The sequence below is a fragment of the Pecten maximus genome, chromosome 3, assembly GCF_902652985.1.
Source record: "Pecten maximus chromosome 3, xPecMax1.1, whole genome shotgun sequence".
Classification (NCBI taxonomy): domain Eukaryota; kingdom Metazoa; phylum Mollusca; class Bivalvia; order Pectinida; family Pectinidae; genus Pecten; species Pecten maximus.
The window spans coordinates 36,875,769-37,409,557 of NC_047017.1; the positions used below are offsets into that span (position 1 = coordinate 36,875,769).

The 533,789-nt window shown below is 37.6% G+C and overlaps 14 protein-coding genes across 27 annotated transcripts; 6 read left to right on the forward strand and 8 right to left on the reverse strand.

Annotated features, from left to right (window-relative positions):
• Positions 1 to 5,029: 5,029 nt before the first annotated feature.
• Positions 5,030 to 278,323, reverse strand: LOC117324054 (cleavage and polyadenylation specificity factor subunit 2-like). 2 transcript variants are annotated; one of them, XM_033879668.1, is made up of 21 exons: positions 278,221 to 278,323; positions 273,536 to 273,732; positions 272,868 to 273,027; positions 272,301 to 272,406; positions 271,685 to 271,814; positions 271,451 to 271,566; positions 271,078 to 271,166; positions 270,718 to 270,816; positions 270,434 to 270,556; positions 89,536 to 89,703; positions 76,736 to 76,839; positions 69,510 to 69,612; positions 38,327 to 38,430; positions 32,581 to 32,635; positions 22,864 to 22,897; positions 22,511 to 22,653; positions 21,500 to 21,640; positions 15,308 to 15,485; positions 10,574 to 10,776; positions 5,732 to 5,857; positions 5,030 to 5,625 (listed from the first exon to the last, which is right to left on the reverse strand). In XM_033879668.1, the coding sequence occupies exons 2-20, from the start codon at positions 273,682 to 273,684 to the stop codon at positions 5,765 to 5,767; spliced, it is 2,298 nt and encodes a 765-aa protein (XP_033735559.1). In that variant the 5' UTR covers positions 273,685 to 273,732; positions 278,221 to 278,323; the 3' UTR covers positions 5,030 to 5,625; positions 5,732 to 5,764. The 2 variants fall into 2 exon arrangements, with proteins under 2 accessions (XP_033735559.1, XP_033735558.1); XM_033879667.1 differs by having other exon boundaries at positions 5,030 to 5,857.
• On the forward strand, positions 204,409 to 260,003 carry LOC117324055 (neuropeptide Y receptor type 6-like). Of its 2 annotated transcripts, XM_033879669.1 has the most exons (3): positions 204,409 to 204,758; positions 218,975 to 219,360; positions 257,830 to 260,003. In XM_033879669.1, the coding sequence occupies exon 3, from the start codon at positions 257,950 to 257,952 to the stop codon at positions 259,036 to 259,038; it is 1,089 nt and encodes a 362-aa protein (XP_033735560.1). In that variant the 5' UTR covers positions 204,409 to 204,758; positions 218,975 to 219,360; positions 257,830 to 257,949; the 3' UTR covers positions 259,039 to 260,003. The 2 variants fall into 2 exon arrangements, with proteins under 2 accessions (XP_033735560.1, XP_033735562.1); XM_033879671.1 differs by lacking the exons at positions 204,409 to 204,758; positions 218,975 to 219,360 and adding an exon at positions 246,675 to 247,254.
• Positions 278,324 to 278,369: 46 nt separating the features above from the next.
• On the forward strand, positions 278,370 to 295,437 carry LOC117324057. Its single transcript, XM_033879672.1, has 14 exons — positions 278,370 to 278,573; positions 280,772 to 280,825; positions 282,213 to 282,359; positions 282,901 to 283,124; positions 284,463 to 284,557; positions 284,859 to 285,581; positions 286,333 to 286,412; positions 286,960 to 287,030; positions 287,274 to 287,342; positions 288,430 to 288,526; positions 288,748 to 288,790; positions 290,286 to 290,440; positions 293,310 to 293,387; positions 294,426 to 295,437. The coding sequence occupies exons 1-14, from the start codon at positions 278,466 to 278,468 to the stop codon at positions 294,579 to 294,581; spliced, it is 2,100 nt and encodes a 699-aa protein (XP_033735563.1). The 5' UTR covers positions 278,370 to 278,465; the 3' UTR covers positions 294,582 to 295,437.
• Positions 295,438 to 313,732: 18,295 nt separating this feature from the next.
• LOC117324058 (tRNA (adenine(58)-N(1))-methyltransferase non-catalytic subunit TRM6-like) lies at positions 313,733 to 322,573 on the reverse strand. The gene is made up of 12 exons (XM_033879673.1): positions 322,415 to 322,573; positions 320,872 to 321,011; positions 320,648 to 320,745; positions 320,458 to 320,549; positions 319,841 to 319,924; positions 319,345 to 319,469; positions 318,573 to 318,618; positions 317,681 to 318,119; positions 316,499 to 316,584; positions 316,092 to 316,194; positions 314,742 to 314,828; positions 313,733 to 314,373 (listed from the first exon to the last, which is right to left on the reverse strand). The coding sequence occupies exons 1-12, from the start codon at positions 322,543 to 322,545 to the stop codon at positions 314,275 to 314,277; spliced, it is 1,530 nt and encodes a 509-aa protein (XP_033735564.1). The 5' UTR covers positions 322,546 to 322,573; the 3' UTR covers positions 313,733 to 314,274.
• A 1,661-nt stretch (positions 322,574 to 324,234) lies between these two features.
• LOC117322741 (peroxisome assembly factor 2-like) lies at positions 324,235 to 349,056 on the reverse strand. Its single transcript, XM_033877679.1, has 20 exons — positions 347,776 to 349,056; positions 347,151 to 347,323; positions 346,577 to 346,617; positions 346,208 to 346,347; positions 345,828 to 345,976; positions 345,424 to 345,544; positions 344,515 to 344,587; positions 343,792 to 343,869; positions 343,465 to 343,616; positions 343,144 to 343,245; positions 342,679 to 342,755; positions 342,173 to 342,311; positions 341,658 to 341,778; positions 341,404 to 341,488; positions 340,845 to 340,906; positions 334,894 to 335,002; positions 334,412 to 334,528; positions 333,096 to 333,173; positions 330,269 to 330,408; positions 324,235 to 330,052 (listed from the first exon to the last, which is right to left on the reverse strand). The coding sequence occupies exons 1-20, from the start codon at positions 349,054 to 349,056 to the stop codon at positions 329,916 to 329,918; spliced, it is 3,375 nt and encodes a 1,124-aa protein (XP_033733570.1). The 3' UTR covers positions 324,235 to 329,915.
• A 183-nt stretch (positions 349,057 to 349,239) lies between these two features.
• On the forward strand, positions 349,240 to 394,652 carry LOC117324059 (general transcription and DNA repair factor IIH helicase subunit XPD-like). The gene is made up of 25 exons (XM_033879674.1): positions 349,240 to 349,363; positions 349,739 to 349,838; positions 350,349 to 350,426; positions 350,708 to 350,770; positions 350,934 to 351,050; positions 351,239 to 351,358; positions 351,540 to 351,593; positions 351,816 to 351,878; positions 352,177 to 352,300; positions 353,467 to 353,563; positions 353,683 to 353,792; positions 353,921 to 353,944; positions 355,556 to 355,724; positions 356,400 to 356,518; positions 356,928 to 357,067; positions 357,312 to 357,413; positions 357,569 to 357,632; positions 358,090 to 358,181; positions 358,739 to 358,768; positions 376,864 to 376,956; positions 378,481 to 378,553; positions 381,997 to 382,067; positions 382,468 to 382,611; positions 384,161 to 384,304; positions 393,447 to 394,652. The coding sequence occupies exons 1-25, from the start codon at positions 349,359 to 349,361 to the stop codon at positions 393,540 to 393,542; spliced, it is 2,292 nt and encodes a 763-aa protein (XP_033735565.1). The 5' UTR covers positions 349,240 to 349,358; the 3' UTR covers positions 393,543 to 394,652.
• On the reverse strand, positions 370,032 to 371,958 carry LOC117324060. Its single transcript, XM_033879675.1, has one exon. It carries the CDS (start codon positions 371,841 to 371,843, stop codon positions 370,290 to 370,292), a length of 1,554 nt encoding a protein of 517 aa, XP_033735566.1. The 5' UTR covers positions 371,844 to 371,958; the 3' UTR covers positions 370,032 to 370,289.
• A 683-nt stretch (positions 394,653 to 395,335) lies between the features above and the next one.
• Positions 395,336 to 420,254, reverse strand: LOC117324062 (NAD-dependent protein deacetylase sirtuin-2-like). 2 transcript variants are annotated; one of them, XM_033879679.1, is made up of 16 exons: positions 419,933 to 420,254; positions 416,700 to 416,759; positions 414,906 to 414,961; positions 414,629 to 414,641; positions 413,945 to 414,103; positions 412,816 to 412,922; positions 411,991 to 412,047; positions 411,715 to 411,783; positions 411,402 to 411,525; positions 408,260 to 408,328; positions 405,817 to 405,872; positions 405,607 to 405,683; positions 401,178 to 401,232; positions 400,844 to 400,911; positions 399,759 to 399,825; positions 395,336 to 399,331 (listed from the first exon to the last, which is right to left on the reverse strand). In XM_033879679.1, exons 1-16 carry the CDS (start codon positions 419,952 to 419,954, stop codon positions 398,981 to 398,983), a joined length of 1,410 nt encoding a protein of 469 aa, XP_033735570.1. In that variant the 5' UTR covers positions 419,955 to 420,254; the 3' UTR covers positions 395,336 to 398,980. The 2 variants fall into 2 exon arrangements, with proteins under 2 accessions (XP_033735570.1, XP_033735571.1); XM_033879680.1 differs by lacking the exon at positions 416,700 to 416,759.
• A 5,779-nt stretch (positions 420,255 to 426,033) lies between these two features.
• LOC117324064 (NAD-dependent protein deacetylase sirtuin-2-like) lies at positions 426,034 to 437,188 on the reverse strand. Of its 4 annotated transcripts, none has more exons than XM_033879683.1 (16): positions 436,978 to 437,177; positions 436,643 to 436,678; positions 435,666 to 435,722; positions 435,373 to 435,389; positions 434,603 to 434,762; positions 433,969 to 434,075; positions 433,627 to 433,683; positions 433,396 to 433,464; positions 430,704 to 430,827; positions 430,031 to 430,096; positions 428,629 to 428,684; positions 428,058 to 428,134; positions 427,772 to 427,826; positions 427,540 to 427,604; positions 427,028 to 427,094; positions 426,034 to 426,883 (listed from the first exon to the last, which is right to left on the reverse strand). In XM_033879683.1, exons 1-16 carry the CDS (start codon positions 436,997 to 436,999, stop codon positions 426,707 to 426,709), a joined length of 1,212 nt encoding a protein of 403 aa, XP_033735574.1. In that variant the 5' UTR covers positions 437,000 to 437,177; the 3' UTR covers positions 426,034 to 426,706. The 4 variants fall into 4 exon arrangements, with proteins under 4 accessions (XP_033735574.1, XP_033735576.1, XP_033735575.1 ...); XM_033879685.1 differs by having other exon boundaries at positions 436,634 to 436,678; positions 436,978 to 437,174; XM_033879684.1 differs by having other exon boundaries at positions 435,998 to 436,678; positions 436,978 to 437,174.
• Positions 437,189 to 437,245: 57 nt separating this feature from the next.
• Positions 437,246 to 449,842, forward strand: LOC117324065 (dnaJ homolog subfamily C member 17-like). Its single transcript, XM_033879687.1, has 10 exons — positions 437,246 to 437,415; positions 439,051 to 439,120; positions 439,322 to 439,380; positions 442,997 to 443,084; positions 443,573 to 443,649; positions 444,212 to 444,343; positions 444,718 to 444,795; positions 446,501 to 446,581; positions 447,942 to 448,112; positions 449,438 to 449,842. The coding sequence occupies exons 1-10, from the start codon at positions 437,335 to 437,337 to the stop codon at positions 449,576 to 449,578; spliced, it is 978 nt and encodes a 325-aa protein (XP_033735578.1). The 5' UTR covers positions 437,246 to 437,334; the 3' UTR covers positions 449,579 to 449,842.
• Positions 449,843 to 453,587: 3,745 nt separating this feature from the next.
• Positions 453,588 to 476,876, reverse strand: LOC117324061 (serine/threonine-protein kinase PAK mbt-like). Of its 2 annotated transcripts, XM_033879676.1 has the most exons (10): positions 476,791 to 476,876; positions 470,308 to 470,530; positions 469,175 to 470,020; positions 466,840 to 467,022; positions 462,758 to 462,946; positions 462,230 to 462,363; positions 460,857 to 460,983; positions 459,676 to 459,801; positions 459,017 to 459,151; positions 453,588 to 457,910 (listed from the first exon to the last, which is right to left on the reverse strand). In XM_033879676.1, the coding sequence occupies exons 2-10, from the start codon at positions 470,512 to 470,514 to the stop codon at positions 457,749 to 457,751; spliced, it is 2,109 nt and encodes a 702-aa protein (XP_033735567.1). In that variant the 5' UTR covers positions 470,515 to 470,530; positions 476,791 to 476,876; the 3' UTR covers positions 453,588 to 457,748. The 2 variants fall into 2 exon arrangements, with proteins under 2 accessions (XP_033735567.1, XP_033735568.1); XM_033879677.1 differs by lacking the exon at positions 466,840 to 467,022.
• LOC117324063 (RNA-binding protein 34-like) lies at positions 476,861 to 488,775 on the forward strand. Of its 2 annotated transcripts, none has more exons than XM_033879681.1 (12): positions 476,861 to 477,012; positions 477,521 to 477,653; positions 478,113 to 478,231; positions 478,748 to 478,940; positions 479,565 to 479,624; positions 479,956 to 479,999; positions 481,833 to 481,916; positions 486,258 to 486,318; positions 486,786 to 486,828; positions 487,659 to 487,777; positions 488,137 to 488,247; positions 488,504 to 488,775. In XM_033879681.1, the coding sequence occupies exons 1-12, from the start codon at positions 476,876 to 476,878 to the stop codon at positions 488,753 to 488,755; spliced, it is 1,356 nt and encodes a 451-aa protein (XP_033735572.1). In that variant the 5' UTR covers positions 476,861 to 476,875; the 3' UTR covers positions 488,756 to 488,775. The 2 variants fall into 2 exon arrangements, with proteins under 2 accessions (XP_033735572.1, XP_033735573.1); XM_033879682.1 differs by having other exon boundaries at positions 476,905 to 477,012; positions 477,507 to 477,653.
• Positions 488,776 to 496,827: 8,052 nt separating this feature from the next.
• On the reverse strand, positions 496,828 to 518,882 carry LOC117324067 (AT-rich interactive domain-containing protein 4B-like). 3 transcript variants are annotated; one of them, XM_033879690.1, is made up of 23 exons: positions 518,707 to 518,882; positions 516,385 to 516,495; positions 516,114 to 516,179; positions 514,704 to 514,797; positions 513,509 to 513,588; positions 513,064 to 513,158; positions 512,365 to 512,583; positions 512,133 to 512,212; positions 511,803 to 511,909; positions 511,541 to 511,613; positions 511,078 to 511,172; positions 510,491 to 510,751; positions 509,193 to 509,567; positions 508,470 to 508,963; positions 507,988 to 508,096; positions 507,495 to 507,562; positions 506,914 to 507,016; positions 506,045 to 506,231; positions 505,523 to 505,582; positions 502,205 to 504,202; positions 501,831 to 501,965; positions 501,262 to 501,402; positions 496,828 to 500,076 (listed from the first exon to the last, which is right to left on the reverse strand). In XM_033879690.1, the coding sequence occupies exons 1-23, from the start codon at positions 518,707 to 518,709 to the stop codon at positions 500,030 to 500,032; spliced, it is 5,001 nt and encodes a 1,666-aa protein (XP_033735581.1). In that variant the 5' UTR covers positions 518,710 to 518,882; the 3' UTR covers positions 496,828 to 500,029. The 3 variants fall into 3 exon arrangements, with proteins under 3 accessions (XP_033735581.1, XP_033735580.1, XP_033735579.1); XM_033879689.1 differs by having other exon boundaries at positions 501,831 to 501,962; positions 506,045 to 506,237; XM_033879688.1 differs by having other exon boundaries at positions 506,045 to 506,237.
• An 83-nt stretch (positions 518,883 to 518,965) lies between these two features.
• On the forward strand, positions 518,966 to 530,862 carry LOC117324068 (solute carrier family 25 member 45-like). 4 transcript variants are annotated; one of them, XM_033879694.1, is made up of 8 exons: positions 518,966 to 520,345; positions 520,690 to 520,800; positions 523,908 to 523,962; positions 525,471 to 525,564; positions 527,447 to 527,490; positions 528,475 to 528,555; positions 528,915 to 529,167; positions 530,068 to 530,862. In XM_033879694.1, exons 4-8 carry the CDS (start codon positions 525,510 to 525,512, stop codon positions 530,529 to 530,531), a joined length of 897 nt encoding a protein of 298 aa, XP_033735585.1. In that variant the 5' UTR covers positions 518,966 to 520,345; positions 520,690 to 520,800; positions 523,908 to 523,962; positions 525,471 to 525,509; the 3' UTR covers positions 530,532 to 530,862. The 4 variants fall into 4 exon arrangements, with proteins under 4 accessions (XP_033735585.1, XP_033735582.1, XP_033735586.1 ...); XM_033879695.1 differs by having other exon boundaries at positions 518,967 to 519,046; XM_033879693.1 differs by having other exon boundaries at positions 518,974 to 519,046; positions 519,712 to 520,800.
• The last annotated feature ends 2,927 nt before the right edge of the window (positions 530,863 to 533,789 follow it).

A 533,789-nucleotide genomic window follows, 5' to 3' on the forward strand; every position in this document is an offset into this window, starting at 1 on the left:
CAACAATGGCCTTAATGACATTAACCCTAACAACAATGGCCTTAATGACAGTAACCCTAACAACAATGGCCTTAATGACAGTAACCCTAACAACAATGGCCTTAATGACATTAACCCTAACAACAATGGCCTTAATGACAGTAACCCTAACAACACTTGCCTTAATGACAATAACCCTAACAACACTGGCCGTAATGACATTAACCCTAACAACACTGGCCGTAATGACATTAACCCTAACAACAATGGCCTTAATGACATTAACCCTAACAACACTGGCCTTAATGACAGTAACCCTAACAACACTGGCCTTAATGACATTAACCCTAACAACAATGGCCTTAATGACATTAACCCTAACAACACTGGCCTTAATGACATTAACCCTAACAACACTGGCCTTAATGACATTAACCCTAACAACACTGGCCTTAATGACATTAACCCTAACAACAATGGCCTTAATGACATTAACCCTAACAACACTGGCCTTAATGACATTAACCCTAACAACACTGGCCTTAATGACATTAACCCTAACAACACTGGCCTTAATGACATTAACCCTAACAACACTGGCCTTAATGACATTAACCCTAACAACACTGGCCTTAATGACATTAACCCTAACAACACTGGCCTTAATGACATTAACCCTAACAACACTGGCCTTAATGACATTAACCCTAACAACACTGGCCTTAATGACATTAACCCTAACAACACTGGCCTTAATGACATTAACCCTAACAACACTGGCCTTAATGACATTAACCCTAACAACAATGGCCTTAATGACATTAACCCTAACAACACTGGCCTTAATGACATTAACCCTAACAACAATCGCCTTAATGACATTAACCCTAACAACACTGGCCGTAATGACATTAACCCTAACAAAACTGGCCTTAATGACCTTAACCCTAACAACAATGGCCTTAATGACATTAACCCTAACAACACTGGCCTTAATGACATTAACCCTAACAACACTGGCCTTAATGACATTAACCCTAACAACACTGGCCTTAATGACATTAACCCTAACAACACTGGCCTTAATGACATTAACCCTAACAACACTGGCCTTAATGACATTAACCCTAACAACACTGGCCTTAATGACATTAACCCTAACAACACTGGCCTTAATGACATTAACCCTAACAACACTGGCCTTAATGACATTAACCCTAACAACACTGGCCTTAATGACATTAACCCTAACAACACTGGCCTTAATGACATTAACCCTAACAACACTGGCCTTAATGACATTAACCCTAACAACACTGGCCTTAATGACATTAACCCTAACAACACTGGCCTTAATGACATTAACCCTAACAACACTGGCCTTAATGACATTAACCCTAACAACACTGGCCTTAATGACATTAACCCTAACAACACTGGCCTTAATGACATTAACCCTAACAACACTGGCCTTAATGACATTAACCCTAACAACACTGGCCTTAATGACATTAACCCTAACAACACTGGCCTTAATGACATTAACCCTAACAACAATGGCCTTAATGACATTAACCCTAACAACACTGGCCTTAATGACATTAACCCTAACAACACTGGCCTTAATGACATTAACCCTAACAACACTGGCCTTAATGACATTAACCCTAACAACACTGGCCTTAATGACATTAACCCTAACAACACTGGCCTTAATGACATTAACCCTAACAACACTGGCCTTAATGACATTAACCCTAACAACACTGACCTTAATGACATTAACCCTAACAACAATGGCCTTAATGACAGTAACCCTAACAACACTGGCCGTAATGACATTAACCCTAACAACAATCGCCTTAATGACATTAACCCTAACAACACTGGCCTTAATGACATTAACCCTAACAACACTGGCCTTAATGACATTAACCCTAACAACACTGGCCTTAATGACATTAACCCTAACAACACTGGCCTTAATGACATTAACCCTAACAACAATCGCCTTAATGACATTAACCCTAACAACAATGGCCTTAATGACATTAACCCTAACAACACTGGCCTTAATGACATTAACCCTAACAACACTGGCCGTAATGACATTAACCCTAACAACACTGGCCTTAATGACATTAACCCTAACAACAATGGCCTTAATGACATTAACCCTAACAACACTGGCCTTAATGACATTAACCCTAACAACACTGGCCGTAATGACATTAACCCTAACAACACTGGCCTTAATGACATTAACCCTAACAACAATGGCCTTAATGACATTAACCCTAACAACACTGGCCTTAATGACATTAACCCTAACAACACTGGCCTTAATGACATTAACCCTAACAACAATCGCCTTAATGACATTAACCCTAACAACACTGGCCTTAATGACATTAACCCTAACAACACTGGCCTTAATGACTTTAACCCTAACAACAATGGCCTTAATGACATTAACCCTAACAACACTGGCCTTAATGACATTAACCCTAACAACACTGGCCTTAATGACATTAACCCTAACAACAATCGCCTTAATGACATTAACCCTAACAACACTGGCCTTAATGACATTAACCCTAACAACACTGGCCTTAATGACATTAACCCTAACAACACTGGCCGTAATGACATTAACCCTAACAACACTGGCCTTAATGACATTAACCCTAACAACACTGGCCTTAATGACATTAACCCTAACAACACTGGCCGTAATGACATTAACCCTAACAAAACTGGCCTTAATGACATTAACCCTAACAACACTGGCCTTAATGACATTAACCCTAACAACAATGGCCTTAATGACATTAACCCTAACAACACTGGCCTTAATGACATTAACCCTAACAACACTGGCCTTAATGACATTAACCCTAACAACACTGGCCTTAATGACATTAACCCTAACAACACTGGCCTTAATGACATTAACCCTAACAACACTTGCCTTAATGACAATAACCCTAACAACACTGGCCTTAATGACAGTAACCCTAACAACAATGGCCTTAATGACATTAACCCTAACAACACTGGCCTTAATGACATTAACCCTAACAACAATGGCCTTAATGACATTAACCCTAACAACACTGGCCTTAATGACATTAACCCTAACAACACTGGCCTTAATGACATTAACCCTAACAACAATGGCCTTAATGACATTAACCCTAACAACACTGGCCTTAATGACATTAACCCTAACAACACTGGCCTTAATGACATTAACCCTAACAACACTGGCCTTAATGACATTAACCCTAACAACACTGGCCTTAATGACATTAACCCTAACAACAATGGCCTTAATGACATAGTACCCTAACAACACTGGCCTTAATGACATTAACCCTAACAACACTGGCCTTAATGACATTAACCCTAACAACACTGGCCTTAATGACATTAACCCTAACAACACTGGCCTTAATGACATTAACCCTAACAACACTGGCCTTAATGACATTAACCCTAACAACACTGGCCGTAATGACATTAACCCTAACAACACTGGCCTTAATGACATTAACCCTAACAACACTGGCCTTAATGACATTAACCCTAACAACACTGGCCTTAATGACATTAACCCTAACAACACTGGCCTTAATGACATTAACCCTAACAACAATCGCCTTAATGACATTAACCCTAACAACACTGGCCTTAATGACATTAACCCTAACAACACTGGCCGTAATGACATTAACCCTAACAACAATGGCCTTAATGACATTAACCCTAACAACACTGGCCTTAATGACATTAACCCTAACAACAATGGCCTTAATGACATTAACCCTAACAACACTGGCCTTAATGACATTAACCCTAACAACACTGGCCTTAATGACATTAACCCTAACAACACTGGCCTTAATGACATTAACCCTAACAACACTGGCCTTAATGACATTAACCCTAACAACAATGGCCTTAATGACATTAACCCTAACAACACTGGCCTTAATGACATTAACCCTAACAACACTGGCCTTAATGACATTAACCCTAACAACAATGGCCTTAATGACATTAACCCTAACAACAATGGCCTTAATGACATTAACCCTAACAACAATGGCCTTAATGACATTAACCCTAACAACACTGGCCTTAATGACATTAACCCTAACAACAATGGCCTTAATGACATTAACCCTAACAACACTGGCCGTAATGACAGTAACCCTAACAACAATGGCCTTAATGACATTAACCCTAACAACACTGGCCTTAATGACATTAACCCTAACAACACTGGCCTTAATGACATTAACCCTAACAACACTGGCCTTAATGACATTAACCCTAACAACACTGGCCTTAATGACATTAACCCTAACAACACTGGCCTTAATGACATTAACCCTAACAACACTGGCCTTAATGACATTAACCCTAACAACACTGGCCTTAATGACAATAACCCTAACAACAATGGCCTTAATGACATTAACCCTAACAACACTGGCCTTAATGACATTAACCCTAACAACACTGGCCTTAATGACATTAACCCTAACAACAATGGCCTTAATGATATTAACTCTAACAACTTTTAAACCCTTATTGCACATCTGTATATCACAGTGGATCATAATGTGAAATTTTAGGAAGTTTGACCCTCAGTTAGGGCCTCATATGATGTGTTTTTTTACAGTTTTTTTAAAGTGCTTTTGTTGGATACAGTGACCCTGACCGTAAAGAGATTTTCAAACACCTTTTGTACACAAGCATATTACAAAAAAGTATTGACAATGTGATTTCTATAGGGAACCTGCCAATCAGGGCCTATAACATTATACAAACTGCAGTGTACATACATGTAGGATTATAGTGTATCTGAAAAAAACCTGTCAGTTCAGTAGCGATCTCGTACACTTCACACCTCAGTGACATAAACTTTACTGGTCATTTGTCTGATAAAATGAGTTTAGTCACCAAAATGTCCTGAATATATACGGAAACCTATTCACATATATACCTTCCAACCTTAAGAAAGAAAATCCAACACGAGATGTTCTAGCTACCACTGACTTTATTGGATGGACAACAATACAATGATAATGGTTGGAGCACAGCTGTTCTCATCAGGCTATGACTATCCTCTCCATAGATAATGGACACCGAAACCAACACTTTGGAATCTCCATGGATCAAGATAGTAGTACATGTTGAATAGCCTTTTGGACTAATTTCTACATAAACACAACACTTTATACTACCTTTTCTAATGGCCAATGAACCATGTATCTATAGATTGAGGTAAAATTCATAAGGAATTACAAGTATGTTGTAACTTTAATCCACATTTTTTTAAAAAAACAGGTTGACACATAGTTTTTATTTATTGAAATGTTTTGGATCTAAATACTTAGCTCTACAGTGAATCAGTTTTATTTCCGGCTGTTTGCTCGTGTTGTCCACTCTATGATGTAGAATATGACCTTACTTTAACTCAAATGAAATCCCTGTACAAATGAAATGATGACACAAATTCACAATTCAACAATGATTCAAATCTTGATGGCCGTTCAGTTCAAAACTATCACATGTGACGTCTCGATGACAGAAATATGATTTCAGCTCCACACAATGATAAAGAAGGATGAGGAAATGTTTTCACAGATCTTCATGATGGCAATGTTTTGACGGCATCAACATCATTTTATTTCTACCCCAGACATACGAAGATAACCTGACATACAGATGATTAAGTGACTTCCCAGATCTACACGATGAAGAAGTGTCATTTCTACACGATGGCATACTGGTTATACAGTAGCTCCCGTATTTTGTAAAAGTCTTCACATATAGATCCCTCCAGCTGGATTTTCCCTGCTTCATTCTGAAATCATAAACAAAGTACAATTAATATGCAGTTTAATGGCAGTAATACAGAGTGATTATTTGATTTATAGTTTAATGGTAGAAATACAGAGTGATCATTTGATGTACTGTAAAATTTTGTGACAGAAAAATAACATATCTTAATGACTCTTTAGATGCATATTTATTTCATTAGCCTTAGGATGGAATTAAAAGGATACCTTAACCTAAAATTAAGCCCAAGATTGCATAGAAGTAAATGAAGTTGTGATGGTGTTATCACGCTTAAGTTCCTGAATAATGACAGCCTAACAGTAACATTGTGGTTCTGGAAATAAAATATCGATGCTGAGAGAAAAATAATGAAATTTCCATTCCGAAAAAAAAGAAAAAAATTCAATTACAATGTTTGTGTTTGTTGAGTAATCAAGTCATCATCAAAGGAAAACTTTAGATTCATTCCAGTAAAATTCAATTAAAATCCTAGTTAAGAAAGAGAGGAAATCAAACACTTGTGAAAACAAGCCCCAAAAGACCAATTACTGACGCAATGAATTAATTTTTGACAATCTCACTTTCACAAATAACCATCAGACTGGCATTGACAGAAGGAAGTCCTCGGCGACAGAAGGAAGTCCTCGGCGACAGATGAAGTTTTCAATGACGATAAACGTAATGCATCATTGATAGTGAATGATCACACACCACTGTCTCAATCTAATTTGTACTCTCTAACCTCTGGCAGCCATTGTAATCACCTCAGTGTACTATACTCTTGTCCTCTAGCATATCACTAACATTCAGAATCATAACTTAATTCTCATTTAACTAACATTCAGAATCATAACTTAATTCTCATTTTTGTTTCTCAAAATGGTCTGTTTGACAGGGTTTGTACCGACTTTTAGTTCACTTAGCACAAGACAGGTCTAGCTGAGCCGGTGAGGGGCAGCTGGTTTTTACCAAGGTTACATTAAATAAAAGGTCAGGTTCTCCAGTTTTGCTTTAATAACTTTGGTATTTATAAAACTACTTCATTAATCTTTGGCATTTGCTTCTTTTGTTTAATGTAATTATTGATGCAATATAATGTCAACTTCACGTGTAACTCTCTGGACAAATTTCAATGGAGCAGTTCACTTCAGGGACTGTACAAAAAGTCTAAATCTGTGTGAAGCAATGGAAATCAAAATCACTTTTATGACATTTCACTTACATGATTCCAAATGTCATACAGAATTCTTGTGCATGCCCTTATCAAGTCTTACCTAGTATAGATATACTTCAATGCATTCAGTGTTTTTTTTATTACCCATTGGCACCAGTCCATTAAAATCTATCAAAACCAGTTGAACCTAAACATCATGTTTCCTTTCAGTACTTCTCATAAAATAGTAATAGCAAACTTCAACTAGCAAAATCTGAAGTTTTATGTAAGTCAGCTGTTAAGTTTTGAAGTTTTATGTAAGTCAGTTGTTAAGATTTGAAGTTTTATGTAAGTCAGTTGTAAAGTTTTGATGTTTTATGTACATCGGCTGCTTAGTTTGAAAGTTTTATGTACATCAGTTGTTAAGATTTGAAGTTTTATGTACATCAGTTGTTAAGATTTGAAGTTTTATGTAAGTCAGCTGTTAAGATTTGAAGTTTTGTGTAAGTCAGATGTTAGGACTGGAAGTTTTGTGTTAGTCAGATGTTAAGATTTGAAGTTTTGTGTAAGTCAGATGTTAAGATTTGAAGTTTTGTGTAAGTCAGATGTTAGGACTGGACGTTTTGTGTTAGTCAGATGTTAGAACTGGAAGTTTTGTGCTAGTCAGATGTTAGGACTGGAAGTTTTGTGTAAGTCAGATGTTAGATTTGAAGTTTTGTGTAAGTCAGATGTTAAGACTTGAAGTTTTGTGTAAGTCAGATGTTAGGACTGGAAGTTTTGTGCTAGTCAGATGTTAGAACTGGACGTTTTGTGTTAGTCAGCTGTTAGGACTGGAAGTTTTGTGCTAGTCAGATGTTAGGACTGGAAGTTTTGTGCTAGTCAGATGTTAGGACTGGAAGTTTTGTGTAAGTCAGATGTTAGAACTGGAAGTTTTGTGTTAGTCAGATATTAGGACTGGAAGTTTTGTGCTAGTCAGATGTTAGAACTGGAAGTTTTGTGTAAGTCAGATGTTAGGACTGGAAGTTTTGTGCTAGTCAGATGTTAGAACTGGAAGTTTTGTGCTAGTCAGATGTTAGGACTGGAAGTTTTGTGCTAGTCAGATGTTAGAACTGGAAGTTTTGTGTAAGTCAGATGTTAGGACTGGAAGTTTTGTGTAAGTCAGATGTTAGGACTGGAAGTTTTGTGTAAGTCAGATGTTAGAACTGGACGTTTTGTGCTAGTCAGATGTTAGGACTGGAAGTTTTGTGTTAGTCAGCTGTTAGAACTAGACATTTTGTGCTAGTCAGATGTTAGGACTGGAAGTTTTGTGTAAGTCAGATGTTAGGACTGGAAGTTTTGTGTAAGTCAGATGTTAAGATTTGAAGTTTTGTGTAAGTCAGATGTTAAGATTTGAAGTTTTGTGTAAGTCAGATGTTAGGACTGGAAGTTTTGTGTAAGTCAGATGTTAGGACTGGACGTTTTGTGTAAGTCAGCTGTTAGGACTGGAAGTTTTGTGTAAGTCAGATGTTAGAACTGGACGTTTTGTGCTAGTCAGATGTTAGGACTGGACGTTTTGTGCTAGTCAGATGTTAGAACTGGACATTTTGTGCTAGTCAGCTTAGATGAAGTGTAATGGATCCATTATCAATAAATAGATGTGATAAAACATATCTATTGGTAGTTTTTTTCCCATTTTCGAGTTTATAATTGTAGAAGGAGAGTCTGAGGTACCTTTAAATGACATGTCTTGTGGTTTTTACTTAACACGTGGACTGTATGAAGTTAGCCAACAAATAACTAACGTACAAGCATGGTGTATATAGTAATAATCTGACATGGGAAGAGAAATCAATTGAAGATCTACATGACAGCTGGTCAGTGGTCAGGCAGAACATGGCTGGACTGTCTAGAATATTAGATACAATGATGTGACATTGGAATCATAAACACTGTTACTTGACATAGGACTTCTGGCCAGATATACATGAAATACGCCTATAACCATTCAGTATACTGTAATTAGGTTATGTAATACGCCTATAACCATTCAGTATACTGTAATTAGGTTATGTAATACGCCTATAACCATTCAGTATACTGTAATAAGGTTATGTAATACGCCTATAACCATTCAGTATACTGTAATTAGGTTATGTAATATGCCTATAACCATTCAGTATACTGTAATTAGGTTATGTAATACGCCTATAACCATTCAGTATACTGTAATTAGGTTATGTAATATGCCTATAACCATTCAGTATACTGTAATTAGGTTATGTAATACGCCTATAACCATTCAGTATACTGTAATAAGGTTATGTAATACGCCTATAACCATTCAGTATACTGTAATTAGGTTTTATGTGAGACTATTCCTGATGAAATATGTTTTCAGGTCTCTTATAATTTTGATTAATTCTAAAATGATTCACTCTTCTCACTGTCAAAAATGATTTCAAATTAGATATAGTTTGACATCATACTACTAAATATTAAGTTCAATTTCATATAACAGTCCAATTTATTACAAAAACATATCTTTGGTCTCAAAACCAGTCTTAACACTTAAGGTATTGGAAAGATAAGGGTACAATTATTCGGGAGAACCAGATATCATATCATTCACAGTCACTGATACGAAGTGATACTTCGGAAGATGTTAAGAAGTTGTTTATCAAAGAGGAAAGACAATATAAAGGAGATTTATTACATGAAGATATACTATCGACCCTTACATTAGTGTAATGTATGAAATCATCAGCCATCTCTACATCTCTCTCAGACACGATCTTACAGCATACTATCTTTGTTTCAAACTTAAATTGCTATAAAGTGAACAGCCTATCATGATAAAAGCCTGAAATTATAACCTGAACAACCTTGAGTGTTGCTGTGAAATAGCTATAGAATATAACTCCACAGCTTGATAGTGCATCAGTACAACAGCTTACACATTATGTCATTCCAAAGCAACAGATAAAGCTACAATGATTACCTCTTTGAAGCACACTTTACATTTGTAATGATACAATAATTACCTCCCCTTGTGAAGCCCACACTACTGTTGTAATGATACAATAGTTACCTCCCCTAGTTAAGCCCGTACTACTGATGTAATGATACAATAATTACCTCCCCTTGTGAATCCCACACTACTGATGTAATGATACAATAATTACCTCCCCTTGTTAAGCCCATACTACTGATGTAATGATACAATAAGTACTTACCCTTTTCACAGCCACACTACTGATGTAATGATACAATAATTACCTCCCCTTGTTAAGCCCATACTACTGATGTAATGATACAATAATTACCTCCCCTTGTAAAGCCCATACTACTGATGTAATGATACAATAATTACCTCCCCTTGTGAATCCCACACTACTGATGTAATGATACAATAATTACCTCCCCTTGTTAAGCCCATACTACTGATGTAATGATACAATAAGTACTTACCCTTTTCACAGCCACACTACTGATGTAATGATACAATAATTACCTCCCCTAGTTAAGCCCATCCTACTGATGTAATGATACAATAATTACCTCCCCTAGTTAAGCCCATACTACTGTTGTAATTATACAATAAGTACTTACCCTTTTCACAGCCACACTACTGTTACAGATGAGCACTCCAGCAATAAACTCGGCCTGAAAGCCTTCCTGTAGCAGAATCAGTTTAAAATCAGAGAGCTTTGGTTCATTGACAAATACTGCTTTGTGCCCCTCGATCTGGTGAGGCTGGACTGACTCCAGGGTAGGTACTATATCCATAGCCTTCTCCTCCTCATCCTCTTTCTCTGTAATACATTTAAAATGATTTTAAAATAATGCCAGTGTCTATTTAATGAATAGTTTGAAACCATGAACTGACCAAAGTTAAGGTGGTGTTGGCCATTTTCATTTCATCAAAGTTTGGAAATTTGAACATTTTCCACTTTTTTCCCCAAAAAGATCTGTCATGAAAAAAATCATATTTAATGTTCCTTGCAGTGATAGATGGTGATAAATATTAGATTTAAGAAGAGTAAAAACATGACCTTACCATGGAAATAAAGGTAAGACAACAGATTATTTCGTTTAATTTTCTTTATATCACATAAAAGGGAGTTATCTCAATCACCCTTATATATTTCATCACATTGTGGGATTAGCTAATACATGTAGTTGTCCTCTCCAAACACAGACTTTTGGAATATGGACCTAATAGTTTGTCTAAATGAAGTTTGATAAGGTTTTGTGGCCAAATGAGATGTAAACAGATGGTAAACTGACAATGGACGCGTTTAGTGAGAGGACTTGTATAGGCATAGCCTGTTGCCCATAAAAGCTTCAATATGATATTTTGAAGTGAATTAGACACAATATTTACTGCCTCTTACTTCACAAAAGGGCGGGGCTGGCTGGCAGTGTTATTCAGACCAACATGCAATGTATATTGCATTCTACACAATCTAACGCAATAGATCTGATTTAAGGGAATACCTCTGAAGTGCTGGAGACATAGCCCTAAGTCTATCAAATCTACTCCAAATATTTCATCAGCATTTCTTCTAGGTTTATGTTTTAATTTACTCTTAAGACATGAAGTAGATGGAAAAGCTTACAGAATAATCTAATTAAATGCCCTGTTCAGAGTTGTGTATCCTCTTTATCCTTAATTGTATCTGCTCCATCCGACAAAATCAAAATTGGATACAGTATAAAAGATGTAATAATACAACTAATAGTCAAACCAACACCCATATAATTATCACCTTAAACAAAGTCCTGATCATTACGTCCCAATGGTAACTCTTATGATGGGTAGTACACGTGAACCCTGGACGATTAACAATAAAACACATCACAGCGACATTACCGTAGCAACATGTGTACACTACATGTTCCTAATGTGTCGTCAATCAGCTAGTGGCTTTATACAGGTATTTGACCATTATGTAATAGTACTACATAGCTCACTCTCTTATGCTCCTAACATATTTACCTTACCAGTATAGGCTCCACATCACCCATTACTATCCGCTTTAATTGTCAACACTCTGTCTACATTATAAGAACATTACATAGGTAATGTCACAAATTGTTTTGTATGCGACCAGTAAGAATAGGTAATGTAATTACTAACTTGTATATGAATGTATACTGTCTGTACTGTAAAGTTATTGTCTCTTTTGTCATAAAGACATTCAAATTTTTTGTATATCACCTGATTACCCTTATAGTGAAAGTCTCAGTTGTACCTTCAACTCTTTATAGAGTGTTACAATCCAGCTATTATGGGAATTTTTTACAATACTGGAAGTTGTCCTTTAATTTGGACATACAGAGATTATCTCAATAGACACTACAGGGAAATGGTGTCTTCTTCATGTTACTTGGGGGCCATCAATCTTCATCATCAACCCCAAGGCTCTGTGTCATTATAAAGAGGTTAACACCATGGTAACAGAATTGTCTCTATACAGAGGACTTCTGCATAGAAACAACCGAGAAATTGTCTCCATTGTCACTATAGAGAATTTGTCTTTGTCATCATAATATATGGCAAATCATCAAAACATTTGAAAGATTAGGATTCGTAAGTATGTGTATCAATCTGAAAACCTACAATTTTGACCCTTGTATATCTGTTATAACTGTAATGTTACCCTGTATATATATACAGCCTGTGTGGGACTGTGATGTTACCCTGTATATGTATACAGCCTGTGTGGGACTGTGATGTTACCCTGTATACATATACAGCCTGTGTGGGACTGTGATGTTACCCTGTATATGTATACAGCCTGTGTGGGAATGTGATGTTACCCTGTATATGTATACAGCCTGTGTGGGACTGTGATGTTACCCTGTATACATATACAGCCTGTGTGGGACTGTGATGTTACCCTGTATATGTATACAGCCTGTGTGGGACTGTGATGTTACCCTGTATATGTATACAGCCTGTGATGGACTGTGATGTTACCCTGTATACATATACAGCCTGTGTGGGACTGTGATGGTACCCTGTATATGTATACAGCCTGTGTGGGAATGTGATGTTACACTGTATATGTATACAGCCTGTGTGGGACTGTGATGGTACCCTGTATATGTATACAGCCTGTGTGGGACTGTGATGGTACCCTGTATATGTATACAGCCTGTGTGGGACTGTGATGGTACCCTGTATATGTATACAGCCTGTGTGGGAATGTGATGTTACCCTGTATATGTATACAGCCTGTGTGGGACTGTCATGTTACCCTGTATATGTATACAGCCTGTGTGGGACTGTGATGTTACCCTGTATATGTATACAGCCTGTGTGGGACTGTAATGTTACCCTGTATATGTATACAGCCTGTGTGGGACTGTGATGTTACCCTGTATATGTATACAGCCTGTGTGGGACTGTGATGTTACCCTGTATATGTATACAGCCTGTGTGGGACTGTGATGTTACCCTGTATACGTATACAGCCTGTGTGGGACTGTGATGTTACCCTGTATATGTATACAGCCTGTGTGGGACTGTGATGTTACCCTGTATATGTATACAGCCTGTGTGGGACTGTGATGGTACCCTGTATATGTATACAGCCTGTGTGGGACTGTGATGTTACCCTGTATATGTATACAGCCTCTGTGGGACTGTGATGGTACCCTGTATATGTATACAGTCTGTGTGGGACTGTAATGTTACCCTGTATATGTATACAGCCTGTGTGGGACTGTGATGGTACCCTGTATATGTACACAGCCTGTGATGGACTGTAATGTTACCCTGTATATGTATACAGCCTGTGTGGGAATGTGATGTTACCCTGTATATGTATACAGCCTGTGTGGGAATGTGATGTTACCCTGTATATGTATACAGCCTGTTAGGGACTGTAATGTTACCCTGTATATGTATACAGCCTGTGTGGGACTGTGATGTTACCCTGTATATGTATACAGCCTGTGTGGGACTGTAATGTTACTCTGTATATGTATACAGCCATGTATACAGCCTGTGTGGGACTGTAATGTTACCCTGTATATGTATACAGCCTGTGTGGGACTGTGATGTTACCCTGTATATGTATACAGCCTGTGTGGGACTGTGATGTTACCCTGTATATGTATACAGCCTGTGTGGGACTGTGATGTTACCCTGTATATGTATACAGTCTGTGTGGGACTGTAATGTTACCCTGTATATGTATACAGCCTGTGTGGGACTGTGATGGTACCCTGTATATGTACACAGCCTGTGATGGACTGTAATGTTACCCTGTATATGTATACAGCCTGTGTGGGAATGTGATGTTACCCTGTATATGTACACAGCCTGTGTGGGACTGTGATGTTACCCTGTATATGTATACAGCCTGTGTGGGACTGTAATGTTACTCTGTATATGTATACAGCCATGTATACAGCCTGTGTGGGACTGTAATGTTACCCTGTATATGTATACAGCCTGTGTGGGACTGTGATGTTACCCTGTATATGTATACAGCCTGTGTGGGACTGTGATGTTACCCTGTATATGTATACAGCCTGTGTGGGACTGTGATGTTACCCTGTATATGTATACAGCCTCTGTGGGACTGTGATGGTACCCTGTATATGTATACAGTCTGTGTGGGACTGTAATGTTACCCTGTATATGTATACAGCCTGTGAGGGACTGTTGGACTGTGATGTTACCCTGTATATGTATACAGCCTGTGTGGGACTGTGATGTTACCCTGTATATGTATACAGCCTGTGTGGGACTGTAATGTTACCCTGTATATGTATACAGCCTGTGTGGGACTGTGATGGTACCCTGTATATGTACACAGCCTGTGATGGACTGTAATGTTACCCTGTATATGTATACAGCCTGTGTGGGAATGTGATGTTACCCTGTATATGTATACAGCCTGTGTGGGAATGTGATGTTACCCTGTATATGTATACAGCCTGTTAGGGACTGTAATGTTACCCTGTATATGTATACAGCCTGTGTGGGACTGTGATGTTACCCTGTATATGTATACAGCCTGTGTGGGACTGTAATGTTACTCTGTATATGTATACAGCCATGTATACAGCCTGTGTGGGACTGTGATGGTACCCTGTATATGTATACAGCCTGTGTGGGACTGTAATGTTACCCTGTATATGTATACAGCCTGTGTGGGAATGTGATGTTACCCTGTATATGTATACAGCCTGTGTGGGACTGTAATGTTACCCTGTATATGTATACAGCCTGTGTGGGACTGTAATGTTACCCTGTATATGTATACAGCCTGTGAGGGACTGTTGGACTGTGATGGTACCCTGTATATGTATACAGCTACTGCTTACCTTGCTGCAGCCTCTTTTCTCTTGCCTCCTCGGACAGCTCGCCTTCCTCCAGCTCGAACATTGGGCTGGTATCAGTCTTCCCCTGACTCATGTCCAGCATGCCCTCAATCCAGGCCAGTTCTGTGTCTTTAGCCTTCTGGAAGTCCAGTGCACTGACCACATAGTCTCTAAGTCTGACCTGTAACAAAAGAGAAGGTTGTTATACTATCAACTAATGGAGCTATATTTTTACACATTACCTGATGTTGTATTAGTGATTGTAACATCCTATAACTACATAATACCCCATGTCATATCAGTGATTATGACTATACACTATGCCTACCTTGTACACTATGCCTACCTTGTACACTATGCCTACCCTGTACACTATGCCTACCTTGTACACTATGCCTACCTTGTACACTATGACTACCTTGTATACTATTGCTACCTTGTACACTATGACTACCTTGTACACTATCTATGAATACCTTGTACACAATTACTACCTTGTACATTATGACTACCTTGTACACTACGACTACCTTGTACACTATGACTACCTTGTACACTATGACTACCTTATACACTATGACTACCTTGTACATTATGACTACCTTGTACACTATGACTACCTTGTACACTATGACTACCTTGTACACTATGACTACCTTGTACACTATGACTACCTTGTACACTATGACTACCTAGTACACTATGACTACCTTGTACACTATGACTACCTTGTACACTATGACTACCTTGTACACTATGACTACCTTGTACACTATGACTACCTAGTACACTATCTATGAATACCTTGTACACAATTACTACCTTGTACACTACGGCTACCTTGTACATTATGACTACCTTGTACACTATGACTACCTTGTACATTATGATTACCTTGTACACTATGACTACCTTGTACACTATGACTACCTTGTACACTATGACTACCTTGTAACTATGACTACCTTGTACACAATGACTACCTTGTACACTACGGCTACCTTGTACACTATTGCTACCTTGTACACTATGACTACCTTGTACACTATGACTACCTTGTACACTATGGCTACCTTGTACACTATGACTACCTTGTACATTATGACTACCTTGTACACTATGACTACCTTGTACAATATGGCTACCTTGTACACTATGGCTACCTTGTACACTATGACTATCTTGTACACTATGACTACCTTGTACACTATGACTATCTTGTACACTATGACTACCTTGTACACTATATCTACTTTGTACACTATGACTACATTGTACACTGTGACTACCTTGTACACTATAGCTACCTTGTACACTATGACTACCTTGTACACTATAGCTACCTTGTACACTATGACTACCTTGTACACTATGACTACCTTGTGCACTGGCTACCTTGTACACTATATCTACATTGTACACTCTGACTACCTTGTACACTATGGCTACCTTGTACACCATGACTACATTGTACATTATGACTACCTTGTACACTATGGGTACCTTGTACACTATGGCTACCTTGTACATTATGACTACCTTGTACACTATGGCTACCTTGTACACAATGACTACCTTGTACACTATGACTACCTTGTACACTATGACTACCTTGTACAATATGGCTACCTTGTACACTATGACTACCTTGTACATTATGACTACTTTGTACACTATAGCTACCTTGTACACTATGGCTTCCTTGTACATTATGACTACCTTGTACACTATGGCTTCCTTGTACACTATGACTACCTTGTACACTATGGCTACCTTGTACACTATGACTACCTTGTACACTATGACTACCTTGTACATTATGACTACCTTGTACACTATGACTACCTTGTACACTATGACTACCTTGTACACAATGACTACCTTGTACACTATGACTACCTTGTACACTATGACTACCTTGTACACAATGACTACCTTGTACACTATGAATACCTTGTACACTATGGCTACCTTGTACACTATGGCTACCTTGTACACTATCTATGACTACCTTGTACACTATGACTACCTTGTACATTACGACTACCTTGTACACTATGGCTACCTTGTACACTATGGCTACCTTGTACACTATGGCTACCTTGTACACAATGACTACCTTTTACACTCTGACTACCTTGTACACCATGACTACCTTGTACACTATCTATGAATACCTCGTACAATATGACTACCTTGTACACTACGGATACCTTGTACAATATGACTACCTTGTACACTATGGCTACCTTGTACACTATCTATGAATACCTTGTACAATATGGCTACCTTGTACACTACGGATACCTTGTACAATATGACTACCTTGTACACTACGGATACCTTGTACACTATGACTACATTGTACACTATGATTACCTTGTACACTATGACTACCTTGTACACTATATTTACCTTGTACACTATGACTACCTTGTACACTATGACTACCTTGTAACTATGACTACCTTGTACAATATGGCTACCTTGTATACTATTGCTACCTTGTACACTATGACTACCTTGTACACTATATTTACCTTGTACACTATGACTACCTTGTACACTATGACTACCTTGTACACTATGACTACCTTGTACACTATGACTACTTTGTACACTATGACTACTTTGTACATTATGACTACCTTGTACACTATGACTACTTTGTACACTATGACTACTTTGTACACTATATCTACATTGTACACTATGACTACCTTGTACACTATGACTACTTTGTACACTATGACTACTTTGTACATTATGACTACTTTGTACACTATATCTACATTGTACACTATGACTACCTTGTACACAATGACTACCTTGTACACTATGACTACCTTGTACACTATGACTACCTTGTACACTATGGCCAACTTGTACATTATGACTGCCTTGTACACAATGACTACCTTGTACACTATGAATACCTTGTACACTATGGCTACCTTGTACACAATGACTACCTTGTACACTATGACCTCCTTGTACACTATGACTACCTTGTACACCATGACTACCTTGTACACTATGACTACCTTGTACACTATGACTACTTTGTACACTATGACTACCTTGTACACTATGACTACCTTGTACACTATGACTACCTTGTACACTATGTCTACCTTGTGCACTGGCTACCTTGTACACTATGGCTACCTTGTACACTATGACTACCTTGTACACTATGACTACCTTGTACACTATGACTACCTTGTACACCATGACTACCTTGTACACCATGACTACCTTGTACACTATGACTACCTTGTACACTATGACTACTTTGTACACTATGACTACCTTGTACACTATGGCTACCTTGTACACTATGACTACCTTGTACACTATGACTACCTTGTGCACTGGCTACATTGTACACTCTGACTACCTTGTACACTATGACTACCTTGTACAGTATGACTATCTTGTACACTATGACTACCTTGTACAGTATGACTATCTTGTACACTATGACTACCTTGTACATTACGACTACCTTGTACACTATAGCTACCTTGTACACTATGACTACCTTGTACACTATAGCTACCTTGTACACTATGACTACCTTGTACACTATAGCTACCTTGTACACTATGACTACCTTGTACACTATGACTACCTTGTGCACTGGCTACCTTGTACACTATATCTACATTGTACACTCTGACTACCTTGTACACTATGGCTACCTTGTACACCATGACTACCTTGTACATTATGACTACCTTGTACACTATGGGTACCTTGTACACTATGGCTACCTTGTACATTATGACTACCTTGTACACTATGGCTACCTTGTACATTATGACTACCTTGTACATTATGACTACCTTGTACACTATGACTACCTTGTACACTATATTTACCTTGTACACTATGACTACCTTGTACACTATGACTACCTTGTAACTATGACTACCTTGTACAATATGGCTACCTTGTATACTATTGCTACCTTGTACACTATGACTACTTTGTACACTATGACTACTTTGTACATTATGACTAACTTGTACACAATGACTACCTTGTACAATATGACTACCTTGTACACTATATCTACATTGTACACTATGACTACCTTGTACATTATGACTACCTTGTACACAATGACTACCTTGTACACTATGACTACCTTGTACACCATGACTACCTTGTACATTATGACTACCTTGTACAATATGACTACCTTGTACACTATATCTACATTGTACACTATGACTACCTTGTACATTATGACTACCTTGTACACAATGACTACCTTGTACACTATGACTACCTTGTACACCATGACTACCTTGTACATTATGACTACCTTGTATACTATTGCTACCTTGTACACCATGACTACATTGTACACTCTGACTACCTTGTACACTATGACTACCTTGTACACAATGACTACCTTGTACATTATGACTACCTTGTATACTATTGCTACCTTGTACACTATGGCTACCTTGTACACTATGTCTACCTTGTACACTATGACTACCTTGTACACTATGGCTACCTTGTACACAATGACTACCTTGTACACAATGACTACCTTGTACACTATGACTACCTTGTACACTATGGCTACCTTGTACACTATGACTACCTTGTACACTATCTATGACTACCTTGTACACAATGACTACCTTGTACACTATGACTACCTTGTACACTATGGCTACCTTGTACACAATGGCTACCTTGTACACTATGACTACCTTGTACACTATCTATGACTACCTTGTACACTATGACTACCTTGTACACTATGACTACCTTGTACACTATGACTACCTTGTACACTATGGCTACCTTGTACACTATGGCTACCTTGTACCCTATGACTACCTTGTACACTATGACTACCTTGTACACTATGACTACCTTGTACACTATGACTACCTTGTACACAATGACTACCCTGTACACTACGGCTACCTTGTACACTACGACTACCTTGTACACTATGACTACCTTGTACCCTATGACTACCTTGTACACTATGACTACCTTGTACACTATGACTACCTTGTACACTATGACTACCTTGTATAATTTTTGTTTCCATTTCCATTGTCTATCTAAGCTTGATGTCAAACTTTAGACAGACTTTTATTTTCACACTTTTGGTCATTAATTGAACTGCAGTTTCCCTGAGTAATACAAAAGATGGCGGGCATGATATAACAGTAATATAGTATGATGATATCACTTCATCAAAGTCAATAGAGCTGATGTCAAGTAGCAAATTATCATTCTGAAGACTGACAATAATTGAAAAGAAAAAACGTCTTTCATTTATCTTTCAGCAACTTGTGTGGTAAAAACTTTGATATCAGTCATAAGCCTCGACCCCATGTTTACATTTAATAGGAGCCAAGCCCAGGAGAATGTTCTCACCAAGTTTAAGCATTTGTGGAATCAATATATTGTTATAACTGATTTTTACCAAGTCCAAATATTTGTTGAATTAATACCTTATAACTGTTTTTTAAAAGTCCAAATCTTCAAGGAATGAATCCCTTTTTATTACTGATCATTAAAATGTGATCACAGCTAGTCCCTACCAGTATATGTATATGGTAATTTTTGACAATCTTTGTCCAACTATAAGGCCATATTGTTATAGCTGATAATGGGAATCCTAACAAGCTTCAGACAAACTGTGGTGGACTTGTTATGAGAGGCAGATAAATACCATACAATAACGTTGCTGTACAAAACTGTAATACAATCACTCTAAATTAGATCTGGGGTGGCGAAAATAGAAATTGATGTTGTTTTTTTTTTACCGGTAATTAGTGTGCTATATGAAATAATAGAAAAGAGGCCACACAAGGCCATACAGACGGTCGAGAGACACAAACCTTAACACACAATCATAATTACAGAGGCTGCAAGTGTGTGACAGTATATACATGGTTTCACATAATGCCATTAATCGACTTATACTTCCATATAACAGGTTTGTCACTTATATGTAGGTATGCTAAGTAGTCAGTTTACTGTCCACAACAGCTGTGTCCCGTGTACATAACACACAGTTATGGCATCACAAGTTTTTAAGATATTAGCTCTTACATCCCTAAACTGATTGACTATTTATACAGATATAAAACTACCTAAAGATATGCTTATTTTGTATTACAATGATGTATCCTGTATCCATGGTAACAGTACCTGGTAGATGTGGCTCTCTCTGGTCACATCCACGATCTCGCCCACTTTAGGAGAGAAGACCTTGCCCTGGACCATTCCCTCAAGTTTACGACAGTAGTCTGCTAGGGACTCTGTAGCCTCCGTCACAGCTCGAACAAGTATCTGGAAAAGTCAAGGGTCAATGAGATCTAACAAGGTCTTAACTCCAACATCAGGGGAAAGTCAATCATTAAAACTGCACAGAGCCTTTATTTCTGGAAATGTCAAGTTATATATCTAGGCAAGTTCAAATAAGGTATTGAACCTGGCCAAGATCAAACAGAACAAAAAGTTATATCTCGCAGACTTACCAGTTGTCTAGGTTTGATCTTGCCGACTTACCAGTTGTCTAGGTTTGATCTGGCTGACTTACGTGCTGTCAAGGTTTGATCTGGCCGACTTACAAATTGTCTAGATTTGATCTGGCTGACTTACGTGCTGTCAAGGTTTGATCTTGCCGACTTACCAGTTGTCTAGATTTGATCTGGCCGACTTACCAGTTGTCTAGATTTGATCTGGCCGACTTACCATTTGTCTAAGTTTGATCTGGCCGACTTACCAGTTGTCTAGATTTGATCTGGCCGACTTGGCAGTTGTCTAGGTTTGATCTGGCCGACTTACCAGCTGTCTAGGTTTGATCTGGCTGACTTACCAGTTGTCTAGATTTGATCTGGTGGACTTACCAGTTGTCTATATTTGATCTGGCCGACTTACCATTTGTCTAGGTTTGATCTGGGCGACTTACCAGTTGTCTAGGTTTGATCTGGCTGACTTACCAGTTGTCTAGGTTTGATCTGGGCGACTTACAAATTGTCTAGATTTGATCTGGGCGACTTACCAGTTGTCTAGGTTTGATCTGGCCGACTTACCATTTGTCTAGGTTTGATCTGGCCGACTTACCAGTTGTCTAGGTTTGATCTGGCTGACTTACCAGTTGTCTAGGTTTGATCTGGGCGACTTACCAGTTGTCTAGGTTTGATCTGGGCGACTTACCAGTTGTCTAGGTTTGATCTGGCTGAGGATTTTTTTGATGGACTCTCCATCAGACCGACCCTCAAAGTCAATGTATTGTATGTTGGCATTGATGTCGAGTGTGACCGTGGCAGACACACACTTGGTGGGTACCTCCGACACTTCTGTAACAGAAAGGTTAGACAACTCTAATGTCTTGTGTGAGATCTGTCCATGTAGATACATCGACTCCTTCATAGGCATTGTTTACATCAACACATCTAGACTAAAATCTAACTTTTAATTGGTAATGAACTTTGATAACTACCTTTTCCCAAAAAACTTGTGCCATGCTCTATACAGCGCTACAAATAATTACTTGTAGATGTGATTACCTTGCATTGATTCCACCTCCCGCGCCACACTGTCCTGGAATTCACAAAGACAAAAGGTCAAATTAAGGTATAAAACATTAACTCTGTATTTTAGGTAAATAGAAAATTAAGTTAAATTAGAACACATACAGAAAACTCTTGTTTATTTTGCCAGAAAAATTCCTACAGAGATCTAATAAACAGTATAATACAGTACAATATAATGAAATATAATAAAGCAAAAGATTTGTTTCAGATTTACAGAGTCATGTTAAAAAGGGGCAGATGCTGTCAATATACTGATGCTGTACATACTCAGACACTGGCTCTATCTCCTATTTGTATTCCTTACACATACAGGTGTAAATCCACATGTCGATACCCTAGTTCTAGAATTACAAATTCTTATCTTAAGGTATTAATTATACAAGTGAAAACTTATCTCTTAAGTTGTAAATTGACAGGTAGAGAAATAAATTCTGATCTGTTGTTACAAACTCGTGTTTACCTAAGTCATCAGGTGTGAATACAAGTCAAAATAGCGTAAATCAGAAAGTCAATATACTAAAGTGTAAATCTATATGTATATAATTACATATTACCCTATCTTTTTACCCACGAATCATTAAAAACCAGAAGTTAATTGAATTAGGATTTTAAAGTACTGTTTAAGCTTCAGGTTGACCTCTGTAAACTGTAGCACTTAATTCTGGTTTGTATATTTATAGGATGTGTCAGAGCAGGAAATGATTTTACACGATCTCAAAGTTCTTGAACAGGCCTACTGAGCAAAACTATTAAATATCATTAAATTTTTGGAATGACAAATATTTCTTACATAACATTTTGACAGCTAAACTGCATGACAAACTTAAATGAAAGCTCGGAATGGTTCCTCCACCAATAAATTACAGATCCCCAAGGGACAGACATACATTTGGGCAGAATTTTTCCAATGTCAAAAAAATTAAAGAAATAATAATTTGTAGACATGAGTATTTGCCGAGTGTAATTGTGGCTGTATGTAATAGGGATGGCACACCTAGCTAAATCAAAGGAGAGTTGGCATTGCTTCTGTAGTCTCCACATGTCTCCGGAGAATTTACAACTTCATCTCAATCTGGTTTTAGGACTTCATGACAATTTACATTATTTTCCAGAATTGTCAAATTAAATGGGGGGTCCCTGATTTCACAGAAGTGAAATTATATGGAAGGAAATAACAAAAGTATACATGGCACTCATTAGACTATATAGTCAGCATGACATCGACTTTTACAACATGACTAATTCAATCATTCCATTCCTAGGGGGTGTGACAAAGAAATCTCAACCCAAGGGGGAATCCATGAACGTCCAATGAATATCCTCATTTGTAGAAGTACCCATCAAAACCTCCAAAAATTGTATACCAATATCTAAAATTAATTAACAATATTTATTCAAAAAGACATTAAACTAGGGTGTTAGTGATTCTTTTCTGATGTTAACAACAGTACATCTTGTCATTTCATAAAACTCATACTATTATTCAACAGTAAATAACAACACAGGAACTACAGTGATTCACTCAAAGAGTAGTACTGTAAGGACTTCCAGTTCAGAATGAAAGCACATAAAATCTGTCATAGCATAGGGGCTGACAGAGAAATCCCACACATCTAAAACTGAAGATAAATTGGTGAACAGTGGGAGAAATCAGTGTCACAAGTGTCACAGTGTTACCCTGACATCAGTACCAAAGTAACTACTGAACACCCAGACATTAAAATAACTTTGACCTCTATCCACCCTGACATCAGTATGACAGTGACATCTATCCACCCTGACATCAGTATGACAGTGACATCTATCCACCCTGACATCAGTGTGACAGTGACCTCTATCCACCCTGACATCAGAAACCTCTATCCACCCCGACATCAGTAACCTCTATCCACCCTGACATCAGTAACCTCTATCCACCCTGACATCAGTACCCAAGTAACTACTATCCACCCTGACATCAGTGTGACAGTGACCTCTATCCATCTTGACATCAGTGTGAAAGTGACCTCTATCCACCCTGACATCAGTGTGACAGTGACCTCAATCCACCCTGACATCAGTGTGACAGTGACCTCTATCCACCCTGATATCAGTGTGACAGTGAACTCTATCCACCCTGACATCAGTGTGACAGTGACCTCTATCTACCCTGACATCAGTGACAGTGACCTCTATCCACCCTGACATCAGTGTGACAGTGACCTCTATCCACCCTGACATCAGTGACAGTGACCTCTATCTACCCTGACATCAGTGACAGTGACCTCTATCCACCCTGACATCAGTGTGACAGTGACCTATATCTACCCTGACATCAGTGTGACAGTGACCTCTATCCACCCTGACATCAGTGTGACAGTGACCTCTATCCACCCTGACATCAGTGTGACAGTGACCTCTATCCACCCTGATATCAGTGTGACAGTGACCTCTATCCACCCTGACATCAGTGTGACAGTGACCTCTATCCACCCTGACATCAGTGTGACAGTGACCTCTATCCACCCTGACATCAATGACAGTGACCTCTATCCACCCTGACATCAGTGTGACAGTGACCTCAATCAACCCTGACATCAGTGTGACAGTGACCTCTATCCACCCTGATATCAGTGTGACAGTGACCTCTATCCAACCCCACATCAGTGTGACAGTGACCTCTATCTACCTTGACATCAGTGTGACAGTGACCTCTATCCACCCTGACATCAGTGTGACAGTGACCTCTATCCACCCTGATATCAGTGTGACAGTGACCTCTATCCACCCTGATATCAGTGTGACAGTGACCTCTATCCATCTTGACATCAGTGTGACAGTGACCTTTATCCACCCTGACATCAGTGAGTGACCTCTATCCACCCTGACATTAGTGTGACAGTGACCTCTATCCACCCTGACATCAGTGTGACAGTGACCTCTATCCACCCTGATATCAGTGTGACAGTGACCTCTATCCAACCCCACATCAGTGTGACAGTGACCTCTATCCACCCTGACATCAGTGTGATAGTGACCTCTATCCATCTTGACATCAGTGTGACAGTGACCTCTATCCACCCTGACATCAGTGTGACAGTGACCTCTATCCACCCTGATATCAGTGTGACAGTGACCTCAATCCACCCTGACATCAGTGTGACAGTGACCTCTATCCACCCTGATATCAGTGTGACAGTGACCTCTATCCACCCTGACATCAGTGTGACAGTGACCTCTATCCACCCTGACATCTGTGTGACAGTGACCTCTATCCACCCTGACATCAGTGTGACAGTGACCTCTATCCACCCTGACATCTGTGTGACAGTGACCTCTATCCACCCTGATATCAGTGTGACAGTGACCTCAATCCACCCTGATATCAGTGTGACAGTGACCTCAATCCACCCTGACATCAGTGTGACAGTGACCTCAATCCACCCTGACATCAGTGTGACAGTGACCTCTATGAACCCTGACATCAGTGTGACAGTGACCTCTTTCCACTCTGACATTAGTGTGACAGTGACCTCTATCCACTCTGACATCAGTGTGACAGTGACCTCTATCCACCCTGATATCAGTGTGACAGTGACCTCAATCCACCCTGACATCAGTGTGACAGTGACCTCTATGAACCCTGACATCAGTGTGACAGTGACCTCTATGAACCCTGACATCAGAGTGACAGTGACCTCTATCCATCTTGACATCAGTATGACAGTGACCTCTATCCACCCTGACATCAGTGTGACAGTGACCTCTATCCACCTTGATATCAGTGTGACAGTGACCTCTATCCACCCTGACATCAGTGTGACAGTGACCTCTATCCATCTTGACATCAGTTTGACATTGACCTCAATCCATCTTGACATCAGTGTGACAGTGACCTCTATCCACCCTGACATCAGTGTGACAGTGACCTCTATCCATCTTGACATCAGTGTGACAGTGACCTCTATCCATCTTGACATCAGTGTGACAGTGACCTCTATCCACCTTGATATCAGTGTGACAGTGACCTCTATCCACCCTGACATCAGTGTGACAGTGACCTCTATCCATCTTGACATCAGTTTGACATTGACCTCAATCCATCTTGACATCAGTGTGACAGTGACCTCTATCCACCCTGATATCAGTGTGACAGTGACCTCAATCCACCCTGACATCAGTGTGACAGTGACCTCTATGAACCCTGACATCAGTGTGACAGTGACCTCTATGAACCCTGACATCAGTGTGACAGTGACCTCTATCCACTCTGACATCAGTGTGACAGTGACCTCTATCTACCCTGACATCAGTGTGACAGTGACCTCTATCTACCCTGACATCAGTGTGAGTGACCTCTATCCACCCTGATATCAGTGTGACAGTGACCTCTATCTACCCTGACATCAGTGTGACAGTGACCTCTATCCACTCTGACATCAGTGTGACAGTGACCTCTATCTACCCTGACATCAGTGTGACAGTGACCTCTATCCACCCTGACATCAGTGTGACAGTGACCTCTATCTACCCTGACATCAGTGACAGCGACCTCTATCCAACCCGACATCAGTGTGACAGTGACCTCTATCTACCCTGACATCAGTGTGACAGTGACCTCTATCCAACCCGACATCAGTGTGACAGTGACCCCTATCCATCTTGATATCAGTGAGACAGTGACCCCTATCCATCTTTATATCAGTGTAACAATGACCACTCCACTTCTTTGCAGAAAGTCTAACATGAATCTGCTATCAATAAACACAATTCTCTCTGACACACAGTAGCTATGCAATCCTCAATGAAATCAATAGTGCCTTTTTTATTTCTTTAAAACCAATTAAACTAGAGGAGATCAGTTGATTCCATGTGTTTGCATTCAAACACCTGATTTTATCTCCATTTCTAGCCATAAACTCTACATAACGCGCTATCTTGTTATCTCAAACTGCACATTGAAACATCTGAAGATGGCTTCAATAGCTTCCTGTGGGTGCTTGTTCTCTCAAATATGGACGAAATCAACAGTTCAATAATGGTAACTACCCATCAGAGGAAATTACAAACAAGAGGTCCAATGGGCTAATCATGCAACTTTAAACCTCAAACTCATTTATATTGAGATGTAAATGTAGGATACATTTTGACTTTAGTAGTCTATCATCTCAGTTTCATATACTGGCCTATATCATTAACCCGCCTCTTTTGCTTATCTAGGAAAAATAATTATCAAAATTAATTTTGACCCCCTGTGACTTTGAAATAAAGTCAAGGATGTTCATTTGGACAAACTTGCCCGGAACACCTTTTTGTTATGGAGAGGACAGTTGTTTAAAGATTTAAGCAATTCAACCTCTGTAACCTCGAAAGTAAGCGAAAGTAATGCATTTGAACAAATTGGTAGTCCTTAACTCATTACACTAAAATTACATATAATTACATGTCTTGCATACGTTTTGTTTTGTCATTATATAGTAAGTTTTAATAAAAAAAAAACTTCTATAAAAACAAAAAAATCCAACTGACAGTATGAAAGCAGCTTGTAATACAAAATGACTAATTCTAAAACTTCACCTAAATATGTTATTTTTACCCCAAAAATCACTCATCTCCGAAAAGTGAGAAGAAACTATACTGATTTATTATATTATTCATTCTGAATTGGCTATAAACTAACCAACAGGAGAAGTAACAAAGATTTTATATCAATTTCTCAGAATTTGAGGGGGCTAAAAATATAAACAATCTGTATGATGTGTTGAAATGTCCATACTTCAATGTGACTTCCATGTTTGGTTGAAATAACATTGATAAGTTTTGACAGAGTGAGCTGAACACACAATCTTAAAGTCCAGATTATCATCATCCCTAATCTCTACAGTCACTGGACAATAACTGGATGATATATCATAAGTGTGCTGTGATGTCTAAGTATTATACCAGATTATCATCATCCCTAATTTCCAGAGTCACTGGACAATAACAGGATGATATATCATAAGTGTGCTGTGATGTCCACTATGTGATCTAAGTATTATAACTTTGGTTCATGTTGGAGGCAGTGGATCTAAATGTAAAACTTGAGATTGACATGCTGCTGATACCACGGCCATCGGCACCAGAACAGGAACACCATAGTCTCGCTATAATTTCAATGATGATTAGAAAACATAGCTGGTGATGCATTAAACTTTTTGTGGTGTATCCATATTGAAACTCAGAAAACAAAACAACACTCCCAGAATGCCCATTTTCAATGTGTGTTTTATGAATGAAATATGATCATTATCCAACTTATTATTGTGTTAACAATGTGTGTTTTATGAATGAAATGGGATCACTATCTGGCTGATATGTGTTCACAATGTGTGTACATTATGTTAAATGAACATTGCTTCCTCATGAACACTGCAGAAAAGTGCTGAGCACTTAATGTAATGCACTTGTGGGACCATAAGATATGTTGGTTAAAAGCAATATTGTTATAGACAAATTTGTATCAAGCATATTAATTTGGTAAGAACAATGAAGGAAATAGCCAGGGATAATTAGTTTGTCCATAACAAGTAATTTTCGTATCAAACATATTCGTATATTTTAATAGATAAGTTTTACTGTACCTGGATATCTGTTCTAAGTGAGCAAGTTCGAAGCGTCTTTCATTGTATTTAAAAATTAACACATGAAAATCTTAATATTTCATGTTTAAACAAGAGATCCCAGAGGGATCTTGGCGCCCACCATTGAATGATCTTCATAAGTTCCATGTCAGATTGATCTTTTCTCTACTTTTCCCTTCATTTTACTAATCTGTGCAAATTGAGACATCCCTCCAGTACTTTTCAAACAAGGGAATCCTAGCTATATAAGAAATTTGAGATTTAACGATAATGGCTGTTTGTTTGCCAGGTTGTTTTGAGGACAGACTGGTCCAAAAATGCAATACAAGGGACCAGGGGGAACCTACTTATGAGATTTGAGCAAGATCCATTCAGTACTTTGAGAAATAAAGATAACAAACTTCAATTGTCAAAATCCAAGACGGCTGCCTGTCGGCCATGTTATTTTCAGATTGGTCTCAAAATGCAATATGCATAACTAAGCACCAAGGGAAACTTACATATGAAATTTGAGAAAGATCCCTTAAATACTTTCTCAGAAATAGTGATAACAAACTTCAATTGTCAAAATCCAAGATGGCTGCCTGTTGGCCATGTTGTTTTCAGATTGGTCTCAAATCGCAATATGCATAACTAGGCACCAAGGGAAACTTACATATGAAATTTCAGAAAGATCCATTCAGTACTTTCTCAGAAATAGTGATAACAAACTTCAATTGTCAAAATCCAAGATGGCTGCCTGTCGGCCATGTTGTTTTCAGATTGGTCTCAAATCGCAATATGGATAACTAGGCACCAAGGGGAACCTACATATGAAATTTGAGAAAGATCTCTTCAGTACTTTCTCAGAAATAGCGATAACAAACTTCAATTGTCAAAATCCAAGATGGCTGCCTGTCGGCCATGTTGTTATCCGATTGGTCTCAAATCGCAATATGCATAACTAGGCACCAAGGGGAACCTGCATGTGGAATTTGAGAAAGATCCCTTCAGTACTTTCTCAGAAATAGCGATAACAAACTTCAATTGTCAAAATCCAAGATGGCTGCCTGTCGGCCATGTTGTTTTCCGATTAGTCTCAAAACGCAATATGCATAACTAGGCACCAAGGGGAACCTACATATGAAATTTGAGAAAGATCCCTTCAGTACTTTCTCAGAAATACCGATAACAAGAATTGTTTACGGATGGAGGGACGGAGGGACGGACGGACGACGGACCACGGGCGATTTGAATAGCCCACCATCTGATGATGGTGGGCTAAAAAAGCGACTGATTTATATAAGACCAACAGTTCAGTGGAAAGGAGTGGTGTGATGGATTAGACAGAAGATGGTGTTCACTCTTACATTTCACAAACTACATGTCACTTTAGCCACAAGATTAAGAAATACTAGCTTGTTTGGTGTGTTTTTGTTCTTTTATCTTCAAGTTAACAAGAGAAAACATTGAATTGGGTACTACAGCTGTACAACCATAGGCCATCAACCCGCTGTGTAATGTGTGTTAACCTCAGTTAGTTATAACACATAATTACCATAGACCATCAATTAGCTGTGTAATGTGTGTTAACCTCAGTTAGTTATAACATAGTTACCATAGACCATCAATTAGCTGTGTAATGTGTGTTAACCTCAGTTGTTATAACATAGTTACCATAGACCATCAATTAGCTGTGTAATGAGTGTTAACCTCAGTTAGTTATAACACATAGTTACCATAGACCATCAATTAGCTGTGTAATGAGTGTTAACCTCAGTTAGTTATAACATATAGTTACCATAGACCATCAATTAGCTGTGTAATGTGTGTTAACCTCAGTTAGTTATAACACATAGTTACCATAGACCATCAATTAGCTGTGTAATGTGTGTTAACCTCAGTTAGTTATAACATATAGTTACCATAGACCATCAATTAGCTGTGTAATGAGTGTTAACATCAGTTAGTTATAACATATAGTTACCATAGACCATCAATTAGCTGTGTAATGTGTGTTAACCTCAGTTGTTATAACATATAGTTACCATAGACCATCAATTAGCTGTGTAATGTGTGTTAACCTCAGTTAGTTATAACACATAGTTACCATAGGCCATCAATTATCTGTGTAATGTGTGTTAACCTCAGTTAGTTATAACATATAGTTACCATAGGCCATCAATTAGCTGTGTAATGTGTGTTAACCTCAGTTGTTATAACATATAGTTACCATAGACCATCAATTAGCTGTGTAATGAGTGTTAACATCAGTTAGTTATAACATATAGTTACCATAGACCATCAATTAGCTGTGTAATGTGTGTTAACCTCAGTTGTTATAACATATAGTTACCATAGACCATCAATTAGCTGTGTAATGTGTGTTAACCTCAGTTAGTTATAACACATAGTTACCATAGGCCATCAATTAGCTGTGTAATGTGTGTTAACCTCAGTTGTTATAACATATAGTTACCATAGGCCATCAATTAGCTGTGTAATGTGTGTTAACCTCAGTTGTTATAACATATAGTTACCATAGACCATCAATCAGCCAGTGAGTACTAACTGTACCATAAGTACAAGTCTTTGACTGCTCAAGGGAGCTAACTCCTACCTAGATTTGTTTTATCTTCAACTATAACCCCAGTTCTCCATTACATTTCCTGCTATATATATATATATATGACTTGATGTTATAAGAATTATGAGTGTGTCTCTTGCTACCCTTTTTAATCAGACAATAACCTTTTATCTAAGATAAACAGGATCTACTACTATAATCTAAATCTTACGAACTGTTTCTCATTTAAAAGGATACAGAAGAGTTAAAATAAAAATAACAAATCACACTTAGTAGAATATGAAGAAATAAGGAATCTCCTGATAATAAACCAATTAACATTAATTAGGATATCAACCAAAGCGTCATCCTGTTGGACCAAGGAATACAACATTCAAATTAGCATTGACATGATTATAAACCTAATAAATTCCACACTGTACAAACATCCATATATCATGTAAGAAATAACATTACGACTATATATTAATGTTTACTTTCTCTCTACTTTCTCTCTGACTTACCACTTTCTCTCTGACTTACCATGGTCATTTCTTCATCTTGAACAGGTACTTCTAATATAGTGTAGTCCTCGGGCCTAAAACCACAGAAAGATTAACAATCACTTAGAACAATGGGATTAGCAAGGTATAACATCTACAGTGTGTGTTAGGGTGTTATTGTTCCTGATCATTAATGATACCCCAAAATTAAATACCCAGGCAATATCTATATCTGACGCATTATAATATCCGTGATTTCTATACAAATCATAATGCCATGCTAATTTTTTTTTACAATATGGTGTTGCATAGATATAATTCCTGTGAATTTTGTCCAAACAGGAAAGTTGCAAAACATCGGTTAAGTCTGTGTGCCCTGGAAGCCTACAATGTATATATACACAAGGTCCTGTTTCGGTAAAGTCTGTGAGCCCTGCAGACCTATATACATAAAGTTCAGTTTCGGTAATGTACAAACATTTATGTTAATATATTCTGTCTAGATACCCCAAAACTTTTGTCTTAATATATTCTGTGTAAATACCTGAACTTTTGTCTTAATATACTCTGTCTAAATACCTAAACCTTTGTCTCAATATATTCTATCTAGATACCCAAACTTTTGTCTTAATATATCCTGTCTTGATACCCAAACTTTTGTCTTAATATATTCTGTCTTGATACCCAAACTTTTGTCTTAATATATTCTGTCTAGATACCCAAACTTTTGTCTTAATATATTCTGTCTAAATACCTAAACCTTTGTCTTAATATACTCTGTCTAAATACCCAAACCTTTGTCTTAATATATTCTGTCTAGATACCCAAACCTTTGTCTTAATATACTCTGTCTAAATACACTAACATTTGTCTTAATATATTCTGTCTAGATACCCAAACTTTTATCTTAATATATTCTGTCTAGATACCCAAACTTTTGTCTTAATATATTCTGTCTAGAAACAAAATGTTGTATAGTTCAGTCTATACTCTTTGCTAACACGTAATCTATATTAAAACAGAAACATTTTTGAAAATTAAAAAAAATTGTTTTACAAGATATTTTATATAATTTGTGATAAAAATGCCAGAGAAGGGAAGACTCAATGACCAAATTGACACGCATGGATCCTGAATTTGACATTGTCTCACAAGATCATTTGTAAATCCTGCCACTTTTACAAAAAATCTGCAGAACATTGCGTGGGTTTAACGAAAAGCCAAAAATTTATGGACTGATATGTATACCCCTATCTTTACCTTTACTTGGCTTTCGATGCACAATTAACTCTTTCCAAATACCCCTATCTATTGGGATTGCAGTAGTGAAATAAAAAAAAAATATGGGCTGTGTCTTCTATCACAACTCTGTACAAAAAAATTAAGAGAAGATATTTCAAACTGAAACAAGACAAATGCTTCATCGGATGTGAAACTATATGCTAAGAATGCACAGATGATGAATATGTGTAGGAGCTATAATCCTATACACTGAATGATTAACAGACACACTGTATTGGATAAAATGGCAATGGATTCAGGAGCAGATTAATTATAGCAGGTGATATCAGCCAGAACATTAAAGCGATGAATCCATGGCTGCCCCAGGTAAGATGAATCCATGCCCGAGGTAAGATGAATCCATGCCCCAGGTAAGATAAATCCATGCCCCAGGTAAGATGAATCCATGCCCCAGGTAAGATAAATCCATGCCCCAGGTAAGATGAATCCATGCCCCAAGTAAAATGAATCCATGCCCCAAGTAAGAAGAATTCATGTTCCGAGTAAGATGAATCCATGCCCTAAGTAAGATGAATCCATGCCCCAGGTAAGATGAATCCATGCCCCAAGTAAAATGAATCCATGCCCCAGGTAAGATGAATCCATGCCCCAAGTAAAATGAATCCATGCCCCAAGTAAAATGAATCCATGCCCCAGGTAAGATGAATCCATGCCCCAAGTAAAATGAATCCATGCCCAAGTAAGATGAATCCATGCCCCAAGTAAAATGAATCCATGCCCAAGTAAGATGAATCCATGCCCCAAGTAAGATGAATCCATGCTCAAGTAAGATGAATCCATGCCCCAAGTAAAATGAATCCATGCCCCAAGTAAGATGAATCCATGCCCCAAGTAAGATGAAACCATGCACTAGGTAAGAAGAATCCATGCACTAAGTAAGAATAATCCATGCCCCAAGTAAGAATAATCCATGCCCCAAGTAAGATGAAACCATGCCCCAAGTAAGATGAATCCATGCCCAAGTAAGATGAATCCATGCCCCAAGTAAGATGAATCCATGCACTAAGTAAGATGAAACCATGCACTAGGTAAGATGAATCCATGCCCCAAGTAAGATGAATCCATGCACTAAGTAAGATGAAACCATGCCCTTAGTAAGATGAATCCTTGCCACAAGTAAGATGAATCCATGCACTATGTAAGATGAAACCATGCACTAAGTAAGATGAATCCATGCCCCAAGTAAGATGAATCCATGCCCCAAGTAAGATGAATCCATGCCCTAAGTAAGATGAATCCATGCACTAAGTAAGATAAATCCATGCCCTAAATAAGAAGAATCCATGCCCTAAGTAAGATGAATCCATGCCCTAAGTAAGATGAATCAATGCACTAAGTAAGATGAAACCATGCCCCAAGTAAGATGAATCCATGCCCAAGTAAGATGAATCCATGCCCCAAGTAAGATGAATCCATGCACTAAGTAAGATGAAACCATGCACTAGGTAAGATGAATCCATGCCCCAAGTAAGATGAATCCATGCACTAAGTAAGATGAAACCATGCCCTAAGTAAGATGAATCCTTGCCACAAGTAAGATGAATCCATGCACTATGTAAGATGAAACCATGCACTAAGTAAGATGAATCCATGCCCCAAGTAAGATGAATCCATGCCCCAAGTAAGATGAATCCATGCCCTAAGTAAGATGAATCCATGCACTAAGTAAGATAAATCCATGCCCTAAATAAGAAGAATCCATGCCCTAAGTAAGATGAATCCATGCCCTAAGTAAGATGAATCCATGCACTAAGTAAGATGAATCCATGCCCTAAGTAAGATGAATCCATGCACTAAGTAAGATGAATCCATGCCCCAAGTAAGATGAATCCATGCTCCAGGTAAGATGAATCCATGCCCCAAGTAAAATGAATCCATGCCCCAGGTAAGATGAATCCATGCCCCAAGTAAAATGAATCCATGCCCCAAGTAAAATGAATCCATGCCCCAGGTAAGATGAATCCATGCCCCAAGTAAAATGAATCCATGCCCAAGTAAGATGAATCCATGCCCCAAGTAAGAATAATCCATGCCCCAAGTAAGATGAATCCATGCACTAAGTAAGAATAATCCATGCCCTAAGTAAGATGAATCCATGCCCCAAGTAAGATGAATCCATGCCCCAAGTAAGATGAATCCATGTCCTAAGTAAGATGAATCCATGCCCTAAGTAAGATGAATCCATGCACTAAGTAAGATGAATCCATGCCCCAGGTAAGAATAATCCATGCCCCAAGTAAGAAGAATTCATGTTCCGAGTAAGATGAATCCATGCCCCAAGTAAGATGAATCCATGCACTAAGTAAGATGAATCCATGCCCCAAGTAAGAATAATTCATGCCCCAAGTAAGATGAATCCATGCCCTTAATTAGTAAGATGAATCCATGCAATAAGTAAGATGAAACCATGCCACAAGTAAGAAGAATCCATGCACTATGTAAGATGAATACATGCACTAACTAAGATGAATTCATGCACTAAGTAAGTAGTGCCAGTTAAGAGTAGTCCAGGAGATCTGGCAAGAACAATTTTTATCTTAGATATATGACAAAGGTCAAAGTGACCTAATATTGTTACATGACACACTACCCTAGCTAAGTGAACTCATGCTCCTACTGCAGTATGAAGATCCATTAACAAGTAGTTTAGGAGATATCGTTCATACCAAGTTATTCTTTGATGTAGGTCAAAGGTAAAAATGAAGGTCAGAATAACCAACTCATGATACCTGACACACCGCCTCACCTAGATAAACATATGCCCCAGGTATGAAGTTCCAATGACAAGTAGTGTAGGAGATTGAGTCTGGAGAAACTTGATACAGGTCAAAGTCAAAATTTAAGTCTGAGTGACCTACTTTGGACATGACATAGCATATGTTTCCATTTTGTTTATTTTTGCATATATTAGCAGTATTGGATTTCATCACAGCATCTTGTAATATTTTCTGCCTTTGATTTCTCATTAAGAATGCTTTAATAAATCTTAAGAACGTTCATCATGCAGGCCTAAGGGGAAAAAAATCTTCCATCAATTATACTTTTCTTGGATTAATTTTCCTGTGAGTTTAAATCCAAAACCGCTAAACCCCATATGCACTGAAACTTTGATGTATTGAAACCCTGATATCAAATTGAATTTATTTATATTTTGAAATCGGTGATTAATGGTTGCCAGCTGATGGGAGAGGCTGTGACATAGAAATCCTCATGTAGGGTATGTGGTGATATCCATCAATGTAGGGGACTAGTCAGACATTTGGCCAGCCTCATTCATCAGACTCTTGGTACAGACAAATGGCTGCCAACGAGTCAGGAACAGTCCCGGACAGGATGTCAGATTTAACACCACAATATGTCCAAATGCAAGCAAAAATATCATACATCTTTGAGAAAGTTTATAAAAAAGATTTATATCTACAAGATAGAACTAGAACTGTCGCCAGGATGGCTGACTAATACCCCCGCAATCTGCACGAGTCAATGGTGAATTGGAACTGTTAATTAGAGGCTAACTAAGATAACCCAGTAATATAGTGACCAGTTGCCATAGCAACCATAATTTTGAAGAAAAAAAAAAGTGGCATGCACATCTACACATGGTCCTCTATATTTGTGTGAAGTTTCATGAAATCAGCCCTTCGGTTTAGGAGGAGTTGTCCGGACAAACTTAAAGTTATGGTTCTTATCAGAAAACCTGTTTATAGTGACCAGTTGCCATAGCAACCATAATTTTGAAAAAAAAAAAAGTGGCATGCACATCTACACATGGTCCCCTATATTTGCGTGAAGTTTCATTGAAATCGGCCCTTCGGTTTAGGAGGAGTTGTCTGGACAAACTTAAAGTTATGGTTCTTATCAGAAAACCTGTTTATAGTGACCAGTTGCCATAGCAACCATAATTTTGAAAGAAAAGAAAGTGGCATGCACATCTACACATGGTCCTCTATATTTGTGTGAAGTTTCATTGAAATCAGCCATTTAGTTTAGGAGGAGTTGTCCGGACAAACTTAAAGTTATGGTTCCTATCGGAAAACCTGTTTATAGTGACCAGCTGCCATAGCAACCATAATTTTGAGAAAAATAAAGTGGCATGCACATCTACACATGATCATTAATATTTGTGTGAAGTTTCATCGGAATTTGCCCATCGGTTTAGGAGGAGTTGTCCGGACAAAATGCGTCTACAGACAGACGGAGGGACGGACGGACGGACAACCTGATTCCAGTATACCCCCCCTAACTTCGTTGCGGGGGTATGAAAATCATCATGCCCCTTTTCCCTTACATTAGGCTAAAAGAAATATGCAACAGATGTGAAATCCAGACAAATCCATTGTTTATTAAGCTTCCTGATGTTAAATCCTTACCAAAGAAATGTACAATAAACACTGCTTCATTAAATGACCTTGACTTGTTGAAATCTTTTAATGGAAGTTCCTCATGTGAAGGAATTCTTGTTTGAAAACATTTCATTTGTTTACCTGATGATTTCTCCATACTCGTCCCACTTGATCTTCTCCTCTGTATACGGGAACATGGGATAGGCCTTCTTAGCTTGCTTAAAAAATCCTGTTCTGCTTTTACCCTGAAAAGGAAACAAGATTATCAATTGTTTGTATAACATTACCCTTCATGTACAGAAAAAGAAAGTAAAAATCAAAGCAACTGCTAGATCTATGATATAGATGGTATTACCTTGAGTATAAATAATTGAAATATATGTACATACATATATCTATACTCATATACAGAAAGGTGGCCAGAGGTCACCTCTAATGAGGACATTTGGAATAAAGCTAAACAAACACCGTCAAGAAGAGAAAATGGGGATGGGCTGGCCACACAATACGCAAATCACCAGCAAACGTCAAATGGGCCGAGCTGAAGATGGTCTCCCAAAACCATGTCCATTGGACGAGTGCTGTTGTGGCTCTTTGTTCCTTTTGGTTTATTTCTTTTAACTTCCTATTAACAGCCAGGGTCATTTAAGGACATGCCTGGTTTTGGAGGTGGAGGAAAGCCGGAGTACATTTTGTACTCAGAGAAAAACAACAGACCTACGGTCAGTACCAGGCAACTGCCCCTTGTGTTTCAAATTCACAACCCAGAGGTGGAGGGCTAGTGATAAAGTGTTGGGACACCTTAAATACTCGGCCACCGCGGCCCAGAGGTGGAGGGCTAGTGATAAAGTGTTGGGACACCTTAACCACTCAGCCACCGCGGCCCAGAGGTGGAGGGCTAGTGATAAAGTGTTGGGACACCTTAAATACTCGGCCACTATGGCCCCCTCTTTCTTCCTGAGTGGAACCAAGTCAAGCACGTCATATACAGGATGTATAGAATGTAAAGACATTTCTAACTTAGTTACTTATGAAGGTTTTTCTTAAGCAACAACAAATAAGTGTACTATTGGCAGTGAATAGGTCCAGCGTTTGACCCTAGGATGACCTCTAGGACATGGTGCTGTTAAATAATGATACATTGATATAGTGATTAGGCAGTATTACAAATAAACTAAATACATGTATGACTTAAATGGTTTATTGTCTAGGCTTTCCAATAACATGTATGGTAACATTACTAACTAAGCTGACCACTTACAACACCAGTAAACATGGTCAGCTATTGGTCAAGGCTCTTACCTTATGAGGTATCCATGTGTTTACCAGTTATATTTAATTTTACAAGCTATCTCTTTGGAAACCTACACCAAATTATTTAGGAAAGTGAAGTTTCCAAAGAGGAAGAAATCTATTGAAGAAATCAAGTCCCCTTTGGATTGTTTAGAATATCTTAGCATCCTCAGACTTGACTTGTAACTCTCACTAGTCACACTAGTGGTAAGTGTTGATACAGGGTGTCCATCACACTAGTAGTAAGTGTTGATACGGGGTTTCTGTCACATTAGTAGTAAGTGTTGATACGGGGTTTCTGTCACACTAGTGGTAAGTGTTGATACAGGGTTTCTGTCACACTAGTGGTAAGTGTTGATACAGGGTTTCTGTCACACTAGTGGTAAGTGTTGATACAGGGTTTCTGTCACACTAGTAGTAAGTGTTGATACAGGGTTTCTGTCACACTAGTGGTAAGTGTTGATACAGGGTTTCTGTCACACTAGTGGTAAGTGTTGATACGGGGTTTCTGTCACACTAGTGGTAAGTGTTGATACAGGGTTTCTGTCACACTAGTGGTAAGTGTTGATATAGGGTTTCTGTAACACTAGTGGTAAGTGTTGATACAGGGTTTCTGTCACACTAGTGGTAAGTGTTAATTCAGGGTTTCTGTCACACTAGTGGTAAGTGTTGAAATAGGGTTTCTGTAACACTAGTGGTAAGCGTTGATACAGGGTTTCTGTCACACTAGTGGTAAGTGTTGGTTTCTGTCACACTAGTGGTAAGTGTTGATACAGGGTTTCCGTCACATTAGTGGTAAGTGTTGATAAAGGGTTTCTGTCACACTATTGGTAAGCGTTGATACAGGGTTTCTGTCACACTAGTGGTAAGTGTTGATACGGGGTTTCTGTCACACTAGTGGTAAGTGTTGATACGGGGTTTCTGTCACACTAGTGATAAGTGTTGATACGGGGTTTCTGTCACACTAGTGGTAAGTGTTGATACAGGGTTTCTGTCACACTAGTGGTAAGTGTTGATACAGGGTTTCTGTCACAGTAGTGGTAAGTGTTGATACAGGGTTTCTGTCACACTATTGGTAAGCGTTGATACAGGGTTTCTGTCACACTAGTGGTAAGTGTTGATACAGGGTTTCTGTCACTATAGTGGTAAGTGTTGATACAGGGTTTCCGTAACTTCTTTTTAGTAGCCAAAATGTTCTTTTTAACTGACAACTATTCAAAATTTGGTTTTTAAAATTTCTAACATTAAAATGACACCTGAAACAGAGCTTATATAGTAGATTTAATTTATGTTTGAAAATAAATTGTAAAACTCAATTATTCTTAACCATTTTATGGAATTGAGAAAACATACTGTCAGGAACTTCTGAAGTGCCTATGTTTTTGAATCCTATTAAACAGGTTTATTGTCTAGTTAGTGGTGCTGCGCTCTACAGTGTACCTTAGGGAACCAACCAATCATCAAAGTCTGTTGATGGTGTGACACATTTTATAGTAAGGGTTTACATTTTATTGTGGAAATCTCAAGGAGTTGTAAAAATGTCCTATCAGCAAAACCTGTTTATTAAAACATTTCGTATTTCAAGCAATGTCATTATATTTTTAATAGCACACATTAAAATAACGCCTACATTACTCGCACTTGTAACACAATCAACTGATTTTTAGGTCTAACATGTGCACCCATAATAATTCTGCTACATCAGATAGGAATTCTACCTGAAACTTTGGGTATTAATTGTCTGTAATCATATCAGTAACGTCCCAATAAAAACCATAGAAACAATCCTACAGATAACATCAGAATATGTAACCACTGTCACGTCAATATACAACTAACCAACCACTGACACATCAATATACAACTAACCAACCACTGACACGTCAATATACAACTAACCAACCACTGACACATCAATATACAACTAACCAACCACTGACACGTCAATATACAACTAACCAACCACTGACACATCAATATACAACTAACCAACCACTGACACGTCAATATACAACTAACCAACCACTGACACATCAATATACAGCTAACCAACCACTGACACGTCAATATACAACTAACCAACCACTGACACGTCAATATACAACTAACCAACCACTGACACGTCAATATACAACTAACCAACCACTGACACGTCAATATACAGCTAACCAACCACTGACACGTCAATATACAACTAACCAACCACTGACACGTCAATATACAGCTAACCAACCACTGACACATCAATATACAGATAACCAACCACTGACACGTCAATATACAACTAACCAACCACTGACATGTCAATATACAACTAACCAACCACTGACACGTCAATATACAGCTAACCAACCACTGACACGTCAATATACAACTAACTAACCACTGACACGTCAATATACAACTAACTAACCACTGACACGTCAATATACAACTAACCAACCACTGACACGTCATATACAACCTAACCAACACGACACGTCAATATACAACTAACCAACCACTGACACGTCAATATACAACTAACCAACCACTGACACGTCAATATACAACTAACCAACCACTGACACGTCAATATACAGCTAACCAACCACTGACACGTCAATATACAGCTTACCAACCACTGACACGTCAATATACAACTAACCAACCACTGACACGTCAATATACAACTAACCAACCACTGACACGTCAATATACAGCTAACCAACCACTGACATGTCAATATATAGAACTAACCTTACAACACCTCACCATCCTAACTCTTCAACAGTTAGGTATACAGCCACCCTAACCCCACAACAGTTAGGTATACAGCCACCCTAACCCCACAACAGTTAGGTATACAGCCACCCTAACCCCACAACAGTCAGGTATACACAGCCACCCTAACCCTACAACAGTTAGGTATACACAGCCATCCTAACCTTACAACAGTTAGGTATACACAGCCACCCTAACCCCACAACAGTTAGGTATACAGCCATCCTAACCCCACAACAGTTAGGTATACACCACCATCCTTACCCCACAACAGTTAGGTATACAGCCATCCTAACCCTACAACAGTTAGGTATACACAGCCATCCTAACCCTACAACAGTTAGGTATACACAGCCACCCTAACCCTACAACAGTTAGGTATACACAGCCACCCTAACCCCACAACAGTTAGGTATATACAGCCACCCTAACCCCACAACAGTTAGGTATATACAGCCATCCTAACCCCACAACAGTTAGGTATACACCACCGTCCTAACCCCACAACAGTTAGGTATACACAGACATCCTAACCCCACAACAGTTAGGTATAAACAGCCACCCTAACCCTACAACAGTTAGGTATACACCACCATCCTAACCCCACAACAGTTAGGTATACACAGCCACCCTAACCCTACAACAGTTAGGTATACACCACCATCCTAACCCTACAACAGTTAGGTATACACCACCGTCCTAACCCCACAACAGTTAGGTATACACAGACATCCTTACCCCACAACAGTTAGGTATACACAGCCACCCTAACCCTACAACAGTTAGGTATACAGCCATCCTAACCCTACAACAGTTAGGTATACACAGCCATCCTAACCCCACAACAGTTAGGTATACACAGCCACCCTAACCCTACAACAGTTAGGTATACACAGCCACCCTAACCCTACAACAGTTAGGTATACACCACCATCCTAACCCTACAACAGTTAGGTATACACAGACATCCTAACCCCACAACAGTTAGGTATACACAGACATCCTAACCCCACAACAGTTAGGTATACACAGCCACCCTAACCCTACAACAGTTAGGTATACAGCCATCCTAACCCTACAACAGTCAGGTATACACAGCCACCCTAACCCCACAACAGTTAGGTATACAGCCATCCTAACCCCATAACAGTTAGGTATACAGCCATCCTAACCCCACAACAGTTAGGTATACACAGCCACCCTAACCCCACAACAGTTAGGTATACACAGCCACCCTAACCCTACAACAGTTAGGTATACACCACCGTCCTAACCCCACAACAGTTAGGTATACACCACCGTCCTAACCCCACAACAGTTAGGTATACACAGCCACCCCTAACCCTACAACAGTTAGGTATACACCCACCTCCCCCCAAAACAGTTAGGTATAAAAAGCCCCCCTAACCCCAAAAACAGTTAGGATACACAGCCACCCTCCCCCCAAAAGTAGGTTACACAGCCACCAAAACCCACAAAACATTAGGTATCACACCCCCAAACCCCCACAACATTTAGGTATATAACCCCCAACCCAAACTTAGGATACAGCCACCCTAACCCAAACAGTTGGTATACACAGCACCAAACCACAACATTTAGTATACACACCCCTAACCCCCAACAGTTAGGTATACACAACCCCAACCCCACCCTTAACCCCCCCCCCCCAAAACGTGGTATACCGCCCCCTAACCCAAAATTAGGATCCCACCCCCCTAACCCCAAAACAGTTAGGTATACAAGCCACCCTAACCCAAACATTTTAGGATACAGCCATCCAAAACCCACAACATTTTAGGTTACAACCACCCTAACCCCACAACAGTTAGGTATAACCCCCGTCCTAACCCACAACAGTTAGGTATACACAGCCACCCTAACCCCACAACAGTTAGTATACACAGCCACCCTAACCCTACAACAGTTAGGTATACAACAGCCACCTAACCCAACAACAGTTAGGTATACACCACCTACCTACCCCACAACAGTTAGGTATACACAGCCACCCTAACCCCACAACAGTAAGGTATACACAGCCACCCTAACCCCGCAACAGTTAGGTATACACAGCCACCCTAACCCCACAACAGTTAGGTATACATAGCCACCCTAACCCTAAAACAGTTAGGCATACAGCCATCCTAACCCTACAACAGTTAGGTATACACAGCCACCCTAACCTTACAACAGTTAGGTATACACCACCGTCCTAACCCTACAACAGTTAGGTATACACAGCCACCCTAACCCCACAACAGTTAGGTATACACAGCCACCCTAACCCTAAAACAGTTAGGCATACAGCCGTCCTAACCCCACAACAGTTAGGTATCCCCGCCAAAACCCTTTAAACCCACCTAACCCCACAACATTAGGTATCCCCAGCCATCCAACCCCCCACAATTAGGTATAAAGCCACCCAAAAACCCCAACAATTAGATTCCACCCCCTTAAAACCCCCTAACCCCAAAACAGTTATTTTAAACACCACCCCCCCACCGGGGCACCCCCCCAAACCCCTAAACGTTGGATACCCCCACCCAAACCCTAAAACCATAGGTAACCACCATCCAAACCCCACAACGTTGGAAAACACAGACATCCTAACCCCACAAACAGTTAGGTATACACACCCCCCTAACCCCCAAAAAACTTTTGGGTTACACAGCACCCTAACCCCCCAACAAAAAGGTAACCAGCCACCTAACCCCAAAACAAAACCCCCGCCACCCAACCCCCAACATTTGGTATACACCTCTCCTAACCCACAACTTAGGTATACCCGCCACCCCTAACCCCACAACGTTAGGTAACACGCCATCCTAACCCCACAACAGTTAGGTATACACAGCCACCCTAACCCCACAACAGTTAGGTATACACAGCCACCCTAACCCCACAACAGTTAGGTATACACAGCCACCCTAACCCCACAACAGTTAGGTATACACCACCGTCCTAACCCCACAACAGTTAGGTATACACAGCCATCCTAACCCCACAACAGTTAGGTATACACAGCCACCCTAACCCACAACAGTTAGGTATACAGCCATCCTAACCCCACAACAGTTAGGTATACACAGCCACCCTAACCCCACAACAGTTAGGTATACACAGCCATCCTAACCCCACAACAGTTAGGTATACACCACCATCCTAACCCCACAACAGTTAGGTATACACAGCCATCCTAACCCCACAACAGTTAGGTATACACCACCGTCCTAACCCCACAACAGTTAGGTATACACAGCCATCCTAACCCTACAACAGTTAGGTATACACAGCCACCCTAACCCCACAACAGTTAGGTATACACAGCCACCCTAACCCCACAACAGTTAGGTATACACAGCCACCCTAACCCCACAACAGTAAGGTATACACAGCCACCCTAACCCCACAACAGTAAGGTATACACCACCATCCTAACCCACAACAGTTAGGTATATACAGCCATCCTAACCCCACAACAGTAAGGTATACACAGCCATCCTAACCCCACAACAGTTAGGTATACAGCCATCCTAACCCCACAACAGTAAGGTATACACCACCATCCTAACCCCACAACAGTTAAGTATACAGCCATCCTAACCCCACAACAGTTAGGTATACAGCCATCCTAACCCCACAACAGTAAGGTATACACAGCCATCCTAACCCCACAACAGTAAGGTATACACAGCCACCCTAACCCCACAACAGTAAGGTATACACAGCCACCCTAACCCCACAACAGTAAGGTATACAGCCATCCTAACCCCACAACAGTTAGGTATACACAGCCATCCTAACCCCACAACAGTTAGGTATACACAGCCACCCTAACCCCACAACAGTTAGGTATACACAGCCACCCTAACCCCACAACAGTTAGGTATACACAGCCACCCTAACCCCACAACAGTTAGGTATACACAGCCATCCTAACCCCACAACAGTTAGGTATACACCACCATCCTAACCCCACAACAGTTAGGTATACACCACCATCCTAACCCCACAACAGTTAGGTATACACCACCGTCCTAACCCAACAACAGTTAGGTATACACCACCGTCCTAACCCAACAACAGTTAGGTATACACCACCGTCCTAACCCAACAACAGTTAGGTATACAGCCATCCTAACCCTACAACAGTTAGGTATACACAGCCATCCTAACCCCACAACAGTTAGGTATACACAGCCATCCTAACCCCACAACAGTAAGGTATACACAGCCACCCTAACCCCACAACAGTAAGGTATACACAGCCACCCTAACCCCACAACAGTAAGGTATACACCACCATCCTAACCCCACAACAGTTAGGTATACAGCCATCCTAACCCCACAACAGTAAGGTATACACAGCCATCCTAACCCCACAACAGTTAGGTATACAGCCATCCTAACCCCACAACAGTAAGGTATACACCACCATCCTAACCCCACAACAGTTAGGTATACAGCCATCCTAACCCCACAACAGTTAGGTATACAGCCATCCTAACCCCACAACAGTAAGGTATACACAGCCATCCTAACCCCACAACAGTAAGGTATACACAGCCACCCTAACCCCACAACAGTAAGGTATACACAGCCACCCTAACCCCACAACAGTAAGGTATACACCACCATCCTAACCCCACAACAGTTAGGTATACAGCCATCCTAACCCCACAACAGTTAGGTATACACAGCCATCCTAACCCCACAACAGTAAGGTATACACCACCATCCTAACCCCACAACAGTAAGGTATACACAGCCATCCTAACCCAACAACAGTTAGGTATACACAGCCACCCTAACCCCACAACAGTTAGGTATACAGCCACCCTAACCCCACAACAGTAAGGCATACAGCCACCCTAACCCTACAACAGTAAGGTATACACCACCATCCTAACCCCACAACAGTTAGGTATACACAGCCATCCTAACCCCACAACAGTTAGGTATACACAGCCATCCTAACCCCACAAGTTAGGTATACACAGCCATCCTAACCCCACAACAGTTAGGTATACACCACCATCCTAACCCCACAACAGTTAGGTATACACCACCATCCTAACCCCACAACAGTTAGGTATACACCACCGTCCTAACCCAACAACAGTTAGGTATACAGCCATCCTAACCCTACAACAGTTAGGTATACACAGCCATCCTAACCCCACAACAGTTAGGTATACACAGCCATCCTAACCCCACAACAGTAAGGTATACACAGCCACCCTAACCCCACAACAGTAAGGTATACACAGCCACCCTAACTCCACAACAGTAAGGTATACACCACCATCCTAACCCCACAACAGTTAGGTATACAGCCATCCTAACCCCACAACAGTAAGGTATACACAGCCATCCTAACCCCACAACAGTTAGGTATACAGCCATCCTAACCCCACAACAGTAAGGTATACACCACCATCCTAACCCTACAACAGTTAGGTATACAGCCATCCTAACCCCACAACAGTTAGGTATACACAGAGCCATCCTAACCCCCACAACAGTTAGGTATACACCAACAGTCCTAACCCCTACAACAGTTAGGTATACACAGCCATCCTAACCCCACAACAGTTAGGTATACACAGCCATCCTAACCCTTACAACAGTTAGGTATACACAGCCATCCTAACCCCACAACAGTTAGGTATACACAGCCACCCTAACCCCACAACAGTTAGGTATACACAGCCATCCTAACCTACCAAACAGTTAAGGTATACACAGCCATCCCTAACCCCACAACAGTTAGGTATACACAGCCATCCTAACCCCACAACAGTTAGGTATACACAGCCACCCTAACCCCACAACAGTTAGGTATACACAGCCATCCTAACCCTACAACAGTTAGGTATACACAGCCACCCTAACCCCACAACAGTTAGGTATACACAGCCATCCTAACCCTACAACAGTTAGGTATACACAGCCACCCTAACCCTACAACAGTTAGGTATACACCAGCCATCCTAACCCTACAACAGTTAGGTATACACCACCATCCTAACCCCACAACAGTTAGGTATACACAGACATCCTAACCCCACAACAGTTAGGTATACACAGCCACCCTAACCCCACAACAGTTAGGTATACACAGCCACCCTAACCCCACAACAGTAAGGTATACACAGCCACCCTAACCCCACAACAGTTAGGTATACACAGCCACCCTAACCCCACAACAGTTAGGTATACACAGCCATCCTAACCCCACAACAGTTAGGTATACACAGCCATCCTAACCCCACAACAGTTAGGTATACACAGCCATCCTAACCCCACAACAGTTAGGTATACATAGCCACCCTAACCCCACAACAGTAAGGTATACACAGCCACCCTAACCCCACAACAGTTAGGTATACATAGCCACCCTAACCCCACAACAGTTAGGTATACACAGACATCCTAACCCCACAACAGTAAGGTATACAGCCATCCTAACCCCACAACAGTTAGGTATACACAGCCACCCTAACCCCACAACAGTTAGGTATACATAGCAACCCTAACCCCACAACAGTTAGGTATACATAGCCACCCTAACCCCACAACAGTAAGGTATACACAGCCATCCTAACCCCACAACAGTTAGGTATACACCACCGTCCTAACCCAACAACAGTTAGGTATACACCACCGTCCTAACCCAACAACAGTTAGGTATACACCACCGTCCTAACCCAACAACAGTTAGGTATACAGCCATCCTAACCCTACAACAGTTAGGTATACACAGCCATCCTAACCCCACAACAGTTAGGTATACACAGCCATCCTAACCCCACAACAGTAAGGTATACACAGCCACCCTAACCCCACAACAGTAAGGTATACACAGCCACCCTAACCCCACAACAGTAAGGTATACACCACCATCCTAACCCCACAACAGTTAGGTATACAGCCATCCTAACCCCACAACAGTAAGGTATACACAGCCATCCTAACCCCACAACAGTTAGGTATACAGCCATCCTAACCCCACAACAGTAAGGTATACACCACCATCCTAACCCCACAACAGTTAGGTATACAGCCATCCTAACCCCACAACAGTTAGGTATACAGCCATCCTAACCCCACAACAGTAAGGTATACACAGCCATCCTAACCCCACAACAGTAAGGTATACACAGCCACCCTAACCCCACAACAGTAAGGTATACACAGCCACCCTAACCCCACAACAGTAAGGTATACAGCCATCCTAACCCCACAACAGTTAGGTATACACAGCCATCCTAACCCCACAACAGTTAGGTATACACAGCCACCCTAACCCCACAACAGTTAGGTATACACAGCCACCCTAACCCCACAACAGTAAGGTATACACAGCCACCCTAACCCCACAACAGTTAGGTATACACAGCCATCCTAACCCCACAACAGTTAGGTATACACCACCATCCTAACCCCACAACAGTTAGGTATACACCACCATCCTAACCCCACAACAGTTAGGTATACACCACCGTCCTAACCCAACAACAGTTAGGTATACACCACCGTCCTAACCCAACAACAGTTAGGTATACACCACCGTCCTAACCCAACAACAGTTAGGTATACAGCCATCCTAACCCTACAACAGTTAGGTATACACAGCCATCCTAACCCCACAACAGTTAGGTATACACAGCCATCCTAACCCCACAACAGTAAGGTATACACAGCCACCCTAACCCCACAACAGTAAGGTATACACAGCCACCCTAACCCCACAACAGTAAGGTATACACCACCATCCTAACCCCACAACAGTTAGGTATACAGCCATCCTAACCCCACAACAGTAAGGTATACACAGCCATCCTAACCCACAACAGTTAGGTATACAGCCATCCTAACCCCACAACAGTAAGGTATACACCACCATCCTAACCCCACAACAGTTAGGTATACAGCCATCCTAACCCCACAACAGTTAGGTATACAGCCATCCTAACCCCACAACAGTAAGGTATACACAGCCATCCTAACCCCACAACAGTAAGGTATACACAGCCACCCTAACCCCACAACAGTAAGGTATACACAGCCACCCTAACCCCACAACAGTAAGGTATACACCACCATCCTAACCCCACAACAGTTAGGTATACAGCCATCCTAACCCCACAACAGTTAGGTATACACAGCCATCCTAACCCCACAACAGTAAGGTATACACCACCATCCTAACCCCACAACAGTAAGGTATACACAGCCATCCTAACCCAACAACAGTTAGGTATACACAGCCACCCTAACCCCACAACAGTTAGGTATACAGCCACCCTAACCCCACAACAGTAAGGCATACAGCCACCCTAACCCTACAACAGTAAGGTATACACCACCATCCTAACCCCACAACAGTTAGGTATACACAGCCATCCTAACCCCACAACAGTTAGGTATACACAGCCATCCTAACCCCACAAGTTAGGTATACACAGCCATCCTAACCCCACAACAGTTAGGTATACACCACCATCCTAACCCCACAACAGTTAGGTATACACCACCATCCTAACCCCACAACAGTTAGGTATACACCACCGTCCTAACCCAACAACAGTTAGGTATACAGCCATCCTAACCCTACAACAGTTAGGTATACACAGCCATCCTAACCCCACAACAGTTAGGTATACACAGCCATCCTAACCCCACAACAGTAAGGTATACACAGCCACCCTAACCCCACAACAGTAAGGTATACACAGCCACCCTAACCCCACAACAGTAAGGTATACACCACCATCCTAACCCCACAACAGTTAGGTATACAGCCATCCTAACCCCACAACAGTAAGGTATACACAGCCATCCTAACCCCACAACAGTTAGGTATACAGCCATCCTAACCCCACAACAGTAAGGTATACACCACCATCCTAACCCTACAACAGTTAGGTATACAGCCATCCTAACCCCACAACAGTTAGGTATACAGCCATTCTAACCCCACAACAGTAAGGTATACACAGCCATCCTAACCCCACAACAGTAAGGTATACACAGCCACCCTAACCCCACAACAGTAAGGTATACACAGCCACCCTAACCCCACAACAGTAAGGTATACACCACCATCCTAACCCCACAACAGTTAGGTATACAGCCATCCTAACCCCACAACAGTTAGGTATACACAGCCATCCTAACCCCACAACAGTTAGGTATACACAGCCACCCTAACCCCACAACAGTAAGGTATACAGCCACCCTAACCCCACAACAGTAAGGCATACAGCCACCCTAACCCTACAACAGTAAGGTATACACCACCATCCTAACCCCACAACAGTTAGGTATACACAGCCATCCTAACCCCACAACAGTTAGGTATACACAGCCATCCTAACCCCACAAGTTAGGTATACACCACCATCCTAACCCCACAACAGTTAGGTATACACCACCGTCCTAACCCAACAACAGTTAGGTATACACAGCCATCCTAACCCTACAACAGTTAGGTATACACAGCCATCCTAACCCTAAAACAGTTAGGTATATACAGCCATCCTAACCCCACAACAGTTAGGTATACACAGCCATCCTAACCCCACAACAGTTAGGTATACACCACCATCCTAACCCCACAACAGTTAGGTATACACAGACATCCTAACCCCACAACAGTTAGGTATACACAGCTATCCTAACCCCACAACAGTTAGGTATACACAGCCATCCTAACCCCACAACAGTTAGGTATACACAGCCATCCTAACCTTACAACAGTTAGGTATACACAGCCATCCTAACCTTACAACAGTTAGGTATACACCACCATCCTAACCCCACAACAGTTAGGTATACATAGCCACCCTAACCCCACAAGAGTAAGGTATACAGCCACCCTAACCCCACAACAGTTAGGTATACACAGCCATCCTAACCCCACAACAGTTAGGTATACAGCCATCCTAACCTACAACAGTTAGGTATACACAGCCACCCTAACCCCACAACAGTAAGGTATACAGCCACCCTAACCCTACAACAGTAAGGTATACACAGCCACCCTAACCCTACAACAGTTAGGTATACACAGCCATCCTCACCCCACAACAGTTAGGCATACACAGCCACCCTAAACCCACAACAGTTAGGTATACACAGCCATCCTAACCTTACAACAGTTAGGTATACACAGCCACCCTAACCCCACAACAGTTAGGTATACACAGCCACCCTAACCCCACAACAGTAAGGTATACACAGCCATCCTTACCCCACAACAGTAAGGTATACACAGCCATCCTAACCCCACAACAGTTAGGTATACACAGCCATCCTAACCCCACAACAGTTAGGTATACACCACCGTCCTAACCCAACAACAGTTAGGTATACACAGCCATCCTGACCCCACAACAGTTAGGTATACACAGCCATCCTAACCCCACAACAGTAAGGTATACACAGCCACCCTAACCCCACAACAGTAAGGTATACACAGCCACCCTAACCCCACAACAGTAAGGTATACACCACCATCCTAACCCCACAACAGTTAGGTATACAGCCATCCTAACCCCACAACAGTTAGGTATACACAGCCATCCTAACCCCACAACAGTTAGGTATACACAGCCACCCTAACCCCACAACAGTAAGGTATACAGCCACCCTAACCCCACAACAGTAAGGCATACAGCCACCCTAACCCTACAACAGTAAGGTATACACCACCATCCTAACCCCACAACAGTTAGGTATACACAGCCATCCTAACCCCACAACAGTTAGGTATACACAGCCATCCTAACCCCACAAGTTAGGTATACACCACCATCCTAACCCCACAACAGTTAGGTATACACCACCGTCCTAACCCAACAACAGTTAGGTATACACAGCCATCCTAACCCTACAACAGTTAGGTATACACAGCCATCCTAACCCTAAAACAGTTAGGTATATACAGCCATCCTAACCCCACAACAGTTAGGTATACACAGCCATCCTAACCCCACAACAGTTAGGTATACACCACCATCCTAACCCCACAACAGTTAGGTATACACAGCCATCCTAACCCCACAACAGTTAGGTATACACAGCTATCCTAACCCCACAACAGTTAGGTATACACAGCCATCCTAACCCCACAACAGTTAGGTATACACAGCCATCCTAACCTTACAACAGTTAGGTATACACAGCCATCCTAACCTTACAACAGTTAGGTATACACCACCATCCTAACCCCACAACAGTTAGGTATACATAGCCACCCTAACCCCACAAGAGTAAGGTATACAGCCACCCTAACCCCACAACAGTTAGGTATACACAGCCATCCTAACCCCACAACAGTTAGGTATACAGCCATCCTAACCTACAACAGTTAGGTATACACAGCCACCCTAACCCCACAACAGTAAGGTATACAGCCACCCTAACCCTACAACAGTAAGGTATACACAGCCACCCTAACCCTACAACAGTTAGGTATACACAGCCATCCTCACCCCACAACAGTTAGGCATACACAGCCACCCTAAACCCACAACAGTTAGGTATACACAGCCATCCTAACCTTACAACAGTTAGGTATACACAGCCACCCTAACCCCACAACAGTTAGGTATACACAGCCACCCTAACCCCACAACAGTAAGGTATACACAGCCATCCTTACCCCACAACAGTAAGGTATACACAGCCATCCTAACCCCACAACAGTTAGGTATACACAGCCATCCTAACCCCACAACAGTTAGGTATACACCACCGTCCTAACCCAACAACAGTTAGGTATACACAGCCATCCTGACCCCACAACAGTTAGGTATACACCACCATCCTAACCCCACAACAGTTAGGTATACACAGCCACCCTAACCCAACAACAGTTAGGTATACATAGCCACCCTAACCCCACAACAGTAAGGTATACACCACCATCCTAACCCCACAACAGTAAGGTATACAGCCATCCTAACCCCACAACAGTTAGGTATACACAGCCATCCTAACCCCACAACAGTTAGGTATACACAGCCACCCTAACCCCACAACAGTAAGGTATACAGCCACCCTAACCCCACAACAGTAAGGTATACAGCCATCCTAACCCCACAACAGTTAGGTATACACAGCCATCCTAACCCCACAACAGTTAGGTATACACAGCCACCCTAACCCCACAACAGTTAGGTATACACAGCCACCCTAACCCCACAACAGTAAGGTATACACAGCCACCCTAACCCCACAACAGTTAGGTATACACAGCCATCCTAACCCCACAACAGTTAGGTATACACCACCATCCTAACCCCACAACAGTTAGGTATACACCACCATCCTAACCCCACAACAGTTAGGTATACACCACCGTCCTAACCCAACAACAGTTAGGTATACACCACCGTCCTAACCCAACAACAGTTAGGTATACACCACCGTCCTAACCCAACAACAGTTAGGTATACAGCCATCCTAACCCTACAACAGTTAGGTATACACAGCCATCCTAACCCCACAACAGTTAGGTATACACAGCCATCCTAACCCCACAACAGTAAGGTATACACAGCCACCCTAACCCCACAACAGTAAGGTATACACAGCCACCCTAACCCCACAACAGTAAGGTATACACCACCATCCTAACCCCACAACAGTTAGGTATACAGCCATCCTAACCCCACAACAGTAAGGTATACACAGCCATCCTAACCCCACAACAGTTAGGTATACAGCCATCCTAACCCCACAACAGTAAGGTATACACCACCATCCTAACCCCACAACAGTTAGGTATACAGCCATCCTAACCCCACAACAGTTAGGTATACAGCCATCCTAACCCCACAACAGTAAGGTATACACAGCCATCCTAACCCCACAACAGTAAGGTATACACAGCCACCCTAACCCCACAACAGTAAGGTATACACAGCCACCCTAACCCCACAACAGTAAGGTATACACCACCATCCTAACCCCACAACAGTTAGGTATACAGCCATCCTAACCCCACAACAGTTAGGTATACACAGCCATCCTAACCCCACAACAGTAAGGTATACACCACCATCCTAACCCCACAACAGTAAGGTATACACAGCCATCCTAACCCCACAACAGTTAGGTATACACAGCCACCCTAACCCCACAACAGTTAGGTATACAGCCACCCTAACCCCACAACAGTAAGGCATACAGCCACCCTAACCCTACAACAGTAAGGTATACACCACCATCCTAACCCCACAACAGTTAGGTATACACAGCCATCCTAACCCCACAACAGTTAGGTATACACAGCCATCCTAACCCCACAAGTTAGGTATACACCACCATCCTAACCCCACAACAGTTAGGTATACACCACCGTCCTAACCCAACAACAGTTAGGTATACACAGCCATCCTAACCCTACAACAGTTAGGTATACACAGCCATCCTAACCCTAAAACAGTTAGGTATATACAGCCATCCTAACCCCACAACAGTTAGGTATACACAGCCATCCTAACCCCACAACAGTTAGGTATACACCACCATCCTAACCCCACAACAGTTAGGTATACACAGACATCCTAACCCCACAACAGTTAGGTATACACAGCCATCCTAACCCCACAACAGTTAGGTATACACAGCCATCCTAACCCCACAACAGTTAGGTATACACAGCCATCCTAACCTTACAACAGTTAGGTATACACAGCCATCCTAACCTTACAACAGTTAGGTATACACAGCCATCCTAACCTTACAACAGTTAGGTATACACAGACATCCTATCCCTACAACAGTTTGTTTAAACATGTGTCATGGAATCACCGTAAAAGTTGATGAACACAAAAAAACCCACGAAATAATAAATCATCAATGGGACCATAACTTTCTCAATTTTACATTTTCATGATTTATTTCATCTTCGAAAATGGAGAAAAAAAGAGAAGCTCTCAAAAATACCAACATTTATTGTTTTACTAGTCTGTCTATTACACAATAACTTGAATGTCTATCAGAATTTCATACAGTGAGTGTCTAACATGAAACCAACTGTAATTATTTTCAGAAAATTAAAATCTAAATTAAAATCAACATCATAACGGACATAAAGTGTTCTGGTGTTCGGTAACAAAACAACCTTAGGCTACACAATCAACATTATCGAGATACCATCATGTTGTCAAAATGCCAGGTCTAACAGCATCAGGTAGTTAAAGAAACAAGTTTTCTTATTTCAAACATAAAAGTTTTAAATTAAATGTTTCAATCACTCCACAGCTATATCTTACAGATACATTTTCTGGAAAGTTTGGATATTTCAAAAGCTCAAACAAGTGGCCAATAGGCCTTATTGGTCACTTGAGCTATGATATGTGTACTGATAAAGATGTTTTGCTTTTAAACTAAAATTTAATAACATCTCAACCCTGTGACAGTGAAAGGAGACCATTGTTTTTTCATGAATTTATTTGAACAAGATCAATTACATGTCATCAAAGCCATTGTGTGGCTACATTTTCCCAATTATCATCAATAAGTCATCTGTCCATATCACCGTAGAAGAAAAATAAACATTATTTGTCAACCGCCTCCAGTTTTGCTGGGTTAACAGAAATGTATAAACCACTAAAATACTCATTTGTAATCCTCAATTTGTTTTATCTGAACCTTAAAAACCAAACCCCAATAAGAGCCAGGGTTATTGTCAGATCAAATCTGTCCTTTAACTTTGGACCCAGATGACCTTGACCTTTGACCAAGTGACCTTGATATTTTATTAGTTGACTACTTGTTTAATTTCAATCAACTTTACTTTATTAAGTCGTAACAAAATGTTCAGGTGTGAATAGATACAAAATTCAGACCAACTCTGCTTCATAATGTCATAGCAAAATGTTCATGTAAAAGGTACATAAGTTGATCTTCATTCAGTGACCTTTGATCTCTGGTCTGTTGACTGTTAATGCTTTAATGTCATAACACAATATTCACCAGTAAAAATATACAAAAGGTGACCTAGACATTTGGTCAGTTGACTCATCTATTAATTCTGACTAACTTTGCTTAATAATCAACTAAAAAAATGTTCCTTAGTGATAAGATACAAAACTTGGCCTTTATCTTTGACCGATTGACCTAGATTTAATTAGTTGACTCCTTGCTTAATTTTGACCACCCTTGCTTCATAACGCCATAATAAAATGCTCATGTAAAAGGTCCAAAATTTTATCTTGACTTTCGACCCAGTGACCTTGATCTTTGATCGGCTGACTGCTTGTTAAATTTGTATCAACGTTGCTTCATTATGCCGTAACAGAATGCTTATAAGTTATAAAAAGATACAAGATTTGACCTTGACCTTTGACCCAATGACATTGGCTATTGATGAGTTGACTCCTTGTTTAATTCCGACCAACTTCGCTTCATAATCACATAACAAAATGTTATCAGTGAAAAGATAGAAAACTTGATTTTTCCTTTGACTCAGCTTCCTTGACATATATAACTCAATGACCTTAACCTTAGGTTACTCCTTGTTTAATTCTAACAAACTTTGCTTTATCATGTCATAACAAAATGTTTATCAGTGAAAAATTACAAAATCTGACCTTGACGTTTTGCCTAATGATCTTGACCGACTTTGATTTTTGACCTCAGCATGTGTTTTAGTGAGCTGAACAAATATCATGACCCTGTCCTCTTGGTTATTGAGAGGAAGTTGTTTGAAGATTTTAACACATTTGACACCTGTGACCTTGAAAATAGATCAAGGTCATTCATCTGAAGAAACTGTGTAGTCTATCAACCTAGCATGATACTGTGCCTCTTGATTACTGAGAAGAAATCGAAAACGTAAATTGTTTATGGACGTACGACGAATGGCAAAAAGCGATTGCAATAGATCAATTGAAAATTTGTCTAGGTAAACGAAAAATAGAACTTTGTTTTTAAATGATATTATTACCCAACAGACCATTGAACACTTTTGCATATAATCAAGGCTTTGAAGGTGATGAAGGTAGATTAGAAGGAAAGCAGGATGTGTTTTAAGAACGGAAAGGGAACATATTTTCTAACTGTAGATAACATTGAATGTGTTTTACGAAATTACTTCTGGATATTTACTAATGAGAGACATGCTATATAATAATTTGGGGTATATAGGTAAGACAGCTATTGTCTGAAGGACTAAACTATTATCATCCTTATTATTTCATCTCCTTTGAAGTTAAAATATCAAGGCCATTTATAAGGTTTCTATGCTATATACCTACAAACCAAACAGGATGCTTCTGATAAAATAAGGAATTCAATTTCTTAATTTAATTTTCTTAAATGTTTTACAAAATATCATAAATCAAATTTGTCTTGATAGGAATACATTCTCATTTGCCATAAAATCACTGCACATAAATAAGAATTGATAGAAATTTAAGTCTCTGTATTAAAGCAATTCCTACAGTTTTCACATATGATAAATATACATCCACTGGAATGACAGTAGGGAAATGATGTGAGAAAGCCACATTAATATGTAATAGAAATGTTGAGATATTGTTTTATAATATTATTCAAGCCCTTATCATTTCCTATCTATGGTGGGTACAGATCCCCAGGAGGTACTAATTTAGATAGATGGATGGAACTTCATTAGAATAATTGAGAGGAGAATGATGATAGAAAGCTTATGACACTTATATAGAGCATGTGTTTATAGATCTCAAAGCCAGACCATGGTACGGGTAACATCAGAAAATACTCACCTAACCTGATGGTGGTGGTATAGTAGAATTTGATTTCAGTTTTTGATGTCAAGGACATAAAGATTTAATTATCATTATAGGGTATCACCAGAATTTGTATACGACTGTAGGTTATGATACATTGACTTTATTGATTAAAAAAAAAAGAAGAAAAAATGTTAAATCTAGATCTGCTGTTATAGATAGGGCTACTCAAACTGAAAGACTTTTATCATCATGTTTATTGTACATATAAACTAGATAACTTTCTGTTTTATGGGGTTTCTGATTTATAGGATTGGGATGGGCAGCACATTGGCAGAGAAATGTCATGAACATCATTTTGATAATTTTTTTCTTATTTCATTATTCCTGCAGACTTGTCTTTGTAAATATTATAGGGCAGTAATTATTAAGTTGTTCCATAAACAATATGCAGTAATCCATACAATAATCTGTGTTTCTGATCTAGAGGACTGCATGAAGAGATTTTACAGCAACCCCAGAGAATACAGAATGTTCAGTGGCCTAAACACTACCCAGAGTCTGTACAAGATGTCCAGGTGTCTTAACGCTACACATAGCCTGTACAAGATGTCTTAACAGTTACCCGAGTCTGTACAAGATATCCAGGTGTCTTAACACTACCCAGAGCCTGTACCAGATGTGTTAACAGTTACCAGAGTCTGTACAAGATGTCCAGGTGTCTTAACAGTTACGAGAGTATGTACAAGATGTCTTAACAGTTACCAGAGTCTGTACAAGATGTCTAGGTGTCTTAACAGTTAACAGTCTGTACAAGATGTCCAGGTGTCTTAACAGTCTGTACAAGATGTCCAGGTGTCTTAACAGTTACCAGAGTCTGTACAAGATGTCTAGGTGTCTTAACAGTTAACAGTCTGTACAAGATGTCCAGGTGTCTTAACAGTTAACAGTCTGTACAAGATGTCCAGGTGTCTTAAAAGTTACCAGAGTCTGTACAAGATGTCCAGGTGTCTTAACAGTTAACAGTCTGTACAAGATGTCCAGGTGTCTTAAAAGTTACCAGAGTCTGTACAAGATGCCTTAACAGTTACCAGATTATGTACAATATGTCCAGAAGTCTTAACAGTTATCAGAGTCTGTACAAGATGTCCAGGTGTCTTAACAGTTAACAGTCTGTACAAGATGTCCAGGTGTCTTAACAGTTACCAGAGTCTGTATAAGATGTCCAGGTATCTTAACAGTTAGCCGAGCCTGTGCAAGATGTCCAGGTGTCTTAACACTACCCAGAGCCTGCACAAGATGTCTTAACAGTAACCAGAGTCTGTACAAGATGTCCAGGTGTCTTAACACTACCCAGAGCCTGTACAAGATGTCCAGGTGTCTTAATACTAACCAGAGTCTGTACAAGATGTCTTAACAGTTACCAGAGTATGTACAATATATCCAGGTGTCTTAACAGTTACTAGAGTCTGTACAAGATATCCAGGTGTCTTAAACAGTTACCAGAGTATGTACAATATGTCCAGGTGTCTTAACAGTTACCAAAGTCTGTACAAGATATCCAGGTGTCTTAAACAGTTACCAAAATTTTGTACAATATGTCCAGGTGTCTTAACAGTTACCAAAGTCTGTACACGATATCCAGGTGTCTTAAACAGTTACCAGGGTATGTACAATATGTCCAGGTGTCTTAACAGTTAACAGAGTATGTACAATATGTCCAGGTGTCTTAACAGTTACCAGAGTCTGTACAAGATATCCAGGTGTCTTAAACAGTTACCAGAGTCTGTACAAGATATCCAGGAGCCTTAACACTACCCATAGTTTGTACAAGATAACCAGGAGTCTTAACAGTTAATTACCAGAGCCTGTTCAAGATGTCTTAACGGTAACCAGAGTCTGTACAAGATGTCCATGTGTCTTAACACTAACAAGAGCCAGTACAAGATGTCTTAACAGTAACCAGAGTCTGTACAAGATATCAATGTGTCTTAACACTACCCAGAGTCTGTACAAGATGTCCAGGTGTCTTAACACTACCCAGAGCCTGTACAAGATGTCTTAACAGTAACCAGAGTCTGTACAAGATGTCCGAGTGTCTTAACAGTTAACAGTCTGTACAAGATGTCCATGTGTCTTAACACTACACAGAGCCTGTACAAGATGTTTCAACAGTTACCAGAGTATGTACAATATGTCCAGAAGTCTTAACACTACCCGAGTCTGTACAAGATGTCCAGGTGTCTTAACATTTAACAGTCAGTACAAGATATCCAGGTGTCTTAACAGTTACTAGAGTCTGTACAAGATGTCTACGTGTCTTAACAGTTACTAGAGTCTATACAAGATGTCTAGGTGTCTTAACAGTTAACAGTCAGTACAAGATATCCAAGTGTCTTAACATTTAACAGTCAGTACAAGATATCCAGGTGTCTTAACAGTTACTAGAGTCTGTACAAGATGTCTACGTGTCTTAACACTAACCAGAGTCTGTACAAGATGTCCAGAACTCTTAACAGTTACCAGTCAGTACAAGATATCCAAGTGTCTTAACATTTAACAGTCAGTACAAGATATCCAGGTGTCTTAACAGTTACCAGTCAGTACAAGATGTCCAGGTGTCTTAACATTTAACAGTCAGTACAAGATATCCAGGTGTCTTAACAGTTACTAGAGTCTGTACAAGATGTCTACGTGTCTTAACAGTTACTAGAGTCTATACAAGATGTCCAGAACTCTTAACAGTTACCAGTCAGTACAAGATATCCAAGTGTCTTAACATTTAACAGTCAGTACAAGATATCCAGGTGTCTTAACAGTTACTAGAGTCTGTACAAGATGTCTACGTGTCTTAACACTAACCAGAGTCTGTACAAGATGTCCAGAACTCTTAACAGTTACCAGTCAGTACAAGATATCCAAGTGTCTTAACATTTAACAGTCAGTACAAGATATCCAGGTGTCTTAACAGTTACCAGTCAGTACAAGATATCCAGGTGTCTTAACAGTTACTAGAGTCTGTACAAGATGTCTACGTGTCTTAACACTAACCAGAGTCTGTACAAGATGTCCAGAACTCTTAACAGTTACCAGTCAGTACAAGATATCCAAGTGTCTTAACAGTTACTAGAGTCTGTACAAGATGTCTACGTGTCTTAACAGTTACTAGAGTCTGTACAAGATGTCCAGAACTCTTAACAGTTACTAGAGTCTGTACAAGATGTCCAGAAGTCTTAACAGACATCAGATTGAATACAAGATGTCCTTGACCTTAACACTGACAGTGCAAGTTAAAAAGGTTCCAATTAAGATTATAAAAAAATAGGATAATGAATTTTTGAGTATTTTTTTTTTAATCTCAATTGGAAGCTTTTTAGCTTGTACTGTCTGATCTAAGATCTTCCTGAGTGAATGATGCCAAGCCAGTTCAGAGGCAATGGTTTCAATGACACATAAATGTACAATAGATGGAACTGAACATCAATAGCTGGTCCTGAACATCAATAGCTGGTCCTGAACATCAATAGCTGTTTGGTCATGAACATCAATAGCTACATGGTCCTGAACATCAATAACTGGTCCTGAACATCAATAGCTAGTCCAGAGCATCAAAAGCTGGTCCTGAACATCAATAGCTGGTCCTGAACATCAATAACTGGTCCTGAACATCAATAGCTACATGGTCCTGAACAACAATAGCTGGTCCTGAACATCAATAACTGGTCCTGAACATCAATAGCTGGTCCTGAACATCAATAGCTAGTCCTGAACATCAATAGCTGGTCCTGAACATCAATAGCTAGTCCTGAACATCAATAACTACATGGTCCTGAACATCAATAACTGGTCCTGAACATCAATAGCTGGTCCTGAACATCAGCTACATGGTCTTGAACATCAATAGCTGGTCTTGAACATCAATAGCTACATGGTCCTGAACATCAATAGCTACATGGTCCTGAACATCAATAGCTGGTCCTGAACATCAATAGCTGGTCCTGAACATCAATAGCTACATGGTCCTGAACATCAATAGCTACATGGTCCTGAACATCAATAACTGGTCCTGAACATCAATAGCTGGTCCTGAACATCAATAGCTAGTCCTGAACATCAATAGCTACATGGTCCTGAACATCAATAACTGGTCCTGAACATCAATAACTGGTCCTGAACATCAATAGCTGGTCCTGAACATCAATAGCTGGTCCTGAACATCAATAGCTGGTCCTGAACATCAATAGCTAGTCCTGAACATCAATAGCTACATGGTCCTGAACATCAATAACTGGTCCTGAACATCAATAGCTAGTCCAGAGCATCAAAAGCTGGTCCTGAACATCAATAGCTGGTCCTGAACATCAATAACTGGTCCTGAACATCAATAGCTACATGGTCCTGAACAACAATAGCTGGTCCTGAACAACAATAACTGGTCCTGAACATCAATAACTACATGGTCCTGAACATCAATAACTGGTCCTGAACATCAATAGCTGGTCCTGAACATCAATAGCTAGTCCTGAACATCAATAGCTGGTCCTGAACATCAATAGCTAGTCCTGAACATCAATAACTACATGGTCCTGAACATCAATAACTGGTCCTGAACATCAATAGCTGGTCCTGAACATCAGCTACATGGTCTTGAACATCAATAGCTGGTCCTGAACATCAATAGCTGGTCCTGAACATCAATAGTCGGTCCTGAACATCAAGAGCTGGTCCTGAACATCAATAGCTACTTGGTCCTGAACATGTATTACAGCTTGTTGGATCTGTCAGGTGTCAGACAATCACAGCTTTACATCAAACATCTACTCCCAAATTTTAACTCCATGCAGCTTATCTTATGTTCAATGTATGTTCCTGGCCAGAATGTGGCTGCCACATCGGCCATCTTGAGAACCAATTTAGAACTAACATATTATATTTCTGTGCCACAGAATTCAAAGAAACCTTGATTCAAAGATTAGTAAAAAATTCAGGTGTACAAAACAAACAGTTCTAACATTACTTCATAATAACATCCCTAACTCTCAGATCCTGTTGTTTAAATTCAAACTACATTTCCATCTAAGTGATTTGTCCTGCATTTTTGTAATTACTACAAAGAACTGATTTACCACAGTTAAAGTTTCAAATGATTATCATAAAATTACTAGAAAGAGCACTATAATTACAACCTAAAATCTAAACAAAAATGCCCGTCAGGAATATTTCCATACACGCATATTTTTTTTTGACATTTATCAAAATTCAGATTTAATTAATTTTCCTTCTTTGATAGCAACATGCATGAGTATCCTATAATTCTGTCTATGTTATTCACTTGATTCCATTTTAAATAATACAATTTATACGTGCATTCCCCACAAGGGAAAACATTCCAAATAACTTAAAATAGAAGAAGTTTTTGATGACAGATTGTATTGAATCAGAAATAAACACATTGTAGTAACCATATCTAAATTTGATCTACCAGGAAATAAATGCTATGATTTTTATATTATCCAGTTGAACAAGTTACAATATTGTTAATATTTTCATGATGCCTGCGTCAGACAATGGTTATGACGCTTGATGGCTTGGGACCAATTACAGACTTGCACTTTCCAAACACTTAAATAACTCAGATTTTCCCACTAACTCCATAGACCAGCTTTTCCCATTACAACTTACATGTTATTCATCTTAACAAGAGCACTCTTCAAATTCTAAATTAAATAAAAATTATGAGGCACTTCCGAATCCTAGGCAATGTTGTGATGGTGCTGTGGAGTAGCTGTCCGGCGGAACTCGAGGGAGTTAGGGTTTGATTTGTGCTCCCTCAAGAGGATAAACGTCTGAACTGGTGAGTTACACACTCTCATACAACTTCCTGCCAAGACTTGCACTTTCCTGTACTTTGATAAATGTGTACTTTAAATAAAAGTGCAAACAACTTTTTTTTGTGAAAGTGTGATACAATTTTCTACAACACTGAGGATATACATACAATGAACACTAATTCATTGAAGGCCTGGATCGTAATACTCTTGTTTTGTACATTTTAAAACATTTAGATCGTTGATTTTCATTGACATGCAATCTATAAATTACAAAAATGGAGATAAAACATTTTCTGACAGAAGATTGTTGACATGAAATAATAATAGATATGGTTGAACGATAAGGTAATTGTTTTCTAAAACGTCTGACAAACAAGTACACATTGTCACTAAACATCAAGCACAAAGAAATCTGACACACATTATACTGCAGGTCTGTCAATCTACAATTCGATCCTCTATACACCAATTATAGATAGGCTTTTCATAATACTCTCCATGTATTCATACTGAGCTTTGATGATATATCTTCATTTTCATTTTAAAAGACTCAAATGTTTTTCAGGTATTGTTTGAAATGATGACAAACCACCACAGGGAGACATGCAAGATCATTTTGTGGTTGGCTTTAACAAGAGGCCCATGGGCCTTAACGGTCATCTGACAAACACTTACACTTACAGCAGGGACACACACCCCAATCCAGCATTATTACCATAAATTATTTATCGCAGCCAGTTATGTTTTAGATCAAATTTGGTTTTTATCCATTTAGCTTGTCCAGGAAGAGCAGCATCATAAAGCAAAATTTGAGCCAAGTTCCCATTTTTGGGGCATGCCCCTCTGTCCCAATGGGTCAGACAAGACTCATTTATATCAATTAGGATTGCCTTTCCCCAATGATGTTTCATACTAAATATGGTTGTAATCAATTCAGGCATTAAGGAGGAATTGCATTTTTAAGAAATGTTTAACCTAAGCGCTCCTTTTGCCCCATCTTTTTTCCCCAGGGGTCAAACCTGTCTCATTAAAAAATATGATTGCCGTCACCTTATGTTTCACATCAAATTTGGTTGTAATCCACCAAAAGGTTAGGGAGGATTAGGATTTAACAGCAAATATTCACCAAAGTTCCCCTTTTGGGGCCCTGCCCCTCAGGCCCCAGGGGTCACACTAGCCTCGTTTATATAAAATATGACCACCCTTCCCAAAGGATGTTTCACACCATATTTCGTATTAATCCACCCAAGGGTTAGAGAGAAGTAGGATTTATAGCAAAAATTCACCAAAGTTCCCCTTTTGGGGCCCCACCCCTCTGGCCCTAGGGGTCAAACCAGCCTCATTTATATAAAATATGATTGTCCTCCTCCAATGATGTTTCACACCAAATTTGGTAATAATTCACTATGGGTGTTAGGAGGAGTAGGATTTTATAGCAAAATTTCATCAAAGTTCCCCTTTTGGGGCCCCGCCCCTCTGGCCCCAGGGGCCACACCAGCCTCATTTATATAAAATATGACCACCCTCCACCAATGATGTTTCACACAATATCTGGTTGAAATCCACTAAAGGGTTAAGGACGAGTAGGATTTTATAGCAAAATTTCATCAAAGTTCCCTTTTTTGGGCCCGTCACTCTGGCCCCAGGGCTCACACCAGCCTCATTTATATAAAATATGACCGCCCTCCCCAAATGATGTTTCACAACATATCTGGTTGAAATCCACTAAAGGGTTAAGGAGGAGTAGGATTTTATAGCAAAATTTCATCAAAGTTCCCCATTTGGGGCCCCACCCCTCAGGCCCCAGGGGTCACACTAGCCTCATTTATATAAAATATGACCGCCCTCCCTAAATGATGTTTCACAACATATCTGGTTGAAATCCACTAAAGGGTTAAGGAGGAGTAGGATTTTATAGCAAAATTTCATCAAAGTTCCCCATTTGGGGCCCCGCCCCTCAGGCCCTAGTGGTCACACCAGCCTCATTTATATAAAATATGACCGCCCTTCCCAAAGGATGTTTCACACCATATTTCGTATTAATCCACCCAAGGGTTAGAGAGAAGTAGGATTTATAGCAAAAATTCACCAAAGTTCCCCTTTTGGGGCCCCACCCCTCTGGCCCTAGGGGTCAAACCAGCCTCATTTATATAAAATATGATTGTCCTCCTCCAATGATGTTTCACACCAAATTTGGTAATAATTCACTATGGGTGTTAGGAGGAGTAGGATTTTATAGCAAAATTTCATCAAAGTTCCCCTTTTGGGGCCCCGCCCCTCTGGCCCCAGGGGCCACACCAGCCTCATTTATATAAAATATGACCACCCTCCACCAATGATGTTTCACACAATATCTGGTTGAAATCCACTAAAGGGTTAAGGACGAGTAGGATTTTATAGCAAAATTTCATCAAAGTTCCCTTTTTTGGGCCCGTCACTCTGGCCCCAGGGCTCACACCAGCCTCATTTATATAAAATATGACCGCCCTCCCCAAATGATGTTTCACAACATATCTGGTTGAAATCCACTAAAGGGTTAAGGAGGAGTAGGATTTTATAGCAAAATTTCATCAAAGTTCCCCATTTGGGGCCCCACCCCTCAGGCCCCAGGGGTCACACTAGCCTCATTTATATAAAATATGACCGCCCTCCCTAAATGATGTTTCACAACATATCTGGTTGAAATCCACTAAAGGGTTAAGGAGGAGTAGGATTTTATAGCAAAATTTCATCAAAGTTCCCCATTTGGGGCCCCGCCCCTCAGGCCCTAGTGGTCACACCAGCCTCATTTATATAAAATATGACCGCCCTCCCCAAATGGTGTTTCACACCAAATTTGGTAATAATTCACTATGGGTGTTAGGAGGAGTAGGATTTTATAGCAAAATTTCATCAAAGTTCCCCTTTTGGGGCCCTGCCCCTCTGGCCCCAGGGGCCACACCAGCCTCATTTATATAAAATATGACCACCCTCCACCAATGATGTTTCACACAATATCTGGTTGAAATCCACCAAAGGGTTAAGGACGAGTAGGATTTTATAGCAAAATTTCATCAAAGTTCCCTTTTTTGGGCCCGTCACTCTGGCCCCAGGGCTCACACCAGCCTCATTTATATAAAATATGACCGCCCTCCCCAAATGATGTTTCACAACATATCTGGTTGAAATCCACTAAAGGGTTAAGGAGGAGTAGGATTTTATAGCAAAATTTCATTAAAGTTCCCCATTTGGGGCCCCGCCCCTCAGGCCCTAGTGGTCACACCAGCCTCATTTATATAAAATATGACCGCCCTCCCCAAATGATGTTTCACAACATATCTGGTTGAAATCCACTGAAGGGTTAAGGAGGAGTAGGATTTTATAGCAAAATTTCATCAAAGTTCCCCTTTTGGGGCCCCGCCCCTCAGGCCCCAGGGGTCACACCAACTTCATTTATATAAAATATGACCGCCCTCCCCCAATGATGTTTCACACCAAATTTAGTTGTAATCCACCCAAGGGTAAAGGAAGAGTAGGATTTTATAGCAATATTCACCTAAGTTCCCTTTTTGGGGCCCCGCCCTTCTGGCCCCAGGGGTCAGACCAGCCTCATTTATATAAAATATGATTGCCCTCCCCCAATGATGCTTCAAACCAAATTTGGAAGTAATCCACCCAAGCGTTAAGGAGGAGTAGCGTTTTGAAAGAAAAAGTTTACGGACGGCGCACGGCGCACGGCGGACGAAGACGGACGAAGCACGATGACTATAGGTCATCCTGACCCTTTGGGTCAGATGACCTAAAAACTAAGGCTACATTAAATTGACTAAAGTTTCCATAATGAAATAAATTAAACAATAGGCATTCTCTATAAACAACATGTCCAGTCATAAAATTTCAATTAATTTCCAAAATTGCAAGCTTGCACTTTTACATGAAATATAACAAGAGGCCCATGGGCCTGAACAGCCAACTCTCAATAATACAGATAGTTGATTTTTTTCTTTTAGAAACATGAACAAAAAAAAGAGGTATGAACAGCCTACACAAAGAAAAATTAATAAGATATAATTTGGGTAAAGCACCTCAAGACAGCTTCCATCTATGAACAGCATTTGATTTTATCAAATCTTTAGGGTACAGATTTTTGAAATTTCAATTAGACCCATTTTGGCCCCCAGCCCACCAGCCCCTTTGATGAATCAGGGCTGATATGTCATCAAACTGCCATTTCATACCAACAATATTAACCAATTTTAAATTATTTCCATTAACTGATTGCTCAAAAGAGTGATTTCCCTATGAATACTATAGTTAAGTTAACCCACTCCCCATAGGGATCAATATTGAGAGACGTTCCCAGGGTCATGAAATTCACAATTTTGGTGAAATCCTAATAAAGGTGATTAGTATTGTTTTTAGTCTGTTTTGTAATGGTAAATTTTACATCAAACAATTAAGTTATTGCTTGAATATTATAAAACAATATCACAAACAGTATTATAACTGCTGAAAAGTGCTGTTAAAATGACTGTGCATGTAGGTGCAGTAATTATTCCACACCTAACCTGGAAATAGGAACATTCAGGGGAGATTACTCATTTCTCTTTATAGTCAATTAAAATTGAGTAGCAAGGTCATGTCAAACGATAACATGTGTATCTAAGATGTTCAGATTTCGCTCCATGAACTCAACAAATGTTAGCTTTTGTAAAAACTACTCACTTCGCCTTTCATCATAAGATCATGTTTTCCTTTGGTCCCAGAGGCATATGTATCAATGTCCATCTCAGCCTCGCTCTCATCACTCGACTCATCATCAAGGTCACTGGAAAATTACATTAATCCATCATATATCCTTCTTAAATTATGATTAACTCTTCATTTATGATTAACAAGGAGCAGCAAAGTGTGGCATTATTCTCACTCCCCTACTGTTGGAATGAAATGTGAAAATGTATAAAAAAAAAAATAGAATTGAAAATTACAGAATTCATTGATTTGTGTGGTCTTTAGGCAGACAAGTTGATGACTTATATATAATTACTGATAATGTTATTGCTGATATTGTCAATTTTAATGACAAGTATGGTACTTATACACTTATAATTACATCAGTTTTCATTAATAAATCCAAATATCTCATAAGATAATGTTATAGCTTTGCTTCATTTAACTGAAAATAATAGACCTGTTTGCTGACTTGTCATATCAAACTGATTTTCATTAGATATATGTTTGTTGATTCATCAAACTTGATCTGATTTGCTCTTTAAAGGGAGCGAAATTGAAAACAGACATAACCAGGTTGTTTTCAGACATCAGTCTACTCTAGGAATACTTTGGATTTGATTTATGAGCTGGCTTCATCACAGCTTCTTTTGATACAAGTTCATTAGAGGAATGAGTGTTAAGTGTAACGAAGACCTGAAAAACCTGAATACCATGTAGAAGACCTGATAACCCTGATTACTAGTGTAGTAGACCTGATAACCCTGATTACTAGTGTAGAAGACGTGATAACCCTGATTACCAGTGTAGTAGACCTGATAACCCTGATTACCAGTGTAGTAGACCTGATAACCCTGATTACCAGTGTAGTAGACCTGATAACCCTGATTACCAGTGTAGTCGATCTGATAACCCTGATTACTATTGTAGAAGACCTGATAACCCTGATTACCATGTAGTAGACCTGATAACCCTGTCAAAGACCTGATAACCCTGAATACCATGTAGTAGACGTGACAACCCTGATTACCATGTAGAAGACCTGATAACCCTGATTATTAGTGAAGAAGACCTGATAACCCTGATTACCAGTGTAAAGAACCTGATAACATTGATTACCAGTGTAGAAGACCTGATAACCCTGATTACCAGTGTGGAAGACCTGACAACCTTGATTACCAGTGTAGAAGACCTGATAACCCTGATTACCATGTAGAAGACCTGACAACCTTGATTACCAGTGTAGAAGACCTGATAACCCTGATTACCAGTGTGGAAGACCTGATAACCCTGATTACCAGTGTGGAAGACCTGACAACCTTGATTACCAGTGTAGAAGACCTGATAACCCTGATTACCAGTGTGGAAGACCTGACAACCTTGATTACCAGTGTAGAAGACCTGATAACCCTAATTACTAGTGTAGAAGACCTGATAACCCTGATTACCAGTTTAGAAGACCTGATAACCCTGATTACTAGTGTAGAAGACCTGATAACCCTGATTACTAGTGTAGTAGACCTGATAACCCTGATTACCATGTAGTAGACCTGATAACCCTGATTACCAGTGTGGAAGACCTGATAACCCTGATTACTAGTGAGAAGACCTGATAACCCTGATTACCAGTTTAGAGGACCTGATAACATTGATTACCAGTGTAGAAGACCTGGTAACCCTGATTACCAGTGTAGAAGACCTGATAACCCTAATTACTAGTGTAGAAGACCTGATAACCCTGATTACTAGTGTAGAAGACCTGATAACCCTGATTACCAGTTTAGAAGACCTGATAACCCTGATTACTAGTGTAGAAGACCTGATAACCCTGATTACTAGTGTAGTAGACCTGATAACCCTGATTACCATGTAGTAGACCTGATAACCCTGATTACCAGTGTGGAAGACCTGATAACCCTGATTACTAGTGAGAAGACCTGATAACCCTGATTAACGTGTAGTAGACCTGATAACCCTGATTATGGTGTAGTAGACCTGATAACCCTGATTATGGTGTAGTAGACCTGATAACCCTGAATACCATGTAGTAGACCTGATAACCCTGATTACTAGTGTAGAAGACCTGATAACCCTGATTACTGGTGTAGAAGACCTGATAACCCTGATTACTAGTGTAGAAGACCTGATAACCCTGATTACCAGTGTAGTAGACCTGATAACCCTGATTACCAGTGTAGAAGACCTGATAACCCTGATTACCAGTGTAGTAGACCTGATAACCCTGATTACTAGTGTAGAAGACCTGATAACCCTAATTACTAGTGTAGAAGACCTGATAACCCTGATTACTAGTGTAGTAGACCTGATAACCCTGATTACCATGTAGTAGACCTGATAACCCTGATTACTAGTGTAGAAGACCTGATAACCCTGATTACCATGTAGTAGACCTGATAACCCTGTCGAAGACCTGATAACCCTGAATACCATGTAGTAGACGTGATAACCCTGATTACCATGTAGAAGACCTGATAACCCTGATTACTAGTGAAGAAGACCTGATAACCCTGATTACCAGTGTAAAGAACCTGATAACATTGATTACCAGTGTAGAAGACCTGATAACCCTGATTACCAGTGTGGAAGACCTGACAACCTTGATTACCAGTGTAGTAGACCTGATAACCCTAATTACTAGTGTAGAAGACCTGACAACCTTGATTACCAGTGTAGAAGACCTGATAACCCTGATTAATAGTGTAGAAGACCTGATAACCCTGATTACTAGTGTAGAAGACCTGATAACCCTGATTACCATGTAGTAGACCTGATAACCCTGATTACCAGTGTGGAAGACCTGATAACCCTGATTACCATGTAGTAGACCTGATAACCCTGATTACCAGTGAGGAAGACCTGATAACCCTGATTACTAGTGAGAAGACCTGATAACCCTGATTACTAGTGTAGAAGACCTGATAGCCCTGATTATCATGTAGTAGACCTGATAACCCTGATTACTAGTGTAGAAGACCTGATAACCCTGATTATGGTGTAGTAGACCTGATAACCCTGATTATGGTGTAGTACACCTGATAACCCTGAATACCATGTAGTAGACCTGATTACCCTGATTACTAGTGTAGAAGACCTGATAACCCTGATTACTGGTGTAGAAGACCTGATAACCCTGATTACCAGTGTAAAGAACCTGATAACATTGATTACCAGTGTAGAAGACCTTATAACCCTGATTACCAGTGTGGAAGACCTGACAACCTTGATTACCAGTGTAGAAGACCTGATAACCCTGATTCCCAGTGTAGAAGACCTGATAACCCTGATTACCAGTGTAGAAGACCTGATAACCCTGATTACCATGTAGAAGACCTGATAACACTGATTACCAGTGTAGAAGACCTGATAACCCTGATTACCAGTGTGGAAGACCTGATAACCCTAATTACTAGTGTAGAAGACCTGATAACCCTGATTACTAGTGTAGAAGACCTGATAACCCTGATTACCAGTGTGGAAGACCTGATAACCCTGATTACTAGTGAGAAGACCTGATAACCCTGATTACCAGTTTAGAGGACCTGATAACATTGATTACCAGTGTAGAAGACCTGGTAACCCTGATTACCAGTGTAGAAGACCTGATAACCCTAATTACTAGTGTAGAAGACCTGATAACCCTGATTACTAGTGTAGAAGACCTGATAACCCTGATTACCAGTTTAGAAGACCTGATAACCCTGATTACTAGTGTAGAAGACCTGATAACCCTGATTACTAGTGTAGTAGACCTGATAACCCTGATTACCATGTAGTAGACCTGATAACCCTGATTACCAGTGTGGAAGACCTGATAACCCTGATTATGGTGTAGAAGACCTGATAACCCTGATTACCATGTAGTAGACCTGATAACCCTGTCGAAGACCTGATAACCCTGAATACCATGTAGTAGACGTGATAACCCTGATTACCATGTAGAAGACCTGATAACCCTGATTACTAGTGAAGAAGACCTGATAACCCTGATTACCAGTGTAAAGAACCTGATAACATTGATTACCAGTGTAGAAGACCTGATAACCCTGATTACCAGTGTGGAAGACCTGACAACCTTGATTACCAGTGTAGAAGACCTGATAACCCTGATTAATAGTGTAGAAGACCTGATAACCCTGATTACTAGTGTAGAAGACCTGATAACCCTGATTACCATGTAGTAGACCTGATAACCCTGATTACCAGTGTGGAAGACCTGATAACCCTGATTACCATGTAGTAGACCTGATAACCCTGATTACCAGTGAGGAAGACCTGATAACCCTGATTACTAGTGAGAAGACCTGATAACCCTGATTACTAGTGTAGAAGACCTGATAGCCCTGATTATCATGTAGTAGACCTGATAACCCTGATTACTAGTGTAGAAGACCTGATAACCCTGATTATGGTGTAGTAGACCTGATAACCCTGATTATGGTGTAGTACACCTGATAACCCTGAATACCATGTAGTAGACCTGATTACCCTGATTACTAGTGTAGAAGACCTGATAACCCTGATTACTGGTGTAGAAGACCTGATAACCCTGATTACCAGTGTAAAGAACCTGATAACATTGATTACCAGTGTAGAAGACCTGATAACCCTGATTACCAGTGTGGAAGACCTGACAACCTTGATTACCAGTGTAGAAGACCTGATAACCCTGATTCCCAGTGTAGTAGACCTGATAACACTGATTACCAGTGTAGAAGACCTGATAACCCTGATTACCAGTGTGGAAGACCTGATAACCCTAATTACTAGTGTAGAAGACCTGATAACCCTGATTACTAGTGTAGAAGACCTGATAACCCTGATTACCAGTTTAGAAGACCTGATAACCCTGATTACTAGTGTAGTAGACCTGATAACCCTGATTACCATGTAGTAGACCTAATAACCCTGATTACTAGTGTAGAAGACCTGATAACCCTGATTATCGTGTAGTAGACCTGATAACCCTGATTATGGTGTAGTAGACCTGATAACCCTGATTATGGTGTAGTAGACCTGATAACCCTGATTATGGTGTAGTAGACCTGATAACCCTTAATACCATGTAGTAGACCAAATAACCCTGATTACTAGTGTAGAAGACCTGATAACCCTGATTACTGGTGTAGAAGACCTGATAACCCTGATTACTGGTGTAGAAGACTTGATAACCCTGATTAGCAGTTTAAAGAACCTGATAACATTGATTACCAGTGTAGAAGACCTGATAACCCTGATTACCAGTGTAGAAGACCTGATAACCCTGATTACTGGTGTAGAAGACCTGATAACCATGATTACCAGTGTAGTTGACCTGATAACCCTGATTACTAGTGTAGTAGACCTGATAACCCTGATTACCACGAAGTAAACCTGATAACCCTGATTACTAGTGTAGAAGACCTGATAACACTGATTACCAGTGTGAAAGACCTGATAACCTTGATTACCAGCGTAGTAGACCTGATAACCTTGATTACCAGTTTAGAAGACCTGATAACCCTGATTACTAGTGTAGTAGACCTGATAACCCTGATTACTGGTGTAGAAGACCTGATAACCCTGATTACCAGTGTAGTAGACCTGATAACCCTGATTACCATGTAGTAGACCTGATAACCCTGATTACCAGTGTAGTAGACCTGGTAACCCTGATTACCAGTGTAGAAGACCTGGTAACCCTGATTACCAGTGTAGAAGACCTGATAACCCTGATTACCAGTGTAGGAGACCTGATAACACTGATTACCAGTGTGGAAGACCTGGTAACCCTGATTACCAGTGTAGAAGACCTGATTACCCTGATTACCAGTGTAGAAGACCTGATAACCCTGATTACTAGTGTAGAAGATCTGATAACCCTGATTACTAGTGTAGAAGACCTGATAACCCTGATTACTAGTGTAGAAGACCTGATAACCCTGATCATCGTGTAGTAGACCTGATAACCCTGATTATGGTGTAGTAGACCTGATAACCCTGATTACCATGTAGTAGACCTGATAACCTTGATTACCAGTGTAGTAGACCTGATAACCCTGATTACTGTGTCGAAGACCTGATAACCCTGATTATCGTGTAGTAGACCTGATAACCCTGATTACTGTCCAAGACCTGATAACCCTGAATACCATGTAGTAGACCTGATAACCCTGATTACTGTGTCGAAGACCTGATAACCCTGAATACCATGTAGTAGACCTGATAACCCTGATTACTAGTGTAGTAGACCTGATAACCCTGATTACCACTGTAGAAGTCCTGATAACCCTAATTACCAGTGTAGTAGACCTGATAACCCTGATTACCAGTGTAGTAGACCTGATAACCCTGATTACCAGTGTAGTAGACGTGATAACCCTGATTATCGTGTAGTAGACCTGATAACCCTGATTATCGTGCAGTAGACCTGATAACCCTGATGAGAAGACAACTAGGTACAAAGGGGTACCTACAAGTACAAGTTGAGAAAGATCTTTGAGAAACTTTCTAAGAAACAGTGAACAAATTCAACTGTGAGCCATATTGAGTTCTAATCAGTGCCAAAGTTAAACATGCACAACTAGGGACCAGGAGGAACCTACATATGACATTTGACGATGATCAATCCAGAGTTTCTCCAGAAATAGAACACTAGAATTGTTAAAGGACAGAAGGATGCTAGAAAAACTACACCATATCCAGTACAAGTATTCCAATCTCGGTAGGATTGTAGAACTACACCATATACAGTATTCCAATCTCAGTAGGATTGTAGAACTACACCATATACAGTATTCCAATCTCAGTAGGATTGTAGAACTACACCATATACAGTATTCCAATCTCAGTAGGATTGTAGAACTACACCATATACAGTATTCCAATCTCAGTAGGATTGTAGAACTACACCATATACAGTATTCCAATCTCAGTAGGATTGTAGAACTACACCATATACAGTATTCCAATCTCGGTAGGATTGTAGAACTACACCATATACAGTATTCCAATCTCAGTAGGATTGTAGAACTACACCATATACAGTTTTCCAATCTCAGTAGGATCGTAGAACTACACCATATACAGTATTCCAATCTCAGTAGGATTGTTGAACTACACCATATACAGTATTCCAATCTCAGTAGGATTGTAGAACTACACCATATACAGTATTCCAATCTCAGTAGGATTGTTCCTTCATAATAATTAATCAAACTTACTTATCCTGCTCATTCTTCACTCTCGCCATCTCAGCTTCCTTTTCTTGCTTCTTTTTCAGGTAGTCCTCTAGTTCAGCTCCTTCTAGCTTGATTCTTCTTCTTATCTGTAACAAAATATTAGATGAAGGTGAACTTGTTTTTGAATTTAACAGTAGAAATATGAAACATACTTACAGAAGTATGGTATATCACTAAAATACTAAAATACTGATGGATTTTTCTTTATTGTAGATGGTCAGCTCCATCCATACAAAAGACCTTATAATTTACCAGAATACACTTCATTTTACCTGAATACACATTTGTGTCTTTGTGTGCATGTACTCTATTGAGTCACACACAATGATTATGGTTATACAAGACATTTACTGGACAATAACAGAAGCAACTGTTGGCAATTTTCTGCTTCAGGTAAACAACAGATAAATATCATTTTAGTTTATACGACTTTAAGATCAGCACACTATTTAAGGTAATATGACTTTCAGGTCAGCACACTATCTAATAAGGTCATGTGATTTTAAGGTCAGCACACTATCTAATATAAGGTCATGTGACTTTAAGGTCAGCACACTTTCTTATGTCATGTGACTTTAAATCCTGCACAACAACTCAGGTCATGTGACATCAAAGACAGTACACTATATTTATCTAAGACAATGTGACTTCTCCAAAGCTTTATTGATCTTAGATTTTACAGATTAGTATAAACACAATGTGTTGCTCTCATAATTGTTTCCTTTATAGCCATGTGTATCCAGGGTCCCTGTCAATGTGTCCTGTCTATGGTCCCCAGATGTGTGCCGCCCTGACACACCATACTTCCTGACATTGCCTTGGTCTGTAGGGACATATTATCCTGTAGCAGTGACCAGATCGACAGATTATGAAGTTAACTTGGGCTACTTAAACACAAAATAACACCATCAAGGGCCCAATAATCTCTGGCCTGTCATTGGCTGATTGAAAGAATCATTGAAGAGGAAAGAATATTCCTATAATACTTCACTATAAAGCTTGTCTTAAGGGGCCACTGTCCTGCCCAAAATACCACAATACCCTTAAATCTAGTGTAGTATTCAGATTAATTCTTATATAACGTTAAGGCGCCGTTTTACATCATGCCATGACAGGAGCAAACTAACCAATATCAGAGGGGACACATTTCTTGCTCTAGCCAGTTCATGGGAAAGCTCTCTATTATCCTGTACAAGAAAACTTGTTAAACTAAATACAATGAAGGACAACTCTAAATCAAACTATACAGCACATAAATATAAGGGAAAAAACTCTCATAAAGCATGTTATTGCAAGGGACACAACTCTCATACAGCATTTAGGCCTCGGACCACAAATATACTACAGGGTCGTGTACACAAATGTAGTAAACATGGAAATTTCAGGACTGTTGCTAAATGTTTTTTCCTGACTTAGCTGAGATATGGGTATAATTTTAGCATAGATTTATAGTGCAATATTTATTCTAGTGATAGAATTTTGTTTTGACACCATTTCCATTTTTGTTTATGTGGCAGGACACAGGGGGTTATAAGGCTTGGGTAGTAATATTTGGTTATTTGTTGGATTTTTCCACAATATAGTGGTGTGGTTACACTTAAATATAAATGTCTTTTCTAAATGCAGGTCATGAGGTACTTTCCAGCTCACTTTAGGTTCAGCTTGAATAGTTCTACAACGTGATGTGAAAACCAGACTTTTTGCAAAATTCTGAAATGTTTTAATTTTGGTCTGATGCACAAATCTCATACAGCAGGTTATTACAAGGAATACAACTATATCACACAGCATGTTACTATAGAGACACAACTATATCACACAGCATGATACTATAGAGACACAACTATATCATACAGCATGTTACTATAGAGACACAACTATATCACACAACATGTTACTATAGGGACACCTATATCACACATCATGTTACTATAGAGACACAACTATATCACACAGCATGTTACTATAGAGACACCTATATCACACAGCATGTTACTATAGAGACACAACTATATCACACAGCATGTTACTATAGAGACACAACTATATCACACAACATGTTACTATAGGGACACAACTACATCACACAGCATGTTACTATAGAGACACAACTATATCACACAGCATGTTACTATAGAGACACAACTATATCACACAGCATGTTACTATAGAGACACAACTATATCACACAACATGTTACTATAGAGACACAACTATATCACACAGCATGTTACTATAGAGACACCTATATCACACAGCATGTTACTATAAGGCACATAATATCTTCATATAACAAACTACTTTATATTCATTTTGAATTATCATGATTGAATTATTACAGCACATCATTTAAAGAGCAAGAACAATGATGATCAGCTGTGGCCGCACTGTTGACTACTTGACATGCCACACTGTGGCCGCACTGTTGACTACTTGACATGCCACACTGTGGCCGCACTGTTGACTACTTGACATGCCACACTGTGGCAGCACTGTTGACTACTTGACATGCCACACTTGCCTGTGTCACCAACTGGATAGATTTAAATAATAAAGAGCTGGGTACCTCAAGAAACACTAAGCAGTAAACAAACAGTTGAAGCATTCCAGATTGCTGCACACTCCCCTTATTGTAATTGGATAAAAAACCCAGTACAAGAACACAGAATGAGGAATCAATAGAACTGTAATTAAAATATCATGATTTGGGGCAATTCAGGGCACATATAGACAGTGATATGCAAGCATAAACACCTTGCAATGTTTTATGAGTAAGCACAGAAGCCCGACCTTACTAAATCACTTATCAGTTAGGTATCTCAGGGGTAAACATAAAAGCTGCTATCTCCTTAGATGGCTAGAAGCAGTCTACTTAACTACCTCAGAGTCAGGAAACCAAAATTTAAGTAACTAATTCAGCATACAGAAACTTTAACTATATACAACTTCATGGAGGTGAAAGTCAACTAATGTAATGTGCTAGAGGTGAAGGTCAAACTTAAGAAATCCCATACCGAAATAAAGCACACTAAAGTATACTTTTATGCTACTTTAAGTATACACTTTTTCCTACTTTTTTGAAAAAGTACCAAAAAAGTATACTTTTTTTGTACTTTTCTGGACTTAGAAATTTTTCAGAGTACTTTTTCTGTACTAAATTTGGACTCTGAAATTTCTCAGAGTACTTTTTTTGTACTTTTCTGGACTTAGAAACCTTTCAGGGTACTTTTTCTGTACTTTATTTGGACTCTGAAATTTTTCAGAGTACTTTTTTTGTACTTATTCTGGACTTAGAAATTTTTCATGGTACTTTTTCTGTACTTTATTTGGACTCTGAAATTTTTCAGAGTACTTTTTTTGTGCTAAAATCTGACTTAGAATTTTTTTGAAAGATTGTGAAAATATGGATGTACTTTTTTCCTACTTTTTTGGGACTTAGAATTTTTCAGCTAATGCCATTGTGCTTTTTTTGTACTTATTATGGACTTAGAATATTTTCAGACATTGCGAGGGGTTATAGCATATTAATATTTTCAAAATTAAATCTGACTTTTTCAGTCGACTACAAATCTAAGACTAAAAAAATAATACCCAGGATTAACCACAACAAATATCTATCAAATAAGATACAGAAAATTATCATTTGGTAATATTAAATGTTTTTGATCTTGTTTTTTGTTGGGTTTTTTTTTGTCTTTTTTATGTTCTAAAAAATACTTTTCATACTTTGATCAGTACCACAGAAATTTATCTAAAAATAATTAAAATTCAACAATTATTATCATAAGTATTTCACTTCAATGTACTTTGTTAGTAAGGTTCACACATTTTAACGGTGATTTCTTTGTCACTTTTCGTTTGTATTTCCATATGCTCTTTGTCTGCATATCATATACTTGCTGGATATACGTGGTTTTAAGATTACATCTGATAATTGCACCCGAAATCACGTCGTGTTCTGTCAAAATATTCACCGATATACTCATATAAACATGTGTAATACTGATATAGTCACTCGGACGCTTCTTTGTAAAACGTATATTGAAGTCAAGCGCTGTGATGATCTCGATCTCGATATGGCTTGACTGACAACAAACAGGCATGATCAAGGAACAATATTCCGGTATTTAAATCAGAATTACATCGCATTCATTGAAATGGTGAAAGTGAACACAAAAAGAAAACTTTAATTTGTCTGATATTTATTTAGCAAGATCGTACGATAATTCGGACAACGACACAATGTAGCTGTACTCTAATCTGTTGTAGAATGATCTCGTAGGAGTGTTGTGTGTACAAATAAAATACTCTATTGTATACAGAAATCAAGATCAATACCAAGATCTATCATAAATATTTTAATTGATATAGTAGACGGCTTGAATAACTGCAACACCAAGATCGATCAAAAATATTTCAACTGTTTTAAACTAAATCTTGAAACCTGTGTGTTAAGCTAACAAAGCGATCAGGATATATATGCTTAACGTCGTACCGAAAGTTAATTTCACCCGTGGTGTTAATTAATATAAGCGACAGTCGACTGTAATGGCAAATCATACCTAGCTTTATTGTTTATTGGAGTTACCTGTGTACCTCCCGTCTCACCTGTACACATATTGCCCCTCTTAGACTAAGTCTTATGCCCGCGGCGTTAATTATAACAATTTATATTGTCAAGCTTGACTGCCTTTCACTACGATCAGATCACAGGTGCCTACCCTCATTTAAACAAAACATCCGGATTACATAACAGGTACTGACGAGGCTTATTTATACCTGTGTCAGATTACCATCGGTCGGTTCACCTATGACCTCGGGGCCGTGATCTCGTTTGTTTACTTCGGTTTACGGAATCTACCGAGATTTGACGAGTTCGCTTCGTGCGATCATTTTGTGCAATGTGCAAGCTTTAAATGCTGAAGTAGTAATACCAAAAGTATGAAACAATAGAGGTTAAGGAAGTAGAATATAAAAAAACAAGTAATAAAAGAATGAAATCGATACAGTAGATCTCCGACAAAACTTTTTTTTTATCCCATGATGCAACAAACAGCGAGATTTTAGCGGGAAGTCTGATAGCCATGTTTGAATTTCACCGGATGTTTATCAACGGAAGAAACATAAACAAACACGATTTTGATATAGAATAGCCTAAAAACGAAATTCATTTTCTTGCCTAACTGAAGAAGATCGACTATCTGTCAGTAAGTGGCCAAAGAATATCAGCTTTCTTGTTGTTTTTGGCGACAAATGCTCATTTTGACCCGAAAATATCACAGATATCGCGACCAGGTAAGTTTACAATTTTATTATTTAAATCTATTTCGTCTTCTGCACGTTCCTACATCGTTTCACATGATATAGGTGAATCTTCTTCTTTTGTCATTCAGCCTCCGTCAAAAATGACGATTACGGCTAATGGTGAATAGGGGCCTACACATGTTAATATTAATACTTGATTACTTCGTGTTTCAGGGTTTTCATAATGAATTCATCACCGATTACAGTTTACACGGCCCGAGTTTAATTAACAAAGAACTGCTAGATCCACGTGTGTTTCAATCGTAAGTATTCAATTTACAGATTTATGCTACCATACGCCTGGGATTTTATAAGCATCCTGATTGATAGCACCCAAATATTGAGAACAAGAAGAATTTTATTTCTTTATTGACGAACTTCGACGTGATATATTGCATTTTTATTTCTGTCACGTAACGGTAAATTCGTAATATCTTTTAATTTTTATGACTTCGTTTTTCAATGGAATTTATTGAAATTTCACTTACATGTAAAGAATTATTTGCTTATTCATCTGATAATATTTACAGAATTTTTTGTAGTTGATTTCAAGAGATATTGCATAAAATTTCAAAAAAATAGCAATGACATTTTTAAGTTAGAATATAAGAACGAAAGTAACGTCACATTTCGGGCAACATGTGTATATCTATTTTAGGGAATATATGTAAAAATATCGGTACTGTAAATGAGCTAATTGTCTACTATAGTATTAGCCCGAGTTTTCTCTGGCCCTGTCACCATGTCTGGTGTAGGGCCAGAGCGCACTACTATATGAAAACGTGGAATTATCCGACACCGTTTGGTGTCGCTAAGAATTTGATGCAAAAACAATAAAATCGGGTGTGACATAACACCTACCTTACATATATGGATAAATGAGATGTTTATGTACCCCAAAACACCCATTTAGTCTCATCTAGGTGTTTTATTCCGTCCGTATAGACCCTCACTTTACCCTAGTCAAAATTTCATACTTGACTCGACGCCATATTGCTAACTATGTAGGTCGCGGTCCGCCTAATTACCCTAGTCTGTGCGCGATGGAGCGAAAAGAAAAAAAAATACAACATTTATTTTTATATATTTTACCGCTTATAATTTATAAATAATGATTTTTTTAATGGAATATAACATCTTTTGGGAAATAATCAACTTAGTTTTCATAATTTAAACTTTGTAAGAAGAAAAACACAATAAATGATATGTGGTCTTTTCGGTCCATTGCGTTCCGATTTGGGTGGTTAGTCGTACTGTCACTTACAAAATGGCGGGTCAACAGTATCAAATTTTGACTAGCGTAAAGCGAGGGCCTGTACGGACGGAATAAAACACCTAGATGAGACTAAATGGGTGTTTTGGGGTACATAAATATCTCATTTATCCATATATGTAAGGTAGGTGTTATGTCACACCCGATTTTATTGTTTTTGCATCAAATTCTTAGCGACACCAAACGGTGTCGGATAATTCCACGTTTTCATATAGTAGTGCGCTCTGGCCCTACACCAGACATGGTGACAGGGCCAGAGAAAACTCGGGCTACTATAGTATATGGAATTTGAAGAAAATACATTCAAAAACGAAGTCAATAAAATCCATTGAAAATTTGTTGTATGTCATGATCATGATCAATTCACAAAAAAATGATCTCAAGATATGATTGAATAAAAAAAATCTGTGTTTTGGAGTATTTTGATAGTTAGTTGCATAATTTAAGATGAAACAAACTGTCAGAGAATTCTGGAGTAGCTTGATTTTTATTAAAGTACTTATCCTTATAATTAAAAGTTTTATGTTGTAGCTTTAAACTTGTATACCTGTGGCTAGCTTTTCTTGATAAAAAGACTTCCAAGCAGACATGCATGTAATAAATGACAGTAAAGTGATCAGGTGCATATATAAGGAAAATTATCTACATTTTTATATTGAACAAATCTTCACAATTATTCTTAAGTTTTGATATACAAAATATTTTAAAATTTTCTCTTTCTTCCAACAGATTATGCAGTACATTCTGAAGTGACGGAAAGCTTGAAGATATTGCATTGTGGTCCGAATTGAGGGCAATGATTCGCATAAAGCAAGAAAGGAATGAAGAGAATCAGACATTTTATTTTTCGAATTCACACTTACTTGGATTTGACCAGTTTAAGCAAGCAACATTATGCATATACCATACTTCATTGTATTCAGTATGCATTTATGCATTGTTTTTTATTTACATCTTTTTGTTGTGTTTCCTCAAGAGGAATTATGATTCGACAATTTTTACAAATGTTATTGCCCTTTTTATTTAGAATGGTATATTTTTTTTGTCTGGATCTCCTACATACACATGATATAAAATTGTGTTTTCCTGCTTGAAAAAAATATTAGAATAATTTATCAAAAGTTATTGCCCTTATACATAGATGTCCATCTGTAAATCCTTAACCTCACCCTTAAACAAATTTCGAGCTTATTAGATCAAGACTTTGCTATGGCATGAAATTATACTCAGTGGAATTGTGATTGGATAACTAATCTTGTATTTCAATGTTTGTTTTCACTTGATACAATTGTGCATTTCTCTTAGGAATGGGACTGATGTATGTATTGTTTAAGCATGCAGTATTCTCATTTAAGCTTATCTCCTATATTTTCAGAACTAATTTCCTACACCATTAAATTAAGTCCCTTTTTTTGGTAATTTTTTCCTACTTTTTCAGTACTTTTTTTTATACTTTTTCAGTACAAATTTCCTACTTTTTTAGTACTATTTTCCTACTTTTCTAGTACTTTTTTCCTACTTTTCCACTACTTTTTCAGTACTAATTTCCTACCTTATTGGTACTTTTTTCCTACTTTTTCAGTCCTAATTTCCTTCTTTTCAATACCATTTTCCTACTTTTTTGATACTTTTTCAGTACAAATTTCCTACTTTTTTAGTACTATTTTCCTACTTTTCTAGTACTTTTTTCCTACTTTTCCACTACTTTTTCAGTACTAATTTCCTACCTTATTGGTACTTTTTTCCTACTATTTCAGTACTAATTTCCTGCTTTTTCTGTACCATTTTCATACTTTTTTTGTACTTTTGTACTTTTTTTGTACTTTATGGACTTACCTGTAAAAGTACTAAAAAAGTATAAAAGCACAAAAAAAGTACACCATCAATTTGGCCCTGTGCACTTTATACTATTATTGTACTTTTAATGTACTTTTTCTGTACTATATTTGTGCTTTTTCTGTACTTAATGAAAACAATAAAATGTACTAAAGGTATACTTTTGTTAGACTTTTTTTGTACTTTAGTACTTTTTTTGACTCAATTTGGAACCGTGTTGGAATATCGGTTCCAAATTGAGTCAAAAAAAGCATACTTTTTCTATGCTTTTTTAGTACTTTTTTCCCATACTTTTTTTGTACTTTATTTCGGTGTGGGATGTACTAGAATTGAGGACCAAGAAGGTCAAACCCACCTAAAGTTCTAGAGATGAAGGTCAAACCCATCTAATGTACTAGAGATGAAGGTCAAACCCACCTAAAGTTCTAGAGATGAAGGTCAAACCCACCTAAAGTTCTAGAGATGAAGGTCAAACCCACCTAATGTACTAGAGATGAAGGTCAAACCCACCTAAAGTTCTAGAGATGAAGGTCAAACCCACCTGATGTACTAGAGATGAAGGTCAAACCCACCTAAAGTTCTAGAGATGAAGGTCACACCCACCTGATGTACTAGAGATAAAGGTCAAACCCACCTAATGTACTAGAGATAAAGGTCAAACCCATCTAATGTACTAGAGACGAAGGTCAAACCCACCTAAAGTTCTAGAGATGAAGGTCAAACCCACCTGAAGTTATAGAGATGAAGGTCAAACCTACCTGATGTACTAGAGATGAAGGTCAAACCCACCTAATGTACTACAGATGAAGATTAAATCCATCTAATGAACTAGAGATGAAGGTCAAACCCACCTGATGTACTAGAGATGAAGGTCAAACCCACCTAAAGTTCTAGAGAATAAGGTCAAACCCACCTGATGTACTAGAGATGAAGGTCAAATCCATCTAATGTACTAGAGATGAAGGTCAAACCCACCTACAGTTCTAGAGATGAAGGTCAAACCCACCTGAAGTTCTAAAGATGAAGGTCAAACCTACCTGATGTACTAGAGATGAAGGTCAAACCCACCTAAAGTTCTAGAGATGAAGGTCACACCCACCTGATGTACTAGAGATAAAGGTCAAACCCACCTAATGTACTAGAGATAAAGGTCAAACCCATCTAATGTACTAGAGACGAAGGTCAAACCCACCTAAAGTTCTAGAGATGAAGGTCAAACCCACCTGAAGTTCTAGAGATGAAGGTCAAACCTACCTGATGTACTAGAGATGAAGGTCAAACCCACCTAAAGTTCTAGAGATGAAGGTCTAACCCACCTAATGTACTAGAGATGAAGGTCAAACCCACCTAATGTACTACAGATGAAGATTAAATCCATCTAATGAACTAGAGATGAAGGTCAAACCCACCTGATGTACTAGAGATGAAGGTCAAACCCACCTAATGTACTACAGATGAAGATTAAATCCATCTAATGAACTAGAGATGAAGGTCAAACCCACCTGATGTACTAGAGATGAAGGTCAAACCCACCTAAAGTTCTAGAGATGAAGGTCAAACCCACCTGATGTACTAGAGATGAAGGTCAAATCCATCTAATGTACTAGAGATGAAGGTCAAACCCACCTGAAGTTCTAAAGATGAAGGTCAAACCTACCTGATGTACTAGAGATGAAGGTCAAACCCACCTAAAGTTCTAGAGATGAAGGTCAAACCCATCTAATGTACTAGAGATGAAGGTCAAACCCACCTAAAGTTCTAGAGATGAAGGTCAAACCCACCTGAAGTTCTAGAGATGAAGGTCAAACCTACTTGATGTACTAGAGATGAAGGTCAAACCACCTAAAGTTCTAGAGATGAAGGTCAAACCCACCTAATGTACTAGAGATGAAGGTCAAACCCACCTAAAGTTCTAGAGATGAAGGTCAAACCCACCTAAAGTTCTAGAGATGAAGGTCAAACCCACCTAATGTACTAGAGATGAAGGTCAAACCCACCTAAAGTTCTAGAGATGAAGGTCAAACCCACCTAAAGTTCTAGAGATGAAGGTCAAACCCACCTAATGTACTATAGAGATGAAGGTCAAACCTACCTAAAGTTCTAGAGACGAAGGTCAAACCCACCTAATGTACTACAGATGAAGGTCAAGCCCATCTAATGTACTAGAGATGAAGGTCAAACCCACCTAAAGTTCTAGAGATGAAGGTCAAACCCACCTAAAGTTCTAGAGATAAAGGTCAACCCCACCTAATGTACTAGAGATAAAGGTCAAACCTACCTGATGTACTAAAGATGAAGGTCAAACCCACCTAAAGTTCTAGAGATAAAGGTCAAACCCACCTAATGTACCAGAGATAAAGGTCAAACCCACCTAATATACTAGAGATAAAGGTCAAACCCACCTAATGTACTAGAGATAAAGGTCAAACCCACCTAATATACTAGAGATAAAGGTCAAACCAACCTAATGTACTAGAGATAAAGGTCAAACCCACCTAATGTACTAGAGATGAAGGTCAAACCCATCTAATGTACTAGAGATGAAGGTCAAACCCATCTAATGTACTAGAGATAAAGGTCAAACCCACCTAATGTACTAGAGATAAAGGTCAAACCCACCTAATGTACTGCCACCAAAGATCAAAGTGTCTGACATACAGCAAAAGAAGTGTAGATTTTTTTTCTTCTGTTGAATTATCTTATACCAGCAGAATTTATGACTTTGATACATAAATGATAGTTTATTCCCTGTTTTTCAAAATTGTTTTATGTAATTTGCTGTAAGATAAATGCCCCATACTGTTAAGTATTAATGATGCCAGCTTTATGATACTACAGGGACAGGCTTTGTTCTGTCTAGACAGGAAGCTCTAACATGTCCGCCTGAAGTCGGAAGTTACATTAAATCATGGCTACACTACTATTACGCCAGGACAATAAATGTGCGAAGAGGAAGCAGAAAGCAGGAAGTACCTGGACATGTTTATGCCAAGTTCATCATTTTCTGGATGATGAAGAGTTCTGCGACTGACCATTACCACAAACAAGCACCAATTGATAAGTGTTTTGTCCCTGATGTTGGCTACAGTCACAATGCCAAATAATCATGCCAATACTTCGGGTTGTGCAATTCAAATGAGAACAGGATAACGACTTGTTTTGGAATGATGTTGATACTACTGCGGGTGAGGATGAATCAAAGCCATCTTAATGAGTATCTACACAAACAAGGAGCTAAATCTGGTCACAGTTACATTGAATAAAAACAAATTGAAAACATTCACTATAGCTACAGCACAGTTAAGGATTACTACGTTAATTACCAGGGTATTGATAAAGTGGTAAAGGATTCCTGTGGTAATTACCAGGGTATTGATAAAGTGGTAAAGCATTCCTGTGGTAATTACCAGGGTATTGATTAAGTGGTAAAGGATTCCTGTGGTAATTACCAGGGTATTGATTAAGTGGTAAAGCATTCCTGTGGTAATTACCAGGGTATTGATAAAGTGGTAAAGGATTCCTGTGGTAAATACCAAGGTTTTCATGAATTGGTAAAGGCTCCTTTGGTTATTACCATGGTATACATAAAGGGGGTGTAGAAAGAATGAAACAATCTATTCCTAAAAATTCTAAATCTGTCAACTTTTTCTTGTTCATTAAAAGCATTTAACTCATTAGTAACTTTTGAACAATGATGGTAATATCAGGAGAAAACGAAGACTTAAACAGGTTTTTTTTACTAAGCTAGAAGCAGCTCAAAACAACTCCATTTCTGTTTAAACCTCAACAAAGTCAACAACTAAATTGTCTAATGCTTGCTGTACGACATCAACACTAAAAAGGTTGTCACGGCACATGGTGGACCAACAAGATATGTCCATATTGACATTTTGTAAGTCGTGGCAGTTATCTTTCTACATCATGTACTTAGTTACAAAACACATTCCCTGTTTAAAGGCCAAATGTCTGCCAACCATCAAGATGCTATTTAAAGACAGATATCAGTCTTTAAAGACAATTTAAAGTCTGGAGATGGTCGGGCATGTTCATGATAATGTCAAAGATATTATGTTGTTAACGAGGACTTTGATTACATTGTCTGCCCTATACCTTTTATAGCTGCCTGGCTATGGTATCCCATACAATAACAATAGCAGTGCAAGAACAGAAAATCTTAATTATATATTACATATCCTTACTTAATTGTTCCTTTAATGATATTCAGGTTTTTCCTCTGAATTACAGTATAGATGCTTTTATAACATACATACACACTCAAGTAAATTCACATGTAAACTGTCCTGTCTGTGAGTTGGTTTTGTTTTTATGAAACTAGAAACAGTTCATTTATACAATGTGATGTGCTTACCTCCATAGTGACTGTCTTGTTTTCTGGGTTGTCGATGAGTTGTCGGGCCAGAGTGCCGGGAGACGTGCGATTGGTCAGGATAATACTGTTCTTGGCGCTGCCACACCATGCCACAAAAAGATCTCGAGAGAAGCCACATTGTAGATCTGGAACACTGGATAGCACCACCTGGAACAGAGAGGTCAAGGTCTTGGTTTACAGCAGAACAATATAACTAATGTAATATATACTGTTTACAGCAGAACAATATAACAACTGTAATATACTGTTTACAGCAGAACAATATAACTACTGTAATATACTGTTTAAAGCAGAACAATATAACTGTAATATACTGTTTACAGCAGAACAATATAACTGCTGTAATATACTGTTTACACAGAACAATATAACAACTGTAATATACTGTTTACAGTAGAACAATATAACTACTGTAATATACTGTTTAAAGCAGAACAATATAACTGTAATATACTGTTTAAAGCAGAACAATATAACTACTGTAATATACTGTTTACAGCAGAACAATATAACTACTGTAATATACTGTTTACAGCAGAACAATATAACAACTGTAATATACTGTTTACAGCAGAACAATATAACTACTGCAATATACTGTTTACAGCAGAACAATATAACTACTGTAATATACTGTTTACAGCAGAACAATATAACTACTGTAATATACTGTTTACAGCAGAACAATATAACTACTGTAATACATACTGTTTACAGCAGAACAATATAACTACTGTAATATACTGTTTACAGCAGAACAATATAACTACTGTAATATACTGTTTACAGCAGAACAATATAACAACTGTAATATACTTAGTATAGAATGGGAATTATGGGTAATGCATGTCTCATCTGTCCTCTTTAGGTTAGCTAACTCAAAAATCACTTAAAATCAGTACTAGCTTTACCTGACTAAAACACACTATCACAAGTTCAACTTTTTCCCAAAATCATGTCTCCCTTTCGAACTCTATCCCAATTCTTATCCATATCTGCATACCTTCAAATCATGGCTTCAGAAGTACCACATTTAAAGAAATACCTTCATACTTAACACTATTTTTTTTCAAAATATCTATAATATATAATTCAAAACTTTGATTTTTTTTCAAAACTGTTGACTGTTCGCACAACTTTATAATCATCAGTTTATGATGGAGCAAGGTAAAGAGTCCAGGTGTCACTGTGTTTAGGACATCAGGCTTACTAGTGAAGGTTACCAAGTGGCCATTGGAGTATTGGAGTAATTCTACACACTCAGACCTTGTATATAACAGAGTAATGGTGGGATTGTAATAGTGTACTTGAACTGTGTAACAAGTTAATGGTAAATAAATGATGAAGACACAGTAAAATATACATATGTCCACACCCTAATTTTCCCCTGATAATGACATTTGTGGGGAGAGAAACACCACTCTAATTAGTAAATTGTTTCCTTGGAACAGCTTCATCAATTACAGCTTTACTCCAATAGTACAGACCATGAGACAAGTGTCAGCCAAACATTTCATCTTCTCTACCCCCGCTTAAAACTCCACATTTTTTCCTTTGTCACAAAACAGGCAATCAGTGTGATTAGTTAATGCAGTATCTAAATAATGTTTATTCAATTGTGCCTTTTTTTTAAAACAAAAACAATCACTTTTATTACTGACTTTAAATGCAGATCCCCGAGTATTATTGAACTTTCAATGTCTTCAGGAAATAATCAATAATCAAACAGTTTAAATGAATTATAATTGCTTTGAAAATAACCTGCTGTTTAAGGAGATCTGTATGTTTGGTATACTCTAAGACTGATCATTCTCCAGTCAGATATGACAAAAAAGTTGTTAATTCAGCAGTCACAGAAACCATTTAAAACAGATCTATGGTAAGAAAGGACATGTAAAAACAAAAGTTGTTAACTCAGCCGTCTCAGAAATTTAAACCAATTAATTAACAAATATCCACAGATGGACAGTACACTAAAACCAAGAAACTGTTGTTCTACTTGTACCTGGAAAATTATTAACATACATGTATCTGAAGTTTGTTTGTATATATGATATCAATTATGTGTTTGGCACACCCTGAAAGAAATTAATAATTCCTTACCAATAGACGAAATACAGCTTTCCCAACTTAATTCTAATCTCATTTTATATTTCTGTCTCTAATTCTTCAATCAGTTAATGGACAAAATCAATGAGAACCTCTAAAATGTATCCAGCAGCTGTGGGAAAGCCATTAGACTGACGAACATTTATACCATACTTAACCAGGCTATTGTCACCACTTAATACACAATATCATAACGCATGTATCGGATGCAAAGTAGCTGTTCTATCTTTTATCAATGATATGCATTGTGTAATGTCCTGTGATTTAAATCTGAATACTTCAGTCAATATCAACTGAAGTAAAAGATCTGACTAAATGAAGCAATATAACATAAAATCATGGCATGGAAGCTCTCTTTTATGTCCTTCTAACTGGTCAGGCTATTAAAACTAAGATCTTAATCATGAATACATCAGAGAGGAGTGGTTCTCAACAATCAACAGCTTCAAAAACTAAGTAGGTTTATAAACTTTTATAACAGAGAATTACTGCCTTTGTTAATTTTTTTTAAATATAAATGAGTTATCGCCCTTATAACAATAATAGTCACATGATAAGGGTACCACTTTGAGGGTACTTCAGGGGTTAGAAGTCATTGTAACTTTGCCCTGATGAGCTGTATCTGGCGAAACCGGTCGGCAAGTAATAAGTTTATAAACCTACGTAATTTTTGAAGCTGTTGCATGTTGAGAACCACTTCTCTCTGGTGTCTTTGTTATTGTAACTACTGAGTGACTCCCGCATACCTCTGTTTGCTTGTTACTGTAATAAGGTAGACTTACATTACTACCCTTCACCCCCTGTTTGCCTGTTCCTGTAATAATGTAGAGTTACATTACTACCCTTCACCCCCTGTTTGCTTGTTCCTGTAATAAGGTAGAGTTACATTACTACCCTTCACCCTCTGTTTGCTTGTTCCTGTAATAAGGTAGAGTTACATTACTACCCTTCACCCCCTGTTTGCTTGTTCCTGTAATAAGGTAGAGTTACATTACTACCCTTCACTCCCTGTTTGCCTGTTACTGTAATAAGGTAGAGTTACATTACTACCCTTCACCCTCTGTTTGCCTGTTACTGTAATAAGGTAGAGTTACATTACTACCCTTCACCCCCTGTTTGCCTGTTCCTGTAATAAGGTAGAGTTACATTACTACCCTTCACCCCCTGTTTGCCTGTTACTGTAATAATGTAGAGTTACATTACTACCCTTCACCCCCTGTTTGCCTGTTACTGTAATAATGTAGAGTTACATTACTACCCTTCACCCCCTGTTTGCCTGTTACTGTAATAAGGTAGAGTTACATTACTACCCTTCACCCCCTGTTTGCCTGTTACTGTAATAAGGTAGAGTTACATTACTACCCTTCACCCCCTGTTTGCCTGTTACTGTAATAAGGTAGAGTTACATTACTACCCTTCACCCTCTGTTTGCCTGTTCCTGTAATAATGTAGAGTTACATTACTACTCTTCACCCCCTGTTTGCCTGTTACTGTAATAATGTAGAGTTACATTACTACCCTTCACCCCCTGTTTGCCTGTTCCTGTAATAAGGTAGAGTTACATTACTACCCTTCACCCCCTGTTTGCCTGTTACTGTAATAATGTAGGGTTACATTACTACCCTTCACCCCCTGTTTGCCTGTTCCTGTAATAAGGTAGGGTTACATTACTACCCTTCATCCCCTGTTTGCCTGTTCCTGTAATAAGGTAGGGTTACATTACTACCCTTCACCCCCTGTTTGCCTGTTACTGTAATAAGGTAGAGTTACATTACTACCCTTCACCCTCTGTTTGCCTGTTACTGTAATAAGGTAGGGTTACATTACTACCCTTCACCCCCTGTTTGCCTGTTCCTGTAATAATGTAGAGTTACATTACTACCCTTCACCCCCTGTTTGCCTGTTACTGTATGTACATTACATTACTACCCTTAACCCCCTGTTTGCCTGTTACTGTAATAATGTAGAGTTACATTACTACCCTTCACCCCCTGTTTGCCTGTTACTGTAATAATGTAGAGTTACATTACTACCCTTAACCCCGTTTGCCTGTTACTGTATGTACATTACATTACTACCCTTAACCCCCTGTTTGCCTGTTACTGTAATAATGTAGAGTTACATTACTACCCTTCACCCCCTGTTTGCCTGTTACTGTATGTACATTACATTACTACTGAAATAATGGCAGCCTCATTCAATGCATCACAAACTCATCTGACCTAATTTATAAATCGGTAACGACCAACAAGTAATTAATCCGCATGTTAATTGGTTATTTTACCTGTGTGTCCCTGGAGAATCAGACTCATTAACTGTGTCATGTTCTCTATCTAATTATAACGGCCTTCTCATTAATTAACGTTTCCTAAGGTTCTCAGAACATGATGCCTTAATTGGTTGTCTAAAATCATGGCCAAATGATTGATTACGTGCAAAAAAACAATTATTCTTTCTAAAAAAATGGATAATCATTGAATTAGATTGAGATAGTGATCATTCTAATGTTGACTGGTGCAGACCCATTAGGTATGTATAAAATAAATAATGTATAAATGAGCGTACTGTTAGAAGTCCCTTGGCTATATATAAATGTACTACATAAGTACTGTTAGAAGACCCTTGGCTATATATAAATGTACTACATAACTACGGTTAGTAGTAAGTCCCTTAGCTATATATAAATGTACTATATAAGTACCGTTAGAAGTCCCTTGGCTATATATAAATGTACTACATAACTACGGTTAGTAGTCCCTTGGCTATATATAAATGTACTACATAACTACGGTTAGTAGTCCCTTGGCTATATATAAATGTACTACATAAGTACCGTTAGAAGTCCCTTGGCTATATATATAAATGTACTACATAACTACGGTTAGTAGTCCCTTGGCTATATATTAATGTACTACATAAGTACCGTTAGAAGTCCCTTGGCTATATATAAATGTACTACATAACTACGGTTAGTAGTCCCTTGGCTATATATAAATGTACTACATAAGTACCGTTAGTAGTCCCTTGGCTATATATAAATGTACTATATAAGTACCGTTAGTAGTCCCTTGGCTATATATAAATGTACTACATAACTACGGTTAGTAGTCCCTTGGCTATATATAAATGTACTACATCAGTACCGTTAGTAGTCCCATGGCTATATATAAATGTACTACATAACTACGGTTAGAAGTCCCTTGGCTATATATAAATGTACTACATCAGTACAGTTAGAAGTCCCATGGCTATATATAAATGTACTAGATAAGTACCGTTTGTAGTCCCTTGGCTATATATATAAATGTACTACATAAGTACTGTTAAAAGTCCCTTGGCTATATATATAAATGTACTACATAAGTACCGTTAGAAGTCCCTTGGCTATATATAAATGTACTACATAACTACGGTTAGTAGTCCCTTGGCTATATATTAATGTACTACATCAGTACCGTTAGAAGTCCCTTGGCTATATATAAATGTACTACATAACTACGGTTAGAAGTCCCTTGACTATATATAAATGTACTACATAACTACGGTTAGCAATCCTATGGCTATATATAAATGTACTACATAAGTACAGTTAGAAGTCCCTTAGCTATATATAAATGTACTACATAAGTACAGTTAACAATCCTATGGCTATATATAAATGTACTACATAAGTACTGTTAGAAGTCCCTTGGCTATAAATAAATGTACTATATAAGTACCATTTGTAGTCCCTTGGCTATAAATAAATGTACTACATAAAGTCCCTTGGCTATAAATAAATGTACTACATAACTACGGTTAGTAGTCCCTTGGCTATAAGTCCCTTGGCTATATATAAATGTACTACATAACTACGGTTAGTAGTCCCTTGGCTATATATAAATGTACTACATAACTACGGTTAGTAGTCCCTTGGCTATAAATAAATGTACTACATAACTACGGTTAGAAGTCCCTTGGCTATATATAAATGTACTACATAACTACGGTTAGAAGTCCCTTGGCTATATATAAATGTACTACATAACTACGGTTAGTAGTCCCTTGGCTATATATAAATGTACTACATAAGTACAATTAGAAGTCCCTTGGCTATATATAAATGTACTACATAAGTACCGTTAGTAGTCCCTTGGCTATATATAAATGTACTACATAAGTACAATTAGAAGTCCCTTGGCTATATATAAATGTACTACATAAGTACCGTTTGAAGTACCTTGGCTATAAATAAATGTACTACATAAGTACCGTTAGAAGTCCCTTGGCTATATATAAATGTACTACATAACTACGGTTAGTAGTCCCTTGGCTATATATAAATGTACTACATAACTACGGTTAGTAGTCCCTTGGCTATATATAAATGTACTACATAACTACGGTTAGAAGTCCCTTGGCTATATATAAATGTACTACATAACTACGGTTAGAAGTCCCTTGGCTATATATAAATGTACTACATCAGTACCGTTAGTAGTCCCATGGCTATATATAAATGTACTACATCAGTACCGTTAGTAGTCCCATGGCTATATATAAATGTACTACATCAGTACCGTTAGAAGTCCCTTGGCTATAAATAAATGTACTATATAAGTACCGTTAGAAGTCCCATTGCTATATATAAATGTACTATATAAGTACCGTAAATAGTCCCTTGGCCATATATAAATGTGCTACTGGAGAACACCTGTTTCACTAGGTCATTTAGATATGTATTTTTACGGGTTGTTTTTGACTTTGTATCTAATAGATTTGATGACATTTGAATCCTTCTTCCTGCTTGATATACCCACTCTTCCCTTTAGTGTGTTAGGGCAGTAACTCAGAGTTGTCTCCCTTGTATCATTTTTTTATTGTCTTGTAATGTATAACAAACATAACAACTTACTAGTCTATAGTATATTAACATATTTGCAACACAAAACAACTGGCTGTAAGTCACACACTTTTACTTTATTTTTTGGGTTATTTACTATGATCAGCCATGATATATTTACCTGTATATTTACTACGACAGTACAACATTTTTACCTGTATAGTGATGACGTTCCAATCCTGGCTTATTTACTCTGACAACACACAATAATATTTTGTCAGGATAATTTATCTCACTGCCAAAAATCGCAACTACTGAACCTGTGTATTTATTTGTAAGAACACAGTAGCTGAGGAATCGACCCACAGTAAATTGGCCCTTCCCCTAATTACATGGCCTTAATAACTACTCAAGATCTCCTCCACTGGGACAACTCTAAACATAACCCCCAGTCTGTTACTGTAAATAAACACCAAGGTCTAATAAAAACATCAAATTCAACACAGATGTTTAAGTCATTTGTACATCTCTTAACAGCCAAACCAAATGTAGCAGGAAAATTGATGAAATCGATTACCATCAAATTTGGCACTTAAACTCCCTTCTAACCTTGAACATTACAGGTTCGTTACACTTAGACGAGATAGATCATCCTTAAAGTAAAACATTACAGGTTCGTTACACTTAGGGGCCGTGGTGGCCGAGTGGTTAAGGTGTCCCGACACTTTAACACTAGCCCTCCACCTCTGGGTTGCGAGTTCGAAACCTACGTGGGGCAGTTGCCAGGTACTGACCGTAGGTCGGTGGTTTTTCTCCGGGTACTCCGGCTTTCCTCCACCTCCAAACCTGGCACGTCCTTAAATGACCCTGGCTGTTAGTAGGACGTTAAACAAAAACAAACAAACAAACAAACGTTACACTTAGACGAGATAGATCATCCTTAAAGTAAAAGCCATTTCCAACTGTCACCCAGATGGCTGACTAATACCCTGCTTAACAATCCACCGCAATCACACTCCACCCCAAACACTTGTTGATTAAAACTATCTGTCACCTTGATGGCTGAATAATACTCGATTCAATAATCCATCGTGATTCAAACTCCACCCCAAACACTTGTTGATTAAAACTATAGGACTGTCAATAGGATGGCTGACTAATACCCCCACTCCACCCCAAACACTTGTTGATTAAGACTTAAGGACTGTCACCCGGATGGCTGACTAATACCCCTACTCCACCCCAAACACTTGTTGATTAAAACTATAGGACTGTCACCCGGATGGTTAGATATAGGAGCAGTTGTACAACTTCAGTATGTGATAAATACATGACATCAGTGCTTCACAAATTTGGCGGGAAAAAAGTAGGAGTTGGCCAGATAGAAATTCTACCATCATATCTAAAAGGGGCAAAACTGCCATTAAAGTAGGCAGATCCGAAAACTACGGTGCACAACTTGAGTGATGACTACATCCACAGAGTTCCACAAAGTTTTGATGAAAACTAGACGAGTCGTTCATAAAAAATCCTGACATGGACATGCAGACAAATTGACGGGGAAACCTGATTCCAGTAGACCCCGAACTCTGTTGTTCAATCTTAACTTGCTACATTAATTATGAGTTATCTATAGCAGAACTTGATGGTACCCAAGTGCCTGCCAGGTATCTGTTATCTTCCTGTAAACAGGGAATAAAAGCAATATTAATATGATGGGCTGTAATTGCGACTGATGAGTAAACAAGAATCAGATAATTCGTTCTAAAATATGACATTATTCATACAAAGGACATTTCTCATAATAGATACAAATGTAATTCGTGTCTTTATAAAAACCTTGATGAGATAATGACGACAACTCAGAGTGCCAGGAGACCCATTGTTTAACTAGAAACAAGGCAGATTGATAAGAATTTGGTATGTGGCGTGTCACATGACTACAATAGTACAACCAATCATCAGTGGGTAAACTATTGGTGTGTAATTGGAGAAGGTCAATTGGGAAAACAATGTTGAAAAGTTGTTAATAATTGAAGAGTACATTGGTGGGATGTGTGCTTGTGTCACAGAACTGCGATATAATGAAGATCAAATGTGTTACGTAAAACATAACCAAGGAATCCAAGCTCTCCTGGAGCCTCGCTCATATAACAAAACATCCCAACTCTGACATATATCATTATCTATACATGCAAAATTCCCTAAAAATCATCTCTTATTCATCATAATTATGCACGATAGGCTGTGTGGTGCTGTGCCAGATTTCATTGTGTCATTTCACAGCTAAGGTACACAACATCAACATTCAAACCAAGATCACTATAAATCTATCTCAATTCCAACAAGGTGAACATTCTTAGGTTTCCCCACTGACTCGCATTATTGTTAAGATATTATTGAATAGTTACTTACAGCAAGGCATTCTACCACAATATCATACAATTGTTAGTAAGGTTTCTTGTCTCATTATCTGATGTATAAAGTAGATTTCATGAGATTAGCAAACATACTTAGACATAATTATCCAATCTAGCAAAATGACTGATAACCTTTATAACATCAGGAAATATTCATCATCTATTTTCACATTGAACAATATACCGAATTCTATGGCATCATTAACAGGCCAGTTTGAACAGCATTAGTATTAATTCTGCCATCAGCTGCTGATGCTGGATGAGACGGAGATTGAAGGATTTCCTATGCTGGTACCTGTAATATATTTTCAATACTCATAATATTGCATTTTTGACAGAAATAATTAGATGTTTGACTGGCTGATATGTTTCTGAGATTTTAATTCCCAGACGAGAACACTAGGGATTTTGTTTCTGTGTATCATTATTGACTAGTAATTTTTCAACAATATCAATTTAAAGATTCAATTACTGTCAACATTCTCCCGAGATTATTTGTACTGTTTTTTTTCAAAAACAGCTTTCCTCATTGTTATTTTACTCTAATTACACTTTTAGATAATTTTTCAAATTTGTTTGGTGTATTTTCAAAAATGCCATCATTACTATGAAAACAACACTGACTGATCCCATTATCGGCTAAGTAATTACCGAAAGTGTGATACAACTCTGACCTTGAAATTTGGAAAGAGAAGATTCAGAAAACAGAAAAGTGTAATTATTATGTCTCTCAACTAAAACTTGTTCTGTCATTGTTTATCGACATGAATCTTAGAGATTAAAATGTCTATGGACCAATACATCTCTTAAGTGTTTCACTCCATCCAGAGGGAGAGTTATACAGTACATCCCTCACGCCATCCCTTCTGGTCAGATGAACTTAAGAAATCTATTGGGAAAATTCCATGGGGAGCCATGTTTAAATAATTACCAGTACAGTGTGTCAATACCAATGTCAGGTTTTGTCCTTGTGTTATGCAATAATATGTTAGATCTTATTACTTTGGCATTTAGAAAAAATATGAAAGAATATATATATTGGGTAAATTCCTCCAATCTACTTGAAGGAGAAATGAGAAGTTGTTAAGTTTTTATTTCCACGTTTTCAGATTAAGGAAATATATATTGATCATTAGAATTAATTTTCTCAAAAATATTTGAAGATAAATTGTTGAAGCAAGGGATTGTCTGGAGAGTTCTGGAGTTGTCAATGGTACGATTGATGATATATTTACGTAGAAAGCGCTGTGTTACCCAATATCTCATGTTTATATCAAGGCTTATGTTTTAGGCACAATACAAAGAAGTCTATCACAGATCTACTATACAGAAAAATTGTTTTCTAATCAAACGATACATCTTGGTCAATATCTATGACAGTTAATATCAGAATATCCACTTACAACCCAGACAGTTACACAATGGCGCTAAAGTAAAGCAGATTTTTTCTTTCATTTTAATCATTTCCATCTCTCGATTTATTAAATGATTTATTTTTCAGTTAATAAAAAGATTAATTTTCTTCAATATTCATGTTTATCATTTAGGATTCAGAGTTAATTCTGATTTTCTATATGTCTGTGTTACTATAGAGTAGGAAGACATATGTCACAGGTCCTTCAAATAATCAATATGGCGATTAAAATAAACCAACATTACAGTAGGCAATAAAAGTACGCCACAGCAGTCTATACATAAGGAAAGAGCAAACCAAGGTCACAGTCACCAAAGGTCATGATATCCAACCAAGGTTACAGCCATCAAAGGTCATACCCAACCAAGGTTACAGCCATCAAAGGTCATATCCAACCAAGGTTACAGCCACTCAAGGTCATATCCAACCAAGGTTACAACCATCAAAGTTTATATCAAACCAAGGTTACAGCCATCAAAGTTCATATCCAACCAAGGTCACAGCCATCAAAAGTCATATCCAAGCAAGGTCATAGCCACTCAAGGTCATATCCAACCAAGGTTACAACCATCAAAGTTTATATCAAACCAAGAGTACAACCATCAAAGTTCATATCCAACCAAGGTCACAGCCATCAAAAGTCATATCCAAGCAAGGTCATAGCCACTCAAGGTCATATCCAACCAAGGTTACAACCATCAAAGTTTATATCAAACCAAGAGTACAACCATCAAAGTTCATATCCAACCAAGGTTACAACCATCAAAGTTCATATCAAACCAAGGTTACAGCCGACAAAAGGCATATTCAACCTAAACCACAGACATCAATGGTCGTGATATCCAACCAAGGTTGCATCAAACAACCATTATACCAAACCAAGGTGACAGCCACAGAAGATTATTATCCAACAAAGGCCACAGCCACCAAAGGTTACATCCAACAAGGTCATATCCTATCAAGGTCGGTGCCACAAAATGTCATATCCAACCAAGGTCACAGCCATCCAAGGTCAGAGCCACCAAAGGTCATATCCAACCAAGAACATAGCCACCAAAGGTCATATCCTACCAAGGTCACTTCCATCAAAGGTCATATCCAAATAAGGTCATACCAAATCAAAATCAAAACAAACAACTGTGATACAAAAGCAAAATCACAGAAAAATACATACAGTCATTTAAAACTAAGATGAAGTAATGCCTAAATAACAGCATCAACACGTTCACGACTAGTTGGTGCAGAAAGGTTTTAACCTTGGCCGATCAACACTCTTTGTATAAATGACTTGTGACAGATCCTAAAGCTATGGTTAGTAACCAATTCCGTATGATTTCCATAAGTAAAGCATCTCTAATGTCCACCATCCCATGCAGTCAGTCTCCATGTCCCTGACCACCAAAGGAGTAACCAAGCCTTGGGATCTGCCCACACACTCACTCCATTCAGCAGTAATACACCACTGCTATTCTCCAACCATTTCCTTTCCCCTCAGGATTTCCTCCGACAAGTTAATAAGACCCAGTAGGGAGAGCTCCAGTCACAAAACATAGCACGACATCAACATGTTAACAGTGTTATGTATAACAATGATGGAAAGGTCAATCATATTCACAATCTATAAATATTGAGTTTTGAGTTTAGGTAATATAGGATGTGCATTATTACTTAACCAAATAACTACAGAATTAAGATTGTACAAATTCATGGGGTTCAAATACCACTATTGATAATCCCTATTTATAGTATCAGTAATTTGTAGAGTTAAATCACCCTGTTAGTATATGGATATGAAGTATCATCGGGTAGTACTCGATAACACTAAAAGTTGTCACCAATTATAACTTTTATCTTTATATATATATATATATATATATATATAGAGACATCATCGGGTAGTACTCGATAACACTAAAAGTTGTCACCAATTATAACTTTTATCTTTATATATATATATATATAGAGACATCATCGGGTAGTACTCGATAACACTAAAAGTTGTCACCAATTATAACTTTTATCTTTATATATATATACAGTGGAACTTCGTTAACTCGAAGTCGACGGGACCACGAAAAAACTTCGAGTTATCCGAGTGTTCGAATTAAGCGAGTTATCGTTTTTGGTGAAAAGTTTGATAAATATTTGTCAACATTATATAATCATAATAACTTCGCTCCGTCGCTCACCAGATCAGTGTAAAGACTGGTCAATACATGTAAATATATATGTAATGTTTCGTTATGTCACTTGTAATTTGGTGTAGTTTTGCCGATATACAGTCACGATAAAGTTTCACTTAGTCACTTCAATAACGATCCGATGTGCAAGTCATGTTTGCAAAAGGTAAACGATAAAACGGAATTCGACAAAATAACAAGTTATTAATGTCAAAACAAATAACCGTTTAAGTTTAACACAGATAGCATACAAAACGTTACAGAACCATTACCTTTTATTGGACATATATAAAATACTGTATGATCGGCCTACTTACTTTTTATTGATAACCACGCCATTTCCATGTGTATTAGCACCGGAAGTTGGGCTGCGCATGTGCGTATAAAATGTTACTGTAACTGAGTTGGCGTTTTATCCGATTTAATAGACAGCACTGACCGTTACAGTTGTACTCTGAACACCTCGGCAGTAATTACGCTATTGTTTCAGCAGTTTAAAGATTTAATAGGCGCCGGTGAATGTGTCATTTCTACACCTGTAAAAACATCAGCCGGGTAGATCTACCGGTGTGTCAGAGATTAGTTCCGCTTGAGCGAACGGGTAGATGAGTTGTTGACTATCGTGTGTACTGATATCGGCGACCGTCTTGGGAAATTACCTGATGTAAGTTAAGCAGTACTTTTTATCACCAAGACTTGTTGTTATAAGATTCAACCGACAATTTCTTTTATGAATTTATGAAACACTTATAATAGCATGTAGGTTAGTAGTGCCGATATGTTCAGTATTACAAACGGAATTTAGCTCTTAAAAAATGTCGGCGTTTGCCACCGATCGACGAAAATTATACTTCGAGTTATCCGAACATTTCAAGTAGGATTTTTATTGTTGGGACCAAATTTTTACTTCGTATTATCCGAGTTTTTCGAGTTATCCGAATTCGAATTATCCGAGTTTTTTTTACTAAGATAAAGAGAGAATTCGGCCGGGACCGGCGAGGTACTTCGAGTTAAGCGGGGTATTCGAGTTATCCGAGTTCGAGTTAACGAAGTTCCACTGTATATATATATATATATATATAGAGACATCATCGGGTAGTACTCGATAACACTAAAAGTTGTCACCAATTATAACTTTTATCTTTATATATATATATATAGAGACATCATCGAGTAGTACTCAATAACACTAAAAGTTGTCACCAATTATAACTTTTATCTTTAGAGACATCATTGGGTAGTACTCGATAACACTAAAAGTTGTCACCAATTATAACTTTTATCTTTAGAGACACGTACCATCGGGTAGTACTCGATAACATTAAAAGTTGTCACCAATTATAACTTTTATCTTTAGAGACATCATCGGGTAGTACTCGATAACACTAAAAGTTGTCACCAATTATAACTTTTATCTTTAGAGACACCATCGGGTAGTACTCAGTAACACTAAAAGTTGTCACCAATTATAACTTTTATCTTTAGAGACACCATTGGGTAGTACTCGATAACACTAAAAGTTGTCACCAATTATAACTTTTATCTTTAGAGACACCATCGGGTAGTACTCGATAACACTAAAAGTTGTCACCAATTATAACTTTTATCTTTAGAGACATCATCGGGTAGTACTCGATAACACTAAAAGTTGTCACCAATTATAACTTTTATCTTTAGAGACATCATTGGGTAGTACTCAGTAACACTAAAAGTTGTCACCAATTATAACTTTTATCTTTAGAGACATCATCGGGTAGTACTCGATAACACTAAAAGTTGTCACCAATTATAACTTTTATCTTTAGAGACATCATGTTCTATGGTGTCACTCTTGTTTCCTTCCACCTCCATATTTGCTCGGGTAATAGAATTGTAAATACTGGTGCAATACTCATTTGTTAGTTTTGATTCGTTTTATTTCAATTTAAAAACCTCCTCAAACAAGAGCCAGGGTGGTAGTCAGACCCACATTGTCTTTGACCTTTGGACACAAAGGCCTTTAATTCAGTGAGGGGCTGCGATAGTTTTGAGTCAGTTAGAGCGTCACCCACATAACCTAAGGTGAGGATCTCCGGTGAGTGGTTCCACACTCCCTATCTATGGCGGTTTGTGTTTCTTAGGAAGCTATTAAAAAAGAAATGGACCAGTCTGTACTGACATGGTGTGTCCCTTTGCAAAATATTTTACTTTCATTGCTTTGGATAGCATGCAAAAAGCCTCTTTATGTTGTTTAGTGAGGTAGTCACTAGCTACTACAAGGAGACAACTGCCTCAAAATGACCCTGGCTGCTCTGGACAATTAGCCCAACAAACAAACTTTAATCCAGTGACCTTGATATTTAGTCAGTTGATTTATCCTTTAATTCAGACCGGTTTTGCTTCATAATGTAATAACAAAATGTTCATCAATGAAAAATACTAAACCTGACCTTTTTGACCTGATCTTGCCAATTGTACTCTATAGCCTTGACCTTTGGTCAGTTGACTCCTTGTTAAGTTCTGACAGACTTTGCTTCATAATACCATATTAATGTTCATCAATGAAAAAATAGCTTGACCTCTTGTTAAAATCAATGAAACACTGCTTGATATTGTCCCAACAAAATGTTTAATTGTGAAAAGCTACAAAATATGACCTTCACCTCCAACCCAATGACCTTGATTTTTTTTAATGTTTATTTCTGAACAATTGCTTCATCATGTAATAACAAAAAAAAAGTTCATCAGTGAAAAAATCCAAAATTTTCTTTTTGAACCTTTGACTTCTGTGCGCATTTTGTGAACTGAACATCTAGACGGAGTGATTACTATTGGGCACACATATTGGGGATATTGTTATGGTCTATGTGTTATCAATGAAATGTGAAGACACCAGCAGTTATCAGTCATGTGTGATGACATCAGCAGTTATCAGTCATGTGTGATGACATCAGGAGTTATCAGTCAAGTAAGAAGACATCAGGAGTTATCAGTCATGTGTGATGACATCAGGAGTTATCAGTCATGTGTGATGACATCAGGAGTTATCAGTCATGTGTGATGACATCAGGAGTTATCAGTCATGTGTGATGACATCAGGAGTTATCAGTCAAGTGTGATGACATCAGGAGTTATCAGTCAAGTGTGATGACATCAGGAGTTATCAATCATGTGTGATGACATCAGGAGTTATCAGTCAAGTGTGAAGTAATCAGGAGTTATCAGTCAAGTGTGAAGTAATCAGGAGTTATCAGTCAAGTGTGATGACATCAGGAATTGGTGAAGTATGAAGACATCAAGAGTTATCAGTCAAGTGTGATGACATCAGGAGTTATCATTCATGTGTGATGACATCAGGAGTTATCAGTCAAGTGTGATGACATCAGGAGTTATCAGTCAAGTATGAAGACATCAGGAGTTATCAGTCAAGTTTGATGACATCAGGAGTTATCAGTCAAGTGTGATGACATCAGGAGTTATAAGTCATGTGTGATGACATCAGGAGTTATCAGTCAAGTGTGAAGTAATCAGGAGTTATCAGTCAAGTGTGAAGTAATCAGGAGTTATCAGTCAAGTGTGATGACATCAGGAATTGGTGAAGTGTGAAGACATCAAGAGTTATCAGTCAAGTGTGAAGACATCAGGATTTATCAGTCAAGTGTGATGACATCAGGAGTTATCAGTCAAGTGTGATGACATCAGGAGCATTTTGTGAACTGAACATCTAGACGGAGTGATTACTATTGGGCACACATATTGGGGATATTGTTATGGTCTATGTGTTATCAATGAAATGTGAAGACACCAGCAGTTATCAGTCATGTGTGATGACATCAGCAGTTATCAGTCATGTGTGATGACATCAGGAGTTATCAGTCAAGTAAGAAGACATCAGGAGTTATCAGTCATGTGTGATGACATCAGGAGTTATCAGTCAAGTGTGAAGTAATCAGGAGTTATCAGTCAAGTGTGAAGTTATAAGTCATGTGTGATGACATCAGGAGTTATCAGTCAAGTGTGAAGTAATCAGGAGTTATCAGTGAAGTGTGAAGTAATCAGGAGTTATCAGTCAAGTGTGATGACATCAGGAATTGGTGAAGTGTGAAGACATCAAGAGTTATCAGTCAAGTGTGAAGACATCAGGATTTATCAGTCAAGTGTGATGACATCAGGAGTTATCAGTCAAGTGTGATGACATCAGGAGTTATCAGTCAAGTGTGATGACATCAGGAATTGGTGAAGTGTGATGACATCAGGAGTTATCAGTCAAGTTTGATGACATCAGGAGTTATCAGTCAAGTGTGATGACATCAGGAGTTATCAGTCAAGTGTGATGACATCAGGAGTTATCAGTCAAGTGTGAAGACATCAGGAGTTATCAGTCAAGATTGATGACATCAGGAGTTATCAGTCAAGTGTGATGACATCAGAAGTTATCAGTCAAGTTTGATGACATCAGGAGTTATCAGTCAAGTGTGAAGTAATCAGGAGTTATCAGTCAAGTTTGATGACATCAGGAGTTATCAGTCAAGTGTGATGACATCAGGAATTGGTGAAGTGTGAAGACATCAAGAGTTATCAGTCAAGTGTGAAGACATCAGGATTTATCAGTCAAGTGTGATGACATCAGGAGTTATCAGTCAAGTGTGATGACATCAGGAGTTATCAGTCAAGTGTGATGACATCAGGAATTGGTGAAGTGTGATGACATCAGGAGTTATCAGTCAAGTTTGATGACATCAGGAGTTATCAGTCAAGTGTGATGACATCAAGAGTTATCAGTCAAGTTTGATGACATCAGGAGTTATCAGTCAAGTGTGAAGACATCAGAAGTTATCAGTCAAGTTTGATGACATCAGGAGTTATCAGTCAAGTGTGAAGTAATCAGGAGTTATCAGTCAAGTTTGATGACATCAGGAGTTATCAGTCAAGTGTGATGACATCAGGAGTTATCAGTCAAGTGTGATGACATCAGGAGTTATCAGTCAAGTGTGATGACATCAGAGTTATCAGTCAAGTGTGAAGTACATCAGGAGTTATCAGTCAAGTTTGATGACATCAGGAGTTATCAGTCAAGTGTGATGACATCAGGAGTTATCAGTCAAGTGTGATGACATCAGGAGTTATCAGTCAAGTGTGAAGACATCAGAAGTTATCAGTCAAGTTTGATGACATCAGGAGTTATCAGTCAAGTGTGAAGACATCAGAAGTTATCAGTCAAGTTTGATGACATCAGGAGTTATCAGTCAAGTGTGAAGACATCAGGAGTTATCAGTCAAGTGTGAAGACATCAAGAGTTATCAGTCAAGTGTGATGACATCAGGAGTTATCAGTCAAGTGTGAAGACATCAGGAGTTATCAGTCAAGTGTGAAGACATCAAGAGTTATCAGTCAAGTGTGAAGTTATCAGTAAAAAGTGTGAAGTTATCAGTAGTGAAGACATCAAAAGTTAAGTTAAAACATGCTGCATTGTGAAAGATTTGTGCTGCAATACTTATATGAGAAACAGTAATGTGTTACATACATCACAAACATGAGGTTAGAAAATGAATAATTGATATTTGATCTTTGTATGGGAGAAGCCATCCATCCTTGCTTATCTGGATGGAATTATAATCTGCAAAAGGCTTTCCAGTAGATACATATGAAGTGTTTTGTAATGACAAGCTATTTACAAGGTCAGGTTGTAAATCATCAATGATGAGCAACAATACATTGGACATGGATAGATTCCATATGTTAATTTAAATAGGAATATCTGACTACTGGGAAAGCATTTCAACAGCTATATTACTGGTGGCCATCTCATCACATGTCAGAAAAACACCAAACCCTCCAATTGGGCAGCAACTTATTCAATAAATAACTAGATGCAAACAGACGTTCATGCTATAAATAACAGCTAATGAGTTTTTTTTTGAACCTCAAAGATAAAAATCTTACTCTTTCATTTGAGATACCTTTGGCCTTTTGGTATGTAAAGAGATTCAGATCAATGATACATTCTCATTTGAGAACTTCTGGATTTTACCACAGGTTCAAGTTATACTAAGGGAAAAAATACAAATCTAAATGGAAAACCATTCATATTGTCTGACCTCACCTGGCTAAATCCTACCCCTAACGTTCCCCAATATCACTATAACCACACTCAGCCATCCGAAACTTGAACACCTGTTTTGTTTAATGAATTTTCATAAATAATTATGATGTCACAATCAATGATTGCCTCTTTAGAGAAACACATATATATATGAATATCAATTCATTGAACTTGTTTAATAAATTCCATAACATAGCTTACTTTCACTGTATGATATTATATATATACATAGGGTCTAGTAAGTAATAACGACGGTATAATCCAATATAGGTACTAGATCCTAACAAACAGATGTTCGCAGGATACATATTGCTAAAAATACATAATTGGTTATGTAGTATTAACCACATACAGTACAGACAAGAAGATTGTCAATTTTCGAGGCGATCTGTCCCCTTGTATCTTGATAAAGGGGCGGATTGCCTCAAAATGACAATTTACTTGTCTCTATAATATTCTTATTACTACATGACCAATAATATACATATATATATATTAAAACTACTGATATCTTTGGATATATGAAATTTAATTTGAATACTTGCAAACACTTTTATTCTTTGGAGGGAGACAATTATCATTTAAACTTCTTAATCATTCATATTTCATTTAAACTTATTACATAAATATTTTCAAAGATATGATTATTCCATCAGAAAGAGATCCAAATATTTCAAGCTATTTTAAGTTTAAGGTAGAAATTTGTCAAAAAAGGGCCTATTAGGTATTTCTGACCATATTTTGTACATTTTGGTAGAACTGCAAGGATAATTCACTGTTAATGGTAGCTATTCCTTACAATACAGTAGTATGGCTTTTAAAACCCACAGTTTACCATTCTCTTCTACTGTTCTCTTGAAAGCAGCCCTATTTATAAGAAACAAGAAACACAATTACCTAAATACATTGCCTAACCAGATTTATGGCCGATCAATTTTTTAATGGCTTCTCTAATTTATTCCAATACATTCTTTAGCAAGACACAAATGAAAACTAAATAAGTTTTTTTGTCTTCCTTGCTTTTCTCATTTCTGTAATTATATGAAATGGAGATGTATGTGAGGAGCTCGTAGATCATCGAGTGAGATGTGGTAATCTGGAGGGACAAACACGCTAATCAGATGCCTGTAGCTTCCACTTCCCAATACATTAACAAAGGTTTTCTACACACACTAATATACCCAATAGGATAGTCTGCACTGTTATAAAGAGTGAACAGTTCTAATTGGATGTCAATGAGTGAAACCTTCCATGTTACCATAAACAATGCCACCAGGGCCTTTACTGTTGTACAACGTGAGATTAGGTTCAATAAGAGTAATCTCCCTTGATTGACATTTTCTAACATGACAACATAACATGTAGTTTGTTGCTTCAATAGTACTGTTCAACCTTCTGGAAATAACATTTGGATAATAATAATCCTAGCTGAACCGTCCAGGCACAGTAAGATACGTAATCGTAGGTGAACTGTCCATTTCGTTGTAATTGGCTGTACTATATATACTGAGAGGTAATATTGGGTTATCAATGTGTCAGTACTACTGAGAGGTATAGGGTTATCAATGTGTCAGTACTACTGAGAGGTATAGGGTTATCAATGCGTCAGTACTACTGAGAGGTAATATCTGGGTTATCAATGTGTCAGTACTACTGAGAGGTATAGGGTTATCAATGTGTCAGTACTACTGAGAGGTATAGAGTTATCAATGTGTCAGTACTACTGAGAGGTATAGGGTTATCAATGTGTCAGTACTACTGAGAGGTAATATCTGGGTTATCAATGTGTCAGTACTACTGAGAGGTATAGGGTTATCAATGTGTCAGTACTACTGAGAGGTATAAGGTTATCAATGCGTCAGTACTACTGAGAGGTATAGGGTTATCAATGTGTCAGTACTACTGAGAGGTAATATTTGGGTTATCAATGTGTCAGTACTAATGAGAGGTAACATTTGGGTTATCAATGCGTCAGTACTACTGAGAGGTATAGGGTTATCAATGTGTCAGTACTACTGAGAGGTATAGGGATATCAATGTGTCAGTACTACTGAGAGGTATAGGGATATCAATGTGTCAGTACTACTGAGAGGTATAGGGTTATCAATGTGTCAGTACTACTGAGAGGTATAGGGATATCAATGTGTCAGTACTACTGAGAGGTATAGGGATATCAATGTGTCAGTACTACTGAGAGGTATAGGGTTATCAATGTGTCAGTACTACTGAGAGGTATAGGGATATTAATGTATCAGTACTACTGAGAGGTATAGGGATATCAATGTATCAGTACTACTGAGAGGTATAGGGATATCAATGCGTCAGTACTACTGAGAGGTATAGGGATATCAATGCGTCAGTACTACTGAGAGGTATAGGGATATCAATGTGTCAGTACTACTGAGAGGTATAGGGTTATCAATGCGTCAGTACTACTGAGAGGTATAGGGTTATCAATGCGTCAGTACTACTGAGAGGTATAGGGATATCAATGTGTCAGTACTACTGAGAGGTATAGGGTTATCAATGCGTCAGTACTACTGAGAGGTATAGGGTTATCAATGCGTCAGTACTACTGAGAGGTATAGGGATATCAATGTGTCAGTACTACTGAGAGGTATAGGGTTATCAATGCGTCAGTACTACTGAGAGGTATAGGGTTATCAATGCGTCAGTACTACTGAGAGGTATAGGGATATCAATGTGTCAGTACTACTGAGGGGTATAGGGATATCAATGCGTCAGTACTACTGAGAGGTATAGGGATATCAATGTATCAGTACTACTGAGAGGTATAGGGATATCAATGCGTCAGTACTACTGAGAGGTATAGGGTTATCAATGCGTCAGTACTACTGAGAGGTATAGGGATATCAATGTGTCAGTACTACTGAGAGGTATAGGGATATCAATGTGTCAGTACTACTGAGGGGTATAGGGTTATCAATGCGTCAGTACTACTGAGAGGTATAGGGATATCAATGCGTCAGTACTACTGAGAGGTATAGGGATATCAATGCGTCAGTACTACTGAGAGGTATAGGGTTATCAATGTGTCAGTACTACTGAGAGGTATAGGGTTATCAATGAGTCAGTACTACTGAGAGGTATAGGGTTATCAATGCGTCAGTACTACTGAGAGGTATAGGGATATCAATGTGTCAGTACTACTGAGAGGTATAGGGATATCAATGTGTCAGTACTACTGAGGGGTATAGGGTTATCAATGCGTCAGTACTACTGAGAGGTATAGGGATATCAATGCGTCAGTACTACTGAGAGGTATAGGGATATCAATGCGTCAGTACTACTGAGAGGTATAGGGATATCAATGTGTCAGTACTACTGAGAGGTATAGGGATATTAATGTATCAGTACTACTGAGAGGTATAGGGATATCAATGCGTCAGTACTACTGAGAGGTATAGGGATATCAATGTGTCAGTACTACTGAGAGGTATAGGGTTATCAATGCGTCAGTACTACTGAGAGGTATAGGGTTATCAATGCGTCAGTACTACTGAGAGGTATAGGGATATCAATGTGTCAGTACTACTGAGAGGTATAGGGATATCAATGCGTCAGTACTACTGAGAGGTATAGGGATATCAATGTGTCAGTACTACTGAGAGGTATAGGGTTATCAATGTGTCAGTACTACTGAGAGGTATAGGGATATCAATGCGTCAGTACTACTGAGAGGTATAGGGATATCAATGCGTCAGTACTACTGAGGGGTATAGGGATATCAATGCGTCAGTACTACTGAGGGGTATAGGGATATCAATGCGTCAGTACTACTGAGAGGTATAGGGATATCAATGCGTCAGTACTACTGAGGGGTATAGGGATATCAATGCGTCAGTACTACTGAGAGGTATAGGGATATCAATGCGTCAGTACTACTGAGTACTGAACACATCACTCCACCCTTATAGCTTCATGTCTCTTACACAAAACTTTATCCTACAACCAAATCTAACAAACACATGACAAGACAGAATATCTGATAGCAGTAAAATACATAGCATAGAATTACATTGATTCATGCCTCAAAACAAATCAAATCACTGATTCTCAACACTGATATACTTTTACAGTCGGAATGGAATGTTGCTGTACAAACAATCAATAATTTCATCATTATCTCAATCAATTTACAGAACCGTATCTGGGAATGAGTGACAGTAGAAATAGCCACGACAGGTGTAAGGACTTCCTGCCGACATCAGGTATGACAGAGTAAGTGACCTTTCCGATACTATGTCACTTCCTGGACATATTTCCCCTGTCCCAGTAATGTCCTGAAAATATTGACGAGTTGTCAGCTAAGTGTAACAAGACAGGTGACAGAATCTATAATACTACAAGTGGTGTTCCTGGGCGGTGTTACTGGGTGGTGTTACTGGGTGGCGTTACTGGGCGGCGTTACTGGGCGGTGTTACTGGGTGGCGTTACTGGGTGGTGTTACTGGGTATGATACTGGGCGGCGTTACTGGGTGGTGTTACTGGGTGTCGTTACTGGGTGGTGTTACTGGGTATGATACTGGGCGGCGTAACTGGGTGTCGTTACTGGGTGGTGTTACTGGGCGGCCTTACTGGGCGGCGTTACTGGGTGCCATTAATGGGCGTCGTTACTGGGTGCCATTAATGGGTGACGTTACTGGGCTGCGTTACTGGGTTGTATTACTGGGCGGCGTTACTGGGTGCCATTAATGGGTGTCGTTACTGGGTGCCATTAATGGGTGACGTTACTGGGTAACCAGTAAAAGTGGTAGTACTGACAAGTGGACACATTACTCACCTCTGGACATCATTACTATCAATATGGAGTGTGACCATGTTAATTAAACTCTTACGTTGTCATTTTCTAACACTACATAACGATAATGAATGGATCAGTCATACCATCTATACAGGGGCACAGAACAGATATCTGGGGCACAGAACAGATATCTGGGGCACAGAACAGATATCTGGTTACAAGTATACAAAAACACATATTAACTACAGGGAGTTAGAGGCACAACATCCCTCAAGGTAAAAAAAGTAAAAAAATCCTGATGAACCTACCATGGATGTGATGGTATACAAGAGGTCACACTAAATATTAGTACAAACACATATTGTTTAAAAAGACAACACATCCATTGTACTTATGATTGTGACCTGTGTACTTTTGTTCCTTGTGACACACAATAGACCATATATATACAACATGTTACTCAATTAATAGGGTGTGACAGAGTTATAGCCTCAAAATTGCCATTTATTACATCATATAAAAATCTCCCAGTGAAATATTGGTCTACATCTGTTACTTACCAAATATAGACAAACACATGTATCTATATGTATATATGGCCATTAGCAATATGTCCATTAAATCATCAAAGTTAAAAAGGGCTTTGGAACAAATATAAAACATACACAAATTTACAAGCATTCTAAAGCAGTAAAATCAATATAATATTCATCATAACATCTTTATTACAGAAGGGCAATATAATTACTGACAGAGTTCCACAATATCAGAGCGGAGTTGTACAAGTGAAAACATCAATTTAATTAAATTATATATTTGAACAGGACCTAAAGAAACCCTACAGTTGACTCTTATCTATCAACCTTTATTTTCCTTTTACAGGAACAAACCAGTGGAAACACATGAAGTCTAAGATGAACAACAGTGTTTGATGTTTAACAGGATTCCTTACACTCCTGACAAATATATGGTTTCATTATGGCTAAGAATTTCCGAAAGGTGTTTTCTCTGTAGCCATGTTTTAGTGTACATCCTCCCCATCAGAAGGCAGATTATAGCCAACTGAGACATGTCCGACTGCTGGATTATAAAAACAGCTAATTCTCATAACTTTCATGTAAATTTCCACATAAAACTGCGACTGAAGCTTGTTGTCAATTCACTGTCAATTCTATAAGATTATATGGGAAAACTGTAAAGCTGAATTAATTCTTCAGCAGAATTAAACCAGGGATCGATGTCTTCAATACTGGGGAGTCTGACATGTATGAGTAGCAGCTATCTTCTCCATCAAACAAATCCAACTTCCTGAAACTGGGCCTATTGGATGATGGATTGACATTAGGAGAGGATCAAAAAGGGCCCGTGCAGCTTTCTCAATAAGTCGATGGCACCAGGTTTATTTAATGCCACATAGAAAGGGGTAAGGTAAAAGTACAGAAGATGATCCACTAGATGTATCTGTATTAATCTGTGTATCTTACCCGAGGGTCTACCTGCCGAGGAATAAAGAGCAGATCCCCAAGCTTGTATATCACACCAAAAGCTGACTTAGATCACCTCCAATCAAAACATAGGCAGGTCCACACGCAGTAGATTTTCACAAATTTTGATAGATTGTGCTTAATTGGTTTATTAGATCACAATAATACATAAGAAAATCTCTCAACTGATGCTAGCGAGGAAATAAGTATACATGTAGAGAGTAATTACTGTGGCTTAGTAGAGCTGTTAGAAATAAAGAAAATATTATTGTACAAAGTTTATAGAAAATTACAACATCGTAAATGTTGTTAAACAACTTCTGACTTAATCAGATAACACAGAAAAGATTTATCAGCTCAGTATAAATATTTAATTTCGGGTTCTTAAATAAAAGTGCATAAACTACATTGTCTTCAATTCAATAAGGTAGATACCATGTCTCACAGAATGTCCGTATTTAAGCTGAGATTTTATTTTATGAAATAAACAGAAGAGTAGCATAAGGGAATTTTTGCAATTAAATTCCCATAAATAAAGCTGCTTGACATAAGGAATGAGACTTAAGGCATATTGACATCCTGTACACCATCTATATGAACAATCTAACACTGCTTTCCATCAAGTGTCCAATACTGGCAGCATAAGTGCTATCTAATGGATTCCTTCTTAATCCAACAGTAGAGACCTCTGAAATGGCAAACAAACAGCTCTAACTCTTAAAACACTAATTAACACTGACCAAATCTTTATGTGAACAATATCACCCAAACCTGAAGTAACCATCTATATTGGCTAATATCACTCAAACCTGAAGTAACCATCTGTATTGACCTATATCACCCAAATCTGAAGTTACCATCCTCATTGGACAATATCACCCAAACAGAAGTGCATCTGTATTGACCAATATATCACTCAAACCTGAAGTAACCATCTATATTGGACAATATCACTCAAACCTGAAGTAACCATCTATATTGACCTATATCACCCAAACCTGAAGTAACCATCTATATTGGCTAATATCACTCAAACCTGAAGTAACCATCTATATTGACCAATATCACCCAAACCTGAAGTAACCATCTATATTGGCTAATATCACCCAAACCTGAAGTAACCATCTGTATTGACCTATAGCACCCAAACCTGAAGTAACCATCTATATTGGCCAATATCACTCAAACCTGAAGTAACCATCTGTATTGACCAATATCACCCAAACCTGAAGTAACCATCTATATTGGCCAATATCACCCAAACCTGAAGTAACCATCTATATTGGCCAATATCACTCAAACCTGAAGTAACCATCTATATTGGACAATATCACCCAAACCTGAAGTAACCATCTATATTGGACAATATCACCCAAACCTGAAGTAACCATATGTATTGACCAATATCACCCAAACCTGAAGTAACCATCTGTATTGACCAATATCACCCAAACCTGAAGTAACCATCTATATTGGCTAATATCACTCAAACCTGAAGTAACCATCTATATTGGACAATATCACTCAAACCTGAAGTAACCATCTATATTGGACAATATCACCCAAACCTGAAGTAACCATCTATATTGGACAATATCACCCAAACCTGAAGTAACCATCTATATTGGACAATATCACTCAAACCTGAAGTAACCATCTATATTGACCAATATCTCCCAAACCTGAAGTAACCATCTGTATTGACCAATATCGCCCAAACCTGAAGTAACCATCTATATTGACCAATATCACCCAAACCTGAAGTAACCATCTGTATTGACCAATATCTCCCAAACCTGAAGTAACCATCTGTATTGACCAATATCACTCAAACCTGAAGTAACCATCTATATTGACCAATATCACCCAAACCTGAAGTAACCATCTGTATTGACCAATATCACCCAAACCTGAAGTAACCATCTGTATTGACCAATATCACTCAAACCTGAAGTAACCATCTGTATTGACCAATATCACACAAACCTGAAGTAACCATCTATATTGGCCAATATCACCCAAACCTGAAGTAACCATCTGTATTGACCAATATCACACAAACCTGAAGTAACCATCTGTATTGACCAATATCACACAAACCTGAAGTAACCATCTATAGTGGCTAATATCACTCAAACCTGAAGTAACCATCTGTATTGGCTAATATCACCCAAACCTGAAGTAACCATCTATATTGGCTAATATCACCCAAACCTGAAGTAACCATCTATATTGGCTAATATCACTCAAACCTGAAGTAACCATCTGTATTGGCCAATATCACCCAAACCTGAAGTAACCATCTATATTGGCCAATATCACCCAAACCTGAAGTACTGATCTCTATTGTTTTTATTTACAATAATAATGCCAATTGTTCAATGACCAGTACATTTCTGATACCTAATGATACCATATGGTACTGTAGTGCTGGATAACTTTTTATAAGAGAACTCTTTAACTCCCGAAGGACCAAAAGTCCCCTTGACCTAAATAGGATAAGGAAGGGACTACCAGGACTTATGTGTGACACAGAATATTTTTTTTATATATTAACAGATTGAAAAATCTTCAATTCAATTGAATTGACGAACCAGCTTCCAACTTAATTCAGAGCTGTAACCAACTAAAGGTAGCCTTAGGTCTACTCAATTCTTCTGTAATGGTAATCAAAGCAATGAATTATTTTCTCCCTAGAAACTAAAAGCTAGACTGCCTTTGTCCTCATTGGACGCTGGGTTGGCCTGGTTGTCTTTACTAATCACTATGAAAGAGCCATCAATGTTCTGTGGCCAATATTTATCACGCTTCAAACCAAATCTAGAACCATTGGTGACATTCGTAATGGGAAGTAAATGGTAGTGCTGCTATATTGAATAAACGTCGGCAAAAGTGGAAGAAATAACAATTTGTTCCTGTAAACACCTACACAGGTACGTGGGATGGAGAAGAAATGGCACATTAAATATATTCTTACATGTCTGAAACATCTGTCTGGTTTACAGGGAAGTGACAACAAGGTTGAATGTGTAGTTACAGATATACATGTCTGAAACATCTGTCTGGTTTACAGGGAAGTGACAACAAGGTTGAATGTGTAGTTACAGATATACATGTCTGAAACATCTGTCTGGTTTACAGGGAAGTGACAACAAGGTTGAATGTGTAGTTACAGATATACATGTCTGAAAACATCTGTCTGGTTTACAGGGAAGTGACACCAAGGTTGAATGTGTAGTTACAGATATACATGTCTGAAACATCTGTCTGGTTTACAGGGAAGTGACAACAAGGTCAAATGTGTAGTTACAGGTATACATGTCTGAAACATCTGTCTGGTTTACAGGGAAGTGACAACAAGGTTGAATGTGTAGTTACAGGTATATATGTCTGAAACATGTGTCTGGTTTACAGGGAAGTGACACCAAGGTCGAATATGTAGTTACAGATATACATGTCTTAAACATCTGTCTGGTTTACAGGGAAGTGACACCAAGGTTGAATGTGTAGTTACAGGTATATATGTCTGAAATATCTGTCTGGTTTACAGGGAAGTGACACCAAGGTTGAATGTGTAGTTACAGGTATATATGTCTGAAAGCATCTGTCTGGTTTACAGGGAAGTGACAACAAGGTCGAATGTGTAGTTACAGGTATATATGTCTGAAACATCTGTCTGGTTTACAGGGAAGTGACACCAAGGTCGAATGTGTAGTTACAGGTATATATGTCTGAAACATCTGTCTGGTTTACAGGGAAGTGACAACAAGGTTGAATGTGTAGTTACAGGTATATATGTCTGAAAGCATCTGTCTGGTTTACAGGGAAGTGACAACAAGGTTGAATGTGTAGTTACAGGTATATATGTCTGAAACATCTGTCTGGTTTACAGGGAAGTGACAACAAGGTTGAATGTGTAGTTACAGATATACATGTCTGAAACATCTGTCTGGTTTACAGGGAAGTGACAACAAGGTTGAATGTGTAGTTACAGGTATATATGTCTGAAACATCTGTCTGGTTTACAGGGAAGTGACAACAAGGTTGAATGTGTAGTTACAGGTATATATGTCTGAAACATCTGTCTGGTTTACAGGGAAGTGACACCAAGGTCGAATGTGTATAGTTACAGGTATATATGTCTGAAAGCATCTTTATAGTTTACAGGGAAGTGACAACAAGGTCGAATGTGTAGTTACAGATATACATGTCTGAAACATCTGTCTGGTTTACAGGGAAGTGACACCAAGATCAAATGTGTAGTTACAGATATACATGTCTGAAACATCTGTCTGGTTTACAGGGAAGTGACACCAAGGTTGAATGTGTAGTTACAGGTATATATGTCTGAAACATCTGTCTGGTTTACAGGGAAGTGACAACAAGGTTGAATGTGTAGTTACAGGTATATATGTCTGAAAACATCTGTCTGGTTTACAGGGAAGTGACAACAAGGTCGAATGTGTAGTTACAGGTATATATGTCTGAAAACATCTGTCTGGTTTACAGGGAAGTGACAACAAGGTTGAATGTGTAGTTACAGGTATATATGTCTGAAAGCATCTGTCTGGTTTACAGGGAAGTGACAACAAGGTTGAATGTGTAGTTACAGGTATATATGTCTGAAAACATCTGTCTGGTTTACAGGGAAGTGACACCAAGGTCGAATGTGTCGTTAGAGGTACACATGTCTGTGATTAAACAGCCGTCTAGTTTACATGGGGAAAGCGACATCATGCATGTCAATCAAACTATATCATTACTACTTTTTGTCCACCATTTACATAAATACTTTAGATAAAATTTAAGAATGTTTCTTTACTGCAACTTAATGCTGTGTTTAAGAAACAAGGGTACAGTATGTCTGCAGTAGTTATAACAGGAGGTTTGATGGACACCCTGTCCTGAACGATGCGGTAGAGCAAGGAGACATGTCTAGACGGATGAGATGCTGCAGAACGGTTCTAGTAATTGTTGTTCATCATGTAAACCAAGCTCAAATAGGTCCATAGGACCCGTTCTGAAAACCCCACCACAATGCCCAAAGTTGTCCAATAAGTTCCATTAGTCTCTACATGCCAGATTTAGATATGTAAATGTTGTCCAATAAGATCCATTAGTCTCTACATGCCAGATTTAGATATGTTAATATTGTCCAATAAGATCCATTAGTCTCTACATGCCAGATTTAGATATGTTAATGTTGTCCAATAAGATCCATTAGTCTCTACATGCCAGATTTAGATATGTTAATATTGTCCAATAAGATCCATTAGTCTCTACATGCCAGATTTAGATATGTTAATATTGTCCAATAAGATCCATTAGTCTCTACATGCCAGATTTAGATATGTTAATATTGTCCAATAAGATCCATTAGTCTCTACATGCCAGATTTAGATATGTTAATGTTGTCCAATAAGATCCATTAGTGTCTACATGCCAGATTTAGATATGTTAATGTTGTCCAATAAGATCCATTAGTGTCTACATGCCAGATTTAGATATGTTAATATTGTCCAATAAGATCCATTAGTCTCTACATGCCAGATTTAGATATGTTAATGTTGTCCAATAAGATCCATTAGTCTCTACATGCCAGATTTAGATATGTTAATATTGTCCAATAAGATCCATTAGTCTCTACATGCCAGATTTAGATATGTTAATATTGTCCAATAAGATCCATTAGTCTCTACATGCCAGATTTAGATATGTTAATGTTGTCCAATAAGATCCATTAGTCTCTACATGCCAGATTTAGATATGTTAATGTTGTGTCCAATAAGATCCATTAGTGTCTACATTCTAGATGAAGATATATATGTTAATATTGTCCAATAAGATCCAAAAGAACAGTTCTATACCTGAAACTATTCTCATCATTAATTGGCAATTCAATTCACTTTAAAAAATAAGAGCCATTTTCTTTTAATTTTCACACCCAACTTTCTCCTTTGGAAACTTGCTGGACAAAGAAAAATAAAATATTTGTAATATTGAATCCATTATGAAATGCTGCATCTAAAATCAATATTTCTGCTTTATATATATTAATTCACCATAACAAAGTTTCATAAACAACATCAAATGATATAAAAAAAAAGTTTTTCTTTAATATCAATATCAGTGTTTGATATGATCCTATTTGTATTAACACAAGACAGAATGTGTTATTTATAAAACCAATATCTTGTTATTTATTACAACGGCAACACATGTTCATGGCTTTTATAACAACCTATCCTCAATAGTGAATCAATCATCAGTCATTCATTCCCTTTATTCATATCTAATCATAAATATATTTACATATATATAAATATAAACTTTTTAATTTATTATGGTTAAATAGGTGCATTTTCTTTGTGGCTTATGTAACACCATGAGCTGCCTGAAGACCTCGGATACAGCAACAGTTGTCTGGAGACTAGACTTCTGATACAGCAACAGTTGTCTGGAGACTAGACTTCTGATACAGCAACAGTTGTCTGGAGACTACAGACTTCTGATACAGCAACAGTTGTCTGGAGACTAGACTTCTTATACAGCAACAGTTGTCTGGAGACTAGACTTCTGATACAGCAACAGTTGTCTGGAGACTAGACTTCTGATACAGCAACAGTTGTCTGGAGACTAGACTTCTGATACAACAACAGTTGTCTGGAGACTAGACTTCTGATACAACAACAGTTGTCTGGAGACTAGACTTCTGATACAGCAACAGTTGTCTGGAGACTAGACTTCTGATACAGCAACAGTTGTCTGGAGACTACAGACTTCTGATACAGCAACAGTTGTCTGGAGACTAGACTTCTAATATAGCAACAGTTGTCTGGAGACTAGACTTCTGATACAGCAACAGTTGTCTGGAGACTAGACTTCTGATATAGCAACAGTTGTCTGGAGACTAGACTTCTGATACAACAACAGTTGCCTGGAGACTAGACTTCTGATACAACAACAGTTGTCTGGAGACTATAGACTTCTGATACAGCAACACTTGTCCGGAGACTAGACTTCTGATACAACAACAGTTGTCTGGAGACTAGACTTCTGATATAGCAACAGTTGTCTGGAGACTAGACTTCTGATACAACAACAGTTGTCTGGAGACTAGACTTCTGATACAGCAACAGTTGTCTGGAGACTAGACTTCTGATACAGCAACACTTGTCCGGAGACTAGACTTCTGATACAACAACAGTTGTCTGGAGATTACAGACTTCTGATATAGCAACAGTTGCCTGGAGACTACAGACTTCTGATATAGCAACAGTTGCCTGGAGACTACAGACTTCTGATACAACAACAGTTGTCTGGAGACTAGACTTCTGATACAACAACAGTTGTCTGGAGACTACAGACTTCTGATACAACAACAGTTGTCTGGAGACTAGACTTCTGATACAACAACAGTTGCCTGGAGACTACAGACTTCTGACACAACAACAGTTGTCTGGGGACTAGACTTTTGATATAGCAACAGTTGCCTGGAGATTACAGACTTCTGATATAGCAACAGTTGTCTAAGAGACTACAGACTTCTGATATAGCAATAGTTATCTGGTGATCAGGTCAATGATAGTGAGAGACACACCTCCAGCTACCCCTGGTGATCAGGTCAATGTTAGTGAGAGACACACCTCCAGCTACCCCTGGTGATCCGGTCAATGCTAGTGAGAGACACACCTCCAGCTACCCCTGGTGATCCGGTCAATGTTAGTGAGAAACACACCTTCGGTTACCCCTGGTGATCAGGTCAATTCTAGTGAGAGACACACCTCCAGCTACCCCTGGTGATCCGGTCAATATTAGTGAGAAACACACCTTCGGTTACCCCTGGTGATCAGGTCAATATTAGTGAGAGACACACCTTCGGTTACCCTTGGGGATCAGGTCAATATTAGTGAGACACACATCCAGTTTTCCAAGAAATTGCATTGCAGCACTGCAGTTTAAACCCAAAGAGATGGAGCAACAATTTATTTGCTGGTTGTCTGTCCATCAAACATTAAACAATAAACATGGTTCACTTCAAAGGGATCAGATGTATTTCAAATTAATAACCTGTATTAGTACCTGCTGATCAGACAAGCACACTTAAACATGCCACAACTTACAGGATCTATGGGCCGACTTTCACTCCACTGGGGAGTTAGGATGTTTCAGCATTGTCTGGAGTCATTAACCCCTAATGGACCTTAACAGTGTGGACTTTAACAGTACTTTATACATCAAGTACATGTAATTTCTACACCTATCTTCAGGAATCGTTCAGGTCGCTGATAAAATAGATTGATAGAAAATTTGATTTAAGTAGGGACTAGAAGTACATCTTACCTAGTGAAGTCTCCATACATCAATGGACTGGAGACAGTCCTGATGTCCCCCAACATTCTTGACAAATAAGGAATCTGTCTATACCTGGCCCTATGATTTAATGCTGAATAAATATACTTTATGTGAGCTAAGACTTATATTTGACAAATGTGAAAATAGCCATATGCAAAAAGGCCTAAAAGGCCTACATTGTTGCTAACCTCCCTTAATAGTAACTTTATAAATGGCCACTCTCCCAACCATACTGATGTTTGCACATGAATATGATAGTCCAAATAATCAAGACATGGTTCATAGACTTTTTTTTTTACATTTTATTGAGTCAACAAATTCCAGGACTTTTTGTTATCAAATTCAAGGATTCCCTGATTTTGATACCAAAAACATAAAATTCAAATACTTTTCAATCATTCTATGCCAAATTCAGAGACTTTAAAGACATGATACTGGATTCCAGGATATTTCCAACAAAGGCTGAAATAAAAAAAACTTCTCATATCTTGTAAAAACCATAGCAAGATAAACATTGATCATCATCTCAAAAAGGTGATCTCTCAAAATATGTCATTTCTTTTAAGGACATATGATCTTTCAAGTTGATTTCTTAGGACAGGTGCTCACTCAATTAAGACCATTCATTGAGACAGGTGATCTCTAAAGACGGAACATCTCTTAAGACAGGTGTTCTCTAAAGACGGAACATCTCTTACGACAGGTGTTCTCTAAAGATATAACATCTCTTAAGACAGGTGCACAGTTCTCCAAAGATATAACATCTCGTAAGACAATGATCTTGAGCATCTTTCATGGCAGATACTTACTTCTATGACTTGGATTTAAGGGTGAAAACTGTTAAAGGAGGAAAGGAAAGTGCAAGAAAATTGATCTCAAAGATCAGCTGTAACCCAGATTCGATAATATGATCAGATAATATAGATACAATCAGTTATTGTGATTTGGACACAAGTACAATGCCAATGTGATGTTAAACAAACTTGTCAGGGTTAAAACATTGGATCTAGAGATCAGTAGATAACAAATTACACAGCATACTAGCAAGTGTGTAATTATGTCCATTACAACAGAATCAATAAAACAGAGTCTTCAGCTGTCAAGGAAGACACCACCACAACAATAGCCTACAGGACAAACACACCAATAATTGGTATTTAATGCTTTTGATGTTCAAACATTTTACAATTTACACAATACTTCCATTTTAATTCTTTTTTTTTCCTCATCAAACCTTGCCTTAAGCTAGATCCCTGTGTCTGTCATAGATCTATCATTAGACCTATATCGGATCAGGGTAGGTCTTTACTTATTCTGATCGACAGTCAATGTGTGGGAGCCAGGAGGAAAATAAAATGGTATATACAGCAGCAAACCTCACAGATGCTGAATCTTCTGAGAATTTTGAAACAAAACCGATTCCTATTTGATGGCAACCATGAAACGTGTTCCAATTTTACAAAAATCTATTTTCACTTTCAAGCTAAAGTTACATCATCATATTTTCATATTCAGTATTTAGCTGATTTTTATCGAAGGACTAGTTGGTTTGTGGGGAATTTCATAACCTTTTGTGTAGCAGGACTGTAAAAGCATGGGTGTAACATCCCTAATTTTGAATAACAGCCTAAAATGACCATAAAGCTGAAAATAAACCATGTCCTACAGGCTAACATCGATAGCCTCTGAACAGAAAAATTACAAAGGGGGATAACTCTGGTATAAAAAGTAGTAAAATACACCATGTCCTACAGGCTAACATCGATAGCTTCCAAACGGAAAAAAAACAAAGGGGGATAACTCTCGTACACAAGTAGTAATATACACCATGTCCTACAGGCTAACATCGATAGCATCCGAACGGAAAAATTACAAAGGGGGGTAACTCTCATACATAAAGTAGTAAAATACACCATATCCTACAGGCTGACATTGATAGCTTCCGAATGGAAAAATTACAAAGGGGGGTATAACTCTCATACATTAAGTAGTAAAATATATCACAAGGAAACAAAAGGATTCATTTTCTGTTCCAATTAAGTTCATCAATATCAGACAAAAAGTTTACGAACAGTAGTATGAGACATGTACAGCAGCAGCATGAGGAACTTAATAAAAGGATATCAGAAAATATGCATGCAAATCTAGCTTACAATGAATAGGTCAAAATAAGAAATAAAATAGATCACTTCTGTGTACAATTATCTTAGATACACATACATATACTAATTATCTGTATAAAATTTTCGACAAAAAATATTCATCAGGAAGATAAATAGTGCAGAAATTTTCGCATATGAAATTCAGAAGTAGGGAAAGTTTTGACAGGAAACAGGTAATGAAGACATACAGATAACAGAGAATTGACAGCATGGTTCTGTTGTTGAAGACAACCAACATAGAAAACAAAGCATTCCAGTGTTGATATATAGGACACAAAATACACAACATACAATTAACAGTGAACATACTCCATCATATCTCAGCAGCTTTGCATGTTGTTCTGGCATTGACCACTCAATTTGACCAACAAAACACATAGTTTAGGGGGAAGCAGTGGCAGTCCTGTCAGAAAGCTCTGTTTATGACCTCGAGATGGTACAGCTCTTCCCATGTCCGGCTTTCTAACTACCCGTGCAGGTCCACATGTAACTCTAGCATCAGTTGTGACTTGGAATGATGTTTATGGAGCACAAATATGTAAATTTCTGCCAAAATGCTGTAAAAGTGATCTGATTCATAGGTAAATGACCTTCACTCTGGCATGTGAACTCCTCCCAGTATTCTCCACAGGTTTGTGGTAAAGATAGTAACATGACAGTCAACAAACACCTAAGTTAGATTTAACTGACCAATGGAAGCAGTAAGACTGATCACATGTCAATAAGTATAAGGACCAATAGTGGCAGCTCTCATTTGTCAAAAAGTTGTTTTCAGTGTTCCACCATAAATTCAATTTGTTTTCAACACACCAACAAAAATCCTTGTTTTCAACACTCTATTAAAAACCCATGTGTTCAAGAACTCCATGATCTGTCAAAAATCAAAGTTTGTTTTCAAGTTTTGCCACAAACTTAAGGTTTTTTTTTCAAATTTTCATTACATTTTACAATCATTCACTTCTCAGGATGGAAGAGAGAAACAAAACAGCAACATGTCTTAATTATGACAAGAGGTTCAAGAGAATATGAAAGTTTGGTGTTTTCTCTTCTTTAATGATCTGATAACAAGGAAGTCTTCATATCAAACCTAGGAGACATCTTTAAGAAGAATTTTCTGTGAATTAGAATTAGCAATATGCTAAACTTCCACTGTCAGCTTTGCTTCTTGGATCAAACTCAAAATCAGATAGGCAAAAATAGGGACCAAGAGAAACCCTACACGTGAAGCCTGATACAAGGGACACCTACATATCTAAGAACTGTTTGTGAATTAGAAATCTTATTCGAAAACTTTAACTGTCAGCCATTTTGTTTTCAGGATCAAACTCAAATTAAGCTAGAACACTGAGAGGTCAGCAAGCTAGGGCCCACTCATGTGGCGAGGGGACAATAAACCTGTATAAAACTCTTTTGTTATATTCGACTTGTTTCGTTGTAGCCCTTAATATGTCTCCCACTAAGAACGGGGATCATATTCAGAGAATCACTTTGTGCTTGACCTTTTCAAACTAATGTCCTTTACTTTTGACCCAGTGATCTTGCATGATCTTTGGTTGGTTGAGTCCTTGTTTAAATTCCAACCAACTTTGATTCATAATCTCATCACAAAATGGCAATTAGTATTAACATGTTATCTTGGCCTCTGCATGACCCAGTGACCTTGACCTATAGTCTGCCGACTCCTTGTTTAATTCTGACTAACTTTGTTTCAAAATGTTCATCAATGAAAAGATACAAAAATTGACCTTGACCTGTGAGACGATGACCCTGAACTTTGGTCAGTTGACTCCTTGTTTTAATTCTAACAACCAAGGATACCTACCAGTGATATTTGGAAAAAATCCTGCCAGTAATTAATTATACTCAAGAAATAGTGATACAAACTTCAAATTTCAAAATATAAGAAGACCACCCGTCAGCCATCTTGTTTCTAGATAAAAATCAAACGGGTATAACTAAAGACTAGAGGAACCTTCTTGTGAAGTTTGAGAAAACCCCCCAGTACATCTAAAAAAAAAAGTGATAACAACCTCCAACTGTCAATAATCTAAGATGGCTGCCTGTCGACTACATTGTTTCTGGATCAGTCTCAAAATCAAATGGGCACATCTAGGGACTAAGGGGAATTCACATATGTTTTAAGAAAGGTCGATTTGAACATCATCAGGTAGTGGGCTAATAAAACACCTGGTAAATAACAGAATTCTGACTAACTTTGTAACTATGTAAAAGGTGTTTTAACAATTTTATGTAATAACTCGATTTGAGCAGATTACAAACATTTTGCATAGTGTGACAATACAAAAGGCCAAGAGCGCTTGCATCGCTCACTAGAACATTTCAGTAATTATGGCAAAATACTCTAATTTAAGTTATATTTCAAATATTTTCCTACTTTTGAACTGCCCCTCCGAATAATGGTTCAAACTACAGGTGGACTAAATCTTGTCATTCTTGAAAGAGAAAAAGTATTCTTAATTGTGTTTGTTTGCTTTATTTCAACTATTAAGCCCCCCTTCTCCCACCCCAAGGGTGTCACATCCTTCATTTATACAACATACAACACAGCAAAATAATTCTCCAGACCAAATTTCATCAAAATCCATTACGTTTTTCAGAACTAGTAGCGCTTTAAAAAGATTTAACTTTACGCCCAGGTGAACCAAAAAAAAAAATGTTAATGATGATAATATTTTCAGTAAGTTACTATCAAATAATTCCCATTTTCGAACTCTTTTGAGATCTTCACAATATCTGACTGCATACAAAGTTTCATCAAACTTCGTTGATATTTACTTAAGCTATCACGTTCGCAAGGTTACTATTGAAGATGGATGAATATATCGGACTCCACAGTATGGCATAAGCTCACCTTGGTCCTTTGGACCAGGTAAGCTAAAAATCCAAGCACTGTTGCTAGGGTGAGCAAGGGCAAGGTCATTGTGAAACCTGTACAATGATCTCATCACAGGAAGGACAAAGAAACTGTAGATTAGTTTGGACATGTGTAATTTCCTTTTTGAGGTGGGCTGAGAAGGTGAAGTATCAGGCAAATGAAAGTTGATCGATACTGTACATGTCAAGCTGTTGAAATTTACAGTCCTGTTTTCCCCCCCAAGATGTCCATGAAAAGTCTGTTTCGCACCTCAAGATAAGTGTCACTGCATGCAGACATGTCTTTTGACATCTTTATAGCATTCTGAGGTATCACTGAGTGAAATAACGCTTAATTTTGACTGACATTGAAGTCTCCTAAAGAAACTCGAGTAAAAACTCATGATTTTCAATCTGGATTTGACATTCAACAGTGGAGGAGGGGCTTATTCTCCAAAATGGATCTATATATGTAGAGAAAATGTAAAAAATATGGGAAGAGGGGTGAAGGGGTGGAGGGTATTCTGAGAAATGGGCTTATACCTGGTAAAATACGGTATCGAACCTTGTCAAATACAGACTGTTACCCCGAGTCTTTTGTTGTGTGAGCTCAAACGATCAGTATGTACTTTCAAACATCAAAAATATCACCATTTAGTATCTTCCCACCTATCTGACCTAAATCCAACTATTTTTAACCAAAATACTCTATAGCCAATCAGAAATGAGGTCATCGCCATAATGCTTACCTGACTAGGGACCATCAATACAATAAAATGACATTCTGGAAATACATCAGACCAAAGAAATAATGTGTGGCACAGAATCGCCTGTCAGCTTAAATTGTAACGGCAATGTTTGTCTGATAGGGGTTGCTAAGTATTTTAAATTGTCAAGTTATTTGGTACCAATGAGCTGTTTCAAACATTCAATATAACATAATTACTGCCTGCATCATTTCCACTGATTTTTCATAGTGAAACTCCTTAGAAATCAATTTGTACTGCAATATTGCTATGTATCTGAAATCTGGCTATCTACTATCTTTGTAATATATCACGCTTACTGACTAGTTGATTTTACAGGAGCATGGTACGTATGTATGTAACAAAAGAAAACAAGAGATCCCAGAGGGATCTTGGTGCCCACCATTGAATGATCTTTATAGGTTCCATGTCAGATTGATCTTCTCTCTATTTTTCCCTTCCTCTTACTAATCTGTGTAAATTGAGAAACATCCCTCCAGTACTTTTCAAACAAGGGGAACCTATATATGAAATTTGAGTTAGCCATTATGGCTGTCTATCGACCATGTTGTTTTCAGATTGGTCCCAAAATGCAATATGAGTGACCAAGTGGAACCAACATATGAAATTTCAGAAAGATCCCTTCAGTACTTTCTGAGAAATAGCGATAACAATCTTCAATTGTCAAAATGCAAGATGGCTGCCTGTCAGCTATATTGTTTTCTGACTGGTTCCAAAATAAAATATACATAACTAGACACCAAGGGGAACCTACATATGAAATTTGAGAAAGATCCCTTTAGTACTTTCTGAGAAATAGCAATAACAAACTTCAACTGTCAAAATCCAAGATGGCTGCCTGTCGCCCATGTTGTTTTCCTGATCGGTCCCAAAATGCAATATGCATAACTACGGACCAAGGGGAACCTACATATTAAATTTGAGAAAGATCCCTTCAGTACTTTCTGGGAAATAGCGATAACAAGAATTGTTTACGGACGGACGGAGGGACGGTGAGATGGACAGATGGACCACGGACCACGGACGCAAGGCGATTTGAATAGCCAACCATCTAACGATGGTGGTCTAAAAACATCAAGTAAAACCTGTCTAAACTGAACACGGGCACAAACAAGGTTATGTCTGTATTACGAAGGGTTTGGTTATCAGGTCAATCTGTACAACTCCCAGTCTGTGGTCTGATGATCAAGTATGAGGAGTACACAGAGGTTAGAGAAGTCAAAAGTGGAAGGCAATTTAGTTAGTAGGTCATGGTAATTGTGCCATCCATCATGTATGGGAGCTGAGGGATTCATCAACTGCTGTCTCCCAAGTCTTAGTTCATGCTCCTAAAATCTTAAAGGATACCATGAAGTCATCCAGGTAAAATTACACAACAAAGAATCAGAGGAAATAGCTAGAACCAACTCAATTTTACAATGATGTAAGCATGAACATACTATTTTTTGAATGACTGAATTTTACAAAATGATCTAGGCACAAAGTTTACATTGATGTAGGCACAAATATACTGGAATTACACCTATATCATTGACTATATACATCTTTGATCAATATCATTTTTTTCTTTGGTTTAATAAACTCAGCTATCAACCTCTGTCAAAGGCTATAACTGTATAATATTTCATGGTAAAGGGGTCATTGAAGTGTTTTGTTAGGCTATATTATTATCACTTTAAATCTTTTTCTTTTCTTTTTTTTTTGGACAGAATATAACTGTTCTAATTCTTAGCCCCACAACCTTTAAACACAATTGGACCATTCTGTGTGTCTCCATCATAAACACTATACTATCAACAGTAACACACACATTTTATAAATGAAGCAAAAAAATCTATGTGTTTGAATGATGTATGCAATGATCCCTTTCTAAATGATTTCTTTTCTAAAGAGAAAAAAAGAGCATGGTATTGAACACCTAATGGTCCATCTTTGAAATATGACTGATGTTTATCTACTGACACCAAAGCCAGGGCTGTCCTTGGTCTATGGTGATTGTACTGTGGTGTCGCAAAATCAATCTTCCATGGGAACAGTCACCACATTGTCCTAGAACAATCTGTAATCTCCCTTAGGGACAGTCACCACATTGTCCTGGAACAATCTCCAATCTTCCTCAGGGAACAGTCACCACATTGTCCTATTAGGGACAGTCACCACATTGTCCTAGAACAATCTCCAATCTTCCTCAGGGACAGTCACCACATTGTCCTAGAACAATCTCCAATCTTCCTCAGGGACAGTCACCACATTGTCCTAGAACAATCTCCAATCTTCCTCAGGGACAGTCACCACATTGTCCTAGAACAATCTCCAATCTTCCTCAGGTACAGTCACCACATTGTCCTAGAACAATCTCCAATCTTCCTCAGGGACAGTCACCACATTGTCCTAGAACAATCTCCAATCTTCCTCAGGGACAGTCACCACATTGTCCTAGAATAATCTCCAATCTTCCACAGGGACAGTCACCACATTGTCCTAGAACAATCTCCAATCTTCCTCAGGTACAGTCACCACATTGTCCTAGAACAATCTGCAATCTTCCTTAGGGACAGTCACCACATTGTCCTAGAACAATCTCCAATCTTCCATGGGGACAGTCACCACATTGTCCTAGAACAATCTCCAATCTTCCTCAGGTACAGTCACCACATTGTCCTAGAACAATCTCCAATCTTCCTCAGGGACAGTCACCACATTGTCCTAGAACAATCTCCAATCTTCCTCAGGGACAGTCACCACATTGTCCTAGAACAATCTCCAATCTTCCACTGGGACAGTCACCACATTGTCCTAGAACAATCTCCAATCTTCCTCAGGTACAGTCACCACATTGTCCTAGAACAATCTCCAATCTTCCATGGGGACAGTCACCACATTGTCCTAGAACAATCTCCAATCTTCCTAGGGACAGTCACCACATTGTCCTAGAACAATCTCCAATCTTCCTCAGGGACAGTCACCACATTGTCCTAGAACAATCTCCAATCTTCCTCAGGGACAGTCACCACATTGTCCTAGAACAATCTCCAATCTTCCTTAGGGACAGTCACCACATTGTCCTAGAACAATCTCCAATCTTCAACAGGGACAGTCACCACATTGTCCTAGAACAATCTCCAATCTTCCTCAGGGACAGTCACCACATTGTCCTAGAACAATCTCCAATCTTCCTTAGGGACAGTCACCACATTGTCCTAGAACAATCTCCAATCTTCCTCAGGGACAGTCACCACATTGTCCTAGAACAATCTCCAATCTTCCTCAGGGACAGTCACCACATTGTCCTAGAACAATCTCCAATCTTCCTCAGGGACAGTCACCACATTGTCCTAGAACAATCTCCAATCTTCCACAGGGACAGTCACCACATTGTCCTAGAACAATCTCCAATCTTCCTCAGGTACAGTCACCACATTGTCCTAGAACAATCTCCAATCTTCCTCAGGGACAGTCACCACATTGTCCTAGAACAATCTCCAATCTTCCACTGGGACAGTCACCACATTGTCCTAGAACAATCTCCAATCTTCCACTGGGACAGTCACCACATTGTCCTAGAACAATCTCCATCTTCCTCAGGGACAGTCACCACATTGTCCTAGAACAATCTCCAATCTTCCACTAGGGACAGTCACCACATTGTCCTAGAACAATCTCCAATCTTCCTCAGGGACAGTCACCACATTGTCCTAGAACAATCTCCAATCTTCCTCAGGGACAGTCACCACATTGTCCTAGAACAATCTCCAATCTTCCACTGGGACAGTCACCACATTGTCCTAGAACAATCTCCATCTTCCACTGGGACAGTCACCACATTGTCCTAGAACAATCTCCATCTTCCTCAGGGACAGTCACCACATTGTCCTAGAACAATCTGCAATCTTTCTTAGGGACGGTCACCACATTGTCCTAGAACAATCTCCAATCTTCCACAGGGACAGTCACCACATTGTCCTGGAACAATCTCCAATCTTCCTCAGGGACAGTCACCACATTGTCCTATTAGGGACAGTCACCACATTGTCCTATTAGGGACAGTCACCACATTGTCCTAGAACAATCTGCAATCTTCCTCAGGGACAGTCACCACAATGTCCTAGAACAATCTCCAATCTTCCTTAGGGACAGTCACCACATTGTCCTAGAACAATCTCCAATAATCTCTATGGTCATTACATTCTTTCTCACTTTTCATGGGCAATATTTGAATGCATTGCTCTCTTTGTCCAAGGCTAATCAGAAACAACAGCTAAATCATCTGTGACCTAACCTATATTTTATTCCAAGGTAACAACCACTTAAGTCTAGATCAATACCCTATCAATCATCCTCCATAGATGCTTTACGTTTGTTTTTGTCGCCTGGCTACTGCCCGAGCTTGACCTCATTACAAACCTAAAAGCCAAAGCCATGGTTTATGAACTTCTTTTTATGATGTTGCAATTTAACTACCTTTGTTGGATATCAATAAATCTGTCAAAGAAAGAAATTACAATCAGTCGGTATGGCCAGAAGGTAGTATATATCAGCCTAGTGATGTACAGCTCATACTTCATTGATATAGGACTTCCTTTAACTATGTAACACACATCATCACCAGTCTTTGTCAATTCCTCATAAATATGGTACCGTTTTTAGCCCAATAATTGATTAAAATTCCAATCACCTTCAATATGATTACTGTGGCATATCAAAATCACTCAGGCATATCAAAGTTCTGGTGATTATGGTTCTGAATGACTTCTAAAGAAATGGATGAAATCAAAGTGAAAGTGAAAATGGAGGAGTTTATAGCTCAACTAACAACCAAGCCAGAAAAAGTATTTTTGAAATGTTTCATGTTCACAAAAAATCATAAACACTTAAAATCATTGACACAAGAGAGAAGACGAAAAGTGAGGCATTCTGTAACAATTCAAATACAGGCCAATAGATAAATGTCATTTCTATATTTGACAGTAATCCTATAATTAGCAATATTGATGAAATGTTCTATCTTGTATAAGACAAATATTGACTAACAGCACCAACGTTTGTAGATGTTCTTACATATAGAACTATAGACAGTCTGTCATTATATATACCTCATTGTTTTAGAGATAATTATTTTTCACTTTCCAGACCGTTAACTATCCAGCTCCTGTTTCAGTGATAGCCTTTAATTATCCTGGACCTTCCTGGTATTCTGGGTCATCCAAAAAGTGATTTCCTCAGAGCCTGTTGGCATGCTCAGCCATTTATTAAGTTCTATATAAATCTATGTCAGTCAGCCTATAGCTGGGATTGGTCAGTTCTGGTACCAATGCCATTGGAAGCAGATCACATTGAAGTTGAACATAATTGATTGTCATACTGTAATGCTGATCGAGGTATGGGTGAAAGTGTCCATTCTAGAAATTTTAGCATATTATTAGCATATGTGGAAAAAAATATTTTCAAACTTCTGATTTCAGTATAAATACTGAAAACATCCATACATGAACTTCGAGTGAGAATATGATAGAGTGACACCAGTAAATATGCTATGGAAATAAACAAAGTAAGCTGAGCTAATTATATAGGTTATACTGTGATTACCATGCTGTAATCCTGAGGTAATCATACACGCAATACTGTACGTAATACGTAATACGTATACGTAATACGTAATACGTGGTACATATTGATGTCAGGCAATAAGTGTTGTCCTTTAGTCCATCAGTTAACAGATTGGTTATGAAATATTGAGCACCTGAAAGAGTCTTTGGACCTCATCATTAAACAGATGGAAGGTTTGGTGTCAGTGGTGGACTGAATATGTCTAGAGATAGGATTTACTATTGTAGCCAATTAAGATATTTTAAAGCTTACCCTGTGCTAATCGGACATACAAGGACACTTGAACACATTTAATCATGACACTGAAGAGATATAAATAAAGAAAGATTTATCCAATTGTAGTGTAGCTGACAGGCTGGCAGTGCTGATAAATGAAACAAGCCATACCCCAATGAGAAGCTCTAAAGACCTTTGCAGACATAATTAGATGGACTGTCCTGACAACAGGGACACACTCACTGATATCAGGACAGACACATTGTACAACTCTACTTTCTGTCAATATGTCAATCTAACCTCACTCCTGTAAATGAAAAAAAGATTTCCAATTTTGATTAAAAAGTTGTGAGTATGTAAATGAGCTGGCTGGCGTGAGAAGAATCTGACAGAGGTTTAGTATCTACTCTAGTGTCAGGTCTACGAGTACTTCCTTGATTTGGGGATACAAAAATCAGTGCCGATATAAAATATGTAGACTCAAGTGATGTTATTGAAATGATTTGGACCCTTTGCAACAGCTAGGGTCATATGGAAACAATTTTACTGAATCAAATGATCAAAGAACTCAGAAAATAGAACAAATACAATTGTGCTCTTGCCCCATTTTGAAGCTAAATATTACTTTAAATAAGAAAAAAAAAAGATAATAAAATGAAGGCAGATTGCAAAATATAACAGTTGTCTTGGACAACATTGGTTAAAATGAGATTTATATTGATTGGTGCAGTATATGCCTCAAATATATTTAGTCAGATGATGGTAACATTAGATGTCTATCATTAGAGCAGTCAAGTGAAATGCAAAAAAAACCAAACAAAGGTGTTGTGCAGATGGATGGACAGAAGGATGGATGGATGGATGGATGGATGGATGGATGGATGGATGGATGGATGGATGGATGGATGGACAGAAGGATGGACAACAGATGGACATACAAATGGATGGATGGTTGACAGATGGAGCTACAACCAATTACATGATATACTATCAAGGGAGTAACAATTTAACAGATGGATAATTAAAGGCTTGATCTCTAGTTGTTTTACAACTTTCATCATAATAAAATGAATTTGAATCACAAAACACCCAACAACATGATTAAATATGGATAACCTGGCATATCAGGGGAGATAATTTACAGGTTTAATTACCTCCATATCCATTATAATACACAATGACCAACATAAAACTTGTATCCAAACATGTATCACTTTAATGCACATGAAGAACACAGTGGGGGTTATACCTTCTACCCTTGGGTAACTTCAGGTATTTTAACAACCTCCAACTTAAAGTACAGTATCATTGCTGGTATATATGGCCTTCAAGAGTGCTTTCATCATTGGCCGATATACTGGTCACAAGAGTGCTTTCATCATTGGCTGATATACCACAAGAGACCATCAGCCATCTAGCACACTCTCCCAGTAACTTGATAACATCTCACTCTCCACTGTCAAGGTTTACAACAGGCCTTCTACTTCTTATTATCCTTCAGACCTGGATAAAACTGCATATAACATTTGTGGAATCAAAATTCCCTAATTGGACAGTTAAACAAGTATATTGACAAATTACTCTATTTAATTAATGATAGTGTAACTAACTTAGGATAGGCATTTTAATTGAATGTTACCACACATTATTATGATATATCATCTTATTTGAGAAAACTATTATAGGTTTGGAAATATGACATTAATAGTATGGAAGTTGATTATACCGCTTAAACACAGGTCTGTTCCCACGTCTTTGCCAGGGAAATAAGGTCCGTTGATGGGACCCAGAATCCTGCTACATCTGAACAATCATACTAATACATACAAGCTAACTACAGCTGATAGAGTTAGTTTATAGATGTTTACCTTTAAGGTTTATACAGGACTGTTATATCAGACAGAAAACAAAATCATATAGTGCCCCTCATCTGACAGAAGACCGACTCCTGTAACAGTGAGGATGGCCCGACTGACAGAAGACCGACTCCTGTAACAGTGAGGATGGCCCGACTGACAGAAGACCGACTCCCGTAACAGTGAGGATGGCCTGACTGACAGAAGACCGACTCCTGTAACAGTGAGGATGGCCCGACTGACAGAAGACAAACTCCTGTAACAGTGAGGATGGCCCGACTGACAGAAGACAAACTCTAGTAACAGTGAGGATGGCCCGACTGACAGAAGACTGACTCCCGTAACAGTGAGGATGGCCTGACTGACAGAAGACCGACTCCCGTAACAGTGAGGATGGCCTGACTGACAGAAGACAGACTCCCGTAACAGTGAGGATGGCCCGACTGACAGAAGACCGACTCTAGTAACAGTGAGGATGGCCCGACTCTAGTAACAGTGAGGATGGCCCGACTCCTGTAACAGTGAGGATGGCCCGACTGACAGAAGACTGACTCCCGTAACAGTGAGGATGGCCCGACTGACAGAAGACCGACTCTAGTAACAGTCAGGATGGCCCGACTGACAGAAGACTGACTCCCGTAACAGTGAGGATGGCCCGACTGACAGAAGACTGACTCCCGTAACAGTGAGGATGGCCCGACTGACAGAAGACCGACTCTAGTAACAGTCAGGATGGCCCGACTGACAGAAGACTGACTCCTGTAACAGTGAGGATGGCCTGACTGACAGAAGACTGACTCCCGTAACAGTGAGGATGGCCTGACTGACAGAAGACCGACTCCTGTAACAGTGAGGATGGCCCGACTGACAGAAGACTGACTCCCGTAACAGTGAGGATGGCCTGACTGACAGAAGACCGACTCCCATAACAGTGAGGATGGCCCGACTGACAGAAGACCGACTCTAGTAACAGTGAGGATGGCCCGACTCCTGTAACAGTGAGGATGGCCTGACTCCCGTAACAGTGAGGATGGCCCGACTGACAGAAGACTGACTCCTGTAACAGTGAGGATGGCCCGACTGACAGAAGACTGACTCCCATAACAGTGAGGATGGCCCGACTGACAGAAGACTGACTCCCGTAACAGTGAGGATGGCCCGACTGACAGAAGACCGACTCCTGTAACAGTGAGGATGGCCCGACTGACAGAAGACCGACTCCCGTAACAGTGAGGATGGCCTGACTGACAGAAGACCGACTCCTGTAACAGTGAGGATGGCCCGACTGACAGAAGACAAACTCCTGTAACAGTGAGGATGGCCCGACTGACAGAAGACCGACTCTAGTAACAGTGAGGATGGCCCGACTGACAGAAGACTGACTCCCATAACAGTGAGGATGGCCTGACTGACAGAAGACCGACTCCCGTAACAGTGAGGATGGCCTGACTGACAGAAGACCGACTCCCGTAACAGTGAGGATGGCCCGACTGACAGAAGACCGACTCTAGTAACAGTGAGGATGGCCCGACTCTAGTAACAGTGAGGATGGCCCGACTCCTGTAACAGTGAGGATGGCCCGACTGACAGAAGACTGACTCCCGTAACAGTGAGGATGGCCCGACTGACAGAAGACCGACTCTAGTAACAGTCAGGATGGCCCGACTGACAGAAGACTGACTCCCGTAACAGTGAGGATGGCCCGACTGACAGAAGACTGACTCCCGTAACAGTGAGGATGGCCCGACTGACAGAAGACCGACTCTAGTAACAGTCAGGATGGCCCGACTGACAGAAGACTGACTCCTGTAACAGTGAGGATGGCCTGACTGACAGAAGACTGACTCCCGTAACAGTGAGGATGGCCTGACTGACAGAAGACCGACTCCTGTAACAGTGAGGATGGCCCGACTGACAGAAGACTGACTCCCGTAACAGTGAGGATGGCCTGACTGACAGAAGACCGACTCCCATAACAGTGAGGATGGCCCGACTGACAGAAGACAAACTCCTGTAACAGTGAGGATGGCCCGACTGACAGAAGACCGACTCTAGTAACAGTGAGGATGGCCCGACTGACAGAAGACTGACTCCCGTAACAGTGAGGATGGCCTGACTGACAGAAGACCGACTCCCGTAACAGTGAGGATGGCCCGACTGACAGAAGACCGACTCTAGTAACAGTGAGGATGGCCCGACTCTAGTAACAGTGAGGATGGCCCGACTCCTGTAACAGTGAGGATGGCCCGACTGACAGAAGACTGACTCCCGTAACAGTGAGGATGGCCCGACTGACAGAAGACCGACTCTAGTAACAGTCAGGATGGCCCGACTGACAGAAGACTGACTCCCGTAACAGTGAGGATGGCCCGACTGACAGAAGACTGACTCCCGTAACAGTGAGGATGGCCCGACTGACAGAAGACCGACTCTAGTAACAGTGAGGATGGCCCGACTGACAGAAGACTGACTCCTGTAACAGTGAGGATGGCCTGACTGACAGAAGACTGACTCCCGTAACAGTGAGGATGGCCTGACTGACAGAAGACCGACTCCTGTAACAGTGAGGATGGCCCGACTGACAGAAGACTGACTCCCGTAACAGTGAGGATGGCCTGACTGACAGAAGACCGACTCCCATAACAGTGAGGATGGCCCGACTGACAGAAGACCGACTCTAGTAACAGTGAGGATGGCCCGACTCCTGTAACAGTGAGGATGGCCTGACTCCTGTAACAGTGAGGATGGCCCGACTGACAGAAGACAGACTCCTGTAACAGTGAGGATGGCCTGACTGACAGAAGACTGACACCCGTAACAGTGAGGATGGCCCGACTGACAGAAGACTGACTCCCGTAACAGTGAGGATGGCCCGACTGACAGAAGACTGACTCCTGTAACAGTGAGGATGGCCTGACTGACAGAAGACTGACACCCGTAACAGTGAGGATGGCCCGACTGACAGAAGACTGACTCCCGTAACAGTGAGGATGGCCCGACTGACAGAAGACCGACTCCCGTAACAGTGAGGATGGCCCGACTCACAGGAGACTGACTCCCGTAACAGTGAGGATGGCCCGACTGACAGAAGACCGACTCCCGTAACAGTGAGGATGGTCCGACTGACAGAAGACCGACTCCCGTAACAGTCAGGATGGCCTGACTGACAGAAGACTGACTCCTGTAACAGTGAGGATGGCCCGACTGACAGAAGACTGACTCCCGTAACAGTGAGGATGGTCCGACTGACAGAAGACTGACTCCCGTAACAGTCAGGATGGCCTGACTGACAGAAGACTGACTCCTGTAACAGTGAGGATGGCCCGACTGACAGAAGACCAACTCCTGTAACAGTGAGGATGACCCGACTGACAGAAGACCGACTGACAGAAGACTGACATCTGTAACAGTGAGGATGGCCCGACTGACAGAAGACCGACTCCCGTAACAGTGAGGATGGCCCGACTCACAGGAGACTGACTCCCGTAACAGTGAGGATGGCCTGACTGACAGAAGACCGACTCCCGTAACAGTGAGGATGGCCCGACTGATAGGAGACCGACTCCCGTAACAGTGAGGATGGCCCGACTGACAGAAGACCGACTCCTGTAACAGTGAGGACAGCCTGACTGATAGAAGACTGACTCCCGTAACAGTTAGGATGGCCTGACTCCCGTAACAGTGAGGATGGCCTGACTCCCGTAACAGTGAGGATGGCCTGACTCCCGTAACAGTGAGGATGGCCTGACTCCCGTAACAGTGAGGATGGCCCGACTGACAGAAGACTTGACTCTTGTAACAGTGGGGATGGCCCAAATGACAGAAGACTGATACCCGTAACAGTGAGGACAGCCCGACTGACAGAAGACTTGACTCTTGTAACAGTGGGGATGGCCCAAATGACAGAAGACTGATACCCGTAACAGTGAGGACAGCCTGACTGACAGAAGACTGACTCCCGTAACAGTTAGGATGGCCTGACTGACAGAAGACCAACTCCTGTAACAGTGAGGATGGCCTGACTGACAGAAGACCGGCTCCCGTAACAGTGAGGACGGCCCGACTGACAGAAGACCGACTCTCGTAACAGTGAGGATGGCCCGACTGACAGAAGACCGACTCCTGTAACAGTGAGGATGGCCCAACTGACAGAAGACTGACTCCTGTAACAGTTAGGATGGCCTGACTGACAGAAGACCGACTCCCGTAACAGTGAGGATGGCCCGACTGACAGAAGACTTGACTCTTGTAACAGTGGGGATGGCCCAAATGACAGAAGACTGATACCCGTAACAGTGAGGATGGCCCGACTGACAGAAGACTGACTCCCGTAACAGTGAGGATGGCCTGACTGACAGAAGACCGACTCTAGTAACAGTCAGGATGGCCCGACTGACAGGAGACCGACTCCCGTAACAGTGAGGATGGCCCGACTGACAGAAGACTGACACCTGTAACAGTGAGGATGGCCCGACTGACAGAAGACCGACTCCCGTAACAGTGAGGATGGCCCGACTGACAGAAGAATGACTCCTGTAACAGTGAGGATGGCCCGACTGACAGGAGACCGACTCCCGTAACAGTGAGGATGGCCCGACTGACAGAAGACTGACACCTGTAACAGTGAGGATGGCCCGACTGACAGAAGACCGACTCCCGTAACAGTGAGGATGGCCCGACTGACAGAAGACTGACTCCCGTAACAGTGATGATGGCCCGACTGACAGAAGACTGACTCCCGTAACAGTGATGATGGCCCAAATGACAGAAGACTGACACCTGTAACAGTGAGGATGGCCCAACTGAAAGAAGACCGACTCCCTTAACAGTGAGGATGGCCCGACTGACAGAAGACCGACTCCTGTAACAGTGAGGACGGCCTGACTGACAGAAGACCGGCTCCCGTAACAGTGAGGATGGCCTGACTCACAGGAGACTGACTCCAGTAACAGTGAGGACGGCCCGACTGACAGAAGACCGACTCCCGTAACAGTGAGGATGGCCCGACTGACAGAAGACCGACTCCTGTAACAGTGAGGATGGCCCGACTGACAGAAGACCGACTCCCGTAACAGTGAGGTTGGCCCGACAGACAGAAGATCGACTCTAGTAACAGTGAGGATGGCCTGACTCCCGTAACAGTGAGGATGGCCTGACTGACAGAAGACTGACATCTGTAACAGTGAGGATGGCCCGACTGACAGGAGACCGACTCCCTTAACAGTGAGGATGGCCTGACTCACAGGAGACTGACTCCAGTAACAGTGAGGACGGCCTGACTGACAGAAGACCAACTCCTGTAACAGTGAGGATGGCCTGACTGACAGAAGACCGGCTCCCGTAACAGTGAGGACGGCCCGACTGACAGAAGACCGACTCTCGTAACAGTGAGGATGGCCCGACTGACAGAAGACCGACTCCTGTAACAGTGAGGATGGCCCAACTGACAGAAGACTGACTCCTGTAACAGTTAGGATGGCCTGACTGACAGAAGACCGACTCCCGTAACAGTGAGGATGGCCCGACTGACAGAAGACTTGACTCTTGTAACAGTGGGGATGGCCCAAATGACAGAAGACTGATACCCGTAACAGTGAGGATAGCCCGACTGACAGAAGACTGACTCCCGTAACAGTGAGGATGGCCTGACTGACAGAAGACCGACTCTAGTAACAGTCAGGATGGCCCGACTGACAGGAGACCGACTCCCGTAACAGTGAGGATGGCCCGACTGACAGAAGACTGACTCCTGTAACAGTGAGGATGGCCCGACTGACAGGAGACCGACTCCCGTAACAGTGAGGATGGCCCGACTGACAGAAGACTGACACCTGTAACAGTGAGGATGGCCCGACTGACAGAAGACCGACTCCCGTAACAGTGAGGATGGCCCGACTGACAGAAGAATGACTCCTGTAACAGTGAGGATGGCCCGACTGACAGGAGACCGACTCCCGTAACAGTGAGGATGGCCCGACTGACAGAAGACTGACACCTGTAACAGTGAGGATGGCCCGACTGACAGAAGACCGACTCCCGTAACAGTGAGGATGGCCTGACTGACAGAAGACTGACTCCCGTAACAGTGATGATGGCCCGACTGACAGAAGACTGACTCCCGTAACAGTGAGGATGGCCCAAATGACAGAAGACTGACACCTGTAACAGTGAGGATGGCCCAACTGAAAGAAGACCGACTCCCTTAACAGTGAGGATGGCCCGACTGACAGAAGACCGACTCCTGTAACAGTGAGGACGGCCTGACTGACAGAAGACCGGCTCCCGTAACAGTGAGGATGGCCTGACTCACAGGAGACTGACTCCAGTAACAGTGAGGACGGCCCGACTGACAGAAGACCGACTCCCGTAACAGTGAGGATGGCCCGACTGACAGAAGACCGACTCCTGTAACAGTGAGGATGGCCCGACTGACAGAAGACCGACTCCCGTAACAGTGAGGTTGGCCCGACAGACAGAAGATCGACTCTAGTAACAGTGAGGATGGCCTGACTCCCGTAACAGTGAGGATGGCCTGACTGACAGAAGACTGACATCTGTAACAGTGAGGATGGCCCGACTGACAGGAGACCGACTCCCTTAACAGTGAGGATGGCCCGACTGACAGAATTAATACTGACTCCTGTAAAAGTGAGGATGGCCCGACAGACAGAAGACCGACTCCCGTAACAGCGAGGATGGCCCGACTGACAGAAGACTGACACCCGTAATAGTGAGGACGGCCCGACTGACAGAAGACTGACACCCGTAATAGTGAGGACGGCCCGACAGACAGAAGACCGACTCCCGTAACAGCGAGGATGGCCCGACTGACAGAAGACTGACACCCGTAATAGTGAGGACAGCCCGACTGACAGAAGACTGACACCCGTAATAGTGAGGACGGCCCGACTCACAGGAGACCGACTCCCGTAACAGTGAGGATGGCCTGACTCCCGTAACAGTGAGGATGGCCTGACTCACAGGAGACCGACTCTTGTAACAATGACGATGACACAAATGTAGGGATATATAGTATGACTATCTAATAAAACATATCAGTAAACAAGTCTGATGATTATTTTTTAGATTAAATCATTGTAAATAAAACTGCTGTTGGTTTAAATCAAATGTGCAGTAGATGATTATTAAAAAAAAAAAAACCAGTACGAAATACAGTCTCTTATAGTAACATCTAGTTGTTGGTGAGGTTTCTCATTTTATCAACTGTAATTGGACTCAGAATTCATACCGTATGATGTTAATTTAGGTTAATTTGTATGTCACCTCACATTTATTTCTAGCAGGACTTTTATTCTCTGATTACATCAAGCTCAAGTAGCCTGTTTATATATAAAACACCTTACAATTCCACTGTGTGCTTTCCTTACACAATTTTCTATCTTAATTGTTACAGAACATAAAACCATATCAAATGAGAAAACTAATTCACCTTCACAAGGTTCACTTATATAGAGGATATTGGAGTGGTGATTCACTTTAAAACAAGATGGTAGTTTTGATTCTGGCTTTGACTCGAGTTATATCTGGAGATGAAATCTGGATTCAGTAAAGAAATAAACTCCCTGATATATAGACTTTACTGATCCACATTAATTCTTCAGTGATGAATAACTAGAAGAACATTTGATGGGTTGGATGCAATAAATATTCAGTCAGTGTCTTTATTGTTTTGTAAATATATATGTACGTATTGTGATAATATGTATGCCTCCTATAGCTACTGTCATTCCTACAAAGACAAAATTATACAGATTATGATGAACTAGACACCAGCTTACTGTCTCTCCTCTCAGAACATAGTCAATAGACACTTACCAAGTGACAAATTGTGTAAGATTGTTTTGGAGTAAGAAGTGTACGTTTATGACAGTAGTAGCAATACTATATATATTTCAAACTTTGTAATGTATAAAATGATTTAAGAATTTCTATTAATCTCTATGGTCTTTTACATTTGTATTTAATCTGTTTGTCCTTTACATTTGTATCTAATCTGTTTGTCTTTTACATTTGTATCTAATCTGTTTGTCTTTTACATTTGTATTTAATCTGTTTGTCTTTTACATTTGTATCTAATCTGTTTGTCTTTTACATTTGTATTTAATCTGTTTGTCTTTTACATTTGTATTTAATCTGTTTGTCTTTTACATTTGTATTTAATCTGTTTGTCCTTTACATTTGTATTTAATCTGTTTGTCTTTTACATTTGTATTTAATCTGTTTGTCTTTTACATTTGTATTTAATCTGTTTGTCTTTTACATTTGTATTTAATCTGTTTGTCTTTTACATTTGTATTTAATCTGTTTGTCTTTTACATTTGTATTTAATCTGTTTGTCTTTTACATTTGTATTTAATCTGTTTGTCTTTTACATTTGTATTTAATCTGTTGGTCCTTTACATTTGTATTCAATCTGTTTGTCTTTTACATTTGTATTTAATCTGTTTGTCTTTTACATTTGTATTTATTTCCCAGACTTCCCAGTAAGAAGAAATCACATCATTTTGCTTCAGCATTGTCTAGGAATAAAAAAAAACATGTGTCCATCCTAAATATGACAATTGTGTGGAACAACAGCCATAGCCATCTCCTTATGCGCTGTATCCTTTCAGTACAGTAAGCATTGCTGGGCTACCATTTTATAACTCATTCATCACCAACACCGAGAAATCAATTGGTCCCGCTTGGATGTCGAGACAATGGATAGATTTCATTATTCACGTAAGCCTACCAGTGTCATGAATGAATCAAATTAATTGAATGAATGGATGAATTTATAAATATATGAACCAGTTGAAATGGATTGCCAAACTGGAAAATATGAATGGTTTTTATTAATTGAATATCATGGTTATTGGAGCTTACTTGTACATGATCAACTGAATACATGACCAAGGATTAGGTTAAACCAAGTAAAAGAAAGGTGGTGGATTTAGGTTGTTGTTTTTTAAATTCAGAAACAAAAGATTATACACATATATATGGGAACTAATTATCATACACAGTGGTAAAAAAATATAGTTCTCAGACCTAGTCCCTAGACTAACTTAGTCCCCAGACCTACATAGTCCTCAGACCTATGCAGTCCTCAGACCTAGTCCCCTGTCTTATTTAGTTCTCAGACCTAGCCCCTAGAATAATGTACATTGTATTCCCCAGACCTACATAGTCCCCATAACCTATGTAATCCTCAGACCTAGTCCCCATAACCTATGTAATCCTCAGACCCAAGTCCCCATGACCTATGTAATCCTCAGACCTAAGTCTCCATGACCTACGTAATCCTCAGACCTAGTCTCCATGACCTACGTAATCCTCAGACCTAGTCCCCATGACCTACGTAATCTTCAGACCTAGTCCCCATGACCTACGTAATCCTCGGACCTAGTCCCCATGACCTACGTAATCTTCAGACCTAGTCTCCATGACCTACGTAATCCTCAGACCTAGTCCCCATGACCTATGTAATCCTCAGACCTAGTCCCCATGACCTACGTAATCCTCAGACTTAGTCCCCATGACCTACGTAATCCTCAGACCTAGTCCCCATGACCTATGTAATCCTCAGACCTAGTCCCCATGACCTATGTAATCCTCAGACCTAGTCCCCATGACCTATGTAATCCTCAGACCTAGTCCCCATGACCTACGTAATCCTCAGACCTAGTCCCCATGACCTACGTAATCCTCAGACCTAGTCCCTATGACATACGCAATCTTCAGACCCAGTCCCCATGACCTATGTAATCCTCAGACCTAGTACCCATGACCTATGTAATCCTCAGACCTAGTCCCCATGACCTACGTAATCCTCAGACCTAGTCCCTATGACCTACGTAATCCTCAGACCTAGTCCCCATGACCTACGTAATCCTCAGACCTAGTCCCTATGACATACGCAATCTTCAGACCCAGTCCCAGAAAAAAAAATCAATAATATCAGAGAGAAAAAATATAAGATTGAAAGTAAAATCATAAATCATAAACTTGGAATACCCATCATATAGAGGACACAGCTATATGGACACCTTATATCATAGCTTGCGTCATATCAAGGTACATACTTACTATACTGTCAGCTTTATAAAGCATCTATTCCCATGACGGAAGTGAAAAAAATTAATGATATCCGGCCTTTTGTCGTGTTGCAGATTTTACAGTACCTTATAATCATGCCTGGTTATACACTCACCATTTCCACAAAATTCATCCGTTCATTTCATTGTACAGTATGCAACAGTGTCTCCCAAATAAATCATCGACTGGTGCCGGAATTTTCATCGTAAAGTTATGACTTCCTTTCATGGCAGTTATGATGTACGTAAAATGTCACTTCCATGGACAATATCTTTCCTTAACAATATTTAAACTGAGTAACAAATACGTGGCTTCTGAGTAACACATAAACTATATTTGAAATCAAACAAAGATACAGATAGGGTGGGAGTTTATTTGTCTCATTTCTACAAACAAGAATAACACTCATTTTTAACAAAGCTGTCTCGCCTTCAAGTCACACCTTTTTCTGCTGCTGTCTTTTCTTTAAATAAAATTTCACGAAATAATATGTGTAAATGGCCATTGATTCGGGATGTTACTTTCATCTACTTCCGATCGGATAACATGCATACGATTCCCCCGACAGAAAAGTATATAAATATCTACCAGGTGTCAGGTGAAGCTTCATCCTACACAGATATCACCTTTTACTGGCTTTAAAGAAAATATTTGTCCAACCCGCTAAGTCCTGCTATTTTCAGAATGATATTATTTTCGAAATTAATTATTTGGAGTAAATATAAATATATCCCTTGACGAATAACACTAAGCTGAATTCCATGTATCACACCTAGCCAGATATCATGAATTTTAACTGATAATTACCCTCTCACATAAACAAATCTACAGGTAGCAGGATGCCAAGGATTCGGTATTACTGGTATGTTGTCACTTTCCCCAGTGTTTAGTCTCACACTTCCTGAATACACTGTCGAAAACCTTGAAATTTGGGAACAGATCCAACTGTATTATCCATTCTGAAAAACACTTTACCGACATTTCTGTGTCTGTGAGCCTGCATACAAAACTAAGAAGTGGAAATAACTATGTTAATTAAGAAAATTTTATAATTACCATGTATTTGGGGTGATGCTTTAGATATTCTACTACACATAGTATTCTTTTTGGCTCATATAGCGATCCGTGACTGCTCATCATTTTGTGGTTTTGAGATGATGGCCAACTGCCAGCCACACTATATGAACTTGACAACACTTGTTGAGAAATCGTTTGGACGGAAGGTTAATATTCAAGTCTAGAAGAAAACCATTTGAAAGGAATCGAAATGGCTTCTTAAACAAGAATGAAATATGGATAATTTAAAGCAAAAATGACCTTATATTTATTACAATGCTACATCCAGTCTGTTTCATCGTATCGCAGGCTCGTTTCTGTCAGGTGATCCATCTTGAATGTCCGATCGGTCTGACCTAACGCTATTATTAATATTACCTTGACATAGGGGTTGGATTTGATACACTGGTGATATTCAAATGAACAGCCGTCCACATCCATCATTGCTTGTCAATATTTGCTAATCTGGCACATCTAAACAGTACATTGCCTTTCAAAGGGCCACCAGTGCAAATCTTTGAATGACATGTAAGAATGGGACATGGAGTTAGGATCACAGACCGTTAAGTTGCCTGTCTGTGACACGACAGACAGCAAATGGAGACATCTTCATCATATCTAAATCAACACCAGAATAAGGCAATGTATAGTGGCATAAAATCTAACAAGATATAAAGATAAATGATAAGTATAGCTGAATGACTGTATGGCTAGTCTCCAAGTCAGACATGTCTGGTTCCATATTTACATTTTGGAAAATGATTCAGATAAAAATAAACTTGATGGATTGTCCTATTCAAAGTACGCTGGTGTTCACAATCCCTTATTTCCAGTCAAACTTTGATATCAACCACAGGCCATGATATATATCAAGGACAACTAACCAATTTCACTTTTCAGTGTGTTTCAATTATCATCTCAAATATCCTCCTATACCTTATTCAGCAATATTCAACAATTTTCTTGTTTTGTTTTTTTGTTTTAATGATACAAATATTTTAATTCCCCAGCAGTAGACCAAGGTCACACAAAGATATGCCAAGGTTACACAAAGATATGCCAAGGTTACACAAAGATATACAATTAAAGGTCACACAAAGATATGCCAAGGTCACACAAAGATATGCCAAGGTTACACAAAGATATACAATTAAAGGTCACACAAAGATATACAAAGGTCACACAAATATATATCAAGGTTACACAACGATATATCAAGGTCACATAAAGATATAATCAAGGTCACACAAAGATATATCAAGGTCACACAAAGATATGCCAAGGTTACACAAAGATATACAATTAAAGGTCACACAAAGATATACAAAGGTCACACAAATATATATCAAGGTTACACAACGATATATCAAGGTCACATAAAGATATAATCAAGGTCACACAAAGATATATCAAAGTCACACAAAGATATATCAAGGTCACCCAAAGATATATCAAGGTCACACAAAGATATATCACGGTCACACAAAGATTTATCAAGGTCACACAAAGATATATCAATGTCACACAAAGATATATCAAGGTCACACAAAGATAAACCAAGGTTACACAAAGATATACCAAGGTCACACAAGATATTTAGTGTGTGACAAACCTGTACTTCCCTCCAATAGTACAGTACACAGGACCACAACTCTGTACATTAGTAGGGCCAGACCAGATTTTAGTGTGTGACAAACCTGTACTTCCCTCCAATAGTACAGTACACAGGACCACAACTCTGTACATTAGTAGGGCCAGACCAGATTTTAGTGTGTGACAAACCTGTACTTCCCTCCAATAGTACAGTACACAGGACCACAACGCTGTACATTAGTAGGGCCAGATCAGATTTTAGTTTGTGACAAACCTGTAGTTAGATCCCTCCAATAGTGCAGAAAACATCTCGATTGATACATATAATGACCTTTATCCCCAAACATTGTAATTACATTTAATTTATTTTTTTGAGATTCAAATGTACTTCAGATATCCAGTAATTTTTCACCATGCTTTCTTCAAATTGATTCTTTGTATCTTGCGTGAAGTCCATTGATCTATTTGGGAGAATTTTTCTGAAGATTGTGTCAGTAGGCCCAGGCCTTTCAAAGAATTTAACTCACTAGTAACAAACCATTTTAGTTACCCCCACATCCAACCCCAAACATTTTGGGGGCTTAGTTACCCCCACATCCAACCCCAAACATTTTGGGGGCTTAGTTACCCCACATCAAACCCCAAACATTTTGGGGGCTTAGTTACCCCACATCAAACCCCAAACATTTTGGGGGCTTAGTTACCCCCACATCCAACCCCAACATTTTGGGGGCTTACAGAGTTACCCCACATCAAACCCCAAACATTTTGGGGGCTTAGTTACCCCACATCAAACCCCAAACATTTTGGGGGCTTAGTTACCCCCACATCCAACCCCAACATTTTGGGGGCTTAGTTATCCCACATCAAACCCCAAACAGTTTAGGGGCTTAGTTACCCCACATCAAACCCCAAACATTTTGGGGGCTTAGTTACCCCACATCAAACCCCAAACATTTTGGGGGCTTAGTTACCCCCACATCAAACCCCGAACAGTTTAGGGGCTTAGTTACCCCCAAATCAAACCCCAAACATTTTGGGGGCTAAGTGTTTGAAAGGCTTCTTTCGAAAGGGATTATTTTTGCAATTTGTTTCAACTTAACATCCATCTAGTTTGTTTGTATAACTTGGCATTGACATTTAACAGTGTTTAATATATTTGAAACATATGAGTAATTTGTGAAGGCTGTCAGTGGTGATCTTTGCAATCACTGATTGTTACCTATCAGAGTGAAAGGTCAGATGCATTAGAGCTATAGTGAATTTCCTCCTGAAGTTTGCCCAATAGCTGACACAGCCATCTGCCTATACATTGGGCATTGTAAAAAATTCTGACTTGAAGATTATCAAGAAATTTTCAATTTTCACTCCATCAATTAAAAAATTCTAAATGAAAATAAACTGAAAATAGGCTGTTAGAGATCTGTCATAACAATCTTAATAATGGAAACACTATGACATCTGTTAACTTGATGATTATAAATGCTATGTTTTAAGGTCCTGTTGGTTCTTTGTGGACCAGATGTACTCTTAACATTCACCCACATGACAGCCCAAGGGCCTTATTAATATAAATGTTATGTGACAATTAGATGAAAAATTCATCCAAGCCACGATGGCCTGTTTTGAAAGAGAAAAAAATCAAGACAAATACGTTTGATAACATTATACAAAAGCTATTAGTCATAGACTTGATGTGCAAATTAAGTGATAATGGTCAGTCAAGCACTTCAGCTGAAGATTTCCTCATTTGAGTACTACCAGTGCAAAAAGGTACACTTAGGTAATGGGCATGGTTCTGTTGCAAGTACAACAAAATTATATGATCCTAGCTAGGTCAGTGTGGCTGTGGCCAGTAAATGATGTTAGAAACTGTACGGTCCTAGGTCAGCGTGGCTGTGGCCAGTAAATGGTGTTAGAAACTGTATGGTCCTAGGTCAGCGTGGCTGTGGCCAGTAAATGGTGTTAGAAACTGTACGGTCCTAGGTCAGCGTGGCTGTGGCCAGTAAATGGTGTTAGAAACTGTACGGTCCTAGGTCAGCGTGGCTGTGGCCAGTAAATGGTGTTAGAAACAGTACGGTCCTAGGTCAGTGTGGCTGTGGCCAGTAAATGGTGTTAGAAACTGTACGGTCCTAGGTCAGCGTGGCTGTGGCCAGTAAATGGTGTTAGAAACTGTAAGGTCCTAGGTCAGTGTGGCTGTGGCCAGTAAATGGTGTTAGAAACTGTATGGTCCTAGGTCAATGTGGCTGTGGCCAGTAAATGGTGTTAGAAACTATTTGGTCCTAGGTCAATGTGGCTGTGGCCAGTAAATGGTGTTAGAAACTGTACGGTCCTAGGTCAGCGTGGCTGTGGCCAGTCAATGATGTTAAAAACTGTATGGTCCTAGGTCAGTGTGGCTGTGGCCAGTAAAGGTGTTAGAAACTGTATGGTCCTAGGTCAGTGTGGCTGTGGCCAGTCACTGATGTTAGAAACTGTATGGTCCTAGGTCAGCGTGGCTGTGGCCAGTAAATGGTGTTAGAAACTGTATGGTCCTAGGTCAGTGTGGTTGTGGCCAGTAAATGATGTTAAAAACTATTTGGTCCTAGGTCAAGGTGGCTGTGGCCAGTAAATGGTGTTAGAAACTGTAAGGTCCTAGGTCAGCGTGGCTGTGGCCAGTAAATGATGTTAAAAACTATTTGGTCCTAGGTCAATGTGGCTGTGGCCAGTAAATGATGTTAAAAACTGTACGGTCCTAGGTCAGTGTGGCTGTGGCCAGTAAATGGTGTTAGAAACTGTATGGTCCTATGTCAGTGTGGTTGTGGCCAGTTAATGATGTTAAAAACTGTATGGTCCTAGGTCAGTGTGGTTGTGGCCAGTTAATGATGTTAAAAACTGTACGGTCCTAGGTCAGCGTGGCTGTGGCCAGTAAATAGTGTTAAAAACTGTACGGTCCTAGGTCAGCGTGGCTGTGGCCAGTCAATGATGTTAAAAACTGTATGGTCCTAGGTCAGTGTGGTTGTGGCCAGTTAATGATGTTAAAAACTGTACGGTCCTAGGTCAGCATGGCTGTGGCCAGTTAATGATGTTAAAAACTGTACGGTCCTAGGTCAGCGTGGCTGTTGCCAGTAAATGATGTTAAAAACTGTACGGTCCTAGGTCAGCGTGGCTGTGGCCAGTAAATGGTGTTAAATAACTGTATGGTCCTAGGTCAGCGTGGCTGTTGCCAGTAAATGGTGTTAAAAACTATGGTCCTAGGTCAGCGTGGCTGTGGCCAGTAAATGATGTTAAAAACTGTATGGTCCTAGGTCAGCGTGGCTGTGGCCAGTAAATGATGTTAAAAACTGTACGGTCCTAGGTCAGCGTGGCTGTGGCCAGTAAATGATGTTAAAAACTGTACGGTCCTAGGTCAGCGTGGCTGTTGCCAGTAAATGGTGTTAAAAACTGTATGGTCCTAGGTCAGTGTGGCTGTGGCCAGTAAATGGTGTTAGAAACTGTATGGTCCTAGGTCAGCTTGGCTGTGGCCAGTTAATGATGTTAAAAACTGTCGGTCCTAGGTCAGTGTGGCTGTGGCCAGTAAATGATGTTAGAAACTGTATGGTCCTAGGTCAGCGTGGCTGTGGCCAGTAAATGATGTTAAAAACTGTACGGTCCTAGGTCAGCGTGGCTGTTGCCAGTAAATGGTGTTAAAAACTGTATGGTCCTAGGTCAGTGTGGCTGTGGCCAGTAAATGATGTTAGAAACTGTATGGTCCTAGGTCAGCGTGGCTGTTGCCGTGGCTGTTGCCAGTAAATGGTGTTAAAAACTGTATGGTCCTAGGTCAGCGTGGCTGTTGCCAGTAAATGGTGTTAAAAACTGTACGGTCCTAGGTCAGCGTGGCTGTGGCCAGTAAATGATGTTAAAAACTGTACGGTCCTAGGTCAGCGTGGCTGTTGCCAGTAAATGGTGTTAAAAACTGTATGGTCCTAGGTCAGCGTGGCTGTGGCCAGTAAATGATGTTAAAAACTGTATGGTCCTAGGTCAGCGTGGCTGTGGCCAGTAAATGATGTTAAAAACTGTACGGTCCTAGGTCAGCGTGGCTGTGGCCAGTAAATGATGTTAAAAACTGTACGGTCCTAGGTCAGCGTGGCTGTTGCCAGTAAATGGTGTTAAAAACTGTATGGTCCTAGGTCAGTGTGGCTGTGGCCAGTAAATGGTGTTAGAAACTGTATGGTCCTAGGTCAGCGTGGCTGTGGCCAGTTAATGATGTTAAAAACTGTCGGTCCTAGGTCAGTGTGGCTGTGGCCAGTAAATGGTGTTAGAAACTGTACGGTCCTAGGTCAGCGTGGCTGTGGCCAGTAAATGGTGTTAGAAACTGTACGGTCCTAGGTCAGCGTGGCTGTGGCCAGTAAATGATGTTAAAAACTATTTGGTCCTAGGTCAATGTGGCTGTGGCCAGTAAATGATGTTAAAAACTGTACGGTCCTAGGTCAGCGTGGCTGTGGCCAGTAAATGGTGTTAGAAACTGTACGGTCCTAGGTCAGTGTGGCTGTGGCTGTGGCTAGTAAATGGTGTTAAAAACTGTATGGTCCTAGGTCAGCGTGGCTGTGGCCAGTAAATGATGTTAAAAACTGTATGGTCGTAGGTCAGCGTGGCTGTGGCCAGTCAATGATGTTAGAAACTGTACGGTCCTAGGTCAGCGTGGCTGTGGCCAGTAAATGATGTTAAAACTGTATGGTCCTAGGTCAGCGTGGCTGTGGCCAGTCAATGATGTTAGAAACAGTACGGTCCTAGGTCAGTGTGGCTGTGGCCAGTAAATGGTGTTAGAAACTGTACGGTCCTAGGTCAGTGTGGCTGTGGCCAGTAAATGGTGTTAGAAACTGTACGGTCCTAGGTCAGTGTGGCTGTGGCCAGTAAAGGTGTTAGAAACTGTACGGTCCTAGGTCAGTGTGGCTGTGGCCAGTAAATGGTGTTAGAAACTGTACGGTCCTAGGTCAGCGTGACTGTGGCCAGTAAATGGTGTTAGAAACTGTACGGTCCTAGGTCAGTGTGGTTGTGGCCAGTAAATAGTGTTAGAAACTGTACGGTCCTAGGTCAGCGTGGCTGTGGCCAGTCAATGATGTTAGAAACTGTACCAGTGGCATTTGAGAAGTTAAAAACATGCTTTCAAGATGAGAGCCATGTCGGCCATCTTTGATTTCATCACAAAAAATAAGAACATTTGGTCACCATCATATCGGGACTATTCGACCATGGCAAGTTTCAGATGAATCCCACTGGTAGAAGTTTTAATAAGATAGGTGTTGTTGAAGAAAACCATGATTTCGCAATCATATTACAAAATAGTGGATGCAGCTGCCATGTTGAACTTTTGATGAGGCAAAATTTTTTAAGAACACTTTGTCAGCTTCCTTTCCTTAACAATTTTACCAATTTTCAGCTCAATGGTACCAGTGAAAAAGAAGTTTAAAATTTGTTTTAAAAAGATGGATGCTATCTTGGAATTCATGGCACGTTTCATATCAATCCCACAGGTGGAACTTCAGAGGTTCCAATAGGTGTTGTTCAAGAAAACCATGATTGCACAATCATGTTACAAAATAGCAACTGTGGCTGCCATGATGAACTTTTGATGAAGCCAATGTTTTAGGATCTATTTGTTTTGGGGAGAAAAGATGATGATAGCTCCTTGTTCAGATGTGTCAGCAGTTACATCTAAAACATGAATAGACCATTCCATTGTAATTATTGTCCAACTATTGAATAGCACAGCCTTTATTTAACTCCTCTAGAGTACATTACAGCCGGAATCCTACTACATCTATTCCTTATTTGATATTGATTAGAAAAAAGCTTTAGTAAAACAATTAAAACCTCTGTATTTGTGGGTTAAGTACCTGTTGTAAAAGATTACTACAGAAGATTTCAGCAGCTGATTGGTTTAAAACTGCATGGCTAAGTACTGTTACTGGATATAAAGTCTGTGACATTGTAATCCAGTTGGGACAACGTCTATTCACTGTGATATTGATACAATTGTTTATTAAGTACACTGATTAATTTCTTTCCTGAATAAAGAGGAGAACTAAGGATATTAACCATTCTAAAACACATAGTTGATGTAGTTACTGATGACACATTAACTTACTTAGTGACAGATGGGGACATTTACCGTACTAATACAGAACTAAAGTAATGTCTGATGGGGACATTTACCGTACTAATACAGAACTGTACTAATGACTGATGGGGACATTTACTGTACTAATACAAAACTGAAGTAGTGACTTATGGGGACATTTATTGTACTAATACAGAACTGAAGTAGTGACTTATGGGGACATTTACCGTACTAATACAGAACTAAAGTAGTGTCTGATGGAGACATTTACCGTACTAATACAGAACTGAAGTAGTGACTGATGGCGACATTTACCGTACTAATACAGAACTGAAGTAGTGACTTATGGGGACATTTACCGTACTAATACAGAACTGAAGTAGTGACTTATGGGGACATTTACCGTACTGATACACAACTGAAGTAGTGACTGATGGGGACATTTACCGTACTAATACAGAACTAAAGTAGTGACTGATGGGGACATTTACCGTACTAATACACAACTGAAGTAGTGACTGATGGGGACATTTACCGTACTAATACACAACTGAAGTAGTGACTGATGGGGACATTTACCGTACTAATACAGAACTAAAGTAGTGACTGATGGGGACATTTACCGTACTAATACAGAACTGAAGTAGTGACTGATGGGGACATTTACCGTACTAATACAGAACTGAAGTAGTGACTGATGGGGACATTTACCGTACTGATACACAACTGAAGTAGTGACTGATGGGGAGATCTACCATACCATTAGCTGATAGGACATTGACCTGTACTCTATTTAATTTCTGTTTATCACCACAATATTGTTAATTAGTCACTTCCTATCTAAATGTGCAAGGCATTGTGGGTAAATGCCCATTATTGAAGGTGGTTAATTTTATCTTTCTCCTTTCATTGATAATTTTTAAATCTTCAACAGCAAAATTGCAATTTACTGTGAAACTGACATGCGATTCCAATATCCTGATGATCACTGTGAACATAACAGGCACTTCTCATATTAATCTTGTGTCCATCTATACTTGAAACGGATTAATTATACAATGCCTAAATAGATGATGGTTAAAAGTTTCCTAGAATTTATCTATACATGGGTCTCCTACATCTACCTGAGGTACACCTCCTGTACTGGCCGACCAGCTGGACTTCTGATGACTTTGATAATACCTTTAGTGTGACATGCTTTAATTAATGTGCTTTTGAAGTCTATTGACATTTGACCCTGTATGACCCTAACAGTGTCATTATGCCACTGACATTTACATTATGCATATCATTATTCAGTTTCAACACAGTGAACCAGTACATATTGACCAATCAAAATTTAGTTTTGTATTAAATTATCTGGATGTGTTTCAGATAGAACCAGTGCTTGCCTTACAAACAAATCTAGAGCAAAGGAGATACTAAATGAAATAGAGTCAGTGATGTTAGGTTAGGGTTGGTGACGACAGAGGGAGAGTAGTGGTATGAAGCCTATCAGACATTAGGCAGGGTTTGAAGGCCAGTAGGGCAGTGTTCCATCTATATGTCTGTCAATATTAGAATCCTTAGCTGTGGATGTTGACAAATGAGATCTTATTTGGGTAATGTTAAAAACAAACCAAGACTCTTATCATTACATACAACTCTTATCATTACATACAATTCTATTATATACAACTCTTATAATTACAAACAACTCTGGTTTCATGGCATACAACTCTTGATATCATTAAAAAGCAGAAAAAAGTGGTGGGACATTCTGCCTTACGGAGGCCTGTATACAGCAGAACAGTGATGGGACATTCTGCCTTACGAAGGCTGTATACAGCAGAACAGTGGTGGGACATTCTGCCTTACGAAGGCCTATATACAGCAGAACAGTGATGGGACATTCTGCCTTACGAAGGCTGTATACAGCAGAACAGTGGTGGGACATTCTGCCTTACGAAGGCCTATATACAGCAGAACAGTGATGGGACATTCTGCCTTACGAAGGCCTATATACAGCAGAAAAAGTCGTGGGACATTCTGCCTTACGAAGGCCTGTATACAGCAGAAAAAGTCGTGGGACATTCTGCCTTACGAAGGCCTGTATACAGCAGAACAGTGGTGGGACATTCTGCCTTACGAAGGCCTATATACAGCAGAACAGTGATGGGACATTCTGCCTTACGAAGGCCTATATACAGCAGAAAAAGTCATGGGACATTCTGCCTTACGAAGGCTGTATACAGCAGAACAGTGGTGGCACATTCTGCCTTACGAAGGCCTATATACAGCAGAACAGTGATGGGACATTCTGCCTTACGAAGGCCTATATACAGCAGAAAAAGTCGTGGGACATTCTACCTTATGAAGGCCTGTATACAGCAGAACAGTGGTGGGACAAATTAATGCATCACCTTATACTGTACGTCTGATATGATGATAGCCATTTACAGATTCTTTAACTTTAACATCCCAGTTGATTGAACACCCAAGTCTCTGCAGGGAATTGTAATCAAATACCTTCGGATGATATGCAAATGAGTTCTGTATGCTTCATAACAAATACAAAAACATGTCTGTCAGAGTGTGAATAGGAGTATCATGTTGAATTTAAATCAGGGGATCATTAACAAATGTCATTATACACCAGACTAATGAACTGTCAATATCAACGCCCCTCATCAGATATAACATCAACGTTGTAATCAATCTCATTTTTATATTTCCTTGATAAACATAATCGAATAACAGAATGTTGCCTTTCTATCATGTTTATAAAACAACAAACATACAATGACCATGAATGTGTTACACAACATCCTCTTCTGAACACCTGTATAATTCTAGATCAGGTAACAACATTATCCTAGTTACCTGTAGTTCTAGATCAGGTAACAACATTATCCTAGTAACCTGTAGTTCTAGATCAGGTAACAACATTATCCTAGTTACCTGTAGGTCTGAACCAGGTAGTAACCTTGTCCTTGTTACCTGTAGTTCTAGATCAGGTAGTAGCATTGTCCTTGTTACTTGTAGGTCTGAACCAGGTAGTAACATTGTCCTTGTTACCTGTAGTTCTAGATCAGGTAACAACATTATCCTAGTAACCTGTAGTTCTAGATCAGGTAACAACATTATCCTAGTTACCTGTAGGTCTGAACCAGGTAGTAACCTTGTCCTTGTTACCTGTAGTTCTAGATCAGGTAGTAGCATTGTCCTTGTTACTTGTAGGTCTGAACCAGGTAGTAACATTGTCCTTGTTACCTGTAGTTCTAGATCAGGTAGTAGCATTGTCCTTGTTACCTGTAGGTTTGAACCAGGTAGTAACATTGTCCTTGTTACCTGTAGGTCTGAACAAGGTAGTAACATTGTCCTTGTTACCAGTAGGTCTGAACCAGGTAGTAACATTGTCATTGTTACCTGTAGATCTGAACCAGGTAGTAACATTGTCCATGTTACCTGTAGATCTGAACCAGGTAGTAACATTGTCCTTGTTACCTGTAGGTCAAGATAAGATAGTAACATTGTCCTTGTTACCTGTAGATCTGAACCAGGTAGTAACATTGTCCATGTTACCTGTAGATCTGAACCAGGTAGTAACATTGTCCTTGTTACCTGTAGATCTGAACCAGGTAGTGATATCCTTGTTACCTGTAGGTCAAGATCAGATAGTAACATTTTCATTGTTACCTGTAGATCTGAACCAGGTAGTAACATTGTCCTTGTTACCTGTAGGTCAAGATCAGATAGTAACATTGTCATTGTTACCTGGAGATCTGAACCAGGTAGTAACATTGTCCTTGTTACCTGTAGATCTGAACCAGGTAGTTACATTGTCCTTGTTACCTGTAGATCTGAACCAGGTAGTAACATTGTCCTTGTTACCTGTAGATCTGAACCAGGTAGTAACATTGTCCTTGTTACCTGTAGGTCAAGATCAGATAGTAACATTGTCCTTGTTACCTGTAGATCTGAACCAGGTAGTAACATTGTCCTTGTTACCTGTAGGTCAAGATCGGATAGTAACATTGTCATTGTTACCTGTAGATCTGAACCAGGTAGTAACATTGTCCTTGTTAACTGTAGGTCAAGATCAGATAGTAACATTGTCATTGTTACCTGTAGATCTGAACCAGGTAGTAACATTGTCCTTGTTACCTGTAGATCTGAACCAGGTAGTGATATCCTTGTTACCTGTAGATCTGAACCAGGTAGTAACATTGTCCTTGTTACCTGTAGATCTGAACCAGGTAGTAACATTGTCCTTGTTACCTGTAGATATGAACCAGGTAGTAACATTGTCCTTGTTACCTGTAGATCTGAACCAGGTAGTAACATTGTCATTGTTACCTGTAGGTCAAGATCAGATAGTAACATTGTCCTTGTTACCTGTAGATCTGAACCAGGTAGTAACATTGTCATTGTTACCTGTAGGTCAAGATCAGATAGTAACATTGTCCATGTTACCTGTAGATCTGAACCAGGTAGTAACGTTGTCCTTGTTACCTGTAGATCTGAACCAGGTAGTAACATTGTCATTGTTACCTGTAGGTCAAGATCAGATAGTAACATTGTCCTTGTTACCTGTAGATCTGAACCAGGTAGTAACATTGTCCATGTTACCTGTAGATCTGAACCAGGTAGTAACATTGTCCATGTTACCTGTAGATCTGAACCAGGTAGTAACATTGTCATTGTTACCTGTAGGTCAAGATCAGATAGTAACATTGTCCATGTTACCTGTAGATCTGAACCAGGTAGTAACATTGTCCTTGTTACCTGTAAATCAGAACCAGGTAGTAACATTGTTCTTGTTACCTGTAGATCTGAAACAGGTAGTGACATTGTCCTTGTTACCTGTAGATCTGAACCAGGTAGTAACATTGTCATTGTTACCTGTAGGTCAAGATCAGATAGTAACATTGTCCTTGTTACCTGTAGGTCAAGATCAGATAGTAACATTGTCCTTGTTACCTGTAGGTCAAGATCAGATAGTAACATTGTCCTTGTTACCTGTAGGTCAAGATCAGATAGTAACATTGTCATTGTTACCTGTAGATCTGAACCAGGTAGTAACATTGTCCTTGTTACCTGTAGATCTGAACCAGGTAGTTACATTGTCCTTGTTACCTGTAGATCTGAACCAGGTAGTAACATTGTCCTTGTTACCTGTAGATCTGAACCAGGTAGTAACATTGTCATTGTTACCTGTAGATCTGAACCAGGTAGTGACATTGTCCTTGTTACCTGTAGGTCTGAACCAGGTAGTAACATTGTCATTGTTACCTGTAGGTCAAGATCAGATAGTAACATTGTCCATGTTACCTGTAGATCTGAACCAGGTAGTAACATTGTCCTTGTTACCTGTAGGTCTGAACCAGGTAGTAACATTGTCATTGTTACCTGTAGGTCAAGATCAGATAGTAACATTGTCCATGTTACCTGTAGATCTGAACCAGGTAGTAACATTGTCCATGTTACCTGTAGATCTGAACCAGGTAGTAACATTGTCATTGTTACCTGTAGGTCAAGATCAGATAGTAACATTGTCCATGTTACCTGTAGATCTGAACCAGGTAGTAACATTGTCCTTGTTACCTGTAGATCTGAACCAGGTAGTAACATTGTCATTGTTACCTGTAGGTCAAGATCAGATAGTAACATTGTCCTTGTTACCTGTAGGTCAAGATCAGATAGTAACATTGTCCTTGTTACCTGTAGGTCAAGATCAGATAGTAACATTGTCCTTGTTACCTGTAGGTCAAGATCAGATAGTAACATTGTCATTGTTACCTGTAGATCTGAACCAGGTAGTAACATTGTCATTGTTACCTGTAGATCTGAACCAGGTAGTGACATTGTCCTTGTTACCTGTAGGTCTGAACCAGGTAGTAACATTGTCCTTGTTACCTGTAGATCTTAACCAGGTAGTAACATTGTCATTGTTACCTGTAGGTCTGAACCAGGTAGTAACATTGTCCTTGTTACCTGTAGATCTGAACCAGGTAGTAACATTGTCATTGTTACCTGTAGGTCTGAACCAGGTAGTAACATTGTCCTTGTTACCTGTAGATCTGAACCAGGTAGTAACATTGTCATTGTTACCTGTAGATCTGAACCAGGTAGTAACATTGTCATTGTTACCTGTAGATCAGAGCCAGGTAGTGATATCCTTGTTACCTTTGGATCTGAACCAGGTGGTAATATTGTCCTTGTTATCAGTAGGTCTGAACTAGGTACATACATCCTTGTTACTTGTTAAGTTTTGAACCAGGTAGTAACATTTCAGTCTTGTTACTCGAAATCTAGATCATGTAGTTAGTGACAATATAGGACAATTAGTGAAAATGTACAACAAAATAAAACAATTAGGATTTAAATATAAAAAGGAAAATTTAGTAACTTTACAGCAACACAGTATAAGAGATTCACCAACAATATAATGATGTGTTGTTCCTTCGTATCTGTTCTTAAGAACCAATGTCCAATTTCCTGTAAGTGCCATGGTGTTGTTGTCATGGTGATGACATAGAGATGCGCATGACTTCCAATATCTTCCAACAAATTACTGTAATCGCTTTTGATTTCGGCACCATTCAGAGTCAAGCTTCTGCTTCCAACAGATTAGAAGTCCTTGAATGGTTCAAATTAGATTTCCGTCCACTGATCCAAACAATTGCTCCTTTGTAATTCCGTGAATTGGAAAACAATGGCACCAAATGGTCATCCAATTGTACTGTGGAGTTAGAGCCTATTACTGGTTTAGGTCAGTCACATTTTGTATGATACACATGCTTCTAACATGCCCTGCCAGTTATGATTGGTTCTGACGCTTAAGCTTCTGTTTAAAAACATACTAAAAATAAGGTAATGACGGGTAACATAAGGTCAGAGTAGGTAACATAAGGTCAGAGTAGGTAACTTAAGGTCAGAGTAGGTAACATAAGGTCAGAGTAGTTAACATAAAGTCATAGTAGGTAACAAAAAAAGGTCATGGTGGGTAACATACAAGGTCATGGTGGGTAACATATTAGGTCATGGTGGGTAACATATTAGGTCATGGTGGGTAACATACAAGGTCATGGTGGGTAACATATTAGGTCATGGTGGGTAACATATTAGGTCATGGTGGGTAACATATAATATCATGGTGGGTAACATATAAATCATGGTGGGTAACATATAAATCATGGTGGGTAACATATTAGGTCATGGTGGGTAACATATTAGGTCATGGTGGGTAACATATTAGGTCATGGTGGGTAACATATTAGGTCATGGTGGGTAACATACAAGGTCATGGTGGGTAACATATTAGGTCATGGTGGGTAACATATAAATCATGGTGGGTAACATAAGGTCATGGTGGGTAACATAAGGTCATGGTGGGTAACATATTATGTCATGGTGGGTAACATATTAGGTCATGGTGGGTAACATATTAGGTCATGGTGGGTAACATATAAATCATGGTGGGTAACATAAGGTCATGGTGGGTAACATATTAGGTCATGGTGGGTAACATATAAATCATGGTGGGTAACATACAAGGTCATGGTGGGTAACATATAAATCATGGTGGGTAACATATAAATCATGGTAGGTAACATATCATATCATGGTGGGTAACATATAAGATCATTGTGGGTAACATAGTGGGTAGTAGTCAATATTGTTGAAAGTTGTTGCTATTGTAATATTATGTAGATTAGATCTTAATCTAGTATTCATTTCTTGGAGTTTGGCAGTCATTGTTTTATGTTATAATTTTTGTTGTATCTCAATGCTTATGTTTGTTGTAATGACTGGTGACAACAGCAAAGTACAGGTTTTTACAAATTTGATATCACCTAGTTTTAAGAGCATTTAAATTACTTATCACCAGAACAGTTGCTGAAATCTTAAGCATCTTCTTTGCCTATTTTAGCAAAACTGAAGCCATATATCACCATTGTAATGTATCACACACAATCTCTATTACATATAAATAATATAAAATTGTATGTAATACTATTTCTCTACAACATATGACATAAAATGGTCGTGTGTGTACGTTTTGGGGTGGTTTAGAGCTTCTTTCATGGTAAGCCCATACAACAAAGATATAACAACAACAATATGTGTTGTACTTGTATTTCCATGGACACTTTACTTCAACTTCGAAGGATACCACGACATGTTATTGAAATATTTTGTGAAATAGGACAACAATTATAATTATTCAAAAGAAATAGTGATTTCCTGGATGGTTACAAATGATGTTCATATTTTCGAGAATTTAATGACTTTGGAAAGACTCAGAGCATGTTCTGATGAAGACCTATAAAAGGTCAATATAATTAAGTGATAATGAAAACTTTTGCCGACTATGATACATTTATATATATATAGAGGATATCTAACAGTGTCTTCAGTAATACCAAATATATTTCACGAGTGGGGCCAATATTTTGATATTTTTCACGAGTGCGTAGCACGAGTGAAAAATATCAAAATATTAGCCACACGAGTGAAATATATTTGGTATTACTGAAGACGCTGTTAGATATTCTGTTTATTACATTTTTTATCAATGAAAACCCTACCCCGTATGCTAACTAGGACTACAGCGATAATTTGTAAACAAAAAAAGTAGTTTCCCCTGTCCAGGCGCTGACATATATGTCGGGCTTTCTGATTGGTCAATGATTTTGGTATTTTCTAATCATTGATATGATTGGTCAAATCAGCAAAGTGATATTTGTCACTAGTGAAAAATATCACTTTTATAGAATGAATAATTTTTGATATTTCACTGGTAAAAATGTAATAAATATATATAATACTCCTAAATAGGTTACATATTTGTGATATTTTCTTTTAGAGGGTTTTCAAAACTTACTTCACTACCATACAATGACTAGCCCAAACAATAATCCTTGATCAAGCTTGGTGAGTTAAGTGATAGTCACTATATCAAATCATATAACTAATACTGCAAACACGAGGCCTAATGGGTCTGCATCTCTCAGCTGCTATATCATTTATGTTGCTGCTAAGCTGAATACCTCTTCATTTCAGAGAAATATAGCCACCATGAGGCCATTATCAGAACCGATACTGTAATGAAGTATCAGGGACATACAGTCACCAAGGGGGCATTATCAGAACCGATACTGTAACGAAGTATCAGGGACATATAGTCACCAAGGGGGCATTATCAGAACTGATACTGTAACGAAGTATCAGGGACATATAGCCACCATGAGGGCATTAACCAATACTGTTATGAAGCATCAGGGACATTTAGTCACCAAGGGGGCATTATCAGAATCAATACTGTTATGGTCCATCAGGGACATACAGCCACCAAGGGGGCATTATCAGAACGGATACTGTAACGAAGTATCAGGGACATATAGCTACCAACCAAGGGGGCATTATCAGAACCGATACTGTAACGAAGTATCAGGGACATACAGCCACCAAGGGGGCATTATCAGAACAGATACTGTAACGAAGTATCAGGGACATACAGCCACCAAGGGGGCATTATCAGAACCAATACTGTAATGAAGTATCAGGGACATATAGCTACCAACCATGAGGCCATTATCAGAACCGATACTGTAACGAAGTATCAGGGACATATAGCCACCAAGGGGGCATTATCAGAACTGATACTGTAACGAAGTATCAGGGACATACAGCCACCAAGGGGGCATTATCAGAACGGATACTGTAACGAAGTATCAGGGACATACAGCCACCAAGGGGGCATTATCAGAACCAATACTGTAATGAAGTATCAGGGACATATAGCTACCAACCAAGGGGGCATTATCAGAACCGATACTGTAACGAAGTATCAGGGACATATAGCCACCAAGGGGGCATTATCAGAACTGATACTGTAACGAAGTATCAGGGACATACAGCCACCAAGGGGGCATTATCAGAACCGATACTGTAACGAAGCATCAGGGACATACAGCCACCAAGGGGGCATTATCAGAACCGATACTGTAATGAATGATCAGGGACATATAGCTACCAAGGGGACATTATCAGAACTGATACTATAACGAAGCATCAGGGACATTTAGTCACCAAGGGGGCATTATCAGAACCAATACTGTAATGAATGATCAGGGACATATATATAGCCACCAACCAAGGGGGCATTATCAGAACCAATACTTTAATGAATGATCAGGGACATATAGCTACCAAGGGGGCAGTATCAGAACCGATACTGTAACAAAGTATCAGGGACATACAGCCACCAAGGGGGCATTATCAGAACCAATACTGTAACGAAGTATCAGGGACATATAGTCACCAAGGGAGCATTATCAGAACCAATACTGTAATGAAGCATCAGGGACATACAGCCACCAAGGGGGCATTATCAGAACCAATACTGTAATGAAGCATCAGGGACATACAGTCACCAAGGGAGCATTATCAGAACTGATACTATAACGAAGCATCAGGGACATACAGCCACCAAGGGGGCATTATCAGAACCGATACTGTAACGAAGTATCAGGGACATATAGCTACCAAGGGGCATTATCAGAACAGATACTGTAACGAAGTATCAGGGACATACAGCCACCAAGGGGGCATTATCAGAACCGATACTGTAACGAAGTATCAGGGACATATAGCCACCAAGGGGGCATTATCAGAACCGATACTGTAACGAAGTATCAGGGACATATAGCTACCAAGGGGGCATTATCAGAACCGATACTGTAACGAAGTATCAGGGACATACAGCCACCAAGGGGGCATTATCAGAACCGATACTGTAACGAAGTATCAGGGACATATAGCTACCAAGGGGGCATTATCAGAAACGATACTGTAACGAAGTATCAGGGACATATACAGCCACCAAGGGGGCATTATCAGAACTGATACTATAACGAAGCATCAGGGACATTTAGTCACCAAGGGGGCATTATCAGAACCAATACTTTAATGAATGATCAGGGACATATAGCTACCAAGGGGGCATTATCAGAACCGATACTGTAACAAAGTATCAGGGACATACAGCCACCAAGGGGGCATTATCAGAACCAATACTGTAACGAAGTTTAAGGGACATATAGTCACCAAGGGGGCATTATCAGAACCGATACTATAACGAAGTATCAGGGACATACAGCCACCAAAGGGGCATTATCAGAACCAATACTGTAATGAAGTATCAGGGGTATATAGCCACCAAGGGGGCATTATCAGAACTGATACTATAACGAAGCATCAGGGACATTTAGTCACCAAGGGGGCATTATCAGAACCAATACTTTAATGAATGATCAGGGACATATAGCTACCAAGGGGGCATTATCAGAACCGATACTGTAACAAAGTATCAGGGACATACAGCCACCAAGGGGGCATTATCAGAACCAATACTGTAACGAAGTTTAAGGGACATATAGTCACCAAGGGGGCATTATCAGAACCGATACTATAACGAAGTATCAGGGACATACAGCCACCAAAGGGGCATTATCAGAACCAATACTGTAATGAAGTATCAGGGGTATATAGCCACCAAGGGGGCATTATCAGAACCGATACTGTAACGAAGTATCAGGGACATATATAATTGCAGTGATAAACCAATGACATCGTGAAGATGTAGCCACTACGCCTGACCAATGACATCGTAATTGGTATGGCCATCCAGACTCCAAATAAATGGCCGTAAAGACTGGGGCATACAACTCGAAAGTCCTTCTGTGGTCACATGGAAACTAATGAAAAATTCTCCATCTAAGTGTGTGAGAATGATTGAATGGAGGATTACAAGGGGGCTTGAATTGCTGTGACAAGGTTGTGTGGCAATGAGGTCACTGTTTGTCCGAGGTTTGTCGGAGGTCAGTACCAGCATCAGCTACTACGTTGGTGGGCTGAGACTGGTCTGTAGGGATTTTCAATCTTTTCGTAACACACTGCTTTGTAATTCTATAAAGGTGAACTGGCTTCCTCACTGGAGCCATATATCTTTTTTATTCACAGCCAAATGTCTGATTATCGCAACAAAAGAAAACAAGAGGCCCATGGGCCTTAACAGTCATCTAAGTTCTGCAATAAATACTAATAGTTAATGTGTTTGTTTCCACATTATAAAATTAACAATTTGACAAGTGTGACCTTGAAGGTAGGTCAAGGTCATTAAACTGAAAAACTTGGCAGTCTGTTACCAAAGTATGCCACTGTCCCTGTACCATACTGGTTATTGAGAAGTTGTTGATTTACAGTACATCAAGGTCATTCACTTGAGCACGTTTGGTAGCCTTATCCAAGAATACTACTGGCCCAATCTTATGACCCTGGGCCTCTTGGTTATATAGGTCGCTTGAAACCGAAAAATTTACTTAAGCACAGGTGACCTAAAAAGGTACTAAAGAAATTTCACATCACAGCAGAATACATCTAACTTTGACACTTACCTTAATCCATTTCTTTCACCTAGTACAAATCTCACTTACCTGAAATGGCAATAAGAACATGAAGGTTAATCAACTAAATAAAGTCATCTTTCTAACAAAACATATTAAAAATTAAAAACAAAAAATACAGATTTCAATCATGACAACCTTTTTAAACTGAAACCATAAACCTGTTGATGGTGATAATAGGCAGGTATACAGAAAAGAAATGAAAGAAATAACAGAGCTTGTTACTACAGACAGGTGGTTACTATAGACAGGTGGTTACATTACAGAGGTTTTTACTACATACATGTGGTTACTATAGACAGGCGGTTACATTACAGAGGTTGTTACTACATACAGGCGGTTACATTACAGAGGTTGTTACTACAGACAGGTGGTTACTATAGACAGGTGGTTACATTACAGAGGTTTTTACTACAGACAGGTAATTACTATAGACAGGCGGTTACTAAAGACATGTGGTTACTACAGACAGTTGGTTACTAAAGACAGGTGGCTACTACAGACAGGTGGTTACTATTAAGACAATTGGTTACTACAGATATGTGGTTGCTATATTTAGACAGGTGGTTACTACAGACAGGTGGTTACTAAAGACAGGTGGTTACTACAGACAGGTGGTTACTATTAAGAAAATTGGTTACTGCAGATATTTGGTTGCTATATTCAGACAGGTGGTTACTACAGACAGGTGGTTATGATAGACAGGTGGCAATTCCAGAAAATTGGTTACCATAGACAGGTGGTTACTAAAGACAGTTGGTTATACAGATAGTTGGATGCTATAGTCAGGTGGTTACTACAGACAGGTGGTAACTATAGACAGGTGGTTACTATAGACAGGTGGTTACTATAGACAGGTGGTTGCTATAGACAGGTGGTTACTATAGACAGGTGGTTACTACAGATACTTAGTTGCTATAGACAGGTGGTTACTATAGACAGGTGGTTACTACAGACAGGTGGTAACTATAGACAGGTGGTAACTATAGACAGGTGGTTACTACAGACAGGTGGTAACTATAGACAGGTGGTTACTACAGACAGGTGGTTACTATAGACAGGTGGTTACCACAGATAGTTAGTTGCTATAGACAGGTGGTTACTTTAGACAGTTGGTTACTACAGACAGGTGGTTACTATAGACAGGTGGTTACCACAGATAGCTGGTTACTACAGACAGTTGGATGCTATAGTCATGTGGTTACTACAGATACTTAGTTGCTATAGACAGGTGGTTACTTTAGACAGCTGGTTACTACAGACAGCTGGTTACTACAGACAGTTGGTTACTACAGACAGCTGGTTACTACCGACAGTTGGATACTACAGACAGTTGCTACTACAGACAGCTGGTTACTGCAGACATTTGGTTACTACAGACAGTTGGTTACTACAGACAGTTGGTTACTACAGACAGTTGGTTACTACAGACAGCTGGTTACTACTGACAGCTGGTTACTAGAGACAGTTGGTTACTACAGACAGTTGGTTACTACAGACAGCTGGTTACTACAGACAGTTGGCTATTACAGACAGTTGGTTACTACAGACAGGAGGTTACTATAGACAGTTGGTTACTACAGACAGTTGGTTACCACAGACAGTTGGTTACTACAGACAGTCGGTTACTACAGACAGTTGGTTACCACAGACAGTTGGTTACCACAGGCAGTTGGTTACTACAGACAGGAGGTTACTACAGACAGCTGGTTACTACAGACAGCTGGTTACTACAGACAGCTGGTTACTACAGACAGCTGGTTACTATATACAGACAGTTGGCTACTACAGACATTTGGTTACCACAGACAGCTGGCTACTACAGACAGCTGGTTACTACAGACAGTTGGTTACTACAGACAGCTGGTTACTACAGACAGCTGATTACTACAGACAGTTGGTTACTACAGACAGCTGGCTACTACAGACAGCTGGTTACTACAGACAGTTGGTTACTACAGACAGCTGGTTACTACAGACAGCTGGTTACTACAGACAGTTGGTTACTACAGACAGCTGGTTACTACAGACAGTTGGTTACTACAGACAGCTGGTTACTACAGACAGCTGGTTACTACAGACAGCTGATTACTACAGACAGTTGGCTATTACAGACAGTTGGATGCTATATATTGATGATAACAGTAGACAGGATGTTCTAACATCGTTCATACAAGTCAAGATTTAAATCTTAGCTTTTCTTGGTGTCTCCCCAAATTCTACACCTTTATTTTGTATGAGGTAACATAGAACTGGAAATAGCTTGTTTAACACAACAAGACATAAAGATTGAGAGATGTAGGAAACTATTGGTGTATATAACATCAGGAAGTGTAATTAGCCTCACAACTTCCATAACATTGACAAAGATGTAGAGAGAAACCAAACGCATCTCTTATCATCTCAGCATCAAAGTCTTCTGCTGTATCCTGAAGGAATATCATTCCAATTGATTCTCAATAGTGCAGAATAACACAATAGCAGATGTACTTACAGCACCTAAGTAACCCAAATATATACACAACTAATTCATCGTTCAGTCTCCCAGAAAAGTTCATCACTATTAGCACTTCTAAATAATATATTATAAATCTTCTTTTAAAATTCTATATATCTCTCAAAATATCAAATCATCAATAATAAAAGACCCTTTTAAGTCCACTAAAAGCATTTTGATAACAAAAAACTAAGTTCAGATTGATGATTCAACAAAAACTTTGTGACCTCAATCTCATCAGCCCAGAAACCTAACAGCTAAACGTATCGAGTCTTTTGAGAGTTTTATTACCTGTGAACTTGAATACGGTCAACGGGGACATTAAGAAGATGCTTGAGAATTTTAACATATTCGACACCTGTGACATTGAATATAGGTCAAGATCATTTCTATTTGCTAATCTACCAGCCAAACTTCATAATTCCAAGTCAGATTGACAGAGAGTATACATGTATACTATGTAGGTAGGGTGACATGTCCGATTCCCAGTATGGTGACTGACAGAGAGTACTACGTAGGTAGGCCTGTCCGATTCCCAGTATGGTGACTGACAGAGAGTACTATATAGGTAGGGTGACATGTCCGATTCCCAGTATGGTGACTGACAGAGAGTACTACGTAGGTAGACCTGTCTAATTCCCAGTATGGTGACTGGCAGAGAGTACTACGTAGATAGGCCTTGTCCGATTCCCAGTATGGTGACTGACAGAGAGTACTATATAGGTAGGGTGACATGTCCGATTCCCAGTATGGTGACTGACAGAGAGTACTACGTAGGTAGACTTGTCTAATTCCCAGTATGGTGACTGACAGAGAGTACTATGTAGGTAGGGTGACATGTCCGATTCCCAGTATGGTGACTGACAGAGAGTACTATGTAGGTAGGCCTGTCTAATTCCAAGTATGGTGACTGGCAGAGAGTACTACGTACGTAGGCCTGTCCGATTCCCAGTATGGTGACTGACAGAGAGTACTACGTAGGTAGACCTGTCTAATTCCCAGTATGGTGACTGACAGAGAGTACTACGTAGGTAGACCTGTCTAATTCCCAGTATGGTGACTGGCAGAGAGTACTACGTAGATAGGCCTTGTCCGATTCCCAGTATGGTGACTGACAGAGAGTACTACGTAGGTAGGCCTGTCCGATTCCCAGTATGGTGACTGACAGAGAGTACTACGTAGATAGGCCTTGTCCGATTCCCAGTATGGTGACTGACAGAGAGTACTATGTAGGTAGGCCTGTCTAATTCCCAGTATGGTGACTGACAGAGAGTACTACGTAGGTAGGCCTGTCCAATTCCCAGTATGGTGACTGACAGAGAGTACTACGTAGGTAGACCTGTCCGATGCCCAGTATGGTGACTGACAGAGAGTACTACGTACGTAGGCCTGTCCGATTCCCAGTATGGTGACTGACAGAGTACTACGTAGGTAGGGTGACATGTCCAATTCCCAGTATGGTGGCTGACAGAGACAACTCTGTAGATATGACATATAGGCTAATGGATAACAAAATACAAATTCAGGAAGACAATGACTCATCTATCACTGATTATTATTTATTAATAGTTTTTTACTCGGTCATTGTTCCATCTGATTTAATTTATTGCACCATGTGGATGGTTGATGAGGGAATCATTTGTCTATTAGGGTCCTTCTCTCCAGTCCACTCTCTGTCCATACCAGGGACTATATCTGAGCTTGTGTAAATAGTCTATTCAACATAATCTGGCTATAAAATACCCATCAATCCTATAACCTAATGTGGTGTAACAACCGATATCCAAGTCTTACTTCCAAAGGTTTGGTAGCAATCTCGTCAATATCTGTCATACAATCCAATTACATGAATATCAATTTTTTCCCACATTGACAAACACCTATACCAAGATAATAATGATAACACAATTAAACATTTTGTCCTGTTGTTATAAAGTAAATACTGATATGCTATACAGCATATCAGACACAGATAGAGCACTAGATTTAACATCAGTGTCCAGAACATGCCCGCTGGAGCAGCAATTAATTTTCAATTAAACTAGAAAATATCTGTAAGCCAAGAAAGAATGCTCCCGCTCATATGCAATATTAAGTGCAACCCATGCACACGGAGTCAAAGGTCACCTTTGAACTTTAACCTTGACCATGACCACCAGAATATTTTCAGATGTATAAGGTGATGTTATGATATTATGGTGTAAATAGGAACCAAATCTGTAGAGGAGCTCAGAAGTTATGTCACTGATTTAGACGGAATGGGATGTTCTACTGAACTTGGAAAATCTTGTTTTACTCACTCTAACCATGCTTTTCAATGGGCAGTGTTTAGGGACGTTTCTAGTGCTAGCACCTTTAGGCAAGAACTGATGATGCAACACTGTCTGTTTACTCCAGGAAATTGCGTACATAGCAATTCAATTTCAAATTGATCTGTAATATGACATTTGGACGTAATGACCCAATGTTTCCATGAAAATCTCTACCACAACAAAAATGCATCGAAATGGAAAATTATACCCCTTAACGCACATGCATGCATATACGAGGCAATATGACGTCTGCTGATTTGATAGGGTCTCCATCCTAGACAGATATTTATGCCTGACAAATTCCCGTACATGGAACAGCCAGAGACATTGACCAGACTCAACCCTTGCGTCAGTTGAACTCTTGCCTTCTCAGGATTACTATAAAATGACGTCATGTGTGAACCACCTCGACTGGACAGTCAAATCTGTGTGATGTTAAACAATCCACGGACCCCATCTTCTGTATACATATTTCAGCAGTAATTACAGTAAGCCATCTTTCATAGGTCTATGTACTAGCTAGTATCTCGTTTGTCCAAGTTCTTCTGGAACAAACCAGGATTATATATGAAAAATTCTCTGAGTTTGCTGTTATTTACATATCATTTACTTCCGTTACCTGATAAAATGTTTCGTCATCAAAAAAAGTAATTGGTTTTGCTGATTCTGTCTCAACACATATTCATTCCAGTTGCTCTATCTAGGCTGCTGGGAATTCAACCTAAGTCAGCATTTTGGATGACCATGTTTTACCAACTGATTAATTCAAATAAGCAGAAGGCTGGGATTTATCGTCCAGGAAGTGTAATGAAAATCAAAGCATTGCTTCAAGAATTATTTGTGATATGGCAATACCAACACACAGATTCCTATGCTACAATAACACCAATACCAATATAGTGATCCCCATGATACAACACTGACGACAATTCCAATAGTGATCCCCATGACACAACACTGACGACAATACCAACACAGTGATCCCCACGACACAACACTGACGACAATACCAACACAGTGATCCCCATGATACAACACTGACGACAATACCAATAGAGTTATCCCCACGACACAACACTGACGACAATACCAACACAGTTATCCCCACGACACAACACTGACAACAATACCAATAGAGTGATCCCCACGACACAACACTGACGACAATACCAACACAGTGATCCCCACGACACAACACTGACGACAATACCAATACAGTTATCCCCACGACACAACACTGACGACAATACCAACACAGTGATCCCCACGACACAACACTGACCACAATACCAATATAGTTATCCCCACGACACAACACTGATGACAATACCAACACAGTGATCCCCATGACACAACACTGACGACAATACCAACACAGTGATCCCCACGACACAACACTGACGACAATACCAATACAGTTATCTCCACGACACAACACTGACGACAATACCATTAGAGTGATCCCAACCACACAACACTGACGACAATACCAACACAGTGATCCCCACGACACAACACTGACGACAATACCAACACAGTGATCCCCATGACACAACACTGACGACAATACCAACACAGTGATCCCCACGACACAACACTGACCACAATACCAATAGAGTGATCCCCACGACACAACACTGACGACAATACCAATATAGTTATCCCCACGACACAACACTGACGACAATACCAATAGAGTTATCCCCACGACACAACACTGACGACAATACCAACACAGTGATCCCCATGACACAACACTGACGACAATACCAACACAGTGATCCCCACGACACAACACTGACGACAATACCAATACAGTGATCCCCATGACACAACACTGACGACAATACCAATACAGTGATCCCCATGACACAACACTGACGACAATACCAACACAGTGATCCCCATGACACAACACTGACGACAATACCAATAGAGTGATCCCCACGACACAACACTGACGACAATACCAATACAGTGATCCCCATGATACAACACTGACGACAATACCAACACAGTGATCCCCATGACACAACACTGACCACAATACCAATAGGGTGATCCCCATGATACAACACTGACTACAATACCAATAGGGTGATCCCCACGACACAACACTGACCACAATACCAATAGAGTTATCCCCACGACACAACACTGACCACAATACCAATAGGGTGATCCCCATGACACAACACTGACCACAATACCAACATAGTGATCCCCACGACACAACACTGACCACAATACCAACATAGTGATCCCCATGACACAACACTGACGACAATACCAATAGAGTGATCCCCACGACACAACACTGACGACAATACCAACACAGTGATCCCCATGACACAACACTGACGACAATACCAATAGAGTGATCCCCACGACACAACACTGACGACAATACCAATACAGTGATCCCCACAACACAACACTGACGACAATACCAATACAGTGATCCCCATGATACAACACTGACAACAATACCAATAGGGTGATCCCCACGACACAACACTGACCACAATACCAATAGAGTTATCCCCACGACACAACACTGACCACAATACCAATAGGGTGATCCCCATGACACAACACTGACCACAATACCAACATAGTGATCCCCACGACACAACACTGACCACAATACCAATAGAGTTATCCCCACGACACAACACTGACCACAATACCAACATAGTGATCCCCACGACACAACACTGACGACAATACCAACATAGTGATCCCCACGACACAACACTGACGACAATACCAACACAGTGATCCCCATGACACAACACTGACGACAATACCAATAGAGTGATCCCCACGACACAACACTGACGACAATACCAATACAGTGATCCCCACAACACAACACTGACGACAATACCAATACAGTGATCCCCATGATACAACACTGACAACAATACCAATAGAGTGATCCCCACGACACAACACTGACGACAATACCAATAGGGTGATCCCCACGACACAACACTGACGACAATACCAACACAGTGATCCACATGATACAACACTGACCACAATACCAACACAGTGATCCCCACGACACAACACTGACGACAATATCAATAGAGTGATCCCCACGACACAACACTGACCACAATACCAATACAGTTATCCCCACGACACAACACTGACGACAATACATGTACCAATAGGGTGATCCCCATGACACAACACTGACGACAATACCAATACAGTTATCCCCACGACACAACACTGACCACAATACCAATACAGTTATCCCCACGACACAACACTGACGACAATACCAACACAGTGATCCCCACGACACAATACTGACGACAATACCAACACAGTGATCCCCATGATACAACACTGACGATAATACCAACACAGTGATCCCCATGATACAACACTGACGATAATACCAACACAGTGATCCCCACGACACAACACTGACGACAATACCAACACAGTGATCCCCATGATACAACACTGACGATAATACCAACACAGTGATCCCCATGATACAACACTGACGACAATACCAATAAAGTTATCCTCATGATACAACACTGATGACAATACCAATAGGGTGATCCCCATGTTACAACACTGACGACAATACCAATAGAGTTATCCCCATGATACAACACTGACGACAATACCAATAGAGTGATCCCCACGACACAACACTGACGACAATACCAATAGAGTTATCCCCACGACACAACACTGACCACAATACCAATAGAGTGATCCCCACGACACAGCACTGACGACAATACCAATAGAGTTATCCCCACGACACAACACTGACCACAATACCAATACAGTGATCCCCACGACACAACACTGACGACAATACCAATACAGTGATCCTCACGACACAACACTGACGACAATACCAATACAGTGATCCCCACGACACAACACTGACGACAATACCAATACAGTGATCCCCACGACACAACACTGACGACAATACCAACACAGTGATCCCCATGACACAACACTGACGACAATACCAATACAGTTATCCCCATGATACAACACTGACCACAATACCAACACAGTGATCCCCACGACACAACACTGACGACAATACCAATACAGTTATCCCCACGACACAACACTGACGACAATACCAATACAGTGATCCCCATGACACAACACTGACGACAATACCAATACAGTTATCCCCACGACACAACACTGACCACAATACCAATACAGTGATCCCCACGACACAACACTGACGACAATACCAATACAGTTATCCCCACGACACAACACTGACGACAATACCAACACAGTGATCCCCACGACACAACACTGACCACAATACCAATACAGTTATCCCCACGACACAACACTGACGACAATACCAACACAGTGATCCCCACGACACAACACTGACGACAATACCAATACAGTGATCCCCACGACACAACACTGACCACAATACCAATAGAGTTATCCCCATGACACAACACTGACGACAATACCAATAGAGTTATCCCCATGACACAACACTGACCACAATACCAATAGAGTTATCCCCACGACACAACACTGACCACAATACCAATAGAGTTATCCCCACGACACAACACTGACCACAATACCAATAGAGTGATCCCCACGACACAACACTGACCACAATACCAATACAGTGATCCCCACGACACAACACTGACGACAATACCAATAGAGTGATCCACACGACACAACACTGACGACAATACCAATACAGTGATCCCCACGACGCAACACTGACGACAATACCAATAGAGTGATCCCCACGACACAACACTGACGACAATATCAATAGAGTTATCCCCATGATACAACACTGACCACAATACCAATAGGGTGATCCCCATGACACAACACTGACGACAATACATGTACCAATACAGTGATCCCCACGACACAACACTGACCACAATACCAATACAGTTATCCCCACGACACAACACTGACCACAATACCAATACAGTGATCCCCACGACACAACACTGACGACAATACCAATATAGTGATCCCCACGACACAACACTGACGACAATACCAATAGAGTTATCCCCACGACACAACACTGACGACAATACCAACACAGTGATCCCCACGACACAACACTGACAACAATACCAATACAGTTATCCCCGTGACACAACACTGACGACAATACCAATACAGTGATCCCAACGACACAACACTGACAACAATACCAATAGAGTTATCCCCACGACACAACACTGACGACAATACCAACACAGTGATCCCCACGACACAACACTGACCACAATACCAATACAGTTATCCCCACGACACAACACTGACGACAATACCAACACAGTGATCCCCACGACACAACACTGACGACAATACCAACACAGTGATCCCCACGACACAACACTGACCACAATACCAATACAGTTATCCCCACGACACAACACTGACCACAATACCAACACAGTGATCCCCACGACACAACACTGACGACAATACCAACACAGTGATCCCCACGACACAACACTGACGACAATACCAATATAGTGATCCCCACGACACAACACTGACGACAATACCAATATAGTGATCCCCACGACACAACACTGACGACAATACCAACACAGTGATCCCCACGACACAACACTGACGACAATACTAATAGAGTTATCCCCACGACACAACACTGACGACAATACCAATAGAGTTATCCCCACGACACAACACTGACGACAATACCAATATAGTGATCCCCACGACACAACACTGACGACAATACCAATAGAGTTATCCCCACGACACAACACTGACGACAATACCAACACAGTGATCCCCACGACACAACACTGACGACAATACCAATAGAGTTATCCCCACGACACAACACTGACGACAATACCAATACAGTTATCCCCACGACACAACACTGACGACAATACTAATAGAGTTATCCCCACGACACAACACTGACGACAATAGAGTGATCCCCACGACACAACACTGACGACAATACCAATACAGTGATCCCCATGATACAACACTGACGACAATACCAATAGAGTGATCCCCACGACACAACACTGACGACAATAGAGTGATCCCCACGACACAACACTGACGACAATACCAATAGGGTGATCCCCACGACACAACACTGACGACAATACCAATAGAGTTATCCCCACGACACAACACTGACGACAATACCAATAGAGTTATCCCCACGACACAACACTGACGACAATACCAATATAGTGATCCCCACGACACAACACTGACGACAATACCAATAGAGTTATCCCCACGACACAACACTGACGACAATACCAACACAGTGATCCCCACGACACAACACTGACGACAATACTAATAGAGTTATCCCCACGACACAACACTGACGACAATAGAGTGATCCCCACGACACAACACTGACGACAATACCAATACAGTGATCCCCATGATACAACACTGACGACAATACCAATAGAGTGATCCCCACGACACAACACTGACGACAATAGAGTGATCCCCACGACACAACACTGACCACAATACCAATACAGTTATCCCCACGATACAACACTGACGACAATACCAATACAGTGATCCCCATGTTACAACACTGACCACAATACCAATACAGTTATCCCCACGACACAACACTGACGACAATACCAATATAGTGATCCCCACGACACAACACTGACGACAATACCAATACAGTTATCCCCATGATACAACACTGACGACAATACCAATACAGTGATCCCCATGATACAACACTGACGACAATACCAATACAGTGATCCCCACGACACAACACTGACCACAATACCAATACAGTTATCCCCACGACACAACACTGACCACAATACCAATAGAGTGATCCCCACGACACAACACTGACGACAATACCAATATAGTGATCCCCACGACACAACACTGACGACAATACCAATAGAGTTATCCCCACGACACAACACTGACGACAATACCAACACAGTGATCCCCACGACACAACATTGACGACAATACTAATAGAGTTATCCCCACGACACAACACTGACGACAATACCAACACAGTTATCCCCACGACACAACACTGACCACAATACCAATAGGGTGATCCCCACGACACAACACTGACGACAATACCAACACAGTGATCCCCACGACACAACACTGACGACAATACCAATATAGTTATCCCCACGACACAACACTGACGACAATACCAATAGGGTTATCCCCACGACACAACACTGACGACAATACCAATACAGTGATCCCCACGACACAACACTGACGACAATACCAATAGAGTGATCCCCACGACACAACACTGACCACAATACCAATAGAGTGATCCCCACGACACAACACTGACGACAATACCAATACAGTTATCCTCATGATACAACACTGACGACAATACCAACACAGTGATCCCCATGACACAACACTGACGACAATACCAACACAGTGATCCCCACGACACAACACTGATCACAATACCAATACAGTTATCCCCACGACACAACACTGACCACAATACCAATAGAGTGATCCCCATGATACAACACTGACGACAATACCAATACAGTGATCCCCATGATACAACACTGACGACAATACCAACACAGTGATCCCCACGACGCAACACTGACGACATTACCAATACAGTGATCCCCATGATACAACACTGACGACAATACCAATAGAGTGATCCCCACGACACAACACTGACGACAATAGAGTGATCCCCACGACACAACACTGACGACAATACCAATACAGTGATCCCCATGATACAACACTGACGACAATACCAATAGAGTGATCCCCACGACACAACACTGACGACAATAGAGTGATCCCCACGACACAACACTGACGACAATACCAATACAGTTATCCCCACGACACAACACTGACGACAATACCAATACAGTGATCCCCATGTTACAACACTGACCACAATACCAATACAGTTATCCCCACGACACAACACTGACGACAATACCAATATAGTGATCCCCACGACACAACACTGACGACAATACCAATACAGTTATCCCCATGATACAACACTGACGACAATACCAATACAGTGATCCCCATGATACAACACTGACGACAATACCAATACAGTGATCCCCACGACACAACACTGACCACAATACCAATACAGTTATCCCCACGACACAACACTGACCACAATACCAATACAGTTATCCCCACGACACAACACTGACCACAATACCAATACAGTGATCCCCACAACACAACACTGACGACAATACCAATACAGTGATCCCCACGACACAACACTGATGACAATACCAATACAGTGATCCCCATGATACAACACTGACGACAATACCAATACAGTTATCCCCATGACACAACACTAACGACAATACCAACACAGTGATCCCCACGACACAACACTGACCACAATACCAATACAGTTATCCCCACGACACAACACTGACCACAATACCAGTGCTTATGTGTTATGGAGTAAAATATTGTTAGCTCATCCGTGTCAAAAAATTGACTGCTGATGCTGATGACTTAGCCTTTTGACAATGCTTTGCAGAGGATCATGGGTAAATGAATTTAAGGCACTTCCTATTGCTTTGTGACTTCGTTAGGCTACTCTCATCGTGATTACTGGCCTATGTAAATCCTGGTAGTTCTCCTGTGAACTTCCACAAAACCTAAGAGCTGATACAATGCTTCAGATTGAATGGCTGAGTTGCAGATTAAATTACCTAACCTTATTCAATAAACAATAATACTAGTGATTCTGTGGCTCACTGAGCCAGCGGTGATTCTGGGCGAGGGTGAACAACCCCACTCAATATCCCTATCCCTTCACCTTATCGTATATGTTATGGACCAATACTATTCCAATATGCATGGCTGCTCTTAACTCGGGTCTATGTGATAATATGCTAAGCCCTCTGGCTATTTCTGTCAATGGAAGATATTATCCAGTACAATGTATTATTACCTAGGAATAGATTCTGGTATCATTACTGTGGAATAGATTCTGTCTGAAGACCGGCATTTCATTAACTCCACCAAATAGGACAAAATTCATCATGGCCAATGGTGGGCTTTACGGCATGACCAGGCCTCCTACCTCAGATACACTGCCAGATAGTACTTATATATGGTAATTATTAGCATCACTTTTCTTTTATCGTGTATCCAATGACACCTGACACAGAGAGGATAGCTTTGGTGACTGAGATGCACTTGATTGAGCCAATAACCTGTGTACCATTGTTTAAAAATGAGGAGTATAATGATGTTCCTCCCCATTTACTGTACATTTTAATATTGATTCCATCACCCTTAGTATTTTTGTACTTCCTGATAACCATTCTATGTATTTCTTTATAATTCCCATTCTTGGTATTTCTATAGATATATATACTTATTAATTCCCATTCCTAGTATATCTGTACTTCCCATTCTTGTGTCTCTATATTTTAAGATTCCCATTCCTTGTTATTTCTTCATGATTCCCATTCCTTTTATTTATTTCTGATTCCCATTTCTTGAATTCTATACTTCACAATCCTGATTCCTTGTATTCTGTACTTCATAATTCCCTCGTTGCATTTCTGTCCTTCATGATTTCAATAAAATGTACTTCTTGACATCCTGGTTCCCATGACCCATATTTCTTTATTTAATGATCCCACTACTGGTATCTGTATCACTCAAAAGCTTGACATGGTTAAATACTATATACCAATCAACTATGACAATAAACAACCCAGTCTCCCAATCAGTACTCCTGCTATATACACTCTTCAGGCCATAACAGTTTACATTTCCCCAAGGAAGAACAGTATACAAACCATCACTTAGAGAAAAATGAACAACCATGTCCATGGTTTGCTCACCTGAATGCGGTTTTATCTGGATGGCTGAGCCAGCACAAAGGAGGAGGATTGTTTTGTGTCCACGATAATATCACTGACAAATAATTAACAATAAGTCAACAGGGATGAGAAAGGCGTCCGTATCAAAAGTACAAATGTACTCGATTTATGATTAACTATCAGTGAAATGTCACAGCAGGCGTCAATTATGTATGATTAACTAATTAAAACTTGGTCCAATCTCAAATAAGTTCATTAATAGAGATTACATGACATCATTATGGCTAATATCACTAAGATTTTCTGCAGAACAGTCCATATCTAGGTCATTCTCTAGCATAAACCCAAAGGCAACTAATTAAATAATTAATTTTACATTTCCTGTTAAAATAATTAGCTTTTGATAATGTTTATTTGCCAACAAAACCACACTGTAATCACTGTGTTGTCTGGAGATACAGGATATGTACTGGTTGATTTGAAGTCCAGTATTGCCAGAATGATCTGGAGAATGTGATCCATCATTACTGTCTATAGGTTGATTAGAGTTCTCCATCAACGAGAGGAATCTACATATAAAATCTGAGGACCTTTAGAAATGGTGATATAACAAACTTAATCAGTTAGCCATTTTATTTTTTTAATCAGTCTCAAAGTTACAAACATGCAACAAAGGACCAAGGAGAATGACCTACAAGAGAATTTGAGAAATAGGGGTAAAAACTGACACAATCCAATATGACTTCCTCTGGTCGGCCATTTTTTTCTGATCATTCTAACAATTGAATATGCACAACTAGAGACTAATGAAAGCATACACATGATAATTCAGTACCTTTTTTGAAAAATATAACTATAACAAAGAATTGTTTCAGGATAGACAGACCTAACAGATCAGGCAAAAAAAGAAAAAAAATCACCTCAACACCATCATCTTAATTAGCATTCCCAAAAAAGAGGCCCATGTGCCATATCAGTCACATGAATTTTGATTCATCATACCGATAGATGAATTTTACTTTTAAACTAAGATTTAACATATTTGAACCCTTATAGCTGTAACTTTATTTTTTTTTTTGAATTTTTTTATTTTTCAAGATTTTTTTTCATAAATACAAAACATTTGAAACATATATGCACACACATTCTCACTCTTACACCCGCAGTAGCTATACTCATGATTCATCATCATCATCATCATCATCATCATACATAATCAAACATCATCATCATCATCATATCAGCATCATCATCTTTATCATCATCTTACTCCTCATCATCATCGGTTCATCATCACCACCATCATCACCATCATCATCATCATCATACATAATCAAACATCATCATCATCATCATATCAGCATCATCATCTTCATCCATTCATCATCATCATCATCATCATCATCAAAAGAATCACACTTAATCATCATCATCATCTATCATGATATCATTATCCATACATAAATTATTATCATTTTTTTCATCACAATAAAACATCATCATCCTTATCATCACACAAAAAACATCATCTTCATCACGATTATTTTAAGCTTGAACCACAAGCCTCACATCTACTTACATCATTTACATATTAATTAACATACATACATAACCTAACCTAAATTTATACAGAGTGAGAAGGAAGCAGACAGACATACCATCACACAGACAAGACAGACAGATAGACACAGACAGACGCACCATTACACAGACATACACACACACTTCGACACCGACAGACACACACATAGACGCACCATCACACAAGACAAAACAGACACACGCACAGACAGACGCATAACCGGACACACCATCACACATAGAACGCACACACACAAAGACAGACAAAAATAAACATGACTGAAGCATGGGAGAAAATTTCTTTAAATGGTAAAAATAAAAAGTAATGGAAAGGAGCTAGAACAGGCAATGTCAGTCTTTGGGGACCTAAAGCTATATATGCAAAGAGGAACTATCTTTTTCAGATGACTATAAATCTAGAACAGGTTTCCATTTCTTCCAATTGAGTTCAAATTGCCTTTTAATTTTCTCACTTTTACTGTAATTAATGTATTGTTGAATAGAAAAATGATCTTTGATGACATTAATAAGCGCATTAAGATTTAAAGAGTTGCTGAGACATCTAGTTTTATAAATATAATGCTTGATAAGAATTAAAATTTCGTTATCAACATTACTGCAGTACTGTGATACTATACCAAACAGGAAGGATTCTTTATTGTAAGCAAACGGAATTAAAAGTATATCAAGTAGTGCTTCAAATCTCTGTAATAGTGACTGAACCTCTTGGCATTCCCATAAGCAATGCACTATTGTTTCACGCTCCATACAACATAAGTTACATAAAATACTAGGACTTAAGTTTATTGATAGCTGTAACTTTAAATGTAGGCCAAGGTCATTCATTTCAATACTCATAGTAGTCCTTTAGTAACATGCTATTGATCCAATATCATAACCCTATACCTAAATTCCAAAGGGCCGTAAATATTACAATCAGATCAGTCCCTCTGTGGATATTAGTAATAAAACTTTAATAAAAGTAAAAAGGGCCATAACTCTGTCAGTTACAGTTGAATAAGCCCCAATTGTCAAACTCATACAAGATCTTATTGATATAAGGCTGCATACCAATAAGGCTTCATGAAAGTCTGTTCATATTTACTCATCCTGAGGTACAAAGTGACTTTTCATTAAAACAGCACATATGCTTACATTTGTATGAAAGTTTTATTACTGCATTAACATAGATGAAATATATTTTTAAAAGATTTGACAAATTTAAACAAAAGGCCCAATGACCCTGCTTCACTTACCTGCTTTTAGAGCAACCTTGAAGTTCATCTATGTTATAAATGCAGATACTATTAGCCTATTACCAATTTATTCAAATATCAGAGTAGGTAAGGTTAATACTATATTCATATGAGTAATTTTGTATTCCTTCATTCCAGCATACTATTGGCCCAATATCAGGTATCCTGAGTCTCTTGGCAATCAGGAAATTATTGTTTAAAGATTTTGACAAATTTGACACCTGTAACCTTGGTCATTCATTTTCACAAATTTGATAGTTTTTCATCCAAGCATGCTACAGGCCTAATATCAACTCCCTGGGCCTTTTGGTTATTGAGAAGAAGCTAAAGATTTTAGCCAATTTGACCCTTATGACCTTGAATGTAGGCCAATGTCATCTATTTGAACAAACTTGGTAGCCCATCATTCCAGCTTGCTACAGACCCACTATTAACTCCCTGGGCCTAATGGTTATTGAGAACTTGTTTAAAGATATTAGCCTATTTGACTCCCGTGTCCTTGAATGTAGGTTAAGGTCATTTATTTGGACAAATTTGGTAGCCTTCACCCCAGCACGCCACAGGACCAATATCAGGTCTCAGGCCTCATGGTTATTGAGGAGAAGTTGATGCTGGACAGAGGGCCGGACAGCAATATGGACAAAGAATGCTGCACCACAGCATTAATAAGGTTCACTGGCCCTTCAGGCAGGTGAGCTAAAACCTAACACATTTGTTTTTTCCCTTGATTTAATTTGCTCTTGTATGGTAAGGTACTAACATATTACAGATGTGACAGTTCCATGTCCTAGAGAACCAAAGTTTAAATGATCGCTTTATAAATGCAAACAATAATTACTTAATCAGAAGGAAAATTGTACAACTATTTCATATTTTTTTTAAACTGACATGGCTTTTCTTTTAATTTCCATTTGGAAATAGAATCTGAAACATTGGACAGCCATGGACAGGCAAATCAAGTCAGTCAATCTACAATTGTAGTAATATAAAGAGTGCTTTAAAACAAACATGACACAGAGATTTTTTGCATACAAATGAAAAATCCCAAGACAGACTGTCTGTCTCTTGAAATATACCTACAAATCAGGAAAGATTGCTGTGATAGGGTTGCGTTGAGGGCTGCTGCAAAAAAGTGACACACAGTTTGAGATGTGGTCGTCCCTTGACTCTAAGGGAAGGCTAATTGAATTGTCAGGACATCTTCAAATTGTCACCAATGACTCTCCGTTGTTATTCAGTTTTTCTGTCTAACAATTTTTGTTATAAATTTGTTTCCATTCTCCATATTAGTCAGTCACAACCATGAAGATCTCCATAACAAGAGGCCCAATGAGTCTGTATTGCTGACCTGCTTTTAGACCTTCTATACTTTAAAATTGATCTAGCAGGTCATTTATGCAGATTACCATTTTATTCAAATATCAAGAGTAGGCTAAGTTTATTCATGTAAATAAAATTTGTAGACCTTCATTCCAGCATACTATCGGCCCAATATATTAAGTCTCAGAGTCTCCTGGCTATCAAGAATTCATTGTTTGGCTATCAAGAAATCATTGTTTAAAGATTTTAACAGATTTTGAAAACCTTCAATGCAAGTTAAGATCCTTCGTTTGAACATACTTCAGCCCAGCATGGTATAGACTCAAATTTTTCAGGTCTCTGAGCCTCTTGGTTATTGACAAGTTGTTTAAGATTTTACCATATTTGACCCCTGTGAATGTAGGTCAAGGTCATTCATTTGAATAAACTTGGTAGCCCTTCATCCTTGCATGCTATCAGTGTCAAAACGATTCATCCTGGTAAATGAAAACCATGATATTTCTATTTGGTGTTCAGTATGTCTATCTAGATATTCGGTTTGGTTCAATTACGTAATTTAGATATTTTCCGAAAGTCAAAGTCTGAATTGAAATGGCTTTTCTGATTGATTGATAATGATTGTTAGACACTTTAAACAGCCAATGAAAAGCTGCATTTCAATTATTAACCACATGTAAACCACTATGGCGGCAATATGCAGGTTTTGTTGGCAGACTTATCAAGAAAGTTAAAGGACCCACCAGCTTAATTCTGATCCAAGGTTTGGCATCACTTTGGTTTCAAAACAGAGGTCAACATAGCTACAAAGGTCAATTGTAAGAAATGCTTCATGGGAGTATGTGTGTACCCTATACTGTACAACAGACCTAGTACATGTGTGTACCCTATACTGTACAACAGACATAGTACATGTGTGTACCCTATACTGTACAACAGACATAGTACATGTGTGTACCCTATACTGTACAACAGACCTAGTACATGTGTGTACCCTATACTGTACAACAGACATAGTACATGTGTGTGTACCCTATACTGTACAACAGACATAGTACATGTGTGTACCCTATACTGTACAACAGACATAGTACATGTGTGTGTACCCTATACTGTACAACAGACATAGTACATGTGTGTACCCTATACTGTACAACAGACCTAGTATATGTGTGTACCCTATACTGTACAACAGACATAGTACATGTGTGTACCCTATACTGTACAACAGACATAGTACATGTGTGTGTACCCTATACTGTACAACAGACCTAGTACATGTGTGTGTACCCTATACTGTACAACAGACATAGTACATGTGTGTACCCTATACTGTACAACAGACCTAGTACATGTGTGTACCCTATACTGTACAACAGACATAGTACATGTGTGTACCCTATACTGTACAACAGACATAGTACATGTGTGTACCCTATACTGTACAACAGACATAGTACATGTGTGTGTACCCTTTACTGTACAACAGACCTAGTACATGTGTGTGTACCATATACTGTACAACAGACATAGTACATGTGTGTGTACCCTATACTGTACAACAGACATAGTACATGTGTGTACCCTATACTGTACAACAGACATAGTACATGTGTGTACCCTATACTGTACAACAGACCTAGTACATGTGTGTGTACCCTATACTGTACAACAGGCCTAGTACATGTGTGTACCCTATACTGTACAACAGACATAGTACATGTGTGTGTACCCTATACTGTACAACAGACATAGTACATGTGTGTGTACCCTATACTGTACAACAGACCTAGTATATGTGTGTACCCTATACTGTACAACAGACCTAGTACATGTGTGTACCCTATACTGTACAACAGACATAGTACATGTGTGTACCCTATACTGTACAACAGACCTAGTACATGTGTGTGTACCCTATACTGTACAACAGGCCTAGTACATGTGTGTACCCTATACTGTACAACAGACCCAGTACATGTGTGTACCCTATACTGTACAACAGACATAGTACATGTGTGTACCCTATACTGTACAACAGACATAGTACATGTGTGTACCCTATACTGTACAACAGACATAGTACATGTGTGTACCCTATACTGTACAACAGACATAGTACATGTGTGTGTACCCTATACTGTACAACAGACATAGTACATGTGTGTGTACCCTATACTGTACAACAGACATAGTACATGTGTGTACCCTATACTGTACAACAGACCTAGTACATGTGTGTACCCTATACTGTACAACAGGCCTAGTATATGTGTGTACCCTATACTGTACAACAGACATAGTACATGTGTGTACCCTATACTGTACAACAGACATAGTACATGTGTGTGTACCCTATACTGTACAACAGACATAGTACATGTGTGTACCCTATACTGTACAACAGGCCTAGTACATGTGTGTGTACCCTATACTGTACAACAGGCCTAGTATATGTGTGTACCCTATAGTGTACAACAGACATAGTACATGTGTGTACCCTATACTGTACAACAGACATAGTACATGTGTGTACCCTTTACTGTACAACAGACATAGTACATGTGTGTGTACCCTATACTGTACAACAGACATAGTACATGTGTGTACCCTATACTGTACAACAGACATAGTACATGTGTGTGTACCCTATACTGTACAACAGGCCTAGTACATGTGTGTACCCTATACTGTACAACAGACATAGTACATGTGTGTACCCTATACTGTACAACAGACATAGTACATGTGTGTACCCTATACTGTACAACAGACATAGTACATGTGTGTGTACCCTATACTGTACAACAGACATAGTACATGTGTGTACCCTATACTGTACAACAGACATAGTACATGTGTGTACCCTATACTGTACAACAGACATAGTACATGTGTGTACCCTATACTGTACAACAGACATAGTACATGTGTGTACCCTATACTGTACAACAGACCAAGTACATGTGTGTACCCTATACTGTACAACAGACATAGTACATGTGTGTACCCTATACTGTACAACAGACATAGTACATGTGTGTGTACCCTATACTGTACAACAGACATAGTACATGTGTGTACCCTATACTGTACAACAGACCTAGTACATGTGTGTACCCTATACTGTACAACAGACATAGTACATGTGTGTGTACCCTATACTGTACAACAGACATAGTACATGTGTGTGTACCCTATACTGTACAACAGACCTAGTATATGTGTGTACCCTATACTGTACAACAGACCAAGTACATGTGTGTACCCTATACTGTACAACAGACATAGTACATGTGTGTACCCTATACTGTACAACAGACATAGTACATGTGTGTGTACCCTATACTGTACAACAGACATAGTACATGTGTGTGTACCCTATACTGTACAACAGACCTAGTACATGTGTGTACCCTATACTGTACAACAGACATAGTACATGTGTGTGTACCCTATACTGTACAACAGACATAGTACATGTGTGTGTACCCTATACTGTACAACAGACATAGTACATGTGTGTACCCTATACTGTACAACAGACATAGTACATGTGTGTACCCTATACTGTACAACAGACATAGTACATGTGTGTACCCTATACTGTACAACAGACATAGTACATGTGTGTACCCTATACTGTACAACAGACATAGTACATGTGTGTGTACCCTATACTGTACAACAGACATAGTACATGTGTGTACCCTATACTGTACAACAGACATAGTACATGTGTGTACCCTATACTGTACAACAGACATAGTACATGTGTGTGTACCCTTTACTTTACTACAAGCTGTGTAATTATCCCACAAGTAGTGTTTATGTTAGGGAAGAAAAATGAGACAATTCAGCCTCTAAATGCAGTTAAAATGCACACCAGGAAATGTTCCTTAAATAATTCCAAGGAGATGAGATATAAAAATGGAAAAGGTAATGTAACTAAGGAAAACATTGATTAAATAATTTCAAGGTGATTGTGAATGAAACTCTCCCTGTGGCATCAATTAATTTAATAACACCTCTCCATGGCCGCACCTTTAAGTCAAGGCTGAAATTACATTTCCCCTGGATTAAAAATCAGACAGATAAAATTGGCCAATCTAACACTTTGGGACCTTACAGAGTCTGAGAAAATGAGAAGAGAGTGGATTTTAACTAGGTCCTAGCTAGTATAGACTTAATTCCTACACAAACTACGGAATGTATTTGAATCCTGTACTCCCACAGGCTTGATTAGAGGATACCACACACCTATCATAAAGCTAATCTGATCAACAGGTGTCCTGTCACAATTTCCCCAATACTTAAATCCATTGTCATTTGTATGTTGTGTTACTGCTTCATCTTGATTTTTTTTTTACATATCAAAATGAAAACATGCAATGCCGATGACCGATCAGTAAGAAATTACTCACATATACAAACATTTTGTTTGATAGTTCATCAAGAAGTTTTCTACATATCTGAATAAAGAAGGGCAAAAGAAAAGAGTTTACAATTTTTCATTGAAAATTTGCAGACAATATAGACATATGAACTTTGAATCTTAAACAATGGGCATCAGAACAAACATCATAGTTGCAGAGGCCAAGATAACCAATGTCCAGTTCTAACAACTTCATGGTTGTTGTGGGCAGGGAAATATATGCCCTTGTTGTTGTGGGCAGGAAAACCAAAGCCCTGTTTGTTTTTGGTGGGAGATTAATGTCCTGGTTATTATGGGTGGGCGACTAATATCCTGGTTGTTAAGGGTGGGGTATTAATGTCCTGGTTGTTATGGGTGGGAGATTAATGTCCTGGTTGTTATGGGTGGGAGATTAATGTCCTGGTTGTTATGGATGGGAGAGTAATGTCCTGGTTGTTAAGGGTGGGGTATTAATGTCCTGGTTGTTATGGGTGGGAGATTAATGTCCTGGTTGTTATGGATGGGAGAGTAATGTCCTGGTTGTTATGCATATGGTGGGAGATTAATGTCCTGGTTGTTATGGGCGGGAGATTAGTGTCCTGGTTGTTATGGGTGGGAGATTAATGTCCTGGTTGTTATGGGTGGGAGATTAATATCCTGGTTGTTAAGGGTGGGAGATTGATGTCCTGGTTGTTATGGGTGGGAGATTAATGTCCTGGTTGTTATGGGTGGGAGATTTATATCCTGGTTGTTATGGGTTGGAGATTAATGTCCTGGTTGTTATGGGTGGGAGATTAATATCCTGGTTGTTAAGGGTGGGGTATTAATGTCCTGGTTGTTATGGGTGGGAGATTAATGTCCTGGTTGTTATGGACGGGAGAGTAATGTCCTGGTTGTTATGCATATGGTGGGAGATTAATGTCCTGGTTGTTATGGGCGGGAGATTAGTGTCCTGGTTGTTATGCATATGGTGGGAGATTAATGTCCTGGTTGTTATGGGCGGGAGATTAGTGTCCTGGTTGTTATGGGTGGGAGATTAATGTCCTGGTTGTTATGGGTGGGAGATTAATATCCTGGTTGTTATGGGTTGGAGATTAATGTCCTGGTTGTTATGGGTGGGAGATTAATGTCCTGGTTGTTAAGGGTGGGGTATTAATGTCCTGGTTGTTATGGGTGGGAGATTAATGTCCTGGTTGTTGTGGGTGGGAGATTAATGTCCTGGTTGTAATGGGTGGGAGATTAATGTCCTGGTTGTTAAGGGTGGGAGATTAATGTCCTGGTTGTTATGGGTGGGAGATTAATATCCTGGTTGTTATAGGTGGGAGATTAATGTCCTGGTTGTTATAGGTGGGAGATTAATGTCCTGGTTGTTATGGGTGGGAGATTGATGTCCTGGTTGTTATGGGTGGGAGATTAATATCCTGGTTGTTATAGGTGGGAGATTAATGTCCTGGTTGTTATGGGTGGGAGATTAATATCCTGGTTGTTATAGGTGGGAGATTAATATCCTGGTTGTTATAGGTGGGAGATTAATGTCCTGGTTGTTATGGGTGGGAGATTAATGTCCTGGTTGTTGTGGGTGGGAGATTAATGTCCTGGTTGTTATGGGTGGGAGATTAATGTCCTGGTTGTTATAGGTGGGAGATTAGTGTCCTGGTTGTTATGGGTGGGAGATTGATGTCCTGGTTGTTGTGGGTGGGAGATTAATATCCTGGTTGTTATAGGTGGGAGATTAATGTCCTGGTTGTTGTGGGTGGGAGATTAATATCCTGGTTGTTATAGGTGGGAGATTAGTGTCCTGGTTGTTATGGGTGGGAGATTGATGTCCTGGTTGTTGTGGGTGGGAGATTAATATCCTGGTTGTTATAGGTGGGAGATTAATATCCTGGTTGTTGTGGGTGGGAGATTAATGTCCTGGTTGTTGTGGGTGGGAGATTAATGTCCTGGTTGTTGTGGGTGGGAGATTAATGTCCTGGTTGTTGTGGGTGGGAGATTAATGTCCTGGTTGTTGTGGGTGGGAGATTAATGTCCTGGTTGTTGTGGGTGGGAGATTAATGTCCTGGTTGTTGTGGGTGGGAGATTAATGTCCTGGTTGTTGTGGGTGGGAGATTAATGTCCTGGTTGTTGTGGGTGGGAGATTAATATCCTGGTTGTAATGGGTGGGAGATTAATATCCTGGTTGTTATAGGTGGGAGATTAATATCCTGGTTGTTGTGGGTGGGAGATTAATATCCTGGTTGTTGTGGGTGGGAGATTAATATCCTGGTTGTTGTGGGTGGGAGATTAATGTCCTGGTTGTTGTGGCTTGGTAAACAAACCTTTATCCGATGTATAACATATATAATACAGAGTTTACCCTAAAATATACAAGCATACTGGATATTGCTACAGCAATGTATGTCCCCTACTAGCCCCTGCTAAAATAGTAACAGTGACCTTGACCTTGACCAAAAAACCCTGAAACTTGATCTTCTCCAAAATATTGTTGTCTTTTATCATTGTGTTAAGTTTGATCAAAATCCCTAAAGGAATGAAGCAGCCAGAGTACATATGTACATATATATATACGAGACAGATGGAGGGGAAACCTATTAGTTCCCCTGTTTCACCAGTAGGGAATTAATAAAAATTACCAAGCAATGATAAAAATTTATTGAGTAACTTTATCATAACCACGGTAATATTAACTGTAAAGAGAATTGTCAGTGTTCATTGAAGCATGAATCGATGGACCATCAGGTTACTAAGTTAAGTCCTACCAGTGATGACCACAAAACCAGTCATGTTGAAACGATGACAAGCCAAGACATGAGATAACAAATACTATAAATAATATCCATCTTTCAGAATCGGCAAAGCAGACAAAAATAGTAGAAATATTGGTCAATGATTCTATATCTAGGAAATCCAATAGAGCGGTCATGGTGACAAGGAATACAGTTTATACTGCATCAATCACAGAGGGACTAGCCGGACAAGGAATCGGTACCAGTATACCAGATAACACCAATGATTGATGTTGTATGCTACAGAGAGTTCCATCACTCTATCACAAACCATCAAATATGCCAAATATGTAAATACTCAAAGCTTATATGGGTTCCTCCTACCACATTAGCTCCTATAGGACCACAGAGCCACGGAGAAACAGAACCTGGTCTTAAAGAGACAACAGAAAAACTGTGCTAGGGTCAGCCAATGCTATCATACCATAATGTCTTGTTATGTCAGCTACTATCACCTTCCAACACATGCTGAATCAAGAGCTGCCTATACAGCAACAGTACCAACTGTTACTCTGAGTAACATCGACACTTCATCATTTGATGGCTCTCTGATGATTTACACAGTCATGAAGGTTGAGCTAGATCTTGTTCTAAACTTAAACACATGGATGCAACCTTAAAACTAAATGTTAAACATGCAGAAGAAATCTGTAATGTTTTAGTTTATCTGCAGATTTATCTGATAAAGTAATTGGTATATATTACTGAGGCTGTTCGTATAGATAGTAGAACAGTTTTATAGCCATCCGCCATTTAAAGACCACTAAATCAGCGAGCATTAACAGATCCGACATGAGTGCTGCCAGCGTTTTACCTGTACTTGTAGTCTCGTTAACAACTCTATCAGGTAGTATTTTACCTGTAATGGTAGCCTCGTTAACAACTCTATCAGGTAGTATTTTACCTGTACTTGTAGTCTCGTTAACAACTCTATCAGGTAGCATTTTACCTGTAATGGTAGCCTCGTTAACAACTCTATCAGGTAGTATTTTACCTGTACTTGTAGTCTGGTTAACAACTCTATCAGGTAGCATTTTACCTGTACTTGTAGTCTCGTTAACAGCTTTATCAGGTAGTATTTTACCTGTACTTGTAGTCTCGTTAACAGCTTTATCAGGTAGTATTTTACCTGTACTTGTAGTCTCGTTAACAGCTTTATCAGGTAGTATTTTACCTGTACTTGTAGTCTCGTTAACAACTCTATCAGGTAGCATTTTACCTGTAATGGTAGCCTCGTTAACAACTCTATCAGGTAGTATTTTACCTGTAATGGTAGTCTCGTTAACAACTCTATCAGGTAGTATTTTACCTGTAATGGTAGCCTCGTTAACAACTCTATCAGGTAGCATTTTACCGGTAATGTTTGCCTCGTTAACAACTCTATCAGGTAGTATTTTACCTGTAATGGTAGCCTCGTTAACAACTCTATCAGGTAGCATTTTACCGGTAATGTTTGCCTCGTTAACAACTCTATCAGGTAGCATTTTACCTGTAATGGTAGCCTCGTTAACAACTCTATCAGGTAGTATTTTACCTGTACTTGTAGTCTCGTTAACAACTCTATCAGGTAGCATTTTACCTGTACTTGTAGTCTCGTTAACAGCTTTATCAGGTAGTATTTTACCTGTACTTGTAGTCTCGTTAACAGCTTTATCAGGTAGTATTTTACCTGTACTTGTAGTCTCGTTAACAGCTTTATCAGGTAGTATTTTACCTGTACTTGTAGTCTCGTTAACAACTCTATCAGGTAGCATTTTACCTGTAATGGTAGCCTCATTAACAACTCTATCAGGTAGTATTTTACCTGTAATGGTAGCCTCGTTAACAACTCTATCAGGTAGCATTTTACCTGTACTTGTAGTCTCGTTAACAACTCTATCAGGTAGCATTTTACCTGTAATGGTAGCCTCGTTAACAACTCTATCAGGTAGTATTTTACCTGTAATGGTAGTCTCGTTAACAACTCTATCAGGTAGTATTTTACCTGTAATGGTAGCCTTGTTAACAACTCTATCAGGTAGCATTTTACCGGTAATGTTTGCCTCGTTAACAACTCTATCAGGTAGTATTTTACCTGTAATGGTAGTCTCGTTAACAACTCTATCAGGTAGCATTTTACCTGTAATGGTAGCCTCGTTAACAACTCTATCAGGTATTCTGTTTCAACAGATTGACAAATGTGTTTTTCAATGATCCAGAGATGAAGCAGTTTATCCACATTGCCTTACCATTTTACCCTGTAATGTTTAGCAGTTAATATCAAACGCAGTATGCTAAATCAATTCAATGTTTACTGATAGATATCTGGGAAATATAAAACGCTATAATGTATGCATAATATCACAAGATAAATGTGAACTGTCAATATGACATGCTGTACATGAATTTTACACTCAATATTCAAATCCTGTCGTGAATTTTACACTCAATATTCAAATTGTGTCGGAGAAATACTTGATGTGCTGTTTATATGTGTTGCCCTGCATATCCAGGACACATGCATTATAGATATATGCTTCACACTAAAATGTACAATCAATTTCACTCACTTTTCTGTTGATCAAACTGAAATGTACAATCAATTTTTCCAACCCCAATAAAACTTTATGTACCATTTTAGGTTAAACCTCTTGAAATAGGCTGCAAAATACCTAATATGTTCATGCTCCCAATCTGTAATGTAAACAAGAGGCCCATGGGCCTTAACGGTCATCTGACAAACACTTACACTTACAGCAGGGACACACCCCTCAATCCAGCATTATTACCATAAATCATTTATCGCAGCCAGTTATGTTTTAGATCAAATTTGGTTTTTATCCATTTAGCTTGTCCAGGAAGAGCAGCATCATAAAGCAAAATTTTAGCCAAGTTCCCATTTTTGGGGCATGCCCCTCTGTGTCCCAATGGGTCAGACAAGACTCATTTATATCAATTAGGATTGCCTTTCCCCAATGATGTTTCATGCTAAATATAGTTGTAATCAATTAAGGCATTAAGGAGGAATTGCATTTTAAAGAAATGTTTAACCTAAGCGCTCCTTTTGCCCCATCTTTTTTTCCCCAGGGGTCAAACCTGTCTCATTAAAAAATATGATTGCCGTCACCTTATATTTCACATCAAATTAGGTTGTAATCCACCAAAAGGTTAGGGAGGATTAGGATTTAACAGAAAATATTCACCAAAGTTCCCCTTTTGGGGCCCTGCCCCTAAGGCCCCAGGGGTCTCACTAGCCTCGTTTATATAAAATATGACCACCCTTCCCAAAGGATGTTTCACACCATATTTCGTATTAATCCACCCAAGGGTTAGAGAGAAGTAGGATTTATAGCAAAAATTCACCAAAGTTCCCCTTTTGGGGCCCCGCCCCTCTGGCCCTAGGGGTCAAACCAGCCTCATTTATATAAAATATGATTGTCCTCCTCCAATGATGTTTCACACCAAATTTGGTAATAATTCACTATGGGGGTTAGGAGGAGTAGTATTGTAAAGCAAAATTTCATCAAAGTTCCCCTTTTGGGGCCCTGCCCTTCTGGCCCCAGGGGCCACACCAGCCTAATTTATATAAAATATGACCACCAGCCTAATTTATATAAAATATGACCACCCTCCCCCAATGATGTTTCACACAATATCTGGTTGAAATCCACCAAAGGGTTAAGGAGGAGTAGGATTTTATAGCAAAATTTCATAAAAGTTCCCCTTTTGGGGCCCTGCCCCTCAGGCCCCAGGGGCCACACCAGCCTCATTTATATAAAATATGACCACCCTCCCCCAATGATGTTTCACACAATATCTGGTTGAAATCCACCAAAGGGTTAAGGAGGAGTAGGATTTTATAGCAAAATTTCATCAAAGTTCCCCATTTGGGGCCCCGCCCCTCAGGCCCCAGGGGTCACACTAGCCTCATTTATATAAAATATGACCGCCCTCCCCAAATGATGTTTCACAACATATCTGGTTGAAATCCACTAAAGGGTTAAGGAGGAGTAGGATTTTATAGCAAAATTTCATCAAAGTTCCCCATTTGGGGCCCCCGCCCCTCAGGCCCTAGGGGTCACACCAGCCTCATTTATATAAAATATGATCACCCTCCCCAAATGATGTTTCACACAATATCTGGTTGAAATCCACCAAAGGGTTAAGGAGGAGTAGGATTTTATAGCAAAATTTCATCAAAGTTCCCCTTTTGGGGCCCCGCCCCTCAGGCCCCAGGGGTCACACCAACTTCATTTATATAAAATATGACCGCCCTCCCCCAATGATGTTTCCAACCAAATTTAGTTGTAATCCACCCAAGGGTAAAGGAGGAGTAGGATTTTATAGCAATATTCACCTAAGTTCCCTTTTCGGCGCCCCGCCCTTCTGGCCCCAGGGGTCAGACCAGCCTCATTTATATAAAATATGATTGCCCTCCCCCAATGATGCTTCAAACTAAATTTGGAAGTAATCCACCCAAGCGTTAAGGAGGAGTAGCGTTTTGAAAGAAAAAGTTTACGGACGGCGCACGGCGCACGGCGGACGACGACGGACGAAGCACGATGACTATAGGTCATCCTGACCCTTTGGGTCAGATGACCTAAAAAGGTAAAAAATGACTTTGATAAACTACATATTAGCCCTAAACTGAGAGAACTAGATCCTGTTTGATTCTAAAATGATAGAAAGGGGACAATAATAGAGGATGTGCTAGGATCAGCCATCATACTGTAATGGTTGGAAGGTAAAGTTTGATCTGTTTTACACAAGTAAACACTGACCAGTGTCCAGAGAATTTTAATTTGATCTGTTTTACACAAGTAAACACTGACCAGTGTCCAGAGAATTTTAATTTGATCTGTTTTATACAAGTAAACACTGACCAGTGTCCAGAGAATTTTAGTTTGATCTGTTTTACACAAGTATACACTGACCAGTGTCCAGAGAATTTCAGTTTAATATGTTTTACACCAGTTCACACTGACCAGTGTCCACAGTGAATTTCAGTTTGATCTGTTTTACACCAGTACACACTGACCAGTGTCCAGAGAATTTCAGTTTGATCTGTTTTACACGAGTTAACACTGACTAGTGTCCTCAGAGAATTTTAGTTTGGTCTACTGACTCTGTCCTACTGTCTGGGCGACTGCTGAGGACATCAACCCCACTCAACATCACGAACAGATGTACCCAGACAGGGCGTTGGAATATGGCCATATTTCCATATTTTGCTGTCCAGTTTCTCGGTCAATAACATATATGCAGGATTAATCTGACTACGTAAGGCCTTTATCGCTATACTCTGACTGGTAGGGCTTTGTAATCAAATTATAGGTTCCTCCCAATCATGTCACTAGGTCACTTTTATGTCAATAAATAGGACTCTTCACCTTCCGTCAAGATTTAGTAGTGAATAACAATTAACTTCTTTTCTTTCTGATTTGAAAATGTTTTCATTCATTTTCACATCACTGTACAAATCCCTATACACTGTACATCGATAAGACATTTATCACCAACATTATCCTACAATACCAAGTATAGCACTATATTACGCTAACTTTGTCTGTTTTCTGCTGTTCAACAATTTTTGTAGCTTTACCAAAAGCTTGAAGCTTGAAGACGTTAAATGAGAAAATAAAAGAGAAAGTGAGAAGTTTTGTAAATATTGTATATTCTATAATTACATTGTATCTTGACCATCTAAGACAAACTTTTAAGCTCAACATGGCCATGGTAAATTAGTGAAGCATTTCATCATTTTCTTACATTTTAACTTTTTTCACCAAATCATTTTTACATTGCCTTCATTCATTCCTCTTAACTCAATAACACAAAAAAAAATTAACTAATTAAAAAAAAGGTCTGTACACCAGTAAGTTGTATGAGGCATAAAAATAACTGTAGTCTATACCTTGAAAAAAGATTTGGTATTAGTGAATAAATTGAAATGTTTTTCAGCATAGTAGTACCACTTGACCACTTTCATTCAGCCACTTAAGGCTCACTGCCAGCTAGTTTTGTTGTCTATTCCAGGCTACAGGACACCTCCGTAGTATATTCTGTCCACCAAACAGTTCTGTGTGACTTTCTGCCTGTTAATCGTCACATTGCTAGTAGAGACTACAGACTTTAAAGCTTCCTGCCACAATATGTTTGCCCTCATCCACCTGACAGAGGTGGCCCTCACCCACCTGACAGAGGTTGCCCTCACCAACCTGACAGAGGTGGCCCTCACCCACCTGACAGAGGTTGCCCTCATGCACCCACCTGACAGAGGTGGCCGTCACCCACCTGACAGAGGTGGGCCTCACCCGCCTGACAGAGGTGGCCCTCACCCGCCTGACAGAGGTGGCCCTCACCCGCCTAACAGAGGTGGCCCTCACCCACCTGACAGAGGTGGCCCTCACCCGCCTGACAGAGGTGGCCCTCACCCACCTGACAGAGGTGGCCCTCACCCACATGACAGAGGTTGCCCTCACCCACCTGACATAGGTGGCCCTCACCCACCTGACAGAAGTGGCCGTCACCCACCTGACAGAAGTGGCCGTCACCCAGCTGACAGAGGTGGCCCTCACCCAGCTGACAGAAGTGGCCCTCACCCACCTGACAGAGGTGGCCCTCACCCGCCTAACAGAGGTGGCCCTCACCCGCCTGACAGAGGTGGCCCTCACCCACCTGACAGAGGTTGCCCTCACCCACCTTACAGAGGTGGCTCTCACCCACCTGACAGAGGTGGCCAACACCCACCTGACAGAGGTTGCCCTCACCCACCTGACAGAGGTTGCCCTCACCCACCTGACAGAGGTGACCCTCACCCACCTGACAGAGGTTGCCCTCACCCACCTGACAGAGGTGGCCCTCACCCACCTGACAGAGGTGGCCCTCACCCGCCTGACAGAGGTAGAACATGTGTAGTATTGGTGCAGCTATACCCAAAATAAAACCTCAAACGATATTGGTATCAAAAATTTCTTCACCTGTTTTCTATCTACAATGGTAAACACTGCTTTTTATATCTATATTTACAACATCATTGCCATATTGTGTAGTACTCGCCTTCTACACAGATCGAATGCTAGGATATTTGTCCTACATAGGAATGCTAGGATTTGTCCTTCTACACAGGAATGCTGGGATATTTGTCCTTCTACACAGGAATACTAGGATTTGTCCTTCTACACAGGAATGCTGGGGTATTTGTCCTACACAGGAATGCTAGGATTTGTCCTTCTACACAGGAATGCTAGGATATTTGTCCTACACAGGAATGCTGGGATATTTGTCCTACACAGGAATGCTGGGATATTTGTCCTACACAGGAATGCTAGGATTTGTCCTACACGGGAATGCTAGGATATTTGTCCTACACAAGAATGCTAGGATATTTGTCCTTCGATCTACACAGGAATGCTAGGATTTGTAGATATCTGTACTTTTCCATGTCATTCTTTCTGTTGTTCCCAAACAAGGGGCATATTGACAATGTCAAAACTGACCTTCCCACTAAGCTAATCTATTCATCAAAGCTGCCACCCCATCAAAGTTTCCTCTCAAACTGTAATTATTGTTTATTTTTCAATTTCTTTGATTTGATATCATAGTTCATATTTTGGAATGTGGTGTCTCTTACAGTATTTCCTATTTTCTGTGCATGACCACACATGCACTCAATCAAACAACAACACCCCTCCATCTTCAGTCATAATAATCATATTACAGATCAGCTTGTTTTGTTTTGATGGGGACTCTTCTTCAAACCAGACAAGAAACAGCTATAGGGACTGTGGCCTCCCGACATTTAAAAATCAATCGTGGGAGATTTTACACACCCTGATCGGGATGTACTTCATCATTAAGATCACTTGGGCCCTAATTCATCATCAGATCTGTGTCCCCTAACACTGGGCCCTAATTCATCATCAGATCTGTGTCCCCTAACACCAGGGCCCTATTTCATCATTAAGATCTGTGCCCCTTATACCGGGCCCTAATTCATCATTAAGATCTGTGCCCCCTAACACCTGGGCCCTAATTCATCATCAGATCTGTGTCCCCTAACACCCGGGCCCTAATTCATCATTAAGATCTGTGCCCCTTCCTCCGGGCCCTAATTCATCATTAAGATCTGTGCCCCCTAACACTGGGCCCTAATTCATCATCAGATCTGTGTCCCCTAACACCCGGGCCCTAATTCATCATTAAGATCTGTGCCCCTTCCTCCGGGCCCTAATTCATCATTAAGATCTGTGCCCCTTCCTCCGGGCCCTAATTCATCATTAAGATCTGTGCTCCTAATATTGGGCCCTAATTCATCATCAGATCTGTGTCCCCTAATACCGGGCCCTATAATTCATCATTAAGATCTGTGTCCCCTTAACAATGGACCCTAATTCATCATTAATTCTGTGTACCCCTAACACCGGGCCCTAATTCATCATTAAGGTCTGTGTCCCCTAACACTGGGCCCTAATTCATCATCAGATTTGTGTCCCCTTACATCGGCCCTATTTGTCATCAGATCTGTGTCCCCTTACACTGGGCCCTAATTCATCATTAAATTCTAGCTGTGTCTCCTAACACTGGGCCCTAATTCATCATCAGATCTGTGTCCCCTAACACCGGGCCCTAATTCATCATCAGATCTGTGTCCCCTAACACTGGGCCCTAATTCATCATCAGATCTGTGTCCCCTAACACTGGGCCCTAATTCATCATCAGATCTGTGTCCCCTAACACCGGGCCCTAATTCATCATCAGATCTGTGTCCCCTAACACTGGGCCCTAATTCATCATTAAATTCTAGCTGTGTCTCCTAACACTGGGCCCTAATTCATCATTAAATTCTAGCTGTGTCTCCTAACACTGGGCCCTAATTCATCATCAGATTTGTGTCCTCTTACACCGTCCCTAATTTGTCATCAGGTCTGTGTCCCCTCCCCAAATACATCTATTATCTGTATAAATCTACTTTATGGTGGACAATGATAATTTGTCCCTAACATAGGAGGTAATATATGCCTGTGTCGAGTCATTATCCCAGTTCTCCTTCTCAGACATATATGTTTTCATTATCCTCTGTTCTTATGGGACATTATTTAACATACAAAATGTCTACTATACAGTGTATTTATCATGATCACAAAGTTTATGATAAATTCTCCATGTTTTTGCTTCAGTGTATACCATAAATATCCTCAAATAGCCCCTTCTCCTAGTTTAAAAGTTTAGTATCGTTTATAAGTTATCCTGAAATAAGTACCCTCACATATTTTAAATGAATGTGTATTTACAAAAACATTATTTTACTAATCTAAAATAATCAGATTTATACTCCTACTTACATCTGTATATTACCAATATGTTTATCAAATATGAAACTCCCATAGTCATAGTGGTCAATATGATACACAGCCGCCTATTTTGTACTCCTCCCCTGTCAGAGTTTTTGTGTACATGTATATATTATACCCTTCCTCTGTCAGAGTTTTTGTGTAGACTATATATTGTACCCTTCCCCTGTCAGAGTTTTGTGTGTATATTTTGTACCCTTCCCCTGTCAGAGTTTTTGTGTATATATTGTACCCTTCCCCTGTCAGAGTTTTTGTGTATATATTGTACCCTTCCCCTATCAGAGTTTTTGTGTATATTTTGTACCCTTCCCCTGTCAGAGTTTATGTGTATATATTGTACCCTTCCCCTGTCAGAGTTTTTGTGTATATTTTGTACCCTTCCCCTGTCAGAGTTTTTGTGTATATATTGTACCCTTCCCCTGTCAGAGTTTTTGTGTATATTTTGTACCCTTCCCCTGTCAAAGTTTTTGTGTATATTTTGTACCCTTCCCCTGTCAGAGTTTTTGTGTATAAATTGTACCCTTCCCCTGTCAGAGTTTTGTGTATATATTGTACCCTTCCCCTGTTAAGAGTTTTTGTGTATATATTGTACCCTTCCCCTGTCAGAGTTTTTGTGTATATTTTGTACCCTTCCCCTGTCAGAGTTTTTGTGTATATATTGTACCCTTCCCCTGTCAGAGTTTTTGTGTATATTTTCTGTTAAGAGTTTTTGTGTATATATATTGTACCCTTCCCCTGTCAGAGTTTTTGTGTATATATATTGTACCCTTCCCCTGTCAGAGTTTTTGTGTATATATTGTACCCTTCCCCTGTCAGAGTTTTTATGTATATATTGTACCCCTTCCCCTGTCAGTCTGTTTTGGTGTATATTTTGTACCCTTCCCCTGTCAGTGTTTTTGTGTATATTTTGCACCCTTCCTCTGTCAGAGTTTTTGTGTATATTTTGTACCTTTCCCCTATCAGAGTTTTTGTGTATATTTTGTACCCTTCCCCTGTCAATGCTTTGTGTATATATTGTACCTTTCCCCTGTCAGAGTTTTTGTGTACTAACTTGTATATATACATAGCCTCCTGACTTGTACCCTTCCCCTGGTTGAATGTATTTATAGAGTTGTAACAATGCCTTTGGACCAATCAGACAGATTCCTCTGATACAGTGGCTGGGTCTCATGCTGCTTTGTGATTGACAAGGATGTACATTGCATTGATCCTCTCACATGCAATAGAAACAAACACCTGTCAACATTTACCCATTGATGCTGTTGCTGTAGGCATAACCTCAGTATAACACACAACTAAGGATATAAAAGTTATTTTTCAAAAGAAAAAAATCTTTAAGTCAGAACAACAAGTGATTTTGCTGTTTATAAGCCTACTGTCTCGGACACCAGGAAAAGTATATCTCTAACACAAGGTAAGTCCCTGTTGGTTCATCACATTTACCACCCCTGTATATCATCATCTACTGTCAATCATTCCTAAATAACAGGATACATTATTCAAATGTCATATCTTTTTCTTTAAAGCTTCATTTCTTATGGAGTGATCATTCTCTGCTCTCGATAATTCACAGCTTGGTTCATTAAGAAATACTGGTAAATGCTACAAAATTGACAAAAGATAACAAATATAATTCATAAAAGTCTGCTTTTATCCCAAAATACTCTCGGTCACATACATTATATAATCATTTATAATTTTGAAAGAAAAAAAGTCTTTTTACAATAATGATATATCAATTGGCACATTAGCAAAAACAAAATTATCACTATAGATAGTTATCTCAATGCCTTTTTTTGTTCACAATTACAGTAAACTAGAAAAATTTCTTCCATCTTCAACCCAACTCTCCTATGATATTTTAACGCTGAATTTCCACTCTGTTGAATTTGACTTTGTATCGGTACAAAAAAGGGTATTATTTGTAATTCTGCATATATCACAATATCTGTAGAATGTTAGCAGGGCAGGCTGCACCAGAAAAGTAAGAAGGCACCACAATTTTACATTTCAGAAATATATTACATTTTAATATGATAAAATTGAAAAGGGTGACATATAATGCTATGAAATATTAGGTAACTAGAAATGTCTGTAAGACATAAATGCCCCACTGCCACCCACTAGACATTCAGAAACACAGTTTGTTGAGGATGGCATCAGCACGGGATGGGAGGGGACAGACACGGGATGGGAGGGGACAGACACGGGTAACAGTGTATGCCCCACCCCTGTTTCATGGCGGGAGCATTGTAAAGTAAATTAAAATGGAGTAATCATTCCCATATCACAATAATGAATAGTTATTGTTAAATGAAGAAAATAAAAAAATTAAGAGATATGAAAATTTCTTATTTCTCTAATGATTATTGTTGATAAGATTTTTGTGTGAAAATTTGACCTGTTACAATTTATGAATAATTATAGGCTAATAACATAACCAATACCTTTAATCAGTTATAGAATAGTTCAACTCTGCAACAAAGCATCAAGATCGATGCTAAATTAATTTTATTCAAATAAAAGACGTGTTGATCTGAATGATGGATATGTTCAGTGTCAGGCTTTCTAATTAATACATTAAAACTTCAGATAGGAGCAAACAAAAAATCAATTTCTTAAGATTATTTCAAAAGATACCCGTTTGTTTTGGACAGAAACATTAGTGAAACAGATCGTGCTGCTGGTAGCTGTCATTTAAAATGAGACCGCTTATGGTCCAACTCAGTCCCAAATCAACCCAGCTTTCAGACAGATATGGCCCCACTCTGTAACATCTTTATTCCTCTACACGTTTATTGACAACCCATCACCAAATTCACTTCCAAGGTCAGTATAATCTAGACAGACCAGTTATGGTAGTATACCATCACTATAATGGATGGGTCTCCCTTAGTGTAAAGGTATCTAAAGCACCCAATGGGCTTTGTTTCCACTAGAACCCACCACTAATGTGTGAAGGGGTAACGAGAGGAGCTGGTGATGATGATTAGTGAAGGGGTAAGGAGAGGAGCTGGTGATAATGATTAGTGAGATGTTAATGAGTGTGTTTAGTCGTCATTAGCTCTCAGATTAACACCAAACACTGCCAAGGTCACCTCTAATTTAGAAACTAAATCAACAGGATGTACAGGTCCCTTTCATGTTCATCCCCATACCTCTTACATTTCTTTTAATAGAATGATTTCATGAGAGAAAACTTTCTTGTTTACAGTCGTGATTATTGCTTAAACACATTAGTAATTCTTCCTTCAACAGGGCAATAATTAACCACAGCAAAGAGAAATGGATACCTATATTTAAGGTACTGCCAACTACCAATGTGTGCCCTGGCCTTTAGACGAGAATAACACTACAATGCAGTTTTGATCACACAGTTGACTGTGACATATAAGAGGTTTGGGGAGTAGAAGTGTTAGATATTGAGGAGTTAAGTGTAATTAGATATTGAGGAGTTAATTCAAGAGTAGGATATAAATGTAATTTGTTTTTTTCTTTGTGTATAATAGCTGGGCAATTACATATACAGACATTATATCCCAAGGAATAATGATGTTGTAAATAACAACTGACAACAGTAACACTCGAGATCTACCTGGTAATGTTATATTGACAATAGTAACACTCTACTTGGTAATGTTATATTGACAACAGTAACACTCTACCAGTCATGTTATATTGACAACAGTAACACTCTACCAGTCACGTTATATTGACAACAGTAACACTCTACCAGTGATGTTATATTGACAACAGTAACACTCTACCAGTCATGTTATATTGACAACAGTAACACTCTACCAGTCATGTTATATTGACAACAGTAACACTCTACCAGTCATGTTATATTGACAACAGTAACACTCTACCAGTCACATTATATTGACAACAGTAACACTCTACCAGTCATGTTATATTGACAACAGTAACACTCTACCAGTCATGTTATATTGACAACAGTAACACTCTACCCGTCATGTTATATTGACAATAGTAACACTCTACCAGTTACATTATATTGACAACAGTAACACTCTACTTGGTAATGTTATATTGACAACAGTAACACTCTACTTGGTAATGTTATATTGACAACAGTAACACTCTACTTGGTAACGTTATATTGACAACAGTAACACTCTACCAGTCATGTTATATTGACAATAGTAACACTCTACCAGTCATGTTATATTGACAACAGTAACACTCTACCAGTCATGTTATATTGACAACAGTAACACTCTACCCGTCATGTTATATTGACAACAGTAACACTCTACCAGTCACGTTATATTGACAATAGTAACACTCTACCCGTCATGTTATATTGACAACAGTAACACTCTACCAGTCATGTTATATTGACAACAGTAACACTCTACTCGGTCACGTTATATTGACAACAGTAACACTCTACTTGGTAATGTTATATTGACAACAGTAACACTCTACCCGGTCACTTTATATTGACAACAGTAACACTCTACCAGTCACGTTATATTGACAACAGTAACACACTACCAGTCATGTTACATTGACAATAGTAACACTCTACCAGTCACGTTATATTGACAATAGTAACACTCTACCCGTCATGTTATATTGACAACAGTAACACTCTACCCGGTCACTTTATATTGACAACAGTAACACTCTACCAGTCACGTTATATTGACAACAGTAACACTCTACTTGGTAATGTTATATTGACAACAGTAACACTCTACCAGTTACATTATATTGACAACAGTAACACTCTACCAGTCACGTTATATTGACAACAGTAACACTCTACCAGTCATGTTATATTGACAACAGTAACACTCTACCCGGTCACTTTATATTGACAACAGTAACACTCTACCAGTGATGTTATATTGACAACAGTAACACTCTACCAGTCATTTTATATTGACAACAGTAACACTCTACCAGTCATGTTATATTGACAACAGTAACACTCTACCAGTCATGTTATATTGACAATAGTAACACTCTACCAGTCACGTTATATTGACAACAGTAACACTCTACCAGTCATGTTATATTGACAACAGTAACACTCTACCAGTCACGTTATATTGATAAGAGTAACACTCTACCAGTCACATTATATTGACAACAGTAACACTCTACCAGTCATGTTATATTGACAACAGTAACACTCTACCAGTCATGTTATATTGACAACAGTAACACTCTACTCGGTCACGTTATATTGACAACAGTAACATTCTACTTGGTAACGTTATATTGACAACAGTAACACTCTACCAGTCATGTTATATTGACAATAGTAACACTCTACCAGTCATGTTATATTGACAACAGTAACACTCTACCAGTCATGTTACATTGACAACAGTAACACTCTACCAGTTACATTATATTGACAACAGTAACACTCTTCTCGGTAACATTATATTGACAACAGTAACACTCTACCGGTCATGTTATATTGACAACAGTAACACTCTTCTCGGTAACATTATATTGACAACAGAAAAACCTATCCTTATATTGCTAACTAATCTAAACTGGAATGTGAAGCAGAGGGCAACAAGTACAAGCTTTATTGGCGTTTGGCGCGGAGACGGCCTATAAACTGTCTTGCTTGAGTGGATGCTCAATACTATTACAACACTACATGTGTTACAGAAACAACTTATTGTTATCTATTGGATATAAACGACTTATTGTTATCTATCAGATAAAAACATATAAACGACTTAGTGTTGTCTATCAGATAAAAACATATAAACAACTTAGTGTTATCTATCGATATAGATGACTCATTGTTATCTATCAGATATAAACAACTTATTGTTATCTATCAGATATAAACAACTTATTGTTATCTATCGATATAAACGTCTTATTGTTATCTATCGATATAAATGACTTATTGTTATCTATCGATATAAACGACTTATTGTTATCTATTAGATATAAACAACTTAGTGTTATCTATCGATATAAACGACTTATTGTTATCTATTAGATATAAACAACTTAGTGTTATCTATTAGATATAAACGACTTATTGTTATCTATTAGATATAAACAACTTATTGTTATCTATCATATATAAACAACTTATTGTTATCTATCGATATAAACGTCTTATTGTTATCTATCATATATAAACAACTTATTGTTATCTATCGATATAAACGTCTTATTGTTATCTATCGATATTAACGACTTATTGTTATTTATCAGATAAAAACAAATAAACGACTTATTGTTATCTATTAGATATAAACAACTTATTGTTATCTATCGATATTAACGACTTATTGTTATTTATCAGATAAAAACAAATAAACGACTTATTGTTATCTATTAGATATAAACAACTTATTGTTATCTATCGATATAAACGACTTATTGTTATCTATCGATATAAACAACTTATTGTTATCAATCAGATATTAACAACTTATTGTTATCTATATATATAAACGACTTATTGTTATCTATCGATATAAACAACTTATTGTTATCAATCAGATATTAACAACTTATTGTTATCTATCGATATAAACGACTTATTGTTATCTATCATATATAAACAACTTATTGTTATCTATCGATATAAACGTCTTATTGTTATCTATCGATATAAACGTCTTATTGTTATCTATCGATATAAACGACTTATTGTTATTTATCAGATAAAAACAAATAAACGACTTATTGTTATCTATTAGATATAAACAACATATTGTTATCTATCAGATATTAACAACTTATTGTTATCTATCGATATAAACGACTTATTGTTATCTATCGATATAAACAACTTATTGTTATCAATCAGATATTAACAACTTATTGTTATCTATCGATATAAACGACTTATTGTTATCTATCGATATAAACAACTTATTGTTATAAATCGATATAAACGACTTATTGTTATCTATATATATAAACGACTTATTGTTATCTATCGATATAAACAACTTATTGTTATCAATCGATATAAACAACTTATTGTTATCTATTAGATATAAACAACTTATTGTTATCTATCATATATAAACAACTTATTGTTATCTATCGATATAAACGACTTATTGTTATCTATCGATATAAACAACTTATTGTTATCTATTAGATATAAACAACTTATTGTTATCTATCGATATAAACAACTTAGTGTTATCTATCAGATATAAACAACTTATTGTTATCTATTAGATATAAACAACTTATTGTTATCTATCGATATAAACAACTTATTGTTATCTATCAGATATAAAACAGGCCTTGTTACCTTAGTATTAAAACCTTTTTAATCCAAAATCAATCAATCATCAATATTTAAGCAGAAAACTGATCCACAATTTCAAGTTCCTAAATTCCATTTTATCCATTTCATTACCTCAATATCTTGTTATACTAAATTATTTATAGAATGTTTAACCATATAGAACAACTATCTGTATCATCCTCCATATCAAATGAGGGGGAAAATATTAAAAATTGTGAGTGGTTCGGTAAATATCATTGGTGTCAGATGTGTGTTCTAAACAGACTGCATGATCAGTAATATACAGTGTACATGTATTTTCATTTCTTACATCAAACAAAAAGATGAATTACAAAATGTGACTGTGTACTACAATGTAAAATCCTACAAAATGTGACTGTGTACTACAATGTAAAATCCTACAAAATGTGACTGTATTACAATGTAAAATCCTATAGACAATGTTATTGTGTATTACAATGTAAAATCCTACAAAATGTGACTGTGTATTACAATGTAAAATCCTACAAAATGTGACTATGTATTACAATGTAAAATCCTATAGACAATGTGACTGTGTATTACAATGTAAAATCCTACAAAATGTGACTATGTACTACAATGCAATGTAAAATCCTACAAAATGTGACTATGTACTACAATGTAAAATCCTACAATTTACATTTTAATACAAAGAAAATTACAGAAAGTCAAAAGCAAGGGCACCAATAAGAGAACTTGATACTGGCTCATCTGTCTTAATTGTGCCTGAGGAAAGACAATGCCACCACAGCATGTTACAGTATCATCCGACATCAACACAGATCGTTCAGAGTCTGGTAAACATTTGTTTATGTTTACAGATGTTCCAGGTCTATTTACTCACAAGTGTTTATCACATATTGTTTACTGAATACTTGTACAGCGTATATTCACAATGGATTACCTGGAAGTGTCAGACAAAAGACATCTCCACCAAACACTTCAATGCGAGAGGAATATTACATACATCGATCTTAGACCTTAGTAACAGTAATCTCACAGGAGCAAAAATCAAATGAAAAGAATCATAACATCTCTCTGTACATCATCTTGTGGCTAACAGCTACTTAAGGACACAGAAATTGGGTATACAATCAAAATACATTCCTGATTGTAATCTCACTGAGAAGTATTCTTGTGTATAATATCATATTGCTCAACACCATCCAATACCACAAAATCTCAAGACATCCCTTATTACCGACAGGTGCCACAAAAACCTTACACAAAGATCCACAAGACATTCTATAGCCATCTGATGCCACACAAATCTTATACAAAGATCCACAGGGCATTCTATAGCCATCTGATGCCACAAAAACCTTACTCAAAGATCCACAAGACATTCTATAGCCATCTAATGCCACAAAAACCTTACTCAAAGATCCACAAGACATTCTATAGCCATCTGATGCCACAAAAACCTTACTCAAAGATCCACAAGACATTCTATAGCCAACTGATATGCCACAAAAACCTTAAACAAAGATCCACAGGGCATTCTATATAGCCAGTTGATGCCACACAAATCTTATACAAAGATCCACAAGACATTCTATTACCAACTGGTTCCACAAAAAAAAATCTGTTTAATATCACATCACAAGGAAACTTGATACTAAGCAGAACATGACAACAAGAGGTAATGAGGTACATATCCTTTGTGACCTCCATATTTGACTAGTGATGAGTTTTGCAGGAGAAGAGCCTTTGATAGTGAATGCTTACACATTGAGAGCTTCTTCATAATAACAAACCAATTAGATGTTTGTTCTATTTCATATCTCTGACATCAACTGGCAACACTTATAATACTTGAACAATAATAGTTATTACATTAGATTTAGAGGCATTGATATGCCATGTTACATTTCCATTATCTAAGTTATCATACCACCATTAAGATTAGGTCACTGGACATGAGTATTTTTGGCCTCAGGTCTGTAGGTATACATCTGGTTTAGCTGTACATCCTAGATAGAGGAAGTTGGGATATAACAATACAAATCTGGAAACATCCCAACATACCAGATGACAAGAGTGACAAGCTCTCATTTCCGAACCTGATGTATTAATTGACTTTATAGGTTACAAGTAGATAGATCAGTATTATGGCTAACAGTCAGGAAGATAATGGTGGTAGAGAGGTTCCATTCCTCCTGATGATGAGGGAGACAGGCCTATAGTGGTCTCATCACCAGCGACAGATAGTGAGGAGGTAAATATTAATACCTTGTTACACATCTGTTTGTAGTGGAGGACACTGACTGAGAAATTCCTCACGCTTTTATCTACCTACACATCCTTCTCTGGTGAAAGGAGATCGGAAAATTAATCTGTATGATAATCAAGTGGTTTACCGGAAGAAAAACATTTATCGCGTTTATTGAATGATACTTATGCAAATGACTGCTAATGACCAAGACATGATCTTCTACAACAGGCATAAAAGGCTTGTATAACTTCAGTAAAAGGCATGAAAGGTCTGTATATTTTCAGCAAAAGGTATACTAGGCCTGTGTATCTTCAGTAAAAGGTATAAAAGGCCTGTGTATCTTCAGTTAAAGGTAAACTAGGCCTGTGTATCTTCAATAAAAGGTTTAAAAGGCCTGCCCATCTTCAGTAAAGGGTATAAAAGGCCTGTGTATCTTCAGTAAAAGGTAAAAAATGGCCTGCCCATCTTCAGTAAAAGGTATAAAAGGCCTGGTGTATCTTCAGTAAAAGGTATAAAAAGCCTGTGTATCTTCAGTAAAAGGTATAAAAGGCCTGTGTATCTTCAGTAACTGGCATAAAAAACCCAGTGTATAAACATGCTAGCAACCAAGACATTATCTTCAGTAACAGGCATAAAAGGCCTGTATAGTTAATATCACTTTTGACATAAAGACATTCTTCAATTATCTGAACAGTGCTAACATTAACATAAACAAGAGGCCCATGGGCCTTAACGGTCACCTGAGATTTGAAATATTTCAGTTAATTTAATTGACCCTTTTTGTCCCCACCCATCATCCCCTAGGGGTCAGTCAGGGCCAACATATGCATATTATCAAACTTTCATCCCATGCTGAAAATGTTAACCAATTTAGAATGAATTCCAATAGAAATCAAACAAATCAGTCAAAAATGTGATTTCCCTATATAAACTATAATAAAATTTACACCCTCCCCAGGGGCAAACTTGTGACCCGAGGGTCATGAAATTCATAAATTTAGTAAAGCACCATAAGACCCTTCCACCTATGAAGAGTATTTGATTCTACCTTATTTGGGTCTTGAGAAGAAGATTTTTGAAATTTCAGTCAATTTGACCCTTTTAAGCCCATCAGCCCCTCAGGGTCAGTCAGGGTCAACATGTGTATACCAGCAAACTGCCATCACAAGCTGATAATGTTAACCAAGTTAGAATTAATTCCAATAGAAATAAAACAAACTATAGTAAACAAGAGGCCCAAAGGGCCTTAACGGTCACCTGAGATTTGAAATATTTCGGTCAACTAAATTGACCCTTTTTGGCCCCACCCATCAGTCCTAATGGGGTCAGTCTATGAAGAGTATTTATGATTCTAACATATAGTAGATAAGAAGATTTTTGAAATTTTAGTCAATTTGACCCTTTTTGGCCCCGCCCACCAGCCCCTGGGGGTCAACCAGGGCCAACATGTACATAACATCAAACTGTAATCCCATGCTGATAATTTGAACCAAGTTAGAATGAATTCCAATACAAATCCAACAAATAATAGTCAAAAATGTGATTTCCCTATACCCCTTCCCCAGGGGCAAACGTGAGACCCCAGGGTCATGAAATTCACAATTTTGGTAAAGCATCTTAAGACCCTTCCATCTATGAAGAGTATTTGATTCTACCATATCTGAGAGTAGGGATGAAGATTTTTGAAATTTTAGTCAATTTGACCCTTTTTGGCCCCGCCCACCAGCCCCTGGGGGTCAACTAGGGCCAACATGTACATACCATCAAAGTGTCATCCCATGCTGATAATTTGAACCAAGTTAGAATGAATTCCAATACAAATCCAACAAATAATAGTCAAAAATGTGATTTCCCTATATAAACTATAGTAAAGTTTACCCCCTACCCAGGGGCAAATGTGAGACCCCAGGGTCATGAAATTCACAATTTTGGTAAAGCACCTGAAGAGCCTTCCATCTATGTAGAGTATTTGATTCTAACATATCTGAGAGTAGAGAAGAAGATTTTTGAAATTTCAGTCAATTTGACCCTTTTTGGCCCCACCCACCAGCCCCTGGGGGTCAACTAGGGCCAACATGTACATACCATCAAAGTGTAATCCCATGCTGATAATTTGAGCCAAGTTAGAATGAATTCTAATAGAAATCCAACAAATAATAGTCAAAAATGTGATTTCCCTATATAAACTATAGTAAAGTTTACCCCCTCCCCAGGGGCAAACGTGAGACCCCAGGGTCATGAAATTCACAATTTTGGTAAAGCACCTTAAGACCCTTCCATCTATGAAGAGTATTTGATTCTACCATATCTGAGAGTAGAGAAGAAGATTTTTGAAATTTTAGTCAATTTGACCCTTTTTGGCCCCGCCCACCAGCCCCTGGGGGTCAACTAGGGCCAACATGTACATACCATCAAAGTGTCATCCCATGCTGATAATTTGATACAAGTTAGAATGAATTCCAATACAAATCCAACAAATAATAGTCAAAAATGTGATTTCCCTATATAAACTATAGTAAAGTTTACCCCCTCCCCAGGGGCAAACGTGAGACCCCAGGGTCATGCAATTCACAATTTTGGTAAAGCACCACAAGACCCTTTCATCTATAAAGAGTGTTTGACTCCACCATATCTGAGAGTAGAGAAGAAGATTTTTGAAGTTTTAGTCAATTTGACCCTTTTTGGCCCCACCCCTCAGGCCCCTGGGGGGTTGGGACCATATAATTCACAATTTTGGTTGACCTTCAGCCATAGAAACTTTCTGCCAAATTTCATTGAATTTTGTTAAGTGGTTTTGGAGAAGAAGTCGAAAATGTAAAAAGTTTACGGACGCACGACGCACGACGACGGACAAAAGGCGATTAGAATAGGTCACTTGAGACTTCGTCTCAGGTGACCTAAAAATGTGATTTCCCTATATAAACTATAGTAAAGTTTACCCTCTCCCCAGGGGCAAACTTGAGACCCATGGGTCATGAAATTCACAATTTTAGTGAAGCACCTTAAGACCCTTCTAACTATAAAGAGTATTTTATTCCACCTTATTTCGGTCTTGAGAAGAAGATTTCTGAAATTTCAGTCAAATTGACCCTTTTTAGCCCCGCCCATCAGCCCCTGGGGGTCAGTCAGGGCAAACATGTGCATGCACATATGCCATCAAACTGTCATCCAATGCTGACAATGTTTACAAACTTAGAATGAATTCCAATAGAAATAAAACAAATAAAAGTCAAAAATGTTATTTCCCTATAAACTATAGCAAAGTTTACCCCCACCCCAGGGGCAAACTTGAGACCCCAGGGTCATGAAATTCACAATTTTGGTAAAGCACCTTCAGACCCTGCCATCTATGAAGTGTATTTGATTCCATCATATCTGAGAGTAAAGAAGAAGATTTTTGAAATTTTAGTCAATTGGGCCCTTTTTAGCAGGGCTAACATGTGCATGCCCCCTCCCCAGGGGCAAACGTGAAACCCCTGGGTCATTGGGACATGCATTGCTCCAACAATACTCAGTATACCTGTTTTTTACATCGTATGACAAAGTATCCAACAAGTCAGTTTAATTACTGTTAAATCAACATCGTTGCCAGAGAACTCCTGTGTTGAGCGAGAATTCTCCATAGATGTACATGCATGCAGCATGTAAGTGATCGTAAACTTAACATTGCGCCCAGGCGTGTACCTAAAACACATGAGAAGAAGGTGCTAGTGTGAATTTTAAAAGAGTCATTCATCCTAGCATTTAAACATGCAAATAAAATGACATCGTTTCTTTGTAGGACCCCAGATCACATTATAGCTGGCATATACTGCTGTGTAGGGGATACATATAAACCATTCCGCAAAAAAACACTTAGCTACACAAGTAGCGGTCTTGTGAATGCCAAATCACTCAAAAGGGCACTTGCTGAAGAAGGCTTATACATTATGACAGAGATGGCCCTCCTTTCCTCTCCATACTAATCAATGACCAGTATGCAGCCCTGCAAACCAAGACTGCCTTACAGCTAAATTGTCAGGCCCTTAGATTGTAGCACCGTCTGGGAGGAAAGCATAATTATATATGCTCTCTCTCAATGGAGTTTTGTGTGTGTAGAATTTGTGGGGAAAACTTCAGACAGACATCACAAGTTTTTACAAATCTCTGATCATGATGACTCTTGGTCTTTTTAACCTTTTATTCAACAAAATATTTCACTGTAAAAAAAAAGTGACAACACAATGTGTTTGTTATAAACATGTTTTACAGATTTTGTAGAGATTTAATCTCTGCCAACCCTTTGCTTTTGGTATAGAAAAGTTTAACTGTAGAGAAATAATCTCTGCTGAACCTCTGGGTTGGTTATCAACAGGTTTATTGAAGAGATTCACTAATACCCGGATTTGTTGAGAACATGTTTCACAGTAGAGATTCAATTTCTGCTGACCCCTTGATTTTGGTATAAACATGTTTTACTGTTGTAAAATACTGCTGAACCTCATGATTGCTTAGGAAAATGTTTGTAGAAAAGATCTATCAATTCCCTGGATTTGTTGTAAACAAATTTTTACTGTATAGATTTAATCTCTGAAAATCTGTTTGGGTTTGTTGTATATTCCCTATAGTTGTATGAGAGATACTAACACTTTCAACAAACAATTGATTAGTTTCTGATGTCCTACTGATTAACAATCTTATATTTGACAGTTGCCCATAGTCAATATATTTGATCTTTACTTTTACTGACAGTTACCCAAATTCCATATATTTCATCCTTTTTTTATTGACAGTTACCCATAGTCCATATATTTTATATTTTCTTTTACTGACAGTTACCCAAATTCCATATATTTCATCCTTTTTTTTATTGACAGTTACCCATAGTCCATATATTTTATCTTTTCTTTTACTGACAGTTACCCAAATTCCATATAGTTACCCATAGTCCATATATTTTATCTTTTTTTACTGACAGTTAGCCAAATTCCATTTACTTCAACTTTTTTTATTGACAGTTAATACCCATAGTCCATATATTTTATCTTTTTTTTATTGAAAGTTACCCAAATTCCATATAGTTACCCATAGTCCATATATTTTATCTTTTTTTATTGACAGTTACCCAAAGTCCATATATCTTATTTTATTGACTGTTAGATGCAAATGGCTACACAATTGATTCCTGCTTTATAAATTTAAACACTGCCTGCAGGAACAGTTTTTATCCAACTTTGAAGAATTGGCAAAATTAAATCTATTTTGCAGATCAAATTCCCTCATGGAGATATTTGTTTTTAGATCAAACAAGATTTTAATCTGAGAGAAAAATGAGAAATTATGACTCCAGATCTAGAATAAGACAAAGACAGCCATCAATCAGCTATTAACGGTCCTTTTCCACATTAATTTGGATCAGTTACCTTAAGTGCTTTGAAATTTCCTCAAAAGAAGAAAGATGGATTTCTAAATAATTTATTCTTTCATTTTTCTGCAAGATTGGCAGCTTTTGAAAAATCAAGTTTTTCATGCTCTACATATGAATATCACCATTGTGATGAATTGGAGAAGCACTCCACGACAGCACTTTCACATTCCACTGGTCAATTTCGTCTCTGCATGACCTGATATTTTGACCAGAGAACCTCCGCTGAAGAGGTCATCTATCAAACAAAACATTGAAATCAAGTCCAAATAATTAATCTCGGAGGCCAAATCAATTATTGTGAGTAGCATGCACTTTAACCACCCTTAGGAAGTGTGGGTGCGTGTAGGCATTTTTATGTACACAGCATGTTTCACTGTAGAAAATCAATCGAGCTGGTGATTGGAAAACAAAACACATCTCTGATAGGTACTTGAGTGAAGCTATAGACCTAACAGATCTTACAATCCTGTCGTGGTAAACAAACCATACAGCTGCTCGTGAATCAAACCAGCGGGAACCAAAGAAATGTGTCCATATATGGCATCTACTACAGATAGCCATGTGGCTTAATTCATCCTTATAGCCATCTAAAGATGGCAAGGCATAGTCTGTTTTTATTTTTGACTTATACCTAAAATCAAAACTTTAAAAAAAAAAACGATAAGAAAAAAAATGAGATTATACAGGATTTGTTTTCTTCCATTTCAGACTGATTTCCAGAGAGAGAAGATAGGCATTGGATCAACAGAGAGAGAAGATAGGCATTGGATCAACAGAGAGAGAAGATAGGCATTGGATCAACAGAGAGAGAAGATAGGCATTGGATCAACAGAGAGAAAAGATAGGCATTGGATCAACAGAGAGAGAAGATAGGCATTGGATCAACAGAGAGAGAAGATAGGCATTGGATCAACAGAGAGAGAAGATAGGCATTGGATCAACAGAGAGAGGAGATAGGCATTGGATCAACAGAGAGAGGAGATAGGCATTGGATCAACAGAGAGAGGAGATAGGCATTGGATCAACAGAGAGAGGAGATAGGCATTGGATCAACAGAGAGAGAAGATAGGCATTGGATCAACAGGAGAAATTGAGTAAGACATAACCAATACCTCTAATCTAATGAAAAAGCTTTTTGAGGTTTATATTTTACTGCTAAAGATAATCTATTGGACTCTTTAAGAAATCATGTCATCTCATCTTTTGATGTAATTACATTGAATTTCAGCAGCAGAATACAAACCCAGTTGGATTAGTTCTAAGTAATCTAACCATTACTGAACTGTCAAATGTGTTTATGAAGAACTCTTCAAGAAAATGATTTGAAATCATTCTCATACACACTGAGATATAACAAATGACTAGATTTACCCTACAAACATATAGGGTAATTAAAAACCAGGCTGCTTGTTGTTGGTAATGATGTATCAGGATTGTAACAGAATAAGAATACATACATAAACAACACATTATTTCAATCCATTTCTTCTTTAATGAATCACAGAACAGGAAAATGTCCATTTGTTTCATTAATTGAGATATTGTTATCAAAGAAATGACATGAAAATAGGGATTAGCTGTCAACTGTAACACAAATAGGCCCAGAAGTTTGTGTGATTCTTGTCTACTGTCACGGCAATCTACAGTTGTGGTCCTAATAGCAACAACAACATCTGTATGGCAGTCTCATATCAACACTTTAATGACAAAGGTAGACTCTAATTACCACATCTTAATGACAAAGGAAAACTCTGATTTACACATATTAATGACAAAGGAAAACTCTGATTTACACATTTTAATGACAATTTAAAGCTATACCCCAATTCCCATTAATGACAAAGCTATACTCTGATTCCCATTAATGACAAAGCTATATGCTGATTCCAACACCTTAATGACAAAAGTAGACTATAATTCCCCTTAATGACAAAGGTGGACTCTAATTCCCCTTAATGACAAAGGTGGACTCTAATTCCCCTTAATGAGTAAGGTGAACTCTAATTCCCCTTAATGAGTAAAGTGGACTCTAATTCCCCTTAATGACAAAGGTGGACTAGAATTCCCCTTAATGACAAAGGTAGATTCTAATTCCCCTTAATGACAAAGGTAGACTCTAATTCCCCTTAATGACAAAAGTAGACTCTAATTCCCCTTAATGAGTAAGATGGACTCTAATTCCCCTAATGACAAAGGTAGACTCTAATTCCCCTTAATGACAAAGGTGAACTCTAATTCCCCTTAATGACAAAGGTGGACTCTAATTCCCCTTAATGATAAAGGTGGACTAGAATTCCCCTTAATGACAAAGGTAGATTCTAATTCCCCTAATGACAAAGGTGAACTCTAATTCCCCTTAATGACAAAGGTGGACTCTAATTCCCCTTAATGACAAAAGTAGACTCTAATTCCCCTTAATGACAAAGGTGAACTCTAATTCCCCTTAATGACAAAGGTGGACTAGAATTCCCCTTAATGACAAAGGTAGACTCTAATTCCCCTTAATGACAAAGGTGGACTCTAATTCCCCTTAATGACAAAGGTGGACTAGAATTCCCCTTAATGACAAAGGTAGACTCTAATTCCCCTAATGACAAAGGTGAACTCTAATTCCCCTTAATGACAAAGGTGGACTCTAATTCCCCTTAATGACAAAGGTGGACTCTAATTCCCCTTAATGACAAAGGTAGACTCTAATTCCCCTTAATGACAAAGGTGGACTCTAATTCCCCTTAATGACAAAGGTGGACTCTAATTCCCCTTAATGACAAAAGTAGACTCTAATTCCCCTTAATGACAAAGGTGAACTCTAATTCCCCTTAATGACAAAGGTGGACTCTAATTCCCCTTAATGACAAAGGTAGGACTCTAATTCCCCTTAATGACAAAGGTGACTCTAATTCCCCTTAATGACAAGGTGGACTCTAATTCCCCTTAATGACAAAGTTGGACTCTAATTCCCCTTAATGACAAAGGTAGACTCTAATTCCCCTTAATGACAAAGGTGGACTCTAATTCCCCTTAATGACAAAAGGTGACTCTAATTCCCCTTAATGACAAAGGTGGACTCTAATTCCCCTTAATGACAAAGGTGGACTCTAATTCCCCTTAATGACAAAGGTGGACTCTAATTCCCCTTAATGACAAAAGTAGACTCTAATTCCCCTTAATGACAAAGGTAGACTCTAATTCCCCTTAATGACAAAGGTGACTCTAATTCCCCTTAATGAGTAAAGGTGACTCTAATTCCCCTTAATGACAAAGGTGGACTCTAATTCCCCTTAATGACAAAGGTGGACTCTAATTCCCCTTAATGACAAAGGTGGACTCTAATTCCCCTTAATGACAAAAGTAGACTCTAATTCCCCTTAATGACAAAAGTGGACTCTAATTCCCCTTAATGACAAAGGTGGACTCTAATTCCCCTTAATGACAAAGGTGGACTCTAATTCCCCTTAATGACAAAGTGGACTCTAATTCCCCTAATGACAAAGGTGGACTCTAATTCCCCTTAATGACAAAGGTGGACTCTAATTCCCCTTAATGACAAAAGTGGACTCTAATTCCCCTTACTGACAAAGCTATATGATGATTCCAACACCTTAATGACAAAAGTAGACTCTAATTCCCCTTAATGACAAAGGTGGACTCTAATTCCCCTTAATGACAAAGGTGGACTCTAATTCCCCTTAATGACAAAGGTGGACTCTAATTCCCCTTAATGACAAAGGTGGACTCTAATTCCCCTTAATGACAAAGGTAGACTCTAATTCCCCTTAATGACAAAGGTGGACTCTAATTCCCCTTAATGACAAAGGTGGACTCTAATTCCCCTTAATGACAAAGGTAGACTCTAATTCCCCTTAATGACAAAGGTGGACTCTAATTCCCCTTAATGACAAAGGTGGACTCTAATTCCCCTTAATGACAAAGGTGGACTCTAATTCCCCTTAATGACAAAGGTGGACTCTAATTCCCCTTAATGACAAAGGTGGACTCTAATTCCCCTTAATGACAAAGGTGGACTCTAATTCCCCTTAATGACAAAGGTGGACTCTAATTCCCCTTAATGACAAAGGTGGACTCTAATTCCCCTTAATGACAAAGGTGGACTCTAATTCCCCTTAATGACAAAGGTGGACTCTAATTCCCCTTAATGACTAAGGTGAACTCTAATTCCCCTTAATGACAAAGGTGGACTCTAATTCCCCTTAATGACAAAGGTGGACTCTAATTCCCCTTAATGACAAAGGTAGACTCTAATTCCCCTTAATGACAAAGGTGAACTCTAATTCCCCTTAATGACAAAGGTGGACTCTAATTCCCCTTAATGACAAAAGTGGACTCTAATTCCCCTTAATGACAAAGGTGGACTCTAATTCCCCTTAATGACAAAGGTAGACTCTAATTCCCCTTAATGACAAAGTTGGACTCTAATTCCCCTTAATGACAAAGGTAGACTCTAATTCCCCTTAATGACAAAGGTGGACTCTAATTCCCCTTAATGACAAAGGTGGACTCTAATTCCCCTTAATGAGTAAGGTGAACTCTAATTCCCCTTAATGACAAAGGTGGACTCTAATTCCCCTTAATGACAAAGGTGGACTCTAATTCCCCTTAATGACAAAGGTGGACTCTAATTCCCCTTAATGACAAAGGTGGACTCTAATTCCCCTTAATGACAAAGGTGGACTCTAATTCCCCTTAATGACAAAGGTGGACTCTAATTCCCCTTAATGACAAAGGTGGACTCTAATTCCCCTTAATGACAAAGGTGGACTCTAATTCCCCTTAATGACAAAGGTGGACTCTAATTCCCCTTAATGACAAAGGTGGACTCTAATTCCCCTTAATGACAAAGGTGGACTCTAATTCCCCTTAATGACAAAGGTGGACTCTAATTCCCCTTAATGACAAAGGTGGACTCTAATTCCCCTTAATGACAAAGGTGGACTCTAATTCCCCTTAATGACAAAGGTGGACTCTAATTCCCCTTAATGACAAAGGTGGACTCTAATTCCCCTTAATGACAAAGGTAGACTCTAATTCCCCTTAATGACAAAGGTGGACTCTAATTCCCCTTAATGACAAAGGTGGACTCTAATTCCCCTTAATGACAAAAGTAGACTCTAATTCCCCTTAATGACAAAGGTGAACTCTAATTCCCCTTAATGACAAAGGTGGACTCTAATTCCCCTTAATGACAAAGGTGGACTCTAATTCCCCTTAATGACAAAGGTAGACTCTAATTCCCCTTAATGACAAAGGTGGACTCTAATTCCCCTTAATGACAAAGGTGACTCTAATTCCCCTTAATGACAAAGGTGGACTCTAATTCCCCTTAATGACAAAGGTGGACTCTAATTCCCCTTAATGACAAAGGTGGACTCTAATTCCCCTTAATGACAAAGGTGGACTCTAATTCCCCTTAATGACAAAGGTGGACTCTAATTCCCCTTAATGACAAAGGTGGACTCTAATTCCCCTTAATGACAAAGGTGGACTCTAATTCCCCTTAATGACAAAGGTGGACTCTAATTCCCCTTAATGACAAAGGTGGACTCTAATTCCCCTTAATGACAAAGGTGGACTCTAATTCCCCTTAATGAGTAAGGTGGACTCTAATTCCCCTTAATGAGTAAGGTGGACTCTAATTCCCCTTAATGAGTAAGGTGGACTCTAATTCCCCTTAATGACAAAGGTGGACTCTAATTCCCCTTAATGAGTAAGGTGGACTCTAATTCCCCTTAATGACAAAGGTGGACTCTAATTCCCCTTAATGACAAAGGTGGACTCTAATTCCCCTTAATGACAAAGGTAGACTCTAATTCCCCTAATGACAAAGGTGGACTCTAATTCCCCTTAATGACAAAGGTGGACTCTAATTCCCCTTAATGACAAAGGTAGACTCTAATTCCCCTAATGACAAAGGTGGACTCTAATTCCCCTTAATGACAAAGGTAGACTCTAATTCCCCTTAATGACAAAGGTGGACTCTAATTCCCCTTAATGACAAAGGTAGACTCTAATTCCCCTTAATGACAAAGGTGGACTCTAATTCCCCTTAATGACAAAGGTGGACTCTAATTCCCCTTAATGACAAAGGTGGACTCTAATTCCCCTTAATGAGTAAGGTGGACTCTAATTCCCCTTAATGACAAAGGTGGACTCTAATTCCCCTAATGACAAAGGTGGACTCTAATTCCCCTTAATGACTAAGGTGAACTCTAATTCCCCTTAATGACAAAGGTGGACTCTAATTCCCCTTAATGACAAAGGTGGACTCTAATTCCCCTTAATGACAAAGGTGGACTCTAATTCCCCTTAATGACAAAAGTAGACTCTAATTCCCCTTAATGACAAAGGTGAACTCTAATTCCCCTTAATGACAAAGGTGGACTCTAATTCCCCTTAATGACAAAAGTGGACTCTAATTCCCCTTAATGACAAAGGTGGACTCTAATTCCCCTTAATGAGTAAGGTGAACTCTAATTCCCCTTAATGACAAAGTTGGACTCTAATTCCCCTTAATGACAAAAGTAGACTCTAATTCCCCTTAATGACAAAAATGGACTCTAATTCCCCTTAATGACAAAGGTGAACTCTAATTCCCCTTAATGAGTAAGGTGAACTCTTATTCCCCTTAATGACAAAGGTGGACTCTAATTCCCCTTAATGACAAAGGTGGACTCTAATTCCCCTTAATGCCAAAGGTGGACTCTAATTCCCCCTAATGACAAAAGTAGACTCTAATTCCCCTTAATGACAAAAGTAGACTCTAATTCCCCTTAATGACAAAGGTGGACTCTAATTCCCCTTAATGACAAAAGGTGGACTCTAATTCCCCTTAATGACAAAAGTGGACTCTAATTCCCCTAATGAAAAAGGTGGACTCTAATTCCCCTTAATGACAAAGGTGGACTCTAATTCCCCTTAATGACAAAGGTGGACTCTAATTCCCCTAATGACAAAGGTGGACTCTAATTCCCCTTAATGAGTAAGGTGAACTCTAATTCCCCTTAATGACAAAGGTGAACTCTAATTCCCCTTAATGACAAAGGTGGACTCTAATTCCCCTTAATGACAAAGGTGGACTCTAATTCCCCTTAATGACAAAGTGGACTCTAATTCCCCTTAATGACAAAGGTGACTCTAATTCCCCTTAATGACAAAGGTGGACTCTAATTCCCCTTAATGACAAAGGTGGACTCTAATTCCCCTTAATGACAAAGGTAGACTCTAATTCCCCTTAATGACAAAAGTGGACTCTAATTCCCCTTAATGACAAAGGTGGAACTCTAATACCCCTTAATGACAAAGGTGAACTCTATTCCCCTTAATGACAAAGGTGGACTCTAATTCCCCTTAATGACAAAGGTGGACTCTAATTCCCCTTAATGACAAAGGTGGACTCTAATTCCCCTTAATGACAAAGGTGGACTCTAATTCCCCTTAATGACAAAGGTGGACTCTAATTCCCCTTAATGACAAAGGTGGACTCTAATTCCCCTTAATGACAAAGGTGGACTCTAATTCCCCTTAATGACAAAGGTGGACTCTAATTCCCCTTAATGAGTAAGGTGAACTCTAATTCCCCTTAATGACAAAGTTGGACTCTAATTCCCCTTAATGACAAAAGTAGACTCTAATTCCCCTTAATGACAAAAATGGACTCTAATTCCCCTTAATGACAAAGGTGAACTCTAATTCCCCTTAATGAGTAAGGTGAACTCTTATTCCCCTTAATGACAAAGGTGGACTCTAATTCCCCTTAATGACAAAGGTGGACTCTAATTCCCCTTAATGCCAAAGGTGGACTCTAATTCCCCCTAATGACAAAAGTAGACTCTAATTCCCCTTAATGACAAAAGTGGACTCTAATTCCCCTTAATGACAAAGGTGGACTCTAATTCCCCTTAATGACAAAAGGTGGACTCTAATTCCCCTTAATGACAAAAGTGGACTCTAATTCCCCTAATGAAAAAGGTGGACTCTAATTCCCCTTAATGACAAAGGTGGACTCTAATTCCCCTTAATGACAAAGGTGGACTCTAATTCCCCTTAATGGCAAAAGTGGACTTTAATTCCCCTTAATGACAAAGATGGACTCTAATTCCCCTAATAACAAAGGTAGACTCTAATTCCCCTTAATGACAAAGGTGGACTCTAATTCCCCTTAATGACAAAGGTGGACTCTAATTCCCCTTAATGACAAAGGTGGACTCTTATTCCCCTTAATGACAAAAGTGGACTCTAATTCCCCTTAATGACAAAAGTAGACTCTAATTCCCCTTAATGACAAAGGTGAACTCTAATTCCCCTTAATGACAAAGGTGGACTCGAATTCCCCTTAATGACAAAAGTGGACTCTAATTCCCCTTAATGACAAAGGTGAACTCTAATTCCCCTTAATGAGTAAGGTGAACTCTAATTCCCCTTAATGACAATGGTGGACTCTAATTCCCCTTAATGACAAAGGGAGACTCTAATTCCCCTTAATGACAAAGGTGGACTCTAATTCCCCTTAATGCCACAGGTGAACTCTAATTCCCCTTAATGACAAAGGTGGACTCTAATTCCCCTTAATGACAAAGGTGGACTCTAATTCCCCTTAATGACAAAAGTGGACTCTAATTCGCCTTAATGACAAAGATGGACTCTAATTCCCCTTAATGAGTAAGATGGACTCTAATTCCCCTAATGACAAAGGTAGACTCTAATTCCCCTTAATGACAAAGGTGGACTCTAATTCCCCTAATGACAAAGGTAGACTCTAATTCCCCTTAATGACAAAAGTGGACTCTAATTCCCCTGAATGACAAAGGTGGACTCTAATTCCCCTTAATGACAAAGGTGGACTCTAATTCCCCTTAATGGCAAAGGTGGACTCTAATTCCCCTTAATGACAAAGTTACACTCTGATAATTAACCACCTCTTAATGACAAAGCTTCACTCTGATTCAGACATTTTAATAACAAAGCTACACTCTAATAACCACATCTTAATGACAAGGCTATACACTCTGATAACCACATCTTAATGACAAAGCTATACTCTTATTCACATTTCTTTATGACAAAGCTATACTCTGATAGCCATATCTTAATGACAAAGCTTCACTCTGATAACCACATCTTAATGACAAAGCTACACTCTGATAACCACATCTTAATGACAAAGCTACACTCTGATAACCACATCTTAATGACAAAGCTATACTCTGATTCACATTTCTTTATGACAAAGCTACACTCTGATTCACATTTCTTAATGATGAACCTACACTCTGATTCACATTTCTTAATGACGAACCTACACTCTGATTCACATTTCTTAATGATGAACCTACACTCTGATTCACATTTCTTAATGATGAACCTACACTCTGATTCACATTTCTTAATGATGAAGTTACACTCTGATTCACAAATCTTTATGAAAAGATTTGATTTAATGACACATGTAGATGGATATCTTTGTTGAAGTTCTATCTGTATTATATATATTTTTTTATCCTTATTTACTAACTGATATCAGCATTTCCATTCACATGTTGACCCAATATCTAGCTGGCAACTACAGACAATCCAAATGATTCTGGCAAAGATATGGCCCTTCACATCATTCTCCTTTGGGTGTTTCTACACTGTGCTATTAACATGGTTCATATACATTTGTATCTTACTTCATATGGTATATTTAAAACTTTTAAAAATTTATCTATTGGCAACATGTATCACAATTAGAAAATCTAGTTATAGAGAGAATTGACAGCTAAGTAGAGGGTCGAGGGATGAAAAAGTGTCTTTACATACATTACAAGCCTATTCCACCTAGATAGATGGACCAGCTATTACATACAACATATACACATAATACAGGAGATACACACCCTGGCCCTAATTAATACTTCTCAGTAGAAATAGTTGCCAACTCTAGTTTTAGCTTGTGTAGCTCTAGCTGTCGGACACATTAAGATTGTCTGACAGGTACCTCTGGCAGGTAACCACACTTCACAACTGTCCTTTTCTTCTCCTCCACGCCTAGACTTTCAGAACTGTCAGTATTTAGAAATACTCACAACAAATATTATGAACAAACTTTTATTTCATTTCTTAACAAATAGGATAAAACTAAGACAAGAATTGTAAAACTTGTTTGGTATTAGATCACATCCCCAGGTAATTTTTGTATCAAGGCAGTCCTTTTTGTATCCAGGCAGTCCTTTTTGTATTGTCACAGAGACTTTGAGACAGGTATCATAAAGACAGCAACATCACTACCATAGATGTCCACTGTTGACAGGATGCCAGCAGTGTCTCTATGCCGAATCATACCAAACAACTAGAGCTTTATGATGTTAATCTTTACACTGATACACAATGGAACTGGTTCTATACAAAAAATAATTTTTGAAGTGAGCTGATTGAACATAAGACGGATCTTGTATGAATACGTTGTTCTCAGAGGAGCTGGTCAAAATATGACAAGGATTCCATCAAGTGAGGGTCTGCTGCCCAGATTAGAATCTGACACACATGTACAAACAGCAGTTTGGTCTTTAGAGTTCAAGAAACAACTGTTGTCATCCACGCCATTCAATAACTGTTTACCAAGAAATGTTAACCAAAGCCTAACTTTGCCCTTTTCACCTTCTCTAATGAAGGCCATAACATCATAACTGTGGCTTTCTGTCATAAAGCTTACTTTAGAAATTAGAATTGGGCCCAAATTTTCTAACTATTCCTCAGAGGACAACCATCTCTCAGAAAAGGGCAGAACCACCAGCTCTAGCCCTGGTGATAAGATTTATGGATTTCCTGGTCCAAGGCAAGACACCAGAGATCAGAATATAGTTTTAGAACCTAACTACTTACCCTAAATGATAGCAATAATGAAGTGCCCAGGCATGTACAGTATGTGAGAAACCTAGACAGGTGTATACATGCCGACCAATATCAGTTATAACCTACCAACAAATATCATGTATATCATAACCTAAATTTTTTATTTCAAACCAATCAATTCCTCCATATCTTTTCTCTACAGGGTTCAGACACCATCAAAGTTCAAAAACTTGTCTGCTTCACAGGACTATTTGTTCTTATTATTTTTCTGTGATAACAGGCAGGTGTTTAGATTTCAAGGTCATCCTGTGATTAACCTTACCCTACTTTGAAGGTCTAGTTGTACATATTACATTTTGTGATAAAAGACAGATGCTCTGAACTCAAGGTCATCTTTGATTGACCTTTTTTAAATCACATATTGACTGATATGCACTACAACTGACACATGGCTAAAAGCTAAGAATTTATTTGTTAAAGAGAATTATAAGTGTAGTTCGATGTTAGAAATGTGTAGAATTCACATGCTGAGTTTGTCTGCCCATGCCAAATCAGCCGTTAATTTGTTGGCAATATTTGGAATGCATCAGGCACCTCTTCACTAACCAATAACAGGATGTCCATTTAAAACCTCTCGGTCATTATCACCTATCAACTCATAAATGTCAATATTAGAAAACACTGGTGTTTTAATGCCCATAAAACTGGTATACCAGTAAGTGCCTGTTAGACCATTCTATTTACAGGGTGTATATCACAAAGAGTGGCAAATACACAATTATACTTCAGGAGGAATGTTTTTATCTCTCTTCAGATACATGTAATTGTTTACAGCATTATGAAAAGTTCAATAATTGTAGAAACTTAAAGCTGACAGAACACTAACTATAGTTGGTGGGACCAAACTTAAAGCTGACAGAACACTAACTATAGTTGGTGGGACCAAACTTAAAGCTGACAGAACACTAACTATAGTTGGTGGGACCAAACTTAAAGCTGACAGAACACTAACTATAGTTGGTGGGACCAAACTTAAAGCTGACAGAACACTAACTATAGTTGGTGGGACCAAACTTAAAGCTGACAGAACACTAACTATAGTTGGTGGGACCAGACTTAAGCTGACAGAACACTAACTATAGTTGGTGGGACCAAACTTAAAGCTGACAGAACACTAACTATAGTTGGTGGGACCAAACTTAAAGCTGACAGAACACTAACTATAGTTGGTGGGACCAGACTTAAGCTGACAGAACACTAACTATAGTTGGTGGGACCAAACTTAAAGCTGACAGAACACTAACTATAGTTGGTGGGACCAAACTTAAAGCTGACAGAACACTAACTATAGTTGGTGGGGCCAGACTTAAGCTGACAGAACACTAACTATAGTTGGTGGGGCCAGACTTAAGCTGACAGAACACTAACTATAGGTGGTGGGGCCAGACTTAAGCTGACAGAACACTAACTATAGTTGGTGGGACCAAACTTAAGCTGACAGAACACTAACTATAGTTGGTGGGGCCAGACTTAAACCTGACAGAACACTAACTATAGTTGGTGGGGCCAGACTTAAGCTGACAGAACACTAACTATAGTTGGTGGGGCCAGACTTAAGCTGACAGAACACTAACTATAGTTGGTGGGACCAAACTTAAGCTGACAGAACACTAACTATAGTTGGTGGGACCAAACTTAAAGCTGACAGAACACTAACTATAGTTGGTGGGACCAAACTTAAACCTGACAGAACACTAACTATAGTTGGTGGGACCAAACTTAAGCTGACAGAACACTAACTATAGTTGGTGGGACCAAACTTAAGCTGACAGAACACTAACTATAGTTGGTGGGACCAAACTTAAACCTGACAGAACACTAACTATAGTTGGTGGGACCAAACTTAAACCTGACAGAACACTAACTATAGTTGGTGGGACCAAACTTAAACCTGACAGAACACTAACTATAGTTGGTGGGACCAAACTTAAGCTGACAGAACACTAACTATAGTTGGTGGGGCCAGACTTAAACCTGACAGAACACTAACTATAGTTGGTGGGGCCAGACTTAAGCTGACAGAACACTAACTATAGGTGGTGGGGCCAGACTTAAGCTGACAGAACACTAACTATAGTTGGTGGGACCAAACTTAAGCTGACAGAACACTAACTATAGTTGGTGGGACCAAACTTAAAGCTGACAGAACACTAACTATAGTTGGTGGGACCAAACTTAAACCTGACAGAACACTAACTATAGTTGGTGGGACCAAACTTAAGCTGACAGAACACTAACTATAGTTGGTGGGACCAAACTTAAGCTGACAGAACACTAACTATAGTTGGTGGGACCAAACTTAAACCTGACAGAACACTAACTATAGTTGGTGGGGCCAGACTTAAACCTGACAGAACACTAACTATAGTTGGTGGGACCAAACTTAAGCTGACAGAACACTAACTATAGTTGGTGGGACCAAACTTAAACCTGACAGAACACTAACTATAGTTGGTGGGACCAAACTTAAAGCTGACAGAACACTAACTATAGTTGGTGGGACCAAACTTAAGCTGACAGAACACTAACTATAGTTGGTGGGACCAGACTTAAGCTGAGAGAGCAAAAGGGCAATAACTCCCAATAAGCATCAGGTACATAAATAATGAAACTATGAGGTCCTGAAAGTAAAATTGTACCACATTAATATATGTACACAATTTCGTAATCAAACTGTGGCAGTCCAGAAAAAAAGACTTTCTTGTCCTGAATTTGATCAAAATCCCTCATTGACACTGCTAGAGGGCTAACAAGGATTTTCTAAAAATAGTAAGTGACCTTGACATTGACCCAACAACCCTGAAATTTGAAAATGTCCACTTATACATACATACAAGATGGACAGAGAGGAAGCCTATAGTCTCCTTGGTTTCACAGGTAGGTAACTATATATATATTAAAGGGACTACAATGGTTATAATCACTTTTTATCTAAGTAGATCTATTTAGGAAAAGTTGATATAGTTGAATGAATTTCATATTATCTATTTTTGTTCCTTTGAAAACACTGGTTGAAAGGAATTGTTTTTGTTTTGGTTCTCAAGATGATTTAGACAGGTATCTGCCCAAGTTATGAGCTGCCATGTAATTGTGTAATTTGTAATGATGAGTCCTCTAACAAGTGTTTGTAACAACCAACCCGAGACTCATTCAAGTTTCCACCAGACAATCTCCACACTCCTGACACCATGGTTATACATGGTCTGCCCCATCCCAGGCTCCTCTCACACACAACCCTGCCCACCGGCAAAACATCGCTTTATTGCTTAATTTTGTGCTGACAACAGTGTTTAATTTATCAAACACACACCGCCATTTTAGCTGTGAATGGCATTGATGAAATAATACGTTCCTGATTTATGCTGTCAGAAACGCTAGCGTTACTATGTTGTAAGCAATATCTGGTGAGTAATCTGTGAAGTAATTTGGTAAAACATTGCTTGTTATATAACCAAACACAGGTCTGTCTGTATCAATGGAATTGCTAAGCCTTTCTCCACTTCATTTTTGTCTTTGCTGTAATAAGCTGGTTGCCATCAAACAGCTTACTGCCGAATGAGACTTTGGATATCTGTCACCACTGGTAATCTATAACTGTAGAGAGAACCAGTAGGATTAAGTTTGATGTTGGTGGGGGCGTGGGAAGGGTGTGGGGGAAGGACACAAGAAATACAGACAGTATTGCTCCTGATAGGAGATTGATGTAACAGTGTCGCTTGTTACAGAAACCATTTAGACTCCGATAAAGTCTTGATCACCACCTTACAATGTGTTCACCATTTCTAAGCTGAATGTTGTTATAAATTCTATAGTCTTAAGGGTACAGACTTAGATGTTCTGTCTACCAGTCGACCAACAAAACAGAACTTTTTTGCAACCTTTTTAATTTACCAGTGCAATCTAAGACCTTTATAAACCATATACCAGCTCCAAATCTATCCATTTCTGTATGTACTGATCACAGTCAAATCTTTCCATTTCTGTATGTACTGATCAGAGTCAAATCTATCCATCTCTGTATGTACTGATCACAGTCAAATCTATCCATCTCTGTATGTACTGATCACAGTCAAATCTATCCATCTCTGTATGTACTGATCACAGTCAAATCTATCCATCTCTGTATGTACTGATCACAATCAAATCTATCCATTTCTGTATGTACTGATCACAGTCAAATCTATCCATTTCTGTATGTACTGATCACAGTCAAATCTATCCATTTCTGTATGTACTGACCACAGTCAAATCTATCCATTTCTGTATGTACTGATCACAGTCAAATCTATCCATTTCTGTATGTACTGGTCACAGTCAAATCTATCCATTTCTGTATGTACTGATCACAGTCAAATCTATCCATTTCTGTATGTACTGACCACAGTCAAATCTATCCATTTCTGTATGTACTGGTCACAGTCAAATCTATCCATTTCTGTATGTACTGATCACAGTCAAATCTATCCATTTCTGTATGTACTGATCACAGTCAAATCTATCCATTTCTGTATGTACTGACCACAGTCAAATCTATCCATTTCTGTATGTACTGACCACAGTCAAATCTATCCATTTCTATATGTACTGATTGCAGCTAACAACATCACTGATGATAATTTGTTTTTTGGTAGGAATTTCTATTTGAAGACATGCTACCCCAATGTAAAATCATGAAAGCTAACCAGGGCCAGTGGAGACATACAGAGCGCTGAATACAGAAGTATTGGGTGTTGCTTGTGATAGCTGTAGAAACCAATTGACCAGCGCTTAAAAACTGACCAGTCATCAGTAAAGTGTTTCCTAATCAATACGCCTACCATTGTATTGTAATGGGCCTGTTAATCTCCAGTGTATGTTTGAATGCACCATTCATCTGCCCCAGTGTAACACCTGTAATGGCTATTTCTCCCAGTATTGTACAAGACCTCTGTATCCAGTACAGGTCTGGGGATCGAGCCCAGTATTGTACAAGACCTCTGTATCCAGTACAGGTCTGGGGATCGAGCCCAGTATTGTACAAGACCTCTGTATCCAGTACAGGTCTGGGGAGCCCAGTATTGTACAAGACCTCTGTATCCAGTACAGGTCTGGTGAGCCCAGTATTGTACAAGACCTCTGTATCCAGTACAGGTCTGGAGAGCCCAGTATTGTACAAGACCTCTGTATCCAGTACAGGTCTGGGGAGCCCAGTATTGTACAAGACCTCTGTATCCAGTACAGGTCTGGAGAGCTGTTACAATGTTGAGAGACACTAGAATCAAACATGTGACCAGCTGTGATGTTTACATTTATATGACTGCCACAGTATACACTGACACCTGTGTAAAATTAACTCACCACGACAAATATTTCCCTTTGTAATGCATGGGTAGGATATCAATAATGCTAGTTACATTGAGGAGTTGTTGTTACTTGGAAAATTAATTAAAAACTGTTATATTAAACATCTTTTTAGCGTGCCAATTAATAGAGGTAATTTTTGGTACAGATCTGAGAAATTATCCGACATCTTCGCAAAAGTTTAGATACATATGTAGAGTAGAGTTACTTCCTGGGTAAGATGCTAAATTAAGTCTCCCATTATTACCATCATACAGGAGAACAATTGTTTCGCTGTAATAACTGAAGAAAGGGTCCAGACCTACATGTCCTTATCCTGTGTGTTTGTAATACATCTGTTCTGAAGGGTAACATCACAAATTATTAACACTTCTTAAAGACTTGTGAAACATTTCCTCAGAGAAGCCCAATATCCTGTAGGAGGTAAATTGGTTGTTAGTGGCCGTGCCTCCAGCCAGGTATCAATGGTATACGTGGTGGAGGGCTTCAGCCTGACAGCAAACCTATGATGACAACATAGGCAAAACCAATGTTTAATTTGACCACTACTGATGAGGAAAATAAAACTCTGTGCAATTTATTGAAATTATCTCATTTGGTCGTAAATATTTTATAAATTTGATGGGATTTCTCAGTAGGATGCAAGATTGTCAGACCAAGGCAATCAACAACGAGCTGATCGACAGACGCCTGCAAAAATATCATTCATACCTAACTGAACGAGAAATACTGGGGAAACAACTACTATTTGTAGTAATTATTATGTCTCCAACAAACTCCTAAGTAGTTTTTTCCTAGATGTATGGTCGCTAGTTTCTGGGAACACCAGCATGGCAACATCACCAAATAATTACTATAGACTTGCTGGTTGACACAGTCGGATTCAGAGATGTATAAGCCAGACTTGAGTGTGTTTTGCCAATTATTGCCTCATATCTTGTGTTGTGATTAGGAGTAAACTGTGATTTCACTGGCCCAGTAGGTGGACCTGTTAATCCTGGGGATAATTAAGTTACTAACAGCTTCCTCACAATTAACTAAGGTCATTACTTGCCACAGTAACTATCCCTACTGGACATCTATGTAGGCCAACAAATGTAGGTGTACATTGTACTGTAACAGTCAGTTGATAGCCCCTACAGAGTGGCACAACTCTATAAGGTATACTAGGAAATGGTGGCCATCAATAAGGAATGCTAGGAAATGGTCCCCATCTAAACGCAATGCAAGGAAATAGTCCCAATCTAAAAGGAATGCTAGGAAATGGAGGCTATCTAAAAGGAAAGCTAGGAAATGGTGGCTATCTATAAGGAATTCTAGGAAATGGTGGCTATCTATAAGGAATTCTATGAAATGGTGGCTATCTATAAGGAATGCTAGGAAATGGTGGCCATGCATCTATATGGAATGCTAGGAAATGGTCGCCATCTATAACGTATTCCAGCAAATGGTCGCCATCTATAAGGTACCTTTGACACCTGAAAATGGTCCATGAATAACTTGTACAGACACAAGGTTTGGCAAGGCCCATTGTACAATTTGACTTATGAATAATGTCTAAATATTGAAATAGATATTCAAAGCAACAGAATTCAAGTGTATCTGCAATTATCGAAAGTAGTTTTGTCTATAATAAACCTTGCAGTAAAACTGTCTAGCAGATAAAAGAATATTACAGTGGTGGTTGTGCTTCAGCAAAGAATTGCATATACAGCAATCTCATGAGTCCTATGTTGATAATTTGAATGTTTCTGGACAAATCAAATATATATCTGGACATGGCTGCTGGAAGGCCTGTACAGAATACTGCTATAAAAGAGCACTTCCTACCAAAGATAAGTACCACTAGCCAGGTCCCAGACAGCCAGTGGACCTTTCATCCTTACAGGACTCCTCACATATAACTCAGCTTCTAAAAATAATATCTAACTTTGACAACAAACAACTTAACAGTAAATCATCAGTGGATTGGTACCTTTATCAGGTTAGCATGGAAACAAGGGGTTGTTTCATAACAGATATCAAGATACTGCAAAAATAAAAACACAGTAATAATCCATACATCTACACTATACTGATGACAAAACATACATTTATACTAATCGCCTGTATTCTTCAAGCAATGCCAATATTTACAGAATTAGTGGTTTTTTTTTTATTCAAAGCAAAAACAAAACAAAACCTGCAAAATAAAACTTAGGGCCTATCAAATTCCAATTCTACACTAGCAATGTTTGCTATTCAGAATTGTAATTGCACAGCATCAAAATGAAATAAAGAGAAATTTTCAAAGGGAAGTAACTCTAGCCAAAATAATATTTTGTGTTGTTTATAGCTAAAGAAAAGGGCGATTACTCTAGTATAACTCTGAAGTAGAACTCTTCTTCCTGATTAATATCAAATGTGCCCTTTACACCCTTAACATGTGATAAATGCTGAGATCATTAGGAGGTCTATGTGTACAATGATTCTATAACCTTAATGGCTCTAATACACTGATAAGTAATCCACAGTAAACCAGAAAAAAAAACTTCAGAGGAATTATTAACTCATTTTCTATAGCTGTTTGTTTTCTACAAAGTGTTGCTGCTTTCTCCCTGTTTCTAGGACTTATGATAACTGTAATAGTTTCCGGGTGCTTACCTTTCATCCTATCCTACTAGATGACTATTAATAACTTTAAACAGATTCACATCAGAAATAAGTGACACCAGATGATGATGGATCAGATTCAGCAAACTTATCATTGCTTCAGTCTACAGTAAAACACACTGTGAAATTGAACAGGGTCTCACATGTCAAAATAAACGTATTATTTAAATGCCACTCCTACCCATAGAAGATTATACAAGTGATAGATGTTTGGTATATCTATATTACATCTTTCTGGATCTGTAGCTTATAAAGTAAAGGCCATCAACTAAAGTGGTTGTAATATTATTTTATATAAAATTGGACCTTATTGTTATTATAGAGTAGTGATGTAAACTATATTAAGAGTACATCACAATTATATGTATATGTGTACTCAGTTCCCAAATTCCGTTAACGTATATATAAGAACTTAGAAGCATGGTCTATTTTTGAATTCAGAAATATCCTGATTGAATCTTACAGATCTCCCCAGGACCAGCTTTTTAAAGCACAGTAACAGATCTCCAAAGTTGTGAGACCAGCTAACAAAATAAATAAAAAAAATTCCCCAGTATCAAGACCTAGCTGCTTAGAGCACAGCTCATATAATGTACCAAGAATTCTCCACAAGCCTTCCCAGTATCTATATATAATGTACCCAGAATTCTCCACAAGCCTTCCCCCTATCTATATATAATGTACCCAGAATCCTCCACAAGCCTTCTCAGTATCTATATATAATGTACCAAGAATTCTGCACAAGCCTTCTCAGTATCTATATATAATGTACCCAGAATTATCCACAAGCCTTCCCAGTATCTATATATAATGTACCAAGAATTATCCACAAGCCTTCCCAGTATCTATATATAATGTACCCCAGAATTATCCTCAAGCCTTCCCAGTATCTATATATAATGTACCCAGAATTATCCTCAAGCCTTCTCAGTATCTATATATAATGTACCCAGAATTATCCACAAGCCTTCCCAGTATCTATATATAATGTACCAAGAATTCTCCACAAGCCTTCCCAGTATCTATATATAATGTACCCAGAATTCTCCACAAGCCTTCCCAGTATCTAATGTACCCCAGAATTATCCTCAAGCCTTCCCAGTATCTATATATAATGTACCAAGAATTCTGCACAAGCCTTCCCAGTATCTATATATAATGTACCCAGAATTATCCTCAAGCCTTCCCAGTATCTATATATAATGTACCAAGAATTCTCCACAAGCCTTCCCAGTATCTATATATAATGTACCCAGAATTCTCCACAATCCTTCCCAGTATCTATATATAATGTACCCAGAATTACCCTCAAGCCTTCCCAGTATCTATATATAATGTACCCAGAATTATCCACAACCCTTCCCAGTATCTATATATAATGTACCCAGAATTATCCACAACCCTTCCCAGTATCTATATATAATGTACCCAGAATTATCCTCAAGCCTTCCCAGTATCTATATATAATGTACCCAGAATTCTCCACAAGCCTTCCCAGTATCTATATATAATGTACCCAGAATTCTCCACAAGCCTTCCCAGTATCTAATGTACCCCAGAATTATCCTCAAACCTTCCCAGTATCTATATATAATGTACCCAGAATTCTCCACAAGCCTTCCCAGTATCTATATATAATATACCCAGAATTATCCACAAGCCTTCCCAGTATCTATATATAATGTACCCAGAATTCTCCATATGCCTAAGTCCCAGTATCTATATATAATGTACCCAGGAATTTTCCACATATTTGCAGGTAATTACAAACCATTCAAAACGTAAATATGTTGGGTTTTTTTCCCACAATCTTCTAAGTGATTATTATATTATTGATAAGTTTCACACAAAAAAACCCTGTTATCGAGTCTTTCCACAGCACTGACATTGATCCCTGCTGTTTGCACTATTTTTTTTTCATTAAATTACACGTTTGAATTAGCTAGAATCACCAGCACCCGTCAGAGGAAAATGACTCCATGATGGATCGACGTGTATCAGATATACAAAGTTGTATACTTAAAAAACAGAAAAAAAATGAGAAGGTATAAAAATTGCTAATGGAAATATTCCTTCTTCGTTAATGTATATTAACTAATGACAACAGGAATAAATCACTATCTAATTTTAAATTTCTTATCAGAGTCATGCAGTTCTATATCAGGAAACAATCTATATTACTGACCTTTACCTTAAGGTTAAAAATTATTAAAAAAAATGTAAATTATGTTAATTATGTTACCTGTACAAACCCAGATATAAATACCAATGATAGAGATTTTCAAACAGTTCATGTTTTATATAGAGAGGATATTGAATGGTTTCCCACAAGTATGAGAGAATATTGATATTATCTTTGCTTGGAAGGGCAGAATCAATAATGAGATCTTACATATATATAACATTTTAATGATGATCATGATAAACCTGACGACAACACAGTGGCATTTTGGATAGGGCTGCTCAGTGTAATTTCAGTGTTTTTGTTAAACTATAAGCTATAGGTACAGGTACACCAAATAGTCACTTATTCTATACCTTTACTTCATTTACACATGAAAAAAATAGGCAGATTTCAATGCAGTACATAGAAAGTGACGTTCTGATTGGTCAATATCATAAGTAATGTAGCTTTCACATGATATCATCATTACTGATTATATTAAAGCAGTGATGATGGATTAAAAAAAAATCAAGATTTTCAATACCACACAATCCTATATAAATATATAGATAACATTTCACACAAATATATGAATTTATCTCAAACGTCACCATCATCATCGTCATCATCATCAGCATTCACCATAGGACAATCAATCATCATTACCACCTCCAACATAGTCATATCCATCATTAAAATCATTATAATAAACATCAACAGATATCATCATCAACTCGAAAAAAATCCTCATCATCACAAACAATCACCAATCGTCAGGATGTAATTTTTTATCATATTGATATCTGATATTTCACTAGTGTAAAAGTGTAATAAATATTCATATCTTAGTTAAAGCACAAATAGAGATTGAAGCTCTTCGAAAACCGTGTTTGTACATTTTCCAAAGTTGCATAATGTTTACAGAATTTCACAAGGAAGCTAAACATTAAAATATTGTAATCGAAATCCTTCCAGTCATGCAGGGAATTTATTTATTTCAATGACAGGAAATGCCCTAAGGATTTCATTCTGATTTTATGCATTCATACACAGTTGAAGTTGACAACTGTTGTAATGTCCATTCCTTCACAATGCCTACAGAGCACAAGTCTGACTTGATTAGGCACAACAGATAGATATCCCAGACACTGACCCCTACTGACACTCCCTACACAACACCAACACTCTGGACATCCCAGACACTGACCCCTACTGACACTCCCTACACAACACCAACACTCTGGACATCCCAGACACTGACCCCTACTGACACTCCCTACACAACACCAACACTCCGGACATCCCAGACACTGACCCCTACTGACACTCCCTACACAACACCAATAATAATAATAATAATAATAATATCTTTTATTTAACCAGGGTAACATATTTAGACAATGTCTAGTTTACAACATGGCCCTGCATCAAATATATTTACACAAGCATGGCATAATTTAAAATAACGATATAATATAACAATGTAATAAATATATAATTATCATCACAGCTTAAATATGATTTATAAATGAACGCTTGTATATCACACAAGTGTTGCTGAAGGACATTATTAAAGCACAAGGAGTCGAATATACATACAATGCTAATATAGCAAAAGGTAAAAATTGACAGAATATACACTAATATAGTGTGAATTAAAATGGTACAATGAAGTAGGTGATCTAAAATTAAATTTAGAAGATTGAATATTACTATACTAAAATATCAGTGTAAGGGATGAATCACAGATATAACTATATATTCTATTAATAATCACAAAAGAAATATTTAGAAATTAAAACTAGACTAGTTGAAGTTATTTATAAAATATTGCAGTATATATATATATATATATAGCTAAGATTTTGAGAAGTAAAGCTGCAGGTATCTAGTTTTAAAAATCCCAATACTAACTGAGTCTCTAATAGTATCATTAACTTCGTTCCATAAAATTGAACATGTATATACAAATGAACGTTTGAAATAGTTTGTTCTGGCTGTTGGAACATACAATTTGTTTGATATAGAAGATCTAGTGTTTCTGCCATTCACATTTTTTACATAAGAAAACATGTTTGTTAAAATACCTGGTGATTCACAATGTAAAATTTTGTAACACAAAACCATTTTTCTAAAATCGTAAAAGTCTGCAATTGGCATCCATTTTAATTTTTCAAAGAGGGATTTGGAGGGAGTAAGAATATCTCTAACATTTAATAATATCCTGGCTGCTCTTTTCTGTAATTTTAAGACCATATCTATGTACATTTTGTTGCTAGGTTTACTCCAGACAGTTGAACAGTACATAAAATGGGGGAAAACAATACTGTTATATACGTTGGTAATGACATCATCTGACATAAATGACCTTAGTCTTCTCAACACACCTATTTTCTTGGATATTTTCTTTGTCATAAATTTAATATGCTCTTTCCATGAGAGACAACTATCAATAAAAACACCCAGTAACTTTGCACATTGGACAGTTTCAATCGTGAGATCCCCAACTTTCAAAATCAGCTGCCGACATCTTGCGAGTTTTTGAGAGGATCCTATCATCATACATTGGGTTTTTGTTAAATTCAGACTTAATTTATTATCTTTCATCCACTTAATCGTGTTTGAAAGATCTTCTGACATTTTAGCTTCTAGACTTTCTACTGTGTCCCCCCTCACACTCTGCGATGTATCATCTGCGTACATCATTGCTACAGAATGTTTTAAACATTTTGGGTAATCATTAATGTTTAAAATAAACAGTAATGGCCCTAAAATTGAGCCCTGGGGCACACCAATATCAATAGGGAGAAAATCTGAAAGTACACCGGAGAAACTCACAGCTTGTGTCCTTCCAGTGAGGTACGACCTAAAGAAATTTAAGGCTGAAGGTGATACACCATATGCCTTGAGTTTATGTAAAAGAACACTATGATTAACTGTATCAAAGGCCTTGCGAAGGTCGATAAAAACTACACCAGTAAGATACCCTTCGTCAATATTTCTCAACCATTTATCTACCACACTAACCAGAGCGGTCTCTGTAGAATGGTTTGGTCGAAAACCAAATTGGCTTTCACTTAAAAGTTTATTTGTAGTTAAGAAATTGTAAAAAGTATTATGTACATGCCTTTCTAATATTTTACTTAGACCTGCCAGTACAGAGACTGGTCTATAATTGTTCACAGAGGTGGGGTCACCCGCTTTAAAAATCGGAGTGACCTTTGCTCTTTTCCACTCTGAGGGAAATACACCTTTAGATATTGACATATTAAATAAAAAGGTAAGAGGAGATACAATAGCTTCTCCTGCACATTTCAAAAGTTTAACAGATATGCCATCTACCCCCGTGGCTTTGCCATCGGGCATGTGTTTAATTTGATTACGTACAAAATCTGCCGTAATACTTGGAATGATATATGGTATCTCAGTATCAAAGCTCTCAATGTCCGGAAGGCGGTTGTCAAAATGTTTACCTATATCGGTACCAATATTGCAAAAGAAATTGTTGAAGCTATTGGCTACATCAACTTTATTATCAATTAGAGTTCCATTAACATTGAGATTTACTGAAGTGTTAGATTTTTTACTGGGAAGAAATTCTTTAATTTTTTTCCAAACTTCCTTTGAATTTTGAGAGCATTGCATAAGAGCCTCGTCTAAATAATTTCGTTTAGCTTGTCTAATCTTTAAAAGTACTCGGTTTCTACCTGCTCTGAACAGTGCCCAATCAGAGTCTGACTTAGTTTTTCTAGCTTTGTCATGCAAATAGTCACGATTGTGCATCTCATTAATTATATCGTCATTAATCCATTTTTCAGAATGTGCCTTGACCCGTTTTTCATGAAACGGTGCGTGCTTGTCAATGACACTCATAAAAAGGTCCTTAAAAGAAGCCCAAACATCATCAACATCGTCGAAAACTTCAATTGAGCTCCATGGAACCTGCTGCATATCAGCAGCTAGGTTTTCGAGGTTAACATCCTTGAATTTTCTGTATTTAATAGTCGTGTGAGCCTTGGGAGCAAATCCTCTGGTTTTTCTAATAGTATAAACCAGATGATGGTCACTGATTCCAAGGGGAATAACTCCAGACTCTACACATCCAAATGAATCAGCTGTGTATATGTGATCTATAAGAGTTTTTGAATCCTTACATTCCCTTGTAGGAACAGTAATTTGCTGATTTAAGTTGTAAAGCAACATAAGATCTTTCAGCCTGGGAGATTTCTGCTGATCAATGTTAAAATCTCCTAAAACAATAATGTTTTTATTTTCGGTTGATAGTCTGTCAATAACTGAATCAAAATGATCAAACCAGTCTACTCGTTCATTTGGTGGTCTGTAGACATTTACACATATAATTGGTGATGAATTTTTCTGTTGAATTTTTATAGAAAGCAGTTCTAAGGTTCCAGTAAGGTCAACACTATCCTCACTTGCAGAAATGTTGTCACGAATGTATGTGGCAACACTTCGGACATCCCAGACACTGACCCCTACTGACACTCCCTACACAACACCAACACTCTGGACATCCCAGACACTGACCCCTACTGACACTCCCTACACAACACCAACACTCTGGACATGTATTTAACATCATCAAAATCGACAAAATAGAAAAACAGTGCAACCAATCTCAGATGATAATTGATATTCAATAAAACAGGTGTCTATTTACTACCAATGGTTATCACCTCTATATCTTACAGGGACTGCTTAAACATCAATACTGAAAGTGTAATCAAATAATAAAATTATCTATTGTACTTAAGTGACAGAATTGACAGGGAGATCTTACATAAAATGGAGTCTTAGTGAGCTGAAGTAAGTACCACTGATAATTGTTGGATTATCTAGGATTGTCAGGCACAGATAAAGTCATTCAATAACCCAGCTAAACGCAAAGGTAAATATATCACAGTAATTCAAAAGTGTGGCAGGTTTTTTATTATCATTATTACATGCAGAAAAGGCATTGTGAGGTTAAAAAAAAAAGATCCCCCTGTTGGGATATGTTACCGGTAGTAGTTAGGATATGTTACCTGTACAAGTTGGGATATGTTACCGGTAGTAGTTAGGATATGTTACCTGTACAAGTTGGGATATGTTACCTGTACAAGTTGGAATATGTTACCTGTAGTAGTTAGGATATGTTACCTGTACAAGTTGGGATATGTTACCTGTAGTAGTTAGGATATGTTACCTGTAAAAGTTGGGATATGTTACCTGTACAAGTTAGGATATGTTATCTGTACAAGTTAGGATATGTTACCTGTAGTAGTTGGAATATGTTACCTGTAGTAGTTAGGATATGTTATCTGTAAAAGTTAGGATATGTTATCTGTAGTAGTTAGGATATGTTATCTGTAAAAGTTGGGATATGTTATCTGTACAAGTTGGGATATGTTACCTGTACAAGTTGGGATATGTTACCTGTAGTAGTTAGGATATGTTACCTGTACAAGTTGGGATATGTTACCTGTAGTAGTTAGGATATGTTACCTGTAAAAGTTGGGATATGTTACCTGTACAAGTTAGGATATGTTATCTGTACAAGTTAGGATATGTTACCTGTAGTAGTTGGAATATGTTACCTGTAGTAGTTAGGATATGTTATCTGTAAAAGTTAGGATATGTTATCTGTAGTAGTTAGGATATGTTATCTGTAAAAGTTGGGATATGTTATCTGTACAAGTTGGGATATATTACCTGTAAAAGTTGGGATATGTTACCTGTAGTAGTTAGGATATGTTATCTGTAAAAGTTGGGATATGTTACCTGTAAAAGTTGGGATATGTTACCTGTAGTAGTTAGGATATGTTATCTGTACAAGTTGGGATATGTTACCTGTAGTAGTTAGGATATGTTATCTGTAAAAGTTAGGATATGTTATCTGTAGTAGTTAGGATATGTTATCTGTAAAAGTTAGGATATGTTATCTGTAGTAGTTAGGATATGTTACCTGTAGTAGTTAGGATATGTTATTTGTAAAAGTTGGGATATGTTACCTGTACAAGTTAGGATATGTTACCGGTAGTAGTTAGGATATGTTACCTGTACAAGTTGGGATATGTTACCTGTACAAGTTGGGATATGTTACATGTAGTAGTTAGGATATGTTACCTGTACAAGTTGGGATATGTTACCTGTAGTAGTTAGGATATGTTACCTGTAAAAGTTGGGATATGTTACCTGTACAAGTTAGGATATGTTATCTGTAAAAGTTGGGATATGTTACCTGTAAAAGTTGGGATATGTTACCTGTAGTAGTTAGGATATGTTATCTGTACAAGTTGGGATATGTTACCTGTAGTAGTTAGGATATGTTATCTGTAAAAGTTAGGATATGTTATCTGTAGTAGTTAGGATATGTTATCTGTAAAAGTTGGGATATGTTACCTGTACAAGTTAGGATATGTTACCTGTAGTAGTTAGGATATGTTATCTGTAAAAGTTGGGATATGTTACCTGTAGTAGTTAGGATATGTTATCTGTAAAAATTGGGATATGTTACCTGTAGCAGTTAGGATATGTTATCTGTAAAAGTTGGGATATGTTACCTGTAAAAGTTGGGATATGTTACCTGTAGTAGTTAGGATATGTTATCTGTAAAAGTTAGGATATGTTACCTGTAGTAGTTAGGATATGTTACCTGTAAAAATTGGGATATGTTACCTGTACAAGTTAGGATATGTTACCTGTAATAATTGGGATATGTTACCTGTAAAAATTGGGATATGTTACAGATAATAGTCGAGATGTGTTATGTGTAAAAGTGAGGAGTGTAAATAAGTTAATACTAAGGAATATAGCACTTTCATTAAATAATTTATCTCAGGAGTTTCAATAATGTTAAAGCAATTTAATGGAGACTTTCCCTTTGGATGTAAATATTTACAGATAAAGGCCACCATTTGAATAATTACTTAATATCTACATAAGGTCTAGTCTGTAAGTGCTAGTGGTAATTTGATTTCTGATAGGAAATTGGAAAAAAAATCTTTTAATCCACTGGTTTTCCTTACGCAAAACAATTGATTATTCTTAAAATACAAACTTGGAAAGGAAGAATCCTTTCTCAATAAGAATTGTTTTAAGAATGTAGTGCTGTACATGCCCTTTGTGTAGCCATAAATCACAAATGTCAGTTTAAGTATCAACAATAAAGTGTTATCAAAAAGAACAGCTATCGATATGATCATGGTTAAACATAAAAAATACAATAAGTTTAAATGTAAATTAGAGAGTATATGTTGTGAGGGAGTGTTAGAGGCCAGCTGTGTGCCTCTGTGGATACCAGCCTCCCTAATGCCCCGTAACAGATGTCCCAGCAACACCTTACTTACATCTGATTTCACATAAAATGAACACCCTCTAATCCTGTTGTGAAATGCATTATGATCCATGATACATAAAAATACTAAATGGTCACAAATGATTTGTTTGCTGGTTTTTCTCTGCTGTATGTGTACGACTCTCTACATCATCAAGATGCCTCAACACTGGTTACTGATGCTGAAGTGATATTGGCTAAATACTGGCCATCGCTGACGGAGAGTATCAGCAGAGTTCTCATCAGTCGCAAACACAGCATCAATTTGTGCTAAAGGTTCGACCTGTACTGGTCGTGTGAGAGGTAATCTCGTCCTCCTGAAAGCATGATGTGGGTTGACTATACATTCCTACCAGCTGTGACAAATCATTTTTTTATTTAATGCCTTTAAATCCATTTATTAGAGAAGCCAGACTGGTAGGTGCAAGTGTAATGACCTGTTTTACAAACAGCGATTGAGTGACGAGTCTGATGTAGTTGGCTTGCTCTCCTATGCCAGTGTGGCTAGCTATATACAACTGTACAGCTTGGTTTGACCATTTTAATGGAACTGCCTCACACATTTTGGATTTATTACCTCATGACAAAGTAAGTCAACAAACTTCATTTTATATTTTCAAATGAAAAAAAAATTGTTATTTATATCCAGAAAATATTTCAAATTAAGTTATTTTACTATACTGATGGACACTCATTAAAACATGGAGGGCCACATTAAATAGCAATGTATATTGAGTGCCTTCCAAAAATAACTTGAAAATTATCTTGACTTGTGGGAATAAACCAGAACAAAATTTAAACTGTTTCAATTTCTTTAAGTTATCTAATTTTCAGTGAAAACTGCCATAAATACCTTGCCTTCTTGAATTACAGGAAAGGGCTTTAATTTACAAAAATGTTCACAGATGTAAAAACAAATGTTTCAGGTTCTTACATTTGTATCATAAAATTACAATTTTCAACAGTAAACAATAATCTTTAATAAAATAATTTTCTTCACCTAAGACATGCTGAAATTTTCTGAAAACATATTGAACATTTATTTTTTTAAAAAGTAATATTTTGATGATATCTATTCCTTGTACACTCCTGATAATAGATCACAACCTTTATGATAAAATTTCAATTTATCTTTTTATTTTTTATACACTGTCCTTATCATTCATAAGACAGATTTGTCTTTGACACCTTCTTTGACAGACTCACATTGTTCACAGAACATACACAGGAGGTTTCCGACATCTCTTTTATTGATAGGTTATTTTCTTCTTTTTAGACAGAAAACACACATCATACTGAGACTGAAATACTATACTTCATTTCCCAAAAAGTGTACAGGCATTAGTTTGACTACAAACTTGATCCCAGGAAATATCAATCAATCCAAGTGTTGTTAAGTAACAGATGATGAAGTGGAACAAACAAGCAGAGTTTCTATTCTGAATATGAAACAAACAAGAGGCCCAAAGGGCCTTAACGGTCACCTGAGATTTGAAATATTTCGGCCAACTAAATTGACCCTTTTTGGCCCCACCCACCAGTCCTAATGGGGTCAGTCTATGAAGAGTATTTGATTCTAACAGGGGCAAACGTGAGACCCCAGGGTCATGAAATTCACAATTTTGGTAAAGCACCTAAAGAGCCTTCCATCTATGAAGAGTATTTGATTCTAACATATCTGAGAGCAGAGAAGAAGATTTTTGAAATTTCAGTCAATTTGACCCTTTTTGGCCCCGCCCACCAGCCCCTGGGGGTCAACCAGGGCCAACATGTACATACCATCAAACTGTTATCTCATGCTGATAATTTGAACCAAGTTAGAATGAATTCCAATACAAATCCAACAAATAATAGTCAAAAATGTGATTTCCCTATATAAACTATAGTAAAGTTTACCCCATCCCCAGGGGCAAACGTGAGACCCCAGGGTCATGCAATTCACAATTTTGGTAAAGCACCACAAGACCCTTTCATCTATAAAGAGTGTTTGACTCCACCATATCTGAGAGTAGAGAAGAAGATTTTTGAAGTTTTAGTCAATTTGACCCTTTTTGGCCCCACCCCTCAGGCCCCTGGGGGATTGGGACCATATAATTCACAATTTTGGTTGACCTTCAGCGATAGAAACTTTCTGCCAAATTTCATTGAATTTTGTTAAGTGGTTTTGGAGAAGAAGTCGAAAATGTAAAAAGTTTACGGACGCACGACGGACGACGGACGACGGACGACGACGGACAAAAGGCGATTAGAATAGGTCACTTGAGACTTCGTCTCAGGTGACCTAAAAAAGGTCTACCTGCAACTCACTTCTGGGGGCTTTTTTCTTGTATTTTTTTTTTTTTTTTGTCAGGACAGGGAAATAGTGATGTAAACAAATTAACTTCATGTGACGTAAATAAGGAAAATAAGGATTCGGTGACAAAATGATGTTTTTGTCACATACATGATAAAAAGTATACAGCATTGGAGTGATCATATCCTGTTATCGCAGTAAAACGTGTGGATCATGAATTCCATGGGACAAGCAGAAATAGTTTGTTATATCTGGAACTCGATAAAGGATTTCAAATAAATAAGGTGGAGTCAAATTCAAGCATTTTCATTTATTTTGTAATAAGTAAGCCATCTTAGGAAAGATCAATGTGATATCATTAATACACATTATCTTCAGTAGATGTCATTTTTCGTTATACACATCCTTGATGTCCGTTAGTTTTCTAACATAAACAAACAGCTATCCAATGATAACACATGAAAATTACTTTCATAAAGCACTCTAGGAATTTTTCATCCATGAAAATTCAATTATCTTGACAAAGACAGTTGTTCAAGTTTGAGCAAACATGACACCTCCGGTCCTGTCGTTTGCAATCTTGTCTTTTCCTGTAAAATATTTGTTGACATCATTTTTTGGGGGAGTTTGGAAATTAGAAAACATTCAACTGTTTATGGGACAACAAATGACAGATGACAAGAGTCAATATGTGATCACAATAGGTCATTGAGATACAATGACTATAGTGTTGTCAGGACACCTGTGTTAGGAGATACAATGACTATAGTCAGGACACCTGTGTTTGGAGATACAATGACTATAGTGTGGTCAGGACACCTGTGGTAGGAGATACAATGACTTTAGTCAGGACACCTGTGGTAGGAGATACAATGACTATAGTGTGGTCAGGACACCTGTGGTAGGAGATACAATGACTTTAGTCAGGACACCTGTGGTAGGAGATACAATGACTATAGTCAGGACACCTGTGGTAGGAGATACAATGACTATAGTGTGGTCAGGACACCTGTGGTAGGAGATACAATGACTTTAGTCAGGACACCTGTGGTAGGAGATACAATGACTATAGTCAGGACACCTGTGGTAGGAGATACAATGACTATAGTCAGGACACCTGTGGTAGGAGATACAATGACTATAGTCAGGACACCTGTGTTAGGAGATACAATGACTATAGTCAGGACACCTGTGGTAGGAGATACAATGACTATAGTCAGGACACCTGTGGTAGGAGATACAATGACTTTAGTCAGGACACCTGTGGTAGGAGATACAATGACTATAGTCAGGACACCTGTGGTAGGAGATACAATGACTATAGTCAGGACACCTGTGGTAGGAGATACAATGACTATAGTGTGGTCAGGACACCTGTGTTAGGAGATATAATGGCTATAGTCAGGACACCTGTGGTAGGAGATACAATGACTATAGTCAGGACACCTGTGGTAGGAGATACAATGACTTTAGTCAGGACATCTGTGGTAGGAGATACAATGACTATAGTCAGGACACCTGTGGTAGGAGATACAATGACTATAGTGTGGTCAGGACACCTGTGTTAGGAGATATAATGACTATAGTCAGGACACCTGTGGTAGGAGATACAATGACTATAGTCAGGACACCTGTGTTAGGAGATACAATGACTATAGTCAGGACACCTGTGGTAGGAGATACAATGACTTTAGTCAGGACACCTGTGTTAGGAGATACAATGACTTTAGTCAGGACACCTGTGGTAGGACATACAATGACTATAGTCAGGACACCTGTGTTAGGAGATACAATGACTATAGTCGGGACACCTGTGGTAGGAGATACAATGACTATAGTCAGGACACCTGTGGTAGGAGATACAATGACTATAGTCAGGACACCTGTGGTAGGAGATACAATGACTTTAGTCAGGACACCTGTGGTAGGAGATACAATGACTATAGTCAGGACACCTGTGGTAGGAGATACAATGACTATAGTGTGGTCAGGACACCTGTGGTAGGAGATACAATGACTATAGTCAGGACACCTGTGGTAGGAGATACAATGACTTTAGTCAGGACACCTGTGGTAGGAGATACAATGACTATAGTCAGGACACCTGTGGTAGGAGATACAATGACTATAGTCAGGACACCTGTGGTAGGAGATACAATGACTATAGTCAGGACACCTGTGGTAGGAGATACAATGACTATAGTCAGGACACCTGTGGTAGGAGATACAATGACTATAGTCAGGACACCTGTGTTAGGACATACAATGACTATAGTGTGGTCAGGACACCTGTGCTAGGAGATACAATGACTATAGTCAGGACACCTGTGGTAGGAGATACAATGACTATAGTCAGGACACCTGTGGTAGGAGATATAATGACTTTAGTCAGGACACCTGTGGTAGGAGATACAATGACTATAGTCAGGACACCTGTGGTAGGAGATACAATGACTATAGTGTGGTCAGGACACCTGTGGTAGGAGATACAATGACTTTAGTCAGGACACCTGTGGTAGGAGATACAATGACTATAGTCAGGACACCTGTGTTAGGAGATACAATGACTTTAGTCAGGACACCTGTGGTAGGAGATACAATGACTATAGTCAGGACACCTGTGGTAGGAGATACAATGACTATAGTCAGGACACCTGTGGTAGGAGATACAATGACTTTAGTCAGGACACCTGTGGTAGGAGATACAATGACTATAGTCAGGACACCTGTGGTAGGAGATACAATGACTATAGTGTGGTCAGGACACCTGTGGTAGGAGATACAATGACTATAGTCAGGACACCTGTGTTAGGAGATACAATGACTATAGTCAGGACACCTGTGGTAGGAGATACAATGACTATAGTCAGGACACCTGTGGTAGGAGATACAATGACTATAGTGTGGTCAGGACACCTGTGGTAGGAGATACAATGACTATAGTCAGGACACCTGTGTTAGGAGATACAATGACTATAGTCAGGACACCTGTGGTAGGAGATACAATGACTATAGTCAGGACACCTGTGGTAGGAGATACAATGACTATAGTCAGGACACCTGTGGTAGGAGATACAATGACTATAGTCAGGACACCTGTGGTAGGACATACAATGACTATAGTCAGGACACCTGTGTTAGGAGATACAATAACTATAGTGTGGTCAGGACACCTGTGTTAGGAGATACAATGACTATAGTCAGGACACCTGTGTTAGGAGATACAATGACTTTAGTCAGGACACCTGTGTTAGGATATACACTGATGTACTACTACATTGCTAGTAGGTTTTTCCATACTTACATATTGACTGCATGTGTCTATATCTTTACACAATAATGTCCCTGTACTGATAGGTCATTAATATAAAGAGAAACACAGGCCATTTGTACCTCTTAACTGACAAATATTACTGTACACAGTGCCATAAAGCCGCCAACATGTTAATGCATTGGAACGCAGGTGTGAAGAAGGAAGAACATTTGGAAAGCACGAAAACCATAAAAGTGAGAATTATGGTAATGAAAAAAGTGAGAATTATGTTTGCAGCAATGCAAAGTCTGTACACACCATTTTTCCCTGTAATTATCAATGAAATGAATGCATAAAAGTTGGTCAGGGTTACAGTAACCTGAAGGTGTGTCTGTCAGTCTGTCATCAGGGACACACACAGTACATATTGTCTTACACTGGCTGGGTGTACCACACTACAGGTTTGAGGAGAGGCCTGGTAAACCTATTACCAATGACTGGAGGAGGAACGATTGTCAGTGTGTGGTCGTACACAGACTCAGGGGCCTGGACCTCAATGAGAAAACAAGCACAAATTGATAGAGAGGTACAGATCATTGGCACAATCTTGCTATAGATGGCTAGTAACACCTCTCTAATTGGTCAATTATAACATCTCATGAGCCAAACCATTTTTTTCTGTACTACTGCAAAGTAAAAATATCCTGCTGGCTCAATTATATAGTAATTTGTTATCAATGATGGGGCGCTATGTTACGATTCTATTATGTTACATATCGACTGCCAATTACTACATTTATCAATTATGGACTTCAGCTGAGGTGAATATGTGGTCATATAGACCACAAAGTAATATGGACCTAACAGAAGTTTCTATTAATATCAGCTGCTGATATATGACTCCCTACAAAAGAAGAAGTAGCAATTAGCTGTATTAAAAACATATTTTAATTTAAAAGCTTGACTGAAGTTCATTGGTTTTGATCTATAAATAGAACATCTAGTATAGTCACTGCTGATTGGATAAAAGTCTGATGATAAAATAGGTAGACTCAATAACTGAATTAGTTTCTGTTAGATTACCTTTTTCATGTTTTTTCCAAAGTAGATACAAAACTTTTAATCAATCATATGCTTGTGCTTTTCTAAATCACAACAATCGTATTTTCAATTATTCACAACCACGTGCACCTCAAGCTTCGACATCTCGAATAATCAAGGGTAGCATGTTAACCAAGGCATTGATTCCTCAGAGAAACAATCATCAAATTAATGCTATTCTAAAACAAGTTTGTGAATCAGAGCAAGATTTAATTTTCGATCGGTACAAAGTTTATTTTCACTGGTAATTAACATTGATTTATAGTTCTTGTACTTTTGATATTTTTAAGCGAGGATGTTAAATCGTGAGAGGTTATTACAGTACAATAATACTGAGAGTACAGCTATGAGGATGTTAAATCGTGAGAGGTTATTACAGTACAAGAATACTGATAGTACAGCTATGACGATGTTAAATCGTTAGAGGTTATTACAGTACAAGAATACTGAGAGTACAGCTATGAGGATCCCTCATGAGAGTTCTCAAACAAAAACAATCTTTTGAAAGCCGAGACTTGTTAAGATATGATAATCATTTTTATGTACAGATTTTGTGAGTGTAATGAATGTGTAAATTAGCCCATTGTCAACAAAACCTATACATAACACCAGGTCCGCGATTGATCCTGTTTGGTCTATGATGTGGAGAGATTCCAACCAGTGCTTTATCACTATTATTGTTTATTTATTATATTCCTGCAGTACCTAGACTGTTACCCCATTAACATGTAAAGGAATTAATAATTTAATAGCCTAATCTGTATTTAATGACACCAAGGCTGTGTGCCATGTAAATGGGGAAGTCAGTGTAGTTCTACAGGTAAAGAGTAAGATATTCTGGCAAAAAACTGTCATTTGTAAATTTCCTAGCATATCATATCAACACTCAACATTATTCTAGCATGGCATCTGAACAGTAAATCAACAGATTTTGATATAGTAGATAAAGAACCATCCTGATTGGTCAATAATATTTTAACACTGTAACAGCTGGTATCACTTGATATCCAATTGATATAATCTGATTATTGCACTAGCAAATTATAATTAATGTCACCTTAAAGCCTGTCCAAATCAGACCCTGTCTAATCCAGATCCCTGTACTGTATCTAACAACTAAGTCCTTTCCAATTTTTGTTTATTTCAATTATGATCCAATATACAAATCCAATACATTTTTTTCCAGTCACTGTTCTCTCATTTCTTGTCTGTTCTCTCATTTCTTTTGTCTGTTCTCTCATTTCTTATGTCTCTGTTTTCTCATTCCCTTTGCTGTTCTCTCATTCCCTTTGTTTTCTCATTCCCTTTGTCCGTTCTCTTATTACCTCTTCTCTCATTTCCTTGACTCTTTTCTCATTTCCTTTGTTCTCTCATTCTCCTTGTTCTCTCATTCACTCTGTCTCTTCTCTCATTTCCTGTGTCTGTTCTCTCATTCTGTCTGTTCTCATTTTCTTTGTCTGTTCTCTCATTACCTTTGTTCTCTCATTCCCTGTGTCTCTCTTCTCTCATTCTCTTTGTCTGTTCTCTCATTCCCTTTGTTTCTGTTCTCTCATTTCCTTGGTCTGTTCTCTCATTCCATGTGTCTTTTCTCTCATTCCCTTTGTCTGTTCTTTAATTACTTGTGTGTCTGTTCTCTCATTATTTGTGTCTCTGCTCTCTCATTCCGTGTTTCTGTTCTCTCATTCCCTTTCTTCTCTCATTTCCTGTGTCTCTGCTCTCTCATTCCCTGTGTCTCTGTTCTCTCATTCCCTGTGTCTGTTCCCTCATTCCATGTGTCTCTGTTCTCTCATTCCCTGTTGCTGTCTGTGATACATAGTTTTTTCTTCAATTCTCTTCTTTGAAATAACAGATAAATCCTGTACTGATAGATGTAACACATGACCTTGGGAATATAACAGATAAATACTGTACTGATAGACATAACACATGACCTTGGGAATATAACAGATAAATACTGTACTGATAAACATAACACATGACCTTGGGAATATAACAGATAAATACTGTACTGATAAACATAACACATAATTAATCAGAAGAATCCATCAGGCTAGGTGAGAACAACATTATTAAACAAAGTTATTTTAGGGACAAGTGTTGATGTTTGCCTGAGATGATTGGACAGAGTGACAGTAAGTTGGTTCTATGATACCTGGGGACATGCTATCCCTAGCTTCCTTTTGATCAGGCTTAAAACATAAAGGAATTCATCAATATTTAGGTAAAAGAACAACAAACAAGCATTATTTGTTGGTAAGACATTATTGGGGTTTTCAAACTTTTATATCAATGAATGATAGCAGGTGAATTATATAGTTATGTTTCCCTAGGGCTTGTCTGAACCATATAACATAAAGTAATTCTTTTCTTCTAAAGTGCTTGTCTATTCATCTATCATCATGCTCAGCTTCCACCAGAAGCCCTGAAGGAGCAGAATTTTCACTATATATAATCCATGAGACAATTAATTGAGTTGAAATAGGCATGCTTGTGGCCTAGGTAATCCAGAGTTGTTAATGAATCTTCCCTATGTGACAATTTCACAGCTTTCATTGTATTCCATGGTACTTTTAGCGTGATATAACGTAATGGAATGGTTTTATCTGTTTTTCGTAGAGGTGGGTAATAATTGTTTTATGGGAATTTAACTATAGAAACCCTCTCTCACATCAGATGTGACGACAACACCTTTACCAATGTAATCTTCAACTTGATCATGCAGCAACAACGTAAAAGGTTTGAAGTGTTAAAAGGACTGGAGGGTTTGTTGTTGGCTATTGGGACAGTTGTAATGCTTCTCCTTGTCCATCCTATAGTCTGTGTGATCATATATAGTATAATGTATTCTACCATCCTATAGTCTGTAGGATCATATATAGTATAATGTATTCTACCATCCTATAGCCTGTAGGACCATATATAATATAATGTATTCTACCATCCTATAGCCTGCGTGATCATATATAATATAATGTATTCTACCATCCTATAGCCTGTGGGATCATATATAGTATAATGTATTCTACCATCCTATAGTCTGTAGGATCATATACAGTATAATACCATCCTATAGTCTGTAGGATCATATACAGTATAATGTATTCTACCATCCTATAGTCTGTGTGATCATATATAGTATAATGTATTCTACCATCCTATAGCCTGTGGGATCATATATAGTATAATGTATTCTACCATCCTATAGCCTGTGGGATCATATAAAGTATAATGTATTATATAGCTACCTACATAGCCAGGAAAAAAGGTCTAAAGGTCTAGTTGTAGAGGAAAAACACTGAAAATGTGTGGCCAAGGGTCACCAATCAGCTGCTTGGTGGTCTTTACTTCAACATGTAAGGATAAGAGTAGGATTAACAATGAGTTAATTGTGCCGAAGAGAGAACTCTTGGGTATCCTTAAATGGTGGATACTTATAGTATTATTAGCTAAACCTGTTGTATTTTTTATCATGAAATATCCATGTTTCCACTTATGCCATTAATACAAATGTTCGGAATAACAGACGCGAAGCTAATAGTACTGTGAATGATCAAATGTTCGGAATAACAGACGCGTAGCTAAAAGTACTGTGAATGACTCACAATTACAACACCTTGTACATGATACTTGTAATAGTATGGTCTCGTAATCCTCTTCACATTATGTCACTTTTTATAACTATCAAATCTGAGTGAGCTACATCCCTCCCACACGACCAGTCAATCTTGTTATGTAATCTTTATATGACTTGACATCTATCTCTTCATAAATCAAAATCCATAGATTTTACTTTTGTAACCTTTCATGACAGAAATATTACAGCACGAAAGCTTTGATTGGAGTAGTCATACCTAGTCATTACATTTAATACATGTTTTTGATAAGACATCTTTCTTTTTAAAACATTCAAATGTCATTCTGTAAAACATCATTTGACAATTTAATCAGATAATTTTTTTCATTCTTACACTAAAGCTACACATTTATTCTCACACTTTAAGACAGCTAGTGTTTCATGTTCGACCATTTCTCGAATACAGTTGATAAGTAATTAGTAAATTGGAGGTTAATTCCATTTTAATTATTGTAAATGTATTTCTTTATGTATCGAGGTCTGGAGAAAAGTGTGATTTGTTACATATTTAGGAAGGTATATTTTAAAGGTAATGAAGTATGCTATACGAGGAATGTGCAATAGACGGAATAGAAATGAAACTAACAAAATCACATTAAAATGTTCTGACATGTTTTCATTCATTATTTCTTCAATTTACCTTTTCACTACAAATCAAAATGGATGCTGACATTTCCTGCCTTCCACTTACATCAACCAATTTACCCTATAAATGACCTGATAATCAAGAATTCCCCTCTGTCCGCTATACATGGCCCTCACATTACCAAACTGAGAAATTTCAAAATGTTTCTTGAACTGTCATTTTCCTGTCAAGCCTGTAACAGTTTGGCCTTTTAAATTACGATAACTGATAAATAATATATATAAACTGTTTTTCAGGTGACACATCCGTTAGCCATCCTCCATTCAAGATATATATACAACTATCCAGTATGCGTGGTCACACAAGAAAAGCAGCCCCAGACCAGAGGGTAACAGTAGACACAAAGTGAGCAAGGTATGGCCGAAGATTCCCTCTGGATCACATACGACATGCTCAACTTCACAGACGATCTGCTTCTGCAGTTTCAAATGTCAAAACAGAATGAAACAGGAGAAATCGAGCAGGATCTTCTACACACAAGTGAACCTTTGCGCATTTTCATCATTACCATCTATTCCATCGTCATCATCATGGGGTTCATCGAGAACCTTCTGGTTGTCATAGTAATAGTGAGACATCCTCACCTCCACAAAGTTACCAACGTTTTTATTGCTTCACTGGCTGTGTCAGACATTGTCTTATGTGTATTTAACCTGCCATTCCAACTCCACTACCAGCTTACAGACTTCTGGGCGTTCGGTGAGGTTTTGTGTCGGATCATCATGCCCACGTTTGGAGTTCCAATATTCTATTCCACTACCTGTATGATGATGATTGCAGTTGATCGGTATATTTTGATTGTGTTCCCATTCAGGACGCGAATCACAAAAGAGAAAGCCATCCTCATCATATGTGTGATAGTGTTCATCACTTTCGGACTCGCCACCCCTGTCATGATTCACACACAATACGAAGTAATAAACGTACCTATATTCAACATACACAAGATCTTCTGCTATGAGAGATGGCCACGATACGGTGCTCTCACCTACACATTTTCAATATTTTTCCTTCAAGTTTTATTACCATTTGGGGTGACAGCATTTTTGTACTTTAAGATCCATCTTGTGTTACAACAACGCCCACTTAAAAGATCAGAAACAAGACGAAATAATCGGACAAACAGAATACTCATCTCCATTGTGGTTCTTTTTGCAGTTTCCTGGCTGCCCTGGAACATTTTTGCCTTAATAGTTACCCTTAATCACAAAATTGTGTACGGACCTTACTTCAGACTTATAGACTTATTATTAAAAATCGTGGCCATGAGCTCCGCATGTATCAACCCTTTTCTGTATGGATGGCTCAATGATAATTTCAGAAAAGAATTTGGTATTATGCTTGGAAAGAAGATAAAGCAAGTGCGACATAACGGATATACGAATACGTATGCAGAAGCGTCTAAGACGTGTGTCGTTCAGGACAAGTTAACTACAGCATTATAAGTTGTATAGTTTTATTGGTTTATACTTGTTACACAATGTTGGATATATGTTAACGATTCTTTACTATGTGTTAAAATTTGTTTGTACCTCTGATAAATATCCTTCTATTTCAATCATTAATAAACATTTATGCTACAGGGTATTAACTTGTGCCCTTACAGTTTCAGATTAGTTTTATTCTGACAGAAACAATATTATATTTAGTGGTTTATCACCAGAACAAATTATTTGTGACCAGTAAATCATTTATGATTCCTAATGACTCTTTTTAGATCAGTTTTTACATGGTTCATTTTGTAACAACATGTCACTTTAGAATTCTAAGTTTCCAAGTTCTAATCTGTCTTGAAGTAATGCTGAATTAGAAGGACATTATTGGGCTGTGTTCAATAATATGTAGATTAATCCTGTAATAAGCCCTGCGACCAACACATAAACTCAGATTCAAAGTGATAGATGAGCTAATATTGAGACAATGAAATAGAGAAGGGTGGGCTTATTACCAGGCATGGGCTTACTGCAGGATAATAAAGGTATGTATCTGTATAATAGGTTATTTACCCCTGTTTATATACTCCATTACTCCAGATTCTACTATTCTCAATAGAATTACTGTAAACGTACCTATTTTAGCAGTAACCTTATTTTAGCAGTAACCTTATTTTAGCGGTAAACCTTATTTTAGTGGTAACCTTATTTTGAGCAGTAATCATTTTTTAGCGATTTTTGCACCATAGACATTTTTCTAAATTATTACGCGAATCACAAAAGATGTATAGTAATTTCTATGACAAGTATTGTTGATGTGTGGATGCACCAATTCATCATATGTACAATTACACACTAAAATTAGAGTCAAAATAAGTACGCTTACAGTACCCTAATTGGTTAAGGTATTGACGTCAAATAATTCATTATCAAGTCACTTCAATGGCTTTGTGAAATAAAAACATTTTTACTCCGGAGATGGAATTTAATGTTGTATTTTCAATCAGTATTCACTTGTATATTTGTATGTATGATAACAGTATTGATCGGACACATAAGTGTTTTTACTTTACATTCTGAGGAACCCACAACAACATCCCTATCTTGAGGAACCCACAACAACATCCCTATCTTGAGGAACCCACAGCAACATCCCTATCTTGAAGAACCCACAACAACATCCCTATCTTGAGGAACCCACAACAACATCCCTATCTTGAGGAGCCCACAACAACATCCCTATCTTGAGGAACCCACAGCAACATCCCTATCTTGAGGAACCCACAGCAACATCCCTATCTTGAGGAACCCACGGCAACATCCCTATCTTGAGGAACCCACAACAACATCCCTATCTTGAGGAACCCACAACAACATCCCTATCTTGAGGAACCCACAGCAACATCCCTATCTTGAGGAACCCACAACAACATCCCTATCTTGAGGAACCCACAGCAACATCCCTATCTAGAGGAACCCACAGCAACATCCCTATCTTGAGGAACCCACAACAACATCCCTATCTTGAGGAACCCACAACAACATCCCTATCTTGAGGAACCCACAACAACATCCCTATCTTGAGGAACCCACAACAACATCCCTATCTTGAGGAACCCACAGCAACATCCCTATCTTTGTGAACCCACAGCAACATCCCTATCTTGAGGAACCCACGGCAACATCCCTATCTTGAGGAACCCACGGCAACATCCCTATCTTGAGGAACCCACAACAACATCCCTATCTTGAGGAACCCACAACAACATCCCTATCTTAAGGAACCCACAGTAACATCCCTATCTTGAGGAACCCACAACAACATCCCTATCTTGAGGAACCCACAACAACATCCCTATCTTGAGGAACCCACAACAACATCCCTATCTTGAGGAACCCACAGTAACATCCCTATCTTGAGGAACCCACAACAACATCCCTATCTTGAGGAACCCACAACAACATCCCTATCTTAAGGAACCCACAGTAACATCCCTATCTTGAGGAACCCACAACACCCCTATCTTGAGGAACCCACAACAACATCCCTATCTTGAGGAATCCACAGCAACATCCCTATCTTGAGGAACCCACAACACCCCTATCTTGAGGAACCCACAACAACATCCCTATCTTGAGGAACCCACAACAACATCCCTATCTTGAGGAACCCACAACAACATCCCTATCTTGAGGAACCCACAACAACATCCCTATCTTGAGGAACCCACAACAACATCCCTATCTTGAGGAACCAACAACCACATCCCTATCTTGAGGAACCCACAACAACATCCCTATCTTGAGGAACCCACAACAACATCCCTATCTTGAGGAACCAACAACAACATCCCTATCTTGAGGAACCCACAACAACATCCCTATCTTGAGGAACCCACAACAACATCCCTATCTTGAGGAACCCACAACAACATCCCTATCTTGAGGAACCCTCGGCAACATCCCTATCTTGAGGAACCCACAACAACATCCCTATCTTGAGGAGCCCACAGCAACATCCCTATCTTGAGGAACCCACAGCAACATCCCTATCTTGAGGAACCCACAGCAACATCCCTATCTTGAAGAGCCCACAGCAACATCCCTATCTTGAGGAACCCACAGCAACATCCCTATCTTGAGGAACCCACAACAACATCCCTATCTTGAGGAACCCACGGCAACATCCCTATCTTGAGGAACCCACGGCAACATCCCTATCTTGAGGAACCCACAGCAACATCCCTATCTTGAGGAGCCCACAGCAACATCCCTATCTTGAGGAACCCACAGCAACATCCCTATCTTGAGGAACCCACAACAACATCCCTATCTTGAGGAACCCACAACAACATCCCTATCTTGAGGAACCCAGAGCAACACCCCTATCTTGAGGAACCCACAACAACATCCCTATCTTGAGGAACCCACAACAACATTCCTATCTTGAGGAACCCACGGCAACATCCCTATCTTGAGGAACCCACAACAACATCCCTATCTTGAGGAACCCACGGCAACATCCCTATCTAAGTGTCTGTACCACTGATCTAGCACAAAGCATTTCCTATACAAACATACATAACTATCAGTTTGCTGGGAGAGAAAGAGACACCAACAATTTACTAAAGGTCAGAAGATATTGAGATGCAAGATGAAGAAAGCTATGCTAGTACCCTGACGAAGACAGTGACATGTGCTGTAAACAACTAACTGAATAGTACCCCGGGGAAGACAGTTACTTGTGCTGTAAACAACTAACTGAATAGTACCCCGGCGAAGACAGTTACTTGTGGTGTAAACAACTAACTAAATAGTACCCCGGCGAAGACAGTGACTTGTGGTGTAAACAACTAACTGAATATGACAGCCAAGTAGAGAGAGAGAAATTTTAAGGATAAATGACGACAGATGTTATCTCTGGCACCCATACTTGTCACTGCACAAGTGTTGGCAGGAAGATTACCACAATATTTACACTGGAGGTATATCAGAGCTCAACAAACTTCACCCAGATAGAGGCAGCATAAAATACAAATATATCCAAATGTTCATTAATTTCAACCAGAAGTCACCACAGACTACTGTCACCACAGACTACTGTCAACACAGACTACTGTCACCACAGACTACTGTCACCACAGACCACTGTCACCACAGACTACTGTCACCACAGACATCTGTCACCACAGAATACTGTCAACACAGACTACTGTCACCACAGACTACTGTCACCACAGACTTCTGTCACCACGGACCACTGTCACCACAGACTACTGCCACCACAAACTACTGTCACCACAGATATCTGTCACCACGGACTACTGTCACCACAGACCACTGTTATCACAGACTACTGTCACCACAGACTACTGTTATCACAGACTACTGTCACCACAGACCACTGTCACCACAGACTGCTGTCATCACAGACCACTGTCACCACAGACTATTGTCACCACAGACTACTGTCACCACAGACTATGACTTCTGTCACCACAGACTACTGTCACCACAGACCACCGTCACCACAGACTACTGTCACCACAGACTATGACTTCTGTCACCACAGACTACTGTCACCACAGACCACTGTTATCACAGACTACTGTCACCACAGACTACTGTCACCACAGACTATGACTTCTGTCACCACAGACTGCTGTCACCACAGACTACTGTCACCACAGACTACTGTTATCACAGACTACTGTCACCACAGACTACTGTCACCACAGACTATGACTTCTGTCACCACAGACTACTGTCACCACAGACATCTGTCACCACAGACCACTGTCACCACAGACCACTGTCACCACAGACCACTGTCACCACAGACTACTGTCACCACAGACTACTGTCACCACAGACTTCTGTCACCACAGACTACTGTCACCACAGACTACTGTCACCAGACCACTGTCACCACAGACCACTGTCACCACAGACCACTGTCACCACAGACTACTGTCACCACAGACTACTGTCACCACAAACTACTGTCACCACGGACTACTGTCACTACAGACTACTGTCACCACAGACTACTGTCACCACAGACCACTGTCACCACAGACTACTGTCACCACAGACTACTGTCACCACAAACTACTGTCACCACAGACTACTGTCACCACAAACTACTGTCACCACAGACTACTCTATCACCACAGACCACTGTCACCACAGACTACTGTCACCACAGACCACTGTCACCACAGACTACTGTCACCACAGACTACTGTCACCACAGACTACTACTGTCACCACAGACTACTGTCACCACAGACCACTGTCACCACAGACTACTGTCACCACAGACATCTGTCACCACAGACTACTGTCACCACAGACTACTGTCACCACAGACCACTGTCACCACAGACCACTGTCACCACAGACTACTGCCACCACAGACTACTGTCACCACAGACTACTGTCACTACAGACCACTGTCACCACAGACTTCTGTCACCACAGACTACTGTCACCACAGACTACTGTTATCACAGACTACTACTGTCACCACAGACTACTGTCACCACAGACCACTGTCACCACAGTCTACTGTCACCACAGACTACTGTCACCACAGACTATGACTTCTGTCACCACGGACTACTGTCACCACAGACCACTGTTATCACAGACTACTGTCACCACAGACTACTGTCACCACAGACTATGACTTCTGTCACCACAGACTACTGTCACCACAGACTACTGTTATCACAGACTACTGTCACCACAGACCACTGTTATCACAGACTACTGTCACCACAGACTACTGTCACCACAGACTATGACTTCTGTCACCACAGACTACTGTCACCACAGACTACTGTCACCACAGACTACTGTCACCACAGACCACTGTTATCACAGACTACTGTCACCACAGACTACTGTCACCACAGACTTCTGTCACCACAGACTACTGTTATCACAGACTACTGTCACCACAGACTACTGTCACCACAGACATCTGTCACCACAGACTACTGTCACCACAGACATCTGTCACCACAAACTACTGTCACCACAGACTACTGTCACCACAGACATCTGTCACCACAGACCACTGTCACCATAGACTACTGTCACCACAGACTACTGTCACCACAGACTACTGTCACCACAGACCACTGTCACCATAGACTACTGTCACCACAGACTACTGTCACCACAGACCACTGTCACCATAGACTACTGTCACCACAGACTACTGTCAACACAGACTACTGTCACCACAGACATCTGTCACCACAGACTACTGTCACCACAGACCACTGTCACCAGACTACTGTCACCACAGACTACTGTCACCACAGACTTCTGTCACCACAGACTACTGTTATCACAGACTACTGTCACCACAGACTACTGTCACCACAGACATCTGTCACCACAGACTACTGTCACCACAGACCACTGTCACCACAAACTACTGTCACCACAGACCACTGTCACCTCAGACCACTGTCACCACAGACTACTGTTATCACAGACTACTGTCACCACAGAATACTGTCAACACAGACTACTGTCACCACAGACTACTGTCACCACAGACCACTGTCACCACAGACCACTGTCACCACAAACTACTGTCACCACAGACTACTGTCACCACAGACCACTGTCACCACAGACTACTGTCACCACAGACTACTGTTATCACAGACTACTGTCACCACAGAATACTGTCAACACAGACTACTGTCACCACAGACTACTGTCACCACAGACCACTGTCACCACAGACCACTGTCACCACATACCACTGTCACCACAAACTACTGTCACCACAGACTACTGTCACACAGACTACTGTCACCACAGACTTCTGTCACCACAGACTACTGTCACCACAGACCACTGTCACCACAGACCACTGTCACCACAGACTACTGTCACCACAGACCACTGTCACCACAGACTACTGTCACTACAGACTACTGTTATCACAAACTACTGTTATCACAGACTACTGTCACCACAGACTTCTGTCACCACAGACTACTGTTATCACAGACTACTGTCACCACAGACCACTGTCACCACAGACCACTGTCACCACAGACCACTGTCACCACAAACAACTGTCACCACAGACCACTGTCACCACAGACTATTGTCACCACAGACTACTGTCACCACAGACTACTGTCACCACAGACCACTGTCACCACAGACCACTGTCACCACAGACCACTGTCACCACAGACTACTGTCACCACAGACTATGACTTCTGTCACCACAGACTACTGTCACCACAGACCACTGTCACCACAGACTACTGTCACCACAGACTTCTGTCACCACAGACTACTGTCACCACAGACCACTGTCACCACAGACTACTGTCACCACAGACCACTGTCACCACAGACTACTGTCACCACAGACTTGTCACCACAGACTACTGTTATCACAGACTACTGTCACCACAGACTACTGTTATCACAGACCACTGTCACCACAGACTATTGTCACCACAGACTACTGTTATCACAGACTACTGTCACCACAGACTACTGTTATCACAGACCACTGTCACCACAGACCACTGTCACCAAAGACTACTGTTATCACAGACCACTGTCACCACAGACCACTGTCACCACAGACTACTGTCACCACAGACTTCTGTCACCACAGACTACTGTTATCACAGACTACTGTCACCACAGACTACTGTTATCACAGACCACTGTCACCACAGACTATTGTCACCACAGACTACTGTTATCACAGACTACTGTCACCACAGACTACTGTTATCACAGACCACTGTCACCACAGACCACTGTCACCAAAGACTACTGTTATCACAGACCACTGTCACCACAGACCACTGTCACCACAGACTACTGTTATCACAGACCACTGTCACCACAGACTACTGTCACCACAGACTACTGTTATCACAGACTACTGTCACCACAGACTACTGTTATCACAGACCACTGTCACCACAGACTACTGTCACCACAGACCACTGTCACCACAGACCACTGTCACCACTGACTATTGTCACCACAGACTATTGTCACCACAGACTACTGTCACCACAGACCACTGTCACCTCAGACCACTGTCACCACAGACTACTGTCACCACAGACCACTGTCACCACAGAATACTGTCAACACAGACTACTGTCACCACAGACTACTGTCACCACAGACTACTGTCACCACAGACTACTCTATCACCACAGACTACTGTCACTACAGACCACTGTTATCACAGACTACTGTCACCACAGACTACTGTCACCACAGACTACTGTCACCACAGACATCTGTCACTACAGACCACTGTCACCACAGACTACTGTCACCACAGACTACTGTCACCACAGACTTCTGTCACCACGGACTACTGTCACCACAGACTACTGTCACCACAGACTACTGTCACCACAGACCACTGTCACCACAGACTTCTGTCACCACAGACTACTGTCACCACAGACCACTGTCACCACAAACAACTGTCACCACAGACTACTGTCACCACAGAATACTGTCACCACAGACTACTGTCACAACAGACATCTGTCACCACAGACCACTGTCACCACAGACTACTGCCACCACTGACTATGACTTCTGTCACCACAGACTACTGTCACCACAGACTACAGACCTCCTCTAACATCCACCAGTAGGTGTCACCACAGACTACAGACCTCCACTAACATCCACCAGTAGGTGTCACCACAGACTACAGACTTCCAATAACATCCACCAGTAGGTGAACTTAATTCAGTAATATTTTACAGGAAGGTATTCAAACTGGTTCTTTACTTTCAATGCTTTAGGAAGTAGACAGTTTTGTTCATTAATGAAGATTCTGCTGAGCTAAGGTCTGTCAATTAAAGCATTAAATAGACTAATTACTCCCGAGGACAAATAACTCTCCATCCACAATGGAAATTGACAGTTATGGCCTGACAACTACTGACCATAAGCACAGTAGCTGTCTGTGAAGTGGTTACTGCTCAGTCTGTGGTCACAGGTGCAGCCCCAGACAAAATATGGCCACTTAAGTAACGGTACTGACCGCCCATGTACTGTATACATGTACCAATGACAACCACTGTATACATGTACCAATGATAACCACTGTATACATGTACCAATGACAACCACTGTATACATGTACCAATGACAACCACTGTATACATGTAACAATGACAACCACTGTATACATGTACCAATGACAACCACTGTATACATGTACCAATGACAACCACTGTATACATGTAACAATGACAACCACTGTATACATGTACCAATGATAACCACTGTATACATGTACCAATGATAACCACTGTATACATGTACCATATAAACCACTGTATACATGTACCAATGACAACCATTGTATATATGTACCAATAACAACCACTGTATACATGTACCAATGATAACCACTGTATACATGTACCAATGACAACCACTGTATACATGTACCAATGACAACCACTGTATACATGTACCAATGACAACCACTGTATACATGTACCAATGGCAACAACTGTATACATGTACCAATGATAACCACTGTATACATGTACCAATGACAACCACTGTATACATGTACCAATGACAACCACTGTATACATGTACCAATGACAACCACTGTATACATGTACCAATGGCAACAACTGTATACATGTAACAATGACAACCACTGTATACATGTACCAATGACAACCACTGTATACATGTACCAATGACAACCACTAGCTGTATACATGTACCAATGACAACCACTGTATACATGTACCAATGACAACCACAGTATACATGTACCAATGACAACCACTGTATACATGTACCAATGAACACCACTGTATACATGTACCAATGACAACCACTGTATACATGTAACAATGACAACTACTGTATACATGTAACAATGACAACCACTGTATACATGTAACAATGACAACCACTGTATACATGTACCAATGACAACCATCGTTTACATGTACCAATGACAACCACTGTATACATGTACCAATGGCAACCATTGTATACATGTACTTATGATAACCACTGTATACATGTACCAATGACAACCACTGTATACATGTACCAATGGCAACCACTGTATACATGTACCAATGGCAACCACTGTATACATGTACCAATGGCAACCACTGTGTGTTTACTGAAAGCAAATCAAGGATGTCTATTGGCTAACCTGATAACTCTTCATCCCAGCATGCCACTTGCCCAATATCAATGCCATGGCCTTTTGATTAAAGACAAGCTGCTGTTTAAAGGATTTTAGTAACTTTATCCCCTAGAAAACTACAAAGTCAGTCAAAGTCATTGATTTGAAATGACTTAATAGTCATCCAATCTGATATGCTACTACCAGCCCAATACCATAGTCCTGTGGATTTTCACTTAATGAGAGAAGACTTGCTGATGCAGATGAGCTATCAAAACCGAAAGCTCATAATTGAAAATTGATATGAGTTCATAAAAGCAAATATTTCAGAAGTTAGTTTACCCTTGCGCCTTAAGTGTTATTAACTTCCATTGCCATGGATACATATCATATACAAATTTCTTAAAAACATTAAAGTAACCGAGAGAAAATTTTGAAAAAAAATAAATTAGAATTGTTTAATGAACACAAATACCCCTTAATGAGTTGTGGCTACAGTTTCTCAACATCCAAGCTTGTTCAATACTCAAGAAATACAGTTATAAATCATTCAGTTGTTGGTTTCAACACCACAATCCTCTGTCCACTGACAAAGAGTTTCAACAGACCAATCCTCTGTCCACTGACAAAGAAAGATAACTCCTGCTAACTGCTACTAAAGCACTAAACAGTTAACTACTAATTATTATATTCAACACATTGAAACAGATATATGAAAGTAACTTAGATATTGGTCATAAAAATCACCACGAGTAATCAGGATATAGGTCAAACAAATGTCTACAAGTAACTGAGATATCAGTACTCCAACATGAAATTAAAACAATCAAAATGGGCAAAAGCAATCACACACAATACTTGTTGATGTATCATGAGAAGAATTTTGATATGCTCTCCATCAAACACTGATATACAATCCTGTGTCTAGATGGACTTTGTAAATCTTTTTAATAAATACCCATGATTTCATTAATGTTTTAGCAGTTAAATGCCTAAATATAGGCTGCAGTAACCTACTTCTGTTACAAGACACACTGTCTCTCCAAGATACATATGTCAGCAACAAATATGTCACCGTCATTACATTAAAGTTTCTGTGTCTATTTTTTGAGGTTCTGACATCAGTAAACTTATCTACCTAAAGTTCTGGGGTGAAAATTATTTTGACAGAGAAATTGCTGTTTACCAATGCTTTGTAGTGATAAAAGCATTGATAAGTGCCAAACAAATACTGGTTTGTTCATCTATTTTCTTATAAGTCTACTTTAGTCAAAAAAATGTAAAATGTAAACAAACAGAAGCCACCTCAACAACACCTCCATTTAGAATTGTCAAAGGATGATCTTTAACAATAACCAGAGACGATATCCCCCCTTTCCTTCATTGACAGAAATGGATTTAAACACAATATTTAAACAAGCTCCAATCATGTCACAAGAAGGAAAAACAAAATTGAACAATCAATGTCAGCATCCCTATCTCCATCAATGAGTGGTATAAGCTAAAAACTTAGCCAGGCAAACCTTCCACGGCAGAAAAAGGGTAACACTTTATGCCTCTGACTTCCATATAATCAAAATTGAAGTCCTGAAGTAATGTTTTCAAGACAATATGTGCATTGGTCAAACCTTTTCAAGGCCTGAGACAGAATTCAAGGTCAATATACAATATGTTATGAATTAATATTCTGTTGTAAAAAGTGTGGCCTACCTTTGGCTCTGGAATTCTGGAAAGTTCCGCCAGGTTATGACACAGCTTTACATGTTTAAAATGGAATGGGTTGTTCCTGTTCTCTTCAAACGCTCTCATGATTTTGTCACTCATCCACTCCACCTAGGACAATAATTTGTTTTCGATATTTTTTGAGAATGTTCAATGTTTCCAATTATTGGGAACAACACTAGAGAATATGTCTCACTTTATAGTAAAATAACCTCCAGAGAAGTTCCTCAGAAATTACTGTAAACATAGATTCCTCAGAATATTAATGTTACCTGAGACTTGGCAAACTCGACGACATTGAAGCTGACATTGTTGAGGAGCGCCAGGGAGTATGGTGACAGGCCTGATTCTGATGTCCTCCACATCTGGTCCTAAAACAACACCAACCATTGGAGAATCCATTTATATCAGGTGAAAGCCATGTAAAATTTTATACATTTGTAATCGTACAAAAAAAAACCTCTTCTCAGACCTGTTTCAACCATTAGAATCTTTATGCTCACAACAATCTTAACAACTAATTTTATATCTGAATCATCACACACAAAAAAAGAGCTCAAACAAATTAATTTGTAACGGTTGAATTTCATCATCTCTACAACAAATGAAAACAGAAAGAAACTGTAACACACCAGTAACTGTGCTAGCTCCAGCATTCTGCCAGCTGTATCCACGGCAACCAACACATTCCCATCATTCCTCATTGTTTGTAAAATGGTTGCTGAAAAGAAATATACAACATGACACATATCCACACACAGAAGATAAATTTTATTTTCAATTTCATATCTATGATGTCACAAGAAACTAGTGCAGAATTTGGTAGATTTAAACAATGATGAAATACACATAAACAATTTCCTTATAACCAGTCCTATTCTTCATGAAAAGTATCATAAAAGCTTCTTTTATTTTTTTTTTATTTCAAAAAATTAAATGGTTTTCATTCCCATATGTATAATCCATAGATTTCACACTTGATGTGAAGAGAACATCTGGTCTTACTCATGAGCTGTTCGTCTCTGGTGCGTCTACGAGACTGGATATATGTAGCATTGAAGGCATCAGTGATCATCAAGGAAGGTCGTGATATGGACTCCAGGACACAGCCATTTAAATGCCTGAAGAGACGAAATATTCCAAAACATGTATAATCTATTATTAGAATCACTTAGAATTCAGCTCCGAAGTTTTACAATTCCAGAGTTGAAATACATAACATATTGGAAATTATTTTACCTTTCTTTTTTGTGATTGTAGTCAGCAGCGTATATAATTTCCTCCTCTCCATCTTTGACAATCTTCCATATAGTGCCTCCTATCATATGTCCAGCAGGCAGAGGGGTTATCTGTAGGCCGTGACCTTTACCTAACAACACAAACAATCATTGGTATACATAGACAATCTACCATATAGCGCCTCCTATCACGTGTCCGACTGACAAAGGGGTAATATGTGGACCGTGACCCTTTACCTTAAACACAAACAATCATTGGTATACATAGACAATCTACCATATATAGCACCTCCTATCACGTGTCCGACTGACAAAGGGGTAATCTGTAAACCATGGGAAGTGGGTAAATAATTCAGTGTCACCTCTTTCTGTGACCTTGAAGAATACAGACTTGACCAAAATTTAAAGAGAATTAATATACCATAGTACATCAAACTAATTTTTATTGTTTCAGTAGCAGATATAAGATATCATTTTGGCAGCATATCCATACATGGTTCACTAATAAAGATTCAGTCTTATAGCCTGAAAAAGAATAGATGAATGAAAGGATAGACAGATGGGGGAAAACTGCTTATTATAACATTGTGAGGGTATGTATGCCTCGTTAAACTCACCTTTCATGTGTACAGTTTGTGAATATTTAAGCTGGTGGATTTTATCAAATGCACAATCAACATCATCCAGGCTGAATATTTCAAAATCTTCTGTGTTATGTCTCGACTAAAAGAAAACATATTGAAAGTCTTTGGTGCAACAATTTGATTTGATATCATTTGAAGCTAGAAAAAAATATTAAAACAAATATTTCTTATACAATTTACACAAATTTCTATCATTTCATGTTATATTAAAATAGAATTAAAGCAATTATGTTGAAACAAACACGATGCCAGTGTACCACAGGGTCAAAGGTCACATTGTAATTCATAGTATCACTACAAACAACTGTACAAGTACATAATAATATATGTTACTGTATTATAACATTAATTTTCAAATTATCAACTTAGGTTTCATGCTAACATACAAAAATAGGTACACTGTAACATAAAAAGTTAATACATTTGAAGTTTATTTTGAAATATCTTAAATGCGACCAGATTAACCTTAGGATTCTTTCTAACTTTACCCATCAGTATGTCACAATGTAAATACATATAATATGTAGTTGAGTCCAATACCTGGTAGAGATCATACATAAACATCTGTCCCATTTTATACACTGGAATAGTGGCATATATAGGACAATTCATTCCGGCCTTCCCGACCATATATGGCAGGGCTCCTAAATGGATATGATCCGGATAACTAAGCAGTACAGCATCAATTTGGTGGGTGTGTCTGGAAAAAAATCAAAGCTCCTGGTTTAGTTTTACAGATGAATTAGAATGTTTACGATGTTTACTTACATAGTGTTATCATTCAGGACTTCTTCAGAAATTCACATCATTGAGTGAATTTCAACTAGAAGCCAGTTACAACCCAACCACTGTTGTTTAGACAGAATCGGTCATAATAAAGCATTTCAAATTAAAATGAAAACCTGCAAATGAAAATGTCCACTACTCTAGATTAGTGGACGTTTCATACACAACAAAGCTTAATCTGTCATGGAATATGGAGTAACCAGTCATATTGTAAGGTGTTGATTCAATTAAACTTATATCTGCTTATCAGTCTAATGAACCTCATTATTTGAAATGACAAATAGAACCTTTGGTGATTTCTGAAATAAAACACCAACCTTTTCAAATTCATTATGTTGAAATGTAAAATTTATAATCAGAGCCATTGCCAACATATTGAATTTTCTGAATGACATCATATCTTTTTACCCATGAATTTATACCTTTTTAATTCTTTGATAAAGTCAAGATTAAAATCCTCATCCCATCCACAGTCAAGAAGAAATCGGAATTCATCCACTTGTAACATATAGCATGGCGGAGATTCATTGTGAGCACCAGAGAAGGCTTGGAGTTTAACAATAGATGTCATCTTGGCAATGTACTGTTAATTTGTTTACTTCATTGATTATTCTTTCACCTGAAATGAATAAATAACAATAAATAATTGACAGAATTATTAATCAAAGGTTCACCCTGTTGTCAATAAAAACTGCATTCACAGCATCGGTTAAGAATGGCAGCAAATAGATTTCTTGAAACATGAATGAGGGACACAATTTTGTTAAATATGTTTTAAGTCATTACAAAGTTAACATTAATGCAGATATGAACAATTAAAAGGGATAGTATCTAGGCCTAGGTCTAATAGAGGATTTAAAGGGACGGGATCAGATCTAAAAGAGGAATTAAAGGGATGTTATCAGATCTAACAGGATGTAAAGGGACAGGATCAGGTCGAACAGAGAATTTAAAGGGATGGCATCAGGTAAAACAGAGGATTTAAAGGGATGGTATCAGGTCTAACAGAGGATTTAAAGGGACAGGATCAGGTCTAACATTGGATTTAAAGGGACAGGATCAGGTCTAACAGAGGATTTAAAGGGACAGTAGCACGTCAAACAGAACATTTAAAGGGACAGTATCAGGTCAAACAGAGAATTTAAAGGGATGGGATCAGGTCAAACAGAGGATTTAAAGGGATTGTATCAGGTCTAACAGAGGATTTAAAGGGACAGTAGCAGGTCAAACAGAACATTTAAAGGGACAGTATCAGGTCAAACAGAGGATTTAAAGGGATGGGATCAGGTCAAACAGAGGATTTAAAGTGATGGTATCAGGTGTAACAGAGGATTTAAAGGGATGGTATCAGGTTAAACAAAGGATTTAAAGGGATGGGATCAGGTCTAACAGAGGATTTAAAGGGATGGTATCAGGTTAAACAAAGGATTTAAAGGGATGGTATCAGGTGTAACAGAGGATTTAAAGGGATGGTATCAGGTTAAACAAAGGATTAAAGGGATGGTATCAGGTGTAACAGAGGATTTAAAGGGATGGTATCAGGTTAAACAAAGGATTTAAAGGGATGGTATCAGGTTAAACAAAGGATTTAAAGGGATGGGATCAGGTCTAACAGTGGATTTAAAGGGATGGGATCAGGTCAAACAAAGGATTTAAAGGGACAGTAGCAGGTCAAACAGAACATTTAAAGGGACAGTATCAGGTCAAACAGAGGATTTAAAGGAATGGGATCAGGTGTAACAGAGGATTTAAAGGGATGGTATCAGGTTAAACAAAGGATTTAAAGGGACAGGATCAGGTCTAACAGGGGATTTAAAGGGATGGGATCAGGTCTAACAGTGGATTTAAAGGGATGGCATCAGGTCTAACAGAGGATTTAAAGGGACAGGATCAGGTCTAACAGTGGATTTAAAGGGATGGGATCAGGTCTAACAGTGGATTTAAAGGGATGGTATCAGGTCTAACAGTGGATTTAAAGGGATGGTATCAGGTCTAACAGAGGATTTAAAGGGATTGTATCAGGTCTAACAGAGGATTTAAAGGGACAGGATCAGGTCTAACAGTGGATTTAAAGGGATGGTATCAGGTCTAACAGAAGATTTAAAGGGATTGTATCAGGTCTAACAGGGGATTTAAAGGGACAGGATCAGGTCTAACAGGGGATTTAAAGGGATGGGATCAGGTCTAACAGTGGATTTAAAGGGATGGTATCAGGTCTAACAGTGGATTTAAAGGGATGGTATCAGGTCTAACAGAGGATTTAAAGGGATTGTATCAGGTCTAACAGAGGATTTAAAGGGACAGTATCAGGTCAAACAGAAGATTTAAAGGGACAGTATATTTAAATTTGGATACCAAAGGGTGTTTCCTCACGGGATACTAGGGTTTAGTAACCACCCCTAATCTCTTTGTAATTAATGTAATAATATGTAATGTAATGAAATTATAATGAAATAATAATGTAATGTAATAATGACGTAATATAATATTAAGTAATGTAATTACAGTATAATACATTATCAAACAATGTACAAAATAAATCAATCTGAACATTAATATTATTAATACAACATGTACAAGTGTTGTAATTATATTAATGGTAAATAAACTATATTGTACAAGATTTACAAATTCACTTGGTGGCAGACAGTTGAATGTGTATATGGGTACAATAAATATAGAAAGAAGATGGACAATGCATATATATATACACATAGTTTAAAAATATAAATTCAACACGACAACTGTTGTGTTTCGCTAACATTTTCAGGCCTAACGGCCATCTTCAGGCGATTCATTTATTAACGTCTTGGTTACCACATTATGACGTCACATACACTACAATGTGGATACATACAAAATGTCCCTTTACCACAATTGTCTAGGTGTTCACTAAGTGGGATTTTGCGTGTTTCCGGGGTACGTATCTGTTGTTTGTGTACCCGAACTCTCTCACTTAGTGCGGACTTAGTGAACACCTAGACAATTGTGGTAAAGGGACATTTTGTATATATCCCTTTTACAAAATGATGGATACTTGCATCACTAAAAGACTTTGCAAGGAAGAAATGTTTGTGAAAATATTTAAACCGAAATTAAATGTAAATTGATTTTTTTAAATGTTTACTTTCTCAACGGACACTTAACATTCACCAAATTAATGTAATAACACCTTAATTAGTAACGTTATCACCCCTGGTGTTATTATAGTGTATGTGACGTCATAATGGTGGTAACCAAGACGTTAATAAATGAATCGCCTGAAGATGGCTGTTAGGCCTGAAAACGTTAGCGAAACACAACAGTTGTCGTGTTGAATTTATATTTTTAAACTATTTAATCGATACACAAAGTATCTACAAGTTTTATTCTATATATACATATATACGTATATATTGCCTGAAGATATCCGATACACGGCTTGAAAACGTTAGCGATATTCAACCCGAATTGCCTTGTTGTGTCATTTATGTTTACATATATATATATCAGGGCACGAGTCAAAAAGTTGTCTTCCTTCGTCAATTGTGTTACAATGTTATATATCTATTTATTAGCACAATGTATCATATACACTATGTGTTGGTGATCCGAAGATATGGATTTGAATTTCCTGTTGTAGTTGTACCGCGAGAAATATTTATAATATATGTACAATTCGTATCCATGTATGTAAATACATTGCGGTCCAGGTATTCATATCATCTAATAGACGACTTCCTGATCATGTCAGGGTATCAGGCTGATCATCACTGCACCATTGAAATATTCATTTTTAAGAACGCCGATGTGGCGCAAAGGTATAGGCTGCAGGTATTTCAGGCTAGGATATTGGGTGCCGTCAATTGTGAGGTCAAGGCCCAGTCAGTGCACGAGTCAAAAAGTTGTCTTCCTTCGTCAATTGTGTTACTAACTATGTTATATATATATATATGTAAAGTAGTAATAACGACAGTACAGACAAGTAAATTGTCAAATTTTCGAGGCAATCTGCCCCTTTATCAAGACAAAGGTAAATTACATACGATCACATATAGACATAGAACATGGAACAGTTACACAAATATAGTAGGTATAAACAACAAACAATATTGTAATGTTGTAAAAACGATACCCCTCGGCTGATACTTAATTCGCCGAGGGCCTATTATGATTAATTAGGAAACATATTAGGTGGTGTACAGATGGTATGCTGTTATATACATGTATATATATATGCATTTGAAACTTTTGTAAAACAAATTTTGCCAGACTAATCATGGACTGAACGGTATATGGCAGACATTATCATTTACAGGAGGTAACAGGCTGTATGATTTAATAGGTGTGATAGATTGACTGTAATGATATACTGTATGTTTATGGGCTTTTTTTTCAAAGTTTCTTTAACTTTAATGAGAATAAACACACATATTTGCATTCAAAAGTTATGATATAAACAAAGTTCATATTATAGCATTTTCATTGAAAAATCAATTATGACCAGTACCTGTAACTGTAAGTGAGTCATAATGTTTAGAACAGTTTGATACAGAATGGGAAACCATTTCAATATTCAATTGAAAATCCACTTTTGTTAATTAAATTACTTGATAAGCCAGTATCAATATAGGGTAGCTGTTGCACAATACTTATTTCACCTATTTCATCAGTACATCGCGATCGGTTGCCTTCAATGTCACAGTTCCTTCCTTGTTTAAGACTTTGGAAACATACTGTTAAATGTAACACGCTGTGGCTCATTACCAAACCACTGAAAGTGGAAATGTACCAGAGCATTTGTCTATCTACAAATGTATGTTTACATCTGTATGAAAATGCTATTACCATACCATACTAACTTTAATGGTAATTAAACCGACATCATGAACAGAAAAGTATGTCAAGCTCTGTTTTTAAGGTTCGCCTACGCCATGCAAAAGATCCTGTGAAGTAAACCAAAACTGTCTTACAGTACAGCACGTGAGTTTGTGTGTAAACAACTGAATTAGAAGTTTTTGCCGGCAAGCACTGTTTTTTATGAGTTGTGAATATTATCCTGGGCAAAACTACTATGAAAATAGTTCCTGTTAAATAACTTATGAACATGAACATTTGATGCACTGACCCTTGTCTATTTAGACACCCACGATCATTTTCTTCATCTCCCGCCGTGAATGATTTTGTCACACTTCTTTTTCATGGCGGCTGCCATTTTTAACAAGGGAAGACAACTCTCTACTTCCGGTGAACTTTGCATATTGTGAATGATGCAGACATTGATTCAGAGAGAAAAACATCATTGCTGAGTGACTCGTATCGTTCATCTACTCTTACATTCTGAGATTTTTTATACAGAAATGATCAAAAGGGATGACAATGATAATCCTCCTTTCAATTTTTGGACCCCTTTTAGCGGGATGTGTTATCTTGGCGATAGTGATGTATTCTTCCTTTATGGCTAACCCAGATTCCCGAAAGGTACAGTACAGTGTAAACGAGTCGTCTGCTTTTGCCCTACTGACCGACTTTTTCTTGAAAATATAACATCGTTTTATTTTTGTTAATCCCAAAATAAGTCATATAATATTTAACATAATTGTTCTGACTAGTATCTTCTGCTGATAAACAAGAGGGGTGTGGTCATTTAAAATGACCAGGAGGGGTGCGGTGTTGTTATTTTGAAAAAAAGTTGTGGCATGGTGGTCGTTATCATATTTGCACTTGATAGTGTCATCTTACAAACACAAGTCGCGCTGGCATGTTTTGGACAGTTTTTACTTGCCATAGTAGATGCAAACTATATAAGAATCAACATGTTTACAGTGGGTCTATTTTTTTTCTTGTTTCATTTAGGTAGATTTTAGAAATAGTTTCAGTTGAAAAGGTCTACAATACACATACTCATACACAGAGTTAAAGAAAAGTATGGTTAAAATCAAAGAAATATTAAAATTTATGATCATAATAATATATTATGTTTGACTTACTGCAGATAGGACTTTTTAATATCATACATTATATGCTTGCATGAAGATATTAATCATACATATAATTTCATCAAAAAAGGTCCATTGGATTTTTAAATATTTGACCCATATATAATAATTGGAAAGTGATTTGTATAAAATTTAAATTTCTAATTTTTATAATTATTTTACAGTAAAAATATTATATTTCTTAATTATGGTATACACTTGTATATACTTACTGGGATGCTAATTAAAAGTTGTTGGGAGATTGATGGATGCTACAATTGCAAGGGCAAAATATTTATATAATAGTAATTTACTATCTGTCAGAACCATATCTCATTTTTAAATATCATTCAATTTGCATTATATAATCAGATCAAGGTTCATTTGATGCAATTAATGCTGTAAGGTAATTATGATTAATAGTATAAGTGTTTATGCATACATGTGCATTCATCAGTATAAGATATTTATATTACTGCCTGGAATCTGACTACTACATGTACAATACACATAAACAGTGGTACATGTAGAATCATTAGTACTAGGTATAATCCATAGTGATGGACAAGATATTGATCAGGATACAGACATCACATCATATATAATAGCTATAGCTCTTTCATAGGACTGAATTACTCTAATATTTATTGCATGACATTATCAAAGCAGCCTAATTTACTTGTTTATTTTTGTTTACACTGATTTGAATGAGATTCTGTAATTCAATTAAATAATTAAAGCTGTCCATGTATTACAATTTGGTACTTAGAAAGTCACTAACATTTACATAGTACATGATGTACATGTATATGTATACTCTGATAAGGTGATATCAGCAGTTTCTATATTTCAACACATCTAATCTTTCTGTATACATATATCAATTGTACATTGTGACTCGAGTCTAATATTTATATCATGATTCATCTTTATTAGCTAACCTGAATGAAATACCTGTGGGCTATAGTGTCACATCTGTTGGCCTTCCATCAAATTATCTTGAAACATCTAGATCTCCTTCTTAAAAAGACCTATATTCATGATATGCCGCAATGTATAGCACTTAGGAACCTGATAAAGATATAAATTTACTGATATAAAATGAAAGTGGAAGGTAAACAAGATAAAATGCCAGAAAAGAAAAGAGAAACATATCGAAAGATCCTGCAGTACAAATTGTAGGAGCAACAGAGAGTACCGGTAATGAAAAAAATTGCTATGATTGATTGTCGATTTGGAAATTGAATCATTATACCTGGTGAGAGAAACAGTTTCCACTGGCAGCTACATTGATTTATCCAGTGGTCACCCAAAATTCATTTTTCCCAAGATCAAAAGGCAACTTTCCTGTTGTACTTGATCACTGGTATCCCATCAGGATAATTTTGAGTGCTGTCATTCTATATTAGTTGATGGTTACCTCACAAAGCAACATATGAGAGGCCTGTTACATACTCTTCAGAGCACACACATGGTACACATGGCAGTCAGCTTCCTTAGTCTGATGCATGAGCTATCGCAACAAGTTAATTACAGGTAATTGATAACTAATTGGGAATAGTTTAGTGGTAATCATTGAGCGCACCTGCCCAGCAAATTAAACATGTATGCTATTAGCTTAGATATAATGACAGCCCAGGTACATATTCTTCTTTTTGTTTTCTAATCACTTTAAATCTAAACTCTCAAAATTTTCTGCAGGATGTAAAGAAGTTGGAACCTAAGACATTCCTGAAAGTCATTGCAAGATCAAAGGTAAAGGACATTAGATATTGTTTACCGTAATTTTGATTAAAAATAACTATACCTTTAAAAAGCAATTGGGACACAGTCAAGCATTAATATCAAAAACAAAAATGATCATTAAATCTGGTATTTCCATGCGCAGGTATTTTCTGATGATAGGTTTAGCAAAATTTGATTTGGTTTGTTGCTGGTGATTAATTAGCTAGTCTAATATTAATGCAGTTGCTTGAATAACAGTCTAGAGGTTAAAATGTGTGCTGGCCAAGTTTGAATTACACATATCAAAATTATGATATCACATTGTGATGAAACTTGAGAATTCAACATCTCAGAATGTAAAGAATTATACAAATCCAGGTGTATACAAGAGGTCTCACCAAAAATCCATGTAATGTGGGCATAAAACAGTGAGCCCAGCTGGAATTCATTAAATTGTTCAACGAATGGAGAGCGTTGTTGACATGTTTCGACTGTATGGTAGCCATCATCAAAACAACCAATCGGATGATGGCTACCCTATAGCGAAAACATTTCAACAATGCTCTCCATTAAATCGGCCGGCCCGGACCATTTAATAAATCTCAATACTGGGCTCACTGTTTTATGCACACATTGTCTGCTACAAGTTATTTCAATATCTTATTTAATGAAGGGTTTTAATTGAAATTTACATGTTGATTATCTCTAGAGGAGATATGATAGAAGTTATATCCAAAATGTAATAGTGTTTTTAATTATAGCATTCCAAAGTCAAAATTTGTACTGTCAATGGGACCTTTACCTGTGACCTATATAGCTAACAAGTACATGTGACCGTCCCCGGCATGAAAATATTGTTTGTGGAAAGAAACATAAAATTATCAATTTAATTTCAACATTTTGATAAATATATTCCACTGTGAGGATATCCACCTTTTTATACAACAGAACTACATAAATTGTTGCAAGTTACATTGATCAATCATGTTTTGTCAATCAAACAGAACAGACTTTTGTAATGCCAAAATTACACTTTATATAGTGATGCCAGATAAAACACTGTCATTTAATGAGAATGTTACAGACACGTTCTTTATATCACTACACCAATTGGAATTATGTGAAAATTATGATCTGATAACTTTCTATTTTGTTTGGTAAGGTTATATACCAGGTAATGAAAATGCAGCGCAAATAGAAATATTGTACAATCATATCGAAAATTTAGCCATGCTAGTTTTAATTATCACATTGAAAGATGACATAGATAACATAGTTAATCATTATTATGAAATAGATATTTACATCCTTTATATTTTTATTTACCAAACAATTACATATTATCATACATCATGGAACGTACCTTATAGACAGCAAAAGTATGTAATAAAGTGTATGTAACAATGTATTTGTTCAGGTGTTCCCAGTGCTCAGCAACAATGGCTGGAGGTTGTTTGGCTACTCTCACAATACCAGAGTATGGACACAGAGTTTCCTGGGGGATGGCGAGGAGGATCGGATCCTTGTATACACTACCTACTGTAAGATGCCTGCCTCGTCACAGGTATATACACCTTCCTCTAGATCTGTAACTCTTACCTCTATAGATCTGTAACACTTGCCTCTGTATATCTGTAACTCTTACCTCTATAGATCAGTAACTCTTACCTCTATAGATCTGTAACTCTTACCTCTATAGAATCTGCAATTACCTCTATATATCTGTAACTCTTACCTCTATATATCTGTAACTCTTACCTCTATAGATCTATAACTCTTAACTCTATAGATCTGTAACTCTTACCTCTATAGATCAGTAACTCTTACCTCTATAGATCTGTAACTCTTACCTCTATAGATCTGTAACTCTTACCTCTATAGATCTGTAACTCTTACCTCTATAGATCAGTAACTCTTACCTCTATAGATCTATAACTCTTACCTCTATAGATCTGTAACTCTTACCTCTATAGATCTATAACTCTTACCTCTATAGATCTGTAACTCTTGCCTCTAAAGATATGTACATTTTACCATATATATATATACTGTGTTGTGGTGAATGCTATGTTAGATATAACATTGTTTAACTGGTGTGTCCATAGGTTGTATACCAGACTATCCGTGATATTGGTAAACTGAAGGATTGGAAGCCTGGTGTGGTCACTTGTAGTTTGGTCAAGTCCAACAAGGGAAGTAAATCTGGTCCAACCAACCAGTCCCCTTATAAGATGGAGAAGGGCATGGGGCAGGATGTTATACAGGAGGTGGTCATTAATCCAAAATCCCAGGATTACACAGAGGAGGTGGTGCCACAGCAGTATACAAGGTAAGGGAGACAACACAGGAAGTGGTGCCACAGCAGTATACAAGGTAAGGGGGGCAACACAGGAAGTGGTGCAACAGCTGTATACAAATAAGGGAGATAACACAGGAAGTGGTGCAACAACAGTATACAAGATAAGAGAGATCACACAGGAAGTGGTGCAACAGCAGTATACAAGGTAAGGGAGACAACACAGGAAGTGGTGCCACAGCAGCATACAAGGAAAGGAGACAACACAGGAGGTGGTGCCACAGCAGTATACAAGGTAAGGGAGACAACACAGGTAGTGGTGCAATAGCAGTATACAAGGTAAGAGATCACACAGGAGGTGGTGCCACAGCAGTATACAAGGTAAGGGAGACAACACAGGAAGTGGTGCCACAGCAGCATACAAGGAAAGGAGACAACACAGGAGGTGGTGCCACAGCAGTATACAAGGTAAGGGAGACAACACAGGTAGTGGTGCAATAGCGGTATACAAAGTAAGGGAGACAACACAGGAAGTGGTGCCACATCACTATACAAGGTAAGGGGGGACAACACAGGAAGTTGTGTCACAGCTGTATACAAGGTAAGGGGGACAACAAAGGAAGTGGTGCCATAGCAGTATACAAGGTAAGGGAGACAACACAGGGTGTGGTGCCACAGCAGTATACAAGGTAAGGGAGACAACACAGGAAGTGGTGTCACAGCAGTATACAAGGTAAGAGAGATACCACAGGAAGTGGTGCCACAGCTGTATACAAGGTAAGGGGGGGGACACAGGAAGTGGTGCCACAGCTGTATACAAGGGAAGAGAGATAAGACAGGAAATGGTGCCACAGCTGTATACAAGGTAAGGGGGGCAACACAGGAAGTGGTGCCACAGCTGTATACAAGGTAAGAGAGATAAGACAGGAAATGGTGCCACAGCTGTATACAAGGTAAGGGGGGCAACACAGGAAGTGGTGCCACAGCTGTTTACAAGGTAAGAGAGATAAGACAGGAAGTGGTGCAACAGAAGCTAAATTTCTTGCTTTTGATCAAACTGTATCAAAAGATCATACATTAGAATATCTTAGATGAGTTCATGTTTCAAGGTTTCAAGGTCAGTATTGACATCAGTGTTACTATTTATAGAAAGTTATCAGAGTATTTCGTGATTTTGATCATATTATATTAAGAGAATACCTTGAAAGAGACTATGTGTCAGGGTTCCAACATCTGTGACTGAAAGTCAAAAAATGGTACTTATGAAATTTGTCAAACAATGGTAGGATAGGGGACTTCATTTCTTTTAAGATGTTTTCTAGGTGAAGAGTTAACCCTGCAAACATAAGTCATATGTATTGACTATTGTAGACACTGGAACAGGGAGGACAATGGCTGTTGTTGGATGCTGCAGACCTCTCAGGATAAATTCCAGGCCATGTTCTTCCTTGTACAGCCAGTTGAAGGTCAGTTGGATTGAGATTTGAAAAATGTTTTTAAAGCATTTAAGTTGAGAATTTTATATTTAGACATTAATATTCAGACGAGATATGTCAAGAAAATGACTGCCTGTCCACCCTTCCTTGTACATGTATCCAAAGATCTTTAAAGTTAATGATTTCAAACATTTAAGATATTTCTATGGAATTTATTGAAATTATTAGTTGTTATAGAACGAGTTATGAAAGACATTGATGACTTGCACATGTATTACATTTCACATTATTCAATTGATTCTTTCTAAAAAGAAATCCACTTCTTTTCCAGATATGGACAGCTGTTTGGTCACCATTTTAGTTCACAATGTATTGTTCTCCAGTGTCGGTGCTACCCAAGTGGCTTGTCTGTTGGGATCACTTCGGGACTACCTTAGTCTACGCAAAGTGAAATGTACTCCACTTACCAGTATTCGAATGCCAAACTTTAGCAACAACAGTCAAACAAACAACTTTGCAGATTCATCGAGTGAAGAGGAACGGGACAAACAATTCTATGATCGATTCTCATCTCTCAATGACAAACAAAAATCTTTAGTTTTACAAAAATCTGAATCCATACTGAGACTGCGAACTAATTCTCAGGGCAAAATGTCAGGACTTCAGCAGCGGCGTTCACAGTCAGACACAGACATCATAGGAATAGTGATGGGGGATACAGATTCACGGTCTCACCCACTCATACAACCTGCTGACAATGCTCAGCACTCCACAAACTTGTTACATTCCAACAGGGAATTAGGAGAAAGCTTACCTTCACAGAAATTGTCACCCATTGACAATGGGCATTCTCAGATAGACACTGGAGACCAGCGTAGTAGATATAGTGATATAGTGGAGCAGAGCAGTGAGAAGACTGGTTATGAGAATGGCAGTATCAATGGTCATCATGGGGAGGATGAACAGCTGCTAGCCAGGGAGGATACAGACACCGGCAGTGTTGTGTCATCTATAGAGTCGGAGACACCACAGGATGATGTGTTTGACCTATCCGGTACACTTTTAACTAACACATCTTTATGATCTAGCAAATTATTACTAGTTTAGGTTTAGTTTTGTAATATTTGGTGCAATTTATTTATCTATTCATCTTTTAAGTACAGACAATACTACAACACTGAACTGTATGTAAACTTGTAAATACCTGTATGTAATTTGGTAATTTGGTAATTAGTTCTCCAACAGTATGTTCTGTTCAGTGCACATAATATATACTTATTTGTGTGTCACTACAATTGTGTATTTAAGTATATCTTATGATGACAGAACATGTACAGAACAGAGGTCACACTCCCAGCTTTATACAGAGTTAGGCCCTTTATTCATTTTTATACCCCCCTGCCCCAATCCCCGTTTTGTAAAACTGTGGCTATAGGAATCACTTTGTCTATGCATCTGTACATCCATGCAAAGCTTTGATTCTTCACAACATAATTCATGAACCCCATTTAATTCATATTCCAACCATTAAGTTCAACAACTGATTAGATTTTAGTGATAATCAGTCAAAGTTAAAGGTCAAAGGTTACAATATACAGCTTTTAAAATAAAAAACTTTGTGTTCAAGCTATCTCATGAACCTCTGTACATATTTATTTTATTGATGAGGGTATTTTTATTGATGAGGGTATGGGCATTTCGATGTGAGCCATGCTTATTGCTGGTGGTAAGGACTTTGAATTCTATGCAACATTCCAAACATTTTACATTGTATATATAAATGTAATGTGCTTATCTTTCAACAGATACACAGCCCACAACTCCAGCAGATGTTGTCAAGTTCATGACACTAGCGAATCAGTCTGCTGCAGACATATTGGCATTGGTAAGATATAAATAAGGCCAGACTTAAAAGCATACCTGTGTAAACCAGACTTAACAACATACCTGTGTAAACCAGACTTAACAACATACCTGTGTAATCCAGACTTAACAACATACCTGTGTAAACCAGACTTAACAACATACCTGTGTAATCCAGACTTAACAACGTACCTGTGTAAACCAGACTTAACAACATACCTGTGTAAACCAGACTTAACAACATACCTGTGTAAACCAGACTTAACAACGTACCTGTGTAAACCAGACTTAATAGTGTACCTGACAGTGTAAACCTGTCTGGCAGTATACCTTGTTAAGATTACTGTAAATCAGACTTACTGCTTACTGTAAAATAGACTTGGCTGTGTAATACAGACAGTCTGTGTAAACTTGTTGACTTTGGTGATAAGTATATAATTATTCTGTCTTATTTAAAAGCATTCTATACAGCAAAGAAGGATAGGGTTTTCAAAATAAATACAACTTCCATGATTAGACCCCTTTCAATCATCTTGTATCTTTTGTGCACTGCTTCCTTTTATTTACAGGCACTGCGTGTGTCAAACATAGAGCTGAGGAAAACACAGAGTCAGCAGACAGATAGCTCAGGGGGATGGGCGTAAGTGATGTGTATAATGTGTCTGTAATGGCTGTCATTTACATCAAGAACTTTTGAAAACAAAAACACGTATAACATTAATAAACAGATTGTTATGATATATATATACTAAAAAAGACTATGATATATAGATACTGAGACAGACTACCCGGTACTTTTTAACTGTATAGATATTTAAGGTGTGTAATATTTCTTGTCATCTACACTAAAAATGTTATATTTTAGACCTTTTTGTTTTTTCAGGTTTTGGGGACTAGAGATGGATGTAGTGATATTCAAAAAGGTTCTAAACCGTTCTAATTCCCTGTTTAGGTACGTTTGTCAGTTTTTCTGACATCATACATTGTTGTCTATGTACAGTGATAGTATTTCTCTAATATCATACATTGTTGTCTGTACAGTGATAGTATTTCTCTAACATCATACATTGTTGTCTGTACAATGATAGTATTTCTCTAACATCATACATTGTTGTCTGTACAATGATAGTATTTCTCTAATATCATACATTGTTGTCTGTACAGTGATAGTATTTCTCTAACATCATACATTGTTGTCTGTACAGTGATAGTATTTCTCTAACATCATATATTGTTGTCTATGTACAGTGGTAGCATTTCTCTAACATCATACATTGTTGTCTGTACAGTGATAGTATTTCTCTAACATCATACATTGTTGTCTGTACAATGATAGTATTTCTCTAACATCATACATTGTTGTCTGTACAGTGATAGTATTTCTCTAACATCATACATTGTTGTCTGTACAATGATAGTATTTCTCTAACATCATATATTGTTGTCTATGTACAGTGATAGCATTTCTCTAACATCATACATTGTTGTCTGTACAGTGATAGTATTTCTCTAACATCATATATTGTTGTCTATGTACAGTGATAGCATTTCTCTAACATCATACATTGTTGTCTGTACAGTGATAGTATTTCTCTAACATCATATATTGTTGTCTATGTACAGTGATAGCATTTCTCTAACATCATACATTGTTGTCTGTACAGTGATAGTATTTCTCTAACATCATATATTGTTGTCTATGTACAGTGATAGTATTTCTCTAACATCATACATTCTATGTACAGTGATAGTATTTCTCTAACATCATACATTGTTGTGTATGTACAGTGATAGTATTTCTCTAACATCATACATTCTATGTACAGTGATAGTATTTCTCTAACATCATACATTGTTGTGTATGTACAGTGATAGTATTTCTCTAACATCATACATTGTTGTCTATGTACAGTGATAGTATTTCTCTAACATCATACATTGTTGTCTGTACAATGATAGTATTTCTCTAACATCATATATTGTTGTCTATGAACAGTGATAGTATTTCTCTAACATCATACATTGTTGTGTATGTACAGTTTTGTGGGTAAAGGTCTGATCAGTGCCTCGCCACAGAGAGTGTTTGAAGCAATCAAGAATCCTAGGACACGGTTCACCTATGATGAAAGTTTGAAGGTAAGGACACTGAGCATCCCACAAATTGTCAGAGTAGCTATGTGATGTAATATCCTCAGAATGTAACCAGCTTTATCAGGAATTCAATATAAATTATCACATTAGCTCTAACCTTTTATTTTGATTGTCAGTAATCCAACATAAATCTGTATACAATTATAAATCATCATGTCAATTACTTTCAAATTATTCAATGTAGTTTTGTTTTTTTTTATTTTTAGAAAGTTGATGTTTTAAGCAGTATCACAGATAAAGCCAAAATTGGTAAGAATGTCTACTTTATTTCCATCTTGTTTTCTAACGGTTTTTGTTAAAAAGTTAAGTAGACAGAAAGTCCGTTAATTTTTTCAATCTGCAATTTTTTCATTGCTCAGTTATAATATTATAACAATATATTTTAAGCTTAACTGTCGTTGGGAAAAAGATACAGAAACTCGGTCGGTATTGTGAAGGGAACTAAAACAATAAAAGCCTACTAGATACACGAATTCTTTACCATGACACCACTAAGAACAATGTTCAATGGTAGCGTGTGTTGTACGAGACACACCAGCTCTTTACCACGGCACCACTAGGGAACAATATCCAAAGGTAATTGTAGTATCCTACTAGATACACCAACTCTTTACCATGACACCACTAGGGAACAATATCCATGGGTAATTGTTGTATCCTACTAGATACACCAACTCTTTACCACGGCACCACTAGGGAACAATATCCAAGGGTAATTGTTGTATCCTACTAGACACACCAACTCTTTACACTGACACCACTAGGGAACAATATCCATGGGTAATTGTTGTATCCTACTAGATACACCAACTCTTTACCACGGCACCACTAGGGAACAATATCCAAGGGTAATTGTTGTATCCTACTAGATACACCAACTCTTTACCATGACACCACTAGGGAACAATATCCAAGGGTAATTGTTGTTTCCTACTAGATACACCAACTCTTTACCACGGCAACACTAGGGAACAATATCCAAGGGTAATTGTTGTATCCTACTAGATACACCAACTCTTTACCGTGACACCACTAGGGAGTAATGTCCAAGGGTAATTGTTGTATCCTACTAGATACACCAACTCTTTACCACGGCACCACTAGGGAACAATATCCAAGGGTAATTGTTGTATCCTACAAAATACACCAACTCTTTACCATGACACCACTAGGGAACAATATCCAAGGGTAATTGTTGTATCCTACTAGATACACCAACTCTTTACCATGACACCACTAGGGAACAATATCCATGGGTAATTGTTGTATCCTACTAGATACACCAACTCTTTACCATGACGCCTCTAGGGAACAATATCTAAGGGTAATTGTTGTATCCTACTAGATACACCAACTCTTTACCATGACACCACTAGGGAACAATATCCAAGGGTAATTGTTGTATCCTACTAGATACACCAACTCTTTACCATGACACCACTAGGGAACAATATCCATGGGTAATTGTTGTATCCTACTAGATACACCAACTCTTTACCATGACGCCTCTAGGGAACAATATCCAAGGGTAATTGTTGTATCCTACTAGATACACCAACTCTTTACCATGACACCAGTAGGGAGCAATATCCAAGGGCAATTGCTGTGTCCTCAGTCAGTCGCATTATTGGTTTAGTGGTACACCAAAAATTCATGTAATCTGTACTGGTTGAATGGTTAAAAATCTCTATTGAAGTACACATTTTGCTGTTATCTACAAGCTTACCTTGTGTTTTTCTTGCAGTTTATTTTTACCACGAGCTTGTCTACATGTTTAAGAAAGAGTGTTTTGATTTCTGTGTCCTCCAAAATGAGCGGATGGATGGGGAGAAATATGTAATAGCCATGCAGTCTGTAGACAATGGCCTACCAGTACCCAGTGGTACAGAGCGAGTGCAAGTAAGTCATGTCATCTAGCTCGAACAAAGTACAGGTAAGTCCTGTCATCTAGCTATAACAAAGTACAGGTAAGTCCTGTCATCTAGCTCTAACAAAGTACAGGTTAGTCATGTCATCTAGCTGGTAAAGGGTCCAGGTTAGTCACGTCATCTAGCTGTTAAAGGGTCCAGGTTAGGCATGTCATCTAACTATTGAAGGGTCCAGGTAAGGCATGTCATCTAGCTGTTAAAGGGTCCAGGTTAGTCATGTCATCTAGCTGTTAAAGGGTCCAGGTTAGTCATGTCATCTAACTGTTAAAGGGTCCAGGTAAGTCATGTCATCTAGCTGTTAAAGGGTCCGGGTTAGTCATGTCATCTAACTATTAAAGGGTCCAGGTTAGTCATGTCATCTAACTGTTAAAGGGTCCAGGTTAGTCATGTCATCTAGCTGTTAAAGGGTCCAGGTTAGTCATGTCATCTAGCTGTAAAATGGTCCAGGTTAGTCATGTCATCTAACTGTTAAAGGGTTCGGTTAAGTCATGTCATCTAGCTGTTAAAGGGTCCAGGTAAGTCATGTCATCTAGCTGTTAATGGTCCAGGTTAGTCATGTCATCTAACTGTTAAAGGGTCCAGGTTAGTCATGTCATCTAGCTGTTAAAGGGTCCAGGTTAGTCATGTCATCTAACTGTTAAAGGGTCCAGGTAAGTCATGTCATCTAGCTGTTAAAGGGTCCAGGTTAGTCATGTCATCTAACTGTTAAAGGGTCCAGGTTAGTCATGTCATCTAACTGTTAAAGGGTCCAAGTTAGTCATGTCATCTAACTGTTAAAGGGTCCAGGTTAGTCATGTCATCTAGCTGTTAAAGGGTCCAGGTTAGTCATGTCATCTAGCTGTAAAATGGTCCAGGTTAGTCATGTCATCTAACTGTTAAAGGGTTCGGTTAAGTCATGTCATCTAGCTGTTAAAGGGTCCAGGTAAGTCATGTCATCTAGCTGTTAATGGTCCAGGTTAGTCATGTCATCTAACTGTTAAAGGGTCCAGGTTAGTCATGTCATCTAGCTGTTAAAGGGTCCAGGTTAGTCATGTCATCTAACTGTTAAAGGGTCCAGGTAAGTCATGTCATCTAGCTGTTAAAGGGTCCAGGTTAGTCATGTCATCTAACTGTTAAAGGGTCCAGGTTAGTCATGTCATCTAGCTGTTAAAGGGTCCAGGTTAGTCATGTCATCTAGCTGTTAAAGGGTCCAGGTTAGTCATGTCATCTAACTGTTAAAGGGTCCAGGTTAGTCATGTTATCTAGCTGTTAAAGGGTCCGGGTTAGTCATGTCATCTAGCTGTAAAAGGGTTGGGGTTAATCATGTCATCTAGCTGTAAAAGGGTCCAGGTAAGTCATGTCATCTAGCTGTTAATGGTCCAGGTTAGTCATGTCATCTAACTGTTAAAGGGTCCAGGTTAGTCATGTCATCTAGCTGTTAAAGGGTCCAGGTAAGGCATGTCATCTAGCTGTTAAAGGGTCCAGGTTAGTCATGTCATCTAGCTGTAAAAGGGTCCAGGTTAGTCATGTCATCTAACTGTTAAAGGGTCCAGGTAAGTCATGTCATCTAGCTGTTAAAGGGTCCAGGTTAGTCATGTCATCTAGCTGTTAAAGGGTCCAGGTTAGTCATGTCATCTAGCTGTTAAAGGGTCCAGGTTAGTCATGTCATCTAGCTGTTAAAGGGTCCAGGTTAGTCATGTCATCTAACTGTTAAAGGGTCCAGGTAAGTCATGTCATCTAGCTGTTAAAGGGTCCGGGTTAGTCATGTCATCTAGCTGTTAAAGGGTCCAGGTTAGTCATGTCATCTAGCTGTTAAAGGGTCCAGGTTAGTCATGTCATCTAGCTATAACAAAGTACAGGTAAGTCCTGTCATCTAGCTGTTAAAGGGTTCCAGTAAGTCATGTCATCTAGCTATAACAAAGTACAGGTAAGTCCTGTCATCTAGCTGTTGAAGGGTCCGGGTTAGTCATGTTATCTAGCTATTAAAGGGTCCGGGTTAGTCATGTCATCTAGCTATTAAAGGGTCTGGGTTAGTCATGTCATCTAGCTGTTAAAGGGTTCGGGTTAGTCATGTCATCTAGCTGTTAAAGAGTCCAGGTTAGTCATGTCATCTAACTGTTAAAGGGTCCAGGTAAGTCATGTCATCTAGCTGTTAAAGGGTCCAGGTTAGTCATGTCATCTAACTGTTAAAGGGTCCAGGTAAGTCATGTCGTCTAGCTGTAACAGGGTCCAGGTTAGTCATGTCATCTAGCTGTTAAAGGGTCCAGGTTAGTCATGTCATCTAACTGTTAAAGGGTCCAGGTTAGTCATGTCATCTAGCTGTTAAAGGGTCCAGGTAAGGCATGTCATCTAGCTGTTAAAGGGTCCAGGTTAGTCATGTCATCTAGCTGTTAAAGGGTACAGGTAAGTCATGTCATCTAGCTGTTAAAGGGTCCGGGTTAGTCATGTCACCTAACTAACAGGATCCAGGTAAGTCATGTTTTCTGGCTGTAACAGGGTCCAGATAAGTCCTGTCGTCTAACTGTAACAGAGTCAAGGTGAGTCATGTCATCTAGACGAAAAGGTAAATACTCTACCTGAAAGAGCTCTTGGTCTCATATGTATACTGTCAAGTAGTGTGTAGTAAATTTGAAACAATTACAGTCATTACAAACTATTTTTATTTCATCTGAGAAAAAATTCTCAAACATCGAAGTACATCGACTTTTTCATGAATACAGAGATTGTTGCAGTAAAACAAGTGATACTGGTCTTGATTTATGTACTAGTTTATGTAGCCAGGAAAACCTATAAAACAATATGTATATCTGAAATAGACTTTTGATTTATCTGACTAATGCTGTCACACATTCAATTTCCAGATGCTGCCTAGTGGTTGGATCATAGAACCTGTTACTAGAGACAACAAAATGTACTCCATGGCAACTTATGTGATGCAGGTATGATTCAATTTACATGTATACAGCTTTATACATTAATCAGCTCAACAGCTAGTATACCCAATTTCACAGGTAAACAGAGGTATAAGTTTAAATTAAGAATTCATAAACATTTTGATGTAGATTTGAGATATTTTCAATGTGCTGTTGTAAAAATGCTTGTTAATAGTTCAAATTTTGGCATTATGCTTTGTCCATTGTTGGCCATTTGCCATACGCCGTGTGTATTTTTTCACTTTTCAAACTTCTCAAGTTCTACCAGTGGGACTGAATTGCAGCCACAGCGACCATTTTGTAACATGTTTGCACAATCAAGGTTTTCCTGAACAAAACCTATTTAAAACTTCTCAAGTTCCACTAGTGAGATTTAGCTCTAACTTACCTAAAGTGATTCTTAGATGGTCCTGCAAAGTGTTGTTATTTTTCGGCTGGTTCAAATCCAAGATGGCAACTGTTATGAAAAATACATTTAAAACTTCTCAAGTTCCACTGGTGCCAGGAAAGGAAGTCAATTAAGTGTTGTTATTTTTCCACCTTGTAAAAATTTGACATAGCAGCTACACCATCCATTTTGTAACATAATTGTGCAATCATGGTTTTCCTGAATAACATTTTTTTAAGCTTCTTCTCAAGTTCCACGGCAGGGATTCTGCTCTAACTTGCCAGAAGTGATCTTGAGATGGTCCTGACCAAGTGTTGTTTTTTTCGGGTTGCTCATTTATAAATCCGAGATGGTGCCATGGCCAACATACAGTATTGTACAATGCCAGTTGTCTATCTCTATACTACTACTGAATATGATTACTAAAAAAGTATCAGGGTCTGTTTTAATTAGATGACGTTAAGGACCATGGGCCTTTTGTTGGTATACCTCAGACCTTCAGGGAAGTACATGTTACCAGTACATGTATTTCAATGTCACATATAAGGACATCTAACAGGTACTATAGTGTTAGAGCTTATTGTATGCTACTATAATACAGGTACATTTTGTATTTCAATGTGATTATGTAACAACTGTGTTCTAATTGAGCTCAGATGGACTTTAATGGGTCACGAATGATGGCAGAGAAACAGCCAATTGAGGAGATGGTATCCAAACAGCCACTCAGCATAGAGTACCTTCGTCAGTACCTACGTCCGGCCATCATGTTAGCTCGACAAGCGTCATCTGGAGGCTCCCTCAGGAAGTGAAGGGCACGCATTGACTCTTCTAGTTAAGAACCATTTGATGGAATAGACGGAAGAAGATTTGTACACATGCCCTGTACATGCACAGTAAAGGAAGATTTGGGACCGAATCAACCCTAAATCCATGTCTCTAGATTGGTCTAAGGATGGATGTTAATGTGTTTACATTGTGTGTAGATTACTTAACAGTAATACACTAGACACTAACTTTTGTATAAAAGCATCTCCACATGTTGGTCAGTAAACTAGAGAAGATAACACAGATTTGTGTTTTATAGACATATTACAACAATAAGAATGGAAACTGGCTTTTTTCCTATGCGTGGAAATAAGACCATGGTTACAAATCAGCATGCTATAATTTACCGTAGAAAACCATACATATAGCTACATATTGGAGAGAGGACATTCCATTGTCAACAAACTTATGATGCTTGCCTAATACCCAATAAAATTAATGATGCACTGATTATGTTACATGTATTGTACACATATAATTAAGTAGGCATATTCTCTCATACTTGTATTCTCTGTAGATTTATATCTTTCGTATCATTACCTATATCAAAGGAAACGATAACTTGAAAAATATGATTGACCATGCTAGTCTTATAAATCTTAAAATGTTGATCTCCAATTATTCCATTGTATTGACAAACCTTGATCAAATTAAATCAATATTGATATATTTAGGAATATTAATATATTTAGGAACATTGTCTATATTACTCAAATTTACAAGTGGTATAAATAAGAACATCAAAAGAGCTTTCTTTAAGAATATATTTATTTTGTATTCTGAAATAGTCTGTCTTTTAATAAATGATTAGATTGTTTCCATTCCAGGAAACATCTAGAAACAATGCAATTTACAAAACAAAATGTTAACATGTATATAGAATATTTTTGTTATAAAACTTGTTCATTAATTAAAAAACCTTTTAGTTCTTACAGTATGAGATTTTTTCCTGATTTATTTAATTGTAATTTATAGTGGATTTTATAGTTAAATGCAATAGTTAATCTGTAGGTACTTGTACTTAGTTAAATACAATAGTTAATCTGTAGGTACTTGTACTTTCAGTAATGTTGTTAATGCTTTCTAGATTTTTACAATACAAATTAGATTGTTATGTTTGTACAGGTGTTATTTCATAGATAATTGCAACAACTCCATCAACTCAATCATGTACTAATAGAAGTATCAATGAAATTGTTTTTTAGAGTTTTAAATGTAAGTCAAGTACTTAAATTTCATTTTGGAATAGATTTTACATAACGCCGTAATAACATGATTTAACATGATATTTCTAATCATTTTCCACAAATTTAGAGATGCAACTACACATATTCTGAATTTTGATTTTAATTTCAGTCTCGCTCGCTTAAAAAGTTTGAGTAGAAAGAACATCTACCATGCTATAGATTCAGTCATTCTATGATATTTGTTTGTGAGGTTGTTGTTCAAAGGTGTATTTCTCTGTAGTGAAATTTGGATAATTAACTTAACACATGAAAATACATTTTATATTTCCACGGGGCACATCACTATTGCGTGTCTTTGTATATACTAAAGCTGTCTGTTTACAAAGCCATATGATAGTAATATGCCCCTGTGATTTAACCTGGTAAAATGTTACAAAATTGAAATACACCAAATTTCACAGAAATACAATAAATTTGTTAGCTCACCTGGTCCGAAGGACCAAGGTGAGCTTATGCCATACCGTGGCGTCCGTCGTCCGTCCGTCCGTCAACAATTAACTTATTTGACTTCTTCTTCATAACCGCTGATAGGAATTTCACTAAATTTGGTCAGAAGCATCCCTATGGGTAGGGGACTCAATTGTACAAATGATGGGGCTGACCCCCTGGGGGCCTCTGGGGCGGGGCCAAAAGGGGTCAATTAGCTATATTGATATAAACGACTTCTTCTCTGAAACCAAGCAATGGATATCGCTCATATTTGCTTGGTAGCATCACTATGGGGTGGGGATTCAAAATTGTACAAATGATGGGGGCTGACCCCCTGGGGACCTCTGGGGCGGGGCCAAATGAGGTCCATCGGGCTATATTGATAAAAACGACTTCTTCTCTGAAACCGAGCAATGGATATCACTCATATTTGCCTGGTAGCATCACTATGGGGTGGGGATTCAAAATTGTACAAATGATGGGGGCTGACCCCCAAGGGCCTGAGGGGCGGGGCCAAATGTGGTCAATCGGGCTATATTGATAAAAACAACTTCTCCTCTGAAACTAAGCAATGGATATCTCTCATATTTGCCTGGTAGCACCTACTTGGGGTAGGAATTCAAAATTGTACAAATGGTGCGGCTGACCCCCTGGGGGTCTTAGGGGCGTGGCCAAAAAGGGCCCGTTTGGCTAGATTGATATAAACGACTTCTCCTCTGAAACCAAGCAATGGATATTGCTCATATTTGCCTGGTAGCACCCCCTTGGGGTAAGGATTCAAAATTGTACAAATGATGGGGCTGAGGGGTGGGGCCAAAAGGGGCCAGTTTGGCAAAACTGTTATAAACAACTTCTCCTCTGAAACTAAGCAATGGATATCTCTCATATTTCACTGGTAGCATCCTCTTGGGGTAGGGATTCAAAATTGTACTAATGATAGGGCTGACCCCCCTGGGGGCTGAGGGGCTGGCCAGAAGGGGTCAATTTGGCTAAATTGACATTTTTAGAAATACAATAAAACCAATGTTCATGTACCCATATAAAATGCTTATGATATATTGACATAGCAATACCAGTGACAAATATGCTTAAGCATAGTTCTTGTTTCATATCTCATGAAACCAGGTGAGCGATATAGGCCCTCTGTGCCTCTTGTTTATTTTATAATATTCAATTTCACTTAGCTATTAATGATGATACACAAATTCTAGTCAATCTATTTCTTTAAGTTTGTTATATCTTCTACGCTATACATTTTTTCTTTCTTGTTTGTTCTTTATTTTTGTTTATTTCCCTTTTTTTTTGCCAAAATGTTGGATCAAATGCGACATATTTGAAACCAATTCCCAATACATATGAACACAGGAGAATTTCCTAATGTTTTTAAGTTATTTGAGAACACAAACAAAACCAATATACAGTGATCATGTTGTCAACTCTCCTCTGTTATTATATGGCAATTAGTGAATAATTTAAATGCATTAAAAGTCCATTTCTCTTATCAGGGAAGGTAAATCTGGTATTAAACAGTTAAAAATGTGTACAACTTGCATCAAATGTTGCACTTTCCTTTTAGAAATGTTGGGATGTATCAGATTGAATGTACCAGGATGGTAGTAAAGGGAAATATAAGATTGTAAATCACTGAAACAAGTCTGCCTCGTGTACATAGAATTCAGTAGTCTATCTACTACAACACCACAATCACATGCCTCGTGTAGATAGAATTCAGTAGAGCTATCTACTACAACAACACAATCACAATGCCAAGCTTTGCCATCAAATAGATATGAGAAATCATGCTATTCATTACATATATAGACTATAGAAATCATTTGTATATACATATTGTTTTTCAATGCAAAATATTCAGTTCAGTGCAGATTATTATGAATGTTTCTTGATTGTATGCTTTGTAAATATTGTTATTTCCAATAACATTTTTATTATGATGCTATTATTGATTTTATATATTGAATGATTTTAAACTTGTTTTATGTCTTAAATGTCTTCTGAATTTTTAATGGATTTTGTCCCAGGCATATACAAACATCCTGAGTGTCAATGTAAGGGTCTACATATGAATTGATGAACAAATCTGTGACTGGATGATAAATTACAATACTATTATCATGGAAAACACGAATTCCAGTGAGTATTGTAGGTGACTTTAGGATTTTAAAATGTTAGTCAAAATTTTAGATTGCCTGAAACGGCTTTAAAATACTTCTTACAATACCATGAGGTATGCTGTTTTGAATCATTTTTATGGGTTTAAGATGGTTTTCAAATAATGTCCACATAAGTATTTATGGTGCTTGAACTACTTTCTCATGTACAGATACGTTTTGTGATAATTTACAGCAGTATTATGGTGCCTATATCATCACTAACTTATACCTAAACCAAGTGTAGAATATTCAAAGGAGAATATTTCCTATACAATAACAATAACTAGCAAAAAGTGTAATGTAATGTTTTGTTTTTATTTCCAAGTCCTTGATACTTGCCCACAGTTTAAATACATGTACATGTATTGTATTTTAGTTGCTGAGGTCTTCCCATCATGAATATTTAACTCATACACAGAAATGATAACAAATTTGTAAAAGTCTTTGTTGTGATATGAATTTTGGTAATTGAGAAAAATGGAAAATACTCATTGATTTTTTTCAGAAAAAAATGCTCAAAAAATCTTCCATTATAAAATTTTAAAACAACAGTAAAATGTAATGCAGGTAATGTCCATATTGCTATAGCTTACTAAAATATATTTACATACGTTTGTACAGTAATATGTTTACTTTTAAATATTATGATTATGCTCTATGCTTATAATCTTATGTTGAAATTGCTCAATACTCATGCTCCTATTGGCCATCGTGAATTTCCTACTGCGACGCGGCCTCACACCTTTGAACACCTCTATACATATAAATAGTATATCTTGGATTACATGTTTTGAAGATGCATGTTTTGTTTTATTTTATTATCATTTTGGTTTATTTTAATTGTCTCTGACTTTGTACAAAAAATTATTGGCAAAGATGTCTGTGTATATACTTCAGAAAAAAAAAAGAAATGTTCTGACCAACTCACAAGACGAGCTCAGGTGCTTCTGTTGTGCTCAACCTTTTTGCAAATACAAAACTTAACTTCATAAGTTTCATTTTTTAATCTAAAATGTATGTGTTGAACAAACAGACAAAATTGGTGGCAGAGTTGAAATGCATGACTATACTTTTAGTATTTATAATGAAAAATATATGCTACAATTATTTATACACATTTTTTTTTACTTGGTTGCCTACTTATTACTGTCATTTTTCTGATTGGTCGAGAGTGGAAATGAATCAATTTGAGATGAGATATCTGGTACTAGCCTGATCTGAGGTATGCTGTGTCCCATTATTTTACCTATGTATTATTTCTGTTTATTACTATTGTGACTATATATAGCAGTATCACACCTGTACATTGTATGTGTCTATATAATAGGTAGTGTTTTCTGTATGTATGAAGCACTTATGGGACTGTACCTTGTTAAACCTGCCTAAATCAGACTCATCAGCATCCCCACAAAAATGATTTTAAAACTTCCTCATCCCCCAAGGGACTGGTTATCAGATCCCTGTGTTATAGAACCACCATCATCGTTGGTTTGGTAATCACAAGCAGCTTCCATTGCTCGAATGTTATAGAAACTAGTTAGGATTCTTATTGTCCCATAAGAATCCCAATAAACATGACTGTTTTAATTGACCAAGACCATGTTATGATATGCAACTCCTAACAGAAGAAATGTGTTTGACACATTTAGTTTGTACACAGTATAATTAAGTCCAAGTTAGGTCTGTTCCACATTTTATCAAGCCAGAATTACGCTGCGTATTTGACTTGTCCAATGTTAGAGGATTCTGTTGAGTCGTGAGTTAGGCAGGTTCAGTTGGCCATTGACCCAGTGCTGACACTGTTGTAAATGTCCTACATAGTGATATTTATATATATACCAGTATTAACATTTAGGGTATATACAGTATAAATGTATTATGCAAATTGCTTCTTCCAGACAGAGTTGCATATATTCCTTACTCCAATGTTGATATTAGTGTTCATTTGAAGGTGTGTTGGAGCCAGTGTTATTGTTAATGCCATGTACAGTGTCAAATTTATTCCTTGTTATTTATTTCTTGGCCAAACAGGGTCTTACTACATTTACTAGAAGTAAGAGCCATCAAGTTGGTCTAGCTTTGTTCATTTTGATTTGATTACATTCTGTTGTAATAAATTTTCGACTTAAGAATTGTGTATGGAATATACAAAAGCAGTTTTATTGGATGGGAGAGGTGGGTAAAATTAATATTAATATTAATATTACAAACAGGATAACATTTTTGCTTAGGAATGGTTAATTGTTGACAAAAGTTTTTAAAGGGAGATAACTTATAACTGTTAAAGATTGTAATGTATTATTGTCTTGAAACATGTTAAGGTATAATGTTATAATGTAACATCCATGTACCTGTATGTGTAATTGTGGCCTCTATAGTAAAAGTATAGTACTGTGAGAGGTGTAGAGTACTGTGAGAGGGGTAGAGTACTGTGAGAGGGGTAGAGTACTGTGGGAGGGGTAGAATACTGTGGGAGGGGTAGAGTACTGTTAGAGGGGTAGAGTACTGTGGGAGGGGTAGAGTACTGTGAGAGGGGTAGAGTACTGTGAGAGGGGTAGAGTACTGTGGGAGGGGTAGAGTACTGTGAGAGGGGTAGAGTACTGTTAGAGGGGTAGAGTACTGTGGGAGGGGTAGAGTACTGTGAGAGGGGTAGAGTACTGTGAGAGGGTAGAGTACTGTGAGAGGTGTAGAGTACTGTTAGAGGGGTAGAGTACTGTTAGAGGGGTAGAGTACTGTTAGAGGGGAAGAGTACTGTTAGAGGGTAGAGTACTGTGAGAGGGGTAGAGTACTGTGGGAGGGGTAGAGTACTGTGGGAGGGGTAGAGTACTGTGAGAGGTGTAGAGTACTGTTAGAGGTGTAGAGTACTGTTAGAGGGGTAGAGTACTGTGGGAGGGGTAGAGTACTGTTAGAGGGGTAGAGTACTGTGAGAGGGGTAGAGTACTGTGAGAGGGGTAGAGTACTGTGGGAGGGGTAGAGTACTGTGGGAGGGGTAGAGTACTGTGGGAGGGGTAGAGTACTGTGGGAGGGGTAGAGTACTGTGGGAGGGGTAGAGTACCGTGGGAGGGGTAGATCACTGTTAGAGGGGTAGAGTACTGTGGGAGGGGTAGAGTACTGTTAGAGGGGTAGAGTACTGTGGGAGGGGTAGAGTACTGTGGGAGGGGTAGAGTACTGTGAGAGGGGTAGAGTACTGTGGGAGGGGTAGAGTACTGTGAGAGGGGTAGAGTACTGTGGGAGGGGTAGAGTACTGTGAGAGGGGTAGAGTACTGTGAGAGGTGTAGAGTACTGTTAGAGGGGTAGAGTACTGTGGGAGGGGTAGATCACTGTTAGAGGGGTAGAATACTGTGAGAGGGGTAGAGTACTGTTAGAGGGGTAGAGTACTGTGGGAGGGGTAGATCACTGTTAGAGGGGTAGAGTACTGTGAGAGGGGTAGAGTACTGTGGGAGGGGTAGAGTACTGTGAGAGGGGTAGAGTACTGTGAGAGGTGTAGATCACTGTTAGAGGGGTAGAGTACTGTGAGAGGGGTAGAGTACTGTTAGAGGGGTAGAGTACTGTGGGAGGGGTAGATCACTGTTAGAGGGGTAGAGTACTGTGAGAGGGGTAGAGTACTGTGGGAGGGGTAGAGTACTGTGAGAGGGGTAGAGTACTGTGAGAGGTGTAGAGTACTGTTAGAGGGGTAGAGTACTGTGGGAGGGGTAGATCACTGTTAGAGGGGTAGAGTACTGTGAGAGGGGTAGAGTACTGTTAGAGGGGTAGAGTACTGTGAGAGGGGTAGAGTACTGTTAGAGGGGTAGAGTACTGTGGGAGGGGTAGATCACTGTTAGAGGGGTAGAGTACTGTGAGAGGGGTAGAGTACTGTGAGAGGGGTAGAGTACTGTGGGAGGGGTAGAGTACTGTTAGAGGGGTAGAGTACTGTGGGAGGGGTAGATCACTGTTAGAGGGGTAGAGTACTGTGAGAGGGGTAGAGTACTGTTAGAGGGGTAGAGTACTGTTAGAGGGGTAGAGTACTGTTAGAGGGGTAGAGTACTGTTAGAGGGGTAGAGTACTGTTAGAGGGGTAGAGTACTGTTAGAGGGGTAGAGTACTGTTAGAGGGGTAGATCACTGTTAGAGGGGTAGAGTACTGTGAGAGGGGTAGAGTACTGTTAGAGGGGTAGAGTACTGTGGGAGGGGTAGAATACTGTTAGAGGGGTAGAGTACTGTGGGAGGGGTAGAGTACTGTGAGAGGTGTAGAGTACTGTTAGAGGTGTAGAGTACTGTTAGAGGGGTAGAGTACTGTGGGAGGGGTAGAGTACTGTTAGAGGGGTAGAGTACTGTTAGAGGGGTAGAGTACTGTGAGAGGGGTAGAGTACTGTGGGAGGTGTAGAGTACTGTGAGAGGGGTAGAGTACTGTGAGAGGGGTAGAGTACTGTTAGAGGTGTAGAGAACTGTGAGAGGGGTAGAGTACTGTGAGAGGTGTAGAGTACTGTGAGAGGGGTAGAGTACTGTGAGAGGGGTAGATCACTGTTAGAGGGGTAGAGTACCGTGAGAGGTGTAGAGTACTGTTAGAGGGGTAGAGTACTGTGGGAGGGGTAGAGTACTGTGAGAGGGGTAGAGTACTGTGGGAGGGGTAGAGTACTGTGGGAGGGGTAGAGTACTGTGAGAGGGGTAGAGTACTGTGGGAGGGGTAGATCACTGTTAGAGGGGTAGAGTACTGTGAGAGGGGTAGAGTACTGTGAGAGGAGTAGAATACTGTGAGAGGGCTAGTGTACTGTGGGAGGGGTAGAGTACTGATAGAGGGGTAGAGTACTGTGAGAGGGGTAGAGTACTGTGGGAGGGGTAGAGTACTGTTAGAGGGGTAGAGTACTGTGGGAGGGGTAGAGTACTGTTAGAGGGGTAGAGTACTGTGGGAGGGGTAGAGTACTGTGGGAGGGGTAGAGTACTGTGAGAGGGGTAGAGTACTGTGGGAGGGGTAGAGTACTGTGAGAGGGGTAGAGTACTGTGGGAGGGGTAGAGTACTGTGAGAGGGGTAGAGTACTGTGAGAGGTGTAGAGTACTGTTAGAGGGGTAGAGTACTGTGGGAGGGGTAGATCACTGTTAGAGGGGTAGAATACTGTGAGAGGGGTAGAGTACTGTTAGAGGGGTAGAGTACTGTGGGAGGGGTAGATCACTGTTAGAGGGGTAGAGTACTGTGAGAGGGGTAGAGTACTGTGGGAGGGGTAGAGTACTGTGAGAGGGGTAGAGTACTGTGAGAGGTGTAGATCACTGTTAGAGGGGTAGAGTACTGTGAGAGGGGTAGAGTACTGTTAGAGGGGTAGAGTACTGTGGGAGGGGTAGATCACTGTTAGAGGGGTAGAGTACTGTGAGAGGGGTAGAGTACTGTGGGAGGGGTAGAGTACTGTGAGAGGGGTAGAGTACTGTGAGAGGGGTAGAGTACTGTTAGAGGGGTAGAGTACTGTGGGAGGGGTAGATCACTGTTAGAGGGGTAGAGTACTGTGAGAGGGGTAGAGTACTGTTAGAGGGGTAGAGTACTGTGAGAGGGGTAGAGTACTGTTAGAGGGGTAGAGTACTGTGGGAGGGGTAGATCACTGTTAGAGGGGTAGAGTACTGTGAGAGGGGTAGAGTACTGTGAGAGGGGTAGAGTACTGTGGGAGGGGTAGAGTACTGTTAGAGGGGTAGAGTACTGTGGGAGGGGTAGAGCACTGTTAGAGGGGTAGAGTACTGTGAGAGGGGTAGAGTACTGTTAGAGGGGTAGAGTACTGTTAGAGGGGTAGAGTACTGTTAGAGGGGTAGAGTACTGTTAGAGGGGTAGAGTACTGTTAGAGGGGTAGAGTACTGTTAGAGGGGTAGAGTACTGTTAGAGGGGTAGATCACTGTTAGAGGGGTAGAGTACTGTGAGAGGGGTAGAGTACTGTTAGAGGGGTAGAGTACTGTGGGAGGGGTAGAATACTGTTAGAGGGGTAGAGTACTGTGGGAGGGGTAGAGTACTGTGAGAGGTGTAGAGTACTGTTAGAGGTGTAGAGTACTGTTAGAGGGGTAGAGTACTGTGGGAGGGGTAGAGTACTGTTAGAGGGGTAGAGTACTGTTAGAGGGGTAGAGTACTGTGAGAGGGGTAGAGTACTGTGGGAGGGGTAGAGTACTGTGAGAGGGGTAGAGTACTGTGAGAGGGGTAGAGTACTGTTAGAGGTGTAGAGAACTGTGAGAGGGGTAGAGTACTGTGAGAGGTGTAGAGTACTGTGAGAGGGGTAGAGTACTGTGAGAGGGGTAGATCACTGTTAGAGGGGTAGAGTACCGTGAGAGGTGTAGAGTACTGTTAGAGGGGTAGAGTACTGTGGGAGGGGTAGAGTACTGTGAGAGGGGTAGAGTACTGTGGGAGGGGTAGAGTACTGTGGGAGGGGTAGAGTACTGTGAGAGGGGTAGAGTACTGTGGGAGGGGTAGATCACTGTTAGAGGGGTAGAGTACTGTGAGAGGGGTAGAGTACTGTGAGAGGAGTAGAATACTGTGAGAGGGCTAGTGTACTGTGGGAGGGGTAGAGTACTGATAGAGGGGTAGAGTACTGTGAGAGGGGTAGAGTACTGTGGGAGGGGTAGAGTACTGTTAGAGGGGTAGAGTACTGTGGGAGGGGTAGAGTACTGTTAGAGGGGTAGAATACTGTGAGAGGGGTAGAGTACTATGGGAGGGGTAGAGTACTGTTAGAGGGGTAGAGTACTGTGGGAGGGGTAGAGTACTGTTAGAGGGGTAGAATACTGTGAGAGGGGTAGAGTACTGTGGGAGGGGTAAAGTACTGTGGGAGGGGTAGAGTACTGTTAGAGGGGTAGAGTACTGTGAGAGGGGTAAAGTACTGTGGGAGGGGTAGAGTACTGTTAGAGGGGTAGAGTACTGTGAGAGGGATAGAGTACTGTGAGAGGGATAGAGTACTGTTAGAGGGGTAGAGTACTGTGAGAGGGGTAGAGTACTGTTAGAGGGGTAGAATACTGTGGGAGGGGTAGAGTACTGTGAGAGGGGTAGAGTACTGTTAGAGGGGTAGAGTACTGTGAGAGGGGTAGAGTACTGTTAGAGGGGTAGAGTACTGTTAGAGGGGTAGAGTACTGTTAGAGGGGTAGAGTACTGTTAGAGGGGTAGAATACTGTGAGAGGGGTAGAGTACTGTGAGAGGGGTAGAGTACTGTGGGAGGGGTAGAGTACTGTGAGAGGGGTAGAGTACTGTTAGAGGGGTAGAGTACTGTGAGAGGGGTAGAGTACTGTTAGAGGGGTAGAGTACTGTGAGAAGGGTAGAGTACTGTGAGAGGGGTAGAGTACAGTTAGAGGGGTAGAGTACAGTTAGAGGGGTAGAGTACTGTGAGAGGGGTAGAGTACTGTGAGAGGGGTAGAGTACTGTTAGAGGGGTAGAGTACTGTGAGAGGGGTAGAGTACTGTGAGAGGGGTAGAGTACTGTGAGAGGGGTAGAGTACTGTTAGAGGGGTAGAGTACTGTGAGAGGGGTAGAGTACTGTTAGAGGGGTAGAGTACTGTGAGAAGGGTAGAGTACTGTGAGAGGGGTAGAGTACAGTTAGAGGGGTAGAGTACTGTGAGAGGGGTAGAGTACTGTGAGAGGGGTAGAGTACTGTTAGAGGGGTAGAGTACTGTGAGAGGGGTAGAGTACTGTGAGAGGGGTAGAGTACTGTGGGAGGGATAGAGTACTGTGAGAGGGGTAGAGTACTGTTAGAGGGGTAGAGTACTGTGGGAGGGGTAGATCACTGTTAGAGGGGTAGAGTACTGTGAGAGGGTAGAGTACTGTGAGAGGTGTAGAGTACTGTGAGAGGGGTAGAGTCACTGTTAGAGGGGTAGAGTACTGTGGGAGGGGTAGATCACTGTGGGAGGGGTAGAGTACTGTGAGAGGGGTAGAGTCACTGTTAGAGGGGTAGAGTACTGTGGGAGGGGTAGAGTACTGTGGGAGGGGTAGAGTACTGTGGGAGGGGTAGATCACTGTGGGAGGGGTAGAGTACTGTTAGAGGGGTAGAGTACTGTTAGAGGGGCAGAGTACTGTGGGAGGGGTAGAGTACTGTGGGAGGGGTAGAGTACTGTTAGAGGGGTAGAGTACTGTGAGAGGGGTAGAGTACTGTGAGAGGGGTAGAGTACTGTGGGAGGGGTAGAGTACTGTTAGAGGGGTAGAGTACTGTGGGAGGGGTAGAGTACTGTGGGAGGGGTAGATCACTGTGGGAGGGGTAGAGTACTGTGGGAGGGGTAGAGTACTGTGAGAGGGGTAGAGTACTGTGGGAGGGGTAGAGTACTGTTAGAGGGGTAGAGTACTGTTAGAGGGTAGAGTACTGTTAGAGGGGTAGAGTACTGTGAGGGGGATAGAGTACTGTGAGAGGGGTAGAATACTGTTAGAGAGGTAGAGTACTGTGAGAGGACTAGTGTACTGTGGGAGGGGTAGATCACTGTTAGAGGGGTAGAGTACTGTTAGAGGGGTAGAGTACTGTGGGAGGGGTAGAGTACTGTGAGAGGGGTAGAATACTGTTAGAGAGGTAGAGTACTGTGAGAGGACTAGTGTACTGTGGGAGGGGTAGATCACTGTTAAAGGGGTAGAGTACTGTTAGAGGGGTAGACCCCGGAGGAGATATAACTGTGATGTATAACTAACTGGTTGTGTTATGTGTTATCATTTCTGAATCAGGACATATTTGGTATCACTAAAGAGATTTATTCTCATTTTAAGGTGGAATTATAACATCAAATATGCATTTTCAAAAAAAAAAGGCTTTTTTTAAATTGATTTGACAGCTAACAGCAAAGTTACCGGTGTAGAGATTATGTTGTTTTTCTAGATAAATGTCTATATTTGGTATGTATATTGTGAGCGTATTGTTATACAGTAAGTTACTGTACATATGATACACGTTTCATTTGTAGTGCTTTGTCATTTTGTATCTTGGCTTCCAAAACCATTCATATTACGACACTTATAATGGATCCATAAGTATATCTTCCACAGAATGAACTTTCTACATAGCTGATTTATCTGATAAATGTCTGTGTAACATGTTAATTATAATACAATAGCAGATAACAACAATAAATGGTGCCTATGACATGCAGATTATATTTTTTTCTTGAAAAAAGACAACTTTCAATATTAATGTTAAAAAATATTGTTATTGCTACATATATCAAATAGTCTTTATCAGTGTAGTAGTATATATCACGGCTGAATAAGATAACGCAATTGCCATGATATTGATAGACATAAAATAATGTCCACCTCCTAAGTTACGACTTGAACAGTAATGGATTTTGGAACTTTTTAAACGTCGAGTAGTTCATGGTTCGACATCAATACATGTAACAAGCTTGGCCTGTACGAAGGCCACAGGCCAATCTAATCTAAACAGCTTTTAACTAGAAGGAAGGAAAACTTTGTTTTATTTAAGACGAAATTGAATTCCAGAATAATCCTATTTGATCTACTTTCTGAGGAATACAATATGCTTCACCTATATTTTAACCCTATCGCCATCAACACCAGCTAGTGGGCAGTTCAAATCACTCTGCTATTGCTATTTGTTAAAGATAAAGATATTTCTGAAACTTGATGTCTTGGTCCATGGTTGTACCAATTTGATGTTTTGTTGAATCCGGAAAACAAAATGGCCAATAGGTAACCATCTTGTATTTTGACAGTAAATTTTTATTCAATGTTCAGTGAAAAGATCCTCCTAGGATCTCTTGTTGTAGAGTACAGGTTTTACCAACTTGATGAGAAATAGGCCATATTTGCTCATAAACCTTTTCTCTTGATTTCTGTATGGTTTTCACATTAAAAAGATATTCTATATGAAATTAGAATTCATTTAATACTTCCAACCTGAGAATATAGCTGCAATGTAATAAACTGCACAGCATTTTTGAGGTGTTTGGATTATTCTATAGCTGTGCATGTGGCCAGCCTATATTGTCAGGCAGATTTTGCTGTTTGTAGTTGATAAATTTTTCACTAAAAATTATATTTGTTTGCTGCTTCCTGTTGAACCTGGTTGTTTGGATGGCCTTTCACCTAGGCGGTCGGTGTTTGATTCCCCTATCAGACATCAAAGGTATGGGGTCAACTATCTGACCACGTAGGGTTACCTGGATCCTCCGGTTTCCTCCCATAGCAAGACCTCTCACACCATCCAGGCCAACAAGTGTGGTTAATACAAGTTGATATAACAAAGTTTACATTCAACATGTGTGTTTTAATTTCAAAAAGTTTATTTTATCCTGCTATTTTGCACTTGTATAGCTATAGGATTGTTGCTTGCTTGTTATTTTAAGTGAATGTTTTATTTTTAGCTTTTTGTGTTTATTATACCAAATTCAAATATTCTAAAAGGTGTGTTTAGTTTTAATATTTAGTTTTAAAATAAGATCATTTCTTTGAAAATATGAAGGAGGAATTTTCAAAATCCACTACTCATGATCAATCCAAAATTACACTCCAAAAACTGTTGACAAGAGACAACGTAGTTTTCGACTATCGAATTATAATAATGTATACCCTGTGAGTGACCCCTGGATCAATTTAACATGGGGGTCAAAATACCATACTACACCGGTAATGATTTCAATACAGGTCAACTGATTTTTGGCAATTATTTCAACCGGTCAATTTATGACCTCACTTTAAAGTTGGTTGAATGGTTATCTGTAAATGCTAGTTGACCAATTACAAATTCTGGTCAACTGAATGTTTTTTTTAAGAAATGGCTGATGGTATGAAAGCAGAGACTGAAGTATATTTGCTATAGAATCTAGTTGATTACCTCATTCTCTAATTCATATATATTTACCTCAAATGTCACCATGGTTTATAGTTTTATCATAAACATTGTTTAGAGTCTTGTTTTTCCTAATCAAAGCTAGTTTTATTTCACACCAATCTTTACAGTTTTTGTATATGATTGTAAAGCTCAATATGCTAGTATGTTTACAATGTAGTATTTTTTGTTTACCTGTGTATATTTATATCCACATGAGTGATGCAGGCCCTCTGGGCCTCTTGTTTGTTTACCTGTGTATATTTATATCCAGTAAAGGCTATATCAAACCTGATCAATGTAACTCAAATTATTATCACCAAATTGTATTATCACTACAAACATCTAAAGAGATCGAGTTCTAGGTTTGATTACTTGTATATAAATTCTTATGGCAGTGGGGGAAAATATTCCAGTTTATCATATACACCAGTAAATAAACAACCATATTATTCCTGTAGTAAATTGCTATTTCCTATATAATTTTAGATATTGTAAGACAATGCTTGATTAGTACACACTTTAAACCTATGTTTTAGTTATTAATGATTTTTAAACATATTAGAATAATTGCAAAATATAGAAAAATGTTGTCAAATATTTAGTTTCCTTGGAAGTTCTCTGTTTGAATTAACAACCTTGAAAACTGTCAGTGTTATTTTCCTCTTGTTACTATTGTCTTACAGTGTGGGATATTCAACAGGGTCAAGTACATTTTTGGGCTTGCTTGCCCCTTCAGAGTTAACTTATGCCACAGTGCAGTTTCCATTGTCAATATATTCCTTTAAAGAATGTAAGTCTAAACAACTGGGTTTTTTTTAAGGATTTTTAGTTCACCTGAGAACAAGTCTCAGTTGACCTATTGCGATCGCCTTTTGTCCGGCGACCAACATAAACAATTTACATTTTCAACTTCTTCTTGATAACCGATTTGCTCAGGGACCTATTATTGGTTCTGTATCATGCTGTGATGAAGGGCTACCAAGTTTGTTCAAATGGATGACCTTGACCCTTCATTCAAATTCACAGGGGTTAAATATGCTAAAATCAAAGACTTTAACACCTCAGGTGATCATAAAGGCCCATGGTCCTCTTGTTACAAAACTTGGTACAAAGCTTGCCTGGGGAATTAGTGTTATTAATCAATGAAGAGATTAAGTCCAGTATAAGGTGACATTATACACAGGTCAGTCAGAGGTGCAATCACAACAAAAAATTATATGTCCTGGGCCAGTATAAGGTGTCAAATATAAAGGTCAGTTTGAGGTGCCAATTAACAGTAGAAATTATATTGTGTCCTCGGTACATATACGGTGCTGTAAAATACAGGTCAGTTTGAGGTGATGGTGCAGTAGAGATATTGCGTCCTGGGACAGTATAAGGTATAATTAAATATTGCGTCCTGGACCAGTACAAGGTGCCGTTGTATACTAATGTTAGTTTCTGGTGCCTTTACAACAGTCTACTCTTGAGTTTTGGATATTATCAATAAAGTCTTTTCACCCTGAATCTGTATTTGAAGTTATTTTTTAAAGTGTATATACTTTGTCATATTTACTTGAAGTTTTAACTATTGTTGCTTACCAATATTGTATAATGGTGCTTACTCATGCACTCATACCACTAAATGCAGATTTAAAGGTCACCAACGAATGAAACAGTAAACACCTAACCCAAAGGTCAACAAACTAAAGGTTAACATCTAACCTAAAGGTCAACATCTAACCTATAGGTCAACACCAAACATAAAGGTCAACAACAAACTGGAGGTCATCAATTATTGCAAAGGTAAACTCCTAACCTATAAGTCAACATCTAACCTAAAGGTCAACACCTAGCCTATGTCAATTATACCTAACCTAAAGGTCAACACCTAGCCTATGTCAATTATATCTAACCTAAAGGTCAACACCTAACCTATAAGTCATCATCTAACCTAAAGGTCAACACCTAATCTATACGTCAACATCTAACCTAAAGGTCAACACCTAAAGTAAAACTCAACACCTAACTTAAAGGTCAACACCTAACCTAAAGGTCAACACCTAACTTAAAGGTCAACACCTAACCTAAATGTCAACACCTAACTTACAGGTTAACACCTAACTTAAATGTCAACACCTAACCTAAAGGTCAACATCTAATCTATACGTCAACACCTAACCTAAAGGTCAACACCTAAAGTAAAAGTCAACACCTAACTTAAAGGTCAACACCTAACCTAAAGGTCAACACCTAACTTAAAGGTCAACACCTAACCTAAAGGTCAACACCTAACCTAAATGTCAACACCTAACCTAAAGGTCAACACCTAACCTAAAGGTCAACACCTAACTTAAAGGTCAACACCTAACTTAAAGGTCAACAACTAACCTAAATGTCAACACCTAACCTAAAGGTCAACATCTAACCTAAAGGTCAACACCTAATCTATAGGTCAACACCTAACCTAAAGTAAAAGTCAACATCTAACCTAAAGGTCAACACCTAACCTAAAGGTCAACATCTAACCTAAAGGTCAACACCTAACCTAAAGGTCAACATCTAACCTAAATGTCAACACCTAACCTAAAGGTCAACATCTAACCTAAAGGTCAACATCTAACCTAAATGTCAACACCTAACCTAAAGGTCAACATCTAACCTAAAGGTCAACACCTAACCTAAAGGTCAACATCTAACCTAAATGCCAACACCTAAAGTAAAAGTCAACACCAAACAAGAGGTCACCAACACCTTAAGAAAAGTTAATGTATAGGTCACCACTTAACATAAAGGTCACCTTACATAAAAGTTACCACCTCGTGTAAGTTTAACACCTATATGAAAGGTGAACAGTCAGGTCAACACCTACTGTAAGGTCAACACCTAATGTCAGGAAAACACCTCATGTCAGGTCGACACATGGTGGAAGGTCAATACATGGTGGAAGGTCAACACCTAATGTCAGGTAAACACCTAATGTCAGGTAACACATGATGTCAGGTTAACACCTAATGTAAGGTAAACACCTAATGTCAGGAAAACACCTCATGTCAGGTTGACACATGATGTAAGGTCAATACATGGTGGACGGTCAATACATGGTGGAAGGTCAACACCTAATGTCAGGTAACACATGATGTCAGGTTAAAACCTAATGTAAGGTCAACACCTAATGTCAGGTAAACACATGATGGCAGGTCAACACCTAATGTCAGGTAAACACCTAATGTAAGGTAAACACCTAATGTAAGGTCAACACCTCATGTAAGGTAAACACCTAATGTAAGGTAAACACCTCATGTAAGGTAAACACCTAATGACAGGTAAACACCAAATGTCAGGTAAACACCTAATGTCAGGTAAAAACCTAATGTCAGGCGAACACCTAATGTCAGGTAAACACCTAATGTAAGGTCAACACCTAATGTCAGGTAACACCTTATGTCAGGTAAACACCTAATGTAAGGTCAACACCTGATGTCCGGTAAAAACCTAATGTCAAATGTCAGGTAAACATCTAATGTCAGGTAAAAACCTAATGTCAGGTCAACACCTAATGTCAGGTCAACACATGATGTCAGGTAAACACCTAATGTCAGGTCAACACCTAATGTCAGGTAAACACCTAATGTCAGGTAAAACACTAATGTCAGGTCAACACCTAATGTAAGGTCAACATCTGTTGTCAGGTAAACACATGTCAGGTAAACACCTAATGTCAGGTAAACACCTAATGTCAGGCAAACACCTAATGTCAGGTCAACACAACACCTAATGTCAGGTAAACACCTAATGTCAGGTAAACACATGATGTCAGGTAAACACCTAATGTCAGGTAAACACCTAATGTCAGGTAAACACCTAGTGTCAGGTAAACACCTAATGTCAGGTAAACACCTAATGTCAGGTAAACACCTAATGTCAGGTAAACACCTCATGTAAGGTAAAAACCTGATGTAAGGTCAATATACATGGTGGAAGGTAAAAACCTAATGTCAGGTAAACCCCTTATGTCAGGAAAACAGCTAATGTCAGGAAAACACCTAATGTCAGGTAAAAACCTAATGTCAGGTCAACACCTAATGTCAGGAAAACACCTAATGTCAGGTTAACACCTAATGTAAGGTAAATACCTAATGTTAGGTAAACACCTCATGTAAGGTCGACACATGATGTAAGGTCAATATACATGGTGTCAGGTCAACACCTGATGTCAGGCCAACATATAATGTAAGGTCGACATGTGATGTAAGGTCAGCACATGATGTAAGGTCAACACATAATGTCAGGTCAACACATAATGTCAGGTCAACACATGATGTAAGGTCAACACCTAATGTCAGGTAAACACATGGTGTAAGGTTAACAAATAATATAAGGTCAACAATGAAAACTAACTAATGTAAAGGTCATCACCCATAACTAGTAAAAGGATTTACTGAACAATGATATCAGCGTTAATATTTACTGTGTACAAGTTAATGTGAAGAGAAGTTATCACAACTGAAGAGACAATTTACTATTAAGTACAGATAGTACAGATGAAATGAGAAAGAAAAGTGACAAGATCAGTTTTATTGACATTTGTACAAAGCAACATACTTTTATCAAGGTACAATAATTCATTATATAATCATAGATAGTAACAGCTTTAAATAAAGACAAATAGCATTTTATATGTATAACCATCACAATATTTTCAATGTCAACTCAAGATGTTTCAATGTAAATTCAAATATACTCAGCAATATTCATTATTTCACTTTTTGAAAAATATGAACCTGGAATACAGATCTACAAGCAAATACTGTCCGTTATACATTAAAACCTGACCAATTCAAATTAGGTTTTCCATCGACACTGATATTGGTTCATTAATAATGAAGAAACCTTTTTATGAATTAATGTCTCTGTAGCGCAGGAACACCATGTCACAGTATACAAATATTTGAGAAGCTGCCTTGAACCTCTATATTATAACAGGCACACAAATTATTTAATTTCAGTATCCAGATTGAGAGTAGTTACTAAGGGGCACTGTGATTATTAATAGCTGTCTTCTTAAGTTTGGTTGACTAAATGGCTGGCAGTAAGGTATCACCGTGATGTGTCAGATTTGTTTACTGTCGTGGCCGTCAGTAGGTAGCCACCTCCTCCACTCATAGTTATCATAGGGTGGGTCCGCATCTCCATCACCTCAAATAAGATTTACAATGTAAGATTTACAAAAACAAAAACAAACAAAAAAAACAAAAATTCACAAAAGAATATTTTCTTACTTCAAAAACAACAACTCCACTCTTACAATATAAGAATATTCCCATACTACAAAGCTTTCTTCACTTCATATAGAATAATGATAATTTACACCATCTTAAAAATTATGAGTGTAAGTTATCTCCCTTGAACAAACTTTGAATCTAAGTGGTATGATAGCGTGTAACCTCAGGTACCATGTCAATCAAACAATCATTATTACATTTTATTCATTTATTTATTGATATATCTATTTAAAATAATTATCCTATTGAGACAATCACTATTCTCTAGCTATTTGTACCTACTTGGTACTCCCTCAGCCAAGCTTCTGTGACACGGTAGTTTACCATACCCCCTTCCTTCCTCAGGTACTCATAGCAGTCCAAGATAGGCTGAAACACAGACACCAAAATCACTGAGGAACTGTATAAAAAGTAACACAAGCTATAAAAATCATCAGCAGGGAGGCTGTGTAAACATAATGTTACAAATACTAATGAGTTGCTTCAGTTTATCACAACACTAGAAACTGTTTAATTGTCGCAGCTTAGAATCATTTACTTTTTAGAGTGTATGGCATTATGTAGACAGGTTAGGAGTTCTCTGTGTCAAATATATAGATGTTTTCAATAGGCCACTAATGTGTATTAAATTGAATTTATTTTTAAAACTAAATTACAACAATGGCACAGTGAATTGTTATTGAAAATCAGGTAATTATTTTGGTGTCCTAGTAGCATTTTATCATATTTCCCTTATTTAAATATGATTTCCTTACATAAAGATCATAAATAAAGTAAACGTAATTCAATCAACATATTGGATCATCTCCTTTAATTTCTTTTCTTACATCTTCATATACCATGCGTTGCATAATGAACACTTCTATTATTCAAAACCTCAGGAGTTAGAAAACCTTTGTAGTTAAGAGAGGAAGTTGGTTTATAAATATGTCAAAATAGGTACATGAAAGTAAAGAATAAACAAGGTACAGATACAGGAAAGACAGATACAGATACACGAACGACAGGTACAGATACACGAATGACAGGTACAGATACACGAACGACAGGTACAGATATAGATACAGGAAGGACAGGTACAGAAACAGGAAAGACAGGTACAGAAACAGGAAGGACAGGTACAGATACAGGAAAGACAGTTACAGATACAGATACACGAACGACAGGTACAGATACACAAATGACAGGTACACGAATGACAGGTACAGATGCACGAATGACAGGTACAGATACACAAATGACAGGTACACGAACGACAGGTACAGATACACAAAGACAGGTACAGATACACAAATGTCAGGTACAGAAACAGGAAGGACAGGTACAGATACAGGAAGGACAGGTACAGATACAGGAAGGACAGGTACAGAAACAGGAAGGACAGGTACAGAAACAGGTACAGATACAGGAAGGACAGGTACAGAAACAGGAAGGACAGGTACAGAAACAGGTACAGATACAGGAATGACAGGTACAGATACAGGAATGACAGGTACAGATACAGGAAAGACAGTTACAGATACAGGAACGACAGGTACAGATACAGGAAAGACAGTTACAGATACAGGAACAACAGGTACAGATACAGGAACAACAGGTACAGATACAGGAAATACAGGTATTGATACTGACCTCCTTGTACTGTCCAAACACTACAACGGGACGTGATGGAGCAATATACTTCAACAACGCCAGCACAATTGGTGTGGGATGGAACTTGCATGCTACAATCAAACTGAAAAACACAAATTTACAAATCAAACCAGAAATGTTCAGGTTACAAGAAATATATTAAGGCAATCATTTCACTTATCAAAAATAAATTAAGGTTATGCCAAAGATATATTCACATTTTTTTTTAAATTCTTAAAATTAGGCAAAATTTATGAGGAAGACTTTTTTATCATCTATACGTCAGAGACTCAATTAGTCCACCAAAACAAAAGAACAAAAATAAAACATAAAATGTGGAATAAATTAATGAATAGGACATCAATTATTTGAATTATAAATTCTCTATGTTATCAAGTGTGTATTACCAGTCAATGTTTTTCTCCAGTATAAGGTCTCGGGCTTGTTGTATCTTTTGCTCTCGTAGTTGTCTATTTGCCTCTCTATCAATTCCCTGAAATGGCAACAGCTTTGAAGAGTAAATGTATTAACAGAAAAAACCTGAAATATTACAAACAAACATGTGCAGAAACAGAGGCCAATTGTATAAACTGAAAGACTGCAACATTGTCTCCAGTCCTGATTATAGAGACAAGAGGCCCGGAGGGGCTGTATCCCTCACATGGACATTTCAGTGGCAAAACACTTTTCATTCAACCCAAATGACTTGACCTTTGACCCAGCGACCTTAACCTTTGGTCAGTTGACTCCTTGTTCAATTCTGGCCAACAAGATATTCATCAGCGAAATGATACAAAATTTTACCAGGACCTTTAACTTAATGACCTTGATTTTTTACCTTAGTTAACATTTTTGTGAATAGTACATCTTGACCAAATTTCAAGTAAATCGGTCAATATATAATAAAGTTAACAGATGGGAACTAAATTTGAGGATGAACAGACCGACAGCAGGACAGACAGACAGAGTGATTGTTAAAGGGCACCCATATCTCCAATATGGGGACCTTAAATCAAGATAAAATCATGTCATTCCTACAAAAGAAAGATTTAAAAGAATTAGCTAAAATTCTCATATTGGGTCCCACCCCTCAGATGCCCCAGACTCACCGTTTACCAAGGCTATACAAAATCATTTTGCAACCCAAGAATGGTTCCGACTGAACTTGAAGAGAAACCTGCCACTGAAACAGAAGGAATTTGAAATATTTCCCCTATTGAGCCCTTACCCTTCAGACCCATGGGGATCTACCCTCACTGTTTATACAAATTAGGTTCCCATTCACCAAAGCATGCTTCAGACCAAATATGGACCAAATCCTTGAATTCCTACTGAAAGAATTTGCTATATTTCCCCCTATTGGGCCCACCCCTCAGTCTCCTGGGTGGTCAGCCCCACCATTTGTACAATTTTCAATCCCCACCACCTAGGGATGCTTCCAGTCATATAAATTTAAATTGTTATCATTGGTTAGGAAAAATTTGCTTAAAGAATGGTTGATGGATGGACAGACAACAGGCGACAGATGATGGACGGATGAGATGCCTTCAGATCAAATGAGCTAATGATATACTGCATGTAGGTAATACCTTTTTCTTTCTTTGTTCCATATCAGTTTTGACTAGATCATTCTCCTTCTCAACTTCCATTTCCTCTGAGCACCCTGGGGTTTCTTGAGAATCAGTATCTCCCACACAATGCTCTGTACATTCAATGTTTGTTGTAGTTCCTTGTGACTGTGTTGATGTATCTACAGACATATCTGTCACACATTTAGAGCTTGTATCCTCAGCTGTTTCCAGTGTCGACACATCAGTCGTATCTGTGGCGCATTGTGAATTTGTATCCTCAGTTGTCTCCCCTGAACATTTCACATTATCTGCCCCATTGCTACTTTTGAAATCAATCTTTCCATCAGAGTTGTCTGTCTTTGTTTGATCACACTCAATAGTATTGACACGGTCTAGAGGATAATTGTATAAATTGTTCAGAATTTCCTCAGAGAAGTCGAATGAGTCCAAGACAGGTCTGAAAAAAATAAAACAATTTTTAGCATCCCGTTCAGCTATAAAACATGATATATTTAATCTATTGCAACTTATTTTCAATTCATCAAGCTTTGTAAAATGATAAACAACCTAATTTAGAATTTCAAAAGTTAAGATGTAATTTATTTATTAAATTTCAGTCACTAATCATTGCACAATCCTTTAAAATTTGAATATTCTTAAACTGTGAATATATGGTGTGATATTTATCGTTGAATAAGCTCCCTACCCCAGGGTAAAGTTCAGTACCATTAAATTTAGGGAAGGCTTTTTGTGGATCACGTTTAGCTTATTACTCCAAAATTGATGAATCTGTAAAAATGAAGGCGGCAGCTTATTCATAGACAGGGCCTTATTTGTGAAGAGAAAGGGTAAACATTCCCGTTATCATCATCCTTACTTCCTGTAGATCGTTTTAATGATATATAGTTACCTTACTGCTGTTGGTCCTTGATGGAAGTGTATAACTTTCCCAAAACCTGAAACAATCATAATTTCAATCTTATTTCAATTTGAAAAATATAAATTGCCATCAAACTTGTACCACAGTCAGTCGCTAGACAATGTTTAAAGGACTGAAAGGAAGGTAACTTCATTGTCCACAACTATTCAATAATTGTCGAAAAAAGCAGCAATTAGTCAAATGTATATACCCGGTATTATTCCTTTGCAAATCAGATTCATTCAAATATTCTGAAAAGAATCAATAACATTGACATATCATACCCCAGGCCAGCAAGTGAAGATCTGGCACAACAAGTAAGACCTAATGCTGTATACTAAACAATAATACATTCCTATCAAAACCATTAAACAATAACGCATTTCCATCAAAACCATTAAACAATAACGCATTTCCATCAAAACCATTAAACAATAACGCATTCCGTTCAAAACCATTAAACAATAACGCATTCCTATCAAAACCATTAAACAATAACACATTCCCATCAAAACCATTAAACAATAACACATTCCTATATCAAAACCATTAAACAATAACGCATTCCTATCAAAACCATTAAACAATAACGCATTCCTATCAAAACCATTAAACAATAACGCATTCCTATCAAAACCATAAAACAATAACGCATTCCTATCAAAACCATTAAACAATAATGCATTCCGTTCAAAACCATTAAACAATAATGCATTCCTATCAAAACCATTAAAATCAAACTGATAATGCATCAACTACTTACCCCCGAGTCTCTCCATGACGGCCCCCACAACTAGCCCCATGCAGGTGTCCACCACCGCCACTGTGGAGTGTGCCCTGACATTCCCTCTACTGAGGATTTGAGCCAGACTGTCCACTCTCATAAAACTGTAACAGGTTACACACAATTCTCAAAAATACAGAAAAGCAACATACAACTGAAATTATCTTTAGGAAATCCAGTAAGCAGATGAAGGGCTAAAATCTCAAAGTGGCTTGAAACAAAATTTATGTGATTTGCAATTGAAGGGCTAAAATCTCATAGTGGTTTGAAACAAAATTTACGTGATTTGCAATTGAAGGGCTAAAATCTCATAGTGGTTTGAAACAAAATTTACATGATTTGCAATTGAAGGGCTAAAATCTCATAGTGGTTTGAAACAAACTTTACGTGATTTACAATTGTTTCCTATTAGATCCAGTTTACCATTCCTTATTTACCTATCAGATTACAGGCTGCTGTTTTTCTTCCTACTTACCATATTCTAGATGGGTTCTTGGCGTGATGCATCTCACATAGTAGTCGAGCAGATGGCTTCAGAATTGTGAATTCCAGAAGATGTCTTGAAAAAGAAACATTATTTAAATGATTAACTTCAATGTCCATTCATTTCGGGGGGGATAATTTCACGATTTTGATATGTAAACTATACGAGTGGGGGTAATTTTCACAATTGATCCACCTTCGTTTGTGGTTAAAGATTATGTAAAGTGCTATCAAAATAATGCGCTTCGGGAAAATATTCACAAACAAAAGGACTCCGCGTATGTAGCGTTAATTTCCCCCTCGCAAAAACTTCAACGTTTAAAGTGTAACGGAGCCTAGAACACTTAGGAGGTAAGGGTATGATAGAGCAATAGTTGGGAGCAATCTTATAGGAGAAAGAGAGAGAAAAAAAAAAAAAAAAGATGTATTTACCCATCCATGTGGGTTTTATTTGGGTTTGATATCGACATTTGCCCCTGAACACCTCCATCTAGGTCATATACCCAACCATGTAGGTTTTATTTGGACACTTTTTTTTAACATTTGCCCTCTGGACACTTCTATCTGAATTAATAAGAGTGAATGATATCCATTCATATGTACACTTACTTAATTTTCTTTTTCTTGATCCACTTGGCTTGGGCAAATACTGTCTTGGATTGAAAGGTTGAACTGTTCTCTATAAGCTGATCAATAATTTCCTAAGTAATAAAAGACAAAATATTTTGTAATGAAAAGGTTCAATGATCGAGTATAAAATGAATACTTTTAATATATGTTTGTTTTTTCAAGAACATACCTTTCCTTTGATGCCATCTTTCTTCATCTTCTCTATGTCGTCTCGTGTGAGTTTCTGATTACTATCCAGGTCCAGAAGATCCCTGTTATCTTTACCACCTAAAACAATAAATGTGTTCTTTATTATAATCAACAAACCAGGAACATGCTGAGTAAGTCGGATAATGTGTATGATGTGAAGAGCTACATTAAGAGGGACAGGGTGACATTGGACATTAGCCTTACCTTCTGCCAAAGCTTCCTTCTCCGATAGTGTTGATTTCTCCACTTTGACCATCTTTCCACCTTTTACTTCAAATGTAGTTCCATAGGGGTGACCAATCGTACCATCTAAGGTAAACTTTGCTTTCTCTAGCCATACTTGTCTAGAATACAAAACAATTTGTTACAAACTTTAGTTTTATCTGTAAACCAGGTATCACCAGGACCATAGTACTTTAGTTTACACAGGTGCCCAATTTATAGTCTGGGGAGGGGGGGGGGGGGGGGGGGGCGGGAATTAAGTGCATGTGATTTATATATACAAAACAGTGATTATCCATTTGAACAATCAGCTTAACAAAAAAGGCAAAATCTGACATATCTGATCCCTCAATAAATGTAACATATTTTCCAAAATGCTATCAACTATATACTGTAAGTTACTGATAACTTCAAGTAAAGGAACATAACCTGACCCAGGTTTTTCCCCCCCGACATAGATTTTCTGTGTCTTAAACGCAGAAAGAAAATACAGAACCCCCAAACAAATTATCTGTTATAATTAATACCAAGTGGCTTGGCCAGTCACCAGAAAGGAAATCAACCACAAATACATTGTCTATGGACATTTACTCTGTCTATAGGCAGTGACATCAGTTATTATCTTGGGAGTGGGTGCACCATCACACAAGATCTTAAATGGAGCAATTACATCAGGAACATATATGTGACAAAGCAAATTGTACGCACCATCAGATTCCTAAAACGGAACATCAACTTGGAAAGTACCGAATAAAAAGCACATGCCACCCTAGTTAAACCAGCTGTGGAGCATGCAAGCATTGTATGGGACCCCAAACATCAGAAAGACATTGAAAAGGTGCAATTATGGGCTGCTAGAAATGCCACAACACATTGACAGACAGCTAGTGTCACCACATTAGCCGAGTACCTTGCATTGGTCAATGGTTAGGCGTCGTTGCAAGTCAGAAGACAACAAGCAAGATTATGTGTCTCAACATGATCCACCACAATTTCATGTATACCAACTCCAACATGCTAATATCACCCAGGAGACAATCGAGGAACTCACAACCTTTCCTACCAAATTCCATCATGTGGTAGTGACTATGGGAAGTATACCACTGCAAGCATAATTAGGAAATAGAACCCCTTACCAACAGACACTTTCACCTCAGATGACCTGGAGGTATTCAGATCCCTATTACCTTAGCCTAATAACGTCGTTTTAGCTTGTTTTAACCAGCATGACGAGTGTATACATTACAGAAAAAGGAGATAAAGCAACATTAGTACTTTCTCTGAAATTTTTAGGTGGTAAAATCTCAGTCAAAGCTGATAAGATAATGGTTATTCCAAGATATTTCCTAAAATGTATATTGTGAACTTGTTTTAGCTTCGTCTTACAGGTGAAGCTAGTGTCTGCTACAACGTTTCAGAAATCGGTTCTGTACTGTATAACTACATGGGGTAGGTTTTCATTGCTTGTCTACTTTCATTTTGTAGAACTTCCAGTAAATGCTTTCGGAAATCATAAATTACTTACCTGTGTTTCCTAATCAAAAAAACTTTAATGTTTTTTCCTTTCTTCAAGATAATCTGATCGCCTTCCTTGATAATGTGCTGGGCAGAAAGATTCTCGTGATAAGTATCAGCTGCTAGTGTTTCAGTGGCCATGCTGTTGGTTTCAATGTGAAACACAAGCTACAAAATTCATCACTACATTACCTTCCAAGCAAGCGTCTGCGGCACCTAAAATTCGGCATGACGTCACACATACAGCGCCATCTGTAAACAAACACACGTGCTACAACTGTCTGACGTTTGAACGCGTCTGCAGGGAGTCAATGGGAGGGACCGATATAAACCGTAGGGAAGATGCCCAAATTGGAGGAAAAGTTAAAGAAAGTACCAAAGAAACTGTGTAAAGCATTGAAGTCCAGACTATTATTTTTCAGTCAAAGAATTTCAGAAAAACAACAAAAAAGGACTGCTAGATCTTTGTATTCACGCTATTATAGTCAATCTGTTGTGTCTTTCAAAGAAAGTCTTGATAAGTCTCACAGCTTTTACGTCACAAAGAGGACCAATTACATGCTTTTATCATGCCAAGACCACCAAGACACGGCTGATTTATTGAAAACTCATACGTTTCATGGTGTGTTTTTAGCATCTGGAGAAATTCAGTCAAATAAAATTTTCATATTGTCAAATGTAGATAAAAACAATAGTTGTTCACACCAGGCCGTTGTACATATAAGTCCACTAAGTGTCAAAATGAGTCGAGCCAAAAGCATTGACTCCTTGGAAGCATGCAGTCCTGCTCATTCGTCTTTATCATGCACAAAGGCTATTACAAGGAGAATGAAATCCAACAATAGTGGGAAATACTCCAAGTTCATCCCAGTGTTTGATGCAATGGGTGATAAATACCCTCGCGGTTCCATCTCGGACAGATCTTTACTTTGTTGGCTTGATTTACAGGCATGGTATGTCAACTATTTAGAAGATAAACTGAACAAAAAAAGCCTCCTTGAAGTAAACAGGGACTCCAGAAAAGGTTGTGATGATATGGAACTGTATCGTCCATCTCTTAACCAAGGAAACCAACCAAGAAAAATACATGAAAATTGTGCTTTAGATAATGACAGGTTTGGCAAAAGAAATGAAGAATACCTCCAAACATTTACTAAAGACCCTGAGGATGATGACAAATTGTCAATACAGATTTATGTAAAAATGAACAATTCTTCGATGAACCTTTGCAGACTAAAGAGTGAAATGATTGTGTGCTGTTTACAGACTTTCTTCAAGCCATATGATAACTTTGATCTGATGTGGGTCGCAGATCTAGATAGCCATGTTTCCGAAATTCAAGATAAAGGAATGTGTGACATTTTTAAACATAATGTCATTGATATGGTTGATCTGAATGATGTGAAGGCATTAGTGTACATGCCACAAATTCCTGCAGCAAAACTACGTCACAAAGATATCTGTGTTCTTGACACCATAGCGAAAACACTTGACTTGATTCCTGACCAAGTCCTCTTCCTGCCAATGGACAAGAAAATGTTTCTGTGGTGAGCAATGATGTACTACTACCGATACAGAAAGAAAAAAGTAACACAAGCAAGTCATTTTTTAGCATCAACCAGAGTCCTGTTGGACACTGTCAAATATCTAAATATATGTTATGATAAAATTGCTTTTTGATTTGCACTATAGTATATAAGTGTTCCCAAATATATTAAGTCAGATTGCTCAATAAATGATGATTGATGCTAACAGCATTTACAAGTACATCATAGGAAATCACTAGTGAACTTTGAATTAAAAACAAAAAACAAAGATGAAAATGTGATCCTTGTTTGATTTTCTTTTATTTGACACCAAAGGCACAATACTTCTGTTTGTAGTTAATAGCATGTAGGGTATTATGGCACAAAACATTATCTCGCACAACTCATAGTGTACCTCATCAACATCTAGTAAATCATAATTCATGATCAAGTAAAAAAAAACTTTTGCAATTTTAAGTAATCAATATAAGTATACCTATTTTTTATTGTAATTGTGATCTTAGAAAGGTTACAAATATTAAATCATAAATGGATATGTTATCGGCCTCAGAATGTGAAACAGACTTGAAAATAAAGATAAATTGTAAAAAAAAATGTTATTGTGTGTGAAATTTTATGAAATGCATAAAAAATGTCTGTATATAGCAATTATGGCAAAATTGTACTTTCCAATATTGACCTAGTGCAAGTGACAATATATATGAAAACAGAGTTTTTGGACAACTGAATCAATATAGACCATTAATGAGGACAAATATGTAAATACAGTACTGACTGGGCAGATGTCCCTATACTAATGGATTTAGTAATATATTTAGTAATTATTAATTCTTACGTGATGTATAAACATAGGTGACATTCATCAGAATACAAGAATTGTCAGAAGACAACATAGCTCACCAAGTCGAAGTAATTCCAAATTGACTTTTTAAAAATCAGCAGTTCTGCAAATGCAGTACTACTCAAAAGGTCATGTTACAAGGAAAACAGGTCAAATATGCAATCCTTGTCTCATACAGTTAACATACAGTGGGTCACAGTTAACATTTTTCAAAATGCATCAGGTCCAAAAATATAAAAGCCAATTTAAAGGTTTTTTCTTACATACTTCACAGTGATCCCATGATTGTTAGGGATGGATCAATCTCGTGGGGTAGGGAAAGGCAGCTGGCACCCACTGTGATGCCACTCACAATAGGGTAATGTCATCATTTTTTGTTTAGTAACCACCATGTAAATTGATAATGTCATCATTTCGGTACACATTCCATCGAGCATTGATAATGACACAGCACCTTAGAATCTGTTACTTGTTTCAAGTATGTAAGAAAAATAATCAAATATGGGCCTGGCTGTGGACATGGATATCTCAACCCTCACATAAGAATTTGGCTGGCCAGCACTTTGACCAGCCAAACTCTTACACTCAGGTTGAGATTAATAGAATCTAACATGAGTCTGTTCCATGAACAAGGATATCTCAACCCAAGTGTAAGAGTCTGGCCATGCAGTCAGCACGAGGCTTGTCGAGTGCTGGCCAACCAAACATTTATATGTTTCTATTGTCCTGATTTTTCAATGCTTTTTACCTGGGGATGTTTTACATATATTGACTTGATGTCAACGTTTAATGATTACACAATACCTTGGCTGAAAAAAGAGCCACATAGGTATTATTGTCATTTGATCAAATGAATAAATACACTAGAATTACATGTAATTAAATGCCTTGCCTGTCCCACTTTGTCAGTATAATAAGTCTGTATTTTTTTCCCAAAACAACCAAAAAATCTCCACTTGATAGTATGAAAGCATGCACCTTGTATAATTTATAGTCATGTATATATGAATATTGATCAACTGTATTACAAATATCATATTTCACAAAATCACTAATTCTCAAAATTGAAATCAATATGACATTTTTACCCTAAAAGTTTCTATTTCTAAAAAGTAAGAAAATGCATCTGATTATATTATAGAATTTATTCAAATTGGGCTGTAAACTTGTAAATCAATTAAAGAAGCCCATACTACAATGCAAATATATTTTAAGTTTGGTTGAAATGATATTGATATTTTTTGAGAAACTGAGCTAAACACAAAACCTTAAAGTCCAGATTCCAAGCATCCCTAATTTTCAGTCAATCAAGTTTTGTTAAAGTTGGACTTTTCCTTTTTAAGCGACAGATTTAAAGCAAAACATGATGGTGAAATGTTGATGACAACACGTCATCACCACAAAAGTAACACCATAGTCCTGCTATGCAACTTCATTGCTGGAGAAACAATAAAGTTTCCTGATGAATGTGCACATAAGTTGGTAGTGAGCATATTTCATTATTCAGAACGGAATTTTTAGAATTTGATACACCAGGTCCTGATCCTGTAAAAATCTTGAATAACCCGAAGTCAGTGTGAGATCTCAGTTTTGTGGAATTTAGTAGTTTAATGTAGAGGATATTGACTGGTTTCCTGTTGAATATAACATATATTTCAGGAGTATGACAGAATATTGATAGATCGGTATACATGAATTCTGTCATACAAGTGAATACACATCATATTCAACAAAAGACAAAAATAAGAGAAAATATCAACATTATTCCTGTGGGTTTCCGACGATGGACGATAAGTGTAGCGTAGCATAGTGCAATCAACCTTGGGTTTCCGACGATGAAAAAAAGAATGATCTATACATATACATGTAGTACTAAATTTACATCTAGAGTCAGGTTGTCAAGCTTCACTACATTTTAAGACTAACTTACTAACCTGGTAGTATTTGAGCATCTCAAGCGTAAACATGTTTTACATGAGTCGAGATAACAGTACAAAACATACTGTACATATCACAACATTAAAATTCACACAGTGAGTACACGAGAATGATTTTATAGTACTGATATAGTACTACAGATTATTTGTGACATTAGATGTCTGTTAAATAAACAACAAATCAAACAGTCTGTAATATATACTAAATATAGTACCCGTCAGTCTCACACAATGTCTTATACTGGATAGTTCTGGGAACAGAAGTTGTGAAACAGGCAACGTTATACTTTGAGTAAGAAATACAAAAATAAATAAAGATACACAACAATTGGAATCTGAAATAAATAGAATTTGAAAATATATCAACAATAATTGTACAAAATGATTAATGATGCACAAAATAATTAACAATGCATAATTAATTACCCGTCAGTAATAATAAGCCATTAACATTTAAATCATAGTTCTTCAGGAATATGAAATTTAGAACAATAATTAATATTTTCACAGTCTTAAAAACGACTATTGATTATGACAATGAATAACATACAAGAAAAATTTACTTTTTAATCTGAGAATGGTTGGCACATAATCCAAGCCTATAGACAAAGGTGACAACAACTCGATCAGTCTTCTATTGCCAATCTTAAAATGGTGTCTGGTTTTAACTGATCTAAGTTCAATCATGTAAAGCCAAAATAAACCACAAACATACAAGAAATATCACCCCGGTTTACACAGTAAACTTCACCTCAAATGACAACAAATCAAGCATAGCATCTACCCTAGACATATTTTCATATTAAAAAGTTTAATAAAATCAAAAGTTTTCCTGGAACTTAAAATCTGAGTAATGTACTTTCCTAAAAAATGGTAATATTTGATCAATTCCACAGAACATGCTGATATTTGACACATTACTGTATAAATGCATACCTGTAGTACAGTGTCAACAGTGCATTTTTTTTTAATTCGTCCTACACTGTTATTAGGTAATCATTGGTAGTTTGTTAAATATCTTTGGGACAGGGGTTTGATTCTCCATTTCGATGAGATCAAGAATAGGTATGGGATTTATGGATTTTTTCTGGGTACTCTAGTTCCCCCACAATAACACTTGTTTTGCACTTCCATTCGGGCCAATAAGAGCAATCAAAAGAAGTAAATATAACTTGTTTCACAAATTGCTTTAAAGTAAATAAAGTTTACATTAAAGAATTGTTAAAACGACATTTTGTAGCATTTAAATTTTGTGCTGATTAGTTCCAACTACAGCTAAATAGCAGTAAATAAGTATCATAGACTAAGTACGGTTTTCACACATCAGTATCTACATACTTACATGTACATTCCACGTGACAATTCCACAACATAAGATATCTGGTATATGATTTAAAAGGACTGTAAATGCCATCAAGGGTTAATGACTAAATCATTGTAGCCATAGAAATAGCAGTAGTTCATGGTAAAAATGACTGCTCCATCTAAAGTATCACGTGCACGCTGTCAGTAACTTAGCTAAGTTTAAATGTAAATTAAAATTTCTATATAAGACAGAAAAAGTAATATTTGGAAACCAAGGCTTCTCAGCATCCAAAGATTGGCTGTCTTCTTTATTGTGGCCTAAATGATGTGTACGTTTCGACCTCTAGTTAGACATCATCAGGATGTGGTCCTGATGACAGCCACATATCCAGGGGTCGAAAGATGTCAACAACATCTAAACACAATCAAGATCACCATCTTGAATGCTGAGTAGCCTTTACTTCCAAATATTATGTTCACTACATAGGAAGGATTGCTATTGAATATCACAAGGTACCCATCCAAGAAGATTACCCTCATTTGAAACAACAGGAATGTTGGTTTTCTTCCATTTTGCAGTCTCTCAGGACAGCAAAGGTGTAAGAAATTTAAAGATAGGCTTTAAAGTTTCTGGTTATGACATTTATTATCGTTTTAAATGACAGAGCTTTGTAGATAAATGTATCATACAGTATGCAGTAAAGTTCTGTCACATCAACACTACAGCAAGGCAGTTCTCCTACTGAAAATGTCGGCAGTAAATACATTTCTGTATTTACCTTCTATGACTACCTAACAAACTACCCTTACTATAACTCTCAATAGCTGTAAGGAAACTCCAAATAATAACCAATTAAAATTCTGAGTTGTATATTGGTCTATCAAACTACTGCTGAAATTGTCTGTGACTCTCACTGTATCTGGCTCATGTCATTGCATCATAACTTCCTCACTGTTAGTGAGCTAACTCTCACTATCTGGCTCATGTTATTACATCATAATTTTCTCATCAAACTCTCACACTATCCAACTCACTCTATTACATCATAACTTTCTTACTGTTAGTGAGCTAACACTCACTGTATCCAACTCATGTTATTATATTATAAATTCCCAAGCTCACTGTTAGTGAACTAACTCTCCCTCTATCAGGTTTCATCTTTGAAATTCCAGGCTTTTATGAAGATGGGATAACTGATAGAAAGTGTAGCCTTTGGATTTCCGAGATATTTAGATATGACATTATTCTCACTACCTGAAACTAGTCAGCTCCCTCTAACATTACATATTTTCCTGGTTAACATGTGGCCCATCTCTCATTGTTAAACTTCTATATAACAACTGCAAACAACTGTCTTTAGTGATCCAGTTATTTGCTGTAACTGCCTGAGGTGGTCCAGCTCCTCGCTGTAAGTGTCTGTAGTGGTCCAGCTACTCACTGTAACTAACTGTTTATAGTCTAACTCATCACGGCTTGTTAAACTCCTGCTGTGACTGTTTGTAGCCTAACTCATCATGGCTTGTTAAACTCCTGCTGTAACTGTTTGTAGTCTAACTCATCACAGCTTGTTAAACTCCTGCTGTAACTGTTCGTAGCCTAACTCATCACTGCTTGTTAAACTCCTGCTGTAACTGTTTGTAGTCTAACTCATCACGGCTTGTTAAACTCCTGCTGTAACTGTTTGTAGTCTAACTCATCACTGCTTGTTAAACTCCTGCTGTAACTTTTTGTAGTCTTACTCATCACGGCTTGTTAAACTCCTACTGTAACTGTTTGTAGTCTAACTCATCACGGCTTGTTAAACTCCTGCTGTAACTGTTTGTAGTCTTACTCATCACGGCTTGTTAAACTCCTACTGTAACTGTTTGTAGTCTAACTCATCACTGCTTGTTAAACTCCTGCTGTAACTTTTTGTAGTGGTCCAATTCCTGTTCTGACAGGGATGGAGTTAGAGCTGAAAGAGCCTCCAGGAAGTCTTGCTTGGAAACCATCACATTTTTCTGATCTGTAGTCTCACCTAAGAAACAAAAATGCATTCAGACTGGATTAATGAGCTTCCTGTCAAGTTTCATGGTTGAAGTCATGATGTGAAAAAAATATGTATCAGGTAATATTATTTACATTCTTTAATGCACCAACCAAGGAAACTTAAGATAGCTATGGTGAACTACTGATTTAATTTAATAGCTATATAAACCCCACTTTACCGGTGTTAATCAGTTCTGTGACTCACCTGCTTCCAGCTTCTGTATCCGCCTTTTAATGGCATTCAGCATAGCATCAGAACTCAAGGCATAAAAGTCAGCACCGGTTAAATTTTTGGGACATTCAGCTACCACAGCAGAAAGATCACAGTCTGTTTCAAGCTTAAATCTGAAAAATGTTTTAAGTGAAATCTAGAATGAGAGTGTTTATCATAAACCTATAATACATGGGATAGCTTCAACAAATACTGTGATGATATAAAGATTGGATGAATACCAATATGTCATAACATATGTAAGGAGACACGAGTCTACATCAGCAACTCCGTCCTTGAAAGACCAAGGCTGTTTATAGGATGTTAATCTATACAAACATATCAAGTACATGTTTTACAGACTTTAATATAAGACTTGAACAAGGAGCCGCAAAGCTTGGCATTATCCCCCGCGCCCCGCAGTTGGTATGAAAACCCAAATACATGTATATATCAAGCTCAAAGTAAGAGTTATTAAGGAAACAGTAATTTGGTATTTTTGATTAAGTCTCCATGGTGACAGAAATAATACCGAAAATAGAAGGTCCGCAATAGCAAAGGCACAACTAGTCTGATATATTCAGAAAGTTTCAAGGAGCTGCGTTGAACAGTTTTGGAGTTATAGCCCGGAAACAAAAGGAAACAGTAATTTGGTATTTTTGATTAAGTTTCCATGGTGACAGAAAAAATACCGAAAATGGAAGGTCCGCAATAGCAAAAGGCACAATTAGGGCACTAGTCTGATATACGGTAAACCTCCGGTTAGTTCGAACAAAATTAAATAAATATTGACCAACCTGTTCGAATTATTCGAAATTATGCTTCAGAAAATAAGCTTGAGTTCGAACTATTCGAGTCAATATCGGCGAAAATCTCGGCAGAGTGAAATCATTAGACACAAACACATCCATCGTAAATCTGATACGTAACAACAGCGGCCTGAACAATGGCACATTTGTAAGTAAGTAAAATGATAGTATTTTATTTAATTCAATGTTAATTGATCGTTAAACGTTCTTCATTTCGCGATAATTGTGATGGTTATTGTGCGAAGCCGCTCGGGCAATGCGTAGCTACAGTAGGCCCCAAAACAGTACAGTACATATTTCATTTGTGACACAAAAGTTAAACATTTGTACAGTATAATCTTTGCATAGTTATATTTTTTATCTGAATCAGAAACTATCGCTATATTATTGTAATAAATGGTCTCTTTAATACATCAAAAGCAGTCTACATAACTTGTTGCGTTTACGAAAGCACTACTGTAAAAATAGGCGATATATGTTGGTAAAATTAGGTCAGAACATCAACATGTCTGCTTTTAAATATGCCCAGTCATATTATCTACCAAACATAGTTGATACCTGCAAAATTATACATCACTGATTGGGACACCTGTGGATTGTTTTGACTGGATATGAATGCTTTTCACGTCACTCAGCACAATCGGGCAGCCGATCCTTTCAACTTTACCGCAAGCGACACCTCGCGTGGCCTGCTTACCTAGCGTGAGGTCGCAGGTTTTCAGGTAATAACTTGATTGGCAATACTTAAGAGATGTCCAGTCACAATTAAATAATCATAATGCTAAGTTAACACTAGTTATATGTGAAAATACACGGACGATTTCTTAGTTTGCCATACAGCGCGAATACAAATATCGTATGTTATTTATACATTGTCGGGGCCTAAATTTGCAATCAGCTGTCTCGTGCGTGGTGTATTTTGCAATGTAAAAAAAACCTGAATTAACACTAAAATATGTGGCACATATTAAATCACAGACGCATTCTGATGACCACACATACAATCTAATAACCTAAACGTGCTTGCTGATCAAATTTAAATCTTGGCATTTTTTCGGGGCCGGTGTCAGCTATAAACAGCCAGAGTTCGAACTATTACTAGCTAAACAATTATTGTTTTTCTTGAAAAAGATGTGTGTTCAAACTATCCGCGTGTTCGAATTAATTGGAGGTTTACCGTATACAGAAAGTTTCAAGGAGCTGCATTGAACGGTTATGGAGTTATAGCCCGGAAACAAAAGGAAACAGTAATTTGGTATTTTTGATTAAGTTTCCATGGTGACAGAAAAAATACCAAAAATCGAAGGTCCGCAATAGCTAAAGACACAACTAGGGCACTAGTCTAATATATACAGAAATTTTCAAGGAGCTGCGTCGAACGGTTTTTGAGTTATAGCCCGGAAACAAAAGGAAACATTAATTTAGTATTTTTGATTAAGTTTCCATGGTGACAGAAAAAATACCAAAAATGGAAGGTCCGCAATAGCAAAAGGCACAACTAGGGCACTAGTCTGATGTATACAGAAAGTTTCAAGGAGCTGCGTTGAACGGTTATGGAGTTATAGCCCGGAGAAGAATCTCGGACGGACGGACTGACGGAGCCCAATTTAATATCCCCTGCAAACACGTTTCACAGGGGATAATACCTGGGTAAGTGTAAAAGTGAAAATTAACACTGCCAGGTGTTACCAAGTTCTGTTGTCTCATCAATTTACTCTTAACTATTACAAGAAATCAGCATTTTTGCGAGTAAATCATTTTTTTTATTTTGCATCTAATTGTAAAATTAAACACTTGCGGGATAAGAAAACTAAAAGAGTGATTTATATAATAATTTTGATGTAATAAAAAGAACTTTGCTTTGTCTTTCTTTACCAACATAAACATAATCTTTATTTTATTTGTATGTATCAATTAGAATTAGAATAGTTTGAAATTCCTTATGGTAGTAATATCTGTATAATAATGTTGCTCATCAGTCTGAAATCATACTGTCATTATAAGGTACTTACTTCCTGGTCAGGGCCTTAATCACTCGGAGTTGTGAGTCTTTGTCATCACTGACACCAAGGTACAGCAGTTTGTCAAACCTGTGGGTAAAGCAGAAAAGTTTTTGTGTCAGGTCACAAACCATGGGCCACAAAACACACACAAGTCATAATGCTTCTGTGTCAGGTCACAAACCATGGGCCACAAAACACATATAGGTCATAATACTTCTGTGTCAGGTCACAAACCATGGGCCACAAAACACACACAAGTCATAATACTTCTGTGTCAGGTCACAAACCATGGGCTACAAAACACACACAAGTCATAATACTTCTGTATCAGGTCACCTGGGCCACAAAACACACACAAGTCATAATACTTCTGTGTCAGGTCACAAACCATGGGCTACAAAACACACACAAGTCATAATACTTCTGTATCAGGTCACAAACCATGGGCCACAAAACACATATAGGTCATAATACTTCTGTGTCAGGTCACAAACCATGGGCCACTAAACACACACAAGTCATAATGCTTCTGTGTCAGGTCACAAACCATGGGCCACAAAACACACACAAGTCATAATGCTTTTGTGTCAGGTCACAAACCATGGGCCACTAAACACACACAAGTCATAATGCTTCTGTGTCAGGTGACCATGGGCCACAAAACACACACAAGTCATAATGCTTTTGTGTCAGGTCACAAACCATGGGCCACAAAACACACACAAGTCATAATGCTTCTGTGTCAGGTCACAAACCATGGGCCACAAAACACACACAAGTCATAATACTTCTGTGTCAGGTCACAAACCATGAGCCACAAAACAAACAAGTCATAATGCTTCTGTGTCAGGTGACCATGGGCCACAAAACACACACAAGTCATAATGCTTCTGTGTCAGGTCACAAACCTGGGGCCAAAAAAACACACACAAGTCACAATGCTTCTGTGTCAGGTCACCTGGGCCACAAAACACACACAAGTCATAATGATTCCACTAGCAGAATTTGAGAAGAAGTTTGAAATAGGTGTTTGATCAGGAAAACTATGATTGCACAATCATGTTACAAAATGGCCGCTGTGGCTGCCATTTCAAAGTTTTTACGAGGCTCCCCTTCCTTAACATTCTCCCCAATTTCCCCAAAAATAACAACACTTGGCCAGGACCATCTCAGAATCATTTCAGGCAAGTAAGAGCTCAGTTCCACTGGATGAAGCATGATGCCTATAGGTCATCTTTGACCCTCAGGTCTGGGTCAGATAACATAAAAAAATGTTTATGTACACAGGACCACATCCAGTATACCATGTTGTGATTAGTGATTACCTGCCAGGCCGAAGTAGTGCTGGGTCTAATAAATCTGGCCTGTTAGTTGCTCCAATTACAAACACATCACATGACTTGTGAAGACCATCCAACTCGGCCAGCAGCTGAGACACAACCCTGAAATCCATGACGCAAACCATGTTTTAACTGTTATACAAATAATCTAAATATATATAGTGGAAACTTGACAATACATGTACACATACAGGTTAACTGAATTCCTGTGACCCCAATTTTCATGAAACAAAATACTTCTATTACAGTAAAAAAAATTCCAATAACCTGATAAAATCTCTTACTTTTCATTTTTCTACTGGCAATACTGCCAAGATGTGTGACTAGGTTGCAATGTATTAAAATGTTTAACTAACTGTAAATTTCAGTAGCACTATGGTAAACAGACCGAGCATGAATAACAATGTAACTAAGCTTTGGAATAAATAGTCTTGGACAATAAAACTTCATCTTAAGACTACACTCACCTGTCCATAACTCCTCCAGAATCACCACTCTTCCCTCGGTTCGGCGCAAGAGAGTCCAACTCATCAAAGAATATAACACATGGTGTGGCACTCCTAGCACGATGAAACACTGTCAATCGTAAAATAATATTACAAACGGTACCAAAAACTCATGGCACGATGAAACACTGTCAATTGTAAAATAGTTATATTACAAACGGTACCAAAAACTCATGGCACGATGAAACACTGTCAATCGTAAAATAGTTATATTACAAACGGTACCAAAAACTCATGGCACGATGAAACACTGTCAATCGTAAAATAATATTACAAATGGTACCAAAAACTCATGGCACGATGAAACACTGTCAATCGTAAAATAGTTATATTACAAACGGTACCAAAAACTCATGGCACGATGAAACACTGTCAATCGTAACACTCACATTACAAACAGTACAAAAAAACTCATGGCACGATAAAACATTGTCAATCGTAAAACATAAAACAAACACTGTCAATCGTAAAATAGTTATATTACAAACGGTACCAAAAACTCATGGCACGATGAAACACTGTCAATCGTAAAACAAAGCACGATGAAACACTGTCAATCGTCAAATAGTTATATTACAAACAGTACCAAAAACTCATGGCACGATGAAACACTGTCAATCGTAAAACAAAGCACGATGAAACACTGTCAATCGTAAAATAATATTACAAATGGTACCAAAAACTCATGGCACGATGAAACACTGTCAATCGTAAAATAGTTATATTACAAATGGTACCAAAAACTCATGGCACGATGAAACACTGTCAATCGTAAAACAAAGCACGATGAAACACTGTCAATCGTAAAATAATATTACAAATGGTACCAAAAACTCATGGCACGATAAAACATTGTCAATCGCAAAAACATAAAACAAACACTGTCAATCGTAAAACATAAAACAAACACTGTCAATCGTAAAATAATATTACAAATGGTACCAAAAACTCATGGCACGATGAAACACTGTCAATCGTAAAATAATATTACAAATGGTACCAAAAACTCATGGCACGATGAAACACTGTCAATTGTAAAATAGTTATATTACAAACGGTACCAAAAACTCATGGCACGATGAAACACTGTCAATCGTAAAATAGTTATATTACAAACGGTACCAAAAACTCATGGCATGATGAAACACTGTCAATCGTAAAATAGTTATATTACAAACGGTACAAAAAACTCATGGCACGATGAAACACTGTCAATCGTATAACAATATTACAAATGGTACCAAAAACTCATGGCACGATGAAACACTGTCAATCGTAACAGTCACATTACAAACAGTACCAAAAACTCATAGCACGATGAAACACTGTCAATCGTAAAATAGTTATATTACAAACGGTACCAAAAACTCATGGCACTATGAAACACTGTCAATCGTAAAACAAAGCACGATGAAACACTGTCAATCGTAAAATAGTTATATTACAAATGGTACGAAAAACTCATGGCACGATGAAACACTGTCAATCGTAAAATAGTTATATTACAAACGGTACCAAAAACTCATGGCACGATGAAACACTGTCAATCGTAAAACAGTCACATAACAAACAGTACCAAAAACTCATGGCACGATAAAACACTGTCAATCGTAAAACATAAAACAAACACTGTCAATCGTAAAAACATTCGATAAAACATTGTCAATCGTAAAACAAACACTGTCAATCGTAAAACAGTCATATTACAAACGGTATCAAAAACTAAATCCTCTGATGACTTACTTAGATACTAAATCCTATAGAGCCCAAACACAAATTGTTGACTGGGTATCCATTTAACATGTATTATAAAGATGGTAGGTGTAGATAATATGTGTTCTCTTTTAAAAGCCATACATGCCATACCTCCCGGCGTGAGACAAAATCTCCCTTATTTTCAAGTCATTTATTTCCTCCCGGCAGGAGAGCCCAAATTCCCGTATTTTGTAATTCCCTCCGGTATTTTTGCCGACGCCATATTTGTTTACAATTCAGTAGTTTTTCTCGCGAGATTTGGCTAAATTTAGCGATCACGTGATCCATCTGTTCACGTAATCACTCAATCAAAATGGCGCCTGTTGGACACGGCTTTCACGAAGCTCTGGCTAGTGTAATGTTTGCGCTAGAATATCTATCACCATGAAATAAAGGCAAGACGCTTACAAACAACTTTAACCATCTTTGCTAACAGACTTGAATTATTGTCTGTTTTCTTTTAGGACCATACTTTGATGATGGTAATTGATACAGAGCCTGGTCAGACGCAAAAGCACACGTGTTTTTCATGTAACATGTGTATCGTTGATCAGTGATAGCAAGCTGAAATCCGATATTTTCTTTTAGAAAGCTATCAAAATTAGCACATCTGGTGGTCGTAGTGGTCAAGCATGTTTACAATGACTGTACAGTCCATGACAGAGACAATATACAAAATCTAGAATGATCGTGATAAGATTTACTGCAGTTTCCTAACATGAACATCTTCAGTTCTCATGACTTCATGTATACATTTACTTGCACACTTGGAATATTTTTATATCTAAATGGTCCAACATAAGGTATCCCACAGGACATTTCATGGTGATATTTTTCCAACTGATGTGTTCCCTCAGAGTGGATCAAGCTTTCTAATTTTAAGAAAAATCCAAACTGATAAATAATTAACTTTCTTGTCTTAATCTTTAGCTACATGTAATTAAAATATACCCTTTTCAAATGCTGTTATGTAATATGCATAAAGCTGTGAAACTTTTTGTGTTACATAAAAAAATCAAAAAATAATTTCAAATCTTTAGAATCTGAATGTATACTATTGCATTTTTTACCTTATACAACTTTTTGTTGTTTGCATATACAATATGATTAATATCCAAAATAAATATAAATATTCTTTATCACTTTCAAAATTAGTTTATTGCTTTAAAATTGAGTAAAAATGTTGATATTCATGTCACGCACAAATCTCCCTTATTTTAGGCAAAACTCCCTTAAAATAATCATCAATCTCCCTTATTGGTCTCCTGAAAGTATGGCATGTATGAAAAGCAATATTTGAATTCGACAGATTCTGCTTTTATGAAATAAGTACATGGATACTTCATATACAATCATTTGTTGTGGGCATGTATTTACTTCACAGCTTTTACTGTATTAGAAACGGAAATAAAACAACCACAGTAGTGTTAATGTGAAACGTTTTCTCCATATATTCATGTGTAAATATCAAAACTAATACTAAAACATTGTACATACCTTCTCTATACTAAAACATCGTACACACCTTCTCCATACTAAAACATTGTACATACCTTCTCTATACTAAAACATTGTACATACCTTCTCCATACTAAAACATCGTACATACCTTCTCTATACTAAAACATCGTACACACCTTCTCCATACTAAAACATTGTACATACCTTCTCCATACTAAAACATTGTACATACCTTCTCCATACTAAAACATTGTACATACCTTCTCTATACTAAAACATCGTACATACCTTCTCCATACTAAAACATTGTACATACCTTCTCTATACTAAAACATTGTACATACCTTCTCCACACTAAAACATTGTACATACCTTCTCCATACTAAAACATTGTACATACCTTCTCCATACTAAAACATTGTACATACCTTCTCCATACTAAAACATTGTACATATCTTCTCTATACTAAAACATCTCACATACCTTCTCCATACTAAAACATCTCACATACCTTCTCCATACTAAAACAATGTACATACCTTCTCCATACTATAACATTGTACATACCTTCTCCATACTATAACATTGTACATACCTTCTCCATACTATAACATTGTACATATCTTCTCTATACTAAAACATCTCACATACCTTCTCCATACTAAAACATCTCACATACCTTCTCCATACTAAAACATCTCACATACCTTCTCCATACTAAAACATTGTACATACCTTCTCCATACTAAAACATTGTACATATCTTCTCTATACTAAAACATCTCACATACCTTCTCTATACTAAAACACCTCACATACCTTCTCCATACTAAAACATCTCACATACCTTCTCCATACTAAAACATTGTACATACCTTCTCCATACTAAAACATCTCACATACCTTCTCCATACTAAAACATTGTACATACCTTCTCCATACTAAAACATCGTACATACCTTCTCCATACTAAAACATTGTACATATCTTCTCTATACTAAAACATCTCACATACCTTCTCTATACTAAAACACCTCACATACCTTCTCCATACTAAAACATCGTACATACCTTCTCCATACTAAAACATCGTACATACCTTCTCCATACTAAAACATTGTACATACCTTCTCCATACTTAAACATTGTACATACCTTCTCCATACTAAAACATCGTACATACCTTCTCCATACTAAAACATTGTACATACCTTCTCCATACTTAAACATTGTACATACCTTCTCCATACTAAAACATCTCACATACCTTCTCCATACTAAAACATCTTACATACCTTCTCCATACTAAAACATTGTACATACCTTCTCCATACTAAAACATCGTACATACCTTCTCATTACTAAAACATCGTACATACTTTCTCCACACTAAAACATCTCACATACCTTCTCCATACTAAAACATCGTACATACCTTCTCCATACTAAAACATTGTACATACCTTCTCCATACTAAAACATCGTACATACCTTCTCCATACTAAAACATTGTACATACCTTCTCCATACTAAAACATCTCACATACCTTCTCCATACTAAAACATTGTACATACCTTCTCCATACTAAAACATCTCACATACCTTCTCCATACTAAAACATTGTACATACCTTCTCCATACTAAAACATTGTACATACCTTCTCCATACTAAAACATCGTACATACCTTCTCCATACTAAAACATCGTACATACCTTCTCCATACTAAAACATTGTACATACCTTCTCCATACTAAAACATCGTACATACCTTCTCCATACTAAAACATTGTACATACCTTCTCCATACTAAAACATTGTACATACCTTCTCCATACTAAAACATCTCACATACCTTCTTCATACTAAAACATTGTACATACCTTCTCCATACTAAAACATCGTACATACCTTCTCCATACTAAAACATTGTACATACCTTCTCCATACTAAAACATTGTACATACCTTCTCCATACTAAAACATTGTACATACCTTCTCCATACTAAAACATCGTACATACCTTCTCCATACTAAAACATTGTACATACCTTCTCCATACTAAAACATCTCACATACCTTCTCCATACTAAAACATTGTACATACCTTCTCTATACTAAAACATCGTACATACCTTCTCCATACTAAAACATTGTACATACCTTCTCCATACTAAAACATTGTACATACCTTCTCTATACTAAAACATCGTACATACCTTCTCCATACTAAAACATTGTACATACCTTCTCTATACTAAAACATCGTACATACCTTCTCCATACTAAAATATCTTACATACCTTCTCCATACTAAAACATCGTACATACCTTCTCTATACTAAAACATTGTACATACCTTCTCCATACTAAAACATTGTACATACCTTCTCCATACTAAAACATTGTACATATCTTCTCCATACTAAAACATCGTACATACCTTCTCCATACTATAACATTGTACATACCTTCTCCATACTAAAACATTGTACATACCTTCTCCACACTAAAACATTGTACATACCTTCTCCATACTAAAACATCTCACATACCTTCTCCATACTAAAACATCGTACATACCTTCTCCACACTAAAACATTGTACATACCTTCTCCATACTAAAACATTGTACATACCTTCTCCATACTAAAACATCGTACATACCTTCTCTATACTAAAACATCGTACATACCTTCTCGGACGTTCTGTTCACTCTGACCCACATACATGTTGATTAATTCTGGTCCCTTAACGCTGAAACAGAAATTATCATTTAAATTACTCCTTAAGGCTAAAACAATAGACAATTTCATAAAACTAACTTATCATAAGACTAAAACAATAGACATTATCATAAACTAACATATTAAAGCTAAAACAATGGACACTCATATAATCAGCCTTTAACACTAAAACAATAAACATTCTCATAAAATCATCTGAATAAATGAAAATATTAATTTTTTTTTTTTAATTTCATCTATTAAATACTTATTTGTTTTGTTATCAATGTTATAAAATGTTTTATCAATTAGGTACTGGGTAGTGTTTCTGTAAATCTAGTTGAAGTAATAGTAATGAAAACATCAGTAGGCCAAATAGTGCTTCCTTCTTGGTCTTGTTTCATGTGACATCAAAAAAATCTCATTATCACTAAATATCTTTTTTTTTTCATTTTTTTTTCTTCTAAAATCTTACTGAATGAACATTTTTTTATGAATTAGTGTTGTGATCGTTAAAGTAAGACAGACCTGAGGAAGTTGAGGGAACACTCTGTAGCCACAGCTTTGGCAAGTAATGTCTTTCCTGTCCCTGGTGGGCCATATAATAACACACCTGTTAGGCAACAAAGGCAATATTATCAAATTTCAAAATCTTTGAGATAATACAGGTCACATATATATAGAAGTACTAACTGAAATTAATTATTTCAAGTTTCATCAGCTGGACTCATTTTAAAGAGAAGTTTGAAACATGTTCAGAAACAAAATGGGAGTGTTTTTACCTGATCGTCGAAGTCCTGCAGCAAGCAGTTCTGGATACTGTAGTGGAAGCTGAACAGTATCTAGGATTTCAGATTTGACATCACTCAGGCCTCCAACATCGGACCAGGTTACATTTGGAATCTAGCAGAAATATTATCCCAGTTTAAAGCCACTACAGTACTACAGTAAGAATACATGTCTCACTTGATATTGAGGATTATTTGCTTCAATATAATTATGCGTTTATTACAAGTTAATGGTATAGATATTTAATAGTTGAATCAGTTTAACACCTAGGTGTTATATAAATAAAGGAACAGTGTAAGACATCAGAGGGAAGTATTTAAGAAAGGGTGACAATCAGCAATCTTGCAAGATAAAGGAAAATTCTGCATTACAATTTTTCTTCAGGTAAGGCATCAATTCAGATCACAGACTATGAATGTTTCACTGTATAGCTGAATACAAGAGCTAGGTAAGCAGAATTCTCGTTAGAAACTTTTAGTATTAGTATATTACATTACTATGTCCCTACCTTTGGTGCACCAATGGTGTCAGAGTGAGCTGCCTGAAGTTTGTCTAGGGCAGACACAAAATTTTCCTGTTGTACCACCACACCTGCCATAGATAAATCTTCCTCTTCTTCATATGATAGCAGGCGGCGCCCATCACCACTAAACGGCCAAAATAAACGGTACACTTAATACACACAATAAGAGATTCAGGAAAGATCCTGGCACCCACAACTGAATGGCCTTATTGGGCCTATGTACGAATGATACATGTATTTTCTCTACTATCCTCACCTTTCCCCTTTTACTCTTCGACATTTAAAAAATAATGGGATCCTGCATATAATATCTAAGAAACTCATCAAGAACCTTCTGGAAAGTAGTGATAACAAACCTCTATTGTCAAAATTTAAAAAAAAAAGGCAAACTTTAACACCGGTAGAAACCTAACTGTGCAATTAGGAATAGACAACCACACTTTAGATGTACATACAAACAAATGGAGGAGCCAATATTATTTTGTACTTACCACAGGTTACAAACTTTCTCATAGGCATCTTGTTTGGCATGGGATATCAGTGCAGCCATATCTCCAAGTACAAATCCCTGACAAACAGATCAAAATCATTAACTCATTACTCTGAATAAGACTTCATTCAGAAGGAGGTACAGTGGTTCTGAGTGAGGTATTGTCTGGATAATACCATCAACTTTATTTAGCAGGACATATCCTTTCGGAGTAATCCATTGTCCAGATTTAAGAATAAAAATAAAACTTTACCTAGAAGGATGTACAGATATTCTGGGATGCATTGTCAAGATTAAACCTAAAACTCTATCTAGCAGGACATACAGCCATTCTGTATTGCCCATTTAAAACTGTAAGAATAAAAGCACTGTGTAATGTTAACAGGACTTACAGCTGTTCTCAGCAATATATTGCCCATTTAAAACTGTAAGAATAAAACCACTATGTAATTTTAACAGGACTTACAGCTGTTCTCTGAGCCAGGTACTGGCCCGAGAGATCCCCAGAATAGTTCACATTCTGCAGCAGTCCATCCAATATCTCTGATCGTTCTTCCTCATTTGGTGCCTGCACAAATATTCAAATTTAGCAGAGGATGAGTTTGACACAAGACATTAAGATACGTACCAATTAATTAATTATCACAGTTTACAAAAAGATGAATTCAACAGTTGAGCAAACAACAAGTCACATATTTCATATGGTATATTTTTTCATAATGTAAGTGTTACTTCATGATATCATTGTTACACCAAAATAACCTTTCAAGATTTACAGAATGTGTACCTCTATTTGTATTTCATGGAGAAACGAGTCTCTCACATCTGCAGCAAGCATATTTGGTGAATGTGTGGAGCCAATCACAATGACAGGGTATTCCAACAGCTCTCTCCTTTGTTGGCGCAAACAAAGCTGAAAACTACTGGCCACTCGTGGATCTGATCAAAGATTAAGAATGAGTACATCATTAGAATTTCATTGTACGTGTACTGTTATGTAAAGAATTATACAACTTATACATCTATTAAAGATTGTATACATTCCATACTTTAGAAAACTATTATAACATTAATGATTATGTTAATTTCTAACAGACTAGTATTGGATCCCTACCATCTGTGTTCCTCTCTTTGTCCTTGCCCAGGGCATGTATACTGTGTAGGTACATAATACAGGGTGAGAAGTTACTGGCTGTAAAACAAAAAGTATTACTCATGTCAATAAATCAATTAAACTACCAATAAACCTGTAATCAGGATCTGTCTATGTAATTAATGCTGAATTACACCATTTAAAAAACAATTACCATTATTTCATTTGTAGTAATAAAGAACCATGCAAATTTCAGAACACAAAATCAATCGTAATCTGTAAATAACTGTCCATTAAATAATAACTTCACTTTCACCAAAACATGATATGAGAATCAAAGTTTTCCAATAGAGCTTTAAATGGAGTTTTTCAGAAATAATAAGCAGCACTGAATTAATGATTACCTGACATTGAGTCATTATCTCATACATGTTTGATTGTCTTATATGTATAATGATTACCTGACACTGAATCATTATCTCATACATGTTTGATTGTCTTATATGTATAATGATTACCTGACATTGAGTCATTATCTCATACATGTTTGATTGTCTTATATGTATAATGATTACCTGACACTGAATCATTATCTCATACATGTTTGATTGTCTTATATGTATAATGATTACCTGACACTGAATCATTATCTCATAGATGTTTGATTGTCATATATGTATAATGATTGCCTGACATTGAATCATTTTCTCATAGATGTTTGATTGTCTTATATATAATGATTACCTGCATTGAAGACATCTTTGATCCGTGCTTCCATCACTCTAGCAGACTCCCCATATAATCTGTGACAATTTACCTGTTATGAATATGTAATTAATGTACACTCTTACTGATGATATAGATTTATATAAGTAGGAAATTAAAATACATGTATTTAAAACAAGCATACTATTTATTGCTAAAGCAATAGATACCCCCTACCAGTTTGATGAAAATGAATCAAGCTAGTGCTAGTACATTCTAAACAAGTGCAATCAATGATTGTGAACCTCACCGACAGCAGCAATCACACTATGCACTCATTTTTTATGTATGTATAAGTATGTCATTTTGAAATTGTAAGTCACATAATATCACTCCTAGACCTCTAATGGATGTATAAACCAAATTAGAAGGGTGTGGACTTACAAGCTTTCCAAAAGCTTACCCCAAAATCTTTAAAGTGGGTTTTGATGTCAAAAAAGGTAAGTACACAATATGGTTAAATGCAAAAAAAAATCTTAACTTACTAAGTTACTCGTAACCCGTGAGCTAAAAATGTAACAGTGACTTTGATAAAACAACCTAGCTTGACTTTCGTACTTGTCCGAGATATTATGATCCTAAAACGTACTTGTCCGAGATATTATGATCCTAAAAAAGAGTCTTAAGTTTGATGAAAATTCCCCAAAAGCCGTCGCTAGATCACAGACAAACTTCCTTGTTACATACATACAAAAATTGATGGAGAGGAAAAGAGTTATCATTTTAAATTATAACTGAACACATAACCCTTAACCATTCACCTGTACAATGTATGACAAATTCAATTTTAAAACCATGTGACATTTTACCTTATAATGTAACTATATAAACCCTCTTAAAAATCACCCGAAAATTAATATGTATTCATTAAAACAATTTTTCGTTTACCTTAAACATATGAAGGTTCAGTCGTCTAGCAACTGCAGTTGCCATGGTGGTCTTCCCACACCCTGATGGACCAATTAACATTAAAGATCGCAAGACATCTTTAAGATGAGGGCTTGAAATGCTGAAAAATTAATAGAAGAATAGTAGATATAAATTGAATGGACATCCTTTAAAATGAAGGCCACATTCGAGGTCATGACAGCCATTTTATTTTTGTTCAGAACCATGACAGGATATTTTGCTACTTTGGTAAAATTAAGGTTGTAAATTTTGAGTTTTGGACCAGGTGTCAGAATTTAATACAGTGTATTTGCACATTATTCAGATATATTCTGCTTTAAAGTTTGTAATGAAAGAAAATGTATTCAAAAAATACAAGTGAACTACCAGCTGTTAAACACTACCTGTTGTGAAGCAAGGGTCTGATGAGCTCCTCCATGCGGTCAGCATATTTATTGAGGCCAAACAGGTACGTCTGTTCCCAGTAAGTAAGGGGATTCCTGGATAGGTAGGAGGTGGCAGTCACAGGAATATAACTGTGTACAGACCCCACCTGTTAACAAACGTATCACAAAAAGTTTTTGTTTAAGAGGTGTACACATACTTATGACTTTTCAGAACTAGTCAGTCATCAGCTGACCAAGGATGGTTGCCTAAGAAAATTACCAATGTACACATTTATTTGAGATGAAGGCACTTGAAGTTGCACCCTAAATATTGTTAAGGTAAAAATTATCTATATAGTGCTTCTTCATTGGTCATGAATTATCTGTTCTGTAGTTACCTGTATCAGTCTAGTGGAACTGCTATCACAGATGTAACATGGCAGGGAGACATCAGGGCCATCTATCTTTACAACCTTGAAGAAAACCACAGGGTTCCGCTTGTCTGAGTCCAAATCCATGCTACTGAATTCTGGATCATCTAAAAACACCAGAGAGAAACTTGTTCTACTGTATAGATGACTTCAGAGTTTGAATGGGCAATTTAATGCAGAAATCATGAGGGGATGAGACACCAAATAATCTACATGTATATATAATTAAGAACTAATGAAATCACTAGATACATGACACAAACAGATATGAACACATATTTCAATACTCAGTACTGTACACAAAACATTGGTTTCCAACACTATATCAAGATTTACCTGTACTCCTAATAGGTATAATGTCACCTTTGGTCATCAGCCTAAAAACAAACAAAAGCATTGATACTGAGATACAAAATATCAGTACTGATAGCAATGGTGTGTACACATGGTTAAGTTAATAAGAGTTACTGGGTGAAATAAGTGTTCCATCAGCATGGATATCTTTCATAAATTATGATGTTCTACATAATTTAACAAGTTACTCATTTATGAAATAGTAATCTCATGACTTCCTATGAACCTTCCTACCTACAGCAACACAAACATAGACATATGTAGTCAAACTCTTTCCTATCATATATACCAGTTATCTCCCCTACCAGCATCTGTGACTACAGACAAATGATATGCCTAGATATATTTCTGATATACCTGGTATGCATTGAGCTTTGATGAATTAAATAGTGTACTGGCTAACATATACGTTATATATATACTCCCCTGAATATATGTGAAATCAAAGTGACCTAGAAAACAAGACAATGTACTGGCTAACATATTCATTATACTCCCCTGAAGATATGTCAAATACAAAGTGAACTAGAAAACAAGACGTTTCTCATCACTAGACCTTGGGACATTGAAGTAGGCTTTAATGGCCTCGGTGTGAATGGCTCTGGGACTGTAGTATGGACTGATCACTATGGAAATCTGTATTTCTCTGGCTAATGGAATTTTACTGCTCCATGACGAACTTGTTGTTCCCGAGTCAACTTCATGCTCATCCTGGTCAGAGTGGTATTTCTGAAAGACAAAAATCAGGATGTAATAATGTACAAACTGGATCTTCTTTAATCTGCTCTCATTTTAATATATTTCATTTTGATCTACTAATCAATTAATCATTTTACTCATTTATCTTATTTTTTTCTTTATTCCATTGCCTTCCCATAGATGAATCATTTCATCAATACACATAGAATAATTTTCACCAAGTGAACATTTATTAGTCTTTTTCCTTGCTTGATTTAAATTCTTCTTGTCAAAACTTATACAATTAGTTACCAGATGAAATGTCTTGAATGATTTTTAAGAATTGTGGCATTATTACGCCATATTAAAGTTCCATTACAAATCTGCAAGATATGTATAAACTTTGATAAAACACTGGGTAACTTTTAAATTTGATACAAGTACCGCAATATATCTTTCTCTTGATTTCATTAGATTTCATAAATATTAAGTTCATAAAATACCTCAATCCTAATGGGTCCAATTATGCCGTGTGGTTTGGCACAAGTCATTTGCAGGTTGAACAACATCAAAGGTGAAATGAACACTTTGTTGGTATTTTCTAGAGACTCTGTTATACACTTGACCAGACCAAGTCTAAATGGCACGGTAAACGGCTGAGTTGTATCGTCTAGTGATACACGAACAAGGCTTTCCTCAAAAAATCCATGCTGTAACATTGTTTGTTTGGTCATACCTATGTAGTATAAAGGATCAAAAGTCACTTCTTGTTGTGGTTTGATTAAAAGTCTCTTCCAAAGGATGTGTTGCTGTACTACTTGGTAGTTAAAGGATATGTACAGTGGTTGAGTAGAGGATTTCTGGACACCAATAGTTTTGGCATTGAGTGTCAGCGAATCTGGTCGCATTGGTTGACAGAAATCTGATATTAGGTACTGGTCAACACTCTTAGAAGCCATGGCCTTTGTTGGACTGTCCAACTGAAACTCAGTGCTCCTCCTGTTGACATCTTGGTCAATGAATGAGATTATTATCTCTGTATTCACAGTGATTCTACCAACCCTTAGAGGACAGCACTCTAACACTTGCATGTCAAAATAGAATGAAGGATCAAATTCTGTGTCACTAAGAAAGAGTTTTGAGTATGGAGCCAGGAAGATGTCATTCTCCCTGACCAGTATGGGGTGTAAACACACTTCCACCAATAGTCCTGTACAAAAGTTAACTCTCTGCAACCAGCGGTATGCATTGAAATTTGACACACCAATAACCAGTTTCTGGATAGGGTATATTTTAACTTGCCTGATGTATAAATCATCTTCAGCAGCAATTTGGTAATGTGCTAAAAAATCTGCAGTTCCAGTTAAAACTATAAAGTCACTATACTCAGGCTTCAACTTTCTGTCAACAATATCACCCTTCTCTTTTCTAATCCAAACGCATGCAGCAATATCCAGCCATTCCTGATCACAACATACATTTGTAGACTCTATGTGGAGGTCACAGGAACAAGAAGGTGGGAAGGGGAGGCTGCCACTGGGGGAGGTACTGACACTGATCTGCCCTCCTGAGGATGGAGTGACTGGAAAAGAACTGTTGAAAGTGAAGTCGAGATCAGATGATCTCTTGCAACATACAGACAGGAAACATAATTGTGAGTCTTCTTTTGTTGATACACCTAGATTTTCTGCATCCTTTTCGCTGATGGACAGGTGCAATGGATGACTGGTTTGACTATGTTCTTCGATATGAAATCGTGCTAGCTGTCTCCTTTGGACTTTCATTTTCTCTTTCTTTCGTGTGCTATCTACAATCGTGTGTTTATATTGAATAGAGTAATAATATTAGAGGTTAACCGAAAAGAGATAGTCTGAGTTGTAAGAATGTTTGTATTGAACATCAGAAATACTTTCAACAATCAAAGCGTCTAATTAACCGCGACTTCCATGTGCTTCCGGTTTGTTTCAAAACAAATTTGCAGACTATAAGCGTGCTCAGCGTTTTTCTGTTATTGTGATTTAGAATACCACGCAGTCACTCACCAAAGATATTTTTCTAGCAGAGCCCAAACGCATTTACTCTCAGGATGAAGTATGACAAATATTTTAAGTTGGCACACATTTTAACATTATAAAAATGGTCACCATAGAATGTCTTTCCAAAGTTGAGTTCAGATTTCTGTAAATAGTAATAAGTATATTTTCTAACATATTCAGCTTGGTGTTTTATTCATTCTTCGCATGAAAACCTGTCAAGCAAACGTAATGTTTTTCATAGAAAAGAAAAAAAACCAGTGAAATGTATTCATTTTTAAAATGTTTAAATAACATTGTAGGTAATGTACTGTATTCATATACTGTATGTAATGTACTGTATTCATATACTGTATGTAATGTACTGTATTCATATACTGTATGTAATTTACTGTATTCATATACTGTATGTAATGTACCTTTTCTCCAACAGGATCAATGTGGATGGCCTGTTGGTGTATTTTCCATTTGACTACATTTATCCAGAGCAGTATATGTATATGTTGGAGTTGAAGCGGTCTTTAGATGCAAAAGTAAACTGATATATTAAAAAAATAAATATTTCTAGTTATATTCAACAAACACTATATGCATTTCACATGCCAGTATATATAGCATTATTTGGTAGAACCTTACTCATTAGTAAGCTAGGGATATGAGGTCCAATCCCTAGCATAGGCATTGAAAAAAGTAATGACCTTTGTTACAAACAAAAGTGAGTACCAATGAATGTATTGATGGACAAAAATATACTTAACCTTGATTCACAAACATTGTATACACCAGAACCATTGCCAAGGAAAAGTATTCACCTTGAAAAAAGTATATAAACCTGGTAAAATACTAGCAGCTTTGTTAAGGAGAAATTCTCTCTAGCTTATTTGGTTGAGTGGTATATTAGCTAAAAGCTTTAAATACAGTATAGCTTAATATTTTTATATACAATTGTTTAATTAAACATTGTGTTTAAACTGCAAATTATTTATAAGTTAACATATATATACTTTCATGAAAAAATAGATGAGGATTTCTTTATGTTTAAGGGTCACTGTGTGCTGGAAATGCCTTCAGGAACAGGAAAGACAGTCACATTGCTATCCCTCACTGTAGCCTATATGAAGGTATTTATTACTTTTGTTTTATCTAATTTTATACAGAATTTCTCATATATTTTTTTTTGATAATTAAGGTGGATTATAGAAATATAAGAATAAAAAAGACTTACTACTATTTGCAGATAACTTTTTCACCATGTCTGAGGATCAAACTAAAGTTTGTGAAAGGCCGAAAGCTCTGAAGCTCATAGCTAAGTTGACGTTATAGCTTCTGAGGCAAATACTGTGCATTGATTTCTTTTCTGAATACTTTCATATTATTTATACTTCATTTTATTATCATTTAGGCTTATCCTCTTGATGTCACTAAGGTAATCTACTGTTCTAGAACAGTACCAGAATTAGAAAAGGTGAGTCTAATACTTAATGTTAAATGTTATAAGATTTTCTACACAAGATGTCTATATATCAGAAGTGGATTCAGACTGGTCAGTGTTGAACAACATCAATTTTTCCTTTTATACAGATATATACCTTAATGTAGAATAAGTAAGTATATATTGTGTTTTACAGGTGATAGAGGAATTGAAGAATCTGATGCAGTACTATGAGAGAGAGGCTGGGGAAGATCGACCTAAGATAATGGCTCTTGCCCTCAGTTCAAGGAAAAATCTCTGCATTCATCCCGGGGTAACATCATTGTACAAATCAACATATAAACAATGCTAAGTCAACCATTAATACATGTTTGAAAATGGTAATTTGTGCAGTAATGCAAATATCTTCTCTTTTTTTTGAAAATACAGAGCAGGGAAACAAAAGAATATCTTATTATTATTATCATTTAAAATGTGAATAACCCCATGTACTCAATACAGGTAAGCCAGAACCAAGATGGTAAGACAGTAGACAGTAACTGCCACCAGTTGACAGCCACACACGTTCGGATGAGACACAAGAGAGACCCAGAGAATGTCCCCTCTTGCAGTTTCTATGAGGTAAATTTAAATTACCCAGGAAAGGCATAAATGAAATAGATGGCCTTACATAGAATATGTTTGTTCCAAGACTTGTTTTTAAAGATGAAATATATGTATGCATAGCAACTCTCCCATTGTTCTTAAAACTGATGATAATGGGTACAATATGTAAACTGCATCTGTTGTATCTTCTTTACAGAAATTTGACATGAATGGAAGAGAAGTCCCCTTACCTGAAGGAGTGTATGGTTTGGTGAGCACATCAGTTTACTTTGTATCTGAAGATAAACAATAGTGCTAGTTCTACCAGGAGGGTCTATGGAGTTATCATGTTATCAGAATGGTTGTACACAAAAAAAAACCATATTGTACTGCTTTGATAGACTAAGAGCAATGATAATATCAATTTGATTGTATGCACCAGGATCTTACATGTTTTAATGGAATTTAAAAATTTGCTGCTATTTTTTTCTAGGATGAGCTCAAAGATTATGGAAGACGTCGTGGCTGGTGTCCTTATTTTCTTGCAAGATATGCAGTAAGACTTCATCCCTGCTGCTATTCATGTGGCTAACGTGATTAAATGCTAGAAATAAGATAATATTCAAAGATAATATACTGCCACATTTTTCTGATTCAAATACATGTAGGTATCTTTGTTAGTGGAAATTTGAAAAAAAACACATGAGTAAACAAGGAACATGATAATTGAGATCCCAATTAGAATAACAATAACATTTCTGGCTTCAAAATGAAAACTTATCATGTTATTGTCAGGATGGTTAATTTTCTGGTATATTAACTTGAGATTTGATTCCCTACTTACTCCATTTCAGATTTCCCATGCAAACATTATAGTATACAGCTACTACTACCTGTTGGACCCTAAGATAGCAGACTTGGTGTCCAAGGAACTATCAAGGCAATCCATAGTCATATTTGATGAAGCACATAATATAGGTAATTTTACAATGCATTAATCTTTTTTTATACATTTACCGGGTAGTTACATCTTTGTGTAAATCATAAACCATTCAAATATAATTTTGAGCTCACCTGGTCCTAAGTACCAGTTAATATGGTACCGTGTCACTCCATCCTCTGGCATGTCATGGTGTTAAGCAGTATTGGTTGAAGGGGGCTCAATGTTGTAAAATTAGAGGACATGGATAAATACGGACTGCAATAGTAGAAGAAGTAGTGGCTTTTGGGCATTATTGGTTGTAGTGTTGTGTAAATAGGGTCTTGTTTCCATAGAGACAGGAATGGGAACTAATAAGGGAAATACAGATTAAAATTGCTCTAAGACTTGCTCTCAAGGGTTAAATTCATGATTTGGTTGGAAGCAAATTTTCAGTGAAGGGGATATAAATTATCATAATGTAGTGTAAAAGGTGTAGTTTTAACCCAATCCGACCACATACACCTCTCCTCCACAGGAACAGAAAGGCCATTAAATGGGAAATAAAGATAGAATTTTGAAGTGCATGCAGAGTTTAAACCAGATTTGCTATGAATCATCATAAGAACTGTGTTCCAAATTTCATACTTATTACTTAACTTGAAATGAAAATGTTTTGTCATGATTGTAGAAGTTTATTTTTGAATGAAAATGTTTTGTCATGCTTGTACAAGTTTAATTTGAAATGAAAATGTTTTGTCATGATTGCAGAAGTATTTAGATGAGTGATACAAGCTCTGTGGGCCTCTTGTTACACTATTTATATCTAGTCATAATGATGTATACATTTATGGGTGTTTCTACAAATGATTCTTCCAATTAAAAAAAAAAAGATCATCTTATAAATCTGGAGTTTTAAATCAATACACTATACAATGAAATTTTAGATAATTACAGTAAATCCAGTTGTTAAAACTAAAATCAAATTATATGTCAAATCAATAACGTTCAAAAGATAAATAATACATGAACATATTATTATATTACATTTATACTATACATATTTTATATATTTCATTTTCTAGATTATCTGATATTTATAGAAATGCAATGAGATATCTGATAAATAATCTGTGAGGACACAAATTTGAATATAATGAGATAGCTGACCTAGTCTCTCTGGGGAACAAATAATATCTATGATATATTTTTTGTTTATTTTCAGATAATGTATGTATAGAGTCTATGAGTGTAACGATCAGCAGACGAATGCTGGACAAATGTTCCCAGAATATAGAAGCCCTGACTAAACACATCAACAGGTACAGAAACATTTAAAGTTTAATCTAAGGCTTGTCTGAAATAGTTTATAAATTCAAAACAAAATGTTCACCTGTTTTAGTATTCTATTTGATTTACCTTCATTCATTAACGTTTATAGAATAAAAGATTCGGACACTGATCGCCTTCAGGACGAGTATAGGAGATTGGTGGATGGTCTAAAGGAAGCACATATCAACCGAGAAACAGATGTTGTTCTCTCCAATCCTGGTAAGTGACAAAGTAGCATGTTCTATGTGGAATTAAAGAATTGCTTGTTTATCATTGTGATGGTATTTCAAATCTAAATCCATCTCAGGAATGTTAATTAACAATGAGTTTGCATTTTTGTCTTGCAGTACTACCAGATCAAATTCTCCAAGGTAAGCAGGATAACAAATATCATCATGGTGTTCCTCTAATGTAGACAGTTTATAAAACACTTACTGGTAATGAAAGATGCCATAGTAATTTGTCCTTGTGTCTCTGATATCAGCTTTTCTAACTGACCTTTAAGTTAATATCTGTATACAGCAACCTTTTGTGATAAACACTTAGGTAAACTTGTTGTAAAGAAAAGAACTAAATAAATACTCTGATCAAAACGATACCTTCATATAAGTGACAATGGATTTTTTACTCCCTTGGATATTTTGGTAAATAAAAAAGATAATTTGGCTGTATATCCCTGACAGTCTTTGCTTGGTAACATCAGGATTTGATAAAGAAAATAGATAATTCAACTATATGTCCCAGACAGAGGCTGTCCCAGTTTTTAGCTCACCTGGTCCAAAGGACCAAGGTGAGCTTATGCCATACTGTGGCGTCCGTCTTCCGTCCGTCATCCGTCTGTCAACAATTGACTTCTTCTTCATAACTACTGATCAGAATTTGACCAAATTTGGTCAGAAGCATCCCTATGGGGTGGGGACTCAAAATTGTACAAATGGTGGGGCTGACCCCCCAGGGGTCTGAGGGGCAGGCCCAAAAGGGGTCAATTTGGCTCTGTTAATATAAACGACTTCTTCTCTGAAACCAAGCAAAGGATATTGCTCCTATTTGCCTGGTAACATCACTATGGGGTGAGGATTCAAAATTGTACAAATAGTGGGGCTGACCCCATAGGGGCCTGAGGGGTGGGGCCAAAATGGGTCAATATAGCTATATTGATATTAACGACTTCTTCTCTGAAACCGAGCAATGGATATCGCTCATTTTTGTCTGGTAGCATCACTATGGGGTGGGGATTCAAAATTGTACAAATGATGGGGCTGACCCCCCAGGGGCCTGAGGGGCAGGGCCAAATGTGGTCAATTGGGCTATATTGATATAAACGACTTCTCTGAATCCGAGCAATGGATATTGGTCATATTTGCCTGGTAGCATCACTATTGGGTTGGGATTCAAAATTGTACAAATGATGGGGCTGACCCCCCAGGGGCCTGAGGGGTGGGGCCGAATGTGATCAATCCGGCTTTATTGATATAAACGACTTCTTCTCTGAAATCGAGCGATGGCTGTCGCTCATATTTGCCTGGTAGCATCACTATGGGGTGGGGATTCAAAATGTACAAATGATGGGGCTGACCCCCCAGGGGCCTGAGGAGTGGGACCAAATGTGGTCAATCGGGCTATATTCATATAATTGACTTCTCTGGAACCAAGCAATGGATATCTCATATTTTACCGGTAGCATCACCTTGGGGTAGGAATTGTACAAATGACGGTGCCACGCCAAAAGTCAATTTCATTTCATGGCTTAATGCACTTTGTGGCACTTTTAGTATCAAAATAAAACCAATGTACATGTACCCATATGCTTATGATATATATTGACATACAATGTAGCAATACCAGCAACAAATATACTCAAGCATCATTCTTGTTTCATATCTCATGAAACCAGGTGAGCGATACAGGCCCTCTGGGCCTCTTGTTGTTAATTGATGTTTTTGATAAAGAAAATAGATAATTTACCTGTATATCCCTGACAGAGGCTGTGCCGGGTAACATCAGGAATGCTGAGCACTTCCTGGCCTTTATGAAGAGATTCCTGGAGTACATGAAGATCCGGTTGCGAGTACAGCATGTTGTGTCAGAAAGTCCACCATCATTCCTAAAGGACTGCTCACAAAAAGTCTGCATTGATCGTAAACCACTCCGGTAATTAACCGCTAAACTGTATCTCTCTGATAAATTGTGACATAAGACCACTTAGGTGTCAGAGCTACGAAGGCCGCTCGGATAACCTGTTAGCCACTGAATTACTATAAACCACTCAAGTCAACGGTTACACCACTCATATCCCATCCTTGAATAACCTTATTTGATAATAAGACAAACAATAAAAAACCAAAATCAAACCACTCCAGTCACAAATTTGATACTTTTACTCCTAGGTAAATACTGTTAATATACATGTATATACATGAAGGAGGGAAATCAGAATGTTCATTTAACCCCCTATAATGGCGTACAGTCACTCTTACACATCAGGGTATGTTAGCATGTAAGACCTTCTCAGGTCCGTGTGCTAGCTCACATACAGGTTGTACATCATGATGTTATTTTCAGCTAAATCTTGTTCACTTTGTATGATTTCTGATTTTATGTTAATACATGTAGCTATTTTTTCCATATAACATACTCGTGTAGAACAGCACAGTGTTAAGTTTTCAATTTGCCCTAATTTGCCTTAAAAATTAACAGGGATTCTCTTGAATGGGTTGCTGATGATGAAAATTTATCACAATTACTTATATCATGGTGTTTTAAAGAGATGGCTTGATACACTGTATATTTCTGAATTTTGTACATGTATAGATGTCACTGTTACAGGTTTTGTGCTGAGCGACTGAGATCCCTACTTAGAACACTAGAAATCATTGACCTCCAGAACTTCACACCTCTCACCGTCATATCTCATTTTGCTACACTAGTCAGCACCTACACAAAAGGTAAAAGTATGGCATTATTTCTAGCGACAATAGGTTATTGTCTAGAATTAGAATATTTGACAGTATTTAAACTGACAATAGGTTATTGTCTAGAATTAGAATATTTGACAGTATTTAAACTGACAATAGGTTATTGTCTAGAATTAGAATATTTGACAGTATTTAAACTGACAATAGGTTATTGTCTAGAATTAGAATGTTTGACAGTGATTTAGACAGACAATCTGATTATCTAACATTGAGTACATTAAGAATGACATTATGTACAGAAAACATGATAAAACAAAATAAGAAATATCTCACAGAACCATAGGTCTTTAAAAATAATCTTTTTGTGTTAATTGTCAGAGGCAAATAAAATTTGTAATGTGACATACATGTCTTATTACTTGTGGTGTGAATTCTGCAGGCTTCTCTCTCATCATTGAGCCATTTGATGAACGAACACCAACCATATCCAACCCCATCCTAAACTTTAGCTGTATGGATGCTTCCATTGCCATCAAGCCTGTGTTTGATCGGTTCCAGTCTGTAGTAATCACGTCTGGGGTAAGTCTTTAGAGTAACAATCTCTACCATGTTTTCTGATACTTTAAACAATGAACAGTTTAGTGGTGAGTTTAACAAAGTTTGACAAAGGTTGAAGGTTCAGGTATAATATCATAATATTGATGATTATCTAATTCAGTTATCTGTCTAACACAACAGTAATATTTAAAAGTTGCTTATTGTTCATTTGTTTTCCTTATTTTGATTAATTTTTAGATATTTTTAGATACATTTTAAATTTCAGACTCTGTCACCACTTGACATGTATCCTAAGATCTTGGACTTCCGACCAGTGACCATGGCATCGTTCTCTATGACATTGGCCCGAACCTGTATATGTCCTATGGCAAGTCTCATCTATCAATATTGATTTTATACCTTTTATAAATTTTATTTTTCACAAAGCAAACTAAAACCATTAAACATATATACTTTCAAAGTTTATACTTGATCAATCATAAAAACCATTGATGTTATTAAGTTTTGGGAACTTTTTTTCAGATTGTTAGCAAAGGAAATGACCAAGTAGCCATGAGTACAAAGTTTGAAACCAGGGAAGACATAGGTAACTGATTTGTTGACTAATATCAGACACAAATGAACTGTCTTTTTTTTAGAGGAGAAGGCTTGTATACAGGCTTTCCTGCCTTTAATATCCTTTTGAATTATTTTGTTTTAAAAGGCCAGAAAGTAGAGAGAACAAAATTAGTCAAGCTGAAATTAACATAGATTGTAAATTTTTAGAATTAGAAAGAACATACATGTATTGAAAATTAATTCCTCGCATTCATTTATAACACACATACACACTCACCATTTATAACACACATACGCACTCACCACGCATGCATATTGCATGCATGGGAGGCGGTCCTTAAATGACCTTAGCTGTTGATAGGACGTTAAACAAAATAAACCAAACCAAGGCATTCAATTATCTTTTTAAATTCGTATTTGTAGGACAATTACATATATAGCGTTTTGTACCAAGGGAGGTAATATAGTTCCTTTCTTTTTTGCAGCCGTAATTCGTAACTATGGTAACCTTTTGGTAGACTTTTCTGCAATAGTTCCTGATGGGATTGTGTGTTTTTTCACCAGTTATGTCTATATGGTAAGTAGCATAATTTATTTACTGGAATTATACCCTTTTGATGTTATTAAGTGTTGTACAGAAAATAATTTTTAATAAAAAGAAAGATAAGATGACGAACAATATTAAACAATATGTGAATAACTCATTGAACACTAATTCAGACAACATTTTTAATCAATGAATGGTTCACAGAATTCCAGTATTCCAAGTATTTTGCGGAACTTCAGTTTATTCTTGATAATTATATTTTATTTAGAACCAATAATTATATTTCATTAAGAACCAATAATTGTATTTCATTAAGAATCAGTAATTGTATTTCATTAAGAAACATTACTGAGAACTTCACACCTGTCACATATCAATACCAACAATCATTATACAAATGTACTTCTATAATGTAGGACATTTAATTAAACCAAAATACTGAACTTTTCTCAACTTTTTGTACAACCTTCAACCCATGATAAATATTTTCGCTCTAAAATGTTCAATTTTTTTTTTCAAATTACATGTAAGTGTTTCTCACTTATACATGTCATAAAATAAAGACAAAACTTTGTATATTGTTTCAGGAATCTACAGTGGCCTCCTGGTATGAACAGGTATGAATCATGATCTCTTTGTTGTGGTAAAATAAAAGAAAAGTAACATCAGATCCAAATTTTGAGTTACTGTATTTATACTCAAATAAGCCTACCTCCCCTAGTTAGTAAAAGTTACGTATGAAAGTTGAGAGAGGGCATAATGGGGTATTTTTAATCCAATTTTAGCTTAATTTTTCAAAATTGTTGGTTCTGCAAAAAAAGAAAGGGCATATTTGTGGACAGGGGCTTATTTGCAGATATATACAGTATCCCTGGTGTCTTAAGATTTTACCATGGAAACATTCAGCCATATGATATACAAAAACCAAGTACATGTACATGTAAAAGAGGAAGCACACATAATCATAAGTGTTACCTAGGTTTTAAGCCAACATTCACAGAAATTTCTGTATTTATAAGGCACCTTGATTACATTGAACATGTGTCAACATTGATACATTGCTTAAGAAATATAAAATTTCATTAATTCTCATTTGGGGCAGTGGTGGCCGAGTGGTTAAGGTGTCCCGACACTTAATCACTAGCCCTCCGCCTCTGGGTTGCTTGGTATTGGCTGTAGGTCGGTGGTTTTCTCTGGTTACTCCGGCTTTCCTCCACCTCCAAAACCAGGCACGTCCTTAAATGACCCTGGCGGTTAATAGGACGTTAAACAAAACAAACCAAATCATCAATTCTCAAAACACTTCTGAAAATGGCATTTTTCCCAAAAAATCACTCTTCCTGAAAAGTAAGTAGAATATAGATCTGTTATATTACAAAACGTGTTCCAGTTGGGCTAAACGTGAATTGGAAAAGCAATTAAGATAAATATACTCAGTAGAAATTTTCAAAATCCTAAACAAGCAAAAATGAAGTTTATACAATCTATAGGTTGGGTTGAGATGTCCCTACTAAATTGCAACTATATTCCAGGCTAAAACACTAAACTTAATTCCCAGCATCCTTAGTCACTGGAGCGTAACATCCTTAGTCACTGGAGCGTAACATCCTTAGTTACGGTACCTTAGTCACTGGAGCGTAACATCCTTAGTCACTGGACCGTAAGTTCTGGCTGATATTTCTAAATGAGGGTTTAGATGTCCACTATGTGATCTAACTATTAAGTTGGACTTCAATTTTTTAGCCTTTGGATCTGAATTCAAAACTGAAATGTTGATGTCGCCACACACCATAACACCATAGTCTCACTTACCTTGTAAATGAGACAAAAATCCAAGTACAATTAAAGTTTTTATTAGTCTCACCATCTGTTGAGGAGGAACATTTCATACCATGGGTTCTTTTATCAGGTTCGTACCAATTGTACCGTTACAAATCTGCTGTACTTGTAAGCGAACACGCTATACCAACAGAACCCGTTCTTGTGGATCGTTGTTTCAAACGTACCACTTGGATCCAATATGGTGGAAGTGTGATGTCACAAAAATGTACTGTTTGTTAAAAACAATATGGGAACTCTTCATTGTGATGAAATCTTATAAATTATATATGTTAATGTTTGACAGAAATATTCTGGTGTTGATTTACATCTGTTACGTTGTAAAAACGAGAAAATAAGAGTTTTTATGTGTGAAGCTGCCTCTATCTTTGGAACTCACCTGAGATTCAATAGCATTCCATTATACAATATTGTACCTGTTGGGTACAACTGGTACGAACCTGATAAGGAACACACGGATAGTATCCCTATGACATATTTGGTGATGGATATTCCTGTTCACCATTCGTATTGACTCCTGCCTATGATATACAATGTGTTTATCATGTGAATTAGTTTGTACCTCTCTAACAGGAATATATTGAGACGTTATATTCCCATGGTTACTTTTTATTCTCTAGCCTGCCTGACATTGATTTGGTCAGACTGAACATGATAAAATCAGTTTTTTGTGAAGCTTGTTGGAAATAAAACTTACAACATGTTATACGAGTGTGTTCAAATTTATTAAAACACAAATAAATTTTGAAATAATGCATGCATGTGTTTATGTACACAAATAGGTAGGAATTGGTTTACTTATTTACAAGTTTGTATAGACAAATCATTTCCTGATAATTTACACAATCATTCCAGCCTCTATGAGTACATATATTTATATACAGCATTTTTTTCTATTTCATATCATACTAAGTAGTTCACCAACATACTCATTCATTTTCACACTTATAAATACATTCTCACTTGTTCTTCATTCTGTCATAATTATGCTTCCATTTCACAAGCATTCATCATAAAAAATTCTGTACATGTGTATTACCAATACGTTACAACACCTGTACACCATGATGTTCCTGTATTACCAACACGTTACAACACCTGTACACCAAGATGTTCCTGTATTACCAACGCGTTACAACACCTGTACACCAACACGTTACAACACCTGTACACCAAGATGTTCCTGTATTACCAACACGTTACAACACCTGTACACCAACACGTTACAACACCTGTACACCATGATGTTCCTGTATTACCAACACGTTACAACACCTGTACACCATGATGTTCCTGTATTACCAACATGTTACAACACCTGTACACCATGATGTTCCTGTATTACCAACACGTTACAACACCTGTACACCATGATGTTCCTGTATTACCAACACGTTACAACACCTGTACACTATGATGTTCCTGTATTACCAACACATTACAACACCTGTACACTATGATGTTCCTGTATTACCAACACGATACAACACCTGTACATCATGATGTTCCTGTATTACCAACGCGTTACAACACCTGTACATCATGATGTTCCTGTATTACCAACGCGTTACAACACCTGTACATCATGATGTTCCTGTATTACCAACACGTTACAACACCTGTACATCATGATGTTCCTGTATTACCAACACATTACAACACCTGTACATCATGATGTTCCTGTATTACCAACACGTTACAACACCTGTACATCATGATGTTCCTGTATTACCAACGCGTTACAACACCTGTACATCATGATGTTCCTGTATTACCAACACGTTACAACACCTGTACATCATGATGTTCCTGTATTACCAACACGTTACAACACCTGTACACCATGATGTTCCTGTATTACCAACATGTTACAACACCTGTACACCATGATGTTCCTGTATTACCAACGCGTTACAACACCTGTACACCATGATGTTCCTGTATTACCAACACGTTACAACACCTGTATTACCAACGCGTTACAACACCTGTATTACCAACGCGTTACAACACCTGTACACCATGATGTTCCTGTATTACCAACGCGTTACAACACCTGTACATCATGTTCCTGTATTACCAATGCGTTACAACACCTGTACACCATGATGTTCCTGTATTACCAACATGTTACAACACCTGTACACCATGATGTTCCTGTATTACCAATGCGTTACAACACCTGTACACCATGATGTTCCTGTATTACCAATGCGTTACAACACCTGTACACCATGATGTTCCTGTATTACCAACGCGTTACAACACCTGTACATCATGATGTTCCTGTATTACCAACGCGTTACAACACCTGTACACCATGATGTTCCTGTATTACCAACGCGTTACAACACCTGTACATCATGATGTTCCTGTATTACCAACGCGTTACAACACCTGTACATCATGTTCCTGTATTACCAACACGTTACAACACCTGTACACCATGATGTTCCTGTATTACCAACACGTTACAACACCTGTACATCATGATGTTCCTGTATTACCAACGCGTTACAACACCTGTACACCATGATGTTCCTGTATTACCAATGCGTTACAACACCTGTATTACCAACGCGTTACAACACCTGTACATCATGATGTTCCTGTATTACCAACGCGTTACAACACCTGTACATCATGATGTTCCTGTATTACCAACGCGTTACAACACCTGTACACCATGATGTTCCTGTATTACCAATGCGTTACAACACCTGTATTCCATGATGTTCCTGTATTACCAACACGTTACAACACCTGTACATCATGATGTTCCTGTATTACCAACATGTTACAACACCTGTACATCATGATGTTCCTGTATTACCAACACGTTACAACACCTGTACATCATGATGTTCCTGTATTACCAACATGTTACAATACCTGTACACCATGATGTTCCTGTATTACCAACACGTTACAACACCTGTACATCATGATGTTCCTGTATTACCAACACGTTACAACACCTGTACATCATGATGTTCCTGTATTACCAACATGTTACAACACCTGTACATCATGATGTTCCTGTATTACCAACATGTTACAACACCTGTACACCATGATGTTCCTGTATTACCAACACATTACAACACCTGTACACCATGATGTTCCTGTATTACCAACATGTTACAACACCTGTACATCATGATGTTCCTGTATTACCAACACGTTACAACACCTGTACACCATGATGTTCCTGTATTACCAACACGTTACAACACCTGTACATCATGATGTTCCTGTATTACCAACACGTTACAACACCTGTACATCATGATGTTCCTGTATTACCAACGCGTTACAACACCTGTACATCATGATGTTCCTGTATTACCAACACGTTACAACACCTGTACATCATGATGTTCCTGTATTACCAACACGTTACAACACCTGTACACCATGATGTTCCTGTATTACCAACACGTTACAACACCTGTACACCATGATGTTCCTGTATTACCAACACGTTACAACACCTGTACACCATGATGTTCCTGTATTACCAACACGTTACAACACCTGTACATCATGATGTTCCTGTATTACCAACACGTTACAACACCTGTACACCATGATGTTCCTGTATTACCAACACGTTACAACACCTGTACACCATGATGTTCCTGTATTACCAACACGTTACAACACCTGTACACCATGATGTTCCTGTATTACCAACACGTTACAACACCTGTACACCATGATGTTCCTGTATTACCAACACGTTACAACACCTGTACACCATGATGTTCCTGTATTACCAACACGTTACAACACCTGTACATCATGATGTTCCTGTATTACCAACGCGTTACAACACCTGTACACCATGATGTTCCTGTATTACCAACACGTTACAACACCTGTACATCATGATGTTCCTGTATTACCAACGCGTTACAACACCTGTACACCATGATGTTCCTGTATTACCAACACGTTACAACACCTGTACACCATGATGTTCCTGTATTACCAACACGTTACAACACCTGTACATCATGATGTTCCTGTATTACCAACATGTTACAACACCTGTACACCATGATGTTCCTGTATTACCAACACGTTACAACACCTGTACACCATGATGTTCCTGTATTACCAACACGTTACAACACCTGTACACCATGATGTTCCTGTATTACCAACATGTTACAACACCTGTACACCATGATGTTCCTGTATTACCAACACGTTACAACACCTGTACACCATGATGTTCCTGTATTACCAACTCGTTACAACACCTGTACATCATGTTCCTGTATTACCAACATGTTACAACACCTGTAGATCATGATGTTCCTGTATTACCAACTCGTTACAACACCTGTACACCATGATCCTGTATTACCAATGCGTTACAACACCTGTACATCATGTTCCTGTATTACCAATGCGTTACAACACCTGTACATCATGATGTTCCTGTATTACCAACACGTTACAACACCTGTACATCATGATGTTCCTGTATTACCAACACGTTACAACACCTGTACACCATGATGTTCCTGTATTACCAACGCGTTACAACACCTGTACACCATGATGTTCCTGTATTACCAACATGTTACAACACCTGTACACCATGATGTTCCTGTATTACCAACATGTTACAACACCTGTACATCATGATGTTCCTGTATTACCAACATGTTACAACACCTGTACATCATGATGTTCCTGTATTACCAACACGTTACAACACCTGTACACCATGATGTTCCTGTATTACCAACATGTTACAACACCTGTACACCATGATGTTCCTGTATTACCAACACGTTACAACACCTGTACATCATGTTCCTGTATTACCAACGCGTTACAACACCTGTACACCATGATGTTCCTGTATTACCAACACGTTACAACACCTGTACACCATGATGTTCCTGTATTACCAACACGTTACAACACCTGTACATCATGTTCCTGTATTACCAACACGTTACAACACCTGTACATCATGTTCCTGTATTACCAACACGTTACAACACCTGTACACCATGATGTTCCTGTATTACCAACACGTTACAACACCTGTACATCATGATGTTCCTGTATTACCAACACGTTACAACACCTGTACACCATGATGTTCCTGTATTACCAATACGTTACAACACCTGTACATCATGATGTTCCTGTATTACCAACGCATTACAACACCTGTACATCATGTTGTTTGTGTATTACCAACATGTTACAACACCTGTACACCATGATGTTCCTGTATTACCAACACGTTACAACACCTGTACACCATGATGTTCCTGTATTACCAACACGTTACAACACCTGTACACCATGATGTTTGTGTATTACCAACACGTTACAACACCTGTACATCATGTTCCTGTATTACCAACACGTTACAACACCTGTACATCATGTTCCTGTATTACCAACACGTTACAACACCTGTACATCATGTTCCTGTATTACCAACACGTTACAACACCTGTACACCATGATGTTCCTGTATTACCAACACGTTACAACACCTGTACATCATGATGTTCCTGTATTACCAACACGTTACAACACCTGTACACCATGATGTTCCTGTATTACCAACGCGTTACAACACCTGTACATCATGATGTTCCTGTATTACCAACATGTTACAACACCTGTACATCATGATGTTCCTGTATTACCAACATGTTACAACACCTGTACACCATGATGTTCCTGTATTACCAACGCGTTACAACACCTGTACACCATGATGTTCCTGTATTACCAACACGTTACAACACCTGTACACCATGATGTTCCTGTATTACCAACACGTTACAACACCTGTACACCATGATGTTCCTGTATTACCAACACGTTACAACACCTGTACATCATGATGTTCCTGTATTACCAACACGTTACAACACCTGTACATCATGATGTTCCTGTATTACCAACGCGTTACAACACCTGTACATCATGATGTTCCTGTATTACCAACACGTTACAACACCTGTACACCATGATGTTCCTGTATTACCAACACGTTACAACACCTGTACACCATGATGTTCCTGTATTACCAATACGTTACAACACCTGTACACCATGATGTTCCTGTATTACCAACGCGTTACAACACCTGTACATCATGATGTTCCTGTATTACCAACACGTTACAACACCTGTACATCATGATGTTCCTGTATTACCAACACGTTACAACACCTGTACACCATGATGTTCCTGTATTACCAACGCGTTACAACACCTGTACACCATGATGTTCCTGTATTACCAACACGTTACAACACCTGTACATCATGATGTTCCTGTATTACCAACACGTTACAACACCTGTACACCATGATGTTCCTGTATTACCAACGCGTTACAACACCTGTACACCATGATGTTCCTGTATTACCAACGCGTTACAACACCTGTACACCATGATGTTCCTGTATTACCAACATGTTACAACACCTGTACACCATGATGTTCCTGTATTACCAACACGTTACAACACCTGTACATCATGATGTTCCTGTATTACCAACATGTTACAACACCTGTACATCATGATGTTCCTGTATTACCAACGCGTTACAACACCTGTACATCATGATGTTCCTGTATTACCAACATGTTACAACACCTGTACACCATGATGTTCCTGTATTACCAACACGTTACAACACCTGTACATCATGATGTTCCTGTATTACCAACACGTTACAACACCTGTACATCATGATGTTCCTGTATTACCAACATGTTACAACACCTGTACATCATGATGTTCCTGTATTACCAACATGTTACAACACCTGTACACCATGATGTTCCTGTATTACCAACACATTACAACACCTGTACACCATGATGTTCCTGTATTACCAACATGTTACAACACCTGTACATCATGATGTTCCTGTATTACCAACACGTTACAACACCTGTACACCATGATGTTCCTGTATTACCAACACGTTACAACACCTGTACATCATGATGTTCCTGTATTACCAACACGTTACAACACCTGTACATCATGATGTTCCTGTATTACCAACATGTTACAACACCTGTACACCATGATGTTCCTGTATTACCAACACGTTACAACACCTGTACACCATGATGTTCCTGTATTACCAACGCGTTACAACACCTGTACATCATGATGTTCCTGTATTACCAACATGTTACAACACCTGTACACCATGATGTTCCTGTATTACCAACACGTTACAACACCTGTACATCATGTTCCTGTATTACCAACACGTTACAACACCTGTACACCATGATGTTCCTGTATTACCAACACGTTACAACACCTGTACACCATGATGTTCCTGTATTACCAACACGTTACAACACCTGTACATCATGATGTTCCTGTATTACCAACATGTTACAACACCTGTACATCATGTTCCTGTATTACCAACACGTTACAACATCTGTACATCATGATGTTCCTGTATTACCAACATGTTACAACACCTGTACATCATAATAACTGATGTTTCAAAAATTTCAATCATCTGCTCAGCATACATTGTTCCATACATATTTTTATTTACATTCTTCTAGTACACACGCACATACCACAACTGTTTATTCCTTCAAAACACTTACCATCTCACCTCATCATTTAAATACGAAAAGCACAAATCTATGCATTTGAAAGCACTTTATAGAATTAACATACAACATATTTTAAAACTAAATCAATTTTCAATTTGCCAAAATATTTCCTGTCAAACTCCTTTATCCTGACACATACATCCTACTGATTATATATGAACCATGGACATGGATACTGAGGCAGTTTCATATTCTATCACATAGAGATTCAGGAATTCTCAAAAATTAAGAATCTTCATATTGCACAGTCAACCATAGGTACAATGAATATTGCACAAGATACATATTCAATTTTATTTCACAGCCAATTCTGAAATTTGGTGCATTGTAAGCTACCATACCTAGATACCTATCACAGCATATAAACTTGTTCAAAATCATCATCACAAAAAACATCAACCATTCACTGGTGGATGTACAGGACACGGTAAACTATTTATTTCTGTAGCCAGTCTTTATTAGCTTTTCTTTTAAAAAATGCAGTCAATTTTCATGATTTACAAATCAAGAATATAATCTAAAGAATTTATTTGTAAAGTTTAGTTATTTGAAATGCATGTATGTCAAAAACTGGTTCATGCTGAAAAAATGTTTTGTAAAATAAATATTGCTAGGTTATCTCCCATATTTTCAGAATCTGTTATTAAATCCATGGATTTTGTAAGAGGGTCTCAACTACTTATAGATGAATAAAACAGACATTCTCCAAAAGTGACACAATACATGTATACTTATTCCCGGTCTAATCTGAGCTTTCTCTGTCTCCTGACATTGAGACATCTTCTAACATTGACACTACTAAATAAGGCAATGGTTTGCACATTAATGAACACTGAATGATATAAAGGCCATCTGATGTCAGATATCTTGTATTTATGAAGATTGAATGATTACTAGCTGTACTGGTTTATATGTGACGAAGTCCGAGTATCTCTGGCCATCCCAGGAGCCAGGAAAATGTGTAGTGTAAGCCAAATATCTTTGACATTTAACCAGTGATGTGATCAATGTATAGATGTCTGGTGGAGGGCTAAGATCTCTTATAGAACCATTCCATCAACATAGATATTGAAGGTAAATTATCACTGTCTCATCATTAGATGTCTTCATCAATCTAGACTAGCAACACATGAAAAGGCTTATACAGGAAAATAAACCAGCACGGATATCTAATTGTAAACTATGGATGTTCTGCCTTCCGATATCTGATTTTAAGTACCACCTAGACAGCTACACAGTAAACCTAACACAGATATCGAAAGTGAAATTATGCCGTCGACCATCAGATGTCTGATTAAAGCGCCACCTAGACTAGCTACAAGTATAGACTTTATATAGGAAAAACCTAACACAGATATCTAATGTGAAATTTAGGCTGTCGACCATCAGATATCTGATTAAAGCGCTACCTAGACTAGCTTCATGATATAATCTTTAATAAAAACACTAGGTATTTAATGTGAAATCTAGGCTGTCTCATCACCAGATATATCAGTCATCGTCATTATAGTACCACTTTGTATACTAGCTACACATTTTCAGTGTTCATACTGATAAAAAAAACATGATGTGGAGTTATAGCTGACCTGACATCAGATATCTGTCACCATGGTTATAGCTGACCTGACATCAGATGTCTGTCACCATGGTTATAGCTGACCTGACATCAGATGTCTGTCACCATGGTTATAGTTGACCTGACAACAGATGCCTGTCACCATGATCATATTACCACCTATATAATTAAATAACTTTAAAAATATTTAGAACCAACAAAACATACACATAAAGGAAAAATAAACAATTTTTAACACAACTATTGTATAGTACTATGAATAAGGGAACATGGAATTATTAACAAATGTGAAAAATAAATCAATCTCTTTATGTCTGTAATCAGATAGCGAACAGTCATTGTATATTTCATAATTAGCTGATAGAATTTCCTCATTTAAGGGGATTATTTTTAATGTTGTTTACTGTAATTAACAGATTTTTTTACATGATATTCATATGCAAAAAAAATAAAATAAAGGGAAGTAATTCATTCTGTCTCGCTATATGCACCAGACTTATTTTGGAGATACATCGAAAGAAATGTATATCCATATTCTGTACAGTACATTTCATTACTTATGGTAGAGATAAAAACACAAAATGTAGAAAACTATAAAGAAAACAAAAAAAAATCACCCATTATAATAATTTTTTTTCTATTACAAAATGGAAGAAAATCTTTCTCATGGTAATAAGGGTATAGTATATCTGCTGTACATTTATAATATTGCAGAATTCTATAAAAATATAAATGGTAGACATATCTATAATTCTTGTAATGCCATTCATGGGAATTATAGATACATCACTTTCAAAAGGACTAGAACTACATTTATACTGGCAGAAGAAAAAAAATAGTATTTCCTCCTCTTATTTATTGCTTTTAAAAATATACGCTGATATAAATAAAACATTTTTACATAAATTTTACACTTAATTTTGCAACAAATTGAAATGAGTAATAGCACATTGGGGGGAGAGCGATTTCATCCGTCAATATAGTATAACAAACCAAGGGTCATTCTTCAGGCACAAACATGGCCATGGACTTGTATATATGCACTGTTATATTAGGTGAAATACCCCAGTTATGGATCATACATTCTCACTGGGAGAAACACTTATAATGGTGGACAGTTTCTGAATGATGTCTGCATTGTTCATGGTGGGATGTTGGGTGTTACGTGCCAACTCGTGACAGATATTCATCAGGCGCTCTGTCATCTGACGTTTCTGAACCTTGGGACGGGTGTTGTTGTTACGGTTACGTTTATTGGCGAACCAAGACTTGACCTGGGTGACTGTGATTCCTCCAAGTTTGGCCATCACGTCCTTCTCCACCTTTGTGGGGTAAGGGTTTTCTCGGTGGCTCTCATACCAGCTCATCATAGCACCGGTGGCCTGCAGACTCAGTGGCTGATTGTGACGACTTTTCTTGTCACGATCTGCCTTCGTCTTAGTGTGATGATTAGGAAACACAGTTTTCCTGTCTGTAGTGGGAATTTGTTGTGTCAATACATCACTGGTGCCATCGACCTCCGTCATTGGTGTCACATGTTTACGTTTAGCAGGCCCGTCGTGTTCCTGAGACAGAATCGGTCGTTTAGTGGGGTGTTTGTTAGAAAGCATCAAATTGGGTTGTATTGGGGGCATTCTGTGTGTTGCCTTGGTAATGTTCGCAGAGGAATGGTAGTTCGATGAGGATACGTCACTAGATTGAATCTGGCTCTCCTTACGCGACGAACAGTAGACTTTGGGTAGTGAAGTCAGTATATTACTCTGGGACATAGATAAGGAGGCCTTCTCCAGTGAACTGAACTTGGGAACATGTTGAGTTACATTCACGTCACTGTTGAGATGTACTTGATTGTCTTTTACTTCCTCATCCAAGTCTTGTTTACTCTTTGTTGTGCTCTTGGACTTGTATGGATAGACGGGTGACATAGACAAGTCAGAGTTATAACCACTGTCCTGGTACCGCTGTGCTAAGTGCATAAACATAGCTGATGTACCGTGTTCCTGTAACACAGCCACGTTACTAGATCCTTTTCTCTCACTAGTGCTGCTGTGTGTGGGGGCTGAGCTTTCACCCTGATCCCTATCAGACTGGAGTGAGGAGAGTGTGTTGATGAGATCTGGGGTGGAACATCGGGCAATATCATCACCATACTGCTGCGTGTTACAAACGGGCAGGGATGTGGATTTGTAGTAACAACTGCCTCCATCAGTGAGACTTGATGGAATATCATATCTGTGTGTCTGTGGATTATACCCAGAGAAATGTTCCCAGTTATAGACACCCCACTCCTGATAACTTTGTGAGGTGGAGCTTTGTGACAAAGTGTCCTGACAATTTACATTGTTATAATACTCACTATGCTGGCACGAAGGGATCTCATCGTATCTCTGGTTGGGTGACAGGGAGCGTAGATGCATCATGCTGTTGTGTAGGGAGGTAGGCACAGGTGAACAATCCCAGGTGGGTAGACATGCAGGCAGACATCCTGTGGGTGTGGTACGGTCACCGTGAACCATACTGTCAACGTCCGAAATGTATATAGAACAAATGTCAGTGTAGATATCATCCAGGGTAGGACTACTGTTTATATATTTGTCTGCTGACTCCAGAGTCTCTTGTTTCATTTCCATAATCCTTCAGGTGATATTAACTCAAACTTTTAGATAATTGGTGTAGGTGCTAATTTGGCTCCAGTCTTTGTATTTTCCCTCCAATTTTGACAGATCACAACACATCTGAATAAAACAAAATAGTGAGCACATAACAGAGGGAGCTGCATGTTTATATACTCATTAGGTCATTCTGAAAGGTCAATGTCATCTCATTGGTCAAGATTATCTAATTGGTATGCATGTGGAACAACTGACATGGGTAGTGCATGTCAAACGCATCACTTCCTGTTTTCTGATTGGTCAGTCTTAAAAGATACCCAAAACTAAACAGAGCATGCAAAGTTCATGGGGTGCCTGCAATATTATGGTACAACAGTATATTATGTGGTCAAGGCTGAGTGGCCACCAGAGCTACTGTCTCTCTTCCATCTATCACTTCCATATCACATTCTTTTGTTACTTATATCAGACACAAGATTTACATCTTGTTAAAAGTTAACTTAAAATTTCAATATTTCTGTAATACTTGTAATTAGTAAAATACACATTTTCAAATATTAAAAAAATGTGTGTATAAAAAATCTAGTGTATGTGTAGAATATATGTATTTTGGTTGTAAGTGATATATAGAAACTTCAGCTGCTTCAATTTGTACCTAAAGTAATTATAATCATTTGGTATTCAGTACTTATTAAAAATATGGAATTATGTCAATTCCAGACTCACTAGATTAGTAATGATAAGTACTGTCCTGGATCACCAAATAATTTATCCCTGTCTATGAAAGTATTTTTTTGTAAATCATTCTTTCAAAGAAAAAATATTTTATATTAAAAGATAATGTTGAGAGTTTCTCAAATGACCAAGTGAAGTTTGATAGAAATAAGGTTGTTTCTGTCTGGACCTCAGTACAAAGAAATTATAAGTATTGAACTTTTTTATATGTTATTTAATGTAGATTGCCAAAATTAAGCACACAATGTTTGCCTGATTTACTTGTAATTAGAATAGTTCTGATGTTTCCTTACAATTGATTTATTGCCATAATTGTTTCTGATATTTCTTTCATTTTTTTTAAATAGGTATTTTTTAGGCTTACCTATTCAGTGGTAGGAACATTTTTTTAGACATACCTATTTAGTGAATAGGACAAAAATTTTAGACTTACCTATTCACTGATAAGAACAAACTTTTTTAGACTTACCTATTAAGTTATAGGAACAAACTTTTTTAGAAATAACTATTCAGTGATAAGGACAAACTTTTTTAGACTTACCTATTCAGTGATAAGGACAAACTTTTTTAGACTTACCTATTCAGTTATAGGAACAAACTTTTTTTAGAAATACCTATTCAGTGATAAGGACAAAAATGTTAGACTTACCTATTCAGTTATAGGAACAAACTTCAAAGTATCTTTTTCCTCTAGAAAATGCACAACAGTACCCATTGGAGTAGCAAGGTGAAGTGTTCTGTTCTGATGTAAACTTGGTACTACACTGGTACAGGTGTGGTCATTGATTAACTCCAAGCCACCAATCAAGTCTACCTGATGGAAGGTGTCAAAGGTCAATGATGATGACACCCCTAGGATGACCCCAATCAAATACTAATCAGGAGGCCTAAGTTAGCTTGGATGTCATTTAAGCAAATCATGCCATTGTGACAGAAATCACTATCTTTTTGAATATATTATCAGTCAGTATTTTTTTATACTTATACATACAAAAAATATGAACATTTTAAATATCCAAAGCTCAAACTATTGTTTATTATTATTGGAAAAAAAACAGAGATATTTGTGAAGAATCAATTATGATATCAGTTATCATCATATTAATTATTTTGATTAAGACCTTTGTACCAAATATAAAGTTTAACTTTGTTATTTTTATGTAAATGGACAACAGTATTTGTCCTACATCATATTGACCTCTTTGAAACTTGTTCGGCTTTATAAGAATGGCGTATAGTTTTGTTTTTTCTGAGAGAGATTTTGATTCAACTATTTTTGCAAAAGTAAGTGCCCTTTGTTTATTTCGCTATGCGATTTTTGTCCGAAGATCTCTCCTAAATGTTTCCAGTGATTTCTTTGAAACTTTGTAGTCTTTATAATCATGATATCAAGTATGTTTAATGAGTTGAGACTTCTTCAGTAACTCCTGATCCTCAAAATGTTAAATAAAAATAATAAACATTGGCTTTGCAGTGAAATAGTCCAGTCTATTTAGGGTTTAACTGGGACATAATTACAACAGAAATTATTTTTAGTTTTTTTCATAAACATTGGTGTGTATGCTGTAACAGAAAAAAAAAGTCTGCCAAAATTAACCTTTGGACATTTTTTTTTCTCCCTAATTCAGTGAAGAAAATAAGCTCAATTGCTTACTGGACCAACTTAAATGTACTATTTAATTCTTGGATAATACTGGATATGGTTTGAATGACTATATTGTAAGAAAAGTCTATTTATAATATAGATAGACAAAAAAAATCAATAGGAACTATTGCATCAAAGAAATGATGTAGCATGAATATTGCTAGAAAATTCACCTAAGCAGAAATGACATCTGCTTAAGATATCTGGAAATCATGAAAGTAGTCAGATTAATTAATACCTCTTCTCGTGTAAATTTGACCAAACCGTTAAAAACATCTAAACTCCTCATTTTGAACAACAAAATGAGTACATATATACATTTTGTGTTTTATCTCATTGCTAAATATTTTGGCATGAAATACCACAATAGTATGGTCCTCATGACTAATGGGAATTAAGGTTAAAATGATAAATGTTGGTCCGATAGTACAGAGTGGGGGATACACAATTTTGAATAAAATTATGAAGTTGTATGAATGTTGAACTTCAAATTTATTTCATCAAAACATCCAATTTATGATGAATTTTCTGACAAGGTCCTCAGGTTATCAGATAAAACTTGTTCCAGAAAGAAAGATTTTTGTTGTTTGCTGACTTAGCAATTTTTTACTGTTCAGGCAAAATTGCATATAAGTATGCTTTCACTGTAAGATCTTCATTTCATATGTAAACTGATCTTACCAAAATTAGTATTTCAGGTAAGCGACGGACTTACATGCATAAATGGCTAAAAAAAGCTTTTCAGCATATGCTTGCCTTTTTTTTTTTTTTAAGTTACAGATAAGAGAAATAGATATCATTCAATATTCACAAAAAATAACACACAATTAGCACAATTGGTCAAATTGATGCTCAATATTAATTTTTGTTTGTGCATGTACCATCTGCCATACATGAACATTTAGTGAAATGCTATACAGTGTGTATTTTTAAAAGTAAAATTTTAACTTGTTTTACTTATGAGATTAGATAAATGCTATTTTCTACATTTACAAAGACAAAATAAACAACAAACATTATCGTCAAGTTAAAAATGATTTTAAGCTATATTGATGTTAATATTTCATATCCATTGTTACACGAAACATAGATATTACAAAGAAGGCAAAAACCTGATTTTCTCTTATTTTCTTCATATCCTAGAACGCCTAAAATGCATTTTCCCAAACCACTCATAAACTGATGCAAATCATATTTCAATACAAGAAAGTATATTAACACTATTTGGCATTCGACGTGCATATATTATTCAAATCTTCGGTACTCTTGTTTTTGTTTTGATGTGATAAAGAGGTGTTTCTTTTGATATACGAAATAAGTCAAGAGAACTTTCTACTTTGAGCAAACTACATTGGAAGGTCTGTACAAGTTTCATAAATATTACATAAATGGAAACTAAATGTAGCACAAAATAATGTATATTTTACATTTAATGTTGCAAATTAGCAATCAATAAACAAACAAAGAACAGGCCATTCTTGTAGTCTGTGCTCCTCCTCTTATTTGTTCCCATGGTGATACAAATATTTATGATGTTAATACTTATTCCCTGTGTTAAAACTTATTTCTGATGTTAATACTTATTCCCTGTGTTGATACTTATTTCTGATGTTAGTACTTATTCCCCATGTTGATACTTATTTCTGGTGTTAATACTGTTGATACTTATTTCCCAAGTTGATACTTATTCCCCATATTGATACTTATTTCCCAAGTTGATACCTATTTCCCAAGTTGATACTTATTTCCCATGTTGATACTTATTCCCCATATTGATACTTATTCCCCATATTGATACTTATTTCCCAAGTTGATACCTATTTCCCAAGTTGATACTTATTTCCCAAGTTGATACTTATTACCCATATTGATACTTATTCCCCATATTGATACTTATTTCCCAAGTTGATACCTATTTCCCAAGTTGATACTTATTTCCCAAGTTGATACTTATTCCCCATATTGATACTTATTTCCCAAGTTGATACTTATTTCCCAAGTTGATACTTATTCCCCATATTGATACTTATTTCCCAAGTTGATACCTATTTCCCAAGTTGATACTTATTCCCAAGTTGATACTTATTCCCCATATTGATAATTATTTCCCAAGTTGATACCTATTTCCCAAGTTGATACCTATTTCCCAAGTTGATACTTATTCCCAAGTTGATACTTATTCCCCATATTGATACTTATTTCCCAAGTTGATACTTATTCCCCATATTGATACTTATTTCCCAAGTTGATACCTATTTCCCAAGTTGATACCTATTTCCCAAGTTGACACTTATTTCCCAAGTTGATACTTATTTCCCAAGTTGATACTTATTTGCTTGTTGTTGATGCTTACTTCATGTGTGATGCTTATTCCCTGTCTTATTTTGTGTGTTGATACTTAGTTCGGACAATGAAACTTTTTTCCCACATTGATACTTATTTCCTGTCTTATTTCATTAGTGATAATCATTTTCTGTATTGATGCTTACTTCATATGTGATGCTTATTTCCTGTCTTATTTTGTGTGTTGATACTTATTTCCCACAATGAATCTTATTTGATGTGTAATACTTATTTCATGTGTTTGTACTTCTTCCTGTGTTGATACTTATTATCCACTGTTGATACAAGATGTACTGATTTTCTTTGTTTATACAGGGGATCATTGACCAGGTACAGAAACACAAACTGTTGTTTATAGAGACCCAGGATGGTGCAGAGACAACACTGGCCTTACTCAACTATCAAAAGGTAGGCACGCAGACTTGACCTTTTTTCAAGGTCACAGGGATCAGATATGTAAAAATCTTCAGATTGATTTTCCTGATAGCAAAAATGCTCAGGGTCCTATTTGACCATTAGTATGCATGCAGGGTTGATGGACTATCAAGTTTGTTCAAATAAATTATTTTCTTCATGAGATGTGTCAGCTGTCAACAGGAAGGCCATTGCAAGAGGTTGAACAGAGGTTTGACAGGATTTGGATTGTGGCATTAATGTTATGTCATCAATCAGATTAATGATGTCATAATAGTAAAGGTTATGGGATCCATGTATCTTACATTTGCATAAGTGGTGTGCTGAGCACTGAAGTTAAGTCACTGTGACCCTGCATGACCTCAAGGTCAAAAGTTGAAGTAAATAGCAAATTTTCAGTACAATGTTGCAAAATCTTCTGAACTGATTGAAGATGATTTTTTTTTATGAAACTTAAAAAAAAAACTTACCTGCATCACCAACTTGATGTGTACAATTGCACTGAAATAATGTTCTGTAACCTACATCTCAAGGTCAAAGGTCAAATAATGGTACTAGGTAAGTGCAAAATTTACAGTGCAATCTTTTCTTAGCTGTAGCTTGTGAACTATTTCAGATACCTTTGGAAACTTAAAATATATGTTGCACTGCAATAAGATCACTGTTATTTTATTTTGTTTTAACATTTTCATGCATAATTATTTAAAATCAAATGAGAAATTGCTTGATTACATTTTAAAGTTACCAGGTCAAAGGAAAGGTAAAAGTTTGATATTTTACATATACAGTCTTTGTCCCAATGTAATGAAGCAAAAGGCCAAGGGTCATGATATTGGGCCAGTAACATGCTGTGATGAAGGACTACAATGTTTGTTCAAATGAATGACCTTGACCTTCTTTCAAGGTCACAAGGGTCAAATGTGTTAAAATATTTAAATGACTTACTCTAGTTAACCAAGAAGTCCAGGGTCATGATATTTGTTCAGTTCACAAAAGATACTTGCTTAGGTAAAAATCTAAGTGAATGGGCAAGGTCATTAGGCCTAAAGGTCAAGGGTTCAGATGTGTTGAAATATTTAAATGTCTTCTCAAAAACCAAGAATGGTTATGATATTAGTCAGTTAGAATGCTGGGAGGAATGGCTACAAAGTCTATTCAGACAAATAAACCTTTATTTACTTCCATGGTCACAAATTTGAGATGTGACAAATATCAGTTTAAAAGAAAAACATCTATCAGTAAAATCTAGAACTCAGGTGACCACATTTTCTCTCATAGTTTCATCTCAGGTTTGGGCCCTGAAAAAATGCATGTTGTTCAGTGAAGTAGTCACCAACTACTACAATGAGACCCTGCCTCAAAATGACCCTGGTTGTTCATTAGGCAATGAACCCAGCAAACAAACACCAATTTTGGAAAAAATGAAGAAAATAATAATCCAAATAATTTTTGAATGCATGTAACAATATTGATGGAAGATGAATCATATTGTCCCCTCTGTGACTTTGTTTGATACAGGCTTGTGAGAATGGCCGTGGAGCGGTGTTGCTGTCAGTGGCGAGAGGCAAAGTTTCAGAAGGAATTGATTTTGGTATGAGACTCAAAGTCTTTTATTACATTTGGCTCATGAATTTTTTTATCATTTCATTGAAGAAATGATGAACATACATTAATGTATTTTCATGTTTTATATATTTTACAGCTAGTATATAAATACATGTACTCTATAAATCTACCTCTGTACATATCAATGTACCCTGTTTACACATCAATGTATTTCAGTTGCTGTTAATTTAGGTTTTTTTCTTGTAAATCAATTTTAATTATATATTACAATAACTTTATGGGAGTGCTGGCTTTGAATTACTTTAAGGCATGGTAATGTAGTACTGAAATAAGTTCATACCCTATACAACACTCTGGTAAAGCTGGGCTATCAGTTATACCCTATACAACACTCTGGTAAGGCTGGGCTATTAGTTATACCCTATACAATACCCTGGTAAAGCTGGGCTATCAGTTATACCCTATACAATACCCTGGTAAAGCTGGGCTATCAGTTATACCCTATACAATACCCTGGTAAGGCTGGACTATTAGTTATACCCTAAACAATACCCTGGTAAGGCTGGGTTATTAGTTATACCCTATATAATACCCTGGTAAGGCTGGGCTATTAGTTATATCCTATACAATACCCTGGTAAGGCTGGACTATTAGTTATACCCTAAACAATACCCTGGTAAGGCTGGGCTATTAGTTACACCCTATAAAATACCCTGGTAAGGCTGGGCTATCAGTTATACCCTATACAATACCCTGGTAAGGCTGGACTATTAGTTATACCCTAAACAATACCCTGGTAAGGCTGGGCTATTAGTTACACCCTATATAATACCTCTGTAAGGCTGGACTATTAGTTATACCCTATATAATACCCTGGTAAGGCTGGGCTATTAGTTATACCCTATACAATACCCTGGTAAGGCTGGACTATTAGTTATACCCTATACAATACCCTGGTAAGGCTGGACTATTAGTTATACCCTACACACCACTCTGGTAAGGCTGGGCTATCAGTTATACCCTATACAATACCCTGGTAAGGCTGGGCTATTAGTTATACCCTATACAATACCCTGGTAAGGCGTGGCTATCAGTTATACCCTATACAATACCCTGGTAAGGCTGGGCTATCAGTTATACCCTATACAATACTCTGGTAAAGCTGGGCTATTAGTTATACCCTATATAATACCCAGGTAAGGCTTGGCTATTAGTTTGCCCTGTACAATACCCTGGTAAGGCTGGGCTATCAGTTATACCCTATACAATACCCTGGTAAGGCTGGGCTATTAGTTATACCCTATGCAATACCTCTGTAAGGCTAGGCTATTCGTTATACCCTATACAATACTCTGGTAAGGCTGGGCTATTAGTTATACCCTATACAATACCCTGGTAAGGCTGGACTATTAGTTATACCCTATATAATACCCTGGTAAGGCTGGGCTATTAGTTATACCCTATACAATACCTCTGTAAGGCTGGGCTATTAGTTATACCCTATATAATACCCTGGTAAGGCTGGGCTATTAGTTATACCCTATACAACACTCTGGTAAGGCTGGGCTGTTATTTATACCCTATACAATACCTCTGTAAGGCTGGACTATTAGTTATACCCTATACAATACTCTGGTAAGGCTGGGCTATCAGTTACACCCTATACAATACCCTGGTAAAGCTGGACTATTAGTTATACCCTATATAATACCTCTGTAAGGCTGGGCTGTTAGTTATACCCTATACAATACTCTGGTAAGGCTGCGCTGTTATTTATACCCTATATAATACCTCTGTAAGGCTGGGCTATTAGTTATACCCTATATAATACCTCTGTAAGGCAGGGCTATTAGTTATACCCTATACAATACCCTGGTAAGGCTGGGCTGTTAGTTATACCCTATACAACACTCTGGTAAGGTTGGGCTATTAGTTATACCCTATACAATACCCTGGTAAAGCTGGGCTATTAGTTATACCCTATACAATACCCTGGTAAGACTGGGCTATTAGTTATACCCTATACAATACCCTGGCGAGGCTGGGCTATTAGTTATACCCTATACAATACCCTGGTAAGGCTGGGCTATCAGTTACACCCTATACAATACCCTGGTAAGGCTGCGCTGTTATTTATACCCTATACAACACTCTGGTAAGGTTGGGCTATTAGTTATACCCTATACAATACCCTGGTAAAGCTGGTCTATTAGTTATACCCTATATAATACCTCTGTAAGGCAGGGCTATTAGTTATACCCTATACAATACCCTGGTAAGGCTGGGCTGTTAGTTATACCCTATAAAATACCTCTGTAAGGCTGGGCTATTAGTTATACCCTATACAATACCCTGGTAAAGCTGGGCTATTAGTTATACCCTATACAATACCCTGGTAAAGCTGGGCTATTAGTTATACCCTATACAATACCCTGGTAAGGCTGGGCTATTAGTTATACCCTATATAATACCTCTGTAAGGCAGGGCTATTAGTTATACCCTATACAATACCTCTGTAAGGCTGGGCTATTAGTTATACCCTATATAATACCTCTGTAAGGCAGGGCTATTAGTTATACCCTATACAATACCCTGGTAAGGCTGGGCTGTTAGTTATACCCTATACAACACTCTGGTAAGGTTGGGCTATTAGTTATACCCTATACAATACCCTGGTAAAGCTGGGCTATTAGTTATACCCTATACAATACCCTGGTAAGACTGGGCTATTAGTTATACCCTATACAATACCCTGGCGAGGCTAGGCTATTAGTTATACCCTATACAATACCCTGGTAAGGTTGGGCTATTAGTTATACCCTATACAATACCCTGGTAAAGCTGGGCTATTAGTTATACCCTATATAATACCTCTGTAAGGCTGGGCTATTAGTTATACCCTATACAATACCTCTGTAAGGCTGGGCTACTAGTTATACCCTATATAATACCTCTGTAAGGCTGGGCTATTAGTTATACCCTATACAATACCCTGGTAAGGCTGGGCTGTTAGTTATACCCTGTACAATACCCTGGTAAAGCTGGGCTATTAGTTATACCCTATACAATACCCTGGTAAGGCTGGGCTGTTAGTTATACCCTATATAATACCTCTGTAAGGCTGGGCTGTTAGTTATACCCTATACAATACCCTGGTAAGGCTGGGCTGTTAGTTATCTAGCTTACACTTATATTGTAAAGGTAATGTTTAATGTAAGTCTAAAGTCTGATCTCAGGATGTTCTACTTTAAAAATTACAATTCTTCAATACATCAAGAAAATTTAGTAAAGACATTGGAATGTTGGAATGTGTCACACACAAAAAAATAACTGGAGAGAGCTAAAACCTTACGAATAACAAACCATTTTCTGATTGGTTTACTGTGAAATATGTGATCTCTGTAAGACTGAATAATTGTTAGTGAAATACTGATGATGATATTTGACTGACTGTGTTGTCCATTGTAGATCATCACTTCGGGCGTGCTGTAATCATGTTTGGTGTGCCATACGTCTACACACAGAGCAGGATTCTCAAGGTACAAAACTACACCCATTTGGTTTATTAGCTTACCTGGCTCGAGGAGTAAAACCTGTTAAAACATTTAAACAACTTCTTCTTAATAACCAAAAGGCCTAGAAGCATGGTACTTGCCTGAAATGTTCCATGGAAGAAGCTGGACAAAGTTTTAGAGAAGAATTTACCTTGACCCTTGTTCAAGGTCATATGGGTCAAATCTGTTCAGGGGTCAAATAGGCTTACTTCTTTAAATGACTTCTTTTTAATAACCAAGAGGCCCAGAGATTTGATATTGGGTATGTAGCATGCTGGAGTCAAGGGCTTCCAAGTTTGTTCAAATGAACAAATATCTTTAGGACACATACAGCAACAATCCAATAGAGTCTGTGATATATATAACATATGATGACTATCCATAGGCTCGACTCGAGTACCTTCGAGAACAGTACCAGATCCGGGAGAACGACTTCCTGACATTTGATGCCATGCGACATTCTGCTCAGTGCCTAGGTCGTGTGCTCCGAGGAAAGACTGATTATGGTGTAATGGTGTTTGCTGACAAGGTAAGCTGGTATTTTTATGTTAGCTGTAAAGGTTGTGTATAGGTTGTGTATCTGGTTGTTATGTAAAGGTTGTGTATAGGTTGTGTATCTGGTTGTTATGTACAGGTTGTGTAAAGGTTATGTAAAGGTTATGTAAAGGTTGTGTACAGGTTGTGTACAGGTTGTGTATCTGGTTGTTATGTAAAGGTTATGTACAGGTTGTGTATCTGGTTGTTATGTACAGGTTGTGTATCTGGTTGTTATGTAAAGGTTATGTACAGGTTGTGTATCTGGTTGTTATGTAAAGGTTATGTAAAGGTTATGTAAAGGTTGTGTACAGGTTGTGTATCTGGTTGTTATGTAAAGGTTATGTACAGGTTGTGTATCTGGTTGTTATGTACAGGTTGTGTATCTGGTTGTTATGTAAAGGTTATGTACAGGTTGTGTATCTGGTTGTTATGTAAAGGTTATGTATAGGTTGTGTATCTGGTTGTGTATCTGGTTGTTATGTAAAGGTTATGTATAGGTTGTGTATAGGTTGTGTATCTTGTTGTTATGTACAGGTTATGTAAAGGTTATGTACAGGTTGTGTATCTGGTTGTTATGTACAGGTTATGTACAGGTTGTGTATAGGTTGTGTATCTGGTTGTTATGTAAAGGTTGTGTACAGGTTGTGTATCTGGTTGTTATGTAAAGGTTATGTACAGGTTGTGTACAGGTTGTGTATCTGGTTGTTATGTACAGGTTATGTACAGGTTGTGTATCTGGTTGTTATGTAAAGGTTGTGTATAGGTTGTGTATCTGGTTGTTATGTAAAGGTTGTGTATCTGGTTGTTATGTATAGGTTGTGTATCTGGTTGTTATGTAAAGGTTGTGTATCTGGTTGTTATGTATAGGTTGTGTATCTGGTTGTTATGTATAGGTTGTGTATCTGGTTGTTATGTATAGGTTGTGTATCTGGTTGTTATGTATAGGTTGTGTATCTGGTTGTTATGTACAGGTTATGTATAGGTTGTGTATCTGGTTGTTATGTACAGGTTATGTACAGGTTGTGTATCTGGTTGTTATGTAAAGGTTGTGTATAGGTTGTGTATCTGGTTGTTATGTAAAGGTTGTGTATAGGTTGTGTATCTGGTTGTTATGTAAAGGTTGCGTATCTGGTTGTTTATGTACACAGGCTCTGTAGCATGTTGCTAAGTAGTGTAGGGGTATCCATCGGTAGGAACAACACTACAATAAAGCTAGGCTTGTATGTGCCAATGCATGTCAGGATTTTCTATGCCAGTCTTACACAGGTTGTATTACTCTAGTATATGGCATTGTCCATTGGTCTGTCAACATTTGATTGTCATGGCTTTACAGATCCAATTTTGAAGTTCTGCTAAAACTTATGTAACATTTGTATAGGTGTTTAATAACTGATATATCACAAAGATCGCATGTGCATTTTGTGGACCATCAGGGGTAATAGATCACTCAGATCAGAGATTGATCAATTATCTAGGTGAGTGATGCAGGCCCTCTGGGCCCCTTGTCATTACATTGGTTGATATATGTTTTTGCCATACAGAGGTTTGCCCGTGCTGACAAGCGTGGAAAGTTACCTCGCTGGATGCAGGAGAACCTGTCAGACAACCTGTGTAACCTGTCCACAGACGAAGCTGTACAGGTGTCCAAACGATTCCTCCGACAGATGGCCCAGCCCTTCAGCAGGGTGAGTACAATATTTACCCTGGAATAGCCTGACTGATGATATCATCACTTTTCTATTATTGCATTCAGAAACTCAAATATTGGTAAATTATTTTTCTATCATTTCTATAAGTCTGTATTACCAAGAGAATAAGGACTGTCACAGGTACAGAATTTTTGCCCTGGGTCTCCAAATTTCATTACCCAACAAATATATGGGTACTGGATATATTTTGACCGTATGCAAATCACATTGTGTATAACTAAGAAGATAGTAAAATCAGAATTTTATACTGTATTTATATTTATAGCAATACTTTGTAGCTGATAGCATTGTATTCTTTTCTTGCAATAATTGGCCAAATGTTTCTGTAAAACTTTATACTTTAAAACAAGCATGTGGAATTACTGTCTTCAATGAACTGTTCATATGTGTAAATGTCATGACATAATCCTATTTGGGTAGCCTCATGTGTAAATAGCATGATATAATCCTATTTGGGTAGCCTCATGTATAAATATTATGCTATAATCCTATTTGGGTAGCCTCGTGTATAAATAGCATGATATAATCCTATTTGGGTAGCCTCATGTATAAATAGCATGATATAATCCTATTTGGGTAGCCTCATGTGTAAATAGCATGATATAATCCTATTTGGGTAGCCTCATGTGTAAATAGCATGGCCTAATCCTATTTGGGTAGCCTCATGTATAAATAGCATGATATAATCCTATTTGGGTAACCTCATGTGTAAATAGCATGAAATAATCCTATTTGGGTAGCCTCATGTGTAAATAGCATGATATAATCCTATTTGGGTAGCCTCTTGTATAAATAGCATGATATAATCCTATTTGGGTAGCCTCGTGTATAAATAGCATGGTATAATCCTATTTGGGTAGCCTCATGTATAAATAGCATGATATAATCCTATTTGGGTAGCCTCATGTGTAAATAGCATGCTATAATCCTATTTGGGTAGCCTCATGTGTAAATAGCATGCTATAATCTTATTTGGGTAGCCTCATGTGTAAATAGCATGCTATAATCCTATTTGGGTAGCCTCATGTGTAAATAGCATGATATAATCCTATTTGGGTAGCCTCATGTGTAAATAGCATGATATAATCCTATTTGGGTAGCCTCATGTGTAAATAGCATGGCCTAATCCTATTTGGGTAGCCTCATGTATAAATAGCATGATATAATCCTATTTGGGTAACCTCATGTGTAAATAGCATGAAATAATCCTATTTGGGTAGCCTCATGTGTAAATAGCATGATATAATCCTATTTGGGTAGCCTCATGTGTAAATAGCATGAAATAATCCTATTTGGGTAGCCTCATGTGTAAATAGCATGATATAATCCTATTTGGGTAGCCTCTTGTATAAATAGCATGATATAATCCTATTTGGGTAGCCTCGTGTATAAATAGCATGATATAATCCTATTTGGGTAGCCTCGTGTATAAATAGCATGATATAATCCTATTTGGGTAGCCTCATGTGTAAATAGCATGATATAATCCTATTTGGGTAGCCTCATGTGTAAATAGCATGCTATAATCTTATTTGGGTAGCCTCATGTGTAAATAGCATGCTATAATCCTATTTGGGTAGCCTCATGTGTAAATAGCATGATATAATCCTATTTGGGTAGCCCCATGTAAAATAGCATGATATAATCCTATTTGGGTAGCCTCATGTATAAATAGCATGATATAATCCTATTTGGGTAGCCCCATGTATAAATAGCATGATATAATCCTATTTGGGTAGCCTCGTGTATAAATAGCATGATATAATCCTATTTGGGTAGCCTCATGTATAAATAGCATGATATAATCCTATTTGGGTAGCCTCATGTGTAAATAGCATGCTATAATCCTATTTGGGTAGCCTCATGTGTAAATAGCATGCTATAATCTTATTTGGGTAGCCTCATGTGTAAATAGCATGCTATAATCCTATTTGGGTAGCCTCATGTGTAAATAGCATGATATAATCCTATTTGGGTAGCCCCATGTATAAATAGCATGATATAATCCTATTTGGGTAGCCTCATGTGTAAATAGCATGATATAATCCTATTTGGGTAGCCTCATGTGTAAATAGCATGGCCTAATCCTATTTGGGTAGCCTCATGTATAAATAGCATGATATAATCCTATTTGGGTAACCTCATGTGTAAATAGCATGAAATAATCCTATTTGGGTAGCCTCATGTGTAAATAGCATGATATAATCCTATTTGGGTAGCCTCTTGTATAAATAGCATGATATAATCCTATTTGGGTAGCCTCGTGTATAAATAGCATGATATAATCCTATTTGGGTCGCCTCGTGTATAAATAGCATGATATAATCCTATTTGGGTAGCCTCATGTATAAATAGCATGATATAATCCTATTTGGGTAGCCTCATGTGTAAATAGCATGCTATAATCCTATTTGGGTAGCCTCATGTGTAAATAGCATGCTATAATCTTATTTGGGTAGCCTCATGTGTAAATAGCATGCTATAATCCTATTTGGGTAGCCTCATGTGTAAATAGCATGATATAATCCTATTTGGGTAGCCCCATGTATAAATAGCATGATGTAATCCTATTTGGGTAGCCTCATGTATAAATAGCATGATATAATCCTATTTGGGTAGCCCCATGTATAAATAGCATGATATAATCCTATTTGGGTAGCCTCATGTATAAATGGCATGATATAATCCTATTTGGGTAGCCTCATGTATAAATGGCATGATATAATCCTGTTGGTGTAGCCTCATGTATAAATAGCATGATATAATCCTATTTGGGTAGCCTCATGTGTAAATAGCATGATATAATCCTATTTGGGTAGCCTCATGTATAAATAGCATGATATAATCCTATTTGGGTAGCCTCATGTGTAAATAGCATGATATAATCCTATTTGGGTAGCCTCATGTGTAAATAGCATGATATAATCTTATTTGGGTAGCCTCATGTATAAATAGCATGATATAATCCTATTTGGGTAGCCTCATGTGTAAATAGCATGATGTAATCCTATTTGGGTAGCCTCATGTGTAAATAGCATGATATAATCCTATTTGGGTAGCCCCATTTATAAATAGCATGATATAATCCTATTTGGGTATCCTCATTTATAAATAGCATGATGTAATCCTATTTGGGTAGCCTCATGTGTAAATAGCATGATATAATCCTATTTGGGTAGCCCCATTTATAAATAGCATGATATAATCCTATTTGGGTAGCCTCATGTATAAATAGCATGATATAATCCTATTTGGGTAGCCTCATGTGTAAATAGCATGATATAATCCTATTTGGGTAGCCTCATGTGTAAATAGCATGATATAATCTTATTTGGGTAGCCTCATGTATAAATAGCATGATATAATCCTATTTGGGTAGCCTCATGTGTAAATAGCATGATGTAATCCTATTTGGGTAGCCTCATGTGTAAATAGCATGATATAATCCTATTTGGGTAGCCCCATTTATAAATAGCATGATATAATCCTATTTGGGTATCCTCATTTATAAATAGCATGATGTAATCCTATTTGGGTAGCCTCATGTGTAAATAGCATGATATAATCCTATTTGGGTAGCCCCATTTATAAATAGCATGATATAATCCTATTTGGGTAGCCTCATGTATAAATAGCATGCTATAATCCTATTTGGGTAGCCTCATGTATAAATAGCATGACCTAATCCTGTTGGTGTAGCCCCATGTATAAATAGCATGCTATAATCCTATTTGGGTAGCCTCATGTATAAATAGCATGACCTAATCCTGTTGGTGTAGCCCCATGTATAAATAGCATGCTATAATCCTATTTGGGTAGCCTCATGTATAAATAGCATGATATAATCCTATTTGGGTAGCCTCATGTATAAATAGCATGATATAATCCTATTTGGGTAGCCTCATGTATAAATAGCATGATATAATCCTGTTGGTGTAGCCTCATGTATAAATAGCATGATATAATCCTATTTGGGTAGCCTCATGTATAAATAGCATAATATAATCCTGTTGGTGTAGCCTCATGTATAAATAGCATGATATAATCCTGTTGGTGTAGCCTCATGTATAAATAGCATGATATAATCCTATTTGGGTAGCCTCATGTATAAATAGCATGATATAATCCTGTTGGTGTAGCCTCATGTATAAATAGCATGATATAATCCTGTTGGTGTAGCCTCATGTATAAATAGCATGATATAATCCTATTTGGGTAGCCTCATGTATAAATAGCATGATATAATCCTGTTGGTGTAGCCTCATGTATAAATAGCATGATATAATCCTATTTGGGTAGCCTCATGTATAAATAGCATGATATAATCCTATTTGGGTAGCCTCATGTATAAATAGCATGATATAATCCTATTTGGGTAGCCCCATGTATAAATAGCATGATATAATCCTATTTGGGTAGCCCCATGTATAAATAGCATGATATAATCCTATTTGGGTAGCCCCATGTATAAATAGCATGATATAATCCTATTTGGGTAGCCCCATTTATAAATAGCATGATATAATCCTATTTGGGTAGCCCCATGTATAAATAGCATGATATAATCCTATTTGGGTAGCCCCATTTATAAATAGCATGATATAATCCTATTTCGGTAGCCCCATGTATAAATAGCATGATATAATCCTATTTGGGAAGCCCCATTTATAAATAGCATGATATAATCCTATTTGGGTAGCCCCATGTATAAATAGCATGATATAATCCTATTTGGGTAGCCTCATGTATAAATAGCATGATATAATCCTATTTGGGTAGCCTCATGTATAAATAGCATGATATAATCCTATTTGGGTAGCCTCATGTGTAAATAGCATGCTATAATCCTATTTGGGTAGCCTCATGTGTAAATAGCATGCTATAATCTGATTTGGGTAGCCTCATGTGTAAATAGCATGCTATAATCCTATTTGGGTAGCCTCATGTGTAAATAGCATGATATAATCCTATTTGGGTAGCCCCATGTATAAATAGCATGATATAATCCTATTTGGGTAGCCTCATGTGTAAATAGCATGCTATAATCCTATTTGGGTAGCCTCATGTGTAAATAGCATGCTATAATCTTATTTGGGTAGCCTCATGTGTAAATAGCATGCTATAATCCTATTTGGGTAGCCTCATGTGTAAATAGCATGATATAATCCTATTTGGGTAGCCCCATGTATAAATAGCATGATATAATCCTATTTGGGTAGCCTCATGTGTAAATAGCATGATATAATCCTATTTGGGTAGCCTCATGTATAAATAGCATGATATAATCCTATTTGGGTAGCCCCATGTATAAATAGCATGATATAATCCTATTTGGGTAGCCCCATGTATAAATGGCATGATATAATCCTATTTGGGTAGCCTCATGTATAAATGGCATGATATAATCCTGTTGGTGTAGCCTCATGTATAAATAGCATGATATAATCCTATTTGGGTAGCCTCATGTGTAAATAGCATGATATAATCCTATTTGGGTAGCCTCATGTATAAATAGCATGATATAATCCTATTTGGGTAGCCTCATGTGTAAATAGCATGATATAATCCTATTTGGGTAGCCTCATGTGTAAATAGCATGATATAATCTTATTTGGGCAGCCTCATGTATAAATAGCATGATATAATCCTATTTGGGTAGCCTCATGTGTAAATAGCATGATGTAATCCTATTTGGGTAGCCTCATGTATAAATAGCATGATATAATCCTATTTGGGTAGCCTCATGTATAAATAGCATGATATAATCCTGTTGGTGTAGCCTCATGTATAAATAGCATGATATAATCCTATTTGGGTAGCCTCATGTATAAATAGCATGATATAATCCTATTTGGGTAGCCCCATGTATAAATAGCATGATATAATCCTATTTGGGTAGCCCCATGTATAAATAGCATGATATAATCCTATTTGGGTAGCCCCATGTATAAATAGCATGATATAATCCTATTTGGGTAGCCCCATGTATAAATAGCATGATATAATCCTATTTGGGTAGCCCCATTTATAAATAGCATGATATAATCCTATTTGGGTAGCCCCATGTATAAATAGCATGATATAATCCTATTTGGGTAGCCCCATTTATAAATAGCATGATATAATCCTATTTCGGTAGCCCCATGTATAAATAGCATGATATAATCCTATTTGGGAAGCCCCATTTATAAATAGCATGATATAATCCTATTTGGGTAGCCCCATGTATAAATAGCATGATATAATCCTATTTGGGTAGCCTCATGTATAAATAGCATGATATAATCCTATTTGGGTAGCCTCATGTATAAATAGCATGATATAATCCTATTTGGGTAGCCTCATGTGTAAATAGCATGCTATAATCCTATTTGGGTAGCCTCATGTGTAAATAGCATGCTATAATCTGATTTGGGTAGCCTCATGTGTAAATAGCATGCTATAATCCTATTTGGGTAGCCTCATGTGTAAATAGCATGATATAATCCTATTTGGGTAGCCCCATGTATAAATAGCATGATATAATCCTATTTGGGTAGCCTCATGTGTAAATAGCATGCTATAATCCTATTTGGGTAGCCTCATGTGTAAATAGCATGCTATAATCTTATTTGGGTAGCCTCATGTGTAAATAGCATGCTATAATCCTATTTGGGTAGCCTCATGTGTAAATAGCATGATATAATCCTATTTGGGTAGCCCCATGTATAAATAGCATGATATAATCCTATTTGGGTAGCCTCATGTGTAAATAGCATGATATAATCCTATTTGGGTAGCCTCATGTATAAATAGCATGATATAATCCTATTTGGGTAGCCCCATGTATAAATAGCATGATATAATCCTATTTGGGTAGCCCCATGTATAAATGGCATGATATAATCCTATTTGGGTAGCCTCATGTATAAATGGCATGATATAATCCTGTTGGTGTAGCCTCATGTATAAATAGCATGATATAATCCTATTTGGGTAGCCTCATGTGTAAATAGCATGATATAATCCTATTTGGGTAGCCTCATGTATAAATAGCATGATATAATCCTATTTGGGTAGCCTCATGTGTAAATAGCATGATATAATCCTATTTGGGTAGCCTCATGTGTAAATAGCATGATATAATCTTATTTGGGCAGCCTCATGTATAAATAGCATGATATAATCCTATTTGGGTAGCCTCATGTGTAAATAGCATGATGTAATCCTATTTGGGTAGCCTCATGTGTAAATAGCATGATATAATCCTATTTGGGTAGCCCCATTTATAAATAGCATGATATAATCCTATTTGGGTATCCTCATTTATAAATAGCATGATGTAATCCTATTTGGGTAGCCCCATTTATAAATAGCATGATATAATCCTATTTGGGTAGCCTCATGTGTAAATAGCATGATATAATCCTATTTGGGTAGCCCCATTTATAAATAGCATGATATAATCCTATTTGGGTAGCCTCATGTATAAATAGCATGCTATAATCCTATTTGGGTAGCCTCATGTATAAATAGCATGACCTAATCCTGTTGGTGTAGCCCCATGTATAAATAGCATGCTATAATCCTATTTGGGTAGCCTCATGTGTAAATAGCATGATATAATCCTATTTGGGTAGCCCCATTTATAAATAGCATGATATAATCCTATTTGGGTAGCCTCATGTATAAATAGCATGCTATAATCCTATTTGGGTAGCCTCATGTATAAATAGCATGACCTAATCCTGTTGGTGTAGCCCCATGTATAAATAGCATGCTATAATCCTATTTGGGTAGCCTCATGTATAAATAGCATGATATAATCCTATTTGGGTAGCCTCATGTATAAATAGCATGATATAATCCTATTTGGGTAGCCTCATGTATAAATAGCATGATATAATCCTGTTGGTGTAGCCTCATGTATAAATAGCATGATATAATCCTATTTGGGTAGCCTCATGTATAAATAGCATAATATAATCCTGTTGGTGTAGCCTCATGTATAAATAGCATGATATAATCCTGTTGGTGTAGCCTCATGTATAAATAGCATGATATAATCCTATTTGGGTAGCCTCATGTATAAATAGCATGATATAATCCTGTTGGTGTAGCCTCATGTATAAATAGCATGATATAATCCTGTTGGTGTAGCCTCATGTATAAATAGCATGATATAATCCTATTTGGGTAGCCTCATGTATAAATAGCATGATATAATCCTGTTGGTGTAGCCTCATGTATAAATAGCATGATATAATCCTATTTGGGTAGCCTCATGTATAAATAGCATGATATAATCCTATTTGGGTAGCCCCATGTATAAATAGCATGATATAATCCTATTTGGGTAGCCCCATGTATAAATAGCATGATATAATCCTATTTGGGTAGCCCCATGTATAAATAGCATGATATAATCCTATTTGGGTAGCCTCATGTATAAATAGCATGATATAATCCTATTTGGGTAGCCCCATGTATAAATAGCATGATATAATCCTATTTGGGTAGCCCCATTTATAAATAGCATGATATAATCCTATTTGGGTAGCCCCATGTATAAATAGCATGATATAATCCTATTTGGGTAGCCCCATTTATAAATAGCATGATATAATCCTATTTCGGTAGCCCCATGTATAAATAGCATGATATAATCCTATTTGGGTAGCCCCATTTATAAATAGCATGATATAATCCTATTTGGGTAGCCCCATGTATAAATAGCATGATATAATCCTATTTGGGTAGCCCCATTTATAAATAGCATGATATAATCCTATTTGGGTAGCCCCATTTATAAATAGCATGATATAATCCTATTTGGGTAGCCCCATGTATAAATAGCATGATATAATCCTATTTGGGTAGCCCCATGTATAAATAGCATGATATAATCCTATTTGGGTAGCCCCGTGTATAAATAGCATGATATAATCCTATTTGGGTAGCCCCATTTATAAATAGCATGATATAATCCTATTTGGGTAGCCTCATGTGTTACATCAGGAAGTACACACGTCTGACATGAACTGAAGGTTCCCACGGTTAAATAGGCTGTGATATTACATTTGAACATATTTCAAAGGGAAATTTGATAATTAGATGTTTTGCTGTTTCTGTGTTGTAGGAGGACCAGCTTGGACTGTCTCTACTTACATTGGAACAGCTGCAGTCAGAGGAGATGCAGAAGAAGATACAGCAGAAAATGGCCCTTGTCAGTTGATATGGCCACAGGATAGTGCTACATGATCAAGCAACAGACCATATCAGTTTATAATTCTACATGATCAGATGATCGCTGTATCAGTTTATAATACTACATGAACAGACGATCCCCCTGTATCAGTTTATAATACTACATGATCAGATGATCCCCGTATCAGTTTATAATACTACATGATCAGATGATCTCCCGTATCAGTTTATAATACTACATGATCAGATGATCTCCTGTATTAGTTGATAATACTACATGATCATATGATCCCCGTATCAGTTGATAGCACTACATGATCAGACGACCCCCTGTATCAGTTTATAATACTACATGATCAGATGATCCCCTGTATTAGTTGATAATACTACATGATCAGATGATCGCTGTATCAGTTGATAATACTACATGATCAGATGATTCCCTGTATCGGTTGATAATACTACATGAACAGATGATCCCCCCGTATCAGTTGATAACCTCCTTTATCATACAATACTTGTTTAAAAGTAGGCAATATTACATGTTTGTGTTGTATGTAGCCAGGTCAGTGTATGCCTCAGGTTCGGATAGTGTTTATATTGTTCAGATAAAACTCTTAAATGTTTGTAGATAATTGTGTGGTTCATTGGCCTGGCTTCAGAGGTTTGTGTATGACTCAGGAGTTGCTCCAGTTCAGATGGTGTTTGTTAGACTCAAATGGTGCATATGTCTGACTTGAGTGTTGGAGAGAGTGTGGATGCCTTAACGGTTCTGATGGTGTGCTTTATAAGGATTTTTGTTGAGAGGTTGGTTAAGTGTAAAAGGTATCTGGTACCGAACAGGATACTTGTGAGAATTGGTGTTTTGAAGTTTCAGTGAAACTGATTGGAGAATTTGTTTTGAAGTTGTTTTTTTGTGAGACTGATGTGAGAACTGGTGCATTAAGTTGTTTTTGTGAGACTGATGTGAGAACTGGTGCATTGAAATTGTTTTTTGTGAGACTGATGTGGGAACTGGTGCATTGAAATTATTTATGTGAGAACTGATGCTTTGAAGTTATTTTTGTGAGACTGTCCATTGGATGGACTTAGTTATATTTCTGATATCCGACATTAAATATACTTCACATTTGCTAGATTTATTTTTTTGTTTGTTTTGTATTGACCATAGTATGTGACTGTGATGTTTGTTTTGTATGTAATAATTTATTCTTCAGAACTGAATGCTGTAGAGAAATGCATGTACAGTGAAAACTCACTGTGTGTACAGTGGTACCTCACTCTGTTTACAGTGGTACCCCATTGTGTACAGTGGTACCTCACTCTGTGTACAGTGGTTCCCCATTGTGTACAGTGGTACCCCATTGTGTTCAGTGGTACCTCACTGTGTACAGTGGTACCTCATTGTGTACAGTGGTACCTCACTGTGTACAGTGGTACCTCATTGTGTACAGTGGTACCTCAGTGTGTACAGTGGTACCTCATTGTGTACAGTGGTACCTCACTCTGCGTACAGTGGTACCTAACTGTGTACAGTGGTACCCCACTAACGTCCTATTAACAGCAAGGGTCATTTAACTGCAACTGCCCCACGTGGGTTTCGAACTCACAACCCAGAGGTGGATGGCTAGTGATAAAGTGTTTGTGACACTTTAACCACTCGGCCACCACAACCCTGTCTGCATTTGAGGTAACCAAGTATAATTATATAACATTTTACTGTCAAAACTGAGTTTTACATAGAGGTAAGCAGGGTCTTTGAGTTATCTCAGAAGAAGAAAACTCCTAATTAATGACAAACAATGACTGATGACTAACACATGTTGTCTGAGTGATAATTTTATTGTTATCCACCCCTTTATGTAACGAGGCAGACAATCACAGCCATATCTTCATAATCAGTACACAGGTACATGTATATAACAAATCTCATAACAATTTCGTCATAAACATAACCAGTATCATTAAACATCGACACACATACAAATTCTGTGCCAACTTGTAATAACAAGAGGCCAAATGGGCCTAAATTGATCACCTGTTATTAATCTTATGATTTACATTAGCATCTTTGTCAGAGGAGGCTATTTTACATAAGACTTTGTTGATGATTCAATTCATGCAACATTGATCTAGGTATTTATGTGGATCTGAAACTTGATGTTAATGATCAATTAACAGTAGCCTCTATCTCCGCACAAATCAGAACAAAAGTACCATCATCGGGACAAAGCTCACCTCACATTGTATGTAACTATAGCTCACACTAGAGTTGGGGGGGTGGGGGCTAATTCACCATATGAAATCTATATTGCAACAATACGGATATATTACAATATTTAAAGGTAAAATAGACATAGTATAAAACTAGGTTTTGCCAATATCCTAGTACAATTATAAAGGAGTTTACTGATGTCTTTTAACTCTTGCATCAGGTACTTAACAGTAGATTTGACATCAAAAGTCCGAACTGGTTTTTTTAAAAAGAACAGACTTTTCCCCAAAAATGATTCATTCCTACTCCATATTGTAATAGATAACCTTCTTTCCTCTTTTCATCTTAATAATCCGATAACAAGGAAATCTAAAGAGATCCAAGATGGATCTTGGTGCCCACCATTGAATGATCGTTATTGGTTTGTCAGACTGATCTTCTCTCTATTTTTCCCCTTTTTCTTCTTTTCCTCTTAATAATCTTATAACAAGAACAAGTGAAGCCTACATGTGAAGTTTTAGAAACATCCCTCAAGTTATTTAATTCCCAAAATCCAAGATGTCCGTCTTTCGGCCATTTTGTTTTTCTGATCAAAAATCAAAAATGAATTGGCACAACTAGGGACCAAGAGGAACCTATACATGACGTCTGAGGGATATCCCTCCAGTACTTTTCAAGAAATAGTAATAACAATCTTCATTTATCAAAATCAAACGACCGTCTGTCAGCCATTTTCTTTTCCTGATCAGTCTCAAAATTAAATTTACACAACCAGGGACCTAGGGGAACCTACATTATAAATATAGATCCAGTACATTTAAATAAATAGTGATAACAAGGACTGTTTACAGACAAACCATGAATATAGGGTGATTTAATAGCCCAACATGAGATGATGGTGGGATAAAAATAAGAAAATGTACCTATGACTTAAGTATATAAAGATTTATCTTTCAAACAGAACTAGAAAAGTAAGAAAAAAATACTATCAAAATGATAAATAGCTAGATATCTATATATACTGGCTATACTTAATGTGAGGCAGTTTTTTTTCCCAATATTCAAAAGTTTAATAAATATATGCAAAATTGCAAGAGAGGCCTGCTGCAAACTGTAAAAACAAGTACATAACTGTACAAAGTGGGGAAACCTACTTATCAGCATTCCTCCATCTTCAAATATTAAAATGTAGCAGAAAAGGACAAGACAATACAGTAATTATAATACATTGATGCCAAGCCTATCATCATACTGAAATATGTCCTGTCATTGCCTGGCGTTTAAAAATGTACTTAAAGCAACACTCAAGTCTAACCCGGATTGATGGAAAGGACTGGCCACAAAACAACAGGGACTCTGACATAATCTCTGGCCCAGCTTCCTGACGAAGCATGCTCTGTCAGCTGAGTGATGGTATTAACACTATGTAGAAGCCACACTGATCTGTTTCTTTTATGATGTATTAAAAAAGATCACCAACTATTAGCAGACAATACAATGTATTACATATCACCAACCATTATTAGTAATTATTTTTTGAACCAACTGCAATTCATCAACCACTCATTCACTTTCAGTCATTTTAAATTTTGATAAAGGTATAAATGCATACTAAAACATTCTCATTAATAATTTAATGTCATCATTAACAACGCAGCGCTGTTTAAACAGCAGACGCTGTCTAAATAACACAATGATGTCTAAACAACACCATACTGTGCTGTATAAACAACAACACTGTTTTGTCTAAACAATGTAGCACTATCTAAACAACAATATGGTGCTGTATTGTCAACACTGTATTGTCTAAACAACACAATGATGTCTAAACAACACAATATTGTGCTGTATCAACAACACTATGGTCTAAACAATGCAGCACTGTCTAAACAACACACTATGGCGCTGTATTAACAACACGGTATTGTCTAAACAACGCAGCACTGTCTAAACAACACACTATTGTGCTGTATCAACAACACTGGTCTAAACAATGCAGCACTGTCTAAACAACACACTATGGCGCTGTATTAACAACACGGTATTGTCTAAACAATGTAGCACTGTCTAAACAGCACAATATAATGCTGTATAAACAACAACACCATATTGTCTAAACACAATACGGTTTAAACAACAGAATAGTTATCTAACAATATCAGAATAACAAAATGCATATGTGATGGTTACCCCAGTTCTAATGTAAACTGCAGGTAAGTATGTTCACTTACACTATTAGGTAAAGTGGACAGTCATACAGACTTCAACATTAATCCATTGTATCCCCATGGTCATCACAGCTCTATATTTCATATGAATTTGATTCTTTATTTCAATTCCTAACACACATACATCTTTTATATATTTTTTTTAATTCAAACTAAATTCCTTAATTGTATCAATCAATTTAAATGATCTTTTCCCAATGAACATTTTGGACCATCTATTATCCCCATCATCCTATTCTAGTGCCCTCATAAACCATTTGTCTTATATTAGATTAGTTAGTTAGTATCATTAAGTTTACCATTGCTCTCACAATCACACATACTTGGTATTACTCTGCTATTTAACTCCTATTCTTTGAGAAACATACTTCAACAAAACAAATTGCACTTTTAAATAAATATATATATCTATACATTATAACAATTTAGGCAAAATTCTACAAAGAATAGAAGCTACAATAAAAAAAAACCTTAAAAATAAAATCAATAAAAGCCCTTAATTAAAGGTTATTACATATTCAAAGAAAAAAGTTTATCATCATCTATCATACCTACATGTATCACAAATATATATCATATATCGCTGATAAAGTTTTAAAGTTAACATTTATCATATAGGAAATATCTTGTGTGAAAAGAGTACTTGTGCCAATCAATATCATTGTTTTACTTCATGTTTATTTTTTCATCCATTTGAAAATACTCTCAAGTTTATACAGGAGATAAGGGAATAAACCATTTTTCTGGCTCAGAGTTGTTTCCCTTGGCAACGTGACAGTTCCCGAATGACGAGGAATAGCAGTGGAAACGATGCAAGTCTCATTAATAGATTTTTGTTTCTTTCTTTTTTTGTTTATACTTCATTTTACTTCCAAATACGCAAAATTGCAGCAACTACATTCTACAGTAGGCACTTCAAAGCATGTGATAAAACTGCTTACAATTAGATTACTAAATCAGTACTTCATTGACAACAATGCTACAATTTTATTTTGATGGTATTCAATACCTTAAAATGTACCCCTAGCTTTTCTTCAGCTTAGTTTTACTTAAGCTTGGGGACTTTGGAGGCCCTCTCGTGACAGGAGATTTTGAAGAATTACTAGTAGCAGAGGATTTTGAACGTGCACCAGTAACTGGAGATTTTGTTACGGGCGACTTTGGAATGTTAGTTTTTGGGACATGAGTATTTGATGAGGACTCCTCAGCAGTAGACTCCTTGGCTTCCACAGTTTTGGATTGATCCTCTGTATTTCCCCCCAGCTTTTCTTCCTTCTGTTTCTCACTCTCCAGACTTTTAGATTTCGCTTTTAGAAGCTTTGCATTCTTGTCAATCTTTGCATGTTCTGTTTCCACCATCTCTTGTAGTTCTTCCTGTAAAATAAAAAAAAACAGCTTCTTCTTATAAAATCTAAAAACTTTCTACAAAATTAAACTGAAGTTCTCTTCCTAAATTATCAGATAAATGACTTATTCCTACATAACTTCAATATACATAAGCTATACACAAATATGTCACTAATATTGGTTTTACAGAGTAAGAGTTAGCAAATTGCTAGTTAGCTTATACTCAGTACTTGTAGCTAAGTGTATAAGATCTGTTTCATAAACATTCAGAGAGTAAAAGAAATCCTTCACCAAAGTGAGAGTATAGGTCATGTTACTACCTAGCAGCAGTTCCCTTTAGTCTAGTGGTATGATGTTCTCATGGAGAGTGGGAGGTTGCTTGTTTGAGCAGACATGGTATTTTTATTCCCTCCTACCTATTACATATTTACCAGATGATCGCTTGCTAACGTACCTTCCATCCCAGCTTCTCTGCCATGAGGAGACAACCTTCATCACAAGTCCCTTGCCAAAACACATCTCTATAGAGAAAAACATTTGTTTATATCTAACTGCAGTTAAAGTTTACAAAATGGTTTAACAATGAAAATACTCACATAAGGAGTCCATTCTAAAATTTGGCACTGCATATATATATAGTTGTACTAATTAATCGATTTAATCGATTAGTCGTTTTATCTCTGACTATGACTAATCAATTATGAATTTTTTGTGATCTATCATGGTTAAGACAATATTTTCAAACATAGCTAGATGCCTTAAAAGATATCCGCAGCATTTTCCTCTATTTCAGTTAATGTGTTTGCAGATATTTCCTTTTCTGTTCAAGATTGATCAATAATTGATCATCAATTATTTAAGAAGTGGTGATGATCGATCATAAAATTTATAGTGATAAAGTTAAAGTGTCCATGTGACTAAATAAAAATAGAATGTAAAGTCAAACATCAGATCTGTGATTGACTTTTTGTTCAATTATATATACAAAATATATATATAAGTCGTTCAACAGAGTCAGAAAATAAGCCAATTTCACTAAGGATGAAAGATTTTATGAATCAACCAACACATTCAAAAGACAGTCAGGACATAACTTGGTTCTGTCTAACTTACCTGTAATGGTTTCTAACTTGAATGTAACGTTTTCTGTCTATACAACCTGTAATTCCTTATAACTTACCTGTAATTGTTTCTAACTAACCTGTAATGGTTTCTGTCTAACTTGCCTGTAATTGTTTCTGTCTAACATACCTGTAATTGTTTCTAACTTACCTGTAATTGTTTCTGACTTACCTGTAATGGTTTCTGTCTAACTTACCTGTAATTGTTTCTAACTTACCTGTAATTGTTTCTGTCTATCCTACCTGTAATTGTTTCTGTCTAACGTACCTGTAATTGTTTCTGTATAACTTACCTGTAGTTGTTTCTGTCTAACTTTCCTATAATTGTTTCTGTCTAACTTACCTGTAATTGTTCCTGTCTAACGTACCTGTAATTACTTCTGTCTAACTTAACTGTAATTGTTTTTGTCTAACTTACCTGTAATTGTCTTCATCATCAAACTTGAAGCCTCCTCCAAACATTAGCATGGTGATAGGATTGCTTGGCTAGAAAATAAAGAAAATACTTATAAAATATATCAATACAAATATACTAAATACTTTTGAAATGTATGTTATATTCAACGGAAAACCATTCAATATCCTCTATATATCATACCTCTGATCTGGTCCTCTCTAACCTAAAGTTTTATATATCCTACCCCTGATCTGGTCCTCTCTAAAGTTTTATATACCTTACCCCCGATCTGGTCCTCTCTAAAGTTTTATATACCTTACCCCTGATCTGGTCCTTAAAGTTTTATATACCTTACCCCTGATCCAGTCTTCTCTAAATTGATGTACATCCTCGGAGTATGATGCTGAGTTCTGAATGTGAAAACAAAATCAAACCTCAGATTAGCAAATTACTGCAGAACAGCATTGCAAAATAATATCATACCAGTTCTAAGTATGACTCAATATAACACTATACAGGACTTTACAAAGACTGATGGAGTGGGGATGGGGTAGGGTGCTGAATATAACACTATATAGGACTTGACAAAGAGTGATGGGGTGGGGGAGGGGTAGGGTGCTGAATATAACACTATATAGGACTTGACAAAGAGTGATGGGGTGGGGGGGGGGGTAGGGTGCTGAATATAACACTATACAGGACTTGACAAAGAGTGATGGGGTGGGGGAGGGGTAGGGTGCTGAATATAACACTATACAGGACTTGACAAAGGATGATGGGGTGGGGGAGGGGTTGGGGAGGGGTAGGGTGCTAAATATTACACTATACAGGACTTGACAAAGAGTGATGGGGTGGGGGGGGGGGGGAGGGGTAGGGTGCTGAATACAACACTATACAGGACTTGACAAAGAGTGATGGGGTGGGGGAGGGGTTGGGGAGGGGTAGGGTGCTAAATATTACACTATACAGGACTTGACAAAGAGTGATGGGGTGGGGGGGGGGGGAGGGGTAGGGTGCTGAATACAACACTATACAGGACTTGACAAAGGATGATGGGGTGGGGGAGGGGTAGGGTGCTGAATATTACACTATACAGGACTTGACAAAGGGTGATGGGGTGGGGGAGGGGTGGGGTGCTGAATACAACACTATACAGGACTTGAAAAAGGGTGATGGGGTGGGGATGGGGTGGGATGCTGAATATAACACTATACAGGACTTGACAAAGAGTGATGGGGTGGGGATGGGGTGGGATGCTGAATATAACACTATACAGGACTTGACAAAGGATGATGGGGTGGGGATATGGTGGGATGCTGAATATAACACTATACAGGACTTGACAAAGAGTGATGGGGTAGGGATGGGGTGGGATGCTGAATATAACACTATACAGGACTTGACAAAGGATGATGGGGTGGGGTGCTGAATATAACACTATACAGGACTTGACAAAGAGTGATGGGGTGGGGATGGGGTGGGATGCTGAATATAACACTATACAGGACTTGACAAAGGATGATGGGGTGGGGGAGGGGTGGGGTGCTGAATATAACACTATACAGGACTTGACAAAGAGTGATGGGGTGGGGATGGGGTGGGATGCTGAATATAACACTATACAGGACTTGACAAAGGATGATGGGGTGGGGGAGGGGTGGGGTGCTGAATATAACACTATACAGGACTTGACAAAGAGTGATGGGGTGGGGATGGGGTGGGATGCTGAATATAACACTATACAGGACTTGACAAAGGATGATGGGGTGGGGGAGGGGTAGGGTGCTGAATATTACACTATACAGGACTTGACAAAGAGTGATGGGGTGGGGGAGGGGGGGGGGGTAGGGTGCTGAATACAACACTATACAGGACTTGACAAAGGGTGATGGGGTGGGGGTGGGGTAGGGTGCTGAATATAACACTATATAGGACTTGTCAAAGGGTGATGGGGTGGGGGAGGGGTGGGGGAGGGGTAGGGTGCTGAATATTACACTATACAGGACTTGACAAAGGGTGATGGGGTGGGGGAGGGGTGGGGTGCTGAATATAACACTATACAGGACTTGACAAAGAGTGATGGGGTGGGGATGGGGTGGGATGCTGAATATAACACTATACAGGACTTGACAAAGGATGATGGGGTGGGGGAGGGGTAGGGTGCTGAATATTACACTATACAGGACTTGACAAAGAGTGATGGGGTGGGGGAGGGGGGAGGGGTAGGGTGCTGAATACAACACTATACAGGACTTGACAAAGGGTGATGGGGTGGGGGTGGGGTAGGGTGCTGAATATAACACTATATAGGACTTGTCAAAGGGTGATGGGGTGGGGGAGGGGTAGGGTGCTGAATATAACACTATACAGGACTTGACAAAGGATGATGGGGTGGGGGAGGGGTTGGGGAGGGGTAGGGTGCTAAATATTACACTATACAGGACTTGACAAAGAGTGATGGGTTGGGGGGGTGGGGGAGGGGTAGGGTGCTGAATACAACACTATACAGGACTTGACAAAGAGTGATGGGGTGGGGGAGGGGTTGGGGAGGGGTAGGGTGCTAAATATTACACTATACAGGACTTGACAAAGAGTGATGGGGTGGGGGGGGGGGGAGGGGTAGGGTGCTGAATACAACACTATACAGGACTTGACAAAGGATGATGGGGTGGGGGAGGGGTAGGGTGCTGAATATTACACTATACAGGACTTGACAAAGGGTGATGGGGTGGGGGAGGGGTGGGGTGCTGAATACAACACTATACAGGACTTGAAAAAGGGTGATGGGGTGGGGATGGGGTGGGATGCTGAATATAACACTATACAGGACTTGACAAAGAGTGATGGGGTGGGGATGGGGTGGGATGCTGAATATAACACTATACAGGACTTGACAAAGGATGATGGGGTGGGGATATGGTGGGATGCTGAATATAACACTATACAGGACTTGACAAAGAGTGATGGGGTAGGGATGGGGTGGGATGCTGAATATAACACTATACAGGACTTGACAAAGGATGATGGGGTGGGGTGCTGAATATAACACTATACAGGACTTGACAAAGAGTGATGGGGTGGGGATGGGGTGGGATGCTGAATATAACACTATACAGGACTTGACAAAGGATGATGGGGTGGGGGAGGGGTGGGGTGCTGAATATAACACTATACAGGACTTGACAAAGAGTGATGGGGTGGGGGTGGGGTGGGATGCTGAATATAACACTATACAGGACTTGACAAAGGATGATGGGGTGGGGGAGGGGTGGGGTGCTGAATATAACACTATACAGGACTTGACAAAGGGTGATGGGGTGGGGATGGGGTGGGATGCTGAATATAACACTATACAGGACTTGACAAAGGATGATGGGGTGGGGGAGGGGTAGGGTGCTGAATATTACACTATACAGGACTTGACAAAGAGTGATGGGGTGGGGGAGGGGGGAGGGGTAGGGTGCTGAATACAACACTATACAGGACTTGACAAAGGGTGATGGGGTGGGGGTGGGGTAGGGTGCTGAATATAACACTATATAGGACTTGTCAAAGGGTGATGGGGTGGGGGAGGGGTGGGGGAGGGGTAGGGTGCTGAATATTACACTATACAGGACTTGACAAAGGGTGATGGGGTGGGGGAGGGGTGGGGTGCTGAATATAACACTATACAGGACTTGACAAAGAGTGATGGGGTGGGGATGGGGTGGGATGCTGAATATAACACTATACAGGACTTGACAAAGGATGATGGGGTGGGGGAGGGGTAGGGTGCTGAATATTACACTATACAGGACTTGACAAAGAGTGATGGGGTGGGGGAGGGGGGAGGGGTAGGGTGCTGAATACAACACTATACAGGACTTGACAAAGGGTGATGGGGTGGGGGTGGGGTAGGGTGCTGAATATAACACTATATAGGACTTGTCAAAGGGTGATGGGGTGGGGGAGGGGTAGGGTGCTGAATATAACACTATACAGGACTTGACAAAGGGTGATGGAGTGGGGGAGGGGTGGGGTGCTGAATATAACACTATATAGGACTTGTCAAAAGGTGATGGGGTGGGGGAGGGGTGGGGTGCTGAATATAACACTATACAGGACTTGACAAAGACTGATGGGGTGGGGGAGGGGTGGGGGAGGGGTGGGGTGCTGAATATAACACTATACAGGACTTGACAAAGGGTGATGGGGTGGGGGTGGGGTAGGGTGCTGAATATAACACTATATAGGACTTGTCAAAGGGTGATGGGGTGGGGGAGGGGTGGGGTGCTGAATATAACACTATACAGGACTTGACAAAGGATGATGGGGTGGGGGAGGGGTAGGGTGCTGAATACAACACTATACAGGACTTGTCAAAGAGTGATGGGGTGGGGTGCTGAATATAACACTATACAGGACTTGCAAAAGAGGGATGGGGTGGGGGAGGGGTGGGGTGCTGAATACAACACTATTCAGGACTTGCAAAAGAGGGATGGGGTGGGGGAGGGGTAGGGTGCTGAATTTACAATACTTTTACAAACTTTAGAATTCTAGACTGCATTAAATTGCAACAAAGTTTTTGAAAATGATTCAGAATTAGAAACAATCTGATTGGTCAATAATTCATAAGCTGTGCTAATCATAGAAGGCCATCAGAACAATCATTCAAATGGGGCTCCTTCAGATCAGCATGTACGGAAGTACACAAAATAAAATTGACAGATAGATGTGCCATTTAATTGGTTGCTTTTAAAAGAACAGTGTAAATTATATTGCTGTAGTTTAGTCAAGAGGCATACCTGTTGGGAAGAGCTGCAAATGGCTGCACCACTAAAGATGTACCCAAGATCAGTAGTAAGTCACATTCCTTCATGTCCTGAATGACACAAGAACAAATAAACCTCACTGTACATGTATATAAATAAATAACATTGTTGCTTTTTCGAAGAAAAAAATCCCATTTCAAATCTTCTTCAAAGAAATCTTAACGTTTTGCTGTAGATTCTTACCCCATTTACCAATTCTCCAAATCTGCTGGGGAGAGACTCTCCAAAGAATACAATATCTGAAATCACATGATAAAAATATATTTCAATGACCATGGTTATAATACCACATGATAATGTATTTCAGCGACCCTGATCATAATACCGTATGATAATGTATTTCAGCGACCCTGGTTATGATACCACATAATGTATTTCAATGACCCTAGTTATGATACCACATAATGCATTTCAATTACCCTAGTTATAATACCACATAATGCATTTCAATGACCCTAGTTATGATACCACATAATGTATTTCAATGACCCTAGTTATGATACCACATAATGCATTTCAATGACCCTAGTTATGATACCACATAATGCATTTCAATTACCCTAGTTATGATACCACATGATAATGTATTTCAATGACCCTGGTTATGATACAGCAAGATAATCAATGTATTTCAGCGACCCTGATTATAATACTGTATGATAATGTATTTCAGCGACCCTGGTTATGATACCACATAATGTATTTCAATGACCCTAGTTATGATACCACATAATGCATTTCAATTACCCTAGTTATGATACCGCATGATAATGTATTTCAATGACCCTGTATTTCAATGACCCTGGTTATGATACAGCAAGATAATCAATGTATTTCAATGACCCTGGTTATGATACCGCATGATAATGTATTTCAATGACCCTATATTTACATTCTGTGTTGCATTTGTCTATATGTCGCTAGTAAACCAAATTGTATTCATGAGACTGTATACTACAATTTACAGTGATTCGGTCAGTGTAGGAATACAGCTCCAAGTATTGTAGGTTGAACGATGGCCGCCAGTTTAATTTCGGCCTAGAGAGCTTTGGAATGCTAGTATTTATTCACAGGAGCCACAACCAAAAATAAAGCAACGTCACAAGTTATGAGAGTATCATTTTATGGTTAGAAAAATGTAGTCAACACGATATTACTTTAAGTGCCATTCTTGATCTATACGAAATATGATCAAATTGTCAATGTCGTCACACTCACAGGGGCTCGTTCCGAATTTTCAGAAATGCAAGACACGTCAACATTGAAAGTTAAGTACATTGTATTTACAAAAAAAAATCTTGTATAATCATCGGGAGTATCGACATGGTTTCCGGTTGTGTATGTGTAGGCCTACTGGATTTTAGTATTGTGGTTATTCACTGATGTCAAAGGCCTACCTTACAAAATCGAGCCCCTGTGAAGTTGAAAATCGTCTGCTAAGTTAGCGACACTGATGTGACCGGTTAGACTGGAATCTGTTTCGAATGAAATATCCTTGGAATCGTTTTCCCCTACTGTCAAGACGACTTTTATTTAGAATTCAAGAGCTGATATTCTTCTTAAAATAACGTAAATCCAGTCGATAGAAACATAAGTGTTTTCAAGGAATCGAGTCTGTCCTTGGCAATGCCCGTTTAACGCCACATCACTTCTAAATGTTAACTGTATATCATTGCGCAGAAAAACAGTTTTGATTTTAAACAATCAGAAATCATGCAATTGTGAACAACTTGACGATACCTACAAACGTATATGAAATAAAGAATAAAGCCAAATTGTGCAAAAACCGTCTTATGTGTTTGCTATTAATAACGTCATCAGGGACTATATTATTCCTTCTGGAAATTTCGGCTGTTCCGGTATTTGAACTTGATGACGTCAGTGATAGAGTAAGCGGCAAATTTAAAAGCGTCATAACCTACAGTAAATAAAAAATCTTTATGAATGTAAATATAAGCATTGCACTGTTACCAAGTGGTAGTATACAGTTGATATGAATACAATTTGGGTGACAGATAAATATTTCATAACGGGCGACATTCTATTTATCTGTCACCCAAATTGTATTCATATCGACTGTATATTACCATTTGGTAACAGTTCAATGCTTAAGTATTTCAATGACCCTGGTTATGATACCGCATGATAATGTATAATGACACTGTATTTCAGTGACCCTGTATTTCAATGACCCTGGTTATGATACAGCAAGATGATCAATGTATTTCAATGACCCTGGTTATGATACCGCATGATAATGTATTTCAATGACCCTGGTTATGATACCGCATGATAATGTATTTCAATGACCCTGGTTATGATACAGCATGATAAATAATGTATTTCATTAACCCTGGTTATGATACTGCAATGTCAAAAGACAATATATTTCTACTTATATAGCTTAACAGTAGGCACATGATTTCACATCAACTCAATTCACAGTATAAATTAAGTCAATATTTCTTTGTGAGAATGTCAGGGTGTTCTGTGGAGTGTTTTCAGACTATTTCTGAGTAAACAGATTATACATGTATTTATACATCTGTAGATGTATAATGAACGTACATTATCTACTAGATATTGATTTTAGATTTCCATGGTTTTTCACCTGCTAAGTACTTACCCGGTTTCACAATGTTATCTTCACAACCAGGCACATCACACTTAGGTACTTCCCCAGCAAATACCTTTTCTAAAACAAACAGAATATATGGTAAAAACAACCTCATTATGGGTTCTCTCTACCTATACATATCTTACATGTTTCTGATTTAGATTTGTATTATTTTGATTATACAGAAAGTACCATTTGTAGAGTTATACAAACATTTCATGGATATCTTACTACAAAGTAAATGTTTAACTTGATAGGAATGTTTTATATATCTGCCATCCAAACACAACAGGCCCATCAATTTTAATTTACCTGTAGCGAGTAGCTTTGCTTTACAACCTGTTCCTATTTTAAACAATAAATCTGGTTTAGAACACCAGACTTTCCTAATAAATGCTGTAGTTTGACAGGTTCTCGGCCCGTCAGTGTTACCGTCAGAATACCATACCTTCTATAACGCTATGGTTTGACAGGTTCTCGGCCCGTCAGTGTTACTGTCAGAATACCATACCTTCTATAATGCTATGGTTCGACAGGTTCTCGGCCCGTCAGTGTTACCGTCAGAATACCATACCTTCTATAATGCTATGGTTTGACAGGTTCTTAGCTCGTCAGCCTCACCATCAGAATACCATACCTTCTATAACGCTATGGTTTGACAGGTTCTCGGCCCGTCAGTGTTACTGTCAGAATACCATACCTTCTATAATGCTATGGTTTGACAGGTTCTCGGCCCGTCAGTGTTACTGTCAGAATACCATACCTTCTATAACACTATGGTTTGACAGGTTCTTAGCTCGTCAGTGTGTACCGTCAGAATACAATACCTTCTATAACGCTATGGTTTGACAGGTTCTCGGCCCGTCAGTGTTACTGTCAGAATACCATACCTTCTATAACACTATGGTTTGACAGGTTCTTAGCTCGTCAGTGTGTACCGTCAGAATGCAATACCTTCTATAACGCTATGGTTTGACAGGTTCTCAGCCCGTCAGTGTTACTGTCAGAATACCATACCTTCTATAATGCTATGGTTTGACAGGTTCTTAGCTCGTCAGCCTCACCATCAGAATACCATACCTTCTATAACGCTATGGTTTGACAGGTTCTCGGCCCGTCAGTGTTACTGTCAGAATACCATACCTTCTATAATGCTATGGTTTGACAGGTTCTTAGCTCGTCAGCCTCACCATCAGAATACCATACCTTCTATAACGCTATGGTTTGACAGGTTCTCGGCCCGTCAGTGTTACTGTCAGAATACCATACCTTCTATAATGCTATGGTTTGACAGGTTCTCGGCCCGTCAGTGTTACTGTCAGAATACCATACCTTCTATAACACTATGGTTTGACAGGTTCTTAGCTCGTCAGTGTGTACCGTCAGAATGCAATACCTTCTATAACGCTATGGTTTGACAGGTTCTCGGCCCGTCAGTGTTACTGTCAGAATACCATACCTTCTATAACACTATGGTTTGACAGGTTCTTAGCTCGTCAGTGTGTACCGTCAGAATGCAATACCTTCTATAACGCTATGGTTTGACAGGTTCTCAGCCCGTCAGTGTTACCGTCAGACCATATTTTCTATAACGCTATGGTTTGACAGGTTCTAGGCCTGTCAGTGTTACCGTCAGAATACCATATTTTCTATAACGCTATGGTTTGACAGGTTCTCGGCCCGTCGGTGTTACCGTCAGACCATATCTTCTATAACGATATTGTTTGACAGGTTCTCTGCCTGTCAGTGTTACTGTCAGAATACCATACCTTCTATAACGCTATGGTTTGACAGGTTCTTAGCTCGTCAGCTTCACCGTCAGAATACCATACCTTCTATAACGCTATGGTTTGACAGGTTCTCGGCCTGTCAGTGTTACTGTCAGAATACCATACCTTCTATAACACTATGGTTTGACAGGTTCTTAGCTCGTCAGCCTCACCGTCAGAATACCATACCTTCTATAACGCTATGGTTTGACAGGTTCTTAGCTCGTCAGCCTCACCGTCAGAATACCATACCTTCTATAACGCTATGGTTTGACAGGTTCTCGGCCTGTCAGTGTTACTGTCAGAATACCATACCTTCTATAACGCTATGGTTTGACAGGTTCTCGGCCTGTCAGTGTTACTGTCAGAATACCATTATGATTTGACAGGTTCTCAGCTCATCAGTGTTTACCGTCAGAATACCATACCTTCTATAACGCTATGGTTTGACAGGTTCTTAGCTCGTCAGCCTCACCGTCAGAATACCATACCTTCTATAATGCTATGGTTTGACAGGTTCTCGGCCTGTCAGTGTTACTGTCAGAATACCGTTATGGTTTGACAGGTTCTCAGCCCGTCAGTGTTACCGTCAGACCATATCTTCTATAACGCTATGGTTCGACAGGTTCTCAGCCCGTCAGTGTTACCGTCAGACCATATCTTCTATAACGCTATGGTTCGACAGGTTCTCGGCCCGTCAGTGTTACCGTCAGACCATATCTTCTATAACGCTATGGTTCGACAGGTTCTCGGCCCGTCAGTGTTACCGTCAGACCATATCTTCTATAACGCTATGGTTTGACAGGTTCTTGGCCTGTCAGTGTTACTGTCAGAATACCATATCTTCTATAACGCTATGGTTTGACAGGTTCTAGGCCTGTCAGTGTTACTGTCAGAATACCATATCTTCTATAACGCTATGGTTCGACAGGTTCTCAGCCCGTCAGTGTTACCGTCAGACCATATCTTCTATAACGCTATGGTTTGACAGGTTCTCAGCCCGTCAGTGTTACCGTCAGACCATATCTTCTATAACGCTATGGTTTGACAGGTTCTTAGCTCGTCAGTGTTACCGTCATATCTTCTATAACGCTATGGTTTGACAGGTTCTCGGCCCGTCAGTGTTACTGTCAGACCATATCTTCTATAACGCTATGGTTTGACAGGTTCTCGGCCCGTCAGTGTTACTGTCAGAATACCATACCTTCTATAACGCTACGGTTTGACAGGTTCTCGGCCTGTCAGTGTTACCGTCAGAATACCATTATGGTTTGACAGGTTCTCAGTTCGTCAGTGTTACCGTCAGAATACCATACCTTCTATAATGCTATGGTTTGATAGGTTCTCAGTTCGTCAGTGTTACTGTCAGAATACCATCATACCTTCTATAAAATCTTTGCTGTATTCCTTTTCACAAATAAGGCAGTGAGCTGTGCGGAAACTTCCATGAGCCTCGACTAATTTCTCTGGGTCAAGCCCTGCTTGACTTTCAAGGGTGTCAATGTTCTTGAAAGACAAAATATCAATTATAGGACAACACATACAATAAATTAGAAAGATGACAAAGTATAAAGATTTTTTCCACAATTAAATGATGAAAGTTAAATATTTTTATTAAGCAATGTTTCCCTATCCCCACAACTTACCCCTCAGCACCTAGATATAGCTGTACCTTGATACCCTGCTAACCCTTACCTGGGTATAATGACGTAGCAACAGGCCTTTGTCAGCAAGCATCTTGATGAAGTAGTGACAAGGGGTTGGCTACAGAATCAAAAGACAATGTTTACCTTATTGTGTTGATGGGACAATGGAAAATAACAAGCAAACAACTACCAGGTATATCATGCATTATCATTACACAATATGGAAATACAACCTCCAATGAAAACAAACCTGATCAATTTCTTTTATCATTATATCTTTGTTAAGAAAGTATTGATGTTCATTAAGAAAATAAATATTTCATACCTTGAACACACCTGGCCATAGCTCTTTGGCAAGAAGAAAAAATGGCTCCGGATTTTTCTGGAAAAAAATCATTTATTTAGTTATTTGTATCTTTGACCTTCAAAACCTGAAAGTGCAAACTTCCGGGGAAAAAACAAAATTGAAAACAAGAACTAGAGAGCACATTGGTGACTAACCCCTAAAATACCCAATGTCAGACACATTGGTGACTAGCCCCTAAAATACCCAATGTCAGACACATTGGTGACTAGCCCCTAAAATACCCAATGTCAGACACATTGGTGACAAACCCCTAAAATACCCAATGTCAGACACATTGGTGACTAACCCATAAAATACCCAATGTCAGACACATTGGTGATTAACCCCTAAAATACCCAATGTCTGACACATTGGTGACTAACCCCTGAAATACCCAATGTCAGACACATTGGTGACAAACCCCTAAAATACCCAATGTTAGACACATTGGTGACAAACCCCTAAAATACCTAAAATACCCAATGTCAGACATTGGTGACTAACCCCTAAAATACCCAATGTCAGACACATTGGTGACTAACCCCTGAAATACCCAATGTCAGACACATTGGTGACAAACCCCTAAAATACCCAATGTTAGACACATTGGTGACAAACCCCTAAAATACTCAAGATCAGACACATTGGTGACAAACCCCTATAATACCCAATGTCAGACACATTGGTGATTTACTCCCAAAATAATGTCAGACACATTGGTGACTTACTCACAAAATACTCAATGTCTGACACATTGGTGACTTACTCACAAAATACTCAATGTCAGACACATTGGTGACTTACCCAGAAATATCCAATATCGAACACAGCCTGTGGATGAGGAAGGTTGTACTTTTGTAGGTTGTCATAAAGGCCTGTATTTGGGGACCTGAAATCCGGAATACCCGCCGCTGTAATAACCAAAAGTCTCGTAAGTATAGGACATGTCAAATACACTACTTACAAAACTAGATCTGTCTGTACTATGTTACAAAACTGTGGCCTTAACTACTTCCAAAGCCACCGCTGGTTCTATAAAAATATAGACCTATCAATCAATCCCAATAAGTGTACATCTAAAGTGTCTGTAGCTAGATGTACTTCTTTATGTCAACACTAGGGATATCTTATATTATGTACTTCTTTATTTCAACACTAGGGATATCTTATATTATGTACTTCTTTATTTCAACACTAGGGATATAAGTTCTTTATTTCAACACTAGGGATATCTATATTTTATTTTCTACCTACAATTTTATTCTCCTTAAGTCACTCATCTGTATAGGATTTAGATAGTGTACACAAACCAGAACTACACCAAACAGTGGAATTCTTCACCAATCTAAGTGATAACAAATCTAGGACTCACATTTACAACGGTCAGGAGAAAACTGTTCCTCAATGTTGAGACTCCTTTCTTATTAAATAGGACAGTTACAACATTGTTTAAGGGTTAACTGTAATATTTTTTTTACGTTATTGAGCAATAACACAAAAAACTGGGGTGTACTCTGAATAAACCGTGAAGTGGTTTATGAAAAGAGTACACCCCAGTTTTTTGTGTTATTGCTCAATAACGTAAAAAAATATTACAGTTAACCCTTACAATTTAATTAACAACGATAAGAAACATTTTCATTAAGTTTAACATGTTTATTTTGCTCCAGATTTAAAAACACATCGATAAATACAAAATCCCGTGAACAACGATTACTCCGCTGACGTCACAGTCATTATTTATGTTATGAGATGATAACATAATTTTTTGAGCCAATGAAAATGCTTGTTACAAGCAAAATTAAATTATGAGAATTTAAACTGAATACTGTATCCATCCAACAACATTTTGACTACTGGACACCTCAAGAGTGTTGCTTCTCTAGTTTCTTACCTACATACCCAGTACCTAAGTAATGATTGATGTATGTACCTGTTGAAATGCCGGCTCCTGCCATCGTGATGATCTTCTTACACTTTCCACTTTTAATGTAATTGACAACACCATCCATGTCCAGCGTTTCTAACACCTGTTCTGGTGAGGGCCCCAAACCAAGAGACAGTTTCATCATATCCATTAGCCATTCTCGACCTGGGTTAGAAACAAAATACATGGCATCTCCATGAGGACTTCCGAGACACATTCCTTTAGGCTTTACTTGGTTCACTGATAGGCTGCATCATTTATATATTACAACAAAAAAGTATGTTATAGGTACATCATATCAGTTTTTTATAAATAGAATTTGAAGTTTCAAGAGTTTGATTGTTTGTACAAAGAAAACTAATAAAAATGATTATGCTGTAAATTATTTTCATCCTTGGTTCATTTAAAAAATGCTTTCAACATTGTGCAACAGTAATGAAACTTATGTTTCAGAGTAATTATATTGCTTAGATTTTTTTCTTAATACTTTTTTCTTGTTTCTTTTCTCATATTGCCCAAATGGTAATATATTTTTTTATATTTTCTGTCAAAATAATTTCCATGAATTATATGGGTTTTTTCAAGTGTCTGCTATTTTATGATAAATTTTACTATAAGATAAATTAAATGTTAATTTAAATGAACTGATACCTGGTTCAGAAACAATACTCAGGTTATAGATATACTTACGTTCCTGTACTTCCTGAAATAATAATTAAAATTAAAGTGAATACTAATATAAAGAGGATAATGGGCCATATGGGGAATGAAACATTTAGCAATGCTAGATCAATTTTCTTTAAATTAACAATTCACATAAAAACAATGGATTAATAACTTTTACTCATTTCTATATCTTGTATATTCATACAGATTTATATTTTACGATAGGTTAATTAGTAAGATATACAGTACACTTGAGTATTTTTTTAAAATAACTTTGTTTTATTCTAAAAGATTGACAAACCTCTGCTGATTCTTCTTTAACTTGTTTTTTCTCTTCTACTTCCCCAACAATGGGTTCTGGGAAAATCAAAGCAGACACAGCGTATTAGATTAACAGATTCTGATTGGCAAATGTACCTACATTGTATTCTAATATCATACAAAAATGATACAATAACATAATTCATTTATGACAAGCCATTTTCTCACCCAAAAGGTACTTTGTGCCTCAATAAGACACAGGACCTGCTACTGTCACAGGTCCTTAAGGAATCTGTTTGATAATGAATTGGTAATAATGAACTGGAGCACACTATATAATAATCTCTGGATATTCAACATTTCTACAATAAATAAATAATCAATGTGACTATGTCCAATGGTTAAACCTCTGACCAGTCTAATCTTGCTTTTAAAACATATCACTCAGATTCTCAACAAATAAATTCACATCTAGTTTTGAAAAGATTGTGCTTTCGTTATAGGTATCAAACATTTGTTTACACTTATATTGTTTAGTATCAGCAGTGACATTAATTCTTAATATTATTAATTTATATTAATTATGAATCTTGATGAAAATTGACACATAAAAACAACACCTTTGAATTAGTAGCGACAAGTTCACAGATTTTTAACCAACAGTTTATTAAGATTATTGTACCAATAGTCTGACATTCACCTTGGTTAATAATGAGTATATATATCGACAAGCTGTAAATTGTAATGTAATATCTTCTCACCCAGGAAATAATTCATAAGACAACAACTTCCTCATTGTTATACTATGCATAAACAGACTGTCTTTTACCAGTATAACAAAAATCTACTATGCCAATGACCTTTGACCGTTATGACCAAAATATCCTGTTTTTTCGTTCTGCCTGTAATTAAATGTATCATATCATCTGGCAAATTATGAACTACAAATATATTTTGCTTTTGAGGGTGTTTGCGTATGATAAGCTGTTTCATGTATATATATACATTACTTACATGATTAAGTATTAGAAGAAAACAATCACACTAGCATACTAAGAACAAGAGACCTAGCTAATGTATATTGTACTGGAAATAACAAGAGGTCCAGTGGGTCTGAATCATTCACCTGTTCTACAGGGATGACCTTGCAGAAAAGGCTTAAATGAGATGACTTTTAAGGTTGATTTAAATCACTAACAAGTATCAAATATATCAATAATAATCCTTTTAACTATGTACCATATCTTAATCTAATCAATAATAATCCTTTTAACTATGTACCATATCTTAATCTAATATCAGAAACCCATGCATATACTGGTAGGTTAAAGAATTTTGAAAATATTTTAGAACATTTGAACCTTTCAACATTAAAATAGGTCAAGGTGATTAATTTGAACTAAAATGGAAGCCCTCCATCCAAACATAGTAATACTATCAAGTCATATCATATTATATAACCTTTTGGCCTGTTCATCCCTGTAGTAACATGTCCAATAGCATTACTTGCCATAGGAGTCTTTTTTTAATTTAATATAACATCTTTGACCCCTAAGTCTTCAGAATAGGTCAAGGTCATTCATTCAAAAAGACTTGGCAGCCCTTCATCCCAAGGATAACCTATATCATGTATCTGGGTCTCTTTTTTTTTTATTGAGAAGACATATGAAGAGAAGAGTTGATGCCGGACAGACAACGGACGTCACACCATTGCAGAGGAGCTCATGTATAACTTGGACAAGAGAGATTAATATCATAAAATGTGAAAAGACAACTTGATAAACTGTGGTTTCAATATTAATAATCACACCATGCAAGCAGAACTCTAACATACCATATTCTAATGTTTGTACATCACCGAATGAGATCCGTTTTTTTTGCTTTTTATCCACATCTGTAATATAACAATACTACAGCATGCAGCATTCTTCACAAAGAAAAACAACTGATGCAAATAAATCAAAGCAAGTGTACATGCACTTTACATTATTCTTTAAAAGCCAAAATGCCACATTTCACAGATATGTAAATGAAAGGATAAACTCTGTCTGGCATGAATGTAATCACCAGAGGTATATGATTAGGTACTTCCTAGTCCTTAGGTACTCTCCTAGTCCGTAGGTACTCTACCAGTCCAAATTATTCTGACACTTAATGTCAACTAGTTTATATTGGTCTGGCGATGATAAAACATCAGAATAAGTCAGACTAGTACTCTCAAGGCAGAGAGGGTATAGGAAGACTCTCCAGGAACACACAACTAGATACACCTGGGTGTTCTTAAAATATACCTGGGTACATACAGATACACTTGGCTGTTGTATACACCTAGATGCTCTACAGCTACACCTGGGTACAACTAGACACACCTGGGTGTTCTCCATGTACACCTGGGTACAACTAGATACACCTGGGTGTTCTCCATGTACACCTGGGTACAACTAGACACACCTGGGTGTTCTCCATGTACACCTGGGTACAACTAGATACACCTGGGTGTTCTCCATGTACACCTGGGTACAACTAGATACACCTGGGTGTTCTAAAAATATACCTGGGTACATACAGATACACCTGGCTGTTGTAAAGGTATACCTGGGTTTATAACTAGATACACCTGGATGCTCTACATGTACAACTATACTGAAGATAAACCCAATTGCTCTCCAGGTAAATCTGGGTACAGATAGATACACCTGGGTGCTCTGCAGATAAAACTGGGCACAAATAGATACATCTTGGTTCTCTCTAGTCCAGATAAACACGGGTATAGATAGATACACCTGGGTGCTATCCAGATACACCTAGATTCAGCTAGATACAGCTGGGCACAGCCAGATACACCTGGGTGCTCTTTAGATGCACCCGAGTACAGCTACATAAAACCAAGTGCTCTCCAGATACATCTGGATACAGCTAGATACACCTGGATAGTGGATACATTTGTTAAATGATGCTAAATAAAAGTGAAGGCTCACCAGGTACACCTGGGTCATCTTCGGAGACCCATGGTTGATTGTACTACAAAACGCTACACTTATCACCCGTGGATCCATTCAGCCAGAAAACCTCGTTTCAATGACGTCACTTTATAAATAGTAACCAATCAACACATGTTTACGGGAATATTCGCAGCCATTGTTTTTTATATGCAGCTTCTATAAAGCATATGTTACCTTTAATCTCAATGGCTAAAATATTGACTGGAAAATGTTTCGGGGATAATCAGATGGCATCTATAAAAGCAATGTTTTCTGGCAGAGTGGACCCACGGGTGATATGTGTAGTGAAGCATGCAATGCACCAGGGTCCACTATATAAACCTGGATACATTCAGAAAAAAATGAAAATAACCTTAACATAATGTCATTTCTGAGGTTAACAATCAACGTAAGCTTGGTAGAGCTTTTATTATGACCCCACTAAGGGAACAAAAAATGTGTTTTTGGATGTTGGAGGAATTTAACCCATGAGGGAAAACCAACTATAACCCAACAGACATTATCCCCTGCTGCCATTGTCTAAAACCCATATTCGAAAGGAGAATGGTCTAAAGTTCATTTGTGACTGCACTAAGCATGACAGTATTCTAATTTACAGTTAGCACATTAGCAGTCAGGGATACAGAGAAACCTCTTCTCAGGTACTCATAACAGTCACGGCTACCGAGACACCTCACTAAGGTACTCATTAGCTGTCACGGCTTCCGAGACACCTCTTCTCAGGTACTCATAACAGTCCTGGCTACCGAGACACCTCTTCTCAGGTACTCATTAGCAGTCACGGCTACCGAGACACCTCACTAAGGTACTCATTAGCTGTCACGGCTACCGAGACACCTCACTAAGGTACTCATTAGCAGTCACGGCTACAGAGACACCTCACTAAGGTACTCATTAGCAGTCCTGGCTACCGAGACACCTCACTCAGGTACTCATTAGCAGTCACAACTACCGAGACACCTCACTCAGGTACTCATTAGCAGTCCTGGCTACCGAGACACCTCATGCCAGTACTCATTAGCAGTCCTGGCTACCGAGACATCTCATGCTGGTACTCATTAGCAATCACGGCTTCCGAGACACATCACTAAGGTACTCATTAGCAGTCACGGCTACCTAGACACCTCACTCGGGTACTCATTAGCATTCCTGGCTACCGAGACACCTCACTAAGGTACTCATTAGCAGTCACGACTACAGAGACACCTCACTCAGGTACTCATTAGCAGTCACGGCTACCGAGACACCTCACTCAGGTACTCATTAGCAGTCACGACTACCGAGACACCTCACTCAGGTACCCATTAGCAGTCACGGCTATCAACACACCTCACTCAGGTACTCATTAGCCGTCCTGGCTACCGAGACACCTCACTCAGGTACCCATTTGCAGTCACGGCTATCAACACACCTCACTCAGGTACTCATTAGCAGTCAAGGCTACCGAGACACCTCACTCAGGTACCCATTAGCAGTCACTGACTACCGAGACACCTCACTCAGGTACCCATTAGCAGTCACGACTACCGAGACACCTCACTCAGGTACTCATTAGCAGTCAAGGCTACCGAGACACCTCACTCAGGTACTCATTAGCAGTCACGGCTACAGAGACACCTCACTAAAGTACTCAATGGCACTGTCTCGTTATATATTATCATGCCTAGCTGTAAGTTCATGGTTATTTTAACAAAATACATGGGAATTTGTCGACAAAAAGAACATATGCATAGAAAATTAAATAAATAATGATCAGAATCCCTATCAGTATCAGCTTTATCTGTCACAGGTACTTCAAGTGGTCATGAGCGTGATATGTAAATCATACTCATGTCAACAAGTACCTGCGGATATAACTTATAATATAAAAGCTGGATATAATCTAATTCATTGCACATGCAATTTGGAGCTGGAAACAGTTATACACATACAGTTATTGCCTTAATTGACACTGAATACAATTTTGTTATTCACGACATTTTGTGTCTACCACCGTCCGTCCCGTTTGCTTTGTGCCATGTATTCCTACACTTCTTACATGCTTACTTCCTTCTAACATATTTACCTTCTTCTGAATTTGATGCCATTCCGGGATCGATTCCACTGCCTGTGAGGCTACGACTGGCGATAACAGTAGGTACTGAAGTGTCACGTGCCAAGTGACAAAAATGAAAGTTAAATCCTTACGGGGTTAGTAGGCCTAGTCACAATAAATGACGATAGTCAAGTCTTGACCGAAAAAAAACCCTTCAGTCTCTAAGTTTAGACTAATGACATCATCGACGTATTTATAGGTCACCGAATTAACTGTGGTAAAACTAAGCTAGTTAGGTAGATTCTACATCACTCAGGACAACAATAAATGATAAACATTTTTTTCATAGATCAGCGTCGCGTACACGCTTAAAAAAATGTGGCTCATAGGGCCTTCGTTTATGCGGACAAACCGGTTCGTCAGTTTTTTAAATGAAAACATTTCAAACATAGTCTTCATATCTTGACGGACCTGTGAATGTAAATACATGCATTGGAAGTCTTTGTCAAGGCTCGTCTGAAAACAATATAAATTCACCAGGTCCGTCTTAATTTCATAAACGAACAACACAATAACGGTCCAACTGGTCCAACCGTTTGGACTGCAAAAACGAAAACGGCCCTTCAGAAAACAGCGCATTATACCATATTCGACCTAATAAGCACACTTCGCGCTATCAAAACAAAACAAGAGACACAGAGAGCCTGTATCGCTCACATGGTTGGATTTGACCAAACGTTGAAATAATGTTCATGTCCCATTTGTAAATTGCTTTATTTGTTGATATTGAACAATACTATAGAGGATATATATACAATGTACAATGTATGCATTGTTATGATTATGGGATGGGGATCTCAACTGCTTCAAAGATATAACCCAGAAACGAAATCCAGACTCAGTAGGGGTGGTAAAAGTACCCAGAATTTGATTTTCAACATTAGTGTGTTTAAAGAAACAAAGTCCAATGGGGGTAAAGAAAGACCCCTGGGACTATTTAACATCGGGATAGTGTGTTGTGTTTGTCTCTTGATGCCCAACAATGGTAATGGGGTGGGGGTCTCAACGATTTCAAATAGCCTATATATAACCAAGATACTAAGCCCCTAGGGTGGGGAAAGACCCTAGGGCCTACTTTTAAAACATGCTATTGTTTATCTCTTGATGCCAAGCAATGCTATATATATACATTTTACATGTATATGCATGGTTATGGGATGGGGATCTCAATTAACGGTTTCAAAAGTATAACCAAGAAAATATTGATGTCCAGCAATGCTATATTTGGTTATGAGGTGGGGATCTCAACATTTTCAAAAATACAAGAATCCTTTATAATTGCCCGCTCCTTGGCCCCTTCGGATCAGCCTGACCATTTGATTCCGCGCCACCTTGGGATGCTACCATTCAAATAACAGAAATATCGTTTAAAGCAATATTGCCAAATTGCTCCCCTTTGGCCCCGCCCCTCAGCTCCATTGGGGTCATCCCATCATTTTTAGTTTTATGAATTCATGGTTAAACTGTTGATGAACGGACGGACGTCGGACGCCACGTTACGGCATAAGCTCACCTTGGTCCTTCGGACCAGGCGAGCTAATAAAAGGGGGAGAGGAGGTTGAAAAATTTCCTCAACCTGTGTATATCTGTATGAAGCAAAAACAAACCAGAGTCTTTGGTTAATTGACCGAGAATTATATAAGCAGATCTATATTTTACTAAGTTCAATTAGATCACCGTCCTCCTTTTCTGCAAAAAAGCGGGGGTGCACATAAAAGGGCAGGCGCGCTTACATTAGATATATTACGGCAACTTAGGGCCATTCAGGTAAAAAAAATGAGCGAGTGAGGGGGCAAAATGGGCCTGAGGGGGCGAAATGGGCCTAACTTTAAGAAATCAGAAAGCGTAGCTACAATTGTACTATGCATCCTTGCATGTCACACATTTTATTCCGAAAAAATAATACACCTTTACGGTAATATGGATATACGAAATGCTTAATGCTAAAAAGTCATACCAATAGTTATTAATGGACTCATGCATGAATTGACTCTTTATTCGTATCTAATTCATCATTCCATACATTACATAGAACTTCTGCAAGAAGTGAAAAAAGGGATACTGGATAATTATATAGACAGATTTCTAACAATCGAATCAAATATGTACTCAAGTAAAGAACGCAACTTCTATTATTGTAATCTTGGCATCCCCTTTGTATTGAAGCACTTCGATATAATTGATCCGTTTCGCGTTCTCCTTTGTACTGCACAAAGGAGACAACGAAACAGATATCCGGATTTAGAGATTTATCAGATCCGGACAGGGAATAAGAGGGCATTCAAGACTAGATATTAAAAAAAATCCGTGCCTTGCGAATTGTAAGAACAACTTTAGAACCGAATGTAAACACTTTAAAAATAGACTGGATATAACTGTGAGAATCAGGAACTCCTTTAGAATACGAATCACTAAGGAAGCTACATTGACGGCCTGGTTAGGTCTGTGGTGACGTATCTTAGGTCAACATCACGACTTATCCGGCTGTATACTTAAAGCAAAAGTTTTCAATTTTACCTATAGATACGAGTATACTGACAATGTCTTATCTTTGAATAACAAAATTGTTATTGGTCATGTCAATCGTATGGTGTTCCGTAAGGGCCAAATTTCCAATATCGCTCCTTCGCTCCTTCGACCTAAATGCGAAGGAGCGAAAGGAGCGAAAACACGATGGCGAAGGAGCGAAGGAGTGAAAACACGATGGCGAAGGAGCGAAGTTCCTTCTTTGCCATCGTGTTTTCGCTCCTTCGCCATCGTGTTTTCGCTCCTTCGCCGTCGTGTTTTCGCTCCTTCGCTCCTTTGCGTTTAGGTCGAAGGAGCGATATTTGAAATTTGGCCCTAACGGAACACCATACAATCGGCTTACCCTTGACATAAGTTTATCAATAACATTAAACTCTTCAGCATGAGCCACTTGCTTCGATCTCGATCTTTACTTACAACGTAATAAGCGAGCTAAGCTGTATGAGGATAAGGATTTCATTCCCATATTGTTAATTTTACATTTATAGGAAGAAACATCCCTGCTTCCTCTGCCAACGGTGTTTACGGTGTTTTGATCGATAATCAAGGACTTGTTACCATTATCACGATTATTCGAGATTTTGGAAGATTCGTGTTGATGAAGACAATGGGAAAGTTTTATGGTTTAAAACATGATCTCATTTGGAATATTTTTATTTCCTAATGAGATTTGAAGTTAGCCGTGTTTGATCCTTGTTGATATGCCTATAGTGGTTCCGTTGTAACCCTCCTACTTCTCATTTAAGATTTTGATTTACCTCAGATTTGGCCTAGACCTGTCTGTAGTTGGATGACGTCGATGAGACAGAAGACGTTTACCCGTCCGGAACACACGGTCTGATTCTCCTTTTACTTTAGACGTTCATCAGGAACATAGGCTACATGTGTTCTATTCCTTTGTCAAGCAAAGAGTGAAACGTGAAAAGAGGAAACGAACGGCTTCGAAATAATAAAACATGTTTTACATCGCTGTTTGTGTTAAAGATAAAACAACCATTCAATACATCATTGTTTTACCATATTACTGTTATATATACTAAGTATTTTTGACGTGTGTACGATGTGTATTCAATTTATGATGCGACTGGTCGTGTAACCGATACTTTATATTTCATGAATTTCACGATCTACAATACGGACATGTCGCACTTATTCACAGAGCAATGTTGGTCTAATAATTTATTAAATTATATGTCAAGCTATCATTTATTCTAGGACAAATGTTGATCCGTAAGTAATTATATTATATATATTATGTATTGTATGCACTATGTGTGCTGTTGATCCTAAGTTTTGTTGAATCCTGTCGTAATTCAACTTCGCTAGCCAAGGATGTTCATTACGATACTCTCCTTTACACACAAGGAATTGAAGTATTGAATACTCTTGACTGGCGAAGTTGGTCTAAATTGCACTGTGTTGAATAGATCAGTGTACAATTCGCTCCATGTGATATCTTAACGAGATTTGTCACAGTGATCATGTCCACAGGTACTTGTGGATATGATTATGATGTTTCTGATTAAAATGTTTTAAAAGTACACTTTTTTGTATTAGTAGGCCAAGGAATTACAAGGATGACCATCTTCTTCATACACCATTAAAAGGATGACCATCTCTTCATACACCATTACAACAATGACCATCTCCTTCATATACCATTACAAGGATGACCATCTCTTCATACACCATTACAACAATGACCATCTCCTTCATACACAATTACAGTGATGGTCATCTCCTTCATACACCATTACAACAATGACCATCTCCTTCATATACCATTACAAGGATGACCATCTCCTTCATACACAATTACAAGGATGACCATCTCCTTCATACACATTTACAATGATGACCATCTCCTTCATACACAATTACAACAATGACCATCTCCTTCATACACAATTACAAGGATGACCATCTCCTTCATACACATTTACAATGATGACCATCTCCTTCATACACAATTACAAGGATGACCATCTCCTTCATACACCATTACAGTGATGACCATCTCCTTGATACACCATTACAAGGATGACCATGTCATCCATACACAATTACAAGGATGACCATCTCCTTCATACACCATTACAAGGATGACCATCTCCTTCATACACATTTACAGTGATGACCATTTCCTTCATACACATTTACAGTGATGACCATCTCCTTCATACACCATTACAAGGCTGACCATCTCCTTCATACACCATTACAAGGATGACCATCTCCTTCATACACATTTACAATGATAACCATCTCCTTCATACACCATTACAAGGATGACCATCTCCTTCATACACCATTACAAGGATGACCATCTCCTTCATACACCATTACAATGATGACCATCTCCTTGATACACCATCACAAGGATGACCATCTCCTTCATACACAATTACAAGGATGACCATCTCCTTGATACACCATCACAAGGATGACCATCTCCTTCATACACAATTACAGTGATGACCATCTCCTTCATATACCATTACAAGGATGACCATCTCCTTCATACACATTTACAATGATGACCATCTCCTTCATACACCATTACAATGATAACCATCTCCTTCATACACATTTACAATGATAACCATCTCCTTCATACACATTTACAATGATAACCATCTCCTTCATATACATACACAATTACAAGGATGACCATCTCCTTCATACACCATTACAAGGATGACCATCTCCTTCATACACCATTACAAGGATGACCATCTCCTTCATACACCATTACAATGATAACCATCTCCTTCATACACCATTACAATGATAACCATCTCCTTCATATACATACACAATTACAAGGATGACCATCTCCTTCATACACCATTACAAGGATGACCATCTCCTTCATACACCATTACAGTGATGACCATCTCCTTCATACACCATTACAAGGATGACCATCTCCTTCATACACAATTACAGTGATGACCATCTCCTTCATACACCATTACAAGGATGACCATCTCCTTCATACATCATTACAACGATGACCATCTCCTTCATACACCATTACAAGGATGACCATCTCCTTCATACACCATTACAAGGATGACCATCTCTTCATACACCATTACAAGGATGACCATCTCCTTGATACACATACACCATTACAGTGATGACCATCTCCTTCATATACCATTACAAGGATGACCATCTCCTTCATACACCATTACAAGGATGACCATCTCCTTGATACACCATTACAAGGATGACCATCTCCTTCATACACCATTACAAGGATGACCATCTCCTTCATACACCATTACAGTAATGACCATCTCCTTCATACACCATTACAAGGATGACCATCTCCTTCATACACCATTACAAGGATGACCATCTCCTTCATACACAATTACAATGATGACCATCTCCTTGATACACCATTACAAGGATGACCATCTCCTTGACCATCATTGTGAGGACGACCATTTTCTCCATATACAATACATTGTATATAATATATCTACTGAACACTGTTCAGTGTTTAATGTGGTGATAGATAAACAACATACCGGTAAATATTCTGTTTATATTTGTCAACATACAGTGTATATATACAATACATCACCAAAAAGTCTATATAGGTACACTCTCACAGTGGTATACAAAACCACGGATAAAAAATCTCATAAAAATATAAATGTACGAGAGATCAAAACGTCCAACAAGACAAAAAGTCACACACTTAAAATTAGTTTTGTTTGAAAGTTTGATTGTATTGCGCTTATAAATATATTATCCACAATGTAACAATAGGCCTGTCTGTGTTGCTACAATGAATATTTCAATAATATAAATTTTTACATTACGGTATCTTTTGTAGGATTGGATGATAAGAGAAACAGCAGGGTGTTACAGGAAACTTAGTAAGCACTGTCACTTTATGTTATTGCACAAACATTTAAAATAATTAGTACACACAACTGCTCTATCAGGACACACATGAAAAAATAAGATTTCCACATCAAAGTTGTACAGAAAGATGTTGGTGAATTTCCTGTCCAAAAAATCTTGTTTTTCAATTACATGACATCACAACATCCTAGCCAATCGTGTCATGCCTGTTTGATTCATCAAGCCTTGATTATATGTTACTGCTATGATTATGTTTCATAATTATGTGTTTAATGGTTTATTTTCCTTTAGATTTAGACGTTGTGGTTCGAGAATCAGTATGTGTTTAATGGTTTATTTTCCTTTAGATTTAGGTGTTGTGGTTCCAGAATCAGTATGTGTTTTTCCAAGGTTTCCTCGTCTGTTTTCTGCTCCCTTTACTTTCTGGAACCTGACATTTTTGGATTTCAGCAGTGACATTTCCTTATAGATCTTGGCATGCCCTTCCTTGACAACCCTGGTGAGTTCCTCCTGATAACAGAAAGAGTGTCAGCAATCTTAATGTGTCAAACTTGATTTTAGAAACAGTTACTTACACAATAATGTACACTGATTATCTAATGAATTTAACTGTACAGCAAGTTACCTCTGCAAAATCGAACATTTATTTCTCACCTTCCAGCCAAGTTTTTCTGTCAGAGTGAAACATCCCTCATCACACGTTCCTTGCCAAAACACATCTCTAGAACACGAACAACAAGTATTGTTAGTACCATGTGCACTATGATAGAACAAAAGGCCCAGAAGACATGTATCGCTGCCTTTGAATTGGGTTTGAGGAAATTACATATATAATGGTATATACAAATGTTTATTAAATCACATATAGCATGTATATCATGGTATATAAAAATGTTTATTTAATCACATATACAATATATATCATGGTATATAAGAATGTTTACTAAATCACATATACAATATTTATCATGGTATATAAAAATTGTTTATTAAATCACATATACAATGTATATAAAAAATGTTTATTTAATCACATATACAATGTATATCATGGTATATAAGAATGTTTACTAAATCACATATACAATGTATATCATGGTATATAAAAATGTTTATTAAATCACATACAATGTATATCATGGTATATAAAAATGATAATCACTTACCTGTAGTTGTCCTTGTCATTAAATTTGAAACCTCCTTTGAAGAAAATGAATGAGAAACTGACACCCTGAAAAAAGACAAGTCAGTCAACATTATTCTTATAATTTACTCTTCTGTAAAAGTGAATCAGACACTCTCGTACACCCATTTATTCAAAGTTTTTTTTAAATATTCAAACATTGTTGACAACAATTTTAGAACCTTATCACAGAAATAAAGGTCACTGTGACTCACTTCAGTTCCAGTTTTCTCTAGGTTGATATATAATCTTGGAGTATTTGTTGGGACCCTGTCAATTAGAGAAGACAGTAGCAGTATACATAATTAAATTGTCATGTTTTTAAGTACTAAGTAAAGTTAATGAGTATAAGGTGTGATCTGTTAGAAGTAATAGCCACAGCATCAACCCTGTGTCTGTACCTGAATTAGATGAGAAAAGCTGCACACCTGATTTACAAACTAATTATAAAACAGTACATGTTAAATTTAATCAGGTGATATCTTTTTGTGACAAACTTACCTGTGACTTAATGAAGCAAATGGCTGAACCACAAGTGATGTTCCCATAATAATCAGCAAGTCACATTTCCCAAAGTCCTGTAAGGTCATACATACAACAATTATCAGTTAATCAAGTTCGTAAACCATTAGGCTAACTTGGATAAACAAATGTAAACTTTATTATTTTATACGACTTGCAAAACAAGTTATATCAACTTATATTAATCATAATTGTTGGCCGTGAAGGGTATGAATTTAATTAAGGGTATGCCTTACTCTTTCTCTATTTATGTTGTTCATAATAATAGATGCCTAAACAAAATTCCAGAGTAAAAATAAGACACTCAAGATCAGTTTTATATAGACAGAAATTTGCTGATCTAGGTATATATTTGCATGTACGGTAATGTTCCAAGTATATAAAGGGCAGTAACTCTGTTAACAAATAATACACTATCAATATATCAGGACAAAACTATTAATTAGTAGGGCATAAGGAATGTATAAAAATACAGATGGGATGTATCACAGAAAAAGAAAAATCATTTTCGCAATTTCTTTTGAAGGTTACAAGGTAATGGTGAGGTTACCTCTTCAACACATTCAGCAAACTTTTTAGGTAGTGTGTCTCCAAAAAACACAATGTCTGAAATAAAAACACAGTAAAAGTTACACAAAATATTGTCATGATTTACATATATGACAATCAAATTAAAACATGAATCTTTTGAATTTGGAACAGATATGACATGATTACTAATGATCTGGTTCTTTAACACTGACATGACCCCAATATAATGACATGACCCTGTTACACTGACATGACCTCAATGAACTGACATGACCCCAATATACTGACATGACCCTGTTACACTGACATGACCTCAATGTACTGACATGGCCCCAATATACTGACATGACCCTATTATAACGACATCACCCCAATGTACTGACACGACCTCAATGTACTGTCATGACCCGAATGTGCTAACCTGACCCCAATATACTGACATGACTCTGTTACACTTACATGACCTCAATGTACTGACATGACCCCAATATACTGACATGACCCTGTTACACTGACATGACCCTGTTACACTGACATGACCTCAATATACTGACATGACTCTGTTACACTGACATGACCCTGTTACACTGACATGACCTCAATGTACTGACATGACCCCAATATACTGACATGACCCTGTTACACTGACATGACCCTGTTACACTGACATGACCCCAATATAATGACATGACCCTGTTACACTGACATGACCTCAATGTACTGACATGACCCCAATATACTGACATGACCCTGTTACACTGACATGACCCTGTTACACTAACATGACCTCAATATACTGACATGACCCTGTTACACTGACATGACCCTGTTACACTGACATGACCCCAATATAATGACATGACCCTGTTACACTGACATGACCTCAATATACTGACATGACTCTGTTACACTTACATGACCCCAATATACTGACATGACCCTGTTACACTGACATGATCCTATTATAACGAAAACACCTCAATGTACTGACATGACTCTGTTACACTGACATTACCCTGTTACACTGACATGATCCTATTATAACGACATCACCCCAATGTACTGACACGACCTCAATGTACTGTCATGACCCGAATGTGCTAACCTGACCCCAATGTACTGACATGACTCTGTTAAACTGACATTACCCTGTTACACTGACATGACCCCAATATACTGACATGACTCTGTTACACTGTCATTACCCTGTTACACTGACATGACCTCAATGTACTGACACGACCTCAATGTACTGACAGGACCTCAATGTACTGTCATGACCCGAATGTGCTAACCTGACCCCAATGTACTGACATATGACCCTTTTACAATGATATGCCTTTGATGTACTGATTTAGACCCTATGGTAATTTCTGACCTCTTATATACTAAATGGAGTACATCAAGTTAACAGCACTGACCTGGTTTGATGATACCATTGCATTCTGGGATTTCACACCTAGGTATTACCCCAGCCAACACTTTATCTACAATGGAGTAACATTAATGTCAGAAAGATCACATATCCACCACTGAATACAAATAAAATATGCTTATCCTTAGCTTCACTGAGAAATATTAACTTTAGAGAAATTGGCAATAATGACTTACAAAGATAAAATTTACACAGTAGTTTTCACTAACTTTTTCAAGTATAACGGCCATCTTCAGGCGATTATATAATAACATAACAAAGTTGGACGATAAACATATGTACAACACAACAACACACACATGAGCAAAACAAATACATACACTTGTACAACAAAGAAACTAAATTGCTTATCAACATATCATATACCTGTACAACACAGCAATATATACCTGTACAACACAACAATATATACCTGTACAACACAACAATATATACCTGTACAACACAGCAATATATACCTGTACAACACAACAATATATACCTGTACAACACAACAATATATACCTGTACAACACAACAATTTATACCTGTACAACACAACAATATATACATTGTACCTGTACAACACAACAACATATGATTGTACAACCAATGATATCTGCCTGTACAACATGTCACCATATCCAAACATACTTGTATTTCAAATAAAAACATCATACCTTCCATGACCTCCTTGCTGTATTCTTTTTTGCAGACAAGACAATGAGCTGTACGAAAACTTCCATGAGCTTCTACTAGTTTTTCGGGATCCAATCCAGACTGAATTTCAAGTGTGTCTATGTTCTGAAAATATCAGAAACAGCTTGTGACCACAATCTTCCTTAGGCATCACATTTCAGAGACTGCTCAAATTGGAGAGATAATTTTTCATTCACCAATGTGCCCTTGTAAAAGAAATATCAGAACTCAGTAACCTCCGAGAGGGGGAAGGTATTATCACAATACAGAGACAGCCTCTATTAATTGAAATATTACCACATACAGCAACCCAATCTAGTGATGGAAATATTACCGGATAGAGCAACCCAATCTAGTGATGGAAATATTACCACATACAGCAACCCAATCTAGTGATGGAAATATTACCGGATAAAGCAACCCCATCTAGTGATGGAAATATTACCACATACAGCAACCCAATCTAGTGATGGAAATATTACCACGTACAGCAACCCAATCTAGTGATGGAAATATTACCACATACAGCAACCCCATCTAGTGATGGAAATATTACCACATACAGCAACCCAATCTAGTCGGGGAAATATTACCACATACAGCAACCCAATCTAGTGATGGAAATATTACCGGATAAAGCAACCCCATCTAGTCAGGGAAATATTATCACATACAGCAACCCCATAATAAGTGAGGGAAATATTACCACATACAGCAACCCAATCTAGTGATGGAAATATTACCACATACAGCAACCAAGTCTAGTGATGGAAATATTACCACATACAGCAGCCCAATCTAGTGATGGAAATATTACCACATACAGCAACCCAATATAGTGATGGAAATATTACCACATAGAGTAACCCAATCTAGTGATGGAAATATTACCACATACAGCAACACCATCTAGTCAGGGAAATATTACCACATACAGCAACCCAATCTAGTGATGGAAATATTACCACATAGAGTAACCCAATCTATTGATGGAAATATTACCACATACAGCAACCCCATCTAGTCAGGGAAATATTACCACATACAGCAACCCAATCTAGTGATGGAAATATTACCGGATAAAGCAACCCAATCTAGTCAGGGAAATATAATCACATACAGCAACCCAATCTAGTGATGGAAATATTACCACATACAGCAACCCAATCTAGTGATGGAAATATTACCGGATAAAGCAACCCCATCTAGTCAGGGAAATATAATCACATACAGCAACCCCATAATAAGTGGGGTAAATATTACCACATACAGCAACCCAATCTAGTGATGGAAATATTACCGGATAAAGCAACCCCATCTAGTCAGGGAAATATAATCACATACAGCAACCCCATAATAAGTGGGGGAAATATTACCACAAAGAGTAACCCCATCTAGTGATGGAAATATTACCGGATAAAGCAACCCCATCTAGTCAGGGAAATATAATCACATACAGCAACCCCATAATAAGTGGGGGAAATATTACCACATACAGCAACCCAATCTAGTGATGGAAATATTACCGGATAAAGCAACCCCATCTAGTCAGGGAAATATAATCACATACAGCAACCCCATAATAAGTGGGGGAAATATTACCACACAGAGTAACACCATCTAGTGAGTGAAATATTACCCGATAAAGCAACCCCATCTAGTGATGAAAATATTACCCGATAAAGCAACCCCATCTAGTCAGGGAAATATTATCACATACAGCAACCCCATAATAAGTGAGGGAAATATTATCACATACAGCAACCCCATCTAGTGATGGAAATATTACCACATACAGCAACCAAGTCTAGTGATGGAAATATTACCACATACAGCAGCCCAATCTAGTGATGGAAATATTACCACATACAGCAGCCCAATCTAGTGATGGAAATATTACCACATACAGCAGCCCAATCTAGTGATGGAAATATTACCACATACAGCAGCCCAAGTCTAGTGATGGAAATATTACCACATACAGCAGCCCAATCTAGTGATGGAAATATTACCACATACAGCAGCCCAATCTAGTCGGGGAAATATTACCACATACAGCAGCCCAATCTAGTGATGGAAATATTACCACGTACAGCAGCCCAATCTAGTAATGGAAATATCATCGTAATACAGTAATCGCCTGTCATGAGGGGAATATTATATTATCGCAATAGAGCAACCCTTCTCTAGTGAGAGAAATATTATCGCAATAGAGCAACCCTTCTCTAGTGAGAGAAATATTATCGCAATAGAGCAACCCTTCTCTAGTGAGAGAAATTTTATCGCAATAGAGCAACCCTTCTCTAGTGATAGAAATATTATCGCAATAGAGGAACCCTTCTCTAGTGAGAGAAATATTATCGCAATAGAGCAACCCTTCTCTAGTGAGAGAAATATTATTTATAATACAGCATCCCTGTCTAGTGAGGGAGGATATAATCATGATACAGCAATCCCCTGTAGTGAGGGAAATATTATCACAATACAGCAAGCCTCCTCTACTGATAGAAATATTATCACAATACAGCAACCTGCTCTAGTGAGAGAAATATCAAAGTTATGATAATATTATCATAACGGATAAGTATTGGGAAAAGATTTTTAAGTTATCAACTCAGAAAGCATTGTGCTAATCTTAAGTCTACCAATCTATGTATCCGTGCTTGAACTGACCTGTGTATAATGTCGTAGCAGGAGACCTTTGTTGTGTAGCATTTTAATAAAGTAGTGGCAAGGTGTTGGCTGAAAGTTAAAGAATGATATGGTTAAATCTAATCACATTTAAATCAAATACATGTAGTAGAATTTTTGTTATCTTGAATAGTGAATTAAGTTTAATTTATAAAAAATCATTGTTATAACATTAATTGAAATGTACATGAAACATTATATTTTCTGAATTACCTTGAAAATACCAGGCCATATCTCTTTGGCTAAGGAAAAGAATGGCTCTGGGTTTTTCTGAAAAATAAATATAAGAAAAACATGTACAATAGAATATGAAATTTCCTTGTAACAATATAATACTGTGGTAACATCAAAGACAAGAGGTCATTTGAATTACCTCATTCTTACTTTATATATTCTTTCAAACATTTTGCACCCCTTTCAGTCTTCAACTGAGCTAGGAACACCAATGCCATCACCCTCTGCAATAGTTCAAAGATCATAATCGATCATGTCTTACAAATTGAATAACTGAAATTTGTCTTTTGATTTTCTCCAAACTACACATTGATAACTGACCTGGAAGTATTCCAGGTCAAACATAGCCTCTGGGTAAGGTAAGTGGTATTTCTCTAGATTATCATACAACCCAGTTACTGGGGATCGGAAATCAGGAATACCAGCCGCTGAAATGTACAATCATCATGTCCAAAGTCAAATCTGTAACATTCTAGTTTCACTGCTTTTTTAAATAAACAGATCTATGGTACGTAAGAAACTGTTACAGTAGATGAAGTATGTTCTCAATCTATAGCCTCCAACTTTAAAAAACAAGCATCTTATATAAAGCTATTAATGTGCATATTGTGATCTAAAATGTAAATTTTAATCCTCAATATGATGGGACAATTTCTATTTGCTAATTAGCTCATCATATAAACAAATATGCTAATCTTTGTTACAGTTCATTTGATTAGTAAGTATAGTTGCACATATAAAGAGTGTGTTAATAAAAGTTAAAAAGCAAATATGTTCTATTCTGATTAGTTTAAACATGGGATTCTCATAAACTGCCTTATTTATTATAAAAAAATACTCCATTAAATATAATTCAAATAAATCCTTAAATCCTGTTATTTTTGTGGACTGTCATTATGTATAACTAAATTATGTAATTATTTCGGCGGATTATAAACATAACATCCAAACTTACATGTAGAAATACCAGCGCCTACCATGGTGATGATATTCTTACACTTTCCAGCTTTGATAAAGTTGACTATACCATCTAGATCTAGTGTGTCCAACAACTGTACAGGTGGAGGCCCTATATCTAGTTTCTTCTTCACTTCATACAACAAGCTGTCTGGACCCTGCAGATATAGTCACTTATAGAAATAACAGAAAGGTGTCTTATATTAAATCACCATTGCCATCAAGAGAAAGAAATCTGCTGCTTACCAAACTTATATTGATTGTCCCATACCCTTAAAATGCTTCATATACATGTAAAACAGAAGAGTCTGAAGATATACTGACACTAAAGATAAGCTCGCACTTTAGTTATACTGACACTGAAGATATACTGACAATGAAATTAAACTGACAATGAAATTAAACTGACAATGAAATTATACCGACATTGAAGTTATACAGACACTGAAGTTATACCGACACTGAAGTTATACCGACACTGAAGTTATACTTACACTGAAGATGTACTGACACTGAAGATGTACTGACACCGAATATATACTGACACTGAAGTTATACTTACACTGAAGTTATACTGACAGTGAAGATGTACTGACACCGAATATATACTGACACTGAAGTTATACTGATACTGAAGTTACACTGGTTCTTTTTTTCATGAAACACTTCAGATTTTATTATATTTCTTTATTTTGTTTCTGTTTCAGTGTTGAAATATAAATTATATAAAAACTAGTTGCTAATCATTCATATATTTTCCCAACTTACCTTCATCTCTTCTGATTCTGAAATATATATACATTGTATAAATTATACAATTTGGTTGGTTAACATGTTAACATTAGCTGTGATAATATCACATTGTTTGATAAATTATCATGATCAGATCATGGTAAAAGATGACATGACAAAAACAGATGAATAAGCAATGCAGACAAATATTGAGTAACATATGTTATCATACACTACAAATATATAATCTGAAAATTGTCAACAATAATCCATCTAGGTTGTCGCATAAACCATTACAAAATCTGTTTGAATGTTGAAAGTGTTTTTACCTGGATCAATGGCTGATACATCACCAAATACAATCTGTTTAGTTTTCCTATCAAAATCTGTAAAAGAAATATCTTTAAATGATGATTGTTAAAGCAAAATATATTTGTCAAAGTAAGATAACCTTGAATCACTATTGTTCACCTCTCAATTTTAAAATCTGTTTTAATTATTGAAATGTTTAGTAACTTGTTACCATTCTTGACCAGTGATTATATTTACTTGAGTGTTTATATGGTAGTACGATAGGAAGAAAGGATGAAAAATAAAGAAGCAACCTCTTGCTCCCCTTTCAGACATCCAGTCACTAGGCTAAAGGGAAAATCATGCTAACCTGAGCTAGTAAGTTGACATACTCTTTTACACTATTCCCTCCTTCACAAAGTCTTCATTCCCTAATACAACCACAGCCCAGATTCTAATTCCAAAGAAGCCCTTTAATCTCCTATATTCCCTCCTTCACAAAGTCTTCAACCCCTAAGACAACTACAGCCCAGATTCTAATTCCAAAGAAGCTCTTTAATCTCCTATAGCTTACACTTGGATTGGTCAACAGCACATAGCTGCATTAGGCCATGGGTAATGAAAAATATCTTGCCCACACTGGGGCTTGAACAAGCAACCGCTTGCTTTCTTCACTAGTCTCCAGGAAATTTCCTATCAGTTTTAATGACTAAAGTGACATTATACTCTGTACTTTAATAGCTGTGCACATTGTATTTTATAGTGGTACACTGTATCTCAAATCCACATTTTGCAAACAATTTGATGGTTTACAAAACATCAAGATGCAAAGGGGATCTGGATCAGGTCGCTCAAATGGACAGAACATCTCTCTACGAGTTCGGAGCTCCCAGGTTCAAGTCCCATGCAGTAAGATTGTTGCATTTGTCCTCTCCTGTTATACTTCTATACACGATATCATAATTATTTAGGGTTCTTTCTTAAATGTAATTAAGAAAATCCATACATCACATACACCATTTCATATCTGGATTTGTTGTTGAACCACCATCTAAAATTAAAATAAAACGACAAATAAGTTTTGAAATTCATAATCAAACAAAGGTGAGTATAATAATTATTCTGGAATTTCACCCCTCCCAGTGAGACCCAAACAGGCGGCAAAAGACAACATATATGTTTTGAAAAAAGAAATATATGCTGCAATTGTAGATGGTTTATTAAATATGGGCATAACTTGAAATCATTAACATTATGTGTATTATCTCCATGAAGTGAAGTAAAAAAAACCTAAAAAAACAGAACTTTGATCTACATGTATACATTATAGAGTCTACACTATAAACTTACCATCTTTTTGTTCAGAAGCCATTCTAATACTATTAGTAATAGGCAATATTCTCTTTTTGACAACTAGGCCTTTAATAAGACATCAATAAGTCAGTCCCGGATATGATGAAATTAACTCCCTAAAAATTCCCTCTTAACAGTTGAAATCATTCTTAGCTGAAGCAAACACATCCTTGTTTATAATGATCATAATGTTTGACATGTGCGCGTTGTTGACAACAAATGTAGTTGAATCCGGATCTCTAGTGCGGTTTTGTGTTAGTCAGTGTTTATCAGAGGCTTGAACGACAACTTCACTTGTTCTGTCGGCGAAGTCGTTGTATTGACGTTGGTTAGGCTAGAGAAAAGAAAGTCAAGATGACAGCACCTAAGTTAGATGTCACCAAGTTAGATTTATATGCTATTCTTGCCGTAGATGAAAATGCAACGGAAAAAGAGGTAGGTGTAACGATATAACAGGAACAGGAAAGGCATGCCTTTTCCTTTTTCTACACTAACTAGATCTAAGTACCCTGGTAAGCTTGGTAAGTATGACCACAGGTCCTAGCCTCGTCTGTCACTAAATCCAATATATAATCTATTGGATGTATTGACAGACGAAGCTAGGACCTGTGGTATGGCATTATCTTCAACGAGATGCGTGTAGATAGATGCAGATGTCATAAAAAATGTTCAAGGACCCAGTCCATAAGACTACACACAGTATTATTCCCCTGTTTAGATTAGTTACAGGTGTGTTGCCAAAGTTAATACAGATATTTGAAGTCTTTTTCACAGACCTGTACTTGTGAACATGATTATGATGTTTTTAGCCAAAATGTTACATTATAGAAAATAAATTATTGTATTACAATCGCATGCTTAATTTGTAAAAAAGAAATGAAATATTGTACCTTGGCCTTATAAATACCAATATATAAATAGATAGTATTTATAAGGCCAAGGTACAATTTTTTTTTTTACAAATTAAGCATATACGATTGTAATACAATAATTTACTGTCTATAATATATAATCATGTCCACAAGTACCTGTGGTCTTTTAAGTTTACCTGGTCCTTCCTAATTCATAACAACTGTCGTCCAAATGTCATAAACGAAAATGACCCACTTGTTTATATATGCGTAATCAAATTTGACTATATAACTGTAACAGGAGAGGAGAAAATGTAGCAGCCAGACCGGGGTTCGAACACTAGCCGGATGCTCTACTAATTGAGCTACCTGGTTACCGATGATCGACTCAGTCCAGTCCCGCTACACACCTCCCTCCTTTTTTTCAAGTATTCGCCCTCGAAGACACACGAGACCCTAGATTATACCACCACCGTGGGTATTTTAGTTGGGCGCCAATTTTGTAACAGGAGAGGAGAAAATGTAGCTGCCAGACCGGGGTTCGAACCCGGGACCTCAGAACACTAGCCGGATGCTCTACCAATTGAGCTACCTGGTCACCGATGATCGACCCAGTCCCATCCCGCTACATAACCATATAACTATATGTTATTACCAATGACTTCATCCCCTCAATCGCTTCAAACTTTGATTTGATATAAATTTCAAAACATTTGAACTCAAATGATTGAGTTCAAATGTTTTGAAATTTATATCAAATCAAAGTTTGAAGATTTCCCTACCAGAAAATAATGATATTGGATAGGTTTAATAGCATATAATTATAAGAGCACACCAGTTCTTGGAAGACAGTAACCCTGATATTTACAGTGGACAGGGGAACCCCCACCTGGGGAATTTCCACCTTTTTACACCTGGAATCCTACATCTTTCTATATATACCAGGAGTGTATATTTTAATTTTATTTTTTAATCTCAAGACCCTACTCTTTATTCTCATATATAGAAAGTACCCATTGCATGTGTTTTCTACTCAGAAAATAGCTACAAACCTAAGAAACACATTTTCTTCAGTGACTTGGTTCAGGTGAAACACCAGCTGATTGGCTGATTTAGTTATGTGAGACCTTATTACACTGCCATGTCAACAGAAGATATTAATATTAATTATATATGTAAAATTAATGTAAATAATTGGTACAATGTATTTCCATTACAGATTGTGAAATCCTACAGAAAACAAGCTTTGAAATGGCATCCTGACAAAAACCCTGATAACCCAGAGGCAGGTGAGTTTGTTAGTTCATGTTGACACATTTTGATAATTATACTTCCTGTAGAAAAAGGAACCATTCTCAATCAACACCATCTATTTCTATGCTCAAGTTGAGATCCAGATGATTGGACAATGCAATCTATTGTGAGAGAGAAAAGATACAAAGATCATTACTTGCTGAAATTAATAATTTGATCTTCATGTACATTTTCAGTTGAAGTATTTCACAAGCTTTCTAAAGCCTTGGAAATCCTCACAGATGCTCCAGCAAGGGTACGTATATTAATTTTGTTCTGATATATCTATCTTATTTTATGACAGTTATGAAACAAGTTTAAACTATCAACTAACCATTATTGTTGTCCCAAATATAGGTTTTAATATAAGGCAACCAGAACACCAGGAAAAAATACATGGTTGATCAGGTACATGACCCCATACCTATACTTTTACACTCAATCTGGGAATCAAACTATAAGACCCTCTTTGTGAAAAGCTCAAGTATGTGTAATAATTTCTTTGTCAAGACTTGCTGAGAACTGCAATTTTCGAGTCATAATTCTTGAAAATATATTACAGTTATTTACCATAAGTAGAATTCATTTTGGATTTTTAATGTTTCAAGTACTAGCACAATCAGTACTTGCTCAGGACTAATTATTTTATTGACGTCATTGGAATGTCCCTTTTTAGGTCATCTGACCCGAAGGGTCAGGATGACCTATAGTCATCATGCTTCGTCCATCGTCGTGCGCCGTCCGCCGTGCGTCGTGCGTCGTGCGTAAACTTTTCACATTTCAAACTTCTTCTCAAGTTCCACCAGTGGGATTGAGCTGAAACTTGCCTGAAATGATCCTGAGATGGTCCTGACCAAGTGTTGTTATTTTTCGGGTCGGTCCGAAATCCAAGATGGCCGCCATAGCTGCCATTTTGAAAACACACTTTAAACTTCTTCTCATGTTCCACCAGTGCTATTGAGCTGAAACTTGCCAGAAATGATCTTGAGATGGTCCTGACCAAGTGTTGTTATTTTTCGGGTCAGTCTGAAATCCAAGATGGCCGCCATAGCCGCCATCTTGAAAAACACATTTTAAACTTCTTCTCAAGTTCCACCAGTGCTACTGAGCTGAAACTTGCCTGAAATGATCCTGATATGATCCCGACCAAGTGTTGTTATTTTTCGGGTCCGTCCGAAATCCAAGATGGCCGCCATAGCCGCCATCTTGAAAAACTTATTTTAAACTTCTTCTCAAGTTCCACCAGGGCTGTTGGGCTGAAACTTTCCAGAAATGATCCTGAGATGATCCCGACCAAGTGTTGTTATTTTTCGGGTCGGTCCAAAATCCAAGATGGCCGCCATAGCCGCCATCTTGAAAAACATATTTTAAACTTCTTCTCAAGTTCCACAAGTGCTATTGAGCTGAAACTTGCCGGAAATGATCCTGATATGATCCCGACCAAGTGTTGTTATTTTTCGGGTCGGTCCGAAATCCAAGATGGCCGCCATAGCTGCCATTTTGAAAACACATTTTAAACTTCTTCTCAGGTTCCACCAGTGCTATTGAGCTGAAACTTGCCTGAAATGATCCTGATATGATCATGACCAAGTGTTGTTATTTTTCGGGTCGGTCCGAAATCCAAGATGGCCGCCATAGGCGCCATCTTGAAAAACACATTTTTAACTTCTTCCCAAGTTCCAGCAGTGCTATTGAGCTGAAACTTGCCTGAAATGATCCTGATATGATCCCGACCAAGTGTTGTTATTTTTCGGGTCAGTCCGAAATCACAGATGGCCCCCATAGCCGCCATTTTGAAAACACATTTTAAACTTCTTCTCAAGTTCCACCAGTGCTGTTTTGCTGAAACTTGCCTGAAATGTTCCTGAGATGATCACGACCAAGTGTTGTTATTTTTTAGATTGGTCTGAAATGCAAGATGGCCGCCATATCCGCCATCTTAAAAAACACATTTTAAACTTCTTCTCCAGTTCCACTGGTGCCATTGAGCTTGAAATTGGTGAGGATGTTAAGGAAGGAGTGCCAACAAAGTGTTGCTATTTTTTCGGCCTTGTAAAAACTTTGGCATGGCAGCAATGGCGGCCATTTTGTAACATGATTGCGCAATCATGGTTTTCCTGAACAACACCTATTTCAAACTTCTTCTCAAATTCCACTGGTGGGATTCAGCTCTAACTTACCAGAAATGATCCTTAGATGGTCCAGACCAAGTGTTATTATTTATTGGGTCGGTCAGATATCCAAGATGGCCACCATGGCCAACAGTGCCACTATATACTTGCTACAGAGAATGCATACTACAATAATATAAGGGTTTTAATTTAGAGTCAGATGACCGTTAAGGCCCCTGGGCCTCTTGTTAGCTCATCTTGTCCATGGCACAGTTTCCATTATCTGTCTGTTGTCCACCAACTTTTCCTTTAAATCACCACTAGTTGTGAACAACTCAATGTATTTTGACTAAATTAGTCAGAAGCATCATTAGGGAAAAGGAAAAAGATTGTGTATAAATTGTGACTTAGGCTACCCTGGGATTGGATGTGCATAAATTGTGACTCCGGCTACCCTGAGATTGGAGGGACAGGGCCCTATATGGGAAATAGAGGTACTGTATACCTGGTAATTTTTGCCCCCATTTAATTTTCGCTATTTTCGGCCTTTGAAGATAGGGCGAATTTAAGATGAAGGTGAAAATTTCAAGCTGAATTGAAGGAATAATAAACCATAGTACATTGGCTAAGTGTAGTCGGATCACAAACAATCACATAATAGGCTTAGCATTTTCAATTAAAAAACGATACAAAGTTATTTTTAAAATTCAGTCATTTTTTAAAATTATGTAGTCCGGTCAAGATAAAATTAAAATACAGAGTGGTATCAAATTCCTGCCATGGAAATGACTAATTTTATGATTTCACCGTCGCTTGTATGTACACGTGAACAAGAAAAACACTGGTCAGTCATTAGTCACAGCGCGGTGAACTTACAATTGATCGTGTTTGCTTAAAATCACCCATGCATACCCGACTACTTGAATCAATAGGAACTAAAAGAAAATCTGAGCACAGGTAAACATTCTTTATTTCACACCTGAGTACATTTCACATCTCATACTGGTAAGACAATTGGGCAACTCGATAAGTCCCGAGTGTTCCGAGTGCAACTGTATTGAGAATTCCGAACAGAATTTTTCGATTTTACAACTAGGAAAAGGATAATTCTTGAAAACCATTGAGGGCGAATTTAAAACAGGGCGAATATGTTTTGTGTTGCTCAAGGGCAAAAATAACCTGGGGCGAAAATTACCAGGTATACAGTATGTAAGGCCTTTAGATTGCTGCAGTCATAAAAGACATGGTGTTTTTTAATATATTTGGTCAGGAGCATCCTTTGGAGAAGGGATACAAATTTTGCATTAATAGTGGCTGGTTGCCCTGGAGCAGGAGATCAAGTGTTTCTTGATTGTTATGTAATATTTGATCTAGGGGTGTTCTTGGCTTTGCTATATTTCATTTTCTAGTGTTGTTTCTTTGCTGTGGTATATTTCATTTTCTAGTGTTGTTTCTTGGCTGTGGTGTATTTCATTTTCTAGTGTTGTTTCTTGGCTGAGGCGTAATATTTGCAGGATACTTTTCTTGCAAGAATGGGCTCAGACATCATGCATCTCCTGAAAGATATCATTGACCATTTATAGTTACTTTTGTATTGCCTTTTCTCAGTTTTGGTATTCTTTAATAACTGACAATTTGGTAAATGTATGAAGTTTTCAATACTGTACATTTATCTGAACCATTGATTCTTGAGAAGATTCATTCCTCAGAATAAATTGTAAAATTTTATGTAAAGTTCAAATATATTTTTATATTGAACAGATAGCTTATGATAAAATCCAGAAAGCAAAGAAAGCTGCAGAAAAAAGACACAAAGAACTTGACAGCAAGCGCAAGAAATTGAAAGAAGGTATGTGTATATGTTTATATCTATTGTGTATTTTATACTTGTAGAACAGAGGGGCTGTGATAGCTCAGTCAGTTAGGGTTAACCACGTAACCTCAGGTGAAGATCCGAGGTGCAAGGTTTGACACTCCTTAACTGTCGGTTTATGTTTCTCAGGAAGCTGAGAAATGGACCAGTCTTTGCTATCATGGTTCATGTTTTGGTTGTATCCTTGAGCAAGACACTTGACCCTAATTGTTCTGGATGGCATGTGATGGGCCTCCCATAAGTTGTTCAGGGAGGTAATCACCAACTACTACAAGGAGACCCCACCTCGAAATGACCCAAGCTGTTCATGGGCGATAAACCTAGCAAACAAAAAAACTAAAAGTTAAACAAAATATGACATTACCATACGTGTAAGAGTAAACACTATTATTTTTAAATACATATATGATATATCTATCTCATGAAATAGTATTCATAAATTCATATTTTCTTCTTATTCATAGATTTAGAATTAAGAGAAAATGCAGCCCAATCACAGAAGGATTTGGACATTTCTGTTCAGAAAAACTTCCAAGCAGAAGTAAGTGTTTCCCTGAAGTTAGATGCCATTGGTGTACAGCGGAAATTATTTCGGGTTCGAGTGGGTTCAATAGGTTATAATTATATAATCATACATATTGTTAGAAAAGACAAATAAGCAAGTTTTGGTTAAACTCATGCTTTATAAATAACCAAAACTTTGTTTCTCATTTTTTTGTTTTTTGTTTTCAATATTTTCAACTGACCAGTAAAAAAATTAAAAAGTTTATCTTTCTTCATAATGCTGCATATAAATGTCTTATCATGTATGGGATAAAGAGCTCCTTAATCTACATCTACTGTAATTAACTTTTTTGTAATCTATGTAAATAAAGATAAGACATATACTGTTTTAGTCTTGAAAATTCCTTCTTAAACAAAAATGATTATCTCCCTGCAGCCCTTTCTATGAATATAAACAATTGCTTGTTACAGGTATCAGTGTTATATTATATAATAGCGCACCATTTAGATTTGTTTACTTTTCCAGGTAATGGCTTTTCCTGTCACTAATCAATTATATGTACTAAAATCATATTTTAACACCTTTACCTTTATTTTAGATTGAAAGATTAAGAAAGGAAGGTTCAAAATTACTGCAAAAAGAACAAGAACTTTTACAAGAAGAGCTCAAAAAGACTGCAGAGACCAAACAGAAAAATTATGATGAAGAAACAGTCACTCCAAAACTAAAGGTATCGGGGAAGTGACACGGCACAATATCACATATTGTTTCATAAATACAGATGAAAATTCATGTAAATTAGAGTTTTGAATCTGGATAGATCATGTCACTAGAAGACCGTAAGTAAATGATAACGGTTATTATTGGAATCCTCATGTTATTAAATATGTTATGTCATGTTGACATTTGTCGCAGTTGAAATTTTCAACAATCTAACCATTTTATGCACTTTTGATATGACATTAACAGAAAATCATTAAGAGTAAGTCTGCCTCACAATGGTATCCATTACCGTAGAGTTTCTAATGATCGGCACACTAATAATATCAACTATGGAAAGTTACGGAAATGTTGTAATCAGCTTGTTGAATTTTCATTTTGCAGATCAGATGGAAAGCAAAGAAAGGTGAAGAGAGCAATGGAGGATATTCATATTCTGTGCTCCATTCCATGTTTTCCAAGGTAAGGATATTCTTACACTACTATAATCTCCACGGTTAAGATACACAAGGATATTCTTACACTACTGTAATCTCCATGGTTTAGACACACAAGGATATTCTTACACTACTATAATCTCCACGGTTAAGACACACAAGGATATTCTTACACTACTATAATCTCCATGGTTAAGATACACAAGGATATTCTTAAACTACTATAATCTCCACGGTTAAGACACACAAGGATATTCTTACACTACTATAATCTACGTGGTTAAGATAAACAAGGATATTCTAACACTACTATAATCTCCATGGTTAAGATAAACAAGGATATTCTTACACTACTATAATCTCCATGGTTAAGATAAACAAGGATATTCTTACACTACTATAATCTCCATGGTTAAGATACACAAGGATATTCTTACACAACTATAATCTCCATGGTTAAGATAAACAAGGATATTCTTACACTACTATAATCTCCATGGTTAAGATAAACAAGGATATTCTAACACTACTATAATCTCCATGGTTAAGACACACAAGGATATTCTTACACTACTATAATCTCCATGGTTAAGATACACAAGGATATTCTAACACTACTATAATCTCCATGGTTAAGATACACAAGGATATTCTTACACTACTATAATCTCCATGGTTAAGATACACAAGGATATTCTTACACTACTATAATCTCCATGGTTAAGATAAACAAGGATATTCTTACACTACTATAATCTCCATGGTTAAGACACACAAGGATATTCTTACACTCCTATAATCTCCATGGTTAAGACACACAAGGATATTCTTACACTACTATAATCTCCATGGTTAAGATAAACAAGGATATTCTAACACTACTATAATCTCCATGGTTAAGACACACAAGGATATTCTTACACTACTATAATCTCCATGGTTAAGATAAACAAGGATATTCTAACACTACTATAATCTCCATGGTTAAGACACACAAGGATATTCTTACACTACTATAATCTCCATGGTTAAGACACACAAGGATATTCTTACACTACTATAATCTCCATGGTTAAGATAAACAAGGATATTCTTACACTACTATAATCTCCATGGTTAGGACACACAAGGATATTCTAACCCTACTATAATCTCCATGGTTAAGACACACAAGGATATTCTTACACTTCTATAATCTCCATGGTTAAGACACACAAGGATATTCTTACACTACTACAATCTCTGTGGTTAAGATAAACAAGGATATTCTTACACTACTGTAATCTCCATGGTTAGGACACACAAGGATATTCTAACACTACTATAATCTCCATTGTTAAGACACACAAGGATATTCTTACACTACTATAATCTCCGTGGTTAAGATAAACAAGGATATTCTTACACTACTATAATCTCCATGGTTAAGATAAACAAGGATATTCTTACACTACTATAATCTCCATGGTTAAGATAAACAAGGATATTCTAACACTACTATAATCTTCCTGGTTAGGACACACTTCTCCAGACATAGTCTTCCAAAGTAATTGTGTTCCTTCAATGTTTAAACCTAGTCTACATTTGTTCTGTGCATTGGCCTGTTATGTATACAATATTTAATACAAAAAGATATTTTTTAGGTGACATGCTATACATATCAATACAAAACTATGTAAAGTAATATACCTTGTAATTGTTGAGGAAATGTTTGCTGGTCTTTCCTATAGTATGGGGATGTCCTCAACCTGCTGGTGTCCAGTAAGAAGAAAGGCAGTGCTATCCTGGAGTTGTCATCTCAGTATGCTGCTGTGAGTATCTCATTCCTATGTCACTCTTTGTAATACAGAACAACTTATATTGCAAGGATGATTTGTAGTCTTCAGTACAAATCCAGTAAACAATAGATTATAGATAACACACATTAACTGAAAGTTGAAGTAAAATATCCTGTTATACTGTTGTGGTTACAGACATGGAGATATCCCTCACCCAACAAATTTTGGGGTTCCGTCCGTCTAGTGCATATCTCCGAAAACGTTAAAGATAACTTCAAAAAACTTTCTACACACACCAGTCAAGTGGTCAAGTAGTGCCTTTTGCTATGGAGTAGTTTTCTGTCTCTGTATTTTTATCTTTACCATGGAAAAAAATATTCAAAATTTCTTATTTCAGCATTTCTGGAGTATATCTCAAAAACCATTAAAGATAACTTCAAAAAACTTTCTACACACATCAGTCAAGTGGTTTAATAGAGCCTTTTGCTATATATCTGTTTCCGGTTTAATATTTCAATGGTTACCACAGAAACATATAGTCAAAATCTCTAATTTCAGTGTTTTGAAGCTTATATCCAAAACTGTTCAAGATACCTTAATTCACTTAACTTTTTCACATAACATTAATTAGATGGTCTAGTAGTGTTTTTTGTTATGGAGCAGTTTCCACTTGGATATTTCTTTGGATACCATGGATAGAAAGTCAAAATCACTGATTTAAACAATTCCATAGCTATCTCCAAGACCCTTTCAAAGTACAATGTATTTCATAATATTTCCTGCAAACATAATCAAGTTTTCTAGTTGTGCTTTCTGCTGTAGTTTTCAGTTTTGATATTTCTTTGGTTAGGACTTCCATTCCATCCTTCATATTAGATAATCTCAGCGAGATATGCCTCTAACCAGGCTTTCTCGGCGGGGTGCCTCTAACCAGGCTTTCTCGGCGGGGTGCCTCTAACCAGGCTTTCTCGGCGGGGTGCCTCTAACCAGGCTTTCTCGGCGGGGATCTGGATGACTGTCCTTGGTTTTTGTCAAAAGTGTGTACCTTGTGAACAGTGTTCATTAGTCCTTCAAATTCACTAACTTTTCGATACCCAGTGCATGGTAAAAAAAATTCTAGTCGAGACTGACGAGGGACACTATAAAAACATCTTCTAGTTGAGAGTGACAAGGTCCCTCCGACAGTAAAATCAGTGGAGCTTGTTTGATTGGTTATGATTATCTTGATACAGTTTGTTTTGTGATTGTTGTTAAAGTTTACAGTACAATTGCCTTGACCTTAATTTTTATTTAAGTAGGTTGGTTCTATAAAGAATAATTGGTTGCAAAAGAAAACAACAGCTTAATTCTTTTCATCGTATGACCACTGAAGACAACTTAATTTTTATTATAGCAAATTGCTGTCCAAAATGAAACCGGTTTAGCTGAGAATCCTTTGACTTTGACCTGGCTGGAAGGTCAGTCTCCTCCTCTAGGATCTGCTGCTGCTTCAGAAGTCCAAAGCCAACCAGATGATTCAGAGAACAAAGCTGATGACAGATTTGCCATGCCACATGAAACCAAGGTGTGTACATCTTCTCCATTGGCATAATTTAGTTAATATAATGATTTAGACACTCTAATAGATTTTGGCATAATAAAATGTACACCCAACACTTAACAATCATTAACCAAAAAACATATGACTGACTAACATGTTATTAGGTATCTGTCTTACCAATTAGTCATTTAAAGTCCTGTACATGGTTGTATTCAGCAGAATAAAGTTTCTGAATTTTGCAAGCTGACAGTGCAAGATAGTAAAACCCAAAGCTTTACCTTATATTTAAACCCCATAAGGAAGGGGGGTGGGGTGGGGTGGGGTGGGGGGGGGGGGGGGGGGGGTTGGTTGGTTATACTGGAATTGGGTTGTCTGTCTGTAGACACATCTTGTCCGGACAACTTCTCCTAAACCAGTGGGCCGATTCCAATGTCACTTCACACAAATAGAGTGGACCATGTGTAGATGTGCATGCAGCTGTTTAAATTCCAAAATTTTGGTTGCCATGGTAACTGGTCACTATTAACAGGTTTTTATTGTCCAGGCAACTGTTCCAAAACCGGTGGGCCGATTCCAATGAAACTTCACACAAATAGATAGGACCATGTGTAGATGTGCATGCAGGTGTTAAATTTCCTAAACTTGTGAACTGATTTTCAACAAAACTTTTGACAACATTCTCTTTATTATGAACTACACATATTCCAGCCATTCTGAACTTTAGAAATAGGGGCATGCACAGGTTATCTTAGTTAGCCTCTAAATAACAGTTCCAGTTGTCCATTGACTCATGCGGATTGCGGGGGTATTAGTCAGCCATCCTGGCGACAGTTCTAGTTCATGTAATAGTTTCCATTGATTCATACCTTATTTATTAGTCCCCCTACCAATGAAATCGGGGGGACTATAGGTTCCTCCCCATCCATCTGTCTTTTTGTTTGTCCACTCAGTTTTCCACACTTTTCCCAGCTATGCTTCAAGGTATGTTGGTGAAAGTGATGAAGGTATGTAGCTTCAGTATGAAAAGCTACAGATCAAGTTAGAGTTTCAGGGTCAAGGTCACTGTTACTATTTTTAGCAATTCGCAGCAGGCTTGTTTATATTGACAGACCTTTCATGAAATTGCTATGGTACTAGAATAATGCTAAACTTATGCCCTCAGAATGCTGACTATAGTGGGCGAAGACAAAACCTGGCATTAGGCAGAGTTATGCAATTAAACCACAAACAAACTTAAGACCGACACTGTCAGCCTTGAATAGAAATGTCATAAAAAAAATTCAAGATATACTTTTATCCAGGTTTTAAGTTTAAAAGTTTAATTATTAGTCTTTGTAATGGTGTTTCAGACGGAGAGGGGAGACAATTGGTCATCTTACCAGTCTAGTACCGAGAAGGACTATGAGAGCCTGGTGTTGATGAAGATGAGGCAGGCCCAGGAAAGACAACGCCTGATAGAGCAGATGAAGAAAGAAGATGAGGACACATGACACACTGCTTACATGTAGTAAATGTCCAATTAATCCGAACAGCTTGGCTATTCTGGAATTCTCTTAGCTACACGTGTTCAGACAGATTCCAGGACACTTGTCATCAGAAAAGGCATTTAGTCAGTGTTTACTTGTTTACAAAATAAATAGAACAATTCCTTGCTTTATGGAAAAGCAAACATGTAATGTAAACCACTGAAAAAATTAACATTTACAGCAAAATGAAATGCTTCAAGTATGCAATAATTTTTTTTCATAAGCTTATGGTATTGTTTTTGTGTTGCCTACTGTGTCAGGGCATTGTTAAGGTTTTGTGCTTAGCTGTTTGTGTCAAAGCTAGACCAACAAAACCTCAATCATAGATGTAGCATCTGTTTAGCTCTTGCATATTAGGTTGTTTCCTACAACCTATAAAATCTAAAGCAACCAAAATTTGTTTAAAGGTTATTTGTTTATTGTGCGATGTAAAGATGATTACATTACACTCTTTACTAGCATTTCAACAATTTTTGTGATAAAAACCTCAAATTTCTGGGCTTAAAGGAAAATGATATTGACAAAGTGGGACAAATGACATATAATAATATTGACAAAGTGGGACAAATGACATAATTACGCGTAATTCTTGTTTAGCCTTTTAAAAGGGCATTAAATCTAAGTTTTACTAGTTTTTAGCTCACTTGCGAAGGGCAAGTGAGCTTATGCTGTGGTTCGGCATGTGTCATCCGTCTGTCCGTCCGGCATCAAATTTTTAGCCCACCATCATCAGATGGTGGGCTATTCAAATCGCCCTGCGTCCGTGGTCCGTGGTCCGTCGTCCGTCCGTCCGTCCGTCCGTCCGTCTGTAAACAATTCTTGTTATCGCTAATCCTCAGAAAGTACTGAAAGGATCTTTCTCAAATTTCATATGTGGGTTCCCCTTGGTGCCTAGTTATGCATATTGCATTTTGAGACCAATCGGAAAACAACATGGCCAACAGGCAGCCATCTTGGATTTTGACAATTGAAGTTTGTTATCGCTATTTCTGAGAAAGTACTGAAGGGATCTTTCTCAAATTTCATATGTAGATTCCCCTTGGTGCCTAGTTATGCATATTGCATTTTGAGACCAATCGGAAAACAACATGGCCGACAGGCAGCCATCTTGGATTTTGACAATTGAAGTTTGTTATTGCTATTTCTGAGAAAGTACTGAAGGGATCTTTCTCAAATTTCATATGTATGTTTCCCTTGGTGCCTAGTTATGCATATTGCATTTTGAGACCAATCAGAAAACAACATGGCCGACAGGCAGCCATCTTGGATTTTGACAATTGAAGTTTGTTATCGCTATTTCTGAGAAGGTACTGAAGGGATCTTTCTCAAATTTCATATTTAGGATTCCCTTGGTGCCTAGTTATGCATATTGCATTTTGAGACCTATCGGAAAACAACATGGCCGACAGGCAGCCATCTTGGATTTTGACAATTGAAGTTTGTTATCAATATTTCTGAGAAAGTACTGAAGGAATCTTTCTCAAATTTCATATGTAGGTTCCCCTTGGTGCCTAGTTATGCATATTACATTTTGAGACCTATCAGAAAACAACATGGCCGACAGGCAGCCATCTTGGATTTTGACAATCAAAGTTTGTTATCGCTATTTCCCAGAAAGTGCTGAATGGATCTTTCTCAAATTTCATATGTAGGTTCCCCTCGGTGCCTAGTTATGCACATTACATTTTGAGACCAATAGGAAAACAACATGGCCGACAGGCAGCCATCTTTGATTTTGACAATTGAAGTTTGTTATCACTATTTGTCAGAAATTGCTGAAAGGATCTTTCTGAAATTTCATTTGTAGGTTGCCCTCTGTGCCTAGTTATGCATATTGGATTTTGAGACAAGTCAGAAAACAACCTGGCTGACAGACAGCCATCTTGTATTTTAACAATTGAAGTTTGTTATCGCTATTTTACAGAAGGTACTGAAGGGATCTTTCTCAAATTTCATATGTACGTTCCCCTTGGTCCCTGGTGTTGCATTTTGGGACCAATCCGAAAACAACATGGCTGACAGACAGCCATTATCGCTAAATCTTAAATTTTATATATAGGTTCCCCTTGTTTGAAAAGTACTAGAGGGCTGTTTCTGAATTTACACAGATTAGTAAGACTTAGAGGAAGGGAAAAGTAGAGAAAAGATCGATCTGACATGGAACCTATAAAGATCATTCAATGGTGGGCGCCAAGATCCCTCTGGGATCTCTTGTTCATTTTAACAACTTCTTCTTAATAACCAAAAGGCCCAGGGACTTGATATTAGGCCTGTAGCATCCTGGGGTGAAGGGCTATCAAGTTTGTTCAAATGAATGACCTTGACCTTCATTCATGGTCACAAAGGTCAAATAGGCTATTATCTTCAGACAACTTCTCAATAACCAAAAGGCCAAGGGACTTGATATTAGGTCTGTAGCATCCTGAGGTGACGGGCTACCAAGTTTGATCAAATGAATGACCTTGACCTTCATTCAAGGTCACAAAGGTCAAATAGGTTATAATCTTCAAATAACTTCTGCTCAATAACCATGAGGCCATGGGATTTGATATTGGGCCTGTAGCATGCTGGAGTGAAGGGCTACAAAGTTTGTTTAAAAAAATGACCTTGACCTAAATTCAAGGTCACAGGGGTGAAATCGGCTTAAATCTTTAAACAATGATTTTGCGATAGCCAAGAGTCACCGAGACCTGATATTAGGCCATTAGTATGCTGGAATGATGGACTAGAAGATTTATTGACATGAATAAACCGAGCTTACTCTGATATTTGAATAAAGTGGTAATCAGCATAGATTCTGTAGAAATGACCTTAACTTCAAAGTTGCTGTAGAGCCAGGTGAGCAATACAAGCCCATTGGGCCCCTTGTTAGTTATGTATATTGGCTTTTCAGTAGAACTCATTTAAACATTTTAACAAACTGATTGCTGTCATCCTAAGCAACATATTTCTCAAGAGATCCCAGAGGGATCATGGCATTTCACCATTGAATGATCTTTGTTCTAACATTGTGTAAAACTAGATCTTTTCTCTTATTTTCCCTTCTTTTCCTACATATGAAATCTAAGAGATCTAAGGTAACAAATGTCAAAATTTGATATGGCCACATGTACACCATTTTGTTTTCCAGACCAGACTCAAAACTGATCAGGCAAAATTAAAGCCCAAGGGGAACCTACACGACAAATTTGAGAATTATCCTTCCAGTACTCCTCAGGAAATAGGGATCACAAATTTCAATAGTCCAAATCCAAGATGGCTGGCTCTCTGTCATTTTGTGTTCCAGATTGGAAGTTCAAGAAATATCCTTTCAGTACTTCTCAAGAAATAGTGATAACATGAAGACAGATCACTGACAGAGCTATTTGAATAGCCCATCATCTGAAGATGGTCTACTAACTACACCTGTTGCCAGCTTATGACTAATTACTGGCAACTGAAACCTTTTAACTCTTGAGAAAGTGCTGAATTTAACAAAGCTAAGCACCATGACATAGCATGTAATGTTATGCCATTTGTAGTACTGCCAGAAAACACCTAGTGAATTTATTTGCTTTAACACTTTTATCATAGGTCAGTCATATTTTTTCAAAAATTTTGAGCCACAACATGCCAGTATTTAAGCACTGTATGCCAGAGAGATCCTGACCAGATATTGTTCTTCAAGCACTCTTTGAGATTTGACCCTTGACCTTGAATATAAAGGCCGTATCTTATTAAGTAACTGACCAAACAAAATCATCACAACCTTGGTTCTTTCAAATCATTTTCCATAAAATATCTTATAATGCGAAGAACAAATAAATACGTGTGACGAAGATCAAACTTGGAGTTGAAGACATGACTGACAACAGAAGTATTTTTTTATATAAAATTGTAGTTTATTAATGATATCATTAATCCATTACCATCTTGTATATAGTCGGTCGATAATACATGTATATGTAGTACAATTTAAAAAAAAAACATTGCATCAAGTTCATTTTTTTATATTACAAAAACATTTACAATATATTACATTTTTTATTTCGTCTGAAAAATAAACATGTGAAAATACAGCCAGCTTGTATGTGTAAAGAATCACAATTCTGTACTACTACAAACATTGGAACATCTGATATACACAGTCACATTAAAATGACCTGTCCTGTTGAGCTTTCAACTACCATACTGATTACGCACAAATTCATATTTAATGTTGATGGTGGTCACTAGGCCATTCATTACCAGTGGTTGCATTCTCGAATAATAAATGGAAATGAAATTTCCTGGTTTGAATATTTCTTGCTGCATTCAATATGACAGGTCATTTTAGTGTGAGTACATATATGTAATTACTCTCATTCAACTGAAAACAACTGTCAAGTATAAATGATTTATCAGCATTTTGTTTTCTCTAAAATTTGATAATGCTGAAGACTAGATAAATGACATTTTTTGTAGTTTAGAAAGAAACTGTTTCAAAACAAACTTCACAAAACCAACTCTGAATAGAAAAGTACCAAATTGAAAAAATAGTATTCACGTCATCTACAAAAAGTATGGTCATTTCTACAAGGAAGATCTCAAAAAATGAAAATGGAGATGTTCAATAGTATATTTGAATATTTGATAACATGTGTTAATGATAAAAAAATATATGCAGTCATGTTATGCTGGATGGAAAATGCAGGACAAAAACTTGATCAAAACTACTAAATAATCTTGCCTACAAAAAAAAATAAAAAAATTGCTGTCTTATATAGGGATGACTTTCCACACAGAACACTTTTGGAATTTGGTACTTTCTTAATGAAGCAATATAATATTGCTCAGTTTCACCATCAGAAGAAATCCTGTGCTGTATGTATGGTGCTTTGACCGGTGAAATGGAAAATCAACTAGCATATTGTCAAGAGAATGGAATACATATACCAGGTCACATTAAGGATAAGATTATGTTGATTATCTCCCTTTGGCTTATGGAATAGCAGTAATTGTAAAAAGTATCTCAAGTAAATACCCAGCCTGGCTGGACTATAACACTTTGTTCCAATAGGCTAAACAAGTACACTTACAGGTTATAAATAGTAACAAGAATGTCTCAATACCCTCCACATAAATTTATAAAATCTTCTTTTAAATGGAATGTATTTAAATATGAATTATAATCTGAATCTTCAATAATATACTATCCAATATTCAAGTTTTTCAATGAATAACAAATATTGGTTAATCTTTCTGTTACAAAAAATATTGACACATTTTTTTCTGCAGGTATTTCGTAATTAAAAGCATTATCCGAATAATTGATTTACTCTAAAATGTTTGGTATTTCTAATACAAAATGTGGAATGTTAACTATTTTATCATGTTACTCATAAATATGTTATCCGTCTTAAATATATGGTAACTTACAATTTAAAATAAATTTCTGTGGATAAATATCTGCATGTTCTTACTACACAAGTAAATATAGTTTGTGATCTCAATAGTATAAAAATACTGCATGCTCTTTTTCCCAAATTATCTTTTTCCAGTGTAATAACTCTGTCAATCCTTTAAGTAATAAATAACTCCTTTTTGTAACATTTCAACACTTGATTATAGTAATTCTGCATATATAGCACTTACATTTCCACCAACCCAACCTTTAAATTTGAAACGGAAAATTTATTTTAGCATCAAGTTCCATAATCATAATGTCTGATCTTACAAGTATTTAGAAAGTTTACTGTGACATTTAATGTATTATTGACATATAGGCCAACTATTATTCTGATAAAGAAATCAGATTGGATTTAGAGGATGACTATTTTTTCCCCTTACAATAACATTTAGCTTCTGTTTTTATTATCACAGAGAGAAGCTGCATTACTAAGATTTATTGACGACAATCTAAAACTTGTATTAAAATTAGCTTAAATAGTAATCAGTCCATGTGAGGCAAAAGCAGACACAGGTAATGCCATTATCACAAATGAAATATGATATTTACAAGGAAAACTTTGTATGCATGATTGGTATTTACAAGACACATGAAATGTGAAGTTGATGACGTCATATTTACAGCCTCAGCTTTAGAATGAATAATCAGTGACCACCAACATCCTAAAATCAAAGTATGGCTCAGATGATCTAGTCCTTTTTAGTTTATATCTCCTTTACTGACCAAGACAAAGATATTACACAATAATCGTACCGATTTACTGCAATGTTAATGAAGTAGGTTTATATACTTATCTCTTCATTGTTTCATGTGCTCTATCAAACACATGGACTGAAATAATAGCTATATACACTAATCAACTCCTATGTACATTTCAAATTTACATTTTTACAACATTAACATTAGTATGGTAAGGACAGAAAGCTTAGTACAAAATATGACTATTGGGAACTAATACTTCCTACAGCACTGACAAAATATTCCCTTTACTGGCTTCTTGTGTACAGATATAACACAACACATCCAGAATAAATGGTATAACAATAGATTGTTATTCCCTAAATAAATGATTTAAAATAGTTTGTTATTCCATATGAAATTATGAAGTGAAAATGATTCTGAATTTAGAGTCTACTTCTTTTCTTTAAATACTCTATATGTTTACAAATGGAAGCCTTTTTACTCTCAATGAATTCCAATGAATCACAACTCACTTTGCCATGATATGTGCTGTAAAAGAAAACAACCTATAAGTGACAACTTTCTGTGTTTGGTGTGTATAATGGCAACAAATAATATATATATATATATATAGGTATACAAGCCAATATGATGTATAACATTCACAAAGACATATAACATAGAAACAACCAAGTGTAAAGATAAAATAGACGGTGTAAATGCACATCATCATAAAAAACAATGATTTCTATCTATACCGGCGTAGTACAAATGTATGATAATGATTGATATGCTGTTTGAATTGTACACGATGGATGGTGTAAGGAATATGAGGTTTGAAACACCATTTAACTTAAGCTGTGTACCTTTCTTGGGGATAAAATAATGACTTCTTATTTTATTAAACTGTTAAGTATTCATGAGATATATATATAAAGTAATAAATCCAGTACTTTATAAACAAGTTCACTTTCACGTCTTAAATTTCTGTATAAATTCTCAATGATATGTTCAAGCCTGGAGATTGACTCTAGGTCTGGTAACAACAATAACAGAACCTTTATCTAGGGATATCAGTTTTAGGCTTCCCTGATTAATCCACAAAACTAGCAACTATTCTGCCCAGATATAGGTCTCATTGACAGATACAACCATATCTTTTTTTGTAAATGTACAAACCACAATCTGTTTTGTGCAATAATGTACAGGAATTTGAGTTTTCAAAAGCCCCTGACAGCCTTCCCATTAACAACAATACTGTAATACAAACCAGCTGCCTTTCTCTGAATCTCTGAATTACAAGTTAACAAGATGATGAAGTACACAGTTCACTATCCGGTGATCTATACAAATATACAGGTTCATGAGATGGTGACCTACATAGTTTCTCAATACAATCAACACTTTGAGCTTGTAAAACTATGTAATAGTTTTCAGTTTGTAAAACAATGTACTAGCTTTCACAAAACGACTAGCTCAATGTTTTTAATTTTTTTAAACTTTAATTAACTTATTGATTGTTAGTTTTAATTCCCTGTTTTCTTAGCTACAATCATTCTTGATTTCACTTTTCATTATATTATTATGATCAACAAAAACTTGCTGATATTTTAACATTTAGTTGCTGTATAAACTGTAACATTGATATATTCACTGTTAACTATTTCCCTGATATGTAATCCTCTTCACAGCCTGCTGCTTATATCCAAATTATTACAGGTTTCTATATCATAAAATATTTCAACAACCACGATATATAAATGTTAACAATTCATATAAACAACTGACTAATCATCTGTTGTGCTATCAAATACTACATTCTCTTGGTGAAGTACACTTTATTCTCCTCAATTTGGAGAAAAACTGCTAACTGTAAATATGTAAAATTTTCGATGAATTTTTTCCCTTGCTTTCCTAAAACAAAATATCAGCAATTTGAAATCCTTACAGCATATGATAGTACACAAGCAAGTTACTGAAGTTACACACTGATGAGTAGAGATACCATGTCATGACAAATGGAAGCTAACATGGACTATGCTTAAAACTCCTCATGAGGGGCACCAAACAGCTTGGCTTTTCTGCCATCCGCAGGAACTGGTGCTGTAAGAGTTCAAATGCCGTTGCCCTTTGGGTAGGGTCGCGCACCAATGTCTTTTCTAGGAATCCTTGTAATCGAGGAGATACCTGCAAAAATAATGTATACACTTACTGTCAATGAACAGTACTAGTAAGAGTGGTTACTAAATATGAGCCATTTTCATTCATTGTAATACTGTTTACTCAGTTGTTAAAATCGATTAAAAATACAGCAGTATGATTTTAGCTGAGAAGTAGGTAAATGAAAAAGCTCATGATAAAGCAATTTTCAACAATCCAGTATACTTATAGTTTTTTTGTTGTTTTTTTTTTTTTGACAAAGGAAGACAACTTTATGAATCATATAAGTTGCATACTATTTTTGTATTAGGTCACAGTTTATGTTTGTTGGTAGGCATTTAAATGACATCACAATCATTATTTCAAGCAGTGAATCTATAGTGGATACTGGGTATATAAACATCAGCAATATGTACATGGTAGATATGTCTATTATTATCTCAACTTCTGTCTAATATCTCAACTTCTAACATCAATTCTGTGTACATGGTAGATATGTCTATTATGTCAACTTCTAACATCAATTCTGTGTACATGGTAGATATGTCTATTATTATCTCAACTTCTGTCTAATATCTCAACTTCTAACATCAATTCTGTGTACATGGTAGATATGTCTATTATTATCTCAACTTCTGTCTAATATCTCAACTTCTAACATCAATTCTGTGTACATGGTAGATATGTCTATTATGTCAACTTCTAACATCAATTCTGTGTACATGGTAGATATGTCTATTATTATCTCAACTTCTGTCTAATATCTCAACTTCTAACATCAATTCTGTGTACATGGTAGATATGTCTATTATTATCTCAACTTCTGTCTAATATCTCAACTTCTAACATCAATTCTGTGTACATGGTAGATATATCTAATATCTCAACTTCTAACATCAATTCTGTGTACATGGTAGATATGTCTAATATCTCAACTTCTAACATCAATTCTGTGTACATGGTAGATATGTCTAATATCTCAACTTCTAACATCAATTCTGTGTACATGGTAGATATGTCTATTATCTCAACTTCTAACATCAATTCTGTGTACATGGTAGATATATCTAATATGTCAACTTCTAACATCAATTCTGTGTACATGGTAGATATGTCTAACTCCCAGTACTTACCCTATGTGCATTCTTTAGTTTAGGCGGAGGCATGTCCCTGATTCTACGCATGGCTTGGAGTGGTGGCTCATTGAAGAACGGAGGTTCTCCATCAATCATTTCAATAACCATAATACCAAGCGACCAAATGTCAACCTAGCAATAAACATAAATTGTTGTCAACTTTTTTTTAACGCCTTCCTAAAAACTATTCAAATCTTAGTAAAATATAGTTTTTATAGCTAGCAACTGAAGATCCTCTAAACTTCAATAGACACGTGCAAAGTGTTGACAATGAGACTTACATGATGCTTTTGGACACAGTCACCAGTGATGTTATTTCTTGACTATCATTTGCACACTGCAAATGCTGATATTTATGAAATAATGTCACTTGATTGCCAGACTGTTTACTTTAATCACAACTTGTCAAAAGCATAATGCTTTACAGGTTACTATGAATTTATCATACAAGTTTGACTCATAATTTTTGCAAAGAAATAAATCATCTTTCCTTCTTCTATTAGGAATTTCTACCTTAAAATGTTAATCTGACCTCACAAGTTATCTTGTAGTAACAACATGAAAGAAGCTTGATTCTATGTTTACAACAAAACAAAAAGGAATATATAACTAGCCGCACAAAACAATCACTAAACAACAAAGGGCTCTATACTTACTTCTGGACCATAGGGCAATCTTGATATGACCTCTGGAGCCATCCAGTAAGGTGTTCCAACCAAAGATTTGCGTTTAGGTAATTCCTGAGTCACTTGTGCACAGAATCCAAAATCAGATAGTTTAACCTGTAAATAAAAATCACAAGAGTCTAATATCTCACAAAGGAGTTCAAGTTTAGCATAAAATTATAAAGATATCAAATGAGGGGGCATCACTCCCAGAAAAAAAATTGAAAACACAAGTAAATGAAAAGCACACAATTACAATTACTACTCCCCTCCCTGGGTTTGTTAACCTGACAACACAGCCAGGATTATTTTGAGGCAGTCTTCTTATTGTATCTGCTGGCCACCTCACTGAACAACATATTTTGTTAGTTTGCTGGGTTCATTGCCCTGTGAACGACCAGGGTCATGTTTTCAGTTCTTAAGTAGTTGGTGACTACCTCGTTGAACATCATACAGGTGGCTCGTCGCATGCCATCCAGAGCAATTATGTGAGTATCTTGACCAAGGACATAACTATGACATCACTGTCTGGTCCATTTCTCAGCTTCCAAAGAGACACAAACCAACACAGGTACAGAGTGTCCAATCACATCTCAGATCTTCATCCGAGATTATATCGCTGACACTTTAATCGACTGAGCTATCATGGCCCCTTTGACCAAACATACAGGAAGCCTGTCCATAATATTCAGAGCCATTGGAGTTAAAGTGTCTTGCTCATGAACCTAACCATGACTGCACAGGCTGGTAGGAAATCAAACACAACCTCTAATCTTCACCTGAGACTGCATTAATCTAGTGTTGACCTGCACTGTACTTAAGAATTACTCAGGACAAGCTTCGGTCCAAACAGACATCTGGATTCCAGTACATCCCCTCTTAGCTTTATTACATATAGTAGAATTACATATTTCTAACATCAAATTAGTTTCAAAACTTTTCTCAGTGACACATGACCGTAAACTTCTGATGAAACCTGTCCCGTAAACTTCTGGTGAAACCTGTCCCGTAAACTTCTGGTGAAACCTGTCCCGTACCCTATTAATGCCAAACTACTTTGGTAAACACCTTACTGAATAAATTAGTAACTAACACACAAATGTACATGGTTCAGCCATGTATAGCCTGTTGTAACTATAGGAGACCAAACAGTTTCCTTTAACTCTACCCACCTTGCCATCCTGGGACAGCAGGATGGAATCTGATTTGATGTCCCTGTGGATGACCCCGTTGGAGTGTAAGAAAGCCAGTGCCTTCAAGCATGCTCTACACACAGTTGCTATTTGCACTTCGTCCATTCTGAAAAAAAGAACAATTAAAATACTTATCAATATACAGAAGGACATGCCCCTCATATTGTGTTTGAAAAAGTATAAGTGTCACACAGAATATTGTTATCTTATAATCAACACCCTACAAAACAGAACAAAACAAGATTACATGTAATGATATGGCTTGCCTGTCCTGCTTTGTCAGTATACATAGTTCACTAAGATTTCAGTATCTTTTTAACAAAAATAACTAAACTAAAACTCCACTTTATAGTATGGAAGCACCCTGGATCAATGTTATAGACATGTAAAATATGGATGCATAGCAAAACAAATACATATATCAAATTTTGCAAAATCACTAATTCTCAAAATTCACCTAAACATGGCATGTTTTGCCCAAAAATCACTCTTTCTGAAAATGTATCTGACATATTATAGAATTTCTGACATTTTGGCTATTAAATTGTTTGCAAATCAATTTGAGAAGCCATAAAGGTTGTATATTGATTGATATATTAAAATCTATGGTCTTTAACAGAATACAGCAAAGAATAATTAAGATTTATGTATTTGTAGGGTGTACTGTTGAGATGTCCATACAACAATGTAAAGTTCTATATTGAGGTTTGGTTGGAATAACATTGATACTTTTTGAGAAATTGAGCTAAACCAAAGACTATATGAAGACAAGATTCCCAGCATCCATAACTCTAGAGTCACTGGACCATAAATTATGGATGATTTTACATAAATAAAGTGTACCGGTGTGTTGATATGTCCACTTTGGGATCTAACTACATGTATTTACCAAGTTTGATGCAAGTCTGACTTATTGACTTTTTGAGCAACAGATTTAAATGCTAAATTTTAAAGTGAAATGATGACGAGACAAAGATATTCAGAATTTATATCGGCTGATAAGGTTCACAAAAAGATGTGGATAAAATTCAAGCATTTTTCAAGGTATATAATAAATATGAATATTATGTGAGATTTTCATTTCACCTAATTCATTTTTCCTAACTAGAATACAATTGATAATTTCAAAGTACCCTATTTTAAGGTCCCATTAGGTTGTATGAACCATAATGAAGATCTTCAGATTAAATTGCAGCTTAACATATGACATGCCAGACCAAACACCTGACTGGTAAACATTTGTCTAGGGAATATCAAACAATATTTATGTTGAAATTTTTCCAAATTTCAAACATGATATAATAAAGACCTTCAAAAGTCTAAGCAGAAAAATTCATGATTTTTTTGTTTACCTGTTATGAGTAACAATGTCAGTGAGAGCACCACCCTCAAGAAATTCCATCACCACCCATAACTCATCATTCACAAGAAAGCTGTTGTACATATCCACTATGTTGGGATGGTGGTAATCTCTCATGATAACAACCTGTAGAAACAACACAGGAAATTTGATTTTTTTGGCAAAATAGCATACCAAGTATTTTTTAGGATGAGAAAAATCTGTCAGGTTTCATCTCTTTGTTGATCATAAACCTGAAGGTTTGGCAACAAATGCCTGCATCAGTAAACCCTTCAGGGTAAAGCTACTTTTAAATCTTCCATCTGGCACTTACTGCAACACTGATGAGTTAAATTTAGATAGGTTGCACTGATTTTTTTTATTGCTACCTATCCTTTTGTTACATTTTTCAAAGTAATTGAAGCCAGTTAAATAAATTGAACATCAATTTAAGTTTTATCAATTTCTTAAAATTTCAATGCACAGATTAGTATTGTAATATCGATTAAACATCCAAAATGTAAACATAGAATTTATTGACCTCGTTGAACAGAAGCTCCCTTCGTTGCTGTTTGCGCAGGTCCATTTTCTTGACAGCAACTTTCTGACCATCTGTGCGTTGTGTGGCTATACATACAATCCCTGTTGATCCCTCCCCAATTTTGAGGAAGTTGTCCAGGTCATTTCTGGGGTCACCCCTACTGACCACCATTTGTAGGGCAGCACGGAACTGTTGGAGGGAGTAATTTCACACATTAATGAAGAAACAATCTCCTAAGATACAGGAAAATCATTGATACAAAATGATGAACAAAAAAGTCATATTTATTGAATAATGTGACATATCATTTGACATATGGCTGTACATGTATCACTCAGGTAGCAGACATACTTTGTCATCCATTTACAATTATGCGAAAACAGATGCTATAATTATGCTAATGTAGGACTTGTAATATTAAACAGCAAATGATATCTAATGAAACCACAGATAATAGTCCCAGCTGAAACAGCTGTAGTAAACATTCATTTATACTGGAATATAGTTTATTTTATCGGTAGTGGAAATGAAGTCTAGATAAGATATCCAATTTCAATTACCGTGGAATGAAAAAAAAATTCATAGTTTTAATGATCAAAATCAAAACATGGTGTTTGTAACATAACAACACCCATAGGTTATAGTCAGACTATGTCAGGAACCTGTCAGCGTAATGTTAGACTGCTGATAAAGGGGTATAACAAATTGATATAATCATTTTTTTTCCCCGTTTAAGTCAATTATTAAATCAATATAACACCTGAAGAAAAAACTGTATACAAAGCATATATCTGTATATTGCATTAGTTGAAAGCAAACTAATGTTTTCATATGCTTTCTGCGTTACCTATTCCTGATAAAGAATTTGACCTTGCTCGTCCATTAAGGTTAACTCAATATCATTTCACCACCTTCTATAACACACTGTAGTACAGAACATTACATGCTTCACTAACTAACAAAGGCACACACATAGCCCAAATCAAAATGAATATGTTCCATGATCACTATTATCACATTACAACATAAATACCATGCATAACTAATTCAAAGAGATATGGCCAAGACCAGCTGTCTAATAGACAATCTTGACAAATTTTGATATAAAAACAATTTTTCAGGAATGTAAGCTAATCATACGATATATATCTAAACACTTGACTTAGCTTATAGCCTGACAGTGTATACTTGTATCATCAAATATGGTGGGGCATTAAGGGCCTTTCAATTAGTCATTAATTAATAATTGGTTATTTTTTTTCCCGTTTTTTTTTTTTTTAGGGAGGGGGGAGATTGATTTATGGAACGATATATTAACTATATTTTCATATATATTTATTGATACAAAATATAAATTGTAATTCAAGCAAACAAAAAAGAGCCCACATCAGTTCAGGGTGTATACATCCATTATAAAGTTCATCATAATAGAAACTGTACCCTGAAAAAAAGTACTGCAGAGGAAAAAAATCATTGAAAACTGTCTCAATGAAGCATCACAGGTAACCCGAGTCAGCCAATAAAAGATAAATAATAAAAGACACTTAAGCTTGTCACAATTAATTCCTTCTGTTGATATTTAATTTGAGCTAATTACTATGAAACTAGATAAGGTTGTAAAACATATGTCTCAGCTTACTTTTAAACAGAAATGGAGTTAATTCTAACTGAATAAATGGAACTAAATACAAAGTCTTGCCTAAGTCAATGAAACAGCAAATGTAGATCACAGTAATCTACATGCCACATGATTAAGTATATTACTGGAGATGATTAACTCTACTGACTAAGTCTGAGGAATGTGGAACTTGTAATATATTTAGCTATCAAATGGATCTAAGTGGAAAACCATGCTGATGTATTGTTATGTATGGACAGATAGATGGACCCACAGTCAAACAAAATGAAGCACCTAATGCCTTCTCAACTAATGAAACTTGACTCCGGAGAACATGAAGACCTATCAGCTATTTTCTGAGAGAATTTGACTTTCTGTAACATAACCTACTTTAATATGCAAATGAGAGATTTGTGTAAGAAGTGTAAAATGAGAGATATGTTAATTTGCTACCATAACACAGAGTGATATTGTTACAAAGGAGAAAAGCTTGTGCAGTACTAGGAGGGTAAACCTGTACTCTTTTGTCATTGAAATGTGCTGTGTGTGGAAGGACAACGCTTAGTTGTTACAAGGTCAGAAAGCTTAAAGTATACTATATAGGATAGAATAAGACCTCCATACAAGATATTAATTAATGGATGATCTCTATATATACCACCGATGACAAGATATTAAATAATAAATGATCTTGATATATAACATAGATACAAGATCTTAATTAAAAGACTATACAAGATATTAATTAATGGAAGATCTCTATACATACCACAAAATACAATTTATTACATTTTTACCAGTGAAATATCAAAAATTATTCATTCTATAAAAGTGATATATTATAAATATCACTTTTGCTGATTTGACCAATCAAATTAATGATTAGAAAATACCAAAATAATTGACCAATCCGAAAGCCCGACATATATGTCAGCACCTGGACAGGGGAAACTACTTTTTTTGTTTACAAATTATCGCTGTAGGCCTAGTTAGCATACGGGGTAGGTTTTTCGTTGATAACAAATGTAATAAACAGAATATCTAACAGTGTCTTCAGTAATACCAAATATATTTCACTTGTGTGGCTAATATTTTGATATTTTTCACTCGTGCTGCGCACTCGTGAAAAATTTCAAAATGTTAGCCCCACTTGTGAAATATATTTGGTATTACTGAAGACACTGTTAGATATCCTCTATATATTAATTAGGTAATGGAAAAGATTATCTTTGTGAACAAAAATTTTTGTCTCCCCTAGCCTTCTTCCTTATTTATACTAGGCATTGAATTTTTTTTTTGCAATCAACTGACGTTTGCCTTAAGGTAAGTCACATTGTACTTTGTCAGTGGGGTAATAATTAAATGTATATAGCAACTTTCATTAGAATATCTTTCATGTTTTAAATGTTATTGCCAGATTATAAATTATTAAAGAATTATATGCTATTTGACCATTGACCTTAAGAGATAAGTCAAAGTGACCTTACAGGAGAACAATAAGCTTCATGTAATGCATGTACATTGCAAGTTTCAACAAGATATTTTCAATGGTTAAGAAGTCATGGCCCGGAAAAAAATTGTGCTTACTTGACCTTTGTCAAGGTCATACTGATCAAATGCACTTTGTTAGTGGGTGATCAAGGTATATAGCATTAAGATATCTTTAATGGTTTACAATTTATCACCTGAACAAGAATTATTGGGAAAACAGGAAATGGCAGAAAATTTTACACTTGTCTGACTTTGAGGTCAAGGTCACTATGATGTAACTGCAGTGCACTGAAATCAGTTTTTGATGATGCAAATAATATGTTATGCTCCTAGTTTCATCAACATACCTTTAACAGTTCAGAAGTTATGACCATGTCAAGAAATTAATGGAAAATTACTTATTTAACGTTTGGCCTTAAGGTCACAGTGACCTAATGGCAATACTTCAAGTTTCATCAAGATATCTTCAACAGCTTATAAGTTATGGCCTGGACAAGGAATAATTGTAAAATTCACATTTATTTGACCTTTGACCATGAGCTCGAGGTCACAGTGACTTAACGACAGTGCAGCGCACATCAAATCTAGGTGATGCAAGTATCATCTAAATATCATCAAAGTTAAGGCCCAGACAAGATATTATAAGAAGAAGAACCAGAAGAATGATACTAATACAATATGTTTCCCTTCATCCTAAGGGGAGACATAATTACCAGTTGGTATCTTCACTACTGAACTAGCAAACCAGATTATAGAACTTAGTTACTAAGAATCTTAAGTGCCCTCACCAGTAATAATATTTTACTATGTATGTATTGGTAAGTAAATGTGTAATAAATGGACTCTTAACCAGATTTAATCAGCCTCTTTAAAATCACTATCCCTAATATGGTGACATGTTCCATAAAAAGCTGAGCTATATCATTTTAATTAGCATCCACACCACCAAATGACTAATTGATAAGCTTCCAACCTGATCGTGTGACAATCTCTGCTCTGGCATGGAACCTGGTGGGGGCTGGTTGTTTTTGTTTGAGGGGGGTATTTTTCCTGGAGATTTTTGTGGTGGCTGTGATGATGGGTAGTGAGGCTGTGCACCAGGCTGTAGGTTGGAAGGTTTGTTGGGAGTAGGTGGTCCGCCCTTCATAGGTGACGACTTCAGAAACAAAGGAAAAACATGGTACATATACACAACAATGCAAAAGCTGCTGCCTAAACATCTGTCCTATGTTACCCTGCCATGTAGTGAGCAAATCTGTACATGTGACTATCAAACACAGCATACCAGGAAATACCTTAATGACCACAGGATTGTGATAAAAATAAAGGGCTAGCACCGGTTATCTCATAAATGGGGTGTTTTTCAGATTAAATGGAGCCCTTGTCTTTTTATGTTTTATCCATCCAAAAGCTATATTAGGGGCAGCTTAAGCACAAATTAAACTGTGAAACAATACTGACTCCACACTAACCTGGTATGAACACCTGTATAGCGTGTATATACTGTTACACTTCAGTATAGTGACAGGGTAATATTTGACAGATGTTATTTATAACCTGTGCCCTATTTGGACTTTAAAACATTTAAATATTAAAACAAAATAGAAAGCAGTTTATAATCAATGCAGCATTCACTCATGTTTTCATGGTATATGTTTGTGTTATCTAACCCTAAAATAAAATCTAGCATGCACATTGCTGCATCCATACATCCTACATTGTTGTTTCAACTGAAATCATTCACAAAATGGATATTACTTACTGTACTGTCTTGTATATGACAGCAGTAGATACACCTCTGACAGAGAGGTACATAATTCAGATAATCTAGAAATTTTAACAACCCCCGCCAGCTGGCATGATACTTCGTAACTACTTAAGTACACAGCTGCATCCTAATTTCAAGTAAAACATTTACAGTAATTGAGAAAAAATTCCAGTACTGGTGAGCTTTGAGTATCATCTGCATATCACTTCTATTATCTATGAACCCTAATGATAACAATATCAGCTACTGACTTAATACTGAAATTTAAAACCCTGGTAATTAAAAGTACAATCAATTATAATATCATTATGCCACTCATATATGTTTGGCTTTTCATATTTCTCACTGCAATTTGCAATTGCAATTGCAGTACATAAAATTAGTTGTATAATTGTATAACATAAGACAAACTTAATTGTTACCTAGTAATATATGGACTGTCTACATTATGATACATGAGGCTTTATCCTTGCTGTAATTAAAGGGCATTAGAATTGTACTGCTGCTCCATTGCATTATCATAAGAGGTGACTAAATTTGGGATTTTATCATTTCTCCTTTCTAAACAGCTTTTGACACTGCCTCACTTTTGGCTTTTTTGCCCTGCTGAGTGTGTTTGGCGGTATGCTTCAGTGCGGCAGCAGTTCTGCGCTATTACAAGGTGACAAATTAAACACGAACATACTGCAGCCTCCCAAAACACATACACTCACCACATGCATGCATCTCGCACACAGGGGAGGCTATCTTAAAATGTAAAACCAATCATAATTTAAAAAACATGTAAAACAACATCCATGCATCCAGATAAATTTCCTACATGCTAGTAAGTTTCTTAAAATCATGCCGCAATCAAACACTGGTTCCATATTTATTAGACAACAATATGATCATCACAATCATAAACACAAGAGATATGCTATGGATGTCTGTAACAAAGAGTTACATAATCTAATTATTTCAGTATAAAAGCTGTTACTATGCTAAACTGGTCCAAACATTAAACTGACTGGAATTATTATGTAATTATGAACCTGATAGCCATAGCCTGATGATTTTTGGGTTTGTCTAACTGTGTCACACAAATAAATGCACCAACTAAGCAATATGTTACATCATCAAGCTATCCTTTCAGAGGTGTATAAACAATAAGAATCATAAACATTTTTTCAGTACATTTGTATATGACCCCAACATCTGGCACCACACTGTCCACAGATCACATTGTTTAATAAACATTTCGGATAGACATAACAATTATACAACAGCTGAACTCCAGGTGACAGACAGCTAAATTCTATTTACACCAACAAAATAACCCCTCAACATAACATATTGATTGTGAATTATGCCAAACTTATCCATAAATAAAGGTAACATAACCCCACTTGATATTGCTGTTACATATATACCTAAATTTGATATAGATATATAGTTTTCAAAAACAAATATGTACCTGTAATTGAATCACAAATGGAAGCATGCCTAGAAACAGAACAAGTTAGACATTGATAATATTGATACATAGATGTTGACTTACCCGTTCATACTGCAGCCCTGCTGGGGATTTCTGTGCACCGTATGGCATATCAGGGTGTTGTTGTTGTGATGGATGGTGTCGTTGGGGGCCACCCTGTGGGTGCATAGAATTTCCGTTAGACAGCTGATTGTGCCTGTAGTCATCCTGGGGATAGGCCGAAGGGCTATGGCCACCATTTGCTGGCATTTGATTGTATTTGGCATTGGGATGTGGCATGTTTTGAGGTGGTCTGTCACGATGACCATCCCGATCAAATGAGTCATTATGTCGGCGTTCAAATGAATCGTTGTTTCGCCTACTATCAAAAGAATCATTATGTCTCCTCTCAAAAGATTCATTTTGCCTTCTATCATAACTGTCCTCAGATCTCCTATCTCGCTCTAATGTTCCATCTGGTCTGTAGTTGTTGCCAGGAGGGGGACCACCACGATACTCTGGTGGATAGTCCCTAGGGTCACGCATGTTTCTGGGGTCATGCATGTCCCTAGGGTCACGAGGATTCCCATCCCTGGGATCCCTGTCCCAAGGATCTCTGTACTCTCTACGAGGATCTTTGTCCTGTGGATAACGACGGTCATATTGTGGGTCTTGTCTGTTCAGGGTGCCCCCATCCTGTCTGTACTGTGGTTGGTTGTAACCTGGGCGCTGTCCATAAGGATTCTGCATTCCTCGCTGAGGAGGCATTTCATTCTCTGGAACTGCGGGATACATGTTGTCAGGGACATACCTCTGCCTTTGTGGTGGTGGGCTGCCCTGCCGTAAAGAGTTTGACCTTGCCACAGAAATTTTCGTGTCTGATGGAGCAAAGCCATTTAATTGTTGTGTGGAATGACCTCTGATAATTGTCTGGAAATGAACCATGATCACAAGTTAATGCAAATATTTATCAGAGATATTCATAATAGAAAGAAACTTTTTAACTTCTCAAATTAAACATTTAGCTGATTTCAATTATTCACAGTTCTTTCAATGTCACCAAATTATCTTTCATTCAATTAACTCGGCTACATAAACCGGGGCAAAGCAGAACAACTTTCTTGCTGCTTTTTTTAATATGAATTCTGGAGATTTCCTTCTGTTTTAAGTATTTATCAGGTTGAATTTTTAATTATCAATGTTGTTACAACTTTTACCTTTAGGGGGAGGATCTCTGTCTGTGTGATGGTGGAGGGATCTATAATGGGTTTACGTCTATCATTTTCCTCTGGTATGATAATGCCAGTCCATTGTGGAGGGAGGCCTACATATTTCCCCTGATCCCTGTCAAATCCAGTGTGCACACGATGTTCAAAGTTGGAGGGTGTAGAGATTTCTATCTTCTTTCCTTTCTTCTTGAACATTTTTAAGTTTATAGATCTGAAATAAATATGGCAGTGATTAGATACACACTATATAACTTCAGTACATGTGATGTAGGTTCTAAAATAAGGACAAGATAAGGACCGCCTCTTAGTACAATCTGAATGAGCAGGTCTGTTTTTCTACTCAGATCCACATTATCATAAGGCATTCCAACAACTGTCTGTTATCATTCATTATTCATGTAACAGTTTTTATGGAGTCTTATATCTTGTAACTCTGATTGTTTGACTTTCAAAGTATCTGTTCCCAATTTTTCATGTGACTTCATGATACACTACATGTTTTCTGAGTGATTTAGTTGAATTTTCTATTGGTTGAAAGTTTGACAGTTGATTAAACAGACTTGGCACAATGTTGTAACTTTCAGTAACAAGTACTGTATATATCAGGGGATCCGATATAGCCATTTCAGATGTTTTTCCCACAATTTTAACAATTCGAAACTGTCCCAATCAGATACATGTACAATGTATGTGTATTTCACAGCATTTACTGAACACATGACTTAATGCTTCAGTGACATCTGTAACAACAGATTCTTCTGACAAAATGCTCATTTGATAGAAAACCTTTAGGATCAATAGAAAATCAGCTCGATCTCATAGCTGTGTGGCTACTTAAACATGTTGAAATGTGTACCTGTCAGTACTCACAGATAAAATCATCCTTTAGAGGTGTTATAACTGTTACAGGTACTCCGGCCTGCTTGATACATGTGGGGTACATTAGAAAAGTCATAAACTTTATGGTGCCATTATATGTATATACTTGATAGACACATCGTAAGTGCCAGTACTGTAGTCTAATAAAAAGATGCTCTCTGTCAGAACATGTTTTCAAAAGATGCTGGTTAACAATTTTTGTTTTAATTTGTGTCAAAAGACCATTCCTGATCATGCATGATCTGGAATCTGCACATGTACAAGATAGCTTGAACTTCACTCTGTCCTGTTTTTGTGAGTGACCCATTTAATACAACAACACTCAGTACACAGAAATCGAGGCCATTATTTTAAGATCTAGATAAGATGTATCTCAACCATGAAATATTTCCTTTGGGCAATCCACTGCCACCATATGTAAGTCATGCCTCTGAAATCAAGTTACCCATCATTTTGACCAGTGTGATTGCATTTGTCACCTTAATATATCCAGCCTTATATTATAAGCTTGATCTACAGGTGGTAATTTAATGTGATTGACTTTAGTACTTCCTACCTAGTATAAAGGTAGTCAATCATTATACACTTAATGATTTTACATAGCTCAGGTGTATAAGGTCTGACTCCATTCAGGACATTTTCAGGATTATGTACCCACACATACAAGCTACATACCAGAGCTTTTGTGTTAAATGTACTGTTATAATTAAGAAAGAATTTTACTTCAATATATTCCATAAATTCTTATGTCAACTGGATAATACTGGAGTGTCAGCATTTACATAGGTAGGTAAAATGATGTTCTATAATGATACATACACACAAAGTCTAGTCTTTGTCCTGAACAGAACTGATAATGGACTAATGACAATGACATTACATTCTCAATGTCTAACCTCTCCTGTACAAAACTATTTCCAGTTGTTTTTAAAGTGTTTTTTGACAATCACATAGCAATTACAACGGTAATAAGACCCTAGTATGGTGTTGATGGATAAGGTAAAAACATGCCAGATATGTCTACAAACATGTGTTACACATCACACATGTAGCCTGACACAGACCCTGTAAGCCAGAAAGCATCAGGTCATGCACATCCTCCGAGCCTCAGTTGAGCGAGAATCTGGCAATAACTTCTGGCAAATGCAATATAAATTAACTTATTTATTGCTTTCCTAATTGCCTGCGATAAGCATGTAGATAATGTACTGATAAAGTTAGCTATCACCTTACAAACAAGCAGCTGTATGAAACATTCAGAATACACTAAAGGTAGATTTACATTTTATATTAGCCAAGTATATTTTAAGAAATAGTACTAACAATAGAACTATGATTATTATAATTGTACTGATAGATGTGATATCATTCATATATGTACAAAAAAACATCAATAACTAATTTAACAGTCTAAAAATGATCAACAACTAAAGGCATCAATAATACCTCTCGTGTATTGAAAAATTTTGATTTATAACAAAAAAGCTAATAGACAAATGAATATATCTAATACCCTGGTCCTACATATATTACATGCTTAAAAAGTTAACTTACATTTTTCACGGAAAGGTAAACTCAAACACTTCAAGAGTACAGAAGTTTGCATACCAGAAAAGACTGCTTCAGAATAAAATGCAGGATATCAGTGCTGAGTGTCCAACAGATACAAGCCCAAGGATTTCACCACAGTGATGATGAGGCTATAGGCTTTTGGTGCCTGCAAATCAACCTGGGATTACATCATAGTGACTCTTTAAGCTTCCTGTTTCGACACTAATTCTGGTGAAGGGCAGCAAACTAAACAGCTGTGTGGAGCCAAGGATGATACAAATATATATGAACTACAGTCCCTGCTTCAGTCTGGAACATTGTCCAAACTACACTACTCCATGAAAGATAGCAGATGCACAGTAATTACTCTACAATAAGTGGTTAGGCTGCTGATAAGGACAACAGTTGGTACCCCAGACAATATCTAGGTGTATTCTCTGTTATATGGCTTTTTTCTAAGGATATCACTGAACCATGGATGGAAAAGATACAGATTCAGGAATTGTAAAGTTAAACTATCCAGGCCCATCAAATATCTTCTTTGAGGAAAACAAATTTGATACCAACCATGAAATATGACTCAGCTGGGAACTGTGTTAGGTGATAAACTGCAATCCAGGAAGGATAAGAAATAAATAATTTAGCATAGCTGCATGCTTCTTCATGACCATTCAGTGCCAGGGTGATATCTTTTACTGATAATGCCTACCACTATAAGGTGAAAAAGTCTGTTAAATATAATGGGTGAAAGTGATTGCCACAGATTTCCAGAACTTTTTTTTTGCTTCATGTACTAAAGAGACCATTGTCAGCAAACTTATATTTATAATCAATAGTATGAAGACTTAAAGCCAATATCCAATATTACTCTCCACTATTTACCTACCAGTACACATGCCCAAAGTAGAATCATGCTGACAAGCATTTTGATTTTTTTTTTTATCACAACAATCAAATAATGAAATATGTATCTTGGACTCCAAATCTTATGCAAGAACTTGCTTTGTTTATAATTGAATTTACCAGTAAACAAAAGCAAGAGCAGGTCATGAATGCAAATGCAATGGGGGAATGCAAATGCAATGGGGGAGTGAATCTGTGTAAACAATGAGACATGTACATGTATCTTGTAAATGGGTTCTCCCAGCAGGAAGAGCTTGAACATGTAGTCATGCAAAAATAAGGAAAAATGTCTGGTTGGGTGGCACGGTTGTAACGCACTTGCCTTTCACCAAGGGGTTTGATTCCCCAATTGGTTTCCTTCCACAATAAAACAACTTAGGCACTTCAATCTGGACGGAAAAGTATAATTGATAAAAGTTGTTATAACTTGTTTTACAATTGTTGTATAATAAATAAAGTTTACATTTTTTTTGGCAAAGATATATCTGTAACAGAAAAATGTTCAAATATAAATCACTTATTTAATAGCCAATAGTCAAGATGTTGGAAACAGCCGGAACATACTACCAGTTCCTGCATCAGAAATTCAAAGTTTATACCCAAGCACGAATTTCTGTTTTGTTTCAGCTTCAATTGGTCACTGTGTTTGTAAACAAATGTTAATGTATTGTCATTTGAATAGGGAATTACAAGCATTAAGTGTTGGGATACTCTAACACAAATTCAGTGAACTCACAACAACAGCTTTGTTATTTGGTAATTAGCTGGCATTACATGTATCAAAGAGTATGTGTTGTGTGACAACTGGTACCAGTAAAAATGAAAACCATACCATGTACATGTATAATTGTATAGGAATTCCACCCAATTTTGATAACACTTCAATTTTTAGAGCTATAAGTAAAAATTCAGATGATGCATTACCGATCTATTATTTGCTGATCATTGCAAGGCCTGGTAAAAAATTATCAAAATGCACTCATCCTTACTTTTTAATCAAATCATTTATAAAACAATGACAGCATGAGAATGTTTGTAAAAAAAATTCTAATTCATGAATATCTTCTGACTGTGTCATCTTTTGTTAATAGTTTTTGTTTCTTCGTTGGGCCATTGAACTTTCATACACAAAATTGATTTCCCCTATATACCAATGCTAACCAGAAACTAGTTTCAGTTGATTTGTTTACTGCAATATCACCCGAAACTAGTTTGTGGTTAGCATTGCACGTGATCACTGGGAAATTAAGGGGTACGTCCATGAAGAAATTTATTGAAACTAAATATATACATGTCCAATGTATCTGTTGCCAATTAAATTCACTTTACATCTGTCAGCAAAATCAACTCCTTAGAATATCTTTTTTGTCATCCGGATCCCCTGTGTGTCCATTGGAACCACAATACCAAAGAATTATGAAATGCATTGAAAACAAAAAAGCTGGTTTAGCTTATCAATGGTTAAAAGATACAACAGGGAAAAACACAATTTACTTGAAACAAATAGCCATGTCATTGTGTGAAGATTTTATGCAAAACATATGCTATGGAGAAACCGCAATATAAGTTAACTATTGAAATCAGCTGGCTATATCCGCAGTATGAAGTAACAATTATATTTCAGTTCTTTAGCACATTATGTTCAGACCCCTAAGTTCCTTACTTCTGAGTTAATACTATAACATTATGACATTTATCTCTTTTGCAAGAGTTCTTCAACACTAACTTAAGCATTATTAAGATGCCAACACAGTGATATGCAATTAATATCAGCCATGACTTTTGTTTAAATAATTAATTAAGAATGGAACAAGTTATGACCAGTACATTTCAACAGTCAACACTTTTTTTTAGAACACACACACAATAAATATATATACAATAGGCAACCTGGGAATGCAAGTAATATAGTCTGTATTGTCACTATTCTAGCAATACAAATCTCTATATATAGCTATCAATTTGCTAAACCGCAATACACAACTCTATATACGGTAGCTATCAATTTGCTAAACCAATCTCGGTCTTATTACATTATTGATTTATAAAGACATATTGTAAATAGAATAGAGACAAGGGATATAAGGCTACAACAAGTCTACAATGATTAATTTCCAACATTGCTCTTTTTCAGATAGAATAAGCATTTATTCCCTAGAAAGTGTGATCGTTGATACCACAAATTTTCTTTGCATCATCCTTGATGGACCAGGAACAAGTTTTAATTAATAACTATATGGGCATAATAAAAATTGGCATGTAGGTTCTATCTGCTTTAACACACTTTACAACAATAAATATTAAGAAGAAAATAATTCCATTGTAAAAATTCATGTACAAAACTTCATAAATTGATAAGAAGAATATGAATTTTTTTGTTTCATGACTAAAATCAGCTTTCAGATGTGTCTAATACAAGTAACAGATTTAATTATAAATATATATATTAAATTAGGGGCCTAAAATAGGTGCGATTCAGACTTTAATAGACAATACAATAAACTTATTTAACGCCATATACGGTATGTACAATTTAAAGCATATGATACATTGTATATGCAGTGCATTAATTGTATCACTCGGACACTGTTAGAGGCCTATAGACTAGTCATCTATAGGTGCGATTCAGACTTAAACTGTATAACATACATATATGCAAGCAGATTATTTAATATTTAACATTTTATACGTACGTGTGTGATACCCATAGAATGCATCTGATGCAGTTATCAATATGTGTTGACCAAACATGGAAAATGGAAAACACAGGTACCGTAAACAAATCTGAGGCGACACAAACTTCATAAATTAGATCTAGGTCAAACAGGTGAGTCGAGATTGCAATGGATGTACACAGGTATGATCGAAGTTGAATTAATGCTAAAGGTAAAATATGGTAGAATAACGTTCAGATATAGGTAAGATGTATACACGTATGTGATTTCGGGGATACAGACAGCAATATGAGTCAAGTAACATTCCTGAGGATGACACTGGAATGCGGACCATCCACACACCCTGAGTGTCACCTTTCAGGTATAATCAAAATCAGTTAACTTTCTATATACTTTGAGCGAACAGTTTTACTAAAGAAAGAAAAAATATACTTCTAAGTATGTAAAATAAAATATAGCATACCTGTACACCTCACAGGAAACAAAATTTACACCTTTTCAATCTTTCCTGTCACCAACGCCATTTTGGAGAAGTTTACATCCGGGTAATGATTAACCCAATTTTTGTCCGACAGGTGTCGCTTCAATTTGTTTTCCTGCGACATGTGGATGAAGTTGTGAGACACGTGAAAAGAGAATATTTAACTTTAAGCACCTATATAAATACCCGTCACGAAGGAAAATCGTATGTAGTCGTGCTTTTAAAGGTTACATAATGCATGAACAACCGATCTCTGGATAAAAGCGTAATATTACATGTTTAAACCTTCAGATTCCAGAAAACGAATCGGTGTGCTTTCAGCATCGATACTGAAATATAATTGCATTAGTTTAAACGAAGGAAATTATATTTCCTCTTAGACACTACTGTCAGGTTCCATCATATATCCACTGGATTTGAATCGGATCCATAGAGGAAATAAAGACGTTTCGGCACATAATGTTCCTTTTAAGTCATTTCGCCCGACTTTCATATTGCCCGAATTTTAAAGTAATTTCGTCTTGAATTAGGTCCTAATGGTTAGGCCAACATCGTCACAGATTATTTTGCATGCCTACCGAGTCATGGTACAAGGCTTTTTTTATATCATGAGATTGGTATGCATACGAATTTATGGTCATAGCCAGTAACCTATAGAAACTTGTTTATGCTATGTGTTCATCTCATTTGCAATGTAGCCTCTGTCCTACAGATCAATGACAATGGAAGGAAAGTACAAACCAGGTGCCCTAACCGATATAATTGTCCAACACTCACAGAAGAATACAGAGGAAATTAAAAACACCAAAGTAAAGTCCAAGTTAGCGTCACTCTTTGATACCGAGGTAAATCTTGTATTTTGTATCTTAGTATTAAGTTTGATAAATGCACTGTGATGTCCTTAGTGATTTAGCACTGTATTATAAAAGTAAAAAAAAACAATGTTTGTGAGATTTGTTGCCAGTATGTATACTTTGAACATTGTGTTTAGATATTGCCCATGGACTACATCATTCAAGTTCAGCCTGCTTGAAAATGTCTATTTGAAAAATTACAGCAAATATGTTGATATGGGAACTCAACAACAGCTGAATCATATAGCACATAAACTAACATGCTTGACAACATAGACATGGTATTATATCCAAGTTCCTTAAAGTCAATCTTTGCTTTGCAAAGTGGCAATGCCATTTTTAAATGCCACTTTAAAATACCTGTTTCCTTTCAAACGTATTCCACAAATTCCCCTTTATATATAAAGCAGTCTTTTCTTTAATTATATGGCTTACATTTATGAAATTCAGGGTACAGCTCAGAGCAATAAAAAGAAGAAACGAAAAGTCACAGAGGAATATGACAGAAAAGCTGATGAAGTTCAGGGATATGAGCCTCCACCTGGCGTTCATGAAGCCTTACTGAAAAAGTACCATTCTTAATTTTTTTCTTTTGTTCATTATCTGTAATCATATACAATGTATGTTATTTTTGTTCATAAGGTGAGTTCTTGCTACACTGTACATATATCATATAGATACATTATTTTGAAGTGTATGTTGAGTTTCTAGTTCAATGATTAAATGTGTTTGTACCTCAGTAATAGTTATATCTGTATCAAGAAATTATCAATTACTTTGTAATATAATATAATCTATATAAATATAAAAGTTAAAAAAAAAACACCTTAGATATCTATATGGGATCAGAAATTATAGGAGCCATGGTACCATGTTCCTGAAATGTTCTAAAGAAAATCATGAAAGATATAAAATTACATCATTTATCACATTAGTGGTGTTGTTCTATCACTACCTAACTAGGTATTGAAGTTTTGTTGTATTGTACAAATGTAAAGTTGAAGTGTAAAACTTTTACTGATGGGGAACCTTCTGTATTTAACCGATATTTTCATTAATTTCTTTTTTTTCTCTTTATTGTAAAGAAAGAAAACCAAGAACAAAAAGGAGAAAAGAAGCAACTCAGAAAAAGAAACTACCAACAAAAGTGAAGGCGAAAAAGAGAGCACCAAGAATCCAAGGGAGAAACAACGAAAAAATAGAAAAAAAATGCGGGATCAAGCCAAAGACTCTAGAACAGTTTTTGTTGGAAATTGGCCTGTGTCGTTGCAGAAAAAGGTTTTCATTGTTTGATTTTAATTTTAAAGTACAACTGTGTTAACCTTGACCTTTAAAATACTGCTGTACACTTTTTTGATATCACTATATAACCTTGGCCGATAAAATACCACAAATATATGTGTTTTGGAGCATAATTATCTGTTATTCAATAAAGTTGTTAATGAATTGTTATCAAAACAATCCAAATGATGTTTGAATTTACACAATGAATGGAAAAATGACATTGCCTGATATTTTCCCTATAGTATCTATATACCTGATATATTCTCATTCCTCTGTATCAATACAATTTGCTGATTGTTATCTACAATGATTATTTGTGATAATGTACCTTATTATTCCTTGTAGATAATTCATGAAAAGTGACCAACTTTAATCTCAGAATACATAATAATTATATGGTTAAAATTTTACAATTGATTATCAGTTTCCAATTATTTGACCACTTGAAAATCAAACGACGTCTACAAACAATAGATTTTGCTTTTGGAAACATGAACATTTTACAAAGCACAAGTAGAGTAAAGGCTCAATTAAATAAAAAGCATTGAAAGTCTTGAATCAATCTTAAATGAAGCTAATATTTATTTATGTTATATTGTGTATTTTGTTGTATTTCAGGACCTGATTAAGCTGTTTAAGTCATGTGGAAAGATAGATAGTGTGAGATTTAGATGTCCCGTAAGTATACAGAACAGTACCTCTCTCTTGGTTCTCTTTCTCATAATTAGTTCACTAAACATTCTCATGTCTCGTTAGGTTTTTGAATGGCAATAAATATCACAGATATGTTTTTGAATGATAATCCACATCACAAATATGATTTCATCAGATATTCTCAGTGATTATAAACTTTAATAACATGACAGATTTCAACTATACTGGTGTAAATAAGTTATAACTTTGAATTTGTTCTCACTCTCTGTATCCAATAAAGGTATTAGAACATACACATCAGGTACACAATTTGTCGATGACAATCATGTATTACATACAATATTATTCATTGCAGCCAACAAAAGATCCTAGGATTCCCAAAAAAGTCATATCGATCAAGTAAGTAATTTTAGCTCGCCTGGTCTGAAGGATTGGTTAGCTCCTCACATAGTCTGAAGGGTAAAAGAGATCTTCACTTAGAAGGATTGGTGAGCTCATATCATGGACTGAAGTCTCGGAAGAGCTCATCCCCTGGTCTGAAGTGTTGGAGAAATCCTCACTTAGTCTGAAGGGTTGGTTAGCTCATCTCCTTGTCTAAAGTAGTGGTTAGCCCCTTAATTGGTCTGAAGGGTTAGTTAGCTCATCTCCTGGTCTAAAAAGATGATGAGCCCCTTACTTGATCTAAAGAGTTGGTTAGCTCATCTCCTTCTCTAAAGGGGTGGTGGGCCCTTACCTGGTCTAAAGGGGTGGTGAGCCCCTTACCTGGTTTGAAGGGTTGGTAAGCCCCTTTGCCTTGTCTAAAGGGTTGGTGAACTCCTCACTTGGTCTGAAGGGTTGGTGAGCGCTCATCCCCTGGTCTAAATGGGGTGGTGGGCCCCTTACCTGGTCTAAAGGAGTGGTGGGCCCTTACCTAGTCTGAAGGGGTGGTGAGCCCCTTTCCTGGTCTGAAGGGGTAATGAGCCCTTACCTGGTCTAAAGAGGTTATGAGCCCCTTACCTTGTCTAAAGGAGTGGTGGGCCCTTACCTGGTCTGAAGGGGTGGTGAGCCCCTTACCTGGTTTGAAGGGCTGGTGGGCCCTTACCTGGTCTAAAGGGTTGGTTGGCCCTTACCTGGTCTAAAGGGTTGGTGGGCCCATACCTGGTCTAAAGGGTTGGTGGGCCCTTACCTGGTCTAAAGGGTTGGTGGGCCCTTACCTGGTCTAAAGGGGTGGTGAGCCCCATACCCTGTCTGAAGGGGTGGTGAGCCCCTCACCTGGTCTGAAGTGGTGGTGAGCCCCTTACCTGATCTGAAGGGGTGGTGAGCCCCTTACCTTGTCTGAAGGGATGGTGAGCCCCTTACCTGGTCTGAACAGGTGGTGAGCCCCTTACCTGGTCTGAAGGGATGGTGAGCCCCTTACCTGATCTGAAGGGATGGTGAGCCCCTTACCTGGTCTGAACAGGTGGTGAGCCCCTTACCTGGTCTGAAGGGGTGGTGAGCCACTTACCTGATCTGAAGGGGTGGTGAGCCCCTTACCTGATCTGAAGGGGTGGTGAGCCCCTTACCTGATCTGAAGGGTAGTGAGCCCCTTACCTGATCCGAAGGGGTGGTGAGCCCCTTACCTTGTCTGAAGGGATGGTGAGCCCCTTACCTGGTCTGAAGGGGTGGTGAGCCCCTTACCTGGTCTGAACAGGTGGTGAGCCCCTTACCTGGTCTGAAGGGGTGGTGAGCCCCTTACCTGATCTGAAGGGGTGGTGAGCCCCTTACCTGATCTGAAGGGGTGGTGAGCCCCTTACCTGGTCTGAAGGGGTAGTGAGCCCCTTACCTGGTCTGAAGGGGTGGTGAGCCCTTAGCTGGTCTGAAGGGGTGGTGAGCCCTTACCTGGTCCGAAGGGGTAGTGAGCCCCTTACCTGGTCTGAACGAGTGGTGAGCCCCTTACCTGGTCTGAAGGGGTGGTGAGCCCCTTACCTGATCTGAAGAATTACTGAGTTCACATCACTAGCATCAATCTTTGACCATCTTTCATCCAACAGCATGTTCCTTTAAGATAGTATTTTTCAAAATGACAATAGCATTTTTTTAACAACAAACTTTTATAAGGTACTTGAGTTGGCATCATCATTGTGAAGTCTTAAGATGTAGAACATTTAATGATTGATCTTAACCATTTACTGACCTGACAGTTTTCTAATAAAATGCTTAATGTAATACTTCTACCTGTGAATCTTAGAACCTGATTCAGATTTTATATTTCAGGAGAGATTTCCACCCTGATAGAACAACAATTGTGGGATTTGTTTGTTTTGAAGAGGAAGAGGCTGCACAGAAAGCTCTTAAATTGTTAGTATCAGATCTGTAATCCTTTCCAACATCAGTTATTTAGATTGCCTACATCATACTCCACACATGACATCTTATAAATTAAGTACCAGGGTACAAATGAGTTTAGAGAGAAAAATACACTGATGGCATCTTTATTGTAAATCTTGAAACTATGAAAATTAAATGAAGAAGAAAAGGCATGAAGAAAGGCATGCTTTTTGTAGAATATTACTTGAGTATATAAAGTGTTAATTATATCTTTATGCCCCATCCATCACATTTGGTTAGGAAGAATTGGTCATTGATAATGATAGGATGTAGAGTTGGTCATACACTCATTGATAGTGACAGGATGTAGAGTTGGTCATACACTCATTGATAGGATGTAGAGTTGGTCATACACTCATTGATAGTGTTAGGATGTAGAGTTGGTCATACACTCATTGATAGGATGTAGAGTTGGTCATACACTCATTGATAGTGTTAGGATGTAGAGTTGGTCATACACTCATTGATAGTGTTAGGATGTAGAGTTGGTCATACACTCATTGATAGTGATAGGATGTAGAGTTGGTCATACACTCATTGATAGGATGTAGAGTTGGTCATACACTCATTGATGATAGATGTAGAGTTGGTCATACACTCATTGATAGTGATAGGATGTAGAGTTGGTCATACACTCATTGATAGTGATAGGATGTAGAGTTGGTCATACACTCATTGATAGTGATAGGATGTAGAGTTGGTCATACACTCATTGATAGTGATAGGATGTAGAGTTGGTCATACACTCATTGATAGTGATAGGATGTAGAGTTGGTCATACACTCATTGATAGGATGTAGAGTTGGTCATACACTCATTGATAGTGATATGATGTAGAGTTGGTCATACACTCATTGATAGTGATAGGATGTAGAGTTGGTCATACACTCATTGATAATGATAGGATGTAGAGTTGGTCATACACTCATTGATAGTGATAGGATGTAGAGTTGGTCATACACTCATTGATAGTGATAGGATGTAGAGTTGGTCATACACTCATTGATAGTGATAGGATGTAGAGTTGGTCATACACTCATTGATATGATAGGATGTAGAGTTGGTCATACACTCATTGATAGTGATAGGATGTAGAGTTGGTCATACACTCATTGATATGATAGGATGTAGAGTTGGTCATACACTCATTGATAGGATGTAGAGTTGGTCATACACTCATTGATAGTGATAGGATGTAGAGTTGGTCATACACTCATTGATAATGATATGATGTAGAGTTGGTCATACACTCATTGATAGTGATAGGATGTAGAGTTGGTCATACACTCATTGATAGTGATAGGATGTAGAGTTGGTCATACACTCATTGATATTGATAGGATGTAGAGTTGGTCATACACTCATTGATAATGATAGAATGTAGAGTTGGTCATACACTCATTGATAGTGATAGGATGTAGAGTTGGTCATACACTCATTGATAGGATGTAGAGTTGGTCATACACTCATTGATAATGATAGGATGTAGAGTTGGTCATACACTCATTGATAGGATGTAGAGTTGGTCATACACTCATTGATAGGATGTAGAGTTGGTCATACACTCATTGATAGTGATAGGATGTAGAGTTGGTCATACACTCATTGATAGGATGTAGAGTTGGTCATACACTCATTGATAGGATGTAGAGTTGGTCATACACTCATTGATAGTGATAGGATGTAGAGTTGGTCATACACTCATTGATAATGATAGGATGTAGAGTTGGTCATACACTCATTGATAGGATGTAGAGTTGGTCATACACTCATTGATAGGATGTAGAGTTGGTCATACACTCATTGATAGTGATAGGATGTAGAGTTGGTCATACACTCATTGATAGTGATAGGATGTAGAGTTGGTCATACACTCATTGATAGTGATAGAATGTAGAGTTGGTCATACACTCATTGATAGTGATAGAATGTAGAGTTGGTCATACACTCATTGATAGTGATAGGATGTAGAGTTGGTCATACACTCATTGATAATGATAGGATGTAGAGTTGGTCATACACTCATTGATAGTGATAGGATGTAGAGTTGGTCATACACTCATTGATAGGATGTAGAGTTGGTCATACACTCATTGATAGTGATAGGATGTAGAGTTGGTCATACACTCATTGATAGGATGGATTAGAGTTGGTCATACACTCATTGATAGTGACATGATGTAGAGTTGGTCATACACTCATTGATAGGATGTAGAGTTGGTCATACACTCATTGATAGTGATAGGATGTAGAGTTGGTCATACACTCATTGATAGTGATAGGATGTAGAGTTGGTCATACACTCATTGATAGGATGTAGAGTTGGTCATACACTCATTGATAGGATGTAGAGTTGGTCATACACTCATTGATAGGATGTAGAGTTGGTCATACACTCATTGATAGTGATAGGATGTAGAGTTGGTCATACACTCATTGATAGTGATATGATGTAGAGTTGGTCATACACTCATTGATAGTGATAGGATGTAGAGTTGGTCATACACTCATTGATAGTGATAGGATGTAGAGTTGGTCATACACTCATTGATAGTGATAGGATGTAGAGTTGGTCATACACTCATTGATATGTAGGATGTAGAGTTGGTCATACACTCATTGATATAGGATGTAGAGTTGGTCATACACTCATTGATAGTGATAGGATGTAGAGTTGGTCATACACTCATTGATAGTGATAGGATGTAGAGTTGGTCATACACTCATTGATAGTGATAGGATGTAGAGTTGGTCATACACTCATTGATAGTGATAGGATGTAGAGTTGGTCATACACTCATTGATAGGATGTAGAGTTGGTCATACACTCATTGATAGGATGTAGAGTTGGTCATACACTCATTGATAATGATAGGATGTAGAGTTGGTCATACACTCATTGATAGTGATAGGATGTAGAGTTGGTCATACACTCATTGATAGTGATAGGATGTAGAGTTGGTCATACACTCATTGATAGTGATAGGATGTAGAGTTGGTCATACACTCATTGATAGTGATAGGATGTAGAGTTGGTCATACACTCATTGATAGTGATAGGATGTAGAGTTGGTCATACACTCATTGATAGTGATAGGATGTAGAGTTGGTCATACACTCATTGATAGTGATATGATGTAGAGTTGGTCATACACTCATTGATAGTGATAGGATGTAGAGTTGGTCATACACTCATTGATAGGATGTAGAGTTGGTCATACACTCATTGATAATGATAGGATGTAGAGTTGGTCATACACTCATTGATAGGATGTAGAGTTGGTCATACACTCATTGATAGGATGTAGAGTTGGTCATACACTCATTGATAGTGATAGGATGTAGAGTTGGTCATACACTCATTGATAGGATGTAGAGTTGGTCATACACTCATTGATAATGATAGGATGTAGAGTTGGTCATACACTCATTGATAATGATAGGATGTAGAGTTGGTCATACACTCATTGATAATGATAGGATGTAGAGTTGGTCATACACTCATTGATAATGATAGGATGTAGAGTTGGTCATACACTCATTGATAGGATGTAGAGTTGGTCATACACTCATTGATAATGATATGATGTAGAGTTGGTCATACACTCATTGATAGTGATAGGATGTAGAGTTGGTCATACACTCATTGATAGTGATAGGATGTAGAGTTGGTCATACACTCATTGATAGTGATAGGATGTAGAGTTGGTCATACACTCATTGATAGTGATAGGATGTAGAGTTGGTCATACACTCATTGATAGTGATATGATGTAGAGTTGGTCATACACTCATTGATAATGATAGGATGTAGAGTTGGTCATACACTCATTGATAGTGATAGGATGTAGAGTTGGTCATACACTCATTGATAATGATAGGATGTAGAGTTGGTCATACACTCATTGATAGGATGTAGAGTTGGTCATACACTCATTGATAGGATGTAGAGTTGGTCATACACTCATTGATAGGATGTAGAGTTGGTCATACACTCATTGATAGGATGTAGAGTTGGTCATGGATGCTGATATTTGCCGACTTCTACAGTTTATAGTTAAACTGGTTATTTTTCACAAATATTTCTCCTTTAGTACATACTATATGTATAAAAATTAACACAATTGACGACCATCTTACAAGCAGCTTTTGCCGCTGCTTTTAAGTTGAATGTCAAACTTTATTTTTCTCTATGTTTACTACATTGTAACTGCACATGGACACAAACTTTTTTTTTACTTTATACGTATGAAAGATTGAGTGATAATGAAGTTGACATCATATCATGTATATAACTATTTCTTATCTTAGAAATGGGAGAGAGGTAGAGGGCCGTCATATCAGGGTGGATCTAGCATCTAAAGATAAACAGGTGAGAAAAACACTGAAATATGGTAAGAGAATATTTCAGATTAAGTAAACAAAGTACCTTAACATTACATCGAAAAGTTTGTACCACATAAAGAATCCCTGATATCCATTGGTTATGATTCAGGTGTACTTATAAGGAAATTGATTGGATGTTTTTTGGTTATTTTACTATGAATTTTAGTTGAGGAGATAAAGCAATCTTGCATTTATATTCAAGTAATTTATTAATATTAAATTCATATACTATTTATTGTACATGCATGTCTGCCCTATTGGTAACAGATTTTGATAAAACATTGTACAATGGTCAGGTATGAAAACACTTAGAATTGTTTAATGTTTCAGGGTACTAAGTTTAAGGTCATCATTTCTATTTATAGGAAATTCATCTCTGACTCTTACTTAGCTTGTCCACTTAACTGACTTATGTACATATATTCCATAATTGATTGGTGTGTTATTTTACAGCACAATCACAAGTGCTCGGTGTTTGTGGGAAACCTTGATGTCAGTAAGTGAACAGAATCTGTTAATTGTACCATATAATGTGTCAGGTAGTGGAGTAAATTAAGTCACAGTTTTAGAGGTAAAAAATGCAATTTTTTGTAATCTTTTCCTAGCCTTAACTATTCATGAAACTATAACTGTATATACTTATCCATGAGTGGTGTCTGTGACTTTCAGATCACTTTTGAAAGAGTTGTAATAGAAACAAAACCATAACAGAATTGGCTGGGTCATACTTTATTTCTGTGTGAGATGTTTGATAACCAGATGTTGCAAAATATATTGATGTAATTCTGTAGTTGTCATACATTCCTTAAATTCTCCAAGCAGACATGAAAAGGTCAAGGGTCACCTGCTCGACCACCTTGGTTTTCTCTGGGTACTCCGGTTTCCTCCCACGATAAGACTCCTCGCACTTCCATCCGGGCGTAATTAAAATAAGTTGATATAACTTGTTTAGAAATTGTTGTGAAATAACTAAAGTTAACATTTCAGCCATTAAGCTTATATGTATTGTGAACCTGAAAATTGTTTTGGAAGTCCATGGCATTTCCTCTTCTTTATCTTCAGATTTTTATATGTCCAACCCCTAAAAACAACAAATACTTTGTTGACTGATTAAGATAGATGAATGTATTTGTTCATTGTTTTTCGTATATAATTTTTTTTAGTGAAAAGAGTTACATTAATGATGTGTCAGGTTGAAAATGATTGTGTGAGCTGAAGGCGTTGGTGATAAATCAGTATAGGGTTAGTTTGTATGTTGAGGGTGAAACAATTCTTACTGGCAAAGTCTGATTCAGGTGACCAATGTTTATTGTTTTTGTGTGGCAGGGATAGATGAGGAGCAGATTTGGAATCACTTCACAGACTGTGGGGAAATTGTCAGTGTGCGGATCATCCGCGACAACCAAACTGGACTAGGCAAGGGCTTCTGTTACATCCAGTTTGATGTGAGTAACTATCGCCACCCTTACACACAACAAATGATAAAATGAGAAGAATCTGAAGAATACTTTAGATCTATCTGCAGTTATTTGATAAATTTTTGAGAGAAAAAAATAATTGTCCTTTATAAAAATGATTATAGAGAGCTTGTTTGCTAACCGGATTCTGTGTGGCAGATTCATCAACTGTATCTATCCTCTAATAAGTTCACACCTAGTAATAAGTCCACTGATATGTACAGTTCACTGAAAATACATGTTGATCCATTGGGTTTGTTGCAGGATAAATATGATGTATAAAAAGAGATGTTATATTAACATTACCTGTAGACTTAAAGACAGAAATACACAACTTGTCATTGCAGTCCCCTGATGCTGTAGGCCTTGCCTCTCGATTAAATGGTAGCAAGTTGGCGAGTCGAGAAGTGCGGGTAATGAGAAGCCAGGAGAATCCTGTCCTACCCAAGAAAACTGGAGTATCCTTTTTGACCAAGAGCTGTACATGTCACGAAATGATCTATACCTATAGGATAATGTGGATAATGTTAGAAAGTGTTACTGAAAAAATTTGGTACTTGCATCTGTAAAGTATAGGTTGTGGAACTATGAAAGAATTAGTAAAGGCCTCGATATACATGTACATACAGCATGTACAAAGTAGTCCTTTTTTTGCATTACCAGTAATCTATAGAGTTACCTGTGTGTAAATATTTACTCCTTAACAATGTTCAGAATGATCAGAAAGGAAAACAAAAAAGTCCACATGGAAAGAAGAACTTCAAAAATAAGAATGGAGAAAAGACAGTCTTCAATGGCAAATCTGCAAAGCAACTTAAAAAGGACAAAAAATTCAAGAAGCAAAGATCTAGTGCCGCTAAAAAAATCAGAAAAAATAAGGCAATATTTAGTGACAGTTTTAAAAATTCAAAAGAAAGTGCCTCAAAAATGAATAAGAAAAGCAATCCAAAAAAAGCAAGCAAATAAAATCTCATTTGATAGCTGTGTGTTGTGTTCTCGTTTGTTTGTCTCACCCTGAATATTTTATAGGTGCTCCATCTCCAACAAAAGGTTATTATGACAGACTGAAAACAAGATTAGACTATTGTTTATCTTGATATATTACTGAAGTTACATACTTGACGCTTTTCACCCTCTCCAAAATCTCTTTTATGGTACATTTTGTGGTATGGCCCTGGCCGTCCAGACATCTGGCATACATTTTTCATTGCAATCTCTTTTGTTCCAAAAAGAATTTCAATTCGAATATTTTCCCAAAAGTTATTGCCCTTGTTTATTTTAGTATTTGATATTTTGTCCGGGGCTCTACTCCTTCATTTTTGACTGATTTCTTTGAAACTTGGAATGCATTATACTTATGATATAATTTAAAGCGATGTTTCCACCGAAAAATTTGATTTGAAGTTATTGTTGTTTGTTTATATCTAATAAGTGTACTCTACCTTGTCTAGAAATCTTATCAATTTCTAAATTGATAGGCTTAATTTACAATTATATACAAGTTTTGTTTAATGAGTTGGAGACTTTTTATGATTTGTTTTCCTGAAACTTTAAAATTGAACATTGACTTTGTAGTAAAAAGTGAGATTTATAGCATGCCAAGCTGCAGCCACTCACAAGTTGATGCAAATTTTAATGCAAGATTCTATATTAAAACAAGGAGCCGCAAAGCAAAGCATTATCCCCCGTGCCCCGCAGTTGGTATTAAAACCCAAATACATGTATATATCAAGCTCAAAGTAAGAGTTATTAAGGAAACAGTAATTTGGTATTTTTGATTAAGTCTCCATGGAGACAGAAAAAATTCCGAAAATGGAAGGTCCGCAATAGCAAAAGGCACAACTAGTCTGATATATTCAGAAAGTTTCAAGGAGCTGCGTTGAACAGTTTTGGAGTTATAGCCCGGAAACAAAAGGAAACAGTAATTTGGTATTTTTGATTAAGTTTCCATGGTGACAGAAAAAATACCGAAAATAGAAGGTCCGCAATAGCAAAAGGCACAACTAGAGCACTAGTCTGATATATACAGAAATTTTCAAGGAGCTGCGTCGAACGGTTTTTGAGTTATAGCCCGGAAACAAAAGGAAACAGTTATTTGGTATTTTTGACTAAGTTTCCATGGTGACAGAAAAAATACCGAAAATGGAAGGTCCGCAATAGCAAAAGGCACAACTAGGGCACTAGTCTGATATATACAGAAAGTTTCAAGGAGCTGCGTTGAACGGTTATGGAGTAATAGCCCGGAAACAAAAGGAAACAGTAATTTGGTATTTTTGACTAAGTTCCCATGGTGACAGAAAAAGTACCGAAAATGGAAGGTCCGCAATAGCAAAAGGCACAACTAGGGCAATAGTCTGATATATACAGAAAGTTTCAAGGAGCTGCGTTGAACGGTTATGGAGTTATAGCCCGGAAAAGAATCTCTGACGGACACACGGACGGAGCCCAATTTAATAACACTATGGCCATCTACAGGAGTATATTTTTTAAATGTACCTGTAATTGTAATGTTGTCAATAATGCCCTTTAACATTGTCGTTTGTCCTGGAAGATTGTCGTACGTGTCCTGTAACATTGTCGTACATGTCCTGTAACATTGTCATTGGGTGTCCTGTAACATTGTCATTGGTGTCCTGTAACATTGTCATTCATGTCCTGTAACATTGTCATTGGTGTCCTGTAACATTGTCGTACATGTCCTATAACATTGTCATTGGTGTCATATAACATTGTCGTTCATGTCCTGTAACATTGCCATTGGTGTCCTGTAACATTGTCATTGGTGTCCTGTAACATTGTCATTGGTGTCCTGTAACATTGCCATTGGTGTCCTGTAACATTGCCATTGGTGTCCTGTAACATTGCCATTGGTGTCCTGTAACATTGTCATTGGTGTCCTACTGTCCTGTAACATTGCCATTGGTGTCCTGTAACATTGTCATTGGTGTCCTGTAACATTGTCATTCATGTCCTATAACATTGCCATTGGTGTCCTATAACATTGCCATTGGTGTCCTGTAACATTGTCATTGGTGTCCTGTAACATTGTCTTTCATGTCCTGTAACATTGTCATTCATGTCCTGTAACATTGTCATTGGTGTCCTGTAACATTGTCATTGGTGTCCTGTAACATTGTCATTCATGTCCTGTAACATTGTCATTGGTGTCCTGTAACATTGTCATTGGTGTCCTGTAACATTGTCATTGGTGTCCTGTAACATTGTCATTCATGTCCTGTAACATTGTCATTCATGTCCTGTAACATTGTCATTGGTGTCCTGTAACATTGTCATTCATGTCCTGTAACATTGTCATTGGTGTCCTGTAACATTGTCATTGGTGTCCTGTAACATTGTCATTGGTGTCCTGTAACATTGTCATTCATGTCCTGTAACATTGTCATTCATGTCCTGTAACATTGTCATTCATGTCCTGTAACATTGCCATTGGTGTCATGTAACATTGTCATTCATGTCCTATAACATTGCCATTGGTGTCCTGTAACATTGCCATTGGTGTCCTGTAACATTGCCATTGGTGTCCTATAACATTGCCATTGGTGTCCTATAACATTGCCATTGGTGTCCTATAACATTGTCATTGGTGTCCTATAACATTGTCATTGGTGTCCTGTAACATTGTCATTGGTGTCATATAACATTGTCATTGATGTCCTGTAACATTGTCGTACGTGTCATATAACATTGCCATTGGTGTCCTATAACATTGCCATTGGTGTCCTATAACATTGTCATTCATGTCCTGTAACATTGTCATTCATGTCCTGTAACATTGTCATTCATGTCCTATAACATTGTCATTGGTGTCCTGTAACATTGTCATTCATGTCCTATAACATTGTCATTGGTGTCCTGTAACATTGTCATTGGTGTCCTGTAACATTGTCATTGGTGTCCTGTAACATTGTCGTTGGTGTCCTGTAACATTGTCATTGGTGTCCTGTAACATTGTCATTGGTGTCCTGTAACATTGTCATTGGTGTCCTATAACATTGTCATTGGTGTCCTGTAACATTGTCATTGGTGTCCTATAACATTGTCATTGGTGTCCTATAACATTGTCATTGGTGTCCTGTAACATTGTCATTGGTGTCCTATAACATTGTCATTGATGTCCTACTGTCCTGTAACATTGCCATTGGTGTCCTGTAACATTGTCGTACGTGTCCTATAACATTGTCATTGGTGTCCTACTGTCCTGTAACATTGTCGTACGTGTCCTATAACATTGTCGTACGTGTCTATAACATTGCCATTGGTGTCCTGTAACATTGTCATTGGTGTTCTATAACATTGCCATTGGTGTCCTGTAACATTGTCGTACGTGTCCTGTAACATTTTCATTGGTGTCCTGTAACATGGTCTTTCATGTCCTATAACATTGCCATTGGTGTCCTATAACATTGCCATTGGTGTCCTATAACATTGCCATTGGTGTCCTATAACATTGTCATTCATGTCCTGTAACATTGTCATTGGTGTCCTGTAACATTGTCTTTCATGTCCTGTAACATTGTCATTCATGTCCTGTAACATTGTCATTCATGTCCTATAACATTGTCATTGGTGTCCTGTAACATTGTCATTGGTGTCCTGTAACATTGTCATTGGTGTCCTGTAACATTGTCATTGGTGTCCTGTAACATTGTGGTACGTGTCCTTTAACATTGTCATTGGTGTCCTGTAACATTGTCATTGGTGTCCTATAACATTGTCATTGGTGTCCTGTAACATTGTGGTACGTGTCCTTTAACATTGTCATTGGTGTCCTGTAACATTGTCATTGGTGTCCTGTAACATTGTCATTGGTGTCCTGTAACATTGTCTTTCATGTCCTGTAACATTGTCATTCATGTCCTGTAACATTGTCATTGGTGTCCTGTAATATTGTCCTTGGTGTCCTACTGTCCTGTAACATTGTCATTGGTGTCCTACTGTCCTGTAACATTGTCATTGGTGTCCCATTGTCCTGTAACATTGTCATTGGTGTCCTACTGTCCTGTAACATTGTCATTGGTGTCCTACTGTCCTGTAACATTGTCATTGGTGTCCTACTGTCCTGTAACATTGTCATTGGTGTCCTGTAACATTGTCGTACGTGTCCTATAACATTGTCATTGGTGTCCTGTAACATTGTCATTCATGTCCTGTAACATTGTCATTGGTGTCCTGTAACATTGTCATTGGTGTCCTACTGTCCTGTAACATTGTCATTGGTGTCCTGTAACATTGTCGTACGTGTCCTATAACATTGTCATTGGTGTCCTGTAACATTGTCATTGCTGTCATATAACATTGTCTTTCATGGCCTGTAACATTGTCATTGCTGTCATATAACATTGTCGTTAAGTGTCCTGTAACATTGTCGTACGTGTCCTATAACATTGCCATTGCTGTCATATAACATTGTCTTTCATGGCCTGTAACATTGTCATTGGTGTCCTACTGTCCTGTAACATTGTCATTGGTGTCCTACTGTCCTATAACATTGTCATTCGTATCCTGTAACATTGTCTTTCATGTCCTATAACATTGCCATTGCTGTCATATAACATTGTCTTTCATGGCCTGTAACATTGTCATTGGTGTCCTGTAACATTGTCATTGCTGTCATATAACATTGTCTTTCATGGCCTGTAACATTGTCATTGGTGTCCTGTAACATTGTCGTACGTGTCCTATAGCATTGCCATTGCTGTCATATAACATTGTCTTTCATGTCCTGTAACATTGTCATTGGTGTCCTACTGTCCTGTAACATTGTCTTTGGTGTCCTGTAACATTGTCTTTCATGTCCTGTAACATTGTCTTTCATGGCCTGTAACATTGTCATTGGTGTCCTGTAACATTGTCATTGGTGTCCTGTAACATTGTCATTGGTGTCCTACTGTCCTGTAACGTTGTCATTCGTATCCTGTAACATTGTCTTTCATGTCCTATAACATTGCCATTGCTGTCATATAACATTGTCTTTCATGGCCTGTAACATTGTCTTTCATGTCCTGTAACATTGTCTTTCGTGTTAACTTTGTCATTCATGTTGGTGAATATGTACTTTTATAATGTAAAAAAACAAAACAGACAATTTCTTCAGTATTTAGATGTTTAATGAGTCAATAAATTATGTATGGTGCATTACTTGGACATTCAAATCATTACGCTATCCAAACCTGTTACAATGATCCCAGGTTTGGTGTCTGTCCACTAGAAGTTAGGAGACACAATCAGTTGTTTTCATAAATGACCCCTAACTTTTCTTTTGCACAATGCATCGGTATTAACATATTATTAAAATATTCAGTCTGTTCATGGTTTTCGCTACCATGTTTCTACACGAAGTACTTCTATTATGCTTTTCGGGGTGGTTTGGGCAAAGACCTCGTCTGTGTTTTCTTAGAAATCAACTGGGAGGATTATGGTACATTATTTTGATATCTAGCACCTCGTTCTCTAATGAGTAACATACAAATATAAAGGTTTAAAACAAATTGGGCAAGGGAGACCTATCAATTTGAAATACTACAAACTCAGAATTTTTCCTGTTTACATTGGTTTTCAATTACGACCTATTAATTGATGTCAGTATGAAAACAGGCAGTTTTATAGGTATCAACTGAAGTCATGAAGCTCAGCTTGTAATTTATGGTGCATTCGACTTAGGGCTGTAAACTAGTGAACCGAATAAAGCGCACCAGTGAAACAGAATGTAGGCCTTGAGAATTGTTCCAGATAAACACATTAAATTGCTGCACTATAAACAAATCTCGATTGCAAATTCGTTTAAATTTGGAATAACTGATGGGCAACATATTGTCTTCACAAGCTAGGCCATATCACATTTTATATACCATTTGGTTCACAGTTCTACCTTTTTTTCTTGCACAAGTATTGGGTTTATCCTGTAAACATTTTAAGATTTTAACATTAGGATTCTCAATTTTCTTAACACGTTGACCTTTGAACCATAGAAAGCTTATATCATCTATCCCACTTTTGATTTGCCTCATGGGAAGCTGGGGAATGATAACATTCATCAGTCAATACCTGGAGACTGAAAATCAGTCAGAAGCATGGTTTTGTTCTTTTTCCCCCTTCATATAAATTACAATTTGCATGTTATAAATTTGGGGAAACGAATTATTTCGCCCACAATTTTCATTGTACAGGGCCTAATATTCTTCCTTTATCATCAACACCATCGTGTTAGGGACTTTGGTACTTTGCATTTCTATATATTTGTTTCCATAGACAATATTAGGATTTTTACATTAGCAAAACGTATCTCATATTAAGATTTCAATTTGAAGTCACAAATTGTTCATAGATGATGGAGGAGTGTCAGGCCTGACAGACCCCATGTACTGTCAGCTTATCAGAATATCCCATTTGTAATATGAAAGTTTGAATCATTTTATTAAGAAATGTCTCATGATCAAGGAGACATTTTTGTAGGAGATAAAAAGCAGAGAAAGCAAAGCTAAAACGAGAAGTACAGTAGTGACAAAAAACTTTCATTTTATTTGCTATGTATATGTTGAAAATATCAGATGAGTTTCTATTCACAGGTACAAAATGAATGAGGAAAAATACATCACTAAAATGAGAAGCTGATGATCTGAGAAATAAATCTCATGAGTATGGCCTTTGCGGATTTATAACATTTAAAGAATAATAGCACTGTAATGCTATGTATATAAAACAGTAAAAGTTAACCGTGACCAGTAACAGGCCAATTATACACTGCATCACATTTTTATCAATTTTACTGGGGTAATGCAGAGGATCCAACATCATAAAGTCCTTCTCAATATGATATTGGAAACTGTATTTAATCAAAAACTGATTGATGGAACTTGGTTCTCCTGAAATAGTTCTGTTTTCTTTTAATTTAACCTGCCAGAAAAATCCAGATCTTTCAATGAATAAAAGCCTGAATACAAATATTCTATAGTTCATTATTTCTCGTAGGTGTATTGATCCAAATACAATGTTGTCAAATGGTTTTCAAATTATGTAAACTGATATGTTACACCCAAAATGATCAGATCTGTATCAAGCATCACAACATGCTTTGGTCCGGATTTCTGGCAGACAAATATATGACACATTAAAACAATAAGCTATTACACCTGAAAATTCCAATACAAACATTATTGCAGCCTATCACCTTGGATATAAAAGTAAAAAAAAAAAAAAAAAAAAACACTGTTACAACAACATTCTAGTACATGTACTGGGTAAAAAGGTTCCTAGAAAGTTATAAAGTTACTTGAAATTTGTCATTTATCTAGTTATGGTTATGGTTTCAGGCTTTGATTAAGTTTTGATGGAGTGGAGGAAGAATTGTACCCCTGCAAGAAAATTGGCTTTTATATTGTTTTGATAGCCTTTGGTGGCCTTTGGTGGTTTCTCCCCTCTCTGACATGCAATTGCAGCACAGCAGTATTTTCATTTCCACAGTATGTATTTATTTCCTTGCATACAAGATCAGTAGAATATCAAATTTCAAGGCTATATATATTACTATTACTATTATTGCAGGCTTTCATCAAAAATGAATTTCAAGTTTATGAACCTTGTTGAACCAGTGTGCTTTCAGATTCACTATGCCTGAACCAGTGTGTTTGTATTCATTTGGTTGAATCCCATGTTCCTTTAAGCACAGACTGGATGTGTCATAGTTAAAGTCAAGGTATTTGATAGAACTCTACCTCTTCAATATTTTTAATATAACAATATTTACATTTGCTCCACATTTCCCCATTGATACAATGCTAAGAGGCAGTTGCCACCATACGCCTATAACACCCAGTGCCTCAGGCTATGACACCCAGTGGGTCATGTGACATTAAAAAAGGCGGGATTTTTTGTATTGGTTTAGTTTTTTTCAAAGTCGACACAAATGGTTAGACAATGTAAATATAAGTATTGAACAGTGGTTTTAATGTTGTTATAGTCAATATGGCAGCACAATGTATGGTGGGCAAATGTAGCATGGGAACCCCAACGGGTTCCATGCCATTTGCCCACCATACATCTTGCTGCCATATCAACTATAACAACATTAAAACCACTGTTCATTGCTTAAATGAAATTAATTCTATTTACATGTATATTGTAGATTTTCTGAAGTTCTCTAAAAAAACATATTGATCAGTTCTATCATACCATTAAAATTCATTGCCTACAAAACCGGGATGAAAATGAAATACTGTATTGTAGAATTCAAAGTTGACAATATCTAAAGCTTCGGAAAGGTTTGAACAGTATCACAATCTTCAGAATATCTTGTTGATATCACAAACATCATGATAGTATTGCTCATTTCATTTTTTATAAGAATGTCATCATATAATTTACTTCAATAAAATTTACACATACAACAAAGACTATCTAGTATCATAGCTTTCACCAGCTAACAAACACAGGTGCTCTTCTAATTTTAAATAGCACTTTAATACATGGCCGACACTTTTAACTGATGACTTCTAATCGTATTTGAACAGATTACATCAGCAACCACCAACACTGCCAACAATTCTAGTTTTTGGAAGACAATTTCAGATTTGTTGGCCTTTCCTCTCTTGAAGCTATTAAGGACATAGGAATCCTTAAAAAAAACTAGACCCAACTTTGGAATCACACACATCCATCAGGATAAAACCAGACAGCTGTAGTTGCTGATAGAGATGATATGGAAAAACATGGAGAATAGTTCCACTGAGGACATTGAAGGACAAAAGACTTCCTCCCCAAGAACAAAACCCTTGCTATACAATGCTGATAGTGTGGTGTGGTTTAGTGGTATAAAAAAATAGTCTTACTTATGCATCCCCCACCAAGAGAGTAGCACGCTAATGTTAAACAAACAGGGACTAGTTCTACTGTAGTATTCACTTAATAACACCAATATTTCTTATAAATACACAAATATGCATGGCCCAAAACGTGCTTTTCAGACTAGAATTTGTAGAGCATAATTCAACTTTAAATCTGTGTTTAACAATACTCCATTAAATATTCTCTTGAGGAATGTGTTTTGTCTTGAAATAGGAAAATTGGCTTATTGTGATGCAACATACAAAAAGACATTGCGGTTTTGAGTGTAATGATGTTAATGGAGTCATTATGATAACGTCATATTTGTCACACAATAACTAATGCTGTTTAGAACAGAAATTCAAATATCTGTGTGACTATCCCCCCCCCCTCCAAACTCTCCTGTGATTTTATACAAAACTATTTTTCTTATAAAACATTATGCTGTATTTGTCGGAAAATGTATGCTCAAAGTTCTATCTTTCATGCATTTGATTTTACAAACTCAGCAGTTTCTCTACCATGTACCCACATTACTTACATATAAAATTGTGAATAACAATGAATGCAGAGATCCTCACCCATACCCGTACTTAGTTGATTGAACAATTCAATTTTGCTTTAATATGCAAGGTTGATCTTTGGACATTTATATATCAAGACAGGCATAACGAATCTCCTGCATAATTTGCATAAAAATATCACTGAATATTTACCGTGCCCATGATATTATAGGAGACACAAACCAGTGAAGGCGTACGACAGGTCATGCTATTTTCTGTATTGGTGCTCAAAAATGAATACAACAAAAATATGCAAGTCAAAAACAAAACTTCAGTAAAAATTTGTATTTGTCAAGTAACAAATAAATAAATAAATATAAAAATCTTCACATTAGTTTTGCAAAACTCTTCATTGCAAAATATCTATGGAATACTTTTGTATTGCCATATACAGTAATAGCAAAAAAAGCAAATACAATCAGTAGGCCCCTACACGTTGCACACTGGAATCCAGTTAAACTTAATGCTTAAAACATATTTGTTCAAAAAGTCAACAATTCATGTAATAATAAGAAAATCACAGCCAAACACTGCTGCCTTGCATTCCTCATTGACTCCTTTAAGTACAATGCATCCCCCTCCCTAATGCACCCCCTCCCTTTGAACAATTGTGTTCAGGCTGTTGATAAAACTGCTATACCTTTAGTATGTTATACATCTTAACGCCTTGCCCCATCATGCCCGTCATTGTTTTCTTGATGGAGGAAAAAATATTACATGTATTATAATTGTCTGGGATATTAATAGGGCCTTTCTATCACCTAGGCTAATAACAATTTCTTAAAGATCTTATTCTGAAGTTCATCCAAATGAGTAAACAACATGTTCAGATTCAATTTCAAGGAAGAACTTCAAATAATGACCTCTCACATATGTTAGCACCCATGAGTGACATGGAAAATACTGACGAACTAAATAGGCCATGCTGTCACAACCAATACACGAGAAACTTAGGTCAATATCTTTCTCGGCAGTGACTGCGGGTAGTGAACCCAGCAAAATACTATTAGTACTTCATACTCAGACTGACTCGTGTGTGGGGAGACTGGTCCCAACTTCTATCCCTAGTGGAGACAATACAATAAGGCAGTAACACAGTCGTTTTACAATGTTAAGAATCATTGCATATCTTCAAAATGTAGATAATAGATTAACTTTACTTTGGTCTTCCTTAAAACTGAATTTGAATGCTGAAATTTTTATTTCAGTTCTTTCAATTGCTTGTAATTTGAGAAATTTTGCTTGTCTTTTTTTTTATATCATCCAAAACAGCATAGTTTCAAAATATTGTACATTTAAAGTAGTATAGAATCCTCCAAAACATCAGATACTGATAGAGATGTTTAAAAAAAAGGCCAAGATGGGGCAAAGAGTTAAAGTATATTTAGTTAGCCAGTTAAACATATGTCATTTGCAGTAAAACAACATTGGTTTAAGTATCTAAACAAATGACCATTTAACAGAATATAGCTTGCTTCCAATCCTGAAATATCTTTTTCTAGAGTGTACTTGAATATAGAACATTTACCAAAATTGAGAAAACTGACCCCCCCGTGATTTACAAACATCTGTTGCACAAACTATAAAATGCACCAACAATTTGAATGCTCAGTAGTAATAATGTATATAAATAGGTAAATGATATTTATCCTGTAACATGCCATGGAATAACACTGCAACCAATGACACATACGTGTACAGTACTCTGCAGCATGATTTAGGATGGCAGTCATGTAAAGTTGTCAACAAAAGCACGGTATAATGATGATGAAATAATGAGCGATGATGACGACGATGATGATGATGGTGAGTACAAAACCTCTTGATACTGGCCCTGTCACCGACAATATTCGGTTTCAGCTGCTGTTGAAGAGTGTTGAACACCTGCAAAGAAAACTGATCTGATTAGGTGGTATCATAATCATGATAACAAAATCTTCATTCATTTCAATATCGGATGATTGTGAAGGACATAATAAACATATTTACACAATTCTTGCCTTATACAACAGTAAAGGTCCTGGTGTGTTACCTAACACAGTCCATGTATAGTGCATTTAGAGCAACAGCATCCAGTATTGAAATGGATCAAATTTAATGATGTGATTGATTTATTGAAGAAAGTGATTTCAGTATACTTCTGGGATTATAAATGTATCTTTTACAGAATGTAATGAACCAAATCAAACAAAGTATGAAAAAGCATGATTTCCAATTGCAACACCTCGTCAAAAATGTTTTCAACAAAGACATACCACAGCTATATTACTAGGATTACACACAAATCTCTCAACAGATATGATACCAAAGAAATTCTGTACAATTAAATTGTGGAAAACCCCCTGATTTCCACCGAAACAACAAAATGTTATGCCAAAATTACGAATTAAAAGAAAACACAATCAATGCTGGAAATGTGTCACTGGGTGTTTGGATATATGTATACATACATTTTTACGAGTGTTTCGTGATTCAAACCTTTTGTTAAAAGAACAATTATAATGCATGGGACTTTGGGTAGTAGATTTTGGGAACATTAATACTGGTTATTCTTTTAAGAATTTTGATATTTAAATTCTGTGTAACATCTAATAAATATTTAATTTCACATATTCTTTTGTTTAAATTTGACCCCCTTGTTGATAAAGGCTATTTCCATTGTCTAGCATAATGATGTGCTAATTCAAAATCTTACTTTAGCTGTCTAATGAGTTACCTGTAACCATCTAATAAGTTGCCTGTAACTGTCCAACAAGTGTATTATTTCATGTACTTATTGGACAGCTACAGGTAATTTATTAGACAGTTACGAGTGATGCCTTTGCATTCTGCTGGATATAGTAAACAAATAAAAATGACATAACAACTGTTTTTAGTGCTGTTCTATACAAGTGATATACAAAAATATGAGATAAACTTCCACTTGAGACAGAACAGCCATGTGATGATAAAGCCTGTAAATTGTCCATCTCCAAACAAACGCAACTTTATCATACTATGCAACTGATTCACGGCACTGAATACTTTCCACATGAAATTATTTAATAGTTAATGAAAGTCTTTACATACTTTCTTTTCTCCGAGCTCGCTTTCTTCGCCTATCTATACAGGCCACTTCAGCTTTCAAGTTCATATACACTTTGCGTATTTCCTGGATTTTTTCCATCAAGAATGCTATTCTTTTCTCTCCCTCCAGATACTTTCCTTCCTCTACAATCAAGAAAAGATTGTGCTATATTTTACTTCAACTGGATATAAATGAACTACATTGAAAACAATATCATGTAATATGAATATTCGGTGACAGGATCAATTCATAAGCTTATGTTAATGTTATATACTGCCCCAATCTACATGTGTTATCACAAGATAACCTGGGGTCATCATCTAATTTTCAAATCAGTCCTATGAACTGTTGTAAAAGAAGGCCACAACAATCATATGTATTCTGAAAACAATGGTATGTATTCTGAAAACAATAGATCAAGTCATTAAAAATGATTTCAGTTGATGATGTAGGGATGAAAGGTTTACCAAGGTTGACAATGTGGTGAAGGATGATTTCCCAAGATTGATGATGTGAAGGAATAGAGAAGACTTACCTAACTTGACAATGTAATGGAGAGGTGAACACTTACCCAGGTTGAGATTGTAGCGGGATGGGCGTGGCGAGTGAGCTGCACCAGGTAAGTGTGAAGTTGATTTGCTGTTTGATGATGAAGCAGGGTCTTGACTGCATTCTCCCTCATTTCCTTCATCACTGTCACTACCTACTGAAGAAACAATTCATGACTACTCTTTCCATCAAACAACACACCAGATGCTAGCTTTAGCAGCAACTGCATGAATACAAAAGCATGATGCATGGCAAAATACTAATAATATAATATGAAAGAATTGATCCTTATATATAATCATTATAGATTGGCAAAGTGCCATCATTTTCTGCGATGTTGAAAATAAGCAGCATTATGTAATATAGGACTACCCCAACATATCTTGCTCAGCCTACCTGTTTTTGATGTTTTGCGTTCAGATGTCATTTTTGATTTTCCCTTCCTCTTCTTCTTTGTTGGCGTAGGCTCTTCAGATTCTTTCCTCCGTTTACCGAGATTTGAGGATACTGGCACATCTAAATTGCTGCTTTCAGAGCAAGCCACATTACCACTACCGACACTGCCATCGTTTGACGATGGACTAGCATTACCATGTGGAGATTCACCCCCTACTGATTGCCGTTCATTTTCAGCACCATTGTCAATGTCTGATTTATTTTGAGACTCTTGTGATGAGGAATGATCCCGAGAAGTACACGGAGCACCATCCGAGTCATCATGCTCAGGAGTGGTGGGTGGGGTATTGTCAAGCACAGTATTAACAGCAGAGCTATTGCTCGCTTCCTTTGAAGGATCACCATAGTCCATTCTACCACTGATCACCTCGTTTGCATTCATTAGAGCTATTCCTGACAAAAGTTCAACACCCGAAAGCATCTGCAGGTTACTGTCTAATGAAGGATTTATCACAGCTCTATTTTGATCACTGCCTGTATCATGTGATGAAGTAACAGATGGAGACATTGCACACTCATTCTTGCCTTCAGTTCTGACTGAAGTACTAACTGAATTGTCCGTTAACTGTTCTGTTTCTCCTTCACTGTCTTTGCTCTTTTTACCTTTCCCCTTATTAAGAATTTTCTCACTTTTCACTGGTTTTATGCCCTTACTGGTTTCTTTCTTTGCTGTCTCTCTTTTTACATCTGGTGTTGTCAGTTCAACTTCTTTTTTCTTTACCTTTTTCTTAACCTTTTTCTTCTCTCCTTCCGTTTCCTCCATAACAAACTCCCTAGCTTTATCACAAACACTACTGATCACTTTGTCTAATGTTGACATGGCTGTCTCTGTAGATACCTCGGGCACTTTTTCTGCTGGAGATGGTTTTTCTTCTTTTGCCTTTTTCTGTGGCGGTTCATACTCAACATCTGGTGTTCCTTCAGGTAGTATAACCATTTTTCTTTCTGCCATAGTCATCTTTCCTTTCTTTACTTCCTTCTTTTCTTTTTCTTTGCAGTCTTTCTTTTCTTTTGTCTCCTTCTTTTTACCTTTGACTATTCTTTTTTCCATCTCTACAGCCTCTTGTTTCAGTTTTTCTTTCAATTCTTTCTCTGCTTCTGCACGTAGGTCAGGTAAAGTTATTTCTTCCTCATCATCCCGAAATTCATACTTATCGAAAACATCATTCACAGGAGCTACTTTATCCACTTTTTCTTGTTGTTTATCTGCTTTGATAACTTCAGGTCTAATTTCTGGAGCAGGTTTGTCAACATCAACATTCAACACTTCCTTGCTGTCAACCTGTTTCTCTAATACTGGTGCTATCACAGGTGGCATATCTTCGTCATTTTCTGTATTTTCTGCCACAATATCTGATGAGATATTTTCAGTTGGTTCTTTCAAAGATTCCGAAGTCTCCGTAACAACCTCTTTTGGGGTAGCTTTCTCTCCCTCCTCCTCTTCTATGTCCCACTTAAACACATCTTTTTTAAACTTGTCTGAATTTATCTCTGATGAGGAAGACTCCTGACCTGCTGGTTCTGAATTTGTTGGTGTAGGCAGATCCTCAACAGCCTCCAACTTAGGTGCAGATTCCGAGGGGTCTGTTTCTGGTTTGTCTTTGTCCTGCTCAACAGCCTCAACTGTCTCAGCTGTTACAACTTCTGGAGTAGATTCCACAGTAGTTGATTTACTGCTTTGTGCTTTTGATTTAGGTTCTTCAGGAATATCTTTGATCTCTTTCAGAACTGGAAGTTCTGGTTCATCTGCTTTCTTTTCTAGTTTTGGCATATCTAAAGCTACATCAACATCCTTCTCTTTTTCCTTATCATCCTCCTCGTCAAATGAATCTACACTTGTGTCTTTCTCCAGTTCTTCCATTTCAGGAGAACATTCTGACATATCTTCCTTCTCATCTGCGTCCAGATCAGACTGATCAAAATCCTCAAAGTCGGAACCTGCACAAACAGAAAGAATTATTATCACAGATACAGTATAGCAATTATTAAGTTTAGTTCAGGTAATCAATGGTAAATAGGTTAGAATTTCCTAGTTTTGGTTTTATGATTTATGAGAATATGTTTATATTGCAGTACTGATGCCAATGTCAACTTATATATATACAGTCAAACCTGCTATAACGGCCACCTTGAATAAGCGGCCACCTCCGTTTAGCAGCCAGTCTGTGGTCCGCCCGATGGAAAACACTATATAATGAACCTTGAATAAGCGGTCACCTGTCTAACGTGGCCAACGGCCACAAAACTCTGCCCCCGAGTCGTTGTATCGTCCTGTATTCAGCGGCCATTCTGTCCGGAAGTAGACATCCATGAAGATCACATGACCAGGTATTTTTATCGAATTCATCAAAACTTTGATCTTTGTTGGTTTTCATTTCAAAATACACTGTACATGGTATATTGTTATCAATATCAATAAGTGCATTATAATATGATAAATTCAACAAACTGGTGAAAAAAGAATTGGGCAACAGGCCGTTTCTGGCCAACCTGGTTTAAGCAGCCAATATCTGTCAGTCCCTTGGGTGGCCGCTTAATACATGTAATAGCCGCAATATACAGCTCGGCTAGAGATATCTTCTCTTTAGCTCGATCGGTTGAGCGTAAGACTAGTAAGCCAGAGGTCCCGGGTTCGATCCCTAGCGGAGGCAGTGATTTAAATTTAATTAATCATGCGCTCTGTTACATTGGCGCCCATGTAGGGACTCGGGAATGATACTCATCGCTGCTTGCAAAAGCATCGCTGTTACCTCTGGAAACTCGAGGACGAGTTCTTTCCTGGAGGGGGAGTATGTAATCCTGGTAAATACTAGCCGCAATATACCGCTCGGCTAGAGAGATCTTCTCTTTAGCTCGATCGGTTGAGCGTAAGACTAGTAAGCCAGAGGTCCCGGGTTCGATCCCTAGCGGAGGCAGTGATTTAAATTTAATTAATCATGTGCTCTGTTACATACAGGTTTGACTGTATATCATTCGATACAGTAAGAAGGCCATACAAAAATTATTTATTTGTTTACATTCCTGCATCAACTATACCAATCTGTGAATTAATGTTTCATCTTCATATTAAATGAGATATTGTAAAACACTACAAGGTTACAATATTGTTTGAAATACCAAATATCTACATGTTTGTTAACGATGATACCAGAGTTGACTCACACTTCATATTGCAATCTATTGGTTTTACTGGACAGGCTCTTCGTAGTGTAAAACCAAATTTTCTTGGTTAGACTTTTGAGACCTCCATTAACTTACCTTGAGAATTGACATCAGATTCTGTTACACCAGAGTTTCTCCTCGTCCGCCTCCACTTAGCTGGAAAGATTGAAACAGGGTCATGTAAGGATTTCATACAATACAGGATTTAGTCCCAAAGCAGAAAAAGTCTGATAATTGTAGCAATTATTTGTAATGTTGAATAGTCAGTTATGTATATTTTTGTTATTAAAATACAGAAGAGTTAATAATTGTCTATTTGTGTTGATATAAAAAAAGTGTGTTATGTCTGTTTCCTGTTTACCTTTACTAAATATATAAAGGCCTTACATGTGTTTCCATCAACATGCCAAAAAAAAATATGGTCGATAGGTTGGGAAATCTTTATATTTCTTAAATGGTTTTTACTAAGGTTATATAGACAAGGAATCTTGATTTAATAGTACTTCCTTAAAACGGCAAAAATAAAATGTCAAGGTTGGCACAAAAATCATGTTAGTAGGGTAAGTGAAAACACATTTGTGAAGGGCTAACAGAAATATTTCTGGATTTAAAACTTACGTGGTAATCCATCTATGACTTTAAATTCCACACTGTTGGATCTGGTAGGTCTAGACTTAGGTTTTGTACTAGATGCTGGAGATCTGGCCTTCACAGGACCAGGACGTGATTCAACTATGATGGTAGGTTTTGGTGGGCTTGGCTGTGAAGGGATTGATCCAGGTCTTCCTCTCTTCTTGTTAATCATCTGCATCTAAAACGTAAACACATGCAGGTCTAAGAAAATCATTTCTACTGAATCTAAATATTTTAAAGTGAAAACTAACACCCAACTTATTACTGCAACTAGATTTAAACAGAAAATAGTAAGCATGCAGAAAACATGCATGTGCTGCAATATGTATAACATGTCTGCTACTTCTTTCTTGTGTCAGAAAGACATAATTTATGTATTGTTCCTTGTTTACATATCAAATTTTTTTTTAATTTAAGCAACTTTTACTGAAAGAAAGTGTTTACTTACTGTGCACAGCACTTTTACAAATTAATATCCACCTAAATAGCAGTATTATGGAATGTCTGAACCCAAAATTCACCAAGGGTTTGCATTCAAGCATCTTACCAGGAAACCCCACGATCAACTTTCGAAACCAGCAAGTTTCAGACACAATATCATTTTTGGGACCTTTAACTCTAGCTTGAGAAAATTTTTCAAGTCCCAACACTTAAAAAATACCTAATTACCAAGCCATAGCTCAAAACACATAATACACAGTGACGCCTTTTTTTTCATTGTTTCACTACTTATTGAAACCAATTAACCTGATCAAGGAGGTTGGTTACTTTGACGACAAGTTGATATATATATTGATTTGTATGTAAATGACTGATACATAAATGAACAACCATGTTCTTCAAGTTACACACACCTGCTGCTTTGAAGATTTCGGTGAAAAGTCCTTCACTTTCTTGTCAGAGTCTGGTCTATTGATGACATTCACGATACGCTCTGGCTTTATCCATTCATCATACCTTTAATTAAACAGTGACAATTAGCTGGATAGTTTCTGTTATCATTTTCATATATCAAATTCAGGGCAATCCAGATCCATACACGGTAAAAGGATGGGGACACTTAATGAAGCAATGTATAAGGTTTGTTAAACAGATTTATTTTACTAATATTTGTAAAAATGATACAGTGGCATCAATCTACTGCCTCATACACACATTTCCCTTATTTATCTCTATATCATCTTACACTTACCTTTATAAGGTAACCTGTTGCATTGTCTTCCTTCCTGACAGAGTTGTATCACAAACCCTTACAAACAGCACCAGGGTACCAATAGTATATCTAGATTTCACTGAATTTTGTGTGCAATGAGACAGACAGTCTGATTCCTGTATACCACGCACATGGGTGGGGGTAGGGTTGGGTTTGTTATAATGAAACAGGGAATGAATTATATAGTTATAGAGACATAAATTGCCTAAATCTGGTACCAACCTCATATTCCATCCTGCATAATGTACCAAGTACTGGACCAGTGAACCGTCCAGTCCTGCTTCTACAACCTGTAACAAAGATGCATCAACCCATTGTAATGTATTACAGGTTTGCATAGACATTTTAACTTGTGCTTCAAATATGTGACACTCTTATTTATTTATTTGCTTGTAAACAGAACAATTCCCTATTGAAATGACATTTTCTAATTTAATGAAACATTTGTGAGTTCAAATTGCTGATGATTATTCAAAAAATGTTAAATATAAATACACCACATAGATAATACCTTTGAAACATTAAGATAATACCTTTGAAACATTAAGATCAATTCTACTTCATTTTTTAAAATCTAATCAAAGAGACAAAATGATGAAATTTACTGCAGACCTTTTCTTGTCATCTTATTTATCCAATGTTACCTGTACAGTACACTTTAACCATTTAGTTGGTGTTTTTTTTTTACATCTGTAAATGAGGACTTATAACATACCTTTGCATCATAAACTTTCTGGTTCCTCCCTCGTCCGTAGCGAACCTGAAGCCTGGTACCATTTGGAAATTCAGCATTTATATCAGTTCTGCTTTCCACTTCTTCAGACCTACAAAACAAATATTGACTGGGTAAACAAACATCAACAATTTTCTTACAATATTCCAAAAATGTTGCCTTTTTTTTATTCAAGAGTATCGTTTTTATACACAAAGTAATTAAAATTTGAAGGGGATCTTTTGGCAAGATATCTTCAAGAGTTGATAGAAAAACTTCACAACCAGATGAAACTACACTATTACATTACATTAGCCCATCCAAATATTAATTGATGACTTGTGATTTATCTTTGGCAAAATTTTTTCGGGGTATTTTTAGCAACAAAGACCTGGAGCACATGAACTTGTAATAACCCCTTGTTGCATTTAATATTTAAATTTATTATGAACAAACAATTGGACATTCATTCAATAAGAACTCACCATTTCTTGTCTGTTTCAGTCTCCTCGCCATCATCTTCCTTATCCTCATCTTGTGTTTTCTCTGTCCTGACATCCTTGCTTTCCTTCTTTGATGTAACAGACCCTCCTTCACTATCATGATCCTCCTTCTTCAGAGCTTCCTTCTTCTGCATTCCTTTTGGCTTCTCAGACTCGCTTCCTTCAGACTTATCATCCTCTACCTTTGATTTCTTTCCATCTTTCTTCACTGTTTTAGGTTTCTCAATTTCCATTGGTTCCTCCTCTGCTTTAGCAGCTTTCTTCATTTCTTTCCTTGTTATTTTAACTTCCTTTTTGTCCTCTTTCTTTTCATCCTTCTTATCTTTCTTTTCATCTTTAGTAACTAGTTTAGCTTTTGGTTTAGTTTCTTTGTCTACGGGTTTATCTTTCTTGACCTCTTCCTCTTTGCAATTTTCATCATCTCCTTTCAGGTCCATTTCTTTCTCATCTTTCCTCATCGAGCGTCTACGCACAATCTATTGAAACATACAATAGTAGCAATTTCAAGGTTTACAATAAACATCATGCAGACAAATTCTCTGCTAAGTGGGCAAATAGGACATTATGATACATTGCAAGTGAATACATAATTACAGAATATCAAGAGGGAGAAAGAGTTAAATTTTCTGTCAAGGTTACAGATGTACAAGGTTCTTAAAATTGAACAGATTGTTTTTTTTACAATAATCCAAATATAAAACAAACCTTTTTCTCTTGTGGTACTTTCTCTTTCACCTTTTCTTTCTCTTTTTCTTCATTTGCTTTTTCCTTCTGCTGTTCTGCTAACATCTCTTTCTTGGCCTTCTTTTCCTCTTCCCTTTCCTTTTTTACAGTCTTGGCTGTCTTTTTAGCACTATCAGGATCCTTCTTTGCCAGTTCTTTTTTAACAGTTTTCTTTGGTGTAGAATCGTCTTTCTCAACTTTTTTCTCCTTCAACTCTTCTTTCTTGGTGTCCATCTTTGGTGTTGTTTCATGTCTCATAATTCGCTTTATAGGTGAACGTTCCCTTTTTACTACTGTTTCCTGGGCTTCTTTCCCTTCAATCTCTCCTGTATCTGACTCTGGCTTTTCTTCAGACTCCTTAGAATGAGAGAAGGATATAGTAGTAGATGGATTACAAAATCTGTACCTAAACTGCTCAAATTAAACAATTCCAATTAGTTGAGATTATTTCAAATTTTGTTTTCATACCTTACATCATTTGGATACCATTTTAAGAGTACTGTATACCAATATTTACAAGTCTCTTATCTGTGCTATCAGTTTATTTCACAAGACAGACATAAATGATGGCAGGTCTTTCTTGAACATACAAAATGTGTATTTGATTTACTACTATTCTGGTTTTAAAATTGAAGAAATCAGTGCAAATACTACTGCACATGTATCCTGTTTCAACAAAAGAAAATTCTACCTACAGTATATAATAATATACAAGAGGCCCATGGACCTTAACAGTAATCAGAGTTGTGATGTATACATAGACAGTTGTCTTTTTTTTAAATGAAGATTTGAACACCTGACCTGCGAACTTAAAGTAGGTCAAGTTTTTTTCATTTGAATAGACTTGGTAGCTTTTTATCCCTGCATGCAACTGGCTCAATAGAGGCCAATGTCATTACTGAACCAAAGGCCCCTTAGTCATTAAGAAGTTGTTGGAACACATTTAATCCCTGTGAACTTGAAAGAAGGTCAAGGTTGTTCATTTGATCAAACTTGCCAACCCTTCATCCCTGCTTGCTACTGTCTACAGATTTTAACACATTTGACTTGTGACATTGAAAGTAGGTAAGTGTGTTCATTGTTAGCCTTTCATCCCAGCATGCTACTGGTCCAATCTCAAGACCAGTGACCTCTTGGTTTATTGAGAAAAAGCAGAATTTGTATGCTGTTTATGATCAGATGACAATAAGAGCGATTGCAATAGATCACTTGACCAATTCAAGGATGAGGGTAAAAAAAACTTTTTCTGTAAAAGAAGAAAGTGTTTTTCCTTCATTTACCTTGACATCTTCCTTCTTCTGTGGATTTTTTTCTTTCTTATCAGATTCTTTCTTGAAAGGTACATGTATTCCCCTGCCAGAGTGACTCCTACTTCTCCCGGGTCGACTGATAGTTCCCATAGAACTGCCCAGTTTACGATAAAAGTCCTCAAATGCATGAAGATATTTCTTGTATGCATTCTTTATTTGGTGTGAAGCTGTGTTGGAAGGTGGTAGACTCATCTTGGCATAAACACCTCGCCATTTCAATTGGTTTGTCACCTGGGGGGACAAAAACATAAAATATGTAATTTCTTTGTTACTTCATCAACTACAAATGTCAAATCAATTTCATCTATTCTTACAAGGCTGGAAAACTATTATGAATCATAATAATACTCAACATTTTCATGTAATTATTCTTTTGATATCATAAAACTTTTAAAATTTTAATCTTTGGTGGTGTTCATTTTTTATTGAGAAAATTAGGTTCAAATATGGGAAAAATATAAGGGTGATTTTCAATTAAGCATGGGACATAATATATGGGACCATCAGCCATCTGGTAAAGTCCTGAAAAGATAACATCAAATGCCTAGCTTACATACCTTATTGTATCCACCAATATTCTGAACTACTTTGAAGAGCTTATACAAATTCAGGTCTTTATTACTAAGGGTTGGTCCTTTGTTGATTGGGGTACCTGTTGAAATACAATACACATGATCAAGTCTAGAAACTGGAGTCCACATTAATTCTAACCTTGAATTAAAATAATTATTTCAGTGTTGCCACACTTGACATTTATAGAAAGTTCTATTGAACTCCACCACAGTCAATCAGCAATGAGTCCTAATTTCCAATTTTCTATACATTTTAAGCAAATACAGTTCGATAATCCATAAATTCATTCGCAGATCTCTATCAAATAGTTATGACCTTGAATAGAAACATGTGGTGGTCTTGTAGATCAAATCACAAACAGACAGAGATAAGTTAAATGAAACAGGATGGAAGCATATGATATTGTGTGAACATTATTTATATGTGGGTTTATCTTCCGTAACTAACCTCTGTCATCCATAAACTTGTAAAGCTGGGCTACAAATCTGTCCTTCTCTTCACTTGGTTCATCATCAGAGGACTAAAGTAAAAGATAAAGACAGCATATTATAAACAAACTGGATAAGGTCTCAAATGCACACAAAGACTAATTCTATAATACACCATGATATTTATATTCAGCATCTATTTGAACCATTCAAAATTTTCTTCCAAGATGTAATACCGCTTGAAGAATCAAAACCAGAGACTGAATTTAATTATGACATACCTCTTCATCATCTGTAATTTCTTCTTCATCTGTCCCAAGGAGCTCATCTCTTTCCCATGAGGTGGGCAAATCTTGGTTGTCATAGTAGGCAATGCATTTCTCAAATGCTAAATAAACATAAAAATATTTAACATCAGAGATAGGGTCTAGATATAATGGTTGCTAATATAGGTAAACATTTATTCATTTGACATTTTCTACAGTACACATCCAGCTAGTGTGTTCATATAAATGCAATTGTCACTTTTCCCCTTATTTTTAACATTTAAATTGTGACAAGAAATACAAATTGACAATGAGCTTTCTAAGACATGCACTTAAATTACAAACCTGCTTTCAAAGTTTTGTCTTCATTTTTCTGAACAGTTTCCTTTGAAAACTCCTTCATGTCTTTACGAGCAATTGAGTGGCTGAAATAAAATAAAATCCAGAATAAAATTTCATGACAAGATATATTATCTTTAAGAAATCTTATCACAAGTCAAACAAATCAACCAAGCAAAATGTTTCAAGATAAATATTACTCACAATTTTCAAAGATTTACAATTAAGTATTACTCACAATTTTCCATCTTTAAATGATTTGATAAGGAGATGATCCTTGGTGCGTAGTTCAGTGCTGTGGGCATCAGGCAGAACCACAAGTACAGGCACCTGTTGTTTACGCTTGTCTCCCATCTCGGCCAACATCACCTTCCCTACCAGGTTCTGTAATCTGCCCTTGTACACAGCACGTTTAGGGATACTTTCATCAGAGCTTGTATCATCATCTTCATCATTCCTGATACCAGACAAAAAGTAAACATTTCATTACCCAATACTAATTCTCCTGATATGCATGAATTTTAACTTTTCCTGTATTATAACAAATGAGTCCTAAATGCAAGCAATACAATTTATGTTGCCAATGGTATAGATCAGTATCTGTGTTTGACAATACAGTAGTTAAACAAAAATAATGACCTAATACTGAAGATAGTGTGTTCTTTGTATTAAACTCCAGTTCATTTACCAAGTCATTTCAACGAGTCTAAATCTTAGAATGTCTGTCTTAATAATCAAACAGGGAGAAATTAGGAAATGATAGTGTAACTGTAAGTTGCAGCAATGCTAAATGTAATCTGTATCTATAATACCATCTTCTTTTTTCATATGTTCAGTTGAGACTCAATACCTCATGGTTGTAGAATTACATTAATTACAACTGTATCAATATCAATCAAATTCAGTGTCATAAAAATCTGTAGTTTCTAGAACATACCCTATGCTATGCCTTCCTCCACGCTTGACATTTTTGCTGTGCATCACAGGAGTTCCAAAATGCTCAGGATGAGACAAAGGGAGATTGTCTAAGGTCTGCAATAAATTAGGTTTTTATTCAAATACAACAATGAAATAAAAATATCCAAGTAAACATATATTCTTTCTGATAAACTAATTGTTACCTATCTAACATATCTTCAATCTTGCTTTGTTTATGACAGGAAAATCACAACAGACTTGTATAGTATTGCCATAATCGTCCCCAAACTGCTACCTTTCAAGGAATGCTAGGAATATTTAACCAAAGATGCATCTTATTTGAATACTAATTCCTCCCACTGGTTGTTAATATTTCCTCTCCAATGTTGCCACAAGAGTTATCTCTATCTTACCACCCCCATATAAAGGGAAGAAACAGTGTCCAATAAATTGGAATGACATACCTCACTTTCAATGAAATGTTTTTCTCCTTTCAAACACAGTTGTGTTCTCCTGAGTGTTTTCTCATCGCCATCATTAAACACTGCAAGTCACAAATAGAGAAAGAAGTTATATATATATTTGTAGTATAAAAGATCATGTAAATTTATCAGGAGGAAAGGTGACGTCATACTTGATTTGTGTTATCGTAAATATTTGCAAATAGTGCACTTTTTTTTCTAAAATTGGCAAGTGAAAAAATTCTCTAAGCACTATATGCAAGAACAAGCCTCTGCCAGGTAGTTGCATGGATGTTCTGAATGTGAGCTGAGATTTGCTATTGTCATTTCTTTTTACAGCAGGTTTATGATTTAATACTTAAATATATAAAGCATTTAGTAAGTAAATATTGAACAAATAATGAAGGAAAGAAATAGTTATTTTGACATTTAAATCCTTGAAATTGTATATCTATTTATCAGAAATTACAAGGATCTGTCCTTTTCAAGTGACATGTGTTCTGCACACATAAGGTCTCACTTCAGCAAGTTAACGTGTTCAGGTGCAAATACAATGTAAAATGACTCAATTAACATCAAACAAAACTTGAAATGATACATCAGCAATTAGCTGCTCTGATTCATTATTTACACCGTAAAATTTATCCTATTAACATGTTTATTTGATTGATGTAAAAGTAGTAACCAGCACTCTGACAGCAGAATTGTTTCCATATACAGAATGGTGGCTAGTGTTACATTACGTAGCCCGACACTTCTACTCCGCTTTCCAGTCAATCTTGTTATAATTGGGCCTAATTAGTTTTGTATATCTTGTGTACAGATACCCCAAGAAAATCACAAGCTAATTGGGGTAGGATTAATTATTTTGTTTGTACAAACATCATAGATCAATGATTCCAATTCAATGTAATTAAGCTTTGATAAGTTACAGATTTCCATCATCTTGCGCTGGAGTATTCAGCTACTGTGCAGTTAAAACATTCAAAGGAACAACCCCAATTTTTTTTATCTCAAAACGTATTATTAGATCAAAGTGTCAAGGCCACTCATAGGTGCTGTGCATGGGGGATCGAAATAAAAGAGAAAATCATGTTTCTTGATAAACCACATCACGACTTTCCCTACGTACATAAGATTCCCATAAATAACAAAGAAGAATAGTATTAAGTATGTTGATCAATTTACTGATACATACCAACAGTGTACATGCTTGTGTCTGTAAGTCTGGTGATGACACCCTCAGTCAACATGCCTGTCTCTGGATTTTTAACTTCCACTGTAGATCCATTCTGTAAGCAAAATGCAAGATCTATATATTCTTGTTTCCAAAAACTGAACATAATATGCTATATCTATTTGAACATTCTAACCAATTCTGGTGTATTACAATCAAATAAAAACATCGAATAATACACATGATTTTGTGACAACTCTATGAATTACAGTCCCAAACTGAATCAAAGTGTGCAATATAGTTGCTTAATATTTCTTTGCATGAACATTAATTAACAAAATATATACAATCAAACTTAAATTCTACTCCGTAATCATGTTATCAAGCAAAATATCAGGCACATACAGCATTCAAAGTCTTTGAAGTATAAATGCAGTAAAACCCCATTTACTCGAACCTGGTTTATTGGAATACCCCTCATTCATTGAACAGTTCGTTTGGTCCCGACCAAATTCGTACATATTCTTTGTTAAATAACCAAGGATTAGTTAAACCGTTATTCCTTGAACACCCTGTATTCCTCTCACAGTAATTTATCCCAAAATCTTCATAATCATTGCATTAATCCTATCTATTCAATCTATTCGTAGGAAAGGTGTCATCTGTTCCAACCAACTTATATTTTTAGCTGTTTCATGCCTGCACTGCGTCAGGCTAAGACTAGTCTATTGGTATCGAAACAATGATGTGTTGACACAGGTGTCTGATCAGGATAACAGGTAATAACAGGATTAATGGTGGTATCATTACATAGCTTTGGTAATATCATAAATGTTTAAATGTACATGTCTATTATTTTAAGCGAGAATCTTTCACATATACACCACTCTGCTGTGCTGACGGAATTGATTCTATATTTGTGTTTAACAATATTGAGGAATGGTGATATAAAAAGGAAAACTAACAGAGGGTTCTTGACAATTTGTGTTTTCCCCGATGGGTGGGGTTTTATTGCACAATTAATATTTGACTATTATTTAGTTATTGGTAACAATATCAATAGAAATGCAATGATAATATAATACGAAAATCAAACTGGAAGTTTATATATGGCGAACATAAACATTTCAGTATACAGAAGTAGATTACTAAGTAGAGACTAAATTCAAGTGTATGTTGTTAAGTTTCAAATCTTATCAAATGTTGTAAATCTGTACTTATTGCTATCAGCTATGCATAATAATAGCATAAGTTTCACAATGCCTATGCATGGTTAAAATTATCATACAATATATGACAGGTCTATACTTGAAGATCCAGAACCAACCTCAGGTTCATCGTATACCATGTATTCATCAAACTTTTGATCAGGTCTCCACTAATTCAAAGAAGTGAAGGTTTTACTGTTTTAATGACTATAACAACACTTACCTTCAAGATTCCTTTCACACCATCATCAGTGACAAGGAGAGATGACTGTGTTTCTTTCAGAAATATCTAAAAGATAATCATTATGAGATGAATTTTAAATGAAAATGTGTGGAACCACAGATTAAAATTAATATGTTTTCGCCAAGAAATCATAATTGTTCCAGCATATTTTATAAACAATTCTTTAATAAATCAGTTTACTAAATTAAACAAATGGAATAGTTTCAATTCAGAAATTCCTTCCTTCTTTTTGTCTTAACAATAAACTTACCTTGCACTTAACACATTTCACTAGTTTCTTCACTTTTGCTTCACAAAAGGCTCCTCGATACTTTGCACTAACTTCTGTTCCTACCACAAGGAATGGGGGATCATCCCCAGCCTGAAAATAAAAGATATACTGAATTTGAACATCCTATAGAATAAAACACTTTTCTTTGGTATAGTCTTAATAAATGTCTGGGAACCTTTTGCAAAATTGGTTAGATACATTATTTAAAATTCACAATACTCCTTTCCAATAACTGCAAAAAGGTGATCATACAATGTTGCCAGTTTTGAGATACAAATTCATAAACATCCAAAAATTAATCTTTCAAAACTTTACAAAATACCTGGAGGATGAAACCTTCAATTAACTCTGCATCCAGGATATTTTGAAATTGGGGCATGCCTCCCATGTATTTAAGATAAGTAGAGACTCCCATATGTCTCCACTAGCTCTAGATCTATGGCGAATTTAGAGCAACATTATTTACTTAGGTCTATGGCTCTATGCTGTTGCTTGTTACTTCTAAGTCAAAAATGCTGATGTTGTAAATAACAAACTGTTATATATGTAATTCAAGACATTTGTTATGACTCTTTATGACAGATGCAAGCCACAAATCAAACTTGGGTTGATCTACAGGGCCAGCTGGGTGCAGTTTGTCATACGTACACAAACTACACCCAACATGCTCTGGTTAAACATGTGCCAGGTAATTGCTTTATATTATATATTTACACTAGTCAAGCTTCGTCACTATTCAACAATATTACCAGATGTATTTGTCTACCATTCTTACAGTTATGTAGCTAGTTCATAGGTTTTACAGATATCTTTAATTTGTGTTTCCTTTGAAAAACCTCGTCTGTGATTGGTCAGACTGATTTTCACGATCTCAGTAACTTCTGCCATTTGAACATCCTGTTGAATCAGTGAACGATTTGGTGAATCTTTATTCTGATCATTAGTCTAGGCATAGCTAATTGAAAAAATTAGTCTTTTGCTTTTGGCTGTGTGCGAATTGGGAGCGATTCATTTCGTCTCCTGCACTCGTCTTTAGAGGAAGTAACTTGTGATAACAGTAACTTATTAATAGAAATAACCACTAGAAATACAAGGACTACTTACTAATACATAATAGGATCACATTCTTTGACTTGAATTGGTTTTTCTATTTCTACCAGTTTCATGAGGGCTATTTTTTGCTTTTATAATATATAACTTGATGTTTGCGTTTAGGTAAAAAAGTCCTATCTATGATGTAGACTTCAGCTAACACAAAGTGAACTACTAATGATTCAAATGGACTTTGTATTGAGACTTATTAATATAATATCGCATGTTCTAAGAGAAAAACAAAAACAACTTCTTAATCATACCTAAGCCACGCAAAAAATAATAATTATCATAATGTTCAATATCTTCTGTATTCTGTCATTTAATATTCTTTCCTAAAACAGCTTCAAATCACAGCTAGACTGGTCATGCAGAAGGAAGCTTTATAAAAACATATATGCTTTGGATATCACTTAATCTACTTTTTGTATATAAAGATGTACCTAAAATTAAGAATAAAATAAATTAAATACATCCAGCATTTGTATCTCCAAGGCAATAATAAAAGCAAATTTGCCCTTCTGATGGCAAAATGCCTTCTCATTTAGCCTTATTAGGAGATGACATTAAGCAAGTTAACAAAATACTACACAAGTCACATTAGAACATAATGTGTAACTCGATAAAAAAAATCCACATACGGAAACCAAACATTTAAGACGTGCTTTACATGCTACCGGGATAGAAAACGATTTTATGTTATGACATGGCTGCCACTCAGGAAACACAGCTGATTGGCCTTCATGACTTTTTGAACAAGTTTGGATTAAATCAAATGGCCCAGTACGTTATCGCTTCAATGTTTCAGACTTATAAATGTCAGACAGCGCAGTGCAGCTAGCAGTTGCTGCACTCGATCCGCTGTGGAGGTCACTGGGCTACGACAACCGGCGGATCTGCAAGGTTGTTTACATCGGTGCATCCCAGCTGCCATAATGTCGACCAAGACAAAACTGCTGACAGGCCCACGTTGTTACATCACCAGACAAACCCAAACAAATAGTAGACTAAAGGTCAATAATGTTCATAAACATAAGTTAATAATATAGGCCAATATAGACAAAATAGCTTAATTTATAACGCGTTGATACATATACCAGGATAATATCAATAGAACAAGACATGTTCATGGATTACAAGAAACATTACTGACGCGCCTAAACCGACTGTCGATCGAAACCAAAGCAGACAAAAATGACAAGGACTCACCATCTTGATTTTTTTACGGAAGACCCTAAAGTCCACGGTACACTTCCCACAAAAAGATATCCAACCAGATCCTTTTGGCTTTTGATATATTTCAATCAACAAGTTCAGGTACTACCGTCATCGTCGGCAATCCACTATCAACCACGGCTGAACAACAACTTGTCATCGGAAAATTCTGCGATGCGATTGGTTGATTATCACGTGGGCGATAGAAATTACCCATACTTCCGTTGGTACGCATGCGTTGTACGCCATTCAATGGCGGAAACACATGATTCAACAGTGGGAGCACACGCAACAAACAGTTCCATTTTCACCCACAATTCTTAAATGTTCACATGTAATCATCTAAAATTTTATCCCTTATTGTTCATATCTTCATATAAGTTCATGATTACGTATACGGCACTCTTAACTAGAGAGGGATTGCCGTTGCTCCACTGATGACATTTGGAAAATTGTCTGCGAAAACAACATCCGGGGAATTCATGTTAAATAGCTGACAGGGGGCGCTTCCGATTTATGTCAATAACATTCGTGATTTTTTTTACCAATTTAAGTTTTCCTCTAATCCGTTTAAACAAACCAAAGCTTCATACGACTTGGGGCATGTTTTAAGTATTTTGATGTTATGATTTCATTCTTTGAACTGGAAATTTATCAATATTTAAGTCATTAGATGCTAAATTGTGAAAGTGAAAGTAGGCTCTGTGATAGACTTGCACATGCTCGAGTTTTGCAATATACTACTTGGAGAATGAATACATCATGGTTTTGTCAGTAATTGTGGCGGATACATTTCAACGACTTGCATACTGTGATTGTGCATAGTTGTTTAGTTTTTGACTTTTCAATTTTTGAGTATTCTTGTAAACAATGTTTCTTGCTCTTTAGTTAGCTTACATAGATGGCTTTATTTTCCTCTTACACAACTTTATTGTCTTGTTCTAGAGTCTAGACAGGGAACATACTTCTTACAGAAATATATGTCCTTGTTTTTGCTAGTGTAACAGAAGAGGAAAAATGCAACCGCAAGACTAGGAGTCAAACCTGGACTTCCGAACTCTAGACTTTCTAACCATTTGAGCTATCTTGTCTCCAGCGTTCATCCCTATCCACCTCCTCATAACTAGACTAGGCATTTGCACAATGCATTTTATTGTACTGCATATATAGCTCGAAACTTGAACTGACACTTTATATGAAGTGCATTGGCTGTTTCTTATATCAGGACAAAATATCTTTAAACAGGTTGAGTAATATCCCCCTGGAGTCTTATATATTGTTAAGTGTTACTTAGTATTTTATGTATAAGCTAAGCTTTTATAGTTGCTTGTAAAGGTAGCATACCTTGGTTGGCTATTATGTAGCACAACAGTTTGGGTAACTTGCATCTAGAAAAATGTTCAGACAGTTAGGAAATGAGGATTCTACTACTGAGTAATAAGAATGGAGTTCAAAGAATTCACCACTCCTTATCAGTTAAATATTCTGTTAAGTATACCCCCTAATTCTCTCCTTGGTAGTCAATAGTCATATATTACAGTTTAGGAAGTTTTAGAATTGAGCAATCCTTGTAAAGTTGCAGAAAATTATCAAATACACAATTTACATGATGGATACTGTGCTTTACAATCAGGTAATGGGTCCTCAGAATCACCTTAATACCCTTTTTTGTGAAAACCTCTAGGCTAGTGAATGCATTACTCATCGGTGATATACCGGGTACATGTTCAATGTATAACGTACACTTAATATTGGAAAAAACTACTCTTTAGATTCAGTAAAGAGCACTGATGGAAATGTATTATAGATGTTACTTCTCTAATTATTTAACATTAACAATCATCAGCTTATTCACATATAGAAGTGAATTAGAATTGTAACATTTTGTTTCAGTATTGAGATCACTATCATTTGTATTGCTTACTATGAACATAAGTAAAATAGAGGATGGTGAGAATGTGTTCTTGTACACATTAGGTTAGAAGTCGAGTGCCAACAGCCATCAGTTGTAAGGATGTCTAGGATTGTGAGTAGTGCCCATGCATGTGTGACCTGAAATTGCAGTGTTATCTTCTGGATCATTATACGGTATGTGTTTTCATTTATTCCTACTGGTCATTCCAGTTAATTTCTGAAAAGCTTAATTCTGATTCATGTACAGGTTTTTTTACTCTCTGAAAACAAGAGGGTTTACAGGAATTACCTTGTGTTTTAATTTATTCTTCAGCGACGCTTGTGAGAGTTACAAGAGTCCATTATGAAACTATTATTTCAGTATTAGTATGAAACTGATAAATCTATATACAAATGTATATTTAAATTTGCTACAATTTATGCATGCACTGAGATCATGTTAATTTTACTACAGTGCTAATGTCCTGTTTTATAATATGCGACTTTAAATCAAATTTCTTGACTCTTGTTGGCTCTCTTGAAAGTATATATGTATTATACATATATTTGAGAAGATGATGTGCATGAAGAAAGGAAGGGATTTTTGGGAGTGATTATAGCCAATTATGCTTTGTAATCTATATTAAAATACCATTCAGTTTTATTGCAACTTGATAGAGTGTGATTATGATAAATGATATGGCAAGTTCTGCTACAGTAAATATAGTTATTGCCATTGGTAACAGAGGAATATCGGTAATTGGGTCAGTCATTTGAAGATAATGTAAATAGTAAATTGATTGCCAATTTCTTTAGCTGAATCAAAATATGTTTCATACATTGTTTCCATAAAACAAAAAGTAAAAACAAAAATAGTAAAAACATAGGATTGCTTTTTTCATGCTTGACAGGTAAATTGTTCACTCTTGGACCAATTAATTGGAAATTATTATGCACTAAGTCTTGAGCCTATTTGTAACTATTTTCTGGTTCCAATATCAATATGTCATTGCTACTGTAACAGGAGAGGAGAAAATGTAGCGGCCAGACCGGGGTTCGAACCCGGGACCTCCGAACACTAGCCGGATGCTCTACCAATTGAGCTACCTGGTCACCGGTGATCGACCCAGTCCAGTCCCGCTACACACCTCCCTCCTTTTTTTCAAGTCTTCACCCTCGAAGACACACGAGACCCTTATACCACCACCATGGGTATTTTAGTTGGGCGCCAATTTTGTAACAGGAGAGGAGAAAATGTAGCGGCCAGACCGGGGTTCGAACCCGGGACCTCCGAACACTAGCCGGATGCTTTACCAATTGAGCTACCTGGTCACCGGTGATCGACCCAGTCCAGTCCCGCTACACTACTATAAATAGCTTTGTATTTTATTAGTAACACATAGTTTGTTATGAATTTCTTTTTAGCCAGCATGTTTTATCCATGGTTATTCATTGTACATGTACACTCTACATAAAAATTTTATGCTGCTTCAAAATAACCACTGAATGGATTTCACATAGTTGCCATGCAGATACTTCATTACAATCTGCATTGTCTAGTGTCAGAAGTGTATAGGTCCATAGCCTTCTTGTTTATAGATAGCTATAGAGAGCTTATTGTGTCACAAATATGCTTCCCTATACAAAATCAAGCTTCATAACTTAACTAAAGCATAAGTCAGAGGTACCAGAGGGCCTGTGTATTATTGGTTAAAATGTTTAGATCTGTTCTATTGTTAAGAAGTAACCAAATATGTGATGTAACTAGTTTCAGGCCCCATGATTCAAGTGACTTCTAAAGTACCAACATTGATCAAACATACATAATTTCTCACAATTATTGAATTTACCCATTGTGTACAAAAATGCTTCCTTATAAAAATTGAAGCCACATCACCCCTTAATTATCCCCTCGAAAGTCGGGGAGGGGATATAGCGTTCCGTTCGTACGTAAGTACGTACGTATGTTCACATTTTGTCAGCGCTCTTGCCACTTCATTTTTGAACGGATTCTGACCAAACTTCATATATGGGTCCAGCATGGGAATACCTCGAACGAGTTCGTGTTTCAGGGTGCCAAGGTCAAGGTCAAGGTCAGCGTTACTATTTATAGAAAATCTTTGTCAGCGCTCTTGCGACTTCATTTTTGAACAGATCCTGACCAAACTTCATATGTGGGTTCAGCATGGGAATACCTCGAACTAGTTCGTGTTTCAGGGTGCCAAGGTCAAGGTTAAGGTCACCGTTACTATTTATAGAAAATCTTTGTCAGCACTCTTGCGACTTCATTTCTGAACGGATCCTGACCAAACTTCATATATGGGTCCAGCATGGGAATACCACGAACGAGTTCGTGTTTTAGGGCGCCAAGGTCAAGGCCAATGTCACCGTTACTATTTATAGAAAATCTTTGTCAGCGCTGTAATGCGACTTAATTTTTTAACGGATCCTGACCAAACTTCATATATGGGTCAAGCATGGCAATACCTCAAACAAGTTCGTGTTTCAGGACGCCAAGGTTAAGGTCAAGGTCACCGTTACTATTTATAGAAAATCTTTGTCAGCGTTGTTGTGACTTCATTTTTGAATGGATCCTGACCAAACTTCATATATTGGTCCAACATGGCAATACCTCGATAGCCCATGCCTGATAATAAGCCCATCCATGTCTATTGCAGTTCAGAGCAAATGACAACTGATGTTATTTCAATGTCCTGCAATAACCCCACCCACCATTTTGCGTCAGAGTTCATGTGTTAGCACGCGAGGGGATTTGTATCGTTTGCGATGCCTTGTTAAAACATCAATCAGAGGTCAGAGGTACCAGGATGTGTGTATTGGTTACAAATGTTCAGATCAATTCTATTATTAAGAAATAAACAAACATCATTTATCTATATATGTTAGTTTTCAGGCCCTGTGATTCAAGTGACTATGACCAAAAACATACCGAATTTCTCACTATTATAGCATTTGCCAGTTTTTATGAGAAGCTAGTTTTGTTACTTTGTGCATTAGGTGTCCACCATTGTGTGAAATAGATAGCTGTCCATTGTGTTTTCCTGGTAACATCTGTGTAGTGGATATCAAATGAATGATGTAGCGGTATAACTAGTGTTACTACAGACAAGATGTTCACCCATGATCCAGTACAGCTGGACACACCTTTAAAACCTAGCAAAACTCTGAACATGGTCCAGGTACTTTTATTTGCATAATTATGTTTCTTTGATTTGGAATTACAGGTTTCTGAAGTTTGATACATATGTATAAAAAATATTGTACAATTTGGCAATTTACAGGACTGCTGATCTGGAAGAATTTCTGTAGGACTGGAATGTACAGAGAATACAATAGGTATGTTATAATGATATGTGAAGGTAACGGGCCAAAATTACCTGAGTAGAATCCTTAACCAGTGTTAAGAGTTGTTCACTAGAATATTGTAGGGAGAGCAATTATTATAGCAAGAGAAACTTTCAATTTATAAGATATCAACGGTCATGACACTATACTGTGCTTTTTAATTTTTACTTCTTGATCAATAAATATTTTAACCCCCCAAAAAAAGAAGAAATTAGATATCAAGTCTGAATTTTTTAGGGATTTCCATTTTAGTTTCACAAAAAATTGTGTAGACTATTCTCCGGCACATAAGCAAGCTTACAGCACGCCCAATAAGCCAATGCATGAGTATATTATTTTCATAATATGATAGTTTCAAAATATTTGTTTATCTTACTTACAATGTTATGGGAATCAAATGTAATTATTTCTCTGCTTTTTAAAACCACATCTTATGCACATGTATAATCTAATATAACCAAAATAACTAAGTATGATAGTTTTCTTTTTATATTCCTATCAAAAATTAACAAGGCAATTACATATTATCATATTATTGACATTGTCCATCCATTGATGATCCTGTTGGTAAACGCTATCATCATTATTATATATTTTTTGTTTTGCTTGGCAGCAGTTGGATTTTAGTATTATTTTAAGGAGTTTTATCCCTTTATCTTTTTATAACTATAGCAGTATAACTCATCAAGGAGATGGAGAAAGGAAAGCAACTCATATATACTATTTTCCTTGCGACATTGCAAAGTCACCTATTCGAGCTACCTCATTGGTTGATAAAAATGGTACCTCATCTGTCAAATTGCACATTTTTAGATTCATATTTTTTAATTGGCAACAAGGAAGTGAAATTGTTTTTATATTTGAGACTAAGAATGGAAGTAGAATACTTCAGATTGGTTCTTGCATCAACTCTTTTGATGTCGTCGAAGTTTACCCCAAGAAGGATGAAAGAAGACAAGATATGAAAATGCAAAAATGTTAGTGTTGGTTGAATTGGTCAAAGTGATTATGAGGTGAAACGTAGTTCATTTCTACAACAGAGATTGCAATAGTAATAAAGCATGGTTTAAAGCAGTTGATGGTGGAATTCTAGTAATATGTGACATGAATGTGTGTTGGAAAATAATCACCAAAACAGACAATGTAGGCCCTTTTATCAGTTACAAACAATGTAGGCCCTTTAATCAGTTACAAACAATGAATTTCTGAGACAATCTGGGATCGGGCAAGCATGCTTGTATTTTGTTGTTTTGGAAAATGTCAATGCAGTTGTTTTGCTGAAATGAATTCAAGGTGGGAGTATTGACATGGAATTAGTCATTGCTTTTATCGTATGGTCTGCTGAAAGAAGGATTTTCCTCGACAAGACTGCAGATCATGTCTTCATATCCCCACTCACCTACACACATTTCCTCCTTGTGCAACACATTGCATCCAACACATCCCATGTCACTAGTTCTTAAGTATTAAGATGCAACATGAATCTATATTTCATAAAGGAAAAACAGACCAGTTATTGCTTTGACCAGACAACAAGGATGGAAAAGGGCTCGTCTTATATACTGAATGACTACTTATCAGGAGCCATTGCAGGTAGTGAACATATACATAATTCTGTGTTAGTAGATATTTTGTACTTGATATAACAGTGACTTGAGTTTCTCTATATCCTGATTCAGAAGTGAATTCTCCATATAATTAACAATATGCTTTAGGTGAATGGTACTGTAGTATCACAGATTGTTCCACTTCCCTTACCTGGTTTATCAATTCTCCCTTAAATAAGGAAGATAAAGTAGGTGCTTTACATACCTCAATATTTGATACTTCATTTTTGAAAGTCTAATTCCAATTTCCACTAGTAACTCAGATAATTTTGTTGTGATGGTTATGGAAATTTACTGAGTTTCACCCCAGAAATTGTGTTTTAATTGTTAAATTTTGCGTTACCATTAGATTGAAACCACTTTAATTGTGTGAATTACTCCAAAATACATTTATAAGAAATAACACACACACATAATAGTGCCATTTGACTGTACTCCCTGTCTTAAATCCAACAGTGTATATATCACATAGGTATGCTGATGAAGTTTCATAATTCTTGTGTTACTTATGTACAAGTTATAGTGGACATGTTCTCTGTAAACTCTAATACCTCAACTACAGGTAAACTCTAATACCTCAACTACAGGTAAACTCTAATACCTCAGCTACAGGTAAACTCTAATAGCTCTGCTACAGGTAAACTCTAATACCTCAGCTACAGGTAAACTCTATTACCTCAGCTACAGGTAAACTCTAATACCTCAGCTACAGGTAAACTCTAATACCTCAGCTACAGGTAAACTCTAATAGCTCTGCTACAGGTAAACTCTAATAGCTCTGCTACAGGTAAACACTAATACCTCAGCTACAGGTAAACTCTAATACCTCAGCTACAGGTAAACTCTAATACCTCAACTACAGGTAAACTCTAATACCTCGGCTACAGGTAAACTCTAATACCTCTACTACAGGTAAACACTAATACCTCAGCTACAGGTAAACTCTAATACCTTAGCTACAGGTAAACTCTAATACCTCTGCTACAGGTAAACTCTAATACCTCAGCTACAGGTAAATTTAATACCTCGGCTACAGGTAAACTCTAATACCCCAACTACAGGTAAACTCTTATACCTCAGCTACAGGTAAACACTAATACCCCAACTACAGGTAAACTTTAAAACTTCTGCTACAGGTAAACTTTAATACCTCTGCTACGGGAAAACTAAAGTATCTGCTAGGAAAAATCTTAACATAACTGCTACAGATAATTGATAATCTGTAGCATATCTGTTAGAGGTAAACTCTAATATCTCTTCTACAGCTAAACTCTAACATATCTGCTACAGGAAAACTCTTACATCTCATATCTGCCATAGGTAATTCCAGTATATCTGCTACATGTAACTTTAATGTCACTGCCACAGGTAAACTCTTAATCTGTCTGCCACAGCTAAACTCTTAATCTCTGCCACAGCTAAACTCTTAATCTCTGCCACAGCTAAACTCTTAATCTATCTGCCACAGGTAAACTCTTAATCTATTCGCCACAGGTAAACTCTTAATCTATCTGCCACAGGTAAACTCTTAATCTGTCTGCCACAGGTAAACTCTTAATCTATCTGCCACAGGTAAACTCTTAATCTATCTGCCACAGGTAAACTCTTAATCTGTCTGCCACAGCTGAACTCTTAATCTGTCTGCCACAGCTAAACTCTTAATCTCTGCCACAGCTAAACTCTTAATCTCTGCCACAGCTAAATAGATATGTTTTATTTTTCACTGTAGCCTTATATTGTTTTTAATGGATTATAAGTCTTGGGTTATTGCTCTGTGCATATATGTCGTTTATTCATGATGAAATGAGAATGCTTTTTCATCTATAGGAATTGGTATATTCGGCAGTTGTGTATTTCCAATATTTTAGGTTCTGTAGGAGTAGTTTCTGGTCACCCCTTTGACACTGTTAAGGTAAGCATAATCTAAAATAACAAGTACATGTAGAAATGTATTCTATATATCATACAAGTATTATTTTGAATGTATAAATTATATATTGGGTGATTTCAACTAGAATGTATTCTATTGCCCTATACATTATCATATTACAGAAGAATCTAATGTATCTGAATTAACAATTATCTGTAATGCTAGTATGTCCCCACAAACAATAAGATTACCTTATGATGTTATGTTGTGGTATTATCATATTTGATACCTTCATGTATTACAGACCTTGTATAATATTTTATAACTACAGGTATTACATACCTTTATCATATTTGATAACTACAGGTATTACAGACCTTGTATCATATTTGATAACTACAGGTATTACAGACCTTGTATCATATTTGATAACTACAGGTATTACAGACTTTGTATCATATTTGATAACTACAGGTATTACAGACCTTGTATCATATTTGATACCTTCATGTACATGTATTACAGACCTTTGTATCATATTTGATAACTACAGTTACTACAGACTTTGTATCATATTTGATAACTACAGTTACTACAGACTTTGTATCATATTTGATAACTACAGTTACTACAGACCTTGTATCATATTTGATAACTACAGGCCTAGGTATTACAGACTTTGTATCATATTTGATAACTACAGGTATTACATACCTTTATCATATTTGATAACTACAGGTATTACAGACCTTGTATCATATTTGATAACTACAGGTATTACAGACCTTGTATCGTATTTGATAACTACAGATATTACAGACCTTGTATCATATTTTATAACTACAGGTATTACAGACTTTATATCATATTTGATAACTACAGGTATTACAGACCTTGTATCATATTTTATAACTGCAGATATTACAGACTTTGTATCATATTTTATAACTACAGGTATTACAGACCTTGTATCATATTTGATAACTAAAGGTATTACAGACCTTGTATCATATTTGATAACTACAGGTCCAGTTACAAGTTCAGTCTGCAGAGAACAAGTATAAGTCCTTACTGGATTGTGTGTCCACAGTGAGAAAACAGAAACTGGTGAGTAAACCTTAACAAAATGGTTGATGACAAATCACTCCTCAGTATATGTAGAGGATGGATCTGTCCGAACTGAACTGCAAAAAAAAAAAAAAAAAAATAATTGTGCAGTAAGTTTTTCAATAGAAATAATAATTTCCTGTCAAGTGCTGGTCTGAACCTCTGGTTATTTATTGATAATTGATGATCCATGTTTCAGCTAGTCCAAACCTGTTAAAAGAAGTAAGTAATCGAAACAAATAACAAATTTGCATATTTCAGCTTCTGTGATGTTCCTGTCACAATTTTGAACTGTTCTATTTGCGTACTTTGATGCCATACTAGATTAGTAAGATATTATTTTCACATATTTTTCATAGTCCAAAGGGTTTTTTCGTGGATTATCCTGGCCCATGTTTTCTGCTGGAGTGATCAACTCGGTGTACTTCGGAGTGTACGGATATACACTGAAAGTACTTGGTGGAAATAAAGAAGAAAACAGTACACCTCCATACCTCAAGATACTATTTGCTGGCTGCTTAGGAGGTGTGGTTCAGTTGATCCCAGCATGCCCAGCAGAAGTCATTAAGGTCGTTTTACAGTCACAAATACCTCATGGCAACCTCCAAGGAGGTTAGTGTTCAATATATGCTGAATCATATTGAGAGGTATAATATTCTTGTATGTGGTATTAACATGTGTGTTCCTTGTGACAAGACATTTCCATTAGTAGTATGTTTTGGACCTGCTGACCTAAAACACTTTATGACTATGTGTTAACTACGAGATAAGGCTTTCATATTTGACATGTATGTTTTTGTGACAAGACCTTTCCATTGGTACTACATTTATACATTAATTGACCTGTAGATTTTACCGGGACCTTTGACCTACTTCTTAAAAATTGGTTCCGAATTTCAACCCACTCTGTGATCTATGTTGTCTTCTGACAATTATTGTGGTCTTTTCTATAGAATCGATTATAAAGAAATAATTCAAAATACAAATACACTGTATTGCTATATATCTTGAAATTCTTCAAATCTCTATTTCAAGCCATTCTTAAATGATCATTGCTGTTGATTTCAATTCAACAATGCAAAATCAAAAACCAGACTATATTCCCGCATTGATGTTGATTTAAACAATAACTATTGTTACAAAGAGCAGGTATATATTCCATAATATCATATCTTATTGGCTTAAACAATAACTGTATTATTACAAAGATCCGGTACATACTACATGTACATAATATCATATCTTATTGGCTTAAACAATAACTGTATTGTTACAAAGAGCAGATATATATTCCATAATATCATGCCTTTTTGGCTTAAACAATAACTGCATTGTTCCCAAGAACAGATATATATTACATAATATCATATCTTATCGGCTTAAACAATAACTGTATTGTTACAAAGAGCAGATATATATTACATACCGGTAGTATCATATCTTACCAACAACTTCATGATTACCATTATGCCAGTGTGCCATGCAAAAGAAATCTTCTCTTTTCCTTTATAGCCAAATTTTACAAGGGTCCTTTGGAAGGTGCTGCACACATCTTGAGACTACATGGTTTAAGGGGGATGTATCGAGGTCTGCCCACTCAGTGTATCAGGGATGTTCCAGCTAACGGCATTTACTTCCTGACATTTGAGTTTCTAACCTTCAATGGATCAAGCAAGCTACCTTTTATACCTGCTGCTGTGCAAAATTTTTTCGCGGGTGGTATAGCTGGCGTTCTTAGTTGGATGGCGATTATACCGTTTGATGTGGTGAAAAGTCGCCTGCAAGCTGACTGTGATAGTAAGCGTTATAAAGGGTTTCTAGATTGTGCCTTGGCTTGCTACAGGCAGGACGGTTTATCAGTGTTTTTTCGGGGTCTCTCCATGGTGGCTTTGAGAGCATTTCCAGTTAATGCTGTTACATTCATGGTTTATGTTGAAAGTATGAAACTTCTTGGAGAGGAAGTTAGTTATGCTTAATAGGATATACAATCATATCGGGTCCAGTTATGTTATTATTTCTGACTTCTGTATCCCAATTTCTAGTATGTCTATTGTTCATTTTGGAAAAAATAGATTTTGCCAGTAAATATCAATGCTTTTATCCAAAATTTGCTGCCAGCAACTTTTCTTTAAAAAAAAAAAATTTGATAGAGCAAAAACGATATCAAAATGGGTATTTTTAGGTCCCCTCAGACAAAGTTTCAAGAGACCTATTCTAATCGCCTTTTGTCTGTCGTCCTTCGTGCGTCCGTAAACAATTTACATTTTCGACTTCTTCTCCAAAACCGCTCAATCACATTCAATGAAATTTGGCAGGAAGCTTTTATGGCTAAAGGTCAACCAAAATTGTGAATTATATGGTCCCCACCCCCCAGGGGTCTGAGGAGTGGGGTCAAAAAGGGTCAAATTGACTAAACCTTCAAAAATCTTCTCTACTCTAAGATATGGTGGAATCAAACACTCTTCATAGATGGAAGGGTCTTAATTAAGGTGCTTTACCAAAACAGTGAATTTCATGACCCTGGGGTCACACGTTTGCCCCTAGGGAGGGGGTAACTTTACTATAGTTTATATAGGGAAATCACATTTTTGACTATCATTTGTTTGATTTCTATCAGTATTTATTCGAATTTGGTTCAAATTATCAGCATAGGATGACAGTTTGATGGTATGTATATGTTGGCCCTGGTTGACCTCCAGGGGCTGATGGGCGGAGCCAAAAATGGTCAAATTAACTAAAATTTTAAAAATCTTCTTCTTACAACCCAAATAAGCTAGAATCAAATACTCTTCATAGATGGAAGAGTCTTAAGGTGCTTTACCGAAATTGTAAATTTTATGACCCTGGGGTCTCATGTTTGCCCCTGGGGAGGGGGTAAACTTTACTATAGTTTATACAAGGAAATCACATTTTTGACTACCTGGGTATCTTTTGTTTGATTTCTATTGGAATTCATTCTAACTTTTTTAACATTATCAGCATGGGATGACAGCTTAATGGTATGCATATTTTGGCCCTGACTGACCCTTTAGACTGATGAGTGGGGCCAAAAAGGATCATTTAAATTAACTGAAATATTTCGAAACTCAGGTGCCTGTCGAGGCGTAAAAAAAAATTCAACCATCCTAATTCTCTGTGTTTTTACAAGCCTAATTCTCTGTTTAACCAGCCGAATTCTCTGTTTAACCAGCCTTATTTTCTGTTTAACCAGCCTTATTCTCTGTTTAACCAGCCTAATTCTCTGTTTGTTTTACCAGCCTAATTCTCTGTCTGTTTGACCAGCCTTATTCACTGTTTAACCAGCCTAATTCTCTGTTTAACCACCCTAATTCTCTGTTTGTTTAACCAGCCTAATTCTCTGTGTGTTTTACCAGCCTAATTCTCTGTCTGTTTAACCAGCCTAATTCTGTTTACCCAGCCTAATTCTCTGTTTAACAAGCCTAATTCTCTGTTTAATCAGCCGAATTCTCTGTTTATTCAGCCTTATTATCTGTTTAACCAGCCTAATTCTCTGTTTCTTTAACCAGCCTAATTCTCTGTTTCTTTAACCAGCCTAATTCTGTTTACCCAGCCTAATTCTCTGTTTAACAAGCCTAATTCTCTGTTTAACCAGCCTAATTCTCTGTTTCTTTAACCAGCCTAATTCTCTGTGTGTTTTACCAGCCTAATTCTCTGTCTGTTTAACCAGCCTAATTCTGTTTACCCAGCTTAATTCTCTGTTTGTTTAACCAGCCTAATTCTCTGTTTAACCAGCCTAATTTTCTGTGTGTTTAACCATCCTAATTCTGTTTACCCAGCCTAATTCTCTGTTTACCCAGCCTAATTCTCTGTTTAACCAGCCTAATTCTCTTGTTAACCAGCCTTATTCTCAATGGTTATGTTTGTTTTTAGCTCACCGGTTACGAGTAACCGTGAGCTAATGCTGTCACCTCGGTGTCGGTGTCGGCGTCCCACCCCAAAACTTTAAAGTTTTTGGGATCAGTTTTTGGAAAGCTTCTAAGTCCAAAAGAATACACCTCACACCCTTCTAATTTGGTTTATACATTCATTAGAGGTCTAGAAGTAATGTTATGGCAAAATCATACAGAAAAAAATTGTGATTTTTTCGCATTTTTACCATTTTGTGAACTTAACTTTTTAGCACCAAAATCCACTTTAAAGTTTTTGGGGTAAGTCCAAAATTATGGTCTCGCACCCTTCTAATTTGGTTTATGCATTCATTAGATGTCCAGGAGTGATGTTATGGCAAAATCATGCAAAACAAAATTGTGATTTTTTTTGGCATTTTACCATTAAGTGGACTTAATTTTTTTTGGCACAAAAACCCTCTTTAAAGATTTTTGGGGTAAGTTTTGGAAAGTTTGTAAGTCCACACCCTTCTTATTTGGTTTATACATCCATTAGAGATCTAGGAGCGATATTATGTGACGTACAATTTCAAAATGAAATTGAAATTGAATGCTGCCGCTGGTGAGCTTTCACAATCATTGATTGCACTTGTTTGTATTACTGTTGGATTATATTTTTGTTTTTCACTTAAAGTCATAGCAGCCAAGTTCTCATTTAAAATGACGGAGCAATGTTTTGAATATGCACACTATGATTTGGATATGTACACATCCATGTATTTTAGATGAAGATATTTAAACATCTCGATTGAAAAAAAGTTAATTGTTATTTATGAGTTTTGTATTTGTCTCAAAATTTACATTTAATTTTACATTATTAAATTATTTCATTATACTGATTTTAGCTATTGCACTTAAATAGAAATTTATCTTTAGAAGAATGTTTTACTGATTTGTTTATAATACATTAATATGCCACCATGTAAAACCAAAAATTGAAGTAATAATTATTGTGTATTTGTACAAAAGGTGATGCACAAACCTCATACCAGACATTAGTTTTGATTTTATCAGGACATATGTAGGTGCAGAGTCTGAACATAACCCCTGGAGTAATGAGGTTTTGTAATATATAATGTGTACATCAAGATCCAGTCACCTCTAGCCGAACTGTCCTGCCATTTAGCCAGGGGATGATTTGACTGTTAAGGACCAACTAGTATTCATCACATTTTCTCAGTTATGCTTTAATGGTTTGTTCCTTAGTTAAATCTTAGATCCACTAGTCTACACATTTATACTTTAACCAGTTTATACTTTTAAGGTTTGTCCCTCAGTTAAATCATTAAACATTAATTTATACTTTAACCAGTTTATACTTTTAAG

Excerpts from the sequence above, each read along its gene's own strand:
- LOC117324060 (XM_033879675.1), bottom strand. The coding sequence starts at position 371,843 with ATGGAAATGAAACAAGAGACTCTGGAGTCAGCAGACAAATATATAAAC.
- LOC117324061 (XM_033879676.1), bottom strand. The coding sequence starts at position 470,514 with ATGTTCAAGAAGAAAGGAAAGAAGATAGAAATCTCTACACCCTCCAAC. Across the intron at positions 467,023-469,174 it reads CAGGGCTGCAGTATGAACGG|TCGTCACCTATGAAGGGCGG; the intron begins GTAAGTCAACAT and ends TTGTTTCTGAAG. Across the intron at positions 462,947-466,839 it reads AGAGATTGTCACACGATCAG|TTCCGTGCTGCCCTACAAAT; the intron begins GTTGGAAGCTTA and ends TCCCTCCAACAG.
- LOC117324055 (XM_033879669.1), top strand. The coding sequence starts at position 257,950 with ATGGCCGAAGATTCCCTCTGGATCACATACGACATGCTCAACTTCACA.
- LOC117324062 (XM_033879679.1), bottom strand. The coding sequence starts at position 419,954 with ATGGCATCAAATTCAGAAGAAG. Across the intron at positions 412,048-412,815 it reads TCGATATTGGATATTTCTGG|AAAAATCCGGAGCCATTTTT; the intron begins GTAAGTCACCAA and ends ATTTTTTTCCAG. Across the intron at positions 400,912-401,177 it reads TAGAGAAGACTGGATCAGGG|CCAAGCAATCCTATCACCAT; the intron begins GTAAGGTATATA and ends TTTATTTTCTAG.
- LOC117324058 (XM_033879673.1), bottom strand. The coding sequence starts at position 322,545 with ATGGCCACTGAAACACTAGCAGCTGATACTTATCACGAGAATCTTTCT. Across the intron at positions 318,120-318,572 it reads CAAGGACCAACAGCAGTAAG|ACCTGTCTTGGACTCATTCG; the intron begins GTAACTATATAT and ends TATTTTTTTCAG. Across the intron at positions 314,829-316,091 it reads TGTTTGGACAGTACAAGGAG|CCTATCTTGGACTGCTATGA; the intron begins GTCAGTATCAAT and ends TCTGTGTTTCAG.
- LOC117324065 (XM_033879687.1), top strand. The coding sequence starts at position 437,335 with ATGACAGCACCTAAGTTAGATGTCACCAAGTTAGATTTATATGCTATT. Across the intron at positions 439,121-439,321 it reads CCCTGATAACCCAGAGGCAG|TTGAAGTATTTCACAAGCTT; the intron begins GTGAGTTTGTTA and ends GTACATTTTCAG. Across the intron at positions 444,796-446,500 it reads TCCATTCCATGTTTTCCAAG|TATGGGGATGTCCTCAACCT; the intron begins GTAAGGATATTC and ends TCTTTCCTATAG.
- LOC117324054 (XM_033879668.1), bottom strand. The coding sequence starts at position 273,684 with ATGACATCTATTGTTAAACTCCAAGCCTTCTCTGGTGCTCACAATGAA. Across the intron at positions 271,815-272,300 it reads ACAAACTGTACACATGAAAG|GTAAAGGTCACGGCCTACAG; the intron begins GTGAGTTTAACG and ends TTGTGTTGTTAG. Across the intron at positions 15,486-21,499 it reads GAGAGAGCCACATCTACCAG|GTCAGACTTAGAGACTATGT; the intron begins GTACTGTTACCA and ends CTTTTGTTACAG.
- LOC117322741 (XM_033877679.1), bottom strand. The coding sequence starts at position 349,056 with ATGAAAGTCCAAAGGAGACAGCTAGCACGATTTCATATCGAAGAACAT. Across the intron at positions 344,588-345,423 it reads TGAACCTTCATATGTTTAAG|GTAAATTGTCACAGATTATA; the intron begins GTAAACGAAAAA and ends TATTCATAACAG. Across the intron at positions 340,907-341,403 it reads TGTTCCCTCAACTTCCTCAG|CGTTAAGGGACCAGAATTAA; the intron begins GTCTGTCTTACT and ends TTTCTGTTTCAG.
- LOC117324068 (XM_033879691.1), top strand. The coding sequence starts at position 525,510 with ATGGAAAAGGGCTCGTCTTATATACTGAATGACTACTTATCAGGAGCC. Across the intron at positions 528,556-528,914 it reads CAGTGAGAAAACAGAAACTG|TCCAAAGGGTTTTTTCGTGG; the intron begins GTGAGTAAACCT and ends TATTTTTCATAG. Across the intron at positions 529,168-530,067 it reads TCATGGCAACCTCCAAGGAG|CCAAATTTTACAAGGGTCCT; the intron begins GTTAGTGTTCAA and ends TTTCCTTTATAG.
- LOC117324057 (XM_033879672.1), top strand. The coding sequence starts at position 278,466 with ATGACAATGATAATCCTCCTTTCAATTTTTGGACCCCTTTTAGCGGGA. Across the intron at positions 282,360-282,900 it reads AGATGCCTGCCTCGTCACAG|GTTGTATACCAGACTATCCG; the intron begins GTATATACACCT and ends GTGTGTCCATAG. Across the intron at positions 287,031-287,273 it reads GATAGCTCAGGGGGATGGGC|GTTTTGGGGACTAGAGATGG; the intron begins GTAAGTGATGTG and ends TTGTTTTTTCAG.
- LOC117324059 (XM_033879674.1), top strand. Across the intron at positions 351,594-351,815 it reads CTGAAGGAGTGTATGGTTTG|GATGAGCTCAAAGATTATGG; the intron begins GTGAGCACATCA and ends ATTTTTTTCTAG. Across the intron at positions 353,564-353,682 it reads CTGACTAAACACATCAACAG|AATAAAAGATTCGGACACTG; the intron begins GTACAGAAACAT and ends TAACGTTTATAG.
- LOC117324067 (XM_033879688.1), bottom strand. Across the intron at positions 510,752-511,077 it reads ATATTGGTGGATACAATAAG|GTGACAAACCAATTGAAATG; the intron begins GTATGTAAGCTA and ends TTGTCCCCCCAG. Across the intron at positions 500,077-501,261 it reads GCGAGCTCGGAGAAAAGAAA|GTGTTCAACACTCTTCAACA; the intron begins GTATGTAAAGAC and ends TTTTCTTTGCAG.
- LOC117324063 (XM_033879681.1), top strand. The coding sequence starts at position 476,876 with ATGATTAACCCAATTTTTGTCCGACAGGTGTCGCTTCAATTTGTTTTC. Across the intron at positions 478,941-479,564 it reads CTGTGTCGTTGCAGAAAAAG|GACCTGATTAAGCTGTTTAA; the intron begins GTTTTCATTGTT and ends GTTGTATTTCAG. Across the intron at positions 487,778-488,136 it reads TCTGTTACATCCAGTTTGAT|TCCCCTGATGCTGTAGGCCT; the intron begins GTGAGTAACTAT and ends TTGTCATTGCAG.
- LOC117324064 (XM_033879683.1), bottom strand. The coding sequence starts at position 436,999 with ATGGCTTCTGAACAAAAAGATG. Across the intron at positions 433,684-433,968 it reads TTGACCTGGAATACTTCCAG|AAAAACCCAGAGCCATTCTT; the intron begins GTCAGTTATCAA and ends TTTATTTTTCAG. Across the intron at positions 427,095-427,539 it reads AATGACAAGGACAACTACAG|AGATGTGTTTTGGCAAGGAA; the intron begins GTAAGTGATTAT and ends TTCGTGTTCTAG.